This window comes from Vulpes vulpes, chromosome 15 (genome assembly GCF_048418805.1).
Source record: "Vulpes vulpes isolate BD-2025 chromosome 15, VulVul3, whole genome shotgun sequence".
NCBI classification, from domain to species: Eukaryota; Metazoa; Chordata; class Mammalia; order Carnivora; family Canidae; genus Vulpes; species Vulpes vulpes.
The window spans coordinates 56,675,340-57,142,424 of NC_132794.1; the positions used below are offsets into that span (position 1 = coordinate 56,675,340).

At 40.0% G+C, this 467,085-nt stretch overlaps 4 protein-coding genes and 2 long non-coding RNA genes across 12 annotated transcripts; 3 read left to right on the top strand and 3 right to left on the bottom strand.

The window, feature by feature from the left end:
• Positions 1–1,415: 1,415 nt before the first annotated feature.
• On the bottom strand, positions 1,416–13,941 carry LOC140595574 (lathosterol oxidase-like; the record flags this gene model as incomplete). The annotated part of the gene is made up of 4 exons (XM_072738126.1): positions 1,416–1,680; positions 3,192–3,325; positions 12,887–12,969; positions 13,254–13,941. Coding segments are annotated over 4 exons (1,170 nt in total), but the record flags the coding sequence as incomplete, so codon positions are not given.
• A 33,327-nt stretch (positions 13,942–47,268) lies between these two features.
• Positions 47,269–177,650, bottom strand: CYP19A1 (cytochrome P450 family 19 subfamily A member 1). Of its 4 annotated transcripts, none has more exons than XM_072738522.1 (10): positions 177,346–177,650; positions 82,354–82,537; positions 76,609–76,759; positions 65,333–65,487; positions 61,157–61,333; positions 58,388–58,502; positions 54,383–54,497; positions 53,785–53,947; positions 52,085–52,326; positions 47,269–50,872 (listed from the first exon to the last, which is right to left on the bottom strand). In XM_072738522.1, the coding sequence occupies exons 1-10, from the start codon at positions 177,358–177,360 to the stop codon at positions 50,624–50,626; spliced, it is 1,566 nt and encodes a 521-aa protein (XP_072594623.1). In that variant the 5' UTR covers positions 177,361–177,650; the 3' UTR covers positions 47,269–50,623. The 4 variants fall into 4 exon arrangements, with proteins under 4 accessions (XP_072594623.1, XP_072594625.1, XP_072594624.1 ...); XM_072738524.1 differs by lacking the exon at positions 177,346–177,650 and adding an exon at positions 170,626–171,103; XM_072738523.1 differs by lacking the exon at positions 177,346–177,650 and adding an exon at positions 115,856–116,223.
• GLDN (gliomedin) lies at positions 176,567–240,240 on the top strand. The gene is made up of 10 exons (XM_072738526.1): positions 176,567–177,056; positions 209,069–209,120; positions 216,695–216,712; positions 217,062–217,169; positions 227,571–227,708; positions 229,356–229,484; positions 232,198–232,281; positions 232,379–232,504; positions 233,512–233,662; positions 236,526–240,240. The coding sequence occupies exons 1-10, from the start codon at positions 176,694–176,696 to the stop codon at positions 237,001–237,003; spliced, it is 1,647 nt and encodes a 548-aa protein (XP_072594627.1). The 5' UTR covers positions 176,567–176,693; the 3' UTR covers positions 237,004–240,240.
• A 7,399-nt stretch (positions 240,241–247,639) lies between these two features.
• On the top strand, positions 247,640–262,940 carry LOC140595631 (uncharacterized). Its single transcript, XR_011997384.1, has 3 exons — positions 247,640–247,770; positions 250,796–250,868; positions 262,929–262,940. It is a non-coding gene; the product is annotated as an uncharacterized lncRNA (long non-coding RNA).
• On the bottom strand, positions 251,254–408,572 carry DMXL2 (Dmx like 2). Of its 4 annotated transcripts, none has more exons than XM_072738517.1 (44): positions 408,018–408,499; positions 375,479–375,604; positions 372,969–373,040; positions 369,626–369,704; positions 368,698–368,833; positions 367,981–368,047; positions 343,317–343,495; positions 341,441–341,624; positions 338,470–338,644; positions 334,711–334,950; positions 333,799–334,070; positions 332,460–333,156; positions 332,014–332,135; positions 312,128–312,217; positions 309,854–309,971; positions 304,361–304,480; positions 300,843–301,070; positions 297,573–299,249; positions 294,512–294,622; positions 290,637–290,806; positions 287,208–287,305; positions 286,616–286,781; positions 285,098–285,362; positions 280,470–281,548; positions 279,891–280,082; positions 278,276–278,352; positions 274,406–274,533; positions 271,988–272,236; positions 269,600–269,778; positions 267,082–267,212; positions 266,467–266,552; positions 265,660–265,861; positions 264,727–264,844; positions 261,236–261,298; positions 260,385–260,471; positions 260,180–260,301; positions 258,646–258,784; positions 257,921–257,981; positions 257,667–257,794; positions 257,080–257,157; positions 255,530–255,621; positions 254,834–254,886; positions 253,373–253,590; positions 251,254–252,665 (listed from the first exon to the last, which is right to left on the bottom strand). In XM_072738517.1, the coding sequence occupies exons 1-44, from the start codon at positions 408,102–408,104 to the stop codon at positions 252,456–252,458; spliced, it is 9,171 nt and encodes a 3,056-aa protein (XP_072594618.1). In that variant the 5' UTR covers positions 408,105–408,499; the 3' UTR covers positions 251,254–252,455. The 4 variants fall into 4 exon arrangements, with proteins under 4 accessions (XP_072594618.1, XP_072594622.1, XP_072594619.1 ...); XM_072738521.1 differs by having other exon boundaries at positions 274,406–274,536; positions 408,018–408,471; XM_072738518.1 differs by lacking the exon at positions 261,236–261,298 and having other exon boundaries at positions 274,406–274,536; positions 408,018–408,572.
• Positions 408,573–408,735: 163 nt separating this feature from the next.
• LOC112927585 (uncharacterized) lies at positions 408,736–415,374 on the top strand. Its single transcript, XR_003236572.2, has 3 exons — positions 408,736–408,867; positions 413,224–413,306; positions 415,239–415,374. It is a non-coding gene; the product is annotated as an uncharacterized lncRNA (long non-coding RNA).
• Positions 415,375–467,085: the final 51,711 nt, after the last annotated feature.

Here is a 467,085-nt window from a genome sequence, read left to right on the forward strand (position 1 = left end):
TGTTGACTAGATACAGGGCTTCAGTCACGCAGATGAAACAGTTCTAGGGATCTGTTGTACAACAATATGCGTATAGTTAACAATACTGTACACTTAGAAATTGTTAAGGGAGGGGTTGCCTGGGTGGCTCAGTTGGTTGAATGTTTGCCTTTGGCTCAGGTCATGATCCCAGGGTCCTGGGATTGAGCCCTGAGTTGAGCTCCCTGCTCAGTGGGGAGCCCGCTTCTCCTTCTCTCTCTGTAGCTCCCCTGCTCGTGCTCTATCTCTTGCTCGCTTACTCTCTGCCTCTCAAAAAGATAAGTAATATCTTTTAAAAATTGTTAAGGAGTCGATTTATATTATGTGTGTTTTCTAAATCTTAATAATAACAATATAAAAATCCGTCCTTGCCAAGTAGCATGATTCATAAGAGCCCAAACTGAAACTACCTAAATGCCTGTCAGAAGGAGGGTGGATAAATAAAATGTACCCTAGTTTCACAATGGAATACTATACAACAATGAGAATAAAGAACTGCAACTGCAAGAAATAGTGTGGGTAAAACTCATACACATAATGATGAACAAAGAAGCCAGACATACGGGGATCCCTTGGTAGCTCAACGGTTTAGCGCCTGCCTTCCGCCCAGGGTGTGATCCTGGAGTCCTGGGATTGAGTCCTACGTCAGGCTCCTTGCATGGAGCCTGCTTCTCCCTCCTCCTGTGTCTCTGCCCCTCTTTCTCTCTCAATCTCTCTGTGTCTCTCATGAATAAATGAATTTTTAAAATCTTAAAAAAAAAGTTTTAAAAATTATTCTTTAAAAAAAGCGCTTCCCACTATTATGTGTATCATGTGGTCAAAGCTCCTTTTGGTGCCAGCAGAATGAGGAAGGATTTTTATCTTAAGTCACAGAAAGAGGGATGCCTGGGTGGCCCAGCGGTTGAGCGTCTGCCTTCATCTCAGATTGTGATCCTGGGATCCGGGATTGAGTTCTGCATCGGGCTCCCTGTGAGGAGCCTGCTTCTCCCTCTGCCTATGTCTCTGTCTCCCTCAGTCTGTGTCTCTCATGAATAAATAAATAAGTCTTTAAAAAAAAAGGCCACAGAAGGAGGGAGAGGAAGCTGAATCAGGAGAAAGAAGGGGATCTGGAGGAGCAGGGCCCAGAGGAGAAAGCTGAAGTGCACCACTGGTTTGAGACCTGCTTTTGGGAGGGGTTCGTTCCCCATGATGAGGCAGGCAACGAGGTCCAGGAAGTCCCCATGAGAAGTGATCCTGATTGGCCTTTGGAGCCCGTGCCCACCATGGCTCCTCCACACCATCTTCCTCATCCTTGCAGTACCCCCTTTCCCAAGTGGGACTGAGGTCCAGGTGTATCAGCCCAGGGATTAGAAGGCCAGCAAGGAAGCATCCCCAAGCCAGAAGCACAAGTGAAGGGCTCAACTGGCCCACATTGTGTTCCAGGGAGCCTCGGGGTGGTTCTTCCTATGAGATTTGAAGAAATGTTTGCAGCTTCTGTAGGCATTCCCATTGTTCTTTTCACCACAGGCTCTTGTGGCCTGGCAGCGATAGCAGCCCAGGGGCCACTGTGAGGAAGGCAAGGCTGTGCTGATGGGGGAAGAGTTGGGAGCTGGCTGGGCCAGGTGTGGTCTCGGAAGCAGAGATGTTTGGGTTTCAGAAGGCAAGGAGTACATGAGCTGCAGCCTGGAGGGAAGCAAAAATAGGGATTTCAGGGTGGGCAGGGGAAGAGCAGGCGGGGAGGCCCTCTGGAGAGCTAATCTGGGGAGCAGGCTGAGGCTGGAATGATTTCCACCCCTAAGAGTGAGCAGAGGGCTCAGTGGAGTACTGTTGTTGGCTTACGCTCCTGAAGTGTGTAGTACTTATATCTCCTTATGCTTTTGTTCTTTAAAAAAATTTTAATATTATGAAATACACACATAATGTTAAGCCAACCTTAGAGACCCTTCCTGTTTGCCACACTGGATTTAGACCTCCCTGCCTCTCCCTTTAGAGAAAGAAAACAGTGTGGCCAAGTCAAAGCCCTACCACCCCCTTCCTCTCTCCCAGGAGTGTCCAATCTACAGAACTCAGCGCTTGTCCTTGTTGTGCATGGTTTCAAACATTCCCTGCATCCTCTGCTGGGACTCTGATGGGTATGCCTGTAATCAGAGTCCTTGGCACTGTAGAGAGAGTGATGGCTTGCATTCACAGGGACAGAGGCATGAGGTTCTGGGAAGGGGAGGTTGCTCATGACAAGGAAGCTGTGGGAGATGAGGAGGAAGTGAAGGGGCCTGAGGGCTGGTGCTGGGCCAGGTGAGAGCTGCAGAAGAGCTGCAGGTGGTGAGTCTGCAAGGGAAGCTCTGTGAGCTGTGTGGTTGACCACTCCTTGTGAGCCCATGGCTATCATCAGAAGAACTGCAAAGGCAGTGAATTGCTGTGTGTAATTAATTTCTCGTGGAACACAGTGGGCCCTGCGGTACGCATGTGCTGGCTGGTGTGGGTGGTATGGCAGGGTGGGAAGGGACACCACTAGCTTCTGGTTACTCCCAAAATGCTGGTTTGAGCATAGGAATGTGTGCATCTGGCCTCTCTCCGTCCTTTTCTGTTTTTCAAAAAGCTGGGTCTGAAATGTCCATGTGTTTGTAATAATTAGACAATTATGAATTATTCCATTTCCTCGATCCAACAACACCCACCCAACTCTGTATCAAGCCCCGGGGGGTGTGCAGAGATTACCTGGGCCATGTTCCTCACTCTGAGGGGTTCACAGGCCTGTGTCACAGCTTCAGTGAGAGGCCTGCTATGGAAAAAGGGACCCAGGCTAGTGCTGAAGGACCACAGAGGTGTCATGGGTTTCTGTAGATGGAGCAGGGAAGAGCTTCACAAAGCAGAGGCACTGAGAGTGGAGAGAGGTCTCTGGTAGTCAGCAGGAGTGGGGGCAAGAGGGGTAAAGTGCATGGGGAGGAGGGCACACAGAGAGGTGAGCGGGATGGGCAGTGAGGCCACATTGCACACACACAGCTTGAAGAGCATGCTAAGAGCTGTGGATGTTCCCTGTGGGCAAAGGGAGACAGGATTTCTGAAGTGATGTTATTCAGTGGAGTTCAAGAAGAAAATCAAGACTGGATAGAGTCAAGTGAAGGTCAACTGCATGAGCAACCAGACAAGACCACAGGCGGTTGTCCAGAGCAGCAGCTGCCACATGGCATGTTTACCGAGGGCTCCCTGTGCACCAAGCATGGTGCTGAGTTCTGTGCTTATACCCTCTCATTCGCTTCTCCACAGAACTGGTTGCTCTTCTAGCCATGCGGAAGATGAGGAACGGGCTTGGAGAGGTGTGGTAACCTGCCTGAGTTGCCACATGGTAAGTGGCAGAACCAGAATCCTGTCAGGGCTGTTCTGACCTCACATCCTGCCCTAAAATTCTCTGTCACTCTAATCAGACCTCCTGAGAGCCCAGCCATCACTGAAGGGGAACATTCCCCAGTCTCCTGTAGGGTCGACAAAGTCATAAATGCCATCAAGGTCATAAGCCCAACATATACTCCAGATCTCTCTGGAGTATATGTTCCCTCAAATCATAAGGCCCCTTAGTCACCATCACAGGAGAATGCTGTCCGTGTGTCCAGGACAAGGTGGAGGCTGAGGCAGGGCTGGGAATGGCTGGATGGGGTGCAGGAGGGTGGATGTTTGGGAAAACTGCTCAACTGAGGGTTCCTTCCTGACTCAGAAGGGGAGAGCTTATGCATGGGAACCACCCGCAGATGTGCCTTGTCACTGAAAGGTACCATGAGCAGGTGAGGGGGCAGGGGTGGGGAGCCATCAGCACCCCTGGGGGAGCCTGTCTGGTGTCAGGGCCAGGAGGGAGCAGCTTTTGTGATAGTGCTGGTGGACTCTCCTCTGTGTCTCCGACTCATAGGGGCCTCTACAGGCTCTCTAGTGGCAGTGTGGTGCCGTGCCATCGCAGGCCTCAGCAACCTGAGAAATCTTCAAGGGTCCATGAATAGGAATGCCTGGATTTTACCACCTAATCAGCCTTCCCCACCTAATCAGCCTATGACCAGGGGTCATAGCAACTCTGTCATAGTTCCCTCTTCCCTCAAGGATTTCTGAGCATTTGGGGGTTATCTGATGTGACTCCAGGCCTCTACTACTCTAAAAAGAGCATCCTTCTGCTATGTTCCTTCCCTTCCCACTGATGCCCAGTTTGTCCTATGAGCTGGAACCCCAACTGTGTACACAGTCTAAGTATTTTCTCATAAAGCTCTTCAGTGCCATATACAGTGGGGGATAAACTAAATGCTCAGACACTTCATCTAACACCACACGAGAGGTCCAAATTTGAGTGTTGTCCCAGCTGGAAGCCCTGATTCAGAGGAAGGAAGGCAAAGAGGGCGGGCAGGATACAACATTTGTTGAGCATCTGCTATAATGGTAGGACTCTCCTAGGCATCTTAGGCATCTCATCTCATTTCATTCCACCCTTGAGGTAAATATTACCTCTGAGGCTTAGAGGTTGCTATGATATAACAGAGTTTACAGAACTGGCCAGGTCTATCTGGCCTAGAAGCTCCTTCCATCAATCCTTCTTTTCCACCCCTCCTCTGCATGTTGTAGAGAAGAAAGTACTTGCCAGAAATATGGTCACATACAGTTTCTGAGCCAAAACAGACATTTGGGGAGCTCTCTACCAGGAGACCTTAGTTGTCACCACTCTACATATCCCTTCTCTGAGCCTTTGGTCTCTCCTTTGTAAAGTGGGGGAGTTGTTATGCTCAACTCTGAGGTTCTTCCAGTGGTGACGTGACATCCGACTCCACAGAGGGTGCAAAGACAAAGAAGCTTGCTGGACTTGTTCCTCTTTAGGACTGTGAGACATGATTTGTAGCTCTGCAGTCCCTTGCCCTTATCAAGGATGGTTAGGAGACCCTAAAAATATGCCACTCACACATGGCAGTGCCGTGTGCCATGCATGAGCAGCTGGACCCTTGAGGGGTTTCCCGGGTGGACCTGGGCTGCTTCCCTAGAAAAAGCAGCTGGCAGTGGTGGCTGGAGAGTTTGGTCTTATTTTATGTTTAAAGGAACATGTTTTCTTCTCTCCATTTTATACATATCCAGCTTTACAGTGGGAAAGAAATAAGAAAATAGCAAAGACAAATATATATGATATAATTCTGATTGGCAAAAGAAGATCGGCTCTTTTCTAAGAAGACTTGGCTGCCCCTGACCAGCTGTGAGACTGTGGATAAGTTATTTAATCTCTCTGGGCCTCAGCTTCCTTGTTTGTTTGGAAGGGACCTGGATTAAGTAGTGGGAAGTCTGGCAATCCTTGGCTTTATGAATAGAATGGTAAAATTGAGTTAACAGTAGGGCCAGCTTCATGGGCATGTGACCTGTGACCTATGCTTGGGTTAATACTCTGCTGTCACTGTCTTTTAAAAATTTTTTTAATTTAAATCAACTTAATTAACATTTAATGTATTGTTGGTTTCAGAAGTAGAGTTCAGTGATTCATCAGTCTTATATAACACTCAGTGCTCATTATGCCACATGCCCTCCTTAATGCCCATCACCAAGGTACCCCTACCCCCATCCTCCTCCCCTGTAGAAACCCTCAGTTTGTTCCCATGATTAAGAGTCTCTTATGGTTTGTCTCCCTCTCTGATTTTGTTTTGTTTTATTTTTCCCTCTCTTCCGTTATGATCCTCGGTCTTGTTTCTTAAATTCCACAGATGAGTGAGATCATATCATATTTGTCTTTCTCTGCTTGACTTACTTTGCTTTCTTCTGTCACTGTCTTGAAAATCATAATATTTTTGAGCAAAGGGCTTCACATTCTAATTTTGCATCAGGCCCTGCAGATGATGTAGCCAGTCTTGGCTTGCTGCACCAGTCCTCTGCTCTTAGGGACTAGAGGATGAGTGAATGCCAGCCTTTGGCCAAGCTGTGAGGTGGGAACATTTGCCCTTGACCCCTTCGTCCAGCCTTTCTGAGTCCTCTTCTGTTATGTTGGAACTATGGTTTCCTGCAGATTCTGGGTGCATCTTTGGGGGCTTGCCGTCACATCCTGCATATGCCTATGCTCTACCCCCCCAGCACCAACACTTGCTCCAAATCCTTTCAGTGAACCCAGCTCTTGGCTTGCCAATGGTTGGGCCTTTGTGAACATCTGTTGACTAAGTGGTTGACTAAATGTGTAATTGACTAGTGCCTGAGTGAAAGCAACTTAGCAGAATGTCCCAGCAGGAGGGGCACTGGTCTAGGAATTAGATCTGGGCTCTGCTCACTTTGTTCCCTGGGCCTCCTTATTCTGGGGAGTAGGAGATGGGCATGGGGAGATAACTGGAGCTGTCTGCTAGCTCTGCCACCCTGAGACAGGTCAAGCTGGCACCTGTAAAATAATGTCATCAGGCCCAGGTGGCACCTAGACCTGTCCTGGAAGAATTTGTCCCCTCATCTGACCAAGTAACCAGAGGCCACACGTGTTCTCCTGTGGTAGACCTCTGGGGGACCCACACTTTAGAGGGGGAGTAGGGCTTAAGGAGGAGATAAATGTGGTATAGAGATGAGAGCAAGTCCCTAAATTCTATTTTAAAGTCAATTTGCAAAAGCAGAAACTTGGAGAATACCCACACTTCCCCCAAAGAAACACCTAGCTTGTGAGAGACAGGAAATGTGTATCTAAAATTCCATTTTGCAAATATGGGATTTGGCCTGGCCTCTTGGCCTCTACTCTCAGGGGCTGGAAGCTGAGTGGATGTTCCTCAGTGGCACCAAGCAGGCTGGGCAGACACAGTTTTGATTGGCTGTTTACTTATAATATCAATCACTTAACTGTTGAGGTTTTAAAGTGAAGTCAGAAAGCAGTTACTTGCAAAACCATCTCCTTTATTCCGAAGGGATTATTTATGGAAATTGTTGCTTTTAAGTATATTGATAATATCTCCTTATGATAGGACCCGAGCTATGGCTTACCCCTGGGGAGGAGCTAGCTATCAATTCCTTTGGTTTCCTTTACTTGTGAAAAAGTTCTTCCAAACTTCCAGTCATTCCCTTGACCTCTGGGAGAAAAAAGATCTGTTTCCTACAGAGTTTGGACTGAGAAGTGGCTACGCTAGGGGAAGCAGAGCTGTTTCTGAGTTCCCTCTGGGTTAAGGCTGTAGACATTTGAAAGTCGAGGCAGAGATATCATAAGAAGCAGTGGACTGGTTGTCTACCCTGAGACCCCTGGAAAGGCGTTGCCATGGTGAATTGACCATCATCCAAGTTTTGATCCCTGCCTTGCAGGCTTGGACATATGTCCTCCTCGCTGTCTCGGCACTGATCAGTCCACTCGGGCTAGCAGGGTTTGCAGGAGACTGACTCCAAGCCTGAATGTGAATGTGCTGATTGGAAATAAGAAATTGTAATGGCCAGATGGACACACATTCAGGCATTTTCTCTCTGTAATGAGGCTGAGGCACACAGAAAAGCAAATGAGAACCAAAATGTCTCTGGATGAGTAGGAGTAGGGAGAAAGAGGAGTTATAGAATGTGGGTTTCATTTAATAGCACCAGATTCTAACAGTCCTACACACCCATCTCCCCAGGAGGGAAGAGTCCTATCAGGTGGAACAGAGCTTGGGAGGCACTGAGAGGTTTCTTTTCCCAGCATAGTGGGAGAGCTCTGCCAGTGATGACCTCTACAGGGCTTCCATGGCTGATCAACTTCCTTCTGAGTGACAAGGTCTTTCTTAAACTATGGTGATGCCTTCAGATCTTGTTTGAAGGGGAATAGCTCAGTTTCTCTGAGCTATCTGTTGCAGATCAGGTTCTCTGGAAATTAGATTCTGAGACAGAGATTTGTGTGCTGGAGAGTGCTCTGGGGATGGACCATATTGTGGAGTGAAGTATTTGAAAGAGGAAATTGGGTAGTGATGTAGATGTGACAAAAGTCTCAGCCAATTCCACTGGGGACTCTGGAGCTGGGATGATCCTTCCAAGTTGTTCTGTATCAAGCTGGGGGGCCCCAGCTTTGTTCCCTGCTTCCTTTACTGGGATGAGGTCATGACTTTGCACGAGGCAGCTCTCTTCAGCTGAGAGAGAGTCATGGAGAAAAACTCCTCTGAGCCATCAGCTGCCAGCACTCCTGCAGCCATCAATGAACAATCGATACCTCATTCCTACAACTTAGACCAGTTTGGTCCTCACTGTGACTTGTATGAGCCTTGCTCCCAGAGCCTGATTAACAATGACTGCTATTCTCCACACAGCCCCAGCCATATCAGTGCAGTGGCATGTGAAATGAGAGTCAGAAGTGGCTGCATGGGATTTCATTCATTTGAAATCTTGTTATTAGTTTTATTGCCTTGGGAAACCTCAGGGATGATAAATCCACATGGTGGGGATGAACATATGGCCATCATATCCAGTGATACATTTAGAATCTGGGTCATTGTCATATTAGCCATGTACTTCCTCTCTGATCATGCAGAAGGACTGCCTTCCCTGACCCTTATACTTTTCCATTCATCTGTGCCTTCCCACCTACAGCTCCCTCTGCCCAGGATGCTGTCTGCCTCACTTACCCCCACGTCTACCTGATAGACTGGAGTTTTCAGGGACCAGCGTGAATGTAACCTTCCCTTGGAAACCTCCCCTGCCAGCTCTCCCCACTACCCAGCAGAATTTCTCACACCCTCTCTGGACCCAGAGTGCCTATTATCCCAGCCCAGGGCAGCTCTCTCCACACTTGTCTGCTAGTCTGTCTGCCTCCTGCTGAGATCCTGAAGGCCAGGACTGGGACTTATTTACCTGTGTCTCTGAGTGCAGAGCAAGACAGTCTATGGATAAGCTGATGGGTGAAGAAGGGACCTGGGAAGACTTTGAGTCAGGAATGCAGGAGAGAAGTCAGGCTGAAGAGGAGGCATGGTGCATGGAACTGGAAAGAGTTGATGTCGGGAAGCCCAGCAAGGAAGCTACTCATCCTTCTCAACCTGAACTACCCAGTTTTTACCTGAAACCTTCTGTAAATAGGTCTTGTACCAGGTCCACAGGTGGAAATGCCACATCTCTGTATCTCATGCTCAGACCCATAGCTGCATATACTGACAGTCTGTGCCCAGTCAAATGCACTCAATAAATAAAGGAATCCAGAATTCAGGGAGGAATCCAGAATTCAGGGATAAAGACCACGATTGGGGTATGGAAGTAGGAAGGAAAGGATTAATTAAAAAATATTTTGAAAACAGGAATAATAGACCTGAATGATAAGCTGTCATAGCTGGAGAAGTAGCACAATATTTAGGTGAAAACAAGGTTAGAAGGCCAGAAAAATCAAGTAATTCACGTTTGGATGGACAGTGTAGTCAGCTCAAATGGCTCACATGCTGGATACAAATATTTAAGTCAACAGAGCAGCACTGTGGTTAAGAGAAATGTGAAAATGATACTAGAAAGCAGAAGAGGAGCATGACACACAGTTTAGGTGAGGGCATGTGTTCCATTTGTGATGTTTCACTCCAAATGCTACAAGCAGTTTCTCAGGATCTTTTAAATACGATGTGTTTCTAATCAGAAATGACAATTGTGGGTCAGTCTGCCAAGACTGCTGTAGCCTCTCAGTGGCTGTCACATGAAGTCACCCGTGCAATGTATGGTTAGGGGCTTCATGCACCAACTCTAAATGTTGTGTTACATTTAGAAATGTCCACCCGGTGGCGACAGAGACTCACTTGCCTCCCTCGAGGCCCTGCTTTTTGAGATGCAAAATTAGCCTCACATTCCAGCTCTATGAAACACATTACTCTATAAAAAAACAAAGCAAAACTTCATTTATGAAACAGTGGAAATTTTGCCAAAGATATATCTAAAAATATATCTAAAAACCATTGAGAAAAAAATATATGAAGAAATCTAATGATCTTTTTTCTTTAACTAGGCAGTATCCAGCCTGACTTCCTTTAAGAATTCATAACTCAAGGGGTTCTAGTAGGTGCTTCTCAGAGTCCTTTTGGTCTCAGCTTCTCTCCTATGATATTGTGGAGTTATTTCTGCTTTTTCCTGAGGTTTGAAAGAAACTGCACTATTTGTCTCTTTCCTCCTACATAGATTTTTACAGAAAGCAGAGGCAAAGCCTTGCTCTACCAGTTACTTGATTAACCATTTAAAGACAGAAGGCTTTTTAAGATACGTGAACTGAAGCACTTACTCTGTAGGGCTTGAGCAAGGCATCAAAACTCTCTGATCTCAGATTTCTCACCTAAAATGAGGGTTATCATAAAATCTTCTTGGGGCTGTTTTGAGATTAACTAAGAAGAGGACATGAGACACTCTGAAAATTGCAAATCTCTGTACCTATGTTGGAGATCAATAGATCTCTTTTTAAAATCCACTGCTTTTGAAGAGGAACTATTTTTTAAAATTTGTTTTTATTTTTTAAAGATTTTATTTATTTATTTATGAAAGACACACAGAGAGAGAGAGAGAGGCAGAGACACAGGCAGAGGGAGAAGCAGGCTCCATGCAGGGAGCTGATGCGGGACTCGATCCCAGGTCTCCAGGATCACACCCTGGGCTGAAGGCAGCACTAAACAGTTGAGCCACCTGGGCTGCCTGAAGAGGAACCATTTAGTTAATTTTAAAAAGCATGCTAGCGAGGGTGGATGCCGGCGGGGGGGGCGGGGAAGCAAAAAAAAAAAAAGCATGCTAGCTTTTTTTTTTAAATTTTATTTATTTATTTGAGAGAGAGCACAAAAGAAAGCTAGAGCAGGGGAGGGGTAGATGGAAAGGAAGAAACAGACTTCCCACTGAGCAGTGAGCCTGACATGGGGCTCGATCCCAGGACCCTGAGATCGTGACCTGAGCTGAAGGCAGATGCCCAACTGACTGAGCCACCCAGGTGCTCCTCGAGGATTCTTTCTTTTTTTTTTATATTTATTTTTTATTGGAGTTCAATTTGCCAACATCTAGCATAACACCCAGTGCTCATCCCATCAAGTGCCCCCCTCAGTGCCTGTCACCCAGTCACCCCCAACCCCCTGCCTACCTCCCTTTCTACCACCCCTTATTCGTTTCCCAGAGTTAGGAGTCTTTCATGTTCTGTCTCCCTTTCTGATATTTCCCACTCATTTTTTCTCCTTTCCCCTTTATTCCCTTACACTATTTTTTATATCCCCCAAATGAATGAGACCATGTAATGTTTGTCCTTCCTGGAGGATTCTTTCAATAAAGTTGACACCTGTGGAACTGGAGTGTGGAGGATACACTCTACTATTTCTCTGGAGTTTAGAGACTGGGCTTAGCTGCTATTCTCTTAGAAGCCAGTGCTGTGCCCCACATGCAGTCTGCCCAAAAGATGTGGCCATTGGCAGCTTAACTGGGAGGAGGCCATTAGGAAACCAGTGGTTTCCTGGAGCTGGTCATCACCATAATTAAAGAACGTTAAAATTCAGAAGTAAGTTTCCGCTTCTGTCTCTAGTGCAAAACAGGCTATTAATCATCGTCTCATCAACCTGGGGTGGTAACACTCAGTCTAGAGCCCAGAACTGGCCTGGGAGGTGGATTCCTTTTCACGGCTGTGTCTGCCACTCATCATGGAAGTGTAAGAATAAGGGTCAGAGCAGGAAGGAACTCATGCTGGTTGACCTGAGTGCCTGAGTTACATCTGGCCTGCATTTTGTTTTTTGTTTTCAAAAATTTGAGATAGCATTTAACAACTGGGAACTTTCATATGTTAAATGTAGACTTCTGGCTTCTCTCAAAAATTGGAAGTTACAGTAACATGAATCTTAATTCCCACATGGAAGCCATGGCTTGGTGTTGAGGGGCAGGTGCCCCTTTGGTGGGGCAGGAGGTAGGCAGTTTGTCCCAGCCCCCACCCTTCCCTATTGCATTATCCTCAAGTCTGCCCCACTCATTTATGTCACCTGCCTGGCCTTTTTTTGGCTTATGATTTGTGACATCTGAATTAGATGATGAAACGTTCTGGGAATGATGCATATTCATGTTAATTTTTTTCCTTTTTTTTGTAAAGGCAGTGTGGTGACTGCAAAGCCCACATCCTAAGTGGATGTGTGGTTATGACTTTTGGGAAACACTGCAAAATCTTCTGTATTTCATTCCTCAGTCTCCTTTCTCACTATCTCTTCACTTATATTAACCGGGGCTGATATAGTTAAGGTAAGCTAAAGCAGTCTTTTTTTTTTTTTTTTTTTTTTAGTGATTTATCTATTGAACGAGTATCTATCTGTCCACACACACATTCAATGTATATAATTTACAAATATACATAAATGCCAGTGATAAATAGGTAATCCAAAAGCCAGAGTGCTGAATGTTCTATTTCATTTATCAAGACAAAAAGAGAGAACCACCTGAAGTTGCTGTGGGATACAGCCCTAGTTTCATTTGCTACTGTTGTGGTGGTTGATATAGAAAGAATAAAATCCTCTCCTCCCATTAAGTTATATAAGCTTAGAGAACATATGAACTATTTAACTATTTGTAAACATTTAACTATGTGTAAGCAGCAATCAGAAGACATTATGGGAGAAAAGATTCCATTTGCAATAATGACAGAATAGATAAAATACCCCCTAAATAAATTTAACCATACACATAGATTTATATGAAAAACACTTTTAAAATGCCGTTTTAAGACACACAAAAAAGGGGAACACAAAGAAGCCTTGGCGCCGCCAAGGCTGTGGGCAAGGTCATCCCTGAGCTGAACGGGAAGCTCACTGGCATGGCCTTCCGTGTCCCCACCCCCAATGTGTCAGTTGTGGATCTGACCTGCCGCCTGGAGAAAGCTGCCAAATATGATGACATCAAGAAGGTAGTGAAGCAGGCATCGGAGGGCCCCCTCAAGGGCATCCTGGGCTACACTGAAGACCAGGTTGTCTCCTGTGACTTCAACAGTGACACCCACTCTTCCACCTTTGACGCTGGGGCTGGCATTGCCCTTAATGACCATTTTGTCAAGCTCATTTCCTGGTATGACAATGAATTCGGCTACAGCAACCGGGTGGTGGACCTCATGGTCCACATGGCCTCCAAGGAGTAAGAGCCTCCTGGACCACCAGCCCCAGCAAGAACAAGAGGAAGAGAGAGGCCCTCAGCTGCTGGGGAGTCCCTGCCCCAACTTAATCCCCCAACACACTGAGAATCTCCTGACCTCCAATTTACATCCTAGACCCCGAGGAAGGGGAGGGGCTTGGGGAGCCCTACCTTGTCATGTACCATCAATAAAATATACTGTACCCAGCCAAAAAAAAAAAAAAAAAAAAACAAAAAACCAATTCTATCCCACAACGTGAAATACTGTCCATAGTTATAGTCGAAGAACATGTGGTGGTCTGTATGATGTGCTGAGCCATTAATAAATGGCCTTAAGATTTGGGGAACACGGAAATCACCATCATGAATGGAAATTGTCCAGATATTAACCAAGATGTATAAACTTAAGTAAACCACTTTGTGTAATGGGAAGATAAAAGGGTATATATGGTAAGGTAGACTCTGAAGGAAGCCATGCACAGGGTGAAAAGCATGACTTGCAAATGGAGTAGGAATCTTCCAGAGATGATGAGGTTTGTGTATGCGCTTATACACAAGTCTATGATGAAGGCCTCTGTGAATCCAGTAGATCAGCATGTCCGTGAAAAAGAGGAAGGACAGTATACTAATAATGAGGCGAAACCAGCCACTGGGAAACTCTCCTATGTCATCATATAATTTGCCGTAACCTCTCAACTCCAGCAGGAATAGTAACACGGTGGGAATACTAATCCACTGCAATGACTGGACAGTAAACATAATTTCTCTATAGACTTGATTCTTTAAAAATTGTGGATGCTTCATCAACGAATGATCATAGACAAAGTAATAGCTCAGCGTTGCAAAGAAGAAATAAAGGATATAAGCACCAAGATTTGTCACAATCAGGAGACTAATAGTTTGTCGGAAGATGTCATCCTCAGACCATCAGTCTGCAGTCAGACCGTGCAGACTTGGGTCTGTGTGTCCCCAGCACCACAGTGGCCCGGCGCTGCCAGGAAGGATTAAGCTCACATGGCCCTCAACAGCAGCCCACACCCCCATTCAGTTGTGATGTGTTTCCAGAATCAGGGGGGAATTTCCGTATTTATTATTGCCCGTGCCTTGCCTTTCCCCTTTCATCCTTATCTTGTTGTGCTTAGAGGAGACCCCCAGCCAGGAACCAGCCTCCAGAAGCTAAGGCCAAACCTGAACCTCCCTCGGCTTCCCCTTGGCTTCCAGGGGAAAGTTCACTGAAAAACTACCTTCTGGCCCCTTGTTTATGCAGAGATGACAACTTAGCGGGACGGGGGGGATCTTTTTTGTACCAAAGCTGCTTCTGAAGCAGAAAGCAGCAGGGCTCTCAGTGTTTCATGCTGCCTTATTTATATTAAAGGAAGAATTAAATTCTTGCAAGAAGTAAAAAAAAAAACAAAAACAAAAACAAAAAAACAAAAAAACAGGTTCTGTTATGTTTGAGCTTCCATACTTGTGAAGATTCAGGACCATAATGTCAGGTTTCCCTAATCCAGAAATATATATATATATATATATATATATATATTTTTTTTTTTAAAGATTTTATTTATTTATCCATGAGAGACACAGAGAGAGAGAGGCAGAGACATAGGCAGAGGGAGAAGCAGGCTCCCCATGGGGAGCCCCATGTGGAACTTGATCCGGGCACCCCAGTATCACACCCTGAGTCAAAGGCAGATGCTAAACCACTGAGCCACTCAGGTGTCAATATATTACTTTCTTGATAAAAATAAGGAAATGCATATAAGCTGAATCTAATGTTCACATGAAAAATGGATTCTTGGAGAGAAAAATTGGGTGGGGGGAGAAACAGCAATGAAGAGATACTAGTCCTACCAGATGTTAAAACATTATAAATCTACTAGAATTAAAATTTGGTGAAAAAAACCCCACATAACTAGATTGATAACATGAACTAGAAAGTCAAATGAAATAAATAAGGGAATTTAGCATATGTTAAAAGGGGCTTTGGTAAGGAAAAGAAAATTATTCGTTTAATGGTGTTAAGACAACTAGATCATTCTATGAGAAAGAAAGTTGGATTTCTAACTCACTTCTTACACCATATTAAATTCCAGATTGATCAAATATACAAACATAAAAAATTAAATCATAAAGTAGTATGTAAAAATATGAGATATTTAACTAATAATACCAGAATAGGGAAGTGTCGTCTAAGAAACACATACACACACACACACACACACACCCAAAATTTGTAAATTCTACTACATAGAAACAATAAAAAGCTATGTACAAAAAAAGAATACTCAAAAACATTAAAATGGAACTGGCAATAATGCCTGCAACTTTATGTAACTATAAAGGACTGACAATATTATTGTCTCCTATAATATTTTTTTTATTTAAAGATTTTATTTATTCATTCATGAGAGACAGAAAGAGACAGAAACATCAGCAGAGGGAGAAGCAGGCTCTCTGCAGGGAGCCTGATGCGGGACTTGATCCCAGGACCCCAGGATTACAATCTGAGCCGAAGGCAGATGCTCAGCCTCTGAGCCACTCAGGCACCCAATATTTTTTCCCTCATGATTATTTCAGTATATAAAAGTATACAGTATATAAAATAGACTGTATATATTATACAGTATATTAAAAAGTACAAGTAAATATGAAGTGGACAAATAATAAAAAACATTTATCAAAAAAGGAAATACAAATGATTCAAACATGAAAAGATGCTCAACTTGCATCTATAATAATAAAAATGCAGTTAAAGGTATGATGAGGTACCTTTTTCTTCTAACCTATCAGATTAGCAAAGATGATCAAGACGGCACTTTCAAAGGTGAAAGTCTGTGAGCTGAATGAATGGATTCTATACTTCCAAGAATTATTCTGTTTGGGCTTTGGACCTTTTGAAGAAATGGGGATGTCTGTGAAGTCAACTGGCATTTTAAAAAAGAGTTTGCAGCAATACCACAAAAGTAATTGTTGTAGGCCAAAAAAACAAACAAAAATCATCAGTGGATGCTAAAAGTCGTGGACAAAAGAAAGCATGATTGAGAAATAGGATATTTATAAAGCCTCAAACTATGTCCCCGTAAGTTATTCATTCATTGCAAAGTGAGAAGAAGTAATTTCACAATGGTGAGTTGGGGGCAGTCACCATCCTGTGAGGAAGCCCAAACTAGCCACACAGAGGATTCGAGGCTCCTGGTGACAGAACATGAGCAGCAGGTGTGTGAGTAAAGGAAGCTTTGGATAATTCTGGCTTTCAGCCTCCAAGTTTCCCAGCTGAGGCCTCCAAAAGCATGGAGAGAAGACAAGCTGTCCGTAATGTTCCATGTCCAAATTCCTAACCCCCAGAATGCATGAGCATAATTTCATGATGGTTTAATGATGCTCAGTTTGGGGGTGATTTGTTATGTAGGCATAGTAATTGGAAAAGTGTGTCTGCCAAATTTCTCCACCATAGAGATACTATTTTCCCTTGATAAGTAATAAACTTACCACTTCCCCTTTGTTCAGGGAAATACTCTTTAAGGATATGTAAATATTCTATCAAACTTTTACCCTTGTCAACTCATTTTAGCATTCATTGAGGAGTTTCTAATTCCATCATTCCTTCTATGTTTATTGGGTAGTGCTTTACCGTAAGGAAGAGCTTTATCTTTTCTCCTACTTGTGTATGTATGTATGTATGTATAACAGTGTGGTCTCATGGATTTTTATTTTATTTAGTGGAATATAATATGTGATGCGCAAATTTTCCCAGATTTGGCCAGTGGAAGTTCTTTCAAGCTGATCCTGAGTACTTCTGGATTTTCTAACTAGTGACTGAGTATCTCCTTTGTTTCTGGTATAATAAGATATCCCGGGTCCACTTTGTGCTTTTCATGCTCCAGTCCTGACATATAAGACTTTTCTCCAGGAAGACCTCGTTCATTTTAGTGGAGAATCAGAGAATTTTTTAGGACCCAGATGTAAGTGCTAAATATGCTCATTGCTATAGGGGTGTCATTACTTCTAGGTGCTCTCAGTGGACAGAGCTAGGAAATACATTTATTGGGTGCATGGGTGTCTCAGTTCGTGATCCCAGGGTTCTGGGATCGAGTCCTGCATCAGGGTTCCCACAGGAAGCCTGCTTCTCCCTCTGCCTATGTCTCTGCCTCTCTCTGTCTCTCGTGAATAAATAAAATCTTAAGAAAGGGAAATACATTTATCTATCTACTGATAAGCATGAGGTCAAACCATTATCTCCACTTCTAATCTATAGAATTGGAGAACATCTAATCTTTCTCTTTTCCATATTTGTGACTCTTCTCTGACAGTAGAAACCTGGCTCTGATTCCCCTAAATATATTTACTCATTCGCTCAAGACTTGAATACACAGAAAGCAGTTTCAAAATTGCTAACTCATGCTACTGAAAAAAGCAAGCCTACTAATTAGAGTTCAGCATTTGTTTTCAATTATTTTTAAGGTAAAATTTATAGAGTGAAATGCACAAATCATAAGTGTACAATTTGATATATTTTGACAAATGAACACCCACATACACAGCACACACTCCTATGATAGCATAGAACATTTCTATCACCCTAGAAAGTTCTTCATGTCCCTTCTTAGTTAATCCTCCCAGAGCCAACCATTTTTTCTGATTTTTTTCACTATAAATAGGTTTGTCTCTTGTAGAACTTCACACAAATAAATCCATACAATAACTATTCTTTCATGACTGCTCCTTTTGCTTAGCATGATGCCTATGACATTCATCCAGCACATCATCAGTAGTTTATTGCTCTTTATTGCTGTGTAGCATTCCATCTTATAAATATACCACAGTTCATTTATCCATTTTCCTGGGAGTGGAAATTTGGGTTGTGTTTCATTTTTGACCCTTATGAATAAAGCTGCTATGAATATTCTTGTCCAAGTCTTCTAGTGGATGTACATTTTCCTTTCTCTTGGGTAAACTTCTCAGTGTAAAAATGCAGTGGGTGTGTGTTCAAATGTATAAGAAACTAACCTCTCCAAAGTTGCACCGTGATATACCACCACCAGCAATGTATGAGAGTTCTAGTTGCTTCATATCCTCATCAACATTTGGTATTTTTGGTCTTTTTAACTTTAGCCACCCTAGGATTTTAAATTCTTATTTCTTTGATTACCAATGACTTTGAGCACCCTTCCCCCACTTTTAAAGCATGGATATTCCCAAGGCTTGGGTTTGGGCTCGTTCTTCATTCCTCTCTCTTGAGTTGGATTTAGTTCAGGGAGTAAGAGTAGTTGTATGGTTCTTAAGATTTTTGCAATCAAGCTTGAAGAAATGGATCAAAAAGTTCAAGGATGCTCTTTACATTCTTAATTCAGATTTACATAAGCTTTTGTTAATGAGACAAAAATTTTGTAATTAATCACGTGCATATAATTTACTTGGGTTTGTTCTGTTTTGTAAAGCTGATTTCAATTATAGATATTTATAAAGAAAATGAGTATCTGGCATTGTTTACATGCTAACACTTCCAGAGTTTTTATGAAAATTACACAAGTGGAAAGATGAATTCTCATAAAATTTTCTTAGCAGCCTTTTTTTATTTTTAGAAAGTAATACAAACTGTTCAAGGCTAGCATCAACATATTGCCAGACTGATAATTGCACTGGGTGTTTTCATAATACTTTTCTTTGTGCGTGCATTTAGTATGCCTACCACATCCCCATCTGGTATTATCTGCATTTTACAGGTAAAGAAATGGGGGCCTCAGAGAGGTTAAGTAACTTGCCTAAGTTCCCCACAGTTGGTAACAGATCAGGAGTTAAAGTGAATGAGTCTGTGCTGTGTGGCTCATGCTGATTTCATTAGGAGAGGCTGGGCCTCCCAGTGAGCCCCATGTGTTCCTTGGCCCTAAAGCAACTTATTCTTTTGCTTCAGACGTCACCATGGAACAGCTCAGGGAGCCAGATCCAGCCAGGGACAGGCAAAATCTGTATTCAGTTGGAGGGAGAGTGTAGTGGACTCCAGAACTTTCAGGAAGGGTTATATGTCTTCTCTGGCTTCCCATAGAGAAGGACATGTCTTTAGCTGAGCCGTGGTGGGAAACAGGGTGTCTCTAGCCTTCTTTGAAGAAAGAGTTGCAGGATGGGGGCCTGAAGGAGGTCCTTTTGTACTCCCATGTCCTGGGAATCTGTAAGAATGGCCAGCGTCTGGGTTGGAATGTCCAAGTGCCTGAGCCCATCTTCTCCTCTTGGATACAGCATCAATAACGTCTTGACCTTCTCCTTCCTGGTTCTGTGGTCAGAGAATTTCAGTTTATATCAAGGGTGCTTCCATCCTATTTCTGGGCCCTTTGCCTGGGTCCACATTCCAGTGCCAACATCCTTATCCCACTTTTTAATTCCTTGTTCTTAATTAAGGGTTAGGGCATCACAGCTCAAGCAATATCCTCAGGAGCAATCTGCAAGATGTTTTCCCAAAGAAAAGAATCAACCTAAATATTGATGTGTTTAATAATATACCTGTCTGGTGCAGATGTTTCTCAGACTATGGAACAACTCTGACTGGAGTTATAGAACAAGGATACAAAATAATTTGTAAGGAAAAAAAATCTAGAAAGCATTTCAGAGAGATGCCCCTGTATGCTGAGTCTTATGCCATTTTTTGTATTATAGATTTTCATAAAATAGAAGCATTTATAGTTAAATATAAAGATAGGCTACTTGGGTGTCCATTAAAATACTGTATCATTTGATGATGCAAATTATTCCGGACTTGTAGGCATGAGGCCTAAGAGTATTTATGTTAAGATACCTAAGAAATTGTTGTCAAATGAGAATTTGGCTACAAACTGAGGATAAATTGAAAACACTTTAAAAAATCAGTATGTTAGCAATGGCATCTTACTTTGCACAGTCAAATCCCAATTGTATGACAGATATATTCCTGAAAAACATAATACTTGAAAATATATTGGCAGACATGAATTCTATGGAGAAAATGGAAATATGATTTGATGACTTTCTTCTATGTGTTATAAGTCTGAAGAGTGTAATGGAGCCAACAGTCTTACTAACATCTTTGATAAATGAGAAAGGGAGTCTCAGGAAGTGGGGGGTGATGGTCTTAGAGACCAGATAGAAATAAGGGCCAGGGAATGAGGTCTAAACCTGAGAAGTCTAGGGGGATGGGATGTGGCAATCTCAGGCCTGGGGTTTTCCTGGGGAGAAGGAATGAATACAGGTATGTGGATGGTGGCATTCTGGGGCATATAGGCCAGGGGCAGTGCCACAGCACAGCATGGAGACTCAGGGACTCAGGGGCCAGAGAAGGGTGCTAGGAGTCAGGAGATGATATAGGAAGTGGAAAGGGTGCCCAAGGCCCCTTCCTTTACCTTCCTTGTTTACTCCTCTGGGGCCAGTTGTTTAAGCATCTTAGGGGGCCTGATGGTTTCTCCTTGCAGGAGCTACAATGTACAGAAAATGCTCCATTACATGGAGCCTATTTCTTGTTACAGAACATGGCTTTGTACAATGGCAACTATGATTTAAAGAAGAACTTTAAAAGAAAACCTATCACAGGGTTTGTCCTCTCTAGGGCAGTATCTGGGTTTGATTCATATCTATGACCTCAGAGTAGGTACTGGGAATGTATCATCCAAAATGAATGGATCTGACCTACCTAGCAGGATTATAATGAATCCACTTGGGGTTGTTTGTTTCCCTCTTCTCTCTTGGATAATCCGCTGAAGGTACAGGAGGGTAGATTGATCAGAGGGTGAGGACCCTGGTGGGCAGACCTAATGGCTCTTATGATGGACACTTATCCTGGTCTATTCAGAACACCCCTACTTCCAACCATGGCTGTCACTCCAATCATGTAGTACTCATGGGGCACCACCATAGGGCCTGTCTCTCCCCTGTACTCCAGTCTAAGAGATCTGGCTTAGAGTGCAGATAGTCCTTGCTTAAGCCAGAGGAGACAGCCTAGCCTTGCAACAGGCATCTTTTCAAATATGGCCCTATGTCTGCCAATATATTTCAAGTATTATGTTTGGTAAGATCCAGTAGATCACATTGGTAGAGATCTAATGGAGTTTACAAATTTTGATTTTTTTTTCTAGTTTCTCAGCCAAGATTGATACAGAGGGGAGGTCAAATTCTGCTAAAATAAGAAAATAAGTGGCAGGAAGGGAAGTTTTAGCTGCCTTAGAATAGTGAAGATTATTAGCAAAGTCCAGCAATTAAACAGCTGACAGAAGGTCAGGTTTGGAATATAGTGAGAGTCATTATCCTCACCTGGCCTCTGAAGGCACAGGATAAGAAAGTGTTAGTGGAGGCAGCTGACAAAGGCTAAGAGAGGTTTAAAGAAAACATCTTAGGGGGCCTGAACATGGTTAAGCTCCCCCCCCCCCCCAATCTCTCTTCCTCCTTCCCTCTCTTTAGGGAAGGAAATTGAAAGTTGGCAAACAAGGCTGTATACATTACTGTGCTCGGTGAGTACTTTATCACACACACACGTGCTGGTTTTCTTTTTTTATTGAATTATAATTGGCGTGCAACACTACATGTCCTGGTTTTCTGTAAATAAAAAAGTAACACTGTAACAGTAAGATTCAGTGTGCTGATAGCTTTTCTTAAATACCGGCCAAAATAGTTCTGGAAAGTAATTTGGCAATATGTTTCGAGAACCTTAAAACATGCATTCCCCTTTACTTTAGTCTACTTTTAGGAATTCATCATAAAGAAATAATCATTACAGAATTTTTTAATTTTTTTTTTAATTTTTATTTATTTATGATAGTCACACACAGAGAGAGAGAGGCAGAGACACAGGCAGAGGGAGAAGCAGGCTCCATGCACCGGGAGCCTGACGTGGGATTCGATCCCGGGTCTCCAGGATTGCGCCCTGGGCCAAAGGCAGGCGCCAAACCGCTGCACCACCCAGGGATCCCAATCATTACAGAATTTTTTAAGATTTATTTGAGAGAGAGAGATCATGAGGGGCAGAGGGAGCTGACTCTGTGCTAAGCACAGAACCCAACACGGGACTTGATCTCATGACCCTGAGATCACAACTTGAGCTGAAACCAAGAGTCAGACCCTTAATTGACTGTGCCACACAGCCACCTCCAGAACTTTTTTTTTCTTTTTTTTTTAAGATTTTATTTATTTTTTTAGAGAGAGAGTGGGGAGAGGGACAGAGATTCCCTGCTGAGTGCACAGCCTGATATGAGGCTCAATCTCACAACCCCGAGATCATCAAGAGTCAGAAGTTCAACTCACTCAGCCACCCAGGTGCCCCAAATTTGTTTTTTAATAGGGAAAATTGAAAACATCTTCCTAAATATCCAATAACAGGGAAATTTAAAAAATTAGATACCAAAATGTTAACATTGGGGGGATCCCTGGGTGGCTCAGCGGTTTGGCGCCTGCCTTTGGCCCAGGGCGTGATCCTGGAGTCCCGGGATCGAGTCCCATGTCGGGGCTCTGGCATGGAGTCTGCTTCTCCCTCTGCCTGTCTCTCTCTATATATCATAAATAAAAATAAAATCTTTAAAAAAAAATGTTAACATTGGGATTCTCTGAGTGTGATACATGGCCACAACTCTTAATTTAAAACCTTTTAGGGTCAGATGGTCTTATGGACTGAATTTCTATGTCCTGCAAAAATTTGTGTTGAGCCCATATTGTATGTGGAGCAGGGGCCTTCAGGAGGTAATTAGGTTTCTATGAGGTGATGAAGGTGGAGCTCCATGATGGGATTGGTGCCCTTACAGGAGGAGGAAGAGACTCAGAGCTTCTCCTCTCCACCATGTGAGGACACAGCGAAAAGGCAGTCATCTGCAAGCAGGAAGAGGCCTTCACCAAGAACCGAATCTGCTGGCACCTTGTTCTGGGGCTTCTCAGTCTCTAGAACTGTGAGAAAACGTATGTTGTTTAAGCCACTCCGTTCAGGTCAAGTTTTGTCACAAGGTTTTTGTTTTCCAGAGTTCTTGCATTTCCCACTTCTGTATGGAAAGTGCATGCAGGCAAGGCTTCTTCCTTCAGGAGGTAGGGTGTCTGAGCTCCCCGCTGGCTCCTGGCCCCTGTGAGCCCATGTAAGGGTGCTCTGAGTGAGTGCTGCCGTCCTTGCCTTTTAGGTTTGGGGAAAGGGTGTAGGGGAAGGAGTAGACAGCTTCATTCTATTTCACACTTAGAATTTTCTCTTATGTAGATGGTTCTCCTAACAGAATCTAAGGGGGGAGGATCTGGGCACACATCCTAAACTCTCAACACACTCCTCAGTTAATACTTTATCAAGGCACATTTTGGGTACTTGCCCAATATCATTTGTTAGTCTTTTCATCAGGTCACTATCTGAAAACCCCAGGACTTTTGTCCCCCCACCCCTCTTTTTTTGCTTACACATTGGCACCAGCATCCCTGTTATAATCTCCCTTTATTGTCCTTTATTCACCAGGTCACATTGCCTTGGACTGCTCCCCTGCCACGTACACACATTGTGTCGAAAGCTATGACATCATGGGTCCCCTGCTGCGGTTCTCCCCACCCTTGGAGGTCAGTATACTGATTCAATTCACTAAGTGCAGTTAGTTGACTGTGGTTTGGTTGTGACTTGGCAAGGAGATCACCTTTCAGAACCTTATATGACTTGGCTCCTAAATCATAGAATCCGGGGGTCAGAAGTTATGTCACTTAAGCCTCATGACATCCCTATGCAGTAGGTAGGTACCATTATCCTCATTCTCCAAATAAGGAAAGGGACCCAGAGCTGGGTAAGCATGAGCCAAGGCTTGAACGTGGTCCTTTCCTGCTTCAGAACAAGTGTTCTTGCCACAGTGGCACATCTACAGACTGGGAAGTTTGTTTCAGGTCGGGTGCATGGCAATAACAAGGAGGTAATCATAAGCAGTTTGTAGAGGGTGTGGTTCGCTTGGCTGGAGTGAAACAAATGTGTTAAGTAGACTTATGATAGCTTATTCTCCCGGGATAGCATAGATTTATAAAGATTTTTCTCTTTTGCTTTTCTAAAGGGAAATCTGCTAGTCAGACCTGATTGTGCCACAGATTCACAGAACGAAGGCAGAGGCTTGTGAAATGTACTAAAAACTCTCCCTGATGACGTGGTCATGATCAGTGTGGTTAACAGATGTGGGATGCAGCCTTGCTCTTGTCTGACAGTGGCTTCTGGGCAGGAGCTAGCACTGGATTATATAACAAGATGTAGGATTTGCTGTGTGTATGTTGTGTACATGCGGGATGGAGGAAAAGGTGTTGGGGTGGGAGAGAAATGAAATTATTATATCTCTGAGAGAAATGAAAGCAAGGTTAATTTTTAAAAATTATTTAAGATAAATGAACTATATGTGGATTGGAAATGGTTCCTGGCCTTCAGGCATTCATGGCAGCATCTTTCCCATTTCCTGTAGTTCTCTCTGGTAGCCTAGGTTCTCCTCTGGGGGCTTCTCAGCTCCTGGCTTGGAGGGGTGTAAATAAAATATACCTTCTCAGCTCCTGGCTTGGAGGGGTGGGGGAGATTTTTCAAAACTTTTTTCCCCACTCTCCCCAATCTGATACTCTTCAGAGATCACCACCCCTCTCTGTGTTATGAAAACTTCCCCAAGCAAGATTGACACATAACGATTCTCTTATACCAGCTGGTGTCCTATAATTTAATTATATTCTGACACTATCCACCTAGAGATAACATCAGAGCCACAGGTGAAGTGTTCATTCCTACAAGGTGCTCTGGGCCCCAGCAAGTCGAGGTTGTCACCTGTGCTTCTGACCAATTGGCTATCAAGAAACATTTTATTTACTGGATTACTGGTTTATTATAAAAGGATAGAATTTAGGAACAGCCAGATGAAAGAGATGCATAGGGTAAGGTATAGGGAAAGGGCACGGAGCTTCTATGCTCTCTTCAAGAGTGCCATTTCCCCCAAATCTCCATGTGTTCACCAACGCGGCAGCTCTCTGAACCTTGTCCTTTTGGTTTTTTACGGAGGCTTCATTACATAGGCACGATTGACTAAATCATTGGCCATTTGCGATTGAACTCAATTTCAGTCCTTTGCCTCATCCCTGAGGTTGGGAGTAGAACTGAGAGTTCCAACCCTCTAATCACATGGTTGGTTCTCCTGAAAACCAGCCCCAAACTTAGCTTTTCAGAAGTCACTTCACTGATATAAATTCAGGGGTGGTTAAAAGGGTTTGTTTTGTTTTGTTTTGTTTTTAAATAAAAGAATATTGAGACCCCCTTATTCCTCTTCTCAGGAAATTCCAAGGGGTTTTGGAGCTCTGTGCCAGAAATAGGATGATGAATATATATGTTTTATTATAAATCACAATATCACACTAGGGTATTCTGGTATTCATCTCTTCACACATCATGTACAGCCCGTCTAAAATCTCTATTTTACCTCTTGTCCTCAAAGAATCTACCCCATTTCTAGAATTTTCTCACTAGGGCATTGTTGGTATTTCCCAGCCATACACAGAGGTGTCTGGAAAGGATGGAAAAGAAAGTGCTTGGTATTCTCAAGTTAGATTCAGATTCATGCTTTAGAAACATAAGTTGTGATGGAGGAGGGTTCAGGATCATTTTTCAGGGGGCACGCCACATGGCTGAGCCCAGGGACCTGGCTTGGCAGCACACATATATGAAGCAGACGGCTTTGCCTGTGGTCTTCAACTTATTTTCTCCTCAGAGAGCTTGGGCCTCTATAAAATCTTTCTCATGACTTCGTGCTTAATGAGACTTGCGTGTGCGTGTTCTGCTCCAAGGCTCACAGAGTTCTATCTGTCCGAGCCTGTCTTTTCCTCTGCTCCTGTGTCCTTGTCAGGCCGAATGAGCTGTTCCCTTGGGAAGCCCTCTTGATGGCAGCTGACCTTCTGGTAACTTTCCACATACTCTCCAGCTGTCCTAACCATCTACCTAGGGATCACCATGCCATTCTTTCCATAACGTGATTGGTTTCTTAATGTGAAATCCCAGTTGAGTTCTCCAATAATCATCACTGCTTGAAGACCGACAGTTGCAATCACATTAACTGTCCCTAAAAATGACAATTGTGGAAACAGCTGTTATTAGTCCGTTCTTGCTCACAGTATTAGAAACCACAGCCAAAACCCCCCAGTAGTAATAGAAGCTGCCGTTTATAGAAAGCTCGTGATGCATCAGTCCCTAGGGTTTTTTACGCTTCCAATCTTCAAGTTAACGCTCAGGTAGGAGCCACTATTTACAGATAGAGAAATCAAAGGTCAGAGAAGTTAAATACATTATTGAGTGTCACACAGTTGATAAATGGTGAGGTGGGATTGTCTAACTACAAACCCAATATATTCCCCTCCCACTGCCAGAGCCACCATCCTACATAATATCCCACTGCTGCTGTCTGTGACCAGATTCCTTTTCCTGGGCAGATGGAGGAATGCCACAGAAACATTGCATTCGGCATAGCTGTGCATGAGAGGATGAGAGTCTAGTTAAGATCAGGAAAAATTAATGTCAGGACTCCTCACAGGACCCAGAAAAACAGTCCTGACTTGAGCATCTTTTCACACCGTCACCTTTCCTCTCCCTGTGTTGGCACTGGCACAACAGAATGCAAGGAAGAAACAATGACTAGAGCCTACTTGTGAATGAAGGTTGACCTTTCTGCCACCCTTGACTTATTTGGTTCAGTTTTCAACCCCTATTATAGGCAGGATTGTGTTGTGTTTGGTGGTGGGGTGAGAGGGGGATTTCCTGAAGAGACAGGTAATGTGAGCCTTAGCCTCAGAAGCAGCCATGATCTCTCTTGCTTTTCCCATTAGTCTGGCTTTGCAGCCAGCCTGTGGCTAAAGGTATTGCCCAGGCTCTTGAGAATAAGGCTTGTCCAAATAAGATATGAGCTGACTGCAAGGCATATTTCAAGAGGGAGTTCCTGTACTTTATAATTCAATATATATGGTAGTCCTAGTAACTGTTCTTCTGTCTTTCCTAGAGGGAGGGAGAAGGAAGGTTTGTCAAACTTTCTCAAGAAGTGAATCACAGCATGGAATTCTATTGACCTGTGTTCCATTCTCTCTTGAAAATTCTAGGTTGTCAAAAGCAGATAGCTTTTCCCACACAGCTGCATTATCCACAACAGCAGGACAATAACTCCCGCTGCCCTGCCTATATTGCTTGGGGGATTTTTTGTGTGTGAATGTTTTTTATTCTATTTTTCCATCTGGTGACTTTTGTTTTCTTCTAAATGGGGCTGTTTAAATGCTTTCCACAAACGCAATCTTGAAAATAAACACATTGAATGTATAAGAACAAAAGAGGATCCATTCTTGATGCTGATCACTGCTCAGAGGTTCCCTCAGCTGCAGGGAGATGGGGGCCGAGTAGATGAGTGGATTGTCAGTGTAAGATGCCACCCAAGGGTGCTGTCAGGATCGGAAGCTCATCAGAACCACTTGAACAGTGTCCTGATACCAATAGATATGAGGCCTTACCAACTGGGCAGTCATAATCAACCAGTGGGCCTTGCAAACCTAGAAGGCTCATCTTCCAGTTGGCAATTCTCAAAAGCCTTGGTTTTATGCCTCTCGAACTTCCCAATAGAGAGGAGATTGTGGCTAGATTGTTACTTCATCCCTCAAGAACTTTGTTTATATCATTGTTTTATATCATTAAGTTGTGGGGTGGTTTTTTATACAGCAACAAGAACTGAAACAGCACTCTTACTAGCATTTACCTTCATCCTGAGAGAAATCTGAGGGAAGTAGAGGGGTTTTGCATGCTCATTACCTGCTCTTTTCCACATTTCAGAGAGGGGCCCAGAACCCATAGGGGGGCAGAAGAAGGCTGGCACAATGCCCTGACACCTGGCAAAGGCCAGGGAAGCTTCTTTCCATGGGTAATGTGTTCTATTACCCTGGAGGCACCAAGAGAGGGCTTTCCAAGAAGTTTATTGGGATTGGGGCCCACATTGGGATGTTCCTTAAAAGATAGTGACAAAAAGTTTCTGAAAGTCCCAAATCCCTTTGGCTTCATCCTCAAAATGTATCCAGAACCTGACTATATTTTACCACATCCATTTACCACCCTGTTCCAACCTACCATCGTGTCTTGTCTGAATTTCTGCACTTGGCTCTTAGGTGACCTCCCTGCTTCTCCCCTGCTCCACTACATGTCATTGTCCATGAAGCAGCTAGAATGGTTCTTGTAAAATAGAAGTCCATTCATGTTGGTCTGCTCAGAACCTTACCCATCTCCCTCAGCGCAGAATGCCCTGCTTGATCTGTACCTCTTGCTACTCTCCAGCTTCATCGCTGACATACTTGTCCTCATCCACTCTAGTCCAGTCAAAAATGGCCTCCTTCTGTTCTCCAGACATACCAAGTACCCTCTCACCCTCCATTCTGAATGCTCTTCCCCAAGTTAGCTGCGATGACTTACTACCTCATCTAGCTTCAGGTCTTAAACAGATGTGCCCCAGCTGAAGCCTCCCCTGAGCACACTGAGGAAAGCTGTACCTACCACCCCACCCCTGGCTCTCCAAAATTTTTTTCTCTTTTTTTAGTTTTTTTCTATAGAACTTATTTCTATCTAACATGCTATATATTTTGTGTATGTTTAGCATCTAACTGCTCCCTCTGGAATTTCAGCTCAATGAGAGCAGCCTTTTTACCTATTGTGTTCAGCCTAGAACAGAGCCTAACATGTAACAGTCCTCAATAGATATTTGTTGAATGGATAAAATATCTGACTTCTCCTTAGCATCTATCTTCTGGCTCTGGACAGTGCCACCTGGAAGTCTTTCCAGCTTCATTTAGATACACATCCTCATATCCTAAGGTCTAGGATCAGGTCTTTCAGGGTACTCTATACACAGTAGAGCTGATTGTCTTAGGTTTAAATCTCAGTTCCACTTCACTTCCCAGCAAGAGAGGTTGAGATAACACTTCCCACTTCTTGAGGTTGTCATAAAGGGTGAAAGTGCTAAGCCCTAGGTATGCCTGGCAGAGAGCAAATATTCAATAAATGCCAGCCAGTAGTATTCCCACCCCTAGCTACTTTTTCTCTTGGAAATCCTATGTTCACCTTTGTTCATGGGGCCAAGAACTGTATTTACTTCTTGCTTTGGTAAGTTAACAAGAACTTGTTTTTAGATTGGGTTATTTTTCACCTGGTGTGAGTTACAGTGCCTCTTTTATGTCAAAGGAAAAGAATAGTAATAAATAATGTTCCATTGATTAAAAAACCCTAAAACTGCAAGAATTTCCTCATTGCATTCTCTACCAGGAGCTGCAAAGTCTCCTACTGGATGTTAACATTGAAAATAGTTGCCATTTATCACATGGTAAGGACAGAGATGGTGCTGAGGGCTCAATATATATCACTTTGCTTCATTTGCACATCCTTAATTCCACAAGGAAGGTAGACACTGTGGTATTATCCACATTTTAAGCAGGAAGAAATGAAACTTAGGGAATTTGAATAATTTGTCAAGGTCACAGATCTAGGAAATAGGGGGATCCCTGGGTGGCTCAGCAGCTTAGTGCCTGCCTTTGGCCCAGGACGTGATCCTGGGTTCCCGGGATCAAGTCCCACACTGGGCTCCCTGCATGGAGCCTGCTTCTCCCTTTGCCTGTGTCTCTGCCTCTCTCTCTCTCTCTCTCGGTCTCTCATGAATAAATAAGTAAAATCTTAAAAAAAAAAAAAAAGATCTAGGAAATAGGCAGAGAAAGACTTAAACCCCTAATTGTACAGGGTTCAGTGCTTATGCCTCTCACTCAGACTCCCTTTATTTCTTTTTTGCAGGCCCCTGAGTCACTAGGCAGCTTGAGAGGGTGCCCTGGCTTTGCCAGAATCTGTCCCCTCTCACTGTTCATTGCTTTCAGTTTGACCAGAGTTCATTCCAAGGTATAGCCAGCCTTCCGCTCTCCTTGGCAACCCTGGCCAGGAAGAAGAGCACAGGGCCAAAGCTACGGCCCCGGCCTCACACCTGCCCTATGAGGGTCACCTGGCCTCCTGCTAGCAGATTTCAGTAGAGCAAAGAGTAGGTCTTCCTTGGGAAATCCTAGGACCACAAATCTGAACCTGTTTCCCACATGTTAGAGAATTAAAACAAAAATTAAAATCATGATTCTCATGCAAACATGAAGTGAATACATGTCAAATATTTTATTTAAGTTACTAATTGAATGAGGGAACTGGTTAGATGTTGTAACATGTTCAAAGGAGAAGTCAAAAGAACCGCAGGCTTGTAAGGGGTTAAGGAATGTTGAAGTAACTTTATGTGGACTTGAAACTTGCTTTATTTTGTTTCATGGGGAGGTTGCAGAGTTTATTTCCATGTCTTTAGACAAGAATTCTTTGCACCTCTATCCCCATATGCAATTTTCAGAGTTGGAAAATAACTCGAACACAATGAAAGGCATGAACCCTGTAGCGTCAGATAACTTGCAAAGGCTCTCCAGTAATCTCTGTCTGTAATCTTCCAAAGTCTGACATTTTCCCCCATGTTTGAATGATTTTCCTTGGGTCATCTTCCTTCTTTGTGGTTTCTTGGAAGAGAATTTTCCTTCTCTTTCTTGGGGAACCTTATTTCTTGGGGGCTTTGGAACCAGGCAACCTTGAATTCAAATCTCCATTTTGCATTTACTAGGCACATGGCCCCATTGAAATCACTTAATTCTAGGATCTCCCTCATATGGTGGGTGTGAGGGTTAAAGCGCTTGGCACGGTTCCAAATTTAATGTATTTAGCCTGTCATTGCCTCTATTGTATAGATATAGAAACTGAGGCAACAGGGTATTTAAGGCACTGACCCTAAGGTCATGCTACTGGGTCATGCAGTGGAGCTGGAATTCAAACCTGGGCAGCTTGGCTCTGCTGCCACACTCAAGCAGCGCTCAAGAAACAGCAGGTGCTGTGGCACTACTTAGCTTCTTTAGTGCAACCAAGTCGTGATCTCTGGCGAAGTTGGCTGATTATGCTAAGAAGCCAGCTACTGGAGTGGTGGCCACTCCACATTCCCTGGTCACCTTCTACTCCTGTTTGGCACATAGGTGAGGTGCCATAGTGCTCACTGCTCTCCTTGGGACCCGCTGTGTCAAGACCCCAGGATCTACTGTGTTGTTATTTTGATATTTTATTGAAATCTAATATACTTATAGAAAAATGCACAGCTCAGCGAATTTTCAGAGTGAATACCTATGCATGTAAGCATGTAAAAATATGGCCCTGCACCCCAGAAACCAGCTCATGTCCCCTTCTAGTCACTTGCCTCAAGGGTGGCCACTGCTCTGACGTCTGTCACCACAGTTTTGCATCTTTGATCTTTATGTAAAGGCAGCCACAAAGTCTGCATTCTTTTGTGTCGGGCTTCTTGGATTTAACATTCTGCATATGAAGTTCACCCATTTTTGTGGTAAGTAGTTGTGGTTTATTCATTCTCATGCTGTATTAAAATACAACTCATTTTATCCATTCCGTAATTGATAGACATTTTGATGGTTTCCGCACATACCTTTTGGCCCACAGAGATACACGTTTTTTGTGATGTCTCCTTAGTTTATAAGAGTAACTGGTGAGTTGGTTTGGCCCTGACCTTTTCTTAACAGATGGGTCAGTCGGCTTCTCCTTTGCCACAGTCAGCAATTTGGCTTTTGTTCCTTTTCTTGCTTCAGGTCATATGTGCCAGCCCATCTGCAGGCCTCTTCAACATGTGTTGCACAAGGCCAATGGCAGCCCTGCTGTCTTTTTAACATATGTGGTGACTAGCTCCTTATACAATCCCGGTTCACGGGAGGTGGGCAGAGTGGGGGTGCCTGGAACAGCAGTGATCTGAGGCCCACTCACAATCACAGGGGAACCTGGAGACTCAGCTATGGGATGAGCTGACCCCAGGAGCATCTCCCTTCAGGTGCCTGGCTCTTTCTGTGGGGACAGTTATCTATGTTCCTTCCTTCCTTCCTTCCTTCCTTCCTTCCTTCCTTCCTTCCTTCCTTCCTTTCTTTTTTTTGTAACACTCTATTTCTTGAGGAGAAACCTACTGCAGCTCATCTTCCCTTCCCCACACCCCTGTAATGCCTGTAAAGGAACTTCTAACCTGTGCTTTTTAGCTCACATACACCTCCCGTGGCCTTCTCTTCTCTCTGTTCTCTGTCACCTTGGAGGGTGGCCGTGGGAGGTGTGTATTTCACTCACTTTTCTTTCTTCCTATAGAGGAGCCCAGACCCTGTCTTTCTCAGAGGTGTTTTGGCTGTTGCTGTTTCTGCTTCCCCTGCCTTTCCCTCAGGCCTCATTAGCCATTTCCTTACCTGTAAATAAGGTTTTTTTTGTTTTGTTTTGTTTTCTTTCCTCGGGGTTGGCACCCTTCTCTTCCCAAAGCACTCTAGTCTTTCATCAGGGCTTCCTTTCAGCAAAGCAGCAAGCCCACACCCCTGGATGGAACAGGTCAGGTCCAAGATTTACATGGTGACTTAGTAAAAAATGAATATAAATAGAATATGAGAAACAACCAAAAAGAAAAACACAAATCTGCTGGCCACTGTCGACAAAACAGCAGATTGGCCTTCAGATCTGGTACTGAGCTTCCTCCTAAGCAGAACAATAAAAGAAATCAAAGAGATTATAGATACTGTTATGATAAGAAAAAAAATAGAAATAGATAAAAGATAATTGTGATATTCTTGAAGAATTATCTTATTCATTATTCTATCTCCTATACACATGGCTTAGGACTTCATGTATAGTAGATGCTCAATAAGTATTTCAGACATAAGCTAATAAAGTAAAATCACTATTAAGTGCTGGCTAATACACCTGAGCCCTTACTATGTGGCAGGCAGATCCTAATCTGTGCCAGGCAATAACCCTAAAAGGTGGGTACTGTGGTTCCCTTTATTTCCTCCCCCCCTTCTTTCTTTTTTTATCTCCCCCTTCATTTTCAAATGGGTAAGCCAAGTGTCAAGAGTAATTCCCCAAGGGCACAGCTCTTCTCTGGTAAAGATTTAAATTTTTTTTTCTTTCTTTCTTTCTTTCTTTATGATAGTCACACAGAGAGAGAGAGAGAGAGAGAGAGAGAGAGAGGCAGAGGCAGAGACATAGGCAGAGGGAGAAGCAGGCTCCATGTACCGGGAGCCTGACGTGGGATTCGATCCCAGGTCTCCAGGATCGCGCCCTGGGCCAAAGGCAGGCGCCAAACCACTGAGCCACCCAGGGATCCCTGGTAAAGATTTAAAATCAAGTGCCCGGTCTGGAACCAGCCAGCTAAAGCATTAAGGAATCTGAAATGATAGAGTAAATAAACATTTATGAATATTTTTATTTTACTAGACGGTAAAACCAATCATATTGGCTTTTTACTGCTGGTCCCTGGCTGGGAGCCCAATTTGGTGAGAGGCCCTGCAGGAAATGAAGTTAGGCAAGCCCTCCCCTTGGCAGAATTGGCCAAATCTCAAAGCTGCTAAACCTTTTCCATGTCTGCCACCTGCTGGCAGACGTCAGGATAATAAGATATTCTCCTAGCCTGTGGGAGGAGGTGTTCAGAGTGAGGCCCTCTGTGTGGTCCTTCAGGTGGTTTGCCAGGAAGTGGGTGTATTACCCAAACCTCAAACTGCACAACCTGTGCTCTGACAATGTAAATGTCTTAGGATAGGCTGTTTAAAGTTGGTTGCTGTCCTGGCAAGTCTAGTCGGCCTGGTCTCTTGGCTTAGGGTTGAGGTGGCGTGGAAGAACTAAAGGTCAGTTTTGAAAGCGTTGGAGCAAGAGTCAGGAGATCTGGGTTCTAGTCCCAGGAGCACCACCTACCAGAGTAGCAGTGTCCTGTCTAGATTTGTTCCCTCATTTGCAAAATGAGGCATTATTTTATAACTCAAATGGGCCTTTTGTCCTAAACCTCGACCTTTATTTAAAAAAAATTTTTTTTAAAGATTTTATATATTTATTCATGAGAGGCACAGAGAGAGAGGCAGAGACACAGGCAGAGGGAGAAGCAGGCTCCCTGTGGGGAGCACAATGTGGGACTCCACCCCAGGACTCCGAGATCACAACCTGAGCCAAAGGCAGACGCTCAACCACTGAGCCACCCAGGTGCCCCCAAACCTTGACCTTTAAGTAAAATCCTTTAAAGATCTTCCTCAGCTGGGTATCCTTGGACCTCACCTCCTCACCCTAAACCTCCTCTCCAAACGCTATTCCCCTTCTTGAGCCTGCTGACCTGCATCCCTCTGTGGCCAGCTAACTTCTCAGTAGGTGCCCCATATTCCTCCCCACCCTAAGTTAGGCCTTGGCACTTTGTATGAGGTCTCCAAGCTCACACTAACTGAAAATGAGAATCTTCTGGTTTAGAAAGTAAACTAGGGTGAACTTAGCATTTGGTCCAGTTTGCCTCCCACCCACTGGCAAGACCAAACTCAAGATGTAGAAAGAGAGAAGGAGCCGAAACCAACAGCTTATATGGGATTTCGTCAGGCACTAAAGATGGAGTCTGATGTAATAACAAACCTTTGCACAATGTGACAACTTACAAAGCATTCTGTGAGTCATAGAACAACTCTGTGAAGAAGGCATTTCTATCACCCACATATGTAGGCAGGAATTGAGCCCAGAGATCTGCAAGGTCCACAATCACTTAGCTAGTATGTGGCTGGGCTGGGACCCAGGGTTAGGTCCACACCAGGCTCAGGACTTACCCAATCAGAAATGTGCAAGGCCTGAGAGTTCTGACATTGGTCATTAATTCCAGAAGAAGGCAATGTCAGGCAAGACAAGCCCTCTCACCCCTTCTTTCTAATGGGAGCATCTCTTCTTCTGGAACAGTTCTGCACCTGGATTTCTTACATATGGCTAGATGTCCCTTACTCAGGCCTCCTGGTACAGATCCTAGTCTAAGCAGGCAGTGGCTTGTCCTGCACTGACCAGCCTGTACCTGTGTGTGGTGTATTTGGACAACTATTATCTTCCCTGAACCCCAGTTTACTTGACTGTAAGGTGGGGGTGATGAGACCCACCACACAGGTATAGTGAAGAATAAAAACAGATTGTGTGGGAAAAGCTTTTTACAATGTGCAGAACCATTAGGCATTAGAACTTGTGGGAGGAAAGTAGAGGAATGTACCTGCCAGCTCCCTCTGTCTCTTGTTTTACCCCTGTACTTCCAGGTTGGGTCACTGATCCTCTCCAGCAGCTTCTGGGGAAGCCAGACCCTATGCCCTATGCAGAGTTCTTTCAAGGATCCAGAAGCACTGAAAGAGACCAGAGTCCCATGGGTCAGGTTGGATTGGACTTGGGTCCATGGCTGCTGAGGCTCCAGCTCTGGCAAGCATGGTAGGGAGTGAGCTGGCACCAGGCCCTCAATCCAGACAAAGCTAGGACAGCCAAGGATATCAAGAAATGAGGGGATGATGACTGCTGCACTTTCCATTGGAGCAAATGTTTGAGGTTCTGGGAAAGTCTGAGGCAAGGAAATCTAGAGAGACATATAAAGTTGTTGTGGTTCAGTGGTGGCTACCTTTGAAGCCCAGAGATCCCTGAGAGAAATGTGGGGGCTGGAGTTCCTGTGGGGCAGGGCTGGAAATTAGAACCAGCGGATGTGGCTATTGCTATGAATGTGACCTGATGTTCAACCCTGGTAGTATCTGGGGGAAATAAGAGTTTCCAAAGGATTTTTCTTATTTACTTTGGAGCACACATAGGATACACATTTATTCAACCCCAGATAGGGTCTAAAGCAGAGTTTTGTGATGAAGGACAAATTATTTTTCTTAATTTCCAGCTCATCATGGACTAATACCTAAAAGAAATACTAGAAAATGAAATGAAAAAATGCCTATACCAGTGGCCTACTCTCTTTAGTGATATGAGTCCTCTGATCACATACTTGCATTATGTGGCTGCGTCATATTCCTATAAAATTTCTAAATGTTGACTCACCATACCTGTATTTATCTTACCATGAGTCCCAGTTTGTAAATTCTGAGTTTTGGATTCTCTGGAGAGGAAAACAATCTTCATAATTACAGTAGAGATAGTACTTTTAAACAAATGGACAATTTCCACAAGGAGCAAAAGGAAAATTCATAGCATTTAATTTGGAAGCATCACATTTACCAAAAGAAAGCTACATTAAAGAGACATTTATGTGTCCAATGGCCATGCGCTCTGATTTCTAATATTGTTTCTCAGCATTACCAGAAGTATTACTTTCCTACTTTAAATCTGAACATATTTGAGATACCAGATACTAAGAAGTAGAAGGACAGGACCACACTACCACATTTTAATAAAACTCTACCAGACTTAGCATAAAACTCCGAATCCGTATTGTGATATTGAAAAAAACATGTCTAGAAATGAGAACAGGCAGGAACTGGCTCTGGGACAGGACTGGACAGTGGCCAACTCTGCCTATCCTTCCTGGTTTTCTGGTTATTTTCAGCTTTGGATCTTAGTAACTGAATTTAATCTGTTTTTATTTTGATTTCAGTTACAAAGCTAATGATACATTATTCGATTGAAAAATAAAAATTAGGTACACTAGTAATCTGGTTTCAAAATAATCCTCTTGTTGGGAAATATCCTAATATACTAAAAAAAAATAGTACTAAGCCCCTGAGGGAGATATAATTTACAGGAATGAGACTATTTCTCAATGGAAATTCGGAACTTCTATATTCAGCTTGGGGATCATACTGTTATTCTAATGATGCTGTCACTGCTCAGAACATTTTTGCAATGTTTTTTAGAATTGTGTTCAGAGGACCATACCCTTGGTATTGACATACATTAATAAACTTTTTCATTATAATGTCTAATAATTTGAGATTTAGGGAAATAATTCAAATGGGATCTTCTAGGAAAATAAGCTACCAATAGAATTTTAGGGTTACCCTCAGGTTATGTCCATTCAGGTATAGATAAGAGAACCCCTGGAAAATTGTGTGGAACAAATAATCAGAAAAATATATAATTTTTCAAAATCTCTTCAAGACTTCTGCAGATAACTGAGTTTTCAAATAATGTCATCTTTATTGTTTTATGCCTGGGCAGCACAGTAGTTTAAGGTATAGCTTCCACATGCTTGTAAACAAACCAGAGATCCAGAAGTCTGAGCTCACCTGCCAAGTCTGAGGCACTCATTGCTTTCGAGGGTCCCAGGGTTCATCTATGTTAGCACTTTTTAAAATCCCTCCTCTGCCCCATCACACAACCTACTTTGGTCCTCCTGTCTGCTTCCCTGTATGCAGAGTGTCTTCTAGGTTCTTCATCCCATACCCTCTAGCTTCACTGAGCTAATTTCCCAACCATGGTCATGCCACACCTGCCACTCTGAGGCAAATGTTCAAATCAGATAGGTAAACCTTTTGCTATTGAAAAAAACTGATGTTTACATTTGTTTTACTTGGACTCCATAGACCAGATAACAATGTTCATCAACAGATGAATGGATAAACAAGATGTGGTATGTCCATGCAATGGAATATTATTCAGCCTTAAAAAGAAAGGAAGTTCAGACCCATGCTACAACATGGATGAACCTAGGTAGGACCTTATGCTAGGTGAGAGAAGCCAGTCACAAAAGCACAAATACTGTAGGATTCCATTTATAAGAGGTACCTAGAATAGTCCAATTCATAGAGACAGAAAGTAGAACAGTGGTTGCCAGAGGCTATAGGACAGAGGGAATGGGAAGAGCTCTGAAGATGGATGGTGGTGATGGTTACATAACAACATGAATATACTTAATACCACTGAGCTGTGCACTTAAAGATGATTAAAATGGTAAATTTTATGTTATGTGATTTTATGATGATAGCAATTTTTTTAAAAAGGAAAAAGAGAAAAAGAAATTTTCAGTTCGTGTCTCCCCCATCTGTGCATCTCATGACTGTGTTTTTACTACAAGCTTGATGCCAGTCCCTTAGAAACACAGGATGACTTGAAAACTTCATGTGCCAATTCATTTCCTCTAATTTCCTCCGTAATGAATAGAGCCATAGTTCATGGTGAAGAAAAGAAAAGTGATTTGAATTTGGGCCAAGTAGACCAAGGCTGGCCCACATCCAGACCTTGGTAGAAGGAAGTGTAGAAGCACTCAGCTGCATTCATCAATGGGGAAAAATGTCTTTTGCCATTTCTTTATTGCTGTGCACAGCCCGGCTGAAGCACAATCTTGCTTTATGGTTGTGGGAGGCAGGGCCAGGGCCAGGCTGGGAGCAGAGGACAGGCCCCTCTACTGGGAGGTGGCCTTGAAGGCTGAATGAAATTAGACTGCATCCTGGGGTGACAGTACCACTGCAGAGGCAATGAGCAGTCCTCCATGCTAGGCAGAGGATACCCATCTTGAAGGGAAAACAAGAGTTTCATTAGCATGCGCTGGACTGAACATCAGGAGACTGAACTTCTTCATCTTGCTGCCCAGAAGCTGTGAGGCCTTAGGCAGAGTTCCTAATCTCTTGGCGTCCAGGGTTTATAGATGGTGGGTTGTGTCTGCCCTGACAATGACATTCCATAAATCTATGAAAATGGTAAAAATCATATAATGAATTTCCCCTGAAACCCTGAGATATGATTAATTCCTAAGAAAAGGTGCAAGTGTTTCATCCTAATGAACTTAAGTCACTTTTATTTCCCTAATATGTAATTGTAAGATCTTTTGAAAGAGGTAGTAGATTGGGGTGCCTGCATGGCTTAGTTGGTTAAGTGTCTGCCTTCAGCTCAGGTCAAGGTTCCAGGGTCCTGGGATTGAGTCCTGTGTCAGACTCCCTGCTCAGCAGAGAATCTGCTTTTCTCTCTCCCTCTGCTTCTCCCCTCCTTTCCGTTCCCCTCCTGCACTCTCTAATAAATAAGTAAAATCTTTAAAAAGAAAAGAAAAAGGGGGTAGATTAATGTACTTTCTTTTTTGTGTGTGATTAAAAGAGGGAAGCTTCTTTGGTTGCTCATATGCCCCCTTTAAATTATTTGAATTCATGTCATAAATAACAGGAAGCTTTGAGAAAGTATCAGCATTGAGTGTATATTTTCCTAAAGTTGAGTAAAAAGCAGATTATTCTCTGAGAGTGGTTTCTTTTCTCTCTCTCTCTCTCTCTCTCTCTTTCTTTCTTTCTTTCTTTCTTTTTCTTTCCTTCCTTCCTTCCTTCCTTCCTTCCTTCCTTCAAGATTTTTTTTTTTTTATTATAAGATTTTATTTATTAGAGAGCACACGTGGGGGAGAGGTACTAAGAGAGAAGGAGAAGCAGACTCCCGGCTGAGCCGGGAGCCCAATGTGGGCCTCAAGTCCAGTGACCTGAGCTGAAGGTAGATGCTTAACTGACTGAGCCACCTAAGTGCCTCATGAGAGCTGTTTCTTGATCTACTCTTATTAAATGCTCCTAACCGAAGTGGCCTTACAGGGAACATGCTTGTAAAGGCTGCAGAGGGTGCTGAGCAGGATGTGTGTCATCTGGAAACATGGATAGCAACCTAGAAAATTAAAAATATACTGATTGTGAAGAATGGAATTTATGAGCTGAAGTAGCATTGGACTCCAAAAAAAAAAAAGAAATTAAGAAGAGCCCATTTGTAGGTAAGTGGATCCACCAATTCTCTTGGGAAAAAAAAAATGTCCCTTCTCTGCTCATGTAGACCAAGTCACAGAGGACCAGCCATGGAGGCAAACCACACCAAGAGGAGCAGGGCAGCCAAAGTTCAACCTAAGTAGATTCTATAGTAGACATAAGTAATAATAATCCTAAATTATTATTTTTTAAAAGATTTTGTTTATTTGTTTGACATAGAGGTTGAGAGAGAGAAAGTGTGTATAAGAAGGAGGAGCTGCAGAGGGAGAAGGCTCTCTCTGCTGAACAGGGAGCCTGATGTGGAGCTCAATCCCAGGACCCTGGGATTAGTACCTGAGTTGAAGACAGACGCTTACTAGCTGAGCCACTCAGGTACTGCATAAGTTATGATTGCTTAGTGATTTGCAGTTTGTAAAAATTTCCTGCAATTATTATTTGGCTTTGGCCTTTACCAAAGTAAGAGTGGCATGATGGTCTTCTGTGTTCACTATTGATTCAGCCTTTCCAAATACAGTTACATTAGGGTTAGGGCTTCAGCATATGAATTTGGGCGGGGGGTGGATTGCATAGCATCTGCCTACCTCATCAACTCTGTTGCATGTTCCCTCTGATTATGCACTGCAGCTACACTGCCTGTGAGCCCTCAAATACTTCAATCTTTATCCCACCCAAGGCCTTCTCACGAGCCATTCCTTCTATCTAGAACTTGCTTTTCCCGATCTTGGCCAGTTACTCTTTGTCAATCTGGTCTAAACTTCAGTATCTCAGAGAGGCCTCATCTGACCATCTAACCCTAAAATAGAGCCCCTTCCCCCATCATATCTCATCACTCAGCTTATTTCCTTCACTGTCCTTACCACCATCTGAAACAATCTTGTTTATTATCTGTCAACTTATTTATTTTCTCTTTCAACATATAAACTGCAAGGGATCAGGCACTTAGAACAGGGCCCAGTACATAGCATGTTTGTTGAAGAAGTAAATTAAGAATAAGGAAAGAATAAATTGCTTTTGTTGCAAGATAGAGGTGATAAGCATTAGGGAAAAACTTACCTCTGGAGATTTATAACATTGGTTTCAGAGTTTTTTTTTTTTAATTGGCATAATTTTATTTTGATGTGGAGAAAAATGTAGATAAACCTTTTAAGACAAGATCGTGTCAGTCTTTTATTTAAAATTAACTATTTGAGGGGTGCCTGGGTGGCTCAATCAGTTATGCTTCTGACTCTTAGTTTCTGCTCAGGTCCTGATCTCAGGGTTGTGAGATGGAGCCCCCACTTGGGCTCTGTGCTGAGTGGGGAGTCTGCTTGAGATTCTTTCTCTCTCTCTCTGCCCCTCCCCTGCCTCCTGCACTCTCTCTCTCCAAAAATGTCTTTCAAAAATATAAAATGGAGTATTTGAAAGATCACTGAGCCATCAAGAGGGAGAAGGAGGAAGAAAAAGGAAAGATGCAGTTGACCTGTTCATTGCCCTAAGGGCTGCAGAAAGAGAAAAAAATCACAGGAAGAATGAAGAAAGGAACTGATCTTCTGTGAGTGCTTTTGCTGATCCTTCTGTGTACTATTCTACTACTACACAAGGTCCATCTAATTGAAGGATCCTCTGAGGTATGTGTTATACTCACTTTTATAAACAGGTAAAACTAGGCTCTGAGAGGTTAGGCAGCTGGTCCCAGGACACACAGCTCATACATTGCAGAGCCAGGACTTAATTCTAGTTTGACTGAGTTCAGCCTTTGCCTGACTGCATACCCTGTGTGGAGGCATCAAGCTGAAGGGTGCATATTTTTCAAGGAAAACTCCCTGAGCAAAGAAACCACACAAATAATGATGGCAGATACCGGACAGAAGACTTTTGTTGTGAGAACCTCCTTTCTTATTTCACGAAGGTTCATGAAGGGACGTATTTGCATAGTTTGACTCCTTGGAACTAAAGAGTTTGACATGAGCATCAAAAGAGCAGAGGAAGTACATTTAACTGATCCTTATATCAAGAATACAGATTCCTGGAAGGGTTTTGTAGTGATTTCTCTGGGCAGGAGTCTGTTTGGTGCATCACAACTGCTGTGGCTTGGTGGAATCATATAGCATGCATTCTTAGTCTCAGGACAAACAACTGCCTGGCTTGGGGCTTAGGGTAGGGCAGTTTGTGCAATAGAATTGAATGCAAGAGAGAGCGGGGTTAATTTCCTTCCAGGGGTTTCCCCTCAGTAGCCCAGGGGAGTTACATTCATGCAGGGAACACCCAAAGACCTGCCCTGCCAGGGCTGAAGACTCCACAGGAACAGATACAGAGTGACAGGAGTGGTCTTGGGTGTAATGCAGGACGAAAAACATTTCCTAGTGTGATTGATGCTTCTCAGCCTTCAATGTGCAACCAAATCCCCAGCTTTACAGCTTGTGGATCTAGCTACAATGCAGATTCAGAGTCAGTTAGCCTGAGCAGGGCCTGAGGGTCTCCATCCTAATTGGCTCCCGGGTGTTGTTGCTGCTGCTCAGTGGACCACACGCCTAAACGCTTTGCTCATCTTGGATGCCTATCTAGGCATCAGAGTGACCTGGGAGAAATGCAGAGTCTCAGGCCCTGCCCAGGCTTACTGAATCAGGATCCACAGTAACAAAATCCCCAGGTAACTAAGATGTAAATTCAAGTTTTAAGAAACATTGCTCTAGAAAGTATGAACTACCAGTCATGTCCTGAGGGACTATATGAATTGAATGATGACCCCCAAAACATATGTCCATGTCCAAATCCCTGGAACCTGTGAATGTGACCTTACTTGGAGAAAGAGTCTTTGCAGACGTAGGTAAGAATCTTGAGGTGAGATCATCTTGGGTTACTTGGTGCCCTCTAATCACGTGATGTGTCCTTATGAGAGAGAGAGAGGGAGACTTGAGGCAGGCTGAAGAGGACCAGGCAGTGTGACCACGGAGACAGAGATTAGAGTGATGAGGCCACAAGCCAAGGAGGCCTAGAAGAAGCTGGAGAGGCATGGAAGGAGTCCCTCCTAGAGTATCCGAAGGAGCATGGCCTGGCTGACACCTTTATTTCAGCCTCTGGCTTTCAGAACCATGAGAGTATCTCCCCGCTTTTGGTAGTTTTTGGCCTTCCTAGGAAACTGACCCAGTGAGGAAGGATTACCCCTCATCGAGGCAAGAGCCTGTGGTGTAGATGGGGAGTGGACAACTCAGCTCCACCAGTGCTGAATAAAACCCTCCATGATGCTGCTGAACCTGTGACCTGTGCCCAGAGCAATTAGAGAAGGTGACTGGGGATTATAAGAGAAAAGAAAGAGATAACAGAGATTCAGAAAGCACAATGGTGTGTGGAAGGAGGATCTGCAGAGGAAGAAGAAAGAGATGGATGAAAAGCGCATGTACACCAGATTCTCTGGGCAAAAACAGCAGTCCCAGGCAGGGAGACAGGAGCTGAGTCCCTTGAGCACACTCCTCAGCACTGGACCTGAGATAGGCGGGGAGGCAGTGTAGGGGCTACCAAGACGATGCCTGTGGAAGACCCTGCAAAAGATCTATGAGAAGCAGGGATGCAGGCTACTGAATTAAAGACCAGAATGAGACCTAAGAAGGAGAATGGGAAATAATCACGTTGAAACATGATGAAATGTGATTTTTTGGATTTATTTGGAACTGAGTTAGACTTTAAATATGCACAGTGTTACCTCTCCTGATAACCAGTGGGCATCACATGTGATCATTAAGCACAAAAATACCATATATTTATGATCCTTATGAATTTGGACTGATTATGAAGCTAAGAGAGGTTCTTCTGAAAGATGACCTCTTTAAGGCTATGTGTTCCACAGGACAAGCTTTTTGGTTTCCATTAGAAAATGTTCAACTCTTTATTAACCCATAAACTTGTGGAATCTCAAGTTGTAAGAGGGGCGCCAAGATTCATCTAGTCCAACTCCCTAGTGGGCAGGAACCCCCTCCCCAATAGCTCTGACCAAGAAGTATACAGCTCCACCTGTTTGGCTATGTTTTTCTTGTTTTAAATGTGTAGCCAGTTCATTCAGTGTTTCAGACTGGTTCAGTGGCCCATTTTAGAAGGTGTACGTATGATACCAGTTATTTTTGTGAATCTAGTAGAATGTGATTCTCTTAGTGGCTCAAATGTTCTACCAATTTTCTATCCTCCAAAAATGCATTGAGTTCATTCTGTGTACCAGACACCAAGATGAATAAAAACATGGATGGCTAGAGAAAACATAATGATCAACTTACTTTGACTCCTTAATATAGCCAAATTAATATAACTGGTTTGACCCATCATTGGCTGGTGGTTGGAGAGACAGGACAAAGTCCCACTTCACTGTTTTTGGACTTATTTCCATGGAGATAAGGCTGGCCAAAGCACAGATAGAGGCAAAGATTCATAGTATTCTCAGGACCTGATTTTCTGCTACCTCATCCCCCAATTTTAATATCTATACCAATGAAAATTTATAGGCATTGTTATTTATATTTGTATTTGATGTTACAAAGGACCAAATACCACTTTTAGTTGGTATAACATACAGGAAAAAATCATAAATTTTGGGATAAGTCAGAGGGTTCAAATTTCTAGGTAAGACACTGTGGGCAAGTTACTCTTTGAGAATCAGTTTTATCATCTGCAAAATTGGGAATAATCTCCTGCATGATTGTTTCAAGGTTTAAATGAGAAAAGTTGGATGGAGAGCTATTAGTTGTGACATCTTAATGATTTATAACATTTCTTTCCTCTTCACACTTGTTTCAAGAACCACACACAAAGATGTGTCAGGCACTCCTGCATTATCACAGGCAGAGAGTTCATTTCTCTTTGCATATTTTTGATTGTTTCTAGAATTATACAAGCAGTAAAAGCAGCAAGCTGCATTTGGGAAGAGTGATAGGCATATGCCAGAGATAGCATTAATTTCAGGAAAGAAGGGAGGTACTGTTGACCTTAGTGATCCATTAGTTTAAGTGGGAGACCAAAGCCCCTCAGAAAAAAATTTGCTTCAGTAAATGTATTGGTTTGCCTGCAAGTTCAATAGGGCATAAAGTGATTATTTGTGAGTGAAATGTGTTCCATGAACATCCTTATGCTCCTGTAGCAGTAAGTTAGGGTTACATACAGACATATTAGTGTTTTGGGGCTTGTATTCTGCAATCGATGTGCAGTGAATGCCCAGGTCATTCCTTCAGCAGTCAAATTGCATGTTTGACCTGGAAGTAACATTGCCTTATACACTCAGTTTATTAGAGCTCATGCATAAAGGGGGAAATGGTGTTATGTTTATGAAGCAAAATAACAAGTTAGAATGAAAGCATTGGAAATGACTTGGAAGTCCTCTAGTGTAATCTGCATTTATAGATGGTCCTCTAACATTCAGATTGGTGAGAAGACACCGCAGGACCCTTTAGGAGATGGACAGTTATGAAGGGAAGTTGGGCTCGCTGAAGTCAAACAACTCCTAGACTTGGACCTGGAATCCCTGGGGGGATTTCCCAGATGTGGCCTTTATTGACATTGAACAAATCACTTGACCTCCCTGTGCTTCAGTTTCCTCATCTGTGAAGTGGAGACTTCTTGGCTTTCCTCACCAGGTGGTTGGATGGGAAGGGGGCACTCCCCAAAAATGATGAGTGTGAGAGTGATTGATGCCGGCGACCTTAAGCCTTGGGGTCCAATCAGCCCAAGGATGACTGGTCTGGCTGGCACTGTGTATTAAGAACACTGAACTCAAATGCCTTTAGGTGAGAATGCTCCTTTTGTTCATAGAAACTCTAAGAGCTGGCCTGATCATCTGATTTATGTTACCTGCCTGGCACCTCTAGACATTCTGATTCGAGATTCCTAACAACCTAGACACAACTGTATAGGTAGAACCAGCTTCATGTATGGGTGAAGTAGGTGCTATCATTTTAAGGGGTTCTCAAAGGCACTACCTCCTTTTCCCTCTTCTCTTTCCATGAGCCTGGCTTGCTGATGCCTATAATTCTTTTGGGAAATCCTCTGGACAAACAAAAGCCTATGTTGGAAGGGAGGATGACATTTCAATCCTTAGCTTTGCTTTATCATTTATAACTTAGGTAGATCTGAAAAGCAGATTAGAGGGATGCCTGGTTGGCTCAGGTGGTGAAGTATGTAACTTTTGATCTTAGAATTGTGGGTTTGAGTCCTACATTAGGTGTAGTGATTACTTAAAAATAAAATCTTTAAAAACAGATTATCTAATCTGTTCTAACAGATTATCTAATCTTTTATCTAAAAGCAGACTTAAAAAATTTTTAGAGCAGGTTTTGATAAAAGAATCTGAGGCACTGATCATGTGTATTGGAGTTATGTGTGGGTATGAGAGAGAAAGTCTAGCAAGCAAGTAGCAAATGAATGTAAATTGGGTGGATGGGAGAATTTTTCTGGAATGAGGATAGTACTTGCTTCATAGTATAGTTGGGAGAATTAACTGGTAATGTAAAGGGATTAATAGAATAAGAAAGTAAATGCAGTCACTTTTGTTTTCTTGGTCTGAAGGAAGAAACGTACTTTCACAATAGCCTGGAGTAGGAGGGAGGCAGAAAGGTGATGTGCTCAGCTACTTATCCAACTAAGCTTAGCTAGGCTAGCAGAGGAAGCCCATGTACATTGTGTCTGGTTGTGTCTCCTCCATGCCAAACACTTAGCTATTTGGAAATAATGAGATGAGGGACTGAATAGTTCACTGATATCTGGAATCCTTGTCAAATGAAGAAATAGCTGTCCATCATAGTGGGCTTCTTAGAAGCATCTTCCAATTTGGCCAAAATAGAGGTGATTTTATGGCCATCATCAGCTCTGATTTGTTCACATGTGGTTATAGTAAATTACTATTTCTTAACTCTACTCACTTAGTTACATAGTACTGCATTGGAAATGAATTGCAATTGTGCAAAACTAGAAATGCTCCTACTGGTTATGGAATAGCCTAATGGAATCTGATTAATTTCCTATTGAGGGCGATATTGTCATCCACATGTTAGATTCCCCACCTTACACTAAGATAATTTTTATTTTTATTTTTTTATTTTTTAAGATAATTTTTATAGTGCTCTCCCATGGACTATCTTTTTTGAGAAAGATCCTCCAAACATACCTGTGTATGTGTATGTGTGTTTGGGGGAGGTAGCTTAGGCAGAATCATTCAGATTTTATCGATGAAGGAACTGAGATATTTCCTGCTGTCCTATTTCCTTGGGTAAGGAGGCAAGGAATGAACAAATCTTGAAAGGGGTTTACCTAGCATCACAAAGTGGGAGAGTTGAGAAACTGAGCCTGGCCTCCTCAGCCTTCCATCAGTGAGTCCTGTTGCAAAGAGGCAGCTTGATGAAGGGCCCATGGACTTTGGAAGGAGAGATGGACTTGAGGGCAGGTCTCTTAAACTCCCTGGGTCTCTGTTCTCATGGATACAACATGGAGCTTCCTGGGGCAATTTTTAATGTGAAAGTTGTCATGAAGCTTAAAATGAGAAAATGGATGTAGAAGCATCTGGCACACCTCTTGCTCTCTCCACTGCATGCGAAAAGGTATGAGGGTGTCATGAGTCAACCTAACTACTGAGCATCATCATTTTTATGCCTTTGCTTATTGAGAGGTTTCCCTGTACCAGACAGTGTCCTAAGAGCGTCACATGAATCATCCCTTGTAATCCTCACAGCAACCTTCTCAAGTAATTATTATCCCATTTGGATTGATGAGAAAACTGAGGTATGGAGAGATTGAACAGCTTGCCCAACTATTTATTTAAGAAAAAGCTGAATCCGGATTCAAGTCTTCACTGTCTCCTTATTTATGGAGTCATGGAACTGACAGGAACTTAAAAAAAAATCCACCTGGACCACAGGCTCAACCTCCAGGTCTTGTAATTTAAGATCTTCATCGCAAGAAATATTTTACTAATGCAGTAGTCCACCTCATTCATGGGGAATACATTCCAAAACCCAACAGGGATGCCTGAAACCACAGATAAGTAACAAACCCTGTACATAGTTTTCTTCCTGTACAGAATCCCTATAGTAAAGTTTAATTTATAAATTAAGCACAGTAAGAAATTAACAACAATAGCTAGTAATAAAATAGAACAACTGTAATGGTAGTAAGAAAAGTTCATTTAGGTAAGCCCTGTCCATTTAGCCTTGGAGATTTTGATTTTTCTGAGCTAAGTCCAACTGAAAGTATCACAAATTCCATTCCACTCATTACTTTGACAGAATTTAATTTAGCAAATAGTTCTGCAAGTATGGGTGAAAGATTCAATCACAGAGCCCAGCTAATATATGAGATTAAGGAGGATCCAGCTAGCATTCTTTCTAATGGGCCAATGCCACACACTTAGGGGAATATTAGCACCATGAGTTTCCAAAGGTGCTGTTTATAAATAAAAGTGACAACTTCTAACTCACATTTCTCAGTATGTGGGGGCTTTCTGTATGGGATTATTTTCTACTTGGAAGAGGAAAAAGTGTGATGTTAATGAAGGCATATGGGGGTGTCTAGTACACCTGAGGATAGGAGGGCACAATTATCTTCATAATTTCACAGTAATAGAGCCCTTATAATGCATGCATTTCACTGACAATTTCTTTGAAAACTGGTGAAAACAGAATCCACAGCATGTTCAAGAGTGATAAGTACATAACAATGAGGCAAAATTCTGAAGAGAAAACAAGATTTTCAAGTATATGTTGATCAGCTTAGTGAAAAGTTGATGGTATTCCAAATTCCCTAGGCAAAGCCTGTACAGACATATGGGGTTTGTCAGTATAGACCAAGCAGAGTAAAAAGTTGATTACCCAGATAATTTGATTCTGAGAATTTGCTGGGATCAAACCAGCATTTCCCTCTTCTTGTCCTTCCCCTGCCCCCCCACCCCCATCCCTAGCTTTTCCCAGCATATTTTAATTTTTTCAAAAATTTTCCCCAGCATATTTTTATATCTACAATGTCTCTATATATAACTATATAAACCTTCCATTTGACTTTGACTGTGTAGACATAGACCTCGGCTACGTATATACATACAAAATACAGTAGATATTCCAAGGGAACTGGATGGGTGAAGTGTACACTGATCTGAAGTCTTTTTTCCTCTGCTATCTCTTGCCAGAGGCAAAGCAAAGTGTGTGTTAATAGTCATCAAGTGAATTGATTTGGATGTATTAAATCTAAAATCCTGGCCTTTCTTTCAGGGGTCTGAATTATTTGGATGATTGTCCCGACCTTACTATGAATATATCCAGGTACACAGGCATATTTCTGTATATGTTTAGGCCATATACATTATCCAAAGTTTAAATATTTATTTCTTTACTAATAGCTATCCTTGAGGTCTTAGAATACCTGATTCCCCTTTACTTGGATTCTGGGGTCAGTTAGATTATCTATGAGCAAGAGTGTCTCTGTTCAGTGCTATCCTTCCTCCACAGTAAATATAGGGAGTCAGAATGGGGGATTGGGAGGATGCCAAATAAAGAGCTCATGCTCTCATAGTGCTTACAATTTAATACTCAGCTGCTGCTCTATTACCAAAAGGTAGGGTGAAAAGAGTATTCAAATGTTTTGATGGCAGTTGATTCAATGGCAAACATTTACTTACTTGTAATTTTTCAATTTTTAAATGGCATTCCGTAGATACAGTCATATTGGCTATCTAACACAAGTAGTGGCACGTGGAAAATTAACTCCTACTTGATAAGTAAAGTACTCTTAAAAATAAGAGTATTTTTAAAATTTTTTTATTAGAGAGAAAGAGTGTGAGTGAGTTATGGGGTGGGGGTTGCAGGGAGAGAATCTTAAGCAGGCTCCACATCCAGCATGGAGCCTGACACAGGGCTCCATCTCATGACCCTGAGATCATGACCTGAGCTGAAACTGGGAGTCAGATGCCTAACCGACTGAGCCACCCAGGCGCCCCATACTTGATTCTCTTTAAAGAACTAATTTACAAGGTGTGTATTTTATTCATGGCTATGTATAGTGATTCAATGAACTCCATAGTTGTTAAATGTCTAAGATAACTATTAAATCCGAGGTAGGATAAAGGATGATTGCAGGGCTTCCACCCTGACCATGTTCTCCACTGATCTGTTGCTATTGACTTCAAGGTTATGGAAAGAAAGGGGGGGGGGGAACTGTTGAGGGAGAAAGAGGATGGAATGGGTTTGAATCCACTGGTTTGTGGAATTATATATAGATGTAGAGTTCTCCTTCCTCAAATCATTGGGGCCATTTTAAGAGTTAATAGATGTCATTATTTAAAGTTGCTCTTGGTTAGCACTAGTGGAGCTAAGCAATGATGCAAACATGAAGAAAATTTTATGTGAATTTGAAATGCATTGTGTGATTTTTTCCCCCTACAGCAGATGTGTGGTCCTGATTGTATTTTACTCAGGCTATTACTAAATTACTTTATATTACCTGAATCTATATCTATTGTAGCAGAGGTGAGTGGCTGAGGCATCAATTGAGAGACTGGGAAAAGATAGTCCTCCTGTTCAATTTTTGCCACAGTTAAGTCACCATGAATAATCAATCAAGAATTAGTTGAATAACTTGTAGGAAAAGTCAAATGCTGAATTTATAAGCACTTCTCCAAAGAATATGAATGTTGTAGAGCCTACCACTGAAAACTAAATCAAAATACTTTTATTCACATTAGCAGGTATGTTTGGCCCTAAGTACCCAGACATCAGCCTGCTTTTCTAATGGACTTGAGTGCTTCTGCCCGAGACATCAAAATGCTCTTGGGGCAGGGCAGTGGAAATTTTGTGGGAAGGAGGACAGAAAGTTTGCTGATGGCCTAACTTTTCCAAAGCATGTTTTGTGGAATTGAGCATTTTCCCTGCAATCTCTTGGCCTCTATTTTCTCTGAAAGACTAGTTCTCTGGTTTGGACAAAAACAGATGACCAATGTCTCCTGACTTGCTGACAGTCCATATGAGGTATGGCTATAAAATGGCATTGGCCACCAAATGTTCACTGTGAGGATGACACTACTTGGTAAAGACAGGCAGTTTCCATGTGAACTACTGGTGAAATGCTCAGAGTAGATACTGATCAACCTTCTTTAGTGTTTGAGGCACTTTTCTGAATTTCTTGGGACAAAAACCATTTCCAGCAAGTTGTTAGTCTCATCTGGGTGTAAGGACAAGCCATATTTTTTCTGCATATTTTCAATACACTCTCCTTGCAATGTCTGCACGTGGAAACGTCTCAGAAGTGTAACCAGGACAACTTTCATCATCACCATGGCAATGTACTTTCCTGCACAGCTACGAGGTCCAAAGCCAAATGGCTGAAAATACCTGTAAGGAACCTATGAAAATAATCAGACAGTTAGCCAGTCATGCAATCTCTGTTTGATTCACTCTGAAAACACTGATCGATCAGAACGCTGTCACAGGGCTTAAACCATGCTCTTCCCTCAATTAAATGACTGTAACTCAAATAAGTTCTTTTATCCATCCAATATGATTCACCCCCTCTGATATATGCCCAACCTTGGACAGTCCCTACCTTTACCTTTCACACAAATTTGCTGAGATAAAGCAATACACATCATCATATTACAGCCAGTGTTAGCATACTCAACTAGGTCTATGGGATGACCACAGCTCTACTACTCTTCTGCGTGTCACTGAGGCAAAGATTGTTTTTGTGCAAATATGTTGACTCCTGGCCTCTTAGTGCCAAGCATCCAAATATTTTTAGTTATGTGAAAAATTAATGGGGACCACATCTGTCTTCTTGTTACCATCTGTGCTTACATAGTACCTGGCTCAAAGTAGAGGCTCAGGAAGTTTTTGTTGACCAGTTGTCAACATAGATAGCATGGGTTGCTCACGTAGGAGCAGAATGAATTAGAGAACTGGAGTAATTAAGATCATGTTTCTATATCATATGCAAATGCAAGAGAGAACAGTGAGGGAAATATCTGGAAAATTTTGATTAATAAACATCAGTGCCTAAAATTTGACATAATAGAAGCTGCATCTGCAGTATATTTCAAGGATGGAAAAAGCTGAAGCTCTTCTGGTTACTGAGTTCTATTTAGAATGGGAACTAGTGTTTATGGGGCCATTTGGTGAACCAAAGGCAGACTGCAAAAACTAAATCTTTTGGTCTCATTTGATATCCATCTGAAACACAACTGGACTTTGCTTAGGTGGTGCTAAAGTTGAATCTACATGATTACAAAGTGACAAGTTGAAATGGAACAGTAGGTTGGTTGGGTTAAATAACATTTGCCTCATTGTAGCCAAATTAAGGGCCTGGATTTTTCACATTTTGACCCATTGTGTGGCCACCATGTGGGATACTTCTCAGAGCTGGAGACCTAGCATCCTTGGCTTGAGGATGAATATGGTAGTCATGTTCTAAGCTAGAGGAAGCATGTGCTTCTGGTGAGGCAATAGAGGGGAATAAGTAAATAGAATGAAATGTACATGGTGCAAACACAGAACAAGAGAGGATTTAACAGTTGACATTTTTGAGAGTGGCACACTTGGTTTTAAGGAAGGGCTCTTACATTCTTTGCAAAGTTTTCAAGAGTAAATTCATTGGGCTTGGGGAAAAACTCCAGTCTATGCATTCTTCCAATATTCAGGATAATGTTAGTCCCCTTTTTCACTAGGTAGCCATCAATGATATCATCCTGTAAGGCTTTGCGCATGACCAAGTTCACAACAGGCTGGTACCGCATGCTCTCGTAGATAAAGTTTTCCACCACTTTTAATTTTTGCATATCATCAATCCTTATATCTCTTTCACCTGTGGGAGCAGATAAATAGGACAAGGAGATAATGATAGTTTCAATATGTGATGGGCAATAAAACTCCCATAGTTTCCACAGAAGAGTCTGCTCCTGGCTGAATGTTTTTTTTGTTTGTTTGTTTGTTTGTTTTTTTCCTATAGTTTTAATGCAAACCAGCAATCTGGGCCAAATATGTCATTTGGTTCAAAGAGTGCTTTGTAAAAATTCAGATTTGAAGCCAATTACTATAAAACCTAGGAGATTTCATAGAAAAGTCTGGATTTCTGGAAAAATAAGAAAACCTGATAATACTGGGCCCACAACACTACATGGCAATGATGGGCTGAACTTGAAGGCCAATGAGCCCTTTAGAAGGGGCATCCACCTGCAGTTTTATGTAGACCTACACAATCTGCTTCAAACATGTATTTTCCTGGTCTCTGAGGTCTTCGAATTTTGTCTCCTACTGTAAATTCTAGGGGAAATTTACTCCTTCTCTAGTCAAAGTGAGATGGTGAATTGAATCCCTTTCAATGAAATTTTCTCCTCTGGTTACCTGTGCAGTCATCTGCCCAGAATGCATCACTGATAGTCCCTCCCTCCATCTCATCAAGAACAACCAACCTATTGTACTAGAGAGGCAAGAACCTCCTCTCCCTGCCACAGCAAAATAGGTGCTTCAGCTAAACTCTCAGTGTGCTGGGGATTGACAGATACTTGCACTGTTTCAGATTGGTCTGACACTGGTCAGAGAGGCTTGGATTATTCCCAGAATTGGCAAAGCTTCAGAGCATCGTCAAATGAGTTACCACATTTGCAGAATCAAAATCAGCCTAGAAGCCTAGAGTCCCAAGGCAGCTCTGTCTCCTGTACAGCCGTATCATTCAGAAAGGGTCTCATTTGGTCAGAGAACTCTGACAGCCCTGCCCCTTGTATGCTGCTCTTTGTATACTTTAGGGTGTAATGGGGTACATTTATTTGGGATGGGGAGGTAGAAGGGAAGATGACAGAGAAGGTAACCAAAGGCATTCCATAGTAAGTAATTACTGTAGCCAGTTCCCTGGATAGACCCACAGAAGCATTTGGCCTGCGTAAGGTAGGCAGAGCATTTATGTGCACGTTAAGAAAAACATTGACGAATACACAGCAAAGAATGAATAGTGGTTCCCCCTGGGGAATGCAAATGAGGCTGGTGAGGAGAGTGGAAGGGGTCAGGGAGTGTCACCTTTTGCTTTATATGTATCTCTATTTAAAATTTTTTCAACGAGCATGCAGTTTTTATAATGAAAACAAAAACACAGAATGGAACTAACTTTTCAATCCATGTGGCATAACCAGGTGGGGCAAAATGACTACCATTATTGTTCTGTGGGTGGATTTAATAAAGATTTTGTTTGAAATCATATTCTTAGGACATAAGAAGCTGACCTTAGAAGACGGTTACTAAGCTCTATTACTAGTTGATCAGTTCTTACCAACAACAGCCTGGATCTCCTTCATTATTGATTCTTCAACCTTAGGGTGCTTTGCAATGAGAAATAGCATAAAGAACACAGAGACAGACATGGTGTCTGGTGCTGCGATCAGCATTTCCAGTATGCACTGGTTCACATTCTCTCTTGTTAAGTCACCACGTTTCTGAACAAAAGAGGGAAGAAAAATTGGAAAAGTAAATTTATGCTTCCAAAAAGGAGGGGGAAGGGACAGTCATGATCAAAAGTATCAACAAAATGGAGTCATAAATATTACACCTCTGTAATTGACATTTTTTTGTAATAGTCTTCAGCTGAAAGAGGACAAATTTAACCAATTGTCTATGTATTTAGTGTCTTTAGGCTCCTCCATTTTCATATTTTGTATTGTGCAGATACAGAAGTTTCGATCTTAAAGGTCAGTCTTACCAGAATGTCTAATGAGTGGGCTCTTGGGGTTGTCATTATAGAAGTACAAGAGCAAATAAATACTTATATGCAGAAGTATACAACAATTACAAGAGGGGATCTTTATACAACCTACACACAAACAGTCAAATACATATGTCGTGTGGAAATTATGATTAAACTAGGTCAGTACCTCAGCAAAAATCAACTCAGTGGCAAAATCCATATGGTCTTCCAGTTTCTCTGCTGTGGAAATTCTGTGTCTTTTTTCTTCTATCAGAATTTCCATGGCATCTTTTAAATCCTTGCTAAAAAAAGGGGGGGGGATATAATCTATCTTTAGTTAGTTAAGACATGTAGAAAGTATATTCATTCATTGTTTGTTTAATAAAATTATCTGCTTTAATTGAAGCTATTAGTGCTCATGAATAACTGAATTTAAACTTAATTCTTCACAAATATCCTGAAATTACGTATTCATTATACTTCATGTTAAGGAACCAAATTTAGCTAGGATTTCTAGGTATTGATAGCAAAACGAAGGCCATAACCTCTAGTGAAAGGTTAAAAGCTGGTACCAAAATGGTAAATCCAATCATGTTTTCTGACTTTTGATGTGGCTAGTACAGTGTCTAAATCGAAAAACAAAACCAAAAACCAGCAAAGGCAAACCATACTCTCCACAGTTTGCCCCAGGCACCTTTACTTCCTGTTTTTTTTTTTTTAAATTTAATTTGCCAACATATAGTATAACACCCAGTGCTCATCCCACCACATGCCCTCTTTAATGCCAGTAAACAGTTCCCCTATCCCCCCACCAGCTTCCCCATCAGTAACCCTGTTTGTTTTCTAGAGTCGAGTCTCTCCTGGTTTGTCTTCCCTTCTAATTTTTCCCCATTCAATTTCCCCTCCTTTCCTTATGGTCCCTTTCACTACTTCGTATCCACACAGCTTACTTCTATTGGCCCAGCTCTGGAAACAATTGAGTTTGAGATTTTCTATTCTAGAAAGTAAACACAAAGGATTGAGCATTATTCTTGATAGTCTTTTACCTTGAAGTTTCTGCCACATAGTAAACATGAAGTAAATATTTATTGACTGACTGACTAGCCACACGAGTATGTAGAGTATATGCATTTTGACAGGGTGGTAGAGGGAAGAGCACATTGGGAAGAGAGAGTCAGTTTCTAGTCTGGATTGTTTTCTTTCTATGTAACCTACTTTAAGTCTCTTACATCTCTTTTAAAGTGAAGGTCTCAGACTCAATGAACAGTAAGTCTACTGTAAGATCTAAACCCTGCTATTCTCTCATTTGTCTTGAAGTGTATACATCCATATGTAAGTATATTGTTGCCCAGTCTCAGGGGAGGATGGCATTCTGCATTATAGTAAATGTACAATAAATCTTTCTTTCAAATTTTTGTTGACATGGTCACTTGTACAACCATGTTGATGACGTTGACACAGATAGCCTCTATGTTTACTCCAGCTTAGCAGGAAAAGTAAGGGAAGATTCTACCCACTTTTTAAAGTTTCTTTTGGGCATCTCAAGGAAGGAATGTGTTTCAACATTTGAAGACCTATTCTTCAGGCTAGTATAGTGATTGTGTTATTCTAAATAAGGATGCCATCCTTTGTGTATCTCTGTAAGCGTGCCTGCCGAAATACACCTACCTCCAGATATACACCAAGGTTATAGTCACGTTCATTCATTCATTCATTCATTCATTCATCTATCAGTCCATTTATTCAGCAAATATTTGTTGATGCTCTTACAAGGAACAGATAACTCACTCAGTTGGTGAGCTGTGAATGCTCATAGCCTTCCTACCTGAGCAGTGGCCACTGAATGGTCTGGGAGTTGTTGAAATGCCCTTAGACTATGAATTCATGGAGAATTCCTTGGTGGAACTGCAGTCACTTCTGAACATCTGGGCCAGAATCAGGGGGCCCGTGAATGCTAATTGGGATCCTTCTTATTTGGATTAGAAGCTGGCCCTATGTAAATTTGTGCAGCTGAATTTATATGCCTGTAAAAACTGGGAGAATTGAGTTCAGTGACAGTTTTCAGGGAATAGGAAATTTCTGACTTACAAACATGTAATACAAGAATATATCTGTGAGTCTGTGGTTTGGAACTCTAAGCATATTTTATACTAAAACAAGGGTGGCTAGGTTATCAGTCCAGGCTACAAACACCTATTTAAGGTGTTCTGTGGTTAAAAGCCTTAAACTTGCCAGAATAAGAAGTTGAAAATGTACTGCTGTAATATTGGGAATTAAGACAGGCAGAAATATAAAATTGAATAATTAGGGATGGGAGTAGATGTCCCAGAATCCTTTCCATCAGTGTATTTCTAAAAAGTATTGATATGATAGAGAAAGACAACTATTACATGATCTCATTTACATGTGGAGTATTAAAGCAAAACAAAAAAACCCCAGCTCATAGATACGGCGAAGAGATTGGTGGCTGCCAGAGGTGGGGGGTAAGGATGGGCAAAATGGCTGAAGGGAATGAAAAGGTACAAACTTGTAGTTATAAAATAAGTTATGAAGACATGATATACAATATGGTGACTATAGTTAACAATACTGTATTACAGATTTGAAAGTTACCAAGAGAATAGATCTTAAAAGTTTTCATCATAAGAAAAAATTTTGTAACTAGATATAATGGTGATCATTTCACAATATATACAAATACTGAGTCATGATGTTGCTTGTACACCTGAAAGTAATATAATGTTATATGTCAATTATACCTCAAATTTAAAAAAAAATATTGGCATTATTGCAATGGACATGGTTGGGAAAGGAGATTTAAAGATTTCTCTAGGTCTTTACTGCTCTAGGACATAGGCGATATAGATTCATGTACTAACCAGTGGCAAATATTCTATGTAGAAGGAATGTTGCTGAGCTAATTTCTATAGAAACCTAAGAGAAACCATTATACAGTTTCATGCAGTAAGTTTTTATGGGCTTGCTGGCCAAAACCAAAGCTAAACTGATGACTAGGAACTATAAAATGAGACTCTTTAGACCCCTGCCAAATTTGAACATAGTGAAGATGGATCCTTTATCTCATTGATTCAAGTCACTATAAACTTTGGTGGAAACTAAATGAAATATGTAAAGACCCAAGTGCCCAAATCACCCACCTAATACTCACCAACCACATGAGAATATATAAAGCAACAAGTTGTCTTCCTTCCTGGAAGCTAACACTGTTAAATTTCAAAATATGCAAACAAAGTACAAAAAAAGTTGGGTCTTCAAACAAGTTGGGGAACTTTTTGAGATGGAGGATTTAAGATCATCAGGGACATCTGGGGGAAGATATGAACAGAAGGAAGAAGAAAACTAACATATTTAGTGCCTTCTATGTGCCATCCTCTGTGTTAGTTGCCCTACACAAAGGATTTCATTAACCTGTATCTCTCTTAAATGGTAGGTTACATTTTACTTTGAATAACTGCCCAAGGCCATTTAGTTACTAAGTGGTAGAGACAGGATATAAACCAGGTCTGTCTGCCTCTAAACCCCATGGGCTTAGTGTTCAGTGTTCAGTGGCTGGCTACTTACACTCTGAAAACCTTTTTTTTTTTTTTTTTTAGACTATGGGCTATTGGGCATTTTTCCAGTTTTTGTCAGAATCGTCTATAACCAAAGCAAAGCCATTTAACAACAGCTTCAGGATCCCCCGAAGACATAATATACATGACTAAGAAAAGGAAATCCCACATTTTATTGAAGTCCATTATATTCAAAAATTCTTTTGAGACTACTGTCAATTCCTACAAGTTGAATTATGTTAAATTCACTCAGAAGCAACATAACTATAAAATGATTTTGTGTGTCCAATTTCCAGATACGAAAAGAAAGTTTTGACAGATAATAATGATAGGCTTCAGCCAACCCTTCTCTTCAACTCAAACTACCCTGCAGTGTTCTAATTCCAGACATGGGGCTCGCAGGCCACCCACTTGGCCCCATTGTTGAAAAGCTGCCTGGGCCCAAGGCCTCCCTTACTCTTCGGTCTGGCCACATGCAGCCAAATTGCTATAAAGTGTTTCACAGCTTCCCTGTGGGCTCTGAAGAGTAGAAAGCTAGCTGAAGAGGCCAACAATAGCAAAGACACAACCCAAAGTCAATCCAATCTCACTGATAAGTTTTCCAAACTTGTGTTACTTACACAGACTTTTCATACTTTTTGTATAGCCAAGAAATCTTAAAGAAGATGTCTGGTTTGAGAAGGAGAGCTTGCCACGCATCAAAATAACCCTGGATTTTAACCACAATGGCACTTTCTGGAAAAACAAAACAAACAAAAGAGCAGAGTAGTTGAGCAAAAATGTGAGCCCAAGAAGGGTACTCTGAGAAGAGAAGATCCCCTGTGTAGAGTTTCTTACAGCCTGGGCTTCTAAGCTAGGCAAGGTCCCACTTTCAGTGGGTGTTTGAGCCATATGAATGCCACTAGACAAATCAACATTGATTGATTCTTCTTGGCATCTAAATCAACCAAGTTAACCAGAGATTTGCCACTTTTCAAGTTTGTGTTAGAGACACAGCCTAGAATCTCAAATGCCCCTCCTTGACTGAGTGTCCAACTCCTCCCTGTTTTTTTGGATGATGGGAAATAAGAGGGACACCAGTAATCATGGCTGTTATTCTCCTCAATTCTGGCACCTTGGAGGGAAAAAAGCCACGCCACTTTCCTGTTTACATTTTGGTCCAGACTATAGAATTCGTCTGAGTATCTCTAATATCTTGTCCCAAGGCTCATGCATAGTCAGCTATTAATGGATGTCCTTTAATTAAATTGCATGTTTGGGGAAAGAAAACCCCTTCTTTTTTTCAAATTGTACAAAAAGGAAGGAAATAGACATTTATTTTCAACTGCCAAATACCAGTCACCATGTAAAGTGCTTTACAAAAGAGACCTCATTTAATCCTTATAATCTTGCTAGGGGAGTGGTAGTGTCATCACTTTTTCAGATGAAGAAACTGCAGTTCATAGAAACTGGGAAGCTTGCCTTACACCATACAGCCAGTGTGGCAGGCAGGCCCTTAGGCTGGACCCCAGCCTTACCTGACCTAGAGCAATGTTCTTAACTCTTTGTTGCACTGGGTCCCTCAGGTAAATTGAGAGTTTAACAAGGATGGACTGTAGGGGATCCCTGGGTGGTGCAGCGTTTGGCGCCTGCCTTTGGCCCAGGGTGCGATCCTGGAGACCCGGGATTGAATCCCACATCGGGCTCCCGGTGCATGGAGCCTGCTTCTCTCTCTGCCTATGTCTCTGCCCCCCCCCCTCTCTCTCTGTGACTATTATAAAATAAAAAAATAAAAATAAAAAATTAACAAGGATGGGATATGGAGAAGGGGAAGAAACATAACTCTGCATGGGTTATGTAGGTTCTTAGCCTCATAGCCTGATCCCTAAATTAACAAAGATTTACAATTCCCTTTACTTCATCTTTCCTAAGAACTGAGGTTAACAGGGAACCATGACACAGGGACTTATAAAATAATGGATTTGCCTAACCTTAGGAGAGCTGCATGTAGGACAGGCCAGCTGGGATTAGAGTTCCTGTCTGAAAAGGATCAGACAAGGAGTGTGACTAAAAATACTCAAGAGTGAATGAGGCTCCCATCCAAATGACAGTCAGATGAGGTTTCTATGACTCTTGTAGGGAGTAAGTAAAGAGTAGGGGAGAGGAAGAAAGCAGAGCTAGAGAAGAGAAAAGAAGTGCTTATAGCTTGTCTGTTCATCCAAAAGTGGCCAATTAGGCAGCAAGTGTGTCAGCTCAGCTGCTTTGGGCCAGTGTTAAAACAAGACCCTGTTCTCATGCCTGAAATGTTCCTCCCTCAGACCTGGATGTGGCTCATACTCTTACTGCATTTAAGCTTATGTCCAGGTGTCCTCCCTGCGCAGGCCTTTCCTGACAACCCTCTCTGTGATAGCCTTACCCACCCTCCCTGTGGCACTTCTCCTTCACTTTCTATCCCCTTGCCCTGCTTCATTTGTTCTTCAGGGCAGTTAGTATTGCTTAATGTATTATTAGATATTTACTTGTTTGCTGTGTATATTGCCACTGGGATGCAACCTCCCTGAAGGCAAGGACTTGATCTGTCTTGTTCACTGTTCTATCCCTAGAACCCAGAACGATGCCTAGCAGAAAATAGGCAATTAGCAAATATTTTTTGAATGAACGAATGAGTCAGTGAACATGCTAGAATTCAGGGAAAATTACATTAAGCTGGACATTAAGCTGGACAACAGCAGAATGGAATTAACATAACTGATTAATGGTTTTTCTTTTTTGATGATGATAGAGTTGCATGTACGTGTTTTAATATTAGTTTCTGTAATAGTGAAGGGAGTGGCTTTTTGAGTGAGACATTCTTGCCAGAATTGTTATAATGCTAAATGACAAACTGTATGTAAAGCAACTTTTTTTATAGTAGATACTAAATGAATGGTAGCTATTTTCATTATTTTCAGCAGCAGCACCAGCACCATTATCATTGTATAGACAGTTTTCATGCTTAGTAGCTTTGAGGGAGGTGTGTGTATGTATATTTATGTATATATGTGTGTTTGTATATCTGTGTGTGTGTGCATCCAAAAGAATGGTTGGAATTGGTTAAATATATCATTTTGATTGGTGGTAGATTATGTTAATGGCCAAATGAACTGATTACATTTGTTAAGTTTTGACTGTGGGTAGAATCGTATTTCCCAGAGCAATGAGGAGATATACAAAAGAGGAGATGGACCCTATTTAGAGAAACTTATATCTTATAAATGAACAAGGCAGACACACTAGGGGAAAAAAAACCCCATAAGGATACTTAGAGATGTTCTAACAAGAGTGCTGTACAAAACAGTATATCTTTCCTTGGGTCTGTTACCCTTTCATCCCCTTGTTCAATAAAGGGCAGAATGTTAATTCTCAAGTACCGTCCAAGGGGATCCCCAGGAAGAGAATGTTAGAGGTGTCCAGCATGATGCGCCGCATGAGAGTCAACACGTCGACATAACCCAGTTCGTTGCTGACTTCCTCCAACCTGTCCAGATGCGTTATGATGGATCCAACACAAACTGTTACCATGCGCACGAGGCCGGGGCCAGACAAAGCTGAGGGGAACACATCAGAGAATGAGTCACTATGAACTCAGGGGCACACACAATCAGGTTATTTTGGCCTTTTATGTTTGGAGTTTACATGATTTTTTATTCAGTAATTTGGCAGAAATGTTCGTGTTCTTTTTTATACCTTTCTGCATTCTCCTAATTTTCTACAAATATACATTACCTTTATGGGTGAAAGTGTATGAGTGAATGAATAAATAAATAAATATTTTAAACAAAATATTCAAAATTAAACTTTTCATATTATGGCAAATCATTTGTGAGACTGCAAGTGAAATGTTTAGTACTTGTGGTCATAAATCACAAATCAGTGGTTTTCCATATTTGTTGTATATATATTTCTCTAAAGGTTTGGATTTGGCAAGGGTGATATTTATTTCATGCTTCAGCAGGTGGCAGGGTATTGCTATAGAACTACTCAAATTGGACTTTAGCTATTTGATCTAAAGTGCTTCCTGTTTACTTGTGGTTTATGAGGTTCAAAATGCTAGTCTTAAAATTACCATAAGTGTTCTTCTCTTAATTTTAGTTTCCCTTTGAACTACTTCTAGATTTGTTTTACTCAACCAAGGTCATGATAGCTAAGCAATTTTTTTTTTTATTTATTTGAGAGAGGGAGGGAGGAAAAGAGAGAGAGAGAGAGAGAGAAGAGAACATGACGGGGAGGAGCAGAGGGAGAGGGAAAAGCAGGCTCCCTGCTGAGCAGGGAACCCAGTAAAGAGCTTGATCCCAGGACCCTGAGATCATGATCTGACCTAAAGGCAGACGCTTAACTGACTGAGCTTCCTAGTTACCCCTTGGTTCTCATCACTGAACTGGGTACCCAAACTACAATGATAGTCAAGACATAGTTCCTACCCTCAAGGAATTTTTTTTTTTAAGATTTATTTATTTGTTCATTCATGACAGACAGAGAGAGAGAGAGAAAGAGAGAGGCAGAGAGAGAAGCAGGCTCCGGGCAGGGAGCCTGACGTGGGACTTGATCCTGGGTCTCCAGGATCACACCCCAGGCTGAAGGCAGCGCTAAACCGCTGGGCCACCAGGGCTGCCCCCCTCAAGGAATTTATAATGGGGTGAGGGGCAAAGTGGCAGATCAGTACCTCACCAAATATCATCCTAGGTGATGTGTTTTGCTAGAGGTGTGTGCAGAGTGCTACAAGGTACAGAAAAATGGGCCTGCTAAAGGATCCTGAAGGGTCTAGGAGGCTTTTTGAGAAGTGGATGCTTATGATAAGTTTTGAAAGAAGGTAGAAACTACCTACATTAAGAAAATTTGACAAGGATGCATTCCACAGAAGGAAAGAACAGGATACTCCAAGACAGAGAAGGGTAGATCAGCACTGTATGCCCAGGGCACTGTAAGTAAGCCCTTGTACCAGATGAGTTTAGAAAATTCTATTAATCTAAAATATTTTTAAATTCTATTAATTTTTGCATGGCAAGGTGGAGGATGTTGGTATGTGAGAATTAATTGCTCCTAAATACTAGTTCACATGTTCCTAATGTGCCTGGGCCAAACAGCAAAGTAAAATAAAACTTACAAATCTTGTCATTTGGAATGACATGGATCAGCCTAGAGGGTATTGTGTTAAGTGAAGTAAGTCAGACAGAAAAAGACAAATACCACATGACTTCACTTATATATAGAATCCAAAGAACAAAACAAATGAACAAACAAATGGAAAGAAATAGACTCAAATACAAAGAACAAACTGGTGGTTGCTAGAAGGGAGATGGTGGGGGATGGGTGAAATAGGTAAAGGAGATTAAGAGGTACAAACATTCAGTTATAAAATAAATCATGGAGCTATAATGCACAGCATAGGAAATATAGACAGTAATATTGTCAAGTCTTTGTATTCTGACAGATGGTGACTACACTTATCGTGGAGAGCATTTCATAACATGTATAATTGTTGAATCACTAACTTGTACACCTAAAACTAATATAATACTGTATGTCAATTATACTTCAACAAAAACAAAAAACATATTTCTATAGGATCTTACAGCGTTATTTCATTTGTTCTTCATGATAGCCCTAGAATTAATGTTCTGTTGTATTTATCACCTTTTGTGGAGAAGGAAACTGAAGCTCAGAGAGGTTGAGTGACTTGTCCAAGGTCATATAGCTAGTAAAGTGGCAGAACTAGGACTTGAACCCACAACCTATAATCCTGAGTCCTATAGTCTTTCCATTATCTCAGTCTGCAGTTTTCTAAGGTATGAGAGGATAGATCTGCCCCAACAGGAGTGGTAGACAGAATAATAGCCCCCTAAAGCTGTCTAGGTCCTAGTCTCTGGAAACTCTTAATATGTTACTTTACATGGAAAAAAAAAAAAAAGGACTTGGCACATATGATTCAAGTTAAGGAGCTTGAGATGGGGAGAGTATTATGAATTATCTGAGTAGGCCCAACCTAATTACATGAGTCCTCAAAAACAAATAACCTTTTCCAGCTGTCATCAGAGTCAAAAAGTGATGTGATGGTAGATGGATGGTCTTGAGATATATGATATAGAAAGGACCCAGGGATCCCTGGGTGGCGCAGCGGTTTGGCGCCTGCCTTTGGCCCAGGGCGCGATCCTGGAGACCCGGGATCGAATCCCACATCAGCTCCCGGTGCATGGAGCCTGCTTCTCCCTCTGCCTGTGTCTCTGCCTCTCTCTCTCTCTGTGACTATCATAAATAAATAAAAAAAAAAAATTAAAAAAAAAAGATTTAAAAAAAAAAAAAAAAAAAAAGGACCCAACCCACTGTTGCTAGCTTTGAAGACAGGTAGGGGCCATAGGCCATGGGATGCAGGTGGCTTCTGAAGCTGGAAAATTCAAAGAAACAGATTCTCCTCTGGAGCCTCCAGAAAGCAATACAGCTCAGCCAATACCTTGATGTTAGCCTGTTGAGACCCATGCCAAACTTTTGACCTATAGAACTATAAATTAATAGATATATTGTTTTAAGTCACTAAGTTTGTGGCAATTTGTTACAGCAGCAATAGAAGACAAATAGAAGACTCTATTGGAGTCTACAATAGAGTTGTACTGAGTCTTGGTTATGGGCAACTCTGTAGAGGTAATCAATGCTCAGCAGAACAGGCATAGTTTTTCCCTGTCTCAGTAGCCACCTGGGAGGCATCCAAGTTCATTCACTACAGGGCTGACTAGAGGGAAAAATATTAATGGTGAATGGTCAGACCTAAAATCCATCTATCCCCAGATTCTATCACTGACAGTGTTTCCAGGACATGATTATCTTACTTGATGTTGATGTCAAAGACTGGACATGTATATTCCCCAAATGCTTCATTTCTAGCAAAATACAGTAAAGGGGGAAATCACTGACAAGGAGTTTGGGATCAGGTCTGTGCTCATCTATTACTTGCTATGTTGTCTGAGCAAAAATCACAACCTCTCTAGGACTATATTTCCCCAACTATGAAATTCAGAGACTGGATGAGATGACATATACATTCCTTCCTAGTTCTAAAATTCTCTAATTTTATTCATAAATAGCTTTCTGTTAAAACATCTGGGATGTCAGTCAGTGATTCAGCAAACACATTGTGTGGCTATGTTTAAATCAAACATGTGACTGACAACATTAAATTCTTAATTGAAATGATCCTAAGTACAGAGCTCCATCTCTTCTTCATGTCCTTGGAATTGCTTTGTGCATCAATAGGAAGAATGGAGCTTGTGGTGGTTAAAAATGTAGGCACTGACATTGTCTTCTGGGCCACCATTTATTAATTTGGGGATGTTGGGTAAGTTAGCCTATTTATTTAAGCTTCAGTTTTCTTATGTGTAAAATGTAGATGACAAGAGTATTTACCACATGGGGTTGCTGTGGGATTAAAATATCAAGTACTTAGAATAGTGCCTACCATATCTTATTACTTCAAAATAAGTGAAGCAGCAAAACTTAAATTCCAGAAAAGGGGGCATTTTTATAGATAAAATAGAATGTCACTGGCACCTGATTACCTTTTGTAAAGAAGGGTCGAATAGCTTTCCAGAGTGTTGGATTGTTGTTAAATATGATGCCGTTTTCATGCATGCCAATGCACTGCAATCCAAGTTTGCTGCCAAATCGGGAGCTGTAGTGACTGTGCTTCATTATGTGGAACATGCTTGAGGACCTGCAGAGACAGCAAGCCTTAGTGTTAATTTTTAAGGATTAGGAGAATTCATGGTGATGATTTCGAATACCAGGTGGCTCTCTTAGCAAATGCCTGTTGATCTGAATGTAAGGCATTCTAGGGGTGTCTGAGTGGCTCAGTCGGTTAAGCGTCCATCTCTTGGTTTTGGCTCAGGTCATGACATCGAGGTCCTGAGATTGAGCTCCATGTCCTTCCGGCTTTGTGCTCTGTGGGGAGTCTGCTGGAGATTCTTTCCCTCTCCTTCTGCCCCTCCCCCACTTGCACCTTCTCTCTAATAATCTAAAAAATATAAATACAAGGCATTCTAGTAGTCATATTGAATAAGCATTTGTTAGCATAAGAACATCCCTCTCCAGCTGAAATATTTCTACCTACTGAGTGCCTGCTTAAGCATCACCAAAGATAGAACACACACACACACTATTCCTTATTTCCCCCTTTTAAAAAAAACAAAACTCCAGCTCACCAAAATACTACCCACTACTGGGGTCAGAGCTGCAAGGCCTTGAGAGACTGAGACCTCCACACCACCGGAGAGTCCAGAAAGCCTCCTGCCCCACTCCAGACACTGTCACTCCCTGCAGGAGTGAGTCTCAGAATCTAGAGTTCCTGGAAATGCTGAAGTCTTCTTCAGTTTGGAATTGGTGGTTCTGCCTTGAACCACCTATCCTCAGAATCTCTAATCAGGACTGGCCCCTCCAGTAGGTATCATTCTGGGCATGAAGGACTTCTTCTGGGCACTCCTGATTCTGGGCTTAGCTGGCTGGGCTGAGCCTGGAAGGCTGTCTGGGCTGGTGACAGCAGTTATCTTGGGATTATGCATTCCATCCTGACTCATCAAGGTCTCCAGGGTCACAGAGTTCTCTCAGGATATAGGACATGGTGAGCCATTAGATAGCACTTGAGGTAGCAACATGGGGACCTTGCCAACAGGCTTCCTTGACCTTCTCAGCTCCTCCTCACTGTTTTGCCTCCATCCCCCACCATGCCCAGCTTTTAAGGCCATGGAGGAACTAGGAAGGAAGAAGTAGCTCCTTCTGTCTCGCCCCTCTGTACCCATTTCCTCCTCTAAAAGCTGCTTCCTGCACCCCACATCCCAGGAGGGGGGGCAATTTAGGCATGATAAGGCACTGAGAGTTATGAAATGTTATAAAATTCTAGCTGAAGAAGGCATAGGAGCCTGCACATGTGAGGCCAGTATTTTCTTCTGTAGAGAGAGACTGACTTACTTCGTTGAGATGTTAGTTAAGACTTCTTGGAAGTAAGCTTATGGCATTAGAAGGATAAATGGGTAATTCGAATAATTTAATTAAAAGGATAAAGGACAAAATAAAAATTACTCTCTTCAGGATAAATGATAGGTGGGTTTATTGGAGGGCAGGTGCAAGCAGCATGGGGAGTGAGGGGGAAGAGAGCTGAGATGAATGCTGTAGAGTGAAGATTTGGAGAGACCGGACTCCTAGCTCAGTGCTCAGGAAGGGAAGTCTGCCAGGAATTTATGGAGTTGAGAATTATGGAATAAATTGGTTTTTCCACCTGTCAAGAAATGATGTAGGTGACTGCATGGGACTTTGACTGGAAAATCGGTTCATGCAGGGCTCATGGGGAAGCAGGCTAGCTGGACATGGGCTGAGTGACGGCTGAGGCTGTGGTTGGTGTGGGTCAGGAAACCGGAACTCCAAGATGGAATGGGCTAATAAACTATGTGGCTAAGCCTTCATAAGCTGAGCAAGATGGACATTCCATGCAGACAGACAGGACAAGTGTTTATTGGAGGATGGAGAAGATAACAAACAGGATCTATGGTGCCTCTATGTCTGTTATCTCCATAAATGCCAATATCATATTGTAGGTGTAGACCAGACACAGACACCACTTGGAAAAATCAAATAAGGTTATCTAAAGGATATGGAAGAAAGTCAGAAGAGTGAGGATAAGAGGCAGACAAAACACTGCAGAAGAGGGTGCATCCTCACCCACAGGGGCGCATGCTCATGGTTGAGTGAGTGAGGGAAGGAAGGTCACATGTCAGCCACTTCCTTCTAAGGCCCTGCCCTTCCATACAGAAGGCTGGAGCATGCTGCCTCAGAGGCTCTGGGCCCTCAAACATCCCTGTCCTGCTGAGTAGATGCTAGGAACACAGAATACCCAGAGGACCACAGAGTTTGTGCCCACTTACAAAGTCTTGTTTATCATCTTCAGCCTCCCTGTACTACCAGAGCATGTACATATTATCCAGTACGTATATTACCCAGACTCCTCTGAGGCACACGACGACAGGCTCTTCAGATCACAAGAGTGATGTCACAGTATGTGACATGTGTATGTGGACAACATGGACAAATGCTAACTCCCCTTAGTAAACTGTAAAGCGTAAGCAGATTTACTTTCCTCCATATATATTTTCAGTAACTTCAAAATATTTCCACTCAAGTATATTTAAATCGATTGCCATTTTTCTTGGAGATGGGGAGAAAAAGGGAGCAGAGTTTGGGAATTAAAACAAGGGGCAGAGTGGTTAGCAGAGACAGGAGTAGAGGTTTTTTGGCAGTGTGACCATGGGAGGCGTGAGGAAAGCTGAGGCAGGGTAGACTGTCAGGAGTCTGACTTTTGGCCATGTTAACAGTGCTAGAGCCAGGCCATGTATAAATGTTGCCCACCTGTGTATGCTCTGGTGGGGATTGTAGGTAGAGCTCAAGTAACATAACCTTTGATCTCGGGGCTTGAGAACTAAGCTGCTCAGGTCTGCTAGATAAAATAGATCCCCCAAAGCATTTTTCACCTGAGGATTACAAATTACCCCCTGTCTCTGAGACCAGAGCGGAGTTCAGAGGCAGAGATCATAAAGTTAGAAAGGGACTAAAATTTGAGCAGAGGAAGAGGAAGGACATATGCACAGTATTGCAAGAAAGCAAAATATATTTATAAACTTCTCTCTGATACTGCAAAGGAGGGTATTTTCTGGTGTGGGAAGAAGAGAGAGAGAAACAAACAACATGGTGCCTTAAATGTGCAAATTCAACATACATAAAATATCATCAATGTTATATTTTAGATGCTGTTATTTTTTATTTGGTGAACTTAGTATTTATACAAGTTTTTACATGTTCATTGCAACTTTGGTTCTTCCTCTCTACTTCTCCACTGAAATTTTGTTTCTCAGCTGCAAATTCTCCTACTATGGGGCTTTGGTACACATAACTCTCAGAGATGGGGAGTAGCCTTTGTAGTATAGGCACCTGGTTCTTTCGCTGGGCTGGAGCGGCCACCCTACCACTTGCTCTTCCCTCTTAAAGTTGATACTTGGTTCCTAAAAGGATGACTTTGCCTTAATGAGGTTGTTCAGTTAATGCCTGTGAAAACACATTCCTAAAGAAGACATTGGGCCAAAGGAGCTGTGCTCTGGCTGAGTAGATTAGGCTAAAGGCTAAGTATTAGCTAAACCCTCACATTTATGATGGTTCCATAGTTCTATTTAAATTTTAAGAGGAAGACCCTGAAATAATAGCCATGTCAAGAAATGAAAATAGAATTATTATATGAATAAATTGTATACTAGATAATTTCTTTCAGGAAAAAATCTTATTTTCAAATCAATATACTCTCTGTTAGGTCAAATATTCTCTTGATTTGATTCCAGATAACATTCATCAAATGATCCCTGAGTTTCGGACAAGTTTTTCTCTTCCTAGCAACAAAAATAAAAACAAAAATCCAGATGCTTCTGTTTGTATTCCAAGGAATTAATTTGACTGATAAACAGCTCAAATTTTGTCCTGTACAGAAAAATTGTTCTATAAGAGGACTTAAAAGCTTATTAATATATTTCAGAACTTTAGCCTTCTCTTACCTTCCCTAACTTATTCTATAATTACAGCAGAAAATAAGTAATTTGTACATTCTTCATTCACAAATTCATATCTAAAAATTTTAAGTGCTCAGAGGTAAAGCAGTACACTATTTTTTCTGCTTTGACACCTGGAGCTTCTATATACTGCATTAAATTAATCACATCAACCGTCCATTTACTTTGAAGAATTACTAATGTATTTTTTTATTGGAGTTTGATTTGCCAACATATAGCATAACACCCAGTGCTCATCCCGTCAAGTCCCCCCCCCCCCCCGTGCCCGTCACCCATTCACCCCCAACCCCCGCCCACCTCCCTTTCCACTACCCCTTGTTCATTTCCCAGAGTTAAGAGTCTCTCATGTTCTGTCTCCCTCTCTGATATTTCCCACTCATTTTCTCTCCTTTCCCCTTTATTCCCTTTCACTATTTTTTATATTCCCCAAATGAATGAGACCATATAATGTTTGTCCTTCTCCGATTGACTTACTTCACTCAGCATCATACCCTCCAGTTCTATCCAAGTCGAAGCAAATGGTTACACGATACACAAAGATAAAATACTAATCAATTTTAAGAAGAGAACAAGAGACCCCAACCCTAAACCTGACTAAATGTGTATTAGTAAATGTGTTCTTTAGGGGGCGCCAACATCTCATTGATTTGGAGTCAGAGGCTCAGCCTTGGCAAGGGACAAAGCTGACAAGACAGATGTGATACACCTGGCAGGAGAAGACTGACCAGCTGCAGGTGAGCAATTTCAAAAAAATCTTTTATCAAAATAGGCTGGCTCTGTCTAGCCAGAGTACATCAAGAAAGTGAAGAAAAGAAAATTGGTAAAGAACTAGGGACTCCAGCCCAGAGCTCTCAGGAAAATAGTAGAGACCTTGCTCCAGCCTTGTGGGCCTGCCCCATAACTCCAGTTAAGGGAGATGTTACACTGACTGGGAAGAGAGACCAAGGGAGTCCCCAACCTCAAAAGGGATAGTGGGTAGTGTAAGTTGTATGGTAACTGGGGCCTGCCTGCCTGCCTTCTTTCCTTCCTCCCTCCTTCCCTTTCCTTCCTTCCTTCCTTCCTTCTTTCCTTCCTTCCTTCCTTCCTTAGTTGACACAGTGTTACACTAGTTTCAGGTGTACAACATGGTCGTTCAACAAGTTGATACATTATGCCTTGCTCATCATGCAATGCTATTACAATACCTTTGACTGTATTCCCTATACAGTACCTTTCATCCTTGTGACTTATTCATTCCATACTGGAAGCCTGTATCCCCATTCCCCTTCATTATTCTTCTTCAAACATGACTGAAGTCAAAAGATATTGCCAAAGTTGGCAAACCTATTATCTATTCAAAATGAAAAGTAGCCGGAGTAAGTTCTTGGGTAGTGAGAAGGAAGCCACCTTCAGTTCTGAATTTAAAGGACTCACACAGGGGCACCTGGCTGGCTCAGTTGGTAGAACTTGTTATGACTCTTGACCTCGGGGTTGTGAGTTCAACCCATGTTGGGCATAGAGATTCCTAAAAAATAAAATCTTCAAAAAAATAAAATCTTCAAAATCAAAAGGACTCATATCTGTGGCCAAGTTCAAGAATGATGAGTACTAGGAATATGGAGGAGAAATTAATGGAATAATTGGTGGTAAACATTTAAAAGCACTTGCCTGTGTAGACCTGTCTTGTGCCTGAGTCTTTCGATCCCATTGCCTTTCCCCTGTCCTTTGCCCCTCTACTATCTGCACTTACCCAGCTGAAATACTGGAGTCACTGTAAGAGAAAAACAATCTTTATAACAGAGAGATCTGGCTGTAACTACCCTACCCAATGATCACATTTAACATCCCTAATAGTGGGACAACCATTCCTCGTCTCCTGATGTGATGCAACATGAAGTGCCTACTACTACAATTACAAAAGTGTTAACCTGAATGCAACTGAGCCTTAAGACATAATATTCAGTTTATATGAAATACAGGGAATCAAGGACTATGTTAAGTGACACCATAGTATAATGAAATTTGGAAATGTAGAACATCACATAAAACAATTGACCTAGTCTCTTCAAAAGGTCAGTGTCAGAGGAGGGAGGATTCCTCTCACAGTTTTCCTGTTCATTTGAGTATTTTCTTAATAGAAAGTTGGGGGGGGGGCGGGAAATACCCATTTTATCATCATTAAAATTACTCTCTTCCATGCATTCTCAACTCCCTTGACCCTCTCCTTACTTTGTCATAGTTGCCTCAAAAAGCTCACCCCTGGCTAAATCCAACTCTTAGCTGACTCTGTGCTTGCCCCTGGCAGCTGAATGTGGCTGGGTAAAAAAACATACATGCACATGTTCATGTACATGCGCGCGCACACACACGGACAGGTCCCAGTTAAATTCAAGTGAGCCCTTAGTGCAGCTGGCACATCTATTACATTTCCCTAAGTCCATTCACAGTCACTGTTCTAGATGACTATTTTGTTCTGCCTCCTCTATCCTCAAGTATTTTACTTCCTCAGTCTTAGTTGAAGACTTTATTTCCTATTTTACTGAGGAAAAAGAAACAACTAGAAACTCTGCAAGCTCCAACTTTTAGGATCCATGCTTATATATTCAAACTTCCAAACTTACTGTGGATAAACTTCCATGTCTCTAGTGAAGACCAACTCCACTTGTGACGTGGATGCCTTTTACATCTCACCTAACACATTCCTTTCTCTTCCATCAGCAATGTTTTTCTGTAATCCAACATTGCCATCGCAATACACGTTGTAATTTCTCCTATCTTAACAAAAGGTCATTGGACCATACATCCCTTTCTATTTCTTTGTTCCACTTCTTATGACAAACTCCTTGGAACAGTTGTCTACACATGCTGCTTCTAATTCTTTCCTTTCATTCTATACTATAGTCAAACTTTTGCCCTCACCACTCTATTGAAACTATCCTTTTCAAGGTCACCCATGACCTATTGTTAAATGCAACACTCAAATTTTCCATTCACCAGGCACTATCTAGCAATTCCCTCCTTCTTGATATGCACTCATCACCTCACTTTCAGACTACCACACTTCTGGTTTTCCCTTCTATGGTTATCCTTCTCAGCCTACTTTTCTAGTTTCTGACTATGGCTGGGGAGGGTGCCTAAAGACTCAGACCTTCTTTCACAACATTCCACTCAGCTGTCCACTAGGCATGTCAAGTCAAAATATTCCAAATGGAATCCCTATTTCTTCCCATCCCAAATTTGCTCTGCCTATCTGAGGTAATGATACCCTCATTTTTCTAGGTATTCAAGGGAAAAACTATGCTATTGCCTTGATTCTTACACCCAACATCCAGTCTCTTAGCACTTTATTGGCTTTGCATTCAAGATATGTCTAGAATTTCACTTTTTAATAATTTTTTATTGGTGTTCAATTTGTCAACATACAGAATAACACCCAGTGCTCTTATTACCTCTACTGCTCTCACGTCTACCAGCCACCATCATCTCCTGCCTAACTGCTCTCTGTGCATTCATCCTTGTTCCCTTTAGCACCTATTCTTAAAGAATGTGGGTAGAATGTGGGTAGAATGTGGGTAGAGAAGCCAGGAATGTGCTGAAACATGAATGAATCAGATATGTCACTCTTCTGCTCAAACTCTTCAAAGGCTTCCCATCCCATGCAGGGTATAATTCAGAGTTGTTACAATGGCCAACAAGGCCCACCATGACTGGGTAGCCTAATACCTTTCTAATGTCATCTCCACTAATTCTTTCCCTAGCCACACTGGTATCCTTGGTGTTCCTTGAACATTTCAGACAGCCTTCCACTTCAGTGCCTTTGCACTTGCTCTTCCTTCCGTCCAGAATGCTTTTCCTCTGCTTCTCTGCATGACTCACTCCCTCACTTCCATTAGGTCTTTATCCAAATGCTAACTTCTCAATGAGGCCTTTCTTGACCATAATTGCACTTCCATCCCTGCAACTGGCTCTCCCTACTTTAGTTTCCTATATAGCATGTATTTACCTGATGATAGTGTGAGCAACCATCTTGGTTTGCTTGGGACTGTCCCAGTTTTAGCGTTAAAAGTCCTACATCCTGAGAAACGCCCCCTAGTCCCAGGCATACCAAGACAATTGGTCACCCTACTCATATACTATGTTTTACTCATCTATTGTTGGTATACTAACAATACAACACAGTATTTCTCCATGAGAATAGGGATATTTGGCAGATTTGTTCATGATACCCAGTGTACATAGTTTAGTCCTCAACAAATGCTTATTTAATGAATGAGTGGGAACCAATAAAGATTATATGTTAGGATCACCCAGTGCTTAGTATATAGTAAATTGCCAATAAATATATGTTGAAGAATACATGAATGCATTCCCTATAAATGTAGGCATGATATACAAATGTAATTTTTAAAAATATTTTTATTTATTTATTCATGAGAGAGACAGAGAGAGAGGCAGAGACATAGGCAGAGAGAAGCAGGTTCCATGCAGGGAGCCCGATGCAGGACTCGATCCCGGGACCCCGGGATCACACCCTGAGCCAAAGGCAAGACAAGACGCTCAACCGCTGAGCTACACAGGTGTCCCCAAATGCAATTTTAATTAGTATGTTAATTAAAAGAGGTTTGCAAATATAACCCTAATTAGCATGTTAATTTGCTAACTCCCCTTTATGGATGCTGCTCATATTTTATTGTATTCATTACAAAAACTAATATATCCACACAGCATACAGTGTCATGCACGGCATCTATTAGACCCTCATTAATTTAGAGTTTACCTGCCTGGGGAACTGTGCATACTTTATCTACCCATGACGAGGTAAAATTTCCCCCCACACTCCTAATTGCTCAGGCAACATCCTGGCAGCATTCTGGGCCTGACTCCCCCCAGGAAGTTCTGTAGCCCCTCTTCGGGACTATGCTGATAGGAAAAGTTGGGCCATAATTTCTGCTCAGTTGTAATGACTGCAGATCTCAAATTTTTCAAAAGGGGGGAAAAAAACCCTAGCAAACTATTCTACTAAAAATAAAAAGCTTTCTGAGGTCCAATGGGGTATTTTCAAGAGGCACGGGTAGTTCTGGAAGGGACCTGAAGAGTAGGCAAGGGAAGGAGATGGGGACAAACATGTCCTATTCCCTCAGGGAGCTCAGCCCTTAACAACAAAATTGAGCGGCTGGGAGGCAATTAAGGAGAACACAAAGACTCCAGTGAAAAGCCTGTGGGGACAGGAGGAGGAGAGAACTGGGAGAGCTGGGGGAAGGGCGAGATGGTTTGTGTGCACATCTCCAGCGTGAATCAGCACCTGAGTTGGTCAGGCCTGAGTCTCTAAGGCCACTTTTCTTTCTTTCTTTTTTTTTTTTACGATGTTAGAATTTATTTATTTTTATAAATTTTTATTGGTGTTCAATTTGCCAATGTATAGAATAACACCCAGTGCTCATCCTGTCAAGTGTCTAAGGCCACTTTCTTAATGAAGGCAGCAGAGTGGTCAGAGGCCATCCTGCACTGTAACAAAAATCCTACTTCAGGAGTGCCTTTGGGCTTCAGGATTGTCTTTGGTGATCCAAGTATGTATCATCTAAAAGCGATTTCTGTTCTGGTCCTCTGGTCTTTTGTTACCTTCTTCACTCTAGTTCTCATCTTACACTACCACCATCTGAGCTAGACTGAAGAGTAAGATGACAAGACAAAGCACTTCAACCCTGCTTAGCTGCTCCCCCAACCCCAAGGAAAGGCCCCTTGTGCTAGAAGCCACTTACCTGCTCTCTTGTCTCAGGCTCTGCAGTACACTGGCATTACGCGGGGAGCTCTACACACACCTGATGCATGGGTTCCACCGCTAGAGATTCTGAAAGCTGGGCCTGTGGCTGGGACCGCAAACCCCCAAACATTGGGGTTTTTAAAAGCTCACTGGGTGATTTCAATGTGCAGCCAGGGTGAGAACCATGGCTTAAGATCCTGAGCTGTAGACAGATATTGTTTTGGATAAATATCCTGTGGATCATGTCACCTGTCTGCTGAGGCAGCCTGGAAGGCAACTCGCTGGGCTGCTGGATGAAAGAACAGGGGCAAATGTCCCAAGCCCCCAAGCCCTCGTGTCATCGGTCCCAGGACATTTTGAGACTGTAGCCAGTTGCCAAAGTAAGTAAAGTATCGATTTTTAAAATGAGAACTTACCAAAATCACCTAAATTTTGACTGACCAGAGTAATCAAAGTAAAATCCAGGGGTAATTATTGTCCTCTACTCTATTCTGTCAGTTGTTTGGGTCAAAGAATTGGGCTTTGAGAGAACTATGATATTTTATGAAATGATGTATGTAATCTTGGCTTAAAAGAAATCAATGTAGTTTCCAGAAATGCTTCAGTTACTTCTGGGCAATAGTCTACGAATCTGGGCAAAAAATTCTAACAAATAAGTAAAACCCTAGTTGGTTTCAGTTTGTGGGTAAAGCCCTGTCAGGGAATATAAAAACTCATGAATGAGACAGTGTTGGCATATAACCTTGTAAGATACTCGGTAAAGATAACTGAAAGTCTAGGGAAATGTGTTCTCTGAAATTCTCCATTTTCTATGCTCAATAAATAAGAAAACTAGTATTTCACAAAACTAGTTCTCTACAGTTGATGCCTATTTGGTTAACCCTGGATGAATTCAATCTTTTAAACTTATCCAAAAAAGATAAATCACTTTTTTAAAATAGGCAATATTCCTAATTTATTTAAGATAACTCAGCTGAGACGTAGGCCCACAGTCATAAATAGACTAGGAGCATATGACTGGCATTTTTTCCTCCCGTTTACCCCTCTAGTGGTGCTCAGGAGCCTGCCATTTGAAGCACATTATCAAACTGGTACAGTTTCCTTTCTCTCAGGTGTTTTGTTTTGTTTGAACTGCTTACGTACAGAGATAAGATCAGATCTTAGGAGAGTAGAAAAGATAATACCTCTCTCTAAAGTATATTTTGTCAAACCCAAATCCTTTGGATTCTAAGTTTCCACACTCACTGCTCAGAGAAATTTCAAATAGCTTTCCAGAGTTCCTTATCCATGTACCTCTGGGTTTAGGCAAAGCCCAATTATTGCACTTGTCTTATAGGGTTAGATTTCTACCTGGGAATTGTTCATCTTCATTTAAGTAGTAAAAACACAGCTTTAGCAACAAAAGCATCAAGAAACCAGAATAAGTTTGTTACTTAATAGGAAAAAACACAGCCTTGGTTTTAAAAAATATGTCTCTGATTATTAACAGACTCACTTGCTAATAATGAGTGTTTCCTCTCCACATATCCAGACTCTCATGAATTCTCCGTACATCTTGTTGTAGTAGTTGCAAGCACTGCCAATCCCCATCCATAGGAACCTGCAGTGGGAAATTAGGGGCCCAATTCCCATACAATAGCCAGGACCTAGGAGAGTTATCAGATCACAGTCAGCATTTTAGCAAACACCAAAGAAGAACAAGTGCTTTATGTTATTGCTGTTTGTGTTTTTATATATCTAAAAGTTCTTTTACATCTTCTGATGTGTATTTGTGAATCACTAGAAAACAAACAAGCTTTACCTGAAAAAACAGTAGTTCAGTGTCCATACCACACTAGTTCCATTTGGTCTTGATCATTTCAGTCTGTTTGAACCAGGGTATGTGTCTACTATTTTCTTGCCATATTAAACAGTGTCAGTGAGTTTTAAACACAAGTTGATCAGTCCCTCTAGTTACAAGCATGGAAACCAGGACATGTGACAAGCTGATCCGTTCCGCTGCCTAGTTATGTCTGAAAACTTTTGGTTTGAATGCCTCAGCTGATGAAATTGGTGGGTTAAAATTAGGTTGTAGTTTTGGTGTAATCTTTTTAACTGAGGGACATGTTCTGCAAAGATAATGTCCAAATAAAGAATATCCATTTCTTTTTTTTCCTTCAAAAAGAACTCGGTTTAAGAAAAGAATCCTAAGCTAAATCTCATTAGTCAAAAAAATACAGCTAAGCATTGAGGAATTAGGCAATGAGTCCGATCAGTGTCTAAACTAGAATTTGGGTCCAGTGATGTGGTTTTACTCAAGAGCAGTTACCACTCATGTGCTTGCTTACGGAAAAAAAAAAAAAAAGAGGAATTTGCGATTACTTAGGCCAGAGAACAAACTTAGTAGCTTGATTTTACTGATGGTGGTAAAAAGTTAGACAAAAACTTCTTGGAATGGTTTTAGGAGTTTTCCTGTGAAGTAGTAGCTTTTCTAAATTAAATCTTTCTCCTCTAATTCCATTCCAGCAGTAAAATAGGAAGCCAACATGCACAACTGTGAGACAGTATTCTCATTCCAGCATTTGTGTAAATAAATCTAGATAATCTAAGATTTTTCTTAAATCATCTAAATTGGATGTTAAGTCCCAAATTCAGCAAATAAGATTTAATCCAGCAATAGCTGGATTGATGGGAATAAGACTGTTTTGTTTTGTTTTGTTTTCTTCCCCTTAAAGTGAAGGTCTTTGGTAAGATCTGTAGAACCAAAACATTTTGAGAGGGTTCTTCCTTAATCTTCTGATTGTTGCAGTAACACTGTATGGTAAATAGATGACTGACTTTATGTTAAATAATTTCATTAAGTTCCTCAAAAGATTAAAACAAGCAAATTTGAATACGTTTTTCCTTAAAAGGTCCTCAGATATACAGATCTCTAACATACGCATAGTAACAAACTACTTTGCTGAGTCTTTACAGCATAAAATGTTGTGGATGCTTAATAAAGGTTTCCTGGTGAATTTTTTAAATTAACTAGATATGTGTGCATAATATAAAGGATGAAGTCTTAAATATCATCCTCATTTAGAGTATTTTGGGTTGTATTTACATTTTGATAAAATGGAAAAATATTGTTTCATGTACGTTTAGTCCATAGGAGATCAGACACCCAGCTATTTGGGAATAGACTCATTCAACAAACGTTTACTTCCTTAATATCCTAGGCCCATGAGGATCAAAGACATACAAATGAAAGGCTACACTCTTTGTTTTTTTATCTAACAGTTTGGTGCCATGTAGAGTCTTAATTTTATGGAATCACCATTCAGTTTTGAAACATGACAGTGCATAACTCTATCCACTGAGAAAGGGAGATGATGATGTACTTTTCTCAGATTTAAAACCTGAATGTTCTTACCAGAAGGGAATTCAAGTCTAGGGTTTCCAGTGATGAATCGTGTGACAGCTTACTTCATTCCGCAAACACTTACTGAGACCCTACTAGGTATAGACACTAGCTACACATCAGAGACTGGAGATGGTATGATAAGCATAACTAGGTTCCCATCAGAGTCCTGTCAGGAGAGGAGAGTATGTGCAGAGAAAGCACAGTATCGAATAATTACAACACAATGTGATCCTTTGATTTACATATGTATCTTATACCGTACAGATGAGAAACTGAGAAAAGAATACTCTAGGAGGGGAGAAATTTTGGTAGGATATTAGGGAATTATTCTGGTTGCATCCACATTAGGCTCCCTCCTTCTCAGATTTGGGAATGATGACCTGGGCATGTACTAATTGCGGGAGCCTCTTTCACACCCTAAGAGGAGCAATAAATACTACACTGCATTTTTGTGCAGAAGCAGCCTCTGGGAAGCAAACATCTGGGATCTCTCACCCACTGCCCTAATCAAGAAGCTGCTGCATTCCTTGCTAGGTGTACACCCTAGAGAAACCTGTGCACATAAAGGGTCTTAGCAGCACTGTTCACAATAGTCCCAAACCGGAGACGACCAAATGTCCACCAACAGCATCAGTAATTAAACCATGAGATGTTTGAGCTACTGCATACCATATGAACTACAGAGGCATGTCATAACATGGATGAATCTTACAGACATAATATTGAGCAAGAGAAGCCCTATAGAAGAAGTAATGAAGGACTCTGATAGCTAAAACATTCAAAACCAGGCAAAATTAATCTGTATTGTTTGGGGATATGAAATTAGATGGCAAAGCTATAAAAAGCAAGGGAGTGATTATCACAAAATAGAAGAATGTTTACCTCTGGAGGTGAGAGAGGGGTATGACTAAAAAGGCACAAGGGAAGTTTCCGGATGCTGTTTAACATCCTGTTTCTTACCCTGGACTGTGATGACATTTAATTGTGTACTTTTCTGTGAAGTTTTTTTTCAGTAGGAGAAGGGGGAATGTGTTGCCACGTCCTTTTCCCAGTGATCCCCTCTGGGGACATGGTGCCCAGGGCAGAGAGAGGCTCTGGGGGAGTGAACCCATGTGCAAGGTTGGGGATGGCTATGTGTCCTTGAGGAAAGGAGAGCTGCCAGGGGCTAAGTAGTTGGTAACTGTGGGTCCTGGATAGACATCAGTGAACATAGGGCAAATTCCCACAACTGACACTTACAAAAAACTCCAAGGTAGGAATGACTCTGTCCTCCCCTAGACTCCTATATCTCTCCCTGGCACTAAGTCATCTGCCTATGGGTGTCACCTGGGCATACTCCTCAGCCCTGGATATAGCAGGGCCCTTCAGGGAATATAGGACAAGAAACTTAGCTCTGAGTCCCAGTTTCATCACTTACTAGCTGTGCACCATCTCCCCTCTTTCATCTCAGTTTCTTCATCTGCAAAATAGGCATAAACAACAACTACCTCACCAGAGTCCTGGAAGGATCACAAGAGAAAAATGAACGTGAAACTGCTTTATAAATTGTAACTAACTTAAGAGCTTTTAAATCATTATACTTTCTTAATTCCCTTTGGCTTTTTTCCCTGACCCTGAGTTTCTTCCAAACCTTAAAACCAAGAACCCGGACAACCAGTGATTTGAGGAAACCAACAAAAGGAGTACAGAAGTATTGGTCAGGAAGAACCAACCCAACAAACCCAGTTTCCTCACCTTTTCTTCCCCACAGGCACCATAGGACCTTAGTCTGTGCCACGAGAGGATTCTGACCAGAGCTCACATTTTCAACGGGAAAGCATGGAAGAAGCTCCCTGGCTAGCAAAATGACCACCACTCTGGGATTTAGGAATTCCTGGTTGGCCCCTTGCCTCCATTCCCACTTCCTTTCAGGCTGAGGTGCTGACAAGCCATTTCCTTTCTCTGGGCTTTCACCCCTCACTTGTAAAATGAAAAGTTTGAACTGCATGTTTTCCTATATTTGTTATGGTTTGCTTTGATAAGGCAGTTCACCTCTCTGGGGCTCAATTTCCCCTTCTGTCAAATGAAGGGTTGAGGCTCATATCTATGGCTCTCAGGCCTGACTGCTCATGAAAAATCACCTGGGAAGATTGATTAATTGATTGATTGATTGATTTTTAGTGGGGGTAGGGCAGGAGGGAGAGGGAGAGAGAGAATCCTCAGCAGGCTCTATGCCCAGCACAGAGCCCAGTGCAGACTTGATCTCACAACTCCAAGATCATGAACTGAGCCAAAATCAAGCATCAGATGTTCAACTGACTGAGCCACCCAGGCACCCCAGATTTTTTAAAAATATAAACATGCAGACCCCGCTCCAGACATGACTGATAACCATAGTACTATTAGTGTGTGACAGCACAATGTCCCCAGCCCAGGAGTGGTGGACAGAGTGATCTGTCCTGATCACAGAGTGATCTGACCTGGGCTCCTGATCCAGAGCTTCAGGGATGCCGGTTCTCATGCTTGCCCCCTATAGGCTGACCTCCTTCTTCAAAGGTCTGAAGGACTTATTCTAACACTTGCAACATAAACATCTGAGGAGACTTGTTAAAAAAAATACTCTCCACTTCACCCTCCATTCATGGATCCTGACCTGGGAGCCCACTGTGGGAGAAGAAATCTGGTGAGGAAGGGGCAGTAGTGGGAAAGGAGTTAAAGGCCATGAAAGAGTCTTCCCTCAGACCCCTCAGGGAGGAGATAACAACATTAACCAAATGCTCTATTTAATTGGACATTAAAGCAACCCAAAATACCAGGCCGAATCAGATAGATAGGCAGACAGTTCTCTGGAAAATTTGGAAGAATCCAGACACAGGGGACTTTGCACCAGCTTCAAACTCCTACCCTAAATCACTCTATGATGAGACCCACTGCACTTAGAAGTGTATGACTATGCTCTTGAAGCAAAGCCTTATTGGATTTCTCATGGGACTGGGGATATATACTACCATGAAGAATTTTCACTGAAAACTAAAGAAATAGTTGAATATTTCTGATAATTCTGAATTATTCTGTGTGGAGGGGTGGGGGTTTCCATTGGAATTATCTAGATAATTATACTCTCTTTTTGGTTAATCCACAGACCTTGTTGAAGATTCTATCAGGGTATGATGTTCCAAGGGAACCACAGTGGTCTCCATTTTTCTTCCAATTCCCAGGTCCCAGCCAGCCCTTATAGTGGCACCACCATCACACCTACCCCCAAGAATAAGAGAAAATGAAGAGTGGGATAATGAGAGGAAATAAGGTCAAGAAAGGGAGAGGGCAGAGCACATGGATGAGGCAAAGCAGAAGGGAGAAGGAGAGGAGTATAGAATGCATTTCAGGGGTGCCTGGCTGGCTCAGTTGATGGAATGTGTCATTCTTGATCTTGGGGTTCTGAGCTCAACCTCCACAATGGATGTAGAGATTACTTAAAAATAAAACTATTTTTTTTAAAAGAAGGCATCCCAGAGACATTTTTACCCTCAGAGCAACATTGGAATGAATTTGAATTAAAAAAAAAAAAAAGCCTGGTTTACCTTGCTTCACCCCATCTCAAACTTGCTTTAAAGGATACTTGTGCCAAGTCTACTTTACCAAAGCAAAGCACAGACTGGAATGAATTATCTAAGATCTTTTTTGAAATACTTTCATTTGAAATGTGCAGATAATTGTTATAAAATTTTTCACCTGAGTTTTTATTTGCTCACATTGCCATGGGCTTCGGTCATCTCATGTTTGCTCCTTGTCCTTTTGCAAAATGGTCTTTACACTCATGGACCAAAAACCCAAGTAAACAATCTCCTTAATTACATAGCTAAATGACTGACTTACCTGGTATTGAGGATGTGTCTTCATAATTCCAAACCAAAAGAAGAAAACCTGTGAGCAGCAGGATTGGCATGGTGGCCACAGGCATGACTTCGGGCATCATGCTGGTGATGTTGTAATGCATTGGGTTCAGCATTTCCAACACCATTGTTTTGTTCTTTGGTCTTAGGAGAAACAACTTAAAGTCCTGTAGAAATCAGAGGAGCAAAGAAATTAGAGCATCCCTCTAAGGGAACAATTAGGACTCCCGTTGCTTTAGAGGATGCTGTAGTACAGAAATTAGCATGTGTTTTATGTGATTGGACACCTAGACAAGACAAAGTTGTGGTCACAAGTCAAAACAAGCAAGCTAAAGGGAGATCTTTTGGCTTGAAGCGCAGCATTTCTGACCTTGGTAGAATCTCAGGTTTGTTTCGACGCTTGGTCTGATAGAACCTTATCGTCTTGCCCTTGAGTGACTGAATTCCCAATTGAGAGTCATATTTCTTACCAAAATATAAGAAAATGAAGCTCATTCCAGAGTTGGAGCCATTCTGTGACTTCATCAACAGATAGTGCTTTTTCTCTTGAAGCCAAATCAATTTTTTTAAAAAAGTAATCCCCAACCCCCTTCCTTACTCCCCCTCCCCCCTCAAAAAGTAAGCTTCTCCAGCAAGAATAGCTGCCTGGGCATTGTTGAGGTATCCTCAGAGCCTCCCATTAGGTTGCTGAATCCAGTGTGGCTCACTCAGAACGATCTTTCTCTATTGGCTTTTAATAAGGCTTAAAATCTCTTGCACTGCAGGCTGGATTAAGCAGTGCCCATGGAGGCCAATGTCAGAGGCAGTAGGAGAGAAGAATGAGAGAGAGAGAATAAAGGGAGAGGAGAAAGAGGAGGAAGGAAAGAAAGGACAGGAAGAGAAGAATTCCACCAGCAATATGCTCAGGTGCCACTCATGCTTTGCTCCCCAGCAGCCAATCTCCTGTGCAAGAGTTTTCAGTTTGATTTGCTGGTTCCGCTGTGTTGCTGAATAACTAGTGTAAGACCAATACTCACAGAGGGGAGTTTCAGGGATGGTGGTTTGTTGAAGAGACCTAGACTGAATATACTTGCATAGCAAGGTAAGAGCGACCATTCAGTGCAGTTCTGGTGCCAGGTGACTGTTCTGAGGATTAGCCTCCCTTGGAAAGGTGACCTTTCATTTGTAGGACTTGTAATTGTTCTGAAACAGATGTTTGGCAGGATTTTATCTAGGAATAGTTCTAGATGCTTAACCAGGGTCTCTAATTAGTTTTAGGGTGCTCTGTGAACTCCCTGAAATGCTGCATAAAGTTGTATCTGTGCACCTGCACTTCTAGAGGGAAAGAACTCTCATTAGATTCTTAAAGAGTATGGAATTACATATCTCTGTGATCTACATGAGATCTTAAATATCCAGTTAAAAACCCATTTCTGGCAATTAGAGAAATGTTGTAATACAGTTGAATTTATTCAGTTGCTTGGTTCACATTATTGATTCATTCTATTGCACCATTTAAATAATCATTAACAGTTCAGTGCAAGGCATTGAAAATGACTGCATAAATGGCAGGCAGTTTGTTTTTCAAAAATATGTATAAGATAAGTCTGAAGAGTCAGCGATGTGTCTGTTATCATCTGGTTCCTTTATTGATAAGAAGCTGCTTTGAACAGATTGAATTTTAGATATTAACTTTCCAATGTGGAATTTTACATCATTTTAAATAAGCTCCCTGTGACTTTTTAACAGCCAGCATCCTCAAGGTCTCTTCTGATATTGACAAAACCTGAAGCCAATGTTAAAAGCATAAGTGAAGAAGGTGATGGAAACAAAAAGGGGGAAGATGTCCCAGAGGAAGTGATCCTAGCAGAAAACTTCACGTTAGAGAAGCTCTCAGAAAAAAAAAAAAAGAAAAAAAACCAAACCTCTGATATTTCACGGTACTAAAATCACAAAGGATTAAAATGTTGGGAGCTGATGCAAATTTATAAAGGAGTATAACAATTCACCTAGGCATAGAAATGATGCTCCCTCCATAAGTCATACAAAGAGGAGACGGCAACGAGAAATGTTTACTCTATTTTTAACAAAGCACTTTTTAAGAATTGCAGTATTTCTAATGTTTAAATTACAGTTTATTATGACTGGTCTTAATATTTTTTTCATTTCCATATACACTCAAAACCTGCAGTTAGAGAGTTTTTAATGCCTCAACAAAAAGTTTAAAGGTTGTGGAACACTTGTATTTTTTCTATTTTTCTATAGATCTTATTTATTTGAGTGAGAGTGAGAGCACAAGCAGGAGGAGGGGCAAAAGGAGAAGGAGGAGACTCCTTGCTGAGCAGGGAGCTGGATGTGGGGGTCTATCCCAGGATCTGGGATCATGACCTGAGCCTATGGCAGATGTTTAACTGAGCCACCCAGGTGCCCTTTTCTCTCAATTTTTAGTTTCACTTTGCATGGTCATTGTTACATCTTGTACTACTATGTAAAGCAAAGACTGCCTGTATGTCTAAATGTTTAATAGGGCTTAGAAGCCTAGTTCCTCGTCTTTCTCAGAAGTATGTCCTAAAGATGCTCCAAAGAGTATGAGAATTTTTTTAACACTTACAAAGCATTTACTATGTGTCAGATGTTGTTCCAAGTGCTTTATAAATACTAAGCCATTCATCCTCACAACAACCCCAAGTGAAGTAAGATGATCCTCATTTTACAGTTGAGGAAATGGAAGTGTGATATATAGGGCACCCAGCTTGTTTGGTGCAGAGCTGGGATTAGAGTCCATGTAGTCTGTCTCTGGAGCCCATGCTCTTTCAGTTTTCAAGTTTTTATTTAAATTCCAGGGATGCCTGGGAGGCTCAGCAGTTGAGCATCTGCCTTTGGCTCAGGGTGTGATCCCAGGTCCAGCATTGAGTCCTGCATCGGGCCCATGCCTGGAGCCTGCTTCTCCCTCTGCCTGTGTCTCTGCCTCTGTGTCTCTCATGAATAAATAAAATCTTTTTTAAAAAGTAAATTCCAGTTAACATACAATGTAATATTAGTTGTAGGTGTAGGATCTAGTGATTCATCACTCACATACAACCCCCACTGCAGAGCCCATGCTCTTAATCGTGCTGTTTTGATGCCTATTTTGGGATTTATTTGGTCTCTACATTCAGGGACTTTTCAATCCTAAACTAATTATGTTTGTTTCTAAGCTACTCAGAAAGTCTTCCTTTAAAGGAGCAAGCTTTTCAGACCTCTGAATAAATACCACAGCTGGAAAGGTCTTTTCAAATTCTTTCTTCCTTGCACATTGTTTTTCTGTTCAGTAGAACATTCTAATGGGCTGCACAGACAGGTTGGTTGAACAGGTTGAGTGGTGGTATAGGAATATAGGAAGGGCCTAGAACTTCATAGGGGTTGCTTATATATCCTCTGTGCCAAGAATACCCACCCCACACCCCCAAACATGCATGCACATACACATAGCCCTCAAGTGCCATGTTCCTTCAAATGTCATCCCAAATACTTGGGTCTCTAGGCATTCGTTTGCTGAGCAGTCTGTACTCTTCACTCACTGGGCATCCCACACTGGGCCTGGTACCGAACAGGGGATTTGACATTCTGTTCCTGTGCTGTGTGAAACCACAGGTATCCTAACACCTTTACTTACTTGACCCTCTGCAGGGTGGGGAAGCAGGCCTTAGCCTTGCAGGAGTGCTGCCCAGTCTAGCCAGATCCTACCCAATCCTACCTTGCAGCATGGGAGCAACCTGTCCAGAGGACCCAGCCATTCTGGGTCTGAGGGCCAGGTACCAAGCCTGCACTTCCTCTCATTCTCTTCAGTACACCCGGTCTGACCCTCTTTCACATCCCTACTCGCAGAGAAACGTGACCCGTGACCCGGCTACCTTGGTTCTCCCTGTTAAGTCCCTTACAGAATTAAGTGAGACACTCATTCTTAAAACTTCTCTCCTTTTGTTACTTCTCCTTCTAGAAGGTGAGTTCTCCAAGGCCAAAAATCTGTGCCTGTCTCCTTCACAACTATATCCCACTCCCAGAATAGTATCCTGGACTTTACTTTGTATATGCTCACTACAAGCCTGTTGCCTGGGTTTGCAGTTTCCACATTCATTCAGATTTTACTCCCCATTGCAACCTCCCCAAGACACTTTTTCTCAGATCCTCCCTTTCAGTCTGTCCTGCACACTGTTGCCAGACTGTTTTTCATTTCATTTTTCATGACATCAGTTCCTTACTAAACTTTTCCTTGCTTCTAGTTGATTGCAATATTTCCAAATTCATCCTCATTCAGACTTATTTCTTGGCTCTCTGCACCAACATTCTGACTCCTCTGTGACCTATAGACATCATACCTGAGAACTCTCCCTCATGCCTTCCTCACGTCTCCCCAGCTTGGTTGGTTCTGCCCCGCAGGCCTCCGAGGAAAGGTTTGCTTCCTCCACTCGCATCTCTGAGCCATCTCTTACTTGATATAAACACCCCTCCTCCTTTCTTTGACATAAGTTCTGGACACTCTTGCTTTTGACTGCCAAGTCACTCTATAACTCGAGTCATAATTGGTTTCATTAAACAAACATTTATTAAGGATCTTGTCTGAGCAAGGTGTTACATTTGGTCATGAGAAGCATAAGTTCCAAGGAAAGTGCTGTTAAGCCAGGGCATGGTATGAGGACCATAGGTCTCTAGGATGATAGGCAGAGGTGCCCATGAACTTCTACATCAAGGGAACACAGCTGGAAAGAAACTCTGAGATCCTCCAAGAGTACAGTTCTCTTCCTTGAAAAATGAACCAACCTCATGAGGTCCAGGGAAGTAAAGAGCTACTTGTCAGTGGTCCCTTACAAGTGGGGAAGGTTTACCCACGTACACATTCTGCAATCTGATTCCCATGATGCCCTCCTGCTGGGTTCATGACATCGCAGTTTCTAGTCATTCTTCCCAGCAAGCTTCCAAGTAAGTCCCTGCAAATTTTTTTGTTCTGGAGCAGGAGAGATAATAGGAACCAACCAGGGAAACCTGGAAGGATAAACATTGTGTGGTTGGCCTGGGCAACCTTTTAGGGACCACTGGCAAGACTTCAACCACTAGCATTTCCAACCATAAAGGGAAGACTATTGATAGTGCATGAGAGACAAGTTTCCCTCTCTAGTAAATGTATTGCTGCCAAAACCAACATTTCACAAGAGCATGCAGATCCAAAAGGCAACAGGTAGGACTAGGGCTTTCTTACTCATTTATGAGGTCCCATGACGTTGATGCATGTTTCTGGAAATGCTCCTTTCTTTGAAATAGCTTACTAGTCAACTACCAGCAGGCCTGGCTGTTCTTTTACCTTAGCTTTCATCTTTGCCCCTCTGAGGGTGCCCTTTTGTCCCTCAGATACCTAATCTGTTGTCTTCCCAGTGGACTATATCTAATATCCTCTCTCAAGAGAATTTGTTTTAAAGTATAGTCAGCAGAGACTGCCTGCAAAGCCTTCTAGATCTTCAGGCCACTAGACAAGGTGTGGGTATAATGGGACCAGAGGCCCACCATGGGGCCCTAAGATGCTCTTGTGCAGGGGCTGCCTCACATCAAACTATACATTTTTTGCACTAGGACCTGTCTCGTGGAGGCAGAAAGGGCCATCCTGGGTATCATTCCCACCACAGCAGCAGTCATTTCTCTAAGAAGTTCTCTCCCACTTTACTTTTCAATTCAGTTTTATAAGACCTAACATATTGTCTGGCCTCTGAGGAACAGGTAGTGGACTTTTTCAGCCTAATCTTGGCTTTTAACCTGAAGAGGAAAAAAAGCAGAAGTGACAGTAGTGTCACAGGAGCAGGACTTGGGGTTGGGTCCTGAGTTCAAGTCTCAGTGGCTAACCAGCTCTATGAGCTAGCTCATTTTCCTCCCAAGCCTCCCTGAGCCCTGGCTGAGGAAGCCAGTTCTACTTTAGGACATGGAGACAAGAGTTAAAGTGAAAGCTCCAGAGTCCGCACCAGTGGTGTTGGCTTGTGTTCTTCAGGCTTAAACTCTCTGTGGCACATGGAGTTGTGGGATTCCATGACTCTGGGAGCATTATGCAAGGTCCTCAAGTGGGACTGCTGAGGGTAACCACGATGCCACCAGCTGGAGAGGCCCAGAAAGAGAACCTCTTTCTTGTGGCAAGATCCAGAGCCCTACCTGAGTCTTGGTATCCAAGATTTACTACACTGAGGTCCCAAGTGGCCTTGCTTTAGCTCACCTACCTGGGTGTGATAAGTTCTTATAAGCGCAATAATATAACTGCCCCCTCTATGGAACACCCAGCTGCCTCTGCAGTGAGATGTCTTTTGTCATTACCACAGCATAAGTTCCTCCAGGGCTAGGAGTCACATCTTTCTCCTCTCTGTGGCTCCCATGGAGGCTACATGAGTGCCTTGTACCTAGTAAGTGCTCAGTAAATGTCAGTGAAGTGAATGGTTAGCAGGTTAAACTTTTGGGGCTTGGGGTCATCAAAGCATGATATATTCACACATCCCCAAGGGAATGTTTTCCTTATCTGTGATTGCACATGCCAAATTTCAGCAATGCAGTGGCCCACGGCCACCACCCAAACAGTCAGATAACAACAGCTGGCCTTTCCTTATAAGCTTATCTGTTGTTGAATGAGCAAACTGTGAGGCCACAGAGATGGCCTAGAGCAGGGCCAGTCTCTGGCAAGGGAGCCACTGGATAACCCCAAGTGCTCATGTTACTTAACCCCTCTGGACCTTCTTTCCTTATCTCTAAAACACAGGGATTGGGCCATATGACCTTTTCTAATTCCATGTCTGATGCCCAACATTCTTACCTTTTATTATAGTGTCCCCCACCCCCCGACACCCCCTGCCCTGCCCTCGGCTCTCTCTTCATCTTCCTTGGTTCTTTTTCCTTGTGCACCATTGCTGTAGGCCATCCAGTAGTGCCTGTAGGCCCAGGTGTCCAGAGCAAAACTGGGAGGTCAGGGAAGCTGGAGTGCAAATGGCCAGCTTTGGCCATCTCCTCTAGCTCTTCTCATTCTCTTAAAGCCCCAGGCCCATTCTGAGAACCTAGTGAAAGAGTTTGTGGAACTGCACTCTGGAGAAACACACTCAAGAATCAACATGCAATGCTTTTGAATGCAGTTCTGGGTTCTGGACCCACCCCCTGAAATTAAGGACTCCTGCAGCTAGTACCTTTCTCCACCTTCCACCTCAGTTTCCCAATATCCCAGAGGCACTTTCCACATCAAAACTACCTTCACTGATCAGTAGAGTGTGATTTTCAGATTGTAAATGAATGAAATTTCCTTTGGGAATTTTTTATTTTACCTGGACTCTAAATCCACAGGTGAAGCCTTGATGATAAAATGGTAGATTATGCAGCCAATGGAATTGTGAGAAAAATTTAATTGGAGAATGTGTGATACTCTGAAATCCCATTTGTGGCCTCACACTGACACTGCTTATGGCTATACTTTAACCCTTGGTAGGCATCAAAGCTCATAGGATCTCTACACTTATGCGCGGAAGGTGCCATCTCATGGGAGAACACACACGCATGCAAACTACTGTGTTCACTCAAAAATTTAGTATCTACGATGTCCTAGGCACTGTTCTAGGCTCTAGGAATATAGCAATGAACAAAATGAGGTCCTTTCCCTCAAGGAGTTAATTTGGACAGGACAGAGCCACCTGTATTACTATTCATATAAGTCAAATTACAAGAGTTTAACCAGGGATATAAGTAGCCATGGGAGGACAAGGGAAACTGATTATCTTGGGAAGGTTGGCTATGGTTTAATGAGCAGGCCTTGGAGGAGCAGCATTATTTTAAAGGTATCAAGTTGAAGGAAAGGCATTGCAGGTTAAGAGAATGAGAAAAGAATTGACAGGGGAAACTGAAAGCCGCCCGCATCCCTTCCCATGACATTAGTTTTACTGGGTTCAGATGGACTCCCATCACTGTGTATGTTCATTGCTACAGCTCTGCCTCAGTTTATTCATCAGAAAAAAGGGATAAATAGTGTTTCTTGATATGGTAACTATGAGGAACGAAAGAGATAAAGCATGTTGGGGCCTTATCAGTGGATCTACCACATAATAAGATTTCAATAAATATTATTAGTCTTCAGTCTCCAGCAAGAGCATAGGTCATAAGGGACAGTCCTGGGAATAGCTGGAAGGAGCAGTCTTTGGACTGGAGTAGTGTCCTGTGGGTCACTGAAGAAATCTCTGCTTTGGAGCAGGTCACCACAGCTTCCTTGGGCACTCTATGCTCGTTGGTAGGTGTCTGAAGGTCAGTGACTCTATGGCCCTTTCCTCATGGAATAATTGGGGATTATGTGAGAGAGGCTGAGGTGGCCTGAACAGAATTGCAGAGTTGCAGAATAATTGATTTTTGCCTCCAATGCTCCTCCTCACTCGGACTTCCATTTCTGTGTCATTTGCCCACATTTTCTATCCACCCACTTTCTTCTCCTCAGTCATAAGAAATCATCTTACCAAAATAATTGGTCTCCAGGGGCTAATCTTTCAATTTGTTCTCCCTCCTAGGGATATTTTCATTTTAACAGGTACCTGGAGCAGTTTTTTGGAGAGCACAAAAGAAATGTTTGGCACTCTCTCAGCTCTATGGGAGCCTTCAGTCTAGTTGGAGCAAAAAACTAATAAACATGACATTGTTGACAAGTACAAAGAGATATTAGCATAGAGATGTGGCCAAAGAAGGCTTTGCATTGATGGTGAGACTTGTTCTGGGCCTTGAAGTATGGTTGGAGTTTCAATAGTAAAAAGAGGACAGGTTTTGTGTTTTGAGGCAAGAATGAGTAAGGTGGTTGAGACCTGGGATAATGAGACCGAAGAAGCTGGATCCCTTTTGGGAAGCATCAATATCGACTGGTAGAGCTCTAAGTAGGGGTAGGGATGATGAAGGAGGATACAGGAGAGGCATGATTCTCTTAGTTGACCCCCTGGCTTCTAGTTTGTTCATATACTCCTATACTAGGAAACTAGAGGAAGGATTGAAGAGATAGAAAATTCTACTAGCTAAACTCTGTGAGTGCTAATACTAGAGGCAGGCATGTTCAGAACTAATTTGTGAGCCTTGAAAAAATATTTAGGCAATATCAGAAAGGGAGACAGAACATGAAGACTCCTAACTCTGGGAAACGAACTAGGGGTGGTGGAAGGGAAGGTGGGTGGGGGGTGGGGGTGACTGGGTGACGGGCACTGAGGGCGGCACTTGACGGGTTGAGCACTGGGTGTTATTCTGTATGTTGGCAAATTGAACACCAATAAAAAATAAATTTATTATTAAAAAAAATATTTTGAATTCATATCTAACTTACAGCTCATTGTCAACAAGCACTGGGTTTGATCATTCGTTCCACCACACTTGGCTTCAAATGATCTTTTACTGCTTCCCAAATCAAGTCTATCACTGGTGAGTGAAGAATTGGCCCACTGAGATATCTGTATGTGACTCTTATACTGCTGAGAATTCAGGCAGTCCCCTTAATTTCTATGGAATTCTTGGATAATATTTCTTTGGATGTTGTTTCTCCTCCCTTCTCACTATTTTTGCTTCCTAGAATACTAATTAGACAAGTTTTGAATTTTATGGATCCATTCTTCATGTTTCTTACCTGTTCTTTTCATATTTCCCATCTCTTTATCTCTTTGTGCTACATTCTGAGGTGATTTCTTGATTGAGTCTTCCAGCTCTTCAACTGTTATTTGGCTTTTCAGTCCATCTATTCAGATTTTCATTTCAAAAATCAAAATATTAATGTCCATTGTATGTTAATTTCTTTATGGATGGCAATATCTGCTGATGTCTCTGAGGCTGTTATTAATCAATGTATTATAGGGCCTTGTTTTCACTGATCACTAAGTCTGTTTCCTCTGGTGCAAACTCTTCTGTTTAGTTTGTGACTTCCTCCCATGGTGTTAGCATTCATCAGATTTTGGTGAGTCTTAATTATGTACTCATTTTTGTGGCTGAAATTTCAAGTTAGTCATCCAGCTGCCTCTATTTGTCCACATTTTGGGAGAGGAAGAGAAGAAACAGGATGTTTTGGTACAGTTTGTATTACAGGCTGTTTACAGGAAGAGTGAGAAAGGGGTGAAACATGCCACTAATCAGAATATCTTGGAGTTAGGCTTCTGGGCTTGGATGTACTCTACATCTCCAGCTCCCACTCCTTGTGCCAGTATCTTCTTTGGAAAGAGCCCCTACCTCACTGCTGCTTAATAAGGGGGAAGGAGATATACAGGTACTCCTGAAGCCAGTTCCTCAATCTGCTTGTTGCCCCTAGTTTCTTCCTGTTCTCATAATCTACCCTTCTCCATGTACGGAGCCCCATTTGGTTTTGTCTTGCCTTTGTAGGAATACTTTTCTGTGTGTATTTGAATTTCTTCCTCTATAGTGTTGATCCCATCAGTTTTTGTACTTTCAGAATTTCTGGCCCACGGGGAGCTCCCTTCTTGTTTTTAGTTCAGCTATAGATTTTTAAAATATCTGGGCAGCCCAGGTGGCTCAGTGGTTTAGTGCCTCCTTTGGCCCAGGGCGTGATCCTGGAGACCCGGGATTGAATCCCACGTCGGGCTCCCTGCATGGAGCCTGCTTTTCCCTCTGCCTGTGTCTCTGCCTCTCTCTCTCTCTCTCTCTCTCTCTGTGTGTGTGTGTGTGTCTTGTGGATAAATAAATAAAATCTTTTTAAAAAATATCCTCTCGGGGCCCTGGATGGCTCAGAGGTTTAGTGTCTGCCTTTGGCCCGGAGCACAATCCTGGAGTCCCGGGATCGAGTCCCGTGTTGGGCTCCCGGCATGGAGCCTGCTTCTCCCTCTGCCTGTGTCTCTGCCTCTCTCTCTCTCTCTGTCCATCAAAATAAATAGAATCTTTAAAAAATATGTATCCTCTCTATCAATTCCAGAGATTTGGAATGACAAAGAAAGGCATGTGCTTCATCCACATCTTGAACCAGAAGTTTACTGAGGATATTAAAAGTCCAGTGCCTCAGACTTCTGAAAGCAATTCCAAAGAAGGGGCTCTGGAGATGTTTTGCCTTATATCATTGACATGAGTAGGCTGCATAGGAGTATCATCTGTTTGGTCTTGTAGTGTTGGATATAATAGTTACCATCAGTCTCATGGCTCTGAGGTCAGAGCCATGTGACAATAAGGCAGGATCATTGATGTCAGAGGTGCTCTGGACTTCACCCAAGGAGGGCCCAGAGTTGGATATGGCAAACAGAGGAGGCAGCAGGGGACAAAGAATGAAGAGAGCTATACTTTAGAGACCCAGAATAACAAGTATGAGCTAGACATGGAGGTCAGTGACCTAGCTGGAAGGAAAAGAAGCAGAAATGCAAGCACATAAAAATGGCTTCTCCAAGAGTGGATGGAATAGAGAACGTGAGGGATTTTGGCCAGGTGTGACAAATATAATAAAATAATCAACATTTTCTGTGAGGCAGGGTAAACTTGGAACAAGGCAATGGGTGAATCCTTCATAAATGGTAGAAGCAGGTTGCAAAAGGCCCTGAATGATCTGTGACCAGTTGGAACTTGGAAGTAAAACATAATCATCATTGTTATAGTTTTTATGATATTATATTGTTAATGTAGTTTGTCATAGTGGAGAATAATGTACTTTACAGTTCTGCTCCATACTGTGTGACTTGAGGCAATTTACTACACCAATCTGAGCCTTCAGTTTCCTACCCAGTAAAATGGAGATAATACAGCCTTCTTTGCCTTGAGATAACTTAAGTGAAATATTTACATAAACTGTGATAGAGTACAAGTGGCAGGCAGGATTTTGCCTGAGGCTCCTTCTAACTCTCTTGGAGTTTAGGAGCCAAGCAGAAATGAACAATCTAGCGTCCCTTGAAAGAGAGAAAAAGCCTCAGATAAGCATTCCAGGGATCCCTGCAAGGCTCTGAACTGCCACAGCCAGTGAAAGAGACACATACATATGTGTCCACTCCTTCACCAGGGGTCTCTGTTCTAGGTATGACGCCAGGTGATGGGCACCAGAGGAACATGGTTGACAGGCCTGGTCCCTAGAGCTCATGACCTAGTAGTGAAGGCAGGCCTTGAACTAGTAAGCATAAAATTGAGATGAGATTTATTGGAGGGAGCATGTGGGGTCCTATAGGAGTATGTAACAGAAAACTTCTTCCATATTCCCCAGACGAGGTCAGGTGCCCCTTAAGCTCAATCTTAAAGATAGTATTTTCCAGGAGAAAGAATGGCAAAGGGGTGACTTATTCTAGGGAAGAGGGAACAGTGTGTACAAATAAATGCTCTCATGGTTAAGAAGACAATGCTCTACCAAAAGTAGGAAAACTTCTTTCCAAATTATGCAGGCACTATTCCAGTAATTGAGGGCAGACATTATTTGTGCTGAGCGTCGCTGGAACAGCTGGGCTGTACATTCTTACATGGTTTCCTGACTCATTGGGGGAGTGAAGTGGGGGACTGGCCCCATGTGCAGGTGGGCTCACCTGAATCAACTTCCACCATTTCTCACTGAAGTCACTCATGACCAGGGACACAATGAGGGATCCCTGTCTCCCATGAAAACCCAGTAACTCAAACGAATCTTTACTCAATGGAGTATTTTGAAAAGAAATTTCATTTTCAGTTTGTTATGCTTACCAGTGGATGGGAGGGTTTCTGGTGTTTCCACTCCTTTAACCCCATGGATAGAAACAGTCCCCAAGGCCCAAGTTGAGCTGAAACAAAAGTTGTGACTTGCCTGCTATCAATCCCAAGTTCTACATGGAAGCTGCTAATGTGGGTCCTAAGAAACCAGCTAAGGGGTGCAGAGGAACACTCCACTAGCTAGGACATGGTGTAGGTAGAGATTACTTCTGGAAAAGCACCCTGGAGGTGACAGGCTCTGTAAAGATGGATGAGTAAGGTGTTTTCCAAAGAGCTCTTTTCACACTCACACCAGCGCTATAGGAAATTGTCATTTCCTCACACCATGGAAACCATCCTCCTGGAAATTATGGCCCCAGAAATGATAAAGTGGCCCAAATGGTTCAGCTGAATTTTGAGTGTTATTCTTCTGTTTTATGGGAGCCCTAACTTTGCTCACATGGAACTAGACATTCAGAGTTAGTATTTTCTACCAACAGATACTTATTGAGGCAGTATATCTGTATCACCACAGCAGAATCCAAAGTAGGCATTCCTGAAAGAAGTGTTCTTGTATAGCTTATCGATAAAGGCACCGGGCCTAGAGAAACTGCTCTCCATCCCTGCCACCACCCTAGGAATTTTAAAATAGAGAAAATAAAGATAAAATCTGCTGCCAGCTTAGCTGTGTAATCTTTAGGTCTTATGAAAACTACACACGATTCCATTTACAAAGAATCCAGGAGCAGGTTCAATAACCTATATTTATGAAACTCCCATTTCTGTGAAAATCAAGATAACAGTCATTGGTTATTTAGCCCAGTTCTCTGACCTGAGGGTTTGGAAATTTTCATTTATAGGAGAGGAAGATATTCATTCACCTTGGCATCCACCCCATAAGTCCAGCAGGTGAGGGTGGGCATGGGGGCCCTGCATAGAAATCATTCTGGGCTCACCTCTAAAAATTCTGATCCAGTAAAGGCCTGGCTTTGGCCTATGTGGTAAATCCCCAATATACCATTTAATAGACGTGTAACCTTGGTTGGGCAAGTTACTTAACCTCCCTGAGCCTCGGATTCCATAGCTTTGTGATGGAGGTAGCACCTACCTTCTGTCATGGTTGGTGAGGATTTTATATCTCATTTACTTAAAGCACCTAATACAAGGGCTAACACATATTCATTCCCTAATAAGTGATAGTCAACCTTAATGATAAAATAAATACCTGTCAAAAGACAAAGATGTCAAGAAGAAGAAAAATACTCAACTAAGAACTATGTATACATCTAAGAAAGATGTATAGTCAGGTAGCTTGGCGTTGGAGATGAGGGGTGGACAGTGGCTAGACACTCATGGACTGTTCTGCCCCCAACAGTCCCAATTATGCCTATTGTCCCTGCATCATTATTAATAGCACTCCCATTACTCTCAAAGTGCTCCAGTTTAGGCAATACATTTTATAATCCCCTTAATGTGATTCTCCAATGTACTTGCAGAAGCAGCCACCTCTCTGCCTGCAGCATCACACTACAGTGACTGGACCTATTATTATAATGGCTACCTTTAAAAAAAAAAAAAAAGATTTATTTATTTTTTTTTTATTTATGATAGAGAGAGAGAGAGAGAGAGAGAGGCAGAGACACAGGAGGAGGGAGAAGCAGGCTCCATACCGGGAGCCTGACGCAGGACTCGATCCCGTGACTCCAGGATTGCGCCCTGGGCCAAAGTCAGACACTAAACTGCTGATCCACCTGGGGATCCCCTAATGGCTACCTTTGAACACCAAGCTTTACCTTACTACATCTAAGCCTCACAACCAGTCCCATAAAGATTTTACTCTTACATCCATTTTACATATGTGACTTAGAGAGATGAAGTAAACTGCCCAAGAGTCCAGATGTTGCCAAGTGTAGAACTTAGGTATAAATGTAATAACAGGCTTCTGTGTGGCCTTCAATCCAGGGAAGGGCAGAGCATGTGGGTGATTCTGTGAGGGTGAGGAGAGCCACTCTGGAAATTTCCCTTGTCAATGGAATTCGTCTTCCCTGACCTCCAGGGTCTGAACCACAAACAGCTCTGGGAAGGGTGCAGAGCTCAAAAAGAATGTTGACTCTTGGGTTGGTGGCCAACAGGAGCTTTGCCTCCATGCCAGAGCATGAGGAAATCCAAATAGGCCTTGGCTTCTTAGACACTGTGCTCTAGTGCCTAATCCCAGGGCACTGAGGTCAGTCTCAAATAGCACCATTTTCACTACAGTATTTTATTCCAAATACTACCAAAGTGCTAAACCATATAAAAGCAGCAGCAATACGAAAGTCAAGCCCTTTTTCCCTTTTGTGGTATCTTTTAGACTATACTCTCAATCTGTGTATCCTAATCCTACTTGTAGATCACAACAGGCATTTTGTGCATACATATGTGTATATATCAGTAAATGTAAATAATAATAGCTAACACTTATTGAGCACTTACTGTGTGCCTAGCACTGTTCAAAGCACTTTGTAGGTGGTATTCTCACTTAATCCTTATACCAACTCTAGGAGATAGGCACTAGTATTGAAGTCCAGAAACTAGCAGCAGCTTTCCCAAGTTCACTGAGCTACTGAGTGGTAGAACAGGACTCAGATCCAGGCAGTGTGGCTCAGAAGCATACTTTTATCCTCTCTACTTCCTCTTGTTTTCTTCTCTCTCCTCTGCTTTGTACTGGTAGCTAACATTACATATCCTACCTACTTCCAAGGACCAGAGGCTCCTTGAGCAGGCACTAGGTAGGACTCTAGATGGGACTGTCGGGATGGAACTATGCTCTCCTCCTTTTAGCAGGATTGCATGCTTTCCAAATTACTGCCTCTTCTCCAGAAAGCTTTCCATTATCTCCCCAGTCACCTCTCCCACCTGTGTTCTTTATTGCCCACGACCACGGTTAGCACTTGAGTGTACTGCTGTGGTGACATTTCTAACATATCTTCATCACATTGTAACCTAGAGGCTTATTTTAAGCATGTGATTTGATTATCAGACTAAATTGTAAATTATTGTGCCTCTCTCACCAGTCACTTCCCAGCAGGACCCCTATCAGCCTGTATAGCACACTTGTGTGATTTAGAAAAGTCCACATCCGGGATGATAGGCTTTGGAAAAAGGCTCCCTTTCTGTGGGTCTTGGACTAGATTCCAGTTCCTCCTGCCCCCACACTCCTTCCTCACCCCATTTCCCACCCCACACCATAGAGGAGGGCTAATAAGGAGGTGCTCAATACCTATGTGTTTGCTCCCTGGAATTCTAAGGTAGGACCTGTTGAAATTGTTACAAAAATTTACGAAAGCTAAGAGGACTATAAGAGTGGTTTTCTCTTTAAAATGTAAATCTGATTTATTCAGTTAGAAGAGTTCAAATCCAAAAAAGTAGGGAGGTCATCCAGCTTAAGTAGATGACTAAATGTCCAAGGAACCAAAGTTAGGCACAGCAAATGCTGCTCACGACAAATTTGACAAAAGCTTGAGAAAGTGAGAAAAGACTTAGGAAGCTGTAAGTTTAAGGAACCCCCCACCCGCAAACCCTACCATGATTTATAAGCTGTAGCAATCACAAACTCTCCTAGCCCCAGATTGTACATCTGTAAAATGGGGCTAATGATCCGTGCCTTCTCACCATCTAGAGGATGATGTAATCCCTAGAGGAGCTAGGGGACTCAGTAGTAAAAGTACCCAGAGAATCATGATAGGGAGAGTTAAGACTTAGCGTTACTATCCCCCAGAACATCTGTTAAATAGTCAAATAATCACCAAACCAAAAAAAAAAAAAAAAAGTGAAAAATAATGGTGAATCCATTGCATAAGGATCAGATTCTAGCAAATTCTTAAGTTTAGGAATGATTGGAGAAACCAGGAGTGATAGGACAATTCTCCAAATGGAAAAATGCTAAACCCTGGAACTAGCCCTATTAAAAAGCTTTAAAAATGACTTAAAAGAGGGAGCAGATTGGAAAGCTCTCTAGAGGTAGAGGGAAATGCCAGACAGATGGGGAGAAACTATAGGAAGCCAGTAGAAGTAGGCAGAGACGTGGCTGAGGACTTTCTATGTGGGCAAAGACAGGTGATGCATTTTGTGGCAAAAATGACCCAAATTATATTTATGACTCATTTGTTGACTTTTCTAGAATGCTGAACTCCAATTAGGTGCAAAGCATGGTATTAAGCTTCCAGTATGGAGGGGCAGGTAGGAAGGACACTAAAAGAATACTGTCTGTGCCATTAAAGAGCTTTTGATACAGCTAGAGAAAAAGACATGAATACGAATAAAAATAGCAAGAAAACTTTATGTGATAAACTCCACAGGAGAGGGGTATGCAAATTATGACAGTGGAACAGCAAAGGGATTGACTCTGATCAAGGGAAAGAGATGGGAATGGGGAACTGTCTCACAAGGAGGCAGTCTTCCTGGTCTTGTGAAATCATTAGGATTCTGCTGGAACTAGATGGCAGAGTGCTCTTGGCAATGGTGTATGATACAAATTCCGATGTATTTTGAGCATTTTCTTGGAAGGCATTGGTCCTAAAGGGTTGGGAAATTTTAGGAGAAGCATTAAATATGGGGAAGTCTGTGTAAATCAACCCGGAAGTATATATGAGTTAAACCATGTTATAATATGCATCCAGTGTGACTAAAAGTGTCTGGCCCCTTTAAAAAGGCTAAATTGCTAAAGCACGCACATGCACAGATAGTTTGAGAAGAGGTTAATTTGAACCAGCTGAGCTGGAGAGCAGTTACCATGGGTTTTCAGAATATATGCATCATTTAGAAGCTCGGAGTTGGTATCTCAGGCTATTCTGGAGTTAAGAGGTTATTGACTCTGAAACCAAAGTAAGGAGCAGGCTAGGACAGGCCAAAACCTTTATAGAAATCTTGTCAAATAGAAATCTTGTCAAAGAAATGAGTAATCAGCAGTAACACACCCCACCAGAACTTTGATATGAGAGATATTTTTGGTTAATTATAAGTCAAGGAAATAAAGATAGTAAATATGCTTCTCTTAATTTTTTTATTGGCAGGTGTTTCAGTTTGAACTAGCTAGTTCATCACAGATGGCACAATGCCTTGATACAGTCAACTACAAAAGCACCTGTGTTATATACAACCAGCAATAACATTTACCATTTGAACAAAGTGCTGTGGTAATGAGAGGGAGTCATTCTTCCTGGGGTAACCAAGGAGTGCTTCATAGAGATCATGATGGAGGAATAGGATTCCAAGGAGGGAAGTGTGGGGCAAGTCCTTCCAAGGAGAGACGGCAGCATGGGTGTGAGGGGCCACTGAAGTGGGTGATGGGCAAAATACTAGAATCCTCTGGTTCTGGGCAATCTCTCACTGCCCACCATCCCACCCCTGTATTCAATTGCTATTTTATCTCTGCAAGTCTCACCTCTCCCCTTCTTCTCTATTCTCAATGCCACCTGTGAGCTAAGGCTTTCCCCAATTCTCCCCTGGGACAGAGTCACACAAATGCCCCTACCCCTCTTCTCTCCAGAATTCAACCAATTCTTCCTCCTTTCTGCTGATAGCTTTTCAAACTGTAGAGCTCACCATCTCTTAAGCTCAGCTCTGCTTAAAAACTTTTTATTAAGATTTTATTTATTTATTCATGAGAGAGACAGAGACATAGGCAGAGGGAGAAGCAGGCTCCATGCAGAGAGCCTGATGTGGGACCCGATCCTGGGTCTCCAGGATCATACCCTGGGCTGAAGGCGGCGCTAAACTGCTGAGCCACCCGGGCTATCCCTGCTTAAAAACTTTTAGGACCTCCCCCACTCCTCAGTGCTAGTTTTACTTTTATTTATACAAGATTCCTCTATGTTTGGCAAAAGAAAACATCTAGACTTCCTGTTCTGCAAGAAAGAAAAGAATGGTTGCATACTTAATCTGGAGAACAGACTGCGGTGACACATTCTAACTATTAGACAATCCAAGGAAAGCAGATGTTTGCTTTCTCTTTTGGCAGGCAGAGTGGGGTCCCATTGAGTAGCAGTCAGCAGTGAAGCTCAGTCACTGAGCTGGCCCAGTGGGTTATAGAGGTGAACAAAGAAGACATTATTGTCCACCCTCAGGAAGCTTACAGTTCTAGTAAGAGAAACAAATAGTATTCAGATAATTACTCAAGTAAGTACTTAATTACAGTTCTGTGGTAGAAAAGGTGAGGATTCAGAAAATATAATAAACCAGGTTAGAGGTGGCATTTATGGTGTTGGGAGAAGCTGACATTGCCTAAGGATTGGCAACTGTGGTATGAGAGAAGCTCCCCCAAAACTCAAGAATTCAGTATTTGGGAGGAGGAAGAACAGGCAAAGAATCCTAAGGAAAATATAGAGGGTATAATGAAGAAATGGCATTTTATCACCAAAGACAAGAGGAGAAGAGTGTTTCAAGAAGAAGGATATGGTTAACTGTATGGAATACTGCTTGGAGGTCAAGTCAGATGAAGATAGTTTTTATACTGATAAAATAAGGAAGCTATTAGGACCCCAGCAAGAGCACTTTCCACCAAGGGGTGAAGTAGAAGTAATCCATTTAGGGCACCCTGGGAAGAACTACTGCCTCTCAGGTGGATGCGAAAGAAGTAAAGACAGGAGGAGGTTCATGGAGAGAGAAAGTGGAGGGACCACTGGCGTGGAGATCTCACAGTGAGGGCACTTGAGCAAAGGAGCTGGAAGATGTGGCAAGAGAATTGATTTCAGAGGAGGTGCAGATTGGGATGACGCCAAGATCCCTGCTGTGCCCCTGGGACTGTGCTGAGGTGGAGGGAGACGGTCACTGAAGGTGCAAGTGTCATGCAGCGCTGCAGCCAGGGTGTTGGTTGCCTTTATCAGCCACAGGGACATTTAGTGGCTCCAAATGATGAGGTAGAGAGGAAGAAATGGAGAAAGAGACTAAAGGCTTCCGTGACTAGGGGAGACAGGGTGAGTGTATAGATGCTGTGAACCTCAAGCTGGTTTTAGCTCTTTAGAAACAAAAAGGTTCCAGGGGATCCCTGGGTGGTGCAGCAGTTTAGCGCCTGCCTTTGGCCCAGGGCATGATCCTGAAGTCCCGGGATCGAGTCCCGTGTTGGCTCCCGGCATGGAGCCTGCTTCTCCTTCTGCCTGTGTCTCTGCCTCTCTCTCTGTCTCTGTCTCTGTCTCTGTCTCTCTCTCTCTCTCTCTATCATGAATAAATAAATCTTAAAAAAAAATAAAGAAAGAAAGAAAGAAACAAACAAACAAACAAACAAAAAGGTCCAGAGGCAACACTCTAGAAGACACCAACCCCAGTTCCCCACGCTGACACTGGGAGGTTGATGATTGGAAACACATCCTTTACTTGGGCAGGCACACAGGAAAAGAGGGTCTTCAGACATCAGCCCAACTGTGGTGCAGACAGAGCTAGAAAGGTCACGAGGGAAGAAGAGTTGCTGGAGCCGAGGGAAATAGGGAAAGGAAGCTGGAGGGGGTAGAGGGCAGGCAGAAAATAGTAGCAGTTCCAGGAACAGCAAAGTTTAGTGACAGCTGTGGCATACCACTCCATGACGTCTGGCAGCACCTAATACCCTCAGAGGAGTGCACACCTGTAGCAGTTCTGGTTACGTCGTAGAGGTCAAGACCACCCAAATTAGGATGTGCATGGTTTCCAAATCATGGTTTTGGAAGCTCTTTGTGTCACTTCAAAGTGCATAGATGATAAATTACACCAAACAGGAGGAAGGATTAGTCACCAACTTTACAAAGGAACTTCACAAAAATAACAGAAGTAATCAGACATCTGAACCAGTGAAAGAAAAATTTTTTATATTAAGTCCTATTTCATCAGCCGTTCCAGTCTCCTCCTCCCCTGCCATGTGCCCTACACTGCAACCAGCTATACCAAACTAGTCCTAACTTCCCAAGCACACCATCCCCTTTTGGGGAACCTCCTCTTGAGATTGTGTGTGTGATGTTCCTCCATCAGTGTAGCCCCTGGGGTGGGGGCAGGCTAGCCAGTGTTAGCTCATCACTCTTCAGGCCCTCTCCTTAGTGAGTCAGCTGAGGATTTTTCATTGCCTCAGAGAAGCAGAACATAGAGGGGGAAAAAATATCTTCCTGGTTTTTGAGTTTCAAAATCCAGGCCCTGTAGGGGTAGGCAAGGACTGGCCACACGAGTAGCTTTGCGGAAAGGCACAGCTTATCTGAGCAAGGCTTCTCATCTCCACCTCCCCCCGAGGGATGAAATCTCCTCAGGCAGGAGGGAGGAGGGTAAAGGAGAAGCTGAGGCAGGAGCTGGGCAGCCTGGAGGAGGTGGCTGTCTATAGGCAGCAGGCACCGGACCGCCTCTTGCCCTATGTCCCTGCCTTCCCTGAAGCTTCCATCTTTAACTTATTCACCCTGCTGACCAGTCTCATTTTGGCTTATGCTGGGCTTTAAATGTGCTTTTGCTGCCATTATGTAAAAATTTTGAATATCTCAAATGTTGAAAGTCCAGATTTCAGGCCTGTCCTGAGAAAAATTCAGAAGATCTGACCACACTGGACTCACATTCCCTTGTGGCAGTAGTCTGTTGTTCCTTTCGAAGGGGCAGGCACCCTCCCTTACTTCTGATCATTACCTGCCTGACCTTTTGTAGCTCTGAGCTTCAGGTATCCTGATGCCCAACAGGCCGAGTGCCAGGCTACGGGTTAGTGACTCTGACCAGGCTTGATAAACCTAGTTATGGCCTCAGAGACCATGCAAATCTAGTTTCCCCTAACACCAAGAAAAATCGTGGGTTTCCTTTGTGCAAAGGTGCACTAAGCCTCTGTTGCCTCTGGTAAATCTGACCTGATGTGCACAGCCCAGACTCAGGTGAGGAAGACTTAGCTTTTTAACTGGGCAAAAACCTGCCAGATCCAACCCTATCCTGCCAGGCTCGGCAGAAAAGAGCAAAGAGGAATGTGTGATAATGCTCTCACATGTCACGTTATGTCACATTATGCTCACAATGTTTTCCTCTCACTAAAAGGCACTTGTTCATGTGCTGATAGAATGGAAAATGTTGGCATATCTTAAGAGGTTAAACTGTATGTGCCCAAGGTGTCACAGCTAATCAGTGACAGAGTTAAAGATGCAGACCTGCTGCTCTCTTCCAGCCAATGCCCTCACAGATCATCCTGCTGCATCCTGCCTCCGAGAAGGGCTGGGTGGGAGGCCCTCCCCACCAGGGGGAAGGAAAAGCCCTTCCCTCCTCACAGAGATGGAGGTAGATAAGACTTCTAGTTCATTCTCTAACCTATGGAGTCAAGGATTAGTCCAAAATTTCTGTCATGCTTTGACTCATTTAATAGAACATCCCAAGTGTATTTTTCCTTCTAAATCCATGAGTTTAACAGACTTGTAAGGGTATGTTTCCTAAAAAGAGCTCATATCTGCTCTGGCCCTTTTAGAATAAGCTTTCTAAACCTGCCCTGGACTACGTGGAAAAAGCTGCAGGCAAAGAACTGGCAAATGAAAGAGGTAGGGCCACTAATCCGCGATGGGCCAGGACACATGAAATTTCTCTAAGATCTGATCTTTTGTTGTAGCTGGATCATTGTCTGACTAGGTGCATTCATTCTGGAAGGAAAGGCACAGCATTGAAAGTGAGCCTGATGCATTTTACTACTGTCTGTGGACTCAGCTGTTGTCATGGTTACTTTTTTCAAAACAACAAATTGGGACTTTCACCCTTATTCTACACTGGAGAGGAAATCAAAGAACAGGGAGGACTCTAACCAGAAGAATCAAATGAGAGAGAAGGACTTGCCTTGCTTCTTCTACCCTGACTACTCTGGAGGGCAAGTCTGCCTTCCATTCCAGACTCTCCATCACAAGGTCTCTGTCACTCCTGGGCAGGGTGTCACTTTGGTCTCTTGTCCCTCCTGGGCAGGGTGAGTTGAGCCAAATCTTTCCCCTGACGGGCACCAGGGAAAGCTTCCTGGAGCAGAATCAGCCCAACTTCTCTCCTTGTGGTAATCAGTAGCTGGAGCCCCTGGCCGGGCAGGGTGGGGACGTGCAGTGATCTGGAGCAGGCCGCTCTGCAGCCAGGACTGAACCACAGAATTTGCAGAGCGCAGTGCAAAATGGAAATGCAGAGCCCCTTCCTTGTTCAGAAAGCAGGCAAAAGGACTTTTCCTTCCTTTTGAAATCTTTCTGTCCTGGTGTCTTTTATTTACCATTTAATATTGTGCTACCTCAGGCACAGGGATCCTCGATGGGCAAATGTGGACTCTCACAGCTGCCCAGGGGCCACTATGACTCAGTCCCCTGGCTGTGCACCCAGCCCCGATCCCCTCAGCTCCAGGCCACTGCCAGGCAGAGGGCAGCAGTGTCCGCTGGGCCGGGCAGAGAGGAGTAGGATCAGGCAGCAAAGAATTCGTCCCTGTTCCCAGGGAAGCCACAGAAGAGGTGGCCCTGCATGAGCTAAGATCCAGCCAGGTTCCCACTGGACTTCACTTACACGTTCAAAGGTAAAATTGTTAAGAATTTCCATACGGTGACTGCAGAGCACTAAACCTGCCAGCGGGTGCCCCTCTTGGATGCCGAGCCCTCTGCAACTGCAGACTGACTGACCGACTGACTGCCCAGGCAGCTGGCCTGTCTGCTCCCCCTCCTGCTCAAGGGACGATTTCTGTTTTTGTTTTTGTTTTTGTATTTTTTACTTAAGTAGTTTTACTTCTTTTTTGTGTTTATTTTTTTATTGGAGTTTGATTTGCCAACATCTAGTATATCACCCAGTGCTCATTCCATCACGTGCCCCCCTCAATGCCCGTCACCCAGTCACCCCAACCCCCCGCCCACCTCCCCTTCCACTACACCTTGTTCATTTCCCAGAGTTAGGAGTCTCTCATGTTCTGTCTCCCTCTGATATTTCCCACACATTTTCTCTGCTTTCCCCTTTATTCCTTTTCACTGTTTTTTATGTTTCCCATATGAATGAGACCATATAATGTTTGTCTTTCTCCGATTGACTTACTTTACTCAGCATCATACCCTCCAGTTCCATCCACATTGAAGCAAATGGTGGGTATTTGTCTCAAGGGAGTTTTAACGACACAGCTGGTTGGTGGCACTAGGCATCGCGCCTCCTTCCCATTCCCTCCCCCAGCCTGAGGGAGGCGTCCATACTAAATAGACAAAGGGGAAAGAGCAAAGTAGCAGACTCACTGCTCCCTACAGTGTCTTCTAGGACACCGTTCAAACTGTTTTAGTGTATGGGGGGGGGGGGGTGCATTGGTTACATCAGATCCCATCTCCCTCCATCCCTTTAAAACCACTTTACTGAGGCATAATTGACATACAATAAACCTCAAATACTTAAAGTATATAGTCTTATGAGTTTTAACATATGTGTACACACATACAAAATCACTGCCAGAGTCAGGATAACATTTCCATCACCCTTTTGTAATCCATCCCTCCTTCCTCCACCCCATCCCCAAACTACCGATCTGCTTCAGGTCACTATTGGTTAGCTTGCATTTTCTAGATTTTTATAGCAATGTAACTGTACAGTCTGTGCTCTTTTCTGTTTGGCCTCTTTCACACAGTATACGGATTTTGAGAGTCATTCATGTTGCTTTGCATATCAATAGTTTGTTTCCTAATGTTGCTGAGTAGGATCCTATTGCATAGTTAAACCACTATTTATCCATTCACTTGTTAATGAACATTTGGTTTCTTTCCCTGTCCAGGCGGCTATGAACACTAGTATACAAGAGTGTTGTGTGGTAGATAGGTGTTTAACTTCTTAAGAAACTACCAAATGACCTCCCAAGTATCCCTACAATTCCCACCAGTGGTATATGAGAGTTCCAATTGCTTCACATTCTCACCAACACTTGGTATGTGTCAGTCTTTTAATTGTAGCCGTTCTAGAAATATCTGATTGGGGTCTTAATTTGCATTTGCCTGATTGCTAATTATTTTGAACAATTTTTAGTAGTTTACTGGCCATTCATATATCTTCTTTTGTGAAGTGTCTGATCAAATACTTTCCCTGTTTTTAAAAATTGACTTGTTTGGGGGCACCTGGGTATAGCTCAGTTGGTTGAGTATCTGACTCTTTGATTTCGGCTCAGGTCATGATCTCAGGCTTGTGGGATCAAGATCTGAGTTGTATCTGCTTAGGATTCTCTCTCTTCCCCTTCCTCTGCTTCTCTTCATCTCCCTCTCGAAAAACCAAACAAAAATTAGTTTGTTTTACTGAATTTCAAGAGATTTTTAAAAACTGTATTCTGGATTCAAGTTCTTTGATATGTGTTTCAAATATTTTCTCCTAGTTTGTGATCTGCTTTATTTTCCTGATGTCTATTAAAGATAGAAAGTTTTTCATTTCTTTTTTTAGTTTTTCATTTCTTTTTTTTTATTTTTTTTTTTATTTTTTATTTTTTTATTTATTTTTTTTTTTTATGATAGTCACAGAGAGAGAGAGAGAGGCAGAGACACAGGCGGAGGGAGAAGCAGGCTCCATGCACCGGGAGCCTGATATGGGATTCGATCCCGGGTCTCCAGGATCGCGCCCTGGGCCAAAGGCAGGCGCCAAACCGCTGCGCCACCCAGGGATTCCAAGTTTTTCATTTCTGATGAGGCCCAATTATCAAAAGTTTTTCTTTTACTATGGTTCCTGCTTTTTTGTGTGTGCTCTAAGAAAACTTTTCCACTCCCCAGTCACAAAGATTTTTTCTCTTGTTTCCTTATAGTTAATAGTTTTAGATCTTATTTTTTGGTCACTGATCCATGCTGAGTTATTTTTTCTTTTTTTCTGTATGGTGTGAGATAAATTCCCACTTTGTGGATATCTAGTTGATCTAGTGCCATTTGTTGAAAAGTCTTTCCTTTCCCAGTTGAAAATGCCTCAGTATCTTTGTTAAAAATTGTCAATATATGTGTGGGACTCTTTCAGGACTCTTTATTCTGTTCCATTGATCTATGCTTATTTTTTCTCAATACCAAATTGTTTTGGCTACTGTAGCTTTACAGTAAGTCTTAAGATATAAAAGGTGAGGTTAGCAAGTTGGAAAATAGATTCTCCAGCTCTGTTTTTTTTTAAAACATTACTCTGCACGGTAGCCAATGGAAGTGCATTGCTTAGATTTCCTTCAAAAAAAAAAAAATGCTGTTGGGAGTGTAGTTGATGGCCCTGCCCCCATGGATTCCCAACTGATTTCACAAAAAGGCCCACTTCTCTGGGTAGCTTCTAACCAGTGACTAGGTATAGTGGGGATGCAGTGCTAGCCCATCCCATGCAGTGAAGGACTCTTCCAAAAGAAAATCTTTGGTTGAGGATTCCCATCTCTGGCCAAAGCTCCTTTTCAGGACTAGTGTGACCTGAAACCCTTTCCATACAATTCTTCCTTCCTTCTCTCAGGTGTCAGACTGGCATTGGGTTCTGACTGCTTCCATACCTGTTCTTGCTACCTCTTTTTTTTTATCCTTCCCAGTCTTTTCCCCTATAAATCTTTTGCATATCTAACCCAGTCATGTTGCCTGTTTCTTAAAGGTCCTTAAATGACATGCTTTGTTTATTCTAGGTCTTTGAATTTCTGTATAAATTTTAGAAATCATCTTATAAAATTCTATCAAAAATAAAAAAAGGAAAAAAGAAAAAAGCCTGCCAGAATTTTAATTGGCAGTTCAGTGACCCTACAAACAATCTGGGAAGGGTTGTTACCTTAACAGTATTGAGCCTTACATCATATATATATACCACCATTTATTAGATATTCTTAAATTTTTCCCAGGAATGTTTTGTACTTTTCAGTATAGAGGTCTTAGATATCTTTTACTGGATTTACCTTTAAGTATTTTTATGATTTTTGGGACTACTATATTAGAATTAAAAAAAATTATTTTCCAGTTGATTGCTATTAGTATAGAAGAGTACAATTGAATTTTGCATATCAACCTTGTGCATCCTGAAACCTTGCTACAATACTAGTGCCAGTAGTTTTGTCTCTGCTCCTCCTACCTTTTGAAACAAAATTTTCTTGGGACTCCAGAACTGTAATAAGAGTGGGTGTGGGTAGCTGGAGCTCCTCCTCCTACTAGCTTCTATCTCCCTTCCAGAACCCACCCCCACCCCCCACCTTCAAAACTGATTTAAGGAACTCCTGAAGAGCTCCAAGACTCTGAGTAACATAGCTGAACAATCTACTGTTCCAGAGAAGTTGGTATTTACTGAGCATCTCCCCCTATATTTTATATGTCTTTTATCCCATTTTAATCTTTAAAAGAAAACAAAAACACCTTGTGAGGTAAGTAGAAGTGGTTCCCTTTTAAAGGTGAAGAAATAAGTGATTAAATCTCCTTGAAATGGTCTCATAGTTGGTTTCCATCTGCAAGAGGATTAAAATATATCTGACTCCAAAGTTCATGCTCTTTCCTCCTGACTCAACCTGGCTATCCCTAAGGCTGACTGAGGCAGACAAATTTCAAACTGGATTTCTGTGAGAGCCAGGTCTTTAGAGTGACTCATGTTGGCATTCATTTAGCACATGGGCTTGCAGGTTAGGAGGCCTGACAGGGCTCTGGTATTCCACCCCCAGGGTTCCTAACACCCAGTCTGGTTTCCCAGCTCCCTCTTCCACCCACGTTGCTTTTTGAGAATGTCCGTGACCTCTCTCTCACCCATCTAATGGACTGTTTGCAAGTCTAAGCATTTTTTACTTTTCTGCTGCCTTAGCACAGAAAATCTTGAACAGAGTGATCCAGTTTGCTCCTGGTTCTCTTCTAAAGTCTCTGGTCACCTTCTATCTGCCTTCTGATTTGTACTTTGAGGGGCATAGTTAACATTTCTAAGGAAATATCCCTACTTGGATGGGCACATTTAAACTATCTAAACCTCATTGAAAACAAGATCATAATTCTACCTGAATGGGTAGCTAATTCCTAATCTCTCCTACTTCTAGGGATTTCACCATCTTTTTGTTTCCTTTTCTCCTTCATGCCTCCCATTAAACCACCAAGTGAGCGTAGCCCATCATTTGCTTCAAACGTGTTTTGGGTTGACTTCTATCTTTTGCAGCTATTGCCCAGGCCAAGGCCACATCAGTTCACTTTTGATTGAGTCAAGGATATCAAAAGACTGATCTAGTCTGTAGCATCCCTTGGGCCAAGGTCAATAATACATGGACAAGAATATTTTCCTCTGGCACTTTGTCACAGGTATCTACAATCTAGTGATAGTCAAAAGCCAGGAGCCTGCGCCAGCAGATTTTGTATTGGCTCCCCATTTTCTATTCACTAAACCCAAACTCCTTTGTCAGATGTTTCAGGTCATCTATCAGTGTCCTGTGTGTCACCACTTTCATTGTTCATACCATTGCTCAACATGGAATTCTTTCAGCCAAGAGCTGAAACTCAAGCTTTGCTGGTCCTCTTATGTGACCTGGTCATTCTCTTGTGCATGCTTTGGCCTGTTTTATTCTACATGCCATGAATGCTAGCATTCTTCCAATCTTCAATTTCCCCCTCATTGTAAACCTGTATTTTCCTATCCTAGGATTTCTTCTCTAACCTTTTCCACCTTCAAGATGTGTATTCTATAAAAATTTTTTTTTAATTTTTATTTATTTATGATAGTCACAGAGAGATAGAGAGAGAGGCAGAGACACAGGCAGAGGGAGAAGCAGGCTCCATGCACCGGGAGCCCGACGTGGGATTCGATCCCGGGTCTCCAGGATCGCGCCCTGGGCCAAAGGCAGGCGCCAAACCGCTGCGCCACCCAGGGATCCCCAAGATGTGTATTCTAGAGTAAATCTTCTAGAATACACTTGTAAATATCTTAGTTGCTATTAAACTAGCTCTGATGAGAAGAAGTTCCCAATGAAATGAATATCATGAGGATGTGAGCTTCTTCAAGACAAGGACCATGTCTTATTTAACTTTATATCACCAGCATCTAGTCCATTGCAAGGCACATCATTTAAATACAGTAAACATATGTTGAATAAATAAACGCCACTTTATGATGCTGGCCCTTTCAGCGAGTTTCTTAAATACAAAAGAGTTTCAGCTTTCTCACCTGGAGAATTGTGTTTAGAACACTGACATCAGAAGTCATGAAACGAAAGAAAACCGGTGTAAAGGTCCTAGCACAGAACTTGGCACAGAGAGCTCCATCTATGTGAGTTCACATATTCTCAATAAGTTTTTAGAAATGTTGTCAGAGTTGTAGAGTTCTCACACTTGCTTGTGGATGTCAGTGTATTTTTGCTAGAGCCTCTTTTGAGGCAGTATCAAATGCAACTATGGGAGTTGTAGTAATCTGTAAGAAAATAAAATCTTGACCCAACAGGACTACTGTTAATTTTTGGGGTAGGGCTTGGCTGTGACAATTCTGATACGCAGCTACATGCTGGTTTATCTTTTTAAGGGCTTCCATAAATGCATACTCTGTTTGGATGCCAGGCTTCATTAACAGTGGAGACTATTTTCCTTTCCCCTTCTTTACTTTTCACATGGGGGAGAAATATTATCAACAGGCTAAATAGCCTTTGAACACTCCACTGTGTTCACTGTAACACTGAACTCTGCGTATTTGTATCTTGCAGGAAGAATGAAAATGATTAATCCTGAAGCTCTGTTAAGTCAATTTCATGGATTTAATGATCTTTATACTTTTAGAGTGGCAATTGTCCCTAAACTGAGCTATGCCCTCAGTTTTTCGATCTGTAAACTAGGGGTAATAATTTGTACCCTCACACCGTTAGGATTAGCATTTTTCATGATACAGAGGAAAGAGCACTGGACTGGGAGTCAAGAGAACTGAGCTCTGTCCTTCATTATGACTAGCTGCATAGACCTTGGGCATATCATTCAACTCGGTCCCCTCACCTCCACAATAATGTGTAAAGTAAGCAATTTTTAAGTCAGCTCCCAAATTAAAAATGTGTTTAAGAAAGGAAATGGGTCAAGTGGCCCCCTTCTTCTACCCAAGAATACCAGATGAGACTTTCTGTGCACTATACGGGGTGGGGGGGGGGGGTTGACCTGTGCTGGCCATAGTAGGTATGTGGCATTTATGTGCCAACCATGTATGTTGTAGCAGCACACATAAGGCAGGAGCTCAAAGAGTGTATGCATGTCTTATTGCGCGTAAGAACCCAGGGAAATAGAGGCATGTGCATTACTTGGGATACTTTTGCACAAAAAGTATTTTTTGTACAAAAATAGAACCTATCCCTATGCATTCTTTTCAGACTTCCTAAGCTGTGCACCAGTCTTCTGGCTTATGGTTGGAGGGATTCCCTTTAGGTATACTCCAGCAGAGAGGGATTGGAAAAAGAAGTGGAAGGTTGCCTCTTATACCTATTGATGTCCCTTCTCCAGGGATGCATTCAGGTCATGTCACCTTCAGCTCCAAACCTTTCTGGATCCATATAACACCTTAGAATCTGTTATGCGCCTGCCTATATATACCATCATATTTTCCAGTTGTAGGAAAGAGCCACAGGGTTTCTAATCAAAAGATCCGAGTTCAAGTCCCATCTGTACAAACTCTCTGCCTTTGGGCAAGAGAGTGTTGGTCTCTGAGCTGATTGATACAAGGATCAACAAAAATGGGGATGTGTAGGGTGCTGTGTTTCGGGGCTAGTCATGGCTGAATTCTTTTACAAATCTTCTACCCAAAATCTGATTCAGAGAAGATTTATCTCTCTAAGACTGATCCCTTTGTTAGGGAAACTTGAAGAAGGGGCTACAGCATAAGCCAGAGGCTTTAGAACCAGAGGGGACAGGGCGCTGTCATCTTGTAACTTTGAAGCAAGGTCCTTGGGGCAAAGCTCTGCTTTCTAGAGCATGATTTCACACACCCCCGCACCCCTCCGCCTGGCTCCAGCCACACCTGGGTCCTCTTCTCTGCCACCTTAACTTGGTGGCAGGTTGCTTGACCCATTCAGGATCTTGGTTTGGCTTCCTCTCTACCTGTGCAGTCCCTAACTGTTGTGGTGTGGGGATGCCCCACCGAGAGTCCCATCTCAGGCTCTGTCCTCACAGAAAATGTACCTCAAGGAGTCCTACATCCCACTTCATTTGGGATGTCCATCATGGCAAGGAATGGCGACATGCCCAGTGGCCACCACTCCACTGCCACAACCCAGGTGAGTGCTCACCTCCAGTTCATAGACTGTGGCAGACATTGAAAATGCAGTATCTGAGTCACCTCAGTCAACAGAACCAGGCATTAAGGAGTCTCTTCTGTGAAAAGTTACCTGAATCTCCACTGCCAGCCCAACTACTCAGAGCTTTTGCTTCATTAAGACTACAGACTATTTAAACATCAGCTTAAAATAATTGCTGGTGCCATTGTGGCAGAAGGAAAGTGCAGAGGCTGGGCGGGGGCGGCGGGGGTGGGGGGGCGGTGGGGTCAGACCAGGCCTGGCTTTAAAGCCCAGCGTGCCCATTCACTGTTTAGGTAGCATATCGGCAAGCTGATGAACCTGGTTTACGCATTTGTAAAATGGAGATGCTGGTGTCTTTGCACCACGGCTTTAAGGATTAAACAGAATTGCACGTTACAAAGTGCCTAGCTCACAGTGGCTGCTCCAGAGTTTTTTTTTTTTTTTTCCTTGCTTTCTTCTCACTAGAGAAAGACCAAATTATCCCCAGTATGATTCATTTAGGAAGGCTAAAATTTTTCTTCTAAAAGTAGTGATTGACCAAGTTCCTGCCTAATCATTTCAATTCAGGTATTCAGGTGTCCAGAGTAAACAGATTTGTTTGCAGCATGGATCTCCCATGCAGCACGAGTGTTTGGGAATGGGTTTGCCTACTGTCACCCTCCCTCCCCCCAATAAACCTTCACCCCTACCAACCCCATCCCAGGCAAGGTGTGAAGGAAAATAGCCATCAAGTTTTGTCTAGGATTTTTAGACACCAAATAAGGATTATGATGGAAATTCTCATTCATGAAGTTAAAACTGCCCTTTTTATCCTAAGAAGCCTTCACTAATGGAGAGACTTTTGATTTCCCGATTTATGATTTATACTGAGATCATTTGTGTGTGTGTGTGTGTTTGTGTGTGTGTGTGTGTGTGTGTGTTTATCTCAGAAGTAACTAATCCCAACACAGCAGGAGGAGTTGGCTTCATTTGTAATGGCCAGTCTAGTCAGAGGATTTCACTGCAGATTTCAAATCCTGCCATCGTTTGTCCATCTTCATCAGATGGCTCGTTAAGACAGCCAAAATGACAAGCTCTACAGTGCCGCCGGCGCTCTTTGTTTCCTTATGCGTAGACAAAACATAGATGACACAAACCTCAAAAGATAAAGGGTCTGGATTTGAAAAATCTTCGAGAACACTGCAATGACTTAGCTGCCACTTGCAGTTACCATACCTTTGCTTATTTTAACTCCCCTTCATATTTAGGAGACCAAGGTATACCTAAAACTGGAAATGTATTCAGACACAGCCAACAAAAGCCATATCTTCTGGTTATTTACCCAAGTTCCTGAGCTTAAAGCCACAAACATGTTTCTACAATAATGAGCACACTACAGGTACATACAATCGTTAGTTCTGAGTGACAAAGCTATAGGTTTTCCTCTGTTCTTTTGTATTACGTTGCTTTGAAAAGAGTTTCCGCAATTCAGCTTAACATACTCAAGTTGCTAACTTCCAAGCAAAACAACCACCAAGAAGGAATTCTTTCTGTCTGAAGTTGTTAGCAATAACAGAAATATAAGTCATGAGCAGCCTTTTAAATCAAGTGTAATCATAAGGAGACTTTTCTCAGCAGAAGATTAACAAGTCCCAATTTTCTGGGGTTGTCCTGATTCTGGACCCATTGCCAAGCTCTGTTTTTGAGACAAAGTATCCCATTTTCTGATTCTCAGAAGATGACAGCATACCCTGTCCCCTCTGGTTCTAAAGATTTATTTCAGCTAGCCTCCCAATTTAAAGTGGCACATGCAATTCTCATAAAAAACAAAGTATCACCATCCTAACTTGTGTTTATCGAAACTGAAATTTTCTGAAGTCTGTTTGCTTGGATCTGTGATGTCTCTGTGTAATGTTGCCAAGCTCAATCGGGGAGATTTTTATTTCACTCTCACAAAACATCCCCATTTTCTACCCCATGAGTACCCCCAGTAGGTTCATAATTATGCGTCTTAATCAAAGGGATACAGATGAAAAACAATTGTTCCTCATCTCCAGCTCCAATTTTCTAGAAAGACATTTAGTTAAATCTTTAATTCCTGGGTACCTGAAAAAACAAACAAGGTACAGATGGCTGGAATTTCTCCTATTTTTAGTTTTAGAATGAAACTTTTCCTAACAGCAAGGAAAACAAATAGAAAAATGCTTGCTTTTGTGCTGCGAGAGAAAAGAAAAACCAGTCCTTGAATATTTGCAACAAAAGACCATCACTTGCTACTGGAATTGACACTGCATTAAAATGCTGAAGTTTGGAGGTAACATAATTTTGCTATCCTTTAAATATTTTAGCAGTTTAAAAATAGCCAGGGAGGGGAAATACACACAACCCCCTAGCAGTGCACACCACTCAAGGTGACATTCGGCACGCTCCTATTTTGCCACAGCATGGATTTTTTTCCCTTCAAATGAAAACCTACAGAAATAAACTCTGAAAAGAATAGATTGCTCCCCCCTTCCATCCTCATGTCAATGAAATATTCTGAGTGAACTGTTTTCTGATCACAAAATTTATGTCCAAGTTGTATAACAAAATCAAGAAGCAGTTATCTAATAGAACACATTCTATTAAAAGTTAGCCAAAACCAACTAATAAGATCTCAAAAAATGCACATATTTCAAAGAATTTTGTTCTCTTCAATAGTTTCATGAGTTTTTTTTTCTTTTTCAGGAAAATGTGCAAATATCAAGGTTACCTGGGTCTGCTGGTCACTTCTAGTTTTTGGACTCTTGAAGATGGTGAGTTTTGCTAATGATGCGCTGCTGTTTAAGAACCGGGTGGCTTTTCTGGCAATCACTCTTTGTGTGCCATCTTTTATAAAGGTGCTTCTTGTTGCTAAGAGATCAGTTGCTTAGAGACCAAATCATTAAAAAAAATATATATGTCAGGGGCCAACATAAATTATAACCAAATTTTGTCATTTCAGCTGGCCCTCTGAATGTTTGGCTTTTGTAATAGATCGTAACGTACCAAGAGAAGCCAATTACTAATCACAAATAGAAAACCGACCATGAGGAGGAGAAAAGATCTGTGCGTACGCTCTCATGGGCAGAGAGTAATGCCACAGATTCCCTGTGAAGGAGGTGTATCGTCATGAGGCTCTCGGAAACTTTGACTCCCTGTGAGGGTCCTGGACACATTCAGGGAATATAGATTCACATATACACACATGCCTGTCCCAGGCAAACTTGAGCGCAGTTTAGAGTATGAAAACATGTGGGAATTGTAGAATCACTTTAGTCTATTCCAAAAGGGAAATTAGGAAAATATAGGGTGAAAATCTGAAGTGATCTTAGCCTCCAGCCAGATGTTTTCATGTTTGAACAACTTGTCAGTGTTTCAGGTCCAGGTGTGCATGGGCCATGAGGAGGGGGCTCAGACACAAATCTGCTTTTTATCATCTCCCCTGTACTCAGACACAGCACTAATCCGGAGATAGGAGTACATACCACTGGTTAAGTCTGTAAGGTTTGGCTTTGGGGTTCTTCCTCTTCCCCTTAGTGGTGGCTGTTCCACAAAGCCTCTGTCCCCACAAACTGTCACCTAAGTGTTGCCCCTCCCAAGGACATTGGCTTTTTAGGACTTTTTTTTTTTTTTAATGAAAGACCTTTAAATTCTTTTAAATTCCATTCTAAAGAAATGGTGGCCTTCCAAACTTCTTAATAGGTAGGATGGGATATGTTTAGGAGTCAGTTAAAGCTGGACACAACCCTTTACTGTATGACTCCATAACACATCCCCTCGTCCACATCCTCTCTCTCCCCCTTCCATCGTTCATGGGTCTCTGTGGTCTCATCTTAGGTGAGAAGCAAGCAAGCAAATTAAAAAACAAGATAAGAGGTAAAAGAATACCTAGGATCCTAGAGATTTTTCCCCTTTACTAGCCCCCAAAATGCTTGTCATCATAGAAGACTTCATCCCTTTGGCTTGACTGTGATACAAACACTGTATGGGAGAAGGTGGAGTGAGGGCTGTGGGCTGGGGTGGACACATCGGGTAGGCGAGCAGACGGGTCTGGCTCTCTCACCCTTTAGCTCTGGTAACTGTCAGATGAGATCATACCATCACTCATTTACAGAGTAGATGTAAGACCCACAACCAGCCTGAATTTATTTAGGAATAGATAGCAGTTAAAAAAAATATTAACAGCCTGCACAAATGGAAAGAGGCTAATGTTCAGCAGAAGTTCATTACAGGAGGAAATGAAGTGCTCATTTTCCCCAGCCCAAGCTGCAAGTGACATGGATACAGAGCATTTGAGTGGCATAGAATAAACTCAGGTGTACTAACTAAGCATATATTTTCCCTTTAAGTCTTTTTTCTTCTTCTCTTTCTCTTTATTGCCTTTTTTTTTTTTTTTTTTTTTTTGAGAGAGAGAAATGGAAGCAGAGAGGAAGGGGATCTGAGATTAGAGGAATTATGGGTGGAAAGGAGCAAGAGAAATAAAAATGTCCAAATATATAATCAGTATTTAGGAAATGCGAGTTTAAAAGAATAAGAATTAGGAGGAGGCTAAGGGGGAAAGAGGTCATGAACTCGACTGTATGTTCCCTGAGGCAGAAGCCACCTTATACTTTTCCTTTCCCTGGTTGCAAGTACCTTGTACTGGGCTTTTGCATTTAGAACACAATCAAATGTTTTTGTAAATTGAAGTCAAAGCATAAAAACGGGAAAAGGGATGGACCTGAGGGGGTTGAACTATTACTTGGCCCTGTATTCCATGTGCCTGGTTCTCTCCAAAGGAGCATATTCTGTAGACATTTGTATTTTACACTTCAATCCAAAAATAAAAGCCCATCCTTCTTATCCATCCATTGTAGTCTTTCTACTCTTTGGTTCTCCCCTGCCTTGTGGCCATTGGCTTTGGATTCTTAGCTTCCCCCTGAGACGTGAAGCTCCCCACCTTCTTTGCCAATGAGGAAGCACCATTCTGGATACCCAGTCCTTGAAGGCTCCAGGCATTCACCTACCTGGGTGGAGGTGGGGAAATGTAGTTGTCTATGAAGGATCCACGCAGTTGTCAACACTGTGTGGCTGAAGGAAATAGGCTTGGATCCATAAGGGTTTTGCCTACAAATGTCCCAACTTGAAGCTTTGAAAGGAGATTTTTTGCATGCATATAACTGTTTGTACCAAGGAGTGTGGTCTGGTCCTGCAGTATGGCAGACTAGTTATCTCAGGTACGTGGAACCACAGAGTCCCTACACCCTGATCCCACCTCTGCTGGGAAGCTGCCCAGCCCATGCAAGCTCCATCTCTCAATTTCAGGAATTGGGGGGGGGGGGGGGAGCAGCTGGGGGCTCAGAACAGTGGGCTCCTGCCTCCAGATCAGGAGATACACTGAGAGACATCAAGCCCCAAGGCATTCTCTGCAGAAGTGGCTGCCACCACTGGTGCCTTTTGTTGCAGAAACCAGTGTCCCAATCCTACTCCTGAGCGCTCAAAAATTCTGATGCCATCCACTGCCTACTGCCCAATGGCTAGTAGCTCCTCCAGGACTTGCCTGTTCTGGAGGAAAAGCCAAGACACCATTTCTAGAAAAGGCTTACACAGGTCACCCTTTGGCTAGGAGGTAGGTGGGATCCACCTCAATCCTGGGAAGGCCTGTAACTCTGTTCATATTTCTTCAGGAAATTCCAGAAGAGGCCTAAAGAGAAGCATGACCTGCTACGTAGGGATGGAGGCTGCTTCAAGTGCTCAGTGTCTCTCAAGGCAGACCTCTGCATGCAACTAGTAGAAGCCTGACCAGCGCTAAACAAGGTTGCTTCTTCCAAGCAACTTTACCTTGCCAGATGCTCGAAGTTATTAGGCAGAAAGCTACTCTTATAAGCAAGGACACCAGGGGGCAGCAGAGGGAGGCCTGCCCTGGAAAAGGCGCCTCCAGCCACCCAGCCCAGCCATTACTATTAAAGAGTAGTGTTTAGGCAGCGAGGGCAGCAAAGCACAACTGCCTCAATCTGAACTCTGGGGTACCTTTGGGAGGATGAGGTGAAGCGGCAGAAGGTCTGCTGTCTCAGGAGACAGCTGCTCAGCCTGGCCAGAGGTATGGCCACCAAGCTTGCCCTGTGCAATCACGATTGCCTCTCTGTACTCAAAAGTCTTCATTATAGCCCTTAGGGACTTCTGGCATGCTACGACCTTGAGACACAGAGGCCTGGGTCAATGGCGCACAGACCTCAAGACACGTGGTTATAGTTCCCTTTCCTGATTGCGCCCCCTGCACATCTCCCCCCTCTCCCCCCATTTATGGTCTTGCCTCCTCCTTGCAGTGATGGAGACCTTAAGACATCACATTTCATCCTCCCCTTTGGCACATCATCATAGCCTTACTCAGCAAAAATTCCTCTAAACATCTTGCTCCCCCTTCCATATTGCATCCCAGCTTTGTGGGGTAGACAACTGTTCACATGAACACCCACCAGTTCTCTAATGATTACCTAAAGAGCAAGGCCAGACAGTGTATCACTTGGGTGCCCGGGAAAGATTTGCTCTTGCACCTGTGATCCAGCTATGCAGGATAGACGTGATCCAGCTATCCAGGAAAATTTACCTGTAACAACTCTGTCCCTTCCCTCATGCTGGAACACCCCTTTCTCTCCCTGCTCTCTTCTTCTCCACCCCTGCCATAGAAAATATGACTTCCACCCACACTAAATTCCCAATGTTGTGGTCATACCAATACTCTGGTAGTTAGCTTGCCATTCCTGGGAGGTACAGGAACCTTCTACCAGGAAGGCCTTTGAGATACTTTGCTCTGATACGTTGAAGACCACAACAAAGAACCCATCAACCAACTGCTTACTCCAGAGCAAGCACATGTGTCCAACATTCATTCAAGGCAGGGGGCTCTTGGACTGCAGTTTGTGGGATAACATAACAGAGTACAGCCTAATGAGCAGCACCACACATTCCAGTCTTACTGCTTCACTTGAACAAAGAACACAATGTTCTTCTCATACATTGTCTGGCTCAGTTTGATCCTAAATTAATAATTTACCCATATAGTCACTGCCTTTGACAGCCTATAGGTATTAATTATACCCATCTATTAGGTAGTTTACTGAATGAGAAAAGGCTGGGGAGAGGGATGGGAAATGAGAAGAATATGATGTGGTGGGGGAAACGTGGAAGCAAACAGAAGCCAAGGGTCCTCTTGTACTTAAAGTGATGTGCCCCCCACAAGGTGCATACATTAATATCCACACTGAACAAATCCCATAGTAACCTACTGACTCTGAAATCTTCTAATCCTCCAGAGAAAAAATTGGGGAGAATTACTAAGTGAAATGCCAGCAATATTGTTTCACCAAAGTACAGTTAAACTGAGCAAAATTCTCACAGAACTCTTGTCTGTCCTCCTGTCTCTTGTCTGACCCACCTCTGAATCTATCTCTGTCTCCTTCTTCTCTCTACCTGTACATCCCACCAGCTGCCTCTCACCTGCGGGTAAGCACCCTGCCTCCCACCCCTCTGTACACCATTGTTCAAGCCTAGGACAGATACACATCTTTCAATGAGGCGGGCTAAGATAAAGGCCAAGAAACACTAAACTAACTGCTCTGTCTTCAGGCACTTGTTTTGTTGGGAGTTTTTTTTTTTTTTCCTTCAAAGGTTGATTCCTGTATGAACCACAACCTTCAACCAGCAGGATACAATACAAAGTGCTTCTTATTTCATTCAGCACATCACATTTTGAGGCCAAGTGTGCCCTGATTACAGCGAGTATGTCCAAAGCCCACTGTATAAGGGGCCCCAGGCCTTGATAGCTTAAGGGAATCTTCCTCCAGGAGGAAGAGCAGGTTTTCTATCTGTATTTCCCAGTCCTTTGATAGCTTAAGGGAATCCTCCCAAGCAGAGCAAATGTTTTCATGCTGTGTATGCTCCAAACATCATTGTCTCCTCCCTACCCCATTCAGGGTTTCCCAACTGTTTTCATTCTTCAGGGAATTTGTTGATTTATAAACAGAGAGCAGGCAATCAGTGGAAGATTGATGAAAATCATCCAGAAGAAAATAAAAAGGATATATGCACAGGAGATAACATTGGCTGACGCACAAGCAAGAAGTTGACACCTCATGCCCCTGACATCTTGAGAGAGGTAAGCTGTGGCAGATTCAGAATATCCCTCTAGGAGGGGACAGGAGGTCCTGTTCCAGTCTTGCTGAGGAGGATTCCAGCAGGGAACGCTTTCAATTCATCCTACCTATCATTTCCATCCATTGGGTGCCATTGATAGCAGGAAGGATGGACAAGAATGGGGCTTGCTACTCTTGTGTTCCCCCCACCCATAACTCATCCAAGTGACACCCACTCCAAACAAAACATAGACCTTTGGGATGAGCAAGAAAATTTATCAAGTCTTTCTTTCCTTACCCATCCTGTCCTTCCCAGTCCCCTAGACTAATCCCAATCAAAGTAATGGAAAATATGTTCTTTAAACATGAAGGAAAAACAACACTTTTTGGCCAAGAAGAAAGGCAGCCTGCAACTGATTGCTTGTTTCCAAGAGGCACGGTAAAGCAGGGTGAACCCTGATGTGGCATGTTCTTTGGCAAATTAGGGCAGGTCTGTTTTGAGTCAACTAGGAAAAACTGAGCCCGCTTGGACTTGGGGCTTCTTCTAGTGCTGGTTCCTTGAGGATGCTGTGAGCCTCCTCTCAGGTTCTCAAGCAGCTGTAGTTCAGATATTGGTATCACAGCTCTGTAGAAGGGATCTGTTCCTACGCTGAACCCCAAATACCTTTACCCTGAGTCTACCCTGGCCAGGTCTCCACCCTACTCTCAAATGGCCCCTCTTTCCCCCTAGTCATTCAGTTAAAACTACCAAAGTAATATTAAACAGGCTCCTTATTTTCTTCAGTGATTCAGGGCTAAAGCTATATTAAAAGAAACAGAAGCACCACCTTCTTGTTGTCCAACCCAAAACAGGTCCAGGACACCAGTTGATTTTATTGGTAACAGGAAATTCCAACCCATGTGCATCTTGGGAGGTGGGGTGTGAATTTAAGATGGAATGTTAAAAAGTTAGTGCCTCAGGGAAACAGTCGGTGGTTGACTAGATTTGATACATGTAAGCTAATGAATATTATTGGAGCAAAATGTAAATAATAGCTGCTTTCATATAATAATTAAAAGCACCGTGTATTTGACAAATAATCTTAAGGCACTGGAGTCTATTTTCCCCAGCCTATCTCCCCTAAAAATTCATGAACCTCTCAAGAGTAAGGACCATGTCTTATTCATCTTCCTACCCCCGGGCTGCTGATACCTATACCACTCAGTGGTTGGGCAGTGATTTTTGAAAGAATGAAATGGTTTACCCTTTACCTCATGCCTGCAGCCCTTACCTTCCCTGGTTTTCTTTAGATCCTGACAACTGAGGTATCTGACCAGTCAATCCTGCCCCATTCCCAGACCAATCATGTCTGAGAATTCAGAAGAATTCTCATTCAAGCAGCCACATCTCTGCCCACCGTCCAGTGTGGTACCAACTCACTGCCCACCCCCAGCAGTCTAATTTGGTTCTCATTGCCCCAGAGCTGATTTGTAGTGTTCCATAGCTGCTACTCAAGTTAACAGATTCTCCACCATCCCATACCCCTGGGATTCTCCTGCTGAAGCTTAGATTCTTTACCACTGGGTACCAAGGGGCCCTACACTACACCGGTCCTCTTTTTCTGGTTCTGGGCCAGCTGTCTAGTGAGTGCTCCAGCCCTGCCTCCTTGCTCTGTCGTATGCTCCTGCAGCCCACTAGACAGTGGAAGTTCCCTTCTCCCCTCAGCCTGTTCCTCTGCTTTTATTCCCCACACTCTGCTTTCACTTTATATCCCACTGCCTGGAAACAGAGGCCTTGATGTGAACCCCTGGCTCACTTCCTGTTAAACTCACTACTTTCAGTGGTGACAGCTACCTCTCTGCCCTAGGCCTGGTCTTTGCTTTGCCCCTCCAATGGGGCTCTCAACTGTGTTCTGTGAATCCCTGGTATTGATCGTTTAAGTTAAGATAGAAGATTGCTGAGCCGTTTGCCCTCCCAGCTGGCCCTCCAGTTAACGTACCATCTGCCCACTGTTGATGAGAGGGTCCTGCAATCTCCCAGCCTTCCCTGCCAACCTTGAACATGGCAAAGAGATCTGTAATATGGTGGTTAATAGCCGCATTCCCCAGCATACACACACACACACACACACACACACACACACACACACACACTCCAGCTTCCTTCTTGCACTACCAAGAGAAATGGAAGGTGAACTAAGCCAGAGGAGTTATTCTGAAATGAGTTTACTGCTATATATAGAATAAGAGTTTTTGGTTACCTACATTTCTACATTTTTAGTGGAAGCAGGGGGATCTGGGGGTACAGATAGATCTCTGACAACCAGACATGCTGAAATTATCTGGGACAGTCCCACTTTCCTAGTGTCTTTTTTTTTTTTTTCAATGAAGGACATTTATTTTATGCTTTTACTAAATACACATGTCTATTTTTCAAATGCCTTGTTAGACTTCATACACATTTCTAAAAACATTTTCAAAGAATTTCTTTCTCAAATCATGAGTTTAGGAAAATAAGGCTCCTGGATCAGTAGGTGACCAGGTCACTGCCTGTGCAGTTCTCTGGATGGGACAGTTCTGGGCATGGAGCCACTTTCCCAGGGTGCCCCTGTTCCGGAGCCCTGTTCCAGGCTCCATGTTCCAAGAGTTGTGCTCTCATCAACAGGGGTGTGAACTTGGTTCTGCTTGTCATCTTTCTTGGCTTCTTCCCACATAAGGCTGCAAACCACCATCCTTTCTCTAGCTGGGTGGGTACTTTGGGACCTTATGCAACGCTTTGAGGGCAGGTTTGCCTGCAAAACTCTTAGCTGCCCACTGTGTGCCCCCCATTTTCTCCCCATTCTCCTCAGACAGCCAGGATAGGATTCCTGGGCATCCTCCCTAGCCTCTGTCAGAAAACTTTCCTGAGTCATTCACCTCTTCTTATAAATGGGAGGCAACCCTTTTACCTTCTCAAGAGCAATTTGTAGTTTAAGCCTTTTTCCAGTGAATTAAAGAATGAAAGTTTATCCCCAATTGAAGGCATTTTAGCATTGACCCTCAGGGGGCTGGAGTTGCTGGCAGGGGGGAGGGGAGGAGCGCTCTCTTCCAGTGCTCCAATATCCTACACACACTCATGCAGCCAGACCAAGCAGAAGCTGGTGAGGGCCAAACATGGACAGCCTTCACATCCCTCCACCATGCCCCTTCCCCACCACTGAACTTCAGGCCCACTAGTGGGTGCGTGGAGGGCAGACAGCAGGTGTGTGACACTGAGGTCATCTTTTAAAGGCCATCTTCTCTGGCTGGCCCCAGGCTATGTGGGCCTGTGCTCCCCTAACTCCTCAGAGTTTCTATTTGCTTCACATTCCTACTAAGTTTCCCAGGAGCCACCTGGGAGTGAGGCAATGTGTTTCCATTTGCACAGTGCCTGGCACATAGTAAGCACTCAGTAAATGTTAGCTATTAATAATAAAAAGAGTCAATTCAGAATGGGATCCTTGAGATGCTTGCATAGAAGCTGCTAGGAGTAGTCAAGGAACTGAGACAGTGGTAGGCTTCTACTTTCTCACCACATGGTAGACTATTCATTTCATGTTCCTGGAGGGAGTTTCACTTCTTTAAAATGGAAAAAGAATGTCCATTGGCCAAATGACATTAAGACTCCTTATTCCCAAATCTCCAGGAGAATCTGAAAAAAAAAGTTTTTCATGCAATAGTAAACATTCTACTCAATGCCTAAGATGGAGATTTATGACCAAACACAAGCCATCTGCCTTCTGTCTTGGCTATGAGAATTTCAATTAGCCAGGTGATGCAGAGAACTTTCAAAGGACCTGGCACCTTCTACAGAAGGAGGTGAGGCTAGTGAGGTGTGTTAACCCAATTAAGCAAGCAATATCTGCAAGATTCTCACCTAAAGCCAGGGAACAGAAAAAGAAACAGCCGAGGTTCTGCCTTCAGAGTCCAGAATGAATACTGCTGCCTTAAACCTGGGATGACAGCATTGCTGTTTTCTCTCCCCCCCTCCCCTATCATGTTGCTTTGCCCAGAGAGGTTGGAATTTTGCCTCCATCTCCTAGACTCTGGACTTCCAACTGGTCCTCGAGCAGTGCCTTGACTTCTAAACTGCTTAGCTGCAGCAGAGGCTCAGATCCTTTGCCTAAGATGTGCCATGTTTATTGCCCTGAGGGCTAGATCCCAGCACCTAGGTGCAGGTGAAGCATCCACTCCAGTTTGAACATCCCCAGGACCCCACAGCATTGTCTCCAAGCTCTAGATTGAATGCCATTGGGTAGGACACTAGTTATCTTCTTTTCTCTTCTGGCCCCCAGATTATGTATCATTTTAGTCCTAGCATGCCTTGATTGAGCCAGCCTAAATTTGGTAGAAAACTAGGTTGGAGACAGATTAAAAAAACCTTGAAAGTGAAGGTATGGAATCAGGGGTGGGGACACTGAAGGTTTTTAAGCAGGGAATTCATATGATCAGGCTGTGCTTTAGGCAGTGGTGATGGGAAAGGTGGATTGAAATGGGCAGAGCCTAAAAGAGAGACTAGCTCCAGATCCAGGTAACTTCCCCTCAAGGTGGAAAGGAGGGAACCAATGTGAGATATGGTTCAGAAGAACTGATCTGGATTTGGAGAAGTGTAGGGGAAGGAAAATAATTATTACATTAATTGGACAATTGCAAAACCATCTTTTGAATGCTGTCTTCCCTAGCTGGTCCCAGTCCCTGCAAGCCCACACTCGCCTCTCTTCGGGGTTTCTATCTAACTTGAGGTTCCTGCTCAGTTTCCCAGGAATCACCTGAGAATGAGGCAAGCCCATTTTAGAGGGAAATGTTCATGCTAATAAGCAATAGGCAAAAGGATCAACATTTAACAAGTGCTTATTACAGAACGAGCATTGGTAGCATTCATGGAACAGGTAAAAAAAAAAAAAAAAAAAAAAAAAAAGGACCTTACTTCAAAGGCTACAGAAAAGTGTAGAACCAGGATTCTAACCTAAGGATGTGACCCCAAATTCTTTGGCCCTTTGCGCTGCAGAGTTTTTCTCTAGAGGAGCCAAAATGAGAAGCAAAATAGAGGGTAGAAAATGGCTTTGAACCTGTCGAGGGACCGGCAAGATAGAGTGCAGCCCGCAGTTTGAAATGTGAGCACAGAGATCTGGAAATAGATCAGGACTCCGGGACACATCAAATCTCCAATACAGAAGGTAAAGATCAGGGAAGAAAGCTTGGGCTGGAGCCCTGAGGGATACCCTCATCTTAGGAACTAATAAAGAAAACAGAAAAGAAGCTACCAGATTAGAGGGAAAACCAGGAGAGGGCCATTTAACTGGAGTCCAAGGAGGACAGTATAAAAACAGGAAAGAGAAACCATCAGCTTAGAACACTTGACACTGACAAATAAGTTAAAAAACAGTAAAAGGCCAGCAGTTTCAGCAAGGAACACACTGGTGCTCTCCCCATCAATCAGATCCAGTCAGACGGTGGGCAGAGGAGCCGCTGAGACAGCAAGTGTGGACTCTTCTTTCAAGAAATTTGGCAGTAAGAGAAGAGTGGACTGGAAAAGGTGGGCAGGGCTAAAAGATCTCTGTAGACCAGTCTAACAACTGAACTGCACAGACTTGATCGCTCACTTCTTCATCTGTGCCATGCTCAAAAAGAGAAACCACCCCCAACTGGATTATGTATTACCCCTGGACAGACCACATCTTCATTCAGCAATTTTGTGACACCACCTTTTAACCCCAACTCCTCACTGGTTGTAATTCGGCCACCATCACTGGCCTCTAAAGGTAGTAGCTCTCTAATGCAATGGTGGGATCTGGGGGATGGTCCTGCCTCACCCTCCATGGAGCAGTGGGAATGGCTCACACTGGCAAGGGGTCTTGTAGATCCAAAAATCCCATAGAAAGCTTTGAGCATTTTCATAACCTGGCAAATCATATATAACTTTCACAGATTTAGCCTGTTCCTTGGCCTCTGCCTTCAAAATGGAGAGGAGGCTGTCCAGGGAGAATGACGTTAAAAGCCAAGGGACAAGCTCCCTTTACTTGGGACCACACATACCGGAGCCAAATGGAAGTAAAATCCAGCCCCTGTTTCCTTGCCAAGCTTTGTATCCCTCTGGGTGGGACACCTTTTTTTAAATTGCACAAAGGAGTGTGGGCTAGTGGGGGCCTGTCTAAACATTTATGCTAGGAGGAAGACTGAGGTCCTTCTACATGGTGGAGAGTAGCTCTCTCCCCAAGAGAAGCTATTTTGTCTAATGGGGGGCCCTTTTCATGGCCACAGGCCCAGTCCACAGAGACAGTGTTGAGGGGTTTGCTGGGAGATCTGGGTGTCAATGCTCCACAGGCCATGGTGGTCTTGAGTAGAAAGGACTGCCTCTAGGAGGAATACTGGCTAACATAGGGAAGGGGACCCAGATGACCTGCCGAGTTGTGGGAATAAGCTTGTGCCAAATAGTGTCAACTGCAGAATTTGCCTAAATTATTTTAAACAGAAAATAAACAAGTCCGAGCTACCTGCCTCCTTGATGAGGCTGATGAGACCAGACTCTAAGAGGTTAAATCATGTGAAAACCCTTATTTTTAAATGGAACTACATTTAGTCAAGAACCACTTGTGTAGGATATGTCTTCAAATATTATTGCCATTTGCCAGAGAAAATGTGCTTTAATTCCTTGATGCCAAAGAATGTCTGATACGTTGTATAATGAAACTAGAATAATTGAACCACTTGTTCATTACAAAGCTCTCTAGCCAAATACTCTAAATTCTTCAGCGTTTGAGTGGGCTTGCAGTGAATTAACGTTCTCTTCTTTAAAAAAAAATAATAATTTTGAGATAGGACACAATATTTACAAAAGAATTTTTTGTGAAGCGTTACTAAATGCTTTTTATTCCCAGAAGGATCATGCTTTATTCTTTGTTGATAATGCCAGGGTGATTCAGAAGGACAAGTGAAACGTTAGCCAAAGCATTAAGCAGGAGTCCAGACCAACTTTACTCTGGCCACTTTTCTCTCAGTTCCTGCCAAGGATCTTCCTTTACATTTATACTCCCCTAACCTACTGCCCATCTCTCACGGAGTTCCCACGGAACTGCCTTGCCTCCAGGAAACCAAAATATCAATTCTGCTCACCTACTCCCCCACACCCCCCCATAAGCTGGGGAGCCCTATAAAGGCAGAGACCATGTGCTATTAGTATCCTGGTCCTCAAAAGCACACAACAGAGTACTTTACATCTGGGAGATCCTCAGGAAGGCATTGATATTGAGTATAGAGACGTAGAGTTAAGTGAGAGACTGGAATAAAAATGGGAAAAAAGTCCAATTTCAGACAGACTGGTGCTTCCTCCATCCCCCTGGACTTGACTGAAGTAGTCAACTTCTTTGCATTTTCTGGGAAGATTCTAAATGAGATGCCAGCGAGTCAGGACTGTTTTGGGAAAGAAAACTGGCCCTGTCACAGATCACAAAGCTCTGGCAGCAGGAGAATTTGGGGAGCGGAGAGAAGAGTGAGAAAAGAGAGAAGTGGCTCAGTAAAACATGGCCAGGCCAAGCAAGGCAGACATAAGGATGTTTCAAGGTGTGTGAGAGCATTTTAAAGATCACAGACAGGTTGAGTTTGAGGCCAAACTCGAGGAAAAGCCCCTGGATTTCAGGAAGTTGCTTCAAGATTTTTCCATTGTTTCCAAAGAGGTGAGGCTAGAAGCCAGATGGCAGGTAAAAGAGGGGCTTGGGAGGATGAGAGGCATCAGGGCAAAGACCACACATTTCCAGAGCAGTAGTGGATAAGAGCTAAGATGGGGAGGGGGGTGGTTTATGTCAGACTGGGGCTAGGGGAGGGGGCAGATGCTGGAGTTCATTTTACAGCAAACCTCTGGGTAGGGGTTATGGTAGAAAGGACCTTGAGACTCTGAAGAGCGGAAATGAAGTACCTTTTCCTCTGAGATTGGAGGATGAAATAGAAAAGAATGGATGTAGATTTGACATGCTTTCACAAGTACCCCTCTTCCAAGTCAAGATGGCACACAGGATGTGACAGGGATGAAGACCTTCACAGTCACTTCTTAGTAGTGTGGGCTGGTCACTAAAAAAGACCAAGCGGTAGTGTGGATCTATTGGCCTTCACCAAATGACGCTATCACCTCTAAAATGGTGATCCTTGGGGCCAATCCATGGACCAGTAACTTCCATGGTAAACTAATCACTGAAATGAGGTTCTTCTTATATAGAACTCAATTCAATGTAAAGGATTGTCCTTTATGCTGAGATTATATCATCTTTGCTTTTTTGGTATTAATATGTTCTTTGCTGAACATGAAACAATGATAATAGATCAAAGTTTGGTTTTTCCCTCCATGACTTTACTTAGCAAGAGAAAACAATGCTTTTCCTTTTACTCCCTGTGTTCTCCCTATGTTACCACCACCACTTATTTTTCATGTTCCTGTTTGTGAATTAAATTATGGAGAACAATTGTTCTGACACTAATGTTTATATACCTCTAAAATATAGTTTTAGAAAACAATTATTTTAGGGATGCCTGGGCAGCTCAGGGGTTGAGCATCTGCCTTCAGCTCAGGGTGTGATCCCAGTTCAGGGATTTAGTCCAACATCAGGCTCCCTGCATGGAGCCTGCTTCTCCCTCTGCCCATGTCTGCACCTCTGTCTCTCATGAATAATTTAAAAAAATTTTATTTTAAATGAAGTATTTTTGAGCCACCCAAGACAAGACATTTCTGGTTTGGTCTTCCTGGTTAGGGCTTACAACCTCATGCCAGTGTATCTATTAAATTGAGAATAATTTCTTTTGAGGACTACCTTAAAGATGAGTGGGAAACCAAGTCTTTTTGACTCAAAGATTTTTAAAAGGACATGGTGATTTTTGTGTACACCTCCCTCCAGAGACACCAATGAACAGGTTTGTGGTGGAAATCTAGTTCATGCAGCCCTGGGATCCCAGACCTTTAGGCCTCTGGAAGGAACTTTAGGATTTGTTTTGTCCTCTCTTCTAGATTAGTCTATCTTAGGCCGTATATGAAAGGGAGCATATATGCCCAAAGCCACATAACCTACTAGCAGCAGAGTCAACAGGAAAGGCCCCATCTCCAAATCCCCAAGCCGCCCTGTCCCATCTTTATTTGCTCTTGGCTCAGGATCATGGCAATCTCCTCTTTCCCCATAGGCAAGCCTCAAGCCAAACAACAGCAGCCTTGGTCCAGCATGGTTGGCCTACAGGGTGGTACACAGAGTATAGTGCCGTTTTCTCCTTTATGATAATGGCTATTGCCTCAAATGTTTAATGTCTTCCTGATTGTATCACTTAGAACTATTGCTACAAACCCTTAGTTCCCTCCAGAGGGGCTTCTTTCTCTTCCAACAACCCAGAGGTCAGTTCTAAGGACCAGGCTCTCATAGCCCACCTCAACCTCCATGATTTCAACAAGGCTTTCCTGCATATACCTCCTCTATCGGTTTCCTCTCTCACTGAACTGTTCTGTGCCAACTGCAGGAGTGGCATCTTGTTTCTAGTGATCCAGACTTTGTGGGAATCCCAGTATTACCAATTAGTGCTAATATTTTCATAATAGTCTTTGAGGCCAAAAGATCAGGAATTACAAACAAGAACACATGTAGGGCTGGTGGAGACCCAGTAGAGTCACCTGATGCTGTGACTATAAGGGACATTGTGGACAGGGTGCTGTGGGAGCATTAGAAGAGAAGAGGATTTAGGTCACTCTGAGGAATGGGGGAGGAATTGTGGGGAAGGACCCAGGAAAGCTTCACAGAGAAGACATTTGAGCTGGGCCTTGAAGAATGATTTAGAGGCAGGGAAAGGATCTTCTAAACCTAGCTCTTTGCCTCCAGTCATAGAACTGACCTCAGAGAGCAAAGCAGGAACTGGAGAGAAGAAGCACACAGTAAGAGCCAGGGAGGATCCACTGGCTGAGATGTAGCTACTGTTTGGGGTAGCATAGAATCAAATGGTCCATCCTTACTGATTGGGGTTATGCCCCAGCTGATGGTATAAGGTTATCTGTCCACTCACTATAAGCTGAGAGTTAATGCTCTAATGATATTTAAGTTACTTTGTATTTTTGACATTTATTTTTAGAGCTTGTAGAATAATTCAAACTTTTATGGACTCAATGCCATGAAAAATTAAGTTTAAGAAATTACTGTTTTGTTATATTGACAAAATATATTGATATCTCACTACCATTTATGGCCTTGGGTGATCATTAAATGTAATGATATAACTACTTCATGGTGCATGGTATGATAAAGTGTTTAGGTGGAGGTATGTCATGAGCCTGTGTTTTTAAAAGCTGATATGTATCATTGAAATTAATGTAAAGGAATCCAGAAACATTCTATCTTTGTGGAAAGATCAGGTAAGAATTGGGAAGACTTGGCTTTTCACCCTGGCTCAGCTCCTGGCACTAAGTGTCTCATTCCTGACTACCACCCACTTTCTCATCTGTAGAAAGGAAGCAGTTGCCTAGGGAGGGGAAAAATGGAATAGATGGTTTCTAAGGACTCTTCCGGCTCTGTCGTTTCTATCTATGATAAAATTCAAGGGATTCCTTTATTGAACAGTGGTCCAGAACATTTCCTTCCATGCCTATCTTGTGCATCATTTGCTTCTAAAACTCTGAACTCTTGCTTTCTCAGTAACTCTTACCATTGCTAGTATACTGACTCAGAAATTGCTCAACTGCTAATGATCATTGTCCTACTTTAGCTGTTGCTGAGAAAGTGAGAAAAAGGAACTGGGTTGGAGGCAAAGAATCATCGCCAGGATAATGGAGTACTATTTTTCTTAAATTAGAAAATAAGTCCTGAGCTGACTGCAAATGTGATCTTGCTCACATGACTAGTGGGAAGCTGGGAAAGAAGGTGGCTGGGCCGGGTCCCACTGGCCAGCTCCATCCCTTTAGGTTTCTTGGAGCCAGCAAGGGCACTTCTGATCCCTCAATCCTTTGTCTCAGAAGGTTTCATAGAGAGGCATGTTTTGGCTCTGCCAAAACAGAGGACCCTTCCTCCAGAGCCTCCCATGTCCTTTCCATTATTGGTGGCATTTGTTGTCTGATGGCAACTGGGCTTCTCTTATCATCACTGGGGCTTCCTTTTGATCCCTGGTTTACATGGCTTTCTGTTGAGCAAATACACACTCATCCTTGCCCCCAACAAGACAAAGGCGATTCATTCATAGTAACTGCTACCCAGCTGACAGATGTTCTGGCCTTCTGGCCCTGCAGCCCAGCATGCTGCTGACCCTAAAGGTGAAAGGCTCTGTTACCCATTCTCATCCCCTAGTTGGCTAGTTGCTACACAGAATCATACAAGGATTTTGACATTTGCCTTTCCTCCCCCGCTCCTGCCCTCACAGCTTTAGAGGCAGAGCTGTTCCCAAAGTGGCCTTTGATCAGGTCTGCTGGAGCATGAAAAGGCCATGTGGTCAGGATTGCCTTGCCACAGCTGCTCAAATCCTTCTGCAGACCTGTGTCTTTACAAAGACAAGGCCATGAGGACCCCTTTTAGGCACTTCCTCAGAGAGCGAGCAAGGAGAAGCCACTTTGTAGGAATTTAATGGCTGAAAAAATAAGTGCCACCTTTCTAGCTTTATCGTGATGTTGGGGCTCATGATCTTCTTTTCATTAGTAGTTTACAGCCTGGGGAGGGGGGGGGAGAAAAGACCTTTGCTACCATGCTGTCCAGTTTTTAAGCATCTAGGGGAGTGCCCAACCAAATAGTTGAGCCCAGAGAAGGAAATGTTGACTTCCAACAGGACAACTCATGGAAAGTTCTACAGAGGAGGTGACATTTGAGCTGGGCCAGAGGAGAGGTAGAATTTCATTGGACAAAAGTGGAGATGGGAGAGCCTTCATTTATGTACCTGCCTCTGTGTGAAGGTAATAGAATGCAGACCCAATCTGAGCAGCAGGGCAGGTGGAAGAGCAGCCAATGAGGCAAAACGGACTATGCCACCACAAAGCCGCTCTTCCAGTTTGTCAGTCAGCCCACCTAAGGGTCCTGAGCCACCAAGAATCCTGAGCCCAGTTTGAGTAAAACTCTTTAGACCCATTTCTTCATAGAAATTCATAGAGGGTTTTGAGAGGGAAGTAATCCCTAAGGAATCCTTAAAAGGAAACTCCATGATCTGAACTCAGCTGACTCCCTCCCTGTCTAGGCTTCTTTGGAGTCTTCCAACATTTTTCTACATAAGTTACTGAATGTTCTGTGTTTATATGCCAAACCACAACTAACCAGAAGAGCCACAAACAGCCTATTAGCTAGTCTTTGAGAGTCTAGACTCTCTAGAAATCACTTTGGTGCTTTTCAGCTCTTTTCATAGGAAATCATCTCTGGAGCAAATGATCAGGTGCACTAGAAGGAGTCCGTTTCACTCTGCCGATAGTTAGGGTAGAGACTTTCAAGAATAAAACCCTAAAGAGCCTGTTCCACCATAGCTGCCAGGCTGGAAGTGCCTCCTGTGCCACTTGCAGAGTCTGAGTAGTATCACCACCAGCTCCTCCTCTAGCCCTACATTGGGAACCAGCTCCTGCTGGAAGAGCATTTTTCCCAGATTACATCTGGGATACACTTTTTAGTGTATCAAATGATTGAAGATCCCTGTTAGTGCAGCTATTGGTTTTTTGTTGTTGTTGTTTAAAAGTATAGCAATGAGAACATTCCCCTTAAGAAAATTATCACTCCCAGAAACAGGAAATAATAGTAGGGGACAAGTTGAACTGGACACCAATAGGACTGAAGGCCAGCAAAGTGTGATCAAAGAAACAGCAGGAAGGAGAAAGAGGCGAAGAGAAGTGAACAGAAAGCTAAGAAAGGAAACTACCTCCCCACGTGTCAGACAGAGGGTAGAGAAGCTGTCAGAAGAGAAATCAGATCCAAAGGGACCTGCCACAGTTAAGAGTTAAAGAGGCATTTTGCTTGAGCTGGGAGTGGGTATAGAAAAGCTGGAATTTTAAGGCAAATTACAGGAGGCAGAGGCTAGAAAGGCTGAGTTTGGAGGCTGAAAAAATTGATGTGGAAAAATCCTCAAAGGCAATTTCTCGCACTGGGAAAATTGCCAATCCTGAGCCCAAGTAGTTGACCTGGCCATGTTGTCCCTTGTCATTTGCCTCCCTGTCTGATAATGCTGACATTATTTGCACTATTCTATGGTCATTTTTGCCCAACAATGGCAGACATTAAGCATAAAACTTAGAGGGCATAAAAGTTCCTTTCCAAATTAGGTCAATTTAGCCTTTTAGATCCTGGGTTGACCAGAAGTAGGATTCACCTCATTCTGGATGGTGGTGGGGGGGGGGGGGGGCGAGGGGCAGAGTGGGGAGTGGGTGGCCATACCTCTAAGGTCAAGGATCCACCCCTTCCTGGTCCAACCAGGTATATAAAAGGTCAAGCAGAGAATGTCTCCTCCTCTGTCCAGAGGATTCTTAGGATCAGGAGCCACAGGTCTGCATGCTGACCCTACTCTGGCTGACCCACTATGCTTCCTGCCTGCCTTCCTTTTTTTAATGCCTCCATCCAAGGCATTCTACTACTCTCTCAGGCCAGAGTCCTGTGCTCTTCATCCTTTGGTTGACTAGACCTGATTTATCTGCCAGCTTTTCTTCCATCAAGTATCAGCGGGGGTTGCTTTATCTTTCCAAGGCTAGGGTTACTGCTGACTAAATTCAGCTCACTGGGAATGACTATAATCATGGGGAAATGTTGGTTATGTCTGGGCTTAAAGATCAAAGTCCAAAGGGAATGATGCTACCAAAGATTAACAATTCCTCTTGTAAGTTGCATAAACATTTTTAAAGGAATAATATTTGTGTAATTTCCCTGCCAAAAAAATTTTCATAGATCTCTCTGTAGTCTCTACAAAATGGTAGAGCTAGGATTCTAAAACAGCAACAAAGGGAAAAAGAATAACTAGATTAAATATTTAGAGTGTGGACTTCTTAAATAAGTTTTCCCTTTTGTCTTTATATTATCATTCAGTTGCCCCTTCTTAACCAATTTTTTGTTGTTCTCATCAAATTATTATCAACTCCTCTCCGCCATGTCAGCTCCAGTCCCCTTTCTCATTTCTGCCTACAGACTCTTCAAAACATATGCTCATATTGTTCCTGCTGGCAGACATGAACTAAACATCAACCTGATACTCTTGCAAATTCAAGTGAACAGTCTTGCATATTCACTCTTTGGGGTCTCATCTCCCATTCTGTGAAACATCATTGCTTGCTTGAGGGCATTCACTGAGAGACCTTGCCTAGGCCTAGAGGTATATCATTGGCTCTCCCTTCAAATACTCATAGAATGGCGCTGAGGGTCAGCCTAACCACCCTCAGAGAGCACTTGTCATTCTAGCCCTCATTTCTCAACTTTTAACCATTAATCCTTATAAATAAATAATGGCCTATTTTCATCTGGGCAACATTCGGCAAAATGTTAAAGCAGGCAAAGTGTCATTCCTGGTGTTCCTCTTACTAGAGAACACACCCAGAGTCTCCTTGGGCTTTTTCTCACCTTTCTCCAGCTTCCCACCCCCTACAGATCACAGTCTTGGACTAAAGGTGTCCATCACCATAACTAACACCACCTCCAATCTCTGCCTGTGGATCCCTGTCACCTTCCTAAGTCCAGCTCAAATGCGACCTCCTCTGGCAGGCCTGCCTTGATGATCAGCCTGTATCTTTCTCTCTTCTGAAGTCCCATGGCCCTTGGAATTGTCTTTGCTATGGTATTTGGCACTTTCTACCACTAGACAGCTCCTCGAGGGCAGGATCCATGTCTGATTCATCTCTGGGTCCCTTGCTGGGCTGAGCCCAATAGACCTTCTTGGAGGCATGCAGGAATGGCTGTGGAAGGAGTGAGGCTCTAAACATGGCACAGCACACTCTGTCAGTAGGCTGAAAGGAGCCTGGGCCTGGGGTCTCCCTCTTCATAAAAGTGGTTATTACCTTTCCCCTTCCATTCTCACTCCCAACCCATTCCTGAAAGACCTCTCTCATTCACTGTCTTCAGCCAACTGCTGCTGTGGGACAGAATCCTCTGTGAAGGTTTTAGCTGTTAACAGCTTAGAATGTTGCTGCTCCCAGAAATCTTTGCACTCAACAGTAGGGGTCGGATAGGGGTGGAGTTGGGGGAGTGCTGAAGGAGGTGAGGGTGCGAACTGTCAGTCCCCAAGGAAATGTATTCTTATTAGAGGCATGACAGGCTGGGCAGGAAAGGAATTTGGGGGTTTGGGAGACTTCTTTATTGATACCCCTCCAATCATAGCCCTTTAGTATCCTGAGCTACTTTTGTTCTCTGCCTGTGTCTTTTTAAAAAAGATGTATGTGTTGGCACAGAGTAGCCTTTAAGTTATAATCATTAATGTCATTACTAATAAATCAATAGCATAAACAACATAGACACATAGCCCACCCTAAACACATAAGTGCTTGGAGGTGCCAAGTAGATGTAGATAGATTTAGTTTCCAAAGTGCCAGTCCAGGTTTTGAAACCTCTGTTTCCTGGTGGTGGAAACCATCTGAATAAAGATGAGGTGAAAACCAGTAGGTTGTGTGTGCAGAGGGAATGGCCAGTGACTAAGGGCCTTCCTAAGAGACTAACAAATGGAGTTGGTTACATGGCAGGAAGGAGTGAGAGGGGAGAGGGGAGCCAAGTTGAAGAGAGACATGAGAAATTCAACTTTTGAGTTGTTGGTAGGTCAGTAAGAAGAAATGTCCCCTAGGAGCCTGAAGATCCCAGCATGTGAGTAGATATGTAGGGCCCAGGATCACAGGGAGTACATGGATCCTGCAAAGCTGCAAGTGCAAAGAAAAGGGCAGGATGCAGGGGGTGTTCAAATGAAAAAGGTGGGGTAGGAGAGGTGATCATGATAGTGGTGGCAGTGCTTTCAGTGCTTTTGAGCTCTGCAGCAGAAAAGTACGGGGAGAAATATAAGGCCAGGGAGAAAAAATACAAGATGGAGGAGAAGGAAATCATTAGAAACCTTAAGTGTACTCTTTTGACGGCAACTTTGTTTAAATTTTGACATTGTATTTACTTAATGATTTAAAGAATTAACATTTTTGCTCTTTTTCTGGTTTGGAAGACATATGGAAGGCTCTATAAATATTGAATTGGGCATCCCAGGTGGCTCAGGGGTTTAGTGCTGCCTTCGGCCCAGGGCATGATCCTGGAGACCTGGGATCAAGTCCCACGTCGGGCTCCCTGTGTGGAGCCTGCTTCTCCCTCTGCCTGTGTCTCTGGACCCCCCCACCCCCACCCCGTGTGTCTCATGAATAAATAAATAAAATCTTGAAAAAAAATATTGAGTTGAAGGTCCCACTTGGCGCTCTCCCTGGTGCTGGATTTGCATAGTGCATTCCTTCCTTGTCTTGGGGGTATAATGGAAACCACGGACTTTCTCCCTGTTCATCTCCCTTTAGGTGCTAGCCAGGAACTAAATCTTGCCAAATAAATCACCTTTACATGATTTGTGCTTCTCCTCCACCCAGCATCACTAAGGCTAACATTCGCTGCAAAGTTTTAAATGGAGACAACAGTCCTTTTCAGGAATAAAACTCCCTATTTTTTTCCAAACCAAATCTTGTTAACAGTGGCTTTCAGGGGAGTGGTGAGTTTTATGGGGAATGTTTATTTTCTTTACATTTTCTGCATTTTCCAAATATTACTTCCATAGTTAATATTTTTTAAAGAAAGAAAAGTAGATTGGAGATGGAGTTATTACTCTTAGAAATTCTTGTGTAAGGTAATCCTCATAAGCTGTGAAATTCTCAGTGACACGGCATTGCCTTATATCTCTCTGAAGGGAAAATTCTCAGCATAATATTTAGGTTTTTAAAATTTATTCATTTTTAAAGATTTATTTATTTTAGAGAGAGAGCACGCACATGGGGGGAGGGCCAGAGGGAGAGAATTATCAAGCAGACTCTCTGCTGAGCGAGGAGCCCAAGGTGGGGCTCCATCTCACAACCCATGAGATCATGACTTGAGCCAAAAGCAAGAGTTGGATGCTTAACCAACTAAGCTACCCAGGCACCCCTAAAATGTATTTTTTAATAAGGTAAGCTTTAGGATTGTAATTCAAAATAGTTTACTATTCCCAAGTGACTGCTTCTCTTCCTTCCAATGTAGAACATCACCCAAGAGTATCAACTCTTCAATGAATTACAGGAAAATTTTGGATGATTCCTGAGAACACTGTAAGGTCATGGCTTATGTCATATCTCTAGGAAAAATTCAGCTAGCAGGAATGAATGGAGAACATAGTCGTGTGCTTAGGATTGTCTCAAAACCTAAGTCAGATACCATGAACTTGACAGGAAGCACCAAGTGCACTGCCCACTGCCCTCCACTGTGGTCTTCACACCTCCATGCTCTGAGCCAGCTGACAATGTCCCTTGTGTCTCCACATACTTTCTGCTGGACTACTATTGGGCTTTCCATTCATTCAACCTTTACTGAGTACCTGGTGTGCCTTTTACTGAACCTTTGCTCTGAGATAATAGAAATGGACATGATAGATCCCTTTTCTAAAGAGATTTATGAGCCAAGAGGAGAGGCAGCTATGTCAAGGTGACAGTAAAGCAGATGACTTCTGGCACAGAGGCTCATACAGGATGTTAGGGAGCACAAAGAGCTCCTAATTTTGCTTGGTGAAAGAAGGTAGAGAATAGAGGGAAGAGGATCACAAAGGAAGGGACACTTGCATTTATTTACTAGGTATACTAGGGAGGGGCAATGGGAGAGGATCTAGGGGTAGAGGGACCCAGAGAGGAAATCTGAAAGACCGCATCAAGAGAAAGGCTCAGGAATCACAAAGGAACTTATCTGGGACCTATTCTGCCAAACTGTTAAATGGAAGACTGAGCCCCATGGACTAAGGATCAGGGGGTAGATATAGTAGGTGGAATTCTAAGACGACCTCCAAGATTTCAGTCCCCTATAGAATCCTCTCCCCATGAGAGTGAGCAGGATTTGTGAAGATCTAATTTCACACCTGTGATTTTATTACTTTATATGGTAAAAGGGGGCTTAGGTGTAATCAAGGTCCCTAATCAGTTGACTTTAAATATATTAAAAGGGAGATTATCCTGGGCTTGAATTAAGCACATGACCTTTTTAAAAAGGTTTCAGGACTTCCTAGAAGTCAGAGTGATTCCAAGTAGAATTCTGAGAGGGTCTCCTTTTTGGCCTTGAGGAAGCAATGCCATGTTGTGGAGAGAATTATATGGGTAGGAACAGCATGTGGCCTCTAGGAGCTGGAAATGAATTTGGATAAGCAGTGAGCTTGGAAGAAAATCCTAAACCTCAAGTGAGATTACAACCTTGGCCAACACCTTAATTCTAGCCTGGTGAGATCCTAAGCAGCTATCCCGTACCTGTGCCTGTTCTGGTATGGGAAAATTATTATGTGGGATAATAAACTTATGTCTTAAGCCTCTAAGTTTGTGGTAAATTGTTATGTAGCAACAGAAAATTAGTTCAGTGGGTAAAGATGGAGTAAATGTTGAAGACAGGAGGAGGTAAGCTCTAGAGCCCCATGAGAAGCTAGAAAGCAAGAAGCATTCTGTTTAGCGAGTCAGTCCGTGAGTCAGCATATACTTATGCTGAAGTATAAAGTCGGGCAAAAAAGCCCTGCCTACTTCCTAAGGATTGCTGTGATAGGAACTAAACCTATGAGTCTTTCCTTCTCAAAAGGAATGCTCAGATGAGTGGTGAAGGCTGAGGCTCTGTGACTTCTCCTGCCCAACAAGAGACTGGTGGAAAGGAAAGAACCCAGAGATGATGTTTATATCCTGGGGAGACATCAAAATTGTATTTCATTAAAAGACAAATACTTCATTTTTGTGCCATGAAACTTGGCAAGTTTCTTCCCTGAAATTTAGTTGTGTCCTAGAGCTTTTTTTTCATGTTTTACTTGTTACCAAAAATGCAAAAGCAAACTCTTGCATTTTGTGGTACATTTTCAATCTTAGAAAATAATTGAAAAAATAAAAGGGTAGCCAGTTTATTTTTCCCCTCAAAGGAACCAATGTTTGGGTTTTATTTCTTCTTTTTATTCTTTTAAAAAAATTGGGTCACACTGGTGAATTATTTCAATGTTTGAATCATTTTAGAAGGTCCAGAGAGACAATTTCTTTAACACTGGAAATAATCAGGGGTTATATAATATACATAGGATGGACAAATAGCTTTAAAAAAGAAATCCCTACATCTCTTTTTCTTCTACCATCTCAAGGACCATAAATCTTCAATGAAAATAATAAAATGTTTTTAATGACAAAGTTATCTTCATATGAAATTTTAAAGCTCTAGTAAATTGTGTAATAGAATATCAATTGCCTATCTGTGAGAAAAGTATGGCATAGTGTTGTCACATCCATGGGTGGAAAGTAAATTACAGATATATAAAGACAATTAACAATACAGGATGATTATATATGGCACAAGGAGTTGGAAGAGTTTAGGCATATTTGTGTAGCAATAAAATCAGCTGGGTTGAGGGTGGGATTCATCTCAACGGAAGTAGGGAGATATTTGGAAAATATTAGTGAGTCTAGGCTTTTCCCGTATGCAATGGAAAGCCACTGAAGTCTTCTGGATCCAACAAAAGCAAGTGTTTCATGAAGATCCATGGTCAGTTGTGTTTGTTTGGATTGGCAGCAGGGAGCCTGTTGAGAGTTTATGGCAAATGTGATAAGGAACAGCTGGGGCAGGGGGAAAGGAGGTTGAAAGATGGCATTCAAAATATAATATACAGAAAAATCTGAAAGACATGATACCTCTCTAGGGAATTTATTGATGTCACAAACCTTCAAAGATTTTGGCCAAGACTCAGCTTGTTTAGTGGGGGACCAGTGATCTCAGGCAAACTTCCTTTTTCTTTGCAGAGAAATATAATTGTATGTGGGCTTACAGTGACATTTTTAGAGAATTAGCTCATGATGAATTGAGAACTTCAGAGATTAAAAATTAGTCACATCTGGAACAAAGCATTATCGTGGTGTAAAGTCTGCTTGCTCTGGGACAACTTTTAAAGATGCTCTTCGGGGACAAATTGGTGCCTAGAGGTGCTGCTCAAGCCTGAAATTTCTTAGGCTTCCACATATCTTTTTATTTAGTACCCTGCTAGGCTGCTGGTTTCTATGTTGCCTCATACAAGAGGAGAACCCTGAGAAGCCAGAGTGATTAACCCAAATGCTAGTCTTATTTTCACACACACACACACACACACACACCCATTTTGACAGTTTTCACCTCCACTCTTCAGCAGTCGTGAAGTTGAATAGGCACCTACTACCTCCTTGGGAGACTAGTGAAATGGAGGAGATGGGGACACTAAGGGTAAGAGCCAACATCTATTGAGCACCTAGAGAATACCAAGTCCTCTGCTAGAAACTAATCAATGTAAAGTTTAGCATAGCGCTAAATACAGTTTGGCTCAATCAATGTTCATTTCTTTTCTCCTGGCTATTAAATTAGAAAGAGGACATGAGATGGTGATAGGCAGGAGCCATAAGGAAGACTGACAAGGAGAAGCTCAGTGTGTGTGCTCCGGAAAGCAACAAGCAGATTCCACCAACCCTCCCAGAAATAGAAGAAAAGCTGCTCTTCACTGATCACATAGGAGGGAGAGAGGACTTTCAGATTAACACTCCCAGCCGTCCTGAGCCAAGGCCACCACTGAGGCCCAGTGGGAACTAGGGATGATTCTACCCCCTGCTTCTACTAATCCCCAACAAGTAGTCCCTCCTCCATCCCCAAATCACCTTCCTCATCAGAAGTAGTAGTCCTGGAAAATGATTCCACCCTTTCTTCACCTTTCCTTCCTTTGTCTCATGGTCAATTTCTGAATTTTTCATTTTTGAGAGAGGAAGATAAGCACTTGCTTGAATTATACTCCCATGGAGATACAGGTCTGGGGAACCTGGGGTCTGGCTTCCCAGTGGACTAATTTCTCTCTTGTGAGACTCCAGATCCCACTATTGACAGTAGTATCTCTTCCTCAAACTCCTCAGAATGACCCATGTGTTACATAGAAAACTGCTGTGGCTGTAGTGGTGTGAGAAGGGAAAACCTTCAGACCCCAAAGTCTTACAGGCTGGTGCAGTGGAGAAAACAGAACCTGTACTCAGGATACCTAGGCTCTAGCCTACATTTTCCTTGTTAGGACCCTGAGAAAAATCACATCATCTTTGAGTCTGTCTCCTTGTCAACCATGTAGGAATCACAAAGCTTATCACAAAGGTGTGCTGGATTGTCATGAGGATGATAAGATAACTAATACACAGAACACTCTTGCTGATGCAAAGCATCTACTTGAGCTAGCTAAATGACTAACACTTATTCTTCCACTTTTTGTCTCCTTTCCCAGATTTAACACACTGGCATTAATTTGATGCAGAAAGAGAAGGTAAGTGCTTTCAAAGAGAAAAGGTAGGGATCTCTAGGTGGCGCAGCGGTTTAGCGCCTGCCTTTGGCCCAGGGCGCGATCCTGGAGACCCGGAATCGAATCCCACGTCGGGCTCCCGGTGCCTGGAGCCTGCTTCTCCCTCTGCCTATGTCTCTGCCTCTGTGTGTGTGTGTGTGTGTGTGTGTGTGACTATCATAAATAAATTTTAAAAAATTAAAAAAAAAAGAGAAAAGGTAGCAGAGATGGGCTGGGGGAGTAGTTAATCTTCCTTATGAAAAATTATGTCCTTGGCAAATGGCCACAGCTTCTCCCACTTTTTTTTTTTTAAATATCAGATTTCATCTTTTTCCACTTCAATTGCTACTCTGGACACTGTCCAATGTCTTCATTTCCCTTTTGACTTCTGGGGCCCCAAACCTGACTGTATTCTCTAAGACTATGTTTATTAGGCAAAAGACTATTACACGGAGTAGTCGACATTTTGCAGGGTTCACAAAACTATAAAAATAGTACTTTATTTACTATTTTGTAAAAGTGATTTGCTATTGGTTCTCCTCAGAAGAGGGAGACTATTAAAGATGTTTTCTAGAAAGGGAAAGTCCCCAGAATCAATCTGGGAAATGCTAACAATGTGTTGCAGTTCTGAAGCACACAGGAGAACTTGAGAAAGATTTCAACCTTGGATCCTAAATTTCTAGTCCAAATTTCTGTTATTTCACTGAATTGTGAGCTCATTTAGGACAGGGATGATTTTTTTTTTTTTTTCTTTCCCGACTTCCCCTCCCAACCTGCCTCTCCACCTGCCAACTTCCAACTCAGGGATGATGTTTAAGCCATTTTTGTAGCTCCAAGATATAGCACATAGGGGCATTCAATGCACCTTTGTTGAGTGAACATCTATGTCAAGTATCAACCCAAATAAGGCAGAAAACTTGGAACCATAGACTCCTGGGACCTGGCACCACCAGACCAGGGGATATAGGATTCCTAAATATAACAGTTTCTATCAGTGGGCCTCTGCCAGTAAGTCCCAGGGGAGCACCAACCAAAAGAGATGGATTCCAAGTATGTGGTTAGACTTGCAGGTCCAACCAAATGGAGGAAAGACACTGTACTCTTTCTCACACTAAGTACAACTAAACACTCTGAACAAAATACAAATACACAAAGCAATCAATTGAGGACTCTGAAAAGTAAGCAAAAGCAGGTGGATTGGGGAAAGAAAAACTCAATACATGATCAATATGGTGGCAGTGAGTTTCTTAGAATTTTTCTCCTGGCTTTGACTCGAAGGTGAGCTAGCTGACTCATGAAACTGCACAGAAGTAATAGACAGCAACAACTGTATGAAATAGCCCATCTCTCTGGACAAATGACCTGCAAAGGGGGCCCTTGCAAGCCAGAGTGGGTGGGGGAAATTCTTGTTCTTGTCCTTATATGTTTTTCTCTCTCAGTTCAGTCTGAAGGCCAGATGTAGCTTCTGAACTACACTGCTCCCACAATTACCTCAGGGACTTTCCTGACTCACAGGCTATCTAGGACAGGTAGAGGACAGGTAGGCTGAGTGGGCTTGGACAGTCTTTTACATCCCTCAGTTTCTTCTTTGGTAAAATTAGCCTACTGGGAAGCCAAGCCCCAGGTTCCTCAGAACTGTATCTCATTCTTTTTTTCTCTTGCCACTTTATTCAGATGGCAGGCATAGTAGAATGAAACGCTGTGATGTCATTAGTGGCTACAACTCTAAGAGCCCTATCTTTCTAGCCAGGAGACCAGTGAACGATGATCCTTGAAGCTGAAGAATGTGAGGAAAATTGTGAAGAGGAAAGAATAGGACAAAGGGATTCCATGTATGAACCAACATAAGTCCTGGGCTATACCTCCAAGCTGTGCATGTGTGGAATATACCCAAACACCTAGCAAAGGCTTTGAAACCTGAACTGACAGTGGAACGTCTGCAGAAGGTGAGACAGAACTTGCAGTCTGCACTTAACTGGTTTACTTGAATGCTAAAACAAAACAAAACAAAAAATCAACATGCTCTGATTTTAACAGGACCCAGAGTTATATAACATCTAATATAAAATATCTAAGATACAATCCAAAATTACCTGATGTGATAAGAACCAGGAAAATCTGGCCGATTCTCAAGGGAAAAGATAAGACAATGTTGAAATTACAAGAAAAAAATATTTTAAGGCAATTGTTATAATCATTCTTCATGATGTTAAGGTAAATACTCTAGAAGTTCTCAGTAGGTTTGAAATAGGAACCTTTTTTTTGAAATGGAAATTTTTGAACTAAGAAATACAACATCTGAATAAAATATTCACTAGATGAGCTTAGTAGCAGAATGCAAACAATAGAGGGAAGAGTCAGGAGACTGGAAGATAGATCGATAGTAATTATCCAATCAGCAGAACACACAGAAAGATGTTTGAAAAATAATGAATAGAGCTTCAGGAACAGTTTTGTATGGTCTTAAAGTCCATGCCATTGTAATTCTTAAGGGAGTGGAGAAGGAATGGCATAGAAGGAGGTAGTTGAAAAAAAATAATGGCTGAAGATTTCCCAAATCTGGTGTGAGATGTAAGTTTACAGATTCAAGTAGCTCAGGAAACCCTAAACAGAATAAACTTAAAGAAAACGTGAACTAAACGTCTCACCATTTTCTCTATCATCCTAACCACTAATGCCCTCCTGATTATACCCTGAAGACATCTGCATTTTTGACCCTGGAGTCAGGGAAGGAACACTGAATGGGGGTCAGACTCCTAGGGACTGACTGAAGTGTGAGACTCAGGGAAAACCAATTCCCCTGCCTGGGCCTCAGGTCCTCATCTAGAAAATCTCAGGGTTGAGCTACAAGATTTTCTAATCCCCTTCTAGCTCTAAAATATCACTCATTATCAGCTCCTCTGTGGACTTTTTCTGTTCAAAATAACATTATTTACCAAAACCTAGTGCTATGAATCAAGATACCACTTTCCTGCCAAGTCTTTATACCCTTTGTAATGGTGCAAATGACTGAAATGGAGATGCTCACAGAACAGAACCAAAAATGAAGTTTCGCAGCAACTAGAATGGAGGTTAGCTTTCCCCAGCAGCTTCCTACAGAGCTCTTTGAGCACCATGGGAAACCTGGAATTCATTGCAAAGGAAAGGAAGCTCTGCAGAAAACTTTGTACTCCCAATAAATACATTTCCATTCTCCTCATGTTTGACAGAGGCTAAGGAATGGAATGGAATGCCCCCCATGGCCTCAGATTCCTAGTTTGATGTCAAGTCTGTCAGAGTAGGTTAAATCTCCTATGTCTGTAAACACAGTAACTACCACTTGTATAGCATTTACAGTTAACAGAGCAGTTCTCTTTCATGTAAACTCTCATTTCATCCAACCACCAACCTCTGCAGTAGGTTGTGGCAATCACCTTCTCTTTCCTTAGAGGAAACAGTCTGAGAGAGGTTGAGAGTTTTACCCCAGGCCATCTAGTGGTTGTTTCTTCAGGTTTTGCCATTGAGGGGCCTTGAAGAGCTTTGCTGCTTGGGCCCCATGTGGCTTCCTCCGTGCTAACTTCTCCAGTGAGGAATTGCTGTTCCCTCCCATTCTTGCACATTCATTCAGCCTCCACTCTGCATTGATGTGCCCAGAGGTCATCCTTCCCTCCCTTCATGAGCCAATTTCAGCTCATTTACTCACACATTGTCCCTTTATTTTCAAGAAAAATACAAAGTAGTCTCTTTGAGTATGATAATTCTGAGTCATTGCATACCATCATCATTTCAGAACAAAAAGATGTCAAAAGGTGGGCGGGTTCATTTCATCTAGCAAGAGAGAAGGCCTTCTCTTCTTTGTTTCACCCTTAATGACTCATTCAACCTGAATCAAAGCTGAGTAGTCTTGGCCTTTGAACAGGAGGCTGGGGGGTTAGGGGGAGAAGCAGGGTGTAGGTACTGCACAAGCTGGGGCCATGTCTATGTGGCATGGAGTGGGCAGAAGGGACTGAGAAAATAGAATGATAGCATGGTACCATATGAAGCCCTTGTTCATCTCTGGACCTCTGTTTTCACATCTATAAAAACCTCAAAAGGATCACAGAAGAGTGGGTTGGGACTGGGGTACATGACCTCCCTGTAACTATTTTTCTGAATCCCTGTGCTTTCCTGTCCAGGAACCTTGATTCAGGAAAGGGGGTTCAACCCTCACATGGCTTAGTTACCTGAAGAGGTGGAGAGAGGAGGCTTTGCTGGCAGACAGGCTTGGATCCTGTCTCTGCCACTTCCTGGCTATATGCCCTTGGGATAAGTATTTAAGTTCTCTGTGTCTCATTTAGTTTTCTTATTTATAAAAAGAGTATAGTACTTATCTTGATAAGGTCACTGTGAGGATAAAATGTAACATCTGCCACAATTATCTCAGGGACTTCCATGACTCATATACAGGATATCTAGGACAGAGGACAGGTAGGCTGAGTGGGCTTGGACAGTCTTTTACATCCCTCAGTTTCTTCTTTGGTAAAATTGGGATAATAACAGGTGCTTTGCAAGAGGTTTGCGAATATTAGAAATGATTAAAGAGTCCAGCACAATACTAGGACCTTAAGTGGTGCTACTGGTCAAGTAGAGGTTAGGAGTATTTACCTTACCTAGGGCCAGTGCTGGGTCAAAGCAGGAGACATCAGTGGGTTTTGAGCCAGAGAAGGTGGGACCAAGCTACCATCAGCACACAAGTTAGGCCCAGTACCTAGAGGTGTGGTACAGAGTGCCCATTGTATATCTGGCAAGAGTTCACATACCAGGATTAGAGGGGCTGCCCCAAATACCCACTCATACAGCTGTATTTTCTACAGCCTTGGGTTCAAGCAGTCTCCCTGATGGGCTCATAGGCCTCACAATACAAGCTGCCAGGCAGGGCTCTGCAGAGGCCTAGAAATAGGGTAGCACCCTATGGCAGTAGCTCTCAACATGAGTACCCAGGTCACTACAGAAGATTCACAAATATAAAAACATTCCTTTTGGGGAGGGAAGAAATACTTTTTGGTTGTTTTTTTTTTTTTCCTGGTGGAAACTGGGATCTATGGGGTTTTGGTCATGCTGAGCTGTGTAGTGATCCACAGACCTCTTAAGGTTCTAACAAAAGTGGCCTTGGGGTACACAAAAAACTCTGAACCAACCTGGGAAAACAATGGGATTCATCTCCCCATTCCCTCCCTTTAGCAAGTTTTAGTTGTACCCCCTGGAGAGCCAAGTCTCAGTATCTCTCCCCAAAAAACCATGACCAAACCATCTGCTGAATAAATCACACACTGTTCTGTCTCAACAATCTTACTTGCATCATTGCACAGCCTGGAATGTCCTCTCCACTCACCCAAATCCTACTCATATAAAAAGCCCAGTACCAATCCTAACTCTTCTGGGAAGTCCTCCAAAATCTTTCTAGCCCACAGCAATTATCCCTTCTTCAAAACACATGGTCATGCCACCATTTTCTTTCTGGATAGCTTTTATTCTGTAGTTTTGTTTGTCAGCATCTGTCTTTGGTATTTTTAATATTTTTTTCTTCATAAATATTGGTTTCCTCCATCTTTCTCATTCCTTTCTTCTAGCTAGGTCATCAAAGCCTATTGATTGTACCTCTCAAAATTATTTTAAATCCATCAACTTCTCATGACCTCTCAGGGTCATTCTCTGGCTCAGGCTGCCATTACTGCAACATCCTCCTAAGAAGTCTCCTACATCTGGCCAACCCTTTTAATTCATTCTCCACCCTGAGGCCAGGGGATTGTTTCTAAGGTACAAATCTGCCTCAAGTCTTTTTCCCACTGGCCTCAAGACAAAATATAAACTTTCCAACAGACTCTTCAAAGACCTTCGTTTACTGGTTCCTGCCCACCTTTGTGGTCACATTTCTTAACATTCCACTCCTCCCCAGTCCCTTCCATCATTATCACTGAGGTCTGCCACATTCTGGTCATGATACATTCTTCTTAGCTACACACACACACACACACACACACACACACACACACACTCCTGGATATTCTATCTGGAATCCTCTTCCTTGCCACACACCATGCCTCTCACACGGCCCTTGCTTCACCTACACATATTCAGTCTTCAGGTCTCCAGTTTGATGTTATCTCATCCACTAAGCCTGCCTGCCCCCAAACACATACCCCATTCTAGGTGATCTACTTTGTCCCCTCCACATCACCATACTTTTAATTCTACTTAATAGGTGCCTTTTACTGGTCTTTGTGCAAGACTCTAAGCAAGATCAGAGCAGAAACCATATCTGCATGGTTTTACTGTTGCATACCCAGTGCTGGGCCCAGTGTCTACCTTTCATAAATACTCAAGAAATAATTTTTTAAATAAATGAATGAAAAGAATCTATATATCCAAATCTTCAAGAACAATAAACACTTTATATGCTTCTCTGTTTATCCCATCAGTGCCTGATTCAGGGCCCTGTGTATTCTAGGTACAAAGGGAAGGAGGTAATGCTCTCATTATTTGAATAGAATGCTCCTCTATTTCTTGGTGTTTTCCTTTTCCAGACTGAAGGCTTTTTGAACTATGTGCTAACAGGAATGCAGTTGACAACCTAATGACCTAGATCTGCTCCCAGGGGTTCTAGATGAGCAGGAAGACCCACAAAAGGCCTTCAGAAGCCAAATGGGCTGCTCATCAAGGAGGAGCTGGAAATAGCCTTGATGGAGTCCAGAAATTCAAGTTCTCATCCCAGCACCTTCATTCATTACCTCCATGACCACAGGCAACTCACTTAGCCACCAGAGTTTGGTTTCCTTATTGGTAAAATGTGGTAAGGAAAAGGACTGGTATTTTATCTTCACTTACAGCTCTGAGTTATCATTCATTAATAAACATGTCACCACATTCCCACCAGAGGTAAGGAAAAATTGGGCTGTTTCCAACCTAAAGAGCAGGATACCCATATCCTCACAAATGAGGTGTTTTTGTAATTGTCATCTTACATCTTATATGATGTTTTAAACTTGGTAGTGAGTTTTCATATTTTAAAATATTTAAATGACTGTGGTAGGGGAAGCTATATGGGTATAACAATATCTATTATTCCCCTATTGCCTATCAACTTATTAGAATTGGCAATATGTATGCCCTAGCCTCACTTGTAGCTAGGATGATCATATGACTAAGTTCTAACAGATAAGATATGAGCAGGAATGTCTGTATAGCATCCCTGTAAAGCTTCTCTAAAGGGGGAGAATACACTCTTTGCCCTCTTTGTCCTCTCCTCTCTGCTGGCTGAATGAGAATAAGATGTCTGGAACTTGGTGGCCATAGTAGAGCATGAGGTGGTATGCTAAGAATGGTGAAGCAGCAAGACAGAAGGGGTTGGGTCCCTGACACCTGAGCCACCATCCTATCCCTGGGTTATTTTCTGTTGGATCTCTTTAGCATAGGAGAGAAATAATTTTTATTTTCTTTAAACCACTGTTATTTTAGTTTTCCTGTCACATGTAAATGTAACACTAATTGATAAAATCATCATCTACTTTATTCAAGACCCTGTGCTAGATGCTGCAGGGGATGTAAAGGTATATAGGATTTAGATACACCAATTGTTGGGCAGGAAGGCTCTGTCTGGTGTGAAGGAAGTGCTAAGAAAGGTTTGGCCTGACAGGGCTGTGTGGAAATGAAAAGGATTTTATGAGATGAGAACTGGGAATATGATGCAAGGAGCTGGAATGCCAGGCTAATGACATTGAACTCGACCCAGTGATGGGCAAACAGAGCAGGTAAGCTTGTCTCTAGTTTGCAAATGAAGAAACCCAGGCCTTGGCAAATTATAGGACTTGTTCAAGGTCACCCAGCCGGTAAACTGCAGAGCCAATCTCAGTTCTACTGACACTTGGCCCAGTGCCATCTCATAGTTCTGGTGTCTTTGAAAGAATCTGGAGCAAAAAGAGTAGGAATGGAGGTTTTGTACTCTCACACAGCCAGGGAACTAGACTGTACCCCTCCTCATACCCTCACACCTTTAAGAAGAAGCTTTGGGGGGTTGCTAGAAGTTTAGGATCCAGACCTACCTTGAAGTCAGAGAACCCTTCCTCAGCCTCCTGCTTAGACACCTCCATGAGGTTATAATGCCCAGGGTGCTGCGTTGCTATATAGTAAGTGCCCATGTGTCAGGAACAGTGCTGGACACATTATCTAATTTGCTGCCTTAAATAGTCTAACAAGAAAGTTATACCACTTCTATTTTACAACAAAGATGAAGAAATTGAAGTTCTAAGAAATGAAACCACCTACCCAAAGTCACTCAGTTGATGGCAAAGTTGAAGTTCAAAGCTACATCAGTTCATCACCAAGCTGTGTTCTTAGCCCCACATTCTAATGTCTTCTCAATCCCTGCCAAAGCATGGAATAGTCTTCTATTACTATTCAGATACCAAGGACTTACCTAGTTTGATAGGTTGACCAGTACCAGATTCCCACTGTGAGCATTCCACCTGCAGTCAGGAGTCAGCGTCCTATCCAATAATCCTATCACCCATGCCCTATATGTAACCCTCACAGGGGTGAGGGATCTCTTAGGGAGGTAGACCCACAGATTTCCAGACCTTTGTGGCCTCAAGCTTCCCAGGGTTCTTTGTCTTGGTTGGTCATGTGGCAAGGATGTCAGAGTCCTCCCATTCTAGGTTCTAGAATTCACAGATTCCAGTGAGCTGTTTCATGGAATCAGGGACACTGCATTCTTTGTGTCCTTCCTGTGGCTGTCATGGTTAGAATGCATTTGTTATGATTTGTACTGGCATTCATTCAATAAACAACTGGTCATTGGAACTGAATCTCTTATCATTGCCAACGTTTGGAAAGTTGCGTTTTATTTTGCCAGTTATCCAGTGTGCATCTTTCCAGTAATGTGGTATGTCCAGAGTTCCAACACAAACCACATATTCCCTTCAGCTGACCACACTGGTTTTCTTCTGGAATTTCCCATAGGAAACACCATGAGATGTGCCCTGCAGAGCTGAAGGCGACAGATGGACACCCATCCCCTCTGCATTCTCTACCCAACTACAGGAGACCAACTACTTTGCCAGGTTTTGCCCTGGGTCATCACCAGGCCGCCCCATTCTGTGCAACCTCCCTCCCTGTTGGCAAAATACTCTTCCTTTCCAAGCTCAGCCTAAGACTCTCACCCCACACCCTTTTCCTAATCAAGCTAAAGATGGAATGTATTTTCCTTATTTTAATTAGATATATTAGGCTTAGCCTAAGTACAGCAGATTTTAATATTTTTTTTACTTTAATTTACTGATAGAATACTCATCCTTTCCTTGTAAACATCATAATCAACATTCTTATTCTCAGATGTACCACTTAAAGCATCTGAAGTCAGACATGAAACAGTAATTTAAATTTGTTCATAACAGTTTTCTGAAGATATAAGCAGATTGTCAGATGTAGAAGCACATTTCTTACACTTTCATGCATTGCAATGTGATGTAGTTAAACTATCTCACTATATCTTGTCATTATACCTTGTAGACATTCTTATCAATAGTTCTTATACAATCCTTATAATCTGTCATTGTCACCCAAAAGTGATGGCCAGTTAAGTAGTTGGATCCACACGATTACCAAAGGCTTGCTGCTTCCTTGACTGCAGCATTCTCATTAAAATTATGCCCTAGATGTTTCATATATGACAACAATTTACACATATATGTCCCCCCCTGGAAGCATAAGCAGTTGGTGGACATGAAAGGACTTTGAAACCCTGTATAACACTACGTGTGTCAGCTATCCTTTTACACGGTAACAGATGGTGGCCAAAGTCCAGCTGGGTTCAAGGCCCACTCTGCCTCTTGCTCATGGTGTGATCTCTACTAGGTCATTTACACTCTCTGACCCTCAGGTTTTTCATCTATGAAATGGAAATGAGAATGCTTGCCCTACCACGAGGTTCAAATGAGATCACAGTTGGGAAATCCCTTCAATATTCAAACGTTAACCGTTTTACCACACACATTAACTTTTAATCTTGACAACAATAGGACACAGAGGTAATTTTCCTCTTTTACAGATGTGGAGACTCAAGTGAATTAGCCCTGGAGGGCCTGGAGTCCAAACTGAGGTCTCCCTGTCCAATGCTCTTCTCTGAGGGAGGCACACTCCATGGCACCATCCCTGCTCATGGCTGTGTCCTCTGCACACTACAAACAGCACATTATTGAGCTATTGGCCTTGAAGTTTGGCAGCAAATCAGTCCTTAAGAGCCACACAGGGGGAGAAAGGCAGTTAAGCCCCTTCATCCTGTCCATGAATCCTATTTCCAGCCCAGCTTCTTGACTTTTCCCAACACAAATGTGTTAGCCATATACTTGTGGAGTACCTGCTTCCACTTCACCCCCTGCAGAAAGCAGATGGGATTCAGTAGCACTGCCCTGAAAAGGTGTGTCATGTGGCTGGGGCAAGAACTCAGACACAGAAACAGCTAAACACAAAACAGTACATGTTCAGGTGCCAGATGAGTAGGCAGGACAGAGGGACATTCCCAGATGCTCCATTTGGGAACACTGGAAGTTGCTGAAGCTTTCTGTGGCCAACAAACCCAAGAAATACCTCAGTTTGAGGAGACATGGAATCTGCATCATCCCCCCCTCTTTCCTCAATGCCACTGCTGAGGTCCCTTGTCCCCAAAGCTGTCTCCTTCACTGGCCTATAGGCTCCACAAGGTCAGCAAATGTTTCCATTGCCATGTGCTCCAGACTTACTCTAGATCAATCCTGAGTGAACATCTGCTGAATTGAGCAGATGTAAATAGAGCACATAGACAACACTAGGGACTCATCCTCTGGTCTCAGGGGCCTATGAAGGAGAGTGTGCAGGCAGGCTGGACTCTGTCCTGGGAAGGAGGAGGCCTAAGACCTCATGGAAGAGCCAAAGGAAAAAAAAAATTAACATTCTATGAACTAAATGGAGAGAAATGCCATTTAGGAAAAAACCTGATAAGTGAAATTCCTAAGAGAAGCAACTGTCAGGGAGCAAATCATCCCTTGTGTGAGAGGTGGGAAGGTTGTACAGCAACTCCGTTCTGGTCACCACCAGCTGGAGCTGGGCTACATAGGTGAAGGTGCCATTTCCTGCACTTGAAGTAGACTGAGGGGAGCCCTGTGACCACCTTCCTGCCTCACTGTGGGGGACTCCTGAGTTTTGAGGACCTTGATCTCTTCAGAGAAAGGAAGCCTAATTTCTGGGTCCAGTGTTCTTCCCTGATCTCCTACTGAGTGGAGAATAAGCAGGGGCTTTCTCTGAACCATGCGGCCCCTTACCTGATCCGGAAGCACAAAGGGAAATTAATAGTACTTTATGCAAACACTTCTCTCTTTTTTGGATATTATATTTAGAGAAACTGCTTTGGCATTTAGAGATAAGTTTTACATAAGAGTTTGTTACTGCTGCTTCTGCTGTTAACCATCCAAACAGTAAAAGCCAAGTGGAAATTCTCAGATGTCAGTAATACCACCAAAATGCTTAAAAATATCCACTAGGTCCCCTTCAGTCATCACATTTTCAAACTTCTGGAAGTATAGGGAACCTTCTGAGAAGAATTTGTCATAATCTAATGCTTAACAAAATGTTTTCCACCTTCCCTCCCCAACCTCTCCCATTAGGATTTTTCAAGTGTACTTGATTGCAACAACTTTGGGCCAAGCTAACCCACTGTGTGGCCTTAGGCAAGTCCCTATCCCTGTGGGTCTCAGTTGGTGATATTTGAACCTCTAAGTCTCTCTCTCTCTGAAAGGGTCCCCTCTCAGCACCAAGTCCAGAACCAGTGATCCCATTAGGAAACAATGCAGCTCCTAGAATTATGAGTCTACAGGGAACATATCCCATTTCTGGCTGAACTGTTCCCAGACTGCTGCTAACACAGAGGCTCCAAACTTTAAAGCCTCAATAATGGCTTGAAGGAATTCAGTGTTTTCTACCAAATGACTGCTGGAACGACAAGGGTCCTGTACAGGCTTTAGTTAGCTGGCCCAGTAAAAAGGAAATTGATCTTCTGCTCTCTTCCTGTGTTCCCTTCCAGTGGTTCCCTGGACCACCTTCTTTGGACCTCTCTCCACACCCCCGACCACCATGCCATCACCACTGCAAGAGTATGGGCTCTTTGGTGGCCTATACGTGCCCACTGTGCCTGGCCCTCTCCAGCCCTCTTCTTCCTTGCCTGCTGAGAAGCTCCTTCTGTAGGAAGTTGCTCTCAGGTGGGAAGGAGCCAACTGACTAATTCACACTGAGACATAATGCTTCCTAAAGAATTAAAATGAAGATGTCCTATAGGAGAAAAAAATGCATTAAGTTCCCAAAGAAATTAATTTTAAAGAGAACTTGAGGCATTAAAGATGAACCAAGAGAGGTATGGGAGGCATGTTTTATGGCAGGGAGCTTGGATTTGGGTGTGGCTCTACCCTTTCTTTTACAAGTGTATGCTCTAGGGAAATTTGTTTAACCACTCTGAAATCCGATTTCTAGGACAATAAAATGACTTCTGGAGCCATTGACCAACCCCCATGAGATAACATGAAAGTGCTTGAAAACTGTACAATTCAGCATAAACCCCCCTGCTTATGCCCCACCCCCACCCCCCTGTCCCATTTTCTCCTCCTTAGCTCCACTACTCACTCTTACTACTCTGAGAGAAGAACAAGGGAGAAAAAGATGCTGGCATGTTCCCTTCCAGCCTTCTCCATGCTTCATCCCCTCCCCACCTCCTAATCATCACAGGGATTTTGAATGTTGTTTTTGTATGTGGATTTCCCTTTGTTCCCCTACCCTTCAAAGGAAGCCACTCCAAATCTCTGAAGCATGCTCTGCAACAGGACAATGGAAGACTGGTGTGCAGGCTGGGAAAGAGAAGGATTTGCCTGGTGAACAAAATCAGGAGACCTGAGGGTCATGCTTTCTTTTTTAAAAAAACCTACACAAAAATGTGTCCCTTCTGACACTATGCCCAACATCTATCGGTTCCCTTGAAGACAGGGCAGCATGATGACAACTTGGTGCTATTTTATAATCAGGCAGCACATGGAATGGGGCTATTCCCACATATGCCTCTCCAGCTCCCAACAGAATGGACACTCTATTTAAATGTAGACATTTCTCATCATTTCCAAAGATTAATATTTACAAAGTCATAACTTGAGAATTATTCTAGCTATTCCTAATTACCATTAGGCTTATATGTTAACAATGTATTCCCACACAAGTTTGGGAATTGGTCTAAAAATACTAACGTAGAAATAAGTGAATAAAAACTAAGCCAATTCATAGGACACTAGAATATTGCAAAGAGAGGAACCATCATGTTTGTTAAGCTCCTGTATGAAGAAATTAAGTAATGCATGCGGGAAACGAGGTTACACTACACACTAATCAGAGCTGGGTTAAAACACAATTCTTCTAATCCATTTCATGGATGGCTGAGAACGTAACAGCAATAAAATAATACATACTAAAAGATAATTATAAGCCAAAAATATAACAAGGGAAATTCAAAGCTGGTTCAAAACTAAACAATCTAAATCCAACTAACAAACAAGTAGATGGAAATTAAATTTAAATGAAGAAAAGCATAAGTGGAAATGCAAATTTCAGACAGAGTAAATGTTAACCGGAACCACTTAAGCTGTCCATTGATCTGGACTTTTTACTGTCAGCTCTGGGGATCCTAGTGAGTCATAATTCCAAGGAAGAAGTGATTATATATTGGGAAAACAAGGTTAAAGACAAAAATAACAGAATGCCGGGGCTTGTGTTTGACATAAATTGAAGGCAGAAGTGGAGCTGTAATCTCATTTTTGGTGGAAATCACCAAGAAAAATAAATGAAAGAAGAGTTCTTGCTCGTCTCTCCACAAAAAGGAATAAAATGCCAATAATAAGAAAAACAGTGTAATTCAGAAAATTCCTGAGCCCACATCAACTCCGTTTGTTGGGGTGAGTGTCCAAACCAGGTTGCTTCAGGGCAAGGCCCTTATGGTGGTTCTGGAAAGCTACTGAGGACAGAGGTCCTGTGGGTCTTGTTGCTGGCAGGGCAAGAGGTTGTGAGGACAGAGACAAGAGAAGAAAGCTTCCATTGTAAGGACTTCCAGCCTGAAGATACCTCCTCCACAATCTGCCTTCTCTGCTCTGTCCTCTTGGGTTAGCAGTGTGACACTTAACCTTGGGGCTTTTGCCTCATATTCATCAGGCAAATAGTGAAGAGACTTTCTAAATGCCCCCAAATTTTCCCAGTTCTATTAGTGTAGGTGTCTGAATCAGGTTGCTACATAGTGAAGACCTGTTTTACTGAACACTGTTAGCTCAATTCATGATTTACCTGCACCTCCCAGCCATTGCTTTCAAGAGGCCAGAGTCAAAGCTCTTCTAGGAAAATGAAGGAAGAGAAGTATCTCTGCAATATTTAAGTCAAATGTTGAGACTCCACAACAAGAAATGAGGAACATGACATGGACCTTACAGTCAAAGAATTTTGCTGGTAGAAGTCTCAGCTACAACAAAATATAAACTGTGGCTTGAGTTAAGTATTTTACTAGTACATCCCACAGATCTAGACTTTCACTCAGTGTCTTTATTTTCTTTACAGAATTATCCAAAATCGTTCCAAGTACCTAAAGAAAGCAACAATGTACCTATGGCATAGCATTGTCCTTGACACTCAAAAGTAGCATAAAACTGGAGAAGAAAATGCCCTTCCTCAAGCCCACTGGCCAGAACCATAGAATTTTGAGCCTGGAAGAAACCTTAACTGGAGACTCGGGTTTAAGGTAATAATACCATCTGACAAAGTGAAGCAGGGCATTGGAAAGAGGCCAGTGTGCAATGAGGGGCTTTAAAGTGTGAGCATCTTCAGTTTCATGGTATACCTACCTCTGCCAATGAATCACCATGTAATTCATTTAAATAGTCATATATTGCGTTTCATTGATTCATAGACTCTTGAATGTGGAAATATCAACTGGCTTGTTCATTGCCATGCAGATAGTTGGTGGAAAATGTCAGGGATCAACCCCGTGTTTTGAACTCCTATCCAGAACTGTTACTTATACCTGCAACATCTGCAACTACTTTGTATATACACCTAAACATCTAAAAGTACCACATGCTTTTGGCTTCAGGCAGTCAGTAAAAGGTCTTAATTATCTAGCATCAGGAAAGAGAATAAACAAGTCTAACATTTAGAAGTAAAGTAACTTAGGACTTAGTCCAGCCCTAAATGAAAGCCAGTGGGTGATACATGGCACCATATGTCAGGCTGGTTAACAGCCTAGCTCTCTTCTCCTTATGCTCATCATTGTTCTCTATTTCTTCCAGAATTAGGTGCCAGGGCTAATTAAATTCCTGATTAAAGCCCAAGGTATCACTGGGAATTCAGCTGGCAAGCTGGCTGAATATAAAGGACAAAACAGTCCCCACATTTGATTTCCAAAGATATTGGTAGAGCCATCTGTTAGATTCCTTCAAATCATGCATTCATTTATTCATTCATCCATTCATTCACTAATTTTTTCATTCATTTGTTCATTCAGCATTCTTAATGAGCACCTCAGGACATGGGACACATTAATCTCTTTCCTCAAGGAATTTACAGTCCAATTTGAGGAGATAAGAAATGAACTCATGAAAAACATTTAAGGTGGAGCATGTGTAGGCAGAGGAGAGGAGGAGAGACTGTGCTTCCTCAAGGTGGAAGAAGCCTTTATGGAGGAATCAGGGCCTATAAGCCCCTGGAAGGTAGGCCGAAAGCCCTCTTGATCTTCCCAGCCCTTAACTGAACAAAGAAATATCTCCACGACACTCAGCGACATTAGCCAGTTGCTTGGGGATTTTTTTTTTTTAAGATTTTAAGTATCATCTCTACACCCAATGTGGGGCTTGAACCCACAACCCTGAGATCAAGAGTCACACATTCCACTGATTGAACCAGCCAGGTGCCCTGGGACTCATTAATTTCTGAAATTCCCCCAAAATGGAAGATAAGATTATTGGAGACCTAGCTCCTCACTGTATGCAGGCCCCCTGGGCCAGGGCCTGACAGATAAATGAGCATTTCTTCAGAGGCACTGATTAATTTAGAATAATGGCTCTCATCCACATTGGACCCAATGCCTCTTTTTATAACAAAAAATGTGTACCTTTCTCTTTGTTACGCTCAAATGAAAACCATAAATAATACAATCTGCCTACACACAGAATTTCCCCTCCAAAATCTATAATTAAAAAAATTATAAATAATGCACTATGTTATAATCAAAGAGTAAAGAAAAGCAATTTTATAGTAAAATAGCAAGTATTTTAGTACCTGAAAAAAATGTATACACAGCAACACTGGAAGACCTAATTAGTAGTTAGATTAGTAGACAGGTGCCGAATCACCATGAAAGCAATAGTTATAAATGCACAGATCCACATGTATTTTAAGGGCCACTCACATACTGATTGGCATTGCTATTTATTATATGATTTTCCAGAATCATAGGGATCCTGGGGAACAGCTCTTAGTAAAGTCCTGAACAAAATGTGCCACCTTCATTCAATTTTGCATTCCTAGAAAAATTTGGTCCCTATTAAAAGTGAAAAAATCCTCATGTTTATATGTAAAATGGAGTTGGATGCTAGACCGAGATAATTATGAACAAGGTTTTCCTGGACATAAACAACTGGTGGGACATTTGAAAGTCATGTTGACAGTACCTTGTGGTACAGACTGTCCTAACCATGGCAGAACATGACACCCCCGTCCAGGGGCACCCCCCCATCATTGTAACAAAGTGTGATTGTGACAAATGCCTCCATGAATTTCCAAAAATGCCTCTTAGGGAGTGAAACTACTGTTTCTGGGAAGCCTAGATCAGAGGGCAGGTGTGTGTGTCTGTGTAGATTATATTTGTCTTCTAATAGCTGGAGGTAGGGATCACCTGCTCACCCTACTGCCTCCTGAGATGGTTAATTTCATGTGTTGAGGGACCCAAGTTGCTCAGTCGGTTGGGTGTCTGACTTCAGCTCGGGTCCTGGGATAGAGCCCTGAATCAGGCTCCCGGCTCAGTGGGGCATCTGCTTGTCTCTCTTCCTCTTCCTCTGCCCCTCCCTCCACTCATGCTCTCTCTGTCCCTCTCTTTCTCTCTCTCAAGTAAATAAAATCTTTAAAAAATATATGTGTCAACCTGTGAGCCAGGGGGTGCCCAGATATTTGGTCAAACATTATTCCAAGTATTTCTGTGTGTTTTGGATGGGGTTAACATATATATAGTCTACATTTAGCTACATATACATCCTTTATACATAACTATATACAACCAATAAGATGGGATACTTCTGTTTCTCTGAAGAGTTCTAATAGATTACCATTCAAGTCTGAGCAATGTCCTTGCCTTGTACTGCCTTCTGCCCTCAGATTCCCCACTTCTGAGTGCCGAGCTCTTGACTATCACAGCCTTTGGTCCACCATAAGACACTGAAGCACTGTATCAGGAGGCTCCAGCTGCAGCAAATAGGATCCCATCCCAAACATAGCATGAATCAAGCAAAGGCCAACAGAAAGGGGAAGGAACACAAAAAGGCACCCTTTAGAGTTGACTGGCCCTGAGACTTTGGCCCCTTTTCGGTGTCTTCTTGGACACTGAGACTTGGGTCCTCTTGTGAAACAGGGAGGGAAGGCCTTTGGGAAAAGACTGGTGGCATTTCAATTATTTTGATTTACTTTGATTATTCCCCCTTCTAAGTAAATAAATTAATTCTGTAATCAAGAAAGGAGTCTCAGAAAATATAGCAAGAGTATTTTATTTTATCACATATTTACTCATTCAATGTCTACTATATGCCAGGCTCACATTAAGTTTTGAGAATATAATGATGAGGAATATATAGACCTATCCACAAGTAGCTCACAGACTGGCAAGGAGATAGACAGGTAAAAGGCAATTATAAAACAACAGAATGTACAGCAGGATGGGTAAATACAATTGCAGTGGGAGCAGCTAACCCTCCAAGGAGGTGGAGTCAGGAATGTGGAAAGTTCACCAGAGGGAACACCAGAGGTGTGTTTTGAAGAATGAATTAAAGCTAACTAAATAGAGAAGGGGAAAAAGGAAAAAAGGCCGAGAGATGCGTACTGCAATGGCACAAAGCAGGAAGGGAGCAGGCACCTCCTAGAAGCTAGAGAAAGGGATATAAGGTATAGGTGTGGAGTGGTGAGAACTAAGCTAGAGATAACAGACAAGGGTTGGATCATGGGGCACCCTGTGTGGATCATGCTAGCTTGCCTGGTTTTCACTCTGAAGGCAATAGGAAGCCAATGAAATATTTTAAGCAAAAGAGGGGCATGATCAGATTTATATAATAAACATATCACTCAGACTGAAGAATCAAGTCTGGTTGTGTAAACTGGCAGACCAGGGGCAGGAAGAGCACTCAGGAAAGTGTTGTAGAAATTTGAGTTGTGATGGGGACCCCACTTAAGGCACAAGTCAGGGAGGAAGGAAGGGGAATGCAGAATATCAAGTAGAGAAAGGATTTGCATATACACATACACACACATTGCTGATCAATAAAACATGAAAAAAATCTTGCTATAACTAATAAAGCAAAAAGTAAAATGATAGTACTTTCTTCCATTGACTTCATAAGGGTTTTTGTTTTGTTTTTTAGGGAATACAGGATGTGTTGCATTTGAGGTCCCTCTGGGACTCCAAATGGAGCCACTCCGTTGGTAGTTGGCCCTGTGGGTCTAGAGTTCAGGAGAGAGGTGTGGACTACAGATAGAGTTTGGGAGTCATCCACGGTAGGTGGTGGTCACCTACCATGGAAGTGAACTAAATCACCAAGGGAGAGTCTGTATCGAGAGGAAGTAAGGCAAAACCCTGGAGAATACTAGCAATCAAGGTGAACAGAGGTTAAAGAACAGTTTAAGGAGGCTAAGAAGGAATGGTCAGAAAAGTAGGAGGAAACCTGGAAGAAAATATTGTCATGGAAGCCAGGATAGGAAGGAATGCCAAGAAGGGAGGAGTGTTGAAGACCACTGAAGGTTGCAGAAAGAAGTCAAGTAAGATTGACTGAGAAGTATGCATTGTATTCAGCAAACAAGTCATCAGTGACTTGTTTCTTCTATTTTGTTTGTTTTTTTATTTCATCTTCCCATTCCATTTCCTTGTACTAATTAGTTGTACTGTTAGAGTTGTTATTCAATTATTTTTCTTTTTAATCTGGGGTCTATTTTTTTCATAATACTGACTTCTCCTTTTTGTCACTGATAGTCAGACTCATACTGTTCTTCCATTGCATGAAGATAAGACTCCAACTATTTTCCCCAAGCTCTATTCTCCTGCTGTTCTTCCTCCCCTAAAGGATGCTTTCACTTCCCACTCTCACACCAACATGAGACGTGTGGGAAAGTTTTCCTTCCTCTCTTTCTCCTTTAGTACTTTCAGTTCCAGGCAATCCTAACATTTCCTTTGAAATATGTCTCTTCTATTTTGAGTACTTCAATTACACATCCCTAAACAGCCTATTATTATTCACACAAATGTAACTAGTTATATATTGTAAGGATTCTTGCTCATCACTATTTTTTTCCTTTTTATCCTCCATCCATCCTAAAGCCCTTATACAGATTCATTTATTGTTTGATTAGATCCTTTATTAATATCTTTTTCTCTGATGGAAGATGTGGGTGACATGTCCTTGGAATCTCTGCATATCCTCAAATACACTTCTTTCACTCTGACAGGGGAACAAAGTCTTGCTATAGGGTTCTTGGTATGCACTATTTTTTTCTCCAGTGATCTTCACATGATTCACCACACTCCTCTCTGCTTCAAGTGTTATAGAAGAGACAGTTGATTGCCCCATGATCCTTCTTCCTCTGTCTGTAACTTGTACGTTCTTTCTGGATGATTGTAAATTTTTTTTAATCCTTAGACTCCAAGAATTTGCTAAACTCTGACTCATTTGTCTTGCCCAGAACTTGCCAAAACATTCCAATCAGCAGTCTAGGGCCTTTTTTTAGCTTGGGAAATGTATTTTCTACTACTGAAATATTATCTCTCTCTTTTCCATCTACTTAATTTGTGTGCAGATCTCGTCTTTTGGCTCCAGATAGGTTTTTTTGTGTTCTACTGGAATCTTTACATCCTAATGTTCTTATTATTTTAAAGTTATTATTGTTCTTTAGTGGCTGGTTTTTATGCAAGTCTCTTTCCTAAGAGTGTTGCTGGGCTCCTTAGGTTTTTTTTTTTTTTTAGATTTTATTTATTCATTCATGAGAGACACACAGAGAGAGAGAGAGGCAGAGGCAGACAGAGAAGCAGGCTCCATGCCGGGAGCCCGAAGCAGGGACTCAATCCCAGGACTCCAGGATCACGCCCCGGGCCAAAGGCAAGCGCTAAACTGCTGAGCCACTCAGGAATCCCCTCCTTAGGTATTAATAGTAGTTTCTTTTGACTGCTTTTGGGGTCAGTGTCAATCACTGAGGTGCTTTAAGAGGGAGCAGATCCACAAGCGGTGGGCAGTATTCACCTAGGCAAGATGCCAGAAGGAATACTCTCATTCCCCACTTTATCATGTTGTCAAGTCTTAGGAATAGAGATAGAACACAGTCACCAGTACAATTCCCCTCCCTCTCATCCAGCTGGGTCTCTTTGCTAGGATACCTACTGGTACCCAGATACTGGGGCCGCCTTCTGATCATAGAAGAAGGGGCAGTCTGGAGTCTAGGTGCTTACATGTACAGGTTTAAGAAAACAATACAGGACTCATTCAAGAAGTTATCTTAGAGTGATGGCACTGTTGCAAGCAAGATGGCAGAGTAGAAAGACCTTCTTCCTCTATAGATATATTGGTTCAACAATTCACAGACAAGTTCCTTTTGTGAGAAATTCAGAAACTAATGTAAAGGTTTTTGCATCCCAGGCAAACATGAAACTGGGCTCATTGAAGTCAGGAGGAAAATTCAGAACACCCTTTTGCCAGAATTCCTACTCCTAGCACAGCACTGGATGATCAGGAAGGATTCTCCAGGTCCAGGTTTTCAAAGGGGAGAGAAAGAGTTGGTTTATGCATCTAGTGGCCCAGTTTTTTCAAAAGGGCTCCTCCCAGAGAACTGGCTTCTGTCTTGCCAGCCTTGGCACTCTTATGGGTCCAACAGTCTAGCCACTCAGGGGAGAACAGAGACAGTGACTTGGATTGGTAAATGCCATGATTCTGCTCAACACAGAGAAAATAGGAAACACCACAGCTGCCTTCTTCTCCCTGGTGAGGGAAGGAGTTGGTCCAGGCTTCCAACATCCCAACTTTTCTGGGAGCTTCTCAAAAGACTTGCCTGTCTTGGAAGGCTGATATGACCTGAAATATTGTAGTTGCCTGGGGGCTAGTGAGAACAGAAACAGAGATTTAGATTAGCAGTCACCATAGTACCCCTTCCTGATTCAACACAGAGCAAGCAGAGAGAGAGAGAGAGAGAGATGATAAATACATACAGAGAGAGAAAGAGAGAGAGAGAGATAAGTAACTGTTCCCAGATTCTCCCTAGGGAAGGAAAAGTTGGACGGAGTGTCCAATGATACAACTTTTCTGAGTACCATCTAAGGAACTGGCTTCAATTTCACTGGCTTCAATTTTCACTTCAATTTCACTTGTCCTAGCATACTCTAGACATCTGGGATCTGCAAAGAATGTAGAAAGTGGGTTGGTTTAATACAAAAGATTGAGGAGCCCCTAGAATCTCTGGCCAGGCTGATTGATGGAGGTCTTCTCCTGTATACAGCCAGTCTATGAAGACTATGAGAGGTGGCTGTTTTGTCTAATGTACAGACACCAACACAGAGTCCAGGAAAATGAAGAATCAGGCAAAGATAACACAAAAATCTTCACAAAACAACCCTAATGAAATAGAGTTATATGATATACTTGACAGAAAATTCAAAATAACTGTCATAAAGATGCACACTGAGGCCAAGAGAACATGAATGAAGTGATAATTTCAATAAGAAATATAAAATATAAAAAGGGGGTAATAGAAATCATAGAACTGAAGAATACAATAGCTAACCTTAAAAATTCACTAGAGGTGGTTCATAACAGGCTAGATCAAGCAGAATAAAGGATCAGTGAATTTAAAGATAAGTCATTGAAAATAATTTGGTCAAAAGAGCAAAAAGAAAAAAAAATGAAACAGTGTAGAAACCTTAAAGGACTTATGAGACATCACCAAGCAGGCCAACATACACACTGTAGGAATTCCAGAAGGATAAAAGAGAGAAAGCACCAAAAAGCTTATTCAAGAAATAATGGCTGAACATTTCTCCCTGACTCTGGGCAAGGAAATGGACAGCCAAATCCAAGAGGCAAAAAAATGTGAAAAAAAGATGAAGCAGAAAAATTCACACTGAGACACATTGTAATCAAATTGTCAGAATTCAAAGGCAAAAAGAATTTTGAAAGCAGCCAGAGTAAAGTAAATTGTCATATACAAGGGAACCATCATAAGACTATCAGCAATTTCTCAGCAGAAACCTTGCAGGCCAGACAGGAATGGTAGGATAAATTCTAAGTGCTCAAAGGAAAAAGCTGCCAACCAAGCATACTGTACTGGCAAAACTGCCCTTCCAAAATGATGGAGAGATAAAGACTTTCAAAAGGTAAAGGGAGTTCATCACCATTAGACTTCCTTAAAAGAAATACTAAAAGAAGAACTAAAGTTCTTCAAGTTAAAATGAAAGTGCACCAAACAGCTACATGATAGCATAGTATAAAATGTGTTGGTAAAGGTTAATATAAACACAAATACAGAATACTGTGTTACTGTCATGGTACTAGGTAAATTACTTTTAATTCTAGAATTAAACAAAAAGATAAAAGTATTAAAAATAACTAAAATATCTTAAAAGAGAAACAATATGTTGTGACAACAACAAAATATGTGAGGAGAGAAATTATACTGTAGAGTTTTTATATGTGATTGAACAGCTTAAAATAGACTCTTTTAATGAGCTTAAGAAAGACTTTTAACTATGAGCCCCAAAGAAACCACCAACACCAAAAATACCTATAGAAGTTACACACACACACACACACAAAAAAAAAAAAAAAAAAAAAAAAAGAATTTTAAAATTATCAGTACCGGGCAGCCCCAGTGGCTCAGCGGTTTAGCACTGCCATCAGCCCAGGGTGTGATCCTGGAAACCGGGGATCAAGTCCCACATCGGGCTCCTGCATGGACCCTGCTTCTCCCTCTGCCTTTGTCTCTGCCTCTCTCTTTGTGTGTTTCTCATGAATAAATAAATAAATAAAATCTTTAAAAAATAAATAAAATAATCAGTACCAAAAAATCAACAAAACTCAAGACAGTAAGATAGGAAAAGACAGATAAAAAAAATTATAAGATCAACAAAAACAACAAAATGGCAACAGTAAATCCATGCCTACAAATAATTAAATATAAGTGGATTAAACTCCCCAATCAAAAGATATAGAGTGGCAAGATAGATAAGAAAACAGACCCAACAATATACTATTTATGAGAAACGCAATTTAGATGTAAAGACACAGATAGGCTAAAAGTGAAGAGATAGAAAAAGATAGTCCATACATATGGTAACCAAGAGAGAGCAGAGGTGGCTATAGATATATTACACAAAATAAACTTCAAGTCAAAAACTATCACAAGAGAAAAGAAGGACATTATATAAAGGATAAAAGGGTCAATTTACTAGGAAGATATAACAATTATAAGTATACATGCATCCAGTATCAGAGCACCTCAACATATAAAGCAAACATTGACAGAACCAAAGGAAGAAATATATAGCAATGCAGTAATGGTAGGAGACTTCAGTACGTCACTTGTAATAATGAAACATAGAATTTGAACAAACACTGTAGACCAACAAAACATTCTAACCAACAGCAGAAGAACATACATTCTTCTCAAATACACATGGGATTTTTTTTCTAGGATATATCACATGTTAAATCACAAAACAAGTCATTATAAATTTAAGAAGATTGAAATCATACCACATATCTTTTCTGAAATGAATCTAGAAATCAATACCAGAAGGAATACTGAGAAATTCAAAGATATGTGGAAATTAAACAACACAGTCTTGAACAAAAATTAGTTCAAAGAAGAAATCAAAAGGAAATTGGAAAATACCTCAGGTCAAACAAATAACAAGACCCATAACACACCAAGATTTATGGGATGTAACAAAAGCAATACTAAGAGGGAAATTTATTGAGATTAAAAAGAAGGAATAAAAAAGAATAAAGATTTTAAATACACAATTTAACTTTATATCTCAAGGAGCTAGAAAAAGAACAAACTAAGCCAAAAATTAGCAAAAGGAAAGAAATAACAAAGTTTGGAGCAGAAATCAATGAAATAGAGAATAGGAAATTAATAATAAAAGAATAAAACTAAGAGTTGGTTCTTTCAAAAGATAAACAAAATTGATTAACCCCTAGATAGACTAAAGAGAAAAGAGAGAAGACTCAAATAAATAAAATCAATAATGGAAGAAGAGTCATTACCACTGATGCCACTGAAATAAAAAGGATTAACAACCTACTATGAACAATCATACAACAACAGATTGGATCGCCTAGAAGAAATCGATATACTTCTAGAAACATACAACCTAGGAAGACAGAATCACAAAGATACAGATAATCTAAATAGACCTATAGCATGCAGGTTGAATCAGTAATCAAAAACCTCCTAATAAACCAAAGCCCAACACCAGATGGCTTCACTGGTGAATTCTACCAAAAATTTAAAGAATTGAATGCCAATCCTCAAATTTTTACAAAAGATTGGAAAGAAAGGAACACTTTCACACTCATTTTATGAGGCCAGCATAACCCTGATACCAAAAGCAGACAAAGACACCACATACGAAAAAAAAAAAAAAAGGGAAACTGCAGTCCAGTATCCCTGGTGAATGTAGATGCAAAAATTCTCAGTGAAATACTAGCAAATTGAATCCAACAGCACATTAAAAGGATCATATACCAAAACCAAGTGGAATTTATCCCTGGGATGCAAGGATAGTTCAACATATAAAAATCGATTGATGGGATACATCATATTAACAGGATAAAGGCTAAAAATCACATGATTGTCTCCAGATGCAAAAAAAAAATTTTTTTTTAAGATTTTATTTATTTATTCATGAAATACACGGGGGGGGGGGGGCAGAAACACAGGCAGAGGGAGAAGCAGGCTCCTTGTAAGGAGCCCGATGTAGGACTCAATCCCAGATCCCGGGATCACACCCTGAGTTGAAGGCAGATGCTCAATCTCTGAGCCACCCAGGCATCCCACAAAAATGTTTTTTAATAAAATTCAACACCATTTCATGATAAAGACTCTCACCAAACTAGGAATAAAAGGAAATGGATTCTCAGTGCCCCTCACCTAGGCACTTGATGAAGATGAGCACTGGGTGCTATACTATATGTTGGGAAATTGAACTTCAATAAAAAATATATATATATATTTTTTAAAAAAAGGATATTGACTCAATATAATAAAGGCTGTATGTGGAAAGCCCACAGCTAATATCATACTCAATGGTTAAAGTGAGCAAGGCAAGGATGCTCACTTTCACCTTGAGCAAGGCAAGGATGTTCACTTTCACCACTTCCATTCAACATGGCATTGGAAGTACTAGCTAGAGCAAATAGGGAAGAAAAATAAATATAAGGCATCTAAATCAGAAAAAAGGAAGTTGGAGTTGTTTGCAGACAATATTATCTTATATATATATAATACAGAAGACTCCATGAAGAACTGTTAGAATGATAAAATGACTCAGTAAAGTTGCAAGATACAAAATCAACATATGAAAATCAGTTGCATTTCTATACACTAACAACAGACTTTCTGAAAAAGAAAAAGTAAAACAATTTCATTTACAATCGTGCCAAAAAGAATAAAGTGCTTGGGAATAAACTGAATTAAGGAAGTAAAAGATTTCTATACTGAAAACTACAAAACACTGTTGAAAGAAATAGAAGAAAATACAAGCAGAGACATCTCAAGGTTATGGATTTGAAGACTTAATATTGTTGAAAATGTCCATACTATCCAAAGTCATCTACAGATTGAAAGCAATCTCTATTAAAATCTTTATGATGGTGTTTACAGAAATAGAAAAAACAATTCTAAAATTCATACAGAACAACAAAAAGAATAGCCAGGTCAACCTTGAGAACGAAGAACCAAGCTGTAGTCCTCACTTTTCCTGATTTCAACATATATTGCAAAGCTACAATAATCAAACCAGCATGGTACTGGCATAAAGACATATAGGCAAATGGAACAAAATAGAGAATCCAGAAATAAATCTATGCATATATGATTAACTGATCTTTTGACAAATGTACCATGAAAACACAATGAGAAAAGGATAATCTCTTCAACAATGTTGAGAAAACTGGGTGTAAATATGCAGAGTGATTAAACTAGATTCCTATCTTAAGCTATACACAAAAATCAACTCAAAATGATTAAAGACTTAAATGTAAGACCTGAAACTGTAAAATTCCTAGAAGAAACAGTGAAAAGGCTTCATGGCAGTGGTCTTTGTAATAATCATGGATCTGACACAAAAGCACAGGCAGCAAAAGCAAAAATAGAGAAGTGGGGAAAAAAGTAGACAAGTGGGACTACATCAAACTAAAACACTTCTGCACAGCAAAAGAAACAATCAACAGTGAAAAGGCAACATGTGAAAAGGGAAAAATATTTTCAAACCATATACCTGATAAGGGGTTAATCTCCAAAATATATAAGGAACCTCTACAACTGGTACCAAAAAAAAACCAAAAACCCTAATGACCCAATTTAAAAATCGGCTAAGTACTTGAGTAGATATTTCCCAAAGATGACATATAAATAGCTAATAGGTATATGAAAAAATTCTCAACATCACTAATCATCAGGGAAATGCAAATCAAAACCACAATGAGTTCTCATCCTCACATCTGTCAAGATGGCTATTGTCAAGAAAAAAAAAAGACAAGTGTTGTTGATGATGTAGAGAAATTGGACACTATTGGTGGAACTGTAAAATGGTGCAGCTGCTATGGAAAACAGTATGAAGCTTCCTCAAAAAATTAAAAATAGAGCTATCATACGATCCAGTAATCCCACTCTGGGTATTTATCTAAAAGACTTGAAATCAGAATATTGAAGAGATATCTGCATTCCAGTATTCAATACATCACTATTCACATTAACCAAAATGTAGAAACAACTTAAATATTCTTTGATGGATGGAGAAAGAAACTATGGCATATACATACATAGAATATTATTCAACCTTAAAAAAGAAATTCTGCAATATGAAACAACATGGATGAGCTTTGAGGGCATTATGCTAAATGAAGTAAGACAGTCAGAGAAAGATAAATACCACATGATTTCAGTAAATGAGGTATCTAAAATAGTCAAATTTGTAGAATGAAAGACTGGAATTAGTGGTTGTCAGGAACCGGGGTAAGGGGAAAACGAGGAGTTACTAATCAAAAGACCTAATGTTTTAATTAAGAAAGATGAGTAAGTTTTAGAGATTTATAGTACAATATTGTACCTACAGTCAACAGTACTATATCATATAACTAAAAAGTTTGTCAAGAAGGTAGATCTCATGTAAGTGTTCTTACCACAATAAAATAAACTTTTTTGAAGAGACAAAGTAAAATGACATACAAGAATAATTCATTCCTAATAACTTTGTGAGACTGTAAAGCAAAAGAAGAGAGAGGGAAGGAAGGGAGGGAGGGAAGGAAAAGGGAAAAAGGAAGGAAGGAAAGGATAGGTAAGATATAGCCTAATATCACAGTTATGTGCATCTCTTAAAAAAAAAGAAAAAGAAGAAAAAGAAAAAGAAGTCATCTTGGTTCAGGGTCTATAGTCTGACCTGTGTTCCCCCTGGCTGGGGACAATCGTCCAGGCCCCTGGTTCTGCAGATGGAGTGCCATCTCTCCAGACTTGGTATTGGCAGGAATCCCTTTTGTTCCCTTTCACTTGGACTTTGGAGAGGTGAGGCATATCTAATCTTGCTTTTCACTCTGGCTTCTGAACCCCAAGGAGGAAAAGTCTTGGTTTCTCAGGCCCCAAATTCACCTTTTGTTCAGGTTCCATATTCATCTCTGAGATGCAGGGATGACAGTTCCCCTATTTGGTCTCTAGGAAATCGTCTGACATCATTGCTCTCCCTGAACCCTCCATAAATTGCTAGGCTGGGGACTGGCTTTCTCTCTCTTGCATAGTTTACATATTCTAACAATCAGGGCTTGCTCCGCCTTTGTTTTAGAATCTTGGAGCCAGGGGCCGCTCTAAGCCCTTTTCCATTTCATCAGTTTGAATCCTTTCCCTGCCCTATTTTTCCACTTCCTGTCCATCATCTTGAGCATTCCTGACTGGCCCAAGATTTGAGTCAAGAAGGTTCCCACTTTCGATGAATGCTGGTGAGGTTTCAGCAGTATGATCTTGAGTGAGTTGCTTAACCTTTGTGAGCCTTGCTTTCTCGTCTGTGAAATGGTTATAAGACCTGCCCTGCTCACTTCACAAGCTGATTATGGGGCTCAGATGACATGAGAAAGTACTTTGAAGTGCCCTACACATGTAAAACTTTGTTTTGTCCTTTCAAAAACAGTGGTTCAAGTTTCTTAAGTGGAGCTTTGAAGTATTAAGTTACTTCCAAGGATCTAACCATGTCAAAGCTACTAGTAGAGCTTTTCTACATATTTTCATTCTGTTTCTAAAAACAATCACTTTTTTATGTACTGAAAGGCCATAACTGTAGGTGAAAAAGAAGGCTTCTGTCCACTGTGATATGATTACAATTTAAGGTTTGCTAATACTGGAATTGCAGACCTGTCTTTAACATTGATCAGGTGGTTGATATGATAGATGTGGAGATGTGCCCCACTTTCCCTTTCAAGGAAGGACTTGCTGCCCAGCTGCAGGGAATGAGGTCAGGGTATACCTCAGCTTTGAGAGCCACCTGGCCCAAGGCCACACTCTTCCTCAGGTAGCCCACATCTGCCCTGTGACTAGGTGAGAGGGGGGTGAATGCCAAGTCTATTCTGGCTTGACAAGGGACACTCCAATGGCTAATACTCGATTCAGAGTTCCCCATAGGGTTGGCTGAGACTTTGCAAGACTACACTGAGTTGGACTTCTTCCTCTACCCAATCCTGTTTCCTCTATTTCCTTCACAGATGCTGATCCCTAAAAAACATCTTGCACCCCAAATTCCATCTCAGCATCTGTTCCAGAGAACTCAATCTGTGATAATTGGCTAAGATGCACTGGGGAAGGCAGGATGGATGGGGTGGGGAGGGGCATCTTTATCGCAAGCAAAGCAAATAAAGTACAGAAAAGGTAGAGGGAGAATTTGAAATAGCCCTACTCTACAACTTTGGACAACTCCATGTCTAACAATGATTGAGTGACTCTCAGATATGCACTTATGAGAGGTGGAAAGCTGTTGTTACTTGCCTAACTTACTTAGACCAAAATCTCAGAAGGGAAGCAACATCTATCTTATTCCCAATGCTAGAGATGACTTGATTTGATGATCTCACCTTGAAGTACCAAAAAGTGCAAATATGTGCTGGTTGTCAGACAAAAACTCCAGCTAATATCAAGATTAGCCAAATCATCTAAATGTTAGTCATGGTTCTATTTTTCAACTACCTTTAAATGTGCAATGAAAGAGAAAAATACCATTTTCTAGAACTCAATGTATTCTTATTTCATTTAGAAAGATGGATTTGAAAGCTGAGATTTAGCCGAGTAGAGATCAGAGATAGTTTCTGTAGTGACAGAAGCCACTGCAAATCCTAGCAATAAAAGGTGATCTTTGAAAATGAAAATCTGTCATTCATCAACCCAATCTCCCACCTCAACACACACACTTAAAACCCTTAACTAACTTCCCATTGCTCTTATAATAAAGACCTGAGTCCTACAAAGTCCCACCCACAGAGTCTGGCCCCTAACTCAGTCTCCAGCTTCATTTCATTCCCTTTTTTCTCCTTGCTCCCTATGGTCTTTATGCTATAACCACATTGGCCTTCTTATGGTTCCTCAAATAATCCATGGTGCCTCCTGCCATAAGATCCCACACGTGCTGTCCTCTCTGACTACTATAGACAAATGAATGAGTGTATTAACAAAGAAAAGAAATCTCTGACTTTTTTTTGTTTGGGGAGCTTGAAGTTTCATGAGGTTAAAACGTAGAAATGTTGAGTTAAAAACCCAACGTGGTTGGGTGGAAGATATATTTGGTGGCAACTATTACAGAGATTTTCTCCCTAACCCCTGGCAAGGAAAAAGGGTGGGGATGGGGAGGGAGGACAGCACCATCAGAACAAGCATACCTGCCAACCTCATTACAGAAAATGATAATACCCAAGATCTGGCCTGAGAGTAAATGAAAATTATTCACTTCACAGTCAGGAGGAAATGCTGTGGAATTAAAGTTGGAGTATATTCTTGAATTGGATGTTTTTCTCCAGGGCCCTAAAGTTTACTAGCTGGAATCATTTTTTCGGAACCATTCCATTTAACCTTTGAAAATGAAGCATCTGTCTTTTAATGGAAAAGCTACTTCTCATTGTAAAGATAGCACGCAATGTTCTTGGCTTCCTTGTTATCCAGAAAAGGAAAGTCAGATATCTCCCTGTGTCCTCACTATATCTTGAACCCCTATGTCAACAAAATAGGCCAGATTAATAGCTAACTTTTTTTTTAGAATTACTTATTACTAAAAGTACCAGCCCATCCTGAGAAACACTAGGTAGAGCAGTCTACACAGATGTATCTGCCCCTCAAGGAGTCATGGGAGGCTTAGGAAGCCAGAGATGGAAGGGCCCCAAATAACCAATCTCAAAGCCACTGTATACAGAAAAGAGGCCAAGTTTACCATCCATTGAACACTTTTTTCCTCAAAAAGCATAAAAAAAGTGTAATTAGCTAATCAATTTATTAATCTAATATTCCTACTTGGCATAAGCCCCTGCTGTGTCACAATGGAGAGCGGTCCCTTTCCTAAGCATACTATACCCCAACATACTATACCCCAACAAAAGAAGTACCATCTGGAAGAGCTAAGTTGTTGGTCAGCCGCACAAGGCACAACATGGGTATTGGCAAGTTCAGACAGCCCACAGCCAATAGCACTAATGACCACTGAGCATTTACTACATACCAAGTACTCTACATGTATTTTCTCATTAAATCCTCACAATCTATGAGATAGACATGATTACACTCTCCTTAGAAAAGCTGAGTAACACACCTAAGGCTGCAAGTTTAGAAAGCAGTTTCAAGCTTAGTTCTATCTGCTTCCAAAGCTCATGCCTATAGCCTCTGAGTCTGCCAGGGCTTGCAGACTTCAGGGAGAGGGAGAATTGAGTGTGGTATGGAAGGCAAGGCTTGATGAAGGACAGGGTTCTGAGATAGGCCGGAAACAGGCACAACTCTGAGATAGGACAGAGAAGGAGGAGAGTCAATGCATGGAGCTGTGGTGGAGCAAGGCTGTAGGGAGAAGACATCGAAGAAAGGGGAAAGAGGACAGAGCAAGGCAGGTTGCTTGGATACGGCCATGCTGGGGAGAGGGGTGAGGACACCGGCCTTGTATGCCGTAACAACTTGCCCCCGGTTCTCCTTTTCAATAAAATATTATATTCCTACACAGAAAGACTTGGAGAGGGAACTAGAAGAAGTGTTGAGTGGAAGAGGAATCTTGCCTTTCCTTTGATCTCTTTCTGCCTCTCTGAGTGCAGCATCCCAGGCATTCCACCTATGCAGCCCAAAGTCAGTGCTACAAACCTTTTAAGTCCTACATCCGAAGAAGGGTAGCATCTTTGCCTGAGGTTGTCAGATAAAGCTTGGCTGACTCCAAATGGAACTGGAACTCCACTCCTTCTGCTGACTGTGGAGTCTGAACCAGAGGGGTGGGGGCAAGTGTGTCAGGCTACAGTTACTCTCCCAACCCCTGGACAGGCAGCCTTCCAAGGAAGGTAGTTCCAGTTTGGTAGCACAAGCAGAGTTTCATGCTTAAGCCTTACTACCGCTAGGTACACATCATGTTACATAGACATATATTTACTGTTCAGCCTTTTATTCATTCATTTGTTCGTTCACTCATTCAAGAGGTAAATTACTGAATGGTCATTTCAAGTCAGGGACATGTGCTAGGTATTGGGGGAGATTAGGTCAAGCAATATGCTTGTATATAGCTCCTAACCTCAGGAGCTTAATACTCTGTTATTGCTGGTGGGCTTTGATGACATGATCAGGAAATAGTAATTATAACGAATGCCAGGATAAAGGGAAGCTTAGGAAGCTCCGTGGGACTCCAATTGCTCACACTGCAAGCTGCTTGCCTTGTTCATTTCTGTACCTCACATGTCCATCACTATGCCTGACACACAGCAGGTGCTCAGTAAATTTTCAGTGAATTAAAGATCTTACTGAGCCTGACTCCTAGCGCTGTCTCTCTGTGACTTCTCTCCATTAGTTTAAGCCTGGCATCCTAAGCCTGGATGACATAAGGAAACATGGCATTCTTCAAATAGATCACAATCCGTTAGAACTGGGAGAAATTGGACAAATCTGTCTGTATTGCTTCCATTTCTTCCTAGACATCCTGTCCCCATGGTTGAAGTTCTTCAGGAGCCACTTGAAACTGCATGCTTTCCCTAATTCCTCCTCATTCTGAATGCTCTCCTCAGAATATGCAAGTTGGTCAATGTCCCAATTAAAACTCAGGAGTCCAGACCTTGACCCAGAACCATGACAGCTCCAGCTGGCTTGATGGCAGGGGGCCACCTCCTCCTCTGCAATAATGGGCGGTGGAAACCGCGATCTTGGCTTCTGATTAGGGTCTTCCAACACCATGAGGGTCTCCTAGGGGCCTTGGGGCCCCAGGGAGGCAGAGCCATTCTGGGGAAAGATGAGGAACAGAGTGGAGAGGTCCTGTGAAGAGGCTGAAAATTGACTCCGCCTTTGGGGGGATAGTGATCCTTGAGGTACAGGCACCTGAGCTGACAGAAAAGAGAGGGTGCTGTGAAGGAGTAACTAGGAGGCATGAGTCAACTGCCCCCTCAAGCAAGGAAGGCTCGGTAAGATCCAGAAAGGGCCTGGCCAGAGTCCTAACTCTTCGGCCAGAAAGCACCTCAGGGTCAGTTCAGAGTGGTCTTGGGACACGCTCCAAGCCCTTCAACTGAGCGGTAGCAGAACGGGGTCAGAATCAGGGCTCCTGATTTCCACCCTTGAGCTTTCTCCCCCCCTCACCCCGATGCCTCCTAGGTATGGGTCTCATGGGAGAGTTCTTGGCCTGTCACGTTTTGGGAAATCTCCCTTCAAAAAGGACTCGTGCTTCTCCGGCAGGACAAAGCTACTCTGGTTGTATGGGCGGCCTTTTTAACCCCCCAGTGCCAACCGTCTGTCTCCCTGTCTCTATCCATCCCCTTCCCCGGAAGTATCTCACGGGGTTCTCAGCGGCCACGGGAGGGGCAGCCTGGGCCCCATCCTTGGGGCAGCGGGCATATGTCTTGGCGTCTGGGCCTGCTGATCCTTTCCTCCCGAGAGGTCAGTGCGGGGGAGGGCGGCGTGGAACCCGGGTCTCCCCTCAGTCGGCCCCTCCCTCTGCCCGCCTGGGCCACAGCAATGCCCACACGCAGGGCAGGGAGAAAAGGAGGGGGCCTGGGTTTGCCCGGCTTGGCGGCCCGGCCCCAGGAGCGAGAGCACGGCCCACGCCTCCGGCCCCCGCCCTCTGCTCTCGCTCCCCCCCCCCCCCCCCCCCCCCCGCCTGTCCCTCCGGGCTGCTCGGCGCCGCCACCGCTGTCCCCAACGCGTCCCGCCAGCCGGGGCAGAGGGCGGCGTGACTCACGGCGCGGCCACCAGCCCACGGCCTGCCCGCCCAGTATAAAGGCCGCCGGGCGAGCCGTGCCGGGCCGAGGCGCGCAGAGCATGGCCGGGGGCGCGCAGCGAGGCCGCGGGGGCGCCGGCTGCGGGCTGCGGGGCGCGCTGGCGGCCGTGGCGCTGCTGGCGGCGCTCAACGCCGCGGGCACGGTGTTCGCGCTGTGCCAGTGGCGCGGGCTGAGCGCGGCGGTGCGGGCGCTGGAGGCCCAGCGGGGCCGCGAGCAGCGCGAGGACCGCGCCCTGCGCGCCTTCCTGGCCGAGCTGAGCCGCGCGCCGCCCCCGCCGCCCCCGCCGCCCCCGGACCCCGCCGGCGCCGCGCGCAACAAGCGCAGCCACGGCGGGGAGCCCGCGCCGCACCTCCGCGCCGAGAGCCACGACATGCTGATGATGATGACCTACTCCATGGTGCCGGTAGGCGGGGGCTCGGCTCCCCGAGGCGCCCCCGCCGGGGGGGGGGGGGCGGCGGGCAGGGCGGGAGAGCGGCCCCGGCGGCGCGCGCTCGCCCAGAGGGAGGCGCGGCGGGGGCCGGCACCGGCAGGCACCCGAGCCCGCAGAGGTCCGTGCGAGGGCGGAGGGGCGAAGGGCTGTGTCCCCGCTCGGGCACCTTTGGGTCTGCAGGTAAATGCAGGTGAGCCCGCGTCGGCGAGCTTGACCGTCCGCGTGCTCACAGCCTGGCGTCAGGAGCCTGGGCGGCTCTCACCTGGCCTCCGACCATCCTCGTGAGGTTGGGTGAAGCGAAGACAGTCAGCCCAAATTTTACCGATCACCTGGAATCTTGGTGCTGCGGATAAAGTTGCTCTTGGGTCTTAAAGCGGTTTCCAGATGGAAGAGATCAAAACAGAGAAATTTCCTTGAAATCCACTGAGGAAGCCCACGTTCTCCTCCGGGCTCCAGCGGGTCTCTGGAACCCCAGAGATGGCCAGTGTGCACTCAGGGGGCGTGGAGCGAGGGAGAGTCCCTGGCTCTTCATTAGATTTTCATTAGAATTGCACTCCCCCAAAACAGGTTTAAGAAACTCTGCTCAAAGTCTTTAAAGCCTCAAAAATCTTTTTTTTTTTTTTTTACAGTTCAAAGTTTGCTTTTGCGGATTTTTAACTCAATAATTATCTAACAATTGCATTTAGATCACCTTGCAGGTCCCCATTCCATTCATTACCCATTTCAACCACAATGGTCTTATTTCATTTTATAATGACAAAGATTTCAATTCTGTCACCCCCAAGTCAACTGTGAGCTGTACTTCGGAATCCTAGGTATTCTGAAGATAAACTCACTTAAAGCTTCTGTATCATAGAAGCTTTTAAATATCTTATATGAGCTGAAATGCTTTTACCACTACATCATGGAAATGCGGCATACTGCAAATACATCTTTTCAGAGAGATCAAATTCTCTATTCCTGGCTTCATTTTTTTTTTTTAACTTGTGTCATCATTTAAAAATCTGGGACCAAGCAAAGAATTTTCAAAAGACCTCTGTAGGGGCACCTGAGTGGCTCAGTTAGTTTAAGCATCTGCCTTAGGCTCAGGTCATGAACCCAGAGTTCTGGGATTGAGCCCCAGTTGAGCCTGCTTCTCCCGTCTCAGTCTCCCCCTGCTTGCACTCTCTCACTCTGTGTCAAATAAATAAATAAAATCTTAAAAGAAAAAAAAGACTTTTGTAAAATGAAGAAATCTCCTTTCAGGGAATTTATTCTTTCTCTTGGCTCTCTACCATGCATTTTGAGGGTTTTTTGAAACTCTTCAGGAAGGATGCATCTGAGCATCAACATTTTATATTTTTAATCCTGCTTTTAAGGTAGAAGCCTGTGTATTGCAGTCTGTTCCGTCACTAACCCAAGAGAACAGAGACCCATTTCTGTGTCAGTCTGAAAGCTGGATTTAACTATCACCACCTGCTCTGTTATAGATCAGAGAGCAGAAACATCACATTTGTCAGGCTGAGAAGCGTTCACAGATTATCACCAACTCACCCCCCATTTCTAATGGATATGCTTTCACCTTATAGCATCATTGAGGGAATTTCCATGCAGATCAGGATAAAGTAGCTGTCATATTGCCGGCTTCCCCATTGGGAGTAGTTCTCAAGCAGTAGGCTAGGGGGTCACCTGGAAGCACATTGAAATGCAGATTCCATGGTCCCACTGTCACACTTACAAAGTGATCATCTCCAGAATTGTCTTCCTTAAGAAGTCGCCTGATCCTCATTCCCCCACCTTTCCACCCCCTTGGTGAGCTTGATACAAGTGATCCAGGTGCCACTTTGAGAAATTGCTGTAGATCACTGCTTCTCTACTTTAATATGTATACGAATATCTTGATGGTCTTGTTCAAATGCAGATTCTGACTCAGAAGGTCTAATTTCAGGCTGGAGATCCCACATACCAGTGCTGCTGGTTTGAGGACCACAATCTGAATAGCATGGTTCAAGAGCAGTAGTTGCACATTGAAATCACATGGGGGGCTCTAACAGGACTGTATGTAGATCCCACCACCAGAGACTGAATTCACTGTTAGAGGTGCGGTCTGGCATGCCTGGACGTTGGCATGCCTTCTTGCTGACAGTGAGCAGCATGAAGCATCTTACTCCCACCAGGGCTCTTTTGAGGCCTCTGCTTAAAGCAGAGGAGCCCATTTTATTGCTGAAAGGCTTTTACTTTATTCTAGCAATATTCTCACTCATCTTTGCAAAAATTTCTCCATTTTTCTCAGAATAGAGAATAATTCACACGAGGAAACAGTGTTTTAAAAACCACTTTTTGGGTGCCTGGGTGGCTCTGTTGGTTAAATGTCTGCCTTGGCTGGAGTGGAGATCTCTGGGTCCTGTGACAGAGCCCCACCTCTGGCTCCCTGCTCATCAGGGAGCCTGCTTCTCTCTCTACCCCTCCCCCCCACTCATGCCCCCCCCCTTAAATAAATAAATAAATAAATAAATAAATAAATAATCTTTTTTTTTAAAGCACCTTCAAGGGCACCTCTAGTAGAAAAGTTGCTAAGAGAACTATTTAGTATACATCATGGAGGTCGGTGTGCACACCTCTTATGGTTGAAGTCACACCTTCCCCTACCCTTTTCTACAGCACCAGTAGGTTTGAATGGGGAGGAGATCAGAGGTCCCCCCACTGACAGTCCATGTCCTTAGAAATCTAGGAACAAAGAAATATGTTGTAGGCAGACTAATGTCAGCATTTCAGAAAGTCTTCCCAAAGGCTCATTTATCCAAGATGAACCTCCTCAAGCTTACTGACACTTCAAAGTTCTGTGCTTTGGGCTGAAAGCATATCAGCTCAGCATGGTAATTCTGGTTAGCACATTCTGCCCAGAAACTGGTTGTTAAAAGGGCAGAGTAAGTAGTCATTACCTAAGAACAGTTAGTTCGGTACAAGCAAAAACATTAAATCCTTGAAAGTAAGTGGATACTTTGGAAAAAAGTAGTAAGGGCCCTGGGTACCCCCGAGCTAGACCAACAATAAGAAGCCATCTGCCAGGAACTCCTGCAGGAGAGGGTGCCTCGGTTTACTCCCCACCCCACCTCACCCCAGTCCCGTCTCACTTCTCTTCCCATCAACTGCTTCTTTGTCCCATTCTTCAGGTCTTACACTTACTGATCTTCTGGTAGCCTCGTCATCCTGTCCAAAATCTAGGCCCAAGCTCCCAGTAGGAAAAAGATGTTACTTCTAATGATGTGTGTCTTAAGCTCTGGGTTGATGGGTTGACGATTCACATTTTTTAAAAAATGAAACTCTAAAACTACTAGAGGAAAACATGCGTAAATTCATTTTTAATGTTGGAATGGGGAAATCTGTCTAACAATGTAAATGCCAGAAGCAAAGAGTAAATAAACTTACCTACATTTAAAAAGCACAAAGAACAAACAAACAAACACACATCTCATAAACAAAGGCAAAAGATAAAGCACAAACTGAAAAAAAAAAAAAAACCATTTGCAGGTCATATCATAGATACAGGGCTAATCTATATATTACTCCTATAATTTTATAAGAAATAAACCCAAGAATTTAATAGGAAAATCAACAGAAATAGGAATCCAATAGGAGAATGGAACATAGTTCTCAGAAAAAGAAGTACAAATGTCTCTAGGTAAACATGTGAGAAAAGATGTCTTGGTTAAAAATGCAAATAACACCTGCCCTGAAAGTTTTTACCTGTTAGAATGACAAAACTACAAAAATGTGACCACATAGTCTCCTGGGGAGGCTGAAGGAAAATAAACATGCTTTTGCATTGCTGTTTTGGACTGCAAAATGGCACAACTCACGTGGAAGGCGATTTGGCTGTACCTAAAAATATTACAAATACATTTACCCTGTAACCCAGCAATCTCACTTGTGGGAATTTATCCTGCACGATATACTTTATCACCTATGAAATGACATATGCGTATATCTGTTGTGGAATATTTGTAAGAACAAAAGAGTATTCACAACCTGTGCTCATTAATACAGAAGTAGTTTAATACATCAACCTATGCACTCACTGGAATAGGTAGCTGTAAAATGAGGATGAGGAAGTTCTTTATGTGCTATTATTGGAATAATCCTTAGGATATATTTTAAGTAAAGAAAGCAAGACAGAAAAAAATATATATTGTATTACCTCGTGTAAGGAAGAAGTGGAAAAATAAGTGACGATGTTAACAAAAGTGCTTTATTAATAAAGGAGGGTGGGGATAAGTTGGGAACGAGCCTCTCACTATATAGCTTTGTATGTTATTTTGACTTTTGAACCGAGTGATTGTGTTAGTCTATCTGTGAGTAAAAAGGCCATGACCACAAGGTTACATGGCTGCTGCCCCCGGCCTGCCCCCGGCCTGGGGGGCCGTAGGGCATAGCAGAGGCTGGCCTGGCCTGAAATTCATGCGCTGTGTCTAAGGGGAGGCCCTCACCGATTGTTGCTGTACAAGAGCAAGAGCTCAGTGTGCCTGGTCTTTTGATTTTTTTTTTTTCAAGAGAAGTTAAAAAATCTGACTTTTTATGCGAAATCTCTTGGCTTTGAAATATTGACAAAAATTCCCGCAAAAATGTGTTTAACTGGCTAACTGTGTTGGCCAAACAACACTCGCATTGTTAGGGACCATGTTAGGACTACCAAGCTTAGTTTCCAGCAGTCTCATTTTATAATCATGAGTGGTTTTGAACAAAAATGGCTTTATTTAGCTCCACCACGCCCCCCTGCCCCCATGTCTTTCCCACCCTGGTTGTGCAAGGATACTAGTAACTGTGCCATTGTTATTGTTGGTTGAGTGAGATGGGTTTCTTTGTGTGCTTGGTTTGGTTTGGGTTTTGTTTTGGTTTTTGGCTGTTTCTAAAACTCAACTCCACCTTCAGTGGATGGAGATTTCCCGGCACTGTTGCTTTTCAAAGGCATATGCTCTAGTTCTGAGGATGGTTCTCAAGGAGGAGAGGCCGGCTGTGTCGAGCTGTATAACGCATTCTTGTAACAAGTGGAGCTTTTTGTGATGACTGCAGTGAGGTACACTTATAAGGATCTATACATTATCTTGTTTATAGGGGGAAAATCACATTACCTGTAGGCACAGCTCCTGTTTCCATGGATGCTATACTTCCTTGAAAGCCCTAGATTGGCTGTGTCAGGGTTCACCTCCTTTTCCTACCTCTTGGAGTGAGTCAACTTCCAGAAGATTTAAAAGTTGAGGATTCAGACCAGGAGTCAACAAACTACGCCCTCTAGCCAGATCAAGTCGGCCACTTGATTTTGTACAGCCCACAGAGTAAAAATGATTTACATTTGTAAAGGGCTGGGGGGAGGGAAATCAAAAGAAGGATAATATTTCGTGACACACAAACATTATGTGTAATTCAAATTTTAGCAATCGTAATAAGGTTTTGTTGGAATACCACTATGCCCGTTCACATATTGCCTGTGACTACTTTCACATGACAACAGCAGGACTGAGTAGTTGAAACATAAACCATATGGCCCACAAAGCCTAAAATATTTTCCTTTTGGCCCTTTACAGAATAAGCTTGCCAACTCCTCATTAGACAGTGGTCCACTGGAGCAGAGAAGATACTAGGAGTTGTTCCTTTGGAGAACCTAAGCAACTAAATCAGGGTTGTTCTAGGATTGGGCTAACCCTGTTTTTTTGTTTGTTTGTTTTGTTGGAGTTTTTTTTTTTTTTTAAAAGCTTGAGGGTAAAATTTAGTGGTTTATAGTTGCATATTATACTGTAACACCCAGTGCTCATCACGGTAAGTGTACTCCTTAATTCCCAGCACCTATTTACACATCCCCCAACCTGCTTCCCCTCCAGCAACTCTCAGTTTGTTTCCTAGAGTTAAGAATGCCTTATGGTTTGCCTCCCTTCCTGTTATTATCTTTTATTTCCTTCACTTCTCCTGTGTTCATCAGTTTTGTTTCTTAAATTCCACACATGAGTGAAATCATATGGTATTTGCCTTTCTTTGACTGATTTATTTCCCGTAACATAATACCCTTTAGTTCTATCCATGTCATTGCAAATGGCATGATTTCATTCTTTTTGATGGCTGAGTAATATTCGTGTGTGTGTGTGTGTGTGTGTGTGTGTGTTTGTGTGTATACCACATCCTCTTTATTCATTTATCTTTTGATGGACATCTGGACTCTTTCCATATTTTGGCTATTGTGGACATTGCTACTGTAAACGTTGGAGTGCATGCACCCCTTCGAATCAAAATTTTTGTATCCTTTGGATAAACACCTGGTAGTGAAATTGCTGGGTTGTAGGGTAGTTCTATTTTTAACTTTTTGAGGAGCTTCCATACTGTTTTCCAGAGTGGCTGCCCCAGGTTGCATTCCCACCAATAGTATAAGAGGGTTTCTCCACATCCTTGACAATGTCTGATGTTTCCTGAGTTGTTAATTTTAGCCATTCTGACAGGGTTTTAAGACATCTTCCAAGGAGACAGAATCTAGGATGGAGCTGACCCAACGAGAGCAGTCTCACCCTGGATGGGGGTTGCAGGGCCAAGCTGGTCCTCAGGCCTTTTGCTCCTTCTAGGCCAGCTCCCCAAGTCAAGAGCAGTTATGTTAGGCTCTTAACCACTGTTAATCCCATGTCTAAGCCTTGTTTCAAACCGCATCATTCCCTTCAATTGGAAGGGGGAGTTTTATACCCCATTAGGTCCTATGGACCCTGAAGAGAGATTAGAGGCCTGATGAGAAGAACAAGAAAAGACACAAACCCACATGTCATGCCTGAGAGACATGTTTCCGTGGCCTTTTGCATAGTTGCATGTGCACGTGGGCACTTGGGATGTCACATCTGACACTGTGGTTGGTTCGCCTGTCAGAAGTCCTTTCTGAGTGCCAATTAAGGGTGAGAGAGAACTTGAAGCTACATGCCTGCTAAGATTGTATCTGGTGTTGGTACTGTGAACACATCCATAAACTTAACTCATGATGGCATGTTGAGGAAGACAGGTGAGAGCTAGCTCCTTAGTTACATCCTTCAGACACTTTATCAAAATACATTTTACATACATGCAAATAAAACATTCAATGTAGATATACAGTGGTCATGATTCTCTAAGGATGTATGTGAAAGACAAGTGTGCCGAGACTGAGCATCTGGACCCATGGAAACAGGGCAGTTGTGTTGACATGAATGGCATTAAGCCATTCGGACCTACTCCCAGATCCTAGAGCTATTAAAAAGCCCTTAGTCTCTTTCTAGCCAAAGCATTAGAGGTAAGAGAAGCAGGAACAAGCCTGCTAAGCGTCTACAACCCAAACAGGATGGACCTTCTGGGACCTAGTCAGTTGTCCCCTCTCTCTATGTCCTGCCTTTCCTTCAACCTATACTGCCTCTATGCCAGCGATAAAAAAGAATTTTTTTCCCTTTGGAACTCAAAGCCACATGCCCCCTGGAACAGTGCCACTCTACTCTGGGGAGACAGCAGAACCCCCAGACCAGCCTGTCATTTACAGGCATTGCCCACTAGACTACAGACTGAGAGATCCTTGGGCAGAGGGCCCTTTCTGGGTGAGTTCCAGAACAACTTCTCAAATCATGAGTCTTCCAATGCCAAGAGATTGTTTATCCCTCCTCCTCCAAATGCCCTTTTCCTAGGATCCTCTCTATGACTGGCCCAGGCTCACCTCCATGTGGTACTCCTGCCACCTTCAGTCATTGTGTGCCTGGCCTAATTTGAGGCACCTGGGATTCCTTCCTCACTCTTAGGTTCCCAGCCAAATTCTCTCTCCCTGATGCTTCCCTGAGTATGTTGTGCTGGTGAGCAGTGTGGACCAAGGGAGTTTGATGAATTCACATCCTGGGCTCACAGATTTGTAACTGGGCGACCTTGCACAAGTCTTTTAACTTCTCCAAACTTCAGTTTCCTCATCTGTAAGATTGAGATAATAGCGTTCACTTCATAGTGTCCCTAGCAGGCTTAAGGGAAATGTTGGTAAAGTATAGCACCTGATAGAGTCAGGTTCCCAGTAACTATTCATTATTACTGTTATGAAGATTTTTTCACTATTACTTTATCATTAGTCCTTCTTGCCCCATTATCTCAGCATCTTGTTTCTGGCTTCATTCTTTATTGCCAGTTCCTTCAGAATGCCAAGTTGTCTGTTCCTATGTGCTTCTAACAGCTGCTGCTTGGGGATAGTGTTTGGTCTCTTGACACCAGATTGACATCACACCAGCTTAAATCATCTTGTCATGAAAGCAAAATAGAGTTAGCCTTGATGTGGTAATAGGGCTTCTTGAGCTGGTCAGGATTTCCTGGGCCCCCACCCCTTCTACACAGCCACTGATGACAAGGTTTGATGCCCACTGAAAGGGAGTCAGCTTGATCTCCTTTCTGACTGACTTAACTGGTTACTGTTGTGGCAGTCCTTAAAAAATGTTTTGGATGCTTTCATTTGGAAAATTGACAAAATGTGAGTGGAAGACAGAGCAAAAACAACTTCTAAGAAAGAAGAACAATTTACTTCTTAGGGGTGGCATGTTCTCCAGGATATGATTACCTGCGGGGGAACTATCAGAACGGGCTTCAGATCTGACAAAACACACTTATCTGGAAAAAAAAAATGTATTTTTTTTCCTCTACATTCCTCAAACTCACCCCTCCCTGCTCCCATAAAAGAAATCCTTGGCCAAATCTAGTTGACATTCAAGCTTATTTTACATGCATTTTATCTGCAGACTAAAGGTCATGTTGTGTGAAATAAGCTGAAGCTTTTAGGTTGTGATTCTGCTACAAAGACAGCATTTTTCAGCCCATCAATTGCTTTTATATAGCTCTTTGGGTTCTAACAGCTCTATATTTTAAGTAGATATAATTTACTTCTAGTTTAACTAAGGTTCAAGCCACAATTTTCTTTACTGAAAGGTAGAGTTAAAATAACAAGGCCAAATAAAGACTGTTCAAAATGCAATTTGTGGAGTTTGTTCTGAATGCAGTAGGTAGAGTAACCTTTCATCTGCCATTCAGAAAGTTTCCTGTGCTCAACCAAAGTGCTGGGAACTTTCCAGACCTTGCCTGGGCTGTATGCAAAAACTGTGAAGTATTTGAGAAAAAATTGTAGATAACTATACCCAAGCCAAAATGATGAAGTGCAAGTGCAAAATAATTCCCCAGTTTTTCAGTAACTTAATGGGTGAGTAGTAGAGTCTAGATTTATTTTCACTCAGAGGTAGAAAATGCCCTCTCCCTCTAGGCCACACTTGAGGATGTTGGAATCAATCCCTCTGAACAGGGAGACCTTTAGAGAAAAATCCTTTGCAGTGAGCTAGGTGATGAGCATCAGGGCAGTCAAGAAGAGAGAAAATCGATTCTCACTAAAGTGATGAAGGAAGGTTTCATGGAGGAGACAGAACATGAAGTGGGCAGTGTAGAGTTGGTAAGATTTGGGGAGGCAAGGAGAGTGAGTCATATCAAGGGCAGGTAACAACTTACACCACGCTCGAGGGACTAGGATAACAATGGTACCAGGCTGGAAAAAAAATGAATTTTTTCAAATTTTTTTTTTTTTTTTTTTTTTTACTTTACTCACATCTTGTATTTTATTTCTTATAATAGCTAATTAAAGAAAAAATTAATTGTAGCACCCTAGTATTCTAAGACCACAACTGTAACTTAAATGCTATCCCATTCCATAAAACAGGGAGCCCTTCCCCAAAGCTATAGTAGGGATTTATTGTGGGCATCTCAGTGACAACTAATACTTTTTATTACTTACCAAAAACACAAAAATTATTGCTCCCCCTAGCTGAAGAATCTCACAAACGATACTTTTACTTTATGTACATGGCTCATGGACTCAAACCAGAATAGAGCTACTAAAATATCCATAATTATGAATCTCAAAACTGGGGTCTGGCTACTCTTGGGGGTTATTTACTGATATGCTAAGGGGATTGTCAACCACGTGAAAATGCTCTATTTTCCAGAGAACAATGTTTACTTAAGGCTAAAGAATCACATTAAATATGAAAAAAAATGAATTTTTTCAAAAACGTTAAATGAAAGCTTCCCCCTTCCCCAAATATATAGAAAACTTCAACATATAAAACTAGTTTTAGGAAACCACATTGACAGAAAGAGTTGGCCTATGTTCTCCAGATCAAGGCTCTTGATGGCTCCTGGAGCAATGGCTCCAGGCTGGAAGGCTTCAAGATCTTCCTGCACTGGGAAGTTTGGGCTCGGGAGAAGGGAGTTCCTTAAATTTACACTTTTGAGAAGTTGAGAATGAATCTGATGGGTAATGAGGAGCATTGTAGATCAGGAAGGAGTCATGGAGAAAATGGTTTCGTAGGACTACTCTGGTAGTGTGGTGCAGGACAGACAGGGGAGAGACCAGAGGCAAGAAGAGAGTTAGGAAGTTATTGCCTTAATCCAGGCAAGAAAGAATTCATGTCTGGTTTAGGTGATGGCATCAGAAATGAAGAAGATGTATATCCTACAAATACCAAGACAGAAGAATGAATTGAACGGCTAACTAATTGGGTATAAGAAAGAGAAAGGAACCATCTGGTCCAGATCCATCCAACACTGAGGAGGGTGAAGGCATCACAGGCAAAATTGAGTAAACACCCAAAGAGGTTAATTTAGAAGTGAGGAGGCTAACGGGGCACCTGGGTGGCTCATTCAGTTAAGCGTCTGACTCTTGATCATGATCTTGAAGTCATGATCTCAGAGTTATGAGACTGAGCCCTGCATCGGGCTCCACAGTGGGTGTAGAGCCTGCTTGATATTCTTCTCTCTCTTCCTCTCCCTCTCCCTCTGCCCCTCCCCACCCTCTAAAAACATTTTTTTAAATTTTTAAATGAGGATGCAGAATTTGAGACTGAAAAGAGAGGGGGAAAAAAGAAGGAAGGGAAACTGAAGAAAGAAAGAGCATTTAGGGAAAGGAAAATATCCTCCTTCCCAAAGCTCTGTCTTTGCTGTGTGAGAGAGAGGTCTTTATGAATCTAAAAAGTAAAAGGCAGACCCAAAACCTTTATAGTGAGTGCTAGAATCATACTACGTGTTTACTCCTGGCTCCCTTTTAGGTATGTGGCCTTGGACAGGTCAACTTCTCTGTGCCTCAGTTCTCTCATCCTTAAGAAGGCAAGGTGCCTGGTTGACTCAGTCGGTTAATGTCTGCCTTTGACTCACATTATGATCCCAGGCTGCTGGGACTGAGCTGGCATCTGGCTCCCTGCTCATCAGGGAGTGTTCTTCCCTCTCCTTCTGCCTGCCACTCCCCTTGCTTGTGTGTTCCCGCTCACTCTCTCTCACCCTCCTCTCTCTCTCTCTCTCTCTCTCTCTGTCACATAAGTAAATAAAATCTTTTAAATAAATTTTACTTATTTATTCATGAGAGACACACAGAGAGAGAGGCAGAGACAGAGGCAGAGGGAGAAGCAGGTTCCCCACAGGGAGCCCGATGTGGGACTCCATCCCTGGACCCAGGATCACTCCCTGAGCCAAAGGCAGACGCTCCACCACTGAGCTACCCAGGCGTCCCAATAAATAAAATCTTAAAAAAAGAAATAGGCAGCAAGGATAGCAGTGTCTATCTTAGGTGTTACCATAAGGATTCAATTCAGGAATCCATGTGAAGTCCTCAGTATGATGCCTACAACTCAGAATGTTAGCTTATTATTATTGATATTTTAGTATTTCTCAAATGCTTCCTTTGTGCTTCAGAGAATTTTGAAACCTTATAATAAAAACAATGCAGATTGAATCAACAGAATTTGCCAGAGAAAGGGCAGATCCCAGATGACTCTAAAGTTTGGAATCTCAGGTGATTGGGGAAACGCACAGATCTCTAGAAAGAATGCTGTTTCCTAGATAGTTATTTTTCTGTTTATTGGGCCCCAAAAGGAAAAAATATAGATTTTAGATATTTAGGGAATTTGATTATGAGCATAATTTACAAATATCTTAATTCATGTCCAGTGTGAACTCACGCATTCATTCTTTCAATGACCAAAATGTTTTGAACCCCATCGGAGCAGCATGTTTGTCAGACCAATTGTCCCATCCAGCCAGTGTTCTGAGGCTAACAGCGTCGATAATCATTTTGTGGGTAAACATCTCACCCCTAAGGACATCCTCCAAATGTTTTCTGGAGTAACCACTTATAGTTATTCCCTGATACAAGGAGGAGGAAGGAGGGGGCTGAGCAAGGAGTAGGTTGACAAAACATCTTCACAAATGCTTTTGCTATGTACAAAGAATGCCGCAGGGCAGAGTTTTTGGGTTAAGGGTTTAATTCCACCAACACAGACAAATTACTTGCTATGGTATGTATACTTTTCCAACTATAAGGTAAGGATAAGAATGCTTAGATAAAAATCAGAAATTATCTGAAGATGCTTGTTGAAAGGAACAATGTGAGCACAAAATATTGTTATTAACAGTTGGTGAAAGATTATTCCAACAGCACTCATGCTTCAGAAAACCCTATTAGAAGCCAGCAGGAGACAAGTGATTCTCAGCTCACTTCAAAACACTCATCTTTTCCTTCCCTAACTCCTTCTGCACTTATTTGTCTATATCACACAAACTAAAACTATGTACAGTTTTGGTCTACAATTTGTCACCTCTAGTCACCTTGTCCCTTTAAATACATCTCACCGTTCTTTGCTATGCCTCGAGTGAGGTAGTTGATGAATACTTCTTTACTGATGAATTCATCCACAACTCAACAAGTGCAAATCTAAAGTAAGGTATCTGTCAGTTTCTGAATTTGCTTTCTTGCCTTGCTAAGAGTTTTGAAGGTGGGCCCTGGAACATTTTTAAAATTCCTTCCTCAGAATTCATGCTACCCACCAAATAAGAGATGGTATCAGGAACTGGTACGACTTAGAGGCCTACTCTGCCTGTCAGAGATTCATTCATTCAGTATGTGGTTACTGAGCACGTACTATGTCCCAGGCACAATTGTGAGTGCATGAGAAACAGCTGGAATAAAGCATACAAATCCCCTTTCTCTTGGACTTTATGTTCTGGAAGGGAAGGATAGGCAAAAACCAAAGCACATAATTACCTATGGTATTAGAAGGTGATAAGTGCTATGGAAAATGATAATCAGGGCAGCCCCGGTGGCTTAGCGGTTTAGTGCCGCCTTCTGTTCAGGGTGTGATCCTGGAGACCGGGGATCAAGTCCCACGTTGGGCTCCCTGCATGGAGCCTACTTCTCCCTCTGCCTGTTTCTCTCTCTCTCTCTCTCTCTCTCTCTGTGTGTGTGTGTGTGTCAAATAAATAAAAAATCTTAAAAAAAAAAAAGAAAACGATAATCAGGGGTAGGGATTAGAGACAGGAAGATGAAGGTGGAATTACAAGTAATGTGGGTGGGGAAGGTCCCATTGAGAAGGTGACTTTTGAGCAGAAACTTGAAGAAACAGGAAGTAAGCCATGTGGATATCTGGGGAAGGGCCATTCAGACAGAGGGAACAGCAAGTGCAAAGGTCCTGAGGAAGGAGATGGGAGCAGAATGAATGGGAGGGAGAAGTAGATCAGAGAACAGTTTCCATGTTCCTTTGCAGGCAGTTGTAAGGACACTGATCTTTAGGGGGAGCCTTTGGAAGATTTTAGGCAGAAGAGTGGCATGATGTGACCTGCCTTTTCAAAGAAATCACTGTGGTTAGACTAGTATCTGTAGGGGTCAGGGTGAGCAGTGGAAGTAGGGAGGCTTTCTATATAGCTATTGCAACAATTCAGGTGAAAGAAGACAGTGGCTTAGACCAGGGAGCTGGCACAGATATGATAAGTGGACAGGGTCTAGATATGTCTGATGGTCAAACTGATAGAATTTGCTGACATCCTGATTATAGTTGTGAGGGGGAAAACAGAGGTTAAATGGCTTCAAGGTTAGTGGCCGAGCATGCAAGATAGAATGGCCCTTAACTAAGATGGCAGAACTATAGATGTTTGACTGGAGTATCAGGAGTTTGGCATGGGGCATGTTAACACTGAGATTCTTTTAGATGTTCAAATGAAGAGGTCTTACATTCCAGAGTCTGAGAAGCAGTCCCAGTTGGAAGTGTCCTAGGATATAGTGGAAATGCTGAATATGAGAATTCTCATTACCTGGACACTGGGAGGCTCTGACCAAGGATCTATCCACTCCATATTAAACTCAGGGTGGTTTTTAAAAAATATTTTATAAGCAACCAAATTAAACCAACTAACTGTATTGCGAGCCCAGAGATTTTTCTCTTACTTTTATAAGCACAGGACCCGGCTTATCAGGTGTTTGCTGATGAATAAATAGGTACTTTAAATCGGTCAGAAGTATTTTAGAAGTTTGAAAGAAGCCTTTAAGCAACTAAGTTATGTGCAAGTTAATATAACAACTTGCTAAGTGCCTGTTCTGGGCAGTGTGGGTGCACACTGTGGGTGATGAGAAAGAACAAGAAAGGAGCCCCTAACATTTATTGGCTAGTGGGAAGGACAAGGCAAATCCTCAAACACTTATGATGCAAAGCAAAGGATAATAGAATCCTCAGAGAAGTAAGACTAAAATCTAGTGGGCAGTCAGGAAAGGTTTCAAGAAGGAGGCAGCATTTGAGCCAAGCCTGGAAGGATAGGCAGGACTTCACAAGGTAAGTGCTGGCTGGAAGCAAGAAGGCACTTGAACAGCAGGTGGTTTGTTTCAGCTCCAACATGATGTAGGTTGACATACAAATGACGTCTTTGCCTTCATTGTTGAAAATTATTTTGATTTTCCTTTCAATACTTTATAGATGTTATCCCACTATCTTACTTGCTTTGTTTCCAGCGAGAAGACTGTTGGCATTCTCATCTTTGTTCCTATATATAGATTGTGTCTTTTTTTTCCCCTCTGCTACCCCTAAGATTTTCCTTTTAATATATGTTTAGGCAGTTTTATTATGTTATGCCTTAGTGTCATTTCCTTCAGGGTTCCTGTGCTTGGGTTTTGTTGAACTCGTTGGAGATACAGATTTATAGTTTTCTTGAAATCTTGGAAAGTTTTCTACTGTTATTTCTTCAAATATTTTTCTACCCTGTTCATCACTCTGCCAGCCAGAGACTCTACACATGTGTTGGGCGACTTGGAGCTGTCCCACAGCTCATTGATGATCTGTTTACTTTTTAAGTCTTTTTTCTGTGTGCCTTCATTTTGGCTAGCTGATATTGCTGTGTCTTCATATTCACTAATCTTTCTTCTGCAATATCTAATCTGATTTTAGTCCCATTCAGGGCACTTTTTATCCAGACATTGTAATTTTCATTGCCAGAAGTTTGAACCAGGTGTTTTTTAATATTTTTTGTTTCTATTTAACACAGTCTCTCTTGCCTTTAGCTCCTTGAACATTTGGAATACAATTAAAATAATTGTTTTATTGTCTTTGTTTACTAATTCCTTCATTTATGTCATTTCTGGGTGAGTTTAAATTGATTTTTTTCTCCTCATTATGGAGGAACTTTCCTTTGTTTTCCTACTTCTTTGCAGGTCTGGTAGTTTGCTATTGGATGCTATGCATTGTGAGTTTTACCTTGTTTTGGGTGCTTATAGCTTAATGAGGCTTTTTTTTTTAATTAAAACCTGAGCCAAGATCAAGAGTCAGACATTCAGCTGACTGAGTCACCCAAGGGTGCCCCAATTAGGCACCCTTTAATTATACCAGGGGGAAGAAAACACATGGCCTTGGGTAACTTCCCAAGTTGACAGGTCAGTGAGGCTTAGAAAGATTAAGTGCCCTGCTCAAGATCACAGAGCCAGGGGATCCCTGGGTGGCGCAGCGGTTTAGCGCCTGCCTTTGGCCCAGGGCGCGATCCTGGAGACCCGGGATTGAATCCCACATCGGGCTCCCGGTGCATGGAGCCTGCTTCTCCCTCTGCCTGTGTCTCTGCCTCTCTCTCTCTCTCTCTCTCTCTCTGTGACTATCATGAATAAATTTAAAAAAAAAAAAAAAAAAAAAAGATCACAGAGCCAGTGAGTAAAAGAAATAGAATTCAGAACAGGTGGAACTGGATCTGACTCCAAAGTCTGTGTTCTTTATGCCACACCTTTCCTATCCTTTCATTTTATTTATAGGGTTTTTTCCCTTTCAAAGGGGATTGAATTTTTTCATTTCATGTAGTCAAATCTATAAAGTCTTTCATTTATGGGTTCTTCTTTTGCTTTTACACTTAGAGTGTTCTTCCCTATCTCAAGATCTTAAGATCAAATCATCACCTCTATTTTCTCATAATTACATATAGTTTCATTTGGGAGCTATTCTATTACATTTGCATGTATTTAAACTGTACAGAAGTAAGAAGAAACGTTCTTTCCCCTTTAAGAAATACTCAGCCAGAATTAGTCAATAGATTGCTGGATTTGAAAATAGGCCATTCACTACAAAACAAGCTTTTAAAGTATGGATAAGGATTTGAGGTTAGTAGCTTGATTTAAGCTGCTACTTTTATTATGATGGGGGCTGTGGGGAGAGCTGTCTCAGGATAAATAAAAATGTCACATTGTCTCTTGTTTGCATCTGTCTCCCATCTGGTGGAAGAATGATGTGAGCACAGGAGAACGTGTTCTGAGCCTTCTCTGAGAGTGGCCAGGTTTCTGGTTCTGGAGCTGAGTTAGCCTGTTGGTGGGAGCAGTGTTCCTTGCTGCCAATGACTCTCACCCAGCCTGTCAGCAAAAAGGTCTGGCCATTCCTGAGGGGCAGCTACTTGAACTCCAGACAGGATAAGACTGAGAACGTGGGGCTTATTGGTGCCTGAGAGGTGCCTGGTAAGAGAAGGGAAAGGCTTAAGACCATTCCCTCATAATGGCCAAGGGCAACTTCTGTTTAGTGGGTTAGGGAGCTTATTGATTTGTCTGGCTGTTTTCATAAATCTTACTCTGTTTTAAAGCTAGGAACATTTTAGAGCTAGCAACTAGACTTTAGTCAAATATTTTTATTAAAATAGTATGAATTAATGATTTTTCGAAAAGTAGGACCACCTCATTTATGTTTAAATCATGAAACGATATCTTTAACACCAATACAAACATATAAAGTTGTTTTTATGAGGACTTCATTACTCCTCCCAGAGGCTCCAAGGGGTAGTATTGTTATGGGTCCTATTTTGTCAAGGGTCTGGGGCACTTGTACAAGGCCCTGTGTAGTCAACAAGAAACAACAAATACCTGCCACCATTGTTTGACCTGAGTTCAGAGCCCGATGAAGGCCTCAAAGCTCCTTCAGGGAGGAAATGCTCCTTCAGGAACTTGCACTGCACATTTTCAGATGTTCCCAGTATTAATTAATGTCCCCAGGCCCTGATCCCAGCTGAAAGCAATTTTACCAGAGACATTGGGTGAGGATGTTTGCTGGAACCACCTCTTCCAACTGGGATTGTTGATGAGTCCTGAGCCCAACCCAAGCTGCTTCAGCTTCTGTGACTTTGCATGCAAAAGGGCTGGCCAAGGCTTTTGGGTGGACTCTAAACCAACACTCCTTAATTATTTGTTCAGCATTTTTTTTAGAGTCTGGGCAGTGACTGAGGCAGAGTGAGAAGGAGGGTGGCAGGAGGCTGTACTGTCTCCAGGAATTCAGTTTAGACCCTGCTCTGGAAAATAAATGCCTTAGGGAGAAAAAGTAGTCCAACCCCTGCTTGGAGGGTAGACTAGCCTCTACCCCCATTCTAATCCACTTAGTAGGGGATCCCTGGCTGGCTCAGCAGTTTAGTGCCTGCCTTTGGCCTAGGGCATGATCCTGGAGTCCTGGGATCGAGTCCCGCATCAGGCTCCTGCATGGAGCCTGCTTCTCCCTCTGCCTGTGTCTCTGCCTCTCTCTCTCTCTCTCTCTCTTTCTCTCTCTGTCTCCCATGAATAAATAAATAAAATCTTTTAAAAAATAATCCATTTAGTAAGGCAAGAGTAGCTAGTAAATAGCATGTTTTCCCCATGGCATTGGATTTTCATTGATGTTTGTGACTCCTTCAATGTCAGCACCCCAGTCTCTGCCTAACTAACCCAGCCCTAACCAGCTAGGTACAGAGCTCATGCTGGTGCCTCTACTCAAGAGAGCATGAAAGGTTTAGCTTATTACCTGGAATACCAGGGGAACATCAATTGTTTCTGGTTTTGCAGTAATGTTAATATGGGCAGAGGACAGCCATGTCTCAGGAACCCTAATAGGATAATCCTAGCAGCTCCAAGCTCCTGTTTTCTAGGCATTAGTGGCATGTGTGCCAAAATAAAGTTATCTTAAACAAGCAGGCACAAAGAGAGATAGGTAACCACATGCTAGATGTTCACTTCCCATAAACAAAGTTACCGCTGGTCAGAAAGGAATAATATCCTAGGTTGAATAGTACATTCTCCTCCCAGTTGAGTGAGTAACCAATTATGAAATATTTATTGAGCATCTACTTTGTGCCCAATGCCATTCAAATGCTGAGGAAGAGAACTAATGAGTGAGTAAGGCATACAGAAAAAGGATGAAACAGTTCCTACCAACGAGCCCATCTGGTTGAGAAGCCAGAGCAACACATGAAAAGTGTGCCAACAACCAGCCATATTGTGATGCTGCTGGGCTCAAAAGGGGGCAATCAGTGGGAACAAAGGTCTTTGTGGAAGACTGGGCAGGGTTTAGTTGGACTCTCAGGATTCCAGTCAGGATGAACTGATGGAGAACTCAGCCCCAAGGTCATTGGTATGAGATGGCCAAGGCTTGCTTATTTGAGCTTTCAAATGCCTGGACCTTTGGCTGATCTTCCTGTGGGCCTGCAGGAATAAGGTCATACTCAAGAATTTCAGCCCCGTATGAGGTAAACTCCCATTGGGATTTGTAGGTTGTCATCACCATGTCTTGGCCCTAGTGTGAATTCTTATCTTTCACAGTGATGAATCCAGGGTGCCTGACCTCAGCTTCAGACCCCCCCACGAGGGATTCCTCTAACACCTGTGGTCTAAACCTCCAGCAGCTGGGCTGCCACATTCAGAGCCCCATCCCTGCAGTCAATGGCAGGCTGATTATCAGCTCCCTGGAGCTATTTCTAAAGGACCATTTCTATGTGCATAATAACAGCAATTTGCATAATTACAGAGAGTCATAAAGAGTATTCAATTGTCTAAGAAAAATGGAATTTAACTTCTAGAATAGGTCAGGTCTGAAAGGTAACTTGGAATCTGAACAGTGTTCTAGCTGGCAAACCAGAGACTGTACTTGGGGAGCTTAGGAAGAAGCCACAGCAACATACACTGTTTAAGCAGTGCTCAAACCAGAGCAAGCTGGTATGGATGTGTAGGTTTGCTCTCTTACTTTTCCATTAATCAGTCCTGAGAGCAAAAGGTGAGGGGAAGGTAGTTCAAGAGGGTAGCCAGCCAACCACCGCACAGTTTTGTGTTCAGTGAACTGTGGCGACTCGCTGCAGTTAGCAATACTCATTCTGAGGAGAAACACTTTTGATTAAACCTTTCACTTTTGCACAGAAAAGATTTCTTAAGATTGATGCATTTCCAAATAGTAAAAATCAAAAATCCTATTCAAATTCAAATTAAACTAAAGCGAAAATTTGCATTTCGAGTGGAATTCAGACAGTTTCTTTTGCAGAGGCTTAGCAATACACAAAGGTACATGTGAAAGAAAGTAGTATTTAGTTCAGGAAGCCTGCTGAGTGAACCTAGAGCAGCTACTCCACTTACTCTCTCTGGTCCTCAGCTTTCTCTTCCGTCCTCCCATGACTCTAGGTCTCTGGGTGTCCCTCCCCACCCCCTCTCCCTTGTCTTCCATTTGGAGCAGAATTTGAAATCATGTCTAGTCCAAACCTCTCATTTTACAGATAAAAAAGGCCAGCCTCACCCCAGTTCACCCAGAGTAACTCAATTTTTATTTGTTTTATATTTTGGGGTTTGGCAATTTATGTGGGAAAAAGAAAAATCTTATGACTAATGAACAGTTTGAAAACCACTGGACTAGACAACTGTTCTAGTTCATTCTATGTTCATTTGTGTAGAAGCAATAGGGGTCTGTATTATTCTAAGTGTGAGAGTAATTGTGAAGGTATGATGTTTGGGTTCCCAGGGAGAGTTGGGCCATTAGACCTATCTTTTGAGTTCTATAATGTTAGCATGCTCTCTTCTCTCCCTCTGAATTACTAAAAACCTAACAAAGTAAAAAAAAAAAAAATCACTCACTATTCCAACATATTTTTAAAAACTGTATACACTGAGAAGTGAAAATCCCCTTTTATTCTCCTGATCTCAGCTGCCTGGAGAAAAAAAGATTCTCAATTAATGGTTTGGTTCATTACATGCTCAACTTTTCTTTGTGCTTATCCAGACTTTTCTAGATATCCTTTTTTAACCAGAAAGTTGTTTTGTGTGTTGTGGCTCTGACTGCACCTTGCTTAAGAGTATGCTAAGGACATCTTTCCAGATGAGGACATATCATTCATAGCATTCTTTTTCATCTGTTTAACAACTGCCTTATTGATGAGCATTTAGGTTGTTTGCATTTGCCATCACAGCGTTGCCATGAGCATTCTTGTCCAGGATAGCCTTATGTTAAAAGGAAAACTGCAGGCCCCAAATGGCATCACTTAGGCCAAGTCAGCAAACCAAGACTTACTACCTAACCTAACAGCAGGTTCAACACCTCCACCCCCCCACCCCCCCACTACCAAGGAATGTAATCTTCGGCTAGCCAACATGGAATTTCCTGGTCAATATTAGATTTACTTATAGACCCCTTTAGCTCCCCTTAAGAAAGCAACCTTGCCTAAGCAATGCATTCTTTGCTAATAAATTCCTTTCTTCTTTTTTAATGCCTTCTCTCTACCTTTAAAACCCTTTCTTCTGTTTAGCTCAGCAGAGCACCCCTCTACTTGCTAGATGGGATGCTCCCCATTCATGAATCATTTAACAAAGCCAATTAAATCTTCAAATTTACTCAGTTGGATTTTGTTTTTTTTTTTGGTTGTTGTTGTTGTTTTGTTTTGTTTTTTTTTTTTTTTGGATTTTGTTTTTTAACAGATTTGACAGCAGTGGTGGGATCTGAAGCTGACTTCTGATGGCATTCGGGGACAATGAGAAATGCAGTCCTGGTGCTCTGCGAGCTTTTGGGTTCACTGTCTTTCTCGCTGTTTCTGAGGGCCATTGGTGGGTCTCTCTCGTTTTTTTGTTTGTTTAGGTTTTTTTTTTTTTTTTTTTTGCATTTGAGCTACCAATCTAATTGGCTTTCTAGTCCAGAGTTAACAGGTCAGTCTAGATTGATGGGAGGCGCTACCAGAGCACCAGTCCTTAGCCCTCAGTTCAGTCCACAGTTTCATGTTGGGATCCCTTCCCACTTCCAGTCTACAGTCCCTGTTTGCTGGGTTAGTCCATGCTGGGAATGCTGTCGGTGTACATGCCTTCTCTTGGCCAGTCCATGGTACCTTCTTTTGGTTACTGCTGGTGCTCATGTTTGTTTTGTCTTGAGTTGTGTAAATAAAGCATTAGCTGATAGCCTACAATGTTGGAGGCCAAATAGAAATGTGAGTTGCCCCCCAGGCGTGGCTAGATATGGCCAGACAGAAATGTAAGTTAACTCTACTTGCAGCTAGGGTCCTCCCAAACTGCTGCCAGCTTTCAGAGGAATTACAACCTAGAAATACAATGGCCATGATGGGGAATGTTCCAATTAGATAAGATCATTGACATTGATCTTGAAAGCAAGGGTTGCCAAATTAAACAGAACGGGATACCTGTTTTAACTGCAAGCAGACATCTCTAAAAGGTTTCAGAATTCCAAAATAGTTCATCAAAAGACTCATTGCAAAAGGCTAAAGGAAAATTAAAGATGTAAGAGGTGGTTTAAAAAAACAACAACATAAGACTGATGTAACTCCTACTGTTCCCCACTTTCCTCTGAGTACTCATTCTACTAATCCTGTCTGAATTGTTTTTTCACTCTAAAAAGACTATACAACTGTAAACAAAAGGCTGCCAAATTAATGGCCTTCTCTTCCTTCAAAAGAAGGCCCATAAATGGGGGTGTCTCCCTACCAAGGTTGACAAAACTGGGGTTTCCTTATTACAAGCTGCTAATTATTCATTTAAACAGTCAGGGGGACACTCTGGTAGATACCAGAGCCTGCAGAGGGGATCTGAGGAACACTGGCAGAAGCCAGTAAGAGGTGAAAATTCTTACCAGAAACAGTGCTTCTGAATCTCTGTCTGTAGCACCCAGTCAAGAGAGGAAAATAAAATATCACGTTGTGTCTTCCTTTCCAAATCCCAAACCATTGTTGATTGATCCTTTCTTTCCCGAGGATACTTACTGCCTTCTAGCCTGTCTTATTTTGCATAAATGGGTTTGGCTTTCTGCCTGACTGGGACAAGCAGATTGCTGGTTCTTTCTCTGGGCTGTGTTTGGGAGTGGTTCTGGATTTGGGGAAAATAATACCCTTTGTATGCTCTTTGGGGACCTGTCTTATACCCAAGAGGAGTTATGCAATACTGCCAGAAGAATTTAAAATTAGAAGTATGTATCCAAAAGGAAAGAAACCAATTGAGAATAATGTAGTGGCATGGGTGGCTCAGTCTTTGATGTCATTTAAGTTATAACCCAATTCTTGGAGGAATTGTAAGCAATTATCCTACTATTACAAATTTTTCACAAAACAGAAGTTAGCTCAAGAGGGAATTTAAAATTCACCTATTCCTTTGCCAATCCCTTGTTTATCTCAAAAGACTTGTAAATTATTAGCTTTAGAAAACCCACGCCCTTCTTAGGAGAACTTCCATTCTTTCTCCGTCCCTTGATGTATACATTAAATCATGTCTTTGAAATATAAACACAGCCCACAATCACCTGAGACTGAAGGAAAAAAATGAAAGGGAATGAGGCCTTTTATTGTTTGTTTTCTCTTCTGAACCAGATTAGTTTCTTACTCTACCTCCCCTCTAAACCCCTCACCCCAATTCTAGACACCATCCCCAACTGGTCCCATATTTAATATTGTAGAAAGTAACTCCCACTATTATTATTCCAATGTCCACCTTTATAGTGAATGGCAGTTTAAATGTCTGACTGGCCCCCTAGATTTTAGCTCTAAAATGTACAGAAGTGTGCTCATTTCTCACCTGTAAATTGGGACAAATTTGTTCTTTTACTATAAATTAAATATAACTACACGTGAAGCTCCTAAAATCAATTTAACAATGTCAGTTTTTATATCTTCCCATCAGAACAAGATACAAAGCAAAACTGTGTTAGTCATAACTCTGCAGAATATTGAAAAATATTTACAACCCAATGATTTCGTGTACCATAGTAACATTGGAAATGTTAACCTAAGATTAACCCTCAATACATTCCTTATTGATCCCAGGATATCAAGTTGTTCCAGGAAAGGAAGGACACAAAAGTATCCTAAAAGAGTTAAGCTTCTAAACAGATACTTTGTTATTTTGGTTAGACACACATAACATAAAATTCACCCTATTGTTTTACTTATTTATTATTTATTTATTTATTTATTTATTTTTAAGATTTATTTATTCATGAGAGACACACAGAGAGAGGCAGAGGGAAAAGTAGGCTCCATGCAGAGAGCCTGACATGGGACTCGATCCCAAGACCCTGAGATCAGGCCCTGAGCCAAAGGCAGACGTTCAACCACTGAGCCACCCACGCATCCCAAAATTCACCCTTTTAAAGGGTAATTTTGTGGTGCTACTTACACTTGCAGTGCTGTACAACTATCATGAGTGTCTAGTTCCAGAACTTTTCAGCCCCCCAAAAGGAAACCCTGTCCCCTTGAGTATGAACTGCCCCTTTCCCACCCACCCCACGTCTCGTAGGGTGGCAATCTATTAATCTGCTGTCTCTCTGGGTTACACATGCTTAATTAATCTCATCCCAGAAAATGGATTTAAAATCCAATGCTCTTTGAAATTTTCAAGACAAAAGCTTTTAAGAGAAAAAAATTTTAGGAGGTCATCAACTTAGCTTCCAAAGGCAGGAACCACTCTGATATTTTGCTAATTATACTTTTTTTTTTTTTTTTTTTTTTTTTTTTTTTTTTTAGAAAGGGAGAAGTGCAGAGGGGCAGAGGGGGAGAGAGACTCTCAAGCAGTCTCCATGCCCAGCGCAGAGCTCCCCATGAGGCCTGATCTCACGACCCTGAGATCATGACTTAAGCTGAAATGAAGAGTCAGATGCTTAACTGACTGAGGCCACCCAGGCATGCCACTGCAGATATCCATTTTATTCCAAGAAGGACAGCTACAAAAAGAATGCAGCCCCACTTTCCTTCTAGCTATAGGTCAAGAGTCCACCTGAAGGACTGCAGAGGAAAGGACTGGGGGGACTTAATGTGCCAGTGAGAAAGAAAGAAGTCAATTGAGAATAATGTAGTGGTGCCACATGGCACTCAGATAAAGAAGAGGGCTTTCACCCTGACCAGGCTAGTAGGTTGACATCAGGTCCTTAACCAAAGGTTTGACTTTGTCCTGTGGATAGCAAAACTCCAGTTATGTTTTTTAAGCAACAGTATGGCATGTTTAGAAACCTACTGAGGAAAACCACATCCCATACAGAAGAATTCACAGCTAACACATTTCCCTGAAATCCATAGTGGTCAACTTTGGTCATATTTCACACCAATCGGGAAGGTTGCTTCAGCTCAATGTCATTGAATTCCATGCTTCAGTTTAATGAGCTGTGAGGTTGGGCACCTGGGTGGCTCAGTGGTTGAGCATCTACCTTCAGCTCAGGGCATGATTTTGGGGTCCCGGGATCCAGTCCCACATCGGGCGCCCCGCAGGGAACCTACTTCTCCCTCTATGTCTCTGCCTTTCTCTGTGTCTCTTATGAATAAATAAATAAAAAATTTTAAAAAGTAATAATAATAATTAGCTGTGGGGTCTTGGGCAAGTCAGTCAGCGTTCTGGGGAAGATAATCCTCTGTAACTTGGGAACAATAAAACCTACCTCTTACATTGCCTGAGGATAAAATAAGAGGATACCAAGGAGAAACCTGGCACAGTGTTACTGGTTGGAGTGACTAACATTTAGAACCTCAGTTCTCAACCAAAGGTGACTTTTGTACCCATTCCTCTTGCCCCTGAGGATGTTAGGCAATATCTGGAGATGTTTTTTGTTGTCACACACCCCCGGCTTAGGGAGCAAAGCCTTTAACATATAAACAGTTAAAAGGGCTCTTATACCTAAACTCTAGCACAGCCTCTTTAATTCCAGGAACAAACACAAGCCTTAAAAATCTTCTCTACAGATATTAATAAGGCTTTTGCCATCCTGATGTCCTTATAACACATGGCAACAGTCTGCTCCTAAATCAGGGAAATTAAGATGAGTGAACAGTGGCTCTACGTGAAAAGTAGACTTTTTCTAAATGAAAAGTCGGGGCTATGGGAAAGCCCAGATCACTTGGTCCTTCCTAGCTCCCTGGAAAACCCCACTTCTTGTTTTTGCATTCCTTCACCCACAGTAGTGCATTTAAGAAGACTCAGATTATGAATAGACATTGATAGGGAGACTTCTATCAAATTGCAAAAGCAGTCTACCAGCTACCTTCTGACTTGTCAGATCCATCCATAATCCTGAAAAAAAAAAAAAAAAACAACTGTTTTTATTCCCAGAGACCTCAGACCTCCATCTGGACCCTTTTCGACACTTGCTGCTGAACTTCATTCAACTGCTTTTTCGTTTGGGTTATCGATATGTTCTTGTTACAATATGTGTATTTTCCAGATGAGCTAAAGCTTCCCCCAGCTGCAAAGTTAACGCCCTTCCTCACAAGAGCAAAGAAACTGTCAAAAAGTACATTTTCCACTTGGAGTATACCTTCTATGATCTCCAGTGATTAAGGCACCCACTTCACTGGACAAATCATATAAACCTTAATTAAAACCTTATAAACTTCTTAAAATTTGGTCAGGATACAACCTTCTGCTTGTCCCTTGTCATGTTATACTGAGGTCTCTAAAGTCTTATACTCAAGCCTGAGGTCTCTAATGTCTTATACTCAAGCATATCATCAATAGGTTAAAGAAGCCTTCCCAGGTCCCACTTCAGAGAATCTAAATTGGCCACAAGTTAGACCCTGATTGGGTGTTCTGAAAAAGACAGCCCTCAAGCCCCATTGGAAAGGGGATCTTACCAAGTGCTCCTGACCACTGACACTGCTGCAAAACTAGAAGGTATTGGAAAGTAATTATTCCAATGTCCCACTATTATTATTCCAATGTCCACCTTGATAGTCAATGGCTGTTTAAATTTGTGGGTACACATCACACAGCTAAAGAAGATTCCACCTGTACAGAATCTGGAGACCTCTAAATCAGACTGACAAGGAAATAAAGCAGCTGAAATCAAGGTGGGCTGCTTCCACCCAAGAGGACAGACCAAAACTTCATACTTTAAGCATTAGATCCTTTCTCTTTATTTTCCTTCCCTTTACCCTGGCTTTGGCCTGGAAAAATAACACTCTCATTTTTTCTCTCTCAGGCAATTATCAGGGTGAGTAACCTCTGGAATTTAGAACAACCTTTTATTTCGGCCAGAAGATTCTCTAATTGCCCTACTTCCCTGGTTAGGGATAAATATAGAGACTAACTTCATAATTCTTGAAATTATTGCAGAATCTGGTGCTAAGATCCTTGGATTCTTAGATTCTCTAGCCAGCAAAGATCCTTAGGTTCTCTGGCCAAAGTTGTTCTTGATAAAAAAATAACCTTTGACTCCCTTTGAGTGGAACAGGGAGGTGTCTGTGCTGTGGCCACCACCACCCACTGTAATGGATGAACGCTTCTGGAAAAGCTGAAACTCAGTTATGTAAGATTACTGAGCAAGGCACTTTGAGGCAGAAGGGGAAGGAAGATGCAGGAGACAAGTTAACCAAAGTAAAGCCATTTTGGCTGACCCTTAACTTAAAAGTCAGAAGGTCATAAAAAAAGAGTCATAGGATCTAACTCATGGAAGACCACCAGACCCCACTCCATCTAGCGGTAAAAGCCACAAAGGCTGGACATTTTTTAAATTACTCCCTGTAGGTAATTGCACAACCCAAGGACAATGGAAAAATTAACCGCCCGATGTCAATGATAAACCCAAAGTTAAAGAGTAAGCCCCTCCAACTAGTTGGTTAGCTAACTTAAAAAATGTAGAAAGCCTTTTGTTAGAGGCATAGGAGGATCCTTTTCCCCCTCTAGGAGGAGAGACTGCTACGTTGTGAAGATGCTTCTGTTGTTTCTGACTTCTATACTTGATAAATCTTTGTCACATCTTCTAAATGACTTGCTCTTGAATTCTTTCTCAAGCAAAGCCAAGAACTTCATGGGGAGGAACCCGAGGCCCTCCTTCCCATTTGGACTGTCTTTCCTCCCATCACTACCACATGTCCCTGCTAAGAGCAAGTCCCCATACAACGTGATACATCCCTGTCCTTTACTATATTGACCTTCTTACTGGGGAGATGACCATGACAGGCCATGGTATTTCTTCTGGAGAGATGATTCCACCTCAGTGACATGTCGACCAAAGGGTACACTAAGCCTGAGTTCTCAGGGGTACCATTCTTTATATGGCACTCAGGGTGACAGCCATTTGTTCCCATAAAATGTGTCCTTGAAATAGTGTTGGTGGGTTGGGAGGGCCTTCCCACCACTGCTATGGAGCTTTATCTGCACCTCACCCACCCTCTTTCCAGCACCATCAGATTCTCACATCAGAAACCCAGGCTAGCAATTTATTGTCACTTTCAAGATAAGCTCTCCCTTTCAAGACCACTGACATACTTTCCTACTTGAACTATAGCTCCCCGGTGGAGAAGTTCTAGGTCTGGGAGCAGGCACTGTTTTATCCATAGGGGATAGAGACAAAACAGAGCAAATTCAAAATGCTTCCATTCTTTGGGAGGCAGGGGTAGGTGATAAAGAAATGCAGACATAAGTAAAATACCATTGGATAACGATGAGCGTGACAGAGGCAAAAAGCCAGGTGAGGTGATGGAGAGTGGCTCCTGGGGCTATTTTCAGCTGGGTAGTCGGGAAAATGTTCCTGATGAGGTGACATTCGAGCTGAGGTCTCAGAAAGATGTGAGCACAGCCTACAGGCAGAGCCAAGGCCAGAGACAATGGTCGGTGTGACCGGAGTAGAGTGACAAGGGCTAAGTGGTGGAAGCTGGACTCTGGGAGGGGGCAGGGCCACATCATGGACAGTTCATGCTTGACACCCCCAGGACAATGAGCAATAAGGCCTCTACCAGCTTCACCATTCTCAGGTCCTAAACTAAGATTTAGAAAGTTCTTCAATGCCAAATGTGATTCCTTAATTTGGCAACCTAGGTTGTGTGACAATCAATTTTGACTCCTCTTATTTTGATCAAAGTTCTTAATCATTATCAGAAAAAACAGTTTCTGACTCTCTTATGGCCACACCTTTTCATATGTTCCACACTCCGCCGCCCCTCCTCCCACAATTCTATAGCCCAAGTCTGTTAGAGGAATATTTCTGCATGAAGATTAACACAATTCACTGACAATTCTCAATTGACATTTAGCATATAAATGGAGCCAAAAGGTCAGGAAATGAAACTCCTTTCTTCATCGTCTTTTATAGACGCTGTGCCTACCCTGGGCCCATGATGAGGAGGAGAGAGAAAGGCTAATTTTCCCTATTGATGCTTCTGTTGTTTCAAACTATTCCTTCTGCTGTGATCCCCCAGGCAACAAATGAAGCATTGTGAAGTGTTTCATGGTTCTCTCAATGGGCAATTATACATTTTTTAAGATAATAAATCTTGTCCATAGTGCAGCTGATTACATTCATTTATGAAAATGACTAAAAATAGGGAGTCGAAATTTCTTCTGTCTGGTTGTGTTGAGAGAATCATCAGAGCCATAAAAGAAAGCACAGCGGACCTGGCATCAGGAGAGCTGAAGCTAAGTCCAGCTCTGCTATGAGCAAGTGATGTGACCTTGAATAAATGATGTCACCCCTCTAAGCCTCTGTGTTCTTACTGGTTTAAAAGGGAGAGGAACACTTAACAATATACTTTGTCCAGTTCTTTACTTGGGAGGACAAAATACACGTTTGTTTTATTATTCATCTTTAAGTTGTATGCATTTCATATATCTGTGATATGTATGTTTCTCAATAAATTTCCAAAGCTGTCAATAAATACCTGTTGATATACTTAGCAAAGGAAACACAGTACAAATTTTCCTCTGGATCTCCTAGCAAACAGATTAAGCCTATGTAGAAGACAAAACAATTTTTCCCCTTAAATCAAAACATGTTCTTTTTAAAAGGAGTTTAATTGAAAGAGTAATCAGTGAAAATGCCCAATGAAACAAAAGAGCGTATCATACTTAGTTCGGCTTCCTCCCACCCTGGTTCTCCATTTCCCCCCTGCTCACTTGAGGCTTCTTAGGTTTCCTTTTTTTAAATTTTTTTTCTTAGGTTTCTTTCCAAAAATATTCTGGAAAGCCAAAAACAGATAATCTTGAAAGCAGTAAAAGAGAAGCATATAGAAACATTTGTGTGCATACCGTTTGTTTTTACGTAAATGAGAGTACATTATGCATGATGCTTTCTTTATACTTTGCTTTTTCATTTATTTTGGAGATATTTCAATATCATTCTTACAGATTTAAATGCATTCTTTTCCACAGTATTTCATTCTATGGATAAGCTATACTTCATTTCACCAGACCCCTCTGATAAATACTTAGATTATTTTTGCTCCTGCCCACATTTCTGCAATAATCCTCTTTGTACTTCTATCTCCTCACACATATATGAATCTATCTAAAGAATAAGTCCCAAAGAGCAAATGATGGGTTAGAAGGTAGACCCATGAAAATTCTAGTAGGTATTGCCAAAATGCCCTCCAAAGGGATAATATGCCGTCACACTTGGTCAACAGGACAAGACAGGGCTGCTTTCCTGCCACTCCCATGATATGCGCTCTGTTAGCTGTTTTATTAACAAATCTAAGAGAAGGGAAATAGTGCTTTATCATTTGAATGTATTTCTTTACAAGTGAAAATGAGGCATTCCTCTTTTCCTCTGAATTTCCTGTTTGGGTCCATCGCCCATTTTTCTTCTGATTTCTTGTTCCTTATTGCTTTGTTACATCTCTTTATATACTAGCCCTTTGCAGTTATTTTTCAAGGTCTGTGGTTCTCATTTGTTATTGCTTGTAGTATTTTGCCTATTGCAGAAATTTTAAATTATTAGTTGAATGTATACATTCTTCCTATATAATATGGGGGTAATTTCTTTCTTCGAAAATTCTTTCTTAATGCTATTATAAATTTTTTCCAAGTTTTCTTCCAGTGCTTTTCCAAGTTTGTTTTTCACTTTTAACTGTTATATCAATATTACTTAAGGAACTTATTTAGTGTAGGGACTGAAGTAAGGATTCAACTTTTTGTCTTTCTCCCAGATGTCTATCCAACTGTCTCAAATCCATTTCTTTCCTTTTTAAAAATATTTATTCATGAGAGACACAGAGAGAGAGTCAGAGACATAGAGGAAGAAGCAGATTCCTTGCAGGGAGCCCAATGTGGGACTCCATCCCTGGACCAGGATCATGCCCTGAGCCAAAAGCAGACGCTCAACTGCTGAGCCACCCAGGCATCCCTCAAATCCATTTCTTAACTAATAAGTTTTCTCTCCATGGTTTTCAAATGTCACATTTGGGGGATCTAAAAACTACTGAATCTATAAGTTGAAAACAATTGGATGGTAAATTGATAAATTTGCTAAGTCATTCTTGGCATGGGTAAAGAGCTATCTAAAATAATAACATAAACAGAGTGTGCTTACCATGTGTACTCACTCATTCAATCCATATAACTGTGGTATAAAGTAGGTGCTATTAGCTCCATTTACAGATAAAAACATGGAAGCACAGAGAGGTTAAGTAACTCTTCTAACCTCACACTCTTTGTGAGTGGCAAAGCCATGATTTGAACATAGACAGGTTGACTTCAGAATCCATGCTTCTGTCTGCACTCTCTGTGGCCTCCACAAAATGGAAATCACTTTTTGTGTGTGCTTCCAACATTGTTCACTTAAAATGATTTTGCTTATTCTTCACAGCAATCCTAAGAATTAAGCACTATTACTATCTCCAATTTATAGTTGAGCAAACTGAAGCAAAGAATAGCTGGAAGACAGGAATAGTGGAGTGGTATGAGATGAGTCCAGAGAAGCAAGACTTTTGTTCTACTGTTAGAGCAGCAAGGAATCATAATAGTGTGTGAATCAGGGCTCACCCAATTAGACTGGGTTTTCTTTCTTTTTTTTTTTTTTTCCTCCAGATTGGGTTTACGTGAAGTTCACTGGGAGCTGCATGGGGAGTGCGTGCAGGGAGGGGCTGCAAAATGGGAGTGGGGATATCAGATACCAGGCTAATATCATGCTGCAGTGACCACCTACCATAGGTGGCCATCCAGTGATGAGTCGACAGTAGCCAAATGGCCCAAGAAGTACTAGCATCTGGGGCAGCATCTGTGTGCCCGGGACAGAACTCAAGGTGCTTATAGTATTTACACTTTTCAGAGGAAACCCGAGTGTCCAGACGTTGAGTCCCTTGCCTGTGCTCGCCCAGCTAGAAGGTGCTTCCTCCCAGCCACCAAGCCCACCCTCCTTTTTCAAACCCCAGGCAGATTGAGGCCTTCAGTTGCTGGAGGGCTGGCTTGACAGCCTTGAAAATTGAATATAGCAATTCCTTCACCATCCTCTGTCTTCTCGGAGTTGGATAGAAATCAAGGAGATTTAGTGGACAATGTTGATAGATGAGCTTCTGTTATCATATATCATTAGGTCTTTTAATAGTTTCTCTTTCAGTGTAGGTTAACTTTTCCTCAGATTTTTGCATGTTCCTCTGAGGTTACTCTGTGAACCTTTATAACTACTCTGTTGTCTGGCTAAAAGGTGAGTTCAGGGCCCTCTGTCTTCTGTCCTGCTATTAACTGCCCTCTCTCCCTGCAGATCCGAGTGATGGTGGACCTCTGCAACAGCACCAAGGGCATCTGCCTGACAGGTAGGCAGCTTGGCACCGCGCAAGCGGTGCTTGCACGGCAAACACATGTTGTGAGCCCAAGGGCCAACACCGAATGAACACCTAGAAACACTGGGTTATAAAAACACATGTTGGTTTACTTTTACCAGATGTTTTTCATAAGCTGAAAACCCATCATAATATAATTATGAAAAATAATATTTTTGTTATTGCCAGAGAAATATAGCCCTGGAAAATAACTAGGTCTTGGATAATTCGAAACGTGTGGTACCTTGAACCAGGGCCATTGGTGTTTTCCTTATTCACGTTAGTTTTTAAAAAAGAAAAGAAAGAAAGGGATATTCTCTTATCAGAAGCAATTATTTCCTTCCATCTTACAGAGGGCATGCATGGAAAGTTCTAGAAGAGAACTGCTAATTAGACAAGAAAACACCCTTTATGAAGAGTGCTCTGTGTGTGGTGTCTACTGTGTGCTAGATGAGATGGGAGGTTATGTCACGGCTCCCCTCCACTCAGGAAATCAAACGAACATGAGGGAGGAAGGGAATCAACCAGGAGGTGTATCAAGTGAAAGGCCACAGAATGGCTAATGGGTTGGACGGGGGACGAGGATAATGCTGTTGGTTTGATCATGTACACCTGAGCCTCAAGGTCTCCTGCCTCTTGCCTGAGGGGAGAGGTGCCTGCCTCCTGGCTTCAGAAGCCGAGGGCAAGGAAGAACATAGATCCCAGAATGGTCACCCAGTTTGTCGTACCCCAGATCAAGAAAGGCCCTGGCCGGGCTCCAGGATGGACCCGTGGAGCCTGACTTCAGACCACAGCATTTCCTGCCTTTCCCCCATTCTGAGAAAATGGGGCAATGATTTTTGCAAAGTCTAATATGGAGTAAATGCACAGTTCTCGTGAGCTTGAAAACATAACCGCAAGACTTTGAAGCCAGATGAAGCTTCTGTTGAACGTTCTCAGTCTCTGGCCTCAGGGCCCAGGGAGGGCCCAGTTCACAGGGCGCCAGTGGCGGAGGCTCCGAAACCCTGCAGTGTGCATCCGGCCATAAGCAACCTTGTCCCCATGACCTCTCGTTCCCTGCCGCGTGTTAGGAGCTCCGTGTGAGTTTGCTGAACCACCACACCTATGGTTTATGTAGCTGATTAAATCGGGGGTGGTGGGCTGGTAAGGCAGACACTTCCCTGGGGAACCCTGAGTCCAAGTCTGCCGCTTGTGGGGTTAGTCTGATCTTAGAGAGAAAAGCTGTAATCCTGTGGCTTCTTGGGAAATGCTAATTGAATTGCTCCAGTCACATTTAGGCCCTCACAGAAAATTAAATATTTTCAGGACAGCTCAGCCCTTCATTCTGAAACTCTTGTGTCTTAAGCACCTTCCTTCCATCTTTGGAAGGCCTTTTCAGAGTCCTCCCGTGTGACAGTAATGAGTGCCAGAGATGTGCTCAGATAGATGGAATTACAGGCACAAAAGCCCTGTCGAGAGGCACAGGAAAAGCCTCTTCCTTTTTGATATTTATTATAGAAGTGGTAGGAGGAGAGCCAGGCTGCTCAGTGAATGCAGATGGAGCTGTCAATACCACTTAGGGAAGACTGAGGGGCGGCAGGCATCGCATCTGTGCTGGAAATGGGTTGAGGAGGCTATTCTTTGGCACCTCGAAATCTTGTCAAAAGCCAGCACCTTCTCCTTTCCTGCCGGCTTGAAATCGGGCCCCCTTCTACCACAGCAGGCTCTTCAATTCCGACTTCGGTGTGAGAAGTACAAGTTGCAAAGCAAGGCAGGTCCACTGGGGTAGACCGAACTGCCTGGTCTGGGGGCAGGAGGGCGACAGGACCCAGGACTGGACTGGCCACTACAGGAGGACAGGCACAGAGCCCTGGTCCAGAGCCCCAGGAAGATGCTGGCAGGGAGGGCGGCCGGAGCAGACCCCGGGCGTGGGGCCTGGGGCCTGAGAACAAAATCTAGCTCAACCCTAGACTCTTCTTTGAAAAAGCAGGTGCTCTGACTGGAGGCTAGTTTAGGTGTGACCGGGAAACCCCATCCCTGTTCCTTTTACTCCATGCAGCTGTGGTTGCTATGGGGACAAGGACAGATGTGTGCAGCCTGTAACTCCTCAGGCAAATAGTGAGGGCAAGTCGGTAGCTAGAGTAGTTAAGAGTTTTTGTGTGCACCTGAGAAAACAGCATGCTTTTCTGGATGTATGCTCTCCTTAAGTCCAGATTTCCTTGGGATCTCAGAAACAAATCTTTTGGAATAGCAGGTGTCTTGAAGAAGGCAGGTTCTTGGGTAATTCTTTCCTGCCAGTGGATACTGCATGTGGGCTTTTTGGAAAATCTCTAAACTGTCATGTTACTGAACTGCTTCTCGGGGTAGAGGCGCTTCAGATCCACAGTGCCTGTCCTCTTTATGGTCACGTGACTCTGGCACTAGTCACCCCTCCTTATCCTGTACCCAGGTAGACATTAAGAATGGATCACACCTGCCACTGAGCATAGCCTCCTGTGATTCTTTCCTGGCATTCCAGAAAGCGGTACTCATTGATTAGCATTGGCACTCGAAATAAAACCTACCTGCCATCCTGACTCTAATTCTTTAAAGCTGCCAAGTCATGGTCCAGAGTTGAAATGCACCAAATACATGGGATGGGACCAAAGATGCAGTTTAGCAGGGACGCATGAGGAAAGGTGCCTTGCCAAGTTAGGTGCCCTGGGACTGGCCCACTAGCTGGTGGCGGGGGCAGCCGCAGAGGGTACACTGGCACTCGTAGGGTGGGGATGGGGCCTCAGGGCTGTGGCCAGTACAACATGTGGTAAACTGACAGACAGGCTGTTCTCAGAAACAGCTGGTGGAGCTGGTCGTGTTCTCACTCAGCTGGCCTCACCGAGCAACTTGTCTGTTGTGTTAGGGTTGGGAGATTCCAGCCCCACGTGTGAGAGCTAAGGCCCTCTCAGGCCATCCCTGAAGGACAGCCAAGGATTCCTGACTCCCAAGGGAAAGGGGAGCCACACTCCCTTTGGCTGGAGCTCCCGTCTGGCCTTGAAGCTGCAGCTGGCCTGAATCCCAAGCCCCGGGGAGTCCCTGCCCGGAACAGGAGAGGAAGCGAATCAGGTCTGTGGACCTCACACCTCACGGGTGGGCAGGGGCGGGCGCCAGGCCTGGCCCGATCAGGCTGATGAAGCTGCGTCTTTTACTAGCTCCTTCTAAAGCGGCAGAACCAGACCTCACTCTCGGACAGGATGCTGTTTGCATTTTTTTATTTGGGGGCTTCTTTGTTTTCCTCTAACAGAGAGACTTTGGGAAATGTGTCCCCATGGCCCCTGTGGTCACTGCTGCGCTCAACAGGAATCTTGGGTCTGACAAGGCCAGTGGGACCCTGCCCTGGGGTGAAAGGGGAGTGAAACCGTCTCCTGTGATCTGGAATGGCCGAGGCGGGGGGAGCCCGGGGGCCAGGGCCCCGACTCAGAGACTGGAAATGAGGCTCACACTTTATTACTCCTTCCTCGTATCTGCTGTGAAATGCTTCTCTGCTAGTAGCAGAGGCCCGCTAGAACTTACCTGAGAGGAAAGAAAGGTGAAGGGGTTACCCATGACTGTAAGGATAGAGGGGTGTATTGGTCAAGATAGGGGCCCGGGGGGCAATGAAACCTTACCATCCCCGGGCCTAACGCAGCAAAGTCCGGGACAGTCCGCAGTCCGCGTTGGTTCTGGGCACCGCGCGGTCCCAGTGCTGCCATCTCGTGGTCCCATCGTGTCAACGCCAGTCACGGCCTCTGCTCCTCCTTCTCTGCAGAGGGCACCGTTTTACCTGCGGGCCGGCCCTCGGTCCGTCTGTCCGCAGCCCTCTAACTTACATAACTAGGGGCGTTGTGGGCCGGTCTTAGATTTCAAGGAGAGAAAAGACTCCAAGTGGCTCAGCTCCTACAGCACCTGCCCACTTGTAACCGATTCTGGTTGGGAAGGCGGGAGGGGCCGTCAGAGCCCGAGGCCTTTGCAGGCCCCGTGCAAGATGAAAATGTGGGGGCCCCTTGTTCAAGAAGCAGGAAAAGGGCTTCCTCCTTTCTTAGAGGGCTTTACTCTCCACCTGCTATGGTGGGGCTTTTTATTTGCTATGTAGTGTCACACGGCTCAAGGCGTGGGATGCTCACCAAATGAGCACAGGCTCTCACAAGCACAGGAGACCCCACTCTGTGAGGAAGGCATGCAGCGCACGTGTCCACCCCTGGCCTGCCCTGCACTCGCAGCCAGGCCTCCACGAACGTGGAAGGTGACAGCAGTCACAGACTGGGCGGGGAGTGGGGCAGATGCCTCAAAAGCAAGAGAGGCAGCAGAAAACTTGGGCTAGGGAGGCCGGGAGGCAGTAGGAGGCTGGGCCACATATGAGCCAAGGCTCCAAGTCCCCAAGACATGCTCCATGATCCCAAGGGGCCAGCCCTCCTTCCAGTGCCAACGTGAGCTTGGTTGTCCAGTGTATCCCGAGGGGTTCTGTTATGCAAGAAGAAAAGAGTCAAGAGCTGAGAAAACAACCTGAGAAAACGGTTTTCTATTGGCCCAGTTGGCACATATTATTTGACCTTTGACATTAGTATAACAACACATATTTAGGGTTTCTTTCAGGTGCCAGGGCTCCTGGGCAGCTCTGTCAGTATCCCGAACAGGCATTGGGTTCAAGGCTCGCCATCACTATAGCATCCTGCTTTTGAGCTCTTTGAAAGTTTTGTCTCCTTTCTCTTCTGTAATTCTCTTCTCCATTAGTTTCAGGGCTCAGGACCCCCTGGATTCCCTCCTATATCTGCAGTTCGCTCTCTCTTTCCTGGTGCCTCTCCTATCACTGGCCTCCTTCCAGATATGATGTGTGTCCCCCTTCTCTCCATCCCCAAATTTGGCTCGACATTTTACTCTTGCCTCCAGATTAATAACTCTCAGGCTTTCTAGGGTCAGGGGCCCCTTTAGGGGTCCATTGGTAGTGACCAGTTCTTTTTCCAGAAAACTTCCAAGTCTGGTCACAGGTACCCAGGACCATCTGCTTCCAGTCACCTGTGGTGCCTGGTGAAAATGCATGTCCCTGGGGCTCACTCTAAATCCAAGTGAAATTAGAATCTCCAGCTGGGGTCTGGGTATCTGCATTTTAACAATTATTCTAGGTGATCCTGTGGACTCAAATGACTAAGAACTGTAGCCATAGGTGTCAAGGAACCTCAGGTCAATGTCAGGAAACCCTAATCTAGACATTTCACCATAGTGACACTCTTGGCCATGGCAAAAGTGTCCTAAATATACAGCTCTGGCCAGGACCTCTCTCCAGTACTCCTGCTGCATGGAAATGGTCCTCAGATCTCTTGAAACGTATATAGATGGCCAATTCCTGCCTGTTTACCTTTTTTCTACCTTTTTTCTGCACATCTGAATTTGGCTCCATGGCAAATGGCCATGGCAAAAGTGTCCTAAATATACAGCTCTGGCCAGGACCTCTCTCCAGTACTCCTGCTGCATGGAAATGGTCCTCAGATCTCTTGAAACGTATATAGATGGCCAATTCCTGCCTGTTTACCTTTTTTCTACCTTTTTTCTGCACATCTGAATTTGGCTCCATCTGTAGTCAGGAATGATGATTGATTTCTTCTGTAGTCTATCAATAGGTCACATCACCTCCTTGCCTGTGTATGTTTTTATTGTTGTTAAAGATTTTATTTACTTATTCATGGGAGACACAGAGAGACAGAGAGGCAGAGACACAGGCAGAGGGAGAAGCAGGCTCCATGCAGGGAGCCCAACATGGGACTCCATCCCGGGTCTCCAGGATCATGCCCCAGGCCGAAGGCGGCGCTAAACCACTGGGACACGGGGGCTGCCCTCCTTGTGTACACATGTTGAAGCATGTGTACACACACATATGTACACGCGCCATCTGGTGGTAAAGTCATGTAGCAGCCACAGGCCACCCTGACCCTAGACAATGTGGTGCCATTCTCAGCAAATCATTTTTGCCCAAAGTGGGACTGCATGTACTGAAAGCATATGTTCCAACTCTTCTTCCAAGAATCCTCATGTCTCTTTCCATCAGTATCCTTGGTTCTCCGTCATCTGAGATTCCTCCTCTTTGCCCCTTGATTTTACCCAGACATGGAGCCCTGCTCATTCTTCTGCTGAAATACCTCTTAAACTTCTAGTTTTCTCTACAACTCTACAGTTCCCAAGCCTTGCCCCTAATTTTAACCACAAAGATCCTCAGGGTGTTTTCTCTTTCTCTCTCTCATCTTTTTTCCTAGTTGTATTTAACTTCCATCTACAGGGAGGATCTCAAAAACACACTGATTTCACAGTGTTATCCCCCACTTAAGACCTAGTGTAGCTCCCTACTGCCTTGCAGATACCACCTATACCTCTCTTCTTGGCATTCAAATGCTGCTGCCCCACATCCTCCCCACCAAGGACTTACTCAGCCTCATCTCTGCATATGCCAGGTTGGCCAGTCTTCCTCCTTTCTCTCACCCTGAATCATACAAGTTCGTACCCTGTGGCTTTGTTCCTGCTGGTGTCCTACCTGGGCTGCCAGGCCCATTATTTCTTCAGGGCCACAGCTCTAGGGTCACCCTCTCTGGACACCTTCTCAGACTGCCATGTGCCAGACTGCCCCGGGGCACCAGGGTACTGCTTCTCTGTAACTCCCTCCCTCATATTTCATTGTGGTTTCAGAGTGTCTACCTTCTCCAGCTAGATTGTAAACACAACAGACACATGGACCAAGACTTCTGCTGTTTGGCAGATTTTAGTGCATGTAGTAAGTGCTTAGTAAATGGTGGTTTTAAAAGTCACATACTTGGATTTGTAGAAAGACCTTTCTACTCCAACATGGGTGTCATTATATATGTTCTAGAGAAACAAAAGGACCTCAGCTTCTCATGTCACAAACCCATTGGCTTGTCTGAGTGCTTAAATAAAATAATTGACAAAAAGCGTCTCCTATGTGTGGAAACAAAATTGTTTTGTTAGATTATGTGTAAACGGTTCATCTGAACCCCTTAGATCCTCAGGTAATTATACACTAAGCAAGGTGTTTGTTACCTGATCTGGCCCCTCAATTGTTCTCAGGCTATTTCATGCAACAGAATAGAAACTTGAGAACCAGCTCTGCTTTCAATCCCCTTGGTGGCCTGGAGGGGATGAGCTGGCTGGGTGAGAGCCCTGGGGACTGCTTTCTCACTACAGCCAGGTCTCAGCCCTGCAGTGACAGCATGCCCATGATGCTTACCTGTGCCAGGGCTGCACCAGAGCCCTCCTGCCTTGTTACCAGCCTCATTAATGAAGCTAATTGCTTGATTGATGACTGATTTACGAATCTATGGTGAAGCCCACTCAGAAATTATTCTTAGTCCATGGAAACCTGAGCAAAAGTGGTTTGGACTGGCTAGTTGCTTTTAAGGATCTTTTAAGTGAATATTCTGGGTTCTAAATAAAAGGCATGGAGCCTATGCTTAGGGCCGGTAGATGATCAAAACTTATAAGGGGAGAAGGTGCTCTTTGATTGAGGGGTTATGGTGCTGACTTTGCTTCCTTCCAGCCATGCTTTTTCATCTAAATTTCTTTTTCTATTGCAGGACCACCTGGCCCACCAGGTAAGAACCCATGGATTGTCCTACTTTGTGGGGAGGCTAGTTCCCTAGGACCCCTCAGAAGGGACTGAGGCAGGAAATGGGGAAGAATCTGGAGGCAGCCTTGACTATGAGTGTGTCCCCCTCCTTGTCTATACCCAAATCACCAGCTCTCCTGTCTCCTCCCACTTGAGAACCTGCCATCAGCCTTCCCCATCTGTCACTGCATTAGGTAGGGGCAGCAAAGGTGGAAAAGACAGGAGAAGACCTGGAAAAGGCATTGATGCCTGTCCAATTTCACTGGCTCAAGAAAATCATGTTAACTTCAGTGGAGATGTTTTAAGACGTGCTTACTTCCCATGTTTTGATGCAGGACCTGCGGGAGTTGGCGGGTTACCAGGACACAATGGCTCAGATGGACAGCCTGGCCCCCAGGGCCCAAAAGGAGAAAAAGGAGCACCTGGAAAAAGAGGAAAAATGGGTATTTTGGCAACTTTTCTAGATAACTTACTGCTTATCTCAAATATTGCTTTTTGGCTGGGCCAAAGCTGGACATAGAGGAGAGAACATGTTGTGTCTTTACATGCAGGACTGGTTTAATTCTCTCCTGGAAGCTGCTGTGTGCTGAGGCACTGAGGGCATTCTTTTGAGTGCAACACTGGTTTATATCTAACCAGTGAGTGGCCTCCCTGGGAACTGATTCCCATCTTTCTGCTTGCTCTGAGGCAGGCTGACAGGTGGAAGAGGTGGGAGCAGGGAGCCCTGGGGAGGGACCCTCCAGGAGCTGTGTGGTGGCCCTGTGTGCTGAGGTCCCTAGTTCTTTTGAAGCTCAGGTCTTGCCCTGCGCTCTCACTACCTCCTGCCCAGCAAATCCTTGTGTTTGACTGGAAATCAACTGATTGATGTCAGTCCCTGGGTTTTCTGGGCTAGAGGAATAGCTAGAACCATCTGAGTAGCAAGGTAGCATCCAGCCTCCCTTAGGCTGGCTGGCACTCAGATCATGTGTCCAGGCAGCACAGGATGATGACACAGTTGCAGCTGGCATCTCTGAAGGAGTTCTGCTGCTCTGCCATGAGTGGCACCATTGCCATCACCCAATCAAAGCCCTGGAAACACCAGTGTCAGATGTGTCCAGGGAGCAGTGAGAAGCAGGGGCTCATGCAGGACCTGGCGGGAGGCTGCAGGACAGGGTAGGTAAGTTCTGAAGGGCTTTGAGCACCGATCCTGGGGAATCCCTGGAGAAGGCCTGGGAGATGCACCTGAAGTAAGCTGGCACATGGCCCCGGGGAGGCTCCAGTGCAGGGAGTAGAGAGACTCCCCCAGAGGCCCCTGGGAAGGCCTGGCCTCTGGGAAGGCCTGTACCCACAGAGGGTACAGAGTGTACCAAACCCTCCTGTTTATTTTCAACTTCTTAGGTTGCTACACCAACTCACCTAGATAGGCCCTGGACTAGAATAACTACTAGAACATTCTTCCAGATGGCACAGTAACCTCTTCAAGCACCTCTGCTCTTATTACCATAAGCACTTTACACTTGATCTTAGCCAAAAGGCTGAGAAGCGATACCATAAGCACTTTAAATAAGAACTGGCGGAAAGGGGGGAAATTGTTAATTGGCTCTGCCAGTTGCTCATGTTCCCAGGGGGCAGCCTCTGTTGAAGATGGGCCCACACGGTCCAAGTCAGCTCAGTCCTCCAAAGGCCAGCCATTACAGCTTTAATTACGGAGCAGTAATGGATCCTTACATGTTGGATAATAATCATAATTATGAATGAGCGTCAGCGTTGAATAATGATGGCCATCAGTGTGCAGACATTTGGTTTATCCCAGAAAGGCCTCAGAAATGTAATCTAGTCCTGAGGATTCAGCAATGAGTATTGTGAGGGCCGGCTCTGAGGGGGAGAAAACCACCATGCTAGCACTGGGTATGGAGCAGGTGGGAACGGGGGTGATTTTCAAAAAGTTTACAGAGCCCTGGCTTTGAAGAGGTGTGTTTGATATGCAGCCCACGACCCAGTGAAGCCAGGAAAGAAAAAGTTCATTCATCTCTGTAACACCTTTGTCTGCGCCACGTGCTGTTCTAGATGCTGGAGATCCAGAATTGAGAATGCTGACAAAATCCTTACCTTTGTTAAACTTATATTCCAACCCAGGCGAGATTGCCAATGAACAAGCTAAATCAGTGGAAAAGAATCATGTTACGTGGTGCTAAGTGCTACAGAGAATATGGTGGCAGGAGAGGGAATGACAAGTGTGGGGTGGGGGTAGGGATGAACGCCAGGGAAGTCCCCCCACCCAGAAGGGACCTTTGAACAAACACCTGGAGGGAGGGAGAGAGGGAGCTGTGGGCTATTTGGGGAAGGGGCTTCCAGCAGAGTGTGTAGGTATCCAGTGTCCCCACAGGGTCTGAGGAACAGCAAGACAGCCAGGGTGGCCGACAGAGGGGAGCCAGAACGAATGGGGTGGAGTTGAAACCAGAGAGATAGCCCTGGAATGAGGTTGGCCCTGGGCACCTTAAGAGCTGTGGTTTGTACTTAGGGCAAGCTGGGAGGATTGGCAGCAGTGCAGAGAGCTGCCCTGCCTCACCAGGAAAGGATCACCCAGCACCCAGGCCGAGGGAGGCTGCGACAGGGCAGGGGGAGGCAGTGGCGGAGCAGGGAGAGGGGGCCTGATCTGTTCTTCAGGGGGGGTTGACCAAATCCTTGGTCTCCTAGAGGTCCCACGGGACGCCCTATGCAGCTGTCTCCCAGTGAGGGGAATATGCTGATATGTCTCCCAGTGAGGGGAATATGCTTTGGGAGTCAGCCCCATTAGGAGAAGCTTCCCACTAAGGTTGAGCAGAGAACTTGAGTCACTAAGAGCCCACGTGGTCGTCCTTGCCCCAGGCCAGGGGAGGGGAGACTAACACCATCCTAGATTGCAAATGCTAAGCTTATCTGAGAGCCTGGTGCTAGGGAGAGGTTGTTGGAAGCTCTGCTTGGCTGGCCATGGGCCAGCTCAAGCTCCGACCCAGACCTTGAACACCCATGTGAGGGTCCAGTCACCCTGCCAGGGCCCTGACGCTGTGCTTTCCCTCCTCTGCTTCCTTCCTTCCTTAGCCCTAGGGTTGGTTCACATCCTACCCGCACCCAGGGTTCCAGCAGGGAGAAGAGCTAGTCAGGGGCCTGGGCTCTCTGTTCTGAGAGCACGGAGAAGCTGCCGAGGGGTTGCAAGTAGGAGAGAGTGACAAGGTCAGGTCTGCTTCACTAAAATGACACTGTGGATGCTGCGTGGAAAGACAGCAGAGGAGCAAGGACAGAAGCAGGGAGCTGGTTCACAAGCTACTTGGTGTGTAGGTAGAGGGGATGGCAGGCCAGGGTATGGAGACAGCAGTGGAGCTGAGTGATATTCTGGGGGGAATCAGCCGTATCTGGGGGTGGGTAGATATAAGGAGGAAGGGGGAGGAGGGCCCCAAGACTGACTTTGAGAGCTCTGTCCCTGATGACTGCCCATTCCTGAGGAGGGGAGCCCCATATCAACTCAGGCCCAGGAAAACAAGCATGGCTCAGCATGAGATGTGCTGAGTCTGATGCCTTGAAAAGTCCTGGAGGGGATGTCGGGGGCCTTGGAGATGCAGGCAGGACTACAGTCAGAGGAGACCCTGGGGCTAGAGGTATATGTGAGGGGACCACCTGAGGTAGGGGCCATGTGAGCATGGGCACCGTCACTTTTGGAGGGAGCTAACAGGAGAGGAGGGCCTGGGTTGAGCCCTGAGGAGCAACAACATCAAATGACCAAGAAGGAGGGGGATAAGCCAGCAGAGGAGGCCAAGAACGGGACTGAGTAACAAGAAGAATACCAGGAGAGAGTGGGAACATCTGTCAGCAAATATTTATTGAGCAGGTTCCCAGCAATAGTGGGGAAACAAAACAGATGCATCCCATCTTCTGGAACTTTCCATCTTTGGTGGGAAGGCAGAAATTAAAAGTCGATAATCAAGTATGTCTGCAATCACGATGTGAGACACCCATTTAAAGGAAAGAACTGGAGGTTAAGAGACTCGGTCCAGAGAGGGAGGGTCAGGGAGGGAAAGTCAGACTGGAGGTCAGACTGGAAGGATGAGAGCAGGCAGGGGGTGGCCCAGGTGGAGCACACAGCACCTGCGGAGGCCCCACAGGTGTGGCTGTGGGAAGGGAGGTGGGGCTGGAGGCAGGGACCAGGCCCTTCCGGAGCCTTCTGATAAGTCATCTGGGTCTCCTGGTTAGCTCCCAGGAAGGCACTGCAGGGTCTCATACAGGATGTGACCTGATGGGCCAGGATCATGTCTATGGAGAAGGAAGTGTTGTGGTTCCAACTGAGCATTCCAGGATCCTGGTTTGCCTGGCTGGGGTGGGAGAGAGGAAGAGTGGGCGTGCATTCCAGAAAGAAGGAACAACAAGTGCTATTTCTAAAACCAGGAAAAAGAGCCTGTGTTCCACAGAGACAAGACTCAGGCTGGACTGTGCCCTCTAGCAGTGATCCTCTGAACAATAGTATGCAAATAGCTAATATTTATTGTCAGGCATGCTACCTGAGTACTCTCTATATTTTTCTCATTTACTCTTCAAAACAACCCTAAGGAGATGCATATTTTTGTTGGCCTTATTTTTTCCAGATGAAGAAGGCCTATCTTTCTGTTTCTCAAACAGGCCAAGGTCCTTGCCCCAGGACCTTTGCACTGCTGTGCCCACTCCCTGGAATACTCTTTCCCTGTTCTTCTTGCAGCTGGTCCTGGTGCAGGTCTCAACTCTACTATCATCTCTCCTCAAGTTTGTCTCCGACCTTTGTGCCTAGCTCCTGCCTCACGAACACGGTCACATTCTCTCTTCTTCCAAAACACATATCCCTTCCGGGAAATTCTCTCCTTGCATTTGCTTGTTGATACGCTGATGGTCTGACCCCCTAGGCAGAATTTGAAGTCCATGACAGCCGAGCCATGTAAATTTTGCTTAGTCCTAACCTGCGGGGCATGGAATACCCAGTGAAGGGGGGATGGGCAATAAAGTCTTTGTTGACATGAATGGACATAACTCGTCCAGTGTCACAAAGGTATGAAGTGGAGGACTCGAACCAGGTCTCTCTGACTCCCAGACCCCTGCTCTTAAACACAACTACACCGAGCTTCTAGGCTGGAGGGCTGGCCCCAAGCTGTGGGAGCAGCATCGCTGGAGGTGCCACAGAGCAGGAGCAGACAGGCAGAAGGCCTGGTCTTGGGAGCTGGTGCCATTAAGTCTTACAGGGAGTGCCAGAGGCTGCCAGCCCTTCAGAAAAGCCTCCAGGGCATGTGCAAGGATATGCACATAGTTCATATGCACAGTTTAGTGAATAATAGCCCGGCAGGCATGCAGAGTTGATTTCGCACCTCTTATTTCCTGCCCTCCAGGCAGAGGAAGGCAATGGAAGGAGTCCCAGAATCACCTGCCTTGGGTCCCAACTAGCTCCAAGGACTTGGACAGGTCACTTCACCATCAAGGCTTGGTCTCATCTGTAGACTGAGGAGGTCGGGTTCCCACAACTCTGACATGGTTTCCATTTTCTAAATAGTCTCCTCCAGTGCTTGTCCATGAAGAAAAGACCATGTCTTCTATATTCTATTATTTGGTACAGCTCTCTGCCAGGCTCAGGTGAGGCTCTGTGAATAATTGACAAATGAAGAATGCATGCATGCGTGCATGCATGAGAAGAGGAGAGCATACTTTCCATCCATGAGGGCTGCCCCTCCAGGTGAAAGAGAAGATGTATCCTACACACAGCTGTTGAGTAGTAGCTGGTTATTCTGACCAGAAGGAGGCTGTAATAGTGCACAGCAGGTAACACTCCCAGAAGAGAAAGCTCAATTTCCCTGTGCGCATAATGGACAAATAGGACCCTGTGTAGAAGACGGGTTGTATAGTAGGGCTGAGTGTAAGGGGAGAGAGAGAAGTGTGATCAACATCTTAGAAATAACTAGTGGGGAGCTGTGGAAGGTTTGGCAGGGGCAGGAGCAGAAGGCCTGGCCTGGGGAGACTGTTAGTGACACTGCCCGGGACGCTAGAAGAGACCCAGGCTAGCCAGATGCCTGTCTGCGGGAGGTGGCAGGAAGCCACTGTGGGCTCTTGAGAAGATGAAGAACGAGGAGAAACCAGAGTATAGAGCTCTAGCCTAGCCATTGTGTTTGGGAAATTGAAGTATTGGAGATAACCTTCACTTTCTGATCAGGCAATACCAAGAACAACTGTGGAATAGCCTGGAGCCAGAGCCTGAGGGCATGGTTTGGGCCCTGGCTCTTCCACTTATTTCCTGTGTGCCCTTGGGCAAGCTACTTAATCACTCTGTGCCAGCTGCCTCATCTGTAAAATAGGAACAATGGTAATATCGACCTCATAATGCCATTTAGAAGATTAAATGAGAAATATATATAGGGCTGAGAATAGGACCTGACACATAGTAGGTGCCATATTCATGTCAGCTATTGTTTCCAAAAACTTGGCTTCAACCCAGAAGGAAATCTTAGTTGAAATGCCTGTGTTCATTTGAAAACCCCGACTTAGATTTGGAGAGAAGAACTAAAGAGACGTAAATGTTGTCCATCTTGCATCTTCCGTGAAGTTTGGCATTCTCTTGCTTCAAAACCAAGCATTTGCTTTTTTTTTTTTTTTCCCATCTGTCACTTTCTCACTAAGGGTTAATTCTGCATCGTCTTCTCTAAAAATCCTCGGGAAACAGGAATGCCCTCCTTTTTATTCACTCCCATCTCAGGACTGGGTTTCGGGGGACCCCCTCTGGCCCCCTCTGGCCGCCCTGCCTCACTCAGTGACAGCCGGTCTTGCCAAAAATAAGCCGCCCTCCCTCACCCCCTGCTGGGAAGCTGCTGGAGTTGGAGTTGACCCCCGACAACATCGCAACCCCCAACTCTAAAGCTGGTGAGGCAGTTCGTGTTGAGTGGGCGCCACCGGGACGGAACACAGCCAGGGTGGGCTTCAGCGGAATCTGGCCTTGTCCACAGGATGGGCTGAGCCCAAGCCGCCCGGGCGCCCGGGTGCAGCGTGCGGGCCGGGGTGCCCCCAGGGGTCGGTGGTGCCGGGGCCTCCGAGGGGCCAGGCCCAGGGCCAGGGCACGGCCAAGGGGGCCCAGAGGAAACTTGGTGGGAGGCACTGGTCCTAAGAGAAAGACAGACTCTATGGAGACAGAACGGCCCCCGCCCGTCCTTCCAGAAAGCTGCAAAACGATCGTGCGCGCCCAGCTCCGTCGCAATATATTCTGAAGCAAAGGTCTTTAATATCTTTAGCTTTAGAGACTCACCCTGGGCGGGGTGGGGAGGGGGCGGCTTTATAACAGCTGCGCTCTGGTATGAAGCTTTTCCTGTCTCACACATCGTCGGCCTCTTTGAGAAAGAAAAGGCACAAGAGGGAGGAATAAAGGGGAAATCGGATGCTGATGCAGAGAGGCTCTTTGTGACTAGAATAAATGCCCGGAAAAGAGAAGCCTGAAGTAACTAGAAGACACCATTTCCCAGAGCACTGCCCAATCTGGGTCATGTGAAACCTTTAGAAGGTATCAGTTACACTGGGTGCATTGTGCTGGCTGGACTCTATGGCAACGTTCTAGTCTTTTGTGTCCTTCAGATAATGTACCAAATTGCCTATTTAAAATCCCAACAAAAGGACGTGTCTTCCTATGCAGAGGCCCCTGATTAAGGACTCTTCTTAAGTGAGTGAACCACTTTGCAGCAAGCTGCCATCCTAATGACTATGGGCAGGGGTGGGGTGGCCCGGGGCCACGGGTCTTCAGTGCTGTTGTGAGAGACACATTAGCAGCCCTGCCCCTCCCAATAGGCCTGGTTTGCCGTCTATGGGACTGAATCCACGCTGGGCAAGTGCCATCACAGGGGGGCTGCCCCAGCTCCTCCTCACATCCTCTCCCACTGTGTCCCGACACCTCCACCAGTGTACGATGCCCCAGCATCACCACCAGCAGAGGGAGGAAACTCGGGCCTCCAAGCCCATGCAACAGCTGAATTTCATGGTTTTGCTGAAGATGTGGTTTTTATGGTTGGCTGAAATCTAGCAAACACTTCTCTGTTCACTGCATTGTCTAACAGTGATCAATACTTGAAGGTTCTTGAGTACACTGCTGTCTTCCTTGGGGTAGTCCATGTAGCGTCCCTTGAATTTGGAAGAGAAAAGACCACGTTGAGTATTTATCACACCCAACATAAAGGAAAGGGTGATAAGAGCTCCAGATGTAGGTTTTAGGGAATATTGCCTCTGATGGCAGTGCAGAATATTCCAGTACATGCTGTGATATGACATAATAACCTTCTGACTGATGACAAGGACTCGAGAAGAACCAATCAGGTAGCATAGAGGGGCTTTTAGGGTGGAACTCGAGGTTAATCTGCATGATCTCCAAGGTGCCTTCCAATCCTGAATTCTCTGATTCTCTAGGAACAGTGGGGATGGTAGGAAGTGGGGATGGAGTGGGTCCAGATTTTAAAACCTGGAGTGTTAATCTGGAGGGAGGACAATTGCAATGCCAAAAGGATGACAGCTGGGAAGTGGAGACTGGGTAAGTTGATGAGCATAAGAGAGGGGCGGTGAATGGGCAGTCACTTAGCCAGAGCCTATAAGAAGGAACATGGTGGGGGAGGACTTGGGTGGCTCAGTCAGTTAAGCACCTAACTCTTGGTTTCAGCTCAGGTCATGATTCAGGGTCATGAGATGGAACCCCACATTGGGCTCCATGCTCAGCCCAGAGTCTGCTTGAGATTCTTTTCCTCTCCCTCTGTCCCCCCTGTCCCTTCTCTCTCTCTCTCTCATTCTCAAATAAATAAAAGCCTTAAAAAAAGAGGCGGGGGGCTTGGACACTAGCAGGGTAAATAGAAAATAAAATTAATGGATCCTAAGCCCTCTTGGTTATAGAGGTTGAGCGGAACTAAAGATCTGTTTGCACTAAAACATGCTCTGGCTCTTCCTTGTGGCCTGAGATCTCTGCCACTTTGAGCAATATCTCTAGGGAGCAATATCTCCAGGAAGCCGTTGTGAAAATGAGCATGTGGGTCCTGCATCTAGAGGACTGTGTTAATAGAGTCCTGTGTGGCAGGACTTCAGCACAGTGTTAGGCAATCCCTTTCCTTCTCAGGCCCCCAGTGTCCCCATGCTCAGGAGTTCTAGTAGCTTTTTTAGAGGTTCCATGAGATTTTCTACAAAAACAATCAGCTACCTGCAAATAAAGGCAATTCGAATGCATCCTTTCTGATTTTTTTGCCTTTTCTTTCTTTTTCCTTGCTTTATTGCAATAGCTGGGACTTCTGGTGTTGTGTGAAATAAAAGCGATGAGTGTTGATGCCCTTGTTCCATTCCTGACCTTAGGGAGAAAACATTTAGTGTTTCATCACTAAGAATGAGGTTTGCTATAGGTATTTCATAGGTATTATCTTGTTTGATAAGAATTTTTTTAAGAATGGGTGTTAAATTTTACCAAATGCCTTTTCTGCATCCACTGAGATGACCCTTTTCTTGCTTAAATTGTTAATGTGCTGCATTACATTCACTAAATGATTCAAATCATGGACTCTATTTTGGCAGTGAAACTGCTTTCACCTCTCGTTAACATTTCTGAAGCTGGTTTTTAAACTTAGTTATGATGGATCCACAGCAGCCTTGACTCTTGGGCTAATTTAGGCTCACAGCTGAGACAAGGACTTTTCCAAGGACTTTACCTGATTATCACATCTTTTTCTGAGATCTCTCTGCTTTGACTGGTAGGAATGGAGCCCTTCCCCTGTGCAAGCACTGAGAATTGTATAGCAAACTTCCTGTTTGTTTTTTCCCTGCCTTGTAGAATTTCACCCTGCCCATCATTCATTACTCAGCCAAAGACTCAAGGAGACACCTCTGAAGTTCTCCAGAGCTCCATCCGCACAAATACCTCCTTCTGTCTCCTGGATCCCAGCCACCTCTATCTCCCCAGGCTCTGGCTTTTGTCTCCTCACCTCAGTGAAATTGCTAGGCTCTCTTTGGGTACCACTCCCTGTGTTCCTGTCTGGAAACTACTTGCCAGCAGTGACCAGGGCAATCATATCATGCAACTAGTTTGCTTCCTTTCTCCTGGGGATCAGAATGCTGTGCTGTCCATAATCCATGCTGAGATGGGCCATTGCATAGACTTTTACCCATTTCTAGCCATGAGGGGCAGGTCCGCAATTCCTGAAGTTATGGCTCCCCATGAACAGAGGCAGACAGTCCACCCACTGCATTTTGTTCACACTACCACCATCCCTCTTAATGCTTGTGCTAGAGCAACTTTACCTGTTTTGCATTTTTGAGTAAAAGCATTTTGCATTGGAATGTTACAGAAGAGGGTACCTGTGGTGGAATTGGAAGATCTCTGCTGCTTACATAGTGGCATCAGTTATGACCATTGTAAGCCTGAGTCCCAGCTTCTCGAAAATGAGAGTAAGGATGATTTACCCACCTGCCACTCCAACATGTTGTGAAGGATAAACCAATAACATGGGAAATAACACTCACCCTTCTAGGCACCAAACTTAGTCATCTGAGCGCTCCAACCTTCTTGTGTGGCAAACTTTTGCTCAGGCCTTACCTTCCTTCCGCTCTTGCTGGGATTGCCCCCTTTCTGGGTCACTCCTCTCTCCAAGCTGTTGGCCTAGCCAAAGGTCCTTAAAATATTCAGAAGAGCCACCTGGAAATACAAGTCTTTACTGAGTTGATATCATGCTGCTATCCTAAAATGGTCACAGAGTCTTGGGTATTTGGTTGTTGAAGTTCCTTCACCTTAAAAGTACAATGTGCAATAATAGTACAAAGCTGCACACACCAGAATAACTTGAACTACAGGCTAAAAAATAATTTCTCCCCTTCAGGCCTGCCTGGAGCCACAGGAGCTCCGGGGGAGAAGGGAGACCGTGGTGAGCTGGGCTTGACTGGACATGAGGGCCCAGCAGGGCCAAAAGGCGACAAAGGAGACAAAGGGGACGTGTCCAACGACGTGCTCCTCACAGGTAAGGGGCTGGCACGTGGGCTGTCCCCAGGTGAACGGGCCCAACGACCAGCCTGGTTTTTAGTACGAAGGCTGCTCCAGTCTTCCTTATCTGCTGTAGTGCCCACCTGCTTTGCAGCCTGGTTTGGAGTTCTGTGCCTTCAAAAAGGGGGAAACCATGCATGTTATGCCAACGTTGGCGAGACCAAATCTGAGATCTGAGCATAAGTAGTTTAGATAATTCCAGTCTAAACACCATGATTAGATTGAATTAGGATGGAGGGAGCTTCCTTTATACCAAATAGCTATTAAGTCTAGCACAATGTAGAACAAGACAAAGAAGCCAGCAATTTAAGATACTTCAGGGGACAACTAACTGAAAGCTCAGGCATTCTCTTCCCAGTCCAGGGAGGGTCATCTTCAGATCTTTGTCCTAAGCCTTTTGGCATAGAATTAGAGCAGACATGGTTGCCAATCTCCTTTTTCTTGTTTCCAGCAGACAGTTGGCACCTGGGAGGGTGGCAGGGTTGTAGAGACATAACAAACCACAGAAAGACAGTCACATGGTGGAAAGAGTAGATGACAGCTGATGGTCATGGAGGAGGAAGAGGCCGAAGAGTTTTAAAAGCACAGTACTTCAGAGACCATTTATATCATAAAAACCTAACTATCCTTATGTATTCAATAAATATTTTTGAATGTCAAAGAACACCATTTATGAGTCAGACTTTGCTAGTAGCTGGGAATATGAATATGAAAGTGAGCGAGACAGGACATCTGTCCTGAAGAAGCTAGGACACTAGGATGCTAGAAGCTTCTGAGCAGAAGCTTGACCACTAGGTGATGAGCACTAAGGAGGGTTCTTGATGGGATGAGCACTGGGTGTTATACTATGTGTTGGCAAATTGAATTAAAAAAAAATTTTTTTAAATAAATTTAAAAAGGTAGAGCACTCACACCAGTGACCTATGATTCTCATAGGCAAGACAGAGAGGATGAGATTCAGTCAGAATCATGAGATTCTTCATTTGAAGAAAGAGGCTCAAATGGTTAAGCTGCCAAGGTCAAGGGTAGGCAGGCTCCCCTGATTTCTTCTAACACAGAGAGCAGTGCTTCACATACCTGGCAGCATATGAGGAGGCTTTAAAAATTATGGATGACCAGTCTCCCCACCATTTTGACCTAACTATTTTGCGTGGGGTCCCAGCATTAGAATTGTATCAGAGCTCCTTAGATGATTCTAATAAGCAGTTGGGGTTGAGATCCTTCAACATGGCCAGTGACATGAGCATGAGCTTTGTCTCGAGACATACCTGAGGTTGAGTTCCAACCCTATTCCCAGTTGTGACCTTGGTCCAAGTGCCAAACTTCCCCAAGACTTGGGTCACTGAGGAGCAAGAATACTGTCTCACAGAATGGTTGGGAAGAACGATGAGGAGGAGATTTGTAAAATTCTTCGCACAGTTCCTGGCACATAGTTGGAACTCAACATCCACTATGGGTGCTTCCTCAACTTTGCATGGACAAGTGCTAGGACACAGTTATGTCGGGGAAGGGGGGCTCAGCAATCCTCCCTGGAGCTACCCATTGTCCTTTCCCCTAGGAGCAACCCATCTCTGTTTATGGTGCTTGAATCAATCTCTCTCCCTGCCCCCTTCTTTCTCTGCAGGTGCCAAAGGTGACCAAGGCCCTCCTGGCCCCCCAGGACCCCCAGGCCCTCCAGGTCCGCCAGGACCCCCTGGAAGCAGACGAGCTAAAGGCCCTCGGCAGCCAAACATGTTCAATGGCCAGTGTACAGGTCACCAGCCCCTGCCCCAGGGAACCCACCTCTTTGGCTAATGATCCCAAACTCTCAGGCTTCACTCAGGTTTTGCAATCAGAATTTTTTAAACAGAGGGAGGAGATTTTTGACTGAAGTGAGAGATCCCCCTTGAGACAGGCTGCTTGGGCAGTCTGCCCTGAGGGTGAGAACTTATAGCAGGTTTAGAATTGGGCCTCCTCACCCTCCTGTCTTTTATGACCAGCCTATTTCTCTTCCTTGCCAAATCCATCATCCCTTCCCCTGAAACAGTCTCAAAGGCTAAGCCGTTCACTCTGGGAGTGTGAAGGGCTTGGCTGATGATGCTGGGGAGATGAGGGGGAGGTTCAGCTGGGTTAACTCCCCACAGTACTACAGTTCAGCCCTCACCACTGCTAAGCTTTGCATGCTAACCACGCGTGGGGCACAGTGCTAAGTGCTTAGTTCATTGGATTCTCACAGCAGTGTCATGACACAGGAATTGGTATTGCCGCCAACATACAGATCCAACACTGAAACCCCAAGGAGCTGTGTAGCTTGCCCAAGGTCACTCCATTAGTAAGTGACAGAGCTGGGATTCACGTCTGCCTGGCTCTGAAGCTCTGCTCTTAGAGAGTTTTCCTTTCAGAGCTGGAAATTCTGACTTTGAGATTAAGCCAACCAAAGGCTGGGGACACCTGATCTCTGGAAGGCCAAGGGGACTTATTTGTTGGCCAGTCTGTGACAGAGGTGGCCATAGGATTGAAAGCTAATTACGATGAAGGGCCATATGAATGAAAAACACTTCTAATGTGATGCTAGAACTTCTCCCCAGAGTGGTAACCTGGGACCTACTCACCTGCTAAGGCCATGAGAGGGCACAACTTGATGCCATCACTTCAGTGGCAAACAGAGAAAGGAGGATCCTGCCTGGAGTTTCTTGCACACTCATTGTGAATCTCACTGCCACTTCCCTAAGCTGTCTTTAGTTTTGTTTGGTGCCCTATTCTTGCAGGAAGACATTTTGGGTGCACATGCTCAGCTGTCAGAGTGGGTGAATCTATGCTTTCAAAGATGTCACCCCCCTCACCCCCCAGTCAGTGGAAACTGACTGTAACTCTGCCCAGAAGTTAGTTCCATGACCCTCTGCCACCCACTCCATTAGCACCAGCTCTTTGTTCAGCTGCCCTCAGAGAATGAGCTGAGCTGCAACCTTCGCCTGGGAGAAGGGGGGAATCTGACCCGGGCCTTTACAGAGTCCTGGTTTGCCATAGGCTATGGCAGCCAGGACACAGGTGCTTGGAGGAGAAGCACCCGTCCCTGCCTCACCTGCGTAAGAGGCTGGTCAGCAGGGGCTGGGCCTCCGTATTGTGAAAACTGCTTTGAATGAGAGGCTGTAATCTTCCGCTCTGCCTCCTAGAAATGAGTCCTCAGTTGCCACACATCTTGCACATGAACTTGCCTTCTCTCCTCCTCCAGTCCCATTTCTTTAGGCCCCTTCCCTCCCCCACAGCTCTAGAAGCAGGTTGGTACAAGATGAATTAATGAAAGCCTTTTCTTCAGACTAAGAATAGGGGAGTCTCTCTGTCCCCTTCCTGTGCAACCACGTTCCTTAACAGAAACTCCAGATGAAACTCAGAGGCAGCAGGATTGCATGTGGGGGAGTCATAACAGAACCCCAAGACTGCCCTCATCAGGGGACAGGAGGACTTGAGGGAGACACAGGCTCATCCCGCTAGAAAGAAGCTTAGAGTACATGGGGTCCTGCCCTTTATTTCACTAATAAAGAAACCTTTCTAGATTTTCTGTGAGCTTGGGACAACAGAGATGCCCCTTTCTATCTAGCAACTACAGGTGATTTGAACCCCTCAGAATTGGTCTAGGTGAGTGGGCTGAACTTCTCCAAAAAGCTTGATTTACGTCTGCTCCCCCCAGCAGCCCCAGACCAGGTCCTTCTCCCCAGCCAGTCCACTCCCTCTGTCTTCACACTGGTCATGTTCCTCCCTTCTGTCCTGCTTCGGCTAACCTTAGACACCTCTTCACTAAAGGTGTGAATGAAGCCCATCTGTTAAAGGGATCAATTATAACCCAGGTAGGATGACTTCTAGCTCGGGTATAGCTTCCAGCCAACTCTGAATCAGGCGCCTGTCGAGGACCTCTGTCCCAAAGACCTTCAAGCAGACACAGGTGGGAGATGGTGGAGGAGAGCTCCAACATCTCTGGGCTCCTTCTTCCTCTATGGTTCCTCCCTTTGGCAGTCTAGGAAGACAAGATAAAGGTGACTACCCTATCCTGAGGCCCCATCAGCTTCCCTGAAAGTGAGAATCCTTCCAGGAAAATGGAATCCGTGATGGTGATACCACCTAGCCAGATGGGCCAGGAAAGTGTCAGAAAGGCTCTCCTCTCCCCCCAACCCCCGAATGCTGAGGGCTTGAACAGGCCACTTTTCCCCTTTCACTGACATCCTCTTGGGATTGTATTATCTTAGCAGCTGTGATTATGGAAAGCTTGTGGGGAACTCACCAAGTGGAGGGTGGGGGCCAGGTGGGGGAATTAGAAGTGTATGACTTGTTGCTTAAAAAAGCAAGCCACCAAAGAACTTGGTGGGCCTATTGTAGGGGCTGCTTATAGGACTAGAGTCTGAAATGAAGTGAGGGGAAGCACCAGTTATAACATTACACAAATCTCACTATGCCACCTGCACTTGCTCTGATTCTTGTCATCGTTGTTTTAGGTGAGACATGTGTGATACCAAATGATGACACCTTGGTTGGAAAAGCTGATGAGAAAGTCGGGGAACACCATTCTCCACCAGCAGGTTCAGAAGCAAAGCATCTTGTTTTGGAATTCAGATATTGGATGCCTTAAAGTCATAACTGGTAGATGAGTAATTTTCCTTTCTCTTCTTTTGGTAGAATCCATGATCGCTTCCATCGGAAGTCCGACACAAGTATTGAAAGTTACAGAGACATTTGGGACTTGGATAAGAGAGTCTGCGAACAACAGTGATGAACGGATCTGGGTGACTGAACATTTCTCAGGTACCTTCACTTGGCAATGACTCGTGTCTGTGTTGTAGTTTGCCTGCCTTCAGGCTTATTCTATTTCTGTGTGTCCGAAATCCCTACCGACTGGTGTCACAGAACTGCTCGTTATTTTCGAAAGCACAAAGGAAGGAATGGGCAGACCACTTTTCTCAGTTGAGCACACTGGTGACAAGCCTCACAGCTCAAGTCACCGGGGCATGACCAGGGTGCTCCCAGTGTAGCTTATCCAGTTTTAGGCGAAGTATCTAAAAGGGAACAAATAGCATTATGACTACAGCCTTATAAAGCCCCAAACCACAATGTGGAAGAAACGTCAGAAACAAATTCTCGTGCACCGTCCATCTTTCTGTAAGGAGAGTACTTTTGGCCATCTTTCCTAGATACCGGTTGGACAGAGAGTCCAGGGGACAAGGTGAAGTGCCATCGTGCAGCATGCTGCATCTAAGCATGGCTCTGGTTATGCTATCCTGGAGGCATGGTCAGGGATTGCCAGTGGTGGTAGCAGTAGCCTCATTCCTAAAGGGGTCTGGCTACACTCACTGGTCAGAGCAGTTGCCGAGACACTGCTTCATTTCCTCAGGGCTCAGTGATCAGCTGGTAGTGACTGCCCGGATTCCAATGGAGAGGGACTCGGTGGCTCAGAAAGAAAGAGGAACACTGAATTAGCAGTGGCAGGAGAAGGTGGAGGTGACTGCCCAAGTGCCAACTATTTGCTGTTCCCAGTACAACCTATATCAGTCTGATAGAAGATTTCATAAACAATCTAGAGAGTTCTGGGAAGGAGTGATACAGTTGGCCTGGGAGGAGCAAAGCCAACTCTGTGGCTTCTATCTTTAAAGGACAGTTCAGGAATCCAGAGAAGAGAACTGGACTTTGGGTCTGGGGGTCTGAGACTCCAACCTGGACATGGACCCTTGCAAGACACCTCACTCTTGACTTCCGTTCCTGTAACTCCCTCCCCTGACTCACTCCCATGCCTTTCCCTGGCTTTTCCCCTGCAGGCATCAGGGTGAAGGAATTCAAAGACCAACCCTCACTGCTGAATGGCAGTTACACACTGGTGCACCTCCCCTATTACTTCCATGGCTGCGGGCATGCCGTTCACAACAACTCGCTCTACTACCACAAAGGAGGCTCCAACACCATAGTGAGGTGAGTCATCCGGGCCACAGCCGCCCTCCCCACGCATGGCAGACAGCACCTGTGTGGTGCTTTAGTTGTCTGAGAGCTACTTAGGGGGTGGGACGGTGGTTCCCTCAACTTTCTGTCCCCAGAACCTGGCACACAGGGTCAGTCAGGGTTTGCTGACTGAGTGAACCACAGGACACAATGAGTGAGCCCCAGGACCCAGCCCTGGCCTGGGGTCTGCCGTATTGCTGGTGGGGATACCAAGAGTGAGGACAGAGCCAGAGAGTAGACCTGGAGAGATCAGGATAAGCCTTCTTATCCTTTGAGAAAAGAGGCAGGAAGAACCGAGGGCTCCCTTGTCAGGAAGGTGTCACACCCCGAAGTCAGTTTTATCCTGAAAATCCTTGGGTGTGAAGAATGTCCCATCACGGCTCCGATCATTGAAGACCAAAGACTGAAGACGGTGTGAAGTCAGGGGTCTTTGTGTTCTGACTGACCTGTCGTCCTGACATGACCCTCACCAGGCTACCTCTCCTCCTCTTTGCTCTCCCAAGGGAGGTGGTCCCCTGGATAGACCGAGCAGTGTCTTCCTGGCTCCCCAAAAGAAGTGCTAAAATTTTGTCTTTGTGGCTCAAGAGGAAATCAAGCTCTAGGCTTTAGAGGCAGAAGCAGGTCATCTTGGGCAAGTCAAGAAAGCAGGGAACTCAGTCAGGGTCCAGCTTCCCCTACTCACTGTGTGCCTTTGGAGGAGACCCCACCTCCTGCGGGCTGCGGGTCCGCATAAGACTGAGAGGAGGGCCCAGAGCCTCTGCAGCCTTCCAGCAGTACCCCTATCTGAAATGACGCCAGTGTTATGAAAGCCACAGTCCCAGTCATTCAAAACAAGAGATAAGGACCCAAGGGAAAACTGGGTCCGTCATCTCTCTCCCTCACCACCTTCCTCCCCTGGAAGAGGCCCAGCTGGAATGACTTTGCTGACGTTAGAGTGTGGGTCAGGCTGGGGACAGGACACACATCAGCTGTGGCTGGAAGCATCCCCGCCTTGGCCTCTCATCCCCTCTACCAGAGCCCCCATCGTTTCAACATCTCCCTGGCTACATCATTTGGATGAGTCTTGTGCTACAGAAAACAGCAACCAGCCCACCTCCTGCTCAGAAGTCAGCACTTCCCGGCATGCTCCTCCCTGTGACTCCTCCTCATTAAATCCTGCAGTTCCCTACTGGCCCTGGGATAGTTTTATGTAGGGATGAGGGCCATAAGGGAGTTCTGGGGTGAATGAGCCCTGGAAAGAGGATTGGCCACTCCAAGAAAAAGTGTCTTTTTTTTTTTTTTTTTTTTAAGATTTTATTTACTTATTCATGAGAGACATAGTCTTTTAATGAAGCTTAGCATGTGATGCACTGCTTAGGCCTGTCCTGCAGCCCTGCCCTCTACCAGGCCTCAGGCAGGGGGACGGGGATGGAGGGTCAGGGGGGTGGGGGGCAGCTTGGAATCAGACCCTGTTTCTCCTGCAAGGGACAAGCCCTTTGGAATGCAGCCGCTAGGCACCAGGACCAGAGCAACGGTAGGATGGACCAGATGGCAGTCCTGATGTCAGAGGACGGAGAAGCCTCTGAGCTTAGCTGGGCAGGCAGCGCTTACAAGCCCTCACTTTCTTCTGGCTTCTTTTCACACTTACTTGGGAGGTTTCCTAATTGGCTTCCAGTTGGTTAGCCACAGTCATGCTTTCCTAGGCTCTTCAGCTGCTCAGTGGCTCCCTCTTGTGCCTTTCTTTTATTTTAGCCTGATGTTTCTGAATTTTCATTCCTGGAGCTAGGTAACTTTTGAATCATAATCAACTTTTTGACAGAGTCTGGATTTAGAGTCTGCAAATCAGGCCACCTGCAGGAGCGGAGGGCCATGGGAGTCCACGCTGTAGCTCAATACATCCTGTCACTCTCCTGACAAGAAAGTGGACTTCATGGCCATGACTTTGCCACATCTGTTCTCAGCAGGCGCTTTTCTTCTTCATTGAGACTGCTGTGACATTTTTGTCTTAAAAACTCCAGCATGTCTTAAAAACCACTGGGAGGCTCAGTGGTTTGGCGTCTGCCTTTGGCTCAGGGTGTGATCCCGGGGTCCTGGGATCGAGTCCCACATCAGGCACCCCGCAAGAAGCCTGTTTCTCCCTCTGCCTAGGTCTCTGCCTCTTTCTGTCTCTGCCTCTCATGAATAAATAAATAAAATCTTAAAAAACAGAACAAAACAAAAACCTCCAGCATAGGTTAGAAGGAGAACTCCCAAACTTGCAGTTAGAAAACTTAAATTCAAACTCTGGCTACTCACTTATATTCTCAGGCCAGTCACTTCTCCTTTCTCATTTGTGAAATGAAAAGGCTGGACTAGATAATTTTTAAGGCCCCTTGCAGGTCTAAGAATCTTAGGGCATTTCAGGAGTTTAGCAAACACCTGAGGAGTCATGAGGGTAAGGAATTTTCCTGGGGCTACATGGCTCGCAGGTGCACACTGAGATGTAGTCACCATCCTTTACATCCTTGATGTACAGAGCATAGGGTAGACCAGTGGAAAGAGCGTGGCCTAGAATGTAGAAATGCAGAGTCCCAGGGTGCTTCTTGGCTCAGTCAGTTAAGCATCTGCCTTTGGCTCAGGTCATGATCCCAGAGTCCTTGGATCGAGCCCCATATTGGGCTCCTGGCAAAGCAGGGAGCTTTTCCTTCTCCCTCTGCCTGTTGCTCCCCCTGCTTATGCTGTCTCTCTGTCAAATAATCTTAAAAAAAAACCCTGCATAATCCTAGGCCCCACTCAGTTTACTAGATAGCCACAAACAAACCAAACTACCATTGTCCACAAAAATGCTGACTCATATCTACCTTTTTACACATTTCAGATTTGAATTTGGCAAAGAAACATCCCAAACTCTGAAGCTTGAAAATGCCCTGTATTTTGATCGAAAATACCTCTTTGCCAATTCCAAGACTTACTTCAATTTAGCTGTGGATGAGAAGGGCCTTTGGATTATCTATGCTTCAAGTGTGGATGGCTCGAGCATTCTGGTCGCCCAGCTGGATGAGAGGACATTCTCTGTGATGCAACATATCAATACTACGTACCCCAAAACCAAGGCCGGCAACGCCTTCATTGCCCGAGGGATCCTTTATGTCACAGACACCAAGGATATGAGGATAACATTTGCTTTTGATTTGTTAGGAGGGAAACAGATCAATGCTAACTTTGATTTAAGAACTTCCCAGTCTGTTCTTGCCATGTTATCATACAATATGAGAGACCAGTATTTATATTCGTGGGAAGATGGCCACTTAATGCTTTACCCTGTGCAGTTTTTGTCATCGGCATTAAACCAGTGATAAGATTCATTCTGTTCGCCCTCAGTAACTTTCAGATGTTCTCTGGCACGATTTATACCCCAACATAAATCTTGTCTTTAGGGTAACCAGGTATTTAGCTGTCGTAGTCTCATGAGGTGAGTGTTGATATGGTCAGGGAATCCCCCTGCAGTTCAGATTCCTTAGGGGAACATAGCAAAGACTTGCAGTCAAAATAGCTGAGATTTGGCGATTTCTCCACAGACTGGCTGGGTGAGTTATACCCCTTCCTCTTTAGGGCCTTATTTTTCCTGACTGATAATATGAAAGGGCTGTTGAGAGTGATTAGCAAGATTTCCTCTACCTGTAGGAAACTCTGTTGCTGCTCTCACAACTGTTATATATTTGATTTTGTTTGGGGGTATTTAGCCACATGCTGAGCAAATTTACCTCGGAGCTGATAAGCCCGATTGCTTGAGCAGTGAAAGGCTTAGTACGGACTTGTATTCAGTGTCTTGGGCGGCCGCACGGACCCTTTCAGGCTACGGAGGGACCTTATTACCGTAACTTATTACCTTTCTCTGCCTCTGCACCTGCCACCACAGCACCAGAATGAAAATTACCCTCGGCTCCCGATTGCGGCTCAAGATAAGCAAAAGCCAGACACGGCTACGTGCTCGGGTTTGCTAATGAAACGGGAACAGGCCCTGCAGGCTCCTGTCCATCTCGGGTAGTGCTGATTTGCAGCTGGGGGTAAATGTTGACTCCTCAGGCCCCCCTAGCTGCTGCTTGCACTGCTACGCCTCTGCTCTCAGAGCACAAAATATTGTGTAAGGAGGCATTCGTCTGGCTAGGACCCTGGGAAGCACTTTGTGGTTTTCGGGAGAGGTACCGTATGTGGTTATTATCTAGAACAGGGACGGGCAAACTATGGCCCTTTGGCCAAACTTGCCCACTGCCAGTTTTTGTCAGTTGCGTTGGAATAGTTACAAGCATTTGCTTGCGTAGCCCAGCTTGTAACTGCTTTTGCTCTGCAATGGCAGAACCGAGTCGCTGCAAAGAATTTGAGCAGGGGCCTGCAAAGCCTGAAACGTTTACCCGCTGGCCCTTTACAGCAAACGTTTACCGACCCCTGGTCTAGGATGTAAAGTGAGCCTGACTGTTGGAAGGGCTTATTCACCGCGGGCTCTTTGTTATGTTTTGTTTTATTCCACCCTAAGAAGGAATAGTTTATATGGTTTGAGTGTTTGGTCGAGGGGAAGGGTGAGAACAGTATAAAATTAAGGGGACCTCCTCAAAAGCAGTTAGTAAACTGCTCTTTCCCTAATAGTTTTTGTGGGGTTTTTTTTAGGTTTTATTTATTTATTCATGAGAGACAGAGAGAGAGAGAGAGGCAGAGACACAGGCAGAGGGAGAAGCAGGCTCCATGCAGGGAGCTCGTCATGGGGACTTGATCCCAGGTCTCCAGGATCACGCCCTGGGCCAAAGGCAGGCACTAAACCGCTGAGCCACCCAGGGATCCCACTGATAAAGTTTTAAAGAATATGATCTGGTCTCCTTGGACGCCAGGAGACAAATCCAGCTTAACTTGCACCTGAATACCCTATGTTTCTGCCAAATCAGTTCTTCAGACATTCTGCAGCCTGGGGTCCAGGCAGGGCTGCTAAGAAGAGAGAGGAATCTGGAGAGTTACTGGGTCTTACAGCCAGGAAGGGGGCCTAGGGAAAATCTTACGCAAAGATTTTTCATCAATTTGCCTTTACTGAATTCATGTGTGTGGAGGAGGAGAGCTACATGCTCTGGGTTCCCCCCGCCCCCCAATAAGTTTCAATTCATACTCAGTCCTGAGTTGGTGGCTTTATACCTTATTAAAAGAAGCATTTTAAAACTTAGAGGCTTTACAGATTTGAATATTTAAATCCTCCTAACTCCTGAAAAGACTTAGGCAGCTACTGGGGACTTGTTGTTGTATTCTCAAAATAGCAGATATTTGAAATTTGTTCTCCATTTTATCACATTGGTTGTGTCATGTCAGCATAGCTTTTTAAAAAACTCTTCGAATTCATGTTTTGTAACAAAGTAAAATAGTTTCATGTTTAAGATCAATGCATCTGATGAATACTAGTCTTCTTTTAAAGTATTTAAATATATGTGTTGCTGTTTCTGCACACAGGGGACCTGGATATGAATACATTTTCATAGTAACAGTGGTATTAGTAATAATAATAGTATACAATACTAATTGTATATATGGTAGAAACCAAAACAGGTTATTGAATTAGCACATATTCCTTTTAGAAAAAATTTTTTAGAAGCCTCAGTCTTGATATCTGAGCTATCCTGGCTCCTTTGACTGTGGGTGTGGAATCATATACTTCTAGAAAAACTCATACTGGGATTTTTTTTTCCCATGGCAGAGGGACAATGGAGTCTGACCAAGGTATAATGGGTAACGCTATAATATGGTTGAAAGTTTGTCTTTACGTGTACAAAAAATTAAGATTTTACTCATTCTTGCCCGCAAACCCTACTTAAAAAAAAAAGTTTGGGCTCACTGCTAAAATAGAACATACAGCCTAATGTTTTAAAGCCAAGATATCATTTTAGAAGTTTACACTGTCACTTACAAAGTTGCTTTAAAGCACTTTCCAAATATCTGCACTTCTGATGTCAGAATCAAAGCAGATAATACTCTACTGCTTCTTTAATCTAATGTAGATAGCTCTCCTCTGGAAAGTAAATAACACCATCCTCCCAACCTCAAATGTAGGCTGGACCCTGTTTCAAAGCGTTTTCTCTCAAACTGATAATGTGTCCTATTGAAGCCATGCAGGCGGTGATGGGCTCAGCGTATCACTAAGCACAGATGTTATGACAGAGAAATAGCCCTGGGGTGGAAGTTTTAAAATGAAATGTTCTGGTCTTAGGCCCCTTCACAGTCTAATTACCTTCAAGGTTGCAAAGTGAAGGTTCAAATAAGATATTATGATCCTTGAAGGAGCCACAAGTCCTTCCAAGTTCATTACTACATAGGTGGGCTGTGACTATTTGATGTCAAACCATCTGAAGAAGCGTGTAGATAGGGCTTTTCAGTTTTCACCCCACTGCTGTGACCTAATATAGCAATCTATTAAAAGCGATAATTTCCAGTCTGTAACCACAGGTCTGAACCATTCTGAACAATGAATGAATCTTGAGGAATGGCTCTTTTCTGGTTGTCATTGCTTCACGTTAGCCAGTACAATAATCACTGCTAAATACAATCACATGTTGAAACAAGTGTATTCTTTTTCTTGTTAATTTACATGTAACATTTAAAAGAAAAAATAACAACCCAAAACAGTACTATGGAAGAATTCTATTGGTTGCTCCTCTGTTGAAACTCTTGCAATTTGCTAACTTCGGAAAACTCAAAAGTCATTGATGTGGACTAAGTGTTCTCTATAGGAAAACATGAAAACTATATAAAGCTAGTAACTAGAACCAGAAGCAGATAAATGCAATGAAGATCTGCTAATTTATTGGCATAGGCAAAGCAACTTGAAAAGAACATAACATTTTGGCCTAAAAATTAAAAAGGACAAGTTTAAAAAGAAAAAACAATAAAACCTGACTTTGTGTGAATTTGAGCAGGTATCTTCATCCCTCAGTGCCTGTTTCATCTGTATAATGTATAATAGTATTCTTACTTCCTCACATTTTTCTATGAGAAATGAAAAGTGCTATGAAAATTATACAATTCTTGAGAAATTATTACATTTATAGTTCATCCCTAGGGAGAATCAGAGTGATCCCATTGTTCTCACAGCCTGATTCAGGGGCCACAGAAATGGATCAGGGCCACGCCACACGGTTTCTGTCCATTGGCCTGTTCGATTAGGTAGTTAACACTTCATACCAGCACTAAGCAAAAAGAGTTCTTAGTTCTACAACAAATTTACAATAAAACTGGGCCAAATAATGAAAAATACTGTTTGAGAACCTGTTGCCCTGACCTGTAGAGCTTCTTTCTAACCTCCTCTAAAGGGTCTGTGCTGTTGGGTAGCCCACGCATGAACTGATGATGACTTTTGTAAACAAAAAATTACAAAGCAAAAAGCAAAAAAAAAAAAAAAAATCCCATAAAAAATAGTAGTATTGCTCCTTTATCATTAATTTAAGTTAGTTACCATAGAGTGTAGTATTGGTTTCAGGGGTAGAATTTAGTGATTCATCACTTAGATACAATACCTAGTGCTCATTACATCACAAGCCCTCCTTAATGCCCATCTTCCACCCAGTTACCCCATCTTCCTACCCACCTCCCCTCCAGCAACCCTCAGTTTGTTTCCTAGAGTTAAGAGTCTCTTACAATTTGCCTCCCTCTCTGTTTTTATCTCATTTTAATTTTCCTTCCCTTCTCCAATGTTCAGCTGTTTTGTTTCTTACATTCCACATATGGGTGAAATTATGTGATATTTGTCTTTCTCTGACTTATTTCACTTAGCATAATAACCTCTAGTTCCATCCACATTACTGCAAATGGCCAGATTTCATTCTATTCGATGGGTGGGATATTTCATTATATATCACATATATTTTTAAGATTTTATTTATTTATTTATTCATGAGAGACATGGAGAGAGAGGCAGAGACATAGGCAGAGGGAGAAGCAGGCTCCATGCAGGGAGCCCGATGTGGGACTGATGTGGGACTCAATCCCAGGACCCTGGGATCATGCCCTGAGCCAAAGGCAGACACTCAACCACTAGGCCACCCAGGCATCCCTATATCACATCTTCTTTATCCATTCATCAATTGATGGACATTTGGGCTTTTTTTCATAATTTGGCTATTATTGACAGTGCTGCTATAAACATTGAGGTGCTTGTGCCCCTTCAAGTCAGCGTTTTTGTATCTTTCGGATAAATACCTGGTAATGAAATTGCTGGGTTGTAGGGTAGCTCTATTTTTAACTTTTTTTTTTTTTTTTAACTTTTTGAGGAACCTCCATCCTGGTTTCCAGAGTGGCTGCATCAGTGTGCATGCCAACCAACAGTGTAAGAGGGTTCCCCTTTACAGTGCCTCACCAACATGTGTTGTTTCCTAAGTTGTCAATTTTAGCCATTCTGACCAGTGTGATTATCTCATTGTGGTTTTGATTTGCATTTCCCTGATGATGGGTGATGTTGAACATTTTTTCATGTCTCTGTTGGCCATGTCTATGTCTTCTTTGGAGAAATGTCTGTTCATATGTTCTACCCATTTCTTAACTGGATTATTGTTGGGGTGTTGATTTTGATGAATTCTTTGTAGATTCTGTATACTAGCCCTTTATCCAATATGTCCAATCTTTTCTCGTTCCATAGGTTGCCTTTTAATTTTGTTGATTGTTTCCTTTGCTGTGAAGAAGCTTTTTTTTTTTTTTATCTCAATGAAGTCCCAGTAGTTCATTTTTGCTTTTGTTTCCCTTGCCTTTAAAGAAATATCTAGTAAAAGTTGTTGTGGTTGAGGTCAGAGAGGTTGCTGCCCTGTTCTCCCTTAGGATTTTGATGGATTCCTATGTTACATTTAGGTCTTTCATCCACTTTGAGTTTCATTTTGTGTATTATAAGGAAATGGTCCAGTTTCATTCTTCTGCATGTCCCTGTCCAGTTTTCCCAGCACCATTTGTTGAAGAGACTGTCTCTTTTCCAATTGATATTGTTTCCTGCTTTGTTGAAGATTAATTGACCATATTATTGTGGGATCCTTATTCTGTTCCTATTCCATCAATCTACCTGTCTTTGTGTCAGTATTACTCTGCCTCAGTGATTACAGTTTTGTAATACAGCTTGAAGTCTGGGATTGTGATGCCTCCTGTTTTGTTCTTTTTCAAGATTACTTTGGCTATTTGGGGTCTTTTCTGGTTCCATACAAATTTTAGGATTGTTTGTTCTAGTTCTGTGAAAAACGGGGGCATTATTTTAAATGAGATTGCATTGAATGTGTAGATTGCTTTGGGTAGTGTAGACATTTTAATAATACTGTGCTCTCAATCCATGAGTGTGGACTAGCTTTCCGTTTGTCTCACCTTCAGTTCCTTTTTTTTTTTAATAATGTATTTATTATTTATTGGTGTTCAATTTGCCAACATACAGAATAACACCAGTGCTCATCACCTTCAGTTTCTTTTATGTTTTTTATTGTGCTAAGAGTACAGGTCTCTAAGCTCCTTGGTTAAGTTTATTCCTAAGTATTCTATTATTTTTGATGCAGTTGTAAATGGGATTATTTTCTTGATTTCTCTTTTTGCTACTTCAATATTAGTTATAGGACTGCAACAGATTACTGTATACTGATTTTGTATTCAATGGACCTTATTAAATTCATATATCAGTTCTATTGATTTTTTTTTTTTTTTGGTAGAGTCTTTAGAGTTCTCTATCTATAGTATCATGTCATCTACAAAGAGTAAAAGTTTTACTTCCTCCTTGCTGATTCAGACACTTCTCATTTCTTTTTGTTGTCTGATTACCATGGCTAGGACTTTCTGTATTATGTTAAATAAAAGAGGTGAGAGTGGACATCCTTGTTTTGTTCCCAATCTTAGGGGGAAATCTCAGTTTTTTACCATTGTTGTTACCTGTGAGTTTTTCATATATGGGCTTTACTATGTTTCCTCTAAACCTACTTTGTTAGGGTTTTCATCATGAGTGGATGTCACACATTATCAAATGCTTTTTCTGCATCTACTGAAGTGGTCACAAGGTTTCTGTCCATTCTCTTTTTGATGTCATGTATCACATTGATTGATTTGTGAGTATTGAACCCCCCTTGCATTCTAGGAATAAATCCCATTTTATCATGGTGAATCATTGTTTTGATATATTGTTAGATTCCATTTGCTAATATTTTCTCAAAGATTTTTGGATCTGCATTCTTCAGAGATACTGGCCTGTAGTTCTCTTTATTTGTAGTGTCCTTTATTGGATTTTGGCATCAGCATGATGCTGGCCTCACAGAATGAATTTGAAAGCTTTCCTTCCTCTTGTATTTTTTGGAATAGTTTGAGAAAAATAGGTTTTAACTGTCTTTTAAATGTTTGGTAGAATTCACCTATGAGGACATCTGGTCCTCAACTTTTGTTTGGGAGTTTTTTGATTACCAATTCAACTTCATTGTTGGTAATCAGTCTGTTCAAATTTTCTGTTTCATCCTGCTTCAGTTCTGGTAAGTTATATGTTACTAGGAATTTATTCATTTCTTCTAGGTTGTCTAATTTGCTGGCATATAAATGCTCATAACATTCTCTTATAGTTATTTTTATTTCTGTGGGTTTTTTTTTTTTTTACCACCATTTCTGGTTTTGTTCAAGTTTTCTTTCTTTCTTTCCTTCTTTTTTTTTTTTTTAATGAGTCTGGTTAGACATTTAGCTATTTTGTTGATCCTTTAAAAAAAAACAGCTCCTGGGGATCTCTGGGTGGCTCAGCAGAGGCTCTTTGCCTGTTGTAGGCTATGTTTGGCCCCTGGCTGGGTGGGCTGTATATTAATAAGGTGTGTGCCATATTGGAAAATGAGACCAAAGTGTGGTGCAGGGAGGTGGGGCTTGGTGTAAGCAAGTTAGGCAGTGAGTGTCATGGTTTCTGCAGGTGACCGTGTGTCTATGCTGAGGGGGTAGGGCAGGGAAATGGTGCATGCCAGCTCCTTTGTTCCTGGAGGAGTCTCCTTGTGCTCCCTGCCTCTTGGAACCATACTCTGAGATGAGTAAATCACTCTCCCTCCCTTCTGCTCTACGCATTTTTCAATCTGCTGCATCCATGTTGGATTTCCACTGGCTGTTTATTGTGTTGTCCCTTTAAATGCAGGGACTCCACTTCCATGCACTTGGGGCTCACCCAGAGCCCAAAGCCAAGCCTGATTTTTAAAATTCCAGGCTTTAAGTCCCATGGTTATTAAGAAGTTAAGATTTGGCCCCTGTTGCCTTCAAAGCTAAGTGTAATGGGGATCTGTCTTCTAGTGTGATGGGCTGTTTATCAGCCTTCTCTGCTCCACCAGTTCTCTCCAGGCCACGAATGGCCATGGTCTGTTTCACTTCCAAACAGCATCTTTGCCCTTCCTACCTTCTTTGATGTGGTCTCCTCTCTACTTTAGTTGTGGAGTTTGTTTTGCCAGTCTTCAGGTCATGTTCTGGATTATTTACACTGACGTGAATGTTACATAGCTGTATCCATGGGATGAAGTGAGCTTTGGGTCCTCCTTCTCCATCATCTTCCCTTAGGTTGTAAGCCTTTATTTCTTTAATTATATATTTTTTACTCCTATGTAGGAACCCCAGGATGCATATATTGGGCTTTTAATGGTTTTTCTTCAACTCCCTGAGGCTGTTTACTTTCTTCTAATGTTTGTTTCTTTTGGGAGTTTCTATTGTTCTATTTTCACATTTAGTAATGTTTTCTTCTGCAGTGTGTAATCTGTGAATCCCATCCAGTGTATTTTTCATCTCAGATATTGTAGTCTGTAGTTCATTTCTAGAAGTTTTGATTTTTTTTAATACTTTATTCTCTCCAGTTAACATGTCTAAAGCTTCTGAACATATAGTATACACTTATAGTAACTATTTTAATATCCTTTACTGTCACCTGTGTTATTTCTGGACTATTTTTTGATGGATTGAATTTTCTCCTCAGTAGGCTCATAGCCTACTTCTTTTCATGCTTGGGAATTTTTATTAAATGTCAAACATTGTGAATTTTACCTTCCTGGTTCTTTATTTCTGTAAAGATTCTGGAACTATATTTTGAGCTGCAATTAACTTGGAAATAGCTTAATTCTTTCCTTTTTAGGCTTCTTAGGTGACACTACTGCAGTGTTTAGTCTTTCGCTGATTTTTGTCCCATTAATGCAGCAAAACTCTTATTAGTACCTAACACCCTATGAATTAGGAGGTTTCCTTTTCCTGACCACCAGTAGTTTCCTCCTACAGATGCATTGATTCATGTTCAGCTGAACACATGAAGAGGCACTTCCGCAGACCTCTCTTGTAGCCCTCTTCTCAGTCCACTCTATCTTGTGCTCCCCCAGATGCCCAGTTCTATTTGGTAACTTGGAGAGACCATCAAGCTTTGCTGGCTTTCCTTCCTTGCTTGTGGCTTAGAAATTTTCTTCAGGTAGTAAGTTGGGACAGTAATAATGCTTACCTCTGTGGGATCCCTGTCCTTCACTGCCTGATGTCCCATATCTTGTTGTTTTTTTTTTTTTCCATATCTTGTTTTATATAATTTTTTGTTTCAAGTAAGCAGGTAAATCTAGAGCTTCTTACTGCTTTGACAGTAGGAAGTTCTCTACCTCCTTTTAAATCTCTCTTTCAGAGCATTTAGGCTTGAAATCTCCTACCCTGGGAGGGGGGGAGAGCGGGGGTCAGTTTTTCTTAGGGATTGGGGTAATAAAAATCTCACAAGCTTTTTCCCTCCAGCTCTTCTCATCATTGTATATATTCTCCTTTACTTTGGAGCAACATAGGAACCAAGACTCAGATTTGAGTTTTGAGTAGGAAGCAAGTCAAAGGTTTTTGTTTTGTTTTTGTCTGCTTTGGGTCCTAAGCTTTTGTGTATGTATAGCTTATGTTAAATAATCTCCCATGGAGTTCAAAGATCTAGTAGCCTAGCATTAGATATCTAGCATAGATTTCTGTCAGGGGCTTCAGGAATCTGTGGAGAAGACTTACACATCTGTGGCGAATGTTTATAATATAATGTAGGATTAAGGGAGTGTGAACTCTGGAGTCAAACTAATTTAGAATCCCTGTACAACTGAGTTATATTAATTCTCTAAGTCTCAACAATTTTTCATTTGAAAATAGGGATCTTAAAAATGCATTATCTCTAACAATAGATACAACCTCTCATAGGCTTGTTTTGGAAGTGAGATAATCTATGCAAGTTGCTTAGCCCAGGGCTAGTGTGTACAGTCAGTAATCCATAAATAATCATTTCCCTGGAGAAAATACCATCATAATTGCATCTCAATCTCCTCTAAAACTTCCAGTGGAACCCAAATATATAAGTATTCTAGGTATATAACATTGACTCATACAAATGTACCTTTTTATAAACTATATCCTGGCACAATAAAATTTTAGTTATAGACAGTTGATAATGCTTATAAAAACACTTAAGTAGAACTTCCAGTTTCAGCCTGAATAAATAGAGCTTGGAAGTCATCATTCCTGTCCATATCTCAAGAAGAAAAGCACAGAATATAAAAATCAACATATTTTCTTAGATCCATTAGAGGATGTGAAAGCACAGGGGAAACTGCCACTCTAAAAACTGAAGAGACCTGCAAATACAGTGAATGACCACCTACTTCAAGTAGAAGCTGCCAGAGCCAGTTATTGGTAGGAAGACTTAAAAAGTAATTCCTGGAGGCTGAGTGTGGACCAGCTTAAGGGTTAAAGACTCCTGGAGCAAAGTCTTAAGGGACCCCACACTTGTGGGTTTTACCACCAGAAGCCCACCAACATATTAAGGTAAGTAGAGGAAACAAGAATAAGAATTTTGTCCTACTTCTTTTCAGAAACCATGGGAGGAAGAAGAGTGGAGTGAAATATTTAAAGTATTGGGGGGGGGGGGGGAGGGTGGAAATACCAACTTAGAATTCTATATCCAGTAAAGTTATCCCTTCCAAAGTGAAGAAAAAGACTTTCTCAGATCAGTAAAAACTGGGACTCTTTTGCCAGTAGGCCTGCCTTCCAAGAAATGTTAAAAGAAGTTCTTCAGAGAGATCGAAAATTATATGAGTCAGAAACAGATCTATATCAAGAATGAAAGAGCATAAAGAAATGTGAAGGTAAAATGAAACTTTTATTTTCCATATTCATAATTGATCTAATATATAACTGTTCACAGTATAACAGTGGCAATATATTGGGATTATAGACAAGGAAAAGAAATGACAGCAATGTTATAGTAATGGGAGGGAGCAATTGGGACTACTGTGTCATAAGGTACCTGTACTACCTATGATGTGGTATAAGGTTACTTGAAAGTAAAGTAGGGTTTTTTTTTTTTTTTTGAAAGATTTTATTTATTTATTCCCAGGTCTACAGGGTCATGCCCCGGGCTGAAGGTGGCCCTAAACCGCTGAGCCACCCACTCCACAAGTGTGCAACTCTTGATCTTGGGTTTGTGAGATCAAGCCTCCAGCTGAGTGTAGATTACTTAAAAAAAAAATCTTAAAAAAAAAAAAACAAAAAACGATAAACCTGTAGCTAGGTGAACCAAGAAAATAAAAGACACGAAAGTACTAATATTAGAAATGAGACAGGGGTCATTATTGATCCCATGTATGTTAAAAGGAAAACATATATCATTAATAACCTATGCCCATATTTGATAAATTAAATGGACTAATTCTTTGAAAGATATAATGTACCAGAATTCACAAAATTAGAAGTATCTTTTTTTAAAGATTTTATTTGTTTATTTGAAAGAGACAGAATAAGGTCGGGGAGAGGCAGATAGGTTATAGGAAGACTCCCCGCCGAGCAGGGAGCCCCATGCGGGACTTCATCCCAAAGACCCTGAGATCAAGGCCTTACAAGAAAAGTATTTTGGCAGCCCAGATGCCTCAGCGGTTTAGCGCCGCCTGCAGCCCAGGGCGTGATCCTGGAGACCTGGGATTGAGTCCCATGTCAGGCTCCCAGCATGGAGCCTGCTACTCCCTCTGCCTGTGTCTCTGCCTCTCTCTCTGTGTGTCTCTCATGAATAAATAAATAAAATCTAAAAGAAAAAAAAGTATCTTAACAGGCTTATATCTATTAAATAAATAACTAACCTTCCAAAAGGAAAGCCTCAGGCTCAGAGAAGTTTCATTGGTAAATCTTGCCAAGTATTTGAAGAAACAAGACCTATTTAAAATCTTTGAGAAAATGGAGGCAGAGCTACTTCCTAACTTGTCCTGTCTTAACCTAAATACCAAAACCAGCTAAAGGCATTACAAGACAGGAAAACTACAGACCAACTTCTCTATTTTGCATAGAGGCAAAAACCTTCAATAAAATATTCGCAAACTGAATCCAGAAATGCATACAAAGAATTATAAACCATGATTGAGATTTATTCTAGTTTTGTAAGTCTGGTTCAAGGTTTAAAAACCAATTAATGTAATCTGTCATATCAATAGACTAAAGAAGAAAAATCAGATTAATCAATAGGTGCAGAAAATGCTTCAAGAAAGATTTACTACAAAGCTACAGTAATCAAAACAGTGTGGTTCTGGCAAAAGGACAAATAGATCAGCAGAGTATCTATACAAATATAGTCAAATAATCTTTGACAAAGGAGCAAAGACAATTCAGTGGAGAAAAGTTAGCCTTTCCAAAGAATAGTGTGAGGACAATTGGACATTCAGGAGCAGAAAAATGAATCTAGACACAGGTCTTTAGCGACAGTTAATTAAAAAATGGATCATAGACCTAAAGATAAAATGTAAAATTCTAGATGACAACAAAGCAGAAAATCTAGGTGACATTGTTTAGGTTTTCTTTTTTAAATGGGTTTTTACACATAATTGCAAAAGCACAATCCATGAAAGCAAAGCATGATTTAGAATTTATTAAAATTAAAAGCTTATGTTCTGGAAGACACCATTCAGGGAATGAAAAGCTAAGCCCTAGGCTGGAAGAAAATATTGGCTAAATAACATCTGATAAAATAATTTGGATTCTAGATACATGAAGAACTCTCAGCAGGATAAGGGACACCTGGGTGGCTCAGGGCGTGATCCCTGGGTCTTGGGATCGAGTCCTGAATCAGGCTCCCTGTGGGGAGCCTGCTTCTCCCTCTGCCTGTCTCTTTCTCTGTCTCTCTCATGAATAAATAAAATCTTAAAACAACAAAAAAAACAAAGCTCAACAGTATGAGAACCACCCAATTAAAAAATGGGCAAAAGAGTTAAAAAGACCGCTCACCAAAGAAAATACACAGATGAAAAGATGTTTAAGAAAGGATGTTTAACATCCTATATCATTAGGGAATTGCAAATTCAAACAATAGATACCATTGTACGTCTTTGATAATGGGCTAAAATCCCCAAACACTGACACCACCAAATGCTGATGAGGATGTCCAACAACAGGACCTCTCAGAATTCAGCAACTCTCAACAGAATTCACTCACTGCTGGTAGGAATACAAACTGGTGCACTTTGGAAAACAGTTTGGCAGTTTTTCACAGAGGTAAAAAGTTTTAATCTAAGATAAAAAAATGTCACCTAAGGTATTTACCCAACAGAGTCGAAAACTTATGTCTACACACAAACCTCCAGGAACTTTACTGCATATTGCTCAGTAAAAGACCATCTGAAATGGCTGCATCATCTAGGATTCCAACCATAGGCGATTCTGGGAAAGGCAGTAGAGAGATCAGTGGTTGCTAGGGGTTGGGGGGGCCTGGGGAGGAATGAATAGGTGAACATGGGACTTGCAGGGCCAAGAGACTATTCTGTATGATTCTGTAATGGATACATGATACATATATTTGCTAAAACCCACTCAAGTGTCAGCACAAAGGGTGAAGAAGCATAATATAATCCACAGACTTTAGCTAATGCATCAGTACTGGTTCCCTAGCAGTAACAAATTGTATCACACAAATGCAAAATGTTAGTAAGTGCAACTGAGGGGGAGGGGAAAAATAGAAATTCTAGTATTGGCTCACTTGTTTTTGTAAACCTAAAACTTTTAAAAATGTATTTAGAACTTTTAAAGACAAATTATTGTGACACATGGCAGATAACTGTAAAGCAATGCTCAAAGAAGGTGGCAGCTACTGTAAAAATCTGAATTTCATTTCAAAATTCTATTCTCATGCAGACTGGTACTACAGTGTAACAGTACAAAGATGGAGGAGATGCAACACGCACTGGTTACTGTGTACTAAACTGTGGTAAGTCTATGTCTATATTTGCAATTTTTGTCAAATTTGTGTTTCCATGCATTCAGACCTCCTTTCCTCACCGTGACTCCACCTAAACACTATTCCTAGCTCAGCGCCTTCACCAGTGTCAGCACTAAAATCAGCATTTAATTCAATAAATGAGAAAAGGTACCATCACATTAGTTCTTCCCCAACTAAGTCTCAATGCTGAGTGCCTGCTGTCTGGCTCACCACTGCATCCTGTTGCCTAGAGTGGCTTCTGCTACAGGAAGTACTCAGGATCTGTGAATAAATGAACGGCCTAGCAGCTTAATTCTTTTAACAGTTAAATATTTATTCAAATTTAAAATAAGTAGTTAAAAATACTATCAAAGAACACCAGACCAAACTAAGGTAAAACTCTAACAAATAACATTTATTTTTCTTTTACATAAGTATTTCACAGCCCAAACATCACATCGCCTTCAGAGAAAGGTGCTTTTATGCCATTATATTTTACTATTTACCACACAGGCATTAAACATTCTCATTAACATGATGAGACAATTTGCTGGTAAACATTTAAACACACAGACATTGGTTTCAATATCAAGAACATTTTTTTGGTCATAACCAAGGAGGTACATCAAAATATGACAACATTGGCTAATAATTTATAAGCAAATAATATTTTAACTCTGCATAGTTTATACAATAGGCTGTGGTAATAAATAATATCACCGATCTCATCAACTATTAACTGGCCACAAAAAGCCTAACATTCATTTAAATTATGATATGAAATGCTCTATTGGTGTAGTTTCAACATAGCCTTAAATGTTGTGGGTGTTTAACCCTGAAATAAAAAGTACTCAACTGGTATGCTGGTCAACTACAAATACGTCATGTTCACGTATTACATTCCTAACATGAAGGCAGATATTTAAATAGAAAAACTAGCAGTCCAAAAAATGTGAGTGTGCAAATTGTAAGGAAAACATTGCATTTAAATTTGCACTCAATTGCAAGGTACAGTACTAGCTCAGTATAAACACTAACAGGAAAAATAATCAGCAGGAAAGAATGGAAATGACCTCTCCCAGCAGAGAACTAGTCACTCACGCTGCACCACAGCTTAGAAAGTGTTTCTGGTGACCTAGAGCGTCTCACACCTTGTGACTATCCTTCACTGAACACAGGAGCCTGCAGGCATGCTTCCATCAGTGGTAAGACTAGGAAGAAAAACCTGAATCAGCAACATTTTCTTCCTTAATTTGGTATAAAGTTTCTTCCCATTATAACTTACTAACATGCTAATTTCTAACCTCAAATGTTCTCTGAATCAGGCTTGCTAAATGCTGTAAAGAATAGCTACCCTTCATACAACACTAGGGTTTTTTGTTTTTAAGTATGTCAGCATGATAACAAGGTACATGCACGGTCACTCTACCAGCCTGTATGGGCAATGCTCAGCTTGGATCAGTTTCAAATTCTACACAGAGATTCTCTGTATTGTTTCCAGTGTGTGAACAGCTGCTTGGAAAGCAGAAATGCCTACCAGTTACTACAGTGTATTAAACTGAAATGTTTATAAAAATAAAGCCCCAATCGTTAAGTCTACAGAATGTCAAGGATTCTGTTGGGGATGTTAAAAGCATTGGGCAAAACCCTCGTTTTGAGCGTGCCATCTGCCCCACAGGAGAAGATCCGGTTGCCTGGGATGATGTCAATCTGCATGACTCCGGCTCCGAGGTTTCTGAAGATGGACTGCTTAGCATGTTCATTTTTGAATGAATGAATCAGGCCATGGCCTGTCAATCTCCAAACCTAGTTTAAAAGAGTAAAAGTACCAAGTGTACGTCATTAAAAAGAGAAAGAAAAAGACCAAAAGCAAAAACATGGCCTTCACTTCTATTGCCCTGGAACTGGCCTAACTTTCTAGTCCACTGCCTCTTTCCTAACAGCCCCTGGCCCGGGGGATAGTGATCCATTTACTGCTCTTACCTTTCACTGTCTCTTCACATTCTCTTATAGTTTCATATTAACTACAGATACTCCCCTCTTAATTCAGTTAGATATTTAAGTTAACTAAATGCATGGCTAATGTCAGGGGAAGCCCTGGGGCAATAGAGGAAGAAACATACCACGGTCTCACTTCCCCAGAAACCTCACCTCAACTGTACAAAACAAAGAAGATACTAAGGGCAGAATGTGGGAAAGAGAGGAGGGTCTGAAGAGCCAAAAGAGTGTTGCAAAAAATCCCATGCATGAACTTATTCTTTACTTAAAATAGACTCCTTCAAAGCTTTTCAGTGACCTAATAAGCTTGACTGTCTGGTTTTCCAGACCCTTACCGGTTTAGAAAGAACTCCACAGTACTAAGCGAGGAAAGGTGTCAAGAGACCTTCAATATCTCTGCAAAGCATCACTTTACACTCTCATTTCAAGGACTGCAGGGGGGCTGTTGCTCCCCAATCTTGACAGCAGCATGTACAAATAACACTTAGCACATGCCACCTCCTGTACTGACTCACCTTTATGTTACCTTCTGCCGAACCTGTAGTAAAATATTCCTCACAGGGATCCAGAGCCAGAGCCTTAATAGCTGAGTCATGTGCCTGGAAGGTGTGAATCAGTTGTCTTTGCCTGATGTCAAAAATGCAGACGTAGCCTTTCCTGCCTCCAGAGATGAGGAGTTGCTGTTTTGGCGCATACTGGAGTACCGTGGCACCATGATCGTGGCATGTGAAGCCTGAAGGAGGAAACATAAGAAGTCTTTCCCAAATAATTTCTATCCTGACAATTCTGGTAATGTTTAAATGCACATTTAGATAATACAGAAACTACTGACAAATTTTTCATTTCAATTTCTATAATCATGATCCAAGAATTTAAAAAAGATCCCAAGCAGGGACAGAAAAAATGTTCTTATCTGTAACCTCAATATGAAAACACGTGCAGGGAGTTTAAATGTTAAGCCCAAACTAAGTTACACTGCCTTGTAAGAAGCCTGTAGAAGCAAAACCTGTAGAGGAGACCAAGCTTCTCTGTGATCCACTCAGCCACCACATTAATCCCCACCATGACAAGAATCTACTGTATCCTAGTTCCTGCCCATACAGACTCATTGCAAGTTGTTGTCAGGTAAGTAACAAACTCAACTACAGTTGTGTGAAAATGACCAGCTACAAGATAAGGAGTTAGCTTTCCCAGGATTCTCTGCATTTTAATATAATTAAAGCCTTAAACCAGTATGTGGTAAATCTTTAAGAGCTGTTAATTATTCACAGAAAAAAAAAAATCTGCAATCATGGGGCACCTGAGTGGCTCAGTTAAGCAACTGCCTTCGGCTCAGGTTATGATCCTGGGGCCCTAGGATGGAGCCCCACGTTGGGCTCTCTGTTCAGTAGGGAGTGTGCTTCTCCTCCCTCTGTTTGCGCTCTCACTCTCTCAAATGAAACGTTTAAAAACTGCAAACAGATAAAACAGAAACAACTATACTTTCAAAATGTCTATCCATATAAAAAAAGACTGAAAAATCTTTCTTTAAAAGAATCCACCTAGCTATGTTTAGCCCAAATATACTAGAACATGGGGCCTTCTCTCAACAGTATCATATGAGAAAGGGATCTTTAAGGCACCAATTGGGAAAACTGTCTTAAAAGGAATAATACTTAATAATACTTAAATGGCATTCTTCATATTTCTTGTTCTTATAAGGTTAAAATATTTCCTTTCTATTGAGCTCAAATATTTTGCAACTAATTCCTAAAAAGCCTTGTAGTAGTACCAATCTCCATACCATATTTTCTAAATGGAACACAAAACAAAGACTATTCTATGCTAGCTGGGTATTTACCTCAGCGAGATAGCCAGATACTCATTTACGACACACGAAAAACAAAAAACAAAACAAAACACTGGTTAGAGTAAAACCAGGAAAGCATTCCTTCATATTGTATTAAAAAAATGATCACAGACCTTAACTCACTTACCATGAATGAGGCTGTTTCCAGGTGATATCAGTGTGTCCCAGAGGCAAACGTTTCTTAAAGAGAGAACACAACGATTCATGATGTGCTTTTTGTTATTGGTTTTTACTCATTGCACCTTACTACCTCTTTTGTTTATACTTATTTATTAAGCAACTAGGACAGGGGAAGAAGCTGGGGATATGTCTAAGAGTTTATCTTTTCTGAACCACACAGTCCTGTCTCACATTGTCCCACATGTCTCTGCCATCTCATCCCCAACCCCTCAACTTTTCCATTACACTGGAGGGAAAGAGAATTTCCTGGGAAGAAGGGATGGTTCTGAGCCCCAGGGGTTACCACTGCCAGGAAATTAGAGGTATTATTCATGGCATGTGTTGCCAATGAAATGAAAGCAGTGTCAGGTCAAAGAAACATACTGAGCATCAATGATGGCTATAGAGTCTCAAGAACCTGACAGGAAGGGAAAAAAAAAAAAGCTTTTAACAATCACATATGCTTATTGAAAGCCTACCTTAGGAGTATTTGCTTTTCTCTTTTTGGTAAGGAAAAGTACTAAGAATTATGCAACAAAGTTTTTATATTCCTGAGATGGAAAAACTCTTCTAGGTAAAAAAAAAAAAAAAATCCATACTTTGTAGCAAGAATACCTTTCTGCTTAAAATGTGCTTATTTCTTATTATGCTTCTGTCAACTTACCTATTGTCATTGGATTGTCCAGATGTGGCAACTAGACTTGAAGAGGTAATAAATGCAAAGTCACTTGTGGCTTTACTGTGGCACTGCCAACTCTACAAGAAACAAAGTACAAATGATGTTACCTAAAAGTCCAAGATATTCCAGTATCGCAACAAACACACAGTTCTGCTAGTAGTATATGCATGAACTAAGAACAGTTGTTAAAAACCTAGAAGAATAAGTGATAAAAGAAATTACCTATTATTTGCATATTTAGCTAATATCCAATAATATTTTAAAACTGGAAGAGTTGGTAAAAATATAGAATTAAAGGGCTTTTCTTTAGATTATCTAGCAAAAGGGGATCCCTGGGTGGCGCAGCGGTTTGGCGCCTGCCTTTGGCCCAGGGCGCGATCCTGGAGACCTAAGATCGAATCCCATGTCGGGCTCCCGGTGCATGGAGCCTGCTTCTCCCTCTGCCTGTCTCTGCCTCTCTCTCTGTCTCTCTCTCTCTCTCTGTGACTATCATAAATAAATAAATTAAAAAAAAAAAAATTAAAAAAAAAAAAAAAAAAAAAAAGATTATCTAGCAAAGGAACAGGATGAACTTAACCAAGCCATTTCAATACATTAAGGGCCCAGTCAAACTCAGTGTTAATAATCTCAAATACATTTAATAAACTTTCCATAATAACCAGTATCATAATAAACAATAATAACCCAAGGAGGGAAACTCCTACATGCCCCTCTAGTAGTCTGAGACTACAATGTGAAGAACTCAAGTCGTATTAATTTTGTAACCTAAATGCAAATATCCACCCTTTATTACCACCTCCACATTGCTGCCTTTGCCTTCCCTTCCACGTGAGGATTTTTAGCAATAATAAAAACAAGGTCAAAAGAGGTCCTGCAAATAATCTGCAGGCTTATGGCTGCCCATAACCACTCCTAAGGATATTCCAAGCACCAGGGGAAATAATTTACTGAGCCAGTCATGACTTTTCTTATTAGATCAGGTGAATGAATACAAATTTGGAGGCAAAGACTCAGGGGGGTGTCCAGGTATTTAAAAGAGACATTATTTGGTTTGGAATTATCATGGTATTAATCTGAGTGAAGGCAAAGGATAGATTCAAGATTACTTCCAATTCTGTAAAGCCTTTATGAGAGTGTACAGCGTACTAATTTAAGAGAAATATCTTGTCTCATCTACATAATTAAAAACATATATATAGTCTAGAAAAGAAAATTAAAATATATATGAAGCCAGAAGTTCTGCACAAGATAGCACTACCTTCCAGCCTTCCTATCATACTGGAGCCCCCACCAAGCAAAGATATATTTGTCTGCATCACCAAATGTTTCAATATGGTTTGTATTAATGAATGAAATGCCCTCTTGGGATTGGTTAATTTATAACCAGTAAGAAAAATTTGGGAGCAAATTAGAATACACAGAACCTGTTAGAATTTTATAGTGATTCATTTTAGGTACTATATTAGAAATCTCTCAAGAAGTTAGAGTTTTCAAAAAAGCCTCTATGTTCTCTGGGAGTGCTGAGTGATACTTACCATGTAAGGTTTAGGATTTGATGCAGTTTGGTTTACTTGCCAGATACTCAGAAAACCCTCTCCATCTGCAACACCACACTATAAGAATGGCATAAATATTAGACACAGCTTCTTAGTAAGCATATTGAAGGCAAATCATTGATGAAGAGTCACTCAAACATCACTTAACGTCCTGCCAACACCTATTTCTATTACTGTAGTTCCCAAGAAAGTCAGGCCCTATAAATATCCTTCAACCTTTTAAGTGTTTTTCTGTACCTATTTCATTTTCCTCCAAACATCTCTAAGATAATTTAGTAAGAAACTGGAAGGTTTCTCTCAGGTGCTTGACTGTGCTTATAGGTACCACCAACACACTCAACAGAAAGAGTTCTTTACCTTCATAGTATTTAAGTGGATGATTGAGCCATACAGAATTTTGAAGAGCTGTGCTTTATTGGGAGCCAAGGGTGTATTTAAGCAGACACCAATAAACTGCCTGCCCAGCATAAATCCAGGTCACTGAATTGGTTTTTAGATGTAGTGTTACTAACCATATACTCAATATATTTTTCACATGAATTAAGCAGTAAGTCTCAAGAACCAACCTTGTTGCCTTGTGAATTAAAATATAACCTGGTAACTCTTGCGTTGCCGGCTTGGCGGAAACAGACAAGTTGCTGAGGTCGTGTCCATTCAAACATTCGTACGCTACCATCCTGAGCACCTGTAAGATCTGAAACACAAAGGAAAAGCACAATATATGAAAAAGCTAAAGAGTGCCAATATTTCCCATTCTATAAATGAACTTCAAAACGACATTGGCCTATACAATGCCTTGGATCATAAATAAAACACCTACAGTACTGATGGACTGGGTGGGACGTCATTCTCTTAACGTTATGTAGATTCCTTTTCATAAGCTATAAAAGAAGATAAAAAATTCATTTTGTACATCATAGAATAGATAATAATACACTTCAGGCCAATTCCAATTCTCATAATCTTTATGCTCTTACAATTCGATTATTACTCACACATGCCCTGTTGTAGGTTTTTGGAACCACTTCACATTTGACACCTGTCCAAACAGGCTGCAGAACCACTTACTGGCATAGCTCTGGCCCCTATGGACTGGCAGATACCAAGCGGCTTCACCAAGTGACAAAGGGAACTCTCCTCCAAGTGCCCTCCCTGAGGACAATCAGGAGTATCTCTAGAGTCTTCAGAACATGACAGTGGGACCCCATTAGCTACAGTGACTAACAACAACATTATAGATATATTTTTCAAACACCTGTAGTAGACACAACTCCTCTTTGTCTCTGCTTTACCACTTGGTGCCTCTCAGTTTGCTCATCTATAAAATGATAATGGGAGATAATAAAAGCACCTACCACCTAGGGTTGTTGTGAGGGAAAGCATGCACCTGACACAGTCACGCTATCTTAGCTATTATTATGATGGGGTTATAACGAGTCACTGCCCCTGATCTTTAGGATCATTCCTAAGTCAAAGTGATTTCAACTTATTTTTGAGTGAGTCCACATCCCGAAACCATACCTAATAGTAAAAAAAAAAACATACCACGCTAGCTCCAGTGCTAGTCTGTCCACTGCCCAGCCATGGCAGAGATGAAGGTGGATGCACCTGACTTGCTGAATAGGATGTTGCACTGGGTTGATAAAGAGTTGTAGTGGAACCACGATAATCAATATCATCTGAACTGTGAAAAATATTTGTGCGTTACTGTGAAAGTTCCATTTTCTCTTAAACACAAATTCCAATTACAGGACTGCTTATGTACCCAATAGAACAGTCTTTACTTATAGAGAATGAAAAAATATCCATAAGAAAAACTTAGGTGTAGTTTCTATTCAAAGGCAATTTTAAATTTTAGTACTGGTTCACTTTTGTCTCCTAAGACAAAATGTATAGATCTAATGTTCTTCAGGGGCAATTTTACTGCTGTACAGGCTAGAACAAATGTTTGTTTTCAAGGATTTAACACAAGCATTCTTTTTATCATGTATGGGAAAAGATTATAAGGTCTCTTCAAATACAGGTATCCCATGCATCAAATTCATACATTTTAAAGAAATCTGAGTTTTAAGATTTCAAGTATTAGTAATCATCACATAAAAATGTTAAAGCAAATTTTATGATGGATTGTATCATATTACATGGTTACATCAATTCTGAAGCAGGATACTGAAACCTAGGAATATTATATGCTAACAAAACAGAAAACCCGACAAAACAAGGTGAGAGGCTACGATGCACCATTCTCAAGCACATAAAATGTCCAAGAATCTGCATAAAAGCAAGAGGGAAGACAGATATGGAAGAGGAACCCCAAAATAGGAAAGTATTGTGAGATACTGTTGGTGCAGTACCCACAGCTTTACTGAAAAGCAGAGCTGGGGATCCCTGGGTGGTGCAGCGGTTTGGCGCCTGCCTTTGGCCCAGGGCGTGATCCTGGAGACCCGGGATCAAATCCCATGTCAGGCTCCCTGCATGGAGCCTGCTTCTCCCTCTATGTCTCTCTCTCTCTCTCTCTCTCTCTCTCTCTCTGTGATGACTATCATAAGTAAATAAAAATTTAAAAAAAATGAAAAGCAGAGTTGTCTACATTTTTATCTGTAAAAAAGGTATGTTTATCAGGTAATAATCAAGAAAAAAGTGATAATTACTCAGTAAATGTGACTTATCAGTCTAATTAATATGTTGTTGGATTCTGCTATTTACTTTAGTTATCTGATTGGGATAACTAAATCAGCCAAATCAGCCAAATTTACTGAATAGTATGTAATTCCTGACATTTCTTTGGGCTTAAATGTCAATGTTGTAGTTACTGGCATTAGGCTTTGGTGTTCGTGATTATTCTGACTCCAAAACTATGAATACTTCCATGTCTGATGGAAGAAGTATGGGTAATTTGTTAATTGATGTAAGAGGAGCCTTTTATTGGCAGCTAAACAAATTATATGTTTGTCTCCTACCTAAATAAAGGAAGAGACATATATACTTTTCAAGATAATTCAAATCATATGCATAACGATTTAAGGGGTTCTTTTTTAAGAAAGCCTCATTTTAAATGGACTACACAAGACAGACTAACCTTTTGGATTCCCTGTCATACTCTTCTCCAATCCATATGTATGACTGACAGGCCAAAAGAGAAGTAACATCGAGTTCTTGTACATCATGTGTTGAAGCCAAGACAATTTCATTACAGTTTGCCTGTAAAGCAGAGTCAAAAATTAAAGCAATTTCACTTAAAAAGAGTACAAAGAGTACAATCTTTATAATGATTTTAATTTTACCTTATTAATGGAAAATGCCATGATCATATCCGATTCCTTATGAATGATTTTCGCTTTTCCACCTGGATAGCCCAGATCAGCTTCAACCTACAAAATGTTTATTGGCAGTTTCAGTTGTCATACAGCAACATGTGACACACACACATATTCCACAAAAATTAAAAGAAGGGTACGAAGAAAATGTAATAGCAGCAGGAAGAAGAAAGGAATTTTAGTATGTTGAGAATTAGCTTTGGAATTAGCTTAAATTCTCTGATGCCCTATTATTACCCCGATTATAAAGATTTCCATCGTGATGAGAGATAGCTAGCATACTTTTCATTAGTATTTGTAACAGCAATATACCGCTCGCATCTCTTCCAAAAGCATGCAGATATTGCAGTAAGAATGTGAATGCATCAAGAGGCAAAGAGTGGAGGAGAAAGAGGGTAAGTCAAAGGAGTCATATGAGAAATTAAACATTTTTAAAATAGGATAATAAGATGGGAATAAGTAAAAGCTGTAAAGAACAGTTAGAAAAGGATAAAAGAGACTGATGAGAAGGTGCACTGGCTTAGGGTCAAAGGTGACAGGAAGGAAAGAAGATGCAGAATCAAGGAGGAGAGATAAAACAACCATGTTTGAGAACAGACTGGCAAGGTGAACATGTGAAGATGGAACAGGAAGAAGGAAAGAGAAGCACCAATGCTTAGGAAGAACAAGTCGGAAACAGTGGTGTATTTCCTAACCTATGCCACTGACGTGTATGGGAGCAATGAGTATTCTGATTAGCCAACATGGTTAGTACTAGAGATGAAGGTTAGCTCCTTGAACATTGAGAATGAGCTAAATACAAGAGCATGGAACACTACCTTGCTGCGGTAATCTTCTGCTACGTAGTTTTGTTTGACCTGTTCCACATGTTCTTCTACAGACTAAATAACACCACACCGTCACAAATACAAAACACATGCGTGAAATGAAATTACAAAGAGAATGAAAAATTTCAAACTAAAATGGTCAATCCATAACTTAAAGATGGTAAAAATGAATTTGTAAACTTTCCTTTTTAAAGCACAAAATCAAGAAAGAAAAACTGAGTAAAACACGATGTCATCAGATGAACACAACACAAAGCAAAACAAGCAAAATTAAAATTAATGTGACCACTACATATATAAAAGGCTGTGTTTCAAAATAAAAGAGTTATTTGAATACCAGTTATGTAACGTAAAATACTATCTTAAGCTACAATCTCTAAAATAAAACCTACCTGAATGAGAAGTTGCATTCTATACTACATAAATATAAATCCCTATCCTACAGGTTATTTCAAGTACAATTAAAACTATTTCTGAACACAGATTCAAAGTAATCATAATCATTCACTCATACTCATAAGAAATATATCCACGAAGGAGGAGTCAGGGATTAGAATTCCCATCAGTTATTTACTATAATCAAATTTTTCTCCTTGTAAGTAAAGAAATGTTTAATTAAATGGGGCACAGGAAAGAAATCACATAAAGAGCTTGCTCTTGGTTGATGACAGGGTCATTAAGGATGGCTACAATCAGAAAGAACAGTTCTGCTCTGCTGTGGAAACCTGTGAAGGTTTGATCAGAGCAACACACTCTTCCTAATACCTTTATAGAAGTGGCTGCTTCACTTTTAGTCAAAAGGGCCAAATTCTCTGTGCATGCCTTCAGCAATCTAAGGGCTGCTGCAATGGACAATGACAAAAAAGTAAATGTGTGCAAGGCCCAATCAGCAAAAGCCAAACTGCTGAAGAACCTGTTTGCCTTTAATCAAGTAGTTGAGTTTGCAATATTTATTGAGTTCACAAAAAATTGTCTTACAGAATATTCTTCTTTAATATATTCTATGAGTAAAAGTATCTTCCGATGAATATATCTAAAATATCAGCATTTCGCAGATTAAATTTCTTTCTTTTTTTTTTTTGCAGGTTAATTTTCTAAGTAATTTTTAAAAATAAGGCAACATTTTAGAACTTTTAGGATTAGTTTGTCAATTCACTGAATTTATCAAATTAATGAGTACCAAAATCCTATTTAACAATTTAAAAAAATAAACCACTCTTACTAGTTTTGATAAATGTTCCATATTTCTGAGCTTAGTGACCAGTTTTTGTCTTAACAGCTTTAACATTTTTTCAATTTTTTTCCTTAATGAAAACAAATTTTTAGCAGATCTGTGCTGTTCAGTACAATAGCCACTGACCATATATGACCATTTACATTTAAATTAAAGTCAAGTCACACTAGCCACATTTTAAGTGCTCACTATATATGGCTGCTAACTACTATATTGTATAGAACAGATATAAATTTCCATTATCACAGGAAGTTCAATTGGATAACAATGGACAAGACAGTAATTCCTTTCAATAATTTGAAATTGAAAAGGTACAAAAGGGTCTATGATAAAAATTCTTCCTCCCGTCCAAACTCTCACCATCTACCTCCCATCTGTGGAGCCAACCAATGCTTACACAGCATTTTAAGAAATGTTCAATTTATCTGTATCCCATCTCCCTCTTCATAGAGACCCTCTGCTGGTAGAAAATTTGAAGAGAACACACAGCGTGGACTGCTGATGCCAAGAACACAGAGACTAAGAGGCAGAAAGAGGGAGAAGCTTAAAGAAGACAGAAACCTGAAAGGACAGGTCTGATCCTGAAGACAAGACTGGGTCCCAGCAATCTAGACCCCTGGCTTCCCACTGTATTCCAAAGCTCTGACAATCCAACCAAATCACTGCTACAAACCTTATGAATAATTAAAGTATATTTTCAATGAGTCATTATATTTAATAATTTGAAGAACTAAACACTCAAAAAAATAGATCCTTCAATATATTGGCTTTCTGGAAATAATAACGTATCTTTTATGTTAAATCTATTTCTTAGATTTCTAGATCTTATTTTACAGAATTTGTACCCAGCATCATATAGGAAATACTGTAACAGTGGACCGAATAAAAGAGGCGAAGAATTTGGCTCTGTGATTTCCCTGACAAACCCTACACACCAATGATTTCAATACCATCTGGATCTTGTTATCCAAAAGGCTTCTCTAAGACTCAAAAGAATCCCCACAGCTCATTTCCCCTACTTCATTTAGGTACATAACCTTAAATCCATACAGAAAATAAATGACTATTCAAAATGCTGACCACAATTACCATCTAGGTGTGGGTGACTAATGAAGAGAATGAGTTGGGTAGGTCCTGCTACCCCAGGTATGGGGAAAACGGAGACGCAGTTCTATATTTTACCTTGGAAAACTGAGCCATGTAAAGTGTCCCTCTCAGTTTTCACTTTTCTAAGTGAAATACAATTCATTGCTCTTCTCTCATAGATTTTGTTTGCCAAATCTTTAACGTCATCTGATACTCTGTTCTGAACACTCTCCAAAATGCCCATTACCTCATTAAGCAGTCAAATGGACTGATATGCTCATATAACAGAACTGTGCACCACTCATTTTATAAGGAAGAGATAACTTTAAGTTCTAAAGTACCAGTCGCCCAAATTCCTGATTCTTGTTGAACCCTGTATGGCATTACATTCCTAATTTATATTTAGCTTAAAAATCACTGTGCAATGCAGAACTCTGCCTCACTTTGTAAGAGCAAACTTCATATCATACTGGTATTTCTGTAGTTTATTCTTTCACAAAATTATCCTGAATTTCCTGCTTCTAAAGTTTATCCTGTTCATTTTTAATTGTTAATTAAAAGAGGCTTTTAGGGATCCCTGGGTGGCGCAGCGGTTTGGCGCTTGTCTTTGGCCCAGGGCGCGATCCTGGAGACCCGGGATCGAATCCCACATCAGGCTCCCGGTGCATGGAGCCTGCTTCTCCCTCTGCCTATGTCTCTGCCTCTCTCTCTCTCTCTCTGTGACTATCATAAATAAATAAAAATTATAAAAAAAAATTTAAAAGAGGCTTTTAATGGGCTATGTTAGATTCTAATTAAATGATATTCATAGAATCATAATATAGAGTATGCTCATTTATATATTAAATTAACCAAATCATCCATCACAGGATTAATTGTAAAAGCCCAATGGCCAAGTACTGCAAAGGAAGTACCAATTTTCACTTGATTATACATGATTTACCAAGAGACCTATGTTGCTTCATTGTTATAAAATGAAAATTATGAGATTTAGTCTTAGAAAAGAAATTCATTGTAGTCTGGCAAACTATTTACCCACAATGTATGAAAAGCAAGCAATGTATGCTTGCTTTTACCCCAAGCAAAAAGTAAATCAAGCACTGACTTCATTAAAAATGTTAAAACTAAACAAAAACTACAACAGAAATTTTTTTTCAAATACCTCACTCTGTTTTCTTTTCTTTGTGAAAATATATCTAATAAATGTCTCTTGAAGGACTTCTTGTTTAACAAGGAAATGCCACAGCCGTTTGACTGGAAGTGCGGAAGAATCCCGGGATCTATTAGAAAAAATTAACATATCCTATTTTACTCTGTAGAAAATATGCTTGCAAAACTTTAAAAAAAATCCATTATCTATTGCAAATAAGTTGCATCATCAAGCTCAACAAAATGTTATAATTTTCTTTTAATTTTTAGTTATTTTAAAAATCATTCCTTCATCTAGCAATTCATTCTCTAATTACAGGTTCTCTGAATGAACAGGTTGAAAGTAAAAAAAAGTTACAGTATGATACTGTAGAACGGGTTCTGTTGGTTACATAATATCACCAATGAATATAAAGTCACAGATTTCATTTTTTAATAGCCCGACAAAGCTAAAAAGCCTTGCTCTTCCAAGTTTATCAGCAATACTTTTCGTTATGGGACAGGTGCCTCACAAAAAGCATGCTGCTAATCCAAAGGACAGGTAGGGGGCAAATAGAAAATCAAAACATTAATAAAAAAACCTTAATGTGAAAAAAAAAAAACACTGTGTTTACTGATAAACTACTGCCAAAGCATCAGCAGCACCTTGTTTGCATATGTAGATTATTATTCCAAAATATTTCTGTATGGGTTCTTAAATAATGGCAAAAATACAAGATTTGTTTTTTTCTGATTATAAAAGTAACATCTTCCGAACTATAGGTAATACTGGGAAAAATGTTTTCTATCCAGATTTGTTTTCCTTAACATATACTGTTAGAAATAACAGTCAGGTTCAAAGTTGTGAGTATTTTTATATAAGCATGATATGGGCATATTTTGCCAAACTATCCTCCAGAAAAGTTAAACCAGGTTACACTCTCATGAGTATTATAAGCATCCTTACTTGAATGGAGTATTTTCAGGTTCTAGCATTGCTTTATTTCGAAGAATAGCTGGTCCAGCTCCTACTGAAAGGTCAGTTGGGTAGGTATTGATATAGTTAGGGGGTGGACCTTCAAACTGATCCATTTTCTCTTGCAAAATCTGTTCCCAGTTCTCCAAGTTTTTAATCACAGCAATACCTAATGGTGATGTCACAGGCAACTCTAAAAGGCAATAGAAAATGTCATCTTGCTTTGATTAAAAAAAAAAAAATGCTGATCACCATCCACATATTTTAAAAATCTGAATTTTTAGAGCCCAAACCTCTGAAAATACAAATAAATCTGAAAATGTTAATCTTATATACATATTGGATTCTTAGTGCTTTTAACAAACAGAAAGCCAGCTCTTTGAGAAAAATGTGTTGCTTCTCTAGTCTGATTTCGGGCTCTTTGAACCCTGTGGGTAAACAATGATTCTTGGCATGCATGAATTAAAACCATAGACCAGAGCCCAAAATATACAAGCATACACAATATGTATACAAAATACACACAATACATAGTATCTATAATTTTTGGGGTGCCTGGGTGGTTCAGTCGGTTAGGAATCTGCCTTTGTCTCAGGTCATGATCACACTGGATTGAGCCTCCCTGCTCAGCTTCTTCCTCTCCTTCTGCTCCTCCCCACTGCTCATGCTCTCTCTCTCAAATAAATAAAATCTTTCTAAAAATCTCCCATTTTTAGTACCAAATGCTCTTTTGTATAGATTTTTTATGAAGAGAAACTTGATGCTTACTTACTGTATTTAAGTACATTACTTACTTACCAGAGAATTCCAATCCAGCAATGGGAAAGAAATTCTTGACATTGTGAAGTACTAGCTTAACCATTGTCAAATGCAGAAGAGCCCAGCTGTTCAAGGGAAATAAACAAACAAATTCTCCTTCACTGAAAATAACATCAGGAGAGAAGCATAATAATGATTCCTGTCAATTGTTTAACCCAATATCCAACCCAGAAAAAAGCTGGGTTTTTTTCTAAAATTTAAACCTTTGTAGGCTCTGTAAATAGAAAATATATAACAATATATCATACTTAGAAGATCTGAAAATTACCTAATAGAAAAAGATTTACCACACAGTCACATGGAATCTAATAGCATATCAATGAATATATATAAGTTCTAAAAGCACATCAGATAAGTTATGCATTTTCTCTCACTAAAAATGTGTTTCTCCCCTACATGTAAGCTATTCTTTGAAACCAGATATGAAAGATTCTACTGTCTAGAAATTTACCTCAAAGGTACAGAATTACTAACCTGAAAATAGAAGTCAGTTCTTGTATAAATTCATACTATTACTTAAAATTACTAACATCAGGATTTTTTTTTTACCAGAAAAGAGAGAGAGAGAGAGGGAGGGAGAGAATCCTTATTTACCTATAAGAATTTGGATCTTGGTGCTCCTGTATTTGTGTATCTGAAAAAAAAGCATCATCTTCTTCTTCATCACTATGAATGCTTTCATCAGAATCATATATAACACCACTATCAGACAAAGGGAGAAATGGCTGCAATAAAAGACAGTTATTTTTTAAATACATGATTGATTTTTATCTTAATATTGAACATTTTAAGTGTTTTCTAAGTAAAAATTTCCTTTCACAAGTAATACTAGACCTAGAAAAGTCAAAAAGACTATGCAAAATTCTCAGATTCCATAAAATAAGTGAATAGCTAGATACAATGTAAACATTTCTGCAGCATTAATTACAATAGCCAAGTAACGGAAGCAACCTAAGTGTCCACTGATTGATAGATGAACATATAAAGAAGACATGGCACACACACAGAGAAATATTACTCAGACATTAAAAAGAATGATATCTTGCCATTTGCAATAACATGGATGACCTGGAGGGTATTATGCTAAGTGAAATATGTCAGACACAGAAGACAAGTACCTACCATATGATTCACTTATATGTAGCATCTAAAAAATAAACAAACTGGGGGACCTGGATGGCTCAGTTGGTTAAGCAGCTGATTCTGGCTCAGACCATGATCTCGGGGTCCTGGGATTGAGCCGCACTCAGCAGGGAATCTGCTTCCCCCTCTATCTCTCCTTGCCTCTCCCCCAATCATGTGTGTTCTCTCACAAATAAATGAAAATCTTTTAAAAAATAATAAAAATAAAAAACAAACAAAAGATGGAAACAATCATACAGAGAATAAACTGGTGGTTGCCAGGGGGTGGGAGACGGGCAAAATAAGCGAAGGGGATTAAGAGGTACAAACTTCCAGTTATAAAATAAATAATTCATGGGGATGAAAAGTATAGCATAAGGGAATATTAATTAATAATACTGTAATAATATTGTATGGTGACAGCTAATGACTACAGTTATTGTGGTGAGTACAATATAACGTATATACAATTACTGGGTCACTGTGTTATATACCTGAAACTAATTTAACACTGCATGTCACCTAAAATTCAATAAAAAATTAAATAATAAAATATATGTGACAGAAATATTAACAATCAAGACTTTTTCTTATATATCTACATAACTAGTTAGAAAAGTCTAAAGAAAAAAAGACACACTGAAAAACATAAATACCAAAGGAAAAACTATGAAAATTGTCAGAGACCTATAGTGAAGGAAATCAAAAATCCTTCTAAAAGCTATATAAGGAGACTGAGACATGTAAAACTATAATTCTTTACAAATTAATTTATAGGTTTTAAGTTAATTGTAATAAAAATCCCCCTGAGGATTTCTTTTCCTTTTTTGAAGCTTCATAATGATTCTAAAGTTTCATAGGGAAGAAAAATAGACAAGATTAGCTGAGAAATCTTCTTAAGGTGAAAGATACCATTTTTTAGTGGATAATAAAGTAATTAAAAGAAATAACTGATCAATGGAAATATATAGTCCAAAAAAAGTATATTTAATCTATGACAAAGATAACAGAAGTGGGAGGAAAGGAAAGACAGGATAACAAAAACAAATGTTTAAAACTCACCCTGAAAGACTTTCTAAAGATGAGCTTAGCCTACCAAAAGCAGAGTGGGATCAATATCTCAAGAACTCTGAGGTCTAATAAAATTTTTAAATGGGAGGAGGCATGATGAAAAGAGGGAAATATTAATAGAAGAAAGGTGGTCAGCTTGAAAAAGCAAAGTGCAGAAAGCAAGTACTAGCAGCATGTACCCAATGTGGTATGAAATGGAACTACAATGGGTCTAGTCACCAGGAGTATTCTGATCTCCAGAGTTGTGACTGCTTTGAAGAAACAGGTATGTCATGGGCTATATGGCCTCATGAAACCCCAAAATATCCATCCATCTCCTCTTGCTTTAATTTCATGCTGACCAAGGGAACTACTAATAATTAGATGAAGAGAACGTAGATGGCAGATACAAGTATTTCAATCACTAGAAAATGATGATGCTGATTATATGTTAATAAATCTGACTTCTGTTTTAGACCTAAATCCCATACAGATTTTCATCAGTTTCACCCATATCAAGTATCTGATAATCACCATGTATCTGATCATCCCTGAATGGCTATTCAGTTTCTGGACTTGAGAAATTAAATATCTAAACTACAGTTATTTGGGGTGCCTTGGTGGCTCAGTGGGTTAAGCATCTGCCTCCAGCTCAGGTCATGATCCTGGGGTCCTGGGATGCAGCCCCATGTTGGGCTCTGCACTCAGTGGGGAGTTTGCTCCCCCCTCCACTGGCTCCTTCTGCCCCTCCCCTCTGCTCGTGCTCTCTTATTCACTCAGCTCTCTTCCTCTCAAATAAACAAAATCTTTAAAAAATAATAGAAATAAAAATAAACTGTATTTATTCAACTGAGAAACTGCCTTATCATTCCTATGTAATGCATACAAAAGAATGAATAAAATAAACACATATAAAACTTGTGCTTCTCATACCTCTTACCTTTGCAACAAAATAATCCCACATACTAAGTTCAGGAGGAATAAATTTTTCTTTGTAAGATGGTCTCTCTGCAGGCACTGGTGGTGGGGTAGCATCTTTTACAGGTCTTCCAGGGACTAACATTCGCATGTTAAATCTCCTACGGTGTTTATCTATGTCCTCAGAAGGAACAGGAGGTGCTGAATAAAGACAGAAGAGAAAAAAAAAAGACAGCATTTATTTTCCATTACTAATTCAAAGAGTTAACATTAACTTTTCTTTTCAACCTATTCTTGCCATGTTTCAGTTTAGACTAAATTACTTCTATCTGTGCTTCTAAACTTTCCAAGTTACTGCATCTGTTTTCCAGCAATCATGGCAGAGATGCAGATGAGGATAGAACATAAAAGAGTATCTTGCCATGAAGGAGCCTGCATGCTATACAGAGTAACAAAGTAATTCTATGTATAACAAATTAAATAAATGGCATATTCATTAGTGCTTGAATGACTATTTCTGGTTATGCTGTTCAGGGATTCACTGAAGATACAGGATGTGTAAAGCATGCCTTTTAAAAAGAAGGCAGCAGTTCAACGTGAAAAGAGGAAGGGACGACAGAAACCAGTGACTAAAACCTCAATGAATGAGGATGATAGAATCAAATGGAGTCAGCATCGCTAAGAAGGTTATTTAAAATGGAGCCAGGAGGATCTTGAAGTGGGGTTTATGTCCTGTCTCCAATTTTCGTAGCTGTTGCTGAACTCCACTAAAAGCCAAGGCACCTGCCGCATTTGGAAAGGACATAAATGGTAGCATTAGTCTTAGCAACCAATCACATACAGATCAGGGAAACTGTAGCTATACCAGCACCAATCATATCTCCTTCAAACAATTTAGGTGAATTCCCTCTTTCCTCTTTAAAAACTCTAGTCTCGGGCAGCCTTGGTGGTGCAGCGGTTTAGCGCCGCCTGCAGCCCGGGGTGTGATCCTGGAGACCGAGGATCGAGTCCCGCATCAGGCTTCCTGCGTGGAGCCTGCTTCTCCCTCTGCCTGTGTCTCTGCCTCTCTCCCGCTCTCTCTGACTGAATAAATAAATAAATCTTTAAAAAAAATAAAAATAAAAATAAAAACTCTAGTCTCGGGATCCCTGGGTGGCTCAGGGGTTTGGTGATGCCTTCGGCCCACGGCGTAATCCTGGAGTCCCAGGATTGAGTCCCACATCAGGCTCTCTGCATGGAGCCTGCTTCTCCCTCTGCCTGTGTCTCTGCCTCTCTGTCTCTCTGTGTCTCTCATGAATGAATAAATAAAATCTTAAAAAAAAAAAAAACAACTCTAGTCTCTTTTGTGTCAGCCTTGATTTTGGCTCAGATCATGATCTCAAGGTTGTAAAACCGAGCCCTGTATTAGGCTCGACTCTCAGCATGAAGTCTGCTTGAGATCCTTTCTCCTTCTACCTACCCTTCCCACTTTGCCCCCCGCCCCCACCTGCATGCACATGCTCTTTCTCTCAAATAAATAAATATCTTTTTTAAAAAAGAATTTAACCTTCAGCAGCAAGGACAGAGATTAGAACCAGTTCCATTTAAACTCTTTGTACCACTGGTTCCTCACTGTAATGGGATAATTTCTAAGGATAAATTATGATGTTTTGGCACCAAGATAGAAACCTTTTCCACATCATCAGTCCACATCTTACCATATCCTACCATCTTAAAAAGTGGGATTAAAAAATACATTCTAGGGATCCCTGGGTGGCGCAGCGGTTTGGCGCCTGCCTTTGGCCCAGGGCGCGATCCTGGAGACCCGGGATCGAATCCCATGTTGGGCTCCCGGTGCATGGAGCCTGCTTCTCCCTCTGCCTGTGTCTCTGCCTCTCTCTCTCTCTCTCTCTGTATGTGACTATCATAAATAATAAAAAAATAATAAAAAAATTAAAAAAAAGAATATTTTAAAAAATACATTCTACTACATAAGGGAAGAGAATAAAAGACAGGAAATGGAATTTCAAAAACCATAGGCATGACTGGAAAAGCTCTCTTGCACATGATCATAAACCTAATCTGAAGCCAACTGCTGATATGTTCTATATTGATTATGAGTTTTTATTTAAATCTTTCTCTAAAAACCATCCTTTTCCCTTTCTATTCCTTAACATTCTTCTTACTTCTCTTTACCTATTTTCTATTTCCTTTTTTATCTTCCTCAAATTTGTCCTGGTTTATTAAAAAATATTGAACTGAAAAAATATTTTTATTCAAACATGAGTTTAGTTATTTACTATCCTAACCAAAGTGATATATTTTGAATATCACTGATCTTCAAAATAAAAATTCTTAAAACTTTTTACTTCAGCTTTAATCCTGGAAATCATTTACATTTATATACATTATTGTATCAAATTTATCTTACCAGAAATATTTTCTGATTGTCTTTGAGGTTTCACAACAAGTTTCACACCCCCTCCAAAAACAGCAGCCCACATTCGATTATTTAATGGATGGGCTGCAAGTCGGAACAATTCATTGGAGGAATTTGTAGCAAGAGCATGTATCAATAAACTTAAGTAAACAGCAACAACAGCTTCACACAACAAAATGTTCAATTTTGGCTGGTCTTCATCTTGAGCCGAACTCAAGAGATTAATGAGTGAGCTCACACCTGTAAGGGTATATAATATCATAGTAAGTATATCAGAAGAAAGCTCTAGAAGAAAAAAAAATCCAAATCTGTAACTTAACCAAAATTATGTATCTATATTAGATAATATATATTGTATCCATAATTTGAGCAACAAAATAAATGATAGAAATGGATTCTAATTTATGGAATGAAATAAGAATCTATTAGTTTATGCTATTAATGAGTGAACAAATAAATAAGGAGAGAAAGGAAAGCTCTTCCTCATAGTACAATTTCAACTAAAAGTAGAAGGAATGATAAAATTATATATAAAAAAAATCACCATCCAGGAATCCTCACAGTAATAATCTGATTCAGGCAAGAATCATCACTGGATGCTAAAATTAGTGGGTAAAAGTATAGTATTTTACACAGTTTCAAACTATCTCTTCAAAAGAAACTTATTAATTTCAAAGAAGAAATAGTAGCTTAGTAAATGAGAAATCTGGCAGAAAGTACCTTAACAAGTGAATAGCACCAGTAATGGAACCAACTGACATCATGTGCCTCTTAATATTCTGCACTAATAGCACAGTATCTCTTTTGTGATAACCTTGCCAAAAATATATAACCCGAATCTAATATTAAGAAAAAGGAAAAAAGAAAGAAAGAAAGAAAGAAAGAAAGAAAGAAAGAAAGAAAGAAAGAAAGAAAGAAAAAGACAGGGTAGCCCCAGTGGCCCAGCGGTTTTGGCGCTGCCTTCGGCCCGGGGTGTGAGCCTGGAGACCCCGGATCGAGTCCCATGTCGGGCTCCCTGCATGGAGCCTGCTTCTCTCCCTCTCCCTCTGCCTGTGTCTCTGCCTCTCTCTCTCTGTCATGAATAAAATCTTAAAATAAAGAAAGAAAGAAAGAAAGAAAGAAAGAAAGAAAGAAAGAAAGAAAGAAAGAAAGAAAGAAAGAAAGAAAAAAAAAAAGATAGCAAAACCCAAATTGAGGGACATTCTAAAAAATAACTGGCTACTACTCTTCAAAGTGTCAATCATGAAAGACCAAAAACAAGAATGAATAACTAGTCCATATCAGAGGAGACTCATGAGATAGTACAACTAAATGTTACATGGAAGACATTGAGTGGGACAACTGGTGAAATTTCTGAAAGATCTATAGGTTAGAAGAACAATACCGTATCAATGTTAAGATGCTGAATTTGAAAAACTGTGCTATGGTTATATAAGAGAGTGTCTGTTTTTAGGAAAGACACATTGGTATACTTAGATGTAAAAGGATATCATAATCTGTAACTTACTCTCAAACACTTCAGAAAAAATACCTATGTACACACACATACACACGGTGAGGGTGAGAATGAGAGAGAGGGATGAATGCTAAGGCAGGTATGGCAAAATGCTAACATTTGGAGAATCTGGGTGAAGGCTAAACGAAAACTCTTTGTACTGTTTTTACAACTTTTTGGAAGTCTCACTTATTTCAATAAAAAAATTAAAATGAAGACAATGTTTCTAAAAACATGTATAAATGAATTTTATTTTTTTGTATAAATGAATTTTAAATAAACACTGTGAGTTTGTCACTTTTTTCTACTGCCATTTTTCACTACCATCATTAACATGTAAACTCACAGTTATAGAGCAAACACAGTAAAAACTAAATGACACAGCAGACCAGAAAAAGGTATGAAGAAAGTGGAGAAGATCTGAAATAACTGATATGGAGAATGAGAGAGAAAGCTAACGAGAGACAGAGAAGGACTGACAGGACAGAAGTGTCACATAATGGTCACTCTTATCCCAACATACAAATTTACACTCGAGAATAATTGCAGTCTCTCTGATATAACTGTGAAAATATCTCTGTGATACTGCTCTCTAACTTAGGATTTCTACAGATAAGGAAGAGGATGTGCTCACCCTTATGAAAGATGTTAAACCTTGCTTTTTTATGCGGGTCAACACAGCTGGGTTTTGAAGCCTTAACTTTCTGAGTCTTCAGACAACATTACAGTACTTAAGAATTCCTAATCCATGGCAGAAAACATCATCAAAAAACAAACAAATAAAAAACCATTCACCAAATCCACAAAGAACAACAATCAGGAAACCAGTTAGTAAGTTTTTAAAATGGAATTACCAAATAGAAGATTTAAAACAAAAACAAAAACAAACAAACAAAAAACACTTAAATTCTCACCAGGCCATTGAGCAGGAGAAGAATTCGGTGTTGCATGTTCTTCAATACTTTCTGTCCTTAGTCTTCGGCGATCACTTAAAAGAAGTCCTTGATAAGCCATTCCTGTAAACTGGTTTCCTTCTGTTTGACTGCTAATACAAATAAGGTTCAGTTATTTAGCATTCTAACAGAGATAGACTGTACTATATATATATCTTTTAGATGTTTATCATGATGACATTTAGGCTTTTTTTTTTAAATCATGTTCCTAGTTTTTATTTAAATTCAGTTAGTGAAGGGGTGCCTGGCTGGCTCAGTTGGTAGAGCATGTGACTCTTGATCTTGGGGTCATGAATTTAAGCCCCCACACATTGGGCACAGAGGTTACTTTAAAAAAAAAGAAGAAAAAAATCTAGTTAGTTGCCATATAGTGTAATATTGGTTTCAGGAGTATGACATTTAGTCTTTTTAAAAATCTTTTCCAGACGCTACTTAATACTTGAAAATCTTTTCTAAATTCAGCCATTTTTACTAAAAAAAAAAAGAAAAGAAAACAGAATCTGAGAGTAAGGAGACTACTTTTTGGTACTAGACTCAAGTTTCTGGGTACTATTTTCTTAGCTCTGTAAAATTGTACGAGTTTAACCTTGAATTAAAGTATGAACTAAAATATGGAGAATCGTATTAGAAATATTTGATCCTAAAGCCAAATGTACCTCCATATTTACTTCCCTCATCTTTGTGGAGCTAGGGAAAATACAAAAGCAGAAAGTAAAGCTAACTCCCTTGAGTCAATCATAGCCTAAGAATAAGAAAATACACATTTTAAAAATATTTATTTGAACTCTCATCTGGTGCCATTTTAACCAGTGACTTGTATCAAACAAGTTGTCTTTGATCATTCAGACAATCAATGTCCACAATAGCCAAACTGTAGAAGAGCCTCGGTCGGTGTCCATCGAAAGATGAATAGATAAAGAAGATGTGGTCTATGTATACAATGGAATATTACTCAGCCATTAGAAACGACAAATACCTACTATTTGCTTCGACATGGAGGGACCTGGAGAGTATTATGCTAAGTGAAATAAGTCGATTGGAAAAGGACAAACATTATATGGTCTCATTCATTTGGGGAATATAAAAACTAGTGAAAGGGAAAAAAAGGAAAGGAGAGAAAATGAGTGAAAATATCAGTGAGGGTGACAAAATATGAGAGACACCTAACTCTGGGAAATGAACAAGGGGTGGTGGAAAGGGAGGTGGGCGGGGGGTTGGGGTGACTGGGTGATGGGCACTGAGGGGGGCACTTGGTGGGATGAGCACTGGGTGTTATGCTATATGTTGGCAAATTGAACTCCAATAAAAAATTAAAAAAAAAACAATTAAATAAACTTTGTTCCTCATTTACATTTCCAAATCTTTGTAACTACTTAGACATGGCCTCACTGGACTAAAAGCAGAGTACAGGCCATTTTGAAGGGCTAATTCCTTTTGCAATATCAAGTCTTCTCACAAAAAAACTGCTGAATTTATAAGAAAAAAAATCTAGGCATATGTTTAATATACATTTAATGTGATTCTATTTATATTACAAACTTTTCACTTATTTATATAACTCATTTAAATCTGGGTCATCCATCCACATGCAGAGGAATGAAACTAGACCACTCTCTTGCACCATACATAAAGATAAACTCAAAATGGATGAAAGATCTAAATGTGAGACAAGATTCCATCAAAATCCTAGGGGAGGGATCCCTGGGTGGCACAGCAGTTTAGCGCCTGCCTTTGGCCCAGGGCACAATCCTGGAGACCCGGGATCGAGTCCCATGTCAGGCTTCCGGTGCATGGAGCCTGCTTCTCCCTCTGCCTGTGTCTCTGCCTCTCTGTGTGTGTGTGTGTGTGTGACTATCATAAATAAATAAAAACATTTTAAAAAAAATCCTAGAGGAGAACACAGGCAACACCCTTTTTGAACTCAGCCACAGTAACTTCTTGCAAGATACATCCACGAAGGCAAAAGAAACAAAAGCAAAAATGAACTATCGGGACTTCATCAAGATAAGCTTTTGCACAGCAAAGGATACAGTCAACAAAACTAAAAGACAACCTACAGAATGGGAAAAGATATTTGCAAATGACATATCAGATAAAGGGCTAGTTTCCAAGATCTATAAAGAACTTATTAAACTCAACAGCAAAGAAACAAACAATCCAATCATGAAATGGGCAAAAGACATGAACAGAAATCTCACAGAGAAAGACATGGACATGGCCAACATGCACATGAGAAAATGCTCTGCATCACTTGCCATCAGGGAAATACAAATCAAAACCACAATGAGATACCACCTCACACCAGTGAGAATGGGAAAATTAACAAGGCAGGAAACCACAAATGTTGGAGAGGATGTGGAGAAAGGGGAACCCTCTTGCACTGTTGGTGGGAATGCGAACTGGTACAGCTACTCTGGAAAACTGTGTGGAGGTTCCTCAAAGAGTTAAAAATAGATCTGCCCTACAACCCAGCAATTGCACTGCTGGGAATTTACCCCAAAGATACAGATGCAATGAAACGCCGGGACACCTGCACCCCGATGTTTCTAGCAGCAATGTCCACAATAGCCAAACTGTGGAAGGAGTCTCAGTGTCCATCGAAAGATGAATGGATAAAGAAGATGTGGTCTATGATACAATGGAATATTACTCAGCCATTAGAAATGACAAAAACCCACCTTTTGCTTCGACGTGGATGGAACTGGAGGGTATTATGCTGAGTGAAATAAGTCAATCAGAGAAGGACAAACATTATATGGTCTCATTCATTTGGGGAATATAAAAAATAGTAAAAGGAAATAAAGGGGAAAGGAGAAAAAATAAGTGGGAAATATCAGAAAGGGAGACAGAACATGAAGACTCCTAACTCTGGGAAACGAACTAGGGGTGGTAGAAGGGGAGGAGGGCGGGAGGTGGGGGTGACTGGGTGGCAGACACTGAGGGGGGCACTTGACGGGATGAGCACTGGGTGTTATTCTGTATGTTGGCAAATTGAACACCATTAAAAAATAAATTTATTATTAAAAAAATAAAAATAAAATAAATCTGGGTCATCTGTCCAAGTGATTGGATTTCCTACTACTTATATTCCCCTCATCATTAAAATGCACAGTATACACTGATAAAGGTAATCTGATCCTTAGGAAAATTTAAACCATTATTTCTTATTGATATCACTTCCAAAGACTTTTATATTCTATGTACATTCTATGATTTTAATAATTCTATTTAAGAAACGTACTTTTTGAGTTTTTTAAAAGCATTTTCTCTTTCAACTGAAAACCAGTTAAACAAATAGGAGCTAATCCAATGCTAAAAGAAACCGTTCTTAAGGAAAAAAAAATTAGAAAACTTCATATTATAAATTATTTTGAATAGTGAAAAATTCTTTTAAAATAAAAAAAGACAGTGATGGTGATCATTTCTATTTACTATTTATCATTTTCTATATGCCTCTGTTGTTACTAGGTGACAGCTAAATTAAAGTTATTCTATTTCTCATTCTTTCTCATCTACCAAAGTATACAAGGCAGTCATTTTTTTAATAGATTTTATTCATTTATTCATGACAGAGAGAGAGAGAGGGGCAGAGACAGAGGCAGAGGGAGAAGCAGGCTCCATGCAGGGAGCCCGACATGGGACTCAATCCTGGGTCTCCAGGATCAGGCCCTGGGCTGAAGGCGGCGCTAAACCGCTGAGCCACCTGGGCTACCCTACAAGGCAGTCATTTTTGAGGATTTTTCTGTCACTAGGAAATAGAACTTGATATAAACTCTGGACAGTTTAATACTTTTGCTATATTAATAATTTAACATGATTTTTTTTTTTTACCTGTAGCTATGACTGTCACATAATGCCTGGTAAATTGATGCAGAAAGTGATGCTGCTAGTGAATGAAGTGTATGCACCTAAAACCAAAACAGCCACAATTACATTTTATACTAACATTTCTATACAATAGTAATATTTTAAATATTAGAAAACACCCAGCAAACTAGCAATATCATAAGACTAGATCCTAAGACTAACGAATTCTACTTTAAAACTTCTAAAATAACTCCTAACTTAATATGCATGCCCAAAACAAAGCTAATTGATTCAAACACATCTTTATCAAATATTTACTTACTGTGACCCTGCTATTTACCAGGCTCTGAGTAAAGTGCCAATGGGCTGTTCTACCTAATGATTAGCTTCAAGATTAATATTCCAAAAAAAAGCAGAACCAAAATAAGTATACAATTTTCAGAGCTTTTATTTAAACTGCCTTATAAAATTTCCCTTGATGAAATAAATAGTTGATCTTACCAAGAATGAATTAAATGTTTAGATATATCAATCACTGTGTGAAATGGCTGATTTTTCAGAAAGCAAGTAGTTTACTTAGTACTTAAGAGTAGTGTATACTCTTAGAATTTTAAATTTAGAGTTTAAAAATTATCAATATAAAAACTACATCCTAAAAATGCTAATATTGAATCAACATTTTCAGATTCATAAAATGTTAAAATTTGAAGGGACCTTAGAAATCAGTTTAATACTCTTTGAAAGCCTTATCCAAATTTCTAGAAACTGGAAATGTTTCCTTATAATTTATATGCATTTAATGCCTTTTCTAAGTGTCCATATTCACTGAACAAATAATTTAAGCAATCTCTGCTAAAATACCGATACAAATTAATTCATGCTATGGATTAGAAGTCTCTAATAATAGGTTGATGTAACCAGTAAATTGTTCAGAAGAATATACTACCAGAGGTCAAACATGCCTTTCAAACAAAAGAAAAAAAAATGCTAGGGACCTGAAATGACATCAGCCACTGGAACTGGAAAAGCATAGCACAACACACAGGCTAGTACAGAGGTAGTCTGATCAATTTCAAATCCTACCAAGCTTCCTTCCTAGTACTTCTTGGAATCTATCTGTTCTTAAGTTTTCAATACAGGGTATGGGTTTATTTGGGGGTAGTAAGTCTGTCAAAATCTTGATTGCCCCTAATACTGCAGAGCATCCAATAAACACAACCACCATGGAAATAGTAGTGAGAGTACTTTGGGATATTTCTGATCAGCCCTGGTTCTCTCAAAGATATTCCCTGAGCTTATATTTTCATATATCTTGGTATATAGTCATAAACATTTCTCAATTACTGGTTCATTTAAGGAGAGTGAAGGATTTAAAGAAATATTAAGAGGCAAGAATACTGTCTAGAAAATTCCATAATCAAAAATTATTTGCCTATCTTAAATTGCTTTTCCATAAAGAGTCTTCCACTGATCAGGACTGGGAAAGTAGCACGTTAAGAGCACTTTAAAATATTCCTTTAAGTTCAAACCAGAAGACAAGTATTTACCTTCTCAATGTGTACAATATTTACCTTCTCAATGTGTACAATATTTACCTTCTCAATGTGTACAATATCAACTGATCATAAACTTGACATACCTTCACATCTCCAACACTGGGGTGAGGTGGTGTTTTCATTTGAACAATAGTGTAAAGTATATCATGGATGTGATTATTTAGGTATAATACAGGATTAGCTATGACTGTTTTTGTTGAAGCAATACTTGCTGAAAGCAGAGGTAGGGTGGTAGGCAATGGAAGTGGAGACTGGAGCTGCTTCACTGTGGTCTCCTGTGGGTTACAGTAGATTATTTTTTGCAAAGTAGTTAAAATGAAAAAACTAATAGTTACATGATAAAAATACTGGTGATGAACAACTGAATAAAAGCAGTATGTACTTATTCACTCATTCTACAAAAATTTATTGAGCACCCAATCTGTACCGGTTGCTATGTGAGACACAGAAGATATAAAGATGAATTGAATGTGACACAGCTGTGCTCTCAAGCTGTTAAGCCTACTCATAATCACTAAAATTCTGATCAACAAAGACCCATGCAGAGCATAAATATCTGCCTCCTACAAGCAAAGAAGCTGGACATATTTAGGTTAGCTAATAAAAAGAGCTATTAAAATTATTAAAATAACCAAGCCTGAAAAGAAAAGTGAAGTTCATACCTGCTGGGATTCTTGTAGCAAAAATTTGAGTTCCATCCTTACTGAGGCCAGTCCACCACCCTGAGCCCCATGAAGGCTACAGTAACTAAGAAACACTCTCAGAAGATCTTGATTTTTCTGTAACCACAACTTTCGTCTTTCTGCATGTTCTCGTTTTGCCTGCAATCTCCGTCTTTCTATTTGGTGCCGCTCATAGGAACCTATGTCTGGTTTGTCCGTCATTTCTTCCTGGTCCAGAAGATCACTTTCTACCTTGGAGTATGTTTTACTGGTATACTCTTTAATAACTGATTCATGGTTACATATCTCATGCAGGGCAGCAATTTCCTTTTCAAGCCAGTTATAGAGTTGAAATCTGAGTTTTCCACCATCTACTTCATAACCTGTAGCCAATGTTCTTAGTTCTGTCATAAGGATCTTTAAACAAGCTCTGAATTTTAGTTGTTCAGCAATCACATCAACTTCAGTATCACCTTCCAGACAGTCCTCTTCCTGAGGAGTCAGTAATACATTAGGGTCTGAGGCTTTCTCATCTTGTCTATCTGTCTCCCTGGCATTTGTACTTTTCATTATTAAACCAACAGCATCTTCTTCCTCTTCTTCTAAGGCACTATCATGCTCTTCACCCCAATCAAGGTTAAGAGGTTCCTCATCAACTTTCACTATTGGCTGGCTCCAGTCAAACTGTGATGAAGTTACATTTGACCAATCAATGCCAGAACTTTTATTGTCATCACTCAGAATCTTTGATTCTGAAGGTACATCATCCATTTTTTTAGGAATTGAGTCAGGCTGACCTTGTTTTGAAGGTAAGGCTGATATTTTGGTAACTTTTGGAATTTTGGAGAGTACCTCCAAGGCTAGAACAGGGCATCCAACTTTAAAATGAGCATTTGCAGTGGTAAAGAATAATTTTCTTTCTATAAGATTAATTTTATCAACAAAGTTTTTTTCAGTTTTGAGACCTAAGGTTGCCAAAGTTCCTTCAGGGGAGGCAAGGTTTCTTCGAATAAGCAAAGGATGAGTTCGAAGGTAGTTGTAGAAACTAAACACCACTGGGTTACAAGATTTGATGATAACTATAGAAATGAAACATACAGTCACAAGATATTATGTTAATTTGCACTTATATTACAAAAGAATAAAATATGTCAACATTTCCTCGAAATAAGAATACCCAAATATTATATATATAATAATACACACACACACATATATATATATAAACATATATATAAACATTGCTTTTATTTTTTAAATGGAAAGAAAACATCTAAAAAATGTTTAATTGGTTCCCTAAAAAGAGAGGGAAGAACAGGAATGGAGAGATCAGGAAAGAAGCTAGATCTCTCTGAAAATATCTTGGTTTTATATATTTCATTTCAAAACCATGTCAACATTTTATATAGAAAGAAAAATTAAATTTGAAAAAAAAAACAACAGCAAAATTTAAAAAAGTGATTCTGTATATCAAGCTGGTAGTGTAACTACACAAAGAGGAACTATAAAGTGACTTTAAAATAAGTAATTTGGCTATACATCCTTACTGGTATATACCATAAAAAAAGTTATAAAAATAACTGCAAAAAAAAAAAGCTTAACCTGCTCTCAGTAATCATGTTGCTATGAAAAATTTTGCATCATTATTCTCAAGCGATCATATATGTATAAAATAACAAGTAGGTTAATGCTATGAGAATTCAAGCTTTTCATTATAAGACAGAAGTATAAAATCTAAAAAGAAATCTATAATCTATATTGAATTAAAATTTTCAGTGTGAGCTCATGAATTCTCAGGTTAAAAAATACATATATATACTAGCTCCATTTATTAAAACAGCTTAGACACAATAATCAAAATCAATAGCAAATGAGGATCCCTATGCCCAGGCTGTAGTCTCTATTATTCCCACACTTAAAAGGAACCAGGATCCTTTGGAAGGATGGCCATTTCCAGCTCTGGGGCATTAAATGTACAAGATGAGCCTGAAACATCATGCCATAGCAGAAAGCAAAGAAACTATCAAGGAATAATATCAATAGGATTCAATAACTTGTAGAGGCTCCCCTGGTTAGAAATGAGATAGTCTGAGCCTCCATAATAATAAACTACAATGGATTCAAACGCAAATCTATCTAAATCTGTGAGTTCAAATAACTCAAATGAATATAAAAGCTAATTAGTCACCTTTGTAGTATGTTAGTGAACCAAACTATTATTTTGAAAACTGGTAAAGAGAAAGAATCAAACATTTATGCTCCCTTCACTACATATACTACTGAATTTCAGAGTAATCAAACAGCTAAGGGAGACTGTACTCCTAGAGAAGAATTCCAACTCATAAAGGAAAAATAAAATGACACAATTAGAATATCGTAATTTTACAGACATTAATGAAATAAAAAATCTATGCAGTGATCACTGATGGCTGTTTATACAATAAGCAAAACAAGCAAACATTATGAGTTCCCTGATAGAAGTACTCCATATCACCATAAAATATTTCTGCCAAAAATCCAAAAAAAGTATCTAGGATATTAATCACCAATTTATAGGAAATATAGAGAACATGGGGAAAAAAACACATGAAGTGACAGAAAAGGGACACAACCAACAAATTCTATTAAGTGAGAAATCACAAAATAAACAATCTGACTTTATTTCAAAGGACAAGAAAAAGAAGGAAAAACTATGAATTAAAGTAGGCAAAAGAGGCACCTTAACTAATCATAACATATATGCCTCATTTGAATCTTGATTCAAACAAATCAATTGTATAAGATTTTATGAGACAACAGGAATATCTGAACATTGCCCATTTCATTATTAATCAAATTTTGTTACAGTGATATGTGTTACGTTTAATAGTCCTTACTCTCTGGAGATTCATTTTGAAATGTTTACAAAAGAAATAATATGCTGGAATTTGCTTCAAAATAAATCTATGATGAGAATGGTAGGAGACTGTGCACATTTTATTAAAATTACCTGGGAAACTCAGATACTTATTTTTCTTCTAATGGTTTTATTTCCTTTCCTTTAAAATTTATATTGTTTATTAAAATATTTCTTCTTTATAAAGAAGAATATAAAAATGGGTCCCTAATCTCTTTATCCATGTAAGCAAGCCTTTTTATTCTTAAAAATTTTTTTTAAAGATTATATTTTTATTTGAGAGAGAGCATATGAGAGAGGAGGGTCAGAGGAGAAGCAGACTCCCTCTGAGGGGCTCAGTCCTAGGACTCCAGGATCATGACCTGAGCCAAAGGCAGACCCTTTATATTTATAAGTACCGAGTCTGGCACCGGGCTCAATCTCACCACCTTGAGAGCACAACCTGAGCCAAAATCAAGAGTTGGAGGCTTAACTGACTGGGCCACCAGGTGCCCCAGTACTCAGTTTCTTTTGATTTGTTCCAGCAAACAGCAAAGGGAGAGGAAGAGGGAAACTAGATGCAGTATGTACATGCAAACACATTTGCAACATGCACATGTAAATAAAAAGCAACAAGAATGTGTTCTTTCACACTGTTCTGCATCTTTTTGCTTCACTTAATAATACAGCATATATTAATACATTGATCTACCTCATTTTCTAATGGCACACTATTTCTGTGGTATGGATATACGATAATTCATTTAACTATTCTACTGACACTTAAAATGTTCCATTTTTAAAAAAGTATTGCAGAGTACTAATAAATGTCCTCCAGCTGCTTTTAAAAAATCTAAATTATTTGGGATAACTAGAAGTAAAGAAAGCTTATCACACAAGAATAAAAAAGTTCATGCACAAAACCAGTATGTGAACAGCCAAAATTCCTACTTTAAAAAAAAAATGAAAACTGGCTGTATAATTATATGGAAAGAGCTATACAATGTGTAAAAATTATTTATGCCTCAACTTAATATAATTGTTTTTTGTTTTGTATTTTTTTTCTAAATAAACAGAAGTTTAGAAACAGTCTTCTTTTGGGATGCCTGGGTGGCCCAGCGGTTGAGCGTTTGCCTTTGGCTCAGGGCATGATCCTGGATTTCCGGGATCGAGTCCCATGGCAGGCTCCTTGCACGGAGCCTGCTTCTCCTCCCTCTGCCTGTATTTCTGCCTCATTCTCTGTGTCTCTCATGAATAAATAAGTAAATAATCTTTAAAAAAGAAAAAAGAAAGAAAGAAAAGAAAAGAAAAGAAAAGAAAAGAAAAGAAAAGAAAAGAAAAGAAAAGAAAAGAAAAGAAAAGAAAACAGGCTTCTTTTAAAAAAGAAAAAGAGGGGCACCTGGCTGGCTCAGTTGATGGACCATTTGACTCTTTTGACCTTACGGTTGTACATTTGAGGCCCACATTGGGTGTAGAGATTACTTAAAAATAAAATCTTAAAAAAAAAGGGGGGGGGAAGGGGGTACCTGAGTGGCTCATTCAGTTATGCAGTTGCCTTCAGCTCACCTCATGATATCAGGGTCTTAGGACTGAGCCCCACATTAGGCTTCCTGCTCAGCAGGGAGTCTGCTTCTCCCTTTCCCTCTCTCTCTCCCTCTGCCTCACCCCACTGCTCATTCTCTCTCTCTCAAATAAATAAAAATCTTTAAAAAAAAAAAAAAATAATTAAAAAGAGAAAGCCACAATGTCCTACCTTGATGTTCATCATCATCCTTTGGTGTTTGTTCCAATAACGTGTCCAAAGCTCGGGTATAGTCTTTCATTACCCAATAGGCAAGACTACGCAGGAAAGGATCAGGATGTAATCTTTTGCAATCGAAACCTAAGCCATCCTTTTGACAACCCAAAATCTTCTCATTTAGGATGGATATATAAGTGGATGAAGTCTCAAATTCAGATTCATATAAACGAGCAATAACCATGGCTAGCTGAATATCTTCCATTTTTTCAAGACATACCTATAAATTCAAATATTAATACTTATTTAATAATAACTACTTAGATATATGAAATATTCCACTAATACCCTGAAATCTACCATTTATATTCTCCTAGTGGTGGGAGGGGTCCAGAGGTTGAGACAGTAAAAGGCAGTTAAATGACTGCTTGATATGAGATTAAGGAATAGCAAGAAGAAAAGAAACTAGAACTTAGCAGCTTCTAGCCTAGAAAGATCATTTTTAAAATAAGCATAAGACAAATATCAGCATCATTTCAGATTTGTCAATTTAAATTAAATATACTTACAACATTTGAATTTATATATACATCAGTTCCTCTTAATTTCAAAATACATTTCCACATAAATACAATTGCTACCATTTTAAAAGGACATTCTAATTACAAAACAAATAACATGAAATAAAGCAACATATTCTTTATTCTCTGTGAGTTTATATTCTAATTTAATTACTTATATAGAGTATTTGAGATCATTCAGGCAACATAAATATCTCTCAATCACTATTTCTCTTCTCCTGATTATCTTTAGGTTAAAATTCCCATGTCAAAATTATAAATATTTGTTAATTTAAAAAATCATACACCAGAGATAATTTTGAATATATGACTACTCCTAAATATAGAGAACTTCTCTTCATTGAATACTTCCTATTTCTTCTATAATATATTATTTCCAATTATTTCTTATTTTTCCTTCACCTGTTTGGATTGTTCATAATGACAATAACTATCCTAGGAGGAAGGTCTCATAACAGCAACATTCATAATTTCTCTCTTAATCGTATATATCAAAAAAAATGCAAAGTCTTACCTCTTTCATTCATTTTCAAATACCTAGGACAACTACATTACAAACAGTACAAATAGCAATTCCAGTTCCTTATCTATGAATTTCATTTGGGAAAAAAAAAGAACTTAAAAGTAGCTGCCTATCTACCCCAAAGGAGGAGGTTGTGACCTATGCAGACTTGAAATAGCTTAGAATCATAAATAGCTAGGAAGAAAGTATTCATAAACCATTTTTTGCCATTTTTTCATGCATATACACTTGAAGCGTACCATATTCCCTATATAAAATTTTTGGTTTATGTTTCACACTTGAATTGATATAATTTTGCTTGTTATTATACCACTGTTTAAGTTTGGTGACCTCTGTAGTTACCAGACAGAAAATTACAGTCTACTCTACAACCTTTTCAGGGTTTCAATCTCCTACAAATATCTCACAACATGTTTTCTTTATTCATACCTCTATGGCATCTTTCAATGAGCCGGCTAACAAGAAAAAGGCAGCAGATTGTTCAAAGCGTTGTTTTCCAAGTAAAGAGAAAGCATTTTTCAAAGCAGCTTTACGCCATCTATCTTCATTAAAGTTGTGGCTGAAAAATGTTGTCATCTTTTCATCATGCTGGGACCTGGGAACGAGAACACAAGTATCAGCGGTTAAAGGAAATCTAAAATATTTTGAATCCTTTGCACAATATGTGAAAATAACCCCAAACATCCATCAAAAACAGCAACTTCAGTAATAGGCGTCTGTTACCAAGCTTCACTTCTAATAAGGAAAGCTCAAAATCCTTATATACACATAAACAGCACACAGGAGCATTGTGTACTTTTCAAAATGCTTTTATCAACTTTTTTTTTAACAATACTTCACCCTTTATGTTAAGCTGAACCAATTTATGCCCAATTTTTTGCAGATAAAGGAACCAAGATACAAAAAAGTAAGCTGATCTGGTCAAGCTCATATATCTAAGTACTTTCAAAAGTATTAGCATCAGAGATTTGCAGTACAATCTTCATTTCATTAAATCATGTACAATGTTGAGGCAATTTACCTAAACAGACCCCATACCACTGCTTTCTTCTTCATGGAAAGGTAGAATAATGCAGCATCCAAGGCATCATTGTTCCTTTGAAAAGAAGCCTTGGCAACCTAAATGGTAAATAAAATGTTCTATTAAGTTGACTATTTTATAAAAGAATTACAACCAATTAACCAACAATTACTGGTTCCCTGCTCTTATCTTACATGACTGATTGGAACCATGGAGATTGAAAAAAGTTTGCTATATTCCACAATCTCCAGTAGCTTATGATATATACTCTGAGAGACAACCATTTGTATGTAATTTTAATAAAAATAATAATAGCAACTAGCATTTACGGATTACTTACCATGTACCAAGCACCAATCTAACTGCCTTTTATTTATCTTACTTAAACGACCACAATTCATGAGAATTATCCTTATTTTTATATAGGCCACAATGGAGACACAGAGAGGTTAAATGAATTGCCTAAGGCTACACAGTAAAAAGTGTGGAAAAGGGATTAGAATCCTAGTGGTAATAAAACTATCTACCCTAGGAAACAACAAAAAAAAGGCAGAATATTCAATAGATATGATCTTCTTCATGAAAATTAAATGTTACATTTCTTAATGTTTTATAAAAGCCAAAATGCTAATAACTTCTACAGGCTATGCAATTTCACAATTTAAGCTCCCTCAACTCATATTGATACAGACACCTGTGAATATCAACTATAACACACACACTTAAAAAATTACAGACAAAAATAAGTGTTCCACTGTTTTTTAAAAACATTCTTTGCTGGTATTTTTCCAATCAAATTTTAATGATTCTAAAAGACTGACACCTTCTTTCTGGCATGTAATTAAAATACAGAAGGCTGAAACTCCATTATTTTGAAGAGCTTACATATTTCATTTCTTAGAAATTCCATGAGAAAGAGTCTAAATGAGCACATGACTGATACTCTCCTTGGGAGCTTATAACCAAAACTGCCGAATTCATGCTGAACCAATCAACTCAGTGTTAAGTTTAAGAATTAAGCCAGTAACATTACTGTATATATAATTATATTGTTTTGAACACAATTACCATACAGACCATATCTAAGTTTTTCAAAGACACTTAAATAACTTCTGGAAATCACTAAGTTGAGAGATATAATAATAAGAAACAAGAATTAGCTCACAGTGACTCATAGTAAAGAAACTACCAAGGCATGGGAGAGGGAGAAATTGAGTCACAAAAATGCTGTATTCTCAATACTTGTTTATCTTATTTCTCTTCTACGTTTTTGGTATTTTTTTCTGCCTTCAGTCATTTAACTTAGTATTCGGATGTTTAATAATTTTAATTCTGATGTTTAATAATTTTAGAGAAATTTTTGTTCATTTTTAGCTAAGGATTTATAATATATATCTTAAGGCAAAAAATTATTGTAACTCTGATGCGATTTTAAGAGATAATCTCTTGTGGAAATAAATCGTATGTAACATATCAGAAATAATTATATGACACAACCAACTGTTGATGGAATTAAAAAGATCTTTGTAGACATCTGAAAAATTTCAAAGATGTCCTCTTTCTCATTGCTTTAGAATATAAAAAATTTAAGTATTGTGTTATATACATGCTGTAACAATTAACTTGCCCTACATACCAGAAACTACATTACTTGGTTGGTGTGAGAATAAATTCCTTCTTACATTTGTGCCTATTTTCAAGAGAGAAATACTGGTATCTTATTGTCAATTTTACATGTAACAAGAAAATGGCACTTCTGTGCTTACATTTCAAACTGATCTGAGGGCCATGATGAACACCAGAATCTCAGGATGCTAACTGAGATGAAGACAGCACATCTCTAATCACCCTCAATTTACCAAATGAAAATGGGCCTGAGGGAATATGCACTTTAAATAAAGTTTGCCAGGTGATTCTTTGGACACACTAAAATTTGATGACGACTACTGTAGAGAAATGAATTCCTCTTGGGAGAAATAAATCTATACTTCACAAATGTAGTATCATTAATTGTACCTGGGGGAATTTCAATGAACTCCTACAAGTAAACAACAAATGAGAATTTTACCTTTCTAACCCCCGTAGAGTAGAAAGGGCACAGACTCAGTCTAATACCTAAAAATGCCAGGAGCGTGTGGGTTACTTAACCTCTCTAGATCTAGTCCAACATGTGGAAATGGAGATGCTAACACAGGGCCAGATTATATGAAATAATCTATGAAAAGCAACCAGCACCACCTGGCACACAGTAGGTGCTCAGTAACAGTCTGTTACTGCAACACTGAAAGAGCTTTCAGCTTCCACTAACAAATTATTGGACAAATTTTTTTCTAAAGGTAATCTACCAGAAAATGGATTCCAAAAGCCTGTCTTAAAAAAATTTATAGCATGTTTAATTTGCTGCCACAGATATATTTCTCAAGTGCACACAAACAAAACCTTTTATTGAATGGTATTTTAAGTATGCAAAGGAAGTTTGCTATTTATTAATGTAGCCACACAGAGAATCCTTTATATAAAAAGAGTTTTTATATCTATAGTGTACATATCTGAAAAGAACTGAAGTTTCTTTTCTAAATTTAGATTTCTGTGTTTTCTTTTGTAAATATTATTATTGAAGTATAGTTGACATCCAATGTTTTTTTCTTAATTTTTAAATTTAATTTAATTTTTATTTAAATTCAATTTGTCAACACACAGTGTAACACCTAGTGCTCATCCCATCAAGGGCCCTCCTTAGTGCCCATCACCCACTTACCCCATCCTCCCACCCAACATTCAATGTTAAAATATAGTTTTGGATGTATAACAGCGATTTGACAATACTATACATTATGCAGCACTCACCACAGTAAGTGCAGTTGCCATCTGTCACAGTACAATGTTATTACAACTTTACTGACTACATTCCCTGTGTTGTACTTTTCATATCCATGACATACTGTCAGTTATTTAAAAAAAAGAACTCTGAATTTTCTCAACCAAGACATACCTCAACTGATAGCAGAAAACATGCAATTCTATAAATATTATAAACTCAGTATGTATGGTAAAAGGCAACTGATATACTACAGAAACATTTCATAAAGGTCAAGTTTTTGGAATCTCAAAAACTTTTTATTTAAGAAATTCTCAAGATCTCAAGATGTACAAACTAATTCCCTACAACAGATTTTCTGGAAGACAGTATCTTTTATCCTTTAAGATTTTTTTAAAAGATTTTATTTATTTATTCATGAGAGACACAGAGAGAGAGGCAGAGACACAGGCAGAGGGAGAAGCAGGCTCTATGCAGGGAGCCCGACATGGGACCCGATCCCGGGACTCCAGGATCATGCCCTGAGCTGAAGGCAGATGCTCAACCGCTGAGCCACCCAAGTGTCCCACCAAAATTTTTTTTAACTTAAGCATCCAATGAAGTAAAGTTACCTTTTCAATGCATCTTCGAAGAGTGTTAATATTCCTGACCCACCAACCTATTCCCATAGCTCTTAACTCAGACCACTGAGGGTCCCCTCTCTGAATGGCCGGAATCATATTAATCAGTTCCTCCTCAGCCTCAGAATGAAAAGCCCAGGCAAAGTGGCAGGTAGACACACCTAAATTAGAAATACAAAATAATAACCTTCAGAACTATATCAAAAAAGAACAAAAAACAACTTTTCACACAGTCATGTATTTATTCACTCTGGGAAGAATTTCCAAGCAGGAAAAAAAAAAAAAAGTAAAAGGAAGTCTTTCCTCACTCAGTTTTACACTACACGCTTCTAAACACATGGAGCAATAGCAGAATATACAAAACCAAAAACCTCTTTTTTCCAAAACATTTGCTTTTTTCTCTGCAAAAACATAGGCACTAAAACTTAACCACTGGAAAGATATTTGGACATCGGGTCATTTATACATACACACACACGTACACGCACCACACTTATCAACAGTGAAAGCTCCGGTCAAGTCAAAATATCTCGGCCTGTGTCCTTGGGAGTTTTTTCAGTTTCTTCACAGCAAGCCCCTTGCTTGCAGACCATATTCCTTAGCACCGACTACTGGAAACTGCGCCACTTAACCAAACAGCCAATGAACTACGTATTTCACAGTGAAGTCTAACCTGCAGTAAAGTTGCAGGGAATAGCAGGGAACACATTTCTCTGCCTCCGGCATCTTGGTTAAAAGTAGTTTAAAGCTGCCTAACACTGGTGATATATGGCAAACTCTTTTTGCCCTGGTAGAAGACTGACGGGGCTCTAGGCCGCTTTTAGAGGCAACACTATCAGATGTGGGAGTACGAGGGAGTTTATCAGCAGCAGCTGAACTTCTAATAACACTTCGTTCCACTTAGAGCAGGTGAAGAGGAAACAAGGAAAATGACACACTGATTGGTGACACATAGGGGGAATGCCAGGAAGAACCAGAGGAGCCTAGGAAAGAGGCCAAACTGGTCAACATAGACATCTATATGGACCTATTTTGGACCTCATGTCTGAAGTCAATGATGTACTGTACATTACAGTACAGGCTTCTCAATGCTCTAAGACCATCAATATTACTACATACGATTTTTTTCATTAACAACTACTATATAGACTTCCAATACAGTTTCAAGCTTTTCTAACCATTACTGCTTTACAACAGTTCCTTTAGAAAGTATAAAAGGAAAACTTATTATGACTATTTTGAGTAATAATCTTAAATCTTTTAAACTTCCTATGCTAACATTTATATACAACTGTGCTTGAAATCACAGCACAAAAAAATTAGTGCAACAAGCCTTGACTGCCACCAAAAATTTAGGGGGAAATGGTCAAGATTTAATAACATCAATTTGTAGTTTTTCGGAACCTAAAAGGCAGACTAATTTTCTCACTTTTTAAATCTTTGCCCAATTTAAGAAATAATCACTATATCAAACTACCGACACTTTGCTTTATAAGTTGCTATTACACAGCAATACACACAGAATAACTTTGCTAACTGCAAATTTATCATATAAAGAATAATGTAAAATATATTACACTTCATACCCTTAAGTGGAATGGGATTGATTAAACTTTTAGTATGATTAAGTGGGAACAATAAACACACAGGTTGTCAGGGGAATTAGGTTCAGAAGGCAAGATTAAAAGCGCAGTGAATATATGTGGAAGCCTAACTATTTATTTTAATACAAGCATTGTATCATAAGTCATATACTCACAAGTAAAGCTGTTGTTTGAGGAATATCTGTCATATAGTAATCCAGTAGATTTGCATACTTGTAGCACACTGCCACACACCCTGATTTGAGATACAAGGATTTATATCAGCCCCCTATTTTACAGGTTAAAAAATCAAAACTTCAGAGTTTAACCTGCCCCATATCCTATGCCAAGAAAAGATATTAAGAAGAAAAAGAACAGGGGCACCAACACGTAGTTAGTTATTTATCAATTTATTTTTTCTCTACCAATAACAACTATTCTTTGCAGTTTTTCTCTGTTCTTAACCTTTCTACCTATATACTGGCTACTTAACTTTCCCTGAAAATTGTTCCTATAATACCAATCACGTCTTATGTCCAGTGTTTTACCTGTATCAAAGGGAAAAATGGAATTCTCAATTCCTCAATGGTCATTAAGTTGTTCAGCACTATCATTTAAAACTAAAATATAAAAGAACTGTTGAGATACCACTTTTTAAACCTAATTGAATGGCACAGATTGTTTAAAATGATAATATCAAAAAAATTAAATAAAAAACAATACAATGATAGTATCAAGTGTCAACAGTGGGTTAAATTTTGGAATCATCAAACACTGCTTCTGGGAATATAATGGAAGACAGTGTTTCTGTCTGGGGCAATACCTATCAAGAGTTAAGAAATGTCACTCTTAAATACAGAGAGCTGGTGGTTGCCAGAGGGGAGGTGGGCAGGCAAATGGGTGAAACAGAACAGGATTTAAGAGTATGCTTATCTTGATGAACACTGAAAAGTATATGGAACTGATGAATCATCATATTGTATACCTGAAACTAACACTGTATATTAATTATACTTGAATAAAAAAAACCACTAAGGTACAGTTACATTCAGAATTTAGAATATCGGCCTGGCAATACTGTAAACTGTTGACTGAAACATTAAAAATAAAAACAACCACCTTAAAAAAAAGAGTTAAGAATTTTCAAGCCCTCGGATTCCACTGTTGGAAAGTAACACGAGGAAATAATCAGATATATACATAAATATCTATATGCAAAGTAATATTCATCACAGTGATCATTCATATAGAAAAGAAAACCAGCAAAATCTGTTTCAAAATTAAAGGACTGGATAGATGAAGCACAGTTTAGAAACACAATGGAATATCAGACAGCTATTTAGAATTACATGAGGGTAAAGGGTAAGTGTTATGGGTAAGACCAAGAAATTATAGAGCCTGGTATTCTAGTTCCTACAATACTAAAGCATTATTTATAGGACTGCATCCAGGATGCTGGTTTCAAAAGGAATATAGTCTAATAAAAACTGCACTGGGCTGGGATTCTAGCTCCGAACTCTATAAGTAGCCCTATATCTTGGCAGGTCACTTTATAGTTTTTTTAATCTGTCAATTAGGGGGCTGACATAAATCCTTACATCTCAAATCAGGGTATGTGACAGTGTACTACAAGTATGCAAATCTACTGCATTACTATCGGGCAGATATTCCTGAAACATCAGCTTTCCTTGTGAGTATATGACTTATAACAAAATGCTTATATTAAAATAAACATAAATAATAATACATAGGGCAAAAATCACACAATTTTTAAAGAAAATATATCAGTTGTCAAAGAAATTCAGGGCCACTTTTTTAAAAAAGATTTTATTTATTTATTTATGAGAGACGCAGAGAGAGAGAGAGAGAGAAAAAGAGGCAGAGACACAGGCAAAGGAAGAAGCAGGCTCCATGCAGGGAGTCCTATGTGGGACTCGATCCCAGGACTCCAGGATCACGTCTTGGGCTGAAGGCAGGTGCTCAACCACTGAGCCACCCAGGAGTCCCTTATGGCCTTAGGCATACCAGGTTTACTACTAAGCTACTTTGACTTTAGTGAGTAAGTCTGAGTTAGTCTGAGAAACTGAGATAGAAGAGCAAAAATTGCAGAACAGAGCTGAAAGAGGCACAGAAAAAGGGTAAGTGGGTACTATGTGACTAAAAGATCTTAAGGATGTATGCATATAATGACGTGGCTAATTCTTATACACAAATATAAATACAAGTATTCCACTACAATATGAAATAAAAGTTGTGGAAAGGTCCAAACAAGGAGTTAAATACCTTGATGAAGTAGCTGTACTCGGTATAAAGGAGGCAACGATGTCAAAAGGCATGTGTGCAAACGCATAGCTAGCAAGTATCTCAAACCACACTCGTCTAATGTGTCCCTTCCTATAAAGCAAATAGAAAATATGTTTCAGGAAAACTGTCACAAACCAGTAAATAATTAGGAAATAATAAGCATTAAATTCAATAATAACGATTTACACAAGATATATGTTTGAGTGTATCCCTTTGCTAACAGTCAAATATCTTTATAAGAAATACATCTTTACAAAAGGTATTTGTAAATACAAAAACTCTCAAATGAAAAAATGACTGGGGAAAATATAATTCCCTATTAGTATAGGTAATAACAGTACTTACAGCTATTCATAATAAATGAAATCTTGAAATCCAATAAAAAATATATTAACTATAGTAAGCTAGGTACAATTTTAAGAAGCATTTCCCACATAAAGTTGGATGAGATTGAAAAGATAGGAATTACATATCTAAAATGAAATCATTATTTATTATCACTGTTAATTAAAAAGCTAATATTTTCTAGTCTGGTTAGCTCAATTGAAATATAGTACTATGAAAGATTTAAAATTCAATTCCCTAGGCTAGTTTTACAAAGCTAAGGTTGAACCTTAACCTGATTTCACAAACTTAACTCCTATTTAAAAGTTGCACAAAGGTATGAAGTGTGAGGAGTTTCATTAAAATTATAGACACTGTTGGAGAAGCAACACAAAAGTTATGACCAGCACCCAGTCCAGTAACTGCCACTTGGGAAGTACTAAGAATGTTAAATCAAATAATATTTTCTAGAAGAATATAAAATGTTTTAAAATCTCAAAGTTTAAGTTCCAGCTCTACTTCCCATTAGCTATCTTTGTTCATCCACCCATTCATTTATTTATTCAACAAATCAAGTACCTACTACAGGAAAGGCACAGTGTAGGTGCTGGGGATTTGACAGTGAATAAGACAAAATCTCTCCTCTCATGGTGCTTTCATTTTAGGAGACAAAAACAAAAAACAATGTATCTGGCAGAAAGTAATGCTATGGAGAGAAATAAAAAGTAGGCTTGACAGAAAGGGAGTACTGGAACAAGGGGATTCTATTTTATATAGTATACCCAGGGAAGAACTTTCCAAGACAATGATGTCTCAGCAGAAACTTGAGGAGGTGAGGGAATGAGCCAGGCATAAACTTGGGAAAAGCTTCCCACACTGAGAACACAAAATATGCAAAGGCCTTGAGACTGGAATGTGTTTAGTGTCTTCCTGGGACAGCAAGGAGGCCAATGTAGTAGAATGAAAATGAACACAGATCACACAGGGCCTTGTGGACCTCCGTAAGGATCTGGCTTTTATTCTAAAGTGAGATAGCAAGCCACTGGTATATGCTGAGCAGAGAAGAGATTAAATGTTTTTAATCACTGGTTCCTATGTAGACAACAGACTGAGGTAACAAGAATGAAGCAGTTTTGGGAGACTTTGTCAATAACCAGGCAGGAGGTAACAGTGACTTGGACTAGAGTGGTAGTAAGAAAAGTAGTGAGAAATGACTGGATCCTAGATATATGAGAATTGGTAGCAGTAGTCACAAAACTGGATATGGCGGGTAAAAAAAAGCAGAGTCAGGAAAACCTTTAATTCCATTTGGAAGAATTCATTTACTTAGAAATTATTTACTGAGATGTGCAACATACTTAAACTCTGAGCTTCAGCTTCCCACCTGTGAAATGGAGACATTAATTCCTCCCTTATCTACCTCCTGAAAGTACACTGGGACCAGCATGAGCCATTTTTATACTGTCCAGCCAATCATATAGTTCTGAGTCAGAAAGTTTATAAACTATTTTTCATGGATTATAAATACCTATTTTCTTAATATCCCAGAGTAAAAACTCTAAAGTTTTCAAAAAAGTCTTAAGACTCTCCTGGGGAGAATTCTGCTCTATTGCACCTAACACCTCATAATCATTAGGATTTGTTTAATTAACATGTTTAGAAAATAGGTCATAGGCAAAACTTTCTAAGGTCTCTAGTTATTTTAATCTACAGAGAAAACTTAGGGGATATATTATAAGGATATAAACCTGTATGAAGAGATATATTCCAGGTAGCTTTGAGGAACAGTCTTTTTTCTTCAAATTTGGAAATCTTGTGAAATAATGTACAGGCTGGGAGGCAATCATGTATCCACATATGAACCCCAGTTCTGCCACTTATTACCTGTGTGACCCTATTTGCCTCCCTATGGATCAGTGTCTTCATCTATAAAATTTAGTATAATAATAGCTACCTACCAGAAGATTGTTGTGATAATTAAGTATGATAAAGTACATAAAGTGCCTGGCACATAGCAATTGTTCACTCCTCCACAATATTTACTGAATGAATGAATGATCAATAATTTTCGGTTTCCTTGGCTAATGCCATCATTTACAATCAACACCATTACCTTCAACTATCTGTATAAAAGAGAATGGAATCTAGTTTCAGGAGACAGCCAAAAATATTCTGGTTATAGAGCAAATTAGTCAAGACACACATTATAGTAAAATGTATTAAAACCTCTTTTTCTCTTTTTCAAGATTTTCAGAGAAAATTAGGTAATTATAAAAAATATATATACCTAGAAATGGGAAGATGAACAAGTTGAGTTCATGAGGTCTGTATAAGCCTTTTAGTTCAATAGCAAAATTATCAAATGGGCCATTATTATTACTAAAAGTAAAATAAAAATTAAAATAACCTATAGAAGTAAACACGTTTGAAAAAAACAAGACTACATATATCTAAAATTACACAAAGCTTTCGTTGTAAAAATTCATGTGAGAATGCAGATACCACAAACCCATGAAGTCATATTTGCAAGTCATAACATATCCCCAACTGTCTTTTCTTTCACAATTAATCATATTAGGTAACAATAACTGTCTACTAGAGAGGTCTTCTCACTACAAAGTTTAAAGAAAGACTGCAATTTAATGTGAATCATTATATAAATTATACAAATGGTTCTATTCACAGTAACTTGGTAAATTTTAGTGGGAATATTTACCTGAATAACTCTTATCTCTGCTCTCATCAAGCTCAGTACTGGTGGTAGCCACTGTATCAGCCAAAGCTACAAGGAACATCTGCTCCAAACGAGTAAGGCCTGGTAGACTTGAGTGCATAAGATGACTTGAAAGTACCCTAGCATGTTCTTGGCCAAAGTAAGCAGGTCCATATTGAGAAAGATTTATTACTTTTGATTTGTTTTCTCTCTTTTCTGGCTCTAAATCTATATCATCTGTTGTTATATCCTGGATTTGGAACAGCTCTGAATATTGATCTTCTGGTTCACTTTTGGTATGCTCTTCATAGCTCTGTGGTATTTTTGTACTTTCTTCTGAAATTCTGTAGGTTGTATCTTGATCTGCAGCAAGCAGTGCATATAATGGTAGTGGAGGAATAGAATCTATTTCAGTATAATCTCGAGTACCATCTTTTCCTATGGTGACTGTATCCTTTGCCGTACTGCCACTTACGCTAATGGTTCGGGAAAGATGTCGCTTAGTCCCTTCTCCAGCATCAGCATCTCTAACTATTGCAACTTCACCTGCAATACATTTTACTAAATGAGAGAGAATAGCTTTAGCCCTTCGAACTTTCCCTAAATCCATCAATTCTAGCAGCTGAGTTGGATGATATTGAGGGAGAGTAGGGGAAAGTACATGTGCAGCCTCAAATAAGCCACCATCTTGAACTACAGTTGGTGAACAAAAAACATCATCAGCAATAGCTGTTCCTTCAACAATACTTTTTCTTGACAACATATTAGATTTAAAGGCAGAATGATCTTGTAATGCTGTCTCTTCTGCATCAGGACTATCAACTTCAATGTCTCCAAATTTGACAGCATGCTTCCACTGTGCATATACATGCATTTCACAATCCATTCCTACCACCAATATCCCATCTCTCACCCAGGAGAGAGAAACAGGCAGAGAAGGTGTACCATCAACAGAAGATACCAAGTCTATAGATCTAAGAAGAACCCATCTTGACCGAACTCCTTGCTTGATACTACCACCTAGTGGTAAAGTAATGACAGCTACTCCATCCTTGCTGTTAATTTGCTCAGTCACAATTCCTGAAAGCCGCCCATACATGAAGATATTAGCACCGACCCCCACTGTGAGAATGTGGGAGCCATCTTCTTTTGATACCCAGTCCAAATGTACTAAATGTTTGATATTTGGAATAAGATATCTATCCTTGCTCAAAAGTGCATCTGATTTGCTGTACACAAACAGATTACTGTCAACACTGACCCTTGAATCAAGTACACTTCCAACCTTGACCAAATCATCAAGATGAATTGTTTGTTCTAAAACCCATTCTGATCCTCCTGTAGATTCACATTCAAAGATGCAAACATGCATGGAAAATTCTTTAGAAACAAAACCATTGTGGTGGACAGGTTGTTTGTAAGCCACGGCAAGGCGACCTGTGTATGAACAGCTAACAGCAACTGGTCTTCCCACGATGCTCACTGTACTGGTATTATCTTCTCCTTCATCATTCATCAAGGGCCATCTCCTCCACTGGTAAGTTTCCTTCTCAACACTTTTACATTCTGGGTTGGTTTCCATATTACACTTCCAGAAGCGAACTTTATTGTCAGAACAAGTTGTTACCACTAAATAAGGTGCAAGGCACACCGGATAAATTGAAGAAGAACTCAGATGGCCTTAAAAAAGAAAAAGCAGATAGTCATGATAATAGAACAATAATATAAAATGCTAATAATCAAGTTCTACAATGTGATAAATCCAAAGTCAGAGTAAGCTTCTTCATTGTAATTCTGCAAACTCCCCTTAAGTAGTACTTAATACTAAGTGTCCATTGGCCAAGGTAACTACAAGTCTTGAACAGCCCACTGGTGAAATCAAAATATGCAATAATAATCGATCAGTTTTTAGATGTTTAAGTTTAAGTGAGGTTAAGTATTCCACTAAAATAAAACTCAAATGTAATAAAACAAGTCAACCCTTAATCATGAAGTCTGTTACCTGTTATAATTTATATATGGCTTCACTACATGCCTCACTGGATTTTCAGTCTCCACTTACTGCTTTCATCAGAGATGCTTAAGTCATCACTACAGTTTCCCATTCAAATGCCCCTAACCTGCCCCTGAATAATACAGACTCTATATCTGCCCCTACCATCAAAATGTTTTCAGATAGTTAGATTGCTAGATCTCACCATTTTTACCATGATTAATTCGAACTCTCTTAACACTGAACCAGAACCCTGACAGCTGAAGACCAATAACCACCCATCCACTGTCAACTACAACATGAAGAGTGATAGACATTAGGACTGGGGTCAGAAGACCTGGATTCAAGTTCCAGCCCACTGCAATGGTGGGAAAGCCACTTCAACATCTAAGCCTGTTCCATCTAAATATTAGGGGTCATGTTACTACTTCCTTTGGAGTGTTACTGTTAAGTAACACATTTACAAGAATGTTATAAAGCCTTTGCAAAATATAATTTATTATTATTAATTCCAATAAACTTATTTTGAGTATACCCCAAACTTTCCAAATACTCTGAAATTCAGACCCAAAAACTGGCCCAGATCTGTACCTGCCACAAAAGCCCAGATATAAAGCGTTAATGTGATCTTTTCAACTCTGAATTCAAACCTATCTTATGGATCAATAAAGAACCCTCATACTCAAAATAATTCACCAGTAACTGAAATGGTTTTGAACCTTCAATTTCAGTTCCCAAAAAATACTATTCTAGGAACTCTTTAATTACAGTTTACAAGTGACAGTTCATTTTAAATTTACCTGCCCTCCAAACTATCTTACCTACCTTGTTAAACTCAGTATCATTCTAGGGCAGCCAGACTATAATCTTGTATCCTACATTTTTCCCCCATGTATCTGCCAACTCCTGCTCAAACGTATTTAATAAGTGATACATGATTAGCACAAGGTGAATGAAAAGCTTCAATTAAAAAAAAAGTTTCTATGATCTGCAAATGAACACACTTGTTCTTCGCAACTGTACTATCATATTATTCCTATTTATAGAAAATCAGAGTGCAGGCAAGAAACTTTGCATTAAAATATTTATATAATTTTCTGTCAGACTGATTTATTTATCACAGGAAACTTTCTAATAAGTGTATGTTTCTAAAGAGATACATCGTTACTAGAAAATTAGAGTTGTCAACATACATATTTCAGAAAGGTTCATCCATTTTACCAATTGAAGACCACTCTGAGCTACAACTGCTCAAGTTACCACTCTTCAAGTTACCTTACCTGCTGAAGGTGTTGCTCTTATTACTTCAACTCCTTCTGGGAGATCAAGAGGTTGGCTATATACCAGTCTAGAACTCAGAATAAGTTTACTAGCAGTTTGAAGATTGGCAATTGATGCAGAGTGTGGCATGGGGCTTACACTAGGAGAAGTTTCTGGAGAAGAGTCTATATTCTTCTGTCCAGGGACTGAAAGTAGACTCTCTGATGAAATGCCTTCTGAAGCTTTAGCTTTGAAGATAAGTTATGAAATATATTACTATTACTATTATATACATTAGCTAGAATAATATTTTGTTACCATTTAAGAAACATGGCTTTTTAAAAATACTTAGGAGACAAGGTCAATTTTCAGACTTTCACTCAGTTACTTTGACAGAATTTTTTTTCTATTTTATTCTTAGCATCACCAACTCAATCACAGAGACTTAATCCCAACACGTAAAAACTAGGAAAAAACCTCAAATTATTTCATCCAGTGTTTTCAACCTTTAAAAAGTATCAAAAGCTTGGGTGCCTGTTGACTCAGTCAAGTGTCCAACTGTTGGTTTAGGTTCAAGTCATGATCTCATGTGTCATGGGATCGAGCCCGTGGTCAGGCTCCATGCTCAGTGGGGAGTCTGCTTGGGGATTCTCTCCCTCTGCCTCTTCCTCCTACTCTCATGCTCACACACATATATCCAAAGCTTGAGGAGGAACTTATTAACAAGCAGATTCTTAGGCCTCACCACAGAGACTGATTTAGTTGTTTTGGGGTAGACCCCAGAAATCCACATTAATAAGCAGCCCAGGTGTTTCTGAAACAGAGCATCATGAGTCAAACTTTGAGAAATAGCAAGGTATTGTCTCACATAGTAGATGAAAGAATTTAACCTTCCTACAGTCATATAACTAGCTAGTGGCAAAGAAGACACTAAAATTCCAGGTCTTAACTAGCAAGCACTACAACAAGATGATTTCAAAAACAGATACAAAAAATAAAAGTTTTAAACAAATTTAAGACAGTATTAGTTGACTGGCTTGCAGCCCACTGATAGAATCCAGAAACATGCAGAGCATGACATTCCTCAAGGAACTCATGGCTACCTTAATGTCTTAATGTTTATGTTTTATTAAAGACTAAAAGTAACCCTATCTTAACAGCAGCTAACCTAAGGTCCTAAAAGCCTTGTTTCAAATTTCCTTAATTCCTTAGGAACTTACTTTATCTTTATCACCCCCACCTCCACAAATTTAAAAGTATATAATCAGTCACTCCTCACAATCCTAGGACAGCTCTTTCTGCCCATTGGTCCTTTTCCCATGCTATTAAACAATCACCTTTTTGTAAAAAAAAAAAAATAGGTGGGGAGGTCATTGACTGATCTTCCCAAGAGTCCAGCTCTTACATTAGAGTGCAATGTAAATCTCTAAGCAGATTCAATTATCTGTGCTTCTGCTACATGTAAGGGATACTCAGAATTACATTTATTTATTTGTAGGCCTGTTTCCCCCTCCATGAGACTATGAATTTATCAAAGGCAAGGATGATGCTTGCTTTGTATAGCCCAAGAAGCATCAGAATACTAAGAGATATTGAGTAATCCCCCTTTTGCTTCTGATAGATGTTAAATATATCAATCTATCTTAGAATGGCAGACCACTAGATGAGAAATATTCCATAAAATGGAATGATACCACAAGCTTGCATCAGCCTCTCAGGAGAAAAAAAGTACTGCTCCTGGCCCTACCACTAACTAGGGTATGCCTCCTCAAGCTTCACAATCTCTGGCTATTTTCTCATAGCCACATTTTCTAATACATATCTCATGCTAAGAAAGGAAGTAAGAGCAGGGGGAAAAAGCAAAGGCCTTAGAGACACAAAACCTGATTTTGAAACTTGGTCCTATGACAAACCAGATATGGAACTTGGTCAAGTTACTTAATATTATTCCATTAGTAAACTGGGGATAATGTCTGTCTCATTTGTATAAAACACTTATCTCAGTGCCTGGCATCTTAAAGGTAGTCAACATGTTCCTTCTCCATCTAAGTTTAAACCTCTAATTTCATTCTCTGCCAGGATTTTCAACATACTGATAAATTCAAGTATTTGCTGTGAATGACAACATACACTACGTTAAACCTGTTGTGAATGTTAGAACCAAAAGATAGACACTTTCAGTCATAGCTGAAGAGAACATATTTGTTTGTTTCTACTGCAATCTTGTTTGTGACCTTTTACTGCTATCAGAAACAGAGTAAGCAAGCAACTCTACCTAGGCCTGGCTTTAGAGGAGCAGCAGTGGGAAACGTCCTTCATGAGCAGTGAGGATGGAAGGTATCACATTCTTCCTGTCCTACCACAAGGATCTGTTGCTACCTCTATTAATTTCTTCAGAACCATTCCCAGCTCTGTGTCCAACTCTAGAAAATACTGTATTCTCTGGTGGGTTAAAAATTCTCTTCATGACAAGCTGGTTTTAGTTCACTCTACTCTTCCAATTCCAATTTAGTTCACTCTACTCTTCCAAACATTTTTGTGAAACAACATGTAACACCAAGAGTGAACTTCAAAGGCTTTGAAAGAACTTCTGGATTCCTGTTACCTCAAGATTAGGCTCAAATGGGCACAGGTAAAAAGATTAATCAAGTCATTTGGCTTTTCTAACCCTAGTTCATGGCCCAGTCAGAACTGCTGTTTACAGAGTTATGTGATAATATGAATTACAAAGGGAACAAAAAATATTAGTTGACTGTATTAAATGTTTAATGCATACAAAATCAGTTATATTATACAACTACTTAGAAAAAATAAAGTCTTTTAAAAACAAAATATTTTGAGTTAACCAGCTTAACACAGATTCAGCTTCATATAGCTATCTGTGCAGTTCATTTTTACAATTATTTTCATTTTACTCAGAAAGTACAAGTTTATTCTAAAAAGATGGATCCATGATCAACTTATTTGCTTCATACTACAGATTTTCTAATTTGCTAAGAAATCAGTATGAATGTGTATAGCAAAAGCATGGTTAATGTAACTTATCACTGTTGGATTTCTTAATATTCTACAAAAACAGTTCTACTTATGAGCTTCAGATGCTCAACTGTATTTTAATAATAGCAAATCTGCTTCTCTTAGTGATTCTGAAGCTAAGTATGCTGTGTCAGATTAAAGCATGCATTAATTCACAGAAAAGCACAATTTTAATTCTATGGGCAAAACAAATTTATAGAGACACAGTATCTAGGACATGGTCATCATAAGCATTCAATAAATATTAATTGAAAAAAATAAAGTGATCAAACTTTTAAAAAATATGTCTAATGTGCCCACAGACTGGTTTGGTTTTAAATTAATCTGTTTCATCAATTATTTATGAACTTGTAATTAAAAGTCTGGCATATCCATACTTCAATCCAGCAACTCAATTTATAGTTTACTGGATCTTCATTTTAAAGAATTAGCCAAACTAAAACATATTCAGTAAAATGATTTCACATTCACCTGTGCATAAAATTATAATATAATTACTTACCTAAGCATGCCTGTACAGATTTAAGGTGAAGGTGCCACATGTGGAGAATAGAGTAATTATTACTGTCCTTTTCAATTACTACTAGAAAGAACTTTTCTGAAAACGGTGGTGGACGATATCCTATTATTCAAAAGAAAAGTACATTTAAGTCATATTTCCATTGGGCTAAATAAAATAAAGACAGTTTTTAAAAACATCTCTTGATATGTATACAAGTCAGAAGGAAGAGGAAAAAATAGATATGTAGGAGTTTTATGTCATTTTTGTGACAAAAATTAGGTAGCTATCAAGGACTAATGGGACTCCGTTAAAAGTACACCAAAGCCAACACGAAGGTATACCTATTGGTCAAAGATGACACAATCTGAGTATCAAAGAATAAAAATGAATACAATTTATTAAAACATACTGACACTTAAAAAAAAAAAAACATGAGTACCTAAATATTAAAAGAGAAAAAAAGGGCACATAAGAAAAAAAGGAAAAGGAAGAATAAGAAAAAACAAAAGGAATAAAAGGAAGAGAAACAAAAAGAAGGACAGAGAGACAGAGACAGAGACAGAGGAAGGAGGAGACAGAGCAAAAGAGGAAGAGAATGTGCAAGAGCACAGTCAGCTTCACTGGATGCCTCTCATAGTAACTGAGACACTAGTTCCTTATTTGGAAAATTGAAGAAACATGTATCCTCCTTTTCCTATATGAAAACACAATTTTAAAAAAATTTAAATGCATTGGGGGAAGAGCAGTAGTGGCAGTACAGAAGAGACTTTTTAGAAATCTTATGCATTTTTTTAAAATTAAAAGACACTGTGGATATAATTTTTCCTGTTGACAATTCTATTTTTCATATGTGAAAATGAAATCTACACAAAACAGAAACTTTCTGTATTTTTTTCCTTTTAATTCTAGTATAGTTAACATACAGTGTTATATTAGTTTCAGATGTACAATTAGTGATTCAACAATTCTACACATAACTCAGTACTCATCATGATAAGTGTACTCTTAATCCCCTTCACCTATTTCACCCATCCTCCCACCAATCTTCCCTCTAGTAACCATCTATTTTCTATAGTTAAGAGTTTGTTTTTTTGTTTGTCTTTTTTTTTCCTTTGTTCAGTTGTTTGTTTCTTAAATCCACATACAAGTGAAACAACATGGTATTTGTCTCTCTCTCACTAGCTAATTTCACTTAGCATTATACTCTCTAGCTTTAACCATATTGTTGCAAATGACAAGATTTCATTCTTTTTATGGCTAAATAACATTCTACTGTGTGTATATGTGTATACACACACCCTCCCCATTCTCTTTATCCGTTCATCAGTCAATGGACACTTGGGTTGCTTCCATATTTTGGCTATTGTGAACAATGCTGCAATGAACACAGGGGTGCATATATCTTTTCAAATCAGTGTTTTTGTATTCTTTGGGTAAATACCCAGTAGTATGATTACTGCACCATAGGGTTGTTTTTAATTTTTTGAGGAACCTTCGTACTATTTACCACAATGGCTGTGCTTGTTGACATTCCCACCAATAGTATAGTATATGGGTATATGGGGGTTTCTTTTTCTCCACATCCTCGCCAACACTATTTCTCATGTTTTCTATTTTAGCCATTTTGACAGGTGTGAGGTGATATCTTATTATGGTTTTGATTTGCATTTCCCTGATGAATAATATTAAACAAATCTTTCCTTAAAAATGAAAATCCGTAACGACAATCTCTTGGCAATGAGCACTGCTAGAGCTCTAATTGTCTCTAAATACTACATCTCATTAAAAAGAACAATGTGGAGTGACGACTCCACTCTTGCAAAGGATATCTACAACACAAGCTTAGGATAATTTATGGTACTTGAAAGAAGGTAAACTAGTAAAAATAGTAAAGTTGTGACAAAAGGACTCAGGACCAACTTGAAAGGGCCCTCACTAGCCTAATATAGGACAATGTAAGCAATAAAAATAATGACTGAAAACTGGCTGATATATGCTGAGTACATAAAAATCCATGAGTGATAAGTACTTCTATGTAATTATTCTTCAATAAAGTGTTTTTAAAAAATGGATTCATAATGATACTTAAAAGAAAAAGAAAGCCAAACAACAACAATAATATATTCACCAGTAATCCCTGGTAATAACTTGAGTACAAACTCCCTCTTCTAAAATTCCCAATTAAAGGGAAAGAACTAAATACTTACCTGCCTTTCCTAAAAATAATTCTGTATTTCAAAGTAGCCAAATAGCTCTAGTTGATAAGATAAAGCCTTTCTTTACAAATACTTTCCAGCTAATAAATAAATGAGAATTGATAAAGTTAGGAAAATGTAATTTTGCAATCTTTAATGAAATAATGGATCTAAAGACAACATTAATAGGAGAAACCATGATATAGCAGATTGGTGGCAAACATTACACTAAAACCACCACCTGCGTCTTCTGCATCTAGTATCATTAAAAATGAGACATCCTAAGAGATGTTCTTTCTTATGTCCTTCTATGAAGGGCACAGCATCACCTAGAAATTTGAACCTGGATCTAATAAAATCTACATAGGTAATATGCTAATAGGAGAAAGTTTGAATAACACTGTAGGTAATTAGGGAAATTCCTATAAAATAACTTTCTCTAAAACAAATAAATGGCATGATGAGAGTATAAAGAGGGCATCACTTTAGATTAAAATACCCTCAAACAATGAAATACAACAATGTAGAGAGTTTGTTTGGATATAGAGCCAAACAAATTAAAACCAAGTAACTTTTGACATTTTTGAGACACCTGAATAAAGTAAACATAGACTAGTTATTACACAATTCTGAGGAATTTTGTTATTTATCAATGTGATAACAGCACTCATTTAAAAAATCATTTTTATATAAAAAAAAGAAAGTCATTTTTAGAAATGCATGTGGAAGTACACAGGAGTGAAACAACATGATGGTTGGGTTTGTTTTAAAATATTTCAGAAAGGGGCACCTGGATGGCTCAGTCGGTTAAGCAGCCGACTCTTCATTTTGGCTCAGATCATGATCTTGGGGTGGTAGGATGGAGCCCTGCATCAGGTTCTGTGCTAAGTGGGGAGTCTGCTTCAGGATTCTTTCTCTCCCTCTGCCCCACCACCCCTCTTGTTCTCACTCTAATAATTTAATTTTTTTTTCCAGAAAAAAAGGAAAAGGAAATAGGATAAAGCAAGTGAAACAAAATCTTTAAACTTTGTACTCTAAGAGGCATTTTTCTTAATTAAAAGAGAAGTTAGAGGGGTGCCTGGTAGAGCACGCAACTCTTAACCTCAGGGTCATGAGTTCAAGGCCCATGTTGGACATGAAGCCTACATAAAATAAAATTTTTTTTAATTTTTTAAATATTAAAGAGAAATTAATTTTTAACTAAAACTTAAGAAGTACAAAATAAGGCAGGGGCAAGGAAGAGAGAACATATGCCTATCAAGTCCTTTAAAGAAATAAAATAGCTATAAAATCAAGATGAATATCAAAATCTAAGGGAAAACCAAGAAGGGCATTAGGAAATCTTTTGGCCTAATTTTACAATAACATAAAGAAATATAAAAGGAGGTAAATAAAAAATATTTTTAAATGTCTTCCAATTAAAAATATTATGATAAAACAATTACTTTCTATAAGCATTATCTCTAGTAGGTTAGCATGAATTTCTTGTTAGAAATAAGATGATAAAGTGTACCTAGGTTTTGGGAAAGCATTTTAAAAAGTTCAAACCAGATAAAGGTGAAATATTACAGAAAAGCACATTTTAAATCTATAAAGCAGTCCTGTTATGCCCTATTGATAGTGAAATAAAACAAAGTGACAACTGAATAACTTATTAAGAAGAAAACTATTAATGTAAGAAGATACATGAAAGGAAAAACTTACTAGTGGTAAAGACATGTCAGAGAGGAATTCACTCTTATTTTTCACTAAATAAAAGACACTAACTATATAAATTTGGTGGAAATACTGTTCATAAATGTCTATATATAATTCTGTGATACAAGCTATATCAAGAAAATTTATTATGTCTATTTGTCTATTTAGATACTTATGATCTATAACCAAATTAGATAAAGGATCTGGAAACCTTTTGTTTTTTGTCTTTTTTTTTTAAAGATTTTATTTATTTTTCCATGAGAGACAGAGAGAGAGAGAAAGAGAGAGAGAGAGGCAGAGACACAGGCAGAGGGAGAAGCAGGCTCCATGCAGGGACCTGACGTGGGACTCGATGTGGGACTCGATCTTGGGACTCCAGGATCACGCCCTAGGCTGAAAGCAGGCACTAAACTGCTGAGCCACCCAGGGATTCCCTGTAAAATGAATTCTTTTCTTAAAAAAATATTTATTTATTTATTTATTTATTTATTTATTTATTTATTTATTCATGATAGACGTAGAGAGAGAGAGAGAGAGAGGCAGAGACACAGGAGGAGGGAGAAGCAGGCTCCATGCCGGGAGCCCGATGTGGGACTCGATCCCAGGACTCCAGGATCAGGCCCTGGGCCAAAGGCAGGCGCTAAACCGCTGAGCCACCCAGGGATCCCCTGTAAAATGAATTCTTAAAGCAGAACATATCTTTCCTTCTTTCAAACAGAAAAAATTCTATTTGTTCTATGTTCACATATGTTCTATATTCAAGTAGCACATGACTGTTTCATAATTACAAAGTTAGAACTTTTAAAGGGAACATTTTAAGCTAAATAATAAAGTTTAAACTAAACATCATATGGGGTCTACTCCTGAAAGCTCTTATGGAGAATTGCTTTCTTTCACACACAAAAAAACAAATACATGTCAGAGGGCAACATCATGAGATGGTATCTTTAATTGACAGTGTACCTAAGGTCCCTGATATACCATAAAAAACAATGTCTTACATTATATATTCATCAATGGTCTTTATCAATTTATCGGGGACTTTTAAAAACTTACACTAAAATTAGTTTGCTTAAGGTACTACAGGGAACTTAATACCAATAAGAGATAATTTAATTGTAAGATTGAACACTTAAAATTACTTTTTAAAACAATTAAACTGGGACACCTGGGTAGCTCAGTGGTTGGCCTTTTGCCTTTGGCTCAGGGTGTGATCTTGGGGTCCTGGGATTGAGTCCCACATCGGGTTCCCTGTGGGGAACCTGTTTCTCCCTCTGCCTGTGTCTCTGACTCTCTCCCTATGTCTCTCATGAATAAATAAATAAAATCTTTTTAAAAAATAAAAATAAAACAAACTAGGATTCAAAAATAGTATTTTCTTGGCAAAAGTCTATGTCATTGGTAAAACTCTCTTTCAAAATGTAATTTTCATCCGAATGCTTTCTTCACATACAAACAAGCAATTTTTAAAGAACTGATATTATTTGCTAAAAATTACAAGAGTGATGACTTTTGATAATATAGATCCATACTCAATAAGAATTTGGAGGACATTTTTTAGGATTAAAGTATCAAACTCAAGTCTACTCCTTAAAAGTACCTTGTGATGGCTGAAAAAATATTTCTGTTTCCTTTTTCTCCATATCTTCCTTATGTGGTTTGTATCCTATAATGAAATCTTCTTGAAACACATGAAGCAACTGTGTATTTGAGCCACACTACAAATATGAAAAAAAAGAAATTTAATCTTTCAATTCCCTGCCTCCAGCCACCACCTCCCCAAGAACACTATTGTAGAAGAAACAAACTAATAATTTCTATTCTTTATCAAGTGACAAATTAGAAAGGAAAAAGCAACAACAAAAAAATCATTAGAATCACCTGGGCAGAGAAAATCGCTTTCAAAGATACGACAGCCAGTGGCAGAATTGAAGAGCTTTAATTTAAAAAAATCAACAGATCTGCTTTTAAACACACACACACACACACACACACACACACACACACACACGACAAGTGATCTACACCACTCTGAGCTAAAAAATACTAGGTCTCATGAATGGCTGGAGAGCACTATGCTGTGTTATGAGGCAACTAGTACAGGATTCCCTTAGTTTTCTAATTCCACTTGAGAACCAAAAAAAGAAAAGGAAAACCAGAAAAGTCCTCAAAGTATTCCCAGACTGTCTAGTGGAAATTATGAGGGGCCCTATGACAGCCAGTTGGGGTTGGGTGACACACCTCTGGATTAATGTATTTATATATAAGTAACTAGAATTTCTAGAAGGATGGATGAGACAACACTGTCAGCTGCTACTGCTACGCTATGTGAGCACGTTTTTTAACAACACAGAGAAAAAGAGTAAAAATAATACAAATGGCCGCTTACAATTACAAAAGTGAGCTGAAATTCAAGGAAAAACTAAATCTTATTATGGAAGTGTGTCAAGACAATTAGACGGCTACCCCACAGATTTTAGGAAAGGGAAGCACTGGATGAGTGGGCTAAATCTTACAGAATAAAGGAAATCAACCTCCTTACAAACTACACAGAAATGAAAGGACTGTAGTATTAGGTTAACCCACTGAAGTTTTATGAAAGTTATATGGTATTTTTACGTCTCTCTATATAGAAACCAAAAATCTTTTCCTTTGGGTCACCTCCCCAAAGGAGAAAAATAAATGAAAAGGGAAAGGTAAGGTCTTTACGGAGACAGAAATCATACAGCACACTAGACACAAACCTAGAATGTATTTTAAACTTTGTAATTTATGAGCCTAAGCCTTTATCAGTGCTTGCAGTTTACCAATCCTTGTGTTAAAGACAGCCACAACTAGAGGGTGAAAATTCTTGAACAAGTATGAAGTTAAAGGCATAATGCTAAGTGAAGAGTGGCCTCAGTTAATAACCCTTGGTGAAGAGATGAAGCCAAAGTGGGAGATGAATTTAACACCCAGCCCATTAAAAATCAAGACCTTTATGGGAATGAAGACAATCCACTCTTCTCCCATATCCATATGGAGTGGAAAAAGGAAATCACAGGTTAAGGATTTCCTTGGAGGCATTTGTAGTTTGAGTCTGGCAGCCACATTTCTGTTGCCAAGAGCTGACATGGTAATTTCTCTACACTGGTGAAATTACATTTTCACCCACAGAATGTACCAGGCACCAAGGGGAAAAAAAATAACACAATTATATTTGTTTTTAAAAATGGTCAGCTCTTTCTTCATTTCCTTGTTTAAAAATACTGGTATAACTTCCTCACAACAATCTTGTTTTTTTTTTATTTGGAATAAATACATTAGGTCTATCCTTTAGGTCACCAACATGATCCCGAAGAAACAAATATCCTAAGAACTAGAAAGGGATTTATGAATTTACTGTAGAGAGAAGGGTTCTCCCTATTTCCTAGGTATTTTCTGGGGAAGAACAGTAACTACAAAAAAGACCTGTGATTAGAAAGTAAATGTATATTTGGATACCACTTTCAGCTGAATTTTACTGGATATCATAAAAATATCTAATATTCAGCCTAGCAAGGCAAACACTAAAGCTGAATTGAACTATCAGCTGAGTTGAAATGAGGAATAACATAAAAAGAGAAACCACAAACCAAGCCTCTATGCAGCTGTACTGTATTTTCCTTTATGGTTTCCCTGCCTGAATTAAATGACCTTTAAACAGGAAACAAGGCTACAGATATAATTCATCTGGAGAATAATTCCTAAATCATTAGATTTTTACTGTGGAAATCAAGAGAAGCTGGCTATATTTAGTATCAAACAAGAGAATTATTCTGACAATGAAATATATGCAGATAAAGCACTCTGGAATAGAATACATTAATATCTCCATTCACAAGCATGTTTTTACTTGGTTGGTTATTGCGTCGAGTTCAATAATGCAGCCAGGCCGCGCAGTAGACTGTTGGCTCACAATATTAAACACTTCTCCAATAAGTTTCTGTAATAAAAAACAGAAAATGCGAATGATCAACAATTTATGAATCTATTGTGAGTATAATACAGCATCTCAGACATTCAAGGCCCCTCTAAATACTGATTGGCAATGGCAATTCATACATTCAAAAAAAATTTCAAATTTCTATACTCTTATTCTCATTTTTAAAATTAACCAGGTAGAAAATTCTACAGCATTTAGCTAAATAGTATATTATTTTAAGGCATCTGGTTCTTTTAACATGCCTTCATTTTGCAGTCTTAAAGCTCCAAGACAGACATGGCTGGGTATTTGGCCCAACGCATGTGTACGGTCTGCAGATGTGCAATGCCAGTTAGAAGGTATGGGCAATGATTGAGAAGAAGTGGGACTCTGCAACTTGAGATGAAGATGTTTGAATATGGGAAGCCTAACTATGAGTCCCCAAACTCCCAAACCTTTCTGCTGAAAAAAGCAGTCCTTTCTCCATCCTTCCAATCAGGATTTCCTTGCATAAAAACCTTTCAGTAACTTCACTTGAAGCAGTTACTTAACAAGGAGATGCCCATTCTCTTCCATATCACCTCTGTTATTTATGAACTCTGGGCTGGTAAGAGGGGTGAGATTCCAGCTTAGCCTAGGGATATAAATACAAGATTGGCTCTGGAAAAACAACATATACTCTGGGGTTGAAGGATCTTTCCAATTTGTATCAGCAGAATTCCAGAGACATGTATGGGAACAGATTCTATGGTTATTAGACCAAGGAGGCAAAATACATGGCTGGGTATGGCTGAATTTATTGTTGGGTACATTCACCCAAGATTCAGGATGCAAAAAAATTTATAATAAACAAAATACCAAAATTTTAAATACAGGATTCAACAGTGTTATGGGGCACCTGACTGGCTCAGTCAGAAGAGCATGTGACTCTTGATCTTGGGGTCATGAGTCTGAGTCCCACACTGGACGTAGAGATTATTTAAATAAAAACTAAAAAGAAAAAATGTCTCAGTGAGCCATATTAGAGCTGAGACATGTTTTTATGTATTTTTAATGGCTTTTTTCCAGAACATTAAAATGGTTGAAAACTACTGAAAAACTGAAAAGAAGGTGTATTAAAACTCACAATATTATTTTAAGCTTAAATTTATTTATACCAAAATAAGATTAATGACTATTTTACTTTCCTGGATTTAGTGGGAGCAAATTTAGCAATATTTTTAAAATCTACTTTTTGCTTATCTTGTTTTAACTACAGAGAACTTCCCTATTTGGCAGTCTCTCTTTTTTTTTTTTTTTTTAATTTGGCAGTCTCTTAACTGAATGACAGTTTTAAATAATTTTTTTAATTAATTAATTTTTTTTCCCCCGAGAGGGAGGAGAAGGAAGGACAGAGGGAGAAGGAGAGAGAGAAACTTAAGCAGGCTCCACACCCAGTGTGGAGCTCAACGTAGGGATCAATCTCACAATCCTGAGATCATAACCTGAGCCAAAATCAAAAGTCATATGCTTAACTGAAGGAGCCATCCAGGTGCCTCCTTAAATTATTTTTAATTAACTTCAGCGTATCGAAACTTCTTTTGCAGGACAACATTGTGACTAGTATTGTTTTTTTTTTTTTTTTAAAGTTCTGAAGTCTGCTTCCAAATTTGAATAAAACTGCATTAAGCAAAATTTGTGAATCAGTTTTAGAAGACCCAAACACAATGTTGATTTTATATTACAAATTATGGACACTGCATGACACTTAAAACTTTTTCAGATGAATTTTCCACAAGACTGCAAGTCAGTAGCTGCATTTTATAAACAAGATTATCTAGGGATGCCTGGGTGGCTCAGCGGTTGAGGGGCTGCCCTCCGCTCAGGGTGTGATCCTGGTCCCGGGATCGAGTCCCACATCATGCTCCCTGCTTCTTCCTCTGCCTGTGTCTCTGCCTCTCTCTGTGTGTCTCTCATGAATAAATAAAATCTTAAAAAAAAAACAAGATTAATTTTTCTCCAGCTAAAAATTCAAAATCTAAAACAATTCAGTTAATTTTTCATACCTCCATTTTGAATGTGAAATTAGTATGCTTGGTAGTCAGAATAACGGCCCCCAAAATGTTCTCATCCTAATTCCTAGAACCTGTAAATATGTTAGTTTACATGACAAAAGAGATTTTGTGTGTGATTAAACTAAACGTCTGGAGATGGGAAATTATCTTTGATTAGATAGAAGGGTCCACCATAATCATGATGGTCCTTATAAGAAGGAGAAAGTATGGAAGGACTCAGAGAGAGAAATAAAGGCCAGAGAAAGAGACTTGAAAATGCTCTGATGCTTGCTTTAAAAAGGAGGAAGGAGCCATGAGCCAGCCAAGCGACACAGGGGGAGAAGTTGGAAAGGGCAAGAACAGGGATTCTCCCCTACAGCCTCCAGAGGGAATATGGCCTTGCCAACACTTGGTTTTAGAATGTCTGACCTCCAAAACCATAAGATAGTAAATGTATTGTTTTAAAGTCACCAATTTGATGGTGACAATTTGTTATATCAGCAGTAGGAAACTAATACAGATTCCCACAATCTCTGTAATCTTTACTTGATAGGCATTTTTTCCAATAAGAATATCACATCTTATAATTCATGTATTTCCAGTTTCCCTTTTGCTTTTAATTCATTTTCAGGTTCAGGGACTACACGCATACCTCTTGCTAATAATTTACACTCACCAAACATAATTTCAACGTTACTCTCTCACTCTCTCACTATATCCAACAAATCTCAATTGAAACCTGGATTAGCAAAGGAGTAAATTTTGATCACATTATTGAAGTGTTTGCCTTCATGAAAGCCAAGAGAATAAAATTATAATAAATTCTGTTTAGGGCATAAGTAACATTTAAACTTAAAAGAATACCATGAATTTTAATATACTTACTTCTAATTTTCAATACTTTTCAACTACTTTAATGTTCTGGAAAAAAATTAACCATTAAGAAATTACAGAAACATATGTTTATAGAGGCTTCCTTTTGCCACAGGCTTCAATGTGGCTCATCGTGGCACTGCTGGATCTGTATTTAAAATTTTGTCATTTTGTTCATCAAGTACTTCTCTGCATTTATTTTGATTGTTTGAAATACAGCTATAAAACTGCCCAACCCAGTAATTCCACTACTACTGGACATTTACTAAAAGAAAATGTGAACACTAATGTTTAGGCCCCCCCACCAGGTTTAAAAAGAAAAAAAAAAAAGACAAATACCCAAGGTGCTAACAAGAGCGTAAGAGAATGTAGAATTTGGTGGTGAGAGGAGGAAACTATGATTACTGAATTCAGGCTCTGTGACTATCTGTAGAAGCAGGGGCTATAACAGCTTTCCTTGACATTGTTTCTTTCCCCTGATTTTCCAACTGTGACAAGTACTGAGAGTGCAACAGCTTCAATTCAGGTTCCAAGTAGGACCATGACTAAGCTGGCATCATTACACAATGACACAATGCCAAACAGGAATCTGCATTTCCCCTGTACTGGAGATAAAAGTTTCTCCATCTAAATAAAAATCAGGAATAGATGCTAGGGGGCAAAAAGAGTGGACTTTGCTGGCTAATCTTTCTCTGCATCTAAACTTGATGCATTGTCTGCTTATTCTGTGCTCCAAAAGGTTTTCTTCTGGACGGTATCACCTAGCTCCCAAGCCCACTTCAGCTTCAGGCTGAATTAACTCCATGGGAGGGACTGGTCAGAGATTGGAGAGAAAAGAGAGAGAGTAGTTGGGGCATTTATGCCCCCTGGTCCCCACAATTCTAGCAGGGGCTATTCTCCTGTGTGGCCACCTCTCCCAACAGGCAGCTCCTTTTCCATGGCTTTTCTCTCACCAGACTTTGGTATACTGTTACTGCTCTCTTGTCCCTCAGGCACAGGGATCTATTTTTCTACTGTCACTGCAAAAAATTATCAAAACTTAGCGATTTAAAACAACACAAATCTATTACCTTATAGTTCTGTAGGTCAGAAGTCTGACATGAGTCTCACTGAACTAACATCAATTTGTCGGCAGGGCTCCATTTCTTTCTGGAGACTTGAGAGAAAAGCCCAATTTCCTTGTCTTTTCTAGCTTCTAGAGGTTATCCGTATTCTTTGGCTCATGGCCCCCCCCCTCTCCTTCCCCAAAGTTAGTAAATTCATCTCTGACCATTCCTCTTTTATCACGTCTCTTTGTGACTACAGCCAGGAAAAGTTCTCTGCTTTCAAGGACTCATGTGATTAGGCTGGGCCTACCCAAATAATTGAGGAAATTTTGACATTTCAGCGTCCTTAATTCATTCACATATGCAAAGTTGCAAAGTCTCCTTTGCTATGTGAGGTAACATATCTGCAGGTTCTGGGGATTAGCATGAACATCTTTGAGGCCATTATTTTAATAATGGTAATAATAGCTTCATCCCTCTGCCAGACTCTGAGTGCCTTATTATCACTAGTGGGTGAATCATGAGCTCAAATTGTTCAGGAGTTCTTTCATTAAACTCTTCACACTTAAACTTTTAAAAGTATGTTGTGTTTCCCACACAGGCCCTGACTGAGAGAGACTATATCAAGGTGGCACTGATTGTCTCTCCCTAAAAAAGTGCAACCTTTACCAATGTGTTCTCCCCACAATATGCAAAGACCTTTGTGTAGCTTCTTCTACTTAGTATACTCATCCCTCTCAATTTAAATACTATAATCCCACAAAACTTGAACCAATTCAAGAGAAAATACAAACAGCCAAAAAAAATATGAAAAATCATTCCACTCCTGCAATAATAAAAAATGCATACATCAAAGTACTATGTATCAGTTCAAAACAGTGATTTTGACAGAAAGAAGAAAAAGAGGGGGACACCTGGGTGGCTCAGCGGTTGAGCATCTGCCTTTGGCTCTGGTCATGATCCCGGAGTCCCAGGATCGAGTCCCACATCGGGCTCCCTGCATGGAGCCTGCTTCTCCCTCTGCCTGTGGCTCTGCCTGTGTCTCTGCCTCTCTCTCTCTCTCTCTCTCTCAATCTCTCTCTCTCTCTCTCCCTGTGTCTCTCATGAATAAATAAAATCTTAAAAAAGAAAAAGAAAGAAAAAGAGGGCAGAGAAAACCTGTACTCACATACTTTGCTGATGAAGTACAAATTGGTAGAACAGCTAGCTTCTCATTGCCTTCACAAGGTAATAAAACTCTTAAGCATGATATTCATTAACTTATTCATTAACTCAACAAATATTTATAGAGTGTTTATCAGATATCAGGCACTGGGAATACAGCACTGCCTTCATCTCACATTTAACTGAAGACAAACAAATAGCACACAAATAAGTAAAACAAACTGTGAAATGGTACTAAGTGTGAAGGGGAAAATAAAGTGGAGAAGTGGGCAGAAGTATTGCGCAGGGGTGGTCAGGAAGCCCTCCCTCGACTGAAGACCTAAAGGAGGCAAGAATACAAACCATACGTTATCTGAGGGAAGAACATTCCAGGTCGGGAGAACAGTAAGTAAAAGACACTAAGATAAGAGACTGTTGGCCATGCTCCAGGACCACTAAAGAGGCAGGTATGGCTGGATCCAAAATGAGGGGGGCAAAAAGTAGAAAAATATAGTTATCAGACAAGTGAAGGAAGGCAGGATGGCAGTGAGAGGTAAAGCCTGTACAGTATTACAGTTCACGGTAGGCAATGGCTTAAGAGTGACATGACCCAAACAAATTACACTTTAAAAATAGCATTCTGACGTCTATGTTGAGAATAGGAAGTCCAAGACCACCTTTCCCCACAGACACACAGATTTAACAGTGATAAAATTAAACATGCTTTCATGAAAAAAAAAAAACCACCCAATAAACTATGAAGAGAAAGAAACTACTTCCATATAATAAAAGACAGAGATGAAACGCTCAAAGCTAATACCATACTCAATGGGAAAAGAGAGTTTTTCCTCTAAGATCAGGAATAAGGCAAAGGATGCCCACTCTCACCACTCTATTCGACATAGACTGCAAGCTCTAGCCAGAACAATTAGACAAAAAATAATCATTAAAAAAAAAGACATAGAATTACCTGTTTGCAGATGACATGATCTTATACGCAGAAAACCTCAAAAATCCACACACAGAGGAGGAGCAAGATGGCAGAAGAGGAGGGACCCCAAATCACCTGTCCCCACCAAATTACCTAGAAAACCTTCAAATTATCCTGAAAATCTACGAATTCGGCCTGAGATTTAAAGAGAGAACACCTGGAATGCTATAGTGGAAGAGTTCCGCTTCTATCAAGGTAAGAAGACCGGGGGGGGGGGGGGGTGCGGGGGGGGGGGGATAAAGAAACAAAAGGCCTCCAAGGGGGAGGGGCCCCGCGAGGAGCCGGGCTGAGGCCGGGGTGAGTGTCCCCAGGACAGGAGAGCCCCGTCCCAGAGAACAAGGAGCTGCACCAACCTTCCCGGGCGGAAAGGGGCTCGCAGGGAGTTGGAGCAGGACCCAGGAGGACGGGGATGCCCTCGGGCTCCCTGGAACACTAACAGGCACCTGCGCCCCGGGAGAGTGCGCGGAGCTCCCTAAGGGCTGCAGCGCGGTGGGACCCGGAACAGCTCGGAGGGGCTCGGGCGGCGGCTCCGCGGAGGGGGCTGCGGGGCGTGAGCGAATCCAACAGCCCAGGCTCCGGAGCACTTGGCGCCGTGACACAGCCCAGGATCCGGCCTCCCCCGGGACAGGCAGAGGCCGGGAGGGCCCAGGGCAGCAAGGACGCTCCTGCCCCGAGCTGAGCAGATCAGCGGCCCCGCCCTGGAGCCTCCAGGCCCTGCAGACGGAGAGCTCTGGAGCTACTTCGGGGGCTGACTCCAGGGCTGCAGAGCTGGCCCCGCCACTGGGGTTGTTCCTCCTGGGGCCTCACGGGGTGAACAACCCCCACTGAGCCCTGCACCAGGCAGGGGGCAGAGCAGCTCCCCCAAGTACTAACACCTGAAAATCAGCACAACAGGCCCCTCCCCCAGAAGACCAGCTAGAGGGACCAGTTCCAGGGGAAGTCAAGGGACTTAAAGTACACAGAATCAGAAGATACATCCCCGTGGTTTGTTGTTGTTGTTGTTTTGTTTTGTTGCTTTTTGATTTGTTTCCTTCCCCCACCCTTTTTTCCTTTCTTTTTTTTCTTTCTCTTTTTCTTCTTTTTTTCTTCCTTTTTTCTTTCCTTCTTTCTCTCCTCTCTTTTTCTCCTTTTCCCAATACAACTTGCTTTTGGCCACTCTGCACTGAGCAAAATGACTACAAGGAAAACCTCACCTCAAAAGAAAGAATCAGAAACAGTCCTCTCTCCCACAGAGTTACAAAATCTGGATTACAATTCAATGTCAGAAAGCCAATTCAGAAGCACTATTATAAAGCTACTGGTGGCTCTAGAAAAAAGCATAAAGGACTTAAGAGACTTCATGACTGCAGAATTTAGAGCTAATCAGGCAGAAATTAAAAATCAATTGAATGAGATGCAATCCAAACTAGAAGTCCTAATAACGAGGGTTAACGAGGTGGAAGAACGAGTGAGTGACATAGAAGACAAGTTGATGGCAAACAGGGAAACTGAGGAAAAAAGAGACAAACAATTAAAAGACCATGAAGATAGATTAAGGGAAATAAACGACAGCCTGAGGAAGAAAAACCTACGTTTAATTGGGGTTCCCGAGGGCACCGAAAGGGCCAGAGGGCCAGAATATGTATTTGAACAAATCATAGCTAAAAACTTTCCTAATATGGGAAGGGAAACAGGCATTCAGATCCAGGAAATAGAGAGATCCCCCCTAAAATCAATAAAAACCGTTCAACACCTTGACATTTAATTGTGAAGCTTGCAAATTCCAAAGATAAAGAGAAGATCCTTTAAGCAGCAAGAGACAAGAAATCCCTGACTTTTATGGGGAGGAGTATTAGGGTAACAGCAGACCTCTCCACAAAGACCTGGCAGGCCAGAAAGGGCTGGCAGGATATATTCAGGGTCCTAAATGAGAAGAACATGCAACCAAGAATACTTTATCCAGCAAGGCTCTCATTCAAAATGGAAGGAGAGATAAAGAGCTTCCAAGACAGGCAGGAACTGAAAAAATATGTGACCTCCAAACCAGCTCTGCAAGAAATTTTAAGGGGGAACTCTTAAAATTCCCCTTTAAGAAGAAGTTCAGTGGAACAATCCACAAAAACAAGGACTGAATAGATATCATGGTGACATTAAACTCATATCTGTCAATAGTAACTCTGAACGTGAACAGGCTTAATGACCCCATCAAAAGGCGCAGGGTTTCAGACTGGATAAAAAAGCAGGACCCATCTATTTGCTGTCTACAAGAGACTCATTTTAGATAGAAGGACACCTACAACCTGAAAATAAAAGGTTGGAGAACCATTTACCATTCGAATGGTCCTCAAAAGAAAGCAGGGGTAGCCATTCTTATATCAGATAAACTAAAATTTACCCCGAAGACTGTAGTGAGAGATGAAGAGGGACACTACATCATACTTAAAGGATCTATCCAACAAGAGGACTTAACAATCCTCAATATATATGCCCCGAATGTGGGAGCTGCCAAATATATCAATCAATTAATAACCAAAGTGAAGAAATACTTAGATAATAATACACTTACACTTGGTGACTTCAATCTAGCGCTTTCTATACTCAATAGGTCTTCTAAGCACTATATCTCCAAAGAAACGAGACCTTTAAATGATATACTGGAGCAGATGGATTTCACAGATATCTACAGAACTTTACATCCAAACTCAACTGAATACACATTCTTCTCAAGTGCACATGGAACTTTCTCCAGAATAGACCACATACTGGGTCGCAAATCGGGTCTGAACCGATACCAAAAGATTGGGATCGTCCCCTGCATATTGTCAGACCATAATGCCTTGAAATTAGAACTAAATCACAACAAGAAGTTTGGAAGGACCTCAAACATGTGGAGATTAAGGACCATCCTGCTAAAAGATGAAAGGGTCAACCAGGAAATTAAGGAAGAATTAAAAAGATTCATGGAAACTAATGAGAATGAAGATACAACCGTTCAAAATCTTTGGGATGCAGCAAAAGCAGTCCTAAGGGGGAAATACATCGCAATACAAGCATCCATTCAAAAACTGGAAAGAACTCAAATACAAAAGCTAACCTTACACATAAAGGAGCTAGAGAAAAAACAGCAAACAGATCCTACACCCAGGAGAGGAAGAGAGTTAAAAAATATTCGAGAAGAACTCAATGAAATCGAGACCAGAGAACTGTGGAACAGATCAACAGAACCAGGAGTTGGTTCTTTGAAAGAATCAATAAGATAGATAAACCATAAGCCAGCCTTATTAAAAAGAAGAGAGAGAAGACTCAAATTAATAAAATCATGAATGAGAAAGGAGAGATCACTACCAACACCAAGGAAATACAAACGATTTTAAAAACATTATGAACAGCTATACACCAATAAATTAGGCAATCTAGAAGAAATGGACGCATTCCTGGAAAGCCACAAACTACCAAAACTGGAACAGGAAGAAAGAGAAAACCTGAACAGGCCAATAACCAGGGAGGAAATTGAAGCAGTCATCAAAAACCTCCCAAGACACAAAAGTCCAGGGCCAGATGGCTTCCCAGGGGAATTCTATCAAACATTTAAAGAAGAAACCATACCTATTCTACTAAAGCTGTTTGGAAAGATAGAAAGAGATGGAGTACTTCCAAATTCGTTCTATGAGGCCAGCATCACCTTAATGCCAAAACCAAAGACCCCACCAAAAAGGAGAATTACAGACCAATATCCCTGATGAACATGGATGCAAAAATTCTCAACAAGATACTAGCCAATAGGATCCAACAATACATTAAGAAATTATTCACCATGACCAAGTAGGATTTATCCCCGGGACACAAGGCTGGTTCAACACTCGTAAAACAATCAATGTGATTCATCATATCAGCAAGAGAAAAACCAAGAACCATATGATCCTCTCATTAGATGCAGAGAAAGCATTTGAGAAAATACAGCATCCATGCCTGATCAAAACTCTTCAGAGTGTAGGGATAGAGGGAACATTCCTCAACATATTAAAAGCCATCTATGAAAAGCCCACAGCAAATATCATTCTCAATGGGGAAGCACTGGGAGCCTTTCCCCTAAGATCAGGAACAAGACAGGGATGTCCACTCTCACCACTGCTATTCAACATAGTACTGGAAGTCCTAGCCTCAGCAATCAGACAACAAAATGACATTAAAGGCATTCAAATTGGCAAAGAAGAAGTCTAACTCTCCCTCTTCGCCAATGACATGATACTCTACATAGAAAACCCAAAAGTCTCCACCCCAAGATTGCAAGAACTCATACAGCAATTTGGTAGCATGGCAGGATACAAAATCAATGCCCAGAAATCAGTGGCATTTCTGTACACTAACAATGAGACTGAAGAAAGAGAAATTAAGGAGTCAATCCCATTTACAATTGCACCAAAAGCATAAGATATGTAGGAATAAACCTAACCAAAGAGGTAAAGGATCTATACCCTAAAAACTATAGAACACTTCTGAAAGAAATTGAGGAAGACACAAAGAGATGGAAAAATATTCCATGCTCATGGATTGGCAGAATTAATATTGTGAAAATGTCCATATTACCCAGGGCAATATACACGTTTAATGCAATCTCTATCAAAATACCATGGACTTTCTTCAGAGAGTTAGAACAAATTATTTTAAGATTTGTGTTGAATCGGAAAAGACCCCGAATAGCCAGGGGAATTTTAAAAAAGAAAACCATATCTGGGGGCATCACAATGCCAGATTTCAGGTTGTACTACAAAGCTGTGATCATCAAGACAGTGTGGTACTGGCACAAAAACAGACACATAGATCAATGGAACAGAATAGAGAACCCAGACGTGGACCCTCAACTTTATGGTCAACTAATATTCGATAAAGGAGGAAACACTATCCACTGGAAGAAAGACAGTCTCTTCAATAAATGGTGCTGGGAAAATTGGACATCCACATGCAAAAGAATGAAACTAGACCACTCTCTTTCACCATACACAAAGATAAACTCAAAATGGATAAAGATCTAAATGTGAGACAAGATTCCATCAAAATCCTAGAGAAGAACACAGGCAACACCCTTTTTGAACTCGGCCACAGTAACTTCTTGCAAGATACATCCACGAAGGCAAAAGAAACAAAAGCAAAAATGAACTATTGGGACTTCATCAAGATAAGAAGCTTTTGCACAGCAAAGCATACAGTCAACAAAACTAAAAGACAACCTACAGAATGGGAGAAGATATTTGCAAATGACATATCAGATAAGGGCTAGTTTCCAAGATCTATAAAGAACTTATTAAACTCAACACCAAAGAAACAAACAATCTAATCATGAAATGGGCAAAAGACATGAAGAGAAATCTCACAGAGGAAGACATAGACATGGGCAACACGCACATGAGAAAGTGCTCTGCATCACTTGCCATCAGGGAAATACAAATCAAAACCACAATGAGATACCACCTCACACCAGTGAGAATGGGGAAAATTAACAAGGCAGGAAACCACAAATGTTGGAGAGGATGCGGAGAAAAGGGAACCCTCTTGCACTGTTGGTGGGAATGTGAACTGGTGCAGCCACTCTGGAAAACTGTGTGGAGGTTCCTCAAAGAGTTAAAAATAGACCTGCCCGACGACCCAGCAATTGCACTGTTGGGGATTTACCCCAAAGATTCAGATGCAATGAAACGCCGGGACACCTGCACAATGTCCATAATAGCCAAACTGTGGAAGGAGCCTCGGTGTCGATCGAAAGATGAATGGATAAAGAAGATGTGGTTTATGTATATAATGGAATATTACTCAGCCATTAGAAACGACAAATACCCACCATTTGCTTCAACGTGGATGGAACTGGAGGGTATTATGCTGCGTGAAGTAAGTCCATCGGAGAAGGACAAACATTATATGTTCTCATTCATTTGGGGAATATAAATAATAGTGAAAGGGAATAGAAGGAAAGGGAGAAGAAATGTGTGGGAAATATCAGAAAGGGAGACAGAACATAAAGACTCCTAACTCTGGGAAATGAACTATGGGTGGTGGAAGGGGAGGAGGGCGGGCGGTGGGGGTGAATGGGTGACGGGCACTGGGGGTTATTCTGTATGTTGGTAAATTGAACACCAATAAAAAATAAATTTAAAAAAATCCACACACACACACACACACACACACACACACACACACACCGCCCAAAACACACACACAAAAACCTGTTAGAACTAATAAATGAATTTAGCAAAGCTGCAGGATACAAAATCATCATTCAAAAATCAGGTGTGTTTCTATATACTAAAAATGACAAGTCCAAAAAGGAAGTTACAATCTCATTTAGTAGAGTGTCAAAAACAAAAGACTTAAGAAAATGAACAAAGAAGATGAAAGACTTATATGCTGATAACTACAAAACATTACTAAGAAAAGAAAATATGAATAAATGCTGTGGATTAGAAGATTTAATATTGTTAAAATGTCCATACTACCAAAGCAATCAACAGATTCAATATAATTCCTATCAAAATCCTAGGGGCATATTTTGCACAAATTGAAAAAACCATCCTAAAATTCATATGATAACGTGGGGGAAAGATTCAGGACACTGCTTTCATCAATGATTTCTTGGATATGACATCAAAAGCACAGACAACAAAATAAAAAATAGATAAATTAATTACATCACACTTAAAAACTTCTGCACATCAAGGAAAACAACCAACAGAGTAAAAGGCAACCTACAGAATGGAGGAAGTAATTGCAAATCATCTATGTGTTAGGTGTTAACATCGGAATACAGAATGGACTTCTACAATTCAACAATGACAACCACAACAACAACAAAAAAGGACCTCAACAGAACATTTCTCCAAAGAAGATATATAAATGGCCAATATGTACATGAAAACGTGCTCAATATCACTAATCACTAGGGAAATGCAAATAAAAAGCACCACGAGATATCACCTCATACCCATCAGAAGGGCCACTATCAAAGAATAGAAAATAAGTGTTGGAGTGGAAACAGAGAAGTTGGAATCTTGTGCCCTGCTGGCAGGAATGTAAAATGGTGTTACCATTATGGAAAAACAGTATGGAGATTTGCAAAAATAGTGTGACCATATGATGATCAGCAATCTCACTTCTGGGGATACACCCAAAAAAATTAAAAGCAGGACTGAGAAGAGATATCTGCACAACTATGTTCACCACAGCATTATTCACAATAGTCAAAAGATAGAAGCAACCCAAATGCCCACTGACAGGTGAATGGATAAAGAAACTGTGGTATGTGCATACAATGGAATATCTTGCAGCCTTTAAAAAGACCGTGTCACTTGCTACAAGAGAAACTTAAAGGACATTACACCAAGCACCAAAACAATGGTATCTTCAGTATTTTGGATGGAGATTTTTTCTTAAATTTTCATTCACTGCCTTTTGGGTGCCTGGCTGGCCCAGTCAGTGGAGTGTAAGATCTCAGGGTTGTGAATTTGAGCCCCACACTGGGTGTAAAGATTACTTAAAAATAAAGTCTTTAAATTACTGCCTTCATAAACAGTCTGCTCAACATAAATCCCTGTTTGATGACTCAGAGTCACATTTATGAACATTAACTGTTACTCATGTCTTTAGAGGTCTAAAAGATCTCAAGCATGCCCTTAATAATAAGTACCAAATGTACACTGGTATCTGACAAGGAACATTAGGAATTTCCAAACGTCTGTAAAAGTTATCTAAACTACATTTTGCTACCTAAAACCTCAATCACTTCACACTCAATGTATCTCAAACTTAAGTCATCATCAATACCTTACAAATACCTAACCACTGCTAGTGGATCCACTACCAAACTTGAAACCTTAGAATCATTTATTTTAGTATCCATATTTAGCTACTACCAAGCCAAATCTCACTTTATCTCTGGTTTATTTTACCACATGCTTTGATGACCTCAACAGATTTCCCGCCATCTCCAATGCTTCCAGTGCCTACCAACTACACTCTATCCTATAAACTAACCCCTTTACTTCCCTGTCCAAAGAAGTTTATTGTCCTCTAAATCCATCTCTCACTTCCAGAATAAAATTCAAATCTTTTCATAAGTTTCTTATAGCAAAAAAAGAAAAGAAAGGAAAAGCTAGCTTCTATCCAGCATCTACGAAAAATCTCCTTTGAGGAAGGACAGCATGTGACAACTTCTTGCCATATTTCAACTCACAATTAGTAGAGGAAGTAACTAGAAGAACTACAGCTCTGACTAACAAAAAAAAATGAAAAAGATCAGCAGAAATAATGGGAACTTGACAGGATGCAATCATGTTATGTTAAGAGTTTAAGATTAACAGTAAGGGTGAGGCCCTACAGTCTTAACATTTAAAAAGACAAAAATCTCAGAATTCCTTGTAACATATGGCTCTGAAATTTAAAATGGCTTAAGAGAATCTGGAGGCTAGAGTGACTTGGACATTCCTGACTATGCAACTGCAAACACAACTGATGAGAAAGAAAGGCCTGTTAGTGTAATGAGTTGGTCTACCCAGAATGTCAGAATGCCATCTTATTTAGAGGAAGGATGTTTGCAGATCTAATCTGTTTAAGATAAGGTCATACTAGGTTAGGTTGGGTGTCCTTCTAAAAAGAGGAGAGGGGATCCCTGGGTGGCGCAGCGGTTTGGCGCCTGCCTTTGGCCCAGGGCGCGATCCTGGAGACCCGGGATCGAATCCCACGTCGGGCTCCCGGTGCATGGAGCCTGCTTCTCCCTCTGCCTGTGTCTCTGCCTCTCTCTCTCTCTCTCTCTCTCTCTCTCTCTCTGTGTGACTATCATAAATAAATAAAGAAAAAAAATTAAAAAGAGGAGAGGACACATAGAGACACTCAGAGAAAAGAAGTCCATGTGAAGACAGAGGCAGAGACCAGAGTGTTGCAGCTCCAAGTCTAGGAACACCAATGATTGGTAGAAGGAACCAGAAGTTAGGAAGAGGCAAGAAAGGATCTTCTCTTAGAGCCTTCAGAAAGAGCATGCATGGCCCTGCCAACACCTTGATTTCAGACTACATGTGTATGCAAAAAATAGAGCTGGAAAATATGTGAAACACAAAACTTAAAGAACTGAAAGAAGAAACGGATAAATTCGCAATTACAGTTGAGAATTTCAACACCCTTCTCACAGGAATTGATAGAACTGACAGAAAATTAGCAAAGATCTAGAGGAACTCAATGCCACCATTTTTATGAAAACAAAATCTAATTGACATTTTTAGAACACTCCATCCAACAGCAGAAATATATTCAAGTGCCATGGAATGTATGCTAAAATAAAACAATGTTCTGGGTCATAAAACAAACCTCAGTAAATTTGCAAGGATTTAAATCACAGAGTGTGCTCTCCTACCACCATGGAATCAAATTAGAAATCAGTAACAGAGGGATCCCTGGGTGGCGCAGTGGTTTAGCGCCTGCCTTTGCCCCAGGGCGCGATCCTGGAGATCGAATCCCACATCAGGCTCCCGGTGCATGGAGCCTGCTTCTCCCTCTGCCTGTGTCTCTGCCTCTCTCTCTCTCTGTGACTATCATAAATAAATAAAAATTAAAAAAAAAAAAAAAAGAAATCAGTAACAGAATAACAGAAAAATCTCTCCCCAGTATTTACTAGGAAGTTAAACAATACACTTTAAGTAACCAATGGGTCAAATAAGAATTCTCAAGGAAAATTTAAAAATATAGTGAAGTGAATGAAAATTAAAATACTACTTACCAAAATGCCAAAGCAGTGCTGAGAGGGGGAATTTACAGCAGTCAATGCATATGTTAGAAAATAAGAAAAGTTTCAAAACAAGACTCCAAGCTACTATTTTATAAAACCTAGAAAAAGAACCTCCCTTACCCCCCCCCCCAAAAAAAGGGCAAGATGGAAAAAAATGGTAAAGGGGCAGAAATTAATGAAAATGAAAACAAAAACAAAGAGTTCAATGAAACAAAGAATTCACTCTTTGATAGGATCAATAAAATGAACAAATCTGTGCAAGACTTAAAAGAAAAAAAAAAGGAAGACAGTAATTACCACGTTGATGGCATATATCCATCATATAATGTAGCAAGAAGGGTACTTCACATCTGGGGTATTCCAGTCTCACCATGAGAAAAATAGCAAGCCCAAATCAAGGGAAAATTCTGCAAAATGTCTGACAACTACTACCCAAAACTGACAAAGTCATGAGAAAATATGGAGGAAGAAAGAAATGAAGAAAACTGAGAAACTATACCAGATCAGAGAAGGCTAAGGATTCATGATGACTAAATATAATGTGGTTTTCTGAATGAGATCTTAGAATACAAATGGGACATTAACAGGGAAGTCAGTTGAATCTTAAAAAGTCTAGAATTTAATTGATCATAGTATACTAATGATAGTTTCTTAATTGTAACAAATGCATTCTGGTAATATAAGATGTTAACAATAGGGGAAACTGGCTGTGGGGTATATGAGAACTCTCTACCGTATTTGCAACTTTTCAATAAATCTGTAACTATTCAAAAACTAAGAATTTATTTTAAAAATTAAGTAACTGAATAAATTATTGTTTTCAGAGTACAGAGATACAGGAAAAGATAAGCTTATCAGTAGAGGCTGATACTTTAATGTTAATAAAGATGCAGAGAATAAGACCTCCTAATTCCTACTTTGTCTCTGGTCTTTCATTTCAAGAATTTTAGCTTGTGGGGGTGATGCCTGAGTGACTCAGTCAGTTAAGCAACAGACCCTTTGGCTCAGGTCATGATCTCAGGGTGGTGAGATCAAGCCCTGAGTTGGGCTCCATTCTGCATGTGGAGTCTACTTGAGATTCTCTCTCTGCCTCTCCCTCTGCCCCTCCCCCAACATGCACATGCACCCTCACATTCTAAAAATTAAAAAAAATTTAAAAATTAGAAAAAAAGAAGTTAGCTTGCCAAAATAGAAATAAACAAAACATTTTCTACAATGACTACATATTACTTTTTAACATTAAAATAATTAATGAGGGATCCCTGGGTGGCGCAGCGGTTTGGCGCCTGCCTTTGGCCCAGGGCGCGATCCTGGAGACCCGGGATCGAATCCCACGTCGGGCTCCCGGTGCATGGAGCCTGCTTCTCCCTCTGCCTGTGTCTCTGCCTCTCTCTCTCTCTCTCTGTATGACTATCATAAATAAAAAAAAAAAAATTAAAAAGATGTATTTAAAAAAAAATAAAATAAAATAATTAATGAAAATAGGTTTAAGAGAAAATGTACATTGGTAAGGGAAGAGTAGAAGGCCAGGATAAATTAAGAAATTCCAAGAACAGGGGATCCCTGGGTGGCGCAGCGGTTTAGTGCCTCCCTTTGGCCCAGGGTGCGATCCTAGAGACCCGGGATCAAATCCCACGTCGGGCTCCCAGTGCATGGAGCCTGCTTCTCCCTCTGCCTATGTCTCTGTCTCTCTGTCTCTCTCTCTCTCTCTCTGTGACTATCATTAAAAAATTAAAAAAATAATAAAATTAATAAAATTAAAAAAAAAGAAATTCCAAGAACATATCTAACAGCTCTACATAACTTGATATTTTTTGGAAAAGTAATGCCTGGGTTAGTGGGAAATTTTGCAAGTGAAATCAATGAACTACAGAAGATGTTCTCTGAGAAATAATGGGAAATGTCAGAGCCAAAATACTAGCAATAGGTAAATGTTCCAATTTTCAAAAGGGAAAACAATATAATTCAGTAAGGCAAACTAAGCTTGATGTCTATTTGTACAATGTCTTAGTAACAGATAACAGACATCAGGGTAGGTACATTTAACCCACTATACTTTAAAACAATCATCTCATGCAGATTTGACTTCTTTTTTGACTACAGAATATTTCAGCAGACGGTGTATTTTGTATTTTATTTCAGCAAAGTACATGACAAGCTGCCTCATGGAAATTCTAGAAACAAGCTGAAGAAATACTTCAGACAATACAAATGAAGAAAAATGTCAAATGTACACTGCTAGGCTCTTTTTTTAGTCCTATCCTGTTTAACATTTTTATAATTGATTCAGATAAAGATGTGGAAACATTCATCCAAGAGACTGGTGATATAAGTCATAAAGCAATAACACAAATAACAGAATCTGGATTCAAAAAAGATACTGAAAGACTGAACCTAGCAAGATGAAATGTAATAGTGAAATAAGCTTTCATTTGGGCCACAACTCAAATTACACAAATACAGAATGGCTTGCTGACAAAAAGAGACTTTGGAATATTTAAATAAGAGTCAGCTCAGTATGAATCAATTACATACACAAATCTGGCATGACTACCAAAAACACAATAGAATCTAATCTAATAGAATCTAATCTAGAGGCAATACTGTTGTATTCTAGTGGTCCTACAACGCCCAGAACATAGACAAACTGAAAACTGCTAAAGAGAGTAATCAGGGTCACATATAAAACACAGTAAGTTTATTGGTGGAGGGGGCCAGGTTTGGCCTGAGGAAAAATGTTTTATAGGTTTAATAAAGACCATCATCTTTAATTATCTAAGTTATTTCACATACAAGAAATACCAAACTTATTTTAAATGGAACCAAGGCTAACAAGCAGAATCTAAGAAATATAAATTTAAGTTCAGTCTAATAGTGAGGGTAATTCAAAGGCAGCATTTAGGGTCGAAGATCCCCCCTCCAGGGCCTGATGTCAAATTGGCAGGAATACGGTAGAGGGGAATAAAGCATCAGATGGCTGGTTTAAACTAGGTGACCTATAAAATATCTTCCAATTCTATGATTTTAAGATGCTACTTCCTCTATGCCAAACCTCTGGCTCTGGTCCAAGTGGTTTTCCCACCATTCCTGGAACAAGCTTTACTTATAAGCACACTTTCCTGTATCCGCACTTTCAGGTCATTCTCTTATTCAGGCAAAGAGAAAGGATTTGTCTTTCTAAACCTTATCTACCCATCAAAAACAAACCTAAATACTGTCCTTAATAAAGACTTCTATGCCTACCCTAATCTGATCTTTTTCTCCTTTGGATTATGGAATACTTCTAATGCCATCTGCTTGACAATTAATTACATACCACCCTCAGACACTGCTTCTGTCTTAAACTATTATTTAACCTTTTATTAATAACTTCTCTCCTCAGCTAAATTAAAAGATCCTTAAAGCCACACACTGAGACTTATACTCTGTATTCCCTACACTTTGAAGGACACATAGTAGATACTCAAAAATGTCTTTTGTTTTCAATATTGGAAACACTTTTGTTAGAACAAGTGTTTTATAAAAAGGCACGTTTTCATAGGTAAATGTAAAATTCAGCATTCAAATCTGAATGGTAACTAATATACATGACTTCCACTTCAGATACAGAACTGCCAACCACTGATAACATATTCTAGCCATAGAATGGTCAATGAAGCTCAGAAAAGCTCAATTTTTCCAACTTAAACAAAGAGCTTGGTAAAGCTGCCTTAAAGCAAAGAAAGATTAACAGAACCAGAGAGCAAAAAATGTCAAGCAGAAATCATGATATTTTAAGGGAAAAGTCAGGTTTATTTATTTAAATGTAAAATGTACTGATGTGTGATACTGATTCATGTACCTTGAAACAGAAATTAAGAAAAATAGTAAATTTTTCATACAGACGCTAGAACATGTGTTCACTCCCTAAATACCAGCTAAAAGTCCCAAAGTAAAAAAGAGAATTATCAGGCCAGATATTTTAATAAAGATTAGGAAATTCTCACCGAAGATTCAGGATCTGATAATTCATCCAATAATTTCCTTGCATCCACCACAGCTTGATAGAGTCTCAAATTTTTGCCATCAGAAGCAACAAAACAAGCACTTGCAGAATTGCAGTATGTGCCTGAAAGAGTAAAAGCTTTGCATTATAATACGTAGTTTATTTTTATTTTGGGCTGAGGTTTTTTTTTTAAGGTACAACCATGGTCCAGAATCATAATTAAATAGATAAAATTAATGGATATGGAATTATTAACAGAAAAATTCAATAGAAATATGTTACGAAGGGGAAAAAATTAAAAACAAATTTCTGGAAATTCTAAACATAAGTCTGATGCCTACATTCTCAATACTTATTAAAAATCCTAATAATGACAAATATAAACCATGTGTGTATGAAAAAAGTTTAAAAGCTTTTATTAATTTCAGAATTAAAATGAACACTTACCAAGACAATAGCTGGGAATAAGAGTTGGAAGCCAAGCAACATTAGAGAAGGCTGATGTATGTAAAGAGTTAATTCGAGCCAATTCTGATACTCCTCCGGTATAGGACAAAGGTCCTATTGGATCTACACGCCACAGAATTAGTTCACTATAAATTGCATTCGGGTCATGAAATGTACGTGTCGCTGCATTTCTAAGAGGCTGTTTCGAGGAACCTTTTATGGGTCTTACAGGATCCATCAATCTACTTAATTTGTTGTCTGAGTCCCACTGACAATCTAATTCAGGAGTCAACAGAGCATTATGATGAGAGGATGTCAGTAACAATGGTAAAACTGAATGACATGCCAGGTCATTGAGGTGAAATCGATGACCACAGTATCTAAATTTGTGAGATACGGTCAGAACAGTGGTAAAGGCAGACTTATCTGCAAAAGTGACTGCCCACTGATTTAAAGAACCATCTATGTGTTTGGAGACCATCATTACTGTAGGAGCTAAAATATTCATATTTGTAGTGTGTGATCTGGAGTACAGCTGTGATCCATGAGGACTGCCTATTGCCATCATCTCCTGGTGTAACGGGGTGTGGGGAGTATCTTTTGTAGCATTTATGCAGGCATACATCATGATATTTTTACTAAGAGAGCTCGCATCACCAGATGGAAATGCAACAGGAATCCGAGAAGAAAAAGAAACCTGGAAAACACAGTATGAATTCAATATAAGTAGTTTTCCTCCTCTCAAAAAAAGTCTTCCAAAAACACTTCCATTTTCAAAATGTCAAATCTTAGTTTCCTAGAAAAACTATCATTTTCAACCCCTTTAAGGTCTAATTCCTTCCTCTATTTATGTAATACCATATCTCTATTTGTGGCCCAAAAGAATCCTGAAAAAAAACAAGTTTCAAATGTCTTACTTATACAGCTAAATGACCCCAACCACAAATCTAAATAGAAATGAAGTTCAGAAAGATAACAGATAAAGCTGGATTTAGTTGATAAAAAACAGGGGGGGGGGGCAGGGCATGGATCCTGAGTCACATTTTTAGGGTGATTTCTTAAGTTTATTCAAAATATTGTGAATTCCCAGGGAAAAAGCCAACACACATATATTCAAATACTCAGTACCACATTTAAAAGCCAAATTCATTTTACTTTCAATTAACCAGGTTTATAAAATCTGTGGTCATTGATCCCTGCTCTGGTAATAAGAATAAGTATTCTCTTCTCAGTTGCTTCTCAAAAACAAAATCTTTCAAGTATTTCTGAAAATATGGTAAATCTGAATAGCATCTTATTTTAAAAGAAATGTAATAATATCTTCATCAGCAAAATATACCTGGACTTGTCTAAATATTCCAGGATTATATTCATCCAAATACTTCACATGCCACACTAGAAAGGTACCATCTACAGGGTGTATAGTAAAAAGCATGTCAGGATTCTTATTCCATTCAGTTAGCAGCATTTCAATCTTCCGATCAAGCAGGACGGTGGGCAGTGGCATTGGTACACTAGGTCGTGAAAAAGTTCTGGGACTTCCCTCTCTTTCTCCATCTTCATGTTCTGATGATCCTGTACCTGCCTCAGATTCTCTATCCAAGGATAATTCTGAATCAGAAAATACATTTATCAGTACACACCAATAATACTGTAAAAATTCATTTACATATTGGATTACCAATAGCATACTATCTTAAGAAACTATAAATCCCTTTTCCAATTTATGGCCAGGGGGGGGGGAGGAAGGAAAAAAAAAAAGAAGAAAACCATTTTCTGGTATAAACTGAAAATTACTATTTCTTATTTTTAAAGAAATCAAAATTTCATTCATATTATCATTAGCAAAACTTATCCTCCCAAAAAGGACATGGCTTCCAAAGTTATATATTACTCAAAGCAATATGCATAACAAAGCATATAGAGCTATATGGCAGATGGTCCATAGTAGATGGTCAGTAAATGATTGGAAAAGTGAAAAAGAAGAGCAGGAAGGAAGGATTTTTAAGATTTTATTTATTTATTCATGGGAGACCAAGGTGGGGGGTTAGGCAGAGGCAGAGGGAGAAGAAGGCTCCCTGCAATGGGGAACTCAATCCCAGGACCCTGGGATCATGACCCAAGCCGAAAGCAGACGCTTAACTGACTGAGCCACCCAGGCACCCCAGGAAGGATTCATTACAAACTAACAATGGTATCACAATAAAGCTGCTGATTTATTAAAAAAAAAATCTGAACATGGAATACTAACCATGGTCTAGTTTCATATGTAAACCCCTCTCTTTTTCCTCCTGTGAACGTTCCTCATCTTCTCGATCACCTTCATCACTTTCATGATCTATCTGCTTTTCAGAAAGTTTTCGTAATTGCTGCATAAATATTTCAGTAGATGATGTAAAATGAAACTCCTTGTTGTTCAACCAATGAACCACAAAGCCCCCATTTCCATCATCAATGTTAAATACAGTGCCAACCAAGACATTTGGAATATCTGTGGGAAAAAAGATAGTATTTCAGTATGAATTTTTCATGTCTTTAAAAGGATTACCAAGTGCTTACAAAAACTATATACTTACACATAAAAGGTCACATAACTCTAGCAGAATTTATAAAAACTTTAATTGAATTTAATGGTAAAAGTAAATTATTAGGAATTAATGACACAAACTTAAATTAATAAATGGAATTAAATTACTGATTTAAAAACCAAATACATCAAATGCATGAACCTTTACTAAATCCCAATTTGGGTATGGAGGAACAGAAAAATAAAATATAAAAGCAGCTATAAAAGACATCTGAGATAACTGGAGAAATTTAAGTTAAAATATGAACCGGATATTAGAGATTATGGAATTACCTATAATTTTCTTAGGTATAATAGTGATATTGTGATCACGCGAAAGAATTTTCTTATTCTAGGAGTTAGTTTCTGAAGTATATAAGCATGATGTGCCATGACATATGTAACTTAATCCAAAAAGATGAAGAAAGAATTTCACTCACACATGTCCGCACCCCCCCACCCAACACACACAAGTATATACCGAGAATAAAGCAACTGTGGCAAAATGTTAGCAGTTGTTGTTCAAAGTAGAAGACAGGAGTGTTCATTTTACTATTGTTCCAATTTTTCTAAATGTTTGAAACTAAAAGGCTGGGAGAAAATAATGCCAAAGAAGAACAAAGGAAGACAAACAGGGTTCCTCCATTTGGGGTATCTGAAATTCACAATATAGATTAGTTCATGTAAAATAGTAAAACTAAAAAAATAAATCTCCTTAATCCCAATTCATATTATCAATAATGCATTCAACAGAAAGCAAAAACGAAAACAAAACAAAAAACCACTGTCCTCTACAAAAAGACATGCCAAGTCTAAAGATAAAATACACAGGATATTCTAATAGTGTTTTGTTAGTAAATATCAGTGTTAAATGAAGTTCCAAGTTGTTCTTTTTTTCTAATTCCTGTGTGACAGTCCTTTTTTTCTAATAAAAATGAAACAAATCACATAAAATAGGATTTTTAAATTAAGAGTACTATAAAACAATATGCCCCCTATCCTTGCTAACAAGGTTTCACCCAAACCTTATCATGAACAAATATTCAGACCACAGGATGCTTTAAAAGATAAACTAAGAGAGAAGTTGAGAGTGAGAGACTTTTTTTGACAACTGAGAGGAACTACTGTAGATTAGGAGTTTCAAAAAAATGACAAATGCATAGAAGAATCTATATTTTAATATGAACTGTATATTAAATATAATCTTATCCATGTTCCTTACATGCAATAACAATAATGTGATAATGGAGGAAAACTCTCTATTAGAAAGCACACTTGAAATATTTAGGTAACATCATAAAATATTTAGGAGATAAAGGATCACTTTGGTGACAATTTTACTTTCAAATGGCTCAACCAAATATAGGGGGAGAGGAAGCAACGACATACATACATGAGCAGAAGGGGAGAAAAAAAGCTTGCAGGAAAAGATACTAACCACAGGTGAATTTAGGTAAAGGTTATATGGGTATTCACTGAACTATGCTCTCAGCTTTAATGTAGATTCAAAAAAGTTTCCTCAAAAAAAGTTAGAGGAAGAGTCCTACAGTACAAAATTATTTGTATTTAGCAATCATTTGGTCAAACTATATGCTATATTTACAAACAACACCTATAAATACATGATGTTAAATATTTTTACAAAATGATTTTTAAAATAGTATGTAGTAAGTTAAAGTAAAAATGGATGAAACTAGTTAAAAGGTGAAGGTTATTTAATAAAGATGCTGCAAGACAAGGCTGAATGGCTAAAAGAACCTATCCAGTACTTAGACTCAAATATGTGATAGAATATCTATCCATAAGGGACAATCCTGTGATCTTATTCCATTTGTTTAGCACAGTGTATACATTTTAAAAAGCAACCTTTCTAATATGTGTTGAATTTACTGCAATCACTAATTACATTTTATTTGAAGTTAGATCTTCATCATCATCAATAACTCAGGATAATGTTCTTTTAAAAAAGTTAAAAATGTATAAAAATCTGAAACCACTAACATTTTGAAAACAAGTCCATATTATAAAGACAATCTCAGAACACAGTTAAGATGTGAGATCAGTAAGCAAAATGACATTTAACCAGCTAGCAAAAATTTTCAATAGAAATAATGCAAGTCACAAAAGGCATACATTTTTATTTTAATACCTATATTATAAAAGGTAAGAAAAGAAACAAGTGAACTTATTTTTAATATTTTATTTCACCCAATATATGTAAAATATCATCATTTCAACATGTAATCAATATTAAATAAAATTGTTAGAGAGATCTTACATCCTCCTATTATTCTAAGTCTTAAAAATTCAGTGTGTATTCTACAGCATAATTCAATACAGGCTAGCCACAATTCAAGTGCTCAAGGAGCTACCATACTAGACAGCACATATCTAGAGCCACTATTACAAAGGGGGGGCGGGGAAGTGTCCTAAAGATCACCTTTCTAGAACTGTATTTACTGAGTATCACCTCTATATTAACAAACACTTAAAAATAAACTCCTCTGCATCCTGAAGCAATATATCGACTTTCATTTCAATAAATATGTCTGTAACTTTACACAAATATAGTTCTACTGGCAATGTAATATGAAATTATCTATGAGCCTTTTCATGTTTTTCATGCATAAAGAAAATAATCCCCCTAAATAGAAGCTTTCAAATATGCTTTTGCCAACACAACTTGCCTCAAAATACTGCTCAACCTCACAGGAGGAAAAGAGAAAAAAGAAAATATCAAGGTTAGAAGAAATAATATCTTTCCCTAAGTGTAGGGTAAGAAAGTCCACATGAGGAGGCACCTGAGTGGCCAGTTAGTTAAGACTCCAACTCTTGGTTTCAGCTCAGGTCATGATCTCATGAGTCATGAGACTAAGTCCCATGTTGGACTCCCTGCTCAATGAGGGGGCTGCTTGAGATTCTCCCCCTCTGCTCCTCCCCACTACGTGCTCATCCTCTCTCTCTCTCAAATAAATAAATAAGTAAATCTTGTATTAAAAAAAAGTAAGTCCATGGAAGTAGAAAACAAGATATGCTAAAATACAAGGAAAAGTATGTAAAAATATATTTAGATAGTTATAAAGAAAAGTTGAAAAGAAGGTTTAGTAGTGAAAATATAAAAATGAGGGAAATCAATTGAACCAGGCTGCCACCATGTGTGTTCCCAAGTTCAACTAACGCTCTAATTGACTTAGAACCTTGCTATATATACTACACAGAGGTGCTCAAAAATACTTACATGCAATTGTTTCCTGAGAATCACATAGTCTCAATTGAAGAAACGGTACTTTATATTATATTCCTGTTTGAATTAAGAGCTATTTTGAAAGGAAACGCGGAATATTAACAGAAAATTAAAAACAAGTTCTAAAAGTAGTCCTACTTTTCTACTTACTTATCTTATTTTAGCATATTTATAGGAACTAAAACTTTACTATCCTTTACCTGTGGCAGGATTGATGCTTGCTGCAATGTGGAAATGACACAGTGCATTTGCATGGTGGGAAATGTGTCTCTGAACTTCATGCGTTGCCATCTGGTCAGACATTAATTCGGTGTGAGTTACAAGAACAGAAGACCTCCTCTGTCCTTTTCTTAAATTTTTCAAATGGTGTATTGTCTAAAATAGAAAAATAATGGTTAAATTCAACTCTGGAAAGCCTAATAAATGCTGATCCAAGTATCTTTTATTATTAAGGATTTTATAGTTTTCCTCTCTGAAAAATCTGAACATTTTAAAGGAAATTTCCTTAACTACAGCTGAACAATCCTGACTATATACTCCAGTTTTTGCAAATTTTATAATTTAAGGCAGAAGTAGTTGCTCAAAATACTCATTATTTATAGAAACTTTGATTAAGATGAGAAGTCCAAAGTCTAAGTTTTTCAGGGTATTCCACTATGAGATGAAATTTACTCGACACAACAGTAAAAAGAAAAAAAATTCCTGAATCTTCCTAGCAGGAAGAAGAGCCTTTCTCCCCAATATTCTCACTTACAAGTAAACAATTACAGCTGTTTACTTGTAAATTACAACTATTATAAAGAAGAAAAGTAGAGTATAAAAATATAGAATAAGGGGAATCTATTTAGGTAAGAGGAGCCAGGAAAGCTCTCATGAAAATGCTGACATATGAGATTTGTTTAAATTGAGGTATGTCTGTAGGACAAAAATTCTCCACTAGCATACCCAATTATCTCAACTATTTTAAAAAGAAAAGATCTCCACATCAATAACCCCAACTCACAGTATTTCCTTATTCTGTCACTTAACCTGCCCTCAATGCTATGCTTTACAATAATTTCCCATTTTATTCTTTTGTTCCTCATAGTCAGTTAAATAAAATGTGGCATTCTCTCAGTTCTTCCTACATTAAAGTAATATCTGGTCCTTTCTTTCAAAAAGCTCATTTCCAAAGCTTTTATCCCTTTTCATTTGGAAAACAGTATCAGATCTATCGCATGTCCTTTGCCTCTGGTCACCCTGCTACAGAGCTGCTTACTTCTTTGATAATAGGCTTAAGATGGATATATTAGAGACCTCCTGTACCACAACACCTATAAAATTATTTTCATTAGCTCTTTGACATTTATCATTATTTTAAAAATTATATTGGCAAGACTGGTGTAATATTGGCTGATTATTTTCTCCTAGGAACAAAATGTATAAAAATATATACAGAATTATAGACCTTACAGTTAGGAGTTTAAGACAAAAGGATATCAAAAAGCAAGGTGGCTTATATATTAGACAATTAAGCTTTTTCTATTAGAAACAATCTTAACATTTTTAATTAATTAATAACACTACTAAAGGGTAGCAAAAATTTGCCAAATCACTGACTATATATGTTTACTTATAATTTTTGCTTTTATTTTATGCAGCAATTAGTAATTCAATTTGACACCTGAAAGGCAACATATTAGGTACTATGGAGGACACAAAGATGTCTCAAAGCCCTTAGTTTCCAAAAGCTCATTTATAATTTAAAGATAAAATGTCATATAAGAATATAAAAATGACTGTAAACATGTAGTAAAAATTGAGTACTTTGTCTCACTAAATTTCAATAAATATTAAAACAAAATATAACTTTAACTGTTCTTATCTCTCCTTTTAATTTCATTTATACTTTAAGTTGGGAGGGGGAAATGTATAAACAAAGCCCAATCACAGATAGTATTAGGTATCAGAGCCAGCCTACTATATATTAAAAAAAAAATTTTTTAAAGAGCATATCTTCAGACTACCAAACCTAAAAAATATTTCTGCTAGCTGAAACAGCAAAACTTTTTAACTATGCAACCATAAAACCGCTAATGTAAAAGTGTAATGTAAAAACATAATTAGTAACATAGATGTTTATAACATAATAAGCATAAAAAGCAAGTTATAAAACATTACTGCATAATATGATCTCAATCTTATACATAAAGAAAAAATACACATACATAACCAGAATAGTTGGATTATAAATTCCATTATTTTTCTAATCTAGTTTTAGAATAAGCACATATTCTTTGTGTAGTAATAAAAGTCACGTGAAAAATTCAGAAAATTAGTAATCTAGGTTTGCTTTGATAAACTTCTGGTAATTTTCAAAAATGTGTTTACCTCATTTTATCCCTACTCATAATGGACACAACAGTTATATTATAATATAATTTCATAGGACACACTTTTATTTCATACACATTGCATTTAAAAATTAGAAAAAGGAGTTCCCTGGGTGGCTCAGCAGTTTAGCGCCTGCCTTTGGCTCAGGTTATGATCCCAGAGTCCTGGGATCGAGTCCCACATCAGGCTCTTTGCATGGAGCTTGCTTCTCCTTCTGCCTGTGTCTCTGCCTCTTTCTCTCTCTGTGTGTCTCTCATGAATAAATTTAAAAAAAAACTTTAAAAAATTTTTTAAAAGTAGTTTACCTTCAAAATACTAAACTATGGAAATTATAAAGTAATTATATAAAAGTTGACTTTTAAAAAAAAGTTGACTTGTGTATATCTTAACATCTTTATCTTAAAAATCAAAATAGTCATTTTTAATTAGAACACACATGTAAAATTTAATCCCATGAAACAAAAGCAAAACATTTTTAATTACAACTAGCTTCTGAGTCTTTATATGTTTTAGTAACCAAAGCTGCCTATTCCTATAGATTACTGTATTTGACATGCAAAGTGAAAAAATTAAAATTATACTCTCTAGACTACATGTCTGAAATTATTTCTACTGTATCTGGCTTCTAAGTGGCATAAAATTAATGGTCTTACAAGCATAAAACAAATTAGTGAGAATTATTTGTTATTAATTTCATCATTACATGTACCATGTGTATTATCTGCATCTCAGCTTATAAATTCCCACCAAACTCACATTATCTTCAAAATATATTTACCATTTTAAATAATATCGTACCTCAAGAGCATGTTGTATTCTGTCTTTGTGTCTTCCAGCATGAGTGAGGTTACTGGCAACACTAGAAGTGGTAGTCTCACAAATCTGTTCACCCAAAAGACAATCTTCTGGTAAGACGGTTTCTGCCCAGAGTCGGCACACACCATCATGGCATGAAGTTAATAACACATTACAGACAGAACCTCTAATGACAAAGAGAAGTAAACAAAAGTTACTATGAATAGTAGTGCCATTAATTAATTAAAGGCTATTAATATCTGGTTCTCAGGTATAAAAATAACAGTACACAACTAACAGTATGACCAAGAGTAGTTACTTTTTCAGTCATGGTAACAGATTTTACACAGGCTATTTCACATTCTCACCAAACCCCATTTACTACCTGTTCATACTTGCAAGGTGGCAGGTTGAATAAAGGGCTGCAATCAGTTACCATAAAACAGAAACAACCTAGCAGTCACGGATACTTTGATTCATTAAAACTATGCCTTGAACAGCTCCATTAAATGACAGGTTATAATGCTTCCAATTGCTTAGAAATTACAGTGTATGGAGAAAGAGGTCAATCAAAGAGCTTAAAATCATACACAGTATCACTATGAAGGTGAACACCATAAAAACTTCCTTTCTTGACAAAGGAAACAGAAATGTATGATTGATCACACATATGCTGCTTGAAAACTAGCCTCTGGGGGAATATTAGTATCTTCTAAACAAACTAACTATACAGCAAAAGAAAACCTAATCGTGGCAGGTTATAGAATGACCATAATAAAAAGTCCGTTAAATGTAATTAAACTGCATGGCTTATGGCAGTACTTGTGTCATCTTGTGTCATCCTTATAATCTAAAATATTATAAACAGATAAACAAATGAGCATCTTCAAAATAAAACTGCAAGGAGAATATAATTTCAAACTATAAATCAATTTCCATGAAGTTAAAATAAGCAAAATGTTATAGCATCAAGCAGCTGAAGTGACTTAACTACTCATTATAGAACAAAAAAAACCATTCTCCCTTTAAAAAAAAATGTCTACATGGACTCTGACTCAGTCAAAAGTATTTTGCAAATGTTTTCAATAGACGCAAATAACTTAAGCAGAATAAGCTTTTTATTCAGATTCCAAAAATGAATGAATTTCCCATTTCCTGAGCACCTACCTCTATAATATGTGCTATATTTCCTATCCAGTGTAAATAGTTCACAGATGAAATAACCTTCTCTCAAAAATGAAGACAGATTTCTAAGCAAGTTTTTTTAGTAACTATATATATGATAAAGGAATCATTTGTATGAGCTGTTCTGCAGTTTTATTTAACCTTCTAAATACTTTTAAGAGTGCTGAACAATGAGGAAAAAAATTATAACAAATCCTTTGATGCTTGTATGTTAAGAAAAACCTGGCCATTTTATTATGATATGCTTTCCCACCACATGTATTTTTGATAGTTTATTACTATGTTTCATTTTCCTTCCATCTGTGCTTCCTGTTACTTGCAAACATTTCCTTCCTGGAATCTTTTACTACTGTTGCTATTACTAACAGTATTGCCTAACACAGCCTAAGCCCATACTATGTGCAAAGGCCTGCAGTAAATATTCACATGCACTAGCACAGTGAGTCTCACTACAACTCTCTGAGGTAGGTACCACTACCTACAGAGAAGAAAACTGAGGTATAGAGAACTTAAGAAACTTACGCAAGAGCTCACCAACCTAGTAACAACAGCAGGATTTGAATTCGGGCAGTTTACATCCAGAGCTTATGCTTTTCATTTCCACCAAGTCAATGCACTAAAAGTATCTTTGCTTTCATTATTTTTACAAATATATAAGTAAACAAACCAAAATTATAGTACATATTTGTCTAACCTGGGCATATACTTGCTAGTTTTCCTCCAAGAGAAACCTGCCACAGCTCGGGGATGTGCCAGATAAACAAAGGAAAACTGAGTAGACCCCTGTCTCCTTTTCACTTCATGATGATCCTGAGGTATAATTGAGGATTTCCAGCCAGTCATGGGATACCATACTTTCAAAAGACAATCATCCTGCAAAAATATATAAGTCAATAAAATTAATCTGAACATTACACAATTCAAAATGTGATTTGGAGAAACCTTAAAAATTAAGCTATCTGTAAAAACTAAAGTGTGAGTTTTATATAGCACAAACTTATGTGTAAAATGTTTATGACCTCAAAGAACACTACTCTTGAAAAATAAATGGACAGTTTTCTCATTATCAATTTCCTCTGCATAATGGTGGTTTACAAAGAGAGACTGAAGCCAAATTCTCTCATTTAAACATGTAGGGGTCACTGTAGGGAAGATTCTGAAACCAGATGCCCTTGGATAAGAAAGAAGCCATGTTATTAGTCACTGTTAACATTCTTTCCTTTTTTGAAGACACCTGTAAAGGTTAAACCAGTCCTTTTTAAATAGAAATGCTTCTTAGACTCTATGTCAGGAATCAGTATTCACAGGGAAAGTTTGCGAAGGGCCGGACAGTAAGGAAGTTATTAGGCTTTGTGGACCACATAGACTCTAACACAAATTCTCCTTTTTTCTTACAACCCTTTAAAAACATAAAAATCATAGTTTTCTGATCCCCACTTTAAATGAAGTGAAGGCACTCAGGTAGTTGTCAGGGATCACCTCTATGCCCACTTAAATAAGATACAAAAATAACAATAGGCACTAAGTTATCACTTAACTTAGTTCTATGAATTTTGTTAAAGGTCAAAATAATTTTATCTTATTTAATAGAAATCATTCTCTTTCTAGTGCTTTGTCCTCAATAGTGAATAGGGTCTTAAGAGAAATAATAAAATAACCATTCATGCAAAAATCTTACTCTATGAAACAAATTATTTATTCATGTAAAGTATGTATAGGTCCAAATATTAGACAAATATTAGACAAATATTTCTGTTTATCATCATCTCAGTACTCATTTTCAATTTATACTGCATAATGTATGTTTCCATTAAGGTCTCATTTATTTGGGTATTTTAATTTTATAGCAAATTTTTTTAAGTGCTTAGTCTGAGAAAACCACTTAACAGTGTACTACTCCAAGAACTTCTTCAACCTAGCATCATTTTCATCTAACCAAATTTACTGCACAACCTACAGCAGTGGTTTCAGGCCACATACCATAAAAACCACAGAGGCACCTCAGAGCCCCCTCAGCATTCGTAAAGAAAAAGCCGAGTGCTTCCATGAGCAGATGGCATGCTAGCTCCTTTCTCCCATCCCACTAGCAATCCCTCACTCAAACAGAACAGTTTTACTTTCATCTGTTACTGCCTAAAACTAAAACCACACAAAAGTGAATTACAAATCATTAACAGAAAGAGAACCAGAAAATTTCCAAATTGGGGGGAAAAAATAAAATAGTCTTTATTCATAAAATCCTAAGGAATCTAAAAAAAAAAAAAGACTTAGACCTGATAACATAAGACTAAAGACCAAAACTCAAACAGCAATTCTCTTTCTACATGTTAGCAATAATTGGAAATATAATTTGTTTAAATACCTTTTATTTTACATTAGGAAGATATCAAATTAGGCATAGGATATATATGCTAAAAAGTACAAAACACTGCTAAGAGAAAGAAAATCTAAATAAAAACAGAAACATACCATCTTCAGGGATTTGAAAAACAAATGTTACTGACCCAGTTCTTCCCAAACTGATCTATAAAAAGATTTAATGTGAACACAGCCAAAATCACAGCAAGCTTTTTGGCAGAAACTACCTTATTCTAAAATTTGTAGGACATCAAAGAAACAATACCACCAAAAAAATAGATTTTAAAGATTTTACTGAAAGAGAGAGCATTAGTGAGCAGGAGGAGAAGCAGAGAGAGGGGCACAAGCAGACTCTATGCCGAGCAGGGAGCCTGACATGGAGCTTGATCCCACGACTCTGAGATCATGACCTGAGCCAAAATCAAGGGTTGGATGCTCAAGTGACTGAGCAGGCACCCCGACCAAAAATATTTTTAAAGAAAAAACAAAGAGGACTCATCACACTACCCAATTTCAAAACTTACTATAAAGCAATGGAAAGTAGGAAAGATGGTGTCCGGGGCTTACCTCCTCTAATAGACATACCGAGGCAACAACTACATATACTGCAATTCTAAAAACAACTTGAAGACTAGCAGAACAGATCTTTCACAGCTAATCATATAGAAGGTCACAATGAAAAGTATAGGAAGGACAGAGACTTGGCTGGAAGAAGGAAGAAATGACTTTGAAGAAATAATAGCTGAAAACCTCCCTGACCTGGGGAAGGAAAACAGATATCCAGGCCCAGGAAGCAAAGAAAGTTGTGAACAAGATGAACTCAAGGAGGTCCACACGGAAACACATAACAATTAAAATGGCAAAAATTAAAGAGAGAATCATAAAAGCAGCAAAAGGCAATAGTTGCATACAAGAGAAACCTCAAAGGTTATCAGCTGCTGACCTAGCATAAACTTTGCAGACCGGAAGAAAGTGGCATGATATATTCAGAATGCCGAAAAGAAAAAACCTACAACCAAGAATATTCTACTAGGCAAGGTTATTCAGAATTAAGGAGAGATAAAAAAAACTTTCCCAGAGAAATAAAAGTTAAAAAAAGAGTTCATCACCACTGAATGAGCCTCACAAGAAGTACTGAGGAGAACTCCTTAAGTGGACAGAAAAGGCCATAATTAGAAGTAAGAAAATTATCAGGGCACCTGGGTGGCTCAGTCCATTCAGCATCTGACTCTTGGTTTTGGCTCAGGTCATGATCTCAGGGTTGTGAGACTGAGACCCAAGTTGGGCTCCATGCTGGGTATGGAACCTGATTGGGATTCTCTGTCTGTCTGTCTCTCTCTCTCCCTCACCACCCCTGCACTCTCTCACATGTGCTCTGTCAAAACAAAACAAAACAAAACAAAACAAAAACAAAAACCCAAAAACCTTGACAAGACAAAAAAAGGGCTTTACATAACAATAAAGGTTCCAGTCCAACAAGAAGATATAGCAATTATAAATGTCTAGGCACTCAATGCAAGAGCATCTAAATATATAAGGCAAATAGTAATAAACATAAATGGAGGAATTGACAGTAATACAGTAATAATAGAGAACTTAAATACCCCACTTGCATTAATGGATAGGTCATCCAGAATGAAAATCTCTAAGGAAACAGTGGCTTTGAATAGCACATTCAGATGGATTTAACATATATATACAGAACATTCCACCCAAAAACAGCAAAAATACACATCCCTTTCAAGTACACATGGGACATACTCCAAGATAGACAATAGGCCACAAAACAAGTTTTTAAATAAATTCGAGAAGACAGAAACCATATCAAGCATCTTTTTCTGATCACATTATGAACAATTATTAAAAGAAAAAAAAAAACACCTGAGGAAATAGACAGAATGGCAAAACAACATCCTATGGGTCAATGAATAAAACAGAGTTAATTTAAAAAATACATGGCAAGGGATCCCTGGGTGGCTCAGCGATTTAGTGCCTGCCTTCAGCCCGGGGCCTGATCCTGGGGTCCCAGGATCGAGTCCCGCGTCGGGCTCCCTGCATGGAGCCTGCTTCTCTCTCTGTCTGTGTCTCTGCCTCACACACTCTCTCTATCTCTATGTGTCTCTCATGAATAATTTTTTTAAAAAATCTTAAAAAAAAAAGACATGGTGATAATGAAAATGAAATACAATGGTCCAAAATCTGCAGGATGTAGCAAAAGTAGTTCTAAGAGAGAAGTTTAAAGAGATACAAGTGTACCTCAAGCAATAAACAAAATCTCAAATAAACAATCTAATCTTAACAACTAAAGAAACTAGAAGAAGAACAAAGCCCAAAATGAGTAGAGTAGAAGAAAGGAAATAATAGAGATCAGAGCTTAAACAAATAAAACAGAGACTAAAAAAGAATAGAAAAGATAAATTGAGACTAAGAGCTGGTTCACTGCTTCTCGGCCTTTTGGCTAAGATCAAGTGGAGACTAAGAGCTGGTTCTTTGAAAAGATAAACTTATTAAGCCTTTAGCCAGGCTAATCAATAAAAAAAGAGAGAGGACATAAAATCAGAAATGAAAAGAGAAATCACAATCAACATCACAGTAATATAAAAAAAATTACAGTTTACCACAAAGAAAACTATATGCCAACAAATTAAACAACCTGGAAAAAAATGGATAGATTCCTAGAAACATCATCTCCTAAGACTCATGAAGAAATGAAAAATCTGAACAGGCCAATTACTAGTAACAAAGCAGAACCGGTAATCAAAAAATCCTAATAAACAAAAGCTTAGTGCTAGGTGGCTTCACAGGTGAATTCTACCAAACATAAAATAAAGCTATATACAACTCTGTATTACAGAGCAATAAGCCTGATAAACACAGATGCAAAAATCCTCAACCAAATCTTAGCAAACCAATTCAAAAACAAATTAAAAGATCATTCACCAAAATCAAGTAGGAGTTATTCCAGGGATATAAGAATGATTCGATTTATGCAAATCAATCAACATGATACATTACACTAACAAAATGAAGGATAAGATTTCTAAGATCATCCCAATAGATGCAAAGAAAACATTTGAAAAATGCTAAAGACTCCACCAAAAACTATTAGAATAAATGAATTCAGTAAAATTGGAGAACACAAAATCAATATACAGAAATTTGTTGCATTTCTATATACTAATAACAAAATAGCAGAAAGAGAAACCAAGAAAATAATCCCATTTACAATTTCATCAAAAAGAATAAAAAACCTAGGAATAAATTAACCAAAAAGTTGAAAGACCTACACAATGAAAACTGTAAGACCCTGATGAAAGAAATCAAAGAAGATACAAATAAATGGAAAAATACATCATGTTCATACACTGGAAGACTATTGTATCTACAGTACCCAAAGCAAACTTTATCAAAATATCAATAGTATTTTTCACTGAACTAGAACCAAAGATCCTAAAATTTACATGGAACCACAAGACTGCGAATAGCCAAAGTAATCTTGAGAAAGTCTATAAATCTGTCAAGACTCACTGAACAGTACACTTAAAATACACATTTTATCTCCAGTGTATTTCAATAAAGTTAATTCTAATAAAGGAAATAACAGAACAAGATTTATATACAAGGATGTTTATTTTTAATAGCAAAAGAAAAATGAGAACTACTTAATGTTCATTAATAGTCATCTGGTTAAGTCAAAATATAATAACATTCATTCATATAATGGAAAATTATGTCACCTTTAAAAAGAATACACAGGGGCATCTGGGTGGCTCAGCAATTGAGTGTCTGCCTTTGGCTCAGGTCATGATCCCAGGGTTCTGGGATTGAGTCCCACATCACACTCCTAGCAGGGAACCTGCTTCTCCCTCTGCCTATGTCTCTACCTGTCTTTCTGTGTCTCTCATGAGTAAACAAAATCTTTAAAATAAATAAATAAAAGGAATACACATACATGTGTATTACACAGCAATCTATGATATACAAAGTGAAAAAATGACCGATTTAAAGAATATGACCTAATTTGCGTATGTATGTATATGCATGTGGTTTACAAAGACATCAAAAAGTCTGAAAGAATATATATTGAACAGAAAACAGTGACCTTTTTATTGTAAGTAGGACTATTTTGCAGGAGATTTTCATTTTCTCTGCATTCTTTTTATAATGAATACATATCATGTTTAAAAAATAAAGGTATTTCCATTTTAAGGAAGGAAAAAGGTTAAGAAGGCAACCCTTAAATAATCAAAACACTGAATCTAGGAACAGAGACGTGCTTTCAAGAGGAAGAAAAGCTTCTGGAATCATTTTGTAGGCTTCTCCTTTCCTTCCTGCCAAAATCACCCTCCTCAAAAATTCTTATCTGAGCCCTTAAAAAAAAAACAGTTTTTTACTGAAAAGCATAATCTTCTATTAAAAAAAAAAGTTTCTGAGGAAAATAGTATTTTATTTTTTGAAAGATTTTATTTGAGAGAGAGAAAAAGGGAGAGAATGTGAACAGGGGGAAGGAAAGAAAGGAGGAAAGAATCTCAAGGAATCTCTAGCAGACTCCATATAGAACAGAGCCCGATGCAGGGCTCGATCTCAGAACAACTGAGATCATGACATGAGCTAAAATCAAGAGTCAGAAAGATGCTTAACTGACTGAGCCATCCAGGGGCCCCAAGAAAACAGTATCTTAATTCATTTTCAAATTTTACAAAATAAACGTTATACAAAGTGATGAGATACAAACTTTATAAATGAATAATTTAAATAAATACAGCAAGCAAACTGAAGAAAACAATTCTTGAGTTGAAAATGTAATCAGGTACACCTTGTGGGGGGAATAAAGTTCTTTAACAAGACTTTAAAGCTCAGATAAAAAGTTAACATACTATTAAGTGCAAGAAAATTTAATTTACCACACTTAAAAAAATAGATCTTACCAGCAAAAGTGCTCAATGAACTGAAATATTAAAAATCCTGAAGGTAACTGAATCTGAGTCCCACAACACCTGAACCGAAATCCTGTCATATGTAGCAGAGGCGGAGGAAAATGCCTTCTAGTGGTAGATCACACAGTCACCATCTGTTTCATCAAGTCAGGCAAACTTGGCTTTATTAACAGAAGCAGAACAGATTGTGGAGGGGGGGAAATGCCAACATTACAAAGTTAGTTTCTGTTCTTTTCTCAAGAAGACCTTAATTAGACATGGTATCTTCTCAAAAATATGAGGAAATAAGCTTTTTAAACCTGTGAAGCATTTTATTAATTTCCAAAGTATCCTTACCAGTAAGGCACTCTTATCTTTCCATTTGAATTACAGGACACTTAGCTCTTAGAAGAACTGGAGAATTTAATGCAAGGAAAGCATGACTAATACTTGGGGAAAAATACTCAATAGTCAATTGCTAAGGCTATTGTAATAAAAATTCAAAGAAAAGATACTGAGCATTATGGAACATGCAAACAGAATCGCCTTCAAGGAGCTTAAAATCTAGATGTCCCATTTAAGAGGATGTGCTTTTAGTCTTATTACTCAGTTGTTTTTAAAGTACAAAGGCATCTTTTGAATTCATCAGAGATGAGAGTTCAAATTCAGTAGATGTTCAAATAACAAATACTAATCATCTTACATGGGTCATTAATAGTTTTTAATGTATCACATGACCCTGTCAAAAGACCATACATCCTAAAATAGTCTTGAAGTTCAACAAGTCGTGACACACAGCTGAGGCAAATATGACACACTGAGTAAGCAAAGAGAGAGAACCAGATACATTAAGATTATATGAAGAACTATTCCAAAAAATAAAAGATGAAGGAAAATTTATTCTATGAAGGCAGCAGCATTATCCAACAGAAAACCAGATAAAGACAATACAAAAAAAGAAAACTACAGGCCAACATCTCTGATGAAAACAGATGCAAAAATATTCAACAAAATATTAGCAAACTAATCAAAGAATACATTTTTAAAAATCACCCCAATCAAGTGGGATTTATCCCAGGGATGCAAGGGTGGTTCAATATTCACAAATTAATGTGATACATCACATTAACAAGAGAAAGGATAAAAACCATATGATACTCTTACTAGATGAACAAAAAGGCATTTGACAATGTACAACACCCATTCATGATAAAAACCCTTCAAAGGTCTAGAGGGAACATACCTCAACAAAATAAAGACTGTATTTGAAAAACCACAATTAACATCATACTCTGGTGAAAAACTGAGAGATCTTCCTCTAAGATCAGGAGCAAGACAAGGATGTCCACTCTCACTTTTACTCAACATAATACTATAAGTCCTAGCCACAGCAATCAGAGAAGAAAAAGAAATAAAAGGTATCCAAATTGGTAAGAAAGAAGTAAAATTTTCACTATTTGCAGATGACATGATACTATCTACGAAATAAGAGTCTACAAAAATAAAAACTAGAACTGATAAATGGATTCAGTAAAATCACAGTATACAAAATTAATATGCAGAAATCTGTTGGTTTCCATATACTACTAATGAGGTAGCAGAAAGGGAAATTGAGAAAATAATACCATTTACAATTGCACCAAAAAGAATAAAATACATATAAACTTAACCACGGAGGTGAAATGTCTATACTCTAAAAATTATAAAACACTGATAAAAAAAATCTGAAGGTGACACAAACTAATGGAAAGATATTTAATGCTCATGATTGGAAGAGTTAATGTTGGTAAAATGTCGATAATATCCAAAGCAATCTACAGATTTAATGTTATACCTATCAAAATACCAACAACATTTTTCACAGAACTAGAACAAATAATCCTAACATTTGCATGGAACCATAAGAGACCCTAAATAGCCAAAGCAATCTTGAAAAAGAAGAAAGCTGGAGGAATCACAACCTCAGGATATACTACAAAGGTTAATTAATCAAACCAATATGGTATTGAGACAAAAACAGATATATAGAAAAAAGGAAAAGAATGGGGAGCTTAGAAGTAAACCCATACTTATATGGTCAAATTAACCTATGACAAAGGAGGCAAGAATATACAATGGAAAAAAAGACCATCTTTTCAATAAACACTGCTAGAAAAATTGGATAGCTACATGCAAAAAATAAAACCGAACTGCTTTCTTGCATCATACACAAAAATAAACTCAAAATGGATTAAAGAGTTAAATGTGAGACCTGAAAACATAAAACTTTTGGAAGAAAACAGGCAGAAATTTCTTTGACATCAGTCATAGAAACCTTTTCTAGACCTGTCTCCTGAGGCAAGGGAAACAAAAGCAAAAATTAAACTATTGGGACTATGCCAAAATAAAAAGCTTTTGCACAGTGAATGAAACCATCAACAAACAAAAAAGGCAACCTACTGAATGATACACGCAAATGACAGATCTGATAAGGGGTTAATATCCAAAACATATAAAGAACTTATAAAACTCCAAACATAAAAAAAATAATCCAATTTAAAAATGGGCAGAGGAAGTGCACATTTTTCAAAGGAAGACATACAGATGGCCAACAGACATACGGAAAAAAAAACGTTCATCACTAATCATCAGGAAATGTAAATCAAAACCACAATGAGATATCACTTTACACCTGTCAAAATGGCTAAAATCAAAAACACAAAAAATAACAAGTGTTGGTGAGGACGTGGAGAAAAAGGAACTCTCATGCACTGTTGGTGGGAATGCAAATAGGTACAGCCACTGTGGATAACAGTATGCAGATTCCTGAAAAAACTTAAATATAGAATCACCACATAATCCAGTAATCCCACTGATGGGCATTTACCCAAGAAAAAACACTAATTTGAAAAGATAAATGCACCCCCTATATTTACCACAAGATTATTTAGAATTGTCAAGATACAGAAGGAACCTAAAAGTCCGTCAATAGATAAGTGGATAAAGAAGATATGGTGAACATGTATACACCCAGAGGAATATTACTCACCATAAAAAAGAGTGAAATATTGACATTTGCAAGAACAGAGATGGACCAAGAGAGTAAAATGCTAAAGGAAATAAGTCAGTTAGAGAAAGACAAATACCACATGATTTCCCTCACATGTGGAATTTAAGAAACAAAACAAAGAAAAGAAAAAAAAAGAAAAACAAACAGACTTAATACAGAGAACTAGTGGTTGCCAGAGGGGAGGTGGGTGGGGAAATGAGTATAACAGGTAAAAGAAATTTCAAGTCTGCTTATTAGGATGAGCATTGAGTAATGCATAGAATTGTTGAATCACTGTATTGTATACCTGAAATCAACATAACCATGTGCTAATAATACTTCAATTAAAAAAAAAAAAAAGAATATAGGGATGCCTGGGTGGCTCAGCAGTTCAGCTTCTGCCTTCAGTTCAGGGTGTGATCCTGTGGTCCCAGGATTGAGTCCCACATCGGGCTCCCCGTGGGGAACCTGCTTCTCCCTCTGCCTGTGTCTCTGCCTCTCTCTCTCTCTCTCTCTCTCTGCATCTCTCATGAATAAATAAATAAAATCTTTTAAAAAATGAATATATGAGGGAAATCAACTACAAAAGAAGAAGCTACAAAACGAACAACACTTTTTATGAGTAATTTTAACAGTTCATTTGTCTCATTTAGAGGAGAAGGGTGGGCATCTTATAATTTGTATTAAAGTACTATTCTGAATTCAATCCAATTACATGGATTTTAGCATATTTTTTAGAAGAATTATATTTCATTTGGTCATGTCCAGATACAGACCTGTTAAAGAGCTAAACTGTACGCTGAGCAAATTCAGTATCTTTAAGTCTGTCTCAGACTTAAAATCAAAATTAGTCTGTAACATATAAATGAATAATGATGTGCTAGTAACTGCTTACATACTACAGAATGGTCACATGACTCATTCATACAAACGTTTAGTGAATGCAGGCAGGCACTATATGAACTGCTGCAGATATAGTTGGAACAAGGGAAGGAAGAGATAGAGACAACAAAATATCTTTCCTAGTTGCACAAAGATTATACTCTAGAAGACAACAGTAAATAAAGATACAAATTATTGTTTTAATACAATTATGATAAGTGCCACAAATGAAAAAGCATACTGTATGTCCTTGGGAGGTTTGACTTTGGGAGGTTTCCTTAAAGAAGTGGTATTTTGGGGCAGCCCAGGTGGCTCAGCGGTTTAGCACCACTTCAGCCCAGGGCCTGATCCTGGGGTGCCAGGATCAAGTCCCACGTCGGGCTCCCTGCATGGAGTCTCCTTCTCCCTCTGCCTGTGTCTCTGCCTCTCTCTCTCTGTCAATCTCTCTCTCTCTCTCTCTCATGAATAAATAAATAAAATCTTTTTTTTTTTTAAAAAAAAGCGATATTTCAACGGAGAGCTGAAAGATACCATAGATGGCCAAGCAAAGAATAGAGAAGGATGCTTCCCCAGAGAGCACAGAAAAGCCTGAAAGCAATAGAGAATTTGGCACATTCAAGGCTTTAAAAACCAGCAGTATGACAGGTGTTAAAGTGGGAACAAGCTGGAGTACACACTGCTATATCCTACAGCAGAGCCTTACCATGCATGGTAAGGACTATGGTCTTTATCCCAGGAGCAACAGGAGTCATGAAAATCTTATGAGAGTAATACGTTTGGGGGACCCTGGCCTCTGGGAAAACACAGGATTACAGGATGGTTTCAAATGCCTGTAAGGTTCCAGAGGCAAGAAGATGCTAACTTGGCTTAGAGGCAGCGAAGGGGCAGAGAAGTGGGCTGTACCCCTAAAGACCTCAGCCTCCTATGATCTCAAAGATGGCTGGAATCCTATAATTCTAGAAGTGTTTAAGTTTATATTTTAATTTATGCACATACAGGTAGGCCCATGCTTTCGATACACATCTACACTGTCTTCTCCATGTTATAGGTCATTTGACATAATTAACTACTGCTTCTTTCTAGAGTTTTTTCTCTTTCTGATTTCTCTAGTGTCACATTCTCCTGTTTTCCATCTATCTTAGTGGCCACGCCTTCTCAGTGGCCTCTCCCCGTTTTCCTCCACTTATTAGTATTCGAGGATTCTGGGGTTTCATCCTAAACCCCATTCCCTTCTCCAGCATACATTTTCTAGTTAATTTCACCCAGCCCCATAACTTTATAAACACCATCTTTTCCCTAATGAATTCAAACTCGGAATCCATAACTCTGACCTCTCCAGGGAAATCCTATTTTTTTTTAATTTTTATTTTTATTTATTTATTTTTTGGGGGGGAACTCCTATCTTATTCTATTTCATATCTTAACCAAAATGCATACTCTAATCTAGCCTCTACACTCCAGCATTCTGCTGTAGTTTAACAAGCCCTAATTCTTATCCCAGAGCATTTACACTTGGTATCCTCTTGGCCAAAAATACCCTTTCTTCTAAACTTCATACAGTTGACCCCTTCCAATTATTCAGTTCTCAGTTTAAAGTTACTTCCCCAGAACAGCATTCTCTAAAGATCATCCACTCTAACAGACACCAAGTCACACTACTATGTCATCCTGTCTTAATTTTCTGGATAGCATTTATTAATACATGATTTTTTTGTCTTTCCTCACAACAAGTTAAGTTGCATGCACACAGCAACCTTGTCTATCCTCTTCATCATGAGACTGACAACACAGAACAGCTCAGGGCATGTGGTGTTCAAAAAACATTTGCTAAACACGTGAAAGTTGTTAATTTCAAGTAAAATTTTCTTCAAAAATGCACTATGAAATAGAGGACAAATTATATATATATATATACATATATATGCATGCACATATGTAAAATTTTACATAAATATGACAGAGTCTATCATGATGTGAATACAACTGTGATAAGATTCTTGTATACTTTGCAAGTATCAATTACTGAAATCCTGAAGTGCATTTTCTTAGATAAATTTTCTAAGATAAAAAGTACATCAGACAATATATACGTCAAAATACATGTTTTAAGGAAAACCTGACTTTATACAATAGTGCCGTAAATTTTTTTTGAAAAGGGGTAGAAGGAAGATATGCTTCAAATGTAGCATAGTATGTGCAACAATGCCCAAGCTGATGTCAGGGAATGACTAACTAGGAATATTATACAGCTGCATTCCAGCTACTAGAGTACCTTTCTGATCACAATGAGTTGGTCCTATATTAAATCATCACGACCTCACCTATGACAGATTCATTAAATCAAAGGAGACTAAGTTTACTAATCATCTGTGTGTATATGGTAACCCATATGAGTAACAAAAAGAACAAATCTGTGGGTAAATCAAGTTTTAGAAGTAATGGAACACTAGTTTTTAAAGATCAAGGCTTTAAAAGTGCCTAGTTTTAGAGATCAAAGACAAAAATTATATTCTTTTTCAAACTATTTTTCCTATTATTTGGATGCTTTCCTTTTATTAACCATGCTTTTCTCTGACATGGAAAATTCTTGTATCTCCATATTCTACCCAGAAATATTAAATATTAGGGCCTTTTTAAATTTGTAGGTGATTTAACTGGCTTATCAAGTTTTTCAGTGTTTGTTTTTAAAATCTAATTTTTTTCCTCTAATTTACTTGTTATTTATTTTCTCCTGTTGTCCTTTGGTTCCTTACTATCTACTCTGCCAAACTGTATAGGTAGCTCTGTTATCTGTGAGGAGGAAGAAGTGGAGAAAGGAGAGGCAGAAAGGAGAAGGAGAAAGTAGGGGAAAGGGAGACAAAAGAGAAAGCCATAATGTCAAGGAACTACTGGCAGCCTCTAGGGCCTGAAAGAGCCCTCCAACCAAGAGCCAGGAAAAGACCAACCCCTCAATTATATGGCTACAAAGAAATAAACTCTCCAACAACCTGAGTGAGCGTGGGAAAAGATTCTGTCCTTGTCATGTCTCTGAGTGAGAACTCAGTCCAGCTGGTGCCTTTACTGCAGCCTTTAAAGTCCCAGACCAGAGCATCTATCCAAGCCACACCTAGACATGTAACCCACAGAAGCTGAGATAGTAGATGTGTGGTTTTAAGCTGCTGTCTATAGTCATTTGTTATGCAATAAGAGCAAACTAAAACAGACACCTAGTGATAAGTACTAGGAATAAAATTAAAACAGGAAAAGCGAATAAAAAGTATAGTGGGAGGTGGGATATAATTTTTAAAAAGGTGCTTTAGGAAGAGCTTCACTGAGACGGTGACATTGAAGACATTCAAGGGAAAAGCCATGGTCTCCGGAAGGACAAGTTTTTGGATGGAGGGAAAAACGGAAAAACAAGTACAAAAGCTGTGTTTTAAAAAAAATCACAATGGGGGGATCCCTGGGTGGCTCAGCAGTTTAGCGCCTGCCTTCTGCCCAGGACATGATCCTGGAGACCCAGGATCGAATCGACCCAGGACCCAGGGCTCCTGGCATGGAGCCTGCTTCTCCCTCTGCCTGTTTCTCTGCCTCTCTCTCTCTCTCTCTCTCTCTATCATAAATAAACAAAATCTTTAAAAAAAAAATCACAATGGGTGTGTTGCTGAGGTAAGGTTTCCAAGGAGGAGAACAACAGGAGATAAAGTCAAAGACGTGATAGGAATGTGGTAAGCATAGGGCGGCCTGGAAAGCCATCATAAAGACTTGGGTTTTTACTGAATGTAATGGGAAAGCTTTTGACAGTTTTGACCAGAGGAGTGACATTATCTGACAAACATTTTGAAAAGATCACTCTAGCCACTGGTTTGAAAACACACTGTACAGGAACACAGCAAAAGTTGGGAGAACCACGGGATCCCTGGGTGGCGCAGCGGTTTGGTGCCTGCCTTTGGCCCAGGGCGCGATCCTGGAGACCCGGGATCGAATCCCACATCAGGCTCCCGGTGCATGGAGCCTGCTTCTCCCTCCGCCTGTGTCTCTGCCTCTCTCTCTCTCTGTGACTATCATAAATAAATAAAAAATTTAAAAAAAAAAAAGTTGGGAGAACCAATTAAGAATTTAATACAATAATACGTGTAATAAGTGATGGAGGCTTCAAATAGATAATAACAATGGTGGTGGTACAGAAGTGAGCAGACTGTGGATATATTTTGAAGGTAGAAACGTCAAGGGAGTACGGGGCAGGGGCAGAGATCAGGAATTCCATTTTAGATACATTTACTTGAAGACATGTATTAATTTTATGTGTGTATGTATGTATGCATACGAGTGTGTATATACATATATGTGTGTGTGTGTGTGTGTGTGTGTGTGTGTATGTATGTATGTATAAAACAATCAGCCTGGAGCTCAGAGGAGAGGTACAGGCAAAAGATACAAATATGAATGCACTTGAAGCCATGAGATAAGATGAGATCACCAAAGTAGTGAGCACGGTCAGAGGAGAGGTCTAAGAAATCAGCCCTGGGGAATGCCAACATTTAAAAGTAGGGGAGAAAAAGTCCTACCAGCCAACTAATGAGGAGCAGCCAGAGTTGAAAAGCAAATAAAGAGTGTCCTGTGTGTCCTGGAAGTAAATTGAAGAAAGTGTTCAAGAGGGAGGAAGTAACCAACTGTGTTAAATCATGCAATTAGGTTAAGAAATAACTAACCACAGGATTCAGTAACAGGAACTCACTAATGACACTTTCAGAAGAGTAGTAGTGAGTATACAAAACAGAAAATGAGGAGAAAAACTGGGAGACAGCAACTATAAGCAACTCTTTGAAGGTGCCATAAGGACAAGGAAATGTGACCTGAGAGAAGGTCAAGAGAGGGTTTTTGGTATTGTGGTTGTTTGTTTCAGAATGGGAATGGACAAGGTTATAGCATGTTTGGTATGCTATGCCATGAACCCGGGCTACCATAACAAATACCATAGACTGGGTGGCTTAAACAAATGTGTTTTCTCATAGTTCTGAGGCCTGGAGGCTGAGATGAGTTTGCAAGCATGGGTAAGTTAATGAGAGCTCTCTTTCTAGCTTGTAGGTGACTACCTTCTTGCTGTGTCTTTACGTTGCAGAAAGAGAACAAGCTCTCTGGTGTCTCTTCTTATAAAAGTACTTACTATTCCTATCATGAGGGCCATGCTCATGCCACCTCATCTAACCTTAAGTACCTTTCAAAAGCTCCATATCCAAATACCATCACAATGGGGGTTAGGGCTTCAAAATATAAATGGGTTGGAGGGCCATGTTCAGCCCATAACATATGCCAATGTGATGGCCTAGTGGAGAAGGGAAAACTCATGGAGAAGAGAGGAGACAACTGAAATAGTGATGTCCCTGAGTAAGCAAGAGTACATGGGATCTAGCAAACAAGTGAAAGAAAGGCCTTCTATAAAAGCACAGACAGTGGGGCACCTGCATAGCTCAGTTGATGAAGCGTTCAACTCTTGATTTGGGCTCAGCTCTTGATCTCAGGGTTGTGAAACTGAGCCCCACATCAAGGCTCCAGGCTGGGCATGGAGCCTGCTTAAGATTCTCTCTCTCCCTCTGCCTCTACACTCCACCTCCCCACTCAAATGCACTCTTAAAAAAAAAAAAAAAAAAAGCACAGACAGTTCACCCATGGCAACACAAAGGCAGGCCGTACACATAGGCAAAGATATTAGGAAGTAAACAGATACAGGTAGATGGTAGGAGCTTCCCAAAATTCTCTTCTGACTGCATTTATTTTCTCAGGCAAGAACCCACAGTAAACAAATGCTGATGCAAATGGACTGCTACAAGGGAATCTGCCAATACTCAATAACACAGTTTTGGTTTTAAACAGCTACACATAGACAATGCCTAGAGTCCACATGCAAGGTGAGAAGTCACATCAGAGGCACTTGCATAACCCCAAGAAAACCACTAAGGACTACACCTAAGTGAAAGGATGAAACTGAGGGAGGAAAAAAAACCTCTGAAAAGGGATATGGCAAGGAAAGGTCTATCTACACCCAGACTCTGAGTGGAGGAGGGAGGCTCCACTGGGCATTTATAACCACAAGGCAGGCCTCACAAGACCGAAACTCACACTACCTACATGGCACAGCAACTTCCAAACTGAGAATTTAGATTGAGTTGGATTTGTCCCCCACGTACCTGGTAGAAGCTAAAAGAATGCACTCTCAACCAAGGCCTCAGAGAATCCCACAAACACACTTGCAATAAACATTTTCTCAGTGAAAAATGGTGCTTTGCTACCCAACACACCTGGACTAAAACCCTAGGTCTGCCTCCTGATTAGTTCTAACTTCTCCAGAAAGTTCTCAAGCTGCAATTTCCTCTTCTATTGCTCAAGGAGAGTAGTACCTGCCCCACAGGCTTTGTGGAGGCACAGGTACATAACACTCAATCATTAGTAGTTGCTGTCATAATAGTAGTAGTAATTATTCTAATTATAAACTACTTGCAAGTTTTATTTAATAACAAAAAATTAAAATTGTCACTACCATTAAAGTACTCCTGCACCATCTACCCTCACCCCCAACATAACTCAACTCTAACCCATTCTATGGAAAACTCACAAATCAAAGAATTAGTCACAATAAAAACTGGAAAAATGTATGCTTAGAATAATTATGAAAATAATACATATAAATACTTAAGGAATTAAAGAAATTTGTAAGATAAACTGAAGCTTAGAGGGAAAGTTACAGTGTTAAACACATATACCACAAATTTCTAAAAAAGGCTAAACATCCATCTAAAAAAGTTTGAAAAAAAATAGAAGAGCAACTGAACAGAAATTAATAAAACAGAAAAACAGACATATAATACACAGGTCTACAAAACCAAGTTAGTTCTTCAAAAAGACTTAAAAAATTGATAAACTGTTAGTGAGATGAATCAAGAAAAAGAGAAGGCACAAATAACAAATATCAAAAATGAAAATGAAATCATCACAGTTTTACAGATATTAGAAAGATAAGATGTTCTGCAAAATTTTATCCCCATAAATTTGAAAATTTAGAGAAAACTGGCAAATTCTAGGTAACTTACCAAAACTGACATAAAAGAAATATATGTATGGAACCAGAAAAGACCCCAAATAGCCAGAGGAATGTTGAAAAAGAAAACCAGAGCTGGAGGCATCACAATGCCTGACTTCAAGCTGTATTACAAAACTGTAGTCATCCAGACAGTACAGTACTGGCATATAAACAGACACACAGATCAATGGAACAGATTAGAGAACCGAGAAATGGACCCTCAACTCTATGGTCAACTCATCTTCAACAAAGCAGGAAAGGATATCCACTGGAAAAAAGACAGTCTCTTCAATAAGTGGCAATGGGAAAATTGGACAACCACGTGCAGAAGAATGAAACTAGACCAATCTCTTACACCATACACAAAGACAAACTCAAAATGATCGAAAGATCTAAATGTGAGATAGGAATCCATCAAAATCCTAGAGGAGAACAAAAGCAACAACCTTTTTGACCTTGGCTGCAGCAACTTCTTGCTAGATACATCACCAAAGGCAAAAGCAAAAATGAACTGTTGGGACTTCATTAAGATAAAAAGCCTCTCCACAGCAAAGGAAACAGTCAACAAAACTAAAAGACAACCTACAGAATGGGAGAAGACGTTTGCAAATGACATATCAGATAAAGGGCTAGTATACAAGATCTATAAAGAATTTATCAAACTCAAACATCCAAGAAACAATCAATCCAATCATGAAATGGGCAATAGACATGAACAGACATTTCTCCAAATAAGATCTATACATGGCCAACAAACACATGAAAACATGTTCCGCACCACTTGCCATCAGGAAAATACAAATCAAAAGCACAATGATACGATACCACCTCACACCAGTGAGAATAGCTAAAATTAACAAGACAGGAAACAACAAATGTTGGCAAGGGTGTGGAGAAAGGGGAATCTTCTTACAGTGCTGGTGCAGCCACTCTGGAAAACAGTATGGATGTTCCTCAAAAAGTTAAAATAGAGCTACCCTATGACCCAGCAATTGCACTACTAGGTATTTACCCCAAAGATACATAATGAAACAAGACACTGCACCCCAATGTCCATAGCAGCAATGTCCACCACAGCCAAACTGTGGAAGGAGCCACAATGTCCTTTGACAGATGAATGGATAAAGAATATGTGGTATATATATGCAATGGAATATTACTCAGCCATGAGAAAGGATGAATACCTACCATTTGCTTCAACATGAATAGAACTGGAGAGTATTATGCTGTGTGAAATAAGCCAACTGGAGAAAAACAATCATCATATGGTTTCACTCACATGTGGAATATAAGAAATAGTGAAAGGAACTATAAGGAAAAGGAGGGAAACTGAGCAGGGAAAAATTAGAGAGGAAGACAAACCATGAGAGATTCCTAACTCTGGGAAACAAACAAAGGGTTACAAAAAGGAAGGAGAGTAAAGGGATGGAGTAACTGGGTAATGGGCACTAAGGAGAGCACTTGATGGGATGAGCACTGGGTGTTATATTAGATGTTGGCAAACTGAATTTAAATAAAGTATTTTTTTAAAAAAGAAATATAAAATATGAATAGGCCTATGACTATTTAAAACCCAAAATCTGGGCAGCCCGGGTGGCTCAGCAGTTTAACACCGCCTTCAGTCCAGGGCATGATCCCAGAGACCCAGGATCGAGTCCCACGTCAAGCTTCCTCCATGGAGCCTGCTTCTCCTTCTGCCTGTGTCTGTGCCTCTCTCTCTCTCTGTCTCTATGAATAAATAAAAAAAAAAATCTTAAAAAAATAAAAGTAATAAAAAATAAAAACCAAAATCTACAAAGAAAACTCATGGTCCAGATGGCTTTACCAGCAAATATTTGAGAATAAAACTACATCAATCTTCAATAGTGGTTCATTAATTATAACAAATGTATACAAACATATGTTAAGAATAGAGGGAATTGGGTGTGGGATATATGGAAACTCTCTGTACTACCCTCACAATCTTTCTGTACATCTAAAACTATTCTAACATAAGAAGTTTACTAAAAATTTAAATATCCTACAATTTAAAAAAAAAGACTACACCGATCTTGCATAAACTCTTTCATACAGTAAGTAATAGAAAATTTTCCAATCCATTTTACGAGGCCAGCATGACACTGATTTCAAATCTGTCAAGGACATTTCAAAAAAAAGGAAAAATTATTTGCCAAATCTCATTCCAACACATAGCTCTCACAAATCCTAAATAAAACATTAGCAAACCAAATCCAGCAAGGATAATGCATTATAATGAAGTTGGGGTTATTCCAGAAACACAAGGTTTATTTAATATTTGAAAATAAGTCCATCTATTTCCTTATTCAGAGAGTAAAAATGATAACCTCATTAGATTCACGAAAAATATTTCCTAAGATTAAACAACATTTGTCTTTAAAAAAAAAAAAAACAAAACAAAACCCACAACACCTGGGTGGCTCAGCGGTTGGGCATCTGCCTTTGGCCCAGGGTGTGATCCCAGAGTCCCAGGATCGAGTCCCGTGTCGGGCATCCTACATGGAGCTTGCTTCTCCCTCTGCCTGTGTTTCTGCCTCTCTCTCTCTCTGTGTGTCTTTCATGAATAAATAAACAAAATCTTTAAAAAAAATAAAATTTTAAAAACCCCTCTAGGAACTATAAATAAGGTAATGTACTTTATCTGAGAAAGAACTACAGTAAACATAATTAAAGGCAAAGAGTAAAAGGTATCCTTTTGAAATTGGGGACAAGAAAAAGATACCTACTCTTACTACTTTTATTCAACATTATACTAGAGGTCCTAGACACCGTAATAAAAAAAGGAAAAGATATACAACATTTGGGAGAAAAGATGAAATAAAACTCTCATTATTCACAGATAATATGATTATGCACATACAAAACCAAAGGAATCTACAGAGGGTTTATTAGAATCAGGGACTTTAATAAGACTGCTAGGTTTAAACCAAATATATAAAAATCGACTGCATTTCTATCTACCACTAACAATTATAAAATGAAATTTATGTAATGATGCAATTTATAACACTGGAAATATGAAATATCTAGGAATGAGTCTAATAAATGTTTAGAGCCTCTACAAAAAAATATTTTAACACAATATTGATAAAAATAAAAAGCTCTAAAAAATAAATAAAAAATAAAAAGCTCTAAAATAAATGAAGGGCTATGTTACATTCATGATGGGAATTCAACTGTAAAGATGTCAATTCTCCCCAACTGACCTACTGAGTCAATGAAAAACTAATCAGGGGATCCCTGGGTGGCCCAGCGGTTTCGCGCCTGCCTTGGGCCCAGGGCGTGATCCTGGAGTCCCAGGATCGAGTCCCGTGTCCCAGGATCGAGTCCCGTGTCGGGCTCCCGAGTCCCAGGATCGAGTCCCGTGTCGGGCTCCCAGGATCGAGTCCCATGTCGGGCTCCCGGGCTCCCGGCATGGAGCTTGCTTCTCCCTCTGCCTGTGTCTCTACCTCTCTCTCTCTATGTCTATAATAAATAAATAAAAATAAATCTTAAAAAAAAAAGGAAAGAAAAACTAATCAAAATCACAAGAGATCTTTGTTAGTTTTTTTAAAATTATCAGGCTCATCCTAAAATTTACATGAAAATGCAAAAGGCCTTGGTGAGGATTGAAAAAAAAGGGAACCCTCCTGCATTGGTGGTGAAAATGTAAACTAATACAGCCACAGTGGGAAAGAGGGTGGATGTTCTTCAAAAAATTAAAAACGGAAATACCATCTTGTCTGGTAAAAATTCCACTACTGGGTATTTATCCAAACACTATTTTGAAAATACAAAGGGCTAAGAATAGAAAAGATCATCTTAAAGTTGGGAAGATTTGCTGTATCAGATATGAAGATAGAACAATTAGGATAGGTGGCACTGGTATAAGAAAAGACAATGAAAGAAAATGAGAGAAAATAACCCAGAAACATAGACACAAACATGGACACTGGATTCTGTGACAAAAGTGGTAACACAGAGCAATGGAGAAAGATGAGGCTTTTCAATAAATTGTGCTGGACAACTGGATATCCACATAGGAAAAAATCCAACTTGACTTCTTCCTCAAACCAGATCTAAAAATTATTCCACATGAATTTTAGTCATAAATGTGGAAGACAAAAAACAAACAAACAAATGTTCAGATTTAGGCCATAGGTTCTTGTCTGAGATCCCCTAACCCATGGGGCCTGTGGACAGAATTCAAGATATAAAAGGTATTTCTGATAGATCCTATATCCTCTCATGTCTTAGCATTTTAGTGTGCCAAACCTAAGTGACTGTGTCTATATTTTTGCCTGAGGTTTTCTAGGAGTTGTTTTGAGTGCTGAGAATTAATGCCCTGCCCCTAACTAGCTCCAACCAACAACTGATATATATGATGAATATGGGTGAGGAACAAAGACAATGTTGTGAGGAACCAGTTACCTGGAGATCCAAGTCTATTAATTCCTTGCATGATAACACTCCCTTTATGAAGCACCTTCACTTCCCTGCCTCAAAACCAATATATTTCTTGGTGATCATTCCCCATATTAATTATTTATACTCGAATTCTTGTCTCGGGATCTGCTTCTTGAGAAACTGAGACATCTGAGACCCAAAGTTACCATGAACTTGAGTGGTGAAAAACAATTACTTCTCTATTTTCATAACTGCTAACTGGAAATGCTAAATTCCAGTTATGCATATAAGCAACAAACCAAAGCAGTGTTAGTGGCACCCACGACCTTGTCTCCAACAGAAATTACAGATATTTTAATATTACATGACAGCTGCTGTAAATATCTCAAAATGTTTTTTTACATCCCTTGCTACTTTGAAATTGTGAGTTATTAGTAACTACTGAAATGCATGTGACTGTGGTCTTTCTGCCTATAATATTGTGCATTCTTCCTGTCTATTATGTCACCTGTTGAGCAACTACCTCTGGGCCAACTACTCAGCCACAAAACAGTTAAGTGTTCTACAACTAGAGATCAACTCAAAAAGGATGAATTCTTGGAAAACCTATTCTTGCCTTGTAGTGTAATATAAAAGCTTTAATTTCATATACAACAACTATGTACAATTAAACTTTACCTTGTGATTTTTAAACGTCATTTTTTGTTACTGAAGCATTAACTAAGAAGTACACAAATGATTATCAAAAATTTATTTTTTTATATCTTTATGCTGTATTTCAATAACTTTACGGTATAATTTTTGTAAGTTCAAAACCATGCAAAACTAAACATTATGCTATTTGGGAATTTATACATGTGAAATTATTTTTAAAAACAATGAAATAACTAAAATTCAAGATTCTGGTTGTCTGGTGGGGGAGGAAGCAGATGATGCAAGCAAGAAGATAAGGAACCTATCAGTTTTATTGTTCTTTGCCCCAAATTAGATGGTAGGTAAATGTGTATTATACTACATATATATATTTCATATTTCATATATATTCCTTTACACTTATGAAATATTTGGTAACTAAAATGAACATTCACAGAAGAAAAACTTCTTGAAAATTAACATGTGACAGCAGAAAAAAATTACTTCAAAGTTAAAGTGGAAAAATGCTCCAGAATTTAAATTAAAAAATGAAGAAATGAAAAAACTGGAAGAAAAGAGAAAAGGTAAATTAGAAGATCAGTAAAAAATGATCCACCTCTGAGTTAAGGGGAAATTCAGAAAGAAACCAAGAGAACATGAAGAGAAGGAAAAAAAAAAAAAAAAAAAAGAAATAATACAAAGTAATCTCCTGAACTGAAGAGTTTTCAGATTAAACAAACCTACCATATTACCTGAGCACAAAACTCTTTTTCCCTTAGAGGTATACCCTTAAAGAATTTATACATGACTGACTCATCCACGACATCATCTGGAAATCTCAGAACCTTAGGAATAAAGGGAAGGTTTTTAAAACCTACAAACTGGAGATGGGTGGGGCGGGGGGGGGGGGCAGAGTGGGAGGGGGGTGCCATCCTAATGGCACTGCCCTTCTCAAATAGCAACCCTGGTGGCTAGAAGGCAACGGAACCAGGACATAAAATGTTATGAGAGAAAATTTTCAAACTAATTCTATGTCCAGTCAAATCAAGCATAAAAGAAGAATAATTGTGTAGGCTTATAACACCTTAAAAAAATTTTGCCCATTCACCCTTCTCAGAAACTTACTTAGAGGGTATCTCCATCAGAACAAGGAAAGAAAATAAATGATGCTAAGAAACAGGGCAAAGAGAATCTCCTAAGGTTGGTAAAAGAAAATTCTGCTATTTTAAGCTTGGAGAGTAACTAAGCCAGAGTAGGGCAGAGAGAACACACATTTTCAGGACCCCCACCTAGGTGGGGTTACACGGAGAGGAGATCCAAAGACTGTCAGAGGTTTGCAGATGAATTAAGTATGTAGAAAATGAAGCAAATAGTAAAACAAAGTAACTGGTAACTCCAAAGTAATTGTTCTGTGAAGAGTACTTTACCCAATCTTAATAATGTGAACATTTACCCAAATATCATGAGCTATCTACATACAGCAGGAAGATAGGAGGAAAGGAAGTGAACATGTGTATGTGGTAGAAGTGGAGATGGGGATGGGGGCAAGCATCTAAAGGGCTCAGATCTCAGCTTCCATAGTAGGAAGGCAAGAGGAGATACATAAAACAAAGGAAAAAAAAGTCAAGAGATAGGAGCATAAGCAAGTTGTTTAGGAACATGAAAAGAAATACGCAATTTGATGTATAACTGCCTCCAGGACACAGAAATTAACAACAGGGTCAAAAAAGTGCTTCTTTTCATTGTGAATCTAGTAGTACTATCTCGCTTTTTAAGTTACTTACATATACTGTTCTTTAAACTTAAAATTAATTTCAAATAAATGTAAATGTTAAAGAAAGGTTAAATAATAACAATAATAATAATAATAATAATAATAATAATAGCCATTTATTTTCCCAAGCACATACTACCTATGGGAAACATGCCAGATTCTTTCACAAATACTATTACTATTCCCTCAGGTCAGTTTTGCAAAGTAGGATTATCCCAATTTCACAGACAAGAAAACTGAAAATGAAAATAAAAAAGGAACACTTTTAAATGTTTTGTTTCTTTTATGTTTTATTTGGTCCTTTACCTTTCCAGCAGTAGCAAAATATTCACCATCAGGGGACCATTCCATCAAATGCACAGATACTGAGGTCCTAAAAAAAACCAAAGTTAAACAGTCAGCATTTTAAAAATCTAGAACACTGTATATGTAAATGGTCAAAATCTATATATAAATGGTCAAAATAAGATTTTCATAACTAGAGTGTTTTCTAAAAATAAAAAATTTCACCTCCCCCAAAATATAAATTAATTAATAAAACGAATCTGAAGTTTACTTTGGGGGTCCAAAGAATACAATCAACATGCAGAAAAGATATCTTCACCTATATGTCCTACCAACATCTTAAATATAACATGTTAAAAATTGAGCTCACCATCCCCCCTGGCTAATCGGTCCCCTTCACATAATCCATATTGTCAATGGTACAGCCATTCTTCCACTAAAGAACGGCTGGCAACTTTCATCACATCTTCCCCTTCCCCACCCATATCTCATCCATTAATGAGTAATTTCCACATGTCAACCTTATCTACTCAAGTCCTGAGGTTATAACTATGCAAATATTTTTGTTTTTAAACAATCAACTGCAACATAGACTGAAGGGTAATATTATAATGGGTTTTGGTTAGAAAAGGTCCACTTCCTAGGCTTCTAAATGTAATAGTACTATCACTGTGGAAAGGGAATATATTTTAGGAAGCTTTTTTAAAAATTAATGAACAAAACAATTCAGATACTAACTTGCACTGCCAGATGCACTTCCAATCATTTAAAACTGGAGGAATTTTATTATCAATTTCTTCCTCCTCTTCCAGAATGTCACCTCCTGGAGGAGCCCACAGCTGAATAGAATCAGTTGCTGTCAACAATCTGTTATCTGAAATTTAAAGAAAGTTCTGATGAATAAACAAGAATTATATGGAGAAAGAAATGAATATGTGGGCTTGTCTTTAGGTCTATAAACTATTCTGCAAAGAATAAGCGATACTGTCTATGAAAAATAGTTGGGGCATATCCATTTTAAAGTTCTAAGAATCCACTACCCAAGAAAGAGTAGTTCTCAGGAGAGACATGAGAACAAAAAAAGAAAAGATAGTACTGGCAAAGGGCTATTGAATATCACGTAAATCTTTAAAAAAAAAAAGTATAACAAAACAAACCCAAAAAGTTCTGATATATAAACACAGAATGTTCTCAGGATATACAACTTAACTAAAGATTAATGAAATTTGTTTTTCTATGCGGACCATAAAAATTACCCTCATTAATCATGACTGTAAAAAGAGGCAACAGCCATTATCATTAGAGGCTTCTAATCTTTCAAATTTAAAGACAATTAATTTCCTAAAACACAAATAATAAAATGAGATAGGGGTTTTATGGGCCCTATTTCTGATTTTATTTCAGTAACAGTAAAGTACAGTACACGTTAACTAAGAAAACAAATCATCACTGTTTCTTGGAATAAGACATTCAAAGGCATAGGAAAAAGCACAGAACTAATAGTAAATTAAGCACTGTACAAAGCAATGCATACCAACACTTATCCACTAGCAAAAAATAAATATACTACTGATCATTTTCTTATTATGAGACTATATCACATTGTAATCATACATTTAAAATCCACATTTACTCTTCATAATCTCTAAATATAATCATTAAATACCTTGAGGGTCCCATGCTAAATTGTACGTCACAGAGCTCAAAAAAAACTGCCCAGTTTTAAGCCACTGACACTTGAGTTGCTGAAACATAGAAAGAAAAAAGAAAAACATAGGTTTTTTAAAGTAATCTCCACAAACACTACCACTGTATAATTTTCTTTGACTTAAGACCTTATGATCTAAAACAAAGATGTAGGGCAGCCAGGGTGGCTCAGTGGTTTAGTGCCGCCTTCAGTCCAGGGTGTGATCCTGGAGACCCAGGATCGAGTCCCACATCGGGCTCCCTGCATGGAGCCTGCTTCTCTCTCTGCCTGTGTCTCTGCCTCTCTCTGTGTGTGTGTCTCTCATGAATAAATAAACTAAAAAATATATTTAAAAAATAAAAGATATAAATACTTCACTATTATATTCGAAATATTGTTTCTAAAATAATATCCAATAGTTCCACTTATCATTTATTCTACCATAACAAGCGCGTGTCATACCCAAACAAAGCATATTATCTCAGGCTTCCTTCCATGTCTATAAACACATTCTCATACTTAGGATATGCTGCTTCTCTCTCCTCTACCTGCAAACCACTATGCTTACATCAAGATCCAGCTACATCATCCCTTTTGCGGTGTGGCCTCTTCTGACACCCTGGCAGCACTCAGCACTCTATATTCTACCATTATAACAGTGGTCACACTGGAGAATTATCCATTCATATGTCTGACTCTCCTATTAAATTCTAACTCTGCAGAGCAGTAATTATGCCATAATAAGCTTGTGTCCCAAGTGCTGTAATGGCTGGAACATATGCAGATGCTCAGTAAATGTTTGTGAAAACAAAATAAAAGCACATTAGAAAGAAATGTAAATTATCATAATCTGATGGACTCAATGTCTAAAATAAAACTAGATATAGTTCCCAAAGTCAGTAAATTTGAACTATACAATATATACAATCCACAAACCTATATTACACATGTCATATTTATTTGAATATTCCCGCGTTTTTTTCCTTACCATTTACATTCTAAAAGCTTTAAAAAGATTTAAAATGTAAAAAGCAAAGGCCTTTCCCATGAAATACAGTAAGTAAACAAAGTTCAGACATTTATTTGTGTAAATAAATATAAAATGTCCTTTTATGAAAGTATAGTGTAATAGCCATGTCACCCTAGGCAAGTTCTACATTAATTGCTTGGCAAGTAATAATAGTTTAATAAACAACAATTCCCTCTCTACTCATATTTTTTAAATACTTAATACTTCATTCAAGATATCATGACTATTGAGAATAACTGCAAAACCTGAATTTCATTATCTAAAAATAATTTTATATTTTTTAAAGAAAATGCTTTTTTTTTAACCCTACCACTGCTGATCAAACAAAAGTCAAAACAGTATTTCAAACACTGATTAACATCTATTTTTAGAGTAATAATCAAATCATTCCTAAAACTAGAGAAACCCCTAATAGTCTTTTCTTTAGCATTTCTCACAGTGCAATATGTGGGCCAACTCCACAGCAGAAATTTTGAAGATGAGACCTGAAATCTGAATTTTAATATGTACCCTAGGTGACTCAAGCACTCTAAGATGTGACACCCACTTCCTGATACTATCATATTTTAAATTGCATCTATAAATTTAACTTAAAAACTTTTTTGAAATATGAAAAGAAATAATCAAATACATATATTTAATGAAAAATATCAAATCTACTTTTTGAATGCATTTATGAATTTTTTTTAATTTACTACTAACTATATATATACTCTTGGCATTCAGATTTCACGCTGGTACTTTTGACTATTCATGAGTGATAATGGCGTTTTAATGTCCATAGTAATTTTTTAAGGGTTAACAATTCCAACCATATAAGGTTTTCTCAATTTTAAGTGGAATTAAACATAGCACCAGAATGAATCTGAATGGTTCTCAATATAATATGCTAGACCACTTAGCTGATTAGTTTACCGAGTTCCTAACTCCTTCATTAAACAAGTATTTATCTACTTTTTTATTTTTTTTATTTTTTTTCTACTTTTTTATTTTTAAAGATGTTATTTATTTATTTATGAAAGACACAGAGAGAGAGAGAGGCAAAGACACAGGCAGAGGGAAAGGAGGTTCCCTGCAGGAATCTCAATGTGGGACTTGATCCCAGGACCCTGGGACCATGACCCGAGCCTAAGGCAGATGCTCAATCACTGAGCCACCCAGGAGTCCTAAACAAATATTGAGAAGCATCTACTATGTTCCAGATCCTGTTCTAAGTATTTCAGAAGCATCGGTGAACAAACAAAAGAGTTCCATACATACCCTCATGGAGTTTACACTTTAAACAGTAAATAACAAATAAACAAGATAAGTGCTATGGAAAAAAGTTAAAAATAGGAGGATGGGGGGATAAAATAAAGGTGGTAGAAGCAAATGGCAGTTTTTAAAATGGGTGGACCCCGACTAAAAGGTATTACTGAGCAGAGATTTACAGGATCTGCAAGAGCGGGCCCTGAAGCTAGCTAGAGAAACAAACTTTCCAGAGAAGAGAAAAAACAACGTAAAGACCCTAAGAGGGGAAAAGTAACTGTTCAAACAACAGTGAGAATGCCAGTGTGGTTGGAGTGACATCAGAGAGGACAAAAATAGTAGGAGTTGAGCTCTGAGAGGTGGTAAGTGGTTACTGCAGTAAAGAAAGGCTACGGTCTATTCTAAGGCTTTTTGGCTTTGAGGCTGAGAGAAACACGGAGTTTTCAGCAGAGAAGTGTGTCATGACCTGCTGCTGAGAATAGAGAAGGGGAGAGAGGAACATAAAACATAGAGACTATGCTAGTAATCTAGACAAGAAATAACAGTAGTTCAACTAAGGTAGATCCAAATTAACACGGGAAATCTTTTTTTAAATTTTTTTTTATTGGAGTTCAATTTGCCAACATTTAGCATAACACCCAGTGCTCATCCGCCAAGTGCCCCTCTCAGTGCCCATCACCCAGTCAATTCAACCCCCCCGCCCACCTCCCTTTCCACTACCCCTTGTTCATTTCCCAGAGTTAGGCATCTCTCATGTTTTGTCACCCTCATTGATATTTTCACTCATTTTCTCTCCTTTCCCTTTATTCCCTTTCACTAATTTTTATATTTAACATAGGAAATCTCAATTAGCAGTACTGTAGAAAACTGGACTTCTAAAATATCTATATCCCTAGTGAATGTAAAAGATCTTACACCATATGGCACCAGACCAACTTCACATGGATATTCACCTTCAGCCCTAGCTTCTAAGGAGCTCCTTACTGCTACCCACTGGATTCTACACTTACCTCTAAAAAACGTCTACTACCATTTAATACTTACACAATTTCTCTTGTGAGAATTTATGCCCAAGGGCTCAAAAATACAAACAGCATTACCATATGAAGCTGCAATCTAAAAAGAAATGAACAAAGCATTAACATTTAGGAAAAGAAAACATCCTTTTCACATTAATAAATATATAATATATATAATACAATATAATATATATACATATAAATAATACAATTACATATAATACAATCCCAATATAGTATTTATGATTTATTCCATTCCATAAATATAAGTGAAAAAGTACTGGACTTAAGAATCTCTTCTCCGTTGCCAAAATTCAGCAGGCTTTATTTTACATATCAAATACCAGGTTGATCTGTTCAAAGAAATCATCCTTTTCTATAAGAATTTTTTAAACATAGGAGCAACTTTATTAACAAAGATGCATTTCAATGGCACATCTGTCAGAAATTTCATAATCCAGAGAAAATAATATAAAAACCATGAAAAGTAGTAAAAGACATCAAAAAAGTACTAAACGGGTATGCAAAATATATCAAATAAAATGACATTAATTATACCACAAAACAAAAAACACCAATGGGGAAAGCCATCTAGAAGGAATAGAGAAAATGGATGAAGGAGAAATCAGACTCCACTCCAACTGGAAGAGAAAGAACTGACATAGATATCTAAGTGAACTGAAGTTAGAGATTTGGGGGCCAGCAGGATTTTGCTTCAGGACACACATCTGATAAAAAGGTATCTAGAAGATACCAGAACCTGTTTTACAGTAATTCCTTGAAAGCTAATTCCCAGCTCGTCCTCTTCTCAAAGGGGAATCAACTACAAGGAATAGACCAAAAACCACCTCTGCTGACATCCCCAAAGGTTAACCTATAAAACGAAATCACATATATGTTCTTTTAAGGCCAGACAAAAAGGTCTGTCATTTCAGAGCACTCTCACGTGTAAGAGTGATTTTCACTGTTACTTAATATCTAACACTCTTTCCAAGAAAAAGCTTTTAATCCACAATGGTGGGGAGGAAGCTACTTACAATGCCCAGCTGAGGTAAACACTCAGGCAAAAAGTGTTATGAATGATCACATTCAACATGTCAGTGAATGAATAAATGATTACAATTACCTAACATAATAAGGTCATAAATGCAAAGTTATCACCACAAGGACTGGGAATAAAGGAAGTAAAAGAAGATGGAAATAAAAACAATAAATCAAAAGTACCAGTTTTGCTTGTTTATTTTCAACCAGGTAAGAAAAAGTCGGAACATGGTTATGACCACCGAAGCCTTACATATGAAAAAAAACTTTGCTACCAGATAATTTTATTGTGATTGTCACCAGCACATAAATAATTTATTAAAACCCATCTCTGAAAACTATCATACAATTCTAGACAGGTTTAAAGATACTCTATTTGGCTTAGGGAGATGAGCACTGAAAAATTAATGAAAGAAATCTGGTACTGTCAGTGCTTTCTAAAGAGTAAGCAACATTTAGGGGAAAAAAACTGAGGGAAAAAAATCAGAAAAGCAAGAAGCAATTATCAAAAACACCAGGAAATTCAGTGTTTCAATACTAGGTCAATTATGTCACTAGACTGTCATATCATGCCACATTCATACAAATACTAAAGCTTGATACAAGCAACAGAGTGGGACACTAAAAAATAGTATAATAAAAATGTATTATTTGGCATGAGTTTGTATCATTACTATTTATCTCCATGAAAATTCCGATTTTACATATCTTTGATAAAATTTGTTACTTCTCAGTAAAGAAAAAGTTTTCGAACATTAAGACTATTTAAATTATTACCCTAATTACATGAAAAGTCTCGTTTTTATATTGTATAGACATTTAATCCTTCTATACTGTACTGGCCTTACTGAACTGCTAGAGTACATAGCAAATATGCTATACTTACTTTACATATAACCAAAATTTGATGTATATTACATTTGATGTATATTTTGGGGAAGAGGTACATTTAATGAAATGTAAATTACTTCATTTTTAAATTTAAATTCAATTTGAAACTATCTAAAAAATAAGGCCTCTGTTTGAAAGTCTAAATGAATAAACTTTAAAATTCTTCATTCAACAAACTTTCATTAAATTAACAGAAGCTTTACAAAGCAGCTGCTATATGATGAATATATTAGACATTAACAATTAGCTAAACTTGATAAAAAAATTTGATGTTATTATAATTTGGGTGAGATAAGGGATGCTATGCAGAGAAGATGAAAGTTTACTTCCTTACTATTGGCTTAATAGTTGCTAGAACTATCAACTAGCATATCAGTATACACAGAATTCTGAGGCCTAAGGATCTTTTAAGACCGTATAATGGGTAGAATAATTATCACATTATCAGCTTAATGGCCCCTTTCAATTTGTAGACATCCTATCACTTTATCCACCAATAACCATCTAAGCAAGCATATTAATAAGAAACTGTAGGTAAGCCTTGTATAAAAGGATAGGAATACATTAAAAGATGACATTTAATAAGGTAATTAAATCCCTTACTCTTCCATGTTGGTTAGAACACTCCACACAGCTGACTTGAATGTTTCCATGCTTAGCACCAGGAATGATCTGCACACATTCAAAGTCACTTGCCAAAATAACAATATCACAGCCTGATCCATATGCCTAAAAGAGAAAAGTTTTACAGTATATAAGATATGAAACTTGTGAATTATACTTTAGATCTTACTGCCACAATACTTTGACACATTTTACAAAAATAGTTAATGTAAAAAATGAAGATATCAATTTACAAATAAGACAATAAAAGTCACATCAAAAATAAATAAGTAAAAGTCACATTAAAGAAAAACAGGATGATGACACCCCATGCATTATCTTTCAACAAATAGTACTAACAAAGAAAGAATTCCTCTAATTCTTAAACACTACAACTTCTATCCCTGCAGATCATAAATCTTCCTGTTTAATCTTCTTTACTAAGCTCATCTTAGTAAACCCCCAAAGAATATAACCTCCATCTGAGGGTAATAAGGCAGTGAAGGCTGCAATTGTGTTCCAGGGTTCAAACCAGGCTTGAGAAAGATCAAGAAAGAAATCAGATGCATTTTCCAACACAAATCCACGTGGCTTAAAAAGCTAGTGAAGTAGGCATGAACCTTCAAGGCAGAATTACATGCACTAAGGCAAACTCACCAACTGCCTATCAGTGAATCCATGAAGCAGCCTGCCTGCCCCCTCCCCTCAACATCATGAGGCATGAGGGAGAGAGGAAATGAACCCAAAGTGGTTTCACACACACACACACAAATTAATTAAAATAAATTTAACTTAATTTAAAAGTAAACTAGTTTATATAAAATGTTGATAAGTGTAACTATACAATCTGCAAAATGAAACACAAAATTAAGTTCCTGGAAAAGTCCCTTGTTCAACATAACTATAATAAGTAAAACCAAATGTTTCTTCCTATTGCCACACTTCTTGATGTGTGCTATTCCTGTTTTGCAACTTTGTGAATTTTATGAAGACATAAAGGGCAGAGATTAGAGGATACTTTTCCTTTTTCTTTGGAACTCAACTTATAAGTATTCTAAACAAACTAACAATCTAATTCTCAAATGAAAAAGCCCTGTTAAAAGCTACATATATATACATGTGTGTATATACACTAAAAAAATAATTTAACAATAATATATCCCACTATCTCTACACCTTTAAGCAATACAGTTCTGTCCTACAAAATATAGACATCCAACAGCCAGGGTTGACATGTGATGACATGACCAGCCGTATGTGGATAGGAAAGGTCCACATACAGCTGCTAATGAAAGAGGGAAACGAAGCCAGAGACCAGGCAGGAAGACAAACACTACTTCTACTGATGCCTAAAATTTCTAACGTTGCCAAAATCCCGCTGTAACTAATATAAACCATCTTAAACTCATGTATTTATAAATACCAGAAAGTTCACCAAAAGGAAAACAAAGAATTTTAGGCAAGGGAAATATAGAAAAAAATCACAATCACTTATGGGAAGAAGTAACTACTTATACTCTTACAGACAAGGTGGATTTGGTATACCATGCATTCAAAAAAACTAACCTGAAAGGGAATATTGAGTGCAGGCAAAAGAAATGTTTGCATCACTCTGTTGATTTTTAAAATTATATTATTAGTCCTCACCACAAAAAAAGGGAAAAAATTCTGTTACTATGTATGGTGACAGATAATAACTGAACTTACTGTGGTGATCATTTTGCAATGTATACAAATATTGAGTCACTATTTCAGAGTTGTACCTCTGAAAGTAACATAATGGTATATGTCAATTAAACCTCAATAGAAAAAATCACATTAAAATGACAAAAATAGGGACGCCTGGCTGGCTCAGCGGTTGAGCGTCTGCTTTTGGCCCAGGGTGTGATCCTGGAGTCCAGGGATCGGGTCCCACATAGGGCTCCCTGCATGGCCTGCTTCTTCCTCTGCCTGTGTCTCTGCACCACCACCACCCCCATCTCTCTCTCTCTCTCTCTCTCTCTCTCTCTCTCTGCATCTCATGAATAAATAAAATCTTTTTAAAAAATGACAAAAATAATCCTACCTTTGAACAATATTTCAAAATTTCCAAAGTGCTTTATAGTATTAGCCCAACAAAGCAAAGTGATGAAAAGAGCATAAACTTTACTTTGAAATCACATGTGCAGGGTTTTCAATTTGGGTTCTGCCATACTAAATGATCTTAAGTTACTCGAACTGTCTGAGAATTTCCTTGTGGTAAAATGGAAGAAATAATATTAACCTCTTAGGATAATTATGAAAATTAAAATAGAAAATCCATTTGCATAGTGCTTAGCACACATCATTCGTTAAGAAAAACAAAACAAAACAAAAAAACAGTGCATGATGTTCCAAGCCTGTGCCAGAGACGGGGACTACACAACCACAGGATGTGGTTCCAGTGAGTCTAGTGGGAAGATGATTAAATGAATCACCAGGCACAATTAAATGACAAACTGCCATGACAGAGATATCCACAAACTACCAGAAGACAGAAGGTAATCAATAAATATATCACTCCCCCTTTAATCTTTGCAATAAATCTGAAAGGTATAATTTCTTTATACAAAGTTCATTACTTTGAGATTACATAGTAAGCAGAAGATGTTCAAATTCTGGCTCTTACAATTCTTGGGCTATTTTCCCCTATATTATATGTCAAAGATACCTAAAATATTCCAGATATTAGTATACCTGCTTCTCTAAAGATGGGCCATTCCTAGCAACTGGTACTAGAGACAGGCTTTTACTGCTCAATCACCAAAAAGGATATTTACTCTTCCTTAGATATTCATAATTGCTGGATCTTTTCCAAGGGACATGCACCATACTCCTTAACTGTAGGGAATCCTGCCATTTTTCTGATCCTGCAAGAGTTCTCAAACCTGGCTCCATCAAAATCACCTAAGGAACCTATTTAACACAATTTGCTTAGTCCCACCAACTTCCTAAATCACAATCTTCATGGATAAAAGAATTTGACAATATCTACCAAAATTTTAAATACAATATACCCTTCACTCAAACAAATCTTTATTTTACCCTATAAGCACGCTTACGAAACTCTGCCAAAACATACATAGAAGGATAGTAACTGGCTTATTATTTATAACTGCAAAAACTGAAGATAATCATACTGTCCATCAGTAGGGGAGGTTAAATAAATTACTGAATATCCATACACTGAATCACTATGTAGCTACTAAAAGTTTAGAGACCACTAGTCTATAATGGTCTCAATGGGACTCCTGGGTGGCTCAGCAGTTGAGCACCTACCTTCAACCCAGGGCGTGACCCTGGAGTCCCAGGATCAAGTCCCACATCGGCTCCCTGTGTGGAGCCAGCCTCTCTGTGTGTCTCTCATGAATAAATAAATAAAATCTTTTTAAAAAATAAAAATAATAATAAAAATAAAATGGTCTCGAATTCCTTATCAAACTAGTAATTCCCATAAAAATAGAACAAATGTGTGTGGTACTGGATTCCTAGATCCACAATAAGGCAATGCCTACAATTTTATACAATATCCATGGTCATAGCTAGAACAGAAGCCCCTAAACCACTGCAAGCAAACAACCTGCAAAAGTACAGGGGAAGACTATTATTACTCTTTAAAGAGTCTAAAGTAGGGAAAAATGGGAACCTCATAATCAGTCAAGATTGAATCACATGCATTCTATAACTGAAGGCTCATGAGATTTTAATTATTTATATAAATGTGTTTAATATCTGTCAGGTTCCCACTATACTGGAATGTCTATCAGAGCAAACAACCATGTCTTATTTATCTCTGTACTCCTAGCACCTAGCATAAGCAGCCTTCGATAAATATGTATAACAAACAAATGATCCAAATCTTCCTAATTTCTGGTTCCAGAAGTCTCAGTACCTAGAAACAAGGTCAAAGAACATGGAGTTCAGACAGATGACATACGTCATTGCTAATAATAATCTGGCCAAATTTACAATAGTAGCTACACAAGGAAAGAAAGATTTGGGCTGATTTCAAGCCTAACAGTATCATGGATTTAGAAGATCTACCAGAAGGGAATCTATCAAAGCCCTCCTTAATAATTCACTATTTACTGAAAACTTACTATAGTAAGGCCATCTGCTAGGTCTTTATGAACACTGTATATTCACAGGCCACCTTATAAAGATGTAGAAACTGAAGCCCAGAAAGGGTAAGTAGTTTGTTCAAGGTCGTAGGGTAAGGATTCATTTGCTTATAATAAAGCTTCTGTTCTTTCCCACTACATCACTCCATCTTTACTCTGTCTTCTTAGTGCTAGAAGGCCCACGTTCATCTTTGTAATCTCAAGTATTTACCACAGCACCTAGCATAGAGTTAAGTACTCAGTAAAAAACCAACTGCTAAGAAGGTTTATACAAAAGCTACAATTACACAGGAGATTCCCATTCTCTCAATTTTAGGTCAAAAGCAATTCTGTTTCCATTCTTCTTTTTCAGAATTCAGTCTTACTAGAGAAAGAAACTGTAGTGCAGGAGGAAAAGAGGGTACTCACTGAGACTACACACAAATACTAAAATGAACCCAGGGAATAGGGGAGTGGGTTCCTTTGTACTAGGTAAATGATGTATCACTGATTTAACGGAGTGTAAACTACTCCACGTGTGGGAGATAAGCCACGGGACCATTACCATAAAGCAGGAAAAGGGGCAGCAAGCCTGCAGCAAATGGAATCCCTTAGCCAGGTTCTTCTTCCCTTGGGTTCTTGGCAGAACCACTCCTGTGCCACAATACCACATACCAGTGTCCTGTACTAAGAACACTACTGATCTATAAAATTTATTATCTCAAAGTCAAGGATACGGTTTGGCCCCAACAGATAGATAAGGCCTAAGAAAAGAGAACGTATTTTAGAAAAACACACTTTCCTTCCATTCATGTGGGAGGATTTCTTTTATGGAAGAACTGAACTGTCTTTATGATGATAAAGAATAACAAGCTGACAACAGTGAGTCATAATAAGAGATCATTCTGTAGTACAAGCCCTAATGTCAAAGACATGCTTTAAATAAATTAATCTTCACTTAAAAAAAAAAAAACCTGTAGTTTCAGACACTAAACCATCCTTTTAGGAAAGAGAAAAGTAGTATGTGCCTTGAGAAATGAAACCGAGTTTTCAACCCAAAGTCTAATGGATGTAAGTCATAGATGGTCTCAGAAAGTCTCCAAATTCCTGGAAATTACATTGAAAGTCATAAGAACATGCTTGTTTTCCTGAATCCACAGATCTCATTAGTTCGTCTAAAAGAACCTCTCCTTTAGACACAGTACATGGTGTGTCCTATTATCTCACAGTAATTCTACAGAAGCCAAAAATTTGAGTATTTCTTATTACCAAGATTCTTTTCTGTTTTTAGCTGTGACACCCAAAATTTCATTAGAAGAGCCTTGTCAATTAGTTGAGGGTGAAAAGCAAAGTCCTGCTCTTTTTTTCCTTACCAAAATTTCACTTAAAGAAAAAAATTAAGTATCTTTTTTTAAATGAAATATCTTCTAAAGTCATACAGTACTCTGAATTAACATACTATCATTATCATAATAAAGTAATGCTGCCTTCCCTAGAGGGTTTAATGTCATTGTGATTAAGTGTATCTGAATAGACATAACACAATCATTGTCCTAACTTAGGTTTTATATATGATTGCCTTAACATTATTTTAAGAAAAGTAAACTAATACTCATATCCCACAAACTGTTCTAATTTTTTAGATTTCCTTTAAGTCTTAAAGTGTAAAGAAATACTTTTTAAAAAATCCTACACAAACATAAATTTTCCTATGTGAATATAAAATACAAATAGATAAATTACACTGGCATTTTCTATGGAATACTTGGATGCTTTAATATTCTGGTGGTTACAGGGTCAAAGTTAGAAGTCATTGACAACTGCTGACATGTACCTAAATTTAAAAGAAGAAAAGCACTGGTGAATTAAGAGGTATTAAGCATGCTGAGAGGTTTATCTAATTTAACAAGGTATTGTGATCTTACCAAGAATACCAAGTGTCACTGTTAAATTCCCACCTCTCCCTGATAGTGAATTTTGACTCATGTAAATACATTAACCTTCTACAAATGAGGGCATGTGTTATTAAGAGCTAAAAAAATAATTACAAGCATTTTAAGAGGTACCATTTATTGAAAGCCTACTGGGTAACAGATACTATACTATGCATTCTACATTCCTAGTCTCTTTTTCAAGACTGCAGCAATCCCAGAAGTTAGCTATCATTTCCACTTTAATATGTGGAAAGGGAAGTTGACAGGATTTAATCAAATTCTTAAGTAGCAAGGTAAATACGAGGCTGGGAGGCAAATTCAGGTCTCTTTATACTGTTTTATCTACTTCACTAATGACCATCTTTTTTTTTTTTAAAGATTATATATATATATATATATACACACACACATACACACACATACACACACACACACACATATTTTTTTTAAGACTTATTTACTGAGCCCCATGACACCTTCTTTCACTTTGTTTTCTATTGCTCAAATTTTTGTTCTTCTCTTTGGTTGGGTAATTTCACAAATTCATTTAAATTCTTCAATGCTGCTGTGATCTTTGCTCTAAAACAAAAAGCTAAAGAAAAGACAGGGTTGTCTGGCATTGAGAGTCACTTGGTTATACCGAGTTATCTACAGAAAACATCTTAAGAGGCCAGTCTTGACCTATGAAAAATCTTACAATCAAGAAAATGAAGCACAGATTAACAAAAATTTCCCAAGAAAACATTCTTTCCCTTTTCATTTTAGTTATGTAATTAAATACCTAACTGCTATACTCCTCAGAACTAAAAATTAACTTGTAGGGGTGCCTGACTGGCTCAGTCACTGGAACATTTGACTCTTGATCTTGGGGTCATGAGTTCGAGCCCCCTATCGGGTTTAAAGATTACTCTGAAAAAATTAACTTTGCGATGCCTGGGTGGTTCAGTGGTTGAGTGACTGCCTTTGGCTCAGGTTGTGATCCCGGCATCCTGGAATCGAGTCCGCATTGCACTCCCTTTGGGGAGCCTGATTCTCCCTCTGCCTAGGTCTCTGCCTCTCTTTGTGTCTCTCATGAATAAATCAAATCTTTAAAAAAAATTAAACTTCTAAAACAAATAGATTTTTGAATGGGTCCTTTCTTAAGCTAGAATTTTCATGTATCACTTATCCACAAAATCCACCTGCAAGTTAAATAACCATCTTAAATGTTTAATTTTAATATTTTCACTAAGATTTTTTTCATAGAAAAAGCAACTAATTTAAAAACTAAATAGGGAAATTAGTTCACCTTACCCTTGGCCACTCCTCCTCATTCCCAAGAAGCAATCATTTCAGTTACCTATGAAATGTTAGGGTATATATAAGTGTATCTATGTGTAAACATTTTATTACATAAATGGATTATGCAATACACAATTCTGCAACCAGTTTTCCACTTAATTAACAATTTATCTTGGAGAACTTTCCTTAATAGCATAGAAAGAATTGTCTCATTCTTCTTAATAGCTGCAAAATCTTCAATTTCGTAGCTTTGTCATAATTAGTTTGCACTCTTTCACTATCATAAAATGTTCTTCAGTGAACAGCTATGTATTTATGATATACACTTATGTGTGCAAGTATACCCAAAGGATAAATTCTAAGACATAGTTTGCTGGGTGAGTGACTAATATCAGTAACTACTGGAAATTGCCCTCCAAAGATTTTATTCCCCATATGTAAAAAGTACCTTTTTCTCCACTTCCTAATAGATAATTATCAAACGTTTTTATCTTTCCATTCTAACAAAACCTGGTGTCATCCTGTTGTTTTAATTTGTATTCTTATTGGGAGGAAAATTGAGCACCTTTCCATTTATTTATTTTATTCATTTATTGACCACTTATATTCCGTTCTCTGAAAACTATTCTTGTTATTGTCTGGTTTTTTAATTTAAATTCAATTAGCCAACACATAGTACATCATTAGTTTCAGATATAGAGTTCACTAACTTATCAGTTGTATATAACACCCAGTGCTCATTACATCACATGCCCTCCTTAATGCTCATCACCCAGGTACCCCACCCCCACCTCCCCTCCAGGAACCCTGTTTATTTCCCATAATTAAGAGTCTCTCATGGTTTGCCTCCCTCTCTGATTTCTTCCCATTCAGTTTTCCCTCCCTTCCCCTATGATCCTCTGCACTGTTTCTTATGTTTCATATGAGTAAAACAATATAATTGTCTTTCTCTGGTTGACTTATTTTGCTTAGCAAATAACAGCCTCTAGTTCCACCCACGTTGATGTAAATGGGAAGATTTAATCCTTTTTTGATGGCTAATACTGCACTGTGTACACACACACACACACCATCTTCTTTATCCATTCATCCGTAATGGCCACCTGGGATCTTTTCACAGTTTGGCCATTGTGGACATTGCTGCTATACACACTGGGGTGCAGGTGCCCCTTCAGATCACTACATTTGTATCTTTGGGGTAAATACCTAGTAGTGCAACTGCTGGGTCATAGGATAGCTCTATTTTTAACTTCCTGAGGCTACTGGTCCATTTTTTTAACTGAGTCTTTGGTACTGTTGTTTTGAATTATTTATAACAGCAGTTTATAGATTAAGGAAACTCACCCTTTGTCATATGTAGCTAATAAGTTAAAAAAAAAAAAGACCAAATGCCTGAATTAAAAATATATTAAGCATTATTATTTCATTATTTTTTTGAAATCATATATTTTTCATTGAAATCATATATTTATATAGTACACAATTCCAATTTGAAAAGTTTTATAAATAGATCACAATAGGCCATGGACTATTTTAAAAGCCCAATTAATGGATTACTTTATATGTTTACATACAAAAAAAATACAAACTTATTGAGATTTCTCAAAATGAATTTTAAGTCCACAAAATAACAGTATTTATCAGTAATATATTCAGCCTCCTTTGTCCTTCCAAGCGTCTATACCTAAAATCAAAGCCTTAACCGTCATCAACGACTGCCCCCCACACCATCCCCCGGAAAGAGATAAGCCTTCTGCCAGTGAGGCAGAAGCCCATACTACAGTTAGAAAAGGAGGAGAAGACAGTATTTAAACAAACGGTTCTTCTTGCCACATGACTTAGAATAGACTTTACTAATATGATTCAATCATCCTAACAGCCTAAAGTCCACTCAAGAATGCTGAATGAGGAAAAAAAAATGCTGAATGAACAGAATAAATAAATGAGAAACTAAACAGTATGCGAAAAGCTTAGAGCAAAAAAATCACCCTAGGTCAAGAGACAGGTGAAGTTAATTACATGCATGGTAACCAAAGGGGATTGTTTCTTTAGAAACAACTCACATCAGGAAATGCAAAATTAACAGACTACTTACAGTAGAAAAAAACCCAAGCTGCAAGCTGAATGAAATACAAAACTTAATAATATATAAAAACAAAAATCTATGGCTGAAAAAAATAGAATAAAATTTAAGAAATGAGTGGGGGAAAAAAGAAATATTACAAGTACTTGTGATTAAATGGTAAGAAACAAAATAATTCTTGTTTTAATTTCTTCCTAACAACCCCAAAGAAATGACAGATCTGAAAGTAAAACTTTAATTAAAACTTCGTATTTTAAAAAATCTTAAATATTAGTTAGAAAGTAGCCAATTTTGATAATTTACTGACAAAATAGATGGAGCTATAACAAACTTCTAAATACTACACTAGAGAGAAAGACACCTGCAGCACAACCTAAGCCTATTTCTATCACTGTGAACAAAGAACAAATATATGGGTTTTTTTTTTTAATTTACTGATGCTAGTAGGTAATATCTGAAAAGCAAATGACACCTTATAAAGAGAAATATGCAATAATTAATTAGTTTGCTTTAATAAGCTATTACAAAATCAGCTCTATCTCCAGCTTACATGCATTTTCACAAAAAGTAGGTCTGGAAGCAGAAATCAAAAATCATCTCTTCTAAATCTTTCAGTGCTAAGAATAAACCATTCAAAGTATTACTTACCAAAAATTTCTAAAGGAATCACAGCAGTATTGATAAAAATAAGTCCCATGGGCTGGCCACCATGTATAGAAACCCAGAACCACCTTTCAGCTTCAGATTTGTTCTCTAAAGCTTGGGATACACAACAATTTAATTCATAAAGAATAATGAAGTAAAAGATTACTTTTTTAAATGGGTACTTTTAAAGAAATAGAATAATTTCTTGACACTGAATTATGAGAAATACAGAAAATAAGTGACTCAGCATTTTGTTAATTTGTTAACACATTTTATTAAAGAATTTTAAAGTTAATAGAACATTAATATATACCAAAATTAATATGTAATATTTGACAATTTCCACTTATTTTGTAACTAATGGAAATTTCAAGATACTCATTTAACCTAAATACTGATATTTTGAGGGAGATGGTCCTGACGGTGTTCCAAAAAATATTTCCCAAATGATTAAACTATTACATTGTTACTCTCAATTCTGTCAATTTGATGGAAAGAATATATCCCTGAGAATCTAGAGATGCTAATACTGACTATAACAATCTCTATAGATATTTCCTTCATTAGTAAAATGAAAGACTGTAACTAGATTGCTTCTGAGATCCCTTTTTCAGTTGTGTGCACAAATTTGCTTCAAAAAGTCCTGAGATAAGGGATACCTGCTGGCCCAGTGGCTGAGCGTCTGCCTTTGGCTCAGGGCGTGACCCTGGATCCAGGATGGAGTCCCACATCGGGCTCCCTGCATGGAGCCTGCTTCTCCCTCTGCCTGTGTCTCTGCCTCTCTCACTCTATATCTCTCATGAATAAATAAATAAATCTAAAAAAAAAGTCCTGCTAAAAATATCAAATAATCTAGTGTGCATTATTCTGCACAGAGACACAGCTAAATGGTCTGTATGCTGTAACTCCTTCCCTTACTACTGACAGGATGTGAGGATGGTCAGTGGCTATCAGCCAGCTGACAGAGACGGTCTATGCCAAGCAAAGTCTACTCTGAAGAATCTAAATCAAAGACCCAGGGTTAGCAGAAAAAGTTAAGCTGAAAAGTCATAAATGTTCAGGGATAAATCAGCGATCTGAAACTGAAACCATGAGTTTAAGAAATGAATGGATCAGATATCCAAAAACAAAGAATTCATGAAAATACAAGTACATAAAATCCCTAAGAGAAGGCAGTCTTGATTCTACCCAATCGCCCTGAAACCCAACTGCCCCTCCTTGATGGTTCATTGAAATAAATCTCGCTTTTACTTCAGTTCATCTGTCCCCTGACTTGACTAGAACTAAAACTGATACAAAGATTGGGAATAGGCAGAGCAGGGCTTCAAAAAAAAAAAAAAATGGAATCAGCTATGATTACATTAGGGAATTAAAGTAGAGAACATAATGAGGACCCTAGGTTGGAAAGCTAGCCTAACAGGATGTATAAAAGATACAGTTACCAAAGCAGTCATCTATGATTCCTTGGGATCTACCATAGGTCAGACATACCTCCTTTTATTGTGCTTTGCTTTGTTGTACTTCAGAGAAACTATGTTTTTTCAAATTGAAGGTTTGTGGCAACCCTGCATCAAGTAAGTCTACTGGTACCATATTTCCAAGAACATGTGCCACTTTATTTCTGTGTCACATTTGGCAATTCTCACAATATTTCAAACCTTTTCTTATTATTATATTTGGTATGGCAATCTGTGATCAACAATCTTTAATATCATTGTGATTTTTTGGGGTACCATAAACCATGCCCATATAAGACAGCAAATTTAATAACAGTTGTACAGGTTCTGATTGCAGACATTGAGCAGCCATTCCCCCAAATCTCCCCCTCTCCTCGGGCCTTCCTATTCCCCGAGACACAATATTAAAATTAGGCCAATGAATAACCCTTTGATGACCTCTAAGTGTTCAAATGAGAGAAAGAGTTACACATCACTCACTTTAGATTAAAAGCTGGAAACAATTAAGCTTAGTAAGGAAGACATGTGTAGAGCTAAGGACAGGCCAAAAGACAGGCCTCTTGGGTCAAACAGCTAGTCAAGTTGTAAATGCAAAGGAAAAGTTCTTGAAGGAAACTGTAAGTGCTACTCTAACGAACACATGAATGATAATGAAGTGAAACAGTCTTATTAATGATATGGAGAAAGTTTTAGCAATCTGGATAGAAGGTCAAAGAAGCCAAAACATTCCCTTGAGCCAAAACCTAAACCAAGGTAAAGCCCTAACTCTAATTCTCTGAAGGCTAAGGGAGGTGAGGAAGCTGCAGAAGGTAAGTGTGGGGCTAGCAAAGTTGAATCATGAAGTTTAAGGAAAGAAGTCATCTCCACGACATAAGAGTGCAAGGTGAAGCAGCTCATGCTCTTGTAGAAACAGCAGCATATTATCCAGAAGATCTAACTATAACAATTAATGAAGATGACTACACTAAACAAGAGATTTTCAAAGTAGACAAAACAGCCTTATGTTGGAAGATGCTGTTCAGGACTTTTATAGCTAGAGAGAAGTCAATGTCTGGCTTCAAGGCTTCAAAGGACAGACTGACTCTCATTAGGGGCTAATGGAGCTGGTGACTTAAGTTGAAGCCATTTCTCACTTACCATTCTGAAAATCCTAGAGCCCTTAAAAATGATGCTCAGTCTACTCTGCCTGTGCTCCGTCAGTGGAACAACACAGTGTAGATGATAGCACATCTGTTTACAACATGGTTCACTCAGTATTTTAAGCCCACTGTTCAATCTTACTGCTCAGAAACAAAGATTCCTTTCAACATATTATTGCTCATTGTCAAAGCACCTGGTCATCCAAGAGCTCTGATACAGACATACAATGAGATTAGTGTTATTTTCATGCCTGCTCACTCAACATCCATTCTGCAGTCCATGGATCAAAGAGTAATTTTGACTTTCAAGTCCTATTATTTTACTTAGTCCTATTATTATTTTATTTTCAAGTCCTATAAATACATTTCATAAGGCTACAGCTGCCACAGGTAGTGATTCCTTTGATGGATCTAGGCCAAATAAATTCAAAGTTTTCTAGAAAAGATTTTGTAGAAGAATGTCTCAAAAGCTGGGTTTGTCTTTTGTTTCCTCATGATTATATTCAGGTTATACATTTTGAGCAGGAATATCACAGAAATGTGGCATGTTCTTACTGCATTTCATCAAGAGGCACAACTGTCAATTTACCACATTTCTGGTGATATTAACTTTGGTTGATAAAGGTGGTATCTGCAGCGTTTCTCCTCTGTTAAATTATTTTTTCCTTCATAATTTTTTTCCTTCATAATTAATAAGTATCTTGTGGAAAGATATTTTGAGACTATATAAATATCTTGTTAGTTATCAAACTTTTACCCGCTAGTTTTATTATTTACTGGACAATTCTTACCTGATTAGTTACTACTATGATGGCTGCCAAATGGCAATTATCTAATTCTCACATTTCATTATTTATTAGTTGGCTTTCCTCTGTAAGGAAGAGTTTTATTTCTGTACTTATTTATATTAGTAAGAGTCATAGATTCCTATCTCATTCAAAGGGTTATAATCCATTACTATCACTTATTTATATGCTCAAATTGTCCCAGATTTGGCTAATAACTCTTCAAGCTAGCTCCCATGTTCTTTTCACGTGGTCACATCTCCTCTGAACAATTCCTTACTTTCTGGCATAAAACATTCTGGGCTCATTTTGTGATTTCCCTGCCTCAGCCTAGAGTCTGCTACTTCTCCAGGAATGTTGTTTCCTTTTAGTAGAAAATGGTAGTTAGAAACCAACATCTTGATGCCAATTGTGCCTACTGCTACTGGGGTATCACTGCTTCTAGGGCCTCTCAGCCAAGAGACTAGGAAATAGATGGGCACATATGTGCATGTCTGTATGTAGACACTCACATACACTTTTAACTCTCCACTGAAAGGCTTAAGAGCAATTACACCCCAGGACACACATACATCCCTACTATTATCTATCTATCTCTATACTGATACATCACTGCTCTCTTGCTCTCTAAATATATATATAATATACACACATATGCATATTATACTACAAACACATAACATATACATGCGTGTATACACACATACACACACACACACACACACATACACACTAATGCCCCAATCTGATTATTTCTAACACAGGATTCCTTCTAGTCTTCCTACTTTCCAAATTTGTAATTCCCTCTTCAATAATGGGAAACCTGGCTCCCATCACCCAAGATACATTTATTTATCTGTAACTGTGGTATATTTAGCTTTTTAAAAAACTTATTCATGAGAGACACACAGAGAGAGAGAGAGAGGCAGAGACACAGGCAGAGGGAGAAGCAGGCTCCATGCAGGGAGCCCAACGTGGCACTCGATCCCAGGTCTCCAGGATCACACCCTGGACTGAAGGTGGCGCTAAACTGCTGAGCTACCCAGACTGCCCTATATTTAGCATTTTAAGAAATTTTTTGCAACCTTAAAGTCATGAATAAACCTTTTTTATTTATTTATTTTTAATTTCACTATAATTCACACACAACATTAGTTTCAGGTATATAACATATGATTCAACAATTCTGTTATGCTATGCTCATCACAAGATAACTATGATCTGTCACCATACAATGCAATCACAATACAAGTAACTGCATTCCCTTATGACATACCTTTTATTCCTATGACTTACTCATTCTGTAACTGGAAGCCTGTATCTCCCACTCCCCTTCACACATTTTGCCCATCTCCGTCCACCCCGTTGACAACCATCAGTTTGTTCTCTGTATTTATTCATCTGATTCTGCTTTTATTTGTTTATTCATTTGTTTTTTAGATTTCACATATAAATCATACAGTATTTGACTTTCTCTGACTTATTTCACTTAGCATAACACCCTGTAAGTCCATACATGTTGTCACAAATGGCAAGATCTCATTCTTTTTTATGGCTGAGTAATACTCCACTGTGGATACCTCACATCTTCTTTATCCATTCATCTATTAATGGACACTTGGGTTGCTTCCATATCTTGGCAATTCTAAATAATGCTTCAGTAAACATTTAAGTCCATGTATCTTCCCAAATTAGTGTTTTCATTTTCTTTGGGTAAATACCCAGTGGCAGAATTACTAGACCATATGGTAATTTTAACTTTTTGAGGAACCTCCATACTGTTTTCCATAATGGCAGTACCAATTTACATTCCTACCAACAATGCATGAGGGTTCCTTTTTCTCTACATCCTTGCCAACACTTGTTATTTCTGTCTTTTTTATTTTAGATATTCTGACAGGTATAAGATGATACCTCACTGTAGTCTGGATTTGTGTTTCTCTGATTAGTGGTGCTGATCATTTTTCATGTGTTTGTTGGCCATCTGTATGTTTTCTCTGCAAAAATGTCCATTCAGGTCCTCTGCCCATTTGTTAATCAGATTTTCTTCAGCGTTGAGTATATATATGAAAAACCCACAGATAACATTATACTCAATGATAAAAAAAAAAACTGAGAGCTTTTCCTATAAGATCAGGAACAAGACTAGGGTGACTACTCTTGCCACTTTTATCCAACCAGTATGGAAGCTATAGCCACAGCAATAAGACAAGAAAAATAAATAAAGGTATCCATATTGGTGAGGAAGAAGTTAAACTGTCACTATCTGCAGATGACAGGAGTCCTTACATAACAAACCCTAAAGACTCCCCCAAAAAACTACTAGAAATAGTAAAGTCAGTAAAGTAATATAATACAAAATTAATAACCCAAAGTCAATTCTGTTTCTCTACACTAATATCAAAGTAGTAGAAAGAGAAATTAAGAAAACAATCCCATCCCATTTACAATTGTACCAAAAACAATAAAATATCTAGGAATAAACTTACATAAGGTGAAAGACCTGTACTCTGAAAACTATAAACACTGTTGAAAGAAATTGGACAAAAAAGTAGAAAGATTCTCCATGCTAATGGATTGGAATAATTAATATTGTTAAAATGTCCATACCACCCAAAGCAATCTACAGATTCAATGCACTCCCTATCAAAATACCAACAACATTTTTCACAGAACTAGAACAAATAATCCTAAAACCTGTATGGAACACAAAAAACCCAGAAAAGCCAAAGCAATCCTGAAAAAGAAGAAAGCTGGAGGTATCAGAATCCCAGATTTCAAGATATATTACAAAGCTGTAGTAATCAAAACAATATGGTACTGACACAAAAACAGACACATAGATCAGTGAAACAGAATAGGGAGCCCAGAAATAAGCCTATGCTTATATGGCCAAGTAATCTATGACAAAGGAGGCAAGAATATACAATGGGGAAAACAGTGTCTTCAACAAATGGTGTTGAGAAAACAGGACAGCTATGTGCAAAGAATGAATTGGGAGCGCCTAGGTGGCACAGTCAGTGAACCATCTGACTCTTGGTTTCGTCTCAGGGTAGTGGGATCCAGCCCTGCATCAGGCTCTGCGCTCAACATGGAGTCTGCCTAAAAGACTCTCCCTTTTCCTTTGCCCCTCCCCACCCCAGAACTCTGTCAAATAAATAAATCTTTATTAAAAAGAAAAAAATAGGGATGCCTGGGTGGGTCAGCAATTGAGCGTCTGTCTGCCTTCAGCCCAGGGCGTGATCCTGGGATCCTGGGATCGAGTCCCACGTCGGGCTCCCTACATGGAGCCTGCTTCTCTCTCTGCCTGTGTTTCTGTCTCTCTCGAAAAAATAAATAAAATCTTTAAAAAAAGAAAAAGGAAAAATAAAGAATGAAACTGGACCAGTTTCTTGTACCACACAAACAACTCAAAAGAGATTAAAGACCTGGGTGCCTCAGTCACTTTAGCATCTGCCTTAAACTCAGAGGTCATGATCCCAGGGGACTGAACCTGACATCAGCCTCTCTTCTCAGTGGGGAGTCTACTTCTCCCTCATCTTCTCCCTCATCTTCTCCCTCATCTTCTGCCCTTCCCCCCCCCCCAACTCATGCTCTCTCTTGCTCTCTCTCTAATAAATAATTAAATCTTTAAAAAAACAGATTAAAGACCAAAATGAGACCTGAAACCATTAAATGCCTAGAAAAGAACATAAGCAGTAATTTCTTTGAAAATGGCCTTAGTAACATTTTTTTAGGTGTGTGTCCTGAGGCAAGAGAAACAAAAGCAAAAATAAACTATTGGGACCACATCAAAATAAAAAGCTTTTGCACAGCAAAGGAAACCATCAACAAAGCAAAAAGACAACCTGCTAAATGGGAGAAAATATTTGCAAACGATATATCTAACAAGGTGTTAATATCCAAAATATAGTTGTATAATACGACACAACACCAATAAATTTTCTATATTGCCTTCTAAAATCTTTATTTTTCTATATTTCACTTCAGCACCTATAATCTACCTGGAGTTCCTTTTTGTATATGGGGTGACCGATTTATGCTTCTTTGCTATATATATGTCCCAGCACCACTAATCCAAAAGATCAACTATTCTGTACTACTCTACCTTGTCATCCTTGACATAAATCAAACATCAAAAAATGTGCAAGTCTGTATCTTGTGCTCTGTTTTATTACTTTCATGTATTTGTTCTTAGGCCACCACTACACTATCTTAATGGTCATGACTTTTAAGTCTTGAGCAACTCAAAGTGGTCCTCTTATTTTATTGTTCCCTAAGATTGCCTTATCTATTCCTGGCTCCAACTATTTCCATAAAATTTAGCATTATTCTTTCAAATTTCACAGAATCCTCTTAATATTTTGACTGGCAATACATCAAAGCTAAAAATATACTTGGAAAGAATTGACATATTTACAGTAATGAATCTTCCAGTCCATAAATACAGAATTAAGGTTTTATTAATCTTGCCCACAGAAGTCTTCTACATACATCATTGGACTTATTGCTAGGTCCTTGATATTTTTTATTAGTATGAAAAATGGTATCATAGTCCCAGTTCAAAGTAAGAACTGCAATAAATTATGTCTCTCCCACTGAATGCATCCATAAAACATGAACAGAATGTAAGAAACTGCCATTTGAGGACTCTGAAAAGTAAATGATAGCAGGTAAACTAGGAAAAAAAAATCAGAATTTTTTTTTTCTGTGCCAGCACAGTTTAACTAAAGTTAGGATGTAAACAAGAAGCGAAAAGAGAGCTCCAAAAGAAGCCATTTACTCTTGGCTGAAGAGTGGGAAGAAAGACTTAGTTTTCAGAGAGGGATGGAGAATTTCCTATTTATCCTTTTTTTTTCTTTCTCCATTTTCTCATATCCCAGCCACCAAGCAGTCCCACAGCTCCATGTGAGGAGTTATTATTCTAAGAGAATGGGGTAAACTCCCATCGCTTTTCATCTTGTGCTATCCTACTGCTACTTGGTACTGAATACAGATACATTCCCAAGAAGTATACTGCAGAGTAACTGAAGTCTTAACTTTGCAGCCAGAGAACCACAAAGGGGAGCCCCAGAAACCAGAAAGTACCAGAGAAATCACAGAAAAGAGAAAAACTCAGGAAAACAATCCTATAAACTTTGTTTATAGACTCCTGGGCTCATTCCCAAGCAGCACATGTATAGATCATACCTTAAACAAAAGAGCAAAAACCTGAAGAACTGAACTCCAGGAGAGGCCACTGACCAGATGCTTTACTGGCCACTAGGTGGAACATACACAGGATATATCTAACTAGCACTGCAAAGGTTTTAAAAATGGAACTGACATTGAAATGACATCCCATAGAAGGCTGGCCAGAACTTTCAGCCTGAAAGAAGTTAGACTGCCTGCTAAATATCAATGTTCTCTTTACAGAGAGTAAGGGAGTTATCCTCTGTAAGGATTTACAGAGTTTCATAACACAATGTTTTTAAAAGTCCAGGTTACAATTCAAAATTATTCAGTGATACAAAGAACTAAGAAAATCTCAGGCACCCAGGTGCCTCAGTTGGTTAAGCATCCAACTCTTCATTTCAGCTCAGGTCATGATCTCAGGATCATGAAATTGAGCCCCATATCAGGCTCCACACACTGGACGTGTTGCCTGCTTGAGTCTCCATCTCCCTCTACCCCTCCTTGCCCCACGCTCAGGCACTTGTTCACTCTCTCTCAAAAAAACAAACAAACCAAAAAACCCAAAAAAACCAACTCAACTCACAAGGGAAAAATCAATCAACAGACCCATATGTTGAGATTATCAGACAAAACATTAAAATGGCAAAGATAAAAATGTTCAAAGAAATACAGGTGAACACTCTCAAACCAGTAATCTAAGCTTCCATCCTAATCAATTAGTGGAGGAAAGCAAAACAAATTCAAAGCATGCAGAAGGCAGGAAATAATAAAGAAAAGAAATCAATGAAACTGACAACAGGAAAATAATAGAAAATGTGAACAAAATCAAAATCTGGTTATTTGAAAAAGAACAGTAAAATGTTTAAATCTCTAGAAGACAAAGAGAAAAGGGAAGAAACATTATCACAATGAGGAATAAAAGAGAGACTACAAGTGCTAATTTTGCAGACATTAAAGAGATAATACTAAAACACTATATGCAATTCTACACACATAAATATGACAAAGAAATGGATGAAAAAGACTAATTCCTCCAAAACCAGAAACTACAAAAACATACCCAAGATGAAATACATTATCTGAAGTGTCCTTTAACTATTAAGGAAATCAAATATGTGGTTTAAACCCTTCTGAAAAAGAAAACTTCAAGCCCAAATGGTTTCACTGGCAAATTCTACTAACATTTAAAGAATAAATGACATGAACTCTATATAACCCAACAGAAAATAGAAAAGGAGTATCTCTAAACTCACTTTATGAAACCAGCATTACAATGATACCAAAACCAAACAAAAACAATACAAGGAAGGAAAAAAAAAAAACAGAAAACCTACAGGGGCCCCTGCATGACTCAGCCGGTTGAGCATTTGCCTTCAGCTCAGATCATAATCCCAGGTTCTTGGGATCAAGCCCCACATCAGGCTCCCTGCTTAGCAAGGATCTGTTTCTCCCTCTCTCTGCCTCCTGCACACTCTCTCTTTCTCTCTCTCTCTCTCTCAAATAAACATATTTTAAAAAAGAAAACTATAGATCAACATCCTTAATGAACACAGATGCAAAAGACCTCAATAAAATATTAGCAAATTGAGTTTAATCAGACATAAAACAGATAATATACCAGTAATACAAACCTAATTCAATTTACAAAAGTCAATGTAATCCACCACATTAACAGCCTACAGAAGGTGAGGCCTGGGTGGCTCAGTGATTGAGTGTCTGCCTTTGACTCAGGACGTGATCCCAGGGTCCTGGTATCAAGTCCCGCATTGGGCTCCCTGTGGAGCCTGCTTCTCCCTCTGCCTGTGTCTCTGCCTCTCTCTCTCTCTCTCTGTCTCTCATGAATAAATAAATAAAATCTTAAAAAAAAAAGCCTAAAGAAGAAAAACCACATGACCATATTAATCAGTGAAGAAAAAACATTCAACAATATTTAAGACCCTTTAATGATAAAAAAAAAAACTTTCTGCAAAAAAGGAATAGAAGGAAACTTGCTCAATCTTATAAAGAACATCTACAAAAACAAACAAAACCTAATACTAGTCAGTAGTCAGTGCATTTAATACAATAAAGAAATTAGACATGACCAAATTAGAAGAAACCATTCAGAATGCTGCAGAGAAGGATAAAAAGGAAAGGACATTAGACATAAAAATAAAGTGATATGGTCCAATATATTAAATCTCATAAGGTCAATGGGGTAGAGGCAATTTCTGAAGAGAGTAGCTGAAATTTTTCTAGATTTGATAAAATACATCAATTCGGGACGTCTCAGTGGCTCAGCAGTTGAGCGTCTGCCTTTGGCTCAGGGCGTGAACCTCTGAGTCCCACACCAGGCTCCCTGCATGGAGCCTGCTTCTCCCTCGGCCTGTGGCTCTGCCTCTCTCTCTGTGTCTCTCATGAATAAATAATTAAAATATTTTTTTAAAAAACTTTCTTAAAAAAAAAACTACATCAATTCACAGATTAAAAAATCTCTAAAGCCCCCAAACGGGGTTAAAAAAAATAAACACACAACTAGATACAACATAGTAAAACTTCAGAAAGACAAAGAAAAAAATCCCAAAAGCAGTTAGAGAAAAATACAACTTTTAAAGCAGCAGTAGGCTGGTAGCTGACTTCTCAACAGAAACAGTAGAGGCCAGAAGACAGAGGACAGCCATCTTTAAGGTGCAGAAAAGAAAATAGTGTCATCCCCTACCTAGCAAAATTATCTCTCTAGAATGAAACAAAATAAAGATAGTTTTGTACAAACAAAAGATGACATTAAAACACCAAAAGATGCACACCAAAGGAAATTATAAAGAAGGTTCTCCAGGAAGAAAGAAAATGATCCCAGATGGAAGGTGAAAGATTCAGGAAGGAATGAAGAGTAACATAATAAATATGTAAGTAAAAGTAAATAAGCACTGATTATGTGAAATAATGATGTCTGACAGGATTAATAAACATGAATTGACTTACCACAGAAGGATAGACTAGAATCAGGAAGAGAATAAAAAACAATACCAAAGGATTCTGTATTGCCTGAAGGGGCTATAAAGCCTCACCAGACTTTACTTTGGCAAGTTAAATGGCAACTTAAAAATGCATACTATAATTTCTAGAGTAGAAGCAGAGTTTATAACTTTAGGACTACTACCGGGAAAAAAATGGGATGAAAAAAATATTCACTTCAAAAGAGGTAAAAAGGAACAAAAGGGAAGCAAAGAGCAAAGGGAACAAATAGTAAGATGACAAATTCAAACACGGATATGCCAGTGATTACATTAAATGCGAGTGAATTAAAAATTCTAGTTAACACAAAAATCTTAAAAATCCAGCTACAGGATATTTAGGAAACAAAATTCTGAAATATAACTACATAGAGAAATTCAAAGTAAAAGGATGGAAAAAGGTTTGAAAATGTTAACCAAAAGAAAGCTGAGAAAGCTATTTTAATACCAGATAAAGTAGACAACAAAAAGTATTACTATAGATTTAAAAAAGAGGAGACTATTTCATAATGATAAACAAGTCATTCACCAGGAATATAATAATTTTAACTTTGTATGCACAAATAAAGCAAAAATTGGCAAATCTACAAGGAAATAGGAATATTAATCCATATTCAGATTTTAACACATCTCTCAGTAAGAGAATGAATAAGCAGACAGAAAACCAGTAAAGTCTTAGATCTACACAACATGATTAACAAATGACCTAAAGGATGTATATATAACACTATAACTATCAATTATAGAGCACACATTTAAACATACACAAAACATTCATAAAGACTAACCAATACATTTCAACAGACTTAAAAAATTGAAGTATATATTGTATGTTGTTTAAACAATACAGCTATGCTAGAAAGAGGTAAGCAGAATTACAACTAGAAAAGTTCTGTATACTTGGAAATTTAGACACATACTTCCAAGCTACTTGTTTACGAGTTAGTAATTAAAAAACAGCTTTGTATGAGATACAACAGGTCTTAAGAATATAAAACTCATGTTCTTGAAAAGAACTTACCTTCTTATGTTCTCAAAAAAAAAAAAAGACTAAAATGAGTTTAAGTATTTATCTCAACAAGGGCAGGAGAAAATAGCAAAATTAATCCAAATATTATAGAGAGAAGGAAATAATTAAAAATAAGAATTAGTGAAATAGAAAAGTATGCAATAAAACTAATAAAGGTATAAGCAGGTTATTTTTAAAAAGTAATAAAGTTGATAAACATCTGTTGAAGAAAAAGAGAAAGCACAAATAATAAATGGCAGTAAGGAGAAAAGAAGCAATACAACAGATGCTACAAACTTTAAAAAGATAGTAAGAGGTGGCTGCAAATAATTTTATTCAAACAAATTTGAAAATCTACACAAAAGAATAAATCTTAGAAAAATATCTAAAACTTATTTAGGAAAAAAAGTACATAAACATTCTCATATCAATAATATAAGCCACCTTCACAAGGCCTATGTCTAATTTCCCAAAAGGTTAAGGGGGGTTATCTCTGGATTATACCACCACAAATGATTTTATCTTTCTTCTGCATTTTCAAATTATCTACAAGGCCGTATGAATGAGCCTGGGTTCCAGTGTTAATTATGCCGCAGGTCTAGCTGTGTCTTTGATTAAATCCCTTAATTCTTCGATCTAAAATTCCTGTAGTATATCAAACTGAAACATTTCATTTCATGTACCAACTTAACATACAAGATTGACATTAATACTACCATTTCAAAAAGAAAAAAAATTTTTTTTTTTTATATACCAACTACATACAACTGGCACTATTAAATCCTGCCAAAAAGACAGGCTACAGTTCATTTCCTCTATAACCAAATCATTACTTTCGTAAATGTTAGTTAATAGCTTCAAACAACATATACTAAGTTCTCTTGTTTAATAATGCATACTTAAACAGCTGGTTAACCTTAGAGCAAAATGCCTACCTGCTCAAACATCTTTTGAGTAAAAAATAACCACAAAGTTATGCTTTAAAATTCTACCAAGGAATGGAAATTTTCCTTATTTTCCTTTTTATTTTCTGTATTTTCAACACCATCTGAATTATGAGTTTTTCATAATGCAAATACTACATTAATGATTTTTTAAAATAAAAAAATGTATGTTATTTGTGGGGTTTTTTGTTTTTAATGGCCAAATTGGGCTTTTGATTTTTATATAAATTTTATAAAATTTTTCCAGCATAAAATTATGATAGCCCTATTTGAATACTCCATTTGTTTATATATTAGAACATTATCAAAATTATGTTCTAAAGATAATCTTGCTTCTACCCATATTCCTTTGACTGAGTTCTCTTTACCACCAAGTGGAGCACCCACCTCTTTCATGTCTCTGCAGGCTCCAGAGTTTTCAACTCCAGGCCCAGCTCAGCCGATTGTTAAAACATGTAACTCTTTAAAACACAAAATCAATACACTCCAAGTATTAGGTTATCTCTAATTTTTTATGTATTAAAGTCTTTTAAAAGTATAATTAAGGAAAATGGGAGAACTGTTGATGGGCACACTGTCAATTCCTCTTAGTACACAATATAATCCTTAGATTAAACCAGACCAGTAAAGTTTTATACCTGGATTGTAATTATCAGCTCTCCCTGCCCCCATCTTATAAAATTCATTTATGTAAACACGGCCAAATGCCATTGACCTATATCAAAAGATATTATAAAAAACAGTATTATAAAAGTGGTCACTATGTTTACTTAAGCATATTCTGTATTACACTAAGTGCCCTTTCCATTCACTATTGTATTGGGTACTTTTTGTACCCAATAAATTTTTATTCTAGGTGCTAAAGAAATAAAACTAAAGGACATTTCAGGTCTTTTCTCTGAGTGGAAAAGAAAAGTCAATTAAAAGTTTTAAACACAGAATTAATAAGATTTGATTTCTATTTTTTTTAATTGGAGTTCAATTTGCCAACATATAGCATAACTAACCCAGGGCTCATCCCACCAAGTGTTCCCCTCAGTGCCCATCATCCAGTCACCCCAAACCCCCACCCACCTCCCTTTCCACCACCCCTTGTTCCTTTCCCAGAGTTAGGTGTCTCTCATGTTTTGTCATCCTCACTGATATTTTCACTCATGATTTCTATTTTAATGGGATCATTCTGCCTACTATTTAGAATTAACTAAAGGAGGATGAGACTAAAGGCAAACAAGGCCTGTTAAGAAGCTACTGCTATAATAGAGAGATGATGGTGTCTTAGATCATGGTGGTAGCAGTACACATGAAATAAGAAGTGGTCAGACTCTGGATACATCTTGAACGTACAGCCAACAGAATTTGCCAGTATTAGATATGAGGTGTAATGAAAGAAAAGAGTGAAAGATTCCAAAAGAACTGCAAAAAAAGAAAAAGAAAAAGAAAAAAAAAGTAGCCATTTACTGATTTAGAGAAGGCTGGAGAAAGAGAATGTTATGAGGACAGGGATTCTGAGATAGCTATTATACACATTCAAGAGGGAGATAACAAAGAAATGGCTGTATATAGAAGTCTGGAATCAGGCTGAGAATCAGCTATTGAAGAAAAGTATTTTAATAAAGAAGAAAAATAATTTTCCAGGAAAGAAAAGGAGAAACTGCTAGCACAGTGCCCTCGAGTAGATTAGAGAGGATAGGAACTAGGATAGCAATTGGGATTTCTCAAAACTTCTATAGTATTAACATGGTGGTGGTGGTCGGGGGGGGGGGGCTGTCTTTTGCATTGTATGACATGTATCGGGTTGCTTAGCCTTTCTCCAGTAGATGTCTGTCCTCCTCCAATAACCCTGTCACAACAATCAAAAATGTCTCCAGATTTGTCAAATGTCCCCTAGGGAGCAAAATCACTCCCAATTTAAAACCACAAGTACAAAGAGAGGAAACGGCCTTTGCTGGAAATACTGACAATTCATGTATATTAAAGGCATGACAGAAGATGCTATGGGTAGAGTACAGTATAATCTGAATAATCACTCTGATTAAATCCTCCTAAGTATATACATAGTCAAGGCCAGAGAAAACATACGGAATTATTAGCATATCATAAAACCAAAGTTATTACTCCTAGGAATATGTCAGTATTTTGTTTTTTAGCTGTAACTACCATATAAGTTTTATGTGTATCTTTGAACTTTATAAGCCAAAACTTTAATGTGTTTTTGGGGGTCCATCTATGCGCCCCCCTTGCATAATGACCACATAATCTCAAGTTTCCTAGGTAAAATCACAGGATGAAAACATCACTACTTAATACAAATTAAATTAAATGTTACTAGGAGTACCTAGCTGGCTCAGCCAGTAGAACATGGAACTCTTGATCTCAGGGTTGTGCCATGGTAGGCATGGAGCCTAATTAAAATTAAAAATTAATTAAATAAATGTTACTATTCTCAGAAGTCCTCCTCATTTTTTAGAGGAAGCATCCCTAATGGAACATATTCAATGACAATAATATCTAAGAAGATATTATTTATGGTTCTCAAATCATCCCACCAAATTACCATGTACAGTGCTAAAGGACTCTCATTCTATTCACTGAGCCTTTTATGCCTACTGACTATCAGAAGGATACGAAATACCCATCATATTTGCAGGCACTTAGAATGGGAGGAGAGGGAAGCATTAAACAAGCCCCTAGCAATCACGAAATAAGAAGGTTTAAGAATAAAAAGCCCAGGCAACTGGGTTCACATACATATACAAGCTCCATGATAACATAAGCTATGATAACAAGAGCAAGAAAATACATTAATACCACCAGTGTAAGTTGCACCTGCTTCCTCAATAGCAGGTTCTATATCCTGTTACTTAATGAATTATAGTTTCAGAGCAAAAATATAGTATAAAAGGATTCTACAAATTTAAGAAGACTGAAAACCCTAAAAATTCTATTAAAATATTTGGCTTCCAAAGTTGTTTTAAAAAATAACCCACAAGTTTGAAGAGCCTTATTAAATGTGAATAACAGATATTTCCTATCATTATCCTTTTAAATACTGCTTTGTTTTCTATCATAGAAGGAAATTAAATTGGTCAGGCATGACCTGTTTTTCCACTGTGCCACTGCGGTTGTAACCCAACACCCTGTGCTCTTTTTGATAATTAAACACCTAAGACTCTGATTTGCTCTAAAAATTTCCCAAGAACCAAGGTAAGATACTGATTGTAATTCCTAAAGTCATCTTTTAAATACCCCAAATCCTAAAAACATAAAGTAGAGGAGTAAGTATATCTAGAGGGTAAAAAACCTCAATACAATCACCCTTCCCCATCTTCCACTTCATACTGCACTATGACAGTCCCAGGCAACTACCACATACCATATGCTGAGGATATAATCATGAACAAGAGCCACTTTCTCAACTGTGGACCCAAAGAACATGCACTACTTCAATACTCTACATGGCTTATTCTCTGAGCCTGAAAGGAGATCAAACTCCCTAACTGTAAAGTCAGACGAACAATCCTACACATATAAGTGGAGGGGGCAATATACAGCTGACTCCAAACCTATAACTTTACCACAATCATCTTATGTTTCTGGTCCACCTTCCCTTTTGCCTCCTGCAAATCTCTAAAGAAGTCCATATAATGTTCATTTAATACTTTTTAAAAACTGAATACTTTTTAAAAACTGAATACTTTTTAAAAACTGAATACTTTTTAAAAACCTAATTTAAGGACCTTATTAAACGGGTGCCTGGGTGGTTCAGGTCACAATTCCTGGGTCCTGGGATCAGGCCCCATATTGTGCTCTCTGCTCAGAAGAGGATCTGCTTCTCCCTCTCCCTCCGTCTGCCACTCTGCCTATTTGTGCACGCTCCCATGATCGCTCTGTCAAATAAATAAATAAAATCTTTAAAGAAAATATTTAAGAACCTCATTCTACAGATGAAAAACCTAAGTTTAAGTGATTTAGCCAGGGCCATATAAGTTATTGGTCTCTAACCTCTCATTTCTAAGGAGGTACTATTTGGGACTTGTACCAGAATTTCTGGGTAGCCTCTAAGAGTCTCCCCACTATAAGAAGGAAAGCTAACTAACAATCTCCACAGGGACAGAAGAACTTACATAACCCCATACTTACCTATAGGCTCACACCAAACACAAGCCCACAAACTCTGAAAGAGATCAATTTAAACAATTAAGAAGCTACTCTCCAGGAACAAACAAGCCAACCTCTCTTAGAAAACAACTCCATTCTGAATTCTTGACTGCTGTCTTTCCCTTTACTTATCAGCACAGGCTGTCGATAGCTGTGAGTTGTTATAGGCATTGATAACTGACCAGCACAGAAGCATTTTTCTGTTCATTCAACCTCCCCATTCTCCTGGCCAAATGCAATCCCTTATTCCTGAATTCCCACAAGAATGGAAGTGCCTCACAACGCTACACAGCCAGCTGGCTGTGGTTAAGTACATGTCTTAACTCTCCAAGTAGATTACCAGGTTCCTACACTTCTTGAATAAACTCCCAGAAATCAGTACTGTGTTTTTATTCCTCTGTTGTTGCCATTGTTGATGACCTCCACAGAGCCTCACACACCTATGTGTTTCACAAATATTTGCTAAATGTATAAATAGGCTGGTCATTTTCAAAGTTTAGTGTTGCCATAATTCTAGGACTGGAATATTATTATACTGCAGAATTAAAATATATCTAAAAGCCAGAGAAAGAGGTCACTTAACAGTAACTTCTAACTTTTAAACGAAATATTTTTTTCATTCATTACTAACCTTCTGGTGATACTTTAAGAAAAAGGCAAAACAACAAAAGTTAGGAAGCATCAGAACACATTTTCCTAAAAAGTTTTGAGTAATGTTTGCAAATTATATTTTTCAACATTCTGAGGGTGTTTTCTTATTTAATTAGGTAGTCTTTTGTGTTTTTTTTAATTTCTTTGTGAAGGAATATTCACCCAATAATTTATCCTTTATATCACACTATTCCTCAGCTTGTGTTGTTCCTGCCATCCAGAAAGGCCTAATACCTGTCTTTACAACTGTCAATCTTACATGAAATCTTTTATCTTCCCAACTATATGTGATCTCTTTCAACTGCCTTACATTATAATTATGTACATCATTTTTAATCTCTACCAGCATATGATAAACTGAGTGGAAATGACTAGTTTTTGCAAACTTTAATAAATATGTTGAATTCATATCAGACTGGAATAACATGAACTGCCCTTATACACATGAAAATATGCTGTATCCCTTAAGGCCAACATGTGAAAAAAATAATTATATTAATAATCATTATTTTAATTAATATTTTAATGCTTACAGGAAAAAAATTGAAAAACTAAATACTATTTTTCAGGAAAGCAATAAAAAACATAAATAAGGAAAATTTACACTATCTGTTGTTGTATTAAACCTTAAAACATTTATATAGAAGAAGGTAGCTGGAAATGTCTCAGAAAAATAAATTACAACAAAGTTCATACATAGTAAAAGATCATCTCCTTGGATTATCTGGGTCCTGATTTATCACAGAATAACAGTATTTCCATAACTTAGCTCTTACACTGAAATGAACAAAATGATCAAAAGGTGATATATACAACTACAAAAGGTGATATATACAACTACATTTATAACATCACAATTGTTTTTAAAAATCACTAACTGCCCCAACACAAGTGAAAACCATCATAGCGTGTGTTAGCACTACAGATACATACATCACTGGGACTGTCCACTATAAACTGCACCATCATGACAACATAGCACAGATTGGGCCATGGTGACATAAGTAGTCATTCACAACCCAGATAATCACACCACCCACTACCCACCACGCACAGTGAGATATATATATAACACACTGTTTTTCAATTACAATGTCATGAACACTTCATAATCCTTTAACAATAATTCCTTTCAAAAACTTTGTAGTTTACAGACTGAAATAAATGATCTACACTATTTTGAAAAGATCCTCAAGTTATCATAAAAGATAACATTAGCTAAAAACCACTGTCTAGCTGCAATACAGTCTTTCTTTCTACACTGGCCATGACTGTGCCTTCTAAACATACACACACCCTCCAAAGCAAGCACTCTGCTAGAAGAAACATACTACAAAGAAAAGCCTCCCAGAGGAGAAGTCACAGGACCTCCATTCCAGTCCTGGCTGGTCCCCTTTTTAGTCATCTGACCCAGAACTAAAGTTTTTCATCTGATTGCTATAAAATCAAATGGTACACTCTATGTAAAGGAGCTCTACTTTTGTGGGGGGCTTTTTATTTTTAATATACTAATGTAGGCATTCAGATAATTGTTAGTTAATACTAGAGTACTTGAAAACAGCTTGTTCTCAATTTTTTTAAGCAAATCTGTTCTTCTTAGGGTTCAGAAGGTCATTTCTAGTTCACAGTGAAACTATAACTGGATCAGTGCACTCAAAACTAAAATATTAAAATGAGATGGTGAGCAGCATGACTCTGTAAATGCCAAAAGGCCAAAATAATCAGAATCATAGGCAAGTATCCTAAACCAGGTAAATTTTGAGTCATATTTGGGAAAATAAAAAGCAAGGATTCTTGTGTTGCAACATAAAAATGTAGGATATGGAGCGCCTGGGTGGCTCAGTTGTTCAAGCATCTGATTCTTGATTTCAGTTCAGGTCATGATCTCAGGGTTGTGACATGAAGCCCAAACACATTTGACTCCACACTCAGTAGGGAGTTTGCTTTTCTCGCTCTCTCTCTGGCCATCCCCACACTCCTTCTTTCTCTCTCTCTTTTAAATAAATATTTTTTTAAATGTATGGTAGAGTAAGATAATTAGTAGGTCTATCCTTTAAAATGTAGAATAGAGTAAGATGATTAGGTCTATAGCAGAAGGGCAAGATGAGGAGTACTTATAATCAAAAATAAAGTCAAATATGGAAGAAGAATATCTGACAAGCTTAAATTTCATAACACATCTATTAGGAACTTAATATTCTTAAGCCAAAAATGATACGGTGAAATGGTGTCTGAGAAAAATTATTCCAGTAGCTGTGTGGAAGATTAACTGATCAGAGAGGAGTATGAGGAAAACCAGTTTAGAAGTGCTTATATTAACACAATTTAGGTTCTACAGTCAGGCGGTAACTAAGGTGAAGAGGGATAAATTTGATAGACACTGCAGAGAGTCAGTCACCCTTAGTGATAGGTTGAATTAAGGAGGTGGTAAGACTTGAAAATGATTTCAAGGACCACTGGTCATGGGTGGCCTACAGCATAACCACACCTGCACAATGCTAATAGTTCCTGCACTGGCTCTTCCAGACCGCATCTGAACTCATTTAGTTCTATTCACCCTTCCTACAATGAGACACTGCTCAAGATTAGATGGAAACACAAAACTACTACCACCAGAATAGCGCGGAAATATCCCATAACCCAAGGTTCCAGACTTCTTGATGGAGGAAGCCTACTCCTCTAAGCTCGGGAACTTCCTCTTCACCTATACAACTGGGCATCAGGGGAATTTCTTCTATGCCCCAAATTGCCTCTATACACCTGAAGTTGAAGCTCAATTCTATATGGATTTTTAGGTCACATGGACACAAAACACAGATGACACCATTGATAGGGTCATGTGTAACAATATAAGTCAGGCAAATTAGATCCTTAAAGGTTCATTCTAAACTGAAACAAAGCCAAGTTGATTACATTTAAAAATTAAAACGGCCAAAAGCAATCTAGTGGGGTTATTTTTAATGTATCATAATGATAGAAAAATTCTGTTCCAGAATGCACTGTGCTACATAATGATTCTGCAGTTTTGCTGGACCTTTTCTTATTTCTGCAGCTTTCAAAACACGCTGTTGGAAAGAAGACATCAGACCAAAGTGTTTTATTTGTCTAAAAAGCGTATCATTATGCTATTTCGAATTCTATCAAGCACAAGTCATCAATAACAATGTGTATTTAATCAAGATCTTAGTGCCTACAGTGCCTTCTAAGGGGGACCCTGTATAAATTTCATACGGAAAAGGAACTCACGTTGCTCCATGGGAGTCTATCTATGGATAAAAAGAATCTCTAGGGCTTAGTTTGAATTAGCTATACTAACGACATCCATTCTCCAAAAGCACTGATCCGTCCAAGCTCATTGAGAAAACATGTCTTTTTCATGGAGATCTGAAAGAGGTTCTAACACGTTACTGTTTACACACACTTTACTCGTACAAACAACAAGAACAAAAACAGTTATAAAATTTTTGCATTGCCTTAGTGTAAAAACAAACCAGCCTACCTTGCAAACGGATTAAGCATTACCTAGGAAGGTTACCAAACTGTGTATCTCGTGATAATTAGCTTTCCAGGCCACTGTCACTCGAAGCCTTCCATTTAGACTTTTCGAGGGGCAAAGAATGAAATGTTCTATTTCCTTGCTGGAATTAAGACTCTGCATGTCAGGAAACGCAGAAGGTCGGGTCGCCTGGGGTTGAAAGCCACAGGCTCGGGCGCTCCTCGCTGCCCTACGCGGCGGGCAGAGGGAGCCAGGTGCAGCATCGCCTCCCTGCTCCGAGACGAGAGCAAGTCCTCGCCTCCACGCCCAGAGCAGGTGCGAAACGGACACTCCGGGGTTTCGGCGACTGCAACCATCTTCCTGCACCGCACACCCGGGGCCGCCCTAGGAGAGGAACCTTCTAGTCCAGGCACCCCCGGGGCCCGTTTGCTGAGGACGGGCAGTGCGGTGGATTCCTAATCCTTCTCCCTGAAGGGTAATTTCCTACAGCAGCCGCAGGACTCACAGTCCCACGCCCGCTTCCCCCTCCCCCGAAACAGGGCTGCAAAGGGGGCGCAGGTGGGGCCCACCAACACCGCACAGCCTCCCCGGAGAGGCGTGGGCCGGGACAGCGGATCTCGGCCCCCGGTCCTCCCCCCCCCCCCCCCCCCCGGCTCCCGGACGCCGCTCACCGTGAAGGGGACATCCCCGACGCTGCCCACGGAGTAGCAGTTGTCTCCAGGGTTGACAGCCCCGGTGAGGACCTGATGCAGATGCATCTCCGGAGCCCGGGCCGGCAGGGGACCGCGCGAGAGGAGCGACGAGCCCCGCGCCGGACCGCGAGAGCGCCTCCCCCTCCGCCTCCCTCGGGACCCACCCCGCGGCGGCTCCGGCTTAACGCCTCGCCCCCCTCTCGCCGTCCCCCTTCCTCGTCCCTGCCATGGGAAGCTCCTCGACCGCTGCCGCCGCCCGGATCGCCGCTCGCTAGCGGAAATGCCCGGATGCTCCCAGTGCCTGCTGCACCGGCGCACAACTGCGGGAGGAGCGCAAGGGTGCGTGTGAGGCGGGGGGGCCGGGGTAGCGCGTGAGCCGGGAGCGTGCTGGAAAGGACGCTCCGCCCGAGGGAGAAGGGCGGTGCGCGCGCCCACCCTCGAGGGAAGCTACGGGAGACTGCGAGGGCAAACCCCTCCTCCAGCCGCTAAGCTCTTAGCTCAGTCCTGCTCCCCGCCCCGCGTTTGCGCGTGCGCGCGCAGTGGTTTCCAGGGCAATTGCGCGCGCCGCGTGGACCCTGTCCCGGGATTGCGCGCGCAGACGTGCGGGAGTTCCTCGGGGCCTCGGGGCTGCGGCCGGCGGGGGCGGGGGCGGGGCGGGGCGGGGCCCGGCAGTGCCCTGGGGGTACGCCTCGGTTCCCGCTTGCCCAGGGTTTGACCCACTCCCGAGGACACCGCGCGATGGTCGGGGCAGTTGACCTCAGGAGGACGCCAGTCACCGGGAAATTCCGTCTCGGAAGATCTGAGATCCCGTAGGGCCTCAGTACGCCAGGTATTTTATTTCACATCAACAATAAAGGCATCTTCCAACTATTTGGAGAAGCCGTACTCCCCTGACCGCAAATTATTTTGCTTCCACCTTTTGTCACGGGCGTTCTAGATAGCGAAAGGAAGCCCTAGAGACAGGTGACTCCTCTAGACTCTTTTTCATGAGTGATGTCAGGGATTCGCAGAATCGTCTCATTTTTCCAGACTATACGCTGAACTTTCGGTGGGTTGGGATGCAGGACTCAGATCCCGGCTCCAGGTAAATCCATCACCAATTTTTGAACCTCTACTGCGTAGAAATCACTAGGGTAAGGGAAGAATAGAAGGGATTCCAAGACCCAACTGTCTAAAAGACCAGGCAGGACGCCAAAAGTGTGATTGAGACTAAAGATGGGCAAGAAACTGCAACTCAAATGGGGAAAATAGCAGGAGCTAAGGCTTCAAGGTATAAAATGACAGAATGCGTTAGGGAACAAAGATTAATGTTTGGAGCAAATGCTACATAGAGTGGTGAAAGGAAAAGATACTTAGCAAGATAAAGGTATCCAAGAGGTAGCCTGTGGCCTGCCTGAACAAGGAGAGTCTGGACTGTTCCTGAAGAAGTTTAGATTTCATCCTGCATGCAGTGGGGACTCCATCAAATGTTTCTGAGCAGAAACGTCTACAATCAGAGCTGCTTCAGGAAGATGACTTTGTAGCACTGTGAAGGATAATTAGAAGAATGGGGAAGACAGGAGGCACAGGCCTGCCAGAGATTGGTAGTGTGTTCCTGGAAAAGAGAAGGAGTCCAAGATTAATTCCCAAAGACCTAGGGCATTTTCATTTTTGTTTAGTGCTATAACCTCCCCCAAGTCACCCGGGCTAGAAACCACAGAGCTACTTTTGGCTCCTTCCTCTCCTGCCCAAATCTAAGAGTCACTAATCAAGGTCCCTCATTCATGACCCTGAGCATTCCCCCCATGCTATTTACTTTCATTCCAGACCTCACCATTCTCATTTAATTGCCGTAATGGCTTCCTAACTAGTTTGACTGCCTTCCATCTCTGCTCTCCAGCACACTGCAGTTGGAGAAATCTTTTTTTAAGGAAAAAATTCCTCCACTTATAATCCCCTCTCCTTAGAGGTTGAAGTCTAAACTCCTTAGTTTGGCAGACAAACCCATGCATTCTGACTTCTGTGGAGTCCTCTGTTTTATCTCAGAATGTTCCCCCCACACCCCCTATTCTCCAGCCTCACTGAGCTATTCGCCATTTCCAGAGCGTACTATATTGTTTTATGCTTCCTTGTCTTGGTACATGCTCTCTGCTCTCTCTGGAATGCCCTTCCTCCTCTTATTGACCTGGTAAACCACAGTTTAGTTTAAAAATCACCTATTCAATAAAGCCTTCCTTATCCACCCCCAAATACCTCAAGGCTTCTTCCTCTTGAAACACACATATCACTTACTGTTTTGCGTCTGTTTCTTCCTCTAGAGTCTTAGATATTTTATGTCAGGATCAGAGTCTTATTTTCTCTGTTTTGCAGCACCTGAATCATAGCACAGTTGGCCGGTGAACAATGCAGGGGTTAGGGAAGTCAACCCCCAGTGCAGTAAAAAAAAAATCCCTGTATTACTTTTGACTCTCCCAAAACTTAACTACTAATAGCGTACTGCTGACAGGAAGCCTTACAGATAATAAAAAAACAGTCAATTAACATATATTTTGTATGTTATATGTATTACAATAAAGTAAGCTAGAGAAAAGGAGGTTAAGAAACTCATAAGCAAGAGAAAACACATTTACAGTACTGAACTGTATCAAAAAAAAGTCCATATATAGGTGGACCTGTACACTTCAAACCCATGTTGATTAAGTGTCAACTGTACTTTATTCACTGAAATACAAGGTTTTAATGTGAATAAAAGCATCCAATCTTGCAAGAAAAATTTATGGTGGAAATAAATACCTTTCATTATACATGTATATATTTGTGAAAGTACTTAAAAGATTTTACAGTGGTTTTGTGGAGGGAAGTATTACATGCTCATGTTAATATAGTATACAATGTACAGTACATTAAGTTCTAGGAAATCACAGGTTTTGTATATTTATATATTATCACAAATAAAGGTACTAAGTCATATAGCTAAAAAAAATAGTGAAAACATAACAGACAACAAAACACACAAAAAAAATATTCAGTAAATGGAGCCCCACCTTTATGTGAAGTATCGTGAAGACAAATATTGGTGCTACATCTTGGTAATAGCAACAGAAAAGCATGCCACATGTCAAATAAATTTTTGAGAATTCTTATGTATATACAGCACATATCAGTAAAAATTGGTATAAAGCGATCAAGGTTAAATACAACAAATTTAAATAAATTTCTTTTATAAGATAGTACATGTGGACAAACAATACGTGTAGACAAACATTTCAGTAAAAACTGGAAACATGCAGCAAAATAATAAATTTGAAAAAATTTCAATATCATGTTCATACTTAAAGGCAAATATCTTACTAAACAATAATACATATTGAATAACAGAAAAAAAAATGGCATATGTGTTATAGAAGCTAGTATTTTAGTGAATAATAGCTGCATAACAAGAAATGAACTTGTTGGCCCAGGGTGTGATCCTGGAGACCCGGGATCAAGTCCCACGTCAGGCTCCCTGCAGGGAGCCTGCTTCTCTCTCTATGTCTCTGCCTCTCTCTCTCACTGTCTCTCATGAATAAATAAATAAAATCTTAAAAAAAAAAAAAAAGAAATATTTTCCAAGCTTTAAAACCATTGCTACTTCTGGATTCTAGATGAATCTCTTAATCTTCAACCTTCACAACATTAGAAACTGAGTAAAGACCATCATCAAACAATAAATTATACTCCTATTATCAAGGCATTATTAACTCGCTATTATTTAAAGCATTTCACAATTGGTTCTTGTTTTACAGCATTCCGGGAAGTTTTGACTCATTCCACAGTTGTAAAATTGTAAGACTCTTCCTTCTTCCATTTGGTCTCAACTCAAAATCTGGAGCCTGCATCTACTTGTTCCTCTCTTCCCTCCTGAATTATTTATATGACTTTTAAAATTTTTTATTTATCTAGTTGAGAGAGAGAGAGAGAACACTAGTAGAGTGGAGAGGCAGAGGGAGAGAAGCAAACTCCCCTCCAAACAGGGAACCTAACATGGGCCTTGATCACAGGTCCCCAAGATCATGACCTGAGCCAAAAGCAGACACTTGACTGACTGAGCCACCCAGGAGCCCCATTTGTTTTGGTTGTTGTTGTTGTTTAAGATTTATTTATTTGAGAGAAAGAGCAGGTGTGCACAAGCAGGGAGGAGGTGAGAGGGAGAGAGAGAATCTCAAGCCAACTCTGCACTGAACATGGAACCCAATGCAGGGCTCAATCCCAGGATTCTAAGATCATGACCTGAGCTGAAATCCAGAGTCAGATGCTTTAACTCGACTGAGCCACCCAGGTGCCCCTAAAAGACTTCTTGATAGCAAAATCTAAGTGTGCAACTGGCTAGTTAAGTCTCCTGCAATTACAGCCTAGTCTTTTGTTATCCAAAGTGACCAACCAAATCTCCTTCCAGGCTAATATAGTAAGTTTCCTTAGTAGCCCACCCACCCCATTTTAATTATCCACAATTCATTTCTTCCTCACTTACCCTATCTTCTGTGTAGACTTAAAAATAAAGTGGAGACTTTTTCTTCTGATTTGGAAGTGACCTTCTTTTAAAAAATAGAAAGGTAACAGTTTTGTGTCACTAACAGAACATGCCAATACAACTGTAAAGTATAATTTCTCATGTCCACAAGTTTTAATGTAACAAATGTTGAACCTTTGGGGTTGGGTTTAATGGAACATGGATGTCAGAGGGACTTAGTTTCCCAGCAGTAATTACACACTCATGTGTACTATTTGTCTATTACTGTATAACAAATTACTTCCAAACTTGGTGGCTAACTTCAACAATAGACACACCATTTCTGTGCATCAAGAATTCAGTAGTGACTTCATTGGGAGGTTCTAATTCAGAGTCTCTCAAAATGTCAGCTAGGCACTAAAAGGAAGCTAGACACAAAAGATGATATATTACATGATTCCATTTAGATTAAGTTTTCTGAAAAGGCAAATATGTAGACACAGAAAATACATAGTGAATGCCTGGGGCTGGTAGTGGAAAGGGAAGTAACTGCTAATGGGCATGGCATTTCTTTTGGCATGATGAAAATATTCTAAATTTAGATCATGGTCATAACCGCACAAGTCTGTAAATTTACTAGAAATCATTGAATTGTACACTTAAAATCACTGAATTTTATGGTAAATAAACGGTAATTTTAATAAACCTCTTTTAAAGGAGTGTCAGCCAGAGCTACAGTCACCTGGAGGCTTGACTGAGACTAGAAGACCTTTTTCCAAGATGACACACTGTCATGGCTGGTAAGGTGATCCTAGAGGCTAGTTGGAACCCCCAGTTCCTCACTATGTGGTCCATAGGGCTCCATAGGGCTGCATGAGTGTACTCAAGACATACTAGCTTCCCCAAGAGTAAGTGATCAAGGGAGAGATCAAGCTGGACACTGCAATATCTTTATAACCCAACCTCAGAATTCACACACCACTACTTCCACCATATTTTACTAGATACACAGTTTAGCCATAATTTAGGGAGCATATTTCCCAAGAGAATGAGTACCAGGAAATGAGAATCACTGGGGGCCTTCTTGGAGGGTAACTGCCATACCACAGAACTCAAGGATTTTATCTTCATGCATCAAGGGGCATCATTTTTGTCATTCTCATTCTTACCTACAAAGGTAACTGGAATCTCTACTCATAAATCTGGAGTGCCGTAATGCTCTTTGATATATCTGTTATCAGTTTATTAATGGTAAACTGTGTGTTTTAAATATTGAATTTTCCAAGTGAGTATGTTTGTTTCAGGAATCTAATACCCATGTTTTTATTTATTCATGTTTTATTTTTTAGATTCCACATATGAGTAAGATCATGTGGTATAAGTCTGATTCTGCTTTCTATTTCTAATATCCATGTCTAAATGTTCCCTCTAGTTCTGGAGACCCCTACAGGTGTCTTACAGATATCTAACACTTTAAGCTGCTGTTTTCTTCGGTTGTTAGTAATGAACACTCTGACCCCTTATTACCAGTTCATTTTGTAGTCTGTTACACTAAACTTGAAATGGATGTGATAGCAAGCCTTCATTGCTATTTATTTATTTGTTTGTTTGTTTGTTTATTTATTTATTTATTTATGAGAGAGTGTGCAGAGGGGAGGGGTAGAGAGACAGGGAGAGAGAGAATCTCAAGCAGACTCCCTGCTGAGTACAGAGCCCTAAATGGGGCTCCATCTCACAACCCATAAGACTGTGACCTGAGCTGAAACCAAGAGTTGGAAGCTTAACTGACTGAGCCACTCAAGCACCCTTGCCTTCATTGCTTTTGAGTCATATGCTATAGTGGTAATGTATTTTAATCTAAAATATCAAGGGAATGATCCTATTTCAGTTACCTATTGCTATGTAACAAACTACCCTAAGACTTAGTGGCTTAAAACAACAATTTATTATTTCTTATGCTCTGTGCATTGGATAAAGAGTTCTGCTGGTTTCACTTGGGCTCACTCATATGGTTGCATTCAGCTGGAGGGGTCACTGGGGTAGAAGGTACAAGATGGCGTAATGGCTGGCAATTGATGCTGGTTGTTACCTGGGGTGCCTTACTTTCCCTCCACGTGGCCTCTCATCATTCCTAGGCTAGACAGACTTCCATACCAGTCTCAGGCCCAGTGTCAATACGCAGAATTATTTCCACTGTGTTTCTTGGTCAAAACAAGTCACAGGGTCATCACGATTCAAGAGATAGGGAAATATATTCCATCTTTCGATGGGAGGAGCAGAAAAGTCATATTGCAGAAGGATATAGGAAGAATTATTGTAGCCATCTGTGCAAACCCTCTTTATCACAGACCCAAACTCTACCTCTGGTCATCTCCATGGCCACCGACTTACTACTTTTGCTTTGTTTAAGAATGTACTTATAGGGGACACCTGGGTGGCTCAGTGGTTGAGCATCTGCCTTTGGCTTAGGGCGTGGTCCCAGAGTCCCAGAGGATCAGTGCCTGAGTCCCTGCATCGGGTTCCCCACAGGGAACCTGCTTCTCCTTCTACCTGTGTCTCTACCCCTCTTTCTGTGTCTTTCATGAATAAATAAATAAAATCTTAAAAAAAAAAAAAGAATGCACTTATAGGATGAAAATGTTTACATATTTATTATGATGCTTGCAGTGTTGTGATTTAGAAGAAATATGTATTTGGTGACTCAGAAATATATATTTGGTCTTCATCTGCAGTTCCTGGTCACAGCCCTCTGCCTACCCAACCCTTGGAATTTCCTATGTATTGAGAGGGGTCGAAGTGTCTTTTGTCATGTTGAGGAGGTGACTTTTGGACCTCACCTAAGGCTGGGGGCTGATAGCCTGAGAAGCCAAGCCTGTGATTAGAGGGTTAGAACTTTCAGCCCTACCTCTCCCCATACCACACCTCCAAGGAGGGGGGAGGGGCTTGGGATTGAATGAGCCTATGGCCAATGACTTAGTCAGTCATGACTATTAATGAAGCTTCTGTGAAAAACTCAAGAAGATAGCTTGCTGGTCCTTTTTTTGAGAACTCCCATGCTTGGGGAAGCAGAACATTTCTCTGTACCAACAAGCCGAGCCCCAGGCTCCCACAACACAGATTCTCTCTTGTTTGTGACCTTGCCCTATGTATCTCATCTGTTGATTTGTATCTTTTGTCATATCCTTTAATAAACTGGTAAATGTAAATGTTTCCCTGAATTCTGTTGAGTCCCTCTAACAAATTAATCTGACCTAAGGAGAAGGTCACTGGAACCTTTCATCAGTAGCCAGTTGGTTCAGAAGCACAGGTAACAGCCCAGGGCTTGCAACTGGCATCTGAAGTGGGGAGTGAAGGACAGTCTTTCAGGATAACCCTTAACCTGTAGGATCATCTGATACTATCTCTGGGTAGATAGTGTCAGAATTGAGTTGAATTCTTGGACACCCTGCAGGTGTCTGAGAATTGCTTGATTTTGGCAGGGTGGGGCATTGGAATTGAGTCCAGGAACTCTAAAAGAATGTCCTCTGCTGGAGGCAGCATCAGATTACTGTCTTCCTGGTGACTACCACTCAGAATCTTAGCTATTTAACTCACACCTTAGGCTTTTTAGCTTTTTGTCTCTAATATGGATACACTGAACACAGAGCAATTTTTAGACACTTTTTGTGAGGAAGCAGAGATTAATCCTTATGAATCTTATAAGCAGGTAAATAAGGAAAATTTTGATCTAGTTGGATTCTTTTGTTGCTAGGATCGGAGAAGACTGATCATCTTAGAGGAATTGTAGCAAATGGCTTCTATCTTTGCACTATTTATGATTGTACTGTGAAAAGTAAGATGCTCAACAAATATTACTGATTTTCTTAAATATCAATGTTTAGTGGTTTCATAAACATTTAAATGAGAGCTTAAGAGGGAACTTTTTTTTCAAAATATTTTGTCACTCTAAATAATTATTATGCAATGTAGACTAGATATGACATGAGCTAACCTACCTGCTTATCTTTCCAACTTCATCTTTTAGTATTCCTGACCTTTAAACATACAGTGCAACCAGACTGAAGTGCTACTCACTCCTCTAATCTTCCAGCTTCTGGAAAGTTGCTACTTCCCCTATGTAGGATTTCCCTTACCACCATCAGCACCACCGACCACCACCATGCCCTTTGCCTGACTAATTTCTACTCTTCCTTAAAAATTCAGTTCAGAAGCCCCTATCTCTAGAGAGCTTTGCCCAGTGTGAATTAGATCCCCTGTTATGCATTCTTACAGGTATTTCCTTCCCTTATCTGTCCAGAGGGCAGGGACTGTGTCTTGATGACAGTTGTTGATTTTCTTCTTCCTTACCTGCTCTTTCCTCATTAGAATCTCCAGTTTTTAGCTGGGAAAATGATGCCTGGGATAAAGACTACATTTCCCAGCCTATGTGTTGCTATTCGTTCATGTAACTAAGTTCTCTCTCTCGCTCTTTTTTTAAATTTAATTTTATTTATTTATTCATGAGAGACACAGAAAGAGAGGCAGAGATATAGGCAGAAGGAGAAGCAGGTTTCCTGGGGGAAGCCCAATGTGGGACTCAAGCCCAGGACTTGGGATCACGACCTGAGCCAAAGGCAGACGCTCAACCACTAAGCAACCCAGGTGTCCCATGTTGCTAACTTCTGACAAATAAGATATTAGCTGAAGATGAAATATATAGCAGTATCTGGAAATTTTTTTTAAAAGATAGCTATCATACTCTTTATGTCTCATCCTTCCTTTATCATGTTTCTCTAAAATATAGATATGATGGCAGGAGCAACATCTTGGAACATGAGAATGAGGCTCATTCCTAGGGATGGCATAGTAGAAAGTTGGAAGTAAGCTTTCCACTGAGTCCCAGACATTCATGGAGTCCCCTTATCAGCCATGAGCTTCTACATCTAGATTTTTTTTTCTACATCTAGATTTTTACATGAAAGATAAATAAACTTCTGTCTTGTTTAAGGCACTACTTTTTTGTGTCTCTGTTAGAATTATTCCTAATCCCAATTCATTTTTAGCTTTCTTTCTTTTTAATTCTAAAGCCTGGCAAAGTGCCTGGAACATGGTAGGAACTCAAGAAATGTTTATTAAGCCAAGTAGTTATTAACTGTACTAGGGGTACATTATGTAAATTGAGTTAGTAAAAATCACAAATATTTTAAAACTCACATAGCTTCCCAAGGCCTCAGAAAACAAAATACTTCATCTTCTGGGGAGTGGCAGATGGTGGTTATTGGGAAAGAAGGCTAGTGGCATTAAGATAAGGGGTAAGACTAAACAGTACTTGGAATTAGTTATCGAAGCTAGGTATGGCCTACCAAGTAATAAACACACCACACCACTCAATGGCTCTGGAGAAATGAATTAGTCTTGCTGGCATGGTGTTTGAGAAAAATAAAACTTTAAATAGGGAGTAATAAATTAATCTCATCCTAGACGTACAGAATAAAATGAACTTAGTATTCTTACTGGTTAGAGACCAGGCACTATGGTATTGAGATCACCAAGTACAGTACAATACTCTTAGGCATGGCTAAGATGACCAAAAGACTGGACCCCCCTAACTCCACACCCCTAAAGAGAGGTGAGAGAGGACAGGAATCAACATTTCCTCATCCTGTCCCCTCTGTAAGAAAAAATTCATATCTGGAGGCAGAAGTGAGAAAACTCGGAGGGTCTGACTCCAGAGGTGTTGGTAGTGATGGCATGTATGTACGTGTGTGGGTGTGCTGACATGCATTAGTTGTTAACAAAATAACTGAAGTTCTAACTTGATTCTTCTTTCAATCTCGTTCTAAATGTTGCAAGCACATTTGTATAGGCATATTCCTGTGACTACAGAAGCAAGATTATAAAAAAATATTCAGGACATATTAAGGTTTTATATTTTAAAAAAACAGATTGTCAAAAGAAATCACTGTCTATCGATGGATGAATGGATAAACAGTGGTATATATATTTAAAAAATTTACTCAGCCATAATGAGAAATAAAGTACTGATACATGCTATATAGCATGAGTGAACCTCAAAGTATGCTCAATGAGAGAAGCCGACACAAAGGTTGCATATTGTATGATTCCATTTATATAAAATATCCAGAATATGTAAATTCATAGAGACAAAACAGATGAGTGATGGCCAGGAGCATGGGAATGGAAGAAATGGGTAGTAAATGTTTAATGGGTACTAGGTCTCCTTATGTGGTGATGAAAATGTTTTTTGAACTATATGCCCTTGACTTGTTCATTTTTAATTGTTCACATGTTATATGAATTTCACTTCAATTTAAAAAAAAAAAAGAAACAGCCATATTTTGTAAATTAAAAACAAACTAGTACAAAGAAAAAAATCTGGAAAGTATTTTAACAGGTCCTGTGTCCGGTTTAATTTTAAGTTTAATTTTAATCTTTTTGTACGTTTGTTTCCAATTTTTCCACAATGGACATATATACATTGCTTTTAAATTGAGAAAACATATAATGATTTAAAACTTTTCCTTTTATAAGATTGTATTTGAGAGAGAGAGATAGTGAGAAAGAGCATGAGTAGGATCAGAGGGGGAGAGAGAAGCTGACTACCCTCTGAGGAGGAAGCCCAGTGAGGGACTCAATCCTGAGACCATGACCTGAACTGAAGGCAGACGCTTAACTGACTGAGCCACCCTAATGCCCCTGATTTTAAGTTTTCAAACAAAGGGTGGCCTTTCAAGTCTATGAAGAGGTTAAATTAAGAAACTAGGAAACCATGATTAGTAGGTAATCTATGTCAGTTTTCCTATTGCAGAATTAGATTTTAAATGAGAATATAAGAGATTGAAGGAATATATTTTACTCTTTTTAAAATGTAATCATTTGCACACACTTATATACAGAATTTCAAATATGAATACAAATGCCATGTCTAAATTTGTTTTAAAATTTCAGTGAATACTATACCCTGAATAAGTCTACACAGAATATGTGTTGGGATACCTAAAGGGGTCAAATCCCTACTGGGCCTTTGATTTTGGAGCCTCTGATGACTTCCATAGCCTTACAACAGCAACAGGAGCAACAGGAGGCCTAACTCTGAAATGTCACCATCTCTGAAAAGTGATTGAGGAGACAACAGCAACAGGAGGCCTAACTCTGAAATGTCACCATCTCTGAAAAGTGATTGAGGAGACAGTGACAGATTTGGCCTGTCAATTTTTCTTTGCTCACTTCCCTCTCCTCACCACAACCAGATATCAATTCAACTTTGTCTTCAAACCCCAGCTCAAAAATCACCTCCTGGGTAAAATCTTCTCTCCCCAGTTGTCTCAAATAAATTGATCCCACCTTATGATCCCACAAATCTTAGGGTCTCCATTACAGGATTTATCACATTATTTCTATTAAACTACACTTTTTGAAAAGTTAAAAAGCTCTACTTCCATGCAAATATAAAATGAAATTGTGCCAAATATCTCATTAATGAGGAAAGTGGTAAGATGTTAAAATTAGTTCAAATGGGAATTTGACTTACAGAATTTATATTCTCTAATGTTTATTTGCATTGCTATGACCATGAATTATTTGTAAGCTATCAATACTGTAAAATTTAACTTCTACTCTCACAGTTTTAAAATAGTCTCAGGGTGCCTGACTGGCTCAGTTGAGATGTGACTCTTAATCTCCAGGTTGTAAGTTTGAGCCCCACATTAGGTGGAGAGATTACTTAAAAATAAAATCTTAAAAAAAAAAAAAAAAAAAAAGCCTCATCAATAGCAAATCAATCAAATAGAATCCAATAGTCCCTAAAATTCCCTCAGGCAAAGCCTAACACTTCACCGAAGGGACATCCAATCATTTCTTTTGCTCATTTCCAAATGTTGGATAATATTTTCTGATGCTTTATAGCTTAGCTATCTATCTATTTCTGCTAGAATATGAGCTCAAAGCCACATATTCAGAAACTGGTTTAACACTGAGGTCCTTCAGCGGCGCCTGTTGGCTCAGTTGGTAGATTATGCAACTCTTGATCTCAGGGTTGTGAATTTGAGTCCCATGTTGGGTACAGAAATTACATAAAAACAAAATCCTAAAAAAAAAAACAAAGACAAAAATTGAGCTCCTTCATACCAGGTACACATACATACAAAGGTAGAGGATACAAACATACAAAGGTAGAAAAATAGGTTTTCTGATCGCAAGGACATATTTAGTATAGATTAAAGGTATATAAACAAATAATTTACATATGCTATATAAGAGCTGTGACTTAGGGAGATTAACCTGTGGCACTTACACAATGGAACAGTGAATGAACCGGGAGAGAGAGAACAATTAAGATAACTCTTAGGAAAGAAGTGATCCCACACATACCCTTATGGCTAAACCCATTCATGACTTTCTAAGAATGCAGTTCAACCACACACACATTCACAAAATTTTGAATGCCACTTACTGTTGGTATGTCAGGAACAGGAAGACTAAATTATGCTACAAAGAAGAGAAAATAACATTGATAGATATTTACTGAGCACATTACCCTTCATGCTACCAAACACCTGGTTACCTAGATACTTTTATAGATCCCTTCTTATAAATGAGGAAACAGAAGGATATTGAGGCCATACAATGCTAAATCTTGCCCTCTAGGAGCTGAGAGTCTAATGAAGTAGGAAAAACACAAAAACCTCAGTCATATACAATGCAATAATGGTGTTGAGAACTACAGAGTAATGATTGATTCTACCACAAATAAAAGACATTTTGGGATGCCAATCAAAATCATGCCCCTTTCTTTGAAATTGCCTCCACTTGCCTTCCAATCTAAAAAGGGAACCCTAAGCATGTTTGTCCCATCTCACCCCCACAAAGTTTTGCATAATCTGATTAGATCAGGGCTATACAACTATTCAAATAAGAACCAACATATAGGCCAGCTGAACCAATCCTTTTTTGAGCTGGGAATATGACATTAGGACACAGAGACTGTGAGATGATTCAGGGTGAGTGTAGGACTTGACATGCCTTTTAGATTGGACTGATATGAATGCAAGAAAGACCAAACTATGGAGCAGAGGAACCCTACATAAGCAGAAAAGGCTGGGCAGCAGAGAGAAGCAGGAAACAAAGTAGAGCACAAACAGTAGCAGAGATCAGAGGCCATGAGTACTGGAGGTAGCAGGTTCTGGCATTTCCAGGCAGAAATCTGTATGACCCAATTGCCTTTCTTTTCTAGATGTCTGTGAGATGCTTCTGTATCTTTTTTTTTTTTTCTTTAAGATTTTATTTATTTATTTGAGAGAGAGAGAGAGAATCCTCAAGCAGACTCCCCACTGAGTGCAGAGCCCAACAGTCCCACAACCTCAAGACTCTGACCCAAGCTGAAACCAAGGGTTGGAAGCTCAACTGACTGAGCCACCCTGGTACCCCATCTGCTGTATCTTTTAGAAACCTTCTCCTTGCCCTTGTGTTTTACTAAATCAGTTGTAACTTGTCAGATTCTTGGAGTATCCACCAGACAAAGAAATGTGAAGGGTGTATACAAAAACAGAAGCAACAAGGTACATGTTATACTCCCAGAAGGCCAGTTATCTCCTAGAGACTGATGGTCAGGTTATATTGTTATGTCCATAAGTTTCCAGACTGACGTTCTGCACAAGTAGCATTTGTTCACTTGCATTGTCTCCTTCTTCTCAAGCCTTCTCCCTGTCTGCCTCTCACCTAGAGGTTTCTTTACCCACTACAGTGTGAGTGTGCTTCTGCACACCTATACTCCTTATTCCAAGCTGGCTGAATGACTTTAGCACTGATGTTAGTTGAAAGCATGAGTACCAAGTCCAAGAGAAAAAGGAGAAAGAGAGAGAACGAGAGAGAGAGAAAGGAAAGAAAGAAAAAAGAGAAATATAAATAAAGTAAATGGGTCAAAATTTCCTAAAACTCGATCTTATTCAGACTTCAACTCTACTGAATCACTTTTTAACTCAGATTTATCAATGTCAGGTCTTTCTCCACCATATCATTCTCTGAATGATCACAAGTATTAATGCTACAGAATTCCAAAAGAATGTTTCATTACTGTCTCTGGAATTTTCTCCAAGCTTCTGACATCCATTCTAAAGAATTGACATACATGCATAGGTGATGACAACTCTGTCATGATAGTTGCCCAAGCAATTCAATGATGGCAAGAGGAACCTAGGGCTAGTTCCTTAATGTCTGCCCATTGATTGATGCTGTCCTAATTGTAGAAGCATCTGGAAAGCCTTTTAAAATCCAACATGTAAGTACTACTCCTAGAGATTCTGATTATTAAGGAGGCTGATACAGGGTTCTCTTGATGTTTCTCCTGAACAAAATCCCAGGTGGGAAGCAATGTAACACATAGACTAGTGAAACACGCAAGGTTCAAATCCTAGATCTACCACATGCTAATTATGTGATTTCAGCACATTAACCATGCCATACTCTAGTGTTCTAATCTGTAAAATGGGGGTGACAGGAGCACCTATCTCTTCTTGTTGTAAGAATTAAATAAACACATATAAAATACCTAGGACACTGCAGAGACAGAATAAGTGCAATATAAGTGTTTCAGATCAAATTTAATGGTAATAATAATTATTAAATTTCACCTAATGTGAAACTGATAAACTGATAAACTGATACATTTATATCACTAAGGAGACACTATCAAGCCTAGTGAAAGTACTGGTGAAAATTATCAGAAGACCACTTTTTGAACATTTACTATGAACTAGGTGCTCAAAAAATGGCACCTCTTGCATTGTGTGTTTGGAAAATTCAACAGACGTTTATAATAAAACTATCATCTGATTCCTGCCTCCTAATTAAATCAGCAGAAAAGGTGTCCATGTTACTGAGCCCTCTCAGGCAAATACTATGTATCTTTTATAGTGGTAAAACTTCACTTAATATAGTATGTGATCAGAATCCACAATTCCAGTTCCCTTAAATAAGGGTCAATTCTCACTCCTGAATCCAATCCTACTAAAGGCAGGGAATTTGTTTTGGGCTTTGGGTTGGGATTGGTTTGTTTTTGCTCATTTCTATGTTGCTTTATCTTATCTGTGGCATTTCCCTTATTTCTCTTAAATAAATCAAGGAGTATCCCCTTGATTCTAGTTTGCCATAGTTGGGTAAACAAGCTTCCATTCATTCTGTCTTTGTTGTAATTTTATAAGTGTCTTTTGTTTATTCTCCATTCATTCAACTAACTTTTTTTAAACTCCTCACTTGCCGTAGGACCTCAGTTAGCAGCTGGGGCTATACAAAGTCTCTACACTCACTAAGCCAGGAGTCTAGGGGCCCCATAAACTAGATTAGTAGTGTCTATGCCCAACACTAAAATAAGCACTTAATAATTTTTGGCTGGGGTGGCTGGGTGGTTCAGTCAGTTAACCGACATTCTCTCATGAGTCATGAGATTGAGCCCCATGGTGGGCTCCGCACTCAGCTCCGAGTCTGCTCATTCCTCTTCTCCTCCTCCATTTCTCCACTTACTCGCATGCATACTATACTCTCTCTCAAATAAATAAAATATTTTCAAAAATAATAATACTATTTGGCTGAAGCAGTAAAATTCCCCTGTTTTTTTTCTTTCAAGATGTAGAAATTGAGAAGTTCCTGCTAGTGCTTAAGTCAACCCTGGCTCAGGCTAACATCCAAATACTAATAAGTGGGACTTAGAGAACTCAAAGATCAATTACCACCCTAAACAAATGACTAACGATATCTTTATACTTCACACTGCAAATTTGTAATAAATACCAGAAATGGAAATTTCCTCAACTCTACTCTTCTGTGATTCAACATGTAGACATTAGAGGACCAATGATCTTTAAAAAAATAGGACTGGACAGGTTTCATTGATATAATTTGGAGGTTAGAACACAGGATTTAAAATCAGGGGCAGCCCGGTGGCTCAGCAGTTTAGCGCCACCTTCAGCCCAGGGTGTGATCCTGGAGTCCTGGGATTGAGTCCCACATTGGGCTCCCTATAGGGAGCCTGCTTCTCTCTCTGCCTGTGTCTCTGCCTCTCTGTTTCGAATGAATAAATAAATAAAATCTTTAAAAAAAAAATAAAATCAGGAGTTATGTTCAGATAGTGCCTCTGTCAGTTACTCACTATGGAGCCTTAGGTGAGTTACTTTTCTGATCTTCAGTGTATTCATATGAATAATGATAATAAAACTATACTTTTGAAAATGTGATTGTAAGGATTAAATATAATAATACATGTCCCATGTTTAAGATCTAGCACATAATAGTTGCTCAATAAAAGTAACCATTTTACCTATTTACTAGCACTACTGCCACAACATAATTGGAATGTTTTGAAGTCTTTTTTTCATAATATAAACACACAAAGACATTTTTAACAGAAAAACAGTAGTTATGTATTTCTAGCCCCACCTCTCACTCCTCACCACCTTCCTATCCAGTACATTGCATGGTATTTCAAAGCCAGTCTTTAAGTAAGAAGTTATTAAACTTGGTCAAAAACAAAATATGAACAAAAAATAGAATGACCATGATCTAGCAACTTACTTCTGGGTATTTATCTGAAGAAAATGAAAACACTAACTTCAAAAGATTTATGCACCTCCATGTTCACTGAAGCATTATTTACAATAGTCAAGATATGAAAACAGCCTAAGGGTCCATTGATGGATAAATAGTTAAATTTGATACACACACACACGCACACACTGAAATAGTATTCAGCTGTAAAAAGAATGAAACCTTGCTATTTGCAACAACACAGAATGACCTCAATGGCATGATGCTAAGTGAAATAAGTCAAAGAAACACAAATATGGTGTCATCTTTCTTATATGTGAAATCTAAACACAAAACAAAACCCTCAAAGTCATAGATACAGAGAACAGATTACTGGTTGCTAGACTGCAAATAACAGAGAACCAGAAGAAAGACATTTCTCTCTGGATTGACTCAGAAAAGGATGTTGGAGAACTATAAAAATGAAAGCAAATAAATCACCACTGGTTATGTCAGACCAAAATGCAGGACAAGGAATGCCTGGGTGACTCAGCGGTTGAGCATCTGCCTTCAGCTCAGGGGGTGATCTCTGGATCCAGGATCAAGTCCTACATCCCTGTGGGGAGCCTGCTTCTCCCTCTGCCTATATCTCTGCCTCTCTCTCTGTCTCTCATGAATAAATAAATAAAATCTTAAAAAAAAATGCAGGACATATTCAAAATGGATTCTTCACATATGTATCTATTTTGAGACACTCTGTGCCTTATAAATTACATTGTAGGTAAAGACCTATTTTAGCCTTACATCTTTACCTTATTTTTTATTTTATTTTATTTTCTATTTCAGTCCAATTAATTAACATATATTGTATTATTGGATTTAGAGGTAGAGGCCAGTGATTCATCAGTCCTATATAATACCCAATGCTCATTACATCAAGTGCCCTTCTTAATGTCCATCACCCAATTACTTCATCCTCCCACCCCTCACCCCTCCAATTACCCTCAGTTTGTTTCCTATGATTAAGAGTTTCTCATGGTTTGTCTCTCTCTCTCTGATTTTGTCTTATTTTTTCCTCTCTTCACTTAGGATCCTCTGTTTTGTTTCCTAAATTCCACATATGAGTAAGATCATAAATTGTCTTTTCTGATTGAACTCTTTAAAAAAAAGGTGGGGGGAGCCCTGGGTGGCTCAGCGGATTAGCACCTGCCTTTGGCCCAGGGCATGATCCTAGAGTCCCAGGATCGAGTCCCACATCGGGCTCCCGGCATGGAGCCTGATTCTCCCTCCTCCTGTGTCTCTGCCTATCTCTCTCTCTCTCTCTCTCACTCTGTCTATCATGAATAAATAAATCTTTTTTAAAAAATTGTTTTTTCTGATTGACTTATTTCACTTAACATAATATTTCTAGTTCTAGCCACATCACTACAAATGGCAAGATTTCATTTTTTTATTTGATGGCTGAGTAAAACGTCTTCTTTATCCATTCATCTGTCTATGGACATCTGGACTCTCCATATTTTGGCTATTGTGGGCATTGCTGCTATAAACATTGGGGTGCAGGTGCCCCTTCGAATCACTCCATTTGTATCTTTGGGGTAAATACACAGTAGTGCAATTGCTGGGTCGTAAGGTAGCTCTATTTTCAGCTTTTTGAGGAACATCCATACTGTTTTCCAGATTGGCTGCACCAGCTTGCCTTCCCACCAGAAGTGTACAAGGGTTCCCCTTTCTCTGCATCCTCGCCAACATCTCTCATTTCCTGACTTGTTAATTTTAGTCATTCTGACTGGTATGAGGTTTTACCTTATTTTTTAAAAACCTAAGCATTTCTTTCCACAGAAATCATACCACTTTATTGTTAGGCACAAAATCTCCTAGTTAATTTTTGGAATGTAATGTAGGTATTTTGTTTTTAGTATTATTTTCCTTATTTTCCAAAGACTTCTGGGGACGATGGCAAAGGATGATCCTAAACTGACCTCATCCCACGGATACAACTAGATAACACCTACATCAATGTAAATAGCCTAGAAAGTGACCAAAGGCTGGCAGAACAAACTCTCCACAGCTAAACATAGAGGAGAGGCCACATTGAAAACAATAGGAAAAGTACAGACATAGTTGGGAACCAAGCTGACCCATGAGACTGTTTGTGGGAAGGAGAACCACCACAAGCATCCCACACTGGCACCCTAGGCCTTGGGGACCCACATTGGGAAGATGAATCTCCATAATATTTGGCCTTGAAAACCAAAAGGGCTTCACTTTGCAAGCCCCTTTGGTTTTAAATCAGTGGGGCTTAACACTTGGAACTTTAAAAAATCAGTGGGCTAATAAGATCTGGGAGAGCCAGAAGGCAAGAGGAAATTGAATCCCTACCCTTATAGAGACAGCACAATAAACAGCCCTTCTAGGATACTGCATAGAAGCAGCAGTTTGAAAAATACCTGGGGTATACAGCAAAGTAACTTATTTACTAATCTGAGCGTGTACTGAGGGACAAGGATCTTTGGGAGAGTTCTGCAAGAACAAAAGAGCTGGCTGGCACTTTCCCTTCCCCACCCCCAGTCTAGATACACAGACACCTGCAGGAAACAGCATAGTGTCAACACTCTCTACTTAGCTTGCCAACAGTGTGACCTTCCCCTGCACTCTTCTGCATAGACTTGCCTCCTTCAACCTGTCATTGGCAGCTCTCCAAATTGGTGCCAAGCTTCTTCCCACAGCAGACCCACACAAACCTTGCTACCACCACCCACCCTGCTCCTCCACTCCATTCTACACACCTACCTTCTCCAACCAGGCCTCAGCAAGAGTACATCCAAAACAGCACCATAATCTTGGCATTGGGCAACCAGCTCCAACAGGAGCTAGGGCAAAGGAGTCCAAAATGACTCCTGCCTTGGGGAGAGGAGAAGATAACCACACACAGCAGTTTGACTGTGGACCCAGCGGTTGGCTAGTGGCAGACATCTGTCTAACTGCAGGCCCCACTCACCAACAAAAGCTTCCCAGAGAATAATACAAGGAGAGTGCCCTGCAGTTCAGTTGTGATTGCAGCTCTGGCAAATGCCACAGCTCTAGCACAACTCAAGACCAAGGTGGCCCCCATAATGGCCCCTTAACAACACAAGGACCAAACCCTACCCAGGCAAAGAAAGCCATTACTGGAGATTAGTAATAGGTTAGTGTAGATTACTGGACTGAAGGCAAATGTGCCACAGAAGGGCATATGCAACACACAAAGGGGACACCTCTGAAAGACCAGGTTCTGGAGAACAGGGGACATTGCACCTCAGGACACCACTTGCAGGAGGAGCAGGAGACATAGCTGACTTTCCCAACACATATAAACAGACATAGAGAGTTAGCCAAGATGAGGAGACAGAGGACTATGTCTTAAATGAAACAAAGGACAAAATTACAACAAGAAAGCAAAATGAAATAGAGATGAATAATATGTCTGATAGAGAACTTTAAGTAAAACTACTCACCGAACTTGAGAAAAGAGTAAAGGATCTCAGTGAGACCCTAAATAAAGAGATAGAAAATATTAAAAAGAACCAATCAGAGATGAAGAATTCAGTAACTGAATTTAAAGATATGCTAGAGGGAATAAACAGTAGACTCAAAGAAGCAGAAAAATGGTTCAGCAATCTGGAGGAAAGAAAAATGGGAAACAATCAAACTGAACAGGAAAGAGAAAAAAGATTATTAAAGAAAGAGAATAGATTAAGGGAACTCAGCAATACCATCAAGAATAACAACATTCTCATTACAGAAACACCAGAACAAGAAGAAAAAGAAAAGGGGGCAGAAAAATGTATTTGGAGAAAAAATAGCTAAAAAGATATCCAATCTGGGAAAGAAACAAAAATGCAGACCAGGAGGCACAGAAAGCTCCCAAGTCACCAAAAAGGTCCACACTAGCACACGTCGTAATTAAAATAGCAAAGAGTAGTGACGGAGAATTTTTAAACCAGCAAGAGTACAGAAAATAGTTACATAAGAGAGACATCCCACAAGGTTATGACTTGATTTTTCAGCAGAATCTTTGCAGGCCAGAAATGAGTGACATGATATGTCCAAAGTGCTGAATGAAAAATATCCTGCAATGAAGAATACTGTATCCAGCAAGGCTATCATTCAGAATAGTGAGAGAGATAAAGAGTTCTCCAGACAAACAAAAGTTTCCCACTAAACCAGCCTTACAAGAAATATTAAAGGGGACTATTTGAGTGAAAAGGAAAGACCATAAGCAGAAGTAAGAAAGTAGGAAGCACACAAGCAATAAAATTAAACATATCTATAAAGTTCAGTCAAGGAATTAACAAAATAAAACAGTATAAAGGATGACACTATATGCCTAAAACGTGAGGAGAAGAGTAAAAATCTAGTGCTTTTAGAATCGGTTCAAACTTAAATGACCATCAACTTAATGTATACTATTTAATAGGAGTGGCTGAGTGGCTCAGTTGGTTAAGTGTCTGCCCTCAGCTCAGGTCATGATTCCAGGGTCCTGGGATTGAGCCCCATGTCAAGCTCTGAAGCCTGCTTCTCCCTCTTCTTCTGCCTGCCACTACCCCTGCTGTGCTCTCTCTCTCTGTGTGTGTCAAATAAATAAACTAATATATATATATATATATATATATATATATATATATATATATATAACTATTATATACTCAAGATATTATACATAAACCTAATAGTAACCACAAATCAAAAAAATTGGTAAAGACACACAAGAAATAAAGAAAAGGTATCCAAGTATATGAATAGAGAAAGCAACAAACCAGGAAAGAAGAAAGGAATAGAGAAGAATTACAAGCACAACCATAAAACTAGTAACAAAATGGCAATAAGTACATACCTTATCAATATTTTGAATGTCAATGAACTAAATGCTCCAATCAAAAGACATAGGGTAATGAAATGGATAAAAAAGCAAGACTCATCTATATGCTGCCTACAAGACACTTATTTCAGATCTAAAGACACATACAGATTGAACGCAAAGGGATGGAAAAACATTTTTCATGAAAATGTAAGTGAAAAGAAAGATGGGGTAGCAATTCTTACATCAGACAAAACTGACTTTAAAGCTAAGATTTTAACAAGAGACAAGGAAGGACACTACATAATCATAAAGGGAACAATCCAAAAAGAAGATATGGCGATTGTATATATTTATGCACCCAACATAAGAGCACCCAAATACATAAAGCACCCTTTTAAGAAACATAAAGGAAGTAATCAATAGCAATACAATAATAGTAGGGGACATTAGCACCCTGATTACATCAATGGAGAGATCATTTAAACAGAAAATCAACAAGGAACAGTGGCTTTGAATGACATATTAGACCAGGTGGATCTAACAGACATATTCAGAACATTCCATCCTAAAACAGCAGAACATGTATTCTTTTCAAGTGCACATGGAACACTCTCCAGAAGATCAGATGGCAGGCCACAAAACTATTCTTAACAAATTCTAAAAGACTGAAGTCATACCATGCATCTTTTCTGAGCATAACACTGTGAAACTAGGAGTCAACCACAAGAAAAAATCTAGAAAGAAATCAAATACACAGAGATTAAATAACATGCCACTAAACAATGAATGTGTCAACCAATAAATCAAAGAGGAAATAAAAAGATACAAGGAGACAAATCAAAATGAAAACAATGATCCAAAATCTTTGGGACGCAGCAAAATCTGTTCTAAGAGAGAAGTTTATAGCAATATAGGCCTACCTCGAGAAGCAAGAAAAATCTCAGATAAACCTTACATGTAAAGGAGCTAGAAAAAAAGAATAAACAAAACCCCAAACCAGTAGAAGGAAGGAAATAAGTAAAACTAGAGCAGAAATAAACAAAATAGAAACTAAAAAAAAAAGGGCCGCTCTGGTGGCACAGCGGTTTAGTGCCGCCTGCCGCCCAGGGTGTGATCCTAGAGACCCGGGATTGAGTCCCACGTTAGGCTTCCTGCATGGAGCCTGCTTCTCTCTCTGCCTCTCTCTCTCTGCCTCTCTCTCTGCCTCTCTCTGTCTCTCTCTCTCTGTCTCCCTCTCTCTGTGTTACTCATGAATAAATAAAATCTTAAAAAAAAAAACTAAAAAAAAAAAAAAAAGAACAGAACAATGAAATAAGAAACCGGTTCTTTGAAAGGATCAACAAAATTGATAAACATTTAGCCAGACTCATCAAAAGAGAGAGAGAGAGGACTCAGACAAACAAAATTAGAAATTAAACAGTGGAAATAACAGCTGACACCTAGAAATGCAAAAGATTATGAGAAAATACTATGAAAAATTGTATGTCAACACATCAGACAACCTAGAAGAAGTACATAAATTCCTAGAAACATATAGCCTACCAAAACTGAGTCAGAGAGAAATAGGAAATTTGAACAGACTGATTACCAGCAATGAAATTGAATCAGTCATTAGAAAACTCAACAAACAAAAGTCAAGGACCAGATGGCCTCACATGTGAATTCTACTAAACATTTAATGCCTATTCTTCTCAATAGAATAGGTATCACCTATTCTTCAGTCAAAACTGTCCTTCTCAAACTATTCCAAAAAATAGATGAAGGAAAGCTTCCAAATCCATTCTACACAGCTAGCATTACCTTGATACCAAAAACCAAGTGAAGATACTACAAAAGAGAGAGAGAGAGAGAGAGCTATAGGACAATATCCCTGATGAACATAGAAGCAAAAAAATGTTCAACAAAATGTCAGCAAACGGAATCCAAAAATGCATTTAAAAACAGTCATTCATCATGGTCAAGCAGGATTTATTCCTGGGATACAAGGGTGGTTTAAATTATATGGTCTCATTCATTTGGGGAATATAAAAAATAGTGAAAGGGAATAAAGGGGAAAGGAGAAGAAATATGTGGGAAATATCAGAAAGGGAGACAGAACATGAAAGACTCCTAACTCTGGGAAACTCCCTAAAATGGGAAACGAACTAGGGGTGGTGGAAGGGGAGGAGGGCGGGGGGTGGGGGTGAATGGGTGATGGGCACTGAGGGGGGCACTTGACGGGATGAGCACTGGGTGTTATTCTGTATGTTGGTAAATTGAACACCAATAAAAAATAAATTTATTAAAAAAAAAACAAGGGTGGTTTAATATTTACAAATCAATCAATGTGATAAATCACATCAATAAGAGAAAAGACAAAAGCTATAGATCATTTCAGTAGATGCAAAAGAAGCATTTGACAAAATACAACATCAATTTATGATAAAAACTATCAACAAAGTGGGTTTAGAAGGAAGATGCCTCAACATAATAAGGCCATTTCTGAAAAACCCAGAGCTAACATCCTACTCAACAATGAAAAACTGAAAGCTTTTCTCTTAATATCAGGAAGAAGACAACTCTCACCACCACTCTCATCACTTCTTTTGACATAGTACTGGAAATCCTAGTCACACAAATTAGACAAAAAGAAAGGAAGAAAATGTATCCAAACTGGTAAGGAGGAAGTAAAACTTTTCACTCCTTGGAGATGACATGATACTGTATGTAGAAAACCCTAAAGACTCCACTAAAGAACTACTAAAAACAGATAAATGAATTCAGGAGAGTCTCAGGATATAAAATCAATACACAGAAATCTGTTGCATTTCTATATATGAACAACAAAATAGCCGAAAGAGGAATTAAGAAAACAATCTCATTTATAATTGCATCAAAAACAATAAAATACCTAGTAATAAATTTAACAAAAGAGGTGAAAGACATGTACTCTGAAAACTGTAAAACCCTATTGAAAGGAATTGAAGATGACACAAATTGAAAGATACTCCAAACTCATGGTTTAGGAGAACAAATATTGCTAAAATGTTGATACTATCCAAAGGCATCTACAAGTTCAATGCCATCCCCATTAAAATACCAACAACATTTTATACAGAACTAAAACAAATAATTCTAAAATGTGAATGGAACACAAAAGACCCCAAATAGCCAAAGCAATCTTGAAAGAGAAGAAAGCTAGGTATCAGAATCCCAGATTTCAAGATAAACTACAAAGGCATAGTGAATATCAGGACTCTACCTAGGTGGTTGTGTGTGCTCATGAATCTCTTTATTAGGTGATGCAGGGCGTGGTAACTAGAGCTCTGTCTTATTTGAGTGTGTGTGTTCAAGATAATGTACCTTATGTGAATAGAGTGGCCCCAAATACTCTACCTGGTATGTTTGTAGAGTTCCAGGAGTATCTACCTTAAGTGATTGAAGGTACCAAGAAAACTCTATTTTGGAGGCCAGGAAACCATACCTTAGTGATTGTGTGGAGCCTAGGCAATTCTCCCTTAGGCGTTATTAGGCCCCAAGAAACACTACCCTAGGAATTGTAAATATAGGAACTCTATAGAAGTGATTGTGGAGGCCCAGTGAGGTCTGCTTTAGATGATGTGGTGGCCCAGGTATCTCTAGTTTAGGTAACTGAGGGGCCCAGGAGACTGAACTTTAGGTGATTGGATCCAAGTCAATGCTGCCAGATTGATTGTGGAGGCTCAGGAGTCTGTAGCTTTGGGTGATTTTGTGGAGAGCCAGGACATACTCAGCTTAGTTGATTAATTGTTGGGGCTCAAAAAATTCACCTTAGGTAAATGTAGGGGGTCCAGGCAACTACAGCTTAGGATATTTCATGGGGAGTAGGGGAAGAAAGGGGCAGAAAACTAGACCTTAGGTGTTTGAGAGAGAAGTAAACTAGTGATTTTTGCAACACTCTCCTCTCCAAATTCTACCTTTGGAAATATTGAAGGTCCTGGGATTTCTACCTTAGGTGTTTGGGGGACCCAAGTATGTGTACCTTAGGCAATTTGGGGATCCCAGGGAACTCTCACTTAGGGGTTTGTGGGGGCCAGAGCCCCCATGCTAATTGCAGCATTATTTATAATAGCCAAAATATGGAAGGAACCCAGGGTTCATCAATAGATGAATGGATAAAAAAGTTGTGGCATATATACACAATGGAATATTAATGATAAAAAAGAATGAGATCATGCCATTTGCAACAACCGGGATGGATCTAGAGGGTATAATGCTATGTGAAATAAGTCAGAGAAAGACAAATACAATATGATTTCACTCATATGTGGAATTTAAGAACAAAACAAAGAAGAAAAGAGACAAAGTAATAGACTCTTAAATATAGAGAACTGATGGTTGCCAGGGAGAGGTAGAGGGATGGGTGAAACAGCTGATGAGGGTTAAAGAGTATCCTTATCATGATGAGCACTGAGTAATGAATGTATAGAACTGTTGAACCACTATTATACCTGAAGCTAATTTAATATTTGTATGTTCATTATAATAGAATTTAAAAGAGCAAATAACATTTTTAAAGGTTTTATTTATTTTAGAGAGTGGGGGATAGGTAAGGGAAGAGGAGGAGGGAGAGGGAGATGGAGAGGGAAAAGAAAACCAAGTGGACTCTATGCTGAGCATGGAGCCCCACGTGAGGCTCAGTCTCACAACCAAGAGATCATGACCTGAGCTGAAACCAAGATTTGGATACTTAACTGAGCTACCCAGGTGCCCCAAACAAATAACATTTTTAAAAATAAAAAATAAATATTATTTCACAAATGTAGATTTAGGAGATTATATGACAGACACAATCATGTTGCTCTTTAGCTATGTTATAGTGCTTAAGAAATGTGGAGGTAGTTCAGTTGCCTTTTGTAGAGAAATGATGCTATTTAGGATTGGAGGTTTATATATAGGTCAGTAGGAACAAAATGTCATTGCTTACAAGCATGTCAAGTCACAGTGACCTAGTTTTTTTGTTTGGTTGTTGGTTTCTCTGCTCATCTTTTTCATGATTCAAGGTTTTCAGGCATATAAAATAAGACAGAGAAAGGCAGAGAGGTCCAAGACAGAGAGAGATGTTAAAATGGTAGCAGGGTCAGGATGATGTGGCTATGAACCAAGGAATATGGGCAATCTCTAGAAGGTGAAAAAGTCAAAGAACAAATTCTCCCCTGGAGGCTCCAAAAAAAAAAAACAGTCTTTGATTTTAGTCCTGTAAGAACCATTTCAAAATTCAGATCTTCAGAGATAAAAAAAAAAATTAAAGTCTGAACAATTAAAGACAGCAATGTACCCCCAAAGCCTAGAGATAAGGTTTCCCCTGAAAATGACATTATAAAGATGAACAAGTAATAAGATCAACTATCTATGGAGATCATTTACACTAAGCACTGAGGTCTATACATCTATCACCCTCACAGATAGTTTGGCTTCCCAATTACATATAGAAAGAATGTACTCTTGCAGCTATTTTTTGTGATTACATAAATAGCGGGTTTCCTGTGAATTGGTGTGTATGTAAGTTGATCTTTCTGAACCCAGTCACCAAATTGGCAGAAAGATCAAGTTTTGGACCTATGAAGCACTCTACGGAAATTCACAATATTGATTGCCCTGGAAAACCAATTCATGTGTGACTAGCTAATATTCCCACTAACAGTGATGATGATGATAGCTATGTGTCAGGTGCTGTGTTAAGTGCTTTATAAAAATTTCATCATCACTATAGCAATTCCCTTGCACAGATTAGGAAAATGGGGTTAGAAAAGCTAAGGAACTTGCCTAAGGTGACCTATCTGTGAGGTAGGAGTCAAGCCAGGTCTAACTTGGAAGCAAAAAGAAAAAAAAAAAACAAAACGATTACTATTCTTGTTTGCTTCCCTCAAAAAAAGTTCTTCTTCGGATTGTTAATGATCTTCTCTAGGACATTTCTCTCTAAAAAAAGCAAATACATTTTCTGACTCAAACTTGCTTCTTAGTGAGAAGTGCCATCGGGTTTAATGCAGGCAAATGCTATCTTAATTTTCTAGAAAGAATAGTGGGATACCAAACACTACACACCAATAAATCTGGAAATTTCCTCAATGGATAATGAGACATACATATCCTGTGGCAATTTTTTAAAGGAATATATTTATCAGGAGCCAGTAAGTGCTCAATGAGAACAGAAGATGTCAGATTTATGTAACATCTACTTTGAATAGTATAATTAATGCCACAGACAACTTTTATCTTCTTTCAGTGAGAAATTTGACAAAATCCTTATTGGATTATCACACTGAAATCAGGTCCCAGGGGCCTCTACAAAATGACAAGATCCCTTGGTAAATCCATCATTGAAACTCTGACCTTTGCCCGGCCAGCTCAGAAACTCAATCTCTTCATGCCTTCAAAATCCATAAGAAACTAATAATTAAAACTAAATACTTAGGAGCACCTGGGTAGCTCAGTGGTTGAGCAACTGCCTTTGGCTCAGGTCATGATCCCAGGATCCTGGAAACAAGTCCCGCATCAGTCTCCCTGAAGGGAGCTTGCTTCTCTTGCCTGCATCTCTGCCTCTCTCTTTGTGTCTCTCATGAATAAACAAATATAATCTTAAAAAAAAAACACAGGTGCTTGTTAAAATGTTAACAATATTATATTAAAATACATTTATGTAAAGAAAAAAGTACACATCTTCACTGTATAGCATGGTGAATTTTTTAAAATGTATACACTTATATAACCAACAATCAGATTCAGATACAGATTATTTCCATAATTTCAGAAAATTTTCTCATTCCTCCCCTCTTTTTTTTTTAAAGATTTATTTATTTATTCATGAGACACACACACACACACACACACACACACACACACACACACACACAGAGGCAGAGACACAGGCAGAGGGAGAAGCAGGCTACCCGCAGGAAGCCTGATGTAGGACTCAATCCTGGACCCCAGGATCACAACCTCAGCCTAAGGCAGACGCTCAACCGGTGAGCCACCCAGGTGTCCCTCATTCTCCTTTTCCAGTCAATATCTCCACCTTCCTGAGGCAACCCCCTATTCTGATCTCTACCATCACAGTTTAGTTTTATCTGTTCTTAAACTCTACATAAGTGGTATTATGCAGTATGGATTCTTTTGTATCTAGCTTCTTATTGACATTATATATATATATATATATATTAAGATTTTATTTATTTATTCATGAGAGACACACAGAGAGAGGTAGAGACATAGGCAGAGGGAAAAGCAGGCTCTATGCAGGGAGCCCGATGTGGGACTTGATCCCAGGACTCCAGGATCATGCCCTGGGCCAAAGGCAGGCACTAAACCACTGAGCCACCCAGGGATCCCCTTGACATTATATTTTGATATTCATTCATACTATTGCATATACCAACAATTCATCATTTTTTTACTACTAAGCAGAGCTTCACTGTATTAATATAGCAGTTTATATAATTTATTGATGAATATATCCTTTGTTGGAACATCAGTGGCTATATATTCTGTTGAAACACATGCCGCTTTATTAACTTCCAGTGAAAAATATAATAGGCTGGTGGCCCAGACAGTGGGGTCAATCTGACCAATCTATTTTCTCCCTGTGGGTCTATTATATGGGAAGCTGAATCTTCAGAAAGTCTTTGCTTGAGTCTGGAATCAAATAGAACAAAAGGAGTTTGTCAGATGATTCAAATATCCACTTCTCACAGAGCTATTAAGAGGCTTGACATAAGGCTGGATGAATAGGACCAATATTTTACCTCAGGGATCTTCCTTTGTTTCTGCACAGCTAATTCCATACCCTTAATACTGACACATCCTCTCTTAAAACAATTCAATCTCAGGTATCGGGACGCCTGGGTGGCAAAGTGGTTGAGTGTCTGCCTTTAGCTCAGGGCGTGATCCCAGGGTCCTGGGATTGAGTCCCACATTAGGCTCCCTGCATGGAGCCTGCTTCTCCCTCTGCCTGTGTCTCTGCCTCTCTCTGTGTGTCTCTCATGAATAAATAAATAAAATCTTTAAGAAAAAAAAATTTCAGGCATCTACCTCTTGAAGAATATGCTTTGAGTATCTCAGTTGTTGATTTTCAGTTGAATTATCTGAAGTCCCTCTTTCCTGCCACTTCCAGTTCTTGTGTGGGGAACTTTCCTGTTTCCTTGGCCAAAAGGATCACCTACAGGATGCATCCAATAAGTGTGGGTCAGTGGTGCTCCCACCACCTGAGTCATAGGGAGTCAGTCCCTCTTTCTGCCTTAATCAGAAAGGTTTGGAGGAAGATACTGAATGTTGCCAAATACACAGATGGCAGGAATAACTAATGTGGGAAATAACAAAATCAAATGCAAAATAATTTAAGCAGATTAAAACACAGAGCCAAACCAACAATATAAATATAGAGAATTAGACATAGGTTGAAAAAAAATTAACCACAAGTATAGTTTTGGAGAAATCTGATCTGTCAAAATTTCCATTTGAATATAAAGCTTTGTAAAAACTGCAGTATTAGGAGCATAATTTTATTTTATTGTGCATTGATTCAGGCTGTATCCAGGGAACGCTTTTCAATTCTAGCTACCATAACTTAAGAGAAATTCTAATTCTAATAAGTAAATTCATAAGGAAATGACTAGTTAAGTGTTCTGCATCCAATTCTAAGGTGTATGGGGACTTTTTCCCACACCACCAAGCAATTCTCTGGCTGTGTGTCCTACAATTCAACTCAATTCTGACACTATTACCTAGATAGTGGCAGATCCAAGAGGTTAAGGGCTTGGTGTTACAAAATTGTGCCTTCCACCCCACCCCACTTCAGATGCTAATTGCAACTCCAGGTTGTCACCTGTGCTTCTGACTAGCTATAAACCAGAGGTCCCACAAACCCCTCCTTGGGTTCTATTAATTTGCTATAGCCATTCACAGGATTCAGGAATGCAGTTTACTCACTAGATTATCAGCTTATCATAAAAGGATTATAACTCCGGGACAATCAGAGGGAAGAGATGCATAGGGCAAGGTATGGGGAAAGAGTACAGAGCTTCCATGCCCTCTCCAGTGCCACCACTCTCCCCAGTCTCCACATTTCACCAAACCAGCTCTCTGAACTCTGTCCTTTTGGGTTTTATGGAGGTTTCATTGGCTGTTAGCTTTATACACAAACTCTATCCCAAACCTCCCAAGACACAAAAGTCCAGGGCCAGATGGCTTCCCAGGGGAATTCTATCAAACGTTTAAAGAAGAAACCATACCTATTCTACTAGAGCTGTTTGGAAAGATAGAAAGAGATGGAGTACTTCCAAATTCGTTCTATGAGGCCAGCATCACCTTAATGCCAAAACCAGACAAAGACCCCACCAAAAAGGAGAATTACAGACCAATATCCCTGATGAACATGGATGCAAAAATTCTCAACAAGATACTAGCCAATAGGATCCAACAGTACATTAAGAAAATTATTCACCATGACCAAGTAGTATTTATCCCCGGGACACAAGGCTGGTTCAACACTCGTAAAACAATCAGTGTGATTCATCATATCAGCAAGAGAAAAACCAAGAACCATATGATCCTCTCAATAGATGCAGAGAAAGCATTTGAGAAAATACAGCATCCATTCCTGATCAAAACTCTTCAGACTGTAGGGATAGAGGGAACATTCCAGAACATCTTAAAAGCCATCTACGAAAAGCCCACAGCAAATATCATTCTCAATGGGGAAGCACTGGGAGCCTTTCCCCTAAGATCAGGAACAAGACAGGGATGTCCACTCTCACCACTGCTATTCAACATAGTTCTGGAAGTCCTAGCCTCAGCAATCAGACAACAAAAAGACATTAAAGGCATTCAAATTGGCAAAGAAGAAGTCAAACTCTCCCTCTTCGCCGATGACATGATACTCTACATAGAAAACCCAAAAGCCTCCACCCCAAGATTGCTAGAACTCATACAGCAATTTGGTAGCGTGGCAGGATACAAAATCAATGCCCAGAAATCAATGGCATTTCTATACACTAACAATGAGACTGAAGAAAGAGAAATTAAGGAGTCCATCCCATTTACAATTGCACTCAAAAGCATAAGATACCTAGGAATAAACCTAACAAAGAGGTGAAGGATCTATACCCTAAAAACTATAGAACACTTCTGAAAGAAATTGAGGAAGACACAAAGAGATGGAAAAATATTCCATGCTCATGGATTGGCAGAATTAATATTGTGAAAATGTCCATATTACCCAGGGCAATTTACACGTTTAATGCAATCCCTATCAAAATACCATGGACTTTCTTCAGAGAGTTAGAACAAATTAAGATTTGTGTGGAATCAGAAAAGACCCCGAATAGCCAGGGGAATTTTAAAAAAGAAAACCATAGCTGGGGGCATCACAATGCCAGATTTCAGGTTGTACTACAAAGCTGTGGTCATCAAGACAGTGTGGTACTGGCACAAAAACAGACACATAGATCAATGGAACAGAATAGAGAACCCAGAAGTGGACCCTGAACTTTATGGTCAACTAATATTCGATAAAGGAGGTAAGACTATCCACTGGAAGAAAGACAGTCTCTTCAATAAATGGTGCTGGGAAAATTGAACATCCACATGCAGAAGAATGAAACTAGACCACTCTCTTGCACCATACACAAAGATAAACTCAAAATGGATGAAAGATCTAAATGTGAGACAAGATTCCATCAAAATCCTAGAGGAGAGCACAGGCAACACCCTTTTTGAACTCGGCCACAGTAACTTCTTGCAAGATACATCCACGAAGGCAAAAGAAACAAAAGCAAAAATGAACTATTGGGACTTCATCAAGATAAGAAGCTTTTGCACAGCAAAGGATACAGTCAACAAAACTAAAAGACAACCTACAGAATGGGAGAAGATATTTGCAAATGACATATCAGATAAAGGGCTAGTTTCCAAGATCTATAAAGAACTTATTAAACTCAACAGCAAAGAAACAAACAATCCAATCATGAAATGGGCAAAAGACATGGAGAGAAATCTCACAGAGGAACACATACACATGGCCAACATGCACATGAGAAAATGCTCTGCATCACTTGCCATGAGGGAAATACAAATCAAAACCACAATGGGATACCACCTCACACCAGTGAGAATGGGGAAAATTAACAAGGCAGGAAACCACAAATGTTGGAGAGGATGTGGAGAAAGGGGAACCCTCCTGCACTGTTGGTGGGAATGTGAACTGGTGCAGCCACTCTGGAAAACTGTGTGGAGGTTCCTCAGAGAGTTAAAAATAGATCTGCCCTACGACCCAGCAATTGCACTGCTGGGGATTTACCCCAAAGATACAGATGCAATGAAACGCCGGGACACCCGCACCCAGATGTTTATAGCACAATAGCCAAACTGTGGAAGGAGCCTCGGTGTCCATCGAAAGATGAATGGATAAAGAAGATGTGGTTTATGTATACAATGGAATATTACTCAGCAATTAGAAACGACAAATACCCACCATTTGCTTCAACGTGGATGGAACTGGAGGGTATTATGCTGAGTGAAGTAAGTCAATCGGAGAAGGACAAACAGTGTATGTTCTCATTCATTTGGGGAATATAAATAATAGTGAAAGGGAATATAAGGGAAGGGAGAAGAAATGTGTGGGAAATATCAGAAAGGGAGACAGAACATAAAGACTCCTAACTCTGGGAAACGAACTAGGGGTGTTGGAAGGGGAGGAGGGCGGGGGGTGGGCGTGAATGGGTGACGGGCAATGAGGGGGGCACTTGACAGGATGAGCACTGGCTGTTATTCTGTATGTTGGTAAATTGAACACCAATAAAAAATAAATTTATTTTTAAAAATGCTTGCAGCAAATATGGCTACAACAAAAATGCTTGTGGTGAAAAACATGGAATTATTACTTGTAAAGATGTATCACTTATTCAATTAATCCTCAGTCACTGGAAATTTACATTTTTTTGTTTTTTTTTTGTTACAAAACAAACATGATAAACACCAGCATCAAATATTTGCAACATTGTTATATTTTTATACAGCTTTGATTATTTCCTTAGGATAGATTCTAAAATTAGAATCAGGACACACTACTCAGCCTACGAGATGTACAAGTCAGTCTCTTGAAGATTTCCATTTCAGCTTCCCTCCTATTTGGGATTTCATCTTTCTTATTTGGCTCCATATTCATGTGCAGTTGTCTAAGTTAATGCTCCTAATTCAACCCAACCGCCCAAAGTTTCCTCAAATCCACCCCCACACACCTTTTGTCTGGTATATTCCGACTTTTCCATACGGAATGAAAACAGGAACTGAAACTAAATTCCTACCATCCACGTGGTGGCAGTATTTCCTAAATATTGGGTAGAATATCGAGGAGACCAAAAGTACCTTCTGTTATTTCAAAAGTACTTTCCAGGTAAACAGAATCCTTTAAAGTGATGTCCAATGTCACATGAACGGAAAGAGGTAGGATTGTTACAGAAAATACTAACTAGGTCAGTACAACTGTATGGTAATTCTAGAAGTTTTCTTTGAGGATTGCTTCAAAAAATTGCTTCTATTACAATTTTTATGTTAATTTTTCTCATTAAAAAATATCAGGTTGCAGAAATTTTTTGAGATAAAGAAGAGAAGTTGCGTTTATTTTTACTAATAGAAACTGTTAGCATGTTATATTTCTGGCCCTTTTTCCTCTAAGCATATTTTTATCATTGCAATCAAACTTTATATAAAATTGACTTCTACTTTCCTAATATTAATCACATTGAAAAATTAATATATTGCAATAAAATATATTAAAATGTTAATGACATTTGTTTCCAGGAGTGGTGGTTATGGATTTTACTTGTATCTGCTTTTTTTTTTTTTTTAAGATTTTATTTATTTATTCATGAGAGACACAGAGAGAGAGAGAGAGAGAAAGAGGCAGAGACACAGGCAGAGGGAGAAGCAGGTTCCATGCAGGGAGCCCGACATGGGACTCGATCCAGAGACCCCGGGGTCACGCCCTGGGCGGAAGGCGGCGCTAAACCGCTGAGCCACCTGGGCTGCCCTGTATCTGCTTCTTTAAACAATTTTGTGTTTTTTACTTTTAAAATCAGAAAAAAAAATTCTTAAAAATCAGAAAAAAAATTTAATAAAATCAGAAAAAAAATCCTTAAAATCCTATATGGTTCCATTTGCATTCTATCCAACCCAACATTTCTATCTCTAGATTTATTCCCAACAGAAAGATATATAAATGTGTTTCAAAAGGCAGGAACTAGGGCAGCCCCGGTGGCCCGGCGGTTTAGCATCACCTTCCACCCAGGGTGTGATCCTGAGACCTGGGATTGAGTCCCGCATCAGGCTCCCTGCATGAAGCCTGCTTCTCCCTCTGCCTGTGTCTCTGCCTCTCTCTCTGTCTCTCATGAATAAATAAATAAAATCTTAAAAAAACAAAAGGCAGGAACTAAATTGTTTATAGCAATATTATTTCAACTCTCAGATGATGACTTTCGTTCCTACTCACTGAAAATTTTTGAACAATCAGGAGAGAGCTTCCACAAGCATCTACCACCTCCCATCCACTGGCAACTGCACTCATGTGCCAGGCCTTGCCCCTGTCACAGTGCATGGAGTGATCATGCATGGCCAGCCTACGGACTGTGCCCTGGCTAGATCTTAACCCTCTCACTTGTTCAAGAACATAGGTACCAGCAAGTCTTTCCTTTCTGTCCTACATCAATTTTTTTTTTTTTTTTTTTTTTGCTTTCCATTGGATTGTTCCCATCAATGTACAAATAAATATGCACTATTTGTTCCATCTTAAAAGGATCTCTCTTGACCTCAACTACCCAGCTCTTACTCCTTTTCCTTTGCCCCTTTACAAGAAAACTCAGTGGAAGATATGCCTCTACTCATTGTTTCCAATTTCTCTCCTCCTGTTCCCTGTCCAATCAGGCTGGATACTCAAACTGAGACTGTTCTCAAAGTCACCAAAGCCCTCCACGCTACTAAATCCTAAGTTTGTTTCTCTGGCCTCATTCAACATTTGTTTTAGATGACCACTCTCTTTCTTCCTTAGAATATTTTCTTCACTTTGTTCCCACCACACCACTTGCTTGGCTTTCTTCCTATCCTTTTGACTGCTCCTTCTAAATCTCCTTTTCTGGTTCTCCCTTATTTCACTTCTGTTTGAAGGCCCCCAGGCTGAACTGGGTCTCTTCTCTTTTCAACCCACCCTCCCTGAGATGATGATTTCATTTAGTTTCAAGGCTTTAAATGCCATTCATATTTAATTTGACTTCCAAATGTGTATCTCCTACCCAGGCCTCTTCCCGGGACTCTAAACTCTTTATCTAGCAGCTTTCTGGACCCCTCCATTTGGATAATTACTAGGCATTTCAAGTTTAATATGTCTAAAACTGAGATCCTGAAAGTTACTCACCACCACTAATACATGTTTCCCTTGCGATTTTCCCTCACTCCACTAATGACAATTCCATCCTTCCAGGTGTTAAAGTCATTTTGACCTCTCTCTCACACCCCACATCTGGTTAATCATCACATTTTGTTGGCTCTAGAATTTGATCACTTCTCATAACTTCCACTGCTCCTACACTGGTGTGGGGTCACCATCAGCTCCCGATTGATTACTCAAATAGCTTCGCTTCTCTTCTTTTTATTCTTTCCCCACTTTAATCTGTTTTCTTTTCTTTTTTTTTCTTAAGTTTTTATGTTTTTAAGATTTTATTTATTTATTTATTCATGAGAGGCAGAGACACAGGCAGAGGGAGAAGCAGGCTCCATGCAGGGAGCCCGACGGGGGACTTGATCCTAGGTCTCCAGGATCAGGCCCCGGGCTGAAGGTGGCGCTAAACCGCTGAGCCACCCGGGCTGCCCTTCAGTCTGTTTTCAAGGTAGCAACTGAAGTGATCCTTTATTTTAAAATAGTAAAGTTAGATTCTGTCGCTCCTCTACCCAAAACTTTCTGATGGCTCCCCATTTGGAACAAAACCTCAACTCCTTGCTGTGATCTATAGGATCTTGTCTTTATTAAGTCACTCCCTTCTTTCCATCCCTTCTACTCCTCTCTCCCTTGCTCACCCTCCTGCGGCCACACTGGCCTCTTTGCCACGCTGAAACAGACAAGGTGCAATCCTACCCCAGGACCTTTTCATGTACTTTTTCCTCTGGAGATGTCCTCCAGATAGCCACAGGACTAACTCCCTCATTTCTTTCTCAAGTCTTCACTCAAAGGTTACCTTTCCATTGAAGCCCTTCAGTCTCACCCCTACACATCATACCCCTCTTCCTGCTTTCTTTTTTCTCCTAAGTACCAGTTACTTTCAAATGGTGTATATTTTGCTTATCTATTTTATTTATTTTCTCTCTCCAGTTGAATGTAAGCTCCATGAAGGCAGGAGCTTTGTTGGTTTTGTTCCCTTTTTGTTCACTGAGACTTTGTTCCAAAACCTACATGGTATATGGTCAAAAAATACTTACTAAATTAGCAAAAGTATGAATTGAGGGAGGGGGATGGAAGGGGAGGGAGATAGATTGGACAAAGAGAATGAAAATGATTGGTAGGCCATGGAGTGTGAGGATGGAGTCACATATGACCCTGAGTGCCTCAGTGGACACTTGTCTAACATCCTCTGAGATACAGGAGGAATGAGGGTAGAAGGAGCTCAAGTAGTTTCAGTAGTTTCATTTGGGACCTGAGATGTTTGTGGGTCATTCAGGTGCATCTGGAAATGAGGTCAGGGAAGTGGTCAGGGAAGGAGATACAGAAGATAACCTTAAAGTCTAGAAATATAGATAAAATTCTATCATGTAAGATAATGTCAATAACCAATATGTTACATATTTGCCCACATTTCCATCATAGAATATTGATAAATATTTGGTGAATGAGTGAGTTTTTTCTGAGGGGCACCTGGGTAATTCAGTGGTTGAGCATCTGCCTTTGGCTCAGGTTGTAATGCCGGGGTTCTGGGATCAAGTCCTGCATCAGGCTGCCCACAGGGAGCCTGCTTCTCCCTCTGGCTGTGTCTCTGCCTCTCTCTGTGTGTCTCTCAGATAAATTAAATCTTTTTTTAAAAAAAGAAATGAGTTTCATCTGGGAGCTTGCTTCGGATGACTAATCCTATGTAGGTAGTTGTCATAAGCTTTCTAAGAATCTACCAAATATAAGCCTATCTTTGCTACTTTGTCTTCTTTAATGATTACATAAATGGTCATAATAAATATTTGAAGTATAAAGGACAACCTCAGAGACAGGCAAATTCCAAGCAGTGTCATAAAAACAGATAACACATAGAATTCTACATACCAAGAAAAGGCTGCAAAACTCCTTTAACTTAATATTTCCCTATATAATTAATTTAAAGAGAATGTCCATGAGTACTATAGAAGGTTAGATCTTCATTTTGTAATCTGAGTTATAGTACCATCTCAGGACTTCCTTGCACATGCATACTGAGGGAAGGTGGCCTGGTATGTGAAGGTCCTAAGCCTTAATAATGAGCCCCAGACCGTCCCTATTCACTACCTTGGACATACCCACCCTCAACCCTCTCACTTCCTGAATTTTTGCTGCCTCTTTACCTTAGCAACACTTCTGTATACTAGAATAGCTAATCCCCATGACTAAGCTCCATGGGACTAAGCAGGGACCATGTTTTGTTCACCACCATGCACTCAGCATTAGCAAACAGTAGGTGTTTAATAAATATTCAGCTCCTGTGGAGAGAGAAATTCTACCTGAAACATAATCCAAGTTATTACACAGTGTGGCTGACACTGTTGGTTGCCTTCTGGCAGCCATTCCTCCCTCAACTTTTTTGCTGGCAAACTCCCTTTTTTTTAACCTCCAGTGCTCTGGTGGTGAATATTTTTGGTCTAAACTGGTAGTTCTCATCTTTAACCACCCACTAGAGCTACTTGAAGGAGTCTTTTTATTTTTTTATTTTTTAAAGATATTATTTATTTATTCATAGAGACACACACAGAGAGAGAGAGAGAGGCAGAGACACAGGCAGAGGGAGAAGCAGGCTCCACACTGGGAGCCCGAAGTGGGACTTGATCCCGGGTCTCCAGGATCACACCCTGGACCAAAAGCGGGGCTAAAACACTGAGCCACCAGGGCTGCCCTGAAGGAGTCTTTTTAAAAATACAAATGCCTGGGGCCCACCCCCAAAGCATAGTTTTAGTTGGGTAAGATGAGTCCTGGCCATTCTCTAAAACTTTTTAATAAATTGAGAAGTAATTCACATACTATAAGATTCATTCTTTTAAATTGTACGATTTGATGTTTTTAGGACGTGTACTTACTGTTGCAACTATCAACACTAATTCCAGAACATTATCATCACTCATAAAGAAACTCTTTGCCCATTAGCAATCATTCCCAATATCCCCCTTTTCCCAGTCCCTGGCAAACACTAATCTACTTTCCATCTCTATGGATTTGTCTATTCTGGACATTTCATATCCATGGAATCATACAATATATGGCCTTTTCATTCTGACTTTTTTACTTAGCATAGTATTTTCAAGGCACATCCATGTTTTCCCATCAGTACTTCATTCACTTTTATGTGAATACACTCTTCATAAATAACTATGTGCAGCCCATATCTAAGGAGCAGGGAGTCATGCTCCCTTTCCTTGAGGGTAGGTATCTGCATGAATTATATTGACTTCTTCTGCAAGAGAAACTTGTCTCATCTCTCCCATTTATTTATTCATTCATTCATTCAATTAATTGTTTATATCAGTAGGGACTCCCATATATTTATTTTCTACTTCCGATTATAATCCAATACTACTTTATTTTGTTGCTCAAATTGTTCCAGCTTTGGCCAGTGGAGCTCTTTGAGTTGGCTCCTATGCCCCTTTGGTATGTCCCATCAAGGTAGGTTAGGTTTTTTAAAAATTTCTTTGATTTGAGCATTTTCTTACTTTCTAAGTGCTATAAAATTCCAGGCTTATCTTGAAAATTTCCTGCCTCAGTTTTAGAATCCCTCACTTCTACAAGGAGCAGAAGTTTTCTTTTATTTAAGAATGGCATTAGAAAACCAGTTCTGAGGGCGCCTTGGCAGCTCAGTCAATTAAGCATCTGCCAGGATCCTGGGATTGAGTCCTGCTCTGTGGAGAGCCTGCTTCTCCCTTCTCCCTCTCCTTGCAGCTCTCCCTGCTTGTGCGCTCTCTCTCTCTCGCTCTCTCTCTCTCTCTCCCCTTCTCTCTGTCAAATAAATAAATAAAATCTTAAAAAAGAAAAAAAAAAGAAAAGAGGATCTGAGCATTAGACATGTCCATCACTACCAGAGTATCATTGCTTCTATATCCTATATATGTCATTTTAAATGTCCTGGTAGTTTCTTTTTTTAAAAAAAGTAAAACAAAATAAGTGAAATTGATTTTAATAATATATCTTATTCAATTCATGTATCCAACGCATTATCAAAAATTGATTAATGAGATTTTTACACTATAATTTTTCATACAGAAGCTTTGAGATCTGGTGTATATTCTACATTTATAGCGCATCTTAAATTGAGCTAACCGTATTCAAAGTGCTCAAGTCACATGTGGCTAGTGGCCACTGTATTGAATAGTGCAGGCCTCATAGTTCCAGTTTTTCTCATATGGTTTATTATACATTTTGACTTGCAGTCAAATACTCTATCACTGAGCTGTACCCTCTCTAATTCATTTTGAATTAATTTTTCGTGTATAGAGTGAGATAAGGTTAAGATTTACTTTTTATGACACTCATATCGAGTTGTTTCAGGGCCATTTGTTAAAAAGAGTTTCATTTTTCTATTGTCTTGACACCTTGGGTATTTTGCTGGATTCTCTATTCTGTTGATATTTATCCTTGAGTCAATATCACACTGTCTTGATTATACAACTTTTGGTAAGTCTCAAACTCAGGAAGTGTAAGAACTCCAACTTTGTTTTTTTCCAAGATGATTTTGGTTATTCGATTCCCTTGCACTTACAAATAAATTTTCAACTAAGCTTATCAATTTTTTCAGAAGAGGCTGCCGGGGTTTTTTTTTTTTAGGACTGCATGTAATCTATAGGTTAATTTGGGAGAACCAATACCTTAACGGTATTGATCTTCTAATTCACAAACATGCTCTTCCTCTCCACTTACTTAAGTCTTCTAAAATTTCTTTCTGTAATGTACTGCAGTTTCAGCAGAAGGATCTTGTGCATTTCATTCGATATATTTCTAGATATTTGCTGTTTTTTGATGCTCTTATAAATTGTATTAATTTGTTTTCATTTTAAGAACAAAGGTGAAGACATCATGCTTCCTAATGTCAAGCTATATTACAGTGCTATAGTATTCAAAATAGTATGGTATTGGCATAAAAACAGATACATTGATGGAACAGAACACAATCAAGAAATAAACTCACACATACATAGTCAATTAATTTATGACAAAGGAGGCAAAAATATAGAATAGGGAAAGGACAACCTCTTTTGTAAGTGATGTTGGGAAAACTGGACCATTATCTTATACCATACACAAAAATTAACTCAAAATAGGTGAAACAATTGAATGTAAGGCTTGAAACCATAAAACTCCTAGCATAAAACATAGGCAGTAAGCTTCTTGATATCAGTCTTTTTTTTAAATTTTTTATTTATTTATGATAGTCACAGAGAGAGAGAGAGAGAGAGGCAGAGACACAGGCAGAGGGAGAAGCAGGCTCCATGCACCGGGAGCCCGATGTGGGATTTGATCCTGGGTCTCCAGGATCGCGCCCTGGGCCAAAGGCAGGCGCCAAACCGCTGCGCCACCCAGGGATCCCTTGATATCAGTCTTGATGATGATTTCTTTCATTTGACACCAAAAACAAAAGAAACTAATGCAAAAATAAACAAGTGGGATTATATCAAACTAATAAGCTTCTGCACAGCAGTAGAAACTACCAACAAAATGAAAAGGCAACCCACTGAATAGGAGAAAATACTTGCAATTCATATATATCAGATAAGGAGTTAATACCCAAAATATATAAAGGATACATAAAACTCAAAAGCAAAACAATACAACCTGATTTAAAAATGGGCATAGGATCTGAATTAACATTTCTCCAAAGAAGATATACAAATGGTCAACAGGTACATGAAAAGATGCTCATGACTAATCATCAGAGAAATATCACAAAACCACAAAGAGATATCTCCTCACGCCAGTCAGAGTGGATAGTATCAAAAAGAAAAGAAATAAGAAGTGTTGGTGAGAACACAGAGAAAGGAAACCCTCCTGTGCTGTTGGTGGGAACGTAAATTAGTATAGCCACTATGGAAAACAGTATGGAGGTTCCTCAAAAAATTAAAAATAGCACTATCATATGATCCAGCAATTCTACTTCTGGGTATTTATCTGACAAAATGAAAATACTAATTCAGAAAGATATCTGCACCCCCATGTTAGACACGATATTGAACTGAGTGTCCATCAATGGATGAATGCATTAAAAAAATAGAGAATGGAATATTAACCATAAAAAAGAGTGAAATCTTACTACTTGCAACATCCCTGAGGGTATCACGCTAAGTGAAATAAGCCAGAGAAAGATATTTACTGTATAATCTTACTTATATGTGGAATCTAAAAAAAGAAAAAAACAAACATAAACAATAAACAACGTCTGTCAAGCAAGCTCACAGACACAGAGAACAGATTGGTGATTGCCAGAGGCAGGGAGTGGGGGTTGGGTTAAAGGGTGAAGGGAATCTTGCCTTTCAAGAGATATTAAGAAAATGAAAAAGCAAGCTATTGGCTGGAAAAAATACATTGAGGAAGCAATCAAACCACAAAGTGGGTTGGGTAATCTTTTAAGACAGTTGGCCTGGATTCTTTACAAGTCAAAGGCATGAAAAAGGAAGTGGTGCTAGAAGGATGCACTAGATTATAAGTGTCTTATTTTTTTAAGTTTGTTTATTCATTTAAGGAACCTTTACATGCAATGAGGGGCTCAAATTTACAACCTTGAGATCAAGAGTTGCATGCTGTTCTGACTGAGCCCACCAGGCACCTCCAGATTATGAGTCTTAAGCAACATAATAAGGAAATGGGCTAAGCAAACCAACCTTAAAAGACACACTGGGAACAATTGGGAAAATTTAAATATGGGCTGGGTATGAGATCACTATTGCTTCAAGTGTAGTGAAGAAATTTTTTACCCAATTTACTGCAGACCACTACATTTTAAAAATAAAATAAAATTTAATTGCTAGAAAAGTGAAGTACAATTGATCCTAGAACAATACAGCTTTGAACTATGTGGGTCTTTACTATGTAGAATTTTTTTTTTTTTTTTTTTTTTTTTTTAGTAAATACAGTTCTATAAGTGATTTTTAATGACTTTCTTAAAAACATTTTCTTGGGTGTCTGTGTGGCTGACCTGGTTAAGCGTCTGCCTTTCACTCAGGTCACATGATCCGAGGGTTCTGGGATCCAGTCAGGCATAGGGCTCCTTGCTCAGGGCGGTGTCTGCTTTTCCCTCTCCCTCTGCCCTTCCCCCTGCTCCTGCTCTCTCTGTCAAATAAATAAAATATTTTATAAAAAATTTTTTGTTTAACTTTATTGTAAGAATATGATAATAATACATATAACATACAAAATATGTGTTCATTGACATGTGAAGCTTCTAGTCAACAGTAGAATTAAGTAAATTTACTTAAATAAATTTACTTAAGTAAATTAAGTTTTTGAGGAGTCGAAAGTTATATGTGGATTAATGACTGCACAGCTTTGTGCCCCAACACCTATGTTGTTCAAGGATCAACTGTAAAAGAAAGATGTACAACAAAGTCTATGATTATTATTAGTCATCAGACGGAAAAACTCCCATGAAATTGTTATCCTTACAAATGCTTACTTTTAATTTCTTTACTCATTTCTTCACAGTCAGGTAATAGTTTATGGACTCACACCACTTACTTTATGGGTCACATTTTTATATAGCACTGTATTAGATGATATTAAGCAATTATTGTTAATTATATTAGGTATAATAATGATACTGAGAATAGAAAAAATTCCCATGTTCCTGAGAAAAGACTGATTGTACCCTAACTATTGTAATAAGCAGCCACCACAAATGGTTCTAAACCTGCTTGGTCAGTAAATGGCAGGTTTTTTTTTTTTTTTTTTTTTACAATTTTATTTATTTTAGAGAGAAAGAGAGAGCACAAGGGGAGGAGCAGAGGTAGAGGGACAAGCAGATTCTGCACCGAGTGCAGAGCCTGATGCTGGGCTAGATTCACGATCTCGTGAGGTCATGACCTGAACCAAAATCGAGAGGTAGATGCTTAACCGACTGAGCCCCCCAGGCACCACAGTAAATGATCATTCTATAATTGTGGTAACAACCACCAGAACTAGTTTTACATCCATTTAGTCTGACAATGACCATTTGCCTCAATTCAATTTGTAATCTAATTCATTTGCGACAGTCTCTTGCTCTGGAAAATCAGTCAATTGAGTTATTCCAAAGAACAGGGCTCCAAATCAACAATAGCCTCACTGGAGTAACTTCCACATCTCTGAAAATCCATTCCCTCCAAAATGAATCCCTCCATTCCCCCAAACATCCATTAATCTCTGAACTCCATCCCCCTCTAAACCCTCCATAGGATCAGCAATCTGTTCTACCCAGATAAATTGTCCTTGCCCAGAATACCACTTGTTTACTTAAGTGATAGATAAAGCTTTGGGTTTCAAATGTTGAGTAATGGTCTCATCCTCTGACAGCACAAAAGAAAATGTCTTCATATTTCAGAGATGCTTACTAAAGTGCCTAGATATAAAATACAATGATGACTATAAGTTGCTCTAATATACTCTAGCAAAAAAAAAAAAAGCAAATTTGGCAAAATGTTAACAGTTAAATCTAGATGATGTGTGTATCAGGATTCATTATTACTATTCTCAAATTTCTGTATTATGAAAATTTTCATAAATGCTTTTTTGAAAATGGGCATATCTTCTTTCTAGGAAAAAAATAATAGCTAAAGAAAGAGAAAAAATAGCATTGCCCAGTACAATTTCTATATTTAATAAATAATCAGAGAAAAATGAAATCAAACTACATCGTACCTCAAATGTGGAGATTTCCCTGTCTTCTCTACCCAATCTTTCTCATGCTCTAAAGCCCACAGGAACTCCTTTGTTCTTTGCAGATCATCCCAAGAAAATCATGGCCCTACAGAGGAAAATCCTTTAGCTTCTTTCTTTTGTCTATCACATTTTTGTCTTTATCTTTGTACCTTTACCTTCACTTCTTTTTTACTTATCTAACTTATTCCTGCCTTAGAAGAAAATAACATACTTCTTCCTTTCCACAGCTAACTCCTTTGTGCAAATGATTCTTCTAGCCCCACTCTTAGGTTTCCTTGGCCTCCTTCATCAATCTAAAATTGTGCTTAAGACAAAGGTTCCCTTTGATAAATACCTAGTAATGTAATTCCTAGGTCATACAGTTCTATTTTTAACTTTTTGAGGAACCTCCATACTGTTTTCCAGAGTCGCTGTACCAGCTTGCATGCCCACCAACAGTATAAGAAGGTTCTCCTTTCTCCATATCCACATCCAAAGGATACAAAAATAGTGATTTGAAGAGGCATAGGCACCCCAGTGTTTATGGCACCAATGTCCATGATAGCCAAAATATAGAAAGAGCCCAAATGTCCATCAACTGATGAATAGATAAAGAAGAATATATATAAAATTGAATATTACTCAGCCATCAAAAAGAATGAAATCTTGCCATTGGCAATGACACATGGATGGAACTAGAGTGTATTATGCTAAGTCAATCAGAGAAAGACAAATACCATATGATTTCACTCATATGTAGAATTTAAGAAACAAAACAGATGAACATAGGGGAAGGGAGGGAAAAATAAAATAAGATAAAAACAGAGGAAGGCAAACTATAGCAGTTAAGAGTCTCTATGGCAAGCTATAAGAGACTCTTTACTATAGGGAAAAAACAGGGTTCTTGGAGGGGAGGGAAGTGAGGGGATGGGATAATTGAGTGATGGACATTAAGGAGGGCACTTGTTGGGATGAGCATTGGATGTTATATGCAAGTGATGAATCACTAAATTCTGCTTGTGAAACCAATACTACACTATATACATATGTTAACTAACTAGAATTTAAATAAAAGCTTGAAAGAAAGAAATAAAAAAGATGTATCCCAAACTTACTTGGATTATGGTGCCCTAGTGTCTCAGTGATTTTTTCACAATGCCTCTGGAAAAAGGGAATAGTTCCATTTATTAAGTAGTTAGGTTCAAATAACTTCATAAGTTTTAATTCTAACAACTTAATAGTTCTTTGAAAACACAGTAAACATATGTACAAGAAAAATATTTTTACTTCATTTTTAAGTATTTGCAATTAATCACTAATGAGATGTGTGCACCTGTTAGGCACTGCACAATTTCCCAAACCTTGCAATTGGACTGCATGCTGCCATGGTTGTTTCCTGTTGCACAATGTTTTTCATGCAATACTTGGTTTTTATCACAGCTGTGCTGAAAACTCACATTCTCGAGGATATGACATCACCAAATTAATATAGCTCAACTTAATGTTGAAACTGTTAACCATCTGGAGCTACCAGTTAGTATGATATCTGACAGATGTATTGCTATATTTTCTTTAAAATGAATACATCCTGTGAGTTCTGTTGGACACCTTGGTACAAAGCTGGTGCTACCTAGTAGCTCAAGGTAGTCAATTGGTTTTGTCTCTCTTTTAAATTAAAAACACTGTATATCTTCCAATACTTTTTAGAATAAATTACAAATTCCTTGCCATGGCCTAGAAGGCCTCAAGTAATCGGATCCCTGCCAACATCTTCAATCTCATCTCTTGGCACTTTCCCTATTGTTCACTCTGCACCAGGCACACTGGCCTCCTTTCTTTTTCTCAAGCTCACTAAACTCCTTCCCACCTTAAGGGGAATCTTGCATTTAGAGTTTTACACTCCTGATGACTAGAACAATTTTCCACATACTAACTCTGGCTTGGTTTGGTTCTATCTTTTTTTGCTTCCAAACTTTCTGTGTCTTTACCTAAAGTATGTACTTGTGAGCAGTGAGTAATTGGATTGTTTCTTTTACCCAGTCTAATAATCTTTGTTTTTCTACTGGAGTATGTAGTCCGTTTGCATGCTCAACGGGTTGTTCTCACTGCAGCAGCATTGATCATTCCTCAGTGACTCCATCACACTCTTGACTTTGATTTTCATTCACTACCAACATATTTTGGTGCCACAAGCTTAGGACATGTTCATACTGTGGTAAGGCCTCTAGCTCTGCACTTTCATTCCAGGACATGAGTTGGCACAGCTGGTAGTGGGTGTGTTCCTGGAATCCATTCCTATATCCAGCAGACTAGCAATAACTTTACCCAGACATGATTATGAACCACTTAAATTATTTTATGAACTAAATTCAGTGTATCCCCAATTCAACTTCCAGAAATGCCAATAGCTATTTATCCAACATTTAATATGAAGAATAGTTTGGTGGAAGGTTGGAGTACAAAGACAAAGTCTTTATCAGTTGTGTTTTAAAACTTCTTTAAATTTTACAAAGGCATATGGCTATGTGAATAATAACTAGGATTTAGAAGGGACTTGGACAAGTAGATTTCATTAGCTTCACAGTAAATCTGTATTTGAATGTAGCAAACAATGGCTGGACCAGAAGTAGGAAAAAATAGTCATTTGTTTATGATTTGCCTCTGACCTTGCTGAGAGAACCTGACTACATACTCGGTTTCCTAGACCATCTAAATGATAAGAAATTCCAGAAATGAGGCAGAGATCTTTGAGTGGATAGGACAAGAGAGGCAACTGGACTGTGGAATACTAGATCGATATGTCAGGAATTCAGAACTAGTTCCTTTTTTCCTACTGTTGTCGTTGACATCTGCTGAAATTTCAAGAATATGCTTCTAACTCTTATATGTGGTTAAAATTTCCATATTTTGTGATCACAACATAGGGATCATAATGTGATAAAGAACTTTTCCTGTTTTTTAAATTTATGCGCATGAAAAGTTTTATATGGGTATAGATATTAAATATTTAGTTATATATATTTTCAAATCCCTTTATTAAAAAAAGGAATATGTTCTATCAAATGCAGTACAAAATTCAATAATATTTGGGCTGCCATTTTGTAATATATGTGTCTGCCTTAGAAGTTGATAGCTTAATATAGAACTCAGAATTGCTAAGTATTATTTATATTCCTTAATTTATTCAAACATCTCTTGGAGGGTAGCCCCATTGATGCAACGGGTTAGCACCGCCTGCAGCCCGGGGTGTGATCCTGGAGACCTGGAATCGAGTCCCATGTCGGGCTTCCTGCATGGAGCCTGCTTCTCCCTCTGCCTGTGTCTCTGCCTCTCTCTCTTTCTCTGTGTGCCTCTATGAGTAAATAAATAAAATCTTTTAAAAACAGCAACAACAACAAAAACATCTCTTGGAAAACTCTTTGGATAATTCTTTTTGGTTATCATTACAGATGTTATAATTTCCTGGCTCTAAAAGTTTATATAATGAAAATTTTCATATTGAGAAAACAGGAACTAGTAAAACAGATCCCCATATACACACCTGGATTTGACAATAGTCAACATTTTACCATATATGCTTCCATATATGCTATTTATATTTTTTCTGATTTTTTATTTTTTGTTTTATTTTCTTAAGATTTTTTTTTAAGAGTAATCTTTACACTCAGTGTGGGGTTTGAACTCACAACCACAAGATCAAGAGTCACGCACTCCATCAATTGAGCCAGTGAGGTACCCCTTGATTTTTTAAAAGTAGATTACAGACATTATGTCATTTCATTCAGTGGAGATCTCTAATAATTAAGGATAAATAACCACAATCCCTAACAAAATTAACAATATTTCTTTTATCATAAAATACTGATTTTATATCTAAATTTTCCAATTTTATAAAAAATCTCCTTTCTGGTTGATTTACTGAAAGTAACATCTACTCAAGGCCCACACTTTGCATTTGTTACATCTCTTAAATCTTATGAAATCTGGAACTGTTTCCATCCACACTTTTCCTTCCATGACAGTGATTTCTTAAGAAGGCTAGAAGAGTTGCCAGGTAGGATTTGCCACCTTCTGGATTTGTCTCATTGCTTCATCGTAGAAATAGAATGTATCCTTGGAATTAAAAGTACTCTGGAACTTAGGTCTAAAGCCTTGATCAGTCTCAAATAACTTTTTATTTTTTGTCAAGAATACTTCAGAGGTACTTTAAATTGCATCATAACAGAACATCCATATGTTTGGTTGTTGTATTTGTGATATTAAGATTTATCCCTAGATTTGGATAGTGTCAGCCCGATTCTTTTGTTTTATAATAGTTTTATTGAAATATAATTCATATACACCATTTACTTATTTAAAGTGTGCAATTGAGTAGATTTTAGTATATTCAGAGTCTTATAACCATATCGCCATAATAATTTTTAGAAAAATTTTCATCATCCCAAAGAGAAACTTCATACCTATTACCAGTCACCCTCAATTCCTAACCACTACCCCCACCATACCCAGGCAAACACTAATTTACTTTCTGTCTCTACAGATTTGTTTATTCTAAACATTGCATGTACATCCATAGAAGCACACAATATGTGGCGACATCCTGATTCTGGCATTTTAAATTTGCAACCTGACTATTAAAAAAAGGATCAGAGGAAGAAGCAATCTTGCTGGCCTTGAAGATGGAAATAGTGGGCTATGAGCTGAGGAATGTAGTAGCCTCTAAAAGCAGGAAAAGGCAAGAAAAGGATTTTTTAGTTCCAAGAATTCCAAAAAGAATGCAACCCTGCTGATATCTTGATTTAGCCCAGTGAAATTCTTGGCATAATTCTGACCTAAAGAATTGTAAGGTAATAAATTTTGTGAAGGTTTAAGCCATTACATTTGTGGTAATAGCTTACAATAGAAACTAATACACTGGTAAACATTCACGTTTGTAAATCATTTTAATCTTTGCTAATTTGAAAGATCAAAAATGATATTTTATAGTCATATTACTTGCATTCTTGATTATTGGTGGTTGTGAACATTTTTTCACATATTTGTTAAACTTTCTTCATACACATAATTAAATTTATATAAAAGTCCTCAGTTTTATTATGAGATCTGTTACTAATAAGTGAGCTTTAATAGGCTTCACTGCGTGCTGAAATTTTGCAGGTTTACATCTCTTCCATAGTTTTTTAGACATTTATATTAATCCATTCAGTAAGCTGGAGTCTCCACCATGAGCCAGGCACATATTTTGCAAAAAATAATATACAAAATGATGAACTCTTTAATGACAGAGGCCAAGTTTAACTTTTTTCTTTTGAGTTGGCTCCACATCCAACCTGGGACTTGAACTTACCACCCTAAAAGTCACATGCCCTACCAACTGAGCCAGCCAGGCACCTGGATTTTCTTCCTCTTTTTTTTTTTTAAGATTTTATTTATTTATTCATGAGAGATACGGAGAGAGAGAGAGAGAGAGAGAGAGAGAGGCAGAGGGAGAAGCAGAGGGAGACAGAGGGAGAAGCAGGCTCCATGCAGGGAGCCCCATGTGAGACTTGATCCTGGATCCCGGGATCACGCCCTGAGCCAAAGGCAGATGTTCAACTGCTGAGCCACCCAGGCCGCCCCTTTCTTCCCCTTTTTGAGTTTCTGTTTGTGCCCTTTGCCTATTTTGTTTTAGACTATTCTATTATTGATTTATAAGAGCCTTTTATATATTACAGGAATTAATTTCTGTAAGCATTTTCCCCAGTTTTTCAAATTTGCTATAACATTCTACCATTTTCTTAAATATAAATTCTAGGGGACACCTGGATGGCTCAGCAGTTGAGCATCTGCCTTCAGCTCAGGGTGTGATCCTGGTCCCAGGATGGAGTCCCATATTGGGCTTGCAACAAGGAGTCTGCTTCTCCCTCTGCCTGTGTCTCAGCCTCTCTCTGTGTATTGCTCTGAATAAATAAATAAAATCTTTTAAAAAATTATTTATTTATAATAAAATAAATTAAATTTTTAAAATAAATAAATAAATAAATAATTTTAGGTGGTAATATATTGTTCTTTTCCTTTATGTCTTCTGCTTTGTCTATAATGTTTGGAGTAGCATTTCTTTTCTCAAGATCATAAAAGTATTCACACAATTTATCATGGTTTTTATATTTAAATATTTATTTCAATGAAGGCATGAGGAATATATCCATCATTAAACAAAATTGCTAGACAATATCCCAACATCATTTAGGTATTAATTATTTAATCCTCACTGGTTTTTGTTGTTGTTTTTGAGAGAGAAAGAAGGAGAGAGAGCTAGGGGAGGGACAGAGGACATGGAGAGAATCTTAAGCTCCATACTTCGCACAGAGCCCAATGCAGGGCTCAGTCTCATGACCTTGAGATCATGACCTGAGCCAAAATTAAGAGTTGGACACTTAACTAGCTGAGCCACCCAGATGCCTCTCCAATCCTCATCGATTTTAATTGCCACTTTTATCATGTACTAAATCACCATTTGGAAAGAAACCAATTAGGAAGCTATTGCAGTTGTTCTACTTCTAAACTGTGGTATTCTATTCTTATGCAGGGTCAAAATGTTTTAGTTATTATATCTTTATAATATCTAGTAGGAAATTCCCCTACTTTTACTTTTAGAGTTTTTTTGTTATTCATGTATTTGTTCATTTATTCAAAAAAATATTTGTTGAATGCCCACTAGATGCCAGACTCTGTCTCAGGTGTTAGAATTCGAAAAAAAAAAAAAAAAAAGACCAAGTTCCTGCTCTTGAAATGCTTGCATAGTCTGGAGGAGGAGATGGACAATAAAACAAATTTATTAAAGGCTGTGATAAATGCTAAGAAAGAAAGAGGATGATATAACAGAAAATAATTGAGTGAGGACACAGATCTGAGAAGGCCTGTCTGAGGAGGGGAAATTGCCCAGGATGAGGATGAGACAGAGCTAACAGAAGGAACACTCCAGACAGAAGGAAAAGCAAGTGCAAAAGCCCTGAATGGGAAGAAAGCTGGTCATATTCTGAGAATGATAGGAAGGGACCTGAGAGTGGAGCTGCATGAAACAAGAGAAAAGTGGGTATCTTCCATTTTCTCCTTCCTGCCAGATCCACTGTCCACTCAACCCTATGCCCAAGAAGGCTGACCTCAGAGGACTGTATGAATGGCTCCCTTGTTGTCTGGTTTCTGGCTGAGTTTAGCCACAAGGAGCCACTGGCAGGAGATGAGAGGAATAAAGGAAAGTGTGGAGTCATGAGATTTTTTTCCCTGGCTCCTTCCCTATTAGGTTGTCTCCTGTTGGTTGCATCCTCCTCTACTGAAGGCTATACCCCCTGTCAGCGGGCCTTCTGGTAGAGCTCACACCAGGCTCAGGCTGGGTGGTAATGGCTCCCACCTGTGACTAGGCACAGGTTGCTACAACTTTCATGTTGCTTTGCCCAAGCTCCACCCTTACCTTAATCAGACTTACATTTTTAAAAGGTCTGGTTGCTTTAAAGTATAAACTGGAGGGATGGAGATAAAGGGCAAGAGAAAGGGAGCAGAGAGATTTTGACAGCAACAGAGTTAAAATTAGGACTGAATTGAAAATTCTTGAATGTATGGACACTGTCTGGAGAAACACAGGACTCTGAGTTCCATTCATTTGTTCAAATTTTTCAGTAACTGTTTATGTGCCAGGCACCATTATAGGCATTTGAGATAGAGAAACAAACAAATTTCATAGTATGTTTAAAAGAGGTAAGTGGCGAGGAATAATGAAAAAGTAGAGCAATGTAATAGGGTTGAGAAAACAGGAGTGGCAGCAGTGGGTGCAATTTTAAATGAGCCATCACTGAGAAAGTGACATTTGAGCTAAGGTTTGGAGGAGGTGAAAACTATTCCCATCAGAGGAGGAAGTCACTATAAAAGCACCAATACAAGGGCATATCTTGCCGTATCAAGAACATCAGAGGCCAGTGTAACTGGAGCTCAGGAGCCTGGCAGTGAGTGGGAAAAAATGAAGTCAGAGAGGCCATAGGAGACATGTCATGTGACACCTTTGGGGGGATTTGTTTGGAGTAGAGGCAGTAGAGAAGAGGGAACTGCTTCCCTGTGCAGGTCAAGCAGCTCTCCACTTTGGAGAGAGGTGTACTCTTGAGCATTCTCCCATATCCTCTGTTTCTACCCACGGTCCAAGACTGATAGGAACGGAAATCCAATAATCACTCTTAGTTTCTCAGAATGCATTAGCCCTCTCTGTTTCTGTGTGGTGTCTAGCAAGAAATGCTGGCCTAATTCTCTAATACGTATAAAATGTTGGCATCCTGGGAGAAGAGGCCTGAAATTGCACCACTAACCAGGCGGGGCATTTGTAGCTAAATCAGTCGGGATCTCCATGACAGCCGTATGCCTACAGGGATGACTGGAGGATGGGCTTTGGAGCACCAGAGAAAAGCAATTGATTTTCTGTTCCACAGAGGAAGATGTTTAATTGTGTTTTCAGAATACCTATGGGAGAAATAAGAAAGGAAAACAGTTCCTCTTACTCCTCTCTCTACCAGTGCACAGTAAAATTCAAATAACCCTTTTATCTTAAAGCTTTTTATTATGAAAAATTTCAAGCATATACAAAATTAGAGGATAATATATGGAATCTCTGTATAGTCAATACCCAGATTTGATAATTATTCATGAATGGCCAATCTTATTTTTTCTATTTGTCTAGCAATATTTTTTTTCCTGGGGTGTTTCATAGCATATTCCATACATTGATATATGTTGAGTATTTACTATATATAAGAGACTACTCTAGATGCTCTGAATATAGCAATGGAAAAAAAGTATGTAGACAAAAAAAAAAAAAAATCCCTGTTTGCAAAATCTCTCATGGTTTAGGTAGGGAAGAGAGATAATAACTAAATAAATATGTAAGGGCTCCTGGGTGGCTCATGGGTTGAGCATCTGCCTTTGGCTCTGGTTGTGATCCCGGGGTCTTGGGATGGAGTCTCGCATCAGGCTCCCTGCATGGAGCCTGCTTCTCCCTCTGCCTATGTCTGTGCCTCTCTCTCTCTCTCTCTCTCTCTCTCTGTGTGTGTCTCTCATGAATAAATAAATAAAATCTTTAAAATAAATAAGTGAAATGTACAGTATGTTAGGCAATAAGTTGAATGGAAATAAGGCAGGGGAGAGGGAGAGAGGGTACAGGAAGCAAGGGGTATAACTTTAAATAAGAGGTCAGGATACCTGTGGTGAACACTGGGACATACTACTCAGATCCCATTTAGGACCAAAGTACTTTTTCTCACAGATGCTGGAAAAATCTATCTCATCCAGGGTCATGCATGACTCCTTCTGGGGAAGCCTATACCTAATGCAGGATTATGAAGGCCTCCACCTCTCTCCCCAATTCAGGATAGCTCTGAAGGATCATTTCCTTTAGATCTTTAGAATTCCATGGGATGCCTGGGTGGCTCAGTGGTTGAGCACCTGCGGTGGGCCCAGGGTGTGATCTTGGAGCCCCGGGATTGAGTCCCACATCAGGCTCCCTGCATGGAGCCTGCTTCTTTCTCTGCCTGTGTCTCTGCATCTCTCTCACTCTCTCTGTATCTCTCATGAATAAATGAATGAATGAATGAATGAATGAATGAATACATACATACATACATACATACATACGGGGATCCCTGGGTGGCTCAGTGGTTCGGCGCCTGCCTTTGCAAAGCCCGGGGCATGGTCCTGGAGTCCCGGGATCGGTCCCGCATCCGGCTCCCGGCATGGAGCCTGCTTCTCCCTCTGCCTGTGTCTCTGCCTCTCTCTCTATCTGTGTCTATCATGAATAAATAAATCTTTAGAAGAAAATAAATAAATAAATAAATAAATAAATAAATAAATAAATCCTTAAAAAAATAAAACAACAACAACAACAGAACTCCTTTGTAGAATCAACTAAAGCTTCTCCTGAGACCTTCTAGCTCAACTTCTCCCACTGGCGAACCTGGTATCCTCCCCATTCTTTCCCTTCCATGGATGTTGATTCAAAAGCATACAGGTATCCTCTGTTTTTCAAAAGTTCACATTATGCCAGTTCATTTTTATAAAAGACCTACATCGGTACCTGTTTTTGCTAACTGAAAAAAATCCAAAGAGGATTTTTGCTTTCACAAAGGTGAAAAAAAAGCAGCATTCAGCATTTGTCTTCCAGATCAATTATAGAGGCAGCACTATGTAAACAGGGCAGCACTGAGCCGCTTCCCCAGGAAATACACTCAACATGTCCACATCAAGCTGCCATAGCTTTCAACTGTGTCTGTGAGCATCTGTGCTTTATCTTAATTTATCTTGTGTATCCATTAGCAAGATGTGTCCAAGAGTATCAGAAAAACCCCAAAGAGGTTATTTTTGAGGTCTGGGAATAGGAATGCTCAAAAGTTTTTTTTACATATAAATTAATAGTAACTGCTTCTTTGCTTTATGCCTTTTAAGCTTATGAAAAGCTTTGCTTTATGCTTTTTAAGCTTAAGCTTTTAAGCTTTTTTTTTTCAATTTATTTGCTGTTTTATTTAATTCCAAAGGCTTTATAATGTCACGTTTTCTTTTTGTTGGTATGATCGCTTTCTTAATTCAAATCTAAACCATCATGATGATGCACCACTTATTTAGCTCTTCTATATAACTGGAACGCAGCAATCTGTTTCTTCTGTACCTGCTATTTCCTAAACTTTACATTATCTGCCTCGAATCTGTTTGAAACTTTGTAAGGTACCTTGATTTTCCACCTTTCCACCTCTTAGACTCCTACTGCTAATCTTCATTTCAGAGTCTGCATCTCAGGGAACCCAACTTGAGATGGTAGACCTTTCTAAGAACAGGACTTCTTAGCAAATATGTGATATACGTAAGCAATAGAGCCCTGGGAATATCTGGAGAAAGAGAATTCCAGGAATAGAGAAGAGCAGGTGTAAAGGCACTGAGACAGAAGTGGGCCTGCTGTATTTAAGGAACAGCAAGGAATCTAATTAGGCTAAATTGGAAAGAGTAAGGGGAGAATAATAAAAGATGAAATAAAAGAATAAAAGATGAAATCAAAGATGTGATGGAAATTCAAATAGTGTGTATATATATACATACACACATATATATACATATATATGTAATAAATATACATATATACATTCACATATATATATTTATACGTGAATCTTTCTCAGAGTAAAGCAGAGAGCTTGAGAATTTCTTTTTTTTTTTTTTTTTTTAAGCTTGAGAATTTCCTAAAGGCTCTCTCTCATACCCTTTCCCTCTCAGGCTGCCTGGAAAGACTCAACTCTCTAGGTAAGATTTCCAGTTGTCCTTATCTCCTTCCAGACGCATGAGTCAGATAAATGAATTAAACCACAGGCATCAAGGAAGCCTCCAGACATACCTGGGGTGGGGAGGTCCTAATCCATCATTATGAGGCATATGAGAACCCAGTGATGCTCTAGTTCCACTGGGCCCAGGTCCTACCCGTCTCCAGGCCACCATTTTTCTTAGAGGAAGTCTTAGGACCCCCCCCCCCTCCAGGGCAACTTAACATGAATTGTGGTAAAGAACAAATAAAACTGCCTGTTCCTTTAATTCATTGGAGAGTGGACTACCTGTATATGGACATTGATTCCTCAGTCCCTTGGATAGGTTACAGTCAAACAAAGGCTGATACAACTTGGGAGAAACTGCTTCTACTGTCCATGGTTAGGCTGACCTACAGAGAGATCTCTTGGAATCTTCACATCCAGGGCCCAGATAAGGACCCAATGGATACACTTCATCATAGAGCCTGACATTTAGAAGATTGAGACCCTCTGAGAATACACAGTTGAGAACTTAAAATGGTAATTCTTCTGCACTGTGGTTCCCTCTCATCTTGTTCATAAAGAAGAAGAATGGAGTGCTAAGGTCTGTGATGAGTTCTACAGTGACAGTTAAGACTCATGCCCATTTCCATATATCCCTGGCCAGTCCATTTTATTCCTTTAATTCACCTTGCACAACCAGGCGAACCAGAAAAAGAACTGCATAAAAAGTTATGGTGCCCATCTGCCATGTTAGAAAATCTTCCAGATTGGCCCCCTTCTTGGTACTCTGATTCATCAGTGCTCTGAGTTTCCCTGCCCTTTCAGCTCTGAGCTCTGGTTCCTGTGTCTGAATCCCCCAGTGTGGTGACTTGACTTATACTATTTATCACAGCTTTAATCATGCCCTCCTTTAAGATGTGATTCTTAGTATTTGTCCATTATCTCCACTCATGCAACTATGGGTTAGAAACAACTCATGTTTAAGCCCACCACACCTAATGAGAGAGGAATCCCAATTTCTGTCACATTGAACAATCAGAAGACACCCAGATAGTGACAATTTTATGGAGCCCAATTACCTAGGACAGAGCCATTGACTCGTTTAGTGCCATACTCCTGTGCTATTAATGTATACCCTGCACGACCTCATGGATATGCATAAGGGGTAATGGGTACTCATCTCAACCTTGTCCTCTACCTGACCTCAGGGGCCAGCAGGATGACTCTGATGTACCTACTATTCTGCACAAATTTAAGATGAGTGTCTTCCAGCAGTAGGAGAGCAAGTTTCTGATGTATACTCTCTCCTCCTGGGAAACCTAGATGACCCTATCCAACATTCCTAAGGATTTGGAGTAGCTACTCAAGATCAACCTGACTACCAAATTAGCAAGAAAGTCAAGAATGGCTTGACTCATGCAAGCTGAACACACCTTGAATGGCTAATACCTTGTGAAGATCCACAAGGGAGTCCATGTCATCAGTATTTTAGCAAATCCCCCAAGGCTGGACCCTATATAAAGGAATCCCAGTTTGTACCCTTTATCTCTTTTGCCCTCAACCCCCATACCTCTACCATTGAACAGGAACTAGAATATTCTTAATTCCCGGTGCCCAAAAGGCCAGCTGCAGGGCCCAGTAGGATAGAGGGAGTATGTACTAACCTGAGGAGTACTTGGGAAGCCTTAGCCCTCCAAGCATGCCCCTGACCACCTAGCAGTTTGGCCCCTGGAAAGGGAGGAGATGGGCAGGGTTGGTGGGGAGAAATGGTGCAATTTGGCTACTTGAGGTAAACCTGTGGCTTAGAAAAGGGTGCCAAGTCTCATGTAAGAGAGCTGCTATAGGTAGATTCACAAGATGATAAAATTCTATTCAACAAACATTTATTGACTTCTTTACAGGCACTGAGTTTTTAAAAGATGAATCCTGACCAACTTCTTCTCCCAAGTGGGGGTCACAATAAAAAGACATATAAGTAATGACAATGCACTGTGGAAATTTTTTAGAATAGCATTCAAGTGGTGGCAGAAGGTCAGAGAAGGCCAAAAAAAAAAAAAAAACCCCAAAAAACAAAAAACAAAAAATATCCCACCATGGGCAGCCCTGGTGGTGGCGTAGCGGTTTAGCGCCGCCTGCAGCCTGGGGGTGTGATCCCGGAGACCCGGGATCGGGTCCCACATCCGGCTCCCTGCGTGGAGCCTGCTGCTCCCTCTGCCTGTGTCTCTGCCTCTCTCTGTGTGTCTCTCATGAATAAATAAATAAAATCTTTTTTAAAAATATCCCACCAGATTTTAATTTTCTCTCAGTTGATCTTATCACAATTTATTCCTATATCCCAGAAGAAAATCATTCATTTCAATTCTCTGAAACATCATGAAGTATACAGTATAGTATATAGTATGTAATCTATTACTTACATAGATTGCATTGCTTTTTTTCTAATTACAAAACCAATATATACTTATGTTGAAATTCAAGGAATTCAAAATTGCCTAATTAACAAAGAAAAAACTCTTAACTGGAAACCACTGTAAATATTGTGGGAAATAATTTTTTTAGATAACTCTCTGTGCACACAACATAACACCCATGTACAATTTTTATAAATAGGAATCATAGTGCTAGTAGGAAACCTGATATTTTTCACTCAATAGCGTTTAATCCATATTAAATACTGTATTCCACAATGCAGTGTTTGTCTTATATCTTCACCCTGACTCCTTCTGAAAGTGTTCTGCTCTTGTCGTTCTGGAGGGAGCCTTCCATTATAGTATCTCACACCTCTCTCCATGGTGCCTTGAGCAGGTGAC

Coding starts and splice junctions, on each gene's coding strand:
- DMXL2 (XM_072738521.1), bottom strand. CDS start 408,104: ATGCATCTGCATCAGGTCCTCACCGGGGCTGTCAACCCTGGAGACAAC. Junction 294,623..297,572: donor CAGAGATAAGAGTTATTCAG/GTAAATATTCCC, acceptor TTTGCTTTATAG/GAAGGGACACATTAGACGAG. Junction 290,807..294,511: donor AGTACAGCTACTTCATCAAG/GTATTTAACTCC, acceptor TTTCTAATTTAG/GTGTGTCTACCTGCCACTTT.
- CYP19A1 (XM_072738522.1), bottom strand. Junction 58,503..61,156: donor CCTGGGGATCCCCTTGGACG/GTACTTGAGAAT, acceptor TTGTTTTTCCAG/AAAGTGCCATTGTGGTTAAA. Junction 50,873..52,084: donor TTGAAAACTTTGCAAAGAAT/GTAAGAGCCCTT, acceptor TTATTTTCATAG/GTTCCTTACAGGTATTTTCA.
- GLDN (XM_072738526.1), top strand. CDS start 176,694: ATGGCCGGGGGCGCGCAGCGAGGCCGCGGGGGCGCCGGCTGCGGGCTG. Junction 177,057..209,068: donor TGACCTACTCCATGGTGCCG/GTAGGCGGGGGC, acceptor CTCTCCCTGCAG/ATCCGAGTGATGGTGGACCT. Junction 232,505..233,511: donor GGTGACTGAACATTTCTCAG/GTACCTTCACTT, acceptor TTTCCCCTGCAG/GCATCAGGGTGAAGGAATTC.